The 576,716-nt window shown below is 40.0% G+C and overlaps 24 protein-coding genes, 1 non-coding gene and 1 pseudogene across 54 annotated transcripts in view; 16 read left to right on the top strand and 10 right to left on the bottom strand.

Moving 5' to 3' along the window:
- The first annotated feature begins 5,869 nt into the window (after positions 1-5,869).
- ppm1j (protein phosphatase, Mg2+/Mn2+ dependent, 1J) lies at positions 5,870-22,398 on the top strand. Its single transcript, XM_085457527.1, has 10 exons — positions 5,870-6,419; positions 12,358-12,472; positions 14,005-14,334; positions 15,547-15,659; positions 15,786-15,870; positions 17,125-17,243; positions 17,631-17,694; positions 17,990-18,097; positions 18,925-19,076; positions 20,984-22,398. Exons 1-10 carry the CDS (start codon positions 6,163-6,165, stop codon positions 21,129-21,131), a joined length of 1,491 nt encoding a protein of 496 aa, XP_085313653.1. The 5' UTR covers positions 5,870-6,162; the 3' UTR covers positions 21,132-22,398.
- Positions 22,399-25,553: 3,155 nt separating this feature from the next.
- Positions 25,554-41,966, top strand: LOC146710200 (rho-related GTP-binding protein RhoA-D-like). Its single transcript, XM_085457531.1, has 5 exons — positions 25,554-25,754; positions 34,721-34,878; positions 36,946-37,066; positions 37,421-37,551; positions 39,175-41,966. The coding sequence occupies exons 2-5, from the start codon at positions 34,723-34,725 to the stop codon at positions 39,346-39,348; spliced, it is 582 nt and encodes a 193-aa protein (XP_085313657.1). The 5' UTR covers positions 25,554-25,754; positions 34,721-34,722; the 3' UTR covers positions 39,349-41,966.
- A 64-nt stretch (positions 41,967-42,030) lies between these two features.
- On the bottom strand, positions 42,031-63,123 carry mov10a (Mov10 RNA helicase a). 2 transcript variants are annotated; one of them, XM_085457528.1, is made up of 22 exons: positions 62,693-63,123; positions 58,793-58,898; positions 58,474-58,649; positions 51,085-51,326; positions 50,733-50,979; positions 50,443-50,580; positions 50,170-50,332; positions 49,676-49,827; positions 49,429-49,599; positions 48,678-48,825; positions 46,997-47,158; positions 46,663-46,766; positions 46,431-46,528; positions 45,645-45,743; positions 45,356-45,461; positions 45,121-45,238; positions 43,844-44,035; positions 43,670-43,741; positions 43,299-43,424; positions 43,108-43,196; positions 42,772-42,890; positions 42,031-42,502 (listed from the first exon to the last, which is right to left on the bottom strand). In XM_085457528.1, the coding sequence occupies exons 1-22, from the start codon at positions 62,812-62,814 to the stop codon at positions 42,438-42,440; spliced, it is 3,015 nt and encodes a 1,004-aa protein (XP_085313654.1). In that variant the 5' UTR covers positions 62,815-63,123; the 3' UTR covers positions 42,031-42,437. The 2 variants fall into 2 exon arrangements, with proteins under 2 accessions (XP_085313654.1, XP_085313655.1); XM_085457529.1 differs by lacking the exon at positions 42,031-42,502 and having other exon boundaries at positions 42,826-42,890; positions 43,098-43,196.
- LOC146710202 (uncharacterized) lies at positions 59,157-61,106 on the top strand. The gene is made up of 8 exons (XM_085457913.1): positions 59,157-59,329; positions 59,448-59,518; positions 59,691-59,867; positions 60,430-60,491; positions 60,568-60,630; positions 60,715-60,774; positions 60,857-60,988; positions 61,071-61,106. Exons 1-8 carry the CDS (start codon positions 59,157-59,159, stop codon positions 61,089-61,091), a joined length of 759 nt encoding a protein of 252 aa, XP_085314039.1. The 3' UTR covers positions 61,092-61,106.
- A 1,726-nt stretch (positions 63,124-64,849) lies between the features above and the next one.
- Positions 64,850-71,446, bottom strand: LOC146710203 (F-actin-capping protein subunit alpha-1). 2 transcript variants are annotated; one of them, XM_085457553.1, is made up of 10 exons: positions 71,343-71,446; positions 68,310-68,373; positions 68,167-68,218; positions 67,747-67,810; positions 67,383-67,589; positions 67,216-67,295; positions 66,998-67,076; positions 66,840-66,911; positions 66,686-66,748; positions 64,850-65,721 (listed from the first exon to the last, which is right to left on the bottom strand). In XM_085457553.1, the coding sequence occupies exons 2-10, from the start codon at positions 68,347-68,349 to the stop codon at positions 65,581-65,583; spliced, it is 798 nt and encodes a 265-aa protein (XP_085313679.1). In that variant the 5' UTR covers positions 68,350-68,373; positions 71,343-71,446; the 3' UTR covers positions 64,850-65,580. The 2 variants fall into 2 exon arrangements, with proteins under 2 accessions (XP_085313679.1, XP_085313678.1); XM_085457552.1 differs by lacking the exon at positions 71,343-71,446 and adding an exon at positions 69,863-69,969.
- On the top strand, positions 70,019-80,974 carry ncoa5 (nuclear receptor coactivator 5). Of its 6 annotated transcripts, none has more exons than XM_085457539.1 (12): positions 70,019-70,693; positions 72,152-72,210; positions 73,496-73,751; positions 73,980-74,087; positions 74,815-74,878; positions 76,802-77,020; positions 77,094-77,215; positions 77,489-77,618; positions 77,799-78,001; positions 78,106-78,310; positions 78,489-78,580; positions 78,726-80,974. In XM_085457539.1, the coding sequence occupies exons 3-12, from the start codon at positions 73,583-73,585 to the stop codon at positions 79,289-79,291; spliced, it is 1,878 nt and encodes a 625-aa protein (XP_085313665.1). In that variant the 5' UTR covers positions 70,019-70,693; positions 72,152-72,210; positions 73,496-73,582; the 3' UTR covers positions 79,292-80,974. The 6 variants fall into 6 exon arrangements, with proteins under 6 accessions (XP_085313665.1, XP_085313668.1, XP_085313669.1 ...); XM_085457542.1 differs by having other exon boundaries at positions 77,802-78,001; XM_085457543.1 differs by having other exon boundaries at positions 77,097-77,215.
- Positions 80,975-84,106: 3,132 nt separating this feature from the next.
- On the bottom strand, positions 84,107-277,040 carry slc12a5a (solute carrier family 12 member 5a). 5 transcript variants are annotated; one of them, XM_085457532.1, is made up of 26 exons: positions 276,518-277,040; positions 142,379-142,479; positions 141,717-141,854; positions 124,742-124,888; positions 115,208-115,262; positions 114,119-114,249; positions 110,606-110,853; positions 109,959-110,170; positions 108,993-109,160; positions 108,616-108,714; positions 106,161-106,218; positions 105,903-106,077; positions 104,923-105,041; positions 104,513-104,611; positions 104,293-104,412; positions 101,835-101,939; positions 101,322-101,490; positions 100,665-100,860; positions 100,312-100,481; positions 99,985-100,116; positions 98,721-98,828; positions 89,801-89,926; positions 88,846-89,078; positions 88,588-88,602; positions 88,215-88,348; positions 84,107-85,756 (listed from the first exon to the last, which is right to left on the bottom strand). In XM_085457532.1, the coding sequence occupies exons 1-26, from the start codon at positions 276,681-276,683 to the stop codon at positions 85,665-85,667; spliced, it is 3,516 nt and encodes a 1,171-aa protein (XP_085313658.1). In that variant the 5' UTR covers positions 276,684-277,040; the 3' UTR covers positions 84,107-85,664. The 5 variants fall into 5 exon arrangements, with proteins under 5 accessions (XP_085313658.1, XP_085313660.1, XP_085313662.1 ...); XM_085457534.1 differs by having other exon boundaries at positions 88,846-89,039; positions 276,518-277,039; XM_085457536.1 differs by lacking the exon at positions 276,518-277,040 and adding an exon at positions 191,817-192,686.
- Positions 277,041-281,641: 4,601 nt separating this feature from the next.
- Positions 281,642-298,450, bottom strand: LOC146710206 (uncharacterized; annotated as a pseudogene). The gene is made up of 13 exons (XR_014920621.1): positions 298,241-298,450; positions 297,941-298,089; positions 297,758-297,831; positions 297,556-297,648; positions 297,296-297,394; positions 296,919-297,078; positions 286,016-286,125; positions 283,602-283,714; positions 283,243-283,385; positions 283,040-283,113; positions 282,550-282,648; positions 282,315-282,413; positions 281,642-282,141 (listed from the first exon to the last, which is right to left on the bottom strand). The product of XR_014920621.1 is annotated as an uncharacterized LOC146710206 (transcript).
- Positions 293,799-295,224, top strand: LOC146710207 (adenosine receptor A1-like). The gene is made up of 2 exons (XM_085457550.1): positions 293,799-294,127; positions 294,468-295,224. Exons 1-2 carry the CDS (start codon positions 293,799-293,801, stop codon positions 295,111-295,113), a joined length of 975 nt encoding a protein of 324 aa, XP_085313676.1. The 3' UTR covers positions 295,114-295,224.
- A 9,202-nt stretch (positions 298,451-307,652) lies between the features above and the next one.
- Positions 307,653-316,767, top strand: LOC146710208 (N-acetyltransferase 8-like). Of its 7 annotated transcripts, none has more exons than XM_085457558.1 (3): positions 309,377-309,442; positions 313,594-313,700; positions 314,051-316,767. In XM_085457558.1, the coding sequence occupies exon 3, from the start codon at positions 314,062-314,064 to the stop codon at positions 314,731-314,733; it is 672 nt and encodes a 223-aa protein (XP_085313684.1). In that variant the 5' UTR covers positions 309,377-309,442; positions 313,594-313,700; positions 314,051-314,061; the 3' UTR covers positions 314,734-316,767. The 7 variants fall into 7 exon arrangements, with proteins under 7 accessions (XP_085313681.1, XP_085313684.1, XP_085313683.1 ...); XM_085457557.1 differs by having other exon boundaries at positions 313,594-313,675; XM_085457555.1 differs by lacking the exon at positions 309,377-309,442 and adding an exon at positions 307,653-307,693 and having other exon boundaries at positions 313,594-316,767.
- LOC146710209 (N-acetyltransferase 8-like) lies at positions 309,390-325,068 on the top strand. 5 transcript variants are annotated; one of them, XM_085457563.1, is made up of 3 exons: positions 309,390-309,442; positions 319,505-319,610; positions 323,280-325,068. In XM_085457563.1, the coding sequence occupies exon 3, from the start codon at positions 323,291-323,293 to the stop codon at positions 323,960-323,962; it is 672 nt and encodes a 223-aa protein (XP_085313689.1). In that variant the 5' UTR covers positions 309,390-309,442; positions 319,505-319,610; positions 323,280-323,290; the 3' UTR covers positions 323,963-325,068. The 5 variants fall into 5 exon arrangements, with proteins under 5 accessions (XP_085313689.1, XP_085313690.1, XP_085313693.1 ...); XM_085457564.1 differs by having other exon boundaries at positions 319,505-319,599; XM_085457567.1 differs by lacking the exon at positions 309,390-309,442 and adding an exon at positions 313,126-313,178.
- A 2,594-nt stretch (positions 325,069-327,662) lies between these two features.
- On the top strand, positions 327,663-332,758 carry LOC146710210 (N-acetyltransferase 8-like). Of its 2 annotated transcripts, none has more exons than XM_085457561.1 (2): positions 327,663-328,215; positions 330,969-332,758. In XM_085457561.1, exon 2 carries the CDS (start codon positions 330,980-330,982, stop codon positions 331,649-331,651), a length of 672 nt encoding a protein of 223 aa, XP_085313687.1. In that variant the 5' UTR covers positions 327,663-328,215; positions 330,969-330,979; the 3' UTR covers positions 331,652-332,758. The 2 variants fall into 2 exon arrangements, with proteins under 2 accessions (XP_085313687.1, XP_085313688.1); XM_085457562.1 differs by lacking the exon at positions 327,663-328,215 and adding an exon at positions 328,233-329,449.
- Positions 332,759-361,263: 28,505 nt separating this feature from the next.
- Positions 361,264-368,011, top strand: cyp24a1 (cytochrome P450, family 24, subfamily A, polypeptide 1). Its single transcript, XM_085457549.1, has 12 exons — positions 361,264-361,711; positions 361,853-362,043; positions 362,170-362,263; positions 362,345-362,438; positions 362,910-363,001; positions 363,345-363,456; positions 364,306-364,451; positions 365,561-365,727; positions 366,455-366,533; positions 366,746-366,943; positions 367,043-367,154; positions 367,536-368,011. The coding sequence occupies exons 1-11, from the start codon at positions 361,454-361,456 to the stop codon at positions 367,151-367,153; spliced, it is 1,542 nt and encodes a 513-aa protein (XP_085313675.1). The 5' UTR covers positions 361,264-361,453; the 3' UTR covers position 367,154; positions 367,536-368,011.
- A 364-nt stretch (positions 368,012-368,375) lies between these two features.
- On the top strand, positions 368,376-369,566 carry LOC146710212 (uncharacterized). The gene is made up of 3 exons (XM_085457569.1): positions 368,376-368,722; positions 368,803-368,920; positions 369,052-369,566. Exons 1-3 carry the CDS (start codon positions 368,615-368,617, stop codon positions 369,192-369,194), a joined length of 369 nt encoding a protein of 122 aa, XP_085313695.1. The 5' UTR covers positions 368,376-368,614; the 3' UTR covers positions 369,195-369,566.
- A 2,005-nt stretch (positions 369,567-371,571) lies between these two features.
- On the bottom strand, positions 371,572-371,644 carry trnat-ugu (transfer RNA threonine (anticodon UGU)). The gene has a single exon. It is a non-coding gene; the product is annotated as a tRNA-Thr (tRNA).
- Positions 371,645-372,652: 1,008 nt separating this feature from the next.
- LOC146710214 (nuclear factor of activated T-cells, cytoplasmic 2-like) lies at positions 372,653-385,401 on the top strand. The gene is made up of 10 exons (XM_085457537.1): positions 372,653-373,007; positions 374,067-375,021; positions 375,161-375,332; positions 375,877-376,079; positions 376,736-376,908; positions 377,260-377,400; positions 379,735-379,790; positions 380,063-380,195; positions 381,547-382,200; positions 385,032-385,401. Exons 1-10 carry the CDS (start codon positions 372,887-372,889, stop codon positions 385,076-385,078), a joined length of 2,655 nt encoding a protein of 884 aa, XP_085313663.1. The 5' UTR covers positions 372,653-372,886; the 3' UTR covers positions 385,079-385,401.
- Positions 385,402-386,565: 1,164 nt separating this feature from the next.
- On the top strand, positions 386,566-389,917 carry manbal (mannosidase beta like). Of its 4 annotated transcripts, none has more exons than XM_085457571.1 (3): positions 386,566-386,728; positions 387,070-387,257; positions 389,450-389,917. In XM_085457571.1, exons 2-3 carry the CDS (start codon positions 387,108-387,110, stop codon positions 389,558-389,560), a joined length of 261 nt encoding a protein of 86 aa, XP_085313697.1. In that variant the 5' UTR covers positions 386,566-386,728; positions 387,070-387,107; the 3' UTR covers positions 389,561-389,917. The 4 variants fall into 4 exon arrangements, with proteins under 4 accessions (XP_085313697.1, XP_085313696.1, XP_085313698.1 ...); XM_085457570.1 differs by having other exon boundaries at positions 386,567-386,713; positions 387,074-387,257; XM_085457572.1 differs by lacking the exon at positions 386,566-386,728 and adding an exon at positions 386,747-386,800.
- Positions 389,918-390,949: 1,032 nt separating this feature from the next.
- Positions 390,950-410,666, top strand: LOC146710216 (proto-oncogene tyrosine-protein kinase Src-like). Of its 3 annotated transcripts, none has more exons than XM_085457545.1 (13): positions 390,950-391,416; positions 399,571-399,916; positions 401,346-401,445; positions 402,325-402,342; positions 403,071-403,169; positions 403,431-403,534; positions 405,706-405,855; positions 405,939-406,094; positions 406,274-406,453; positions 406,632-406,708; positions 406,820-406,973; positions 407,118-407,249; positions 407,684-410,666. In XM_085457545.1, the coding sequence occupies exons 2-13, from the start codon at positions 399,643-399,645 to the stop codon at positions 407,890-407,892; spliced, it is 1,653 nt and encodes a 550-aa protein (XP_085313671.1). In that variant the 5' UTR covers positions 390,950-391,416; positions 399,571-399,642; the 3' UTR covers positions 407,893-410,666. The 3 variants fall into 3 exon arrangements, with proteins under 3 accessions (XP_085313671.1, XP_085313672.1, XP_085313673.1); XM_085457546.1 differs by having other exon boundaries at positions 399,635-399,916; XM_085457547.1 differs by lacking the exon at positions 402,325-402,342.
- Positions 410,667-454,513: 43,847 nt separating this feature from the next.
- apcdd1l (adenomatosis polyposis coli down-regulated 1-like) lies at positions 454,514-470,895 on the top strand. The gene is made up of 4 exons (XM_085457548.1): positions 454,514-455,040; positions 464,271-464,454; positions 464,626-465,145; positions 469,498-470,895. Exons 1-4 carry the CDS (start codon positions 454,962-454,964, stop codon positions 470,260-470,262), a joined length of 1,548 nt encoding a protein of 515 aa, XP_085313674.1. The 5' UTR covers positions 454,514-454,961; the 3' UTR covers positions 470,263-470,895.
- A 10,933-nt stretch (positions 470,896-481,828) lies between these two features.
- On the bottom strand, positions 481,829-504,544 carry vapb (VAMP (vesicle-associated membrane protein)-associated protein B and C). The gene is made up of 6 exons (XM_085457574.1): positions 504,291-504,544; positions 495,851-496,003; positions 489,746-489,849; positions 487,092-487,172; positions 485,916-486,092; positions 481,829-484,367 (listed from the first exon to the last, which is right to left on the bottom strand). The coding sequence occupies exons 1-6, from the start codon at positions 504,346-504,348 to the stop codon at positions 484,212-484,214; spliced, it is 729 nt and encodes a 242-aa protein (XP_085313700.1). The 5' UTR covers positions 504,349-504,544; the 3' UTR covers positions 481,829-484,211.
- Positions 504,545-513,724: 9,180 nt separating this feature from the next.
- Positions 513,725-525,225, bottom strand: rab22a (RAB22A, member RAS oncogene family). Its single transcript, XM_085457579.1, has 7 exons — positions 525,043-525,225; positions 523,383-523,462; positions 522,150-522,231; positions 518,625-518,696; positions 517,288-517,394; positions 516,679-516,788; positions 513,725-514,411 (listed from the first exon to the last, which is right to left on the bottom strand). The coding sequence occupies exons 1-7, from the start codon at positions 525,223-525,225 to the stop codon at positions 514,314-514,316; spliced, it is 732 nt and encodes a 243-aa protein (XP_085313705.1). The 3' UTR covers positions 513,725-514,313.
- Positions 525,226-525,598: 373 nt separating this feature from the next.
- On the top strand, positions 525,599-543,179 carry ppp4r1l (protein phosphatase 4, regulatory subunit 1-like). The gene is made up of 20 exons (XM_085457576.1): positions 525,599-525,655; positions 528,618-528,662; positions 528,932-529,061; positions 531,063-531,169; positions 531,276-531,418; positions 531,533-531,679; positions 532,483-532,590; positions 533,099-533,164; positions 533,412-533,570; positions 534,062-534,186; positions 534,733-535,238; positions 535,323-535,633; positions 536,665-536,751; positions 536,888-537,073; positions 537,804-537,965; positions 538,182-538,282; positions 538,506-538,626; positions 539,049-539,183; positions 540,354-540,495; positions 540,926-543,179. The coding sequence occupies exons 1-20, from the start codon at positions 525,649-525,651 to the stop codon at positions 541,069-541,071; spliced, it is 2,934 nt and encodes a 977-aa protein (XP_085313702.1). The 5' UTR covers positions 525,599-525,648; the 3' UTR covers positions 541,072-543,179.
- A 1,071-nt stretch (positions 543,180-544,250) lies between these two features.
- Positions 544,251-545,816, bottom strand: bcdin3d (BCDIN3 domain containing). The gene is made up of 2 exons (XM_085457578.1): positions 545,359-545,816; positions 544,251-544,965 (listed from the first exon to the last, which is right to left on the bottom strand). Exons 1-2 carry the CDS (start codon positions 545,560-545,562, stop codon positions 544,426-544,428), a joined length of 744 nt encoding a protein of 247 aa, XP_085313704.1. The 5' UTR covers positions 545,563-545,816; the 3' UTR covers positions 544,251-544,425.
- A 658-nt stretch (positions 545,817-546,474) lies between these two features.
- On the top strand, positions 546,475-548,515 carry cox14 (cytochrome c oxidase assembly factor COX14). The gene is made up of 2 exons (XM_085457580.1): positions 546,475-546,559; positions 548,055-548,515. The coding sequence occupies exon 2, from the start codon at positions 548,065-548,067 to the stop codon at positions 548,239-548,241; it is 177 nt and encodes a 58-aa protein (XP_085313706.1). The 5' UTR covers positions 546,475-546,559; positions 548,055-548,064; the 3' UTR covers positions 548,242-548,515.
- Positions 548,516-548,618: 103 nt separating this feature from the next.
- On the bottom strand, positions 548,619-574,061 carry cers5 (ceramide synthase 5). Of its 2 annotated transcripts, XR_014920566.1 has the most exons (11): positions 573,707-574,061; positions 564,349-564,454; positions 563,005-563,135; positions 562,604-562,661; positions 562,409-562,459; positions 560,840-560,932; positions 554,235-554,363; positions 553,269-553,375; positions 552,222-552,378; positions 550,777-550,918; positions 549,381-549,442 (listed from the first exon to the last, which is right to left on the bottom strand). XR_014920566.1 is itself a non-coding variant. In XM_085457577.1 (10 exons), exons 1-10 carry the CDS (start codon positions 573,877-573,879, stop codon positions 549,278-549,280), a joined length of 1,170 nt encoding a protein of 389 aa, XP_085313703.1. In that variant the 5' UTR covers positions 573,880-574,059; the 3' UTR covers positions 548,619-549,277. The 2 variants fall into 2 exon arrangements, 1 of the variants encoding a protein (XP_085313703.1); XM_085457577.1 differs by lacking the exon at positions 550,777-550,918 and having other exon boundaries at positions 548,619-549,442; positions 573,707-574,059.
- Positions 574,062-576,109: 2,048 nt separating this feature from the next.
- Positions 576,110-576,716, bottom strand: part of LOC146710224 (glycerol-3-phosphate dehydrogenase [NAD(+)], cytoplasmic-like) — a 4,842-nt gene continuing 4,235 nt past the window's right edge. The window contains exon 8 of the mRNA XM_085457581.1: positions 576,110-576,679. Within this exon, the coding sequence (XP_085313707.1) occupies positions 576,583-576,679 (97 nt within the window). The 3' untranslated portion in view covers positions 576,110-576,582. The remainder of the gene's footprint in view (positions 576,680-576,716) is intronic.

Consider the following 576,716-nt stretch of genomic DNA (forward strand, 5'->3'; position numbering starts at 1 on the left):
GTTATATTCTTATATTTCACATATTGACATATTTACTGCTTTTTGGCTAGCTTTGTTCTCAGTTGTTATCCAATTTTAAAACTATAAAATAGAATAAAGACTATTTTTAGTTTACTTTGTTAATAAAGAAATTTTTTAGAATTTTCAGAAAAACTACTGTTATACATAGCAAAATAAGTAAGTACAAAGTAATTAAAATTTTATTTGTATAGCACTTTTCAAGATAAAATCACAGAGTACTTCAGAGAGAAATTAAAACATAAAAAATTAACCACAAGCAAGTTTTAACAGATACATTTTTAGCTAGATCAGTGAGTCCCTAGATCCCAAGCTCAAAGGGGGAGAGTTCGAGACTCTGGGGGCAACAGTTTGAAAAGCTCTGTCACTTTTTGTTTTCAGCCTCGTATGATGGACAACCAGCAAGCCCTGATCACATGATCTTAGGGACCTGCTGGGAATTTATGGATATTAAAGATCTCTGTTCATGCAGAGCCCATAATGTCAAAGTCAACACAGTCAGTGTTCAGCCCACTGCATCTCTTGCAGACGAGCTTAACAACTTCTATGCTCGTTTTGACGCAGACAACAGAGAGCAGATCCTCTACCCTCAGGAGAACAGTGAGGCTGCGACTCTAACTCTGAAAACAGAAGCTGTGAGATGGACCTTTAAAAGGGTAAATCCTCACAAAGCTCCAGGACCAGACGGCATCCCAGGCCGGCTACTCAGAGTGTGTGCAGACGAGCTGGCAGAGATGTTCACCAACATCTTCAACCTCTCCCTGAGGCCGTCAGTGGTCCCCACGTCCCTCAAAGCATCCACCATCATTCCCATTCCCAAAAAATCAGATGGATTCTAAACTTCCTCACAAACAGGCCCCAGGTGGTGAGAGTTGGTAAGCACACCTCCTCATCACTCATCCTAAACACAGGTACGCCACAGGGTTGTGTGCTTAGCCCCCTCCTATATTCCCTGTTCACACACGACTGTGTTGCTAAACAAGAGTCCAACATCATCATCAAGTTTGCGGATGACACAACCATCATAGGCCTCATCACAGACAACGATGAGACGGCCTATAGAGAGGAGGTGATGGCGCTGTACGAGTGGTGCCTGGAAAATAACCTGACTCTCAACATCAGCAAAACTAGAGAAATGATAGTGGACTACCGGAAACTGGTCCTTGCGGGCGACCTGGTGCCCGCGGGCACCGTGTTGGTGACCCCTGATTTAGAACAACATTTCGATTGTCAAACTCCGGTGTTTGCCATCCTTTACATTTTTTTTTTAGCTTTTCTAATGTAATCACCCTCCTCGAATCAGTAGAGTCCAGTCCTTTGCAAGAAAATTTTAACATGTAACTATTAAAAAAGCAGAGCATCAGAGAGCATCTTTCTTGCTATCATTTGTAATTAAATATTAAAATATTAAAAATAAAATTTTATTTATTCTAGTTTATTCTAAATAGGCTTGACAGTCAAAGTTAAACAGCTTTAACTGTTTGAAGCTGTTTAGTTTTAAGCAATAGTTTTTAAAGGACTTAAAAACTGTTGCTGATACCAAAGAATGATGAATAATGAAGAATTCATGTGTTTGATTTTATACCTGTTCAACTAAAAAGACTTAATTGGTTTCAAAGTTTAAATAAACAATGATACCAAAGCATATATATACTGTAAGTAATGTACAATAATGACAATGTAATTACTAATATACTACAAAATAAGTTATGTTAAGAATATATGTTGATTTTATACAGTATTCACTATATATGTACATAATCCTGCATATCTCCCAGTGTTTCCACGTGGTCGACAGCAATACCTCCTTTTTCTCTCTCTCTCTTTTATTTTAATATCGAGAGGTCTCTTAGCTCTCAGCAGGAACTGCTTAGTTCAATTTATTTCATTATATTGCTGTCTCAGCCTTGCCCTTTGTGCAGTTATATTTTCTTTTGGGTGACCTTAATTTTTGTTCTTTTTTTAAAAATTAATTTTTCATTTATTTAAGTTTTGCAAATTTGTGGTTTCTGCTCCTATGCATAGCTCTGACTGACAGCCACTTAGCTTTTTTCATGGCATTATAATTTAGTTTACATTGATTTGGAAAGCAGCGCTACAGGTCACAGTGTACTACAGAATGGAAAATCAGGCACAGGGCCTGTTCATATAAGAGTCTCTTTTATGGGCTTTTATGGAGGGCTTTTAATGGAGGGTGTCTGGGGGGTGGGAGTAGTTTTAAGGTGATTATACCAATCTGAGTGCTTGCTTTTCAATATTAATTATCAGTGGCTCTGTCGAATTCTGTTTGGCATGCATTTGCTTTATGTATATGTGCATCTGTAGAACTGGGTGTTTGTCCAAATGTTATAGCTGTGTCTGGGTGAACCACAACATACAGTATAAGTGAATAAAACTAATTTGAAAAATGAATTGAACTAAAGTGAATTTAATTGAAAAAACAGCAAAAAAAAAATTGTAAGTCATAAGTCCTACATTTTAAATCAAAACATCAGTTTTCTTCATATTCACAGATATGTCCCTTTGTTTTCAGACATTGAAACATTTATTTAACAATTTTGCCTCTGTATACAAGCATAGTGGCTTTAAATCAGACAATCAATATGTTTTCTATTTTAACACAGCAATAGTTCTGCATTCATCCACTTTAGCTATTCTCTGTGTCTTCTGTGGTAACCAAAGAGAAAAGGGGAATTCATCATACTGCCACTTGCACTGTGCGCAGTGGAGCAAATTTGTGCAACAGGATCTTGCATAGACTGTTGATCAATGTGTCGGATATTTGTTTCAACACATTTAATGATCCTGTTGTGGGCTGCAGTGCATGTGTGAAAACAGGTGAGTACAAAGAAAGCAGGAGCATGACACTGATCCACCTGAACAGAAAGTCTGCATATTAAATAAAGCTAGACAACAATGACAAACACATTTTTTCTGTGTGATAAATTCATTTTTACCACTTTTGTATTTTTTCTGCGCACTTATTTTTTGTAATGAATTTTTTAATCTGATCACATGTTTTGTTCCTTAGACTACTGTGTAGCTCTGAAACATGAATGCTAAACGCAATGCTTTCTTCTTCATCATCTTCTTCTTCTTCCAGCTGCTCTTTTTTGGGTTGCCACAGCAGATCATCTGTCTGTCCCCTTGCCCCTAGCATCCTCTTTTGTCCCACCAACACTCTGTGTCCTTCTTCATTACATCCATGAATCTCCTTAGTAGTCAGCTCAATATTCAACATCCTTAGTCTAATATGTCCACTGTCCCTCCTCTGCACATGCGCACACCATCTCATTCTTGCCACTCTAACTTTGTCTCCAAACCGCACAACCTGAACTGTCCTGTCCCTCTGATGTACTCATTTCTGTCTTTTCCGTAGTGCTCACTCCCAATGTAAATCTTAACATCTTCATCTCTTCCACCTCCAGCTCAGCCTCCTGTCTTTTTCTTACTGCCGCTGTCTCCAAACTATGCAAAAACTAGTTTTTGTAAACTTTCCTTCTCACCATTGCTGCCGTGACAAATCACCCCTGATGCTCATAGGTATTTGAACTTGTCCACCTTCAGTATCTCTACTTCTTGCATCTTCACTGTTCCATCTGCCTACCTCTCATTTACATTCATATATTCTATCTTGCTTCTGCAGTCTTTCCTCTTCTCTCAAAACAACACCTAGTTTCTCTTCCACTTTACTCTCATTAAAAATCACAGTGTCATCTGCAAATATCAAAGTCCGTGGAGACACCCTCCTGACCTCATCTGTCAACCTGTCCATCGCAAACAAGAAAGGGCTCAAAGCCGATTCTTGATGTAATCCCGCTCACATCTTAAACTCATGTGTCACTCGTACAGCACCACACACCTCACCACTGTCTCACTGTCCTCATTTATGTCCTGAACCACCCTCACATATTTTACTGCCATTTCTGACTTGCTCATATAGTACCCCAGTTCCTCTCATCATATGCTTTTTCTAGATCCACAAAGTCACAGTGAAAGACCTTTTCTACACCCCATCAACACTCTCAACATCGCAACTGTAGTGCTGTTTCTCCGCATCAAACCATACTGCTGCGCGCTGATTTCCCATATTTTCATGGTGTGGCTGATCAGTTGTATCCCTCTGTAGTTACTACAGCTCTACACATCACCTTTGATCTTGAAAATCAGTATCAGCACACTTCCCATCTATTCCACAGCAATCCTATTACTCTCTAAGATTGTGTTAAACAATCTGGTTAAGAGGTTCACTGCTCTCTCTTCTAAACATACCTCGACAGCCATGTCATCCTTCTGCATTTCTCTCCTTAACATCATCATCATCATCATCATCTCCTCATCACCTCTGTTCCCTTCATCTACTCCAATCACCACTCTGTCACTGAACCTGTGAGGCATACGCACCAACAACACTGAGTGTCCCTTCGATTTCCAGTTTCAAACTTTCTGACACTCTCTTCCTGTCCACAACACTCTTCACATACGTTTCCTTAAAGATCACCCTTAATTCATTTCTCTTCTTGTCTACATCAATGTAGAACCACTGAAGCCACCTCCACGGCCCTGGTCTTATTTCCTTTCCATCTGGTCTCCTGCAGAGACAGTATATCTACCTTCCGTCCTTCCATCATATCAGCCAGCTTTCTCCTTTTACTAATCATAGTCCCTACATTTAAAGTCATTAATCTCACCTTGTCACTTCTGCCTTACCTTTCCTCTCATTGCCTCCAAACAGACCTTCCCCCTCTCCTCATTTTTTATCTTTGGTCAACAGAAGCACAGTTTTCACCAGCACTGTTGGCCAACAGCACCGCACAGAACTGTTGTTAACTCAGATCCTGATTGATTCAGTATGGAAATAACACTGTTGATAATCTGCATGCTGATTTTGCAAAGCATGATTTTTGATTTTTATGCAATATGCCCTTCCTGATGCAATCCTCCCTGTTTATCTGGGCTTAGGGCTAGAAGTACATTGGCTTGTGCTTATACATGAAATGTAGTGCAGTGTTTTGGAAAGAGGTATATTTTTACACATGGAGTGTTTGTCAGTGAACTCTAGTACTCTTTTATTTAGAATAAAATGTAGAGATATTCTATGTAGAGCTGTTAGAGTTTGTCTCATTTATATAAATTGTTTAATCTGTTACTGGAATAATGTGTATCTGTTGAATAAATTCAACTTTATCTCAAAATACTTAAATGCTCAAATTAATATATACTTAACATCTTCTCAACTTTTTTGTTTGAGGCTACAGCCAAATACATAGAATTACCTAAAAGGTTTTGAGTGTCTGTAAATGCGCTTATTTACAGACACTGTTGTGAGAGGGGGGGGGCTAATCTTCTTATTGTCTGAGGTGTTGAAAGAGCTAGAATCGCCCTGGGTGAAGGTTCAGTTATGCCTGTATATAATGTAACTGCACCTGAGCCTTAAGCTTTTACACCTGCAAACCTGATGATTTATTAGAAAGTAAAAAAAAACTCATTGCCCTTTATTAAGAAGCTAAATCAGCAAAGCCATTTTTCATAATCTGGCAACTCAAATGTTGTTTTAATAAATATATTAAGACTATAAAATCGGTTATTACAAATCATAGTAACCTTTAATGCCATAATTTATGAAAGCTTGCCTTTAAAAAAAACTGATATCCAGATTTTTCATTTAATCAGAAAAGGCTTGAACGTGTTCGGATTTAGTTCTTTGCAATAGTTCAGGGCTTCGTGAGACGTCATATATATCATATTACTATCTCCTCATTTGTCATTGACTGACATTTATGTTACTTTCATGTGATTTCTGTTAAAGGTTTTGGGGGGGGGTTTGAGGAGGGGGTATGTGTAAGACATTTTCACGGCTGGCTGCACATCCCTGTGAAGCCCTGCCTTCTGAGATGAGATAGTCTCCTGCTGGATTACAGCTTGTGCGCAGCCAGTGAGGGCTTTATTCTGTTTCAATGAGGAAAACATCGCGTCTGCCTTTCTGAAAACTGTCACATGGGGCCAAGGAGGGAAAAAAATCGCTTCCTGAAATGATTCTCGTCCCTCGCTATGTATTGCTGTTGTTTTCTCCCGTCTCTAACAACATAATATCGCATCGCGTCTAATTTTCCGTCCGGATCTTTTACCCCACTGTCGGTGCCGATGATGATCAGCAAAGTTAAAAACGCCATGTCCAACCTGGTCGGAGGGATGATGCCGCACGGACACCACCACCATAACCATCACTCTGGTGGACAGACCTGCGGTACGGACAGCCTGCCGCCTCGTTTTCCCTACGGCCGGCCGGATTTCTTGGACCTCACCCCGGAGCTCCTGCAGTACTCCACCGAGCACGCATCGCGGCCGGTGCTCACGTTAAAGAGAGGCAGCAGGCTTCCCTGGCAAACAGGATACGCAGAGTGAGTGTATCAGTGATTTCAGTGACATATTAATTGATCCGAAAATCATTGAATTGTATCAGTAAAAATTTTGCAAGGGTCCCGATGAGTGCCAGGCCTGATAAGTGATTTTTATTTATTTATTTTTATAGCTGCTGCAGTTTCGAGTGCACTGCAGCAGCCAATGTGGCCTTTTGCTATTGAACGGTTTCCATTCAATGTTCCTCCCGTGAGCTGCTGATAAACAATGTAAATTTGGACCAGGGTGTCAGTGCTGTAATTAGATATAAGGCTTTCGTATCCTAAGAGACTGTCATGTTTGAATACAGGCTCCACCTCAGTTTTGATTTACTGGGGCCATACAGAAGTGAAAGCAGGAAATGTGTATCTACTCGTTCCTAACAGAACCAGTGGGGTTTGCATTTGCAGTGTTCCGATTAACAGATAACTAGGTAGCAAAATGCCATGTGGGTTTACTTATCTTTGTGGCTAAATGAGGCAGAGGCTCTTCGCATTTGTCAGTCCGACTGCACAACCCCTGTCCTTGTCTTTACTATGATGCTTTCGTATTCTTTACACACCTGCAGTCCTCTCACATATAGAAAATTTCCAGCCTCATTTTATTTATACCACTAAACAAAATGTGTTCTTCAGATGATTCTTGCTGAGGAAAAACACTTTCAGATGCTCCCCTCCTCCAGAAGTGGGTGGTTGTGAAGGGCTGAATAAATACAGTCTAACACTATGTGGGCTATATTATCCATGCCTGTCCTCCTTGACCCATTGTGAAAATAAAAAAAAAATATATAACTGACTCATGTGGAAAGTCTCAGATGTGAAATTTCAACACCAAATGTTTCAGAAGAATGAATAAGTACGGTCAGATATGAGGACTTAACGCACGTATTGATTATGTTCTGTGGAAAGTTGCATCATCTCTGTAATTCATCTGAATTCTTCAGCAGATTACTTTAACATGAGTCACTTAAGTTGTAATCACAGCATTAGCGGTGCTGCTTACAACACAACGTAATCGGCTGATCTGATCACACATCAGCTGTCAGTGCTCATTTCATACGGAGGTTAAAACCCCAAACAATCTGAACCATCCGTGTCACATCAGCACACTGAGACCACAGAAAACTCAACGTCAGTCCAAAGCAAACAACTCTAAAATGGAAGCAATTAACAACAGAGCTACAAACCTTGTCCACGCTCAACCATGATACACTGATGCCAAATTACAACTGCTGTCAGGTTCTAAATTTATCCAACTGTATGGCTATTTTTATTTGAGATCACTTCCATTCATTAAGCAGTTGTTTATTCACCCACACGGCAATGATAAGAGCCTTTCGAATGATCGTTTGTTTAGGCCTCGGTCCATTTTGTCCAGTGATCTTTACTCCCCTGTACAGAGTAGGAACAATGGTAGCCTGAATAATACAGATGGACGCTGTGTTGCATCTTCTCCGTTTTGATAACAACTAATTAGTGTGTCTTGGGCATGCTGGTGATAATAAGGATTCATGGTCATTGTTAGGTTTTCCCATGGTTTGTTCCTGTTATAGCGTTGCACCCAGAAGAGGTGGAATACTGCTTTCTCGCAAATTGGACTCATGTGGTAAAACAGGTTAGGAATTCTGAACCTAAAATCTGTGCACAGTGTAGGATGCTTGAGATAATGAGTCTAATTGCTGCTATGGTGTTGGTGTACAACACTGTGTCAGCATAAATAAGTGAGTGCACTTACAGTAAGACACTCAAAATGCTTTAATCAAATGGGTATTTAATACTGTTTAGTTTAATATGGAGGCGCTCTTCCAGGTCCTGCCACTGGTATCATGTAAGAGAGTTTGAGGAAGCAAGGACTCACATTTGAAAAAACATTGTATGTGACATATTTATTCCTTGTAGTATGATTAATAATTCATGAAAAGCAGATGTTAGAAGAGCAAAACAATAAAGAAGGATGAATGATTAAAGGTCTTTTATGCTCCTGAGTTGTATATAATACAAGATAGAATACATGAATGATGTTCAGTTTACTGTCAGTGTGCGTAAAGTGTGGCCCATTGTACATAAAACTGTTACAAGCTGAAATATAAAGCTGTTTCTAACTTCTTCCTTTTTTCCATTTCATTTCATTAGAAACGGAGCATATTCGTGTTTTGGGCTGTTGTCAGATCTTTCATAGACAAACAAAAAATCTACCTTAGTGGAGTAAATAAACCTCAGATGAATAGAGTTACACCCATGTTGTTGTGTATTTCTAAACCTATTGTTCAAGCGATTGTACTTTTTGGCTCACATTCTTTTAGTGACTCTATTTTGAGCACAGATCCTGAACTAATGGTGGGGCAGAGTTCATAAGTTGCCGTATGTTTTAAATATAATATCTTTAGTAGTATACAGCTCACATAAAGTTGTTTTTCTACAGGGGAATTGTTTTTGTCAGTCTTTGACTGTCAGCTTTCATTTCTTCTTAGCACTGTGGGCCTTCCAAACGTGATGGGAAGCTTCCCCTCCCTGAATAGGAATCAGAATATAACTAGTCTGATTTTTTTTTTTAAAGTTCCTCATGAAGACTTTACTTTGACACTGCGGAAGATTTTATGTAACAAGGCCTGCAGTGTTTGTCAGCCTGCCAACTTCCACTTGAGGTAGCTTCAATCAGCAGCAACCAGAGAGTATATCTTTTTCACATTTAATTTGTAAAAGTGCTGTCAGACAACTCACTGAGGATGTGTCATGAGCACATAGCACACCCAAAACCGGCCGGATGACAAAACGGACGTACAGTTTCCAGTTTTACTTGAAGCTGAATTGACACCAGCTATGCAAAAAGAATCTTGAACGACAGAGAACCGTGCAAACGTCCTTTTAAAGGATCAAAGGCTTGTTTCAGAAGTGTTTCCATTCACTAGATTATATGCATCACTGATCTCCCGCTGACTGAACCACAAAACTGTTTCTGTATCTCTAAAGCTGCCTGTCCTCAGCAAGAGACTATGAAGTGAATTCACAGTACTTTGCATAGAGTTTAATGTTTTACTTGGAGAATTTGCAATTTGTTTCAAAGATGATGTTTACACAGAGACATTTTTGTCAAGTAACCCGAAATAGAGAATTCACTGGAACTCATAGCTTCCTCTTCTTGAACTTTCCTTGCATAATAGAATAAGACGGTTGAAACAGAGAAGCACTGTTTTACCAAACACGACAGCCATGGTTTTCAGTCACAGGTTGTGAAAGCATATGACCGAAAGACAAATAAGTGAAAGAGTTAAGTCACATTACAGCAAGGCCGTGTTTTAGAATGGCAACCTCCCACGCCAGCAACCAGCATGTTCAATAATAGCTTATGGGGCTCATGTGACTGCTTTCAAAACAGAATTATTGCTGATTCTTTATTGTGGGTGTAGGAGTTTATCACATGGGAAAAGTAAACACTGACACGTTTCAGCCAAGCATGCTGCAGGCCTCCAAAATCTTATGGAACCAATACTTTAAGGTGTACTGTGGAATTTTCTCAAGTACAAAGCTTATGTTTACATTTAGCCTTTTTTTTCTAAAAACATACACAATGCATCCATTAAGTTTTGAAATGATAAGATTTTTTCTTTCACACAGAGACCTTATTTTCAACCCTTGGAGATAGCCACAGAGAGAGAAAAGGATGACATGCACCAAAGGGTGTCAATTAATTCAAGTAGCTGAGACTTGGCAGGAACCCACCAACGTGAGGATTCCATGGATTTTACAAATAGTACCTGCAGAGAGCTTGACTCGGGCATGATTTGAACAAGCAACCTTCGGAGTCAGGCATACTACCTGTTGTGCCACCAGCATAGCAGTTGGCTACTTCCCTGGACTTTCTTTGTCCAGTCCTTTGAAATATCTGGAAATGTTTGTGTAAAGTTGAGTCATCAGTGCAATTTTCCCATCTGATATATGTGATCTTTGAACATTGTCTTGGCTTTGGCAGAAAGTTTAGACTACAATCGAGTGATTTTAAATTCTTCTCTGTCATTAGTCCTAATGCAGGGAACGCAGTGCAGGACGCTGGTGTCTGACCGCTGCTTTCAACTGATTAGAACGTGAAGGGGCTTTTTATAATCCAGATTTGGGCAGCCGTTACATTTTGAGCCTCATTTTTGTAACTCTCTGAAATCAAAGCTCCAGACTATACAGCATCCATCTTCTGAAAAGATTGTAATCAGCTGAATTATATGGAATGTGAAAGGTCAGAAGTCTTACTCTGATGTAATTTTTACTAATCTCTCTCCCCGTTTTGTTGTTTGACTATTTAGTTTGTCCTCTTTCCTCGTCACTGTCAGCCTCTCTTTTTTTTATTTACTGTCTTTGTTTACTTTACTTTTGCCTCTCATGATCCCGGCATTATCTGATAAATTGCTCATTCCTTCTATGCAGAAGTTTCTGAGGGAATTTTAATGACAATACTTGAATTACTGGAATTGTGCAGTGGGTATTAATGACACATTATCCGGCTAATGTGGCATTTATCTATAATTAAAAGTAAAAACGTTACATAATGTGCCAGCATGAGGTCTAGATAGACTTCAGTCTTTCCCAGCTAGGTTCACGTTACAGTTTAATGGACCTTGCCAGTGGAGCTTTGCGTGTCGTTGCTACAAATCATTCACAGTTGAGTATGAGTTTAGTTTGGCTGTAGTTTTTTTTTCTAGGAAGCCTTTAGCTACATTTTTAAGATCTATTATTTATGTTATAAAATATCTAGTCATTATTTTTGTAGTTTGAAATAGAACTAGACATAATTTCAACAAATAATGTCACAGAGTTGTCCACTAGATTGGTTGTCCATTCAGCAGAGATCAGTGGTTTTATCTGTGACTATTAAAGTCAGCTGACTTAAGTATTCTTGGGTAAGTTGCTTAGCACCAACACAGGCCATGAAGAATCATCACTGCTTAAGTGTTATTAAAGTGCTGTAAGACGTGTGTCAAAGAGTGAATGGGGCTTGTAGTGTGAAGCACTTTAAGCTTACACTACAAGACCAGAAAGACGCAATCTTAACCATTTACGACTGCCTTACCTCATCTGCCAACTTCCCGTTTTGTGGAACATTCAGCTCACGGTTTCATTTTAGGGAATTACTCTTTTGGTTGGTTCTCATTGCTGAAAATTCAAATGACAGAGTTAACTATGTGCTAGAGGAGTAATTAATTGCTAAAGTGTTGGATATTTCCCTCAGGATTTCTAGGAAATAAAGATATGAAGAGAGTATTTGCAAGGCCAGAAAGACAACTCCAAATGTACACATTAGTTGTGTCTGCTTTATCTAGGTGAGCCTTTGTTTACATAGTTCCTGTTTTGTGACAGTAAGATGATACTGTGTCAGTGTTGTGTTGCACGTGTCTTCCACTGGCCCAAAAAAATCAATCGACAGAGGATTAAGAATTATTTAAAAGTCTGTACTGTGTAACGGTACATTGCTATAATGTGCAATGTGTGTAAAGTGATGGATTATATTACAATGCATGCAAATTTTAGAAATCTGCCAGCTCATTTTCAGATTGAATGGGAAATGTGAATAGATGGTTCTCTGAAAACAAAACTGTATATCATGCAAAAAAACATATTTGTATTGGTATTTTAAAAAATGATGTTAATGCTGTTGTGCATCGGTAGTTTCAGCTGACACTGCTGAAGCACACCCTGTGATAGATGATGCTTCTACAGTATGAATCAGTGCATTACTCTAAAGCCATTATCCTCCACAGGCATCAGCTCATCATAAAAACACTTAATCCCTTCTGCAAGTTCCCTCTGGGACATGACTGCATCCTGCCCCACTTTTCACCCCACTGTTGCACTCTCTCTATTGTGTTTTTTATGCGGTTAGAGGAATGAGCGCAAACACTATAAATCATCCGACTCCGGGCTCACCTTTCCTCCTTGTGTCTTTTTCAATCAGGGTGATCAATGCAGGGAAGAGCATGTTGAACGAGGACCAGGCCTCATGTGAGAAAGTGTTTGTGAAGAAGCCGAGTGGCAAACACCGCAACTCTACTTTGCTAGATCAAAACGGGGTGAGTGAAGGACAGATTTCTAGAATCAGGGAATGAGGAATGAAATGTATGAACAAATGGAAAAAAGTGAACAAATCTGACATCAGTATATATAAAGTCCTAAACATGTCTGAGGGGAATGTCACTGAAAGATGTTTGCATGCCTTGTTATGTAGCCTGAAGCATAATGTTCCCTTACAGAACATAAACCGCTGCACCCCATCTGAGCATGCATTGTATTTACTTCATATCCAGCAGTGCTGTTTTCACAGATTTTCACCGAGTGTAGTTTCCATCTAGATATTTTTTTTCATTCTGTATACATTTAAATGTGAATACATTTAAAGAAGCAAATTACTACAGCACAGAAATAGCCAACAGGATTTAGCAGGATTCAACATTAACACCTCAGACAAAACTTTCAACTCAGATTTCGTGACTTTAATTTGACCCGAATTAACAGATGTTTTGATTGACTGACTCAATTTTCTGAAAGTCGCTGTAGTTGGATGGTTTCAATTTAACAAAGGACCGCATGACTACACTTTCTGTGTGAAATGGTGCAAAGTCATGAGATAGTCTCACCCCCAGCTCTACTGAGCGTTTTAACAACTTACAGCGTTTTTTCTCAAACTGTAACTGTTTTTGCTGACTCACGCTGCTGTTATCAGCGTTATTTTCAACCACATCACTGCGTAATCTGTTAAAAAAAAAAGGCTCACTGCACATTACTTGCCCTGCACAAATCTCCAAATTGATACTGCGACAGAGCTCAAATAAGACTAAAACGTAAGAAGTTTACACGATGGACTTAAAAAGGTAAGTCAATGTAAGTCATCGTGTGTACAGCTTGTTCCCACTGACTCCAGGTGGTCAAAAAGGGCATTTATTTCAGAATATTTTAAAGAAAAGTCTTATAGTCATTGTCTCTCCTTGGGCCTCACAACTCCTGTAAGACCTGCAGGCACACAAAGTACATTTGTGTCCTCCATTTGGTGTAAATGAATTACATCATCCCTTGTTGCACCCTTCCCCCACTCGAGTCTAGCATCAGAGGGGTAGGCAGATGTCTTGGGCCTGTTTATATGTTGGTTAGTCAGGCAGGCCAACTGGGTCTATTAACATTCCTGCCAAAACAAAGGTGGCAGTGCTTTCGCATTGCTCACTGTGTTATAAACAGCAAAAGACCTGATTGGAAGACGTTTTACCTACATTCCTTTTCAAAAGCTATAAGACTATTTTAAATTAATATTACTTCAGTTATATACAGTACTATTGCACTATTATTGTAAACTTTAGTGGTTCGACGAATAAAAACTTGATTCATGATGTGGCTGTTGTTTAGAAAGATTGATTTGGGAATGTAATAACAGATCTTGAAGAAATATTTTGCTTATAGTTTTAAAAAAATTGCCATAATCTGTGAACACTCAATAAGCTGTGCTTTCTGTTCAAAGTTGTAATGTCATAAGAGCTTTTTTTAACCAAGGAAGCAGATGAATTCTCCTCTTATTTAATACACTATGTCTGTCTGTGACTGTTTCCTCTTTTAGGATGGTACAGGAATTCCTCTCCACTTCTGGGGGATATTTGATGGACATGCAGGTTCTGGCGCAGCCATCATGGCCTCCAAGCTTCTTCACCACCTAATCAGAGACCGCTTGGGGGAGATCTGCCACCTCCTGGAGAACCCCAGCAGTGCTCCTCCTATCTGCCTGGCCAAGAATGGCAGCCCATATCAGGCGGAGGCAAAGAAAGGGGGTGCACAAGAACCAGAGGACCCAGATGCAGTCAGCGACGCTTCAGTGCGCTTTTACATGGAGAAAGTTGTCAGTTTGGAAAGCCTGGTGATGGGAGTCATAGAGACTGCCTTCAAACAGATGGTGAGTAGACAATGGGGGAAAAAAGCAAACCACACTTGGCATATTTAAGCTGTGGTAAGCATTTTTGCCCATCTGTGTCTTTTAACACCAACATAACCGAAGATTTTAGCTTTAATAACCAGAAGTGCATGATCTGGCATGCAGATCATGCACAGAGAGCAAATCACTTTGTTCTCATGTTTTGTTTTGGGTTTTTGGCCATGCTAACATTACTCTAGGTATGGCAGTGTATGTGTGTTGTGTCCAATCTGAATTATGTCAGATGTCCTCATCAGCGCTTTCATCTTGTCCAAATATGAAGCTTTATAAACTAGAATATCTTTTAGCTTTAGCTAATAGCTTTTCCACAGCACCACTTTGATGTTTATGAATATATATGGGATGGAATTTCTTTTAACATTTGAATGACTTGAAAATGAGAGACACAGGGTTAAGACGGGAGTGTTGGTAGGTATATCAAAGCCCAGCTGTATTCATAAAACTTCTGCAATCTTTAAGACCCTCAACCTTTATTGTGAATACTCATCAATACATAAATACATAAGTTTTAGGTGTTTGCATTTTGGTACCCAGGTTGCCAGATTGGAGTCAGTGTACACAGTCCATACACCATGTATAATTTCCATCCCCGTCTCACAACAACCTGGCTACCTACAGTCTGATTCAAAGGGTGCGTGCATAGCTGCACTCTCTGCAGGCAGCCAGGCAAATTAATGTTGAAGGAATAAGATAGATAGCATAGACTTTTGTTGTTGTTGTGGATTGCTTTGACAGTTGCCAGAACAGTCATGGCTAAACCACTTCACAACAACTGCAGTCATCTTTCGTTATCTCATCAGCCACAAATAGGAAAGCTTTAAAACACACACACACATTTTAAGGTTCTGGGTCACTGGAAATATCCAAATTAAAAAAAAAATAGACAGCTCATACTTCTGTTTCAGTTTGTAAGTTTGAAATGGTATTCTTCTCTGATGCAACATCACTGTCTGATTAAGATCATACCTATAAAAAGTAACACTCAGCCTAGGTAATGCATTCTTCAAAGCATCCTTGTTTCTTTTCATTAGCGCTGCAGTTTTGTTTTGAAAATGAATATGCATGAAGAAAATAATGAGCTATTCAGGATGATGAGAGGGAAAGCAAGCTTTTAAGCAGCAGAGATTTTGCAGCCTTTTGTCTTGACTTTTTTTTTTTTCGCTTTTATTACAGGATGACCTAATTGAAAAGGAAAAATCGTCGTATGCCATTTCTGGTGGCTGTTGTGCCTTAGCTGCCATACATTTAATGGGGAAACTCTACGTAGCCAATGCTGGAGATAGCAGGTGAGGGAAATATGATTTGTTTTCATAGCTTTAAGATCCCTCTTGTGTTCACTACAGGACACTACAGTGTCAAGTAACCTCACTTGAGTTGTCTTTTCACTCCTGTCTTTCTCCCTCTCTCTGCAGGGCCATAATCATACGAAATAATGAAGTTATTCCCATGACAAATGAATTTACACCTGAGTCTGAGAGACAGCGGCTACAGTATCTGGTAATCTATGTTGTTGTTTTTTATGTGGCTAATAAACAGTTGTGGGCAGATGTTTGCATAGACTCATCATGGGCATGAATGCTGTGGTAATGTTGGGCCGTTATTGAACCCTTTGAATTGATTTTCTGCAATCCACACATGGTCAAAAAAATATACCTACAGTTCAAATATGCAGATACACTCACAGTTAAATGGCTCTCAGCAAGTTGCACCTCAGTCAGATTTTTTTTGTAGTCATCAGCTAGCTGGATATTAAACTGCTCTTTCAGGCAGAATTGACAGAGTTAATTTAAATTGGTTGGTTAGCTGGCGCAAAACCAGGTTTAAAGCATAGTCCATAGATTTTCAATAGGGATGACGTTCAGATTTTGGAAAGGCCATTCCAAAAGGTTAATGTTAGCCTGTTAATGTTGATGTTTCCCGTTGTCCTTTTGAAACATCCAGCTATGTCAAAGTTTCAAGTGTCTATCTGTTGATTTGGAAATAGCCCTCCTTTTTTCCATCCAATTTGTACAGCATACCAGTACCACTGACAACAAAGAAGCCCCAGAGCATGATACTATACCATAGTTGACATCTGGTACAGTGTTTTTAGGTTTCAAAGCCTCAGCTTTGTTCCTCCAAGCGTACCTCTTGTCATTGTGGCCAAAAAAACCCAGTCTTTGTCTCCTGTGGCCATAAAATCCATGTGAGCAATTGCAAATTTCAGTATACTTTTGACCCTGTGTGCATAAGAGAAGATCCTAAACAAAAATCCAACCAATACAAAATCCAAATCTTTTTTTGTTAAGTCAGTAAAGATGTATGCTGTACAATCACTCTACCTGTGAAAAAGAACAGTTAAACCCCAGATTTATAATGACATTCATGCCCATGGTGAGTGTATGCAAACTTCTGACCAGGACTGCATTTTATCATTTTCATCCTGCAGACACATTCTGCATCTTGTGCAGTTCCTAGATAAATGACCCTTTCCTGACAGTAAAGTACATCATCACTGAAATAAACTGGCATTAACCGGTTGTCTGTTTTAGTATCTGTTTGTAATTCTGAGTCACAGAGTGGGTGGATGATGTTTACTGCTAAAATGGAGCGTTTTATCCTTTTCATTTTAACATACTGCACTCAAGGCCTTCTGTCATATAGTGTCCTGTAGCCTTTCATGTTTTAGAAGAAAGACAAGAATCGTGACTTAGGTTGAGCTTTTTATTCTCTAGTTCAGTTCAACCTTTCTAATTCTGTGAACCCCTCCAGGGCTTCCTGAGGCCAGAGCTCCTGGGAAATGAGTTCACTCACATTGAGTTCCCTCGTAGGATCCAACACAGTGAGCTGGGTAAAAAGATGCTCTACAGAGACCACAGCATGACTGGCTGGTAAACCTTTTTAATCACATTTTGGACAGTTAATCACTTTTTCATCTCTTTAATCTGCTTGAGGCACCCTGTAAGTGTTAAGAACAGTTTGACTGATTTTACTCCGGAGTATTAGGAAGAATATAAAAAAATCATGAACTTTATTCATGTTAGTTGTTTAGTCTATGACAAATAAGAAAATACGAATAAAAGTAAGTGCTGTTTTTTTAAAATAAATAATTAAAAACCCAAAATATCTAGTTTAAACAATGTAATACTAGCATAGTCACATTTTCAACACTAAAATTATTGATTTTGATATTTTGCTTTTAATAAGAGAGCTTATTTTATGTTGAGCAAACAATCACTTGATCAGGTAATGATCAGCTTTAATTGTGTTTCCTGTAGGGCTTATAAGACAATTGTTGAAGATGATTTGAAATTTCCCCTGATATATGGAGAAGGGAAAAAGGTAAGAAGAGAGAAAAAGTCTGTGAATTTTATTTAATGTATTAAATTTAATCACAACACCTAATTGCATTTTAAAGCATTTCCATAATCTTAATGTTGTTAGCTAAATGTGGTCTCTGCCTGGCTAAAAAATGAGAGACATGCTCAGTATTTTCATTATTGTCTGAAAGAACATTGTCTTCGCTTAATAATCCCCCATAAATGGATTGTGTGAGAACTGAAGCGCATCCCGGAGCAATAACCTATATTATTGTGTGTCTTCGTGCTTGTTCTTGCTAATGTGTATGTGTGTACAGGCTCGTGTCATGGCAACAATCGGAGTGACCCGTGGGCTCGGTGATCATGACCTGAAAGTTTACAACTCCAACATTTACATTAAGCCCTTCCTCTCGTGCGTCCCTGAGGTGAGTGGGAGGAGTCAGCCTGAGCCTGTTACTGCTTTGGCCATTTAGGAGCGTTAAGATACATTCAAATAGTTGTTGGGCATTGGGCTTCGCTTACTGGTCTGTCAGTGAAAGGTTGGAAGTCCCAAATATGGATAAGAGCAATATTCTAAAGGCTTTTTATAAGTTCAGGTATGGGTAAATAAATGGGTCAAATATTCCAATCTAGCACAGAGAACCAGATATTACCATGTTATGACTCCTGGAGTATTTACGTACCGATTTGTTATTATTGTCTTTGAATTTATCCTGACAGTAGTTACCCATGATAGTGCCCTTATTGTTTAAACTCTCAGGGTTTTTTGCTACGTTTCGAAAAAAGCTTGCCCCAAATTCCTATTTAGACTTGCTTCATAATGGTACAGTCATTCGAGGCAATAAACATACTGATGCATTAGAGAGAAGACGGCTTAACCAATCTCTGCAACCACTTCCTTACTTCCGTTTTAGGCCCCCCACTCAAAGTTACATTGAGAGCCACTCGCGTAGACATACTAGAATCTTATTCTAATATGTCTAAGCTTATCTAAAAAGGCCACCCTTCCTGTAAGTCACTCTAACAGTGTGACTTAGCTTAACATCAGATTTGTGACAAAAAATGAGCAGCTTTACTACAGCAAATGGAGGTTATGACCCTTGCATGCCAGCATACAGTGCATTCACTAATCTTGCTTGCAGTTGACATGCACATGAATGGTTGCCTTTCTTCTTTTTGCAATTTAGAAGAAGTACTGACAGCATGATAAATAGGCATATAAATCCGTTAATTTGGTTTATCTCAATGACAGGTGAAGGTTTATAACCTGGATGAACATAAACACGGCCCAGATGATGTCTTGGTCATGGGCACAGATGGACTTTGGGATGTAACTACGGACAAGGAAGTGGCAGATGCTATTACAGCCTACTTATCCTGCTGTGACCCCTCTGATCCCATGAGGTATGCAGTCTCCCAAATAATCCTTTTTATTAGGCTTTTATTCTGGGTGTGTGCGCTGGGTCATGTGTCATGTGATCATGTTCAGATGGTGTGCTGTACAGAGTTTGTCCACTAGGTGGCGGCAAACAAATGCAAAACACTTGCAGAATATTTAATCTATTATGTAACCTGAATATAACCCTATGGTAAATTCTTTATGGTAATTCTAATGTAGTTATGGGTTGAATCTATAAGCATACATCAGATAGTTTTAAGTGTTTATCAATAAGTTTTTAACAATTCTAATTTAGCCCATTACTTCCATTCTTCTCCTGAGATGTTAAACTAGTGGCCAGATACATTATTAAAAATGTTAACAGACATTACAGTATACAGATGGATAACAAATTCAACAAATATGAAAACGTGTTGAGTGTGAGTACCTTGATCGCACCATTTTATCCAGAAGATGTTTCCTTATTTGGCACCTTGAAGATGGTGGTAGTAAAATCCAAAATGTTTCACTGATGTCTGGTGACTGTGAACGACATAGAGTATGAATCATTTTGACAGGAGGCATAGTAAAATCCAATAAAATTCATATGTAACCAATATTAGTTGTCACACAACACAAAGATTTCAGATAGGCAAAAAAGCCTACCAAGAGGCAAAAACAAGGGAAAAAAGTACAGAAGCAAAACCAAATATCATTAATTAGAAACAATATTTATAAAAGCGAGGAAACAAAATAAGAAATGCAAACATTCAAATGAAAAAAATGCGTTTTATGACAAAATCTGAGAGTTGATAAAGGGAACCAGAGAGGTATATGTACTGAGGAGAGTGATTAACAGATTAGCAACAGGTGTTGCAGTAGTTAGAGAGAATAATAGGAAATGATTTGTATATATTACATCAACATTAATTCACTGATTCACACCATGATGACGACGACTACGACTTCAAAATGTCATTTGGACTGGAGATATGGTAACAAAAAGAGGGAAGGTGGTCAGAACTGAGGGGATTACGCTATTGGAAGGTGATACTGCACTACAAGTACATATAGAAGATGGCAACAACTGATCGGGTTCTCAGTGAATACCTCAGGCAGCAGAAACCCAAGAAAGAAGAGGAGCAAGAGGAGGGGCCATCATGGAGGGACAGGACCCTGCACGGTATGTACAACCGGCAGATAGAGGAAGTGGCCGATATCCCAGGAACAACATCCAAAATCTCTGTCCAGAAGAGCGCAGTCCTAGGAACAGCAAAGATATTGCGCAGGACCCTCAAGCTCCCAGGCCTCTGGTAGTTGAACCAAGCTTGAAAGACAGACCGCCCACAAGGGCAAGAAGGGATTTTTATTTATTTTTTGTAAAAAGGAAATGGAATGGAAATAAATGAATATATTAAAAATAATAATTTCAAAATAAAACAGATTAGGGATCCACCACATGTGAAATTCTGAGCCAGTAAGATGGTGATGTTCATTTTGTTTATTTTCTTTCAGCATTAATTCTCCTTTTCTGTCAGACAAAGAATTCTTTATTTAAAAAAATAACTTCAGTCGTTTAAAGTCTTTTAGTTCTTCATGAACTATGTTTGATTAGTCAGGCAGAAGAAAACTGCTGTGGCACAGCAGATAAACATCAGTGAGATCAGTATAGGGTATATCATCAAATTTGTTAAGACTGAGAACCTTTAAGCTGATATAGTCCACCACAGAGATATTTTTCCTCTGAACTTTGGTCATGTTTTCATTAAAATTACTTATTATTTAACATTCCTGAACAGGTACTCTTACTGCACTTAAATACAAGATTCATTCACACTAAATTAATAATGCCTTGTCACAGTCTTTTCCCTGCTGTCCATATTGAATATGCTGTAACTGTGATTTATGCCTCTGCTCGGTGTTTGTTGTGCAGATATACACTGGCAGCGCAGGACCTGCTTATGAGGTCAAGGGGGGTGCTGAAGGAGCGTGGCTGGCGGCTACCCAACGATAGACTGGGCTCTGGTGATGACATCACTGTGTTTGTCATCCCACTGGCAGGGCATGAGTCAGAGACATGACGAGGTTGTAGCCACCACTATGACAGAGCTGACTCTTTAGGGCCCTTCCCATGGTCCTCCCTCTTTCAGCTCCCTAAACCCCGGACCAGTGGTGCAGTGGGAGAAGAAAAAATCTTTGTCATAGCGAAGACTCGGGTCTGACCAGCACCTTCATCAACCTACCATATGAGACCCAGTCCCTTCACTTCATCTTAAACCAGGAACTGTCTCCCATCTGCTTTGGTTGGTCCTCAGTCATGCAACTAAACATGTTCAGTGACATTAAAGTATTTTCTCCCAAACCTGCTGTTTGTGACAGTTGCCAGTGAGAATTAAACCCTCGTTGTACTTTTCTTTCTTGTTTATGTTTGAGACTAAGCAGTTACTCCAACCTTAAATGGATTGTTCATTTTAATGTTGTGCCCTAATAGTGAATACCTTTTTAAAAATTAAAATTTAAAAAAAGAATCAATCATACAATGTAAAGGGGATTGCAATAGAGAATGTGAGGAAACCAAAGAGATGCTCCCAAGGCACAAGGATGGCAAATCAGATACAGAATAAACAGCAAAAACAATCATCAGGTTCTTGTTGTTGCATTAAAGAAGGAAGAAGAGAATTAGTTAACATGCAGAATCAACTGAATCTTGGTTGAAGGATTTCTTTCTCAGTAACAAATGAATGACAACACCTGAGGCACTTGAAGACTGTTGCACATGCTCTGTGGTAGCCTGTTGATTTCATGATATCTTTTAAACGAATGTGCTCCTATATGACTTCCTTCTTTTTGTCATTGCAGTGAAGAAATATGAAGCTTTTTTGTTGAAAAAACAAGAATCATTTGTATAATTTAACTATAATTAAACGTTTTTCTTTGTTTAATATTTAAATGAGAAAGTAAATTGTTCTCCATAATTGTCTCGGTATAGTAAGATGTGATAAACTTCACATATATGCCTTATTGAAACATGAAAGGGACTCGAGAGTTTTTTTCTTCAAATGCACTAAATTTGACCCTTGTAGAAGAGGCAAAAAATATATATATTGTATGCCCTTAAATGTACTACATACCTCTTTTATACCATTTTGGTTATGTCACGTTGTTCTTTAGATTATGCATATATTTTTAAAGATACCTTTGGTTGTAAGCAGTATCAGATGTTTTATTTTTATGTTTCTATCCATAACTCTTTGTTCAGATAGTGTGTCCCCGACTATGAGCTACCTAAATGTGTAGTGGAGGGATAATGTGTTCCAGTTAAGAAATAAATCAGATTTTTCCCATTTATTTTGAGTGTGCTTGTGTCACTAACTCCCAGTCTCCTTATTTATCAAAAGGAAATGAACCTTTGTCGCAGCAAACTGATGAGTCACAATAGTTCAGGGAGCAGTTAATGTTCTAGTTAGATGAGACTTAGGTTCCTCAATAAATCTGTTACTCCTTTTAATACAAGCTGAACTTTTGAATACAACAAACTTTTAAAAAATATGCTTGAACTGTTTCAAAAGAAGCAAAGAATTTATATATTAATGTACAACCTCAATGTCAAAAAAAATTGGGGGTGCCGTGTAAATCTCTTAAACCCATATCTGATTCACAGTAGAACACAGGGAACATATAAAATGTTTCAAGTGAGAAAATGTACTAGTTTAGGAAAACAAAAAAAAGTTCACTTTGAATGTAGAGGTACCAACATGTCTATAAAAGGTTGGGATGGGGTTGTTTACCACCATGAAGCATTTCCTCTTTTTTTTAGCAATCGCCTGTAAACATCTGGGAACTGGAGAGACCAGCTGCTGGAGTTCTGGGAGAGGGAAATTGCCCTATTCTTGTCTGACACAACTCTTGCTGCTCAGCAGTCCTGTTGGGCAGCTTTGTTAGATTTCTTGCTTTTCCAAATGTCTTCAGTTGGTCAAAAGACGTTGAAATAGCTCCAATATATAGTTCAGCACTGTATTACTGAAATATGTGTTAATAACAATCTGGAATCAGAATCAGAATCAGAAAGGGGTTTATTGCCAAATGTTGAGCAGGTTTACAACATTAGGAAATTGCTGCGGTGCTTCAGTGCAAACATAGTGTCATAAATAGCACTTAAATAGACATGAAAAAATAAAAGTAGGGATAAGAATTAAAAGTGCTACGTAGAAAGATATGTGCATGAGCTATACATGAGATATATACATGAGAATAAGTCCTTCCTCGTTAGTGTGGAGTACACAGTGTCCATGTTTCCCAAAAAGAAGTTGAGATTTCAGTTCGTCTGACCACTCTGCCTCCGTCCATTTTAAATGAATTTTGCCGTAAACAAAAGAGCAACGTCCAGAAGTGATTTCTGACCGTATTCCTTACACACAGAGATTTCTCCAGATCCTCTGAGTCTTTTGATGTCATTTACTTGATGATTCAAAGGTGTCACAATTTTATGTTAAGGAACTTTTTTTTCTTGAAAATGTTCCACAATTTATATTTGCATTTTGCCCTTTTTTGCATTTTGAAACTCTGCCCTGCTAGAATGCTGTTTTTGTGACTCGGTCGTGTTACTAACATGTTGCCAGTTAACCTAATAAGTAGAGCTGTTTCTTTTTAGTATACTTTTAGAGCCTTTTATTAACCCCATGCCAACTTTTTCAGTCATGTTACTGCCATCACATTCAGTAACATTCAAAACATTTTAAACATTTGATATATTTTCCATGATCCATTGTTAATAAAATATGGGTTTCTGGGATTTACAAATCAATGTATTTTGTTTTCATTCCCGTTTTACACAGTGTTCAACTTTTGTGGAAACAGGGTCCTTGGTTCGTTATTGACATGAGTACTAAGCATTTGAGTGGTAAATGGCCTGCATTTGTATAGCGCTTTACTTAGTCCCTAAAGACCCCAAAGCGCTTTACACTACATTCAGTCATTCACACACACACACACTGGCAATGGCAAGCTACATTGTAGCCACAGCTGCCCTGGGGCGCACTGACAGAAGCAAGGCTGCCGGACACTGGCGCCACCGGGCCCTCTGACCACCACCAGTAGGCAAACATGGGGTTAGTATCTTGCCCAAGGATATTTGGCATGCAGCCAGGAGGCAGCCTGGGATCGAACCACCAACCTTCTGATTAGTGGCTGACCTGCTCTGCCACCTGAGCTACAGCCACCCCATGTGTAGTAGAATAAGAGTTAAAAAAAATAGGAACGATAGGAATTCTAATAAGTTATTGCTTGTATTTTACTTATATTTGTCTACCAGAAAGTAAAAGAAATCAAAAGCATGTTATCCCACAGAACACTTGTGTATACTGTCAATTTTATCCACAAGAGGTCTAACAATCTTACAAACCTAAAACCAATGCAATATGCCATTTTACACTACTTCTGAAACACTTCAAAAGTTTGGAATTACATTAGGAATTACTTCAGTTACAAAAGAAAACTCAAGCAGAATGGAAAATCAATTTGAGCTAAAGTCCCTGGGACCATAAGGAATTGTAGGTCTTTTGTAAAGAAATAATTATGGACTGCAAGTAAAAGCTTACTCACTTGGATATATAGGAAGAGTAGTAGCGACTGGCACCTTTATGAATTATGTAATTATAAGCAATAAACATTTAGTTGTTTGTTGATGTACTTGTCAACAACTGAAACTCCTCAGAGGAAACAGTAAGATCCCATTTGTAATTTTCAAAAACACAGCGTGACTTAATGTCAGAATTATTAAAAGTACACTAATAAACAGAAACATGTGTGCGCTGTTTGTTAGTGGAGGTTATAACAGAGGGCTACACTGGCGAGATCCACACCCATCCCTCCTGTTGCACGAGTCTTCTTGTACTACGGATGATGTCATCTTTGACTGGGAAGGGGAGGAGGGACCCCGGTGCCTCCAGTGCCTGCAGAATCTGCATCAAGCTAGTGTGAGGTAACTAGAGAGAAACAGGAAACACGACCATCTGTCTTCAAAATCAAGCAAGTGTTTGAGTGTTCGATTTAATTTGACACGAATTCTTGATGACATAACGGCTAATGGTAGGCAGTGCAACAAGATTTAAATGCAAGAATAATTTTTTTTAAAAAGCCAGAAGTTTTTGTTTGTGTAATTGTTTGTTTTGTTTGTTTTGCTTTGTTTGCATATTTTGTTTGTTTTTTCAGTTATGTGACCATTAAGCATTTTGTATTTCTAAACTTTTCAACACAGATAACCCCTGTTAGCTGGGCTTGACTACCAGTTACATAATGGCGCAACTGCCCCATCAGACTTGAAAATTTGTGAAATTAAATGGAATGTGCAAAACGGAAAAACAAGGTAAACTTCGATGACAAGGGAAAAAACTATTTTTTCTTGGATTCACAAAAGTTTACATTCTATCATTTATTTATTTCCAAAGCACAAAAAAGGGAAAAGTCAAGAAGCCGCAAGCTGACCCATTTATTTTGAAAGGCTTGACCGGAGGTGGTTGAAGGTTAGCCTAGCTCGTAGCTTTTGTCAGTGGGAGGATCTCTGCCTGCCTGCCCCGTTTCTCAACACCCACTCTGTAAATTTAGCGAACACTGCAGCAAGAAGTGTGTCTGTGTGTGTCACGATCAAGAGGAAGGAGCAAGCAGGGATTAAGATTAATTAAAACCTCTCGTCCGGCTGGTGACAGGTAAATACGAACCGGAGCCTGTGGTTTGACTCAAAAAAAAACAATCCGACTGTCTAATTATAGCTCACTTACTTGGGTGAAAGGGACAAGGTGGTGGCTTTTTCTCCTACTAACATTCGCCTTTTCTCGGGTGGATGACACTTTAATTCCTGACATCGCTGTAATTTACAGTAAGGTCTAAGCAGCGAGGTTGTAGTTGGCGGGGTGTGTTTCTGTACAACTGTTGATAGCTTCATTGCTGGTAGTTTAAAAGTGACGGCACCAGATCAGATCCCGTCGGTATGTTCTCACTGTTCCAAGTGCTGCGACCTCAATAAGGCTAAGCAGTTCCTTATGGCAAATTTCCAAGTGTACCATTCCTGGGAACACTTAATTTTCTCATTGTTATGATTCAGGTTTCCTGTTTAAACTACAAACAGTGCTTTTCAAATATACTGAAAGAAATGTGGAGGATGAACTTTGGACTAATAATGTGTAAATAAGTGAAAATCCAGCCCTGTTACTGGGGATTTAATCTACAATAGAGAAACATATATTGGATAACCTCATACATGTTTTCCTTAGTTTGTTGAAATTAATTAGAAAGCTAACCAAAATTCTTGATGCACCTGAGTCAGCTGACTGGTCTGCAGTCTGAAAGCCAATAGCAGCTTTTAGCACTTTTCTCTATTCTGATTGTTCTTTCTATCCTCAATTTCGTTGTTTGCCAGTGTGAAGTGAAAGGCATTTCTGGCAGATTTATACCTCTAATATTGGAATGTCTTTGAAATGTAGATGCCACATGTGTACTAAATGATTAGTCCCTTGGATGGGTGCAGTGATTTATCACCAGGTGGCCTGGAAGTCATTAGAGACTTCTTCTCTATCACTAAACTAGGCTGTCTGGCTGTAGTTTCAGATTCATCTGCTGAATCTCAGGAAGAAAGCAACTTGGCTTTTATCTCAAAATCTCAAGGCAGCTCTTCAAGACATTAAAATCTCTTTACGTTCAGTTTAGAATATGGATTTTTTTTTAAAAAAACTCTGGCCGTCTAAATGGCAGATTACAGTTCGTGTGAACTACCTGCAGGGTTTTGTTTTTTTATTTTTATTTTATTCTTTTCAAAAAGTGTGAAAATTGTTTAAGCAGCTAAGTCTCATTTGTGCTAACCCATGGTACACATGAAGTTCATCCATCCATCCATCCTCTTCCACTTATCCAATTCAGGGTCACAGCAGGGCCTATTCCAGCTACATATGAAGTTGTTGTTCTAATTTTTTTAAATTTGATTTTGAAAACAATCCAAGTGCTGTTGCACATGAATGGATTATTTGACTGGTCTGTTGACAGACAGACCAGTTGCTCTGTCATCAAGCGAAAAACAAAATGTAAACACTTTTTTAAAGTTTCACAATTATTGAAATATCTTTGAATTTTGTAGAGAACAAGATATGTGAAGTTGGAATTCCACAAATTTTAAGAATCAAGTTATTGTTTTGTTTGTTTTTTAACATTAATAGTTTATTTTTGATCAAATGATTTTAAAATAAATATCTTTTAGGTTTGGACTCTCCCGTGTAGGAACTCATTAGCTAGCCTTGTGGCTTAGCCTCTTTGGGCAATGACACTTTCATTTCTGTCCACCAGTCAATGTTTAGAAATGCAAATACATTTTATAAAAGTTAATAAAAAGCATCAGTGCCTTCAGATAACAGACAATTGTTCTCCATTGCAATTTTGCAAATGGCATCCCTCTTTTGACTGTTTACCTGTATGCAAACGAAGCCTGTTCAAATATGTTTTGTAAACTAGCACTTGGAATATAAACAGAAAATTTTCACTACCAAAAAACTCTGTCCTTCTTACCTACAGATTCTAGAAATGCTCATAGAGATTGTGAAGTGCCAGTGAGAAAGAAAACAGCCTGAAAGCTTAGGCTGTGCTCTGAATAACTGACAGATTTCTACTATTGCAAGCCAATCAATTACTCATTTATTTGAGAAAATATTGGACAAGTATTGAGTAGTTATTATCATTATTATGACTTTAAAGATGAGAACAGTTGGCTTCTAAAGGAACAGACAAAAAACAAACTCAGGGAAACTCAGTCCTCTTGGCCAACAAGTCGTCCCTGTTTGGCTGCTCATGACCTGAGTTACTGAAGAGAAGTGAGTCCTATGGTAGCTGTTCTCTCTCAGTGTATCCGCTGCTTCTTGCCTTAGAGTTTGCCAGCTGACTGAACTCTGTTGTCTTCCCCTACTTCCTCTCAGCAGGCTTCAAGAGCAAGAGTGTCTTCCTTTGTACTTTTAAAGTCGTGACTGCTTGACAGAAGCAATCTATCTAGGTCATTAATCAGCTGATTATGGTGATCAAACAAGTTTTTGCTGCATGAGACTCCACCTATGTAATTGTGTTGAAACTGCAAACACCTGAAGGAACCTTATTTGCTTTTCTGATCACATGCTTATACTGTTGTTATGAAGTGATAGGCAGTTAGTTTAGTTTATTAAAATCGACCTTCCAGACTCTGCCAGGCCATAACTTTGGCTTAAAGCCATGATTTTCCTGATCTCTTTATCACAAAGCGACCTGAAAGTTGGTACAACTTGGTACAAACCTACAGAACTGCAGCAAGAAAAAAACAACTTATTTCCCAAAATGTCAACGGTCCTTTAATGCATAAAAATTTCTGTTTAGTTTACAATCACCTGGTCGTCTTCATATGGATTAATTGTCCATTGCTGTTAAGAGGCCTAACGAAAGCTATCATATTTGTTTTTTGGTTTGTTTGTTTTTTAATGTCTTGGGCATAGCTGATTTTGGCACATTTGACCATTTCCTTGGGTGTAGCATATGGTCATGACTCGGTGAGACTCAGGAGCTAGGGTTTTTGTGCCCAAAGAATGTGAGAGGCTGACTTGATCTCCTCTGTGTGTTCCTGCTCTTGTGTAATGCAGATCGGCATTGAAACATTTCGTTTTTTTGCGCTGTAGTCAACAGCTTATAGTAAGAGGGCTATATTTGATCAATAAGTACTAGATATGAAATGGCTTGAAGGTCTCTTTCAAATTCCTCCGTGTAATCTTTAATCTTGGTAGATGAGATGTGTGTAGGTGGTGCTGACAGCTGGTCCTGCGGGCTGTCTGCTCTATGTCATACACAGCCTTTGCCAGTTTATGAACTTTGTCCCATTTCTTAGGTTGCCTCGTGCAGAGGTGCAGCTAATTCCTGGGTGCCCTTAGATCTAAAGGTTTCTGGACTGTTTCAGGACTGCACCTCTTGAGGATAGAAGGCACAAGTTGTCTGTTATTGTGAGTTGCGGTTCAGGTGCAGAAGTTGCTTGAGGACATTTTTGTAAAACGCAAGCCCCTGAAGTACATTAAAAGGCCTTTTTCTTCTGTAGTTTGGAGCTACTCTGAAGACATTCAGGCTAGATGGGAATGAATGTTTCTCTGTCAAACTGAGTCAAAATCCAGTCTGGCTTTTATTATTCTGTTAGTTATAAAACCTGTTTCTACAACCAGAGTTGGACAGAGCTCCTTGACAACTCCTGTCTGTGTCAGATTTTTTTTTTTCTTTTACTGTAGTGCACACTATCAGTCCTGTGACCTTGTTATATGTGCAAAACAATCCTGATGGGATTCATTTCCTGTTATATGTTTGCAGGACATGAGAACAAAAAGTCATCATCGCTGTAGTCTCAGGAACAACATGTTTGTTAATAGCTGGATGTTCGTGTATGTTCAGCATTGTTGTTGATATCAAACTCACATGAGCAGAGAGAGGCAGCTCTACCTCAGCGGTCAGGGTCACGCTCTACTCTGCAGTAACTCTGTTCAGCTTGTTGCATAACTCCTGTTGGCCCTTAAGCCTCAGGAAACCTCCTTAGAGAAGGATTGAGGTGGCGTGTTCATTAACCCGGGGCATTGCTCAAATAGTTGTACAGAGTAATGGTGCTTTGCTTTCCCTTTTAATGGTTGTCTTTGGACCAAGTCTTATGACCTAAGTCTTAGACTTAAGACTTAAGTCTTGTTTTACACTTTATCCCCTTCATAAGGACGCTATGCTAAAAATATTTATTCGTGTTTGTTGAATTTTGGTTTGTATTTAACACCTGTTTCATGATGAAATAATAAGATAAATAAAAAAATACATAATAAGTTATTAGAATCATTTTCCGTTCATTGACTGGATAATTAAATCTAGGTCATTTATACCTCTTGATTATATGTGAACAGCTTACCAACTGAAATATTCATCATAATTATTTAAACTTTGATACTTCTCTCTTTTTTTGTGGATGAACAAACAAGATATTCTTACATGTTGGGGGATTTGGAGAGTAAGTGGATTTCGTTACCTTTGGACAGAGTGGCATAAGCTGTTTTTCCCTTAATTCCAGCCTTGAGGTAATTCTGTCTGTACTATCCCTTCATATTTTAACAGACAAGTATAATGTTAGCAGTTCACTCTTATTACCCTTAACAGTATTACTGTTAAATGCATAGCATTTGTAGCCTAATCTAATTTTCAATGCCTGCTACTAGACTTGCCTTTTGAAATACCTACAACTTGACAACAAATACATAAGAGACCATAAAAATGCAAGCTATTGCTTCAGAGCAGTGGGTTTTAATCTTTTTGTGCCAATTTCCAGGCTTCACAGGAAAACCTTTTGTCATGTGTTTGTTTTCTTGGTAAATTGTTTGTATGTAGATAATTGTCATTTTTGTGCTGTTCTTTGTTATTAACCAGGAAAGTGGTCACTGCATTTCTTGACACCAAGTGCAAACAGTAGAGTGGAAATTGTTCCTCGGTTGCTTTTGGGCTCATTTGTCTTAGCATGAGATGAACTGTGAAAAATTAAATGCAGCCTATAGTAGTGCATTTTTTTTTTTCCTGTTTTCCTTCAGGGACCACATAACGCGTTAGCAAGAACATTGTCTTTACAGTGTGGCTCACAGTGTAATGCAGAAATCTTATAAAGTCCTGATAGACAGGATATTGTTCATTCTTTTCAGATTTTTCTTGTAGTTTAAAGAAATCAATCTTTTTCTTCAGGCCTGCATTTCAGTGAAATAATATGGAAAGGGACTCCTCGGTTTGAACTGCTATTAACGCAGTCTGCGACCAGGAGTTGTATTGTTTCAACAGAACTCGGCCCTTTATGAAAACAACACAAGGTTCAATGGCAGCTTGTTGCCCCAGAGGCATAAAATACAATCCAGGAAGTCTAGATTTGGTAACAGATCTGTGAACATGAAGGTATTTCAGAGCCCAAAACAATAGCAGCAGCACTATGAGAAAATACCATGCAACTGTGGAAAGTTACTGTGGTGGTAATTATTTTTTAACTTATTCCACTTGAAATGATCCCTTAGAATTAAGGGATTGGCTACCAGAGCGCCTCAGTAGGAGACATTATGTTGCAATGTGAAGTGCAGTCACAATGAATTTTTGCAGGCACCCTAGCTTCATAACTAGAAGGATATTTTTCAAATAAACAAACAGGCTGCTTTTGAGGTTACCCAGAATGCAACCTTGCCTTTTTTTTTTCTTCAAAGGGTCACGACCTTGCTTTGAGATTTTGATGGGAAAAATAAAAATTTCAGGATCATCTCACTAGATAAAAGATGAATGTTGGCTTTTCTTCCAAGTAACTCAATCTTGACTCTAAGGTCAGTTAATTAAAGTTGCTTTGGTGTCATCCTGTGTTGTTTTGTTGGTTTTTTCAGGCAGTGTGCTTCTTTGATGTAAATAAAACTGATGGTCCTCAGCCAGCTCCACCATGATAGTTGAGTTTTTATGAACGTATTCCAGTAATATCTCTGTGCACGTTCAGATGCCTCGAGTTACATTGTGTACAGTCAAAGATATATATATGCCAGTTTATTTGGGCTTTTCCAAAGCTTTCAGTAAGAGTGTTAATTTTTTTTAGTAACAACTGCACCTGCATCCAGTGGGGTTTCTAGTCAGACACTAGTTGTGGTAAGCGATGCTCAAACATGTTTTAATTGAATCAGGGTAAGAAGAGACTTCAGTATGAACGTGGAGAGGATGAGCTAAAGTTTTTTTCCATGCTGAATCATGTTGAACAGGTGTCATCTGGAGGATAGAGCAAAATCGATTTCTACTAGCAACCACCTGCCTCTTTAGTAGTTGCTGTCATTAGTATCCATTAGTCCCTAAATTGAGAGCATCAGTCATAGACAGCCTGAGGATTTGGCACCATTTGTGACTATATGGGACATTTTCACGCATAATTTCCTTTTGTCAACGTGTCAAGATGTTCTCTCACAGGCTGCTAATATCAATAGGAAGAACTCAATGTGCAGCTCCAAAGAGCAACTGTGTACATGTGGATGTATGTGAATGTAGGCAAACGTCTGTGCTTGCTTGCACGCGTTGCCTCTGGCTGCTCCCTCCATGCTCCGGCTCAGCCGAGGCCTGTCCAAACAGAACTACAGCCAAAAAAGCTCCTCCCAGGCTCCACAGAACAGGAAGTGGGTTGTTTTGTTTCACAGAGGCCTCGGTGCTGCTGTCTCCCACTTGTTTGGCTCTGAAGCCATCATCTAGTTGAGAGTATCTCTGGTCCATTTGGCAGTCTCTGAAAAGCAAAAGATGCTGTGTGGTGTCTGTTGAGAAGTATCAGGCACTCTTCAATGCAGCTCATTATTTTTTGTTGTTCTTTTATAGCTGTCAAAGCCTTTTTTTGTTCTTCATGAGCATATTAAACATGCAGAATAACTGGAGTGAGTAAATGGAGTGAGCAGCCTAAATTCAAACTTAAGTATTTGGTGCAGCTTAACAAAAGCTTTGCAGCTGCAGCACGGTTTGTGGGAAGTGTAGGAGTGGGTCCTTGGGCAAAAGACAGAAAATATGATCATACCCATGACCACAATTTCCATAGCAAGAAACAAGTAACCAAGTTGTTATTAAAACTGTCAACCGCCAAACACCCAAAGTTTCCTCCTGGTTATGCCAAGTTTTCATATGCATGGTAATGGAGCTGACAAGTAATTCATTCACTTACCCTTTTCATTTTGCTCTTTCCAGAGCAAAACTACTGATTCGGCCTATTTATTTCTTAACCATGTCCATGTAATTTTATTTTAATAATTGTACGTACTTCCACAGACTGTATTTAAATGAGCTGTTGTCTGATTCGAGGTCAGCTGGTTAGGTGCTGATAGAGATGTTTACTGGCAAAAGTGGTCAATGGAGGATTTACTGAAAAAGTCAAGGCAATATGAGGTTTTCTGGGTACCTTATGCTTCAACTCGTGTCCACTTGGAAAAAAGCTGAAACCAATTATAGACAGTAGCTCCACATGGCTGATTACCGTCAGCAACACATGGTGAAATGCAATTAAATTTCCACATTGTAATGCTATTTCTTAACCCAGGTGTTTACCACAACATAGAATGGGCAGTTAACCAGCTGTCAGCTCTTTTTCCTTCACTGAAATTGCCTCAATTTTACTGGCTGTTGTTTGACCTCTAATTTCTTTGCTTTTTCTGGAAGTCCCATGTCACCCTTACTCTCCAACTTCTAAATATTTCTGCAGCCACAACCCATTCAGATAATTAGTTGTGCTTGGGGTTTTTTTTGGTTAAAATCCCTGGTTTCAGATACTCAGATCTGAAATTCTGTCAGTTTCTTCGTCTTCTGACTGTAAACTGTAATTATTTCTCCACATTTCCAAACACAGCAAACTAATTGCTAGTGATAACCTGCCACAGCATTAACTTTAGGGATGGGTATTATCAAACAGTCTGCAAATTATTCCTGTAGTAAAATCTGTACAATCTGTGGTGTCCCGTTTTCATTTTTCTTGTGTTTGTAAACGGATGAGATGCTAAACAAGCTTATTATTTTTATGGTTATTTTATGACTTGTTAAAAGGTATTCAGAAGATTAATTTTGCACATCCCCCCCCCCAGCTCTGCATGAAATAAATCATGTCTAACAAGCCGTCCTGATGATACGATATGAAACCAGCAACAGTTTAAATAATGACCTCAGTCTGTGTTTCATTGTGACGTCTGAAGAATGGCTTGATGCTGCTTATTGAAAGCACTGGTGTTGCCATGGATCTGAGCAGCAATTAAAAGTGGGCGTTGGGGCAGACTCGACTTAAAGTTTTGCCTGTAGCACAGAAAGATGAATTTCCCTTGATAAGTCGGTGCCCCTCGTGAAGAGTATTAGTGTCAAGACTGTCTGGCAGAAGGTGGATGAGGTGAGGAGCCAAATGACTATATGCACAGCTGCTCCCAGGCAGCAGGGCTCCAGCTCATCCATCAGCTGCACTGCTAACTCATCCCCATGCATCCCCAAACACACCAGCTGAACTAGTCTTCTGACCTGGGGATACTCCATAATGTTTCTTGATGGTTTGTGCACAAAAACTTGCAAAGCTTCTTAAAGCATAGGTATAACATTTAATTGATTTTGATTTAGGGCTAGGATGCCTGCACAGTACACACATGGAAACAAAACAAGTTTAGTGTTTTGGCTTTTTTAGGATGCCACCAACTACTCTAATTTCCTTACACTTTTCTCCTCCTTGCAAGCCAGCAGAGGATGATAACAAATCCCTTCATTTCCTAGCTTGTCTCAACATGTCTTTTATTCCTCTCCTTCACTCCAGTCTCATCCTCCATCTCTTCTGTTTGTGTGGCTTTGTAGACTAGATTTGGCATTGGGGATTCAAGGTCTGTGACTGCATTTTGCCGTGACAGTATGTAGATCAGAGCTTTCCCGAAGGTGTAATGCCGTACGGTCTGTCAGAAATGTCAGAGTGGTTGCTTTGGAGCTACACTGCTTGAGCAAGGAAAAAAAGCACTGTGTTCTTGATTTATCTTATGATCCCTACAAATAATTTAAATAACTACTATGTAAAATCCACAAATAGATGAGACGGTTAATGTGTTGTTTGACTTCAGGCAGACATGTTTTGAAGAACTTCTTGTTGTTCTCCCAACAGAAATGGCAGCCATTCGGAAGAAGCTGGTGATTGTTGGAGACGGAGCTTGTGGGAAAACATGTCTTCTCATTGTTTTCAGTAAAGATCAGTTTCCCGAAGTCTATGTCCCTACTGTGTTCGAGAACTACATCGCTGACATCGAGGTTGACGGAAAACAGGTTTGTGCTATTTACACAAAAACTGACTCGATTAAAGTGATGGTGTCTCTCGTCATGAACACAGAAATGCTTTTCAATTATTTAGGCTAATTATAGATTTAAGAACATGAGAGTGTAAGTAAAGTCCAATCCGCCTCAATTACTGCTGCTACTGTCAACCTCTCCCATCTCTCACACCAGACAGTTTGCACTAATGTTGCCAGATGTACTATAAACACTTGAGGTTTTTGTTTGTTTGTTTGTTTGTTTTTTAAGTAGTTGACCAAAGTAGGCTTCTAATTATGATGATGCAACTGCTGGCTGAGAATGCAAGTGTGAAGTGGATTTTATAATATTTCAGGAGCTAGCTTTCTGAAGGACTACATTAAACGAAATTAAAACAGGCCACAGGCACCAGTTGAAAATTAAGAAGATACATTTTTCTTAATTGCGGCGTAAATATAATCTTGGTTTCCACAAATTACAAAAAAAAAATATCAACACTTAATTTTTTTTATTGGGGTACTCTGAAAGAGTAGTGACCTTATTAGCCAGACAAGAGATAATGTGCTATCGACACCATTGTTTACGTGTGTGTGTGTGTGTTTTTGCTCCTGGACAAGAGCTGCATGCACAGCCTTAAACAAGAGAAAACAAACCTCTGTACAGTTTTTTGTGCGTGTGACGTCTTGAATCTGAGTCATGGGAAGGTGGTGAGGGTGGCGTTTAAACTGCAGATGCCTCGTTATGTCCAATCGTTTTATTTTTTTTCTTTAGCCGACCATCACTACACAACTTGGCAAAACAGGAAATGACTCTACTTCCCAGCTTCCTGTTCAGACGGGGAACAGGGATGTATCTTAGCAATCCCATTCCTTCCCTCAGGATCACCATCCTCATGCTACTGCCTGATAAACGTGCCTCACTTCCTGTCCTTGTCCTGGCTGCACTTCTTAGGTGAAGGTAGGCAGGAGGTTAAAGCTCTTGTTCTGGACAGGAAATTTAAAGTTAGGGAGCCATGATGCACAGATTAGAAAGGGATCATTTTGGAAAAGATGTGAGTGTCAAGTCTTTGAGTGTCTCTATGGAGGATAACCATCCCGTCAGATTTAGCTTCTTACACAACAGGATGGATTAGATTTGTGTTCAGCCCCAAGTTTTTAGCTCCTCAACCCCCACCCCATGAGGCAAAGATGCTCTCATCGTCAGCGGACTGAGCCGATTCCACAAATAGCTGGGGGGTTTTGGGTCTTTTTCCTCTGTCTTTCCCTTCCTGAACTCTGCAGCTTACAACTAGTCCAGTGGGAACATAGAGCTCTGGTTCCTCATGCAGTCTCAACAGTGTTCGGCCACCTCCCACCTTCTGCCTCTGCAAACCTCTATTTTGGGACTGTTAACTGATTTTTGTGCTTTCTGTGGGCAGACAAAAATCTGTCATTCAGCAAAGTTCTGGTATTTAAACTTTGCAAAAGTTTCTTTTTTCTTTTTCCATTGAATCCAATGAGTCAGCTGAAGAGCAAACTCAAGGGAAGCTGGGCTGTTGATGCCCTTAGAGGGAGACACGCTAACCGGTTTGATGGTTGCTAATCTCTCACTTTCCCTAATTGAATTAATCAGTGGTGTGATGGGATGAGCCCAGTCACCAAGTTCATTTCCACAACACTGACAGCCTTACACAACTAACAGACTTACAGTATGAAGCCCTGATTAGGTCAGAGCTGCTGGGGTGATTTAAAAAAAAAAAAGAAAAAAAAAGAATTCACTTTAAGATGAAGAAAGTAGTTGTAGCCAGAGGGGAAAGCGATACTATGTCAGATACTTCCAGCATTGTTTGGTTCCCCATATTTAAACCTCCAGCCTTTGGGAAGATTACTCAGATCCTCCACATGCCTCAGAATTTCTGCGTCATTGAGCAGAAGTGATGTCATGACTGGTTATCTGTTGCATTCGTCTCCATTAGTGGGCAACGGTATGTTAACTGTTTACAAGATAAGTCTGTGTTTATAAAGATGAGTAATATTAAGGAGCAAAACTGCATTTGTTCTCTGTTCCAGATGAATCCATGTTTTGATGTTGTGTTTTTTCCAGGTGGAGTTGGCATTGTGGGATACCGCAGGCCAGGAAGACTATGACAGGTTGAGGCCTCTCTCTTACCCCGATACAGATGTCATCCTGATGTGCTTCTCCATTGACAGCCCAGACAGTTTAGGTGAGGAAAGAATAATGTAGAGTAGTCTGTTTTAAAATGTCATATTACAAATGATGAATAACGAAACTTATAGTACTTATAACTTATATTCCATTAAAATGATCGTTCATGAACATATTGCTCTATTTTACATAACCAAACGTAGGTCAAATAAGCGAGAGAGGGTCCTTGTAAAATACCCTAATATACTTGATGGGATTAATGCAGCTAAAAACATCTTTGCCTCAAGGAGGCTGCAGAGCAATCCATCATGAGAAGTGTTCTGCACTGTGACTCTGCACTGCTTGTCCTCTTTTTATAGTTCTCCTCCCTATACTGAGTATTTCAGCTCACTTCTTGTCTTTCCTGGGACAGAAAATATCCCTGAAAAGTGGACGCCTGAGGTGAAGCACTTCTGTCCCAATGTTCCCATCATCCTGGTGGGGAACAAGAAGGACCTGAGGAACGATGAGCATACACGGAGAGAGCTAGCCAAGATGAAGCAGGTACAAAGGCCCCTGACGGTCAATGAACAGTGGAATGAGCTAATCTGATGCAGGTAGAGAGCTCTTGAAATCTCAGGCACTAAAAGGCACTGGATATGTGCTGGGTTGAAACATTTCATTTGTTAGGATTTTGTTTGACATATTTAGGCACGTGTTATTGACCCTTTTAAAAAAATAAATAAATAAAAAAGGGTCATGTAGCACTACCATCCTGTGAATGTTTGCAGTCTCACATTTATTTCTAAAGAAGCTACATGACAGATGACGTTAATCTTGCTTTTCCTGCTTCACCAGCGTACTCTGTTTAAGAACTGTCAGCTTATAGAAACACTAAAGGCCTGTGTGTAGAAATGGAAAATTCATTATTGTACAGGGTTTCAACCACATGTTTACGACATTAAACCACCAGTGTATTAACTACAGCATCAATCTCACAGCTTACTGACAGTGACAGGACTTTTCTTAATATTTTTCGACCACATCAGAACTATGACAGGACAAATGTTCTAATCCAGAACAGCATGTGAAAAGCAGAAGCCTCAGATGGCTGTACAGTCAGAGCATGAAATATGATTCAGGGAAGCTGGTTTAATTTGTCACCGAGTATGAACGCTTATTGCAAAACACAGCGTTCGTACTGCAAAGAAGATATTATGTAATTGGACACTTTCTATCAGATGGCTTTACAAAATAAAATTGAGAGAAGATGGCAGGAGGAAGAAGAATCCCTCTTCTAGGATTGGCATGCAATCATTTAGAGTAAGAAAGCAATAGAAGAATCGAAATATAGAAAATCACAATGTCAAAAATGTCAATGTCAGTAACAAGTTAAAGCATGTGTCTCTGTCAAACGGATTTCATAAGATGTAAAAGATTTCAATTTGCTAATCAAAACATACTGACATTATAAATGATATGTCAAAAAAGCAAAATGTTTTGTTTTCTGTCACTAAAAGGAGAACAGCAAAGTGAAAGCCTGAATAACATCTCAGTTTTATGTTTTCACAGTGGAATCTGTAGATGAGCTTTTCCTGTCTGTGGAAATCAAGACATCAGTAGTCAGTTCAAGAGTTTGACTCTTACATAGTAAAACAGACATTGGTTTGATATTTGTAAGATATGTGATAAATGGCTTAGACATAAAGCCATAAACTTGAGCCCTTGATTCCAAGATTTCGTTGGGTTGTTAAATGAGTCATGCCAAAAAGGCGGTGAGAGGCACATCAAACTGTGCTTATTCTTTTGTTAATAAGTATTATGGTAGTGAGGGGGTGTTTAGACTCTTTAGACTGTTTTATCAGCAGTTCAAATGCAAAAATACTCAGTTTACTGTCACATGTATAACAAAAAGAGCAGTAAACGGTAAAAAAAAAAAAGCCTTTTTTTGCATGAAAAATAATTCATGTTCTAAGTACAGTTACATTGATAATTTTGTATTGATTCTGCTTATGGAATGACTTATTCTTGACTGATTGTTAGTGCTCTAATTTCACTTTAAAAGGGGGGAAAAAATCAAGGATCTCCTCAGTGGTATCGTGATTTTCCCTGGAAAGTAAACTGAGCTCTCCTTCTTTTCTCAGCACTTTAATTGAGTCCCTAATGGTGTCTGATCTAACCCTGCAGGAGCCAGTGAAGACAGAAGAAGGCAGAGACATGGCTGGTAGGATCAGCGCTTTTGGCTACTTGGAGTGTTCTGCCAAGACGAAGGATGGTGTGCGGGAGGTGTTTGAGATGGCCACAAGAGCAGCACTGCAGGTCCGCAAGCGCAAGAAGAGAAGTGGCTGCACGGTGCTGTGAGCAGTCCAGACGCCATCAAATCAGCTGACCAATTGGAGAAAAATAACACATGAAAAAGGACTGACCTATTACCAAATGGATCTTTGTACTGTATCTCACATTTCATGACAAAGACAGGCAGATGAATTGAACATAAACAAACCTAATACAGGAAATGAACTATATGACATCTGTGGCTAGAAATTGATGTTTCCGTATTGATTTGCTTTTGTCCCTCCCAAAATCTGTCTTAACAATTTACAATTTACTTTTTTTTTTTTTTAAACTTGGCTTTGGTAGGTGCACATTTGTATGCGGTATTGTTCTTCACAAGCTTCTTGGGCAAGTGGCATCATTCTTAGCTTGTATAAATAGGCAGTTCTGTTTCACTGTAGCAGTAGCGATAGAGAATTAAAGATGATATCTTTTGACCATAAGAGCTAGTGCCTTTTTTAAGTTTATACACCACCGTCTGTTTGTCGGCGAGCTTGCATTTCGGCTGAGGACCCCTTCATTGTACTGTAGCTCATTTTACAGTGTTGTCATTGTGAAACCTGAGCAAAGCCATAAGTAAAGGCTTTCAGTGCTCGTCAAGTCAAGCACAATAAATGGTTGCTTGTGTCATTTTTTTGTTGGTATGAAACATCAGTTTCACCTTCTCAATTATGAGCCCACTCACATCGAGGATAAAGAAAGGCAGCTGCTTCTGTAATGTAATGTGTCAACAAAGGAGTGTGCTTCCCATTCTGCATAAAATTATTCACATTCGCCCCTCGTAATTGTTGCTAGAAGCTAGATGGGAGGGGAGGGAGAGGTGGCCAACTGAGACGCAAGCCAATATGACTCAACTATGCACAATAGCTGTTAGGACCAACAGGGAGATGACACAAGTGGAATCACATGTAGGCCACAGCCTGGTGAACCCTCCCTTGTTTGTTTATTATGAGTGACTAAGTTCAGCTCTTTTTGCTAAGTTAACTGGTTACACCCGTTATTGGAATCTTGTTTGTAATGCTGGTTAGCCCAGTCATGGAAATCGCATCCTGTTAGGCTGGATGTTTCCGGTTGGACGACATTCTTTACATGTCTGAGAAGAGCCACAGTGTGAGTGAGTGAGTCTTGTTTTTTTTCCTGGTGCCTTCTCTGTTCTGGTGTGCCTTTTTCAGTTGTTCTCTCCCAGACCAGATGGACTAGCTGCTGAATGTCAAGCTGATACTCACTGACAAGGTCAAGAGTCACCGTTCTGATGTTTTGTTTTCCAAGGCTTGGTTCTTTAAATAGATTGATGCATGGTAAAATGTGTTATTTGATGTATGCCATCATTTAAAAAAAAAAACCACATTTTGTGTAGGACACATCTTTATCTTGTCAGATGAGCAAAAGAAGTTAAAGTTCTTGCATCATGTGAAAATTACAATATGGTTGATTGAGAAAACATCTGTATGCAACCATTTCCTTTGATGTTTTACTTAAAAAAAAAAATCAGTTACAACCTATAGGATGGAATTTAAGCTCACTCTTTGGAAATATACTCGGCATTTAAGGATGTAATTAAATTTCAGTTCACTAGGACATGCCAGATCGTCCTCTAGTATCTGTATTTGCTCATATCCTCGCAGAATACTCTAGTGAACTTCCCCTGATGATAATAGCTTGATATTCTTGAAAGGCCCTCACCGACTGTCCTGGGGCACACTCTTTCACACCACTGTTGCTCAGTCATCTACTTTACATGTCCACTGGTTGCATGAAGGGTGGATTTCTTAATACGGTATACGTGGCAAAAACAATATTATCTGTGTTGCATGCAACCTTCTTACAATTCCATCAAAAGCGCCAAACCTACCAGTTATTGTAATACTGTGTGTAATGCAAATTTAAACCCCTCTGCTGGTGAAGCACAAATGCTTTAAACGAGCGGGCCAGCAAAGAGGCTACAGCTCAGACGAGGTGTTGTGATTGTTTTAGCCGACAAACGCACACAAACAACCTACTAATGTTCTATCCACCCTCCAATCTTTAGAGGGCGGATGCTACTTTTAACTCGGGACTCTGTGCACTAATATGGACAACAAGCACACCATTTGGGCAAGGGTAAACATTCATATCTCTACAACTTCTTATCGATGAAAACATTTCATAGTGGTGGTATGGTGTTGACGTGTCTTAACAAGCTCTCGCAAGGAATACTTGGGAATTAGAGATCGGCAGAGAGTTAAATAACTTAAAGCTGGGCGTAGAATCATAACAATTGAAAACGTTCCCATAGAGCAGCGGAGGAGCTATTGTTGAACATATCACTAAGAGCATGTACTATACTGCTGTCCATGTGTATGCCGATAATGTCCCGCTAAAAAATGTCCTTGCTCTATTGATGCATGCATGAGAAATCCATGGGTCTTTACAGTGCGCGCACATACAGAAGCACTAACATCGCACACCTCTGTGGGAACAGCTTCAGCTCAGTGTTGTGCAACTTTTATTTCTCTCTCTGGAAGTATTTGAAATCAATTAAAAGGATCCAGATTTCTATAAAAGCTCATTGTAATAATGCTTTGTAAACAGAAAGTGTTGTAGTGAACATTTGAGCTGAAGTGAACATGAACATTGTTAATAAACTATTTTTGCGAATAGACAGACCGGTCTCCTCAGTCCATTCTTGAACAGGACGATGCTGCTAAAGGAAATGATCAGGCACCACGGTGTAATATAATATACAGCAGATCAAAAAGTCAGTTTATTTTTTTTAAGTTTTGAATTGACATAAGTCATAAGACATACGGTGATGAATCAGTGTATTAAAATGATCTTCCATTCTTTTCCCATCTGTAGGACATTTTAGCATCTGTACAGCCATAGTTATGTTAACTGGGCTAAATAAACAGACCAGGTAAGTGTAAAAAGCCAAAGTTCACTGCTTCATTTTGCCACTGTGATTAGAAACAGAGGAGCATTTATTGCACTTAAATAGGTTCATAAAAGGATATGGTCTTAAATCATGTGCTGAAGCAGTAAGACAGAGAATAAAATAAAAGACTGACACTTGCTATGCATTCAAATGGCTTTAAATCCATCTGTCGCAGACGCTATGTCCTAGTTTAGAGGAAATGTTAATGCTCATTTTTCCACCCAGGGTCCACAAATTGCTGAATGGCACTCTCCTCTGGAACAGGACCTAGAACAAAGACAGACAAAATCTTAGCAAAAGATTTTTTTTTTTTTTTTTGAAGAATACTTACTGGGAACGCTAAGTCCAGATGAACAGAATCAACTTTTGGAGACTCACCGGGAAAATGTTTTGTTCTAAATGCTTTTACATTTTAAGGTTTCAATCATGCAACTATTTACCTCAGCAAATAAAGCCTAAAGTCTGGAGAAAAAGACACATGCAACTGTCGAGTCTACTGTCTGCTGCAGTCTTACTGAGGATAAAGCTGTACTCACATTCAGAATCCATGTTGATTTTCAGCGTCGCCAGTCTGGACACAATATCATCTTCCTCTTCCACATCGCTGAAGTCAAATCCAGTGTAGCCCTTCTCCTTCACACAGTAGCTGATGAACCTGTGAACAAAAAAGCAAAAATTAAGAAAACGTGAGTGAGAAATGCTCAAGAAATGTGCACTCCTTGTTAACTGGGCAAATTTTATACAGCCCAAAGGCTCCAAAATGGCAACAAAGTGAACAATTTGAGGTTGTTTTGTCAGCTAACAATGAGGTTTCACTTTCGGTAATCACTACGTTTACTCAGTGCCTCCCAAAACATCTTGCCTTCGCTTACTTCTCCCATGTTGGGTCCTTCTTGAGGATCACAGGGTTTCCCACCACTATAAGCAGGGACCTGGCTCTCGTCAAGGCTACGTTGAACCTCTACAAGTGAATACATATATATAAAAAAAGAATATATTAGTAATTTATTCAACCATTAAAGAAGCAGCAGGCTGTCTTATAAGCTTAAATGATGTGACAAACCTTTTCATTTGACAGGAACCCAATATTGAAGTCTCTGTCCATCTTGACATAGTTGATGCTGCTACGGACGGTGGAGACCATAATGATCTTCCTCTCTTGTCCCTGAAACTCCTCCACAGAGCCGACCTGATATTATAAAAGGGGGGGGTGCACTTTACCATCTACCATCTAATAAAACTTTAATCTTATAACTGTTGAATGCATCCTCAATAATTAAATTACACTTCTGATTAGAAATAAACAGCAGATCAATCTTTTGATTACATTTTATTAAAACAATTTAGAAGACACTGTAAATGAGCATCTTAGGTTTGCATGGGGGCATATAACCATATTAACTGACACAGATCGTTTACAGCAGAGCTGCTAACCTTCAGCTCTTTGAGATCACTCCAGCGACTCAGCGCTGGGACAAATCTCAGGGCCTTCTGGATTTTCTCAACCTGTTAGCAAAAAGAAAAGCAGTCATGGGAAATTATGAATGAACCAAACAACCTCCTTTTATCCTCAGTCATTTAACACAAATGTGCACCATGCATATTCACTTGTTTTCTGTAGGGGGCGATTATTCCGATGTCTGTTGCAGACAGTTTGGGGAGACCCTTCTTTCCTTGCGTTTCCATCAGTTTGGTGAGGTAGTCGATCAGGACTTCAATCTCAGACACGTTGAAGAAAGACGGACTGTTCGCCTCTCTCTCATCTTTGCCCATCACTCCATGGAAGATCACTGGAAAACCCTGTAGTGGGGTAGCACTGTCAGTTATTCTTGTTAAATATGGTTCAAATACAATTTGGCGACTGACTCCTTAGTGAAATTAAAAATGTGAATTAAAACTACACATGAATTGTACACGTGAGCACTCCCATAAGGTCTATGAAGTTTTAAGAAAAATTGTACTTTTACAACATGAGTTGTTTTCATGTTTTAATATCTACTTTTGTTTCAGCCAGTCTTTTTTCTTCCATCTTCAGCATCCTTTATCCAAAATATATCCACTATCCCTCCTCTGGACATCTCCAAAACAAACCCCTGCAAACTTCGTCTCCAAAACCAGTCAACCAAACTTGTCCCTCTGATATACTCATTTCTAATCTGGTCCCTCATGTACCAGCAACTTCCAGCTTGGCCCTCTGTCTCCACCCACTCCACCCTGCCTGCGCCTCCTTCTTCACCTCTCTTGTGCACTTTTTTGTTCTTTGCATAGACGAGACCCATCTCACCCAGCTTCACTACTTCTGCTCCCTCTCATTCAAACATGTCATCTATCTTGCTTCTACTGACTTTAGCATACCTCCACCTTTCCTCTACTCACAAATCACAGTGTTGTCCGTGAACATCACAGTCCTCTTGTGTAACTTCAATTGTCAGCAGAGGCTAATCCCTGATGTAATCCCACCTCCACCTTAAACTCATCTGTCACTCCCACACACTTCACTAGTGTTTTGCTGTTCTCACGCACGTCCCGCACCACCCTCACATACATCACTGCCACTCTTGACTTCCTCATTCAGTACCACAGTTCCTCTCTTAGCACCCTATCACATGGTTTCTCTAGATCCACAGACACAGTGAAACTCCTTCTGACCTTACTTCTCTCTCATCACTTTCAAAGCAAACATTGCATCTGTAAAGCTCAGATGCACTTTACTATTTTATTTATTCATGTTCATCACAGTTTTTTTTATTTTTAAATTAATGTATGATGAAATCAGAGTTGACAAATACACCTTTGCATCTAATCATATGCTTTGCGGATGACTTAGCGGGACAAGAAAAAACCAAAAACCAAACAAAATAAATGAAAAGTTCCCGAGGCCTCACCTTCTTCGGAAGGTATTCCCAGTTGCAATAGGTCTCACGCTCCCATTGGTCAGCAAACACCTGCAATTCATTCTCATAGAACAACTCATTGGGGATTTTCAGAATAGCACTGTGTGACCTGAGTGAACGGGAAGGAAAAAGAAGAACAATAAAAAAAACGATGAAGCATTATTGGTGATTAACACAGCAGCACAAGTAAAAAATGGCTTTGACAAGCAATAGCTGAAAGACCCACCTGTAGTTTCGCAGCAGTTTGGTGACAAAGCGAGTGTCAAAATGCCCGTCTGTATTTTTCTGATATAACGAATTATGTCTCATCAGCCTCTCCAGTAGAGAAAGCCCTAAAAAGCATTCATGATACAGATTTGAATTCATGTTAATCTGAGAAAAACTCAAATAACTGAAGCAGCACTAAGCATTCATTTGATCCTAAACTATTACCAGTGAAAACTGCCAGGGATACACAGTGATGCAACTAACGCCATCTGATCAGAAAGAAAAGAAAATGAGACCACTGGACTTACCGAGTCCATGTTCTATTGCAAAAGGAGATCGAAGGATTGGTCCCAGCTGCTTAGGATCTCCTGCCAGTACCAGCTGACCTTTCTCTGCATCGAGCAGACCTATGAAACAACAAATGAGTCTGTAACAAGGTGCATCAATTTCAGCACTTGCAAGTTATGACCTTTAATCACGAGAACCGATTTACTGAGGAAGTGTAATGTGTAAGAACAAATTAATTTACAACTGCTCTGACTTAAGGTCACATATATGCAGAATTTGTAAGCTGTAAAAGTCTTAACCCATACATTTTATTTATTTATTTTACAGCCTTTAGCTAGCTTTGGAGAAAACAAAAAACATGTATAAAGCAGCTGGGTGTGGATAAAGTTCTGTAATCAGATAAGTGTATATATGAAAGGTCCATGTACTGCATTAATACCAGATTTAATGGAAAAAAAAACATATTTAACAGGAAGTTGGATGTAAGAATTTCAGATTCTTGAAGGTTTCACAAAAGACTTTATTTATGTAGCGCCAATTCAACAAAAGTCCCCACAAGGCGCTTTATATCGTAAGCACCTTGAGGTGACAATCACAAAGCCCCCTATGAGCAAGCACATGGCAACAGTGGGAAGGAAAACTCCCATTTTGCAGTCTGAGAGTGAAGCCTTTCCGCATCACTCACAGATCTGAATGTTTCTAATTTTAACGTGCAAATGAATGAAGGGAGTCCTACATATTTGCTTAGTGTGCATGGTGAAGGACATCATGATGAAAAACATGTAGTTCAGACATTCATAGTTTACCTGCAATAGCAATGACACACTCTGGCTCTACAGCTTGGCCTCCCTCATCCACAAACACATGCGAAAAATGGCCAACTGGAATCCCTCCAGACACAAGCCTCACAAAGACACAAACACACAGCAGCATAATCAAGTGCCGCATGGCTCATAACACGAAAAATGTGCCAGATGTCAAAGAGTGTTTAAAAACACATCATAATGGACACTTTACATGCCACACACTGGCTCTTACCTGCCAGCTGTGACCATAGTTGTAACTACGACTTTGTACTTCATCGTAACCTCTTTCTGTGGAGGCACAAAGCTGTCTTTGCTCTCGTCCCAGTTACAGTATTTCTGAAAGAACCAAAAAAAATATGAGAACGTAACCTTTTGTTCAGCTTTCCCATAGTGATTACAATCATTGATTCCTCAGTGTGATCATGAGGAATTTAGTGAAAATGCGGGCATATTTATGGGGCTTGCTGAGACAAGAGAATGCAATGGCACTCTATTTCACATGTAATTTTTAAACATTATGGGCTGTGTATATATATGGATACACAATTAGTCCATATGTAGCTCACCAGCAGACTCTTGGGAACGCTGTTTGGGTCTCGGCTGTTGGCGTACACGCGGTAAATCTGATGAGAATCCATGTTTACTTGTAGTCTCTCACAGAGCAGGTCGCATGCACTGTTTGAAGGTGCACAGGCGAGGATGTGGGCTGATGGATCTGCCTTGCTGACCTGACAAGACGAGCAAAATAAAAGTCATTACTTAATAATAACAGGCTTGTGTGCAAAGACATAACATGGTTTATAGGGAGCCACAGGCCTTTGCCTCACACCCAGCAGGACCCGGTCTGCGGCTGTCACTTATTTCAGAAAGGCACCTAACCTGGCAGATGTGCACAGAATTCAAAGTACATTGCACCAAGGACATACAGCCACAGTATTTGTCCTATAGTAAGTACAAATTTCTGAGAAACAGTTACAACATCACAGATAACATCACAAATTACAGCATTGTTGAATTTTGCAAGCCCTTTATGTTAAAGTTTGGTTTCCATTTTTTTTAGTGTTTCCTGAAGTGAATCAATTCCAAAATATACCACCATTTATCCAGTTCAGAGTCACCGCGGGGCTGAAGCGCATCCTAGTTGTCACAGAACGAAAAGCAGCTTACACCTTGTACAGTTTACCAGTCTTTTGCAGGCCCAACACAGAGAGATAAACAACTGTTCATACTCATATTCACCCATGTGGACAATTTAAAAATCACCAATTAACCCAACTCACATGTTGTTGGACTGTGGGAGGAAGCTGGAGTATCCAGAGAAAACCCAGGCAAGCATGGACAGAACATGCCTACTCCAGGACCGTCCTTGCTGTAAAGCAACTGTGCCAACTGCGACATTTGTTGGCAATGTAAAATCTCTAAATTGAAAGTACTAATAATCATAATACTCGAGAGCAAATAAGCAACTGGTTCAAAAAAAAGAAAAATCTCTTAGTGTGTTTCTAATATACAGCGAGATATCTGGGAATCACCTTACAAACATGCCAACACATGCTGATTCCTGTGCAAAATCTGTCTTGCAAAGAGAAATCTTACTTGTGTAAGTTACTTGTATAGACGCGGGGTCGCGGGGTAGAGCAGGTCACCTGTTAACTGGAAGGCTCATGGTTTGATCCCTGGCTGCAACCCAAAGTAGGCCAAGATACTGAATGTGATTGTTCATGAAGTGTGAATATTAGACAAAAAAAGCACTTAGCATAAATGTGTGAATGGGGGCATGAGGCAAGTTATATAAAGCACATTAAGTGCTCAGAGTAGAAAAACGCCAAAGAACCACCCATCAACCTTTTACCCAATTTAGACCTGTGAGAAAAAACAAAACAAAAACACCAACTTAAACTATGGATTAGCCAAAGATTCGTTTGATTCTGAATAATCTGCCAGTCCTGCACTGGCAACCTGTCCAGGGTGTCTCTATGACCGTTGGGATGGGCTCTAGGCCTCCAGTGGTCCTGAACTGGACCAGGAATCAAGAAAATAAATGGATGGAATAATAAAGTAAATATCAAAGATTCTACTCAAAGTAACAATATCAAATGTCTTGTTCAAAATCCAACAGCTTTAAATTTGTTACAATGTAACAGCCAATGAAGAACGAATATGTTTTCTGGCAACTCACAAGTAAGATATCTGATTAATCTCTGAAGATCTCATTCATACAGATCTTAACTGCATGTAACTTTATACCTGATTGATTGCTTCAACCACAGTGATTGTCTTTCCAGTTCCAGGAGGCCCAAACACAAGATGAGGAGCTGGTTTCGAGGATCCAGCCACAATGCGCTGGACTGCAGCATGTTGCTCCGGGTTGTTTTCCAGCTGTCGATTAAACATCCTGGAAAGAGATGTAGAAATGGACTTTTTACACTTAGCATAAAAGGTGTGTAAATGTGTGTTTAAAAACCTGTTATGCACCTTGTGCCCATTTGGTTTATGGCATTAAACCAAAGAGCAGTAATCCCTCCTGTTAATGCAACATAGTGGCTAAATGCCCAGGAAAACAACAGAGAAATGCTGCTGAGGCCACACTCTCATTTTCAGAAGCTCACTGTTCTCCTACCACCAGTACCAGGCAGAATATACAGTAGGACACAGCACAATTCAATGTATCCGTAACATAAAACCCTACATGGCCAAGCTCTCGCAAATATAGCAGATTACTGAGACCTTATTAATGCAGCTGGTCTCTTCATTATTTGTGGTCTGTTTTTCCTTCTAATATATATGTACAGGAGTGTGTATGTATTAATGAAAGACCATGCGTTAGCATTTCTGAGGATCTACCCTTATCTTCACTTTTGTGTTTTGATCCAAAACTGTGAAGCACTTTGTAACTTTTAAAGGTGCTATACAAATAAAGTTATTATCACTATTGTCATTAAATGTGGTTAAGTGTTGCATTTATAGATGATGCAGTGCATACAAATAGGCACCGGACCTGAGTTTAGGCATGGGCACACTAGCCACTGCTGCACCCGACGGAAACAGCACCTCCTCAAGTTGATGTTTTACTGCCAGGTCTACAGCCCTGTGTTGTAGCTTCAAAGGGTACCGGTTGAGAGTAAACTCCACATTAAACTTCATATTGCTGATAAAGATCTGCAACAACCTGAAATGATTGAAAAGTAAGCAACAAGTTTCTCATTGTGAGTTCTTAGTCAACATATCATTATTCTAGCTCATACTTTTTTGAGAAACCCAGCTTCACACTGTCCAGTTCTACTCTGTGAACATATCCGGTATACACAGTAATGGGCTGGACGGTGTCCTCAGATTTGGATACTCTCAGACAATCTCCTCGAAGCACAGATGGCCGATTCTCAGCGACACCAGGAACCTGTCGGACAACATCGATGTTGGGCCATTGATATGTTTTTAAAAAAAACTACAAGTCTGCAGGTGATTCAGATGGGTAGATATGACAAGCTAAATAAACAAATCTGTGTATGAGAACTAGATCGTATAATCATCTGTACAAGTAAAACGGGAGGAAGGTCATCTAGCTCCTTCATTAAGAATACAAGGTCCCAAACAAATAAAATGCATTCTGAAGTTAACTGCCAAGAAGCACAATTTACAAGTGAATTCAATGCTTCAGAGATGCCAGCTGCTCCAGCAAAAATAGAGCCACTGCAAACACAGAGCGTAGCAGACTGTGTTCTAATTAAAATCTCTTTACTCTGAGTTTCAGGAGTTTTCTGTTGCCTTGGTCTTGAGTCATGGTTTGATTGAGGAGATCATACTTTCGGATGTCAACCTCCATCTGTATCTCTTCAAGGTGCAGCAGGAGATGAAACCGATGCGAGTAGTTCTTCATCTTTAAGGGACAACTGAGGAGACCCCTGGATGTCAAAGCAGAGGTAAACGGTGCATTTAACATTGGGTTAGTTCTATAAAATACTCATCACAGAAAACGCATAGCTGGTTGTAATGAATTGGGTGATTTGCTTACTTCACTGATGCAAGTTTCTGTTTGGCAGTTGGAGAGAGGTACTCGGAGTCTTCCATCCTTCGTCTAGCCAAATCCTTCAGGTCATTATGATACTTGTAGTCTCCTAATTTCACTGCCATCTTCAAAGGCACAACAGAACTGCAGAAGAAGAAAACAAAACACCATATGGCTGTGATCAGTTTCAGAAGACACACGGTCGCTAAACCCTCAGGGACAACTTGTTGATCTAAAGTCCAAGTGAGCAAAAATGCTTCAAAGTAATTTTTACAATCAGTTTTAAAATTCATTACCTGTCAGGTGGTACTCCATCTACTATAATGGTGTCAACAGGCTTGTAAGCAGCCACCCGAAATGGTTTATAAGGAGCCACAGGCCCTAGCTCCACAGCCAGTGGAGTCTGGGCTGCAGCTTCTATCTCCCTGACAATGCAGAAGGGCACCGATCCAGGCAAATCTGGGCAGAACTCGAAATACATTGTGGCAGGGAAATATCCATAGTGGTTCAGAATGTACTTAACCTCAACTTCATAGCTCTCTCCTGGAGGGAAAAAAAGACGAAAGAAAAAAAAGGAAGAATTTGTGAACATTAGCTAGTTTATTTCTCTCATTTCTAAAGGCAGAGAAGAAGTCATCAGTGTCTCACCAGGACAGAGGAACAGCGGAGATGCTCTGGTCACTCTCCTCTTATCCTCTAGAGTGAAACAGCGGATCCTGTGCAGGGCAGTGTAGTACGTCAAGTGGATGTTGTCAGTGCCTTTATTGACAATGTGGAACCTGACAACGAACGGCTCCCGCAGGCGATCCACAGCGAACTGAACCTTCCCACCGCTCTCCACGGGGTCCGATGTGATCTCGATGCCGCCCTTATCAGCCGTATGCTCTTTCCTGCAGGTGAATCAAGATCAGGCTGCAATTTTAACAACGACAAGACAAGATGGTGCCGAATCACTGAAAAACCAGTGTACCTGGTAAATAAAACGTAACGTTTCATCAACTCCACTTATCCCATGACTGTCTGCTATTAAACAGGTAGAAGGTAATAAAAAACAAACCTCAGATGCTCTTGAAAAGAAGCCTTTTTAACTGCATAGTGGATTCATATCATGGACTATATGATCTTTGTGACTGAGTGATATCAGTAAATCACTGACACCCAAACTGGCAACGATTCAGTTTACACAGGAATACTCCACCACTGACTCAGATTAAAACTGCTGTGCAGTTAAAACGTTGCACAGGACTGTATTTATGCAGGGAAGTTAAAAAAGGATCACGAAACAACAAAAGTGTAACTCACAGACAGGTTTTACAGTTCTGGAAAATTACCACAGTTGGAACTTCTCATCTCATCATCATCTTCTATCTTTTTCCTTTGACTTGTATGTCATAAAACAAAGTGCTGATTATCAGTTCTAAAAAAAACCCCTCCTGATAAAGCCAGTTCTCAGGAATATCATGAAGGTTTTTTTTTTAGCTCATGTCTTGTTTTCTTTGAGTCAGTCTTTGTCTCATCTGCAGGTGGTTTAAAGTGAAGCAGAGAGACTCCTCAGTCATACCAAGAAGAGAAAGCAGCTCTCCCCTGCACCGGCCTCACTCCACGGGTTACCAATCAAATACAAAATCTGCAAGTTTCTAAATGTCATGATAAAGTTACTTTGTTTTAACTTGTGTATCTGTATCTGAAGTGCTTGTTAAACCACTCTTGGTCACTTAAAAATGAAGAATTGTGACATAAACACAAGCACATTACACCCTTATCAATAATGTGCGCTTGCACATCACTAACAGGCAAACGCACCCCGAGTCTTAACATGGCCTCTTATTTGCTTTTATGACAAGAACCATTCTGAAACAGATGTTGAAAAATTAACTTGTTAGTGCTCTCTAATGGACAAACTGTGCAACATCATTTCTTTTGTTAAGGCCCCTCCCACTCTGCTTGTAGTTTCTTGTTTTGTTTTTTCCCCTTTTCCTGTATGAGCCAAGGCAGCTGATTAGTGTTAGCAAGCATCTTACTTTAATTCAAGGTTATTCTTTTGAACTTTAAGCTGATTCGTGACACCAAGTTATCAGCTTATATTTATTCATGCTGATGCAATAAGAGATACATTAAAATCTTAAATGAACCAATTACATGATAGATACTCGATACATTTTGGCATGTAGATACGGTCAAGATCATCCGCTAAGGTTCAAACTGAGCATCAAAACAGGTCAGAAAGGTGCTTTCAGGGACTCTGAATGTGGCACGGTTAGGTTTAGAAAATGCTGATCTTCTGGGATATTTCTACACTGCTATCTCTGGGATTTGCAGATAATGGTCTAGAAAAGATCAAATATCCAGTGAGCTTCAGTTCTCTGGGCAAAAATGCCCCGCTGATGCCAGAGGTCACTGGAGATGGCCAGACTATAAGATGAGATGAGATGATGAGAGATAGCCTTTATTTGTCAGTTGCAGGTCTTTTGCCCACAACCGAGATGACAGACCTTGCCGACCGTACATACAATACAAACATCACATTGGGGAGCCAGGTCAGGCTAGGTAGCGAGGAAAAAAAACATTGAAATGTGCAACACAAAAGGATAATACAGGAATGCACAGATATCAACACACCATAACACAATAAACACAGACAAGCAACATGGGAAAGAGTTCCGGTGTGTACATCTGATCTGGGACCGCTACAATCTTCGACTGCGCCTCCAGCTGACCCGATGTCCACATCATGGGGGAGGTAAGCATTGGAGGTGGCATTGGATCCGGGGTAGGGAGGGTGATGCGTCAGTGAGTGCTTATCAGTATCAGTATATGTATGTGTGTGTGTGTCCATAGTTCAGCTGAGGCAGTGTCCTTCGCCCTGCCAGGCTAAGTAAACAGTCTTCCAGCCAACCCAGGTGGCCTTGTAGGGAATGGGAAGGAACAGACCAGACTCAACACAGTCGTTATCAGGGAGTTGTTGTTCGGCTTCAGCCTTGAGCTGGCGCCGAAGGGGTAGCCGGGTTATGATGGTAATTGAGAATTTCAAGCTGTTTTTTAACACTCCGACACTGGTCTCTCAGTCTCCCGTTAATAGCTGTGAGCTTCTCCGTGATGTTATTAGCCGTCGATTCTGTGGTCTTGTCACTCTTTTTGCTCACATAGCAGATTCTGAGACCTCACGACCGCAGCCAACTGATCCGAGGTGTAATCCAGCTCCGCCCAGAGATGTTGTTCTGAGTTGATTCTTTCCTGATGTAATCCAACATACATACGCTCAAAGGTGTTATTCTGAGCATTCACTGCAGTCGTAAGCGCCTCCAAGCTCTTAACCATGCTGCCTTCAGTGAGCCCTTTCTGAGAAGTCGCACCTGTCGTTCCAATCCCAGCGGGCAGCCTTGTGGGGGTTTGAACAGCTGGTTCCGCTCTCTTAATTCTCCGATAAGCCAGGGCCAAGCCAGCTCCGATCAGCAAGAACCCTGTTATCATGGTTCCGAATAGGTAGATATCTTCAGCGCCCTCGATCGACAGTCCCGCCAGGCACACGATCCTCTGCCACCCGTCCATCGTGTATCCGGCAGGGAAAGTCCCTCCAGGGCACTCGGGTTCTCCCGAGCCCAGACTTCTCGTTAAAGGGTGTCAATAGCATTAAGAGACCAGTTGATCAAATCCATAATTCTCTTTTAGGTTTTAGACACAGACTGTGAGAGAGTGTTCCAGGGAAAGTAATACAAAAAAGACACGAGACTAGACAAGGACATAAGGCAGAAAAGATAAGGGAGAGGAGAAAAGTGCGTCCGCTGATAGAGGAACGTAAAAGCAACTCAAACAATCACTTAATACTGAAACTGAACTACAGACGATTTGAAAAACATTGCCTGAATTGAGGAATCTCCACTTCTGTTGTGACATTCAGACACTAGGCTCAGAATTTGGCAAAAACAGCATGAAAGCAGAGATCTATCCCATCTTTTATCAACAGTTCAGGCTGGTTGTTTATATGTAATGGCACTGGGGAGATTTTCTTTGCACTAACTTGGCACAGTGGAAATGCCTCTAAAATACTGAGATACCCCTACTGAAGATAAATCAAAGTACATCAACATTTTTCATATTCTATAAAGTCTATAATAATAATGAAAGAGATTCTTCCATAAAAAGTGGTAAATTTACAGATATTGTGATATCCCATAGTTAAAAACCGAATGATAGATACGCATGACGATGTGGTTAATATATTTGGTAATAGTTTTTGCTGTGATTGTCGCAGAAACCCCACATATGATTTGTTGTAAAGGTCTGACTGCACTAAATCCAGTATTTTAATCGGCTATAGTCACTGTTTTATATTAAAAACGATAAAATGCACAGGTGTGAAAGGGGTGCTGTCTTACTAATGATATTTTATTCCTGCACAGTTGGCATGGAACACCCATAATTTCAATGTGCACGTACAATGACACAAGAAGAGGGCTTTCAGAGGGGGCAACAAAGAGGAGGTGAGGAAGGTCCAGGTGTTACTAAAGGACAAGATCAGAGAGGCTAAGGACAATTACAGGAGGAAGCTGGAGTGGAAACTCCAGCAGAACAGCATGAGAGAGGTGTGGAGGGGCATGAAGACCATCACTGGATTCAGGCCAACCAACAGCAGGGGAGCTGAGGGAGGTGAGAATAGAGCCGACGAGTTGAATCTGTTTTTCAATAGATTCGACACCACAGTGTCTGCTCCCACCCCCACAACCTCACCTGCAGTCAGCCTGGAATCCAGAGCCACACCACTGTGCCAGCCTCTCTCTTCACATGTTGCCTCCTGTGAGATTCCTGACACCCCTCCCCCACCCATCACCTTCACTCAATACCAGGTTGAGATGCAAATGAGGAGACTTCACTCAGGCAAGTCTGCTGGACCAGACGGAGTGAGTCCCCTTGTCCTCAAGGCCTGTGCCCCCCAGCTGTGTGGAGTCTTTCATAAACTGTTTATGCTGAGTCTGAGTCTGCAGAGGGTCCCGGTGATGTGGAAGACATCATGCCTCGTCCCTGTACCAAAGACGCCTCGTCCCAGTGGCCCCCAGGATTACAGGCCCGTGGCACTGACCTCCCACATCATGAAGACCCTGGAAAGGCTCATCCTGGACCAGCTGCGACCCATAGTAAGACCACATCTGGATCCCCTTCAGTTCGCTTATCAGCCTCGTCTCGGAACAGAGGACGCCATCATCTACCTGCTCAATCGTGTCTACACCCATCTGGACCAGCCGGCGAGCACTGTGAGGGTCATGTTTTTTGACTTTTCCAGTGCTTTCAACACCATCAGGCCGACCCTCCTGGGTGATAAGTTAGCAGCGATGCAGGTGGATGCTTCTCTGGTGTCCTGGATTGTTGATTACCTGACAGGAAGACCACAATATGTACGTCTCCCACAGTGTGTGTCTGACAAGGTGATTAGCAACACAGGGGCACCACAGGGGACTGTCCTCTCCCCCTTCCTCTTCACCCTCTACACCACAGACTTCAGCCACTGCACAGAGACCTGCCATCTTCAGAAGTTTTCTGATGACTCTGCGGTGGTTGGATGCATCAGCAGGGATGATGAGACAGAGTACCGGGCTGTGGTCGACTCCTTTGTCACGTGGTGTGAGCAGAATCATCTGCAGCTCAACGTGGCAAAGACCAAGGAACTGATCGTGGACTTCAGGAAGACCAGGAAACACTTGACCCCTGTTTCAATCCAGGGGGTCAGTGTTGACATTGTGGAGGACTATAAATACCTTGGAGTACACATTGACAATAAACTGGACTGGGCTAAAAACACCACAGCACTTTACAGGAAGGGCCAGAGTCGTCTCTATTTTTTGAGGCGACTGAGGTCCTTCAACATCTGCCAGAAAATGCTGAGGATTTTCTATGAGTCTGTGGTGGCCAGTGCGATCCTCTATGCTGTTGCATGCTGGGGGAGCAGGCTGAGGGTCGCAGATGCCAACAGACTTAATAAACTGATCCGTAAGGCCAGCAATGTTGTGGGGATGGAGCTGGACTCCCTCAAGGTGGTGTCGGAGAGGCGGATGCTGTCCAAGATAAAGACAATGTTGGATAACACCTCCCACCCACTCCATGACATGTTGGTCAGTCACAGGAGCTCGTTCAGTGAGAGACTGAGATTACCGAAAAGCACCACTGAACGACACAGGAAATCATTCCTGCCTGTGGCCATCTCCCTGTACAACGCATCCACTTAACACACTGTTTGCTGCTACAACTACACATGTTTCTTTTCCAAATATTTATTTATAAGTGACTTATGTATGTATGTATGTATATATATGTATATATTGTACTATTCTTAGTTAGCGTATTGTCTGTCTTGTCTTAATGTTGGTTTAAAATGGAGCACTGTAACAAAAAATAATTTCCCCCAGGGATCAATAAAGTATTCTGATTCTGATTCTGATTATTCAATAAAATATTATCAAAACATCTTTTGCAAAGCTATATATTGCCATTATATAAGCTATAATAATATGAAAGCAGAGTCCGACTGGCTGAGGGTAATTTGATAACTTCAAGCCATTACAACACAAAGTGTAAACTGACCCATCCCCATTAGCCACAATCTTTACAGATGTCTTGACATTTCCCATTACTGCCAAGTCACGCTTTTAATGGGATATTGCTCTTGGACATCATCTAACAGCAAATTACATTTGACTTTACCATGTATTTGTTTTATGTCAGCTACTTTTGTGTTTTTAATATGTCTATATTTTTGTCCTGCAAAACTAATCTGTGTTCATGATCAGAACTAACTGGATGCTTCCCAACAAGCCACAACATTCATGTCTTCAAGCTAATTTGCATTAAAAAAAAAGTATGTCACAAGTTGTTCAGCTTGGCATTATTTTGTGGGTTTTTTTTTTTATATATGGAGGATATCACAATATCTGTGAATTTCAACACTTTTGCAGTAAATATTTTTTATATCCCTTTCATATATTAGACACCCCAGAGAACAGAAAAAAAAACAATGTTTATTTTGTTCTACTTCTCGTTTGGGTATCTTGATACTTTGGGGGCATTTCCACTGTATACTACCTGAGTATTGGTGCTGACCATGTCACTCCCACTATGACCACAGTGATGGTTGCTTCCAGCTGGATAATGCACTATTTCATAAAGCTTAACTCATCTCAAACTGGTTTCTTAAACATTACAGTGAGTTCATGGTACTCAAATAGCGTCCACAGTCATCAGATGTCAACCCAATGGGGTACCTTTGGCATGTAGTAGAATGGGAGATTCACATCAGAGATAAGCAGCAACTGTGCAATGCTGTCATGTCAACATGGACTAAAGTTGCTGAATATGTGCGATTAAAAACTAAACCAAAATGGTTGGTGAGAAATTATATTTTATTAACCATCACTGGCCGATATAAAACCCTAGTAATCAGTCTTATCTGTCCCATATATTATCATTTGCCAGCTGGCAATATTTACAGACACACTAGCAAAAATATGTGCTCCACTTACACCTAAGAGTGGTTTAGAATCCACACCTGGGTGTCTTTTGTCTATGAAAGAAAACCCACAGTCATGGGAAGAACATGTAGAATTACACACACACACACACACGTAAGTACTACTCCTAGAAGGCCCTGGATTAAAATCCACTATATGGTCAGGGCCTGACCATATAGTGGTGTACCTTGCCTCTCACTCTATGGCAGCTGGGATACGCTCCAGCTGCCACTTATCCAATTCGGATAACCCTGAATTGGATAAGTGGAAGAAAATGGACAGGTGAAACTTTTTATGCAATGCTCAACATGACGTTTCTTCCGAATCTTCACGTCATATAAACCAACTAAACGAACACGCCCTGCTCCTCTCTTGTTTTAATCTCACGTAGTCTTTTGTGCGGCAACACCCTGCTTTATTGTTGTTATATCATGCTCCTACATGAAAAAGCAAATTCACATTTATGAGGGCGGGTCTGAGAATTAGAAAAAAAGACGATGGGATAGAGAAACATGTAATACTAACTCAAAATGCATTTTACCTGTTCACCTTCAACTTGCGAAGGATTTCTGATGCAAGTTTTTTCTTTGGGGTCAGCACAGGTGCCACAGGGGTGGAGGAGCCAGCAGGTGTCCCAGCTGGCGTCTGAGGGCCAGAGCCCAGATCCTGTGGCTGAGTGGCCCGGGGCCTCCTCCATTGGTCACAGTACACGCGAAACTACAAAAATAACAGCACAGTTCCCTGTTCTGATTCTCCATTTTCCAGGAATGGGAACAAAACATACCCAAACTCATCCCATCATAGCACTGACTAATATATGGCACAGGGAAACTTGTACTCACTGACTATATATGTGTTACCTGAGGTCTGGCATTAATGTAGACTTGTCCCTGCCTTATCTGGGCTTTGTTGAATTTCACAAGCGCAAGGAGAACTTTGTAAAAGTTGGGATCTTTTATTCCTTCTCTGCGAACACAGGAAAAACAGGCTGTTGGACACAAAGCAGACCGGGGCCCTGTTTCAGGAAGCCGGTTTAGAAAACTCAGAGTGAAAAACGATACGCAGGGTTGAGTAACCCCGAACTGTCCAACTCGGAATATTCGGTTTCAGAAAGGCTGATAACAATTAGTTCAGTCAACGCGGAGTTGCTACAACCCCAAGTTAAGCGCGCGCACGAGGATACATAAAGCCCCGATCAGTGGAGCACAGATTAAGCGAGTCACCATGGAGACGGAGGGAAAGAAGGCGCGGTCGACGTATTTCACAGCGCTCGAGGCGGAAATCCTGATGGCAGCATATGCCGACAGCATGCACATCATGCAGAAAAAAAGTAACACAGCCGCAGCTGCAAAGGAAAGGGAGCATGCATGGCAAAACATAGCCGACAGAGTCAATGCGTGAGTGTTAATTTAAACATTGATCTAGGGATTTCCACCCATATAACACGTTATTTTATCATATGTCATTCTATTTATTATGTTATACATTTTATTTTGTGACGTGATGTGAGCGCAGGTGCAACCCAACAGGCCCCAAACGTTCCTGGCAGCAAGTAAAAATGAAATATAAAAACATAGTCCAAACAGGTAAGGTGTAATTGTATTATGAGCCATAGTGCTTGGTCTGTGTGTCCTATGTAAATCAATTGCAGTTAGAGGCTACAGTAATATACCACCTGTAAGCACATATTGAAATTATCTGAGCACATCACAAGTACACATTTGCCTACTCTGTATGCCCAAATGTGTGCCGTCACAGCCAACAGAAAAAAAGCGGAGGCCCGAAAAACAGGTGGGGGTCCTCCACCACCACCACCCACAGAGGCTGAGCAGTTGGCCCTCAGCCAAAACAGTGGGCGCCCTGTGGCTGAAGGCATCTCTGCGGGGACATCCTCTGTGGCAACAACCCCACAAGACACAAGTGCCTACATAAGGGGTAAATCCAAAACAATACATGGCGTGCATACATCCATTCTGCACAGTCACCTTGACCAAAATGAACTATGTCGTAGTGAAGTTACTGTCCTACTGACAGAGAATGACAGTCATCAAACAGTTAAACAACACTGAATAAACAACACTGAGACACTTGGAAACTGTTAACGTGCTGCACGGGTGAGGGCCCAGGGAGAGACTCACACACACCGAGCTGCAGTGGTACGTCTTTATTATGAGCATAGCAGTGTCCTTTAATTTTGCATACATGCGTGTGTGTGTGTTAACCTCCCACAGGGTGAGCTCCCTGTTCCCAGAGACAGAGCGAGTAGTACATTCCGTACCTTTCCCAATAAGTGTAACATATGAACATATACCTCAATGCAACATAAAGCTCATAAAAGCGTTTCCACCCTGACACCTACTGATTTTGCCTTCCCTCAGTGTCGGTTGTCTCTGAGAGCATACTGACAATGAGGTGTATGGTGATTGGTATGTCTGGTAATTGCCATTTGCGCCCACATAAGTCATGAGTGACCTGTATGAACCCCATATTCTTCCAGTTGACGGTGATGGTGTACTGCATCTGGTGCAGCCCCCTGTTGAGCCAGACCGACATGCAGTTGTGAGTACTCGTAATACTCCACAGACTACATGTGTCAACAGTAGAACAGCAATGTTGTTAAATGTCTCCACCACAGGCACATGATGACGAAACAGTGACAGCTGCTACAGAGGAGGCCGCAACAGAGCCACACTATGAGGTATACAGTGTACAGTGGAAAATATAACAACTGACGACAATGTGGTACTATGATGACACCATGGACTTACTATGTCCCCGGCAGAGTGATGCTGGAAATGAAGAGGAAGAGGGTCCAGCCACTCCTACAACGAACCTTTCCACAGTGGGTTGTTCAGCACTGATTTACAACCAACCTAAGTAGGCATGTACTATGGATGCCAATGCTATGTCCCTTGTTGCAATAGCTCCCTGTGAAGCAGCTGTATAAGACATATCTGGCCAGGAAGATAAGAAAGTGCGACATGGAAATGGTGCACCTCCAGCTGCAGATCCAAAAGTCGAAGCTGGAGATTGTACTGCTGGAACAACAGTTAAGGGTGGGTGGAGTGATCATAGATGGACGAATCATGTCAGTGTTTGTACAACATACTAATATATGCATTTATTCTTTGTGTACAGGACATACAGGGTGACCAATAAAGGCAGTTGACCACAGTATCTGTGTATTTGTCTTGTAACATGTTGGGTTGACGGGTCACAGGAAATGGTTGTGGCATATGGTGTCTCTGACTGCTCTTCCATCCTGTACGTTCGTGGGTGGGTCAGGATGTTCATCGTGTGGATCACTGCTGTTGTCTGGTTCAGCTGGACACTGTTCACCTCTAATCGTGGCAATGTTGTGTAGGATCACACATGCCACAATGATGTCACATGCCCTTTCTGGGGTGACCCTGAGTCCACGAAGGCACTGGAACCGGGCCTTGAGCATTCCGATGGTCATTTCAACTCTGGCCCGTGTCCTGCAATGGGCCAGATTATAACGCTGCTGTGGGCCCGGTTCAGGGTCAGGGTAAGGGGTGAGCAAATAGGGTAGACATGGGTACCCCCTATCACCAAGCAGGTGGCCAGTGAACTCTCCTAGGACAGAAGAATACATGTCAGTGCAAACGTCCCTGTGGCAATTGGTCTCTGTATATTTCACAGTTACTTCGACCCACCATGTCCAAATTTGGTGCTCAGTGTACATTCCCGGAAGATTCGTGAGTCATGTACAGAGCCTGGCCACTTGGCTTCCACATTTGTGATGATGTTGGCAGCATCACAAATGATCTGCCCAGTGCAGAGAACACATATTAGCATCCATTACCATGATGCCATCACTTGTTGGTGTGAAATGCTACAGGGAATTATGTACCTGTACATTGATGCTGTGGACGGACTTCCTGTTCACATAGTCTCCTTCATTTGCTGAGGGTGCAATGATTGGGATGTGGGTGCCATCTATACAGCCAATCACGCCTGGGAACCCTGGAAATTTATGTACCATTTGAGTGGTAGTTCACGTATCACCACATCATGCATTGAGTTTTGTTCATCCTGATACCTGCAATTTTGTGGAATCCCTCTTTGATGAATCTTGTGGGTCTATGACCGGGGAACACCACAAACGAGTACAGGAGACGTTTCAGTGCTACTGTAACATTCCTGACTGCCCGACAGACGGTAGCCTTGGAAACGTGCTCAGCGTCACCGATATTGTACAGAAAGCTCCCGTTTGCAAAGAAACGGAGTGCGGTACAAAGAATATGTAATGGACTGAGCGCATGTCCGCGATGTGTCACATGCGCAATATATGGCCTGAGGATGTTATCCAAATAACTTATTGATTGTGCTGAGACACGGTAACGTTCGCACAGGAAATCATCAGGTAATGATAAGATGTCCATACGCGCTCTGATCACTCTCTCCCGGCGGAGAGCTCTGCGGAGAATTTGGGCTTCAAGATCTACTGGCTCTTCAAGGAAGGGACACGCCATGTCTGACACTTCCTGCTGTCAGGTTTCCGACAAAGAGGCGGGGACAGTCAGGGTTAGTTGTAGTAAACCTGCTAGGGGGCAGGTTAGCTTCACGGCGTGTGTCGTCATAGTGACTCACTGAGGCTTCAGCTGAACTCGCTTTGTGAAACCGAAAACCCAGAGTTTTCGTTAACTCAGGGTATACTTACTCAGTTTTTCCACTAAACCGGCTTCCTGAAACAGGGCCCGGGTGCGTGGGACACACTGTGTTTAAATGCAGCCTACCTGCCCCTGAATTCGGAGTTGTAGATGTCTTTAAGTTCCTTTTTGCTGATGCCGGATACCCTGTCTCCCAGAAATTCAATGAAGTCCAGTCCGGATTCAAGCGAGTCTTTAAGCGACGGCATGTCGAGGTGCTTTTACAGGCCGCTGTCACTGACTGCCGACTGACAGAAAGTGAGGAAGTTCATCTGCTGAAAAAGAACGCTTCTGTTTCCTCGAGTATTAATGTGACTCCTTGGTGCAAATGTGCCTCAACAGGGAAGAAATTTCCACGTGCTGTGTATTTTTTGCGCAATCTATGCACAAATTAACGGTGTTTGGAAGTTTAGCAGCGATTTCTTGTTCATACTCTGGTTTAAAATGTTTACTAACTGATGCATAAAATCTACTACTGTGCGCATTTAGCGCAAAGACCGGTTTTTGTCAACGCTCGCCAACTGTCCCAGTCAGGGATCATCTGTAAATGCGCTACGCAAGTGGAATGAAAATACTCCCGCACAGAACAAAATCCTTTATCCTGTGGCTCGAAAATAAAATGATTTAGGGGGGAGTGTTCGGTTTCTAAATATTAAAATAAAGTGCATAAATTATCATTTTTATTTATGGTCTGAATGACAAGTAGCTTGCGAGAGCTGCCTCGGAGCTGTAATTGCTCGGCAGTCCCTGGGCTGGATTATATAACCTATGTTTGGCGTTTGTTCCGTGATACGACGTGTTTCCGTCGATTTCAAACAGAAAAATTTAAATAAACAAATATCTTTCTTTTAGGATAAGTTACGTTCATAACAAGGATTACAGCTGGGAGGTGGAGAAAAAAAATTCCTCGTTTTTTTCGATTGGCTAACTTTGTTACATCCACTATTTTCAATAGTTTTGCATCTACACACGGCCACCACACCACTGCTTGAAAGCTCGTCTTTGATCAGATCTTTTTATTGCATAATAGTAAATGTCCGTGCTGTACTATTTTTCCTTATTTCGACAAAAAATAATGAGGTGACGCGGCTAAAGACAAAAAGCTTAAACATTTGAAAAGGCATTTGTATCGTCTCCATTTTCTCACTCAACTAGCACTGTTTGGTAAAAATAATAATAATTTTAAAAAAAAAAACAGCGAGAAAAATACAGCAAATGATAAACTATTTAACTGTTACAAGTGCGCGTTTTACACAAAGGGTCGAGAATATTTCGTTTATGAAAAGAAACAATAGCAGCAAGTCACTCTGTACCATCATCGATGGTATGTTTGCTTAGACATGAGTAACATAAAGGTCTCACCACTGCTGTCTGGTCTAGTCTTAATTTATGTCACAATTACAGGCAAATACGATCTGACTAAACCAAGTAAACATAAACACACTCATACTTTAATCCTAATAAACCCATTCTACGATCAATATGAGTGCACAAATCTAATAGGGGCACTACAGTAACTATTGGCTGTTTGTTTAGACCGCTTATTTCAGCTTTTTTTTTCTTTTTAAGATACATAATCTTCATAAACTATTCACAATAGATGTTGTCTGTATGCCAAAGTTCACTGTGCATGAAAAAAGAAAAAGAAAAATAATGCTCTATTTCATATCAGTGTATATAACACATCTGTATTTGTATACTTTGATGAGAGCACAGAAAAACTTGATCTAATTAGCCAGCTGGTCTGTAGCCAGCATTTTAGAAATCCCTGCAGCACACACAGGTATAAGAGAATGTTTACCGAGTCCAAGATTTAAATTAGAAATATCAAAAATGATATGTGATAGAGGAGGCACGGTGGTGTGGTGATTAACACTGTTGTCTCACAGCAAGAAGGCTGTGTTTAAAACCAGTTTGGGGTCTTTCTGTGCCTGTGTTAGTTCTCTCCAGGTACTGCTGCTTCTTCTATAATCCAAAGATAAGCATGGGGTTAGGTTAACAGGTAATTCTAATTTAAGTTAAATCCACACATATGGTTAAATTATTTAACCATATGCGTGGATGTGAGTGTGAATGGTCATTTGTCTCCATGTGTTAGCCCTGTATACCCTGCCTCACATCATGTGACAGCTGTGATAGGATCCAGATGCCCCACCCTGAACTCTGAAAGCAAATAATTTCACTGATTTAAAAAAAAAAAAAAAAAAAAAAAAACCAAAACAAATATATGACAAGTGCTTAAAATGTTTTGTGCAATTTTTTTATTTCATGAATAATAAATGTACTTACAGTTTGTATAAAAAAATATAGCAGGAGCTAAAGGCAAACAGCTGGCAAGAGGACACCAATACTTTATCATGCCAGGGGAAAGTAATATCACTCAAGTCATCTCTCAGTACCTGAGAGAAATAGAAGAACTAAACTTTGACAGGTAAAAGACCGTGTCTAGGAATGGGACAAGAAAAGATGTACTTTAGTATTCCTGCTGGCTACAACCAAAGGAATGCTATATTCTCCAGTTGGGTAACATTTCAAACTGCATATAATAGTTTCCCTCTGTTTAAAAAAAGAAAAAGAAAACTATAGAGGTAAGGAAGCTCTTAGAGGACTCTAGCTATATAGAAAGTGTAAGTTGCTACATGAAAATCAAGGAGCTTTATGGAGGCCATGTGTCTGTTTGAAACACTGAGGGACCAGAGCCACTCTGTGTACATCGTATTTGTGAGAATTTGAATGACAGACACCAGCCAAACTTTCACAGTGTCACTAAAGGCATTATTAGTTTAAAAAAAGTTTACAAATGAGCAACAGTTAGACCACTCAATGTCATTTTAAAATAAAGGCATTCCCTCTTAGTGCTGAACAAAAACTGTAATTCTCTGGAAGGACATACAGTACATTAGGTTGCATCACACATGTTTGCGCAGCTACCAGTTTCCCAATCAGTTTGTTGTAACCCCAGCAGACCCTCTCCTCTAAGCATTCTGCATCTCCTTGCCAATCTTGTAGCTCAGGATCTTGTTCCAGTCAATCTTGGTCCGGGTGACTGGGAGTTGGCGACGTAAGGCTTTGAATGTGGTGTCTGACATGGTCTGATAGTTCTCACTGATGGCCACCTGAAATGTTAAAATTAGCAGCATTAAAAAGTGTGCATGTGTGTTCTGCCCTGTCTCCCTATAATCATGGCAGATGGCTGCCTGCCTGGCTCTGCCAGAGGTATCCTCCTGTGAAAAAGGAGTTTTTCCTTGCCACTGTTGCAAAGCGCTTTGCTCCTAGGGGATTACCCGATGGTGAGTTTTGCCTTGCAGTATAAATCACCTTGAGGTGACTGTTGTTGTGATATACATATGTATAAACCTGAATTGAAAAGCATGTTTATAGTTAGAAAAGTGAACTTCTTTCTATATCTCAGTCAATAAATTAAACACAGTTAACGTTTAAAGTTACAGAGCTTGAATGTTTTGGCTAACAGGTGTGCTGACAGAGACAGCTACAGCCCGTTGCTGTCTGCTAGACGTCACCTCCACTAATTACAGTTTGTTTGTGCTGCTGGTGCCCTTTGAAGCTTTTTTTTTTAAAAGATGGGAAACAGTTGCCTAAACAGTGACGTTATGTATATATCCTGATACAGTCCTTGGAAATAGCTGTCAGTTCCAGTTAATAATAAACATGCGTTTTATTTTATTTTATTTTACAATGTTCACTCAACACCTGAAAATAGCTGTAATTATTTAATTAATGATTCTGATTTCCAACTATTTAACGGGACACCTTTTGTCACTTATTTTATAACACTATGGTGTAAATATATAAAAATCTTGCAATGGTCATTTGTCAGCCAAGAGTGCTTACAAAAATAATGCCATTAGTAGCTTCACTTACCAACTAGGAAATAAAAAAAAAAAAAAAGTGTGTTGCAATCAGTCTTCCCCTTTTAAAGATCACCTATTGTTCTTTGTACATATTTGCACAGCTTGTTGAGGATCTTAGCCAGTAGGAAGTACATTTTATACAACTTGCCACAGCTCTTCTGTGGCTTTATTATTATTTTTCTCTCAAATTTAGGCAATTCCCACATACCTGGTACTCATTTTCTGCATCTTCAATAATTTTTACTAACTCCTTTGCAGTCTGGCTCTCGTTCTGCCAAAAATAAACGTACATGAGTTAAACAGATCCAAATAAAATCAACATGTTCTTAAACTTTAGCCCACAGACATAGAGCAACACTTACAGACACAGTCAGTGATTTCTGTACATCTTTATGGCTGACCAGCTGTACATTTCCATCCTCATAATAATGTACCTGTGGTAAGGAGAGGAAATACAACATTGAGACAAAACTAATATCAAGAATATTCTTAAATTCCGGCAAATAAAAACTTAACATACCTGTATTTTCAAGACTCCGGCAACCTGTGCTGTAGGCTGTGAGACACTGAACTTCCACTCAGATCGGCAGCGACCGTTCCTGGGCAAGGAAAACGCAGAAGGCTATGCTTGAAAGACGATCCTAAATGCATCATTACGAATACACTACATCAACATAATTCTTTGGGAAAATCTGATAAGGACATTTAGAAAGAGATCATTATCCTTTCTCAACTTACCAGAAGTTTTTAGGCTCATATTGATGGCCCTCGATACAAGCGATAATGGTCTTCTGGCCATCAATTGTTTTCCCATAAACCTGAAACAAATAACCAGGAGTGGGTGACTTATTATGCTTAAACTCAACATGACAGCCATAGTGCAATGAGAGAGGGAGCGATCTTACGGTGGAGACTCCACTGGGGTAGTGCTCCTTGACATATGCTCTAATAGCAGAGTCACAAGCATCTCTCCATGAGCTGAGGGCTGCCTCGCCCTGATGGGGCTGAGGATCGCTGGCCTCCTTCCTCAGGTGGTCAAACTTGAAGGAGATCTTGTTGTGGGGGTCAAAGAAACGGCCATTACCCAGGTCTCCATGCTCTGTTATCAGAACCTGCAGGGGACCAGACAGAGAAACCTGCTGTTACCATGGGAATTCATTCAAGCATCCTACGATAAATTAAATTGTAGATTCAATAATAATAGTAACTTATTTGAATGCTTAGAAAAAAAAGAAAAGAAAAAAAAAAGAAGAAAAGGCCAAAACTTGCCGGATCTTCATATCCATCAATTTTGGCACGGGTGAACTGATCCATGTTGTACTGGGCAAAGGCACTATAACAAAAGACAATATAACCATAAGCTGCATCCATATCTATAACATTGTTGTTATTCTTAGACTCTAGAGTAGTGCTACGTGATCTGATACTTGGCCCTTTTTGACAATGTAAAGAATAGCAGATCTTAATGACATCATGGAGAACCACGTGTAGCAAACAACGTCTGAAATGCAGCAGTTACTACAGTCCGAAGCCTGATTAAGCTTTGGACTGCATAAGCATGTCATCTCATTATTTGGAACATTGACCATGTTCCAAATAATGGAGGAGAGTAGAGTAATAATTGGTTCCCTTTAAAAAAAGAAAAAAGAAAAGGAAAAGAAAAGAAAGAAGCTAAAGAAGGAAACTTACTGAGCTGCACCCTCTCTGAGGAGATTATCATTGTTGAGCAGGAGTCGCACATCTGAGAACAACAAGTAGTGGAAGATAACCATAAACACATTTTTCTTTGCACATGGATTGCAGTTAGTACACAAGGTGTAACCGGGGTTTACCGTTGAAAACTTCATTGAACTCTCCTGGAGGAGCATGCATCACAAAATTAGCTGCGATACGGACCTGGAAATAAATAAGATGTGTTGATGAGTACCACATCATCAATGGGAATCTGCACTTGATCTCTAAGAAACTTTGGTGTTATTTAGTCTTGCTACAGTATCCATTTTTATAAAGATACAGATATAGTAGGTGATTTATATGAACAGATTAAAACCTGCAAAATAACCACTAGAGTGAAGCAGAGAGTACTGGGCAAACTTTCTTGGCTGGTTAGCTCTATTTCTGCCACTCCTTAGATGGCAGTACATGTCACCCAAGGGCTTTTCTTAGCAGTCACCCAGTATGTATGTGCAAGCATGTGGTGTCAAAGCCCTAGAACGAAGTGACTGAGGCAGATACTATGCTCTCATAAAGTAATACTCAATGAGGACCACAAGTTGTACATTTATACCAGGCAGCTCATTGTAAAATCTGAAGTTAAGTTGTTCTCTATAGAGGTTACAAGTTCCCTTTTTTAAAATCACAAATTTGCCACCTTCACTGTATCCCTTTACTAAACCTATGACGTCACTATCACATTGTAGTATGATTTTGCCAGTGATGCTATCTGTCAGGCAGACAGGATTATTAAAGCCTTCAGGCTGCAGCTGGCACTGACCTACAATTGGGCTGTCCTGCTGAAAGGGCAGAGGGACATTACAATGAATAACCCAGTTTAAGAGTGGTGCAGGCATTGTGGCATTCAGAGCATACAGCACACTCTCAGGCTCAGACTCAGCTTCTCCATCGTGTAATTCAAACGCAAATGAACACACTATTTACGCAGACTCTTCAGACAAGTTCAAATGTATTATTTTAGTGTAGATATCACACCAACCTATTAATCTTATTTTGAAAGATTCACTGAAACAATACTTAAATAGTTAAGTTCCTGGCCAGATACCAGCTTCAGGAATGCAATGCGCTATTTTACAACATGTTGCAGCATGATACAGACAGCAACACCAGTCACTGCAAGGCTCAGTAACACTGCAGGGAGGCAGAAGACCTACCCTCCTTATGCGTTTCTAAACCAGGTCTTTAGTGCATAAAATACCCACAAACTTTAACGTCCTACGATATCAAAACCGGTTGAGGAAGCTAAACGTGAAAGTGAATAGGGTGTGGGTGGTGTTTTGCTATCGATGCTCTGTCATGATCCTTGGTGTAAATGCAGGAAGTAGCTGGACTTCCTTCGATTTAACAGTTGTCAACCACTGCAAAGTTAAGAGCAAAATCAGCAATCGACGTTAGCCGTACGCTGAATATGGCTTCTATTTAAAACGAGTAATTTAGTTAAGTTACTCTATGTATAAGAACGTAACAGCTTCAGCTCCGAGCTGTCAAATACAGCCCTGCCTAGGTTTAGCTAGCACCCAACAAACACCTACCATAGCCCTATTGGTAAATTCATACGCGACTTTAAAGATCCCTCCGAGGTCTGCAATTGTTCACGACAAAGGTTAGAGCTAAACCGTTGTTATTGTGAGGATTATTAATATAGCAATACCTTCTCTTCATCGCTGAGCTCTTCGAAATCTGCCATCTTGGCTCAATGAAGCGTTAACAAAGCGACGGTGGATGTTGCCAGGTATGTGGGACTGACTCCTCCCAACACAACGACCGCCCAGTCCAGGAAACCGTCTGCGCAAGCCGGTAAAACAACAACGTTCACGCTGCCGTGAGCACGAATGTGTAGATTTAGACGATAATTATAATCTTAGCATATCCTCATACATTTTGGAAATTAACATGAAGTACATTACATATTATAAAATGCCGAAATTCAGGGATTATAATGCTTTCGTTATTTTTACGTACAAACCGAGAGGACAACATCTCAACCTGGCAACCTTGCTACCTTCCAGTCATCTGAAGCCGCTAAGCTATACTGAGTCAAAATAGCGTGAACTAATTATTTTTATTAATTAAGCAAAACATTGCAAAAAAAGAGAGACCGGTTTAGAAAATAAAATACAATACAAATTACAACGCATATATGCAAATTATTATTTAATTCCCTTTATATCATTTGTTAGAGGGTTAAAAAAAATACTCCGTTTAAAAAAACGTATATTTTTCTGGTAATTGTTTTTAATGGCTCTAAAGGTCTGATTCGTTTTATTGATTCGAAGGGCATACTGCACGTATTTTATTTTTAGTCAATAGGTGGCGATATATAGGCTAAATGAAATGGTAGTTACATCCACACAAGGGGTAGAAGAAGATATCAGGGGCCAGTTGCCGTAAATTAAGTGAAGAAGAAGGGCAGCATTGTGAGCGGATAGTGGTTGATCGTGACGCTGGGTGGCTGAAAATTGACACGAAATAGACTTTGAAGGTAAGTACATTGTCGCCCTGTCGTTCTTGCTATAGCATTGCTTGCAGCGAACCGTGGATCGTAAAGCATTTGCAGGCGTAACTGTGAACCTATCTGTTTGGTTTTAACGTCCCTGGTTAAGGTAGCGTTAAGAAGCTAACCGCCGACATTAACCTAGCTCCATGTAGCTACTCCGTAACCAATAACGTCTCTCGGAATGGCGGTGTATGAGAGCATTGCTTTTAATGTTAACCGACTTAGTTTTATGAGCAGTGTAACGAGTCTATTTTTGGATTACATAGCTAGTGTTGTATCGTGTAAATCGGATACCGGAAAGCTTTGGCGAAGAGTCCCAATCGAAAGTAACATTACGAGCCGCGGTCGAATTTGTATTGCTAAAAAGGCGTTTGGTGAGAGGTGATACACTTGACTGGCATTTGAATGTGCTACTTTGCTTTGCTGGTCATTCAGTTATTTTGTTTAACCTTCATTTATACAGATGATCCAATTGAGATTATAATGTCTCATTTACAAACATGCTTCAAATTTTGTTTACTTATTTTTTCCCGTTAAATCAAGGCACGTGAAGTACTTACAGCTAATTGACTTTTTTGAGGTTTCTTAAAAATTATGTGTTTGTTCCTAGAAGCAGCTTATTTTTAATACTTACAATGACTTGTTGGTAATCATAGGACAGTGGCCAAACCGGTTTGAATTGAAGGCAATATTAAGTGAAGTAACTATTTTTACAACCAACGTAAGCAAAAGCGCATCTCAAACCTTGGTGCAGATGGGCTACAGCAACAGAAGACCACACCATTTGCCATGCCCGTCAGCTAAGAATGGGAAACTGAGACTACAGTTTACACAGGGTCACTAATATTGGTCAAGAAATAGATTAGTAAAACATTGCCTGGTTTGATTAGTCTGGTGTTCTGAATTTGCTGTAACTAACATATAAAAGTATGAAAATGGCCTGACATGTATCAGTGGTTCAGGCTGGTGTGACATTTTTGGCAGGATATTTTCTTGGCACGTTCTTTGATATCATCTGAACATTGTTTAGCCACCCGGACCTACCTGAGAACATCTCAAAACTAGTTTCTTGAACATGACAATGTTGTTGTTGACACTGTGCTCTTGGCCTCCACAATTACCAGATCTCAGTCCAATAGTGCACCTTTGGAATGTGGTGAATGATGAGGTTTGCATTGAGGATCTGCAGCTGACAAATCTACAGCAACGCAGTGATGTTATCATGTCAATATGAACCAAAATCTAGGAGGAATGTTTCCAGCAACTTGAATTTCTGCCATGGGAAATTGAGGCTGGTGTGGAGAGTTGTTATTGTGAATCAATTTATTCAATAATTTTCTGAAAGGCAGTTTGAGACTATATTTTAGAGCATTTCAGTTGATTACTTTCATAAGCTTATTGTGGTGTTTATCTTTTTTTTTTTTTTTTTTTTTTTTTTTTCAGACACACTAGTTCCTAAATTCAGTGGATGCTGAATCCAGGCCATCCAGGTTCAAGTTAAGGTATGTAAGGAGCTGCTTCCTGAAAGGTTTATGTAAATTCCTTCAAGCATAAATGCAATGAAACTCTCTGGTCTTTCTGCTGTATGTATCTTGAGACTGAAAAACCTCTTGCGGTTCTATTGTCCTTAAATAATTTTATATTGCGTTATCTAAGGCACATAAAACGCACATTTCTCCTAAGGACTTTTAAGAAAATTGCGCCGTTTTAGGTTTTGGCATTTTCAGAGTGACCGCAGGAACGTGATTTCATTTCAGCTAATCTGATTTTCTTCAAGACGGCGTTATTTCAAGAGAAGAGGACTGCATTTATTTCACAAAGGACTGTTGTGAGACCCAATGGGGCTTATTTTTCTCGGATGGTGTGACTTTAAATTTGCACCATGAACCTTCTTCTAAAATATTTCACTCGTCAACTATAACTAGAGTATATCTCACTCTGAATCCTGAACTTCAGACACCGGTGTCTGTCATTTCTCTCTCTCTCGCTATACAACCACCAAGGACCGTTTTGGATTTCGCTGGGGTACGGTGTCGAGAACTTTGCATTTTGGATCAAAAGAAGTGTGTTATTGAACATTACTTATTAAATTAAAAAAATAAAATAAATTTAAAGAGGGGAAACAATCAGTGGTATAGTCAGTCATTTTAAGTTTTTCTCTTTACACCACCGTGGGAATTGCGGCTTATTTTCTCCTACATTATTTGTGGAATTTTCATCACTGATTAGTCCTGCTTTTCTAGTGTGGTCTCATTTTCTTCTGCTGCCATTTCTTTGTGGAAAACTCATCTATTTTGCACTAATAATAAAGTCTGCACGCAGTGAAGATGAAAAGGGGCATTGCACATTTTACAAGAAGAAACCTTAATTCATTATGCACGTCTCAGTCAAATTCTGGCATAACTTGTGCCATTTAAACAGATTTAATGTATTTGTTTTTACACGTTCTAGTTTTCTTCTTCATTAAGCGCATATATCCAATAAACGATTATTTCAAACAAAATTTTATCCAAAATCCATTTTATGGGGAGATGAGAATATTTTCATTTCAGCACAAGCTACCATAAATCAACATTTATTAAAAAGGAAAAAAAATATCACTTGCAGTGCAACTTTTTTTCCTTTTGTGTATTAACCTGTTGCACAACAGGTTAATTAAATTAGAAAATTATAAATATATGTAAATATTTTGGAGTGGTTTATGATTTATCGGTACATTTCCAGTTTAATTTCGATTTGAAGATTGAACTCTTTTTGATGCTCTGTCTGACCTTTTATCCTTCCAAGGAATTTGATCTCTTAAGTGAACAAACCAAACCTGTTCAAGCATTTGAGACGCACGAAGATACAAACCGGTGAACTTGGGATCTAATCATGTCTCGCCGAAGGAGTCGCAGCCTATCACCAGGGCGCTATTCGCGCTCTTGCAGCAGTAATGATCCTAGAGATTTGGAGAGGAGGATTTTTGTTGGGAATTTGCCGACCTCCGACATGGAAAAGAAGGATTTGGAAGACCTGTTCAGCCCATACGGGAAGGTAGTCGGTCAGTAAACACAATGCAAGTTTTAATGACATGACGACAGTATGCATTAGGGAGGTTGTCCCTAAAAGTCGTGAAATATTTTTGACTAGTTAAAATTACAGACAAGTTCGCATGAAATACAAGAATGTTCTAATTTATATATTTAAAAGGGATTAAATGGGTATTTTGATCAAAAATGGCTCTTCAGAATTGTCCTAAGGTTGTGCACTTAAAATATTCCTCTTCCAGGCGTATCCATGTTTCGTGGGTTCGGATTTGTACAATTTGAACGCGTTGAGGAAGCCGAAGCTGCAAAGGCGGCCCAAAAAGGTCGAATATATAAAGGTTATAAAATAGGTAAGCCTTAACTGCAAGTGATGTGATTGTATGGCTGAAGGAGTTATTATTTGTGTTCCAAAAAAAACAAGCTAATGAAAGAATAAGGTCAGGTTATGTGCTAATAATAATAATAAAAAAAAAAAAAAAATTGAATGGCATAATTATTTGTCTGAATTTAGGAATAAAATGTATTTATTTTTTATTTATTTTTTTTAAATTACCCCTACGTTTAGAGTCTGATCAACCACGGACGCACGGTGCTTTTTTTTTTTTTTTTTTTTTTTTTTCCTTTTTTTTTTTTCCTTTCTCTCTCTCCTCCTCCTTTTCCTTTTTGAACTTGCAAATCAACAATAAAGGCAAACATGCATTTTTAAATTCTGGCAATGCTGTTGTGTACGATATTTCAACGCGGATTCAGATGTGTCACCTTTTTGGTTTGGGGAGTTTCTGAAGCCCAAATTTGAACTTGAAAATCTAATACATTCAAGCTCTGCTAGTTTCTTGCAAATTTTGACCCGGAGAAAAGACGTCCATCATTTTGGGTTCATCTCAAACTCAATTTGACAGATTGGGCGACAGAATCTTCTGCATTTTGAACTTCCGTCCTTTTTGGATTTTAAAATTTGGATCCTGGCACTCTGTTTCATTTGGACGGTGACGCAGCCACTTCCATTTTTTGCGTGAACATCATTAGCAGATCTCCATGTCACTGTTGTGTTCAACGTTTGGATTGATTTATTTTCAGATGTAAATATGGCAGTGGAGCGACGGCAAGCTAAACCTCAATCCCAGCAGAGCCCTCCACGAAGGTAAAGTAACGCGAAATGAGTGTGAAGAACTACCATCGCCACAGTTGTTGGTTTTTTAAAAAAAAAAGAAAAAAAAAAGGTATTTAACTATATCCTCACCTGTAATTTCCACCAGTGAAGAAGTTCGCTTTATGGATGCTACTGCACCATTAGACGGATTTGTTTATGCCGGATTCAGTATTTCAACCAAAGTTAAAAGTTTACTGATGTGTTGAAATAAAGAATAGAGACATATGGATGTAATTTAAGTGTCTTTGTCTCAAACATTCTTCACGTCGTGGCTCTTTTTCAGCACTGGTGTTCTTTGCGTGACGATAGGACTATCGTGTGTCACTTTCTCATGTTTCATATCCTGTAGGAAGGTCTATGCCTCACAACAATATTTTTATCATTAATATTTTACATTTTTAATTAGGCGTATGTATCTGATCTAAAGTTGAATAGTAGCAGTGTATAACATAAAACCGTTGCATCAGCTGATGTCTGCACAAAATACAAACCATGTTGACCTATCCTCAAAACCACAGCTGCAGGTTGTTAGTGGTCCAAACTCCATAGAGTACCTTTTGTATTTATATTTAAAAAAAAAAAATAATAATAATAATAATACAAAAAAGACCCCATAATTGCCAGTATGGTCTTGTATTTTTAGTTTAAGCTTTGTTATGTATTCCTTTAACCAGCTCAGCTCAGTGATCACCATACAGTTTATGACTGAGTACATGCTACAGAGCATCCTACACATCAGAGAAACTTATTTCAGAGGCAGCAGGTTATGGTCCAGCTCCACTGGTCACTGGGTTTCTGCATATTTAGATTTAGTTGCCTATTGTGAATTGTTAAGATAAGTAACTAAAGGTCAGTGTGAAAGTTTCTTTTAGACTTCCTCCATGTTGACTTGCTGTAAGTCTTGCATTTCATCTGATCCACTTAAGGGAAACTCTTCTCATCTTTCTATCTCGTCATATTGTAAGTAAAGTGTTTCACTGTACCTTGGACAGAATATGCAGGTTTTTTGTTTTTTGTTTTTTTTATTTTTTTAATAAATAAATTCTGTACAACACTTAGCTGCTGGAATTTTATATTACTTCAGTGTAAATAGAGTAAGTGTAACACTGCGTTATTTATTTTATTTTTTGTGGACCAGGGAAAATTTAAATGTTAGGGAATAGAAAAGTAGGCAGTGTATCATTGTGTGGCGATACAAATAATCGCTAAACGCGCTTCGTGTTTTGGTAGTTTTGTCTTATTTTGTTTGTGAACCGCTTCGGAGTTGAGCCTTTAATGAAAGTTACGTTTTACATGGTAATAAGCAAATGTTTGGTTAACCATACTATTTATTTGATGTATAAATTTATTTATTTTTTTTAACGAGAGAAACTGTCAAATCACAAGCGGTTAGGAAAATACTTTAATCTGACTCAAAACTGGTATGTCATGCTATTTCAGAATATTATATGATTTTACTTGAAACGTCTTTACTTGGTCTCTGGCATTCTTGCAACCTCATTTATAGTATGGAAGTTCAACTTCTGGAAGAATGAACAGCCTGTGAGCCTATTGCGCTGTATGTGCAAAATAAAACCACCTTCAAAAAGTTTGTTTTATTCAGAGCTGGATTTGTGGTCAAACATTAAATGTTCGGTTGGTAGTTGTGTGTTTGTAGATCACAGAACATTTTTGAAAACTTGCTGCTAAGAATTATCGGAATCACCTACCGGTTTGAATTCACGCAAGTGGTCTGAAGAAGAAGGAAAACAAAGGGGGGGGAAAAAAAAACTTTGTTTATTTGCGCCGTTACAAGTTTTACACTACCAGCCCATTGACCTGTCCTCATCCGCTAAGGACAGGCATTCCTGTTTTCTAATATTTCAAAGGCAGCTTCAACTCTTAACCTGCACTAATGGATAACATTTTTCTCAGGGCTCCTTACAGCACCTACGGGGACAGCAAAGAGCCCCGACCTCGGTCTCGCTCACCTGTTTATGGGCGTGACGGACGTGAGCCTCGGGACAGCCGTGATGGGAGGGACTCCCGGGAGCCTCGACCAGGTGGCCACTCTCGTGACCCTGATTACCGGTACCGTAGCTCAGAGAGCAGAGACAAGGACATCAGAGGTGACCCACGGGATTCTGCTTACAGGTGACTGACAAACCATCCACTGAGTCTTTAATGGTTAAGCTTTTTGTTTGAACCTGAAATTTTTCCCATACAGCAGAAGCGAGTATGACAGATACTACCGTAGTGGCAGTGGTGCAGAAGATTATTTCAGGAGGAAGGACGAGACCTACAGGGATCCTTATGGAGATCCCTGGAATGGACGTCGTGAGCCAGAAGGTATGTTGTCTTCAGTGTACAGGGTATAGTTTAGGACTGGTTGGTTTGAATACTCTGAATTTTAATAGATTTTTTTTTTTTCTCATGTTTGGGTTTAATTCTCATGATTTTCCTCTAATATCTTGACTTTTTTTTTTTTTTTGGTAATATTGGGTTTACAATTGAAAGCACTAAGAATATAAAGTACCAGGATTTCTGCATAATTAAATTCAAATGGATACAAATTTAAACGGACATTATTTTGAAATCACTCCCACCTCTCATTACCTGTAGAGGAGCGTCTACGACCAGAAGAACGCCGGCGTAATGAACTGTATCGGCAGTACTATGAAGAACTCCAGCGGCGTCATGACGCTGACCGTCCTGTCGACTGCTCTGTAATTGTTGTCAACAAAGCCCAAAAGTATGTCCACAGTCTGTTGTTTATAGGAAGAAAAACTGATACTGGACCAGAAACATCTCTAAATATTCAAAGTACATGGAATGTTTTCATTTCATACTGCTCGTGTGTGTGTGTGTGTGTGTGTGTGTGTGTGTGTGTGCTTGTGCTTGTGCTTCTGTACTTGTGCTTTAAAACCAACTGTAGGGAGTATGCTGAGACGGTTGGGCGGAAGGTCCGTGACTTGGGAATGGTGGTGGATTTGATCTTCCTCAACACAGAAGTGTCTCTAACTCAAGCACTGGAGGATGTAGGCCGAGCTCGTACTCCTTTTGCCATCATCATAACCCAACAACATCAGGTGCATCGCTCCTGCACTGTCAATATCCTGTTTGGCACACCTCAAGGTAATTCAGGATGACATTAACGTGTTTTTTGGAACGTTTCAGGTAATTCAGAAGTGTCAGAATCTTATTTTGTTTGGTTTCATTTCTTGCATTTATTCTTACAGAGCATCGAAACATGCCCATGCAGGACGCCATGATGCTGGTTGCCCACAACTATGACACCTACAAAATCGAAAACCGTGAAAAAGAACGTGAGGAGATAGCCAGAAAGGCTGCGAAGATGGCAGATGATGTGTTACTCAGAGAGCCTGACCGAGAGAGCCACCCCGTCTCCTTACTTACGAACATCACACTATTGGCTGAAAATAGGTAGCTGGTTTAAATCTTTATGCTTTTATACAAGTATCCTGAAACATGGAGACTTTACAATGAAATAACATGGCTTTGGGGAATGCAACATTTCATCAGTTAGTGATGGTGTGTTGTAGTAATCTACATGATATTTAGTTTCTCTGTATTGAAAGAATAATCTTGTTTTGTTGGGTAGATTTGTGACTCCAGACGAGTTGGACAGTCTGATTGCATACCTGAAGGACAAAAGAGCTCGGCTGGTACGAAGCACAGCAGATCCCCTTGCAGGTAATGCCACCTCCTTGGTTTAATTTTTTTCATTTACATGCACATAAAAATGAGAGGAACTGGTGGACTGGAAATGGTTATTGACGTTTCTGTTGAATACAATGATTTCTATAGAGAAGCAAATAACTGATATGTCTCCATACAGCTCCAGTCCATGTTGGGCCTCCTCCAGCAGTACATCATGAAGTTCCCTCTTCAGCTGCAGCACTCCCTCCATCTACTCACACACCCCCACAGTCGGGTCATCTCAGTCTGTCAGCGGGTTCAAGCACCTCGGCTAATCCCAGTCACCAGCAGGAGCTGCAGGCTAAAATCCTCAGTCTGTTCAACAGTGGCAGTGGGCAGTTAACAGGCACTACTGGCCTCCCCTCTGCACCCTCACAGTCACACTCATATGGATCTCTTGGCCAGTCTCCTTCCCAAAACCCATCCCGCCCACCAATGCCAGGTCCTCCTGCACCTGCATCTCAGGGGTACGCAAACCCTCCAGGCCGAATGCCAGTTGCCACCAGTATTCAGAGACCCCCCACCTCTGCTTCAGGCATCAATTTTGACAACCCGAGTGTCCAGAAAGCTCTGGACACACTCATTCAGAGTGGACCCTCTCTCAACCATCTGGTGAGTAGTGGGGCCTCTCAGCAGCAAGCCCCAAGACCAGCACCCAGCATGGGTCAGGCCCCACCTGTGTCTATGTACCCCCGACACTACTGAAAAGCTGTAGAACCCTGAATTTATTTTAATTTTATTTTTTTTCCCCTCCGATGCCATAAACTTTCCTGTGCAGTGAGTTTTCTTGCTTAGTATCAGTAGACTGTAGGGATGTTTTTGTAAAACCTTTTAATCTCTTTTCCTCCATTGTTCATAAAATGTGAAGACTTTTTTTTTTTTTTTTTGCAGCTGTTTGCCAGAAAATAATTATTCAGTCTCGCTATGAAGTACATTTTGCTTACAGATGGAATTCTCAGTTCTTTTCCAACTATTGTCTTATAGTTTTACAGTCTTTTAATTTGTAACATTGTTTTGTTTTTTCATGAACAAAACAAGACATAATTAAAAACTCGGACACAATTCCTGTAATAAAATGGTATTGGTTTATTGCATTTTGTGCTGACAAATCTATAAAATGGAACGGGTATCGCCAGAAGCCATAGAGATAAGCATTTGAAATGTAAGATAAAACTACTTTTTCCTCTTTATTTTTTCTTTTAAATGTACCATGAACCACAATAGAGAATAATACAGGTCTTTTTTTTATTTATTTTTTTTTGTTTTAGAATATTTAACTTGCACTGACACAAAAAAATAAACACCTCCACACTAACTGTATTTTATTTACACGTAGCCCCCTCCCACCCTCGCCCATGACCACCCCCCGCCCCCAGCAGGTACAAGTGCACATGTACACACAAACACACTCCCACAGAACTGAAAGGAACACACTACGGCTTTACCATAAGACCAGGTACGGTATCAAGGAAGTAGAGAACGGTTCAGAATGAAACAATGTTTCAATATTGTTGAATTAGATACAGCTGTGTCTTTGTTAAGAGAGTCCGTAGCAGAAAAACTCAAATCTCCAATACCTGAATCGTTCAAATGAAACTGGGCATTTGTTAAAGCTGAGTACTTGTGTATACCCCTTATTTAAACTGTACAGAAAAACAAAGTTTGTAATGACAGATTACATACTCTGCTCTTTCTTAGTCAAGACCAGCAACTTACTAACGCCCAGACACAGTCCTTTCACAAATGATGTTTTTAAGCCTTGTTTGAAGTAGCAATCACGGAAACTAGATGCGTGTTAGTTTTGAGCTTCAGAGATGCTGGTAGATGGATATACCTTTTGATAAAGCCGTAATTGGTTTATTGCACAAAATGCAATAAACCAATACCTGTGCCCTTCCCAAAATGCACAACTTGTCCTCTTAAGGTCATTTGAAAGCCTAAATAGCAAATCCGTTTTGGTAGTTGGAAATACTTCTAACAATACACTGAATAAAACCAAAACTGGTGACTGAAAAGAGGTACATCACCAGTTTTGGACAGGCAGCAGACTTACTGCTTTTTCAAACATTTAAAAATAAAAATTAGCAGGTGTCTCCTATAATACCTTGGCACGTCCAGTGTTCTTTGTTTTACCTTGTTGAAACAGTATTCTCAGGGGAGTGACATTTGCTACAAATTTTGATAAGAAGGTAAACAATTTGCACATGTCTTCATCTAATTCACTGGAGCACACATTTTCACACTCATTTATGTAGTTAACTGAAATATACTTTGGTAATCACTTCATCTCCAGCTATTAGACACAATGAGAGGACCATGTCAACAGATCTACCATAAAAAATAGAATCTCATACTAGAATAATATTCATCCTGGGATACAATGGGCCAGTGCTAAGGAAAAATATTCTACTACTACAAACAAAAGTGTCTGATATAAACAAAATACTTTTATACCACAAACACCCAATATATTTTCAAAACACCTTGTTCGGGGTAGTTGCATGCATGCACTGAGTTACACAACATAACCGGAGTGGGGCTCTGCTTGCACTGCATGAATAGCCGCTTGAGTTTTTCTCATCTGACTCCCAGAGAGATCGACTGTGTGAAATGTAAGTGCAGCTGTTGCATTACCTTCCATATCAGGCACATCTGATGCTTCTGTGAAGATAATATTGAGGGGGTAGGATCTTATTTCAGCTACAGACTGTGTGCCCCCCGTCTGCAATAATCTGGGATTAGTTTTGTACTTCTCTGTTGGTGTCTTAACACGACAGCCTCCTCAACCCAGTAACAGATGTGTTTCAGAGCCCTTAATATCCATTTTAGGATGGAGACTGGGTAATGATCACTGGCAAGTTTGCCTCATGCTACAGTTGTGCAGGTGAAAGATCTGATCTAAATCACGGATCAGTTCAGGGGGGAGAGGGACGTGCTGGTTTTTAAATCGACTATCGCACCTTGTCCAAGCAGAGCCTGTACCAGGTTTGGAAGCGCGAGTTTTATATTCTTTGATCATTTCTCAGAATTATACTGCAGTCACATTTAAAATACAGAGCTGGGGTGGATTTTCGTGGTTGGGATGGGGGAGACCAGGGAGCTGGGGCAGAAGGGCTGAGCAGTGGGGTTGAGGGGGAATTCTGGGAAGGCTCACCTCACAGATTGAGTGACAAGCACTAGAAATTTAACAGTTACTATTATTCTTTTAAAGAAGTTTGGCAAGGAAAAAAAGGAAAGAAAAAAGTGATGCATGCTAAAAATGTCCAAGAAAACGGTCAAATGATAAGATGTAACAAAATTAATAATCTGAACTGTTGCAGCTGGGAACCGCAGCAAGATGATGGGATTTCATGATATTTATTTATTCTTTTTAGTCTGAGCTGTCAGACCACCAGAGCTGGCTGTAAATACACTCTTGTGCCACCAGGGATCACTGTGGGACAGAGTCTGTGCAGAGCGGGCTGGCTCTTTTGCCATCCGACCCCTCTATCACAGAGTGCCCCTCAGTGTAAAGTGCTGTGCTGCCTCTGCCACATTTTGGTTAAACACTTTAGGTTTTTCTGGTCCAAAAGACCTGGTGACAAACACTCTAAAAATTTAAGAGACTGCTGACATCTCCAGTTATTTATATAAACTGAAATTATGACAAAATGGGAAAAAAATACCAATATGAGAACAATATTGCACATAATCTTACAAAACTCTAAGACTTTGCCCACAGTGATAGAACAGTGTACAACAAAAGACAACACTAGCAGATTACAGTGTCCTTGATTTGTGATATTCATATTTACAAAAATGTGAAATGACTATTCCCAAGGCTCGTCTATTTGCAAACTCAAAATCTTCTATCACATTACATAAGACTACTTGAGCGAGATTGAAATATAACGATTAACAATATAGTGAACTCATACTTTTTCCTATTTTGTTTTTGTTTTTTGTTTGAGTTTTTTGCAAAAAAAAAAACTTATTTTCAATGTTAAACCATGCTGCCGACTGTGCGGCAACACTCCTGAGTTCTCAAAATCGGAAACTCATTGAGAATGTTTGACACCTTTCTCCACCACTCCGACTCTGCACCTTAAAACATGTAAGTCATCACGATATAAAATCACTAAAACAAATATTGCCACATGGTACCATGCAAACAGCAATTATAAAACATTTATAATTCCATAACTAAATTTATTTCCAATAAACTTCTCCAATAAACATCAGATATCTTTTCTTTTGAATAAATTTAAAAGGCTCAGTTGATGCAGGCAATGTTGTAGAGACAATCCCAAAATAACCATGTTCTTCAAAAACAGGTGAGTGTCAAACAACCCCCTCCCCCCTTTTTTGTGACAAGCATAATAAATAAATTCTTCATCACTTGGCACAGAGAAATCTTTGAAACTAGGAGTGGGCTACTTGTCTTCAGGTGTCACAGGTAGGTGTGTTTAAAAGTCTCAAAACAAATATTCATGTTTTAATGTTTTGGCAATTCCACTCGGTTTCTTTAAAAGCGCTAAACAGAAAACGTGTTCCCCAAAAACTGGTTCGCTTTACTCAGGGGATTAAAAATAGTAATTTCGAGAGCACGTTTTAGAAAAGACAATAAAGGGTGACGGTTTTGCCCTCAGTTATAATATTGCATCAAGATATTCAGTATAGTTTTCTAATAAAACAGAAAGCTAACCCTGTCAAGAGATCACGGGCCAAATGTGTACAGGTACAGCCGTGTCTTGTTAGATAACCACCGCTACCACCGCTGATATGTATGTCTATACCCTTTTTACTATATCTTTAATGTTGATTTATCTCATCTCTATTTACAGTACAAATAAATCTATAGATACTAGCAGCATTCACAACATATGGTCCGACATTCAAGCAACACTAAAAACATTTAATACTGTTTGTAAATAGTTCTAGAAACTAATTTGTTTTGCTTCCCTATATCGTATATACTGTATATATATATTTTTATATATATATATGTTTATTTATATTTACTGTATATTTCTACTAGAAGTGCAAATGACCAAAAACAGTTTCTTTAAGAAAAGAAACAGGAGCAATCAAAGTAAAGTGACAGCTGTCCTTGGTCAGAGTGAGATGATTTTGGATTTTATAAGACTTACGAAATCTACATATACAAAATATATGTGTAAAAAAATAAATAACGTGATCACGCGAGTCCAGATTTCAACCATTGCACATTCCTTCAAAAATGCACTCTTCTTCAAACGTAAATATGATTTGTTCACAACCAATCAAATAGGATAGAAAATCTCACTGGAGAGTAGTCTACTGCATAGAGTTCATTCTTGTGGACAAAGTGAGTAGCTACAGAAGCCATTGTCCTCTCTATTTATTTAGGCTAGACCCTATAAACAAATAACCAATAGATGTTCAAAAACTCAACTGGGCAAGAGCAGATATCGACAACAGCTGGACGTTTTATGGAGGGCTGAACATGTATTCTTTAATTATCTATAGGGTGAAGTTCCAACTACAGTGTCATCACCATGCTAGTTTCCTGTAGACGCCTCCTTTTACCTTTTTTTTTTTAATGACACTTTGTTCTCTCTAACTTCAATTGTCAGAATTTTGTTTCCCACTTCTCTGAAAAAACTTTGATATGGCACATTTAATGTATTGAAGTTTGGCAAAACAGTGGCAGAGCTATGAATGCCAAGATGATATACAGCTATTTCATCAATATGTGTAAATTCAGTCTATAAACGTAAATACATATTTGCTCTCTACATGAAAAAATAACATTTAGTATTTTTTTTCTTAATGAACTTGATGAAATCATCAAAATTTCACTCGTCGCACAGTGGTGGACAGTGCAGGTGCAGTGCTTTGTCGAGGTTACAATGACGCTTATCATAGTGAAAGGAGCCTATGCCATCCAATAAATAAATCCAATAAATAAATAAATAACCTTTTTTTTAAAGCAGCTGTTTTAAGCTGTCTCTGTTTTTCCTTTCCATTAGAATCTTTTTAGTATGTCACAAAAATACTACACTCATACTGAACAACGTGTCAGAGCTTGTACATTATTTACAGTGATCCACACGAGAGGTCGAGGGGTGCTGGCGCTGATAATCTCCTCAGAGGGGGCTTTGTCATCTCTCCCCACTCTGCTGTCACACCAGGCTTCTGCTATTCACAGTTTAATTGTGGGTCAATCTCGACAAACTAAGCTAGCCTTGTATTTTTTGGCACTAACAGTGGCCACAGGGATGAACAGCCACTAAGAAATGAGCTGAAAGGAGTGTAGGTGATGGAATCAACAGAACGAGTGGAGCATCAATTTAAAGATAATACTGCAAGTCTGATCCACATGCCATTTCACTTTTTTCAAATGCCATTGTGAATTACTCATACATACGTCCTCTAGCAGGTGACACTGACTGTGGGTAGAAGTGTCTTTTGCCTTAAACGGTTATTCACATTGTAGACAGCAGGCTGGAACGCTGTGGGAAGTGTCCGATCACCACGAGGGAACCGAATAGACAATCCTACATTGATCTCATTTCAGCTGGCTCTCGATCTCTCCGTGGAGAAGCCGTGTCTATGCCACATTTGTGTTCGAACAGGGGAAAAAAATAAATAAAATCTACCTAGATTAAAACAAAGAGACACATACATGCATGTGTGCTCACACCTCAGCTAACAACCCATGCAGACCCCATCACCACCTCCTCCTGACCGAGTCACTGCGACTCAGTGCGAGTTTCTGTAGCAGACTTCAATCTTGCAAAGCAAAAAACGTCTCCAAGAACAAATGTTGATAGCATCTAATTCAGTCTAGAGCCTATACTATTTATAGCAGGTTTTTTGCCTGGAGTGAGAGTAGCTTAGTGTTTAATACTGCTTGTTGGTTTGCTGGGGTTGGAGCTGGCGGAGAGGTGCTGAAGCTGAGCTGGGTTATTTGGTTGAGTGTGAGAGGACTATGTCATAGAAATAAACTGTAAGAATGATATAATAATGGTGCAGCATTGATGAGAGGGTTTGGGTACGAGTGACACAGGAGCAGGGCTGAGAGAGGGGTGATAATGAGGGGAGGGGGTTTGCTCTTTCAGGAGTAGATAGTGATGACCTCGCGACCACCTCCACGGACTAGGAGGACTCGGTTCAGGCCCTCAGTGAGGACCTCAAGAAACTCCATATCTGGGAGAGAATGATTAAGGAAACAGCTCATACACTCACTTCACAATGTTCCCCTTTTGCTCTGTGATGCTCACTTTACACTTAATGACCTATAATGAGAAAATGAAACCTCGAAAACCTGAAACCAGGTTTTTCGGAGGTACAGTTTTACAGGCCTCGGGCATCTACACTTGGAACGTTTATCACTTTCTTCCTGGCATTTGTTTGGGTTCTGACGGACTGGATGGAAAGCATCTGTAAGCAGCTGTCTGTCTGTTTTGTAAAGAGAAGTCACAGATTTGTTCTGCAGCCACTAAAGCACCGTACTCGTGTTATATCATAGTTTGCTCCATATATTCATTGAGATGGGCTTTGAAAAAAACTGTCCAAAAGATGACTGTCGTCTTGCTTCTAAAAAGATTTTGGTGCTATTCAAAGAGTTCGCTTTTTGACTTGTCAGAGGAGCTTTTTCCTAATGCTGTCAGAGGGCTTTAAATGCAGTTTGACAAACTTCAAGTAAGTTGTCAGACTCGCTTCTGTCTAGCTGCTCGAACCCAAAAGGTCCAAATGATGAAGTGCTCATGACATTGTGGTCTTTCTGGCAGGTTCTTCCATCTGTAGAAAGGACTTCTGAAGCTCTGTTAGAGTGACTGCTGGGCTTTTTGTTATCTCCTGGTGTCTGGTACTAAGCTTGGCTGAATGATCAGATCTAGGTGGAGTGATTTCTGGCTTCTTCCATTTTCCTATTTTTGAATTTACAGTGCTACTGAAAATACCCAAAGCTTTTATACCCATTTCCTGACTTTTATGACAAAGGTCTACAAGCAGTTTCCTTGGACTTCATGGCTTAAATTGTTGTAAACAAAGCAAGGACACTGCCAGAAAAATATTTCATAATTAGGTTCATATACTGTAAAAAAACAAACAAAATAAAAACATAAAACATAAAACTAAAGCCTGAAAAAATTAGTTATAAAGTTCTCTGATTTCTGCAATAATGGTTTGTGCTTTGAAATCCTAATTAGATCTTTAGAGACCCATTAAACAGAATGTTTCTGATAACAAATTATTACTGTTCCTGAAATCAAGACAATTAACTTACTGACCCAAACCCTCTGTAGATTGCTTTAACACACAATTCAAATCTTTCACAAAGTTACATAGAGGCTCGGGGCCCAAACTCAATATGATTGTGTGTGGATTGATAAACAAAGTTTAACACAATCAGAATTTTATTTCAGAAGCATTTTATCATTTATATTTAAACATTTGAAGACTTAATTAGAATTTGAAACTGAACCTTTACAGATGTATAAAACACTGTCTTACACATCCATGACACAGTATTCTTATACACTCACTGGCCACTTTATTACTTACACTTTACTAGTAGGTAGGAACCCCTTTTTGCCTTCAGAGCTGCCTTAATTCTTTGTGCATAGATTCAGCTGAGACATTTCGCAGAGAGCTGTTCTGACATGATAGCATCACACAGTTGTTCGACCACATACTAAATGTTCTTTATTGGATTGATATCTGGTAACTCTGGAGGCCATCTGGGTACAGAGAACTCACTGACATGTTCGAGAACCCAGTTTGGGATATTTGAACTTTGTGACACGGTGTGTTATCCTGCTTGAAGATGAGTGCACTTTGGTCATAAAGGGACACACATGGTGAGCAACATTTAAGTGGTGTTCATTCGATACCAAGAGGCCAAAAGTGTACCAGGAAAATATTCTCCACACCATTAAACCACCATCATTTGGCCTGAAGTGGCCAAATTCTGACCCTATCAGCTGAATGTCGCAGCACATATCCAGACTCATCAGACAATCTTCTGTTGTTTCAGTGAGCCTTTGTGAACTATAGCCTCAGTTTTCTGTTCTTAGCTAACAGCAGTGGCATCTGTTGTGGTCTTCTGCCCATCTAACCATTCTCTTCTGACCTCTGACCTCAACAAGGTATTTTGGCCCAGAGATGTTTTCTGTTTTCCAGGCCATCGTCTGTAAACCCTAAAGATGGAAAGTCCCAGAAGATTGGCAGTGTCTGAAATACTCAGACTAGCCTATTTGGCAATAGACCAGCAATAGACCAGCCTAATTGGCACCAACAACCATGCTACATTTAAAATCACTTAAATCACTTATCATCCCCATTGCTCAGTATGAACATTAGCAGGCTGTCTTGACCATGTCTACATGGCTTAATGAAGCGATCTGCTGCCCTGTGACTGGCTGATTATATATTTGCAATAACAAGCAGCTAAACAAGTGTACATAACAAAGTAACTGGTGAATCTATATAAGCTCATATGCAAACTCATATATATGTTATATATTCTAATCTCTTTCTCACCAGTTAGCCGACATCCAAATGCAACTCCAAACTGTCAAAGCTGATTAGTTGTGTTTGGCACCTCTGTCACCTATATATTAGAGACTCCATTCAGTAAACCTACTGTTTGGGTAAAGGATACAGTTTTCATCACCTGTCCGGTTCCTGGGTGGCCCTGGCATGTTGAGGAGGACTAGCTTGGCCTCTGAAGACTTTTTAACAATGACCTCATTCAGCCGGAGAGCTGTATGCATACGTCGCACATTGGAATGGTTCCTGAGAATAGACAAAGTCACAGAGAGCAAGTCAAAATATATCCATGTTGATTAGCATCCAGACATTTTATTTTAAAGCGTATGACACAGAATTTTGTGATGCCAAGTGGAGACATGGGTGACATGGCGCTCAGTCACACATTTTTTTTTTTAAATGATTGTCATCTGCTCACGTGGTTGAGTTGAACGTTATAAAACATGAGTGGACTGAATGACGTTTATTGAGACTTCAGTACTTACAGGTTCTCCCACTCACTGCAGCATGGCAAAAGGAGAAATACACCATTATCAGTGCTAAACTGTTCATGTCTTTAGTGAAGTTCATTTCTCCCGCATGCAAGCCTAAATCTTATATTAGTAGCCATTTCTGGTGTTACAATAATTCGAAGAAAGCAAACAACACAATTAAGAGACTCAAGGCTCTGTTTTTCTTAGTAACCAGCGGGTAGTTCAGTTTTATAACAGCCAAAGGTTCCCTAAGCATTGGAAAATACTCACGGCTTCATATTGAAGATGTCTTTGATGCCCTCTGGTGTTGCTGCTCCAGGCGGCTTGGCTGGCTCGCCGTCACACTTCTCAGTCCAGGTCATTTGGACCTGCTCCCCTGGGCTCTGAGCCCCCTCTCCAGGGGTCAGCGGAGTGGCTGGGGTTGCAGGGCTGGCCGGGGTGGTATTGTCATGGATGAGCTGAACCTGGGCAGGGGGGGACACAGGGGAAGAGGCCGACTTTGACTATGAGACGAGAGGATAAGTGGACGGATGTGGATTTACATGTACATTACATGGAAGGTTGAAAGAGTCACAATTGAGGTGGAAATGTAGGAATGCAGGTAAAGTCACAGAGAGCCACAGTGTTAGAGAAAGGGAGAGGAAGGAGAAGTGTGATTAGGGAGCCTTATGCTGCTTTATTTATATTAAAGGCTATTAAATTATTCAAATGTTCTTCAAAGGAAAATACTATGAGATACTATAAGATCAATTCAACGGAAAACTGAAAATACCAGAAAGGGAATCCATCTTTTTTGCTGCAGTCAAATGATTCTAGATGATTCTTTTGATTAATATTTGGAAAATAAAACAAAATACTTTCTTGCTTTCTTGCAAAGGGCTAGATAAAATGCTTGATACCTTTATCACTCACATATTTTTATGATAAACATGACCCTAAGCTAAAGGTTGCTTCCTTTCCTTTGTATATAAAACCATTCCTTTAGTTTTATATACAAGCACTATAAAGGTATTATTCAAAATCTCAAACTGCCCCTTTAAGACATGGACAGTTGAATGCTTCAATGCTGCTGTTCTTTGATTACCTATAGTCTGCATTTCACTGTTTAAATAATAAAAATCTTAACACACTAGGGTGCTTTTTAAAAATTTTAAAAAAATTCTGTGACCAAAACAAACGTTATACTCCAAACTGAGATCAGCGCTGCTGGAGAAGTTGATCCTACCTCTTCCTCGGGCTTCTCCTCCTTGCTGCCAGCAGGTGGGTCTTCAGTCACACTCAGTTGGGTTGTTACAGCAGCCGGGTTCTTACGCCGGATAGACCCACGGGATGAATCAGTGATGCTCTGGATCTGTGGAGACACAAATGAAGGGGCAACATGAAAAAAGTGATTTGAGCTTCTTTTTTCATATATATATATATACACATATATATATATTAGGGGTGCAACAATACACAAAATTCACGGTTCGGTTCGATACTTTGGTGTCACGGTTTGATATTTTTTCGATACAAAAAAAATGTTCATGCCTTTTTAATTTGTCATTTATTAAATTTTCACGGCACATTCCGCACCACATCTCTGTGCGTTCATCATTTGTTTGAAGCCAGCTCACCTCCTGCAACTACTTTTCCGAGAATACGTGCTTCTTTTGTGGTTCGGGCTCCTTCTGACATTTCTTTGGAGGTGGAGGAACATCACAGCAATTGCTTAAAGGAGCTTCTTCGACATCTTTAAGAGTTCTAAACAAATGTCTGTCCTCCTCCTGAAAATCTTATGTATGCAAACACGCGTTGCAACTTCTTATCTTGTGCCCGTTTTTTATTTTGACAGCGAATGCGCACCTGCGGACCACGTGCAGCCCTGGTTATTTCGCTTGTCATATTGCAGCCACAGAAATTCTTTTGTCCATGAAACCATAAAGCTGCACTTTCTTTTTGCCTTATAGTCTGATTTGTCATAACTTTTCCGTTTTGTGGTAAGCTTTTCTTTGGCTGTCATTTCTTCACCCTGACCTGTCTTATTTGGCTCAACAGAACTAAAATATTGTGGCGAGCTCAGACAAGGAGGAGACGGAGGTATCGTTTGGTCTTGCTTCCCATGAGCTAGCCAGGGAGCACAGCCGTTTATTGACATCTGCAGAAGAACACTGCCGCTAGCTAACTGCTCAGCGCGGCAACAGCACAGCAACAACAACAACAACACACAGGGCGCCCTCTGACCACGGAAGGACACACCGTCGCAGCGAGAGGGCGTCACCCGTCACTATGGCAACATAAACAAAACATAACTGTACAAACAGAACCCTGAACAGCCCTGACCCGCTACAATATATATCCTGCTGCTTTTACACACGCACTCACATAAGCTCAGCGATTCTCTGCGCGATCAACCTCTCACATGTTTAAGCTTGCTGCGGGAGATTTCACTTGTCATGTTTGCATAGTAAGCTAACGATTGATAAGACGATGTCACAGGCATTGATGCGCAAATTATCATCACTCACCAATCAGTGCTGTCGCTCTCTATACACAGTTCCCGGGATTGCAAAGTGAAACAAGTGAAAGCAAAAAACAAGCGCAAATTCAAACTCGATTTCAATATGTCACATATTGGCAGTGGCTCACCGATGCCAATGACATAATTACCCAGCTACATTTCCGAAAGAATGCAAAAGCATTGACATATATTTTTCATTCCTACGATAGCCCGACGGGCAGGGCAGAGATAGATTTTGGTAGCCCGACTGGAAAAATCGCTAGCCACGGGACAACGGGCAGGTGATTTTGCAAGCCCTGTATCTGATTGAGGAATCACTCATCTTTGGAAAAGAGAGTTTATTACAGAGAAATGTCTCTTTCCAAAATAAAAGCTATACTATCCGCTTCTTCTGGGCTATATTCTCAGCAGCATATTAAACATATCAGGTCCCCATAAGGAGAATCATGTGCTAACGGCTGTCTAAATGACTCGGGTAAAGTTAGTAGCATGCGTGCTTGTTGTTTTTGTCTGCTTCCACTTGTCTTTGCACTAGGATGATGTCGGTGTAAATGTGCAGTCATATTCGTTGTGTTCCCACTAGTGCTGTCAGCGTAAATCTCGTTGAAATGAGTTAACGCCACAACACGGCAAATCTCCGTTAACGAGCTACAGTAGATCGCCTGTGCATGGGGCTGGACGAGCTAACTGCGCTAACACACTAGCTCCCACCCATGCACATCCAACATACTGTTTTACTTTAGTCCATGACGCGCTTACCTTCAGGGTCATACCTCACATGAAAACCAAAATAGTTCCAAACGCCAGATCTGAATGAGGGTGGGGGAGGTTCAATTTGCCATGTTGCAAGGAGAGCTTAACTTCTGTCTCGCTAGCTTGCCCTGCGCTCAGTGAATCTGCGTTCGACTACTCCGCCTAGGCTGCACTGTCAAGCGCAGATCCACTGAGCGCTCAACACAGACAGCATCGTCAGAAGGAAAGTTGATAAAATAAATAAAAAATTTATTTTGTATTGTTCGATACATATGCGTACCGAACCGAAAGCACTGTATCGAACGGTTCAATATCGATACGAGTATCGTTGCACCCCTAATATATATATATATATAAACACCCAGCACGCCCCTGCGGTTTATCCTTCAAGCTCGGGTCCTCTACCAGAGGCCAGGGAGCTTGAGGGTCCTGCGCAGTATCTTAGCTGTTCCCAGGACTGCGCTCTTCTGGACAGAGATCTCCGATGTTGTTCCCGGGATCTGCTGGAGCCACTCGCCTAGCTTGGGAGTTACTGCGCCTAGTGCTCCGATTACCACGGGGACCACCATTACCTTCACCCTCCACATCCTCTCGAGCTCTTCTCTGAGCCCTTGGTATTTCTCCAGCTTCTCGTGTTCCTTCTTCCTGATATTGCTGTCATTCGGAACCGCTACATCGATCACTACGGCCATCTTCTTCTGTTTGTCTACCACCACTATGTCCGGTTGGTTAGCCACCACCATTTTGTCCGTCTGTATCTGGAAGTCCCACAGGATCTTAGCTCGGTCATTCTCCACCACCCTTGGGGGCATCTCCCATTTTGACCTCGGGACTTCCAGGTTATACTCGGCACAGATGTTCCTGTACACTATGCCGGCCACTTGGTTATGGCGTTCCATGTATGCCTTGCCTGCTAGCATCTTGCACCCTGCTGTTATGTGCTGGATTGTCTCTGGGGCATCTTTACACAGCCTGCACCTGGGGTCTTGCCTGGTGTGATAGACCCCAGCCTCTATGGATCTTGTGCTCAGAGCTTGTTCTTGTGCTGCCATGATTAGTGCCTCTGTGCTGTCTTTCAGTCCAGCTTTGTCCAGCCACTGGTAGGATTTCTGGATATCAGCCACCTCCTCTATCTGCCGGTGGTACATACCGTGCAGGGGCCTGTCCTTCCATGATGGTTCCTCGTCTCCCTCCTCTTTCTTGGGTTTCTGCTGCCTGAGGTATTCACTGAGCACTCAGTCAGTTGGGGCCATCTTCCCAATGTATTCTTGGATGTTCGTTGTCTCATCCTGGACTGTGGTGCTGACACTCACCAGTCCCCGGCCCCCTTCCTTGCGCTTAGCGTACAGCCTCAGGGTGCTGGACTTGGGGTGAAACCCTCCATGCATGGTAAGGAGCTTTCTTGTCTTTATGTCAGTGGCTTCTATCTCCTCCTTTGGCCAGCCTATTACCCCAGCAGGGTACCTGATCACGGGCAGGGCGTACGTGTTGATGGCCCGGATCTTGTTCTTACCATTCAGCTGACTCCTCAGGACTTGCCTGACCCTCTGCAGGTACTTGGTGGTTGCAGCTTTTCTAGCGGCCTCTTCATGGTTCCCATTCGCCTGCGGGATCCCCAAGTACTTGTAACTGTCCTCTATGTCTGCAATGTTGCCTTCTGGTAGTTCAATCCCCTCAGTTCTGACTACCTTCCCTCTCTTTGTTACCATCCGACTACACTTCTCCAGTCCGAACGACATTCCAATGTCATTGCTGTATAGCCTGGTAGTGTGGATCAGTGAATCGATGTCTCGTTCACTCTTGGCATACAGCTTGATGTCATCCATGTACAGGAGGTGGCTGACAACTGCTCCGTTCCGTAGTCGGTATCCGTAGCCAGTCTTGTTAATGATCTCACTGAGGGGGTTCAGGCCTATGCAGAACAGCAGTGGGGACAGAGCATCTCCTTGGTAGATCCCGCACTTGATGGTGACTTGTGCTATGGGCTTGGAGTTGGCCTCTAGTGTTGTACGCCACATCCCCATTGAGTTCCTGATGAAGGCTCTTAGGGTCCCATTGATCTTGTACAATTCTAGGCATTCCAGTATCCAGCTGTGGGGCATTGAGTCATAGGCCTTCTTGTAATCAATCCAGGCAGTGCACAGGTTGGTCAGTCTGGTCTTGCAGTCTCGGCTGATTGTTCTGTCTACCAGTAGCTGGTGTTTTGCGCCTCTGGTATTCTTGCCAATTCCTTTCTGTGTCCCGCTCATGTATTGACCCATGTGCCTGTTCATCTTAGCCGATATGATGCCTGACAGGAGCTTCCATGTAGTACTGAGGCAGGTTATTGGTCGGTAGTTGGAGGGGACCGGTCCCTTCTTGGGGTCCTTGGGGATCAGGACCGTCCGGCCTTCAGTTAGCCATTCCGGGTGTCTCTCGTTAACTAGCAGCTGGTTCATTTGTGCTGCCAGACGCTCGTGGAGTGCAGTCAGCTTCTTTAGCCAGTAGGCGTGAACCATGTCGGGCCCTGGTGCTGTCCAACTCTTCATACTGGAGACCCTTTCTTGGATATCTGCCACTGTGATGGTTACTGGACCCTGTTCAGGGAGGTCGCTGTGGTCTGCCCTCAGATCCTCTAGCCACTGAGCATTGCCGTTATGGGTTGCATCCTTCTCCCATATGCTCTTCCAGTATTGCTCCGTCTCCAGCCTTGGTGGTGCTGTTCTCTTATTGTTCCCTTGCCAATGAGAGTACACCTTTGCTGGTTCTGTGGAGAACAGCTGGTTTATTCTCCTGCCTTCTATCTCTCTGGTGTACCTCCTCAAGCGGCTGGCCAAGGCTGTGAGTCTTTGCTTGGCAGTTTCCAAGGCCTCAGGTATGGACAGCTTGCTGTATTTCTTAGGGACCTTATTTGTCGCACCTTTCTGCAACTCCGTTAGTTGGCTAACCTCCCTCCGTGCTACTTTGATCTTGCCCTCTAGCCTCCTTCTCCATGGAGGGTACTGCCCCTTGTCGCTGTTCAACTTGTAGCCAAGCATCTCACTGATCACTGCTGCCGTATTGTAGATCAGCTTGTTAGTGTTGGTAATCGTGGTTGTAGGTATTGCCCGTAGTGCTGCATTAACATCATCTAGCAGACCTTCTGAGGGTACTTCACGTAATCTTGGTAACCGGCTACGGGGGATCCAGGTTTCAAGCTTGGCCATGATCCTATTTTTCAGGTCAGTTCCTCTCGCACTCAACGATCCTTCTCCTATCGTACTTGGGGCTATGTACCCAATCTCGGGTGGGGGTGATGATATCTCCCCCCTGACCTGGCGTCCTGACTCCTCCTTGCCGTAGCATTTGTGTTGTACCTCGTCAATCTCTAGCTGTGAGAGCAGTCCCTTCTTTCGAATGTTGGAACACTGAGCTACTAGTTGTTTCGCCGTCATTGTGGATGTTGGGTATCGAAGAATCCATAGGTCCCTCATCCTATTCATGTAGCCCCTTCCGCCAGGGTTACTTGCATAGTAGCATTCCAACAACGCCCTGTTTTCGTCTCTTGCCCACCGATGCCTTCTTGTTCCAGTAGCCCACTTTTCGTCAGGGTGCCCTGGTTCCTCAACACCTGACGCGGACCTTGTTGATCCGGGCGACGTCCGAGCCGGCATGCCTTCATATTTATCTGTCTCGCTCATGTCTGCGGTAGGCTTGCTTAGCATAGGGGGTCTAGCCTTAGGACCCTTACTGGATACAGACGCCCCAGGCAGGAATCGAACTTGCGATCCTCTGTTCCAAATATATATATATATATATATATATATATATAAAAACACCCAGCACGCCCCTGCGGGCGGTTTATCCTTCAAGCTCGGGTCCTCTACCAGAGGCCTGGGAGCTTGAGGGTCCTGCGCAGTATCTTAGCTGTTCCCAGGACTGCGCTCTTCTGGACAGAGATCTCCGATGTTATTCCCGGGATCTGCTGGAGCCACTCGCCTAGCTTGGGAGTCACCGCACCTAGTGCTCCGATTACCACGGGGACCACCGTTACCTTCACCCTCCACATCCTCTCGAGCTCTTCTCTGAGCCCTTGGTATTTCTCCAGCTTCTCGTGTTCCTTCTTCCTGATATTGCTGTCATTCGGAACCGCTACATCGATCACTACGGCCGTCTGCTTCTGTTTGTCTACCACCACTATGTCCGGTTGGTTAGCCACCACCATTTTTTCCGTCTGTATCTGGAAGTCCCACAGGATCTTAGCTCGGTCATTCTCCACCACCCTTGGGGGCATCTCCCATTTTGACCTCGGGACTTCCAGGTTATACTCGGCACAGATGTTCCTGTACACTATGCCGGCCACTTGGTTATGGCGTTCCATGTATGCCTTGCCTGCTAGCATCTTGCACCCTGCTGTTATGTGCTGGATTGTCTCTGGGGCATCTTTACACAGCCTGCACCTGGGGTCTTGCCTGGTGTGATAGACCCCAGCCTCTATATATTGACGAGGTACAACACAAATGCTACGGCAAGGAGGAGTCAGGACGCCAGGTCAGGGGGGCGATATCATCACCCCCACCCGAGATTGGGTACATAGCCCCAAGTGCGATAGGAGAAGGATCGTTGAGTGCGAGAGGAGCTGACCTGAAATAGGATATATATTAAAAAACAAAAAAAAACACCCAGCACGCCCCTGCGGGCGGTTTATCCTTCAAGCTCGGGTCCTCTACCAGAGGCCTGGGAGCTTGAGGGTCCTGCGCAGTATCTTAGCTGTTCCCAGGACTGCGCTCTTCTGGACAGAGATCTCCGATGTTGTTCCCGGGATCTGCTGGAGCCACTCGCCTAGCTTGGGAGTCACCGCACCTAGTGCTCCGATTACCACGGGGACCACCGTTACCTTCACCCTCCACATCCTCTCGAGCTCTTCTCTGAGCCCTTGGTATTTCTCCAGCTTCTCGTGTTCCTTCTTCCTGATATTGCTGTCATTCGGAACCGCTACATCGATCACTACGGCCGTCTTCTTCTGTTTGTCTACCACCACTATGTCCGGTTGGTTAGCCACCACCATTTTGTCCGTCTGTGTGTGTATATATATATATATATATATATATATATATATACACATACATATATATACACATACATATATGTAGTGTTTTACCACATTATTTAAAAAAAAACATATCAGGAACCTAAAAATCTGAAGTCTGCTGAGATCCTGGCAATAATAATTTATTAAAAACTAAAGAAAAGTGAAGATACAGTTGTGGTCAGACCTTTATTATCCATGATTACTTGGGCCTTTTAATAATTGTTTTGAACTGCTCTTTTTCCATGCTGGAATGATTGTAAAGTCTTTAATTTGGCTGCATACGTTTCAATTTCTTTTGGATTTTCTTGAATCCACACAAGGTCAAAAGGGTACATACATGCTCAAACATATACATGCACTCACTTAAATATTTAGTAATGAAAGCTGAAGATTATACAGTGCCAGGGCTTTGTCAAGTTTTTAGCGATCACGATTGACGTTGCTGGCATAAAAAGGATTTCTTTGACACCCGTGGAATTGCCCAATACTCAGAACAATGGGAAAGTCCAAGGATTTCAGTTAAGATCTAAGAAGGAAACTGCACATTTGCACAAGTTAGGAAGGTGTCTTGGAGCCATTTCTAAACAGCTTCAGCTGCTAAGATCAGTTCAAACAATTGTACATAAGAACAAGTTATTTATTTATTTATCACCACTTTGCAACGGTCTGCAAGAAGATCCGCATTGTCACTCTCGCTTAAGAAGAAATTGGGTAGGATGTTCAGGAACAACCTATGGACCACCAAAACTCAAGCCTACCATGAACTGGAAACTGTTGGAACACCAGTGAAATGAATTTTGCATTTTCATGGAGTAAGAGAGTACTGACTGAGAAAGAAGCCCCTGCTCCAAAATCGAAACTTTCAAGCTCAACTGAAATTTGTGCTGCCCACGTGGACAAGCCAATTGTTTTCTGTAGAAAGGTTTTATGGTCACGTGAGACAAAGACTGAGGTATCTGGCCACAACATCAAGAGATGCTGCGTGGCATTTCTTGATATATGCAGATATAGGAGTAAAGGTGAGGCTTTCAAATCTGAGAACACTCTACCAGCTGTCAAGCATGGTGGTGGTAGCATCATGGCTGTTTTACTGTTAGTTGTATTTATATATAGTACAAAAAGGACAGACTAATGAAAAAGGAGAATTCCCTCTAAATTTTTCAACTTCACCTAAAATCAACAGCTAGATGGATGAAACTGGGACAGAATTGTGCATTCCAACAAGACAATTATCCCAAATGCCCAAACTGGTTTTGGAATGAATAACACAGGGTACCTTAACCCTACTGAAACTGTATGGCCTAAAAGACAAGTCCATGCCACGAAACCAACCAGTCTAAATGAACTTTACTAATTCTGCTTACAAGAGTGGTCACATATCCTGCCAAAATTATGCCAAAATTTGCTAAATTACATTTAGTCAAACGCCATTTAGCCATTTATGCCCATGATGAGTGTATGTACACTTGTGTGCACAAATATAATTGCACGGCACATATTACATTTATGGATCAGGGACAATTCAAGTTCAACAAAGGTATTAATGAAACACAGAGATCAATATTTTTCATTTACCATACCAACCTAAGCACCATCATGCTGTCAAACAGCAAAGTTTCTGCTGCGGCTGTGGTCTGATAGAAAGGATAAATATGGTGTCCTACTGCTCAAATTTAACCATAGATATGCTTTTGTCCAGAGGGGCTGGTGTGTCATGTTAAGTCAAGTCAAGTCCAATCACGCCAAGCTGTGCCAAGTCGGCCTGTCAAGTCACGTCAGGTTTATGAGTGCATCTTTGAGCGTGTTTCAAAACAAAACTTGGGCATAAACAAACTTCCTTACCTCTCTCTCACGTTCAGTCTTTGTCAGATTGATCTGTTTAAGCATCTGCGAGCGTTGTTCCATCACCAGGGTCTTCTCGTAAGTGTAGGCTGAGATGTCACTGTCATGCTAAGAAAAAGTAACGTGTGGGTTTATTATGCATATGTTTTCTTACTACAGCAATCCAAATCCAAAACCTGTCCCCATCTCTTCTGACTCATCTTTTGACATTCAGACAGAATGCAATCACCGCTTACTTCTTTTTTCTTAGATAGGAGAAAATTCACCTGTGAAGGGTTAAGGCTGAAGTATACTAGAACAGAACTAGTCCAAGCAAGATGCTGACAATTTTAGACAGCCTTTTCTTGAAGACATTTGTGGTATGGACCCATTGTTGTACACACAAAAAATGACAAATTTGACTCAGGGAAGAATGAAAAAAAGCTTGTGTGAGAAAATTACACTGCTGCCTAGTTTCTCCCCACTGCACACATGGTTAGTCACTTCATATAGTGCACATGAATGCCTAATTGCAGGTTTTGCTTAGGAAATGTTGAAGAAAACCACAGGCTCTCTCTACTGCCATGAAACATTAAAAGTATTATACACTAAATTACAAGCGATAAAATTCTTATTCCTTAATTAAGGGCTTTGGAAAGCCAGACCGACACTCAGCTTTACAGTGTGCTGCTTTTCTAGTAAACACAACCTAGGGAAGGAGGCTTCAGACAATATCCGATCACCTGATATTCATATTTCATGCTGTCCTTTGTGCCATTTACTGGGCTTCTGTAGTGCAACGATCTCAGCAGTCGTGCAGTACCTTTGCCTACCTTTGTGTAGTCTAAAGCAATCAAGCTTTGAGCATTACTGAACATTGTAATGATGTTGCCACCTGAAAGGTACTGAAATTAAAGTACACAATATGAACAAAAGTAATCTCTGCAATTGTTTTCAGTGCCGTTGCCACAGGTGTATAAAATCAGGCACCTAGCCATGCAGTCTACAAACATTTGTGCTTTGTTCCAAAGAGCTCAGTGAATTTGAGTGTGATAATGTAACAGGATGCCAGTGTTGCAACAAGCCATTTTTTTGCAATCCTTGTAGGTGTTCCACAATCACCTGCAAGTGGTGTTAATGCAAAGTGGAAGCATTTAAGAATCACTGCGACTTAGCCACAAAATTAAACTGCGTAAAGTTACAGAACAGGGTCGCTGAGTGCTCAGTACTTCTGTTCATATTGCGTTTGTATAGAAAGCATATATCTTGCTTTGAGTTAACTCACCATTTCTACAACTTCTATCATGGCATCGATACGGAGGTGATAGAGGAATGTGGTCAGGTCCTTTTTCATCTGGATGCTGTTGTCGTCCATCTGGGCCACAGTAAAGATGCGCATCTTGCACTTCCTCCAAACCTGCAGAGCAACAACAAAATATGAGGCATCTCCTCACTCTTCTCATACGTCTGTATGGACATAAAAAAATGTCATTAAGCGTTCATATCATCTGTAAGAAATTTGGTTCTGATAGTGTGAATCCAGATTCTACATTGCCTTTACATGTTTGTGAGTGCATATGGATTTCTTTAAGTAGTAACTATTGCAGGGTACCTTGTGCTGGCGGAGCAGGAAGGGCAGCAGCATCAGCATGCCTCCATCATGGACGATCCACCACACGTCAATGTGACCCTCGGTGAAGCGTTCGCCGTTGGATGGGAAGGCTGAGATGTTCTTTGGGACGAGCAGAGCCAAGTTAGCGACGGTAGTTTCTCTGACCAGCTCTGCAGAACAGGCAGACATGGAAAGATTACGATGTGTTGGTTACACTGCATCTGCATTTTTGTTTTGAATGTTTTCTGATAAACCTAAATGGCTATGGCTGATATCAATCAGTGATTTTATTTTATATACGAGCCCTTGTTTTTGGCAGTATTTTTGTTCTTTTTTCCTTCCTAGTAACCAACCAATGAAGTTCCTCCAGTGCTGATGCTCGTCTCCTTGCTTCCAGTTGCGTGGCCATGAGACCAAGACAGCATTGTGTTTCAGGCCTCCCAGCCCACTGGCCTGGAGCAGATGTGATGTAGCATCACGCAGGTTAGAGGACACAGTCACCTGACAGAAGCCCTTCACCTTCTCTGTCTCCATCAGCTTACGCAGTGCCTAGACAGGCAAGAGGCAAGGCGGAGAAAAGAGCTGTTACCACAACAAGCACCGCTTACTATGAAGGTGGTAACGGTCAGACTTGATGTTTCATTTGATTTAAAAATATATATTTGCAATAACATTTTGGGGTTTATGGGCTCTTCCAGAGTCATATTTTACATTTTCAAATACTTAATTAGCTATATAGAAGAAACAAATATACATTGAAAGCTATATGTAAGTGTTTAACATGATTTTTGATAGATGTGCAGAAAAGTCTGCAGGGAAAATATAATTAAGAGACTGCAATCAACTTGTGGTGACACAATATCGTATAGTTCTGTTTACAGTAGCTTCTGTAACTGGATTTTAGCGACAATAGTGCAGATATTGGTCTGTTGTTGTTGCAATGCATTGTGCTGAAAAGTTTAATAAGTTCCAGTGACTGAAGAGGTACAGGCTGTCATTTACAACATTACCTGCTCTGCACGCTGCGCCTGTTCATAGTTGTTCAAGAACGTGCCCCCTAGAGCTGTCCCAACAATAGTTAGACCTTTGCCTGCCTTCAGCTGGTTGGTCAGTGAAAGCAGACGAGGCTGCTCCACATTTTGCTCTGCATCTGTACTGACCAGCACCAGCAGCTGAGGCCTGAAGAGAAGGGAGATCAGAGAGGAGAGGAAGTGATAAGACGGAGTAGAAAAAAAATAGAAGAGAAATGAAAAGAACAGGAAGAGCTGTGAAAAGACAAATAAAGCCACGGGGAAAGGAAAGGCTGAGATGGCCAAGTAAAAGTCCTTGTTTGGAAGGAGAGAAAGAGAAAAAAAATAGCAAGAAAGGTTGATGTTAATATGAATTTACAAATACTTGATTCTCCGACAGCTGTGACAAGACGGGTCCTATTACGTGAATAAATGAGAAAGCGCACAGACATGTGGTTAATTCCTACGGTAATTAGAGTCATGGTACAGCAACACAGCATACGTGTGTCATACCTCCAGTTTTTGGTGTGTGGGGGACCTTCCTCCAACCGCATGAGAGCGTAACGTGCAGCACTTAGAGACAGACCCCGTATTCCATCGCCCCATTCTTTCTCCGCACTGTGACACAGGCAAGTGCCAATCAATATTTGTCAGTCAAAACATGAACAACAGTTTTTGCAGCTTCACTGTGAATTTAAGAAGTGACAGTGATACAGACAGCCCACCGAAACAAATCCCCTTTTAGATGACAGTTTGACACAATGCAACATGATCACAAGGAATCACAGCATTTAAATACTCAGTGTGTATAGGTCTATACGATAACACTAGAAACATGGTTGATTAGTTACGGTCTTTCAGTCACAGATATGATCAAATTTCCTTCACTTTTCCATGATGCTACACCTAAGATACAGAACTAAGGCTAAAGTAAGAACAGAACAGCACACCTGCTCTGCTTTAAAAAAGCACTACATGCTAAGAGATCTGCTAAGAAAGAAACAGTAATACGGCAGGAAAGTTAAAAAAACATTGTTAGTGGAAATAAAACCTAAAAAACACCAGTTTCCATTTAAATTACAGACAAAAATTACAACTTGGAAAGAAAGACCATTTTTACTAAGTATGAAAAAACAAAACAGAAACCACCTTATATAAAATACCATCTAAAATAACTACCAGTCAAAAGTTTGGACACACCTTCTCATTTAATGTTTTTTCTTTATTTTCATGACTATTCACATTGTAGATTCTCACTTAAGAAATCAAAACTATGAATGAACACATATGGAATTATATAATTAACAAAAAAGTGTGAAAAGACTCAAAACATGTTTTATATTGTAGATTCTTCAAAATAGCCACCCTTTGCTTTGCACACTCTTGGCATTCTTTCGATGAGCTTCATGAGGTCGTCACCTGAAATGGTTTTCCAACAGTCTTGGAGGACTTCTCAGAGATGCTGAGCACTTGCTGGCCTTTTTGCCTTCACTCTGTGGTCCATCTCATCGCAAACCATCTTGATTGGGTTTAGGTCAGGTGACTGTGGAGGCCAGGCCATCTGGTGCAGCACTCCATCACTCTCCTTTTTGGTCAAATAGCCCTTACACAGCCTGGAGGTGTGTTTGGGGTCATTGTCCTGTTGAAATGATGCTCCAACTAAATGCAAACCGGTCTGGATGGCATGCCGCTGCAGGATGCCGTGGCAGCCATGCTGATTGAGTGTGCCTTCAATTTTGAATAAATCCCCAACAGTGTCACCAGCAAAGCACCCCCACATCATCACACCTCCTCCATGATTCGTGGTGGGAACCATGCATGTAGAGACAATCTGTTCACCTTTTCTGGGTCACACAAAGACACGGCAAGTGGAACCAAAGATTTAAAATTTGGACTCATCAGATGAAAGCAAAGATTTTCACTGATCTAATGTCCATTCCTTGTGTTTCTTGGCCCAGACAAATCTCTTCTGCTTGTTGCTCTTCCTTAGTAATAGCGTTTTCTTAGCAGTTATTGAACAGGTGATGTAGAGATGTGTCTGCTGCTGGAACTGTGTCGCATTTATATGAACTCTAATGAATTTAGAGAGATGAATTTATCCTCAGCAGCAGAGGTGACTCTTGGTCTTCCTCTCCCGGGGCGGTCATCATTTGAGCCAGTTTCACCATAGAGTTTGACAGTTTTTGTGATTGCACTTGGGGACACATTCAAAGTTTTTGTAATTTTCTAGACTGACTGATTTTCAGCTCTTAAAGTCATAATGGACTGTTGTTTCTCTTTACTTAGTTGATTGGTTCTTGCCATAATATCAATTCTAACAATTGTCAAATAGGGCTGTCAGCTGTGTACCAACCAGACTTCTGCACAACACAACTGATGGTCCCAACCCCATTAAGAAGGCAAAAAATTCCACATATGAACCCTGACAAGGCACATCTGTGAAGTGAAAACCATTTCAGGTGACTACATCATGAAGCTCATTGAGAGAAGGCCAAAGGGTTTGCAGCGTTGTCAACAAAGCAAAGGGTGGCTACTTTGAGGAATCTAAAATAAGAGACATAAGACATTTTTTTCTTTGCTACATAATCCCATATATCTTGCTTCATACATTTGATGCCTTCAGTATGTATCTACAATGTAGAAAATAGTAACAATAAAGAAAAAACATTAAATGAGTAGGTGTGCCCAAACGTTTGACTGGTAGTGTACACAGAGAAAGTATTTGTATACATATGATTATTAACTGAACTCAAATCTTGCAAAAAATTTTTGAAGAGGTTTATTGAACAACTTTACCTAGAGTATAAAGTCTGAGGAAGATCACATATAGAATAAAAAACAACTCAACCAATAAAACAAAAATGTTAAGATTTGCTAATTAGACACCTACCATCTGTACTCAAACTCAGTCAGAAAACTAACTGAAAATAAAGTAAACTGAAAAAAACACCTGATACAGAAAAACACTCACCCTGCAAACTCAATATACTTGTAGATGGAACCGGCAATTACCATAGCGACAATGGCGTAGTACCAGGAACAGAGGAACATAAGAGTAAGACACAGGCTCATCCCCAGGAAGGAAAGAGTCCTATAGAGTGGAATGCAGAGGCAGACAGAAACATGCAATATAAAACGTTTGTGAATCTTGAAATTCAGCTGTTCCTTCACTTTGCTGTTGGTGAACTGACCAGTGGTAGAACTTGAACCGTGGTCTCCAGTTTGGTGTCCTCAGCAGTGTCTGGAGTGCACATGCCAGATTCACAAACATGTAGCACATCAGGAAGAACCTGCAGGAAACACATATGAACAGGATATAACAAACCTCTTCTTACTTACTCTAACAATATAAGAAAGAGCTCACTCATTGAAATCCAGAAGGGCTGTTATGTTAACATCTATGACATTCACTTGTATTTATGACTGCATTACCAAAGCAGAAAAGTGGTCTACCCCTCTGAGACCATAAAATTTGGTATTTGCATTGTTTAAGTAATAACAGGGGACCAGCTGCTCTGAAATCCCCCACGGTTTTATTCCCCTTAATCTATTTATTTTTTCAAATGGCAAGAAATTAAAGGATTTTTTTCCCAAGTCTTACATGGAGAGGATGGGAGCGACTGCATCCAGGGAGGCAATGAGGATCCCACTCTCGCAGATACAAGCCGTCAGCAGGAGGGACCATGTGGGTTCTCCGTTGGCCTTCCCGTGGCCAAAGATCTACAATGCCGGCACAGAAAACATGTTTACACCACTTCTATTTTAGGAGTATGTCTGCATAAACGTCTTCCTCTACCTTTTTAGTCATTACATGTATATGTTGACTGTATGTAATAAATACAAAACAGATTCTATGAAAGCAGAGGATGTAATAGTGGTGATGACACCTATGCATTTATGCTTTGAAGCCTCACAGTTAGCATCTTGGCCTTCTTGCTTTTTTCTATTTTGAGGAGAAGAACATATTAGGTTCTCTATTTGGATTTAATATTGAAACGACTTTATTGGTACTAATGTCATTATTGATTCAATTTACTCTGATTACTTTCCTTACTGATTCATTATCAATTTTCTATGTGAAAATTGGTGTATAATACAATTGTTTTACTGCACGTCTCTGAATATAACATTGATAAAAGTAAGTTAACTGTTGAGACTTTGATTAAAATAGATTTAATACTTTTTGTGATGGTTCTTCTCAGCTCAAATCCATCCCCAAGAATGCACACTCACAAATTAGCAAACTATCAATCACTAATGTGTCCAAAGAGACCTCGATTTATTATATTTTGTACTGTAAATAAAATAATAATTTACAAAATGAACAAGATTGTGTAGTGAAGAAGAACTGAAACTAATAACTGAATACATAAAATCATTAGGATATTGTTTTCTGAGCTAAATCAAGTAAGAAACAGAGTAACTTTCTCATACTTCCATACAATTTCGTTTCTTTTTTTGACCCAGGGGAGTCACCACCTATTGGCCATTATAAAGAATGCACTTTAAAGCCCCTTGCCCATTGGTTTCACTATGTCCACTTCTTCTATGAAGTCTGCTGTAAGAAGAAAACAGACTGACCCGAAGAGCGGGCACAATGCCATCCTTGGCAATGGCCTGCATGAGACGAGGCGCTCCCGTCAGGCTCTGGAGGCCTGCTCCACAGGTGGAGAAGAAAGAGCCAATCACAATCACCCATGGTGATGGCCAAGCCAATGTGCCAATCACTAAGTTCCCATGGACGCCCTCTCCGAACCTAAACACGATTAACCAAGTGGTCAGTCTCAGACTTATTGTTGTATTTAGGGATGATTTTTATTCAATCAAGGATAGACTTACTTGTCCCTGAGGACCACACCCTCAATGCAGGCACCAAACAGAACCACACTGGACATGTCTGAGCAAATATGGTTCAAGAAAGTAAAGTCATTTCATAACGATATAAATAAATGGTAAATATTCAACACTTTTTAGTGAGCCTTGGTTTAGTGATTATAAGAATTATAAACCGTTCCATCTGAAGATGCACTTAATTATCTGATAAACCAATTAAGTGCATTTGCTGAGGAAAGACGTCAATCGTTTTTGTGTAGTAAATCTCTGAGATAAGATGCATATTACATTGCATGTAATATGTCTTGGTTTCATTAACTGGTAAGTGCATAGGCAGCTCAATGATGTGATTAGAGATCCTAATCAGATCCTAATCAGATCAGCCATTCCATTATAGCTGCTTCAGACTACACGGTATAGGCTGCCTTATATGTTAAAGCACATAAATGGCAGACATGTGCTCAAGAATTTTGTACAAAGAGAAAAAAACTTAAAGCATTCATTGAAATATTAACAAGGTTTCACATGACAAAATAGCTCAAACTCTAATACCAAATTATAATACCAATATTATTCAGAAGCCAGCTGCCATGATTTAAACAAAGATAGGAAATGTGTTCTCATGAATGGTAGATTCATATTTTGGACTACTTGAGGGCATTAGACTGGTATCACAGAAGTTATGGCCTTTTCAAATTTAAAATGCTGACCTTTAATTATGAGGCTTCTTGCAGGCCAGTGAGTGCGTTTGTGCAGACACGTTAGTTAAAATCTAAAATTTGTAAACTTGACCTTTTCTTACAGTGTCCTTTATGAACTGATCCGTTTTAAATACCACTACAAATTCATTATCCCAAGTTTGATCACAACAAGGCCAGACATAAAATATAGGTACAGTGAGGAAATAATTATTCAGTCCCCTGCTGAATTTGAGAGGGTCCTCATTTACAAAGAAATTATAATTCTCTAATTTTATGGTAGTTTCATTTTAATGGAGAGAAACCTTAAAATTAAATATTGAAAAAAAAAACCCCAATCATTACATATTTGTGTGTCAGTATTTGTTTAAGTATTGTACATGTGGCACACAGATTATAATCAATCACTAAATAATTGTAACTTGCAACACCATTTCACAGAGTCTTACGTCCCACTACCATGGGTATGAGCTAAGAGTATTCAAAGGATGTCAGAGACAAGACTAGACCTGCACACGGCTGGAATTGGCTTCAAGACCACCAACAAGAAGCCTGGTGAGAAGGTAATAGCTGTGATTATTCATGTAAGATTTTGCCTCGTGGGGGTTAGGATGATCATGTGAAAGATGGTGGATCAGCCCAAAACTACACAGGAAGAACTTGTTAATGATCTGAAGGCGATTGGGACTAGTGTCACCAAGAACGCCATTGGTAACACACTACGCTGTAATGGACTAAAGTCTTGCTGTCTCCCTGTTTAAGATGACACATTTATGGGACCATCTGATGTTTTCCAGTGAACTCAGAAAAGACTTGGAGAAGGTGTCTTGGTCAGAAGAAATCAAAATCAAGCTCTTTGGGATCAACTCGATCCTTCCTGTTTGGTGCAAGAGAAATGCTGAATAAACCATTTCACCAGTCAACATGAAGGTGGAAGCATTATGCTTTGAGGCACTGTTTTTGCTGATGGTACAGGATAACTTGACTGGATTGTGGGGCCAATGGGCGGTAAAATGTTGGACAAGAGCCTCTTTTCTTCAGCCACAACACTAAAGATGGGTTGTGGATGGGTCAGCTACCATGATAATGACCCAAAACATACTGCCAAGGCAACAAAGAAGTGGTTAAAGAAGAAGCACATTAAGGTCACTGAATGACCTAGTGCAGGTGTCTGCAACTTTCAACATTAGAAGAGCCATTTTAGCTCCTCCTACCAGACAATGGGAGAAAGAGAGCAGCACAACTGGAAGATGGGCAGATGATGGCTGTAATTGGGAGAGAATCAATTAATAAACCGGTATACGTGTATATGCGAACCACAGGTTGCTGACCTGTGGTCTAGCTAGTCTCCAGAACTCAATCCTATACAGAATCTTTGGAGGGAGCTGGAGTTTCGAATTATTAAGTAACAGCCAAGACAATGGCAAATTCCTCCTTAGGTGTACAAACTGGGTGACCAGCTACATCAAACTGACAATGGTTTCTCTGCCAAGTGCTAAGTCATACTTTGTTTGGGGGTAAAGATACTTTTTCATTTAATGACATTCAAATGAAGTCAGAATTTTATGTATCGTTTTTTCTTCTGGAGTTTTGGTTGATATTCTATCTTTCTCCGTTAAAGGGACACTATCATAAAAACTCTCCATTTCTTTATAGGTGAGAAAACGTATAAATTGAAGGGGATCAAACAATTATTTTCCCCACTGTATATGCAGTGGTGTGTGTGCATAACAACTGCCGTCACGGCAGTTGTTAAAGGATACAGACAGTAGAGGTGGTGGTGATGGCTGCAATTGTTCCAATGGGGATTGACTTCTGTGCATCGCGCAGGTCTCCAGAACGGTTGGATCCAGCCATGATCCCTGGAGAGACAGTGAAGTGACAGTTGTTACCAAGATCAGAGATTTGTGCACATACACGTGTGCTACAAACAGCAGAATGTAGTAATTTCAGCTAAACTCACTCAAGCTGAATAAATATAAATGTCTGACATTGAGAACAACACCAGGGATGCCATTTCTCAGATGGTTAACAAAAGAATCACTCAGCAGCACACTGATAAGTAAACAAATTAATAAATGTGTCAATGATGAACAACAATAAGAAAAAACTAAGTGGACAGAACAGTTTATGCTTTCACCTGTCACAGACGGGAAGTAAATGCCAACCAGCAATGTGAAAAAGCTGGTGATGTCGGCTAACACGTAGCGGTTAGCGTTGGTTAGAGGATCGTCCTGGTCTTCCACTGACTCCATCTTATCCCTGGAAATGAGGTCCCCTTTCTCATAGTAGTTTCCAAACAGGTTGTCTGGATTGGCATTGAAGAAACATAGAGAGGACTAGAATTAAAATATTCATGCAGACAGAACCTGAAAATAGGTGTTTTTAATCCTTCCATGTTAGCCAAATATTCAATTGGTGACTGAACTCCATGACTAATTAACAAATTTACTTTATTCTTCAGCCATTCAAAATTGAGTTAGTCACTATTTACAATTTCTAATTAGTTTATTAAAATCAGTAAAAAAAAAGATGCTTTCAGAAAACAGAAACATGAATTACTTTGCTTGAGTAGGTGGATTTGGGAGGTTTTTATCTCCCCCTAAAAATGGGAGATAAAATATGATATGTTTTATCTCTAAAAAATAAAGTCAAAAAATTAAAGTGACTTTTAAGTGTGACTCCTTAATTCAGAGTTTACTGTTACACCAGGGTAAAACAAGGTTTGCCTAGCTGTGGTTTTTCTTAGGGTTTCAGGAAGCCCAAGGCTAAGAAATAAGTTTGCTCTACTTTGTCTTTGTAACACTAAATCACCATTTTTAACATTTATTAAAAAGATCTGAAAGCAAATATCTAGAAAAATGAATCAACTTTTTAAGTTCTTTTTACAACATTTAAAGCTGCTCGTACTGGAGTGTTTCTTGATGGACACTCCAGTACTATAACAACAGATCAATGGGAAAAACAGGACATTCAGACCTAAGAAAGTATTTTATCGTAAACATTTCATTTAAAAAAAAAGAAATCTAGAAAAGAACGCCAATGAATTGTCAGTGACTCAGCAGTATAGAAAGATGATAATTGGATCCAAAACGAATGAACCAACCTGCCAAGATTCCACTAGTGACCCCAGGGATGCCCTGGATCTCAGTCACATTGTTGGCAACAAAGTATTTGTCACAGGTAGCGTTGAGAAAAGGTGAATCACAGAACATCTGCCACAGCTGGGTTGTGACTGTCCCATTAGCTGTCTCAATGGTCTTGGCACAAACATCAAAGGACTTCCACACCAAAGTGCGATTCCCCAAAACACACACCCTAGAGGAATAGAAAAGCACACAATTTTGAAATACTGCTGCTGTAGCGACTTTTGTGCATGCGTGTTTGATGTAAACAATTTATTTGGACTTTTTTCTTCTTTAAATTTATTTTATAGTTAAACAATATCTGTTGTTTTAAATTGTTTTCTGACATCTATTGACACCTAGGTTAAAACAATGATGGGTATCACATTATAACACTTAGTTTTCAGGTAAATTCATCTAATTTTTAAATATGTAAAATAAAAAATAAGGCAAATTAGTGCTGGTGCCTTTGTACCACTGATATAATAATGGCATGTTCTCCAAACCTAGCATGTAATTATGTGTTGCTTTTTCTAAAACAGCATGTAGATAAGATGTGTGTTAGTCTGGGCTTTTGTTACCATTTCAGCTTATATAATATTGGATTATCTTGGCTCTAACTGCTTACGGGAATACAGGTGGATCCATGGCGGTCTTGATGACTCCGGCGTAGACAGCCAAGATGGAGAGAATGACGCATGCCAGAAACACGAGTGCCAGCTTGTTAACATATTTTACGCCAACGAACACCACTGTGGCCATGGAGGTCAACAGGATGGTCCCGTACACGCGCATGTTGTTAAGCAGGGCGGCCTCGGCCTCAGCACCCTCTAGGCCCTCCAGGGGAAATATGGCTGCTTTGGGCACAATGTAGATCTGCAGAGGAAAGGAGCTTATTTATTTATCTTTGACTTTATGTATCCAGGGAAATCAGCAGTACTTTTATCTTAAAAAAAAAATCCAGAAAATATCATTGCTGCTCAAGGACATCTTAGTGGTACATGTTTTGGAAGTGCGACTTTCACTCCTCACCTTCTATGGCCTGTCTGGGGATTTAAACTGGCAGTTTTCAGGTTACAAACCTGCCTCTCTACCTCACTGTTTGCTGCTAAATGGAAAAGAAAGATGTATATATATATTTTTTTAATTTAATGTATCATTTTTTCTGTGTCATGTCAAGTGTACAGCACTTTGTTTTCTCCTGGTAGTTGTCTGAAAGTGCTATATAAATAAATTGCTTGCTTGCTTGGATATAATAAAAAAGGTGAGAAAGGCAATGAGGGATGAGATGAGTAAAAGAGGACAACTCTGTGAAGTGTGAATATATGCGATGTCACATTAAAAGTCCTCTAATGGAGCTTGAAGCACCAACTCGTACTACTGGCTGCTATTTTAATTCTTAACTAAACAACTCAAGCATGGTATTAATATTAAACATTAACTGCCATTATTACACTTTTACTACGGGTCAGTCTAAGAATAGTCAGAAGATAGATGGTAAACCCCTAATTAGACCGTCACTATCTGTCATCAGGTTTAGATGATTCATTGCAAGGCTGTTACATAAGTGTGGAAATTTGTGTCTTTTTTCTCTCAGCCTGAACACTCTTTATCACTATGAAGAGCAACAAGAGAACAAGCAGTGAGTTGTGGTTTCGGTCATTTGGCTGAATGCTAAGAACAGCACATCACTAGGCAAACAAATCGTAGCTTCACGGTGAACTCTTCATGGTTCCTAAAATAGCAGCATCAGTTTGTGTTCCTGACTTGGGTGGAAGGATGAAACATATTCAAATCAGTCTTCCTCGAGATCCGCTCCTTACAATTCTGCAAGGATTGTTATTTTACAATGGAAACTAAGCCAGCTTTGACCCAGAAGACAGAATTAACCTCCAGACACGATCAAACTCCATAACCATTAGAGGCATCCAGAATAATATTATTAACAATAAAAAATGACAGTTGATAACAGTGGACCAAAGTGATGAGAGCTGTTTCAAGGAATGATCCTGTTACTCAGGCAGTGTCTTCATCCCTTATAATGCAGTATTTGCATAATTACCCAATATCCCATGCAACATGGAGGCATTGCAGTGGAAGAAGTGTGGAGTGAAAGGCAGAGGAGGAGAACGAGAAACAGGAGGAGAGAAGCGAAAGATTGAGATGAAAGATCGCGCCATTTCAAAAACTAATCAGAATTCACATTGAAGAGCACATACTGCGAGAAGAAAATAGCTTCAAAGCAAAGTGATGATGAAAATCAACCAAAGGAGAAGAACATGCAAATACTCTGCTTTGTATTCGTTAGAAGCGTAACATTTTTTTTTGTTTCACTTTGCACTGATTGGATTTCAGGAATATCAGAAGTTTCATTGATGTGGGTCTGACCAGTTGGAATAAACAACCCCCCCCTCCCAAATTTCAATGAATATACTTAAATTAAGGATTTTATGGTTTCTTTTTATTTTATTTTATTTATACTAGACTTGTTGTACTCTCTAATAACTATTCCCCTCTTTAGAAAAATTTAGTCAGCCAGAGGTTTGCAGGCAGGATTAAAAACGAGGGATCATATTCCTTCTGCTGAACAACAAAAATAGTAACAAGCATGGATGAGATTAACAAGCAATACAGGTCATTGTAGCTACAGGAGTAAATCTATCAAATCATTTTTTTTAATATATATTTAAAGTGGAGATATTATGCTATTATGAAGGCAGATAACGATACTAACTGTGGCCAAAGTCAAACACCAAGTCAGCCAGAAAGATAAACAAGGATTATTTTGAACTGTAAATCATACAAAGCTACTCTGCGAGAGTCCAGGAATACACACTTTGATCTGGAAATGCACATAATAGGACACCTTCAGAGGAGGAATTTGACATTTGGAGAAATACACAGTTGTTAGAGTTGGACAAGAAGACTGACACACACTTAATATGAAGATTGGAAAAGGGTAAAACAAACTCACTCTAAAATGAACAAACAAGCAAAAAAAAGAAGCTTATATTACAACACTGAACAATCATGTGAAAACAAAATTGTAAATTAGTACTGGAAAATGTTTGTTGTTACCTGGTTAAAACAAAGAACAGAAAGAAAAGATTAGCCACATTCCCTGCACACATTAGTGATTAATGTTTAAATACCTCTGGGCTAGAGGTTTTGTTTGGCTCCTTGCCTTTAACCATTGAAACATTTCCAATGTTGGCTTCAAATCTGCTCGGACCAGAACAACATGGTGCAAAAATCGTTTATATATTACCACTATAATTGAATCTAAAGGGTAATATTTTGCCACTGGAGCACAACAAAGTTCCCCTCAGAGTTGCGGGTCTGACAGTGTTATCACCTTGGTAAAAATTGTCAAAATGTGATGTTGGAGGGTTTACTGCAGGGAAGAAAAAGCTGTGATTTGAGTGGTCATCGTCTACTAACCTGGCAGCTCACATCGTTTTTCTTTTAGGTCATCGTGGTCTTGTGACATCACGGATGAATAAGCTTGAAATGGATGTCATTTCAAATAGACAGGATATTAGACGCTTTTCTCTCTCACTCACATAGAAGTGAACTCAAAAAATAAATAAATAAATGTGGCAGCTGTTTGGGATGTATTAAAAACGTCCAAAAACGAGCATTTAACCAGAATCAGTTCCAGAATAAATAAGTGGTTCAAAACAGGCAGTTCACCTGAGGAGAAGTGCATCACTTAATATGATTCATAAGACCATCTAAGACTTGGTGATCGCTGATTGGTTGAGCCATGATGGGGTGAGTCAACTTTTAAATGGTCCTTCCACACTCCAGGCTGGATGTTTGACACTAGCAGATAAGCTGTTTTCACACATGCGTTTCATTTCTAAACATTGGTGAATAGCAGAAAGAGGTGAAGCTGTTACAAGACAGAGACCTGAACAACGTGGACAGGACTTTATTATTATTATTATTATTATTGTTGTTGTTGTTCTTTAACCACTTGCATGGTCTGAGGGTACAAATGCCATAATATTAATTATGGCATTAAATACTAATAAACTATGCTACACTAATGAAATGAAAAGAAAGTTAACATGTTACTGCCTGGTGATGACATTAACAAAGTCAGAGAGAGTGAACACAAAGAGGGCTTCATTCTCACCAAGAGGAGCTCAATAGCTCCGAGGATGTACATGGCTCCAGCGTACGTGGTCCCCAGGTAGAAACAGATTCCGACCGCTCCCCCAAACTCAGGGCCCAGTGAACGGGAGATCATGTAGTAGGAGCCTCCAGCTACACGAACAGCACAAAATCACTCTGAAGTACTCATTTAATGGGTAACTTTGTCTGTGAGAAGACTAAACGATGACATCTCATGCTGAACCATACATATATTTTTGTATCTGTTAATTAGTTTTGACATTAGCATGTCACCATGGTGAGTGCAGACATTCACTTCAATTTTGTCTCTTTTAACGACTAACATTTTACACAATCAAATAAAAAAAACTTGACAACAAAGAACAAGAGAGATGTTTAAAAAACTGTCCACTGTGTACACCAGTGAATATCCAGCAGATTTCTTTAAAATTAAAAAACGATTTCCATACATTAATGATAGAAAATAGTTTTTTCTGTAATGCTTTTTTATTTTGGTAGACTGCTTTCTGACAGTTGTAATTTTTGCTGAATTTGCTAGAAAAGGTTTTCTTGTTATTGCATCTTATCACACTGTTATACACAAATGCACAAGCAGTGTGCAAATAAATGAACTGAACATAAATAAATAGACCTTAATCAGCACTTTGGAGCAGCACAAGGGTTGGGACTGATTATAACAGAGACAGTTATAATTGGCATACACTTCCACACTTCTCTACAAGCCTGTAATTTGCTCTGACCCCTGCTGCATGCACACCAACTGGTAAGATGCAGGCCATCATTACTATGTAAACTCGCTTATAAAATGTAGCTAGCCTGCATATGCACGTTCATGTGTCTGTGTTCAGATACAAACTTGCCGATGCAGATCTTCATGACAAGCATTTGGCTGATGCTTTATTTTGTGTAAATAATGTTGCGTGACAAGGAGCTAAAGTGCACAAGATCCCAGACTAAAGCTTTTAATGTTTCTGGAGATATCAAGCTGCGCTGGGTGTACTGTGCCAAAAGCAATCAGCGAAAAGAGAAATTTAGAAGCGGACAGACTCAAACAGCGATGACTGTGTGGTGCCAGCGTCTGCTCACCCACCTGGCACTACTCCATTGGTAGCGATGGCACTCATAGAGATGGCAGTCAGCATGGTCTACACAGAGAAGGACAGAGGAGCAGGAAAAGAAGAAATTAGATCAAATTTGCAAATTACGCACACAAGTTTTTGATCTTTTCAACTGTGAAGAATACCATTTATTGTTTTCTTAAATTGTGAACTAAACCTCAATGAATAAGGTGTCATGCCTATTTATATCATCAAAAATGAAATGAAACTGGTAAACTAAATCTAAGTAATAAAATAAAAACAAAACTAAGAGTCTGATTTAGCTCAATGCTCGCAACCACAATGCTATATGTGCAAATCAAGTTAGTTGGAAAAAAAACCCCTGAAACAATAATTTTTATAATAATCAGCACTAAATTCAAAGGAGAGATCACACTAATCAGGATGTGGCGGGAACATAAATCTAAATGTCAGACATCTAAAATACATGACTTGATGTTAAAGCTTGAGCAGTTAATGTCAGTCAAAGTCATTGGAACTATTTCAGTTCAACACAGTGTACGAATATGTGAAACATTTTCAAACCCCCTTCAAGATATTTCAGCACAAGCCTGCCTCTGTGCTGCTGCAATAGTGCATGTTGAAGAGTTAGTGGATAACCCTGATCCATCAAGTCATTAGTTTATCCTCTTGCTACCATGGATAGCTGAAAAAAATTGTAATGGAAGTCCATCTAACCGTTAATGAGGCTTTTCTGTGGATACCAAAGACAGAGTAGGGTCTTTCCTGCATTGAAGAATTTTTAGCACATTCCTAGAGGCTTTCAGCAGAGCCGAAAGGAAATCAACAGCAATATTCTAATATTTTTTCTACTCCAGTTTTGTAATTGGAGATGTATTTATTCACGAAATACAGACATTTTGTTTATCAAATGACCAGAAACAAACAGGAAGAATGCACATATTTCTGTCAAATAAGGCAACAGAGCACATTCAGACATCCAGCGACAACTCTTATGGAACTCTGTCGAGTTGAGATATGTAAGGGCACGGTAAAGCGAAGCTCACGGCTATCACAGTCGCCTGCAACACAAAGCGCGAGTCCCGACTGGCCTGCAGAGGACAAGAGGGAGAGATGTACGCAGAGAGTGGAAGAATGGTTCAGAAGAAATAAAAAATGACAACGTGAAAGCACTGAGAGTGACTGGGAAAGAGAGCGGGAGAGTGTGTTTGACAGTACAAAGACAGCATTAAGATTTCATTATTCTTTTAGTTGCTATTGTTGAATTTCTGAGTGTCTTTTCACATTGTCTGCACATGAAAGACAGAGGCAGACACAGAAAGAGAAACGCGAGGACGAAATGTGAGAACTGGCTGCCTAAAACATGTCTCACTTTCTCCTATTTTTGGGGGCTTTTCTATAAATGAGTTGTTCTAGTTTATTATGTTATTATTAGTTGAGTTTTGAATGTAAAGTTATATATATTATTAATTCAATCTGTGCTTGCATGCAGCATTAGTGCAATAGCAGTCTGTCCTGGGTAACATTTAAACTGTAATCACCTTCCTAAAATGTAAGGTAAAAAAGAACAACAGTAAATTCTGTTACTGACAAGAATAGTGGTTAATAAATGCAACATTTTACAGAACAATTACTTATTATTATTTATTAATTTACCACAACAATCAATGGTTGTTTCTTTTCAAAGTTTCTGTTTCAGCTACACTGGAGTGAGGTTTTCCAGCCACGGGAAACCATGCTGGTTATGTTTAACTGTTATTGTATCTGTCTCTGCAAAGACTTTAATGTGGTTAGTGTCACCTGAGGGCCCAGTGGACTGATGATCAGGAGTGAACAGTGAGTTGGGCTCTGTTTCTCACTCTAATCTGGTCATAATGAGGCCAGAAACCCTTCTCCCACCACAGCAGATAAGACAGTAATTGTTTAAGTGTTTTATCTGATGTGGGCAGCAGCCACTCAGAGGTAGTCAGTCGCATACCCAATCACTGAATCTCCATGCAGAAAAGCCAGCAATGCACTTGTCTGATTTGCAGTGCTGGCAGTGTAGCCAAACAGGATTGGTGCTTTAGTAATGCTTCGCTCTGAATTTTATGTATGTCAATAATATTAAAGGTAAATTATACACTATACCCCCCCTTTGACTTTGTCTTTAAAACACATGCTCTGTTTTATATTGATACGTGATTTTCAATTACTATGAGTCTGGAAGGTGGTCTATATGTTTTAATTTCCAAGAAGTACTGCACTGTAATTTATGCTCATAGCAGAATCTTATTTCTGCCATCTCATTCTGAAGATATATATCGTTAATTCTAGTCTGAAGCACAGCAAACAATACAGCTCTTTCAGTTCAGTCTGAAGGAGTAGCATTGTAAGAGTTCTGACTATTTCCTGAGAAACAGAGGTTTAGATCCAGTTATTTATGCAAGTGCCAATTTAAGACTTTATCAAAGCTCTTTGTGTGAACCAGTGCTCATGGAGCGAAATATAATTAGAAAACTAAAGCTGACAAACTGAGCATGTTAGTGACAGCTGCGATTTCAGCTGGCAATATCAGTAGGTAACTGGCTTGAAATGAGAAGCCTGCTTTTGTCTGTGTGAAGTCACAACTCACTGTTTTGAAAATAACAAGAATTTGGAGTTGAAAATCTGACAGTATCAATATTGTTAGCCTCATCGTGCGTTCTATGAGAACAGAAGGCTTGACAGGCACGAGGAGTGGAAATGAATGAGGGCAATTAGGTCAAGCAACCAATTATTTGAAGTTTATCTGTGTTTCAGTGGAAACTGTATCGATATATGGATCGATTCTGCGTTGATTTTGTCTACAACCAGCTGCAGACAAGACAAAGTAGCAACTATCACTTTTCAAAACTCAAATTTTGTCTCCAGTTAGATGAATAATTTCACCTTCAATCTATGATTGATTGCTGATGTGCAATTAATGTCATATGTTGTTTTGTTTGACTGAACCACCACAAGTGGCAACAGAAGAGCAGATGATTTTGTTGTTGTCACTGTTGTGAAATACCATTTTTATCACTTTTAGTTAAATGACCCTTTGGGCATCACTGCAGACAGGGACTCTAGCAGAAAAAGTCATGCATGAGAAACTGCCTGGCTTTCATCTCCAATGATCTCACCTGCAGACCCAAATGGACCACAACATAGGATCAAAAGCAGATACTGGAGATCTAATAACTAAATCTAACACAGATTCCTCTGTAGTTCAAGCACTTGATGACCAAATCACGTCTGTATTCGCAGAACATTTGAAGAGTGGCACTAAAAAAACCCAGCGATGTTCTGTTTTAGCAGGCAGGATGGGCAAAATCTTTCTTCCCACTGACCCAGAGCCTGTGGCCTGTTTTATCGTCCCACTTTCAGGCTGGTAACCTAAAACTGTGATGGTTTGAGAGTTTGCGTTAGTGAACATCCTCTGGTTTATAACTCTCTCTTTCTCCATGAATCCTGGAGTCAGTGCCTCCAAACTCACATGTACCCAAAAGCCCTCTAGGCTCTAAGCATGCCAGTAGAAAGGCCAGATTAGACCTCCCCACCATCTGTCTCATCCACATGAGATACAACAGCACACAGCTTACATTTCGCACAAAGGAGATGTTTTCCTTCAAAATGTAATCGGAATGGTAGCAAGGCCTGAATAATTGCTAAGCCATCATGATTACAGATGAGCCCTAGGAATGTATTTGGTGAAAAAAGTCATTTTTAAGAAAAGCCTGCCAGCTGACACACTCCCCACTGATGACCCCAAAGGACACTTTTGGTCTGTTTCTTCCCAAAGCTACAGACAAATTCTGAATTGGTCTTTTTTTGACCTTACAGTTGAGCGGAAATTGGTTTCGACAGGACTGGAGCTTTTGCCTTGCCCTGATAGCGTGCTTCATTATCATGCTTCATTACACAAATGCAGAATGGTTTTTTTGAGGTACAACTTCATCAGTTGACATACAAAAGCACAGAAGTTTCAGGGTGCTGCTCATCACTTGAAATCCCTGTGGATGGTATACTATGGAAGGCACCAATGTCAAATGACAGTGATTGAGGTGATTTTCACTTTCAGAGTGATGGTGGGAATGGAAACTATAAGTAAGAGGACGAGGTGCTGCTGTGCTATGCTGCGAGACAAGAACAGACGTGGCAGAAAAAGGACAAAAATTGAATAATAGAATAAGAATGAGAGCAAGAGAGAGAATAGAATCAAAGGAAGAAGGAGGAGGAGAAAAGGAATAATGAGACAGAAACATGGAAAAAAGAAAAGGCTTGGAGAAATTGAAGAAGCGAAAGAGTAAAATATGAGGAGATGAGCGAGAAAGGCATCCTAAGCATTTAAATGAGTCACGACAGAGGGCATCCAACCCTTCCCCTCACAGCATTTGGATTCAAGACCTGGAAGTAATGAGGAAGACCAAATAACAGATGACTTTCCATCTAGAATATTAAAGCTCATTTTAATGTGGTAAGAGCCTGTATTCATTATCTGGGGTAAAAAGACTCATATACCAGTACGACGTACACACGTTTGAGCGTCCCTGTTTGGAGAATGCTGTCTGCAGCAAAGCACTGATTTTTAAAATGGTGGCCTGCGTGTATAATTTCATGGTTAATGGTTTAATGTGTCAGAGCCGTTCCACACGGAGGCGCGTTCTTTATATAACGATTCCCTGAATGTTTGAGCACTGCGGCTCGTTAACGTTCCGCCAAGATGTGACAGAAAAATATTGGCGCGAGCGTTTGACAGCTGCAGATATGTGCAGCTGTGATTAAGCACCTGAAAAGTGCACTGTCAGTGACATCCCATGAAGTGAATAAAACATGGGGTCCTGCTGTATATTATTAAGCTCTACAACATGCGAGATTCCTTCGCACTTTGGCTCCTGTGGATTTCACTCAGGTGGGCATCGCTGCGTACACGTATGTACATGCACACACACACGCGCTCATTGCTGAGAGCCCCTGAAGGCCTCGGTGGTTATGTAAGGAGCTCAGGAGGAGAGAGGTGGGGGTTTCTCACACACCGTTCACGCTCGAGCTTATCGCCCCGGGGCTCTGCAATGAGCTCAGTGTGAGTGATAAAAAGTGTGTGTGTGTGTGTGCGTGTGTGTGTGTGATATTAAACAGTGAGACGAAATTACTGAGAGATGTTTTTCAGAGTTTATTCTAGTAAATGGACGTAAGGAACTTTTTAGCACTGATTCCTCTGTGTGTGTGTATGTGTGTGTTAAAGCATAAGAAATGAAGCATAGGAATTGCAAATGTGTTTGTGTGTTTGCACGACTTCCTGTCAAGCTGTGTCTGAACCAGCTTTGATCTCCAAGCTTTTTTTTTTCTCTCCTGCTATTTTTTCCACCATAAAACTGAGTGCTGTATTTTTTCATGCACCACACAAAATCTTTTTATCCCCTTTTTATTAATTATTTATATTTTTATGATGCTGATGGAAAAAAAATAATAAGCTGATGAGATTCAGTATCTATATTTTAGAGGTAATTACTAAGATATCAGGCTCAAACATGGAATTACATATTATGTTCTATCAATATGCTGTTTCATTCAGTATGCCCTCTATACTGTCACACAGAAAAAATGACGGGGCCGCAGCATGTGTCTGTGCAGGCAGTGTTTGGGATTTGAGGGGGTCGTTCTATAAATATACTCAGCTGGAGGAGAATCTAGGTTGCACAAACTCGCAGACAAACCAACATAAAGTCCATAACCCAAAATGCAAATCAGAGGAACGACGCACAGCTCTTACATCTTATAGACCACAAAGTTTTAATTAAACTGTCATGTACAATAAAATTAGCAAGGCAATCCACTGAAAAGCCATACTCAGGCTGGATGCGCCTGTGTTGTCTGACAGAAAGCTCTCATGCAGGGCATTGTCAAGTTTTCAACAGAGACAGTAAATTAAGTCAACACCCTTCAGAATAGAGATGTTAAGCTTTTGAGTGAGGAGGCCAAGTATATGCTCTCTGACAATCAAATGCATCAAACACGATCATCTTGTAGAAGCCAGCCAGACCACTGACAGCAGCGACTTCGATCCTGTGGGAGAGTCTTATGTAATGCGAGTCTCAGGGCCACGGCAGGGTGTCAGTCCAAAGTCACTCTGACACATGACTCTGTGGCAGTGACATTAAAGGGAACCAGGGAGCATCACAGTGTGTCATGTTGTTCTTTTTTACAGACTGAACGTGTGGGGTCTGTGAAATACAAACAGATCATCGACAGAGAGGCAGTTTGCTCTTTATACAGCACAAAAGGAACCTGGTTATGTGATCTGCAACGTTACACTTCACTCAGACCCAGAATCATTACACCGGCTAAAATAAGATGATTAAAACCTCCTCTCTTGAAATTTCACTTTAACACTACTTTGCTGGATTTGGTGCAGGGTCAATGATACCATTCTGGCAAATAAAAATAGATACTACATCTCACAAACAGCGGCTTTCATTCATCTAATAAATGAAAGATCCCTAGTTCAGGAGACACAAATCCTTTGGGGGTTGAGTCAGGAAGGGCATCTGCTGTAAAAATCTGCCAAAGCAAACATGCGGCGCTACCCGCTGTGGAGACCCCTTGTGAATAATGGAGCAGCCGAAAGTAGCTTCTTCTATGTCTCGAAAACAAGAAACTGCAAAACTCTAAACTATGAGTATTTTCAGAAAATTGAGCTTTTCGAAAAGAGCGATAACACAAAAAACCATAACTGCTTATTAAACCGATACAGAAGAAGACGTTTTATTTCATACATCTCAAACCTCTGTGAACGTTCTTAGTATCAGGAACCTACGTATGTAATTCTCAGCACTGTTTGGACTTGGCAAGACGTAAAAAACATTTTAGGATCCTCTATAATCTTGCTAACGCCTGTGTCCTCAAATATAAACCTGCCACCTTCAAGTGAACTGTCGCTGCTAAGAATATGGAAAGAATTTGGTATAAAAATAGGTTAACTAATATACTTAGATATAGTAAAAAGGAATACTATATGAAGCAATTAGATATAAATAGAAATAATATTAAAAGATTATGGGAAATACTGAACAGTGTTATAAAACGTGGGACATTTGACACTATAGATCATGATATATTAATAAGAAAACTGGAACGTTACGGTGTCAGAGGGGTAGCTTTAGATTGGGTCCGGAGTTATTTAGGTGACAGGAAGCAGTTTGTGAAATTAAATGATGGTTGCTCCTTATGTATGGACATTGCTTGTGGTGTACCCCAAGGGTCAGTTTTGGGTCCAAAATTCTTCAACTTGTACATTAACGACATCTGTTAAGTGTCCAAAGTATTAAAAATGGTTCTCTTTGCTGACGATACAAACATTTTTTGCTCTGGTGATGATCTGCAGAATTTATTGGAGGATATGACTAATGAAATAAGTAAAGTGAAGTTCTGGCTAGATAAAAACAAATTATCATTCAATTTGAATAAATCTAAACTTATGTTATTTGGAAATAGTAGTTTAAATACAAATGCTAACATTCAAATAAATGGTGTTGATATTGAAAGAGTCAGTGAAAATACATTTCTGGGGGTAATAATAGATGAAAAACTTAACTGGGGAGCTCACGTAAGATATATTCATTCCAAAGTATCACGAAGCATTGCAATACTAAACAAGGCAAAGCAGGTGTTCGACAGAACATCACTTCATATTCTCTACTGTTCACTGGTTTCACCATACTTAGGCTACTATGCAGAGGTCTGGGGCAACAACTATTAAACCGCATTACATTCACTTTTTACTCTTCAAAAAAAAAAGGCAATTTGAATCATCCACAATGCAGGTTATAGGGAACACACAAACTCACTATTTTTGCAGTCTGAAATATTGAAAATTGACGATCTAGTGAAATTCCAAACAGCACAAATTCTATTCAAAGCAAAAAATAAAGAACTGCCAGGTAATATTCAGAGTATGTTTTTTTTTGAAAGAAGGAAGCTATAATTTAAGGGGTTTTTGTAACTTCAAAACAATGAAGGTACGTACTACAAGAAAAAGCTTTTGTGTTTCTGTTCATGGAGTGAAACTATGGAACACTGTGAATATGGAATTAAAGCAATGTCCAAACATAAAACAGTTCAAAAGTTCAAGAGTTATAAAAAGAGTTATAAAAATATGAACTATAAAGAAAGGGAAAATATTGAAATTAAGTGAATGTCTCTATTTAAAAAAAAATTCATGATGTTATAATATAGTATATAGTATATCAGAAATGTGTTCACTATTTTTATTACAAATTATATCAGTAAGGACGCTGACTAAATATTAACTGATAATTTATGGCAAATGGGTGGGATTAAATAAGTGTTTACTTCTTCCCACTCCCTTTCAACATGTAAATTAATCAGAACGGTGGCTATATTGAAATGTATTGATTTTTGTATATTGTATATTGTATATATGTATATAAATATTTAAAAAAAAAATTTGTATAGTATTTTTCTCTCTCTTATTTTCTTGTCTAAATGTACCTGTATATTGTTTACATGTTTGAAATAAATTACCAAACAAAACAATCTTCAACACTCTGGTTTCCTTTAATGTTATCTCATGTAAGATTAGTTTAAAAACACTTGCCAGTTTGTCACTTTATTATTACTGCTGAATGCCACATTGTTAAGAGGGAAATGTCTGTGAACTATACTCCTAAATAGATAATTGCAGTTATTCTTTGACCACACTGCTCCATTTAAGTAAGCTGTAACCTTAGACTTGCCGTTTAAAACCACGACTGGGTCAACTATCCATATTTCTGTAGATGTAACACATTAAAAATTCTTGGGGGTGGTACCTTACCAGACTGACAAAGTTTTCTATTGGACATAAACCAATACAATACATCGGTACAGAACTGTAGAGCAAAGAGGGTTGGGCTGTATTATATGTTTAGCAAAGAAATTGTGCTTAACTAAAACCAAGAAAGAATGTCAACATTTAAGCTGTTCAAACACATTACAGCAAAGCTGTTATCCTTAAAATAAGGGAGATATCTTTGTGAAAAATAAACAAAGATACATTGTGTGTATTGTAGGCTGACTCTGCTTACTAAGGAGACTGATTCTATTTAGAGACTGAACAACAGCTGTATGACCAATTTTACTGTGAAACTACCCCTGGCGAACTATTTTTGGATGAAATAAAAAAGAAAGCCGTTTCGGCTAATGCAGAGAAGTAATTACTTGCAATTCAAAGTATGGCACCACATTAATGGAAAGCTACTGCTCACTAATCAAAACACAGAATTTACTGAACCATTATAAACATATTTATATCCTCTGTTTCTCCAACCATATTCTGTGCAAGGTCCTTAATCTTTGCTGTTCTCACCAGAGCCAATAATGGTGATAACAATCTTACACTGCTGAACAATAAATTCTGCTACATCTGCTACCTTCCACTCTACAATATGTTACGCTCCACGAATGCTGCACTTTATAAAACGTGTGAAATTCTGAATTTTCACTATGAACCTGGGCTAAAATTTACAAGAATGTACAACACTCACTGTGGTACAGCACATGAAAACGATGATGAAAGTCCCAATGACACCTCCGATTCCCACCAACCAGGTCATCCTGAGGAACAGGATGACTCCGAAGATGTTTTGGATGCACGGCATATAAACGCCCATCAGTGTGCCGAGCTGGGGAGCCTGAAAGAAGAGAGGGGTGAGAAGAAAGAGACACCTGAGCATTATTCATGCACAGTTACAGTTTAAGTTTCTCCAAGTATTTAATCTAGATTGTATAACGTTAAAATTCAGATAGCTGTCAGACTCCAGATGTAAATGCTTAGCTTGTCTCTCGCTATAAGCATTCCACACCAGATGCGCAGCACCCACTGAATGACTCCTGCTGCATTTTGGCAGATATATTAATCAATAAAAGTCAACACATCAGCCGTGCATGCTGGGAAGCACAGTTTGCAGTATGTGTTATGTGCCTATTTTTTTTACACGTGCAAAGACCCAAAACAATAAAGCAAAACACTGAACCGATGGAAAAAGGCACATAGGACTTCACAGATTATTACTTTCAAAGGCCCAATTTGTGATTTTAAAAAGGCCACTTTGGCTTGAATTCGCTGTTGTTGCCACATTAGCGGGTTGATTTACTGCAAACACACGCTTTTGATTATAGGCTCTTTTTTCTTGTTAGTGTAGTTTAACATATATTTAAAATTACAATCATTTGGGTTATTTTTTTATTTTAAGGATAGCTGTAAGAAGACATAATGTAAACTGGAGTTAAAGAGTGTGAAAGGCTTACAAATTCTATGCCAAAATATACTTTTCAGTCCTCTTGCTTAAATATATGTCTCTCCTACATTCCTTCTTCCAAATCCTCTGCTGACTACAAAAACAGTTTAAGCCCAGGAAATAAAGAAAACTTTGAGATCAGAAAGCAGCCATGTGACCAATCTGTTCAATGAATGCATGAAATATTACTGTATTTCTTTACAGGCTGGGTGTTTGTGTGTCTTGGTGCTGCAGTGCAGTCCCTGGTGTGGATCAGTTGACAAAGACAGCTGCTCTGTACTGCTCTGTGCTCAAGGCTGATCTATTGAAGGCAATTACTGACGCTCGGAGAATCACGACGTATTTTGTTGCACTTCTTATTTATTAATAGGAGGATTCTCTTGCCGAAGGTTTTTGGATGCACTTGATGTGAATGCGTTTGCATGAATTTGTTAATGAACAGTATTTGAGTGTTTCCAGTGTGGGTCTGTACCGTCATGATGGCATTTATTAAATCTGAAGGACACAGCAGCTAACCCTGTACATAATAGAGAAATATTAATTTCCTGCTCGAGGACAGCTTGGCCAATGACAGGTAATTATTCTAGTATCCAGCCATGACCCATTTTACCAAGCGACCTTCACTGTCACATCATTAAATCACAGATACATGAACGAAGCTTCTCTGCTGCATGTTTGCACTTAAATGCAGCTTAAAATTGTGAATAAAGGATTGATTAGCTGTAGATTGAGTTAGTAAAGATGCTAATACACAGAAAGGTTACAAAAATGTTTCAAGTATTAAAAACAAAACAGCAGCTGGGTAATAAAAATTTATCTCAAATGGGAAATTACAGCTAAACTGGGAACATTACGTCTATGTAATTATACACACAGTGTTTACTGAGCTTTACTCGTACAACCAAAGACTTTCGTTAGGATAGGAAGTACTGAATCATAGATAGCTTAATTTGGCCTAACTTTATCCCCATCGTCAGCAGTAACTGCCCTTGAAGTGACAGTACAAGGGTCTTTAGGTTGCTAATTGTTCATACCTGACAAGGTGTGGATAAAGACATGCCTGGGTTGGCTCATTATCACCTCCCTGCTGTGTTATCTTAAGTTTTATCCCTTGATTTTTAACGCTGGATATCTAGTAATTTAATTATTTTTCCTAATAAATCACCACGTCACCCAAAAATGTATCTTGTTGCTCACAAGCTTTGTGGGTTGTAAAACAAAATGAACTTCAGCAGGCAACGTGCTTACAGACTTATGGCTTTGATACAACATAAGGACATAAAAATCAAAGAAGCTTATAATTAAAACAAAACAAATGATTATATTATACCCAAGTACCTGATAACTTGAATGAAATTACAATATTGTGCCCATAATACTAATGTGACAATTCTGTAAATAATGGCCTGTTTTGGGTAATTTGGTACAGATACAGATTTGGAAATATTATCATAGGAGATGTCTTGGTCACAATGATAATAAGGTGAAACTCTAACATTGCGAAACCCCAACGTTCACAATTTAGGACCTTGCATCTGATGACAATAGGAGACCTAAATATGTGTTTATGTGTAGAAGTTCTTTTAAAATGTATGAGATTCTCTAGGACAAAAAATAAATTGTGCTGGTGATTCAGCAGCATTTTGTTACCAAAAATCATGTTGACAAATCTTTCTCGGGTACTCAGCATGAACAGTTACATGTTTCATTAAAGCTGAGATATTAACTTTTCCTTTTTTACTCCATAATCTACTGTTACTGTTGTGGATGATCATAGCAACACAGCCAAAATTTCAATAACATGTAATCCATGTGAGCTAAAAAAGCTCAAGCTTTAGACTGCTCCTACTCTTGGCCCTGTATGATATCAGTGAAAGCAGATATCCTTAATACTGTCATCACATGCAGACTGGTTATGAACACAGGTCCACCCACCTGCTGTTCAAACCTTCTGTTTTATAGTGGCAATCAGAATAAAGTTGGCATAAGGGGAGGGGGAACAGACCTAAAACGTCTTATTGCAGACATTTGATAAACAGGAGGGCAGTACCGAGGCACAGCAAAATATTATGGCTGAAATTATGGAGCTAAAAATGAGCATAATAAGTCATTATTTCAACACTCTAATGAAAATCTGGTTTTGCCGATTTATTGAACTATAGCTAATAGCTTACTGCAGGGGAATCAGTAAGAGCCACGCGCAAAAAGGTTACAGTATGTCTGGGCTAATTTGGAAACAGTGTCACACAGTTACGTGAGCAGGGAGCTCTTAGCTTTTGCTTTTTCACATAAAAGCGTTTCTTCCATGATTACGTATTTTAAACTCTCAAGTTCAGCGTTGGTTTCAAAATGTATGATGAAATAATGATGTGCTCTGGGGAGAACCTTAAGTGGTTCGTGGTTATCAGTCACGGCCTCTAATATATTTCTTCAACAAGGGTTATTAAATTTGCTGTAGCAAATGGACACTACACAAGATGGAGAACTTAAAACCACGAGGCCCACACGGGGAAGTGACAGCAGATGCTGAATTCATAATCCAGACTTTTAATCAAATCATCCTGACAAGTGGCTGACATCAAATGAATAATGTTGTGTCTGATGCTAGAGTATGTGATTTGTTTGGAGAGGCCTGCTTTCCAGCATTAATAATGTATTGTTTGCAGAGAGGAGCAGAATGAGAGAGGCAGAGCTGGAGAGACAGAGGCAGAGCAAGTCCAAGCAGGTCTTACAAATATAATTATCTTCTAATTTCCTTTAGATAAACAACAGAGCAAGTGCTCACACTCGGAAATGCAATTAGCAAGGTTATCACTTTGGAAGCCCCTGATTACCTCACCAGAAGCACTCAGTTTCTCATATCATATCATATCTCAGTATCTGATTATATATACCTTACCTGTCAGTGGACAAAACTGGTCATATGCTACATAACAGGTATTGATCCATTCTACAAACTGACCAGACCCCATGTTCCTGAACAAGCCTGATGGGCTGGTGCCCCACTCTGCCACCCCCAGGGCCCAACAGATCTACTGACTTCCCACTGTGAGACACCACAGAGAAGTCAGGACATGAATGGCACCCACACAGTATTAAGAATAGGCTGATAATACTGCAACGGATTAGTGTTTGCTCCCTCATGATATTTAACTTTTTTAAGTTTCTAGCTGACATAACTTGACATAATACACCATTCAAAACAACAAGTGTGATACAAAACAATGAACCAGCCATGCAACCGATGAGTGTTTTGACTTCCACCAACTGAGAGAGCTGTAAAAGAATGACAAGTGGGTAAACTTGTAAAACATTTGTGTTTTTGCATGGTAGCAGCTTTATATTCTGTATTTTAAAGACTGGATAACCATTAGAAGACAAAAAAAAAATGCAACTGATTCCAGCATAAGTCAATCTTCCATTGGTTTACCACATAGCCTAGCACTGTATGTGATTCCTAATGTTTTCTTTGCTTTTGATTACAAATTTCTATTTGGCTAACACAACTGAATTATCATCAGCGGCAATTTTAATCAGAAATATTCATCAATTATTTCTTTTGTTTTTGGGCATTTGCTCACACAAGCCTCTTCAAGATGTCCTTGGAAACTCAATGTTTTTAATTTTTTTTTGCAGCTGCAGGATTAGATGTTATATTGATTATTAATCAACAAAAAGAGTAGTAGATGAAGAGATTATAAAAATAATCATTAGTTCCCCTCCGGTTTTCTTGTTCTATTATTTGCAAGATTAACAAAGTAAATCTAAACTGCACTGTTGTTAATCCGACACTTCAGTTTTTCCATAAGGTGTTTGTCATATTTTCCCTGTGTGTGTACACTCTGTCTTTAATATGGCTGACATGTAATCTACAGCTTCACCTCTCGCACAACTTAATCCTCGCAGCGGGGAACCTCTCAGCTTTCAGGCTCGCTGTGCTTTAATCAAAGATCCACATCTTGGGCTCCGCAGGTTGCTCGAGGGAGCAGCTGAGAACAAACCCCATTCATCTCTGTCATATCTCCCACTATATGATTATTATTTGCACACTTTGTCAGTTGTCTAGGGTATGTAAATAAGATTGCTACTCACTGTGCCCTTCAGTGTGTGGCAGAGAGCATTTCTCATCATCTGCATGTCAGCGTAGACAAACCCAGTGTAAACCTTGAAAGGACTCATATTTGTAAAACTACATATATATTATCTAAGAGGTGGTTTTACTTCTAGTGTATATCTCTGGTCTGTGTGCACCTGATATATGTTATGTTGCTCGTCAGAAAGACAGCACAGTATCACTGTACTCTGCTTTAAGGTTCAGTTTTTATTTAATGAAAAAAACAGACAAACAGTAGGAGTAGTATTAAAGTCAAACAGAGAAATAAATTTTAATTCATAGAACTAAAATCCAAGAAACTCAAAATAAAAACACACATTTAGGATAATTAAGACACAATTTCACTTCTCCTCAGGTCTTCTTATAACTTTTCAGTTCTCTTCTTTCTCACCCCAGCAGCAATCCTGTAATTAAAAACACTGCCTTTCCCCTGGCAGGTCCTTCAGGGACTTGGTGTGTAATATACATTAGCACTTAGGTGCTGCAGGCAGAAAGGCACCCCTGCCATCAGCACTTTGTTGTTTGACTCAAAATTGCTGCCACTGCACAAAGTGGGCTGAGGTTAGTTTGTAACAACAGGTATGTTATTAAAGGAAAGCCTGTGTGCACGTACATATCGCAGACAAAACACCTTCAGAAAGCTGGAGCTTTGTAATTCCTTTCAAGGTGGGTGAATCTAATAACAACAAGAATTTCCTCGCTGCTCATCTCTTTTCCTGGGGTGGCTGAGAAGTAGAGCAGGTTATCTACTAAACAGAAGGTTGGTGGTTCAATCCCTGGCTGCTTTGGTGTGGTGCCAAAGTATCCTTGGGCAAGATGCTGAACCTTGACTTGCTCCTGATACATTCATCAGAGTGTGAATGTGTCAATGTTAGATAGAAAGCACTTAGACTTGTATAAATGTGTGTGTGAATGTTGTATAAAGCGCTTTGAGGGCTCAAGCAGAGCAGAAAAGTGCTATATAAGAAATAAGAACCAGTCCATTTACCAGTAATGTTAACCCTTCAAAACCTGAACCATGAAATAACTGCCAGAAATCTTTAATGTTTTGATGATGTTTGTTGAGCTTTTAGACAAAATATGCAAAAATATATCAAATTTTAATCTCCATATACGAGTTTGAATTTGTATCACATTTGCTACATAAGCCATATTTTTGCAATTCAGTCATTAAAAATGTGTCATGCAATTTATGTCATTTTTTGAGCGTAAAAAGAAGTCACGCTGATGATGTAGAAGTCTCAAAAACTCGTTAACAACTGCTTTGTGTTAAATACACACACGCTGGGCTCTTCATCACACGGACAGATCATTTGCAGTATTCACTCACTGGAAACTGTTAAAGAGTTGTATAATATCAGCTTCCTACAGGGGTTGATTATTATCAAATACAGATAAGGAAAAAGAGTATGTCTTTTTGAATTGAAATAGCAGAGGTTAGATTGTGGAATCTGAAAAAGATAACATCTTGAATAGAATAGTTTGTCAGAAAGGCTTACAGAGAAGTGAGAAAATTCAGTATAATTTTTGTCCTTTAATGCGTTTCATACACAACTGTAGACTTAGAGGAAGGCAGGTTGAAAGCACGACTGATAATGCAGATTATAATAATCTGCGCTAAAAGGTGTGTAAATACAATTGAGTATTACAACAGCAACAAGGTGTTTATGCCCTACCACAATCCACAGAAGCACAACAAAACCAAAGTTGGCAGTAACTCTCTCCAGACTGCAAAATGTCATTTTCCCCGCCTGTTCTCCCACACAATGGAAAACCACAATCAAGCAGACCTTCAGTGTTGGACTGCTGCATGAGTGTCTGTGGTACCTAATGGCTGAGTGATAAATTATAATCCAGCTTTGACAATAGGGAGGCTTTGGAAAAAAAAACTGTCTGTCTGCTAGAAATCCTGATTGTTATATAAGATGTACAGACACAGAAAACAGGATTGGGGGTGTGGGGGCCTAAACAGAGTCCTAAACAAGATAAAACACTTCTACGGATTTGTTAAACAGCCAGCAACAAAACAGAAATGGGGTAAATTAATGAATGCTTGTAATGACTTTATATTGAAAACCAGCCTAAAACAGATTGAATGCTTGTACATGCGTTGAATCAATGACCCTCTTGGGAGAAAAGTCAGGGCATTTACTGAAAGTACTGCTTTTCAATTTTCATTCAGTTGGTGTTTCATTACTTCATTTTGTGGATGGGGAATGCAAGTCTGACCAGCATCTGCCCTGATAAATGCACATGCTCACATATACACAGGAGTGTCTGCTTAATGGGCCACAAGCCAGCAGTGTGATTTCCCTGGAGAATGAGCCACCAAGAGCAAAGGGAACACGGACTGCTGCAGAGCCACAGGTAGGGCCAGCGAGGCACCACTGAAAGAGGAAGAAACAGCTGCCCACCGATCCCCTGGGAGGTGCAGTCAACGCACCACATGGATGGCTCAGGTGTGCTAGATGCACAACAGGACCTTTCAATACATCTGCTGTGGCACCTACTTCAGATTCACTGCCTCCTGCTGCCCTACCACTTAGCACAAGTCTATCACCAGACTGCATCTCGGTCTCTGGCCATCTTTTCAGCTTCATATCCATCACAAGCATTTTTCTCACATAGCTATACACCAACTATGCACCATTTTGTAGATTTATAAAAAAGAAAGACTTCTCACAGCCAGAAAAATGCTGTTCTTAATTTAAAGACCATCTTAACTCCAAACAAGAAAATATTCACATTTGTCCATAAACCATGAGAAACTGATTCTTTCAAAATCTGTGCAGGGCAGAAAAGGAAGATTTTCCTTTAAAAAAAAGCATTAACTGGATCTCTGGTACCTCTTCTTTGCCTCAGCTCCTGCTCTGTGTCCTAAAAAGAGCAGATGCTCTTTGTAGGCCAGGTCAATAGATTGTGTGAATGAAATGTATACTAAAGTAGGTTTCCTTAGCCTTAAAGTGGTTTTAGTTGCCTTGAAGTAGAGCAGACATGTGATTCCACTTGATTTTCTTCTACCTATACTATCATAATGATAAGTTTTCATATTAACCAAAACAAAATGCTGTTCTCCCAAAACTCCTTCTTTTTTATTTTTTCTACTTTTTGATCTGTATTATGTCACAACCAGAGAATATCCTTAATATGGTCATCTTGGGTGCATAGCTCTGGCTGTGAGCACAGAATTATTACCTGCTCACATAGTGTTCAAAACCTTCAGTTTGAGAAAGCCAGCCAATGAGAGGAAGACGTAAGACAGGAGGAAGGGACTCGAAACAGCTTATTCAGACAGCTGATGAACATGTATTTTTTAGATAACATAAATCTTCCTTTAAAACTGCATTTAATTTGTTATATGCTACATACATCCATATCCCCCCTCCTTCCTTTTCCTATGTTACTCACATAGTTTTAGTTCAACCTTCCTTTGAACATCTCTTACCCTGCTGAGGCTAGCAGTTCTATGTTGAATTTGGGGAAGTGCAGATTTAAAAAGGGAAGGTGAAAACAATTCCAAATCCCTGGATAGCCCGAAGGGAAAGAAAATGAAAGAGAAAGAGGGCAGAGAAGTATGAGGAGATGGAGTACACACTACTTCTGACTGAGTTGAGAGGAAGGGAAACATCCAGGCCTTCACAGTCTAGGACAACCTGCCAAGCTGCTTAGGCTGACAAAACCAGCGACATCTTTTAAATCACTTCTTACAGGAATTTGTTATGCTTACAAGCAGGACCAATATGTACTGCATGTACAAATGTCTGGATTTTCTTTTAAATGTCTGGTTGGTGTTGCACCTGTTTGTGGAGAACTGCTGATAGAAATGTACCGATGTTACTGTGGAATCATATAATTGAATGCAAGAGTGTGAAATTATTTCCACTTCCTGCAGCAAATCAGTGGTATCAGTGCACATAATTATTTCATGATTAATTTGTCACTTTGATAAATACATTAAAGTAGCGCATTGTGTGTAACATATGGGTGGTTTCTCTACCTGATTTGGTATAATTCAGGAGAGAGAAGAGGAGACGAAAGAACAAGTAAGGACAGATAAAAGGGGGTGGATAAGAGGAGGGGGATCCGCACAACTGTTTCATTATTTTCATTACCGGCAGAGACCGAGGCGTGAAGTGAAGCGAGTGAGGTCAGGGGAGGTGGGGGGAGAGGGGGGTAACAACAGAGAGGGAGGCAGACTGGGAGCTTGTAACGCAATCTGCACGCTCTGCTGGCCAAACCGGAGCTGATAGGGCAAATGTGTTTCTGCTCAGGTGTGCTGAATTATTAAACAGACAGCAAGAGGAGAGACCAGCGAGCATCAGTCTTCCTGACCGGCTGTGGATGAACCAGTCACTCTGCGGTCAGCTGGGTTTCTGTCTATGTGTGTGTGCGTCTGTATGTGCGAAAGTGTTTTAAAAAATAAAAAATAAAAACACTGTAGCAAAATATCCTCTGTGGAAATCAAGACGCACCACCTCTAAATAGCATCTACATGTGTTACTAGAATATTCTAGGTTCCACCACAAAGCCTCATGTGTTACAGCCAGCTGTGAAACCGCTGTTTACGCGCACTCTCAGATTTAAGGCTGACAGACTCCTTTTCCACTAATGCACATGTACTGCTGCTCCCTTGTGTTTACAAATTAAGATCAAGAGTGACATGCCAGAAACAGACACGTGAGGTGAAAATGTACTCTAAGCTACTATGTGGTAGATACAAATGAGCATAATAATCAAGAGAACTTAAGCAATGACATTTTAGATGAGAAGATGGATCATTTTTCTCCTAATTCTTTCAGTCAAATCATTAATTTTGTGCAAATTTGATGTAAATGACATTTATCTTGGGAAAGATTTAACATCTTGAAATTATATCTTTATTTTCTCTTTTATTAGTGTTGCAGAGCTGGAACAATTAGGCAATTAATCCATGAGCTCACTGGCAGAAAAATAATTGGCAAAATATACTGAAATTGATTTAATTTTTCAGTCATTTGATGATGACAGATGCTAAATTTTGCTGCTTTTTTCATACTGAACATATCCAGTTTGGGGACTTTTTGCTACACAAAACACGTCAATTAAAGATGTGAATTTTAACACGTTTTTGATATTTCATGTAAAATAAATAATAATCTGAAATTTCACAGATACCGGGCTAATAGGCTCAGAAGAACAAAAACATCTACTGAGCCTATTAGCCCGGTATCTGTGAAATTTCTATTTCTCCCCACTGTGAACACGTGCATGCTGCTCTAACATGAATTCACATTAATCACGATACATTCTTCAGAAAGCAGCTGATGGGAACGCTGATCTCATGCCAGTCTAATGAGAAAGGGAGGTTGGGAGGGGTGAGGTCAGAGCTGAGAGCAAAGATCATAAAACACCCAGAAGGGAAACATTTATGTAAGGGGAACATTACACTCTAAAAAGCAGAGTACATATGGACAAGTGTTCCTTCTTGGCAAGTGTAGTCGTTTGGAAAATGACATGAATAAAAGAGGTTCATATGTTTGCATTGTGTTTACTGTTGTGCATACAAAAAGCACAATTAAGAAAATACCGCTGGATACGTTATCTTTATTTTTGTTTGCTTGTTTTTGTTTTTTGAGAAACAGAATATAAAAATACTGAAAACTAACTAAATCTATACATTAACAACTAGAAACACTACAAGCTGCATGCCTAAAGACTGATTAGCAACCTCCACCAACCACTTGGGGAATATATATTTTTCCTTTTTGATCTGTGGTTGCTACCCTGTCTCTAGATCTGTGTGATTGAGCCCTAAGTTAGTCACTAATTCAACCCACACGTAAAATAAACACCAAGGATTAAAGTGTTCATGTTCAGATAACTTCCCAGACACATTATTTTTCACGTTATTCTGCAGCAAGAGTATATTAAATGTTATATTTAGATGATTTGGGGATATGGTAAAGAGACTGAAATTCACACCCAAACTAAGCTGTAACATTTTAACATTTACAGAGGAGAAAATGTGGTATTTGATTATTATATATTAAACCAGAACCCAGTATTTTAGCAAAGCTTTATCAAATGTTAATAATCGAATGCCTAAAGTGAGATATTGCCAATATACAAAAAAAAAACAAAACAAGCCTTGCCTTCTTGTACAAGTTTTCTCAGTTGCTTTGGAAGATATCGAAAATGATTCTTAACATTTACAAAAACATAAAAGCAGCTTTTCAAATAAGATTTTTTCTCTAAACAATCAGAACTAACAGCTGCATACAATGGATTGTCTGCGAAAGCCTGTAACAAGACAAGTTGTGACAAATTCTTACGCCACTGTTTACAAATACAAAAGTCAAACAGCTTAGTGATGTTAATAAAACTGCATACTCTACTGTGAAATGCTTTCTGATGTAAACAACCTCTTTGATGACAATCTGATGACAAGGCTGCTCTTTTTTCCTGTCTGGCATAGAACAATTTAAACAGTGCAGACTTTCAGATTACTGCATGTGGGGCCTCGACTGCAACAGTTCTGCTGGAGAATCACAAATCACCTTTGTAGTTTTACTGGTTTTACTGTAACTGGTTGACATCTTTGTGACACATTAAAAAAATGATATATATCACAGCAGATGCCTGCAGAGGCTTGATGAGATATCACCAGATTCTCCATGTGCTGCGGTGCAAAGGTATCTGTTGCTACTGTAAGCTGGTGGGAATCTGGAACTTGAAAATCAGGTTGTAACACTAACAGTTTACCATTTATAATTAATAAATTAATTAATGTGAATTAACTTTAGTTAATAGATATATATTGCTAAGATCTGCAAAATTACATAATCAATAATTGTTGAGTTTATAATTGATAGTGTCAAACATTTTTATAACATTATGCAACATTATGGTCAAATTGAAAATTATGGTAATTAAATAAGAACACAGACCAAGGTTTGCTCTAGGGCAGGCATAATACACACTGTGACTCACAAGTGACTAGTGTATGAATATATACTGTCATTTTGGTTTCCCAGTCACATCTACACTGGCATCTGATTTTAAAGCACAAACATGCTGAGGGTGAAAATCCTAAAACAATATTGAATTGCCTTTTGTATTTCCAAATGAGAAGTCGAACAAAATATGTAGGAAATTCTTGACAAATTATGAAAACCCAATGAACCACTTCACATGGTCAAAATAGCTTTTGATCAAAAGAACACACATAATTGATAATATAGGAATCAGCAGCCTTAACTTAAAACCTGCTTTTATGATGTGACTGGATGATTTGAAGGTGTTGAAATTCAATTCTGATCTGAGAAATGCACCAGAGTGACTGCAAAAAACTGTAAATGGGTAAAGTCAGAGAAGATTAGCTTTGACTGGTTTCCATCTTAACCTTTGTGACCTCCAGCCTGATCCCTCATGTCACACGCCATCCAAATCTCTAATCTTGGTTTTCACACTGAACAAAAAGGCTACCGCTTCTGTCTCTCTCTTCCACAACTCACTCTCATCCTAACTTGGGGGACTGATGATAAAGGAGACAGAGGGAGCGGTAGGTGGAGTGAAGCGAGAAATGGAGAGGGAAGGTGATTTTTTTTGGGAGGGTTGAGTCCGCTGTGTGAGCGATAAAGCGCTACAGGCTGCCTTAATGAAAAGCCTCTCACAGCGATGGGGAGATTGCCTGTGGAATGGGCTACTGATTGGAGGACCAGCAGCTTGGTGTAGCATGGAGACTAATTCAAGTATTGAAGGAGTTCGGATGACGGGGGGAGATTAGTGCTATACCATAGTGATATCTGAGCCAAAGACAGCTGGACAAATATACCTTACATTTCAAACAACTGGGAGGGTTGGGTCAAAGTGGCAATACCTCACTGTCAACTAGTTCAAGAGTGACGGCATGTTAGGCTCGTGTACATGGTTGTTGTCCTTAGCTGCTCCCAACAGGATAAGCGAAACCAGTAAGAGGCATAGTTACATCTGTTTTCAGAAACATTGCCCCATTGATCTTGATAGTAAACAGATCTGTTGGGTGTTTTTCATGAGCAGACAGCAGTCCCAGTGAAAACTGTCCACAATGAGGTCTGTGGCTTATCTCAATACACTCTGAAATTGTGTTTGGAAGTAAAGGCTGCTGTTGATGTCTAAATGTGATTTAAACTGTAAAAAAGCTGAAGGCAGAAGCCTCACATCTCATAACTAAATAAAATACAATTGCCTGCATGGTAGGATAACACTTGAAGAAAACTGTTATATCATAATGTTTTTGCTCATATGGGTTAAATTATGATCATCATGGAATATAAAAACCTGTTTCCAATGTCATTGTGTAACTGTAAACATGAATAAATGCTGATCTTTACTTGATGCCATGCTTACCATGTTCACCACATGAGTTTAGTTAGCATGTTAAAATAGGTTACTAACACTAAACAAAAAGTGCAAGCGGGGCTGCTGGGAATGTTCTGAAGGTTTTTCGGCACTGAATAAATAGAATACTGTACACATTTAAGTTTAATGGAGCTGGATAAAAAGTTAAAATGTAAAAAAGGCAAGAAAACTTTAAAGGGACATAAATGGATGCCACAAATATGATGGTGAAGACACTGAGCTCAAAACGTGAGGAAATGATTTGTTCTCCAACCGGTTGGGGAGTGGTTGCTGGCTATCTCTAGACAAAATTTGAATTCAAAAATAAAAGTTGTGCATTTTGAAACATGTTTGTTGCAGATTAATAATATATCTTTTGCTTCTGTGTTCTCTGTTTCACTACAAGTCGGTGAGCAGCTGGGAAGCGTCTATAGACAAATCAGCATTTTCCATGCAAATGATGCGTGACTGTAGTAATGTGCTAATGAGCCAAAGAATTACAATGAGGTTTTTAGTGTAGCACTGTATACTTCTTTATGACCAATTTCACCCAGCGACTTCCAGTAATCACTCACCAACCAGTCAGGGAATACACATTTTTCACAGGTGACCAGTGGTTGCTAGGGGTCACCGATTGGTAAGACAGTAACTATTTCAATCTGGTGTCAGATTTCTGAACACAAGCATGAATAAAGAAACAGATGTATTACTCTTCTTAGACTTATCCCTGCCGTTGATTTAAACTCTTTTTCCCAGATCTGCTCTATACCTAGATGCTGGAATCATCTGGAGCCACAGCAGGAAAAGTACATACTGAATTGGATATAATAGGTGAACTGGCATCTCATGTCATCATCACTGATCTTTCTCAAGGTTAAAAAGAAAAAAAATACCTGAGTGACAGAGAAACAGGACAGGAAGGAAGACAAGAAGTGGATAGAAGCAAATATATAAGGGTAGGGAGAGATAGGCTGATTGGACACACGAGAAGACAGACAGTGTCAAAGGTCATTGAAAAGCTGTCAAACTGTCACTGCTGTAGCGTCTCACTTTTTAAATGTGTGTTTTATCTCATGTGGGTTAACTCTGAAGTCAGAAACTTTCAAAAGTTGGTGTGAAATATCTTAACACGTGTCACTTTCCATCAGTCTGTTGTCCTAATTTGGCATGAGCTCCTTCACAAATTATCATTTGTCATTGAGTTTCAGCTTTGCTTGTCACTGCATACCTAACACCATAATTTCCCACAGGATTAATAATGCAGCAGTCTGTCCATCAAGTGCTGAGAAAAAGCCAGAAAAGTAAACCACTTCCTGCTGGCATCTCGACACCAACGGCAGAAAATATCATGGGATGATATGGAAGGAACTCATTAGTGAGTGGCATTTAAGCTGCAAACCCATAACATGAACCGGGGATTTATAATATCAACAGAAAATGATTGGCAAGTCCTAAACTGGTGGAGATATTCAGGCTCTCCAGTGACTGTGTTAACAAAACAATTTAAGACTGTGCTGTTGGGGAAACATTATTTGATCTTATGTAAATTGCAGCTCTATATTTGGTAACACTTAATGACCATCCACTGGCAACAGGAACATGGTCCTTTCTGGTTGAACGAGTTTTTCAACCAGGAAGAGCCATAAATAATTCTACTGCTGCAAATGTAAATCCACAGGCAAAAGATTTATCTGTGCACATTGCATCATACTGAGCGGGGAGTTAAGTCAGTGGAAGTTAATTTTAGTAATTTTTTTAAGAAGAAATAATTTTTCATAACCAAAAACCTGGCCCATTTTTTGAAGACAGCTTACACTATCATTTCAACATTAGTTTTTATACTGCAGCCAGTAAGACCATTACTCTGCACTGGAGTACACTGTTATTGCTGTAACATTTAACTAATAAGATGCAGCACACAAATATATCTGAACATTTATGTTCTTTTAAGCATTTTAAATATATTCCTTATAGTCTTTAAAGAACAGATAAACACATCAGGAGTTATAAACATTACTATGCACTAGTCTTGATCTTATAACGCAGTTTTAGTTTTTTACACTCGCTGCAGCACATTCACATTACATCCAGCTTTTTCCAGATAAAGCACTTTTAATGGAGCAGCTCAGTTATAACACAGTCGATTTGAATCCACATTTTACCATTTAGTGTTTGCTTCTGTCGGAGTCACATGTTGACGCAATAATTGCCTTTTGCGGCAAAAAATGGTCAAAATATGCCAGAGAAAATACACAAAAATATAATATAACAATACAACTAAGAATACAAATACACTGATTATGAACTGAAACACTTATAGCAACTTTAAAAGGTGTCTCTGATGAATATATCTTCTTAAATAAAACACAGATAAAATTTTTCTCGTGTTGTGCTCGTGACAACATTTCTATGACCTTTTGCATCACAGAGATAACCTTGTTTTCCCATGCATTTGCACTTACCATACTGTATAGGTTAGCGTGTTGTATAGACCAATCCAGTGACCAATTTGTGTGTTCCACCATTTTTCAGTGCCAGAGACAGCAGCAAGGGTATTTGGATCGACGATAGCAGGGACTGGCCCCTAATTACTGTTTGTATGTAATGCTGACTTTGTGAAAGTGTGGCTAACCTTGGTACATGCTTATATTTCACAATCTAAGGAGCTTGGAAAGAAAAGCGTCTGGACTTGTTTAAGTTGCTTGAAGACGTTTCACCTCTCATCCGAGAAGCTTCTTCAGTTCTAAGGTTAAATGGTGGAGAGTCCCAGATTTAAACCCAGTAGGAGTTTTCCCCCCAAAGAGGGACAAAGGACCCTCTGGTGATCCTCTACCTAATCACATGAGCCAAGGTGTGAAAACGGGTGTGGGTCACAATCAACCAGGGTTTCGGGTGAGCTCATTATGAAACCTGGCCCCACCCTATCATGTGATTTCCTGATGGCCCAGGATGTGAGTGGGCGTTAAGGCGTCTGGGAAGGGATCTCAAAACTGGATTATAGATGGCAGAGAGTTGGTGTCGTAAACCACCGCCTCTGTTCAAAGATGGTCGCTTACAGTGGACATAAATGGCTTCTTTCACTCCTCTTTCAAACCATCTGTCCTCTCTGTCCAAAATGTGAACATTGGCATCCTTAAAAGAGTGACCTTTGTCCTTTAGATGCAGATGAACTGCTGAGTCTTGTCCCGTGGAGGTGGCTCTTCTGTGTTGTGCCATGCGCTTGTGAAGTGGCTGTTTGGTCTCTCCAATGTAGAGGTCTGGGCATTCGTCCCTGCACTGTACAGTCCAGGCGCTTTTCTTTCCAAGCTCCTTAGACTACGATGACCTGGATGACTGAGAGCCTTCACAGACATATATTTCACAATAATGCTACAATTGGTTGCCTGAGTTGGTTTATTCTGTGACCATTGCTTCCCCTCATTAACATTAGCTAAGCATTGTTAACCTAGCTGATGTAACGGTGCTGCTCTCACAGTGCCTTTCAGGCTGAGTAACTTCTACTTGATAAGCTACGTAGGCAGATGCAAACTAAAGATACAACTAAATATAGTACTCTTATCAACAAATTAACAAATTCTGTTAATATTCTTCATCTACTTCTTCCAAACGCTGATCCTCTAACAGGGGTACATTTGAGCTTTCCATGAAAATTAAATGAATGGTACTCTCTTAGAGTAGTTGACCTTTGGTACTTTATTTGTCTATAAAATCTGTTGTATGTTTCAGTGCATATATTTTTAAGATAAATACCTTAACAGGTTTCTTGCGTGATGACTCAGCCTCATTGTTTTCAGCCTCCTCATGCTCCTTGCTACCTTGAGGCAGGTTAGAATAGTTGGCCAGGCTACTGAGAAGAGATGACACCATGGGGCTGGTGTCCATCTCCTCCTGCAGAAAAACAAGCAGACAGGAAGGTTGCAATCAGCATTTTAGCCAATATTATTAACAATCTCAATCAAACAAGTGAACTCTATAAAATGACCAATCACTTAGTGGCTGTTTCCATAGATCATTGCAGATAAGAAGCCATTTAATCTACTTGCTATCCTCTTTTGTGGATTTCAGCTCATTTGAAACAAAAACAAGTGTGCACACCATAAACCCCCTTTTCCTGTTCAATCTAGAAATCCCACTGAGAAGACATTGTAAATATATCTGTGCAGAGCGGAGGCAAATTGCCTCATTGAGGTTCAATCCTGCACCACTCTGAGATTTTCTTGCTTTAACCTGAGGTTCCCACATGCCCTTCACACAGTAATTACCCTCATTAATCGATGTCAGAGCCCCTATTCAATCACTGAATTGTGAAAACGAGTGTATCCTGCTTCTTACCATCGCATCTGATTATGTGTGTTAACAAAATCAATGTGTGCATGTGCGTATGTGTGTGTATGCGGAGTATTGCATTATACCTCAAACAGGGCCATGTTCTTGCGGTCATATTGCTGAGTCTTCTCTGTGGCAGCATCACTGCTGTTGATGAAGGGGCTGCTTTCCTTGGGGTTACTGTCTCCTGGAAGAAACAAACACACATCTACTTTTAGAGTGGTCTGAAATAAAGCAGAGGACAAAGAGCATGTTAGGGGAGAGGATAATGCACAAGTCAGACAAAAGATTCCTGATGTCAAAGGAATCCTTTTTGCAACAACTAAAAGTAACAACTTTTAAAAATAGGTAGACTTTTGGAATAAATACTTTTTTATCGTTAAAATAAAGAAAAAACACACAGAATGCTCAAAGCAGAGGACGTCTGATAAGGAAAGCTTGCCATCTCCTTGAAGCAGTCAGAAATGCTGAGCAAGAGAAGCATACCTAATGGACTGTGTATTGACAATATGTGAAGTGCTATGTATTCCATATGGCCATAGGAAGAAGACAACCTGGACGTGTCAACCAGTGTTTTCACCTCACTGAAAAACAACATCACAACTCTGAACGCAAACACAAAAAAATGGTCTACAACCCGGCAGCTTTTCTTACCCTGAACAAAAAAACCCCTGACTTGTAGAATCAGCCTGATAGTGACAGCTCGCTGAAGGCAACATGACTCTATCGAAAAGCATCTGTCTACGAGTTCACAGGCCCAGAAATAGGGCCAGAACAAACAAATCCTCGAAACAACGTGTAGTGAGAGGGAAGCATCCAGCTCTTTGCACATTCATTGATTCTCATTATCTGAGATCAAGAAGTTCATTGATTTCTAATTGACATTTGAAAATTCAGTACACCTCAGGCAGTGTTCAATCTATTTTTTCCCTGTATACCGCGAGCAACTGCCTCCTATAAAACACTTTCTTGACATCTCCCTCAAAGCAGCAGGATTTTATTTTAAGGACCAAAATCTTTTTTTTAAATTATGTTTATGACAAAACTTTACTGGGTGTAATTTCAACTGACTGTTCATTGTATGATATGGAACTGATAGAAGAAATACTATTTTCTGTGCATACAATTTTAACACCTTGATTGGGTCTTCACAATAGATACAGTGGACACTTTAGTAGCTACACCTTGCTATTATAAGCTTAAGACCCACTTTTACCTTCAGACCTGCCAAAATTCTTAATATTGTTGATTGTACAAGGTGCTGGAAACATTTTTCAGATATTCTGGTCCATACTGACATGATAATATCACTGAGCAGTTGCAGGTTTGTCAGCTGCGCATCCATGGTATGAATCTCCTGTTCGTATCATGGAGATATGAACAGGAGATTTGCAGCATCCCAAAGGTGCTCTTTTCCATTGTGATCTGGTGACTGCAGAGTGCAGTGAACTCATTGTTATGTTAGGGAAACCGGTTTTAGATGGTCTGAGCTTGCTGGAAGCAGCCATCAGAAAATCTGTACAATGTACAATCAGTCTTTTGTTATTTAGGTTTTTTAATCTATTTTTATTCTGTTTTAAGATGCTTCACTATTGATATCGTTTTTTAATTGTGTTATTATTGTTTGCGACTTTTATCTCTGTAAAAGGAGCCATATAATACAGGGGCTATAAAGGGATGGACATGGTCAGCAACCATACAGTGTGCACTGTGGTAACCATCATGAAAAATGACAAAACCAAAGCTGCCAGTCAAACTTCCAGTGGATCAAGACAGAAACAGGACCCTCTTGGTCTGGTGACAAGTAATCTTTACTGCTGCAAAATGGACCAGACATAAGGACTTTATTGCAGTAAGCAGAGTCACACCAATTGACTCTCCAGACTGATGTGCATACACATATAAGTAAATACACACACAGTTACACATATATACAAACTTTCTTCGTGTATACAGGACATTGATCAGGACTCAATAAAGGGATCAATAAAGACGGGACTCACATAAAGATGGGCACAGGCATCAATTAATTCTTATCAGTGTCGCTCGCTACAATGTAGCACTCTTCTTCTAGTATTCAAATGAAATGAAAGTTACTAAAATCCTGTGTGGACCCGTAAATCAATCCAAACATAGCTACTCGACAGAGATGTGTGAAAGACTGATATATTGCAGTCATCAATCAAACCTTTGAATGTCACCAACACTGCAGAGTGACATTTTCTTTCTGAAGGAAACACGCAGCAAAAAAAAAAGGGATAAACCTTCCAGACGGTTACTTGTAATCGTGTTAGCACAGTTAGCACCATCCTACATCTTCATGAAAATTCAAGGTGTCTGTTTACATTATGCATTGATATTTATTGCTCTAACCTTTGTTTTGGCTACGTACTTGAAATGCTTGGTCACCAGAAATTTGCACTTCTCTAGAAAAATAATTGCATTCACAACCATTTTATACATAAAGTACAATGAAGGTCTGAGTGGTGAAGGTAGTGCAGAGTGAGCCATCTTATTCGCGCCTTCCCCTTCGAGCATCTCTTGAGGGAGACAGCAGATTGCGCTCCCTCTGGCTCTCGGTCCTGTCTTGGACTGCGAGACCGAGTTATTTATAGCCAAGATGCCGCAGCCATGTGCCATGACGTTGGGGCACCGCTAACAGCCGGCCCACTGTTCTAACAGAGATGGAGCAGTAGACAGGGACACTGAGAAAAGGGGCCATGCATGAAGATTCAGAGCACAAAAAGAGCACAGGGAGGTTAACACAAAGAGATGGAAAGTGAGAGAATAAGAGTACTGATGAGAAGATGAAGAGAGACACAGATAGATGGGGCAAGAGTAAACAGTGACAAAGAGAGAGCGATACAGGCTCAGACAGGACAAAGACGAGGCAGCCAAATCTGAAATGGGAACCCGCAGAGAGAGAAAGGGAGATGCAAAAAGAGGGACGCTCACGTCTGCTGCTGCAAAATGTAAAAGCTTCTGCAGCACTAAAGGTTCAGCTCACTTTGACCTGCAGGTTAAAACATACACTATGGTTAAAAGGAGGCCGGAGCATCTAACAGAGAGTTTTCAGAGCATGTGGATTATTTAGCTGGTTTATTTTCACTTTGTCAGAGCGAATCAGGATGATACAGTGTTGTGCCTCGCTTGAGATAAAACAAAATGAGCCTTCTTGTGCCCAGCAGAGATTAGACAAACATCTACAAACACACATATACACAATACACAGTCTGACTAATACACGGATGAATCTGTCTGTTCGTCGCCCATCTCAACATCAAACTTGCTTGATATGATGCTGGGTAAGTGCAGTATTGAGTTTGACGTTGGGGGACTTCTCTCTGTTACTAGGCAACATCATCAACTGGCAACCTCATAATGATGTCACACTTCAGATAACATATTTTATAAACCTCCTCTGCCTGCGGCATCTACCTTTGCTCATGCTAACGTGCCTGTGACAGCAGGTGTTGCTTTCAAATGCTTCTGTTTTCTATTCAAATTTGATTTAGAGCTGAAACACTTTTGGCTTTTACAGTACATTTATTTGCTACTTTTTCCATTTTTTCATCATTAAAAAAGATCTTAAAATTAGAGCCAGAAATTTCTCCACAATCCACTGCACAATATAGACAGTAAATAACTGATGTGATGGCTTTAAATGGTGCTCACACCATATCTGAACTGGAAAGAGATTTTTTGTATTTTGAACCTTCCAGTTTGAACGAGGGCAACAAATGTGAATCAAATGTGAATTTTCTAAATCCAAGGGATATTTTACTAAAACAGATCTTCTCTCTTTCATTTTCCCTTAAACAGCTTTATGTTTGTCTAAATCTCCTCATCCTCCTTGCTGATAGACATGACAAGTGTTTTTTTTTTGTTTTACATTTTTATATTAATGTATCTATTTTTATTGTAGGTAACTGTATGCATACTGTAAAGGCATGTCTTTCTTTTTTATTGACAGAAATCTGTAGTTCCATTTATTCCTGATAATCTGGTTTTAAAAATTAAATGTATATTTTGCTTCATTAAACAGAAACCAAATTAATACAGTGAGTTAAGAAATTACTATGTTTTTATCTGACTTGGAGTAAAACTCATCTAGAGGTACCCAAAATGTATCTTTGCAGGAAAAACCCCAATATGATGATTATAAAAGTTTGGATGCACAATGTAGGTTTGTAAATGGGACACTGTCTGTTATGTTAAATTGTAATTTTTCCAGTCTTACATATATGCAGTTTGTGCTTATGCTATTTAGAAAGACAGATTTTGATTTCAAAGAACTAATTCCTATAATCACTGAACCTTCACTGGTATTCATATAAACAATACCAGAAATGAGACAGTTGACATTGGAAAGGGAAGCTATAGCTGCAAATACAGTCTGGTTTATAATGCCGCTCTGAGTCAGTATGATCAAATGCTACTTGTCAGATGAGGAATGAAAGAGCGATGGTGAATCATGAGTCAAACAGCTGCAGCCAGGTGATGGGAGCGTGACTTAGCGTCTCAGCCTGAAAGCCATGTTCCATTTCCTGATGTAAACCACACGACACAATCCTTCCGGTTTCTCAGAACTATAAATTATCATTACACAAACTTACTCCTGTGGATAACGGAAAAATGATGAGGGTAAATCTCAGAAATCAAATTTTAAGAGCTCTTTATTATAGATAATAGTAAGGAAGTGACTCTGACGGGTTAAAGCACATACACACCAAAAAACTCAAACAAAAAAAAGGGGGGAAAACACACACACACACACACACACACACACACACACACACACAGTTGTACATCTGTGGGCTAATGTGCCCATAACAGCTCTTCTAACGTGTCATTTATCTCTACATGGCTCATTTCTCCTCATTGTCTAATTCTTAAAACTCCATCATCAAAAGAATGATGGAAACTATTTTTTGGGAAGAATGACAGTTCCCAAAAGAGTTTTGCTCTGACCGCATCCCCAAGCAGCTTATCCTTCCTCAGTCTGATGTGATCTGTTCAACAATGGCTCTCACTATCAAAGTCTTTCCTTATCTGTGGTCAAAATCCAGAGCCTTTTGCTCACAGAGCATGTGATCATACTCTAAATCCTCTGCAAAATAAAAACACTGAACCTTCCTTTATGTACTTTTCTTATAGATTTTTTTCCTCTTATTTTCTTATTTGTTACCATAGCAGACTCGTACCTTATTTACTAATATGACCATCAATGCGATTTACTTTTTAACAGAATTGTTTTATATGTTCGTAGCAATTTCAAAACAACATTATGTAGAGCAAGGCCGCTATCTTCAGGTTGCTGTACATTACATAGCCTCTTCATTAAGTCATTTTGGGCATTGCCAAATTCAGGGACAATAGTTTGACTCAAATTCTGATCATGACAGACTATTGAAGAATTATTGACTTTATAGAAAGCATTTATTGATTTTTTTTTTTAATACAATTTATTTAATTTATCGGAAAATAATTTCAGGTCTTACGGTGTTGGTTGAAATAGCAAGCTCTGGAAAATATTGATGAGCATTTTTTGTTTACTTACATTTTTGATGCTTAATTGAGAACTGATGATTTTCATCATTTGTGGATATGGAGTATTAGACGACTACTTTCATGCCCTAATAGATATTCACAAATGCTTTGTTTTGCCTGATCAATAATCAGTTACAAAAGCAGGCAGGTCAGCAGGTGAGACACTGGAATGAATAGATTATCAAGGTTAATCCAGTCCATTAGAGATTTGTTTACACATTTACCATCGGAGAGACAGAGTTCATCACTTGCATTGCAATATGAGAGCACCATCCCCCTGGTTTATATTCAATAAGGACTCTGTTTTCTATTGTCTGCCAGGATGAGCTACGCACAGAGAAGTCAGGACAATTCTACTGTTTGAGTGTAAATATAACTTGGTGCAAATGAGTGGAAGTCTGGTCCACTGCTCTGATTCGGACAATGCAATTCTCCAACAGATCTTTGAACAGAGCCACAGAGGACTGCTCAGTGAGCGCTATTTGACTTTGCTTTATTGATCCTCCTTGTATGGTGTTGAGGTGGCGACAGTCACAGTTACTACTCCCTCTCTCTCTCACTTAGAGTGCGTGTTGTTCTCCCTCTCTCTAACTGCTCTGTGTTAAGCTGCCATACTGCTCTTTCTCTCTGAGGACCAACTTCAGGGGGAAAAGCCAAAGAGCTGGATGTTGATTCTGGAGGAGCTGACTCAACAGAGGCTCTGGGACCACTTGTTGAATTGGTGTGTGCATCTGAATGGGCAAGTGTGTGTATATGTGATAGTGGGGTCTAAGCCAAGCATATGCACTAACTACTGTTGTACAGCAGCAGAAGAGTAGCATCTCAAATTAATCTTAGTCTGGGCTGGACTGCAGCCATTATATGTGAGAATAAGGACACACACTACCCCGGTGCTGTTGAAAAATGAGGCTTTTTACACACATCCAAAAACGTATTCACAGCTACTGCATGTATGAAAGTAAACATAGACCATCTTTTTGGCAGTCAATCTGACTCACAGCAGAATAAACAGTGAGTACATGTGCTTGCACAGACATTTAATTTGCATCCAGAGTGAAACGCTTCATCCAGTGAGGGATTCAAATGGAATTAGTCGGTTGGAAACAACCAATTAAAAAAAAAAAGAGGAGAAAAAAAGGAAAGATGAGTTGGATTTTCTGGCTGGGTTCCCTGCTATTGTTCCTTGGTGGTTCGCCAAATCCAAGCGGGTCATGAGTTCACTCACTGATTCTCTTGTCTTCTCTGAATGTCACTACAGTAAGGCATTAATTCGTGTCTGGCAGTCAGCGATATGTCTCTCTCTCTCTTGCTTGCTGACAGAGCTGGTGGATACTGGGTGGAGTCAGGTGAAGGATTAAGGTCACTTTAATCTAAATTCCAGTCAAATCAGGATTGACAGTGATTTAACATGTACCCAAACACACCCATGTGCAATTCTGTATGGAAATTACAAGTTTGTCTAAAAATGACCCAAAAAGGCTTAAAGCAGTTTTTAGCATAAAGCAGAGGCACGTTAAACCAAAGCGAATCTATTCATGATTCTGTCAGCCTTGCCTTTTTAACATTTTCTTTACATATTAATATATCCAAATATTTATAATTCATGCAACATGTAAGTGCAAGTTTTGTATTGAGATGAAGTTTTCAATTAATATTTTTGTTGAACCAACTGGTATTTTGGGGATTTTTTGCCTTCATTTACAGTGTAGTAGTGAAGATAGACATAAGAGAAAGAGCAGAGGAAGACACAAAGCAGATGACTGCAGGTCGGTCTCGATCCCGGGTCATTGCACTCCAGTCGCCTGTTTAACTGCTGCGCCAAACTAGTGTTTCTGCTGCTGTGGGCGTTTTTTTACTAGGAGACAGTAAAATGAAGTTTACATACTCAGATTTTGAAATTTTATTATAGTTGTTTATTTTTTGTTTTTATTCCATTATAGCTTTTTTTTTTTACTGGGTTTTTTTCCACTTTTCATTACTTTCAGTGTATTAATTCATGCATTTTGCATCTATGTGGCTGTTATTAAAAAAATATTTAATAAATAAAGTTGGTCTGATACACCCATCCATAATTGGACCTAACCATTTAACTCACTTATTAAACTGCTCCTGCCTTTGTTTGATTTAATTTAATTATTTAATTATTTATTTATTTATTTCGTATCCCGCTATGAAAAAATGGGATGATCCCATTTTGCTAAATTTGATCATTTTCATGGAATCACTAATATGGACTACTAATTTTTAACATGATAACAGGATTTAAATTCATATGGATGAAATATGACAAACGATTATAATGCTTAAAACAGTTAAAGACCTTTACACGGGCTGATTGATTAATTTATTTAAATCCCAACAGGCACTTATTTGCAAATACCACGCTTGCCAGGTCATAATGTAATTATTGATTGTCTCCTTTTCCCACTGCAGAGATGGCAGGGAGAATCACCAAGATACCTTTTTTTTTTTAAAAAACAAAAAACTGCATTTACAAATGCATTAGACATTTTCATGAGTGCAAACATAATGTACATACGAATAAATAGCAGCAGCATATGGGTACATGACCACATTTGCCCACACACACTGTCATAAATAGATATTCTCTCACTCTCCTCCCTCCGATCATGACTCCAGCACCACATCAGAGACACACCAGCCTTGTATAACTGGATCTCATGCTCTGTATTTTCTCTCTGTGTCTCCCACTCTCCCCTCGGTGCCTTTATTCTTCTTTCTTCCTGCTGCTTCGCTCCTCTGTGATGCATTTTATGGTCATATGCATGTAAGGAACACAACTGTGGAAATCTACAGTAAAATTACTCTGTTTCTTCACTGTGCTGCAGGACAGGACCCTGATCAGTATTCAGTCTGGTGCCTCAGCTCTGTATGAATTTTAATGCAGCACTGCCTCACAGGGTACGACTTTGACACAGTCACTTCTTTTCAGCCCCTCAACATCTCCAGTCGAGATCCTCGCTCCTGATTGGCTCCTAAACCGATGGTAGCTGATTGGCTACGAGCGTAGAGAGGCAGGAGGATGCCTGAGCATGTACATGAGAGCGTATAGCAGCTTTTAGTGTGTTGACCGGGCCTCTTGCGCATGTCTCTGTCGATGTCTGATGATGAATGGGTGAATCTAGTCCAATTTCCCCCTGCTGCTGCTTCCCCCGTAGCTGTGCACGTCAGGATTAATTTTGTTAAATGGCAGGCCACTGCAATGCCTTCCCTAAAGAACCTTCTTTATCTGGCATCATGCAAAGGAGGTGATTGTACACAGGAGGAGACTGACAGTCAAATGCAACTAAGCCTTCCCTGCCTTCTTTACTTGCTAATCTCTGCAATGACTGGTCGATGAAAGGAATATCTTGACAAGAGGAGGATACGCAGATGTTGCCGGGAGGTGACAATTGCCAGACTCAACTGTGAAATGATGCAGAGAAAATGCCAAATGAAACTATTTTTTACACTGTAAATCTTACTTAATGCTACTTTCACAAAAATCTTATCGTTCGGTGACAGAATTCAATTTATTCTTCCGCTTCTGTCTTCTCATTATCATAGCATAGCGCTCAATAATCTCTAGCCTTAATATTAAACGGATAAGAGTCTCCTCCCATTTGACACAAAAACACAGATTACAAAACATTTCAGGACCCTTGTTGAAGTGTCTTGAATTTCTATACAACAGATAGCAGGAAATGGAAAGCTGGCAGGCACAAAGGCAGTCACTTCTCCAGTGTGAAATCAATTTAGATAATAGATTTGTGGGTTTAAACATTGCCACGACAGTTCTGTCGGACATCGTGTTTTGTCAGGACAAAAGCATTATGGTTTTCCATTTTTTAGCCTTTAAGTAGCATGAAGTGGGAACCAAGCACAGTAGCTGTAAAGTCCCTTAGCCAAAAGTCACAGCTAATTATTCAATTTACATTTATTGCCATTTTCTCTATATTCAGAGAAGAAAAACAAACATAAGTGTACTCCACACTAAAGTTTTAATTACCCATCTATGTTTACTCTTGTGTGAGTGTTTTAAGTTCTGAACTAAAACCTTCTGTGGCTGTTCATTAACTTCTTTTCTTGTCCATGAGCTGTTAAGTTTGTTTACTTGAAAAGAAAAGTATCAGTCAGGGTTCACCTGGTATGAGGCGCACTAAATGACTAGTCATGTAAAGCCAGCCACACTGAGTCCCGGGTGGAGCCTGGCTGTCCGACTTCTTCCATAGCCAGTCTACCACCTGAGGAACACCTTGTGTCTTATTAGTCAACTGCATGCCTCCTGCATGCATTAAACTGGCTGTGGAAGAAGCTTTAGCTAGCTGCCTATTGCTGCTGTAATTGGTGAGCGATGGAGCCTCACTGGGCGACAGGGATGAAGCAAAGAGATGAAAAAAAGGATCGAGTGGGAGGAGAGTTGAGGTTGGGTAGGATTACACCCTGGTGAGGTAATTGGTTGAGGGGCAAAGGTGTCTCACACCTACTATCTTTTACTTTTTTAAGCATAGCGTAGCCAGAAGAAAGACACAGGAGCAAAAGCAGATGGGAGTGGAAAGGGAAAAGGATGTGGAAGGATGGGAGGCATGATAGCAGCTGGGAGATTGACATTTTTTCATGAGGTCATGGATTAAAAATTCACCCCAACTTATCACATGCCAGGAAACCAATTTAACTTGGAAACATAATTTCCTTCTGGGTGCTCTGGTGCCAGGTCTGGATTTGGAGCCAAGCGCTATCACACTTTTATTACATTTTGGCACATTTTTGGACAAGAGGGTTCAGTAGCCTGAGACAGGATGAGAGAGGTATCTTTCTTGGCTGAGTCATAGCATGAGAGAGAGAGCGAGAGAGAACAGAAGAGAGAGTGGGTTGGGAATCCAATAGCCTGCAGCAAAGCCTTGTACAGTAGATGGCAGGGATAGTTTATGTGATCGCTAGGTCTGATGGAAGGTGACAGGGCTATCAGCTTGCCAAATCTGCAGCTCTCTGATGAAATGCTGGAAGTGTGAATCAGGGTGCAAATTAACACCTGAATGCCCAACTCCTCCCCTGGCAATGGCCACATTCTCCATCCCTCCCCACCTTCACTTGCAAGTCAGAGGAAGCAATCTATCCAAAGCCCAGAGGACAACAGAGGGAGGGCACGTCCTTCTCTCCTCTCTCAGCACCTCTCCTCATTAATTTCATTCTCTGGTCTGCTCCTCTCCTCTCAGGTGTGATAGTGCATCCCTGTGGCCTCTTCTCAAGTATCTCCATCCCACTTCTATCTTTTGTGCCCTTTTTCTCACCTCTCAAGTCTTCTCTGCAAAACTCTTTCTGTCCTCAAGAGAAATAACAAAGTCAGCAGAACAGGCTGCAGACAGAGAAAAGCATCCTAACATATTGGGGCAAAAATAAAAGTTTAAATGAAGACAGCATAATAATGAGGGAGTTCAGAGGTAAAAGATGAAATTAAAGGGAAACTGGACAAGGATGAAAAAGTAATCGGAATTGTTTATGATAAAGTATTAGTCAGAATATACTTCCTCATATCTGTGATCCCTACTTGGTGAGTAGAAACATGAAAAGAAAAATACACGTTGAGTCACACAACTCTCAATTTACAAATCTGTAGACGATCAAATTACGATAATATAGAAAATATGTAGAAATCGCTAAAATATGATATTTTCCATCCATTTTGTTGGAAAATATAGAAGTAATGCTAAAGTAAATATGTTTGAAATAAAGAGAAAATTCTCTTTAAAAAATATTGTATAAATAATGTAAGGTCAAGTCTTACCTTTGAGGACACCTAAATTAAGCATAATGTTAATTTGTTAGGTCTTCATGTCTTTATTTATGCAGTTTGCAACCATCATGCTGGCTGCTTAATAATTCAAATCAACCAAACAGCATGAAAGAAGCTCACGCTTCTGGGAAAACTTCCACAACCCCAGATGGTTTGTCTGCCTCTGCTGGCCTCTAAGCTCTTCTTCTCCAACTGAGCAAAACTCAAGCCAATGCAGTGGTGCCGCTCAGGGCTGCTGTCGCAATTTTGCAAAAGGAAACACTTTCTAAAGATTTCAAAAGAATATAACTACCTGACAGCAGCAGACTGGAGCTAAAACATCTTTATACATTTCTGATACACCACAATTAGTACTGCGGTGCTGATTTGCCTGCCAACAGCACATCATCGAACCACTACATGAGAAGAAACAGAATGAGAGACTTATTATGTAACACAGCCAGAAATAACAGCAACGAAGCGCTCCGCCATGCTCTGAAAGTCAGATAAAGCAAGAATCATGGGGTGTATGGCAGCACACATTCAGCTTATTTGCAAGGCAACAACATCGGGGGTCATAAAACTCATAGAGACTACTCCATCACACTCCTGTTCAGGCATACAGCACTTTCAGTTTGCCCCAGTCAACAATCATTAGGCTACATATGATAGTCCTGGGTTGCTTAGGCACTGTTTTCACACAATCAACGTGACTTAAACTTTAGTGTTTGACCTCTATGCTTTAACCTTTAACCCAGTTTATCATAATGAATGCCTAACTTCTATAGTATGTGTCCAGCTAGACCTGGACCTGAGTTTCACATAAGAAAAATCTCACTCAACCAACCATGTTTTCCATTCTAAATATGCTTTACTTCAGTTAAGCTTGTAGAGTGGTCTTTTGCCACTGAAGGGCAGTTAAATAAACAATAAACATGTAAAGGAAGGAAAGATATGCCCTGCTTTACACTCAATTTGACCAATATTTTAAAAAAAATGATCATCACGCTGCATTACATAACACTTTAAACTAGCAACTGAGAATGCAGGCTCATTAGCAAAGAATTTACTGAAGTTCCAAAACATGATTACCCCCTGCAGGCCATATACAAAAGAATGCATGTTTAAGGTATTTCCATACTGACTTCACTTTTTAGACCCACAACCTACGCTATATGGACGAAAGTACTGGGCCACCTACACATTACACCTACAGGAGCTACTTGGTCATAGTAACCCAGCTATTGAGTCAGCAAAGCGTTGGCAACTTTTATGCACTCAGCACTCGGCGACCTTTACGTGGTCTGCTGAGTTGCTGCAATTCCTAAACACTTCCACTTTGCAATAACACCACTTATAGTTGATCGTGGACTATCTAAAAGGGAAGTAATTTCACCAGCTAACTTGTCGCAATGGTGGCGCCATTGTTTTACAACCGCTTGTTAACTGTTTGTGGACTGCTTGGCTCTATAAATCTGTGGCAAAAAATGTTTTAGCCCATAGCCTGTATGTCCATCTTTTATGTGCAGTCTATAGTAGCAATGGCATATTATTAGCATTAATTTGTATTAGAATTAAACACAAGCTCTTCAGCTTCTAAATGCTTTATTATGTTCATCAGCTTGATGTCAACTTTGTCAAAGAGTTCAACAGTACTAAACAAAACCAATTTTAAAGTGAGTAATAGTACTAAAGTAAATCAAAACAATGAGCTGAAAGGTAATAAACCCCCCTGTAACCACTGTAAGAGATTCAGTGTGAGTTTATCACATCATTCTTTGTGCATTTGTTATTACAAATACTCAGAGTTACAGCAGCTTTAAGTTCAACTACACTTTGTAAAACTTAAAGTCCTGCCTCAGCACAATATACCTGACATTTTAGAAGAAATATAAAGTGAGGGAAAGTGAAGGAGCAAGGTGGGTGCAAGAGATCATCCGTAATGAGTTGGGTTTATTGCCTATCAACTTCAACGACTGAAGTAATAGGGGGAAGTCAGACTGCAGACTGCAAAAGGCAGACAGAGAGACGGACACGGACAGAAGGACCGAGCCACACACAAAAAGACAAGAGCCTTTTTCTTGAGCCTGGCCCAGGCAGATAAGGCTAAAGCGTTTAGGGATTTATCTGGTGCCTCAGCACAGGTGCATTACCTGGATGGCTGAGTGCAGTCACAGTTATTTGCTGGTTGTATGTGAAACATAGCATTTCTATGCTCATTTGCCCGTTTATTTGTGTGTCTGTTTGTCTGCCCAGAGATCCACTGCAAGGCTGAGGCTCAACTTGCCAAACATGGATGGATTTTACTGGATATTTCTAGTTATGGGAAGATAAAGAAATGGGACACTGGTTTGGATTTAGATAAAAGCTTGAAAAGCGGAGCTTTTTATATCTGTATTCTATGAGAGGGTCAGAGAGAGAAAGACAAACTATCACAATGCAAAAATACAACCCACTACACAAGTAAGTCCAGGTCTTCAAAGCGCACGGATCATTGCTAAATATGGCATATTCAAATCTTATGAGTGGTAGTCATCTTTTATAAAATATTAATATTTATGGAGTCCAAAAACAGGCCTCAATTTTGTCTCCCTTGTGCAAGCTGCCACAAAAACCACTTTTCTCCTTAAATACACTCTTGAGAAAACATATAGAAGAACAAGAGGAGCGAATGAAACGGAGTATAGCCAACATGTGCAGGGAGTTTATCTCTGCTGTACTGTCTCTTTTTGGTCTAGACAGAGCTTTTTTTTTAATAAAAAAAAAGGGAAGAGGAAGTTGTAAGAGAGGGCCTCTAGGCAGAGGAGCAAAGTGAAGAGGTTGTGTGAAAAATTATCTACTTTCTGTTTCTCTCTCACTTTTCCCCCACCTTTTCCTCTTATTTGCCACCTTGTATTTTCTCTCTGCTACCCTCTATAGACTTTGCCTGGCTGGTAGAAACTGCTGTTCACTTGAATAGAGCGAGAGTGCGTTTGTGTGTGTACGTCAACCTGCATCCCGGTGGGCCCGCAGACTCAAAGACTGAGGCTTTTGTCTGCCTTTGATTACTCCTATAAATTATGCATCCTGCACCTCTTTGTTTGTGCGTCCATGTGTGTCTGAGGGTGTGTGTGTGGCACCGAGCCAGAGACTGCAGTGGGTAGCGACAGTGACTGATGATGCTTTGCCCTTCTTCACGCACACTTTCTCTTCCACTTACACACAAATTCATGCACATTTTTATTTTTGCTCACACATTACCACTACAGTATATAGTTTTCCTTGTTTGCTCTTTAATGTCCCATCTCTTATCAACCCTCAGAGAAAGCTGAACTTCTGTGATGGTCAGAAAACGTGCAACATTAAGAACGCTATATTACCTTAATTAACAGCAGAAACTGGCTAGGTGTGAGTCAGCAGTGCACTGTCATGAGGAGATACTGAGAAAATGAAAACATGAGAAAAAAATCTGTGAAATTATGCTTTTGGTAAATATGTTAAAGGACCCCAAGGCCTCATGATATGAGATGATCATATCCAAAAGTAACACCTGCACATTGTTCCTTTTGTCTGAGTGAACTTCCTAAATCTGAAAGTCATTTTTTGTATGACCACCGTTATTCTCCAACACATCCTCAGCTCTTTTAAGCAAGCTTCTTGTTATTTCTCTAAGTGGTCTTCAGGAATAGCTCTCCAGGCTCCTTGAACGACAGTCACAGCTCTTCTTTATATGTGCTTCAAAGAGCATTATCCAACTATACTTCCACTGCTGTGGCAGTGAAAAAAACTGTTGCTGATCACTGCTGTGCTGACATATGAAGCTGCTTGCTTTCAGATAACATCTATATGGTACTGCATGGTGGATCAAATTCACAATTTTGACAAGATCCCCAACATCACTGTCTAATGTCTCCATCATGTCTTCTGCTGCTCCTGTAGACACTCTTTCCTCAATTTTGCTATTTTACCTCTGCCAAGCTGTATTATCATTGACATTTTTCATATATTCACTTAGAAAAATAGGAACAAATTGTGTTTGTTTGAAGAGTCTGCTGGTAAGGGCCTAAAGATATATTTTCAAATAGGTTCTTTTAAGTTATCTGCTATGTGTAAACACAAAACTTGCTCATCACTTCAGTCAAGTGGCTTAAAAAATACATTTTTAAGAGAAAAGTATTTATATCACTGTTATTTCAGTATTTAAAGAGTTTTAACGCAAGCTGTAATATAACGCAGATTGTAGGCAAGGCAAGGCAAGTTTATTTGTATAGCACAATTCAACAACAAGGTGATTCAAAGTGTATTGTAGTAAAACTTCCTGTACTTTATAAGCTGTTGGGTGTACAAAAGAAGGAAAAAGTAGCTGGAAGATTTTTTTTCCTGGGTTTCTCCTAGACCACAGATTTACAGCAACCCAGGTATAAACTCCTGACTTCAGACTGAATGCAATATTTTGGAGCAGCACTCTTCTGGTCATCATTTTTATCAAGTGACCTTCTGCTGCCACAGTTATGACCACAACCATCCATCTTATCTGTCTGCTGTCTCCCATCTCAGACCCAGGGGAGGCCTGCACTGTTGAACAGGACATTAGGGAGAGTCTGGAACAACCCCTCATTCATGGCAGAGGAAATCCCTCAAGACAGTAGTTTCTGTGCACACAGACAAATGTGCAAGTCAGGATGTTTTGAAATATATGCTGGTTTATGCTGTAGCTGCTTGGAAGAAGCATAGTCATATCTCTTACTGTCAAGCCAGCAGGTGATGCCCAGCTGTCTTTCTTCTCCCTCTTTTCTTCTGCAGCAACCTGATTGTGCCTCCAGCATCCCGGTACCCACAACACCACATTCAAGTGGGAACGATATAAAAAGGAATGGGGAGAGTATTGGGGATAAAGATAAAAGAAGCTTGCAAGGGTTACTGAAGTGTTGTTACAGCTGTGGAAGAAAAATGGCTGCAGTAGAGGGAGAGATGGAGTACAGGATATGAGCTCAGGGGAGAAGACAGAACAGAGATAGAAACTGAGGAAGAGATCAACAAAGGGAATCCATTCAGTCCAGACATGTGCTGCTATCGAGATCCATCCATCTCCGACACAATGCACCACTCTCTCCAGCCCACACCACATTTACAGTGAATAAAAGATAGTCTTTGAGATATAGAGCTCTGAGGTATCCCAGCAACTCTGCGAGGTACAGCCCACAATGTCAGGTCTCTCACTCGTATAGGTTTGGACATCTTCCCACAACTGTCCTCCCACTGACCCACCTCCCATGGTTTAATTTTTCCAGTCTCAACATAAGGAAGAACAGGTAATATAAACAGTTTTACACTTTGTTGGCACTACTTTTTCTGTTTTTTTTCTCTCCAGGTACTCCTGTGGGCTTCCTCCCACAGTCCAAAAACATGAAGTCTGGTTAACTTGATTCTAACTTGCCCATAGGTGTGAATGTGAGTGTGAACCGTTGTCTGTCTCTCTGTGTTAGTGTTAGGCCTGTAATAGACTGGCGACCTATCCAGGGTGCACCCTGCCTCTCGCCCTATGGCAGCTGGGACAGGCTCCAGCACCCCTCTTCCCCAGCCCCTCCTCAACCCTGAACTGGATAAGCAGAAGAGAATAAAGTAAATAAATGTGTTTGCAATTTTTCACACTTGGTAAAAATATCCCTCATATTGTTTCTACATATTCAATAGTTTTTTTTAGTTTAACTAACCATATGGCAGGAGAAATAAGATAAATAAATAATTCTTTTGGAAAAAAAAAGAACTTTGTTGAAGCAGAGTCAGGGTCACATATGTGGTTATCTTCAGCAGTGAGGCAGAATAGATTCGCAGAGCTCAGTGAACAGTGTATTTTCCATTAAAATGCTCCTCTTTTGCAGAGCCAACACTCTTTTCTGGAACAACGCAAACTTTGCACAGTTGCAGAAACCTTAAATTTGGTTCGAGTCAAGTACAGGAACAAGATGAGTTTAATCCTTTGAGGGTTACATAACGTAAAGAAAACTCTATTAGTCCTTCATTCAAACCATGCGGGAGCAGACAGAAATCTTCAACTACAATGTTTTGTTTCTCTTAATAATTGGTCATTTTTTTGCAAACAAAATGTAATGTAATATAAAATATTTTTGTCGCGATAAAACTGCACAATGAAGCAACACAACTGATAGTTTAATATCTATGCAACGCCACATACTGAAATTTTGTGCACAAATGTAACAAACACAGCTTTAAGGAAGCACTTCATTCAGGTGTTAGCGTGTATGCACGCACCTATAAACTCTAAGCTAACACCAAACCAAGCTTCAAATACACGTTCTACAGTTACATATAAAATAATTTAATAATGGCACCTGCCATTGTAAAAGACATATTTTTATTACATTGTTCCTTTGATATATTCTCCATCTGTCTACCCCGAGGCTCATCAAAATCATAGATCTATCCTACACTTACTTCTGTCTTCTTGGGCTAGTCCACAGAAAAGACGACAATGTCTGGAGAAGTTTATGCAGTTAAAAAAATGAAAAAAAGTTTTCTTGTAAGACAAAAAAAATAGAGAGTTAAATATAACTTCAGGGAAAAAAGGCCACAATGAGAAAAGACAAAATGATGATCAAAGCCCTTTTCTCCTGGCTGCCAGTGTGACTGATGTTCCCTCGTCTGTAGCAGCGCTCTTCAACATGACCCAGACAGCAGGCTGCTAATCTCTCTCTGTCCTCTATGGTTGTGCGTATTGTCAAGCATTTGACAAGACACCTCTGCCAACTTCCAGCCTTCAGCCACAGGACTGGCACAGCAGGCTGTGAGCCTCCCTCAGTGAGATATAATGGACTCACATCAAGAGGAAAGTAACGAGGCCGCCATTTTGGGTAGTCCTGTCTGTGAGAATTTCTGCCAGGTCAGTGGCACTACCAACAATCGATGCAGGGTTGTTGTTGTTCTTTTTTTCCTATTTATTTTTGAACAACGATTGTTGTGATGACACACTTTGACTGTACTCAGGCGGAAGGGAGAGACTGTCCATCCAGCTTTTTGTAACTAACAGAAAGCTGGTTTGTTTTACTGGTTTGGTTTCAGGGTTCTTGTACTGGAGCAGGTTTGCTATACTTTAAAAGCTTCATCATTTTTCCTGGAGAAACAGCTAGTGACACAGAATTCTTGAATATTTCATTGGGGCTGTTTTGTCCTATAAACTCACAAGTACAAGTTAGTGAAACGTCCCAGCACTCGGTAGAAATATCAAGCAGCTGGGAGTAGGGATGGGTACCGGTGTTCTGACATAAACGGTAGTAACCAGACCGAAAAGCAGCGCACATTTCGGTGCTTTATTTCGGTGCTTTTTGAGCTGTGATACACTTCTAGCCAATCATTTTACGTTTCCCAGGATAGTAGGCGGGGCCAGGTACGTACGTTCAGTTAGAGCAGAGCTACAGATTAAAAATGTCCAAGGTGAAGCGGTCAAAAGTCTGGCTGTACTTCAAAGCAAAATATGCAAACTCAGCAGCCTGCAACAAGTGCTTTAAGGTGATACTGTGATACTGTCAAAGGAGGTAACACCTCGAATCCGATGAAACACCTGGCGACGCATAGCGTTTTTTTTAAAAGCCGAGAAATGCGCCGTATTTGATAGCTTGCTGCGAGACCTCACACTGTGCACGTTGGGTGGGTTGCCAGTTATCGGACCCGGAGCAACATCCCCCAAAAACCCGAAGAATAGAGTCCTGGCCCCTAGCCCTGCCAGTGTAGCAGAAATGATGAGGATGATGATGGCAGCAGAAGCCGTTCTTCTCTGCGTGAGTCGCTTAATGTTGTTCGAGTGTAATTTACGTTGAGTAGGCTAACCACGTTATTACATTAATGCATGTAAGGTGAACTAGCAAACATCATCATAGCTACATGCCGCTGTCCTCTTGTTTGATGGCAGATACTCCTTCACCCTGGCCAAAAAGGCTAAAATGACCAAAGAAAAAGTGGGAAACAGCTGAACATGAGAGGTTTTTGGACAAAGTTTGTGTTTTTTCCATTGTTTAAGCACTGCTTCCAGCCAAGAGTGATACCATATATGCCCCATAGCTGCAGAAAAGGCTAACATTGTTATCTTTTTACAAAAAAAAAACAAAAAACCAGCTGAACATGAGAGGTTTTTGGACAAAGTTTGTGTTCTCCATTCTTTAAGCACCGGTTTGAGCACCGTTTAAGCACCGGCACCGTTTCAAAAGTACCGATTTGGCACCGGTATCGGATAAAACCTAAACGATACCCATCCCTAGCTGGGAGTGAGTTAGGTCAGTTAGCCAGACAAAATGTGTGGAAATATGTTGATTTAAATAATAATAATGGATTGCATTTATATAGCGCTTTTCGGGGCCCTCAAAGCGCTTTACAACTCCACTATTCATTCACACACTGGTGGAGGCAGCTACAGTTGTAGCCACAGCTGCCCTGGGGCAGACTGACAGAAGTGAGGCTGCCATATCACGCCATCGGCCCCTCTAGCCATCACCAGTAGGTGAAGTGTCTTGCCCAAGGACACAATGACCGAGACTGTCCGAGCTGGGCTCAAACTGGCAACCTTCTGGTTACAGGACAAACTGCCAACTCTTTGAGCCACGATATCCTTGGGTGTGACAATCATCTAATGGTTTCCAGAGATCACCTAATTTTGCCATATTCTTTGTTGTGCGTGAAGCATAAGGGCTGCGTGATGAATTTAGCCTGTCAGTGACTTGTCGTCATTTTTTTTTCCAAATCTCACCCCTGCCTGGCTGCATGTGTTTGTATTCTGACTATTGAGTGGTAAACTGTGTCTCATTGTATTGTTAAGGTGTGCGCGTGTTTCTGCCCGGGTATGTCCTTGAGTCTGACTCTACATGCGGATTAAGTTGGGTGGTGACTGATGGCGTGTCGATGCTTGGCTATCCACAGCACATCTTCTTAGCCTGTTTTAGTGACAGGTAGGAGACACACTTGAGCTGAATAAAACATGAGCGCAGACACGCTGTCAGTAGATACAAATGTCCACTACACAACATGATGTATGTGCATGTGTGTGAGACAATAACAGCTCCTTTGTGAGTTTAAATAATTGATGATTCTTTCATCTGCAACAAACAGCTGTAGGTTTTCTTATGCCAAAACTATCACAGCTGTCAATCTGCTGGTTTGGGGTTAGCCTTAGAGATACGAGGAACAGGGAGCTTACTATTCCTCTGCAACAGAAGGACCATAACCATTTGAGCTGGTCAGGGTCTTCTAGAGAAGAAAGACCCTGAGGTGATTCAGGCATGTCCAAATGGAAAGTGATGCTTTGGAAAAAATATGCCTCTCTGCTGCCTTGCCTTAGTGTCTCCTTGGAAGAGCTGGAGGGATGGTCAGGATTGACATTTGGCTCATTTGACGGCACTGGTGTTCTGCATATGGATCCACTGCTAATATGCATATATGTCTTTGGACTGACAATGTTTTGTTGTTAAGCACGATTCACTACTCATTTACTTTTCTGTAAATGTATTTTGCAGTTTGTAATCTGAGTCCTTTACTCATTTTCGTATTTAGAAACTAAAAAAAGCAGTGCACTGAAAAACTGTAGAGAGAATAGCGATGTTGTCAAAGTAAGCCTAAAGATGAGACACATGGCACAAGCAAGATCAAGACTTATTTAATTCGAATCTTTCCGCAACTCCACCGCCTCAGGACAGAGAAATGTATACACAGCCGAACATAAAAATCAGCACGCTTTAATCGACACAGACAGTCTCCTCCATGTGGCACAGTGGTAAACTTCAAGCACAGCTGAGTCATTTATGACTAATGCATTTTACGAAGCGTTCGGTCTCTCAGCTCGACCTTGCCACATCCATGAAAAAAGATCATGTCTCCAATATGTTTTTGTGTTTAGCCTTTCCTGTTCCTCCTGACCCCATCCTCTTCCTTAATCCCCCTGCTGCCTCCTTGTGTCCTCACCTCTGACCTTGTTCTATTATGCTATAGCTGATCTTCCTATCATCTCCCTTTCCCTCTTTCCATCTTTCAAAACCCGCTGAAGATCTTCTGGATTCCTATTAATGAGACTTGGCTCAGCCTCGGCAGATGTGCTGCTGTTGTTGAGTACACTCCTCCTAAGCACTCTTCAATTCTCACTAAGTACATGTGTAACAGAAGCCTTAAAAGTGCAGGTTGACCGAGCTGGCTGATTACTGTTAGGGCACTGACATCAGATCAGGCTAGCTCATTCACAAACATCATTTGTACTGTGAAAATCTTAATCAAGCAATCAAGCCCTTGAATCAAAAAGGCAATCAGCAGAATTAAACGACTTGTTATCAGATTGTTTAAAAGACTGTAGGGTGGGAGATCATTTTATTTTATTTTATTTTAGCTTAATTAGCTGACAGGGACTAGAAAGAGAGAGCAGATTTCTCCTGTTTTGGCTTCCCTTCATTGGCTTCCTGTTAAATCCAGAACTGAATTCAAAATCCTGCTCCTCACATACAAGGTCTTAAATAATCAGACCCCATCTTATCTTAATGACCTTGTAGTACCATATCACCCTATTAGAGCACTTCGCTCTCGCACTGCAGGCTTACTTGTTGTTCCTAGAGTATTTAGAAGTCGAATGGGAGGGAGAGCCTTCAGTTTTCAGGCCCCTCTTCTGTGGAACCAGCTTCCAGTTTGGATTCGGGAGACAGACACTATCTCTACTTTTAAGATCAGGCTTAAAACTTTCCTTTTTGCTAAAGCATATAGTTAGGGCTGGACCAGGTGACCCTGAATCCTCCCTTAGCTATGCTGCAATAGACGTAGGCTGCCGGGATTCCCATGATGCATTGAGTTTTTCCTTTCCAGTCACCTTTCTCACTCACTATGTGTTAGACCTCTCTGCATCGAATCATGTGTGTTATTAATCTCTGTCTCTCTTCCACAGCACGTCTTTTATCGTGTCTTCCTTCTCTCACCCCAACCAGTCACAGCAGATAGCCCTGCCCCTCCCTGAGCCTGGTTCTGCCGGAGGTTTCTTCCTGTTAAAAGGGAGTTTTTCCTTCCCACTGTCGCCGAAGTGCTTGCTCATAGGGGGTCATATGATTGTTGGGTTGTTCTCTGTATCTATTATTGTGCGATCTACTTTAGAATATAAAGCGCCTTGTGGTGACTTTGGTTGTGATTTGGAGCTATATAAATATATAAAATTGAATTAGGAAGCAGTTACAGGATAAAATGATATTCTTCTACGTCTGTGATACAGTCAAGGCACAAGGCCACAGCATTTCTTCCACAAAGCCTTCTTCTATATGCCCTTTATGTCCTCCAAAGTAAATGAAAAAATATTGTTTAGCAAGTCCTTTCCTAAAGAAGCTAGGCATAAAAAAAAAAAGAATGTTCTAGTTTTTATCCTTAAAATTGGTTAAAAGGAGTGGAGAAGCTGTACTTTATGAAGCATACTAATGATGTGACCAAATGCTATGACCACAGGTTCATTTAAAGCTATGCTAAGTCATTTTTTTATTGAGAGTGCACTTTTATCTCATTAATTATTAAACCGAGCAAAAATGATATACTGACCCCTGGAGATTAGGGCTGCTAAACTCAAGTTAATGTCATTATCACGAAATCTGCTGAAAATTTCCTTGATTAACAGAATAAGTCTTAAGTCTACAAAACAAAACCTAGTTACTAAATGATTAACTCTTTCTCCAATCAATCATTAAACAATATTAATACATTTTCAAACCCTGCTATCCTGAGTCACGTTGTCTTTGAGGTATACGTTCGCTTTCTGCGGCCCGTAACATGACCCGACCACGTTTAACTGCAGCAGCTTTTTAAACTATGACATTAGACCTCACCACAGAGTACAGGGGCCCTTTTGATATGAACGTGAGTGTGTGTGATGCTCCTTGCTTTCCTCGCTGCCTTTGAAGATAGATGCCGGTGAAATGCTAATTACCCCTGGCCATGAGGCTGGACGCATGCACAGTTCAAAGGCTGGGCTGGGCGCAGCCAAAACCTCAAAGTGGCAGGCTGAATCTGTTCCGCTCTGAGGCTCTTCAGCTACTGAAGGCTGATGCCTCAGTGGAGACACCCTCTCTATCCCTTTCATTACATGCGTTGCACATCTAGAGTGTGTGGGTATGACTGTGCGTGACTGTGGTTGTGTGGGGGGTTCTGAGTGCATATGCTTTTTGTAAGCATAGTAAAAAGAGAGGCTCTTATCCTCAGTGGCGATTTATTGGAAGATACTTTAGTCTCCGTGATGCTGCAGATTTGAAATCTGCGCTGTCCCTTTCTCGCTGCTAGTACGTGATCCTTCTAAAAGCAATGCCAAACATCTCTCAGAAGTTCTTTTATCTAATACTCAAGAAATGATTTAATTTTTGTTTTATCATAAATGTCTTACTGAAACATCGTCTTGGTTGTTTTGGACCAGTCTGTCTGGTTCTGAGTTGGCAGTGTGTGCACAGCTGGAATGGAATGGCACTGACTTAATGCTGCACTGCACTGCAGTAACTGTGTGTGTGTATTGGGGGAGGTAACGATGTATGACAGGTAAATAGAGGTCACTTCCTGAGTAGAGGAGGATTCAGGGGCACACAAGCAACACTTGTGCACACGCGCATGCACACACAAATACACATACAAGCACTCACACGGGCCAAGTAAGCCTCCTCAGGTGATTTATGAAACGTGTCGGCTCTGCAAGTGTTTGCATTTGAGGGGGATTTTGATGTATCATCCTCGAATGCCCAGCTCCAACAAGTTACTGCTGGATGCATTTTCATTGCTCTTGACAAAATGTGTAATGGTGTGTGTTTGCGTGGGAGTGCAAGTACAGCGGACTCTCAACATTAGGCAGAGCTCGCTGTGCCATCAATCAGTGGCTAAGAATAATTGCAGCAGTTTGCCTATACTGACAGTTTACTGTCTGTAAACATTTAGGAAAGTCATACACACACGCACAGGTACACACACAAAATTCTTTTGTGTGAAAAAAATAAATTATGACAAGAAGAAGAAGCATGGTCCAATGTAATCAAGAAAAAGCAAAACCAAGGACATGCTAGTGTGATCATATTCATACAGCTTGTTGCAGAGATCACGTGTATGTGACAAAAAAAAGGAAAAAGGCAAAAAGCAAATAAGACTTAAATTTGGTAAAATGACTTGACTGTACTATTTTTAGGGTGTCCTGGTTTGGTGTCTGTGATTGAAGTAATAAGTGACTTTGGGATGATGAGACATCACTTCTAGTTTCATCTTGGAGCCTCGATTCATCCAGCACACAAGCTCTGTCCTCTGTGGAGGTCTGAATAAATGTTTAATCGCTTTACTGTGTCAACGCGCTAATTAAAAAGCAATGCAACAACATGTCATCCTTCGTTACGTTAACAAAAGGAGAGGTACACAATGAGTCTAAAGCTTTCTTGTTTAAGAACTGACTGTAGGAACTTTGCAACAATAGATTCATTGCATTGTAATTTTTTGACATCTGGCTCTAGAAACCTCTTCACACTCTTATCAGACTAGAATCAAGTCGGTTCAAGGAGAGCACATTACTCTTACCTGTCCTTTGGTTTGACTCTGTCAGAACAAACAACTGGGCAAACCAAAAAAGACCTGCTACATACATGAATTCACCACTAACCCTCCTGTTGTGTGCACCCCCACTCCCCTTACTTTAGTATTCCGGTCACAATTGACCAGTTAGTTTTAACAGCTCTTAAATTAACATAAGAAACATTTTTCAGAATCAGTATCAGAATCAGAATACTTTATTGATCCCCGGGGGAAAATATTTTTTGTTACAGTGCTCCATTATAAACAAACATTAACAAGACAGACAACATGCTAACTAAGAATAGTTCACCATCAAATTCAGTTCAGTGGGTAGTTCAATTGGTAGTTCAGTGGGTCGGTCAGTGGTTATTCTGTGGGCCATTCAGTGGGTGGTTCAGTAGGTCATAAAAGTGGGTTTTTCATTTGTTCATTTAGTAGGCCTTCAGGGGGTCAGAGGCCTTCAGGGGGTGGGGTGGTGGTGGGGGTGGATTCCCATTCATTTTCTATGGCATTCACTTCGGACCAGGAACACCACAGATGTAACAAAGTTGATTAAAACACTCAAAATTGAACGAAAGAGGTGCTCATCACTGTTCAAGCGCATAGTGTGGAGAATGTCATAAAGCCTCGAGGCAATCGGATGTAAAACACAATCGGATGTAAAACACAATATTTATGAGTTTTTTAATTTGTAAATCGTTCAGATTTGACCCAAACATGACAGGAAGGCACTGTATAGGAGGATACTATACAGGGAAAGACAAGGGTGGGGTTAGATGCTAAAACCCAGTTTAAGTTCTTTAAAAGCATGTGTCACCAAGGCTGAGAAAATTAGTGGATCGCAGTGGACGGTGAGTATTAAGTAGAAATGATCTGCTGGTATAAACTGGCAAAACTGAAAGTGAAAGACAATGAAGCCCAAAAATACAAGATGGTGAGACGTAAAAAAAATCAAACTGATAGGAAGGGTAGCTGTTTATCTCTGAACAGTGTACTGCAAGGAATGCCAAAGCTGGAATACTGTGATACAACAATCAGAACTATTGGATACTGCATGTGCCACCACCACCTCAGTCTGATACAAACAGTCGCATTGGCCTCACAAGACAAGCAACGGACTCAAACTACTCATATACACATTCACTAGCTGGGCCCACGTCCTCATTTTAGGTTTGGCAGTGTTTTTTAGTAGATAAAGGCGAATGGCTTCAAGAATTGAGCTGCAGTTTGGGGAAGGCTTGCATGGGGACTGGCGGCAGCTTCCGGGCCTGGCAGATCCCCATGTACTAATGAGGAGTGAAGAAGTGAAAGAATTAAAAACAGTAGAGGTAGGGTAGGGCAAGAAAACTAGAATGAACAGCTTGTAGAACTTGGGGGTCATATATGGATAAAACCCAGAAGCGGCGTATTTGGAGGCGTGGTCCCGCTCCTGAAATTCAGATAATTTATCTCCAAATGTCAAGTGAAGAAGTAGGCAAAGAACCAAGCCAGAGTGCGTGCACCTTGGCTCTTATTGGCTGGAGTTTTACAGTGCAGTTAATTTAATTTAGTTTTCTTGATCTGCCAAGTGGCTTAAACCCAGCTAATGCCAACTAGCCTGCGTAAAATATATCGAGTATAATGTGTGTAATGTAATCAGAGTTTGATGGTTTTAACTGAATGTCTGGGACACTGCTATGATTACAGTATATTTCTTCTGTGTGGGAGGACACATTCTGTACTGGCTAACATAGTCCTTTATTACTATGAACACACACACACACACACACACACACACACACACACACACACACACACACACACACACACACACACACACACACACACACACTTTTCTGCTTCCATAAAATCTAACCAGAAGCTGAAGTTATATTAATCTGAATTAAAGCTTAATTCTTAAGAAATTACTCTCTTCACTAGGAACCATTTGCTTGCCACTGAGTACCAAATAATGGGAAGGGATAATTTGAACCGCGACAATATCAGAAGGTATTAAAGGACCCAATGATAGTTTTAATTGTTTTAATAGAATATTTTGACACTAAAGAAAAACAGAATAAGAGCAGCCTTATCCTGTTGATGGTGTCACGGCAATTGTAGCAACAAATCTCGAAGAGAAAAGGTGCTTCGCTGATGTGTCAACAGTCCTTCACTCATCACGATCTTTGGCACAGATTCAGCAGGCACAAGGCCAGAGATTAATCAGATGAACTAAAGACAAAAGATGAGGGAAGTGAGGAGGATGCATGAGGTGAAGCTGTTGCCATGACATTTTCTATTCAGTGATAGATCCCTGGTTTAGGAGGTTTGTGATGCACTACTGTATGGCTCTTGTAATGCAGTAGTTGATGCGTTTGTAGTAACAGATCAGACAATAAAATTGAAGTCTCCCCTTGGCTGTAACCTATCCAATCCATACTACATATACAAAGTGTGGCAGATCTTCCACTTTTTTCATCCCTTCCTCCTCTCATCTTTCCTGATCCTCCCCCTGCTGTTAGCTGAGTGGGAGGGCTGGAGGACTGCACACCCTCAGCATGGCAAACAGTTTGAGGAGAGGAAGGAGATGCAGCACTGATGTAACAGATTCCATTAAAGGGCGTTGACACTGGCATTAAAGGCTACTGACACGGCCACAGGTATTAATATCATAATGAGGGTGTTAAACTGTCACAGTGTGCACAGTTAACACGACATGTGTCTGTAATGTGTGAATTTAAGCGAGCGTGTGTTCTTGAAATGCAAGTGATCACGTGTACAAAGTGAAGACAGTGAAAGACTGATGCAAACAGAGCATTATCATCAAGAAAAGGAAAACCGTCTTGCTTCTTATCAGAGCTCACAGCTGTGCCGCTGAGTTACAGTAAGGTCACCGTTATAGATATGTGTCTGTTCTCATGTCCGAGGAACAGCAGTCTGACAATCAATCTTTCCAACATGTTCTCTTCCTTGGTGCCCTTGAAAGGCTGAGCTTATCATGAGCGAGATAGGTACATCATTTATTATCTCAGCTGAAATGTACTGCAATATCTCTTTATTCGTTATTTATTTCATGCTATGAGAATAGACTGTTTAAACAATGTTTTCCATATTTAAGGTCAGCAATAAGCGGAATGAAATGTAAAGCTGCACAGCTTCATAGTAGAGGGACCAACCCTGTTTTCCAGTCAATTCTTATGTCAAATTAAATGTTTATTGCACTTTTTTGCAATTTATGTAATTACTATGCAATTACTATGCACTAAGCATGGGTGGCTGTGGCTACAATGTAGCTTGCCATCACCAGTGTGTGAATGTGTGTGTGAATGGGCGGATGACTGGATGTGTAAAGCGCTTTGGAGTCCTTAGGGACTAGTAAAGCGCTATACAAATACAGGCCATTTACCATTTTACTTAATGCATAAATATTATTAAAATTTGGGCTATAATGGTTGTATTGATGTATAGCAACTTGAAATGCTCCCGAAAATGGCACTACAGCATGTAAAAATATAATATAAGCTCTGGCGAACTTGGTTCTATGGTAGGTCTTAAAGGGTTAAGGTGTTCCACTGTAAGGTGGAAGGATTTAGGCCTACTCTTCTTTACAATGCTGTTTCACTTCATTGAGGTTTGCAGGCATTCATTTATATACAGCTTTATTAAGGTCCTACCAAAGCATTTCAATCAGGTTAACTATAGGATTTCTTTCCTCTCTTTCTACAGTTTTTCAGTCGTGAGCAGTTAACTACGTTTTTCACCTAGAGCTTTTATGCATGCAAGTTGACTAGTTGCGTCTCTCTCACACGTTTTTTTTTTTTTTTGCTGCCACTTTCATATGAAAGAAGCCTACTAACACAGTATTAAGTGCTACACCTATTGTCATGGGCTGGGTCTGTGACCCAGTGTTTGAGTTCTTATATGTATCTTTTGTATTCATTTGTGCCCTAGTTTAGCTCACCTAGTTAATTTCTAGATTGCTGTTTAGTCTTGTTCCTTAGTTGTTTATGTCATCTCCCCCTGTACTAAGTCTCCCTGGTTCATGCGTCATGTCTGCGTGGTTATGTTTAGTTCATGTCATGTCTGATCTCCATGTTTCCTGTTTTACTTTGAAAGTCTGTATTCAATGTCAGTGTATTTATTTTCGCCTGTCCTGTCGTTAGGTTCATGTGTGTCAGCTGTGCTCCCATGTGTGGCCACTTCCCCTGATCATCCCTCATGTGTATTTAGTCTCTGTGTTTCATGTAGTCTGTGTCGCGTCATCTGTGTTCCCACCCTCCATGTTGTCACAGCCAGTCTTAGTATTCATAGTTATGGTTTCCTGTGTCTTCATAGTTTTTCCTAGTTTTACTTTCCCAGTTTAGTCATAGTTTAGTTTGTCACTGCGTTTCTGCCTTGTCTGCACTCCTTGTCACCAGCCACAATAAAGGCTCGCTTTCAGTTAAGTTTACTCCAGTCTACTCTCGTGTGTTCGCACCTGGGTCCACCACACACACACCACCGCACGGTCTGCCTCCGCAGATCGTGACATCTATGTAATCAGATAAACAAAAGAAGGATGTGTACACGCTAATCACGCTGTGAAAATATTCATTGTTTAAGGCAAAAAGTCGTTATGCTGCAGTTGTCCTTCTTGTTCTGACCTGCATGAATAACCTGATCAATGAGGACAGTTCAGTCAGAGCTGAGCAAATTGTTAATCACAGCCCGGTTCAGACCTGAATTTTAAAAAGTTACCAGTAACTTGCTTGCACTCACCATTTTGTCCTTTGAGGCATTGAATTGTTAGAAACAAAATCCCAAAGAAACTTTTTGACCAAGGTCTGTTTACATCTCTCAGTTCAAACTACTCACAGTGGGACCACACCAGGAAGAGAAACCAAAGCAGCCCTTCTACAGTTTTGCTGTTTTGCAAATAAACTGCATTTATCTTCCCAGGCACATATATTGTATTCATGTTGCCTGTAAAAAATAAAGAAAATAAAATAAATAAATAAAACTCAGAGGGGGATTAATGAAAACCCCCCCTCTGTCTGACACGCACGTAGATCATTCAGGGGAAACCCAGGTGTTGTTTAAATGAAACAGAAGAGTTTGTTGAGCAGTGTTTTCTCACTGCTGCGTTGTACCTGTACATGTTGGTGATGCATGTGCAGCTGTGGACTGTGACTGACAACATTTATTGTCAGCAGAAATGCAGAAATTAGTATTTTATAGGATGATGTATCCACTGGTGTGTCCCTATTCATGCATATATGGTTATGTAAGATTCTGCATGCATGCATGCATATGTATGTAGTGACAAACCCAAACCCCTTGTGATAGCCTACAGTGCATTTTTTTCTGTCATTGCCTCTGTTTGCTTTCTGGCAGGAATGTGTGACCTACTCCAGATGTTGCGCTAATGAGCTGGGACATTTGTGCCGCCTTGTCATGCCATGTATGTTCATTTAGAGCAACACAGCCCCCCCCCCCGCACGCACGAGCTTCCTCCTCATAACCACGCAGAATTTTTAGCAACAATTTCCCAGTGAAATCACTTCTGCAGACAATCCGGTGCAGCAGTCCTATTTAGTCTAACAGCAAAAAATATACGAGAATCCAATTTTCCATCTACACAGCCAAGTCATCAGAGGTGTTTTATGAAAACAAACACATATCATTCCTCCATAATGTGTCACTTCAATGATCAACAGTTCTGCAGAAATTTATATGTGTGAAAAAAAATATAATATATCAACAACAGTTAATTTATATAAGAACGGTTACCAGCTGATATTGAATAGAAGTCAACTTATCAAGCCTCAGTGCTCCAGTTCAGGCTATACTCTCTGCTCGCCTGTTTCCCTCATGCAGCACTGACTGTCACTATCCATCTATATACCCATTACACAAGACATGCACAGAGTTCTTTCTTTTCACTTGCCTGATTAAAACAGACTAATTAGTACAGAACCATTCCAGGAAAACAGGCTTCAAATGATGGAACCTGTGACATAGGGCTGGGCGATATGACCCAAAATTCATATCTTGATATTTTTTAGCTGGATGGCGATATAAGATATATATCTCGATTTTTTTTTTTTAAAGCCATAAAGTAAGAACAAAAAGAGAGTTCTTAGTCAAAGCTGTGTCCCAGATGTCACACAGGCACTTTTATTAACATACAGGATAGATGTACATGAAAAAAAAACTACTCAAAAATAAATTATGAGCATTTATTAAATAATAATGCTCCATAAATAAAAGAAAACTATGTTGTTTTTGTGCATAACAAAGAGCTCACAATTGTGCAGTCAAAATGTAAACTAAAAGACGCTGAGCACAATAACAAAGACAGATTTCACAGCTGCTCTGTTCCCAAGTTTTGCTGTGTGACTGACAGCCTGGAGTTTGAAATCTGCTTCGTAACCGTGTCTCTTACAGGTGCCATTTATGGTCCTTATACACACACAATACGGTAATATTACGTTGAAGCACAGTACGTATCACTCCGCCAGGCTCCGGACTACGGTAGCCGTAATGCTCCGACAATCCATCAAGCGGTGCAGCTCCGTAGCTTATCAAAGTCGAACTAAAACATTTTTTGACAGATTGCTGAGCGCCGTGTTCCACACAAAATCGGTTTGCGGTCATCCAGCACAACCAGAATTCATACATAAGGCGCGCTGTCAACTTTTGAGAAAATGAAAGGATTTTAGGCTGTGCATGGCGTTAGCGTGGTTAGCTCGTTAGCGTGGTTAGCTCATTAGCACGTTGACGCCGTCCAGCCCCACACACGGGGCGATGCGCAGTAACTCGTTAATGGAGATTTGCCGTGTCCATCTTGTCGCTGCTTGCAGGTGAAGCAATGGGGAAGGAGGGGGAGTTGTGTTCAGTGAAGGAGAGACGAGGCCGAGTAATGTTGCGCAAAGACAAAAGTGGATGAAAGAGAGGAAAACTTGTGGCTCCACAACTATAATTATAACGTAACATAGACTATATCTATATAAACGATATTGTCACAGCTTATATCTCGTATAAAAATATATTGATATTTTTAAAAAACTCGATATATCACCCAGCCCTACTGTAACACATATACAGTTCAAGTATGCAATAAAGGGTGTGTGTGGCATATAATTGGCTACATCTAACCTTCGGCAACACAAATGTCTCGTTGTTTTTTTTGACTGCACCAGGGAGGTGCAGATATCCTATGGCTCAAATTAAAGTCTTGGTAGGCTATGCAATTTGTCTCAAAGAATGTAAGGATAATGACGGCGTGTACAGTAGCTGAGGTGCTCCATGGACACTCCAGAGACTCTTGGCTCCTGATTGGTCATTAGCTTGCAGCTTGATTGACTCTTTAGGAACTACCACACTTGGGTTTGTTGAGTGGTTGAAAATGTCAAATATTTGCAAGTTCACTGCCGATCAGCTTTGTGTGGGGGATTGTTGGTCTTCACCAAAACCAACATATATTACTGGTTGTGTATCTCTGATCATTTAAGAGCAGTTTCAAGGCGTACTTGATCTGATTGCTTCGTTAAGGCGCTCCTATGACCAAAATAGGAGGGGGGGCTTGGGGTTCTGCAAACTTTAAGGATTATCTAGAAGGACTGACAGATGATGGCGGAATGTGCTGTGGCTGAACTGGTTCAATGGAGATTCCAGTGACTCCTACTTCTGATCAGTCATGATGCTGGGGTGTGAGTGATTCTGTAGGTGGTGTTGCAACACTCAGAAATATCTGAACACAAAATCTGCTTCTAGGTGACCACAGTAAAGAGATAATGATGGTAGTTCTACCATAGGGATTTTAAGTTATGACACTGTTGTACATTACAACATGAGTAGGTGGATGGGGGTAGAGTGCACCTTGATGACAATCTGACTGTACTAAATGCTTGTGATAGAAGCTGATATTGCAGGCATGACAGATCTGGAATCTGTCTTCTCTAAACGAGTGACGGTAAGTCAGCCGCAGTGGTGAGGCATTTCAGGACAAAGGAAGGTTGGTGAGAGAGAGGCAAGAATGAGAACTGATCAAAAACGGCAGGTGAAAAGGAATGCAAAGTCATGTTGCTATAGCAACTGGCCATGCAGCCAAGGATAAAAGCTGGAGTTTCAAGCAGTCCCTTTCTCTATCGTTTCCTCTGCCTCTTATCAGAAATGAGCAGAGTCATTGCCTCCTTATGCTTTTGGTGAACAGATAACTTGTCGAGTATACGTCCATCTGACTGTGCCATTATGCATTCACTCACGGGGGTGGAGGGGCACTTTAGTCCCGCTACCATGATTTGTCTCATTGCCAGAGAAAGTGATCCATTTGAGGATGGATGACATGCTAACCTTCACATTTGTATGCGTGAGACAATGTTTCTGCCTATATCACTTCTAGAGGCAATTGCTTGCGTTGTTGAATAATGGAGGCAGGATGGATCCTGGTTGCTACAGCAGCAGCGAAGCTGAGCGAAAGATTTTCACTGCGGCAACATGTACAGACTGATAAACACATACAAATTCTAATACTAACACTTATACTAATGTATGTATGGATGGACCTGGCTAGAGAGGTTGTTTTTAGTAAATGAGCCTTGAGTGATTTTGGGGTTTACAAAACTATTCAGATTTAGTAACCCTGGAGGCTGCAGAGATATTTGCGTAATATTTTGTTTGATGCCATCTGTGTCCATATTTATGAGTTGAAAGAGGAGCAGCGGTATAAGCAGTGAGCCTGCAGTAATGACACGAGCAGTGGGCATCTTAAACAACAAGTGCATGTTCACAGATCTACCTGACCGTAGTCTGAGCATGAAAGCATTACTGTAAAGCCTCCCACACTAAATCCCAAATATGAATCTGATGGCCTCATTCAGTCAGACATGATTTGGCCAAACATGAACCAATAGGCCTTGTTGGGCCTTCAGGCCCAAAACATACAGAACATAGATTAATATTCTCTGTTGCTTTCTGCTCCAAAACAGAGGATGACAGCTGCCATAGAAGTAAAATAATAAAGCCACAGGCACACTTTTTTTAACTCGTTTCCTCCATTTGAAGAGCAAAAGCAGAGGAAATCATTAAATGGCAACACTAGGTTTACCTGTGCAAGGGATTTTTAATAAAACAAAATATATGGTTTGTAATTAATGAGATTATCTTTCTATTATATGAAAATATTATTCAGAGCATATGTGTATGATAAATCTTGTCTGTCATTTTTTTTCTCATGCCAATATGTTATTTGTAACTCCTATGGATATGACAGTGCTGGAGCCATAAGGATAAGTAATGTTACAGACTTCTGGACAGGTTTTGTGCAGTATTTTGCAAGCAGGCTTTAGTGTCAATGACATATATCATGGGTCTTATATACAACAGTTTAATATGCATAAATGAGAAATGTTTTTACTCTTGTTTTACTCATATGTTAGAGTTAAAAATGCAGCACTTCATGGTAAATGGCCTGTATTTGTATAGCACTTTACTAGTCCCTAAGGACCCCAGCTACATTGTAGCCACAGCTGCCCTGGGGCGCACTGACAGAGGCGAGGCTGCCGAACACTGGCGCCACCGGGCCCTCTGACCACCACCAGTAGGCAACGGGTGAAGTGTCGGCAATCTTCCAATTACAAGGCGAACTCCCAACTCTTGAGCCACGATCGCCCCATATTTATTTTCAGTAAAAGGTTTGTTTGGAACATAACCCATTTGTTGTGGAACATAACCCTTTTTTACACATCTCAAGATAATATCTGAATAGTTGCTATGTTATTTAACATTTGTCTTTGTAAAGAAATTTACCAAAAGAAAAGAAGTTTAGAGGTATAAACTGCACCAGATGGTAACTGTAACAACCTTTCTGTAGTGTCTCCATAAGGGAAAAAAAAATCAATGGAAACAATAAAAGTACTGTATAGCTGACCTAATTATTTTTTGCCAAAAATGCGCAGCTTTTGGCTCTTTTACTGGGGCTGTCATGTCAGTCCTTCACTTCTTGCTGTGTGATTGACAAATACTTCAACATCTAAAATGCTTCACTCCTCTTTGGAAATTTCAGACAGAGTTCAAAGACCTAAAAAATAGATATTGCATTAAAACCACAAGGCATTGCATGTTGCCTTAACAAGTACTCAGTGTTATTCTAAAGTTAACTAACTTAGCAGATGTCTCTAAACAAGATGGCTGACAGATCAGCTGAGGAATTCTTTGATGTGCTGGAGCACACCATTGTACCAACCCATCCCATGAGCCCCCCTGTCTCTTTCTCATCACTGTGTCATTCTCATTGTGCTTATCAACTATCAAAGGCTCCTTTGGTCCCTCCTTCTGCATCATCGACTTTAATGAAATTAGGCAAATGAGTGAAAAGCTGCACCAATGATATCCCAGAAGACATGACTAGTGTATGCAGCAGACAGCAAAAACTGTATGTTCACCTAGGGGTGGGCGGTATAAACAGTATACGGTAGAAACGATATAAATTTGGCCAATGGTAGAGATTTTGACTATACCGCTCTACCGCGATAGCACAAGCTGCGCCTGTTTTGGTCGAAAGCATTGCAGCGGCTGCAAACACAACAACATCTGCAAATTACTGTTCTTCCTCCACTTCTGTACCATTGATTAATTAATGCTGAATTCTCTCGCAGCTGCTCTATTCCCATGTTGTTGCAGTATATTAATGACTAACCTTGTATTGTGGATGGATTATTTCAGTTGTTCTCCTGACTGAAGTTTGATCCGTTTATAACATCCTGCCATGCAATTGCATTTGTCCCTGACCACCAGAAATCCTCACGTTAAATTTTATCGAGTGGAAAAAGGTTAGCGTTCATCCTTCAGCTTTACTGTGCTAATGTTATGCTAACATAGCTGTTTTGCAAGCGATCATGTAGGACATCATTATATACCAGCTAGTCCAATTTCAGTAACCCTACAGAGGTCACTGCTGTTTACTTTTCTGTCTTCATTTATGTTGGAAGTGATAGCAGAGCTGTACGTTTTAATTTTTTTATTAATCTCTCAGTCAGAACATGCTATATCATGTTTAGGTGGAAACTAGCGAGCTAACTTCCTGCTAACTTCTAACTCCGTTGAATTTAATAAATTCTGTATTCATGGATGCCTGGATGTCCAACTTAATTGTTACACCCGATAAAGCAGCAACACTGATCATTTTATTAAAGATGAAAGAATTTAGACAGTTTTTAACTCTCAGTAATGCCTCAGTGTTCGTTTGACTTTGGGACCTGAAGAAGACGGAGTTTTGGACCCAGATTACTCCGCAAGGCTCCTGACTACGGTAGCTGTAATACTCTGACTTTTCTCTGATTTTTGAGAAAATTAAAGGTTTTTGAGTGGGCCTTATAATGTGTAAAATACGTTATACAAAAGAAAATAATATATTGCGATATATATCGTTACCGCACATGCTTCAAATTATACTGCGATATGGATTTTAAGCCATATCGCCCAGCCCTATGTTCACCCTCAAAAGGATAAACATACTATTTCTTTTAAATGGCACAAATATCAGAAACCCCAAAAACCCAAACTACAACTGCTTGTGTTTGAATGGGCAGCACAAAGTTCTTGAGGTTAGGCCCAGCACTGACAAAGAGCTGCTGAGCCGAGGTCCTGGGCTGCACTAAGCAAAAACCGTAGCTGACAGATGACCAATCTGGCAGACAGCTGCTGAATAGGAGGTTGAAGGGATTAGGACGTGTTGGGTTTAATAAGACATCCTGGATGAAGATGACAGGGTGGGAAAAGAAGAAGCAGATAGATAGCAAATGAGGAGGGATCAGCAGTATGCAAGTAGAGGTCCAGGGATTACTGAAGAGAGGTCAAAGAAAGCTCTTACTCTCACAGATGGGCGCATACATGCAGAAGTCTCTTTCTCAGAGACGGACATAGAGCAAATGGATCTGAGGGCAAAGGCTTCACTTGACAGCTATTGAAAAAAACCATACAAAAGGTGAAACATGAAACAGAAACAGAGCTTTCTGTTTCAAGTTTTCTAAGAATATATGGAGCTAGGTGAAAACCTTCCATTGATGGATCATGATCATTACAAGGCAAAATAAAAACAACATAAGGACTTCTAATTTAAGAAGCAGATTGCTTTCATGCCGCTTAGCAGGTGAGTCAAGATGCACTTCTGAACAAAAAGTGTCTTGAATGAAAGTGTCACGTCCATCATGCAGCATTAAGAAAAGGCAACTTCTTCTCCAATCTGTCTTGGAGAACAGACAACAATGACACTGAAATGCTGTCAACAGAGAGAAAGGATTTTTTCCCTTTATGAATTAAAATAAGCTGCAAACTACAACCATTGTCACTGCATTCGTTGTTCATTTCATTTATACCAACTTCCATCAAAAGCTGTATAATGTGCAGAGATGTTGACAAATTTTACAACTATCATACACCCTTCATGTTGTACCTAAAAAACAAAGCCAAACTGAAGCACAATGAAAATTTACATTTGAATGGAATTGACTTTTCCCCTTTTTGTACCTCGGTTTCATTTATATAGCGCCAAATCACAGCAACAGTTGCCTCAGGGAGCTTTCTATTGGAAGGTAAAGACTATACAATAACACGGAGAAAACAGAAAACCCCAACAATCACATGACCCCTTATGAGCAAGTACTTTGGTCACAGTGAGAAGGAAAAACTACCTTTAAACAGAAAGAAACCTTCAGCAGAACCAGGCTCTGGGAGGGGGTGGCCATCTCCGGTTAGGGGTGAGAGGAAGAAGACCAGACAAGACGAGTCAGTAAAAGATCTTGTCAAGCACCGAAAAATGAAATTAAACTTCAGTAAATTGGCAATCCATGGAGACAGTACACCCTCTAATGCTGCTTGCTAAACATAAAACATCAAACACTGAGATTCCTCTGATTCTCTGAAATCCTCTTTATTTATGCTGCAGCACATACAACACCAATCTCAAAGCTCTCCAGTTAAGTTCTTCCATTTCCTATGTTACAATAGTTAAATGGGTTCCAATTGAAGGCCAAGATGGGATGGAGGGGGAGGGGGGGGGGGCAAGTGGCACAACGTCACCGCTTGTGGAGTGGGCCAAGTGACAGATGGTTTATTTCCATTTATTGAGGATGCTGATAGACTCTGTGGGCCATGGCAAAATGGGAAATACTATTCATATAGGCATATCAGCCCCACACACTCTGACTGACAGTTATCAACTAGAAAAAGATGGATAGACCCAGGGAGAAACCACCTTCTTAACTGAAGGCGAAACTATACCTAAATGGCATTGGAGTGGCTGCTGAGAGGAAATCTTTCTGTGAAAGTTACAATGGTGCAAATTATGTAAGATATTTATAGATGCACACAGAATATATATGTGGAACCATAGACAGTTAATTGATGTTGATGGTAAGTAATAAGCTTGTTTTGTGTACATGTTTTAAAGAATTAGCTGTGGACAGCTTTTTTTTTTCCTGGTGGATCTTGGGGGCTGTCCTCCTTCTACAATGAATGGCTATTTTCGTAAACAGTTCCAGTGATAGCCCCACTATTGAAAATGTTCAAATTATAGTCTTGCTCTTTGTGTCCCATTCATAATGGCCCTAATCCAGCCACATCCTTGTACATTGATCTGTCACTTCAAGCAATGGATGAAGAGGAAACCGGATAATAACCAATGCTTACTGTTAAAAATGTTCATTGCATTTTTGGCAGTTGCAAAAATCTGAATTTAGATTTTTTAAATTGGAATAAAGAAAATAGTGGTTTCTGATAAAAAAAATATAGGCCTCAAATCCCTTCATCAAGGTTTAAATTATGTAGAAAATAAAAACATAAAAATATAAAAACACTGGCAAGGCTGCTGATAGAAGTTCTTCTGAGGCTCCCTGCTGCTCTCTGCATTTCATTATACTTCCACACACATCCCCTCCACCCTTCCCTAAACCCTGCCAAACCATTTCCACTAAAAAACTTTAATATCGTCTAATGATGCTCTGGGCACCCTAATGCCCAGAAACGACGATTTCCATGAACATGAAATTTCCACTTGTGGGATTAACAAAGGTATATCATATCATATCATATCATAACATGCTTTTCAGCATCTCTTTATTGACCATTTTCACACATGGTTGCTGTAGCTTTTCAGCTCACAGCCCGACACATACCAACCACAGCATAGATATCACAGACGTGATATCTATGCTGTGGCGCTGATGTGGCGCTGCAGACCATGCCCCGCCACACACATTAACCAGGTAAAATACATATTTAGGCAGAATTTTGCAAATATCTATTTTTCATTTTTTTAGCAGCATAGTGCTTTTTTTTTCAATTATTTTTCAAAAGCCAGATCAAAAGGCTCCAAAAGCCCAAAGGCGATATAAGGGTGGCGGCTCACAACAGTTTTTGTTTGCTACATGGATCATTTTAGTTCAGCTGGGTGTCTTTCCTTTTGTTATATTTCTTTAAGAGTTCATAATGTGTTAATTACATAAATAAAATGTAATTTTCTCTGTAGCACTTCATGGATTTCATAAGAAACACACCTTAGTTGGTCACACAAAGCATAAAAGTTAAAAAAAAAAAAAATAGTGTTATCTGCATTTTAGATGTCAAAAAGTATTTGCGACTCCCAGTGTTTTCTTTTGCGTGGAAACCGGGTCCAAATGGCTCTTTGGGTGTTAAAGTTTGCTGACCCCAGAGCTAACGGGAAACCTGAAAAGACAGTATTACTAAAACTTCATCACCACTTGCGGCCATTTCACCATTAAAGTCAAAATTGAGACTGGACCACTAGGCTTTAATGTGGCTTTAATGTGGCCAGTCAACCGAATGGGGAGATTTATAATAGGTGTCAGACTTTATAAAACAGAGGGACCTGGATGTCATGATGTGCAATGAATGAGAGGTGCAGCGTCTGTGACATTTCAGCTATCAGTGGAAATCTCCCTATCAACTTTCATTAGTGATTAACAGGAAATAACTTCTTTCTCAGAAGTAAAACCACCTGTCAAGTATAATAATATATAATATAGAGCCATTATAATCATCACAATTTTGCTACTATAGTGCACATTTACTTTCCACACCTATCTGTTCCAATCTATTGTGTATTGATTTTGCTCTGACAGGTTAATCATGTTGCGTTTTCACAGTCGTGTTCACGTCATCCATGTACAACTAGATACAGAAAGTGTGAAATACAATCACTTTACATGCAGTTTAATATTAGAATATTGTTATTTTACATTTTCAAAAAGCAAACTTTGATTTCAGCAAATACCTACGCACATTAAAGTATTACAGACACATCGGCATCTATCCTTACACTTATGATGATACCCTAACCTCTGACACCCCCTCTACCTTGTTAAGCGGTGTGGCTCCAGTTCCAAAATACTCCTACTATTGTTGGTGTCATGATCCTCAGTTTTGGACCCAGGGTTATGGGCTCTTTCTTGGTTATTATTCAAATTCAATATTCTCTATAAAGCGCTTGGTTGAATTGTTGACATTTTCATCTTCATGCATTTCCTTAGTATTTTTTAGTCTCTAGTTTCAGTTTTATTTCTCTCAGCCTGGAATTAAAGGTTAGCTTTACTTTCAATCTGTCTGTGATTCTGAATTTGGGTCCTAATTCTGCAAATTTAGCATGAGCGAATCAATGAAGAGAAGAGGAAATTCAACAGAATTTGCTGTTTTTCCTTTTTTGAATGTATTCCCTCTGCATTTATGAGCTTCATTACTTATTACTGGTTTAGTAATTAATCAGTGAAAAGCTTTCACATCATCTAAGCTTATCATTTGCATGATCAGAACCAGAATCTGTGCATTGAAGTTCTTATGCAAAGTATAATGCTGTCCATCTGCCTCATTAGTAGTCCCCATCCAGCCCAGACACTACATGCTGTGTGTGTGTGTGTGTGTGTGTGTGTGTGTGTGTGTGTGTGTGTACAATAGAGTCCAGTGGCTGGCCAGAATGACCATCCTGGACATGAAGCAGCCTGAGAGCGATTGATCCCCCTCTCAGCCCCTCCCCAACATCCTTCCCCTGCCCAATTACAAGTCTGTGTGTTTGATTTTCATCCAAGGAGTTTCTTGGTTCTGCAGAAACCTCCGCTGCTGGCCTTGCAGTCCCTCTGCCCACTCATACCCACCAAAAAATTAAGCTGCTTACTAGTTTAAAGATGCAGCAATCGCACAATGCCATGCCACGCAACCGCGAATCCTCCCACACACACCAATACACACATATATGTATGTCCATCCTTCCACCCCTCGCTTCATCTAACACTGTCATGATAATGAGCTTCTTTCTGCTCTTGGGTGACGTTAAAACCAGCCAATAAGACTTTGTTTCACCAATATTAGTGTGGAAAAAACATTGTGCACATGTTTTACAGTCATAGTTTACACTCCCATACTAAACTCCACGTACGCTCATGACAGTGGGCACATTTTTTAAGTTGGCTGGTGGTTACCTAGGCAATAAAAAGGGAGATGAAAGGATGTTATGGAGATGAAGAGTGTGGCATGAAACAGCGGTAACATGTAAGCTTGAAAAGAGCAAAATATGTCGTCTATGAAAGATAAATAATTATACACCAGTAAAACTCATCACCTGAAATAATGCATTCTTTATCAATGTGACTTAAATTTATTTATATGTATTGACTGATGAGTGACTGTATGTGCTGTATTTTGTATGTCATATTTAACTTCGGTGTAAAGGGTGCACATCTAGCAAATATCTAAATTATTTCCAGCAGGTCAGACTGTAACCATGGAAATCTACATTATCTACTTGGTTATTTTTCTTTCTCGAGCCAAAAGAAAACAGCTTGATAAAATGGGATGAAGCCAGGCTGCGACACATGCAGACACACACACAGATGTAGTAACAGGGGTTCTTTAGCTTTTATTTGGTCTCAAGTGACAAAACGGAAGAATCTATGTAGTGAGTCAATGCTGCTGTGATTGCTGTCCTACCGGCACAGGAGGCTATCATGTTTCTGAGGTCGGTCTCAACTACACACTACCTCACACCCCACAAATAGTTATATGAGTGAGAGTAAATCAATATGTGACTTTTCATTATGGTTCCATCTCCTGGCACAGGTTGGTTCACACTAATGTCAGATAACGTGGAAATTGAGAGACTCATCAAAGACTTGGGTTCTCAAATAACAAGCCGGAGGAAAACAAGAATGTGTCACTCCCTCAGGGGTGTGGAGTGTGCACTGTCGGCTTTTGATTTACTTTATCTGCGGTGTGCAGATTCCCACACTGGTGCACCCGAACCAAGTGGATTTCTTTTGTTGAGTAAACTACATGTACTGAGAAGAGTCTCAAATCTCTCTGACCATTAATAACAAATTCCGCCTGCAGACAAAGTGTTAAATCATCATTACATTGCGGAAGTGTATGCAACGTGTTAAAAAGACCAAAAAGAAGTGTTTTATTCAGCTGTATACCCTTTTTATAGCTGTATACCCATCAATCTCCTCTAATCCTTCTTTGTATTTCAAACATTTTATAGCAGGTCCTTTGAAAATCTCAGAGTGAATCGGAACATTTTGCTTTAGCTGAACAGAGGGGTATTAATGGTGAAAAGCAGTTATTCAGCTCCATAAAACTGAATGCGTCAAATGCCTCTAAATATTATTTTTGAGTGAAATCAGTGACCTTAAATGAAAGCCTAAAACTAAATAGAATGCTAAAAGCATCTTCATGTTGCTTCATTGATTTTGGACTGACTGAAAGGGGAGGAAAACACATCACCGACATATAAAAAAAACCCTAAACAACAAAACTGACGATAATAAACTTTTCAGGAAAGAAGATTTTCAATTAATTGTGGGTGATGGTGATGAAGAACAATTATAATTAAAACAGTTAAACCGTGATCGTGGAAGCTGTTTTAACTGAAGAACTGCAGTTCTTCTTTGTATTTAAGGGAAGCTTAAGGAACCTCCCAAAGTCTTGCCTAAAACCTTAGTGACACAGGCCTGGAGACCAGTTGGCAAACATCAAGATTGCTGTAGGTTAAAGTGTGCTGTAAATGAGTATTTGCATTCAAATTAAAAGCTGTGCCTTACACAAAGCAAAAACATTACAAAAGGTGGAAGATTTACTTTGATGGCAAACGTTTCCAGTTTGTGCTGCACATTTCACAGCTTCACTACCACCTAGAGAGTAGTGTTTGCAAAGTCTGGGTCTTAAAACAGGTGATTCCAGTAACCTGCCAAAGCGCTCACAAGATGCAGAAACTGTATCTCTCTATGCAACCAGTTTAGTTCTAGTGACACGGCAACTACTTACCAACCAGACACAGAACACACACTTTTTCCCTAGGCCTATGTGACCGGGGTCTAACGCTCCAAAAAGATTTTTGCATTATAAAAAGACTATAATAAAACTATTGCTTGTGAGTGTTTCAAAATGTCTAAATGTTTAGGGACATTATGTTCTACTTTAAAAATTGTATTTGCAATTATTTATTCCTACTTCACTTTATTCTTACATATCTGAGTTTTCCAGTAACATTCAGTCTAGTTCATTTTAATGAAACTGATGAGAGAGAAAATAACAGTTCTTGTGTTCAACTTCGATTAGCTGATTCATCCCTTTCCTTCATGTACAGTGACCTCCTATTCCCCTCCATAAAACCGGCCATCTATTTCTCTCCGAGACCATTCATCCATTTGAAATCTTTTACCTCAGTGTCCGCTGGAGCCTGTAATTTTCCCATCGCTGTTTTTGTTGCTGAACAGGGATTTGTGCTGATGAAATGTAATATTACAATTACATTCTCTCTACTTAATGAATGTATTTATGTCATCAGCTACGTTTACTCAAGAGGAGAATCACTTATGGTGAAGTCTTAAATATGCACGTGTGTGTGCTCATGGGACCACCATGTGCACACACTTCTCTGAGCTTTTCACCAGAATGGTATGAGTCAACAACAAGCATTGAGGAAGCAGAACCAATCACTACTGATTGCATCCTGGTTTTTAATTGACAAACCAAATGAATGAATATCTATGTCTGGACACCCACTGCTGATGGTAACCATAAGAAAGCCTATTCAGTTTAACATAAGCTATTATGTATCCATGTCTGACTTTAGGTGTCATTTGTACCATGGTGGTGGCACACAGAGGAATAAAAACGATGATTAATTAGCATGGGTATGTAAAAAAGGGAACAACTATAGGAAATATATAAATTGGTTAAGAGTATTTTTGTATAATTTTAAAAGTTTCTCCTTCCTAAAGACACTCAAGTGTCTAATGAGGGGTACGGCATACATCGCTTCCCTCCGATGTTATTAACTTCTTGACATGGCAATTAAGTACTGAACCTGACCAATCGAATACTATACTGCAAGCAAGCAGGGCTATGTGTCTGTTTACTCATGTGGAGATAACACACTTAAGCACTAAGCTACTGAAAATGTATTTTTATTTGCACCCAGAGAGCCACCTTTACAAGTAACAAGTGCCTGTGGTTCTGTATTAGCCAGCAGTCTCTCTCACTTACAGTGCATTTCTGCTTCCTCTTACTCTCCATTCACAGTAGACAAGTCGCAGAGTGGGTAGACAGAGAATAATGACGTTGAGCATGCACAACAACTGCTTCCCTAGGAGAGGGCCCCGGGGAGCGTTTTGCAGTATTATGCAGTCAGCCATAACTAAAACATCATTACAACCCCATTCACAGCCTGGACCAAGAGTACAGACTGGTGCAGAGAGGAGACGGATGGAGTTAATGACTATTTTTGATTATCAAATAATCTACTGGTTATCCTCTCAATCACTCTAGATCACTTTATGCAAAATGTCAAAACATAGTTAAAAAACAACAACTTTGTTATGAAATTCTAACAGCCAACAACAGTCACATCACATCCATTAAGGGAAAGAAGAAATTCCTTCTAACTGAAAAAACTGAACAGACAACAGGTGGCATTTTTCGCTTAAAAACTACTTGATTAACTAATTAACTAATCAATTAGTTCACTAAATTCTGCAGTTGTCAATAGAGAAATGGATGAATAGATGAAACTGTAGATGGAGTAACATACATAACACCCCGAAATTCAGTTTAGTTCTAGATTATCCATATTATGGATGTTAAAGCAGGGCAGAAGAAGAAGGGCTGAGTCTGATTTCAAAAACCAGTCAATATCCACTCCTGTGGTAAAATGACACCTATTTTAAAATGTCCAACTTTACAACAGAAATAATCATGTTTTTTTAGGAGGACACTGACCAAAATGCCATAGTTGCAACTTTTAAAAAGTAGAACATAAAACTAGTGGTTGATATCGCAATGGCTGCATCTTTTCGCAGATATCGTCAGTGCGTATTAAAAAACGCTGTCACTGTTAATGCAAGCCTAGTATTTCCTAATGCGAGCTGATCTTTTAAAGTCTACTGCTGAGCTGAAATTTATTCAAACCGAGGACGTCACGAAATCAGTTGCATTCATTTCTTTATTTATTTAAAAATGTGCATTTGTTCAGTTCTTATGTAAAAAAATTCTTATGTAACAACTACAAATATTTATTGCAATGTTTGCGTCTCCTCTTGCTTTTGTGATTATTACTGTCTAAACACATTAGCTTTACATTACATTAGCTTTTGTTTCAAATCTATTCTAATTTATAGGTTCCTTTGTAAGTGCGCATGCGCCATTAGCGTGCTGCCTGCTGTAACCCATAATTTCCTTCGGGATTAATAAAGTATTCTGATTCTGATAATTGATATTGAGTATTTTAGCGATCTTGTTAATACAACTTTTGACACATTTTTTCAAATTTTTCTAAATAAGTGTGGAAAAGACAGCATCACCTATCAGCTGTGTGCTGCCCTGCTGAGACTGGGAAGACCTCATGAGCAATATTCTATTATGCACACATAACAAAAACAATCACTCTTTAAACCACAGGAAATACAATGAACTGACATGTTAATGAGCAACTGGAATGCATAAATAATAATAAAACAAAAAAAAACAAAGACAGAAATAAACATTTGGTACATCATGTTCGCTTGCTAACAAGAAAATCAGGCATGAAAACACTAAACGCTTTTCCTAATAATACACTTTAACAATGAGTGCTCTGACATTCTGATCGTTTATACTATAGCTTATCACTGTTATGATGACAGAAGCTTTACAGCATTTGGTAGATGGATATTTGTCACACTGTTTTAAATATGTTAAACCACTCATTTCAACATGAGCTACAAAAGAAAAGAAAAAACAAAACACACACACGGCACCATTTTTACACCTGCCAGTAGGGAAATGAACATCTTTTCAACCCCCTCCACTTGCAATGCATCTCTTTGCGTCACTCCATGTTCCAGACAGTGACAGTTTCCCCTCTTGTGCTTCAAAAGTAAGGCATGCTCTGCCATTAAACCATTTCTGTGCTGCAAATGGATTACTAAAACTTCACCTCCCCTTCAACTCTTGATTGCATTCCATCCTCTTCCACCTCTCCACTGCTCCAAAGAGAGAAAGCTGCAGATAATTAACAATGTGGTGGGAGAGAAGTATGACAACTTATGAATAAGTAAACGTGCTTGTGATTCAACATGCATCAATTTCTTTTTTTTACTTTTAGCTTCGGCTAATCTGTAAATTCCTTTCATCCTTGATGTTTATAAGGTTTGTGGTGCAATAATACACCCCTACAAACACAAACAGCTCTGCCCTGGTGCTGTATGCAACTCTGCTAGGCTGTAACCCAGCTATGTAATAAAGGCTTTAAATCAGCACCTTGGACAGTACTACACAGCCCTGAGAGAAGGAGGGAGAGCAGCAGCATCGCTGAGGGACAGCAGTCAGCAACAGCCTCTGACATTCCTACTGTAATGGGGCAAAAGGGCCCCGATATCAAGAACTGTCCTGCATAGCACTGATGACTAAACAGAGTTATTCACGTTGTTCAACAGCTAGCTTAGCAGGGCTATGATTCAGATGAAAAGGATGGATTTTTGTGTGTGCGCGTGTTCGTGTGTGTGAATGAGGCCCTATCCTGAGAGATGCTGCCTACAGCAAAGTGACAAAAAGGTAGAGATAGGGGTGAGTGACAGGCAGAAACAGAGATGCGCTGAGACTAAGTGATGGGAGACATTTATCCAACTCTGCATGGGTCTCCAAATTATATATCTCTCTATGCTCATACAGTTTTTACAGGGCTCCATGTAGTCATGTGAAAAAATCTAAGTACATCTCATGATTCAGTAGCTTGTGGAACCACATTTAGAAGGAATAACGTGAAGTAATCATTTTCTGTATGACTTTATGACTCTCTCATGTCATTGTGAAGGAATTTTGGCCTAATCCTCTTTACAACATTGACTTAGTTCATTGAGATTTGTGGACCTTCAGTTAGGCACAGCTCTGCTGAGGTTCTGCCCCAGCATTTTATTCATGTTGAAATCTGGACTTTGACTGGGAATTACAACACCTTGATTATGCTTCTTTTTTTCTAGGTAATTCTGATTTGTTGGTGCTCTTGGGATCAGTGCCCTCTTACATGATCCACATTTGATCAGAGAAATCAAATTCAAAACAGGTATACATAGTTCATGGTTATCTCAGTGACTGCAAACTCTCCAAGTTCTGTGGCTGCAAAACAAGCCCACACATTCACCTCTTAACCACCATGCTTGACAGTTGTTATGAGGTGATTGGTCCTATAATACCAATAATATTTTTAGAGAGAAGAGACTTTCTTCTGGCAACTCTTCCAAACATCCATACTTGAGATGTAGCCTTTAGATAATTTGCTGTTTCTGTGAGCATTATAGAGTCTGACCTTGTGGGGAATTTAGTGGGACATCCACTCCTGGTCTGGAGTATTAAGGTGTGTGTTAACGCAATGACACAAACTCCCAATACCTCAGCTTTTATAGAGATGGTTACACTTGGTGATGATCATTTGATTAGCAGCAGTTACCTGCTACTTATCCTCCTGGATGCAGGACTTTCTGCACTCTTTTATCCTTTTAAAGGACTGCAAAGAGTCCTGTGAAAACTACTGTTTTGACTGTGCATTTCATAGTATTTTATCTATGTATGGCTAGAGAGTTGATGAGCAATGACACACTCACTCAATTAGCATGTTCTCAACATGAACATTAACACACGCATGCACATACAGATATCTAATTCTGACAGTAAATTCACAGTGCTTTAAGCTTTGAGTGCACGGTAGCAGTATTCTCAAGTAATCATATGCTGTTAACACTTATGCATGTGCTGTTATGTGGTTTCACATCATGCTTGGTAAACTGCCCTTGATGGTTTCAATTTGTCACACATAAAAATGGGGTCATGCTTCAAACTGGCCACTAACCTCTTACAACTGCTGCCCATGTCTCTTAGCGCAACACTGTAATCCCCCCCCACCAAAAAAAAAAAAAAAAAAAGAAAAACACAAGATGCCCGCATTAAGTTAAATATTCATGTTCCCAGCACTGGTCTATTTTTATCATTAAGCCCTCACAGGTAGGAGAAGAAGCATAGTGACTGTTCTCTCATCCGCAACCTGTCTCTCCAGTGCATCCCTTAGAGCCCAGGACTGACAACAACAGGGAGATTTGTGCATAATGCAGAATGAGAGAGATGAAAGAGTGAGGACACAGCTGAGACAAATATAGAGAGCAAAAGGGGAAAAAGAGGGCAGCAAAGGAAAAAGCCGAGGCTTGAGAGAGAGATGTGTGCAGAGCTACAATAATCTGTAACATTTCGCAGACAGAAAGGAGGAGTGCTGTTGGTTTGCAGGTTTTACATAGGCAACAGCAGAATTATCCTCACTTTGAGTAATGAAAAATAAACTGAGGTTACCCGGGACTTAAACCGAATGCATGATTTAATACTCTTCTGAAAGGTGCAACGCTTGTCACGGGCACTTAGAAGAACAGGTTTATTTTTCGCCAGGGCCCGAGAAGCTATGCGCTCTCTGGTGAACAGAGCACTCACCACACAGCTCAATGCACAAACCAGCAACCTACAGGTTCTCTCTTGAAAGCCTGCAGAGACTGAGGACCTGGCTGAGCCATGGGGATTTGATGGAAGGTTGATTTTGACAGCTGGGGGTGATGGGATTAGCAGCAATGGTGGCTTGGTATCAGTAATTGTGTATGTTTGTGTGCACATGTGTGTGCATGTGTCTGTGTGTGCACCGCCTGTCTAAAGAGATGCCATATGTGATGGGAATATTTATGTTGCCATGAAGAATGAATGAATGATTGTACGGCTGCAACACAAAATGCTAGGTACTGTTAGTCCATGTGTGTATGCTTATTTGTGCGGGAGTTTGTGTGAATATTAGTAAAAAAAAAAAGAAAAATGTGTGCATGTGCTGGACAAAGCTGTAATACACACCATCATCGTACGGAGTGAACCCATTACTATTCCTGTCACAACAGCCTTGCAGTAAGAGCAGCAGTAGAAAAGGCATCCAGGCCGTCCACCGTACGATGTTGTAACGCACCTTGCATGTGCATGTTGTGTGATCTGCAAAGTATTTGCTGTAGATATATTTATTCTCCATCTGCTTGGTTGCGTGGGCAGATGTACATTATATGCATGTCTTGCATTGTCATGTGAATGCCCCCATTTACACGTATCTGCTCGTGGGTTTGTGTCACAGCATGACACATCCCATCACTCACCCTGGCTTTGCGCTCCCCCGTCCCCCTCCTCTGTGTCGGTCAGATTGTTAAGCATCCTGGCTCCTCTACGGTGCTCTTCTGCTGCGGAGCGATGTCACCGATCAAGCTATCGGCAGCTCTCCCCGCGCTCCACGCACTGTGATACAGCCACAGAAATTGCAGGGAAGCAGCGTGGAAAATCTGCAAGCCAGGTCCTCTTCACTCCTCTCCGCTCCTTGCTGCCAGTAGGATGCACGAAGAGAGAAAGGAGAAGAGAGAGAAGGATTTTTTTCCTTTGTAGATCCTCCTCTTGACGTCTCTTCTCCGCTGCCTTGTAAGCGTGACTCTCTCGCTCTCTCTCTGTTGCTCACTCTCTCTCTTTCTCTCAGGAGGAGGAGGAGGGAAGAGGGAAGCTGCAGGAGTTTGGTGGATGATGGAACGCCTCAGAGCTGCACGCTTGTTCTCCGTCCTTCCTTTCCTTCTCTCTCTCTCTTTTTCCTGCCTTTGTCACTTCTGATGTCAGTCTCACCCTATCTTAAAATACTGACTATTCCCGGCTCAGATGATGTTGCTCAGTCATTTTAGCCGCCAAACTGGTTGCATAGTAAAGCAGTAGTATGATTTCTTCCATATCCATCTCCCCCCTCGCCTCTCTTTTCACATCGCACCCATGAGACAGAGAGATAGTAGCCTTGTTTTCTGTCCACACAAGAGTATTACGCATTGGATTCTCCTACTTTCAGCTTTGTAATAAGCCGCCACACTCTCTCCCTACTTCAGTGTCACATGCAAATAGATGCTCCATTTCCTACAAGGGATGAGCAAGCTCTATCAAAATCATCTGTGTGCAGTTATGCTATGTACAAAGGGTAATTTTCGCTGAAGCACATACATAGTTTCAGCAACTCTTATATGTGCACAAGAGCATACACATTCCTCCCTATCTGCTCTGCACAAATGCAGCTAAAAAGGGCATTTTTCCTTTTAGATTTTTTTCTTTTATTTCTCTCAGTGGAGAGATGCTTGGTTCCAGCTGAGAGAACCTGCATGTCGTATGGTGGCTGCAGAGCACTGAAGCCTCACTGTCAATTAAACCAGTCTCATTTTGATCCATGCAGATTTATTTTGATCTGGTACACGCTGTACTTTGAGCAGAAATGTGTGTAGTAGGAAGACACACTGTATGTGTGTGTGTGTGTGTGTGTGTGTGTGTGTGTGTGTGCGCGTGCTTCTTTGTGTGTTCCAGTGGTTGTGATTCTACACTAGAGATATGAAAGCAATTAATCTTGGTTTTAGTCATAGTAGCGCTGATGCACAGAATGGATTTCAACAAAAAGAGAAGGAGAAAAAAATACAACTGCATGCTCAGCTTCAATGAATAAATTTATTACCAATGTCTAGAACAAAACTGGTATTGTCAAGGTACAATTACCTTGACACAGAAGCAATACCTTGAAGCTTGACAATAAATTGCATCACCGAGTTCGGTGTACAGATACATTTCTCTGTTTTTGATCATTACTACATCGTAGCCAGGAGTTTGTAACAACAGGAGACCTTCACAAAATTAAATTATAATACCAATGGAAGTAAAACCTTAACAGAAACCTTCAGGTGATTCAGGAGTGTCCTCAATGACTTGCTCATCTCTACTTCATTTACACTCAAACAGATTTATTAAGTAATTGCTCAAAGAATGTGGTCCATGTGCATGAAATTTTTATTTTCTTTGATTTTTCAAGTGAATGATGAGGCAGAGGTTTTCTAGGTTTTTTAAAGGGAGTGGAAGTAACTCATGGATTATTAACGACAGGGGCATTTTTTTTAATGTAATAATGATACTTTGCCAATGTGGGTACATGACATGACATGAACACTGATCCCACTGCATCCACAATCCAGGTAAAGAACTCCAGTTCATGCATGTCTGCTATATGGAAATGTATTGTGGGACTATACTCCTGTAGACATCCAAATATCCTGTCCTGCAACACTTAACTGGTGGCCCATCATTTAGTCAGCAGCAACTGGCCATTACAGCTGTCTGGATGGATAGTTAACTTAATTTTGTGTTGTAGTTACCAAACATTTGTTAAATTACAGCAATGTCAGCAATCGAGTTTAATGTCTACTTAAGAATTGGATTTTTTATTATTAAGGCCAATATGGGGACACATATGGCAAATTATCATAAGCTATACACACTGTGGTATTTGGCTGTGGTGCGCTCTATATTAATATGATGCTGTATCCACAACCACAAAACAAATTGATAATATTTATCCAATCTTAGAAGTGATCCTGAAGTTTCCATAGATCTCCACCAAGACCCCATCCAGAACCTCATTCTACCCTTTACCAGCCATTAAGCTCTACACACACTGGAAGTGATTCACAGAAACATGGGAGCCATAGGAAGCAAATAAAATTTGGCATCTCCAAGCAACTATGAGCAAAATAAATGTTAGTATCATGACATGGGCAGGAAGCTAGTGGAGATAAGGAGATAAACTTTTCTCAACTTGCAGAAGCGCAATTGAGGAACTACTAATGAGAGTGCAGGACACCTAGTAGAAAACACACTGGAGGGATACCTAGACAACCAGAGCCTTGAAAGCAACCAACTGTTAGCTTTAAATCGGTACATGACAAGCGAATCACTTACAGTGTGGATGCCACTTTAGTACTTTTGAATGGACACCATCTTACCTGTTGAGAAAAGTAAAGAAAGCAACCATTACATAAGGATCATAGTCTGTTACCACTAAGTCTTTGAACTCCAGAAAAGCAAAGCTGTGGCTTTCAGCTTTGTGCAGTTCTTTTCAAGAAATGCATTTCCTTGTGAGATCCTTGATTACTGTGTGTTAAATAGAGTCAATGGTTAACAAAACAGTCTACTTGACAAATGAGGTAAGGCACACCACACAGTGCTCCTACATTATCACAAAACATACTTGACTCTATAGCACCTATCCAGTGCACCCTTTTTGATGTCAGGTGGTCTGTTTAAGCTCTCACTGCTCAGTTCATGCCACAGCTCCAGTCTAAATAAACCAGGCCGAAGTGCTTCACTACTGCAGCTGTTTACATGCAATATTTAATCAGCCCAAACTAGCACCATCAAGTAGACTCATAAATGGGACAGTGTGGTGAGGTTATGAAAAGATATTACTAATCTACCTCTGTGCAGCTTTACAAGTCACCTGGGCAAAATTCACTGCATTAACTCACACACTGATGTTCGTGTTGGCTGACTGAAGCAAAAACATATTTGCATCAAATCAGCTGATGCTGTCAAACAGTCTGCCAAATCTCTGTAATATTTTTGATCGGGCAACAAAGTAGACATTCAGCCAACTGTAAATTTGAGTAATTCGTTGTTTTACATCACTGATGGATGTAATACTTTGTTTGCCAACACTGACCTTGAAATGGAGCTCCTCTAAATAAATTTGTATTGCAGGCTCAAATGCACTAAACCAGTTACCGGCACCTTGCAGTCAAATGACTGCAAGTGCTCAGGTCCTGTGGCTGCGAAATAAGCTCAAACTACCACCCCTTCACTACCGTGCTTGACAGGTGGCTTGTGGTGTTTTTGCCGATTTGCTGTTTGCTTTTTGCCAAGTGTGGCGCTGTGCATTAAATGCACAGTTTGTCCAAAGGACATTGTTCCAGAAGACTTTCGGTTTGTTCAGATGCAGGTTTGAAAACCTAAGCTATGCTTCCATGTTCTTTTTAAAGAGAAAAGGCTTTCTCCTACTTCCAAACAACACTTACAGGTCTTTTTCTAATTATACTGTCATGAACTTGCATGCATTCAACACCTAACTAAGGCCTGTAGTGTCTGAGATGTAGCCTTTGGGGCTTTTTGTTCAATTTCTCTGAGCATTTATTGGTTTGTCCTAGGGTAGAATTTGCTGGGATGCTCACTCAGAGAGAAGAGAAGCAAACTGCCTATACTTCCACTTTGATAGAGATGGTCACACTTACTGACAATTCATTAATCAAGCAAAACATGGCTGCTACTTAATTGCTGTGGAAGCATTAAGGGTGTACTTATATTTCCAAAAGAATAAAGAAATTGGTATCATCCATCCATCCATCCATCTGCTTCCGCTTATCTGGGGCTGGGTCGTGGGGCAACAGCCTAAGCAGAGACGCCCAGACCTCCTTCTCCCCAGCCACCTCCTCCAGCTTGTGCGGGTGAACACCAAGACATTCCCAGTCCAGCCGAGAGATACAATCTCTCCAATGTGTCCTGAGTATGCCCCGGAGCCTCCTTCTGGAGAGGCCAGCCACCCTTTGGAGGAAGCTCATTTTCGCGGCTTGTATCCGCAATCTCTCTCTTTTGGTCACTACCCACAGCTCGTGACCAAAGGTGAGGGCAGGGACATAAATTGACCGGTAAATAGAGATCTTCGCTTTTACACTCAGCTTCTCTTCACCACAAAAGACCGATACAGCTTCCGCTCCCTTCTGCAGTCACTCGTGAACAAGAAACCGAGATACTTAAACTCCTCCACTTTGGCCAAGAACTCGTCGCTGAGCCAGAGTGGGCATGCCACCCTTTTCAGGCTGAGGACCATGGCCTCAGATAGGGCTGTGCGATATGACCAAAATCTCATATCCCGATATAAGAATTCTATCGTACCAATAACGATATAAATCACAAAAATGTAACATTTTCTGTAAATTCTGTGAATCTCGGGCAGCTCGACTTGCGGGAAGTGTTTCCAGCTGCGCGTCGTGTAGCTGGAGTCGAGTGTTTTAACCGATGCATGAAACTATACATTTTTAGACATAAGTTGTAAAGGCCGCCGTTTTCTTTGTGAGTATTTATTACACAGCGTGCTGCGGGGGAAAGCCTGTTCTAACGTTTGAGTCTAAGGTTTATTTTTTAGCACCTGGCGGCTCTTTTTCACTTCTCATCCGTAAATAATCTGCTCTTTCACGTGATTCAGTTTATTTTGAAAAGTCTCAACAGGATCTTGAGCTTTATTGTGAAAAGTTTATGTGAAACATAAACAAGCGGACACGCGACGCTGTTACCGTCGTTGTTGGTAACCACAACGCATAAAAACAGGCGCTTGTCCGTAGTGTGGTTATATAAAATATAAGAGAAAGAGAGAACTTTAAGAAATTAATATAGCCACTACAGTGACCATCAAAACGATGAAAAAATATTGCCGTAAACAGTTTATTTTGCGACACCACGAAACAAACGATAGCGTAAAATGAAACGATAGACGTTTTTATATCGTCATCCGATATATATCGTTATATCGAACAGCCCAAGCCTCAGATTTGGAGGTGCTGATTCTTATTCCCACCACTTCACATTCGGCTACGAACCGTTCCAGTGTGAGACTTTCCCAGGGAGGCTGAGGCGCGTGATCCCCCTACAGTTGGAACACACCCTCCGGTCCCCCTTCTTAAAGATGCCAAATCAGAGGTACCGCCCCTGATCTCCACGCAACATTGCAGAGGCATGTCAACCAAGATAGCCCTACAACATCCAGAGCCTTCAGAAGCCCAGGGGGGACCTTTTCCACCCACACCAAGGAATTGTTTAACTGCCTCAGTGACCTCGTCCCCAGCGAAACCAAAGTCTCATTGATGGAATTCAAATTTCCTGCGGGCACTATTCTGTGCATGTACTGCTGATTCACTCAGCCACCTAAAAACACAATCTTAAACAGCATGGCTTGCTGACAGCTTAACAGTATTTTGTCTACAAACAGGGCCTTTTATTGGATTAGCACAAACCCATACAACAATCAGACACTGCCAAAAGGAGCTCTTTAGGTATTATATGGAAGGTGCACTCAGTGAGGAACAGAGCAATACTGAGTGGATCAAAAACTACGTTACCTAAATTTGTGAGCCTTCCTCTGGGTTCTTGTGAATGTGAGGGAGTGTAAAAATTCACAAGAGCTGTGGGCATTGCAGGAAACCATCAACGTTGTAAAAAACATAAAACAAGACTCTGCAGCATCTGCGAGGTTGTGGGCAGTTCAGTAGTGTGGAAAGAAGGTGAGGGAAAATTGACAAATAAAAGGCTTTTACGCCTCTATGCAGATGTATCAGTCATACATTTTCTGAAATTGTACTTGTTGTCTGTGCCTGATTACATGCATGTGAGATAGAAATGTGTAAATTCAATTGTGTGTATCTGCAATTTTGTTTCCCGGAGAAGCACTGCTGCTAATTAATTACCTTTAAAATGTAAATTTAGCCATTCTGTTTCAAAAAATCCTTTAAAAATTTGTTATTTCAAAGGGTTCAAATTAAATTATCAGTCTTTTTATGTCTTTTTTTTATGTGTATCTTAAATAGATCTTTACTAAGGTCCATTCTGCTCAGAAGCCTACTAATAAAGCGGGGTAGCACATACTCAAAATATGTTTGATGATGACAGGCCATTGTCAAAAGAAATTCAATTATATTTCCAAGCAGGGCTTCTGGCACAGTGACATTGTGTCAACAACAACAACAACAACAACAAAAAAAAAGTGGAATGGATGGAAAGGAGAGGAGTGAAAGCTTGAGGTGACTAGAAGAGCACAGACCTCTAAAAAACTTAAGGAGCAAATGAAAGACAAAGGAAACATATTACGCCTGGGAATAAAAATACTTGCTCTCTGCACTAAGATTTAGAATTAGAGTACTGTACAAAGGTCTCGAGCCCCATGATGTAGAGATTTATTGAAATGTGCACAAATAAATCGAAATAGAGTCTATAAAACAGAAATAGAGTTTGTACTGTTCTAACAAGCTTGAAAGTCAATATTTTAAGTACGACCACCCTTATTCTTCAACACTGCCTCAGCTCTCTAGTTTTCAGGAATACTTCTCCACTGAAAACTCTTCTTTGCATATTGGCTGCTTTTTGTTCCCTCAATATGTTTTACAGAGGGCTACAGCCACTCACTACATTACATCTGTTACCACTGATTTTCAATCCAGTTGTTGTATAATTTAGAATACCTCAGCCTTTCCTTCCCATTTACGTTCAATAAGAGAGGCTTTTTGACAGGCACCCTTCTACTTCCAAATAGGGCTGGGTATCGTCACTGATTTCTAGAATCGATTCGATTCCGATTCACAAGGTCACGAATCGATCCACGATTCGATTCAATTTGATTCGATTCAGTTCGATTCGATTCAATTCGATTTGAATCTGCGAAATTTTGACAGTCAGAAATATTATAATTCAGATCAGTAGATTTACATATTTTTGTATCTATAAAAGGAAGCTGACTCATGCAAGACTTTATCAAAGGTGTAAGCATCACAGCAGATGCCTTTGTGTAAAAGTAGCTGAAGATAAAACACAGAAAAACATGAAGGTGATTTTCCTGTCCTGGGATTTTATAAAAATATTCTGCGGCAGATCAAAAACAAAAGAAAACCATTAATCAACACATGAACATTACCTCTGAAGTTACAGCGGTTTTATTAGAGACACAGCTGAGCGTTTTACATTTTGCAGTATTTTAAAAAGTTTAAATTTGTTCAGTATTGAACTGATGGGGAACATTTGAACGGCAGAAATTAGGTTTTCTTTTCGGAAGTAAGTAAAAGAAAAAAAAACAGCGGCCGACAGCGCTGTAAACAACGGTAGACTTGTGCATAATAAGCAAGCGAATAATGCAGAAAACAGATTTTTAGACGGGAAACTGTTCTTGAAGTACAGAGAGAGAGAGCGAGAGAGAGAGCTGTGCATGAAGTGTGATTTTATTGTGGTAGAAGCAAAACAGTAAAAGTCAGAGGGAATTCATGACAATTTTTATGTGAAGCGTAGTTTGGATCTTCTTTTGCTGATGGTTCAGTCAATATTGTTTGGAGAGAGATAAAACTAACAGCTTTAGAATCAGCGCAAAAAGGGTGTAAACACAAAGCGCGGACCCGCCAAAACATCAGAATCAGCGAGCTGTCGGCTTTCAGCGACCGTGTCCGTGCTGTCAGGTGAGAAAGGCGACATCTCACTGATTCTGAACTTCTTTGTGCAGAAGCCGTGTACCTGCTCTCATTTACTGTCTTAGTTGTTTGGTGGTTGTTGAAATTTTGTAAGGTTTCACCTGAGATTCTGGCGTTTCAGGCAAAATAAATTTATATTAAAAAATCGATTCAGGATTTTAATGAATCGATTTCACGTTATCCAAGCCAGAATGGATTTTAATTGATAAATCGATTATAAAAACCGACCCCTACTTCCAAATCACCTTGTTGGTGTAAAAATATTGTTATGTGCCTCTCATCCTGTGTCATCTCTGGCATTTTTTGTAGGGTTAGCTAAAGAATTTGGAACAATTAATGCATTTTTGCAACAGGTTGCTAATAACAAAATGACTAAAGGTACAATTTAAAATTGGTTTGAAGCTTTAAGTGTAGGCAAAACACTGGTTTATCTTTTAAGCCTGTTTTATGCTTCAATCTAGACATCTTTCGATTAGTAAGAAATAACACCAGCACTGTCACAATACTTTTTGCAGATTATAAAACCTCTTTTGCAGTTACCGTAAATTACCAAGTTTCTTTTTGATACTACTCTTATGCCTGTATAGTTTATTCTATAAAAAGCTACAGTCTACAGAATGTAAACCTAAGCTTAACTACAAACAAAGTTTGCAAAATATGTCCAATGTCTTAAAGAACGTTATTTTGCAATAGGCATGTGGAAGACAATATGCTGGTCAGGTGTGACTTTCTGTCTCCACCCATACAAAAATTTTAATTTTGCTAAATCACATTAGGCAATGAGTTCCCCTTTGCATTAGTGTTTTGAAAGGGATTTTTTTTTTATATTATATCTGCAGTCTGGCAACAAGGTTGTCTGATTCCTTTTCAAATTTCATTACTCTGTGTTGTATCACAGAATACAACACATAGGACTAGAGCTGTTTTGTCTGATTCTTATACCTATACGCATGCAACATATATGAAACAAGATGCAAGTGGAAAATTTCAAAGTCAAATGTAGTCAAATGAATTCTTTCACTGCAAATAAATACATGAAGAGAGCATTTAAGGCTACGTTCACACTGCAGGTCTTAATGCTCAATTCCAATTTTTTGATTAAATCCAATTTTTTTGTCTGGTTGTTCACACTACAAATAAAATGTGACAGCAAATGCGCTCTAGTGTGAACGGTTCACGGCCCTCAAAGCGCCTCGCATGCGCAAAAGAAGACGTCACACACAACGCGCTCTGTTTACGGAAGTAAAAATGGCGGCTACAGAGCTAGTAGGTGTTGTTTCAGCAGTCTATCAATTTCTGCACAGTCATAACTGACAGAATTTTGACAAATTAATTAGAGAAAGAAGGACACTGGGAAAAAAGAGAGCCCGTGCTTTAACAATGGCCTTGTTTGGAGCAGTGGCTGCTACCTCCATGCAGAGTTATATATGGACACCGAGTCGGAACCAGGAGTGGTGGGGTTGGTTTGTGTTCAGTTCAACCTTGTGTCAGTGACGTAAAAGACGGATTTAATGCGACATGACCATTCAAACACCAGTTGCTTTCTAAAACATCAGATATGTATCGGATTCAGTACATACATACATACACATACGAAAGTAACCTAGGTTGGATTTGAAAATATTGGATTTGTGCCGTTCAAACTGTCATACCATGATCGGATATGGGTCGCATAGAGTCAAAAAAGTCTGATTTAATGCGCTTTCACCTGCAGTGTGAACGTAGCCTAAGGGATTTCCACATACTTCTATACATTTTTGATAGACCCTCGAGTTCTGCTTATTCTGAGCTTGTGTGTCCAAAACCTCCACTGGATGAGGATTAGATAAATGCAATTATATACCAAAAAAATAAAAAATATCAGAATGGTGTATGTCACACACTGAAGCCAAAAGTTGCAGTACTCTGTGTGGTCCCTACATCAAGTCAGTTCAGTTACTGACCACTAGAAAAGCACTCAAACTGCCACACTTTTCTCACTGCAGTACTCAATAGTGCACTACACAAGCTGCTATATGCTTGTTATAGGATGAGATAAAGTGAGAAGACGACCAGTTCCAACCTGCAGTATCATTAGCTGTGCCTTGTCTTCTCGTGTGTTCTGGCTGTCTTGGACAACTGCCAGATCATTATGGTCTATCTGGGCACCTCCAGAGATTGACAAGGGCATTCAGCATTTTATAGCATCTGGCACCCACAAAAACAAAAGCTCTGGACATTGGGAACATAACAAAAGACACTCTGACAAAACCAAGGAAATTCTCAGGAAGCTTGAAACATGGTTCTTTTCTTTCCAAATGTAAAATGGAAGCTCAAAAGCTTTGAAATGAAACAACATTCATAATATTCTCTTTGAATTCTTTTAGTGTGTGAAATTGAATAATATTTTCAGACCAGGCACTTATGCTTAAATAATGCAATACAGAGACTTTCTTTATCTGTCAAAAATCTTGGCCTGAAAAGGCTCAGTCAGCATCAGCACTGGACACATCAAAGTCACCATTCTGATCCTTAGAATTATGATGTTTGTAACAAGTTGACACTTGCTTCATAAAAACATTGCATCGAGTTAATGTTTCTACAGTAATATTACATGTGTTGAATCCAAAGTTATTCAACCAAAAACAACCCACATATGTCAAAGTCAAATCTTTACTGGATGCTGAGTGCCATCAGTCTAATTAAAGCTGCATGGTGATAAATAATGCATTATCTGCGGTACATTGAAAATGAAATATGCAAACATTAAAATGACTCCTATAAACAACGTGGACATATTTACACAGAGTGTTATTGCAGGACCTTGGTGAAACAATTTGAGAATGCAGTCTGTTATCACAATACTGTAGCACATTAGATTTCCCATGTGTCTTATTCCCTCTCTCAACTGTAAATCTGATCAGACTCTGCTCAAAGCAGTCTAATATCCTCCTACAGCACACCGGAGGACAAACAAACAAAAAAAGCTGCATGCAGCACAACAGCTTATATCGTACATAGCTATCAGTTTATTCGCATAAAATTGTGTTTGGATGGGTTCAAGAAAATTACACTGTAACTATTTGAGTTTTGCCCCAGACTCCTGAGAGGTGATTTACAGTGGGCTATAGATGATAATGGATATAGGACAGAGGAAAGGGTGGGTAGATTCGGTCTACTACTGTCCATCACTTTACCTGGTGCTCTTTACAGTATCCCCTCCCCTCTCCTTCCTTTAGAAAAAACAAAAACAAAAAAACCCTTTGTCCTTCACAAACAAATCTAATCATAGCTTTGTACTTTGTGAAGGGCGGTTTCTGCAGAATGAAAGTACACCCACTGTCATTATCAAATATAAGCTGGAACCAAAGCGGAGGGCAAAAATCAATTCAGCTCAACTACCTTTCACCCCTTTCTCACACACACACGCACGCACGCACGCACGCACGCACGCACGCACGCACGCACGCACACACACTTTGATTAAATATTGTCATATTATGTGACCATAGGACATGTTGTCCAAGGCTAAGAGTCTACATGTGCATGTTGTCAGAGATTTGTTAAGTGTTGAAAGCTCCGGGGCATACAGAACCTCTTGGCCCTCAGAGGGGTTGTAAAGTAATTAATCTAAGAATAGCTGGGGCAGTCCTGAGAAACGAGCCCCCGCATCTGACAAGGCTTTGATAGTGAGACAGGCATCTGAAGATGTAAGCGAGATTCTTGTAGCCTTGGCAGGAAGTACGAGGGGATCAAAGTGGTCCGGCAATGTTACGACACTTTTGTTTGCTCTAAACATGTTTATCTGATGAAGCCTGCCAGCCGATCTCAGAGTGTTGTCTTTCTAATCGTCTAATCCTTTCACAGCAGCCTCTGGCTCTCAGGGAAAAACACTGAAAAATACTGAGGTCATCAACACTCTGTATACAGAGGACATTAAAGTTAATTTAGTCTGTATGCATAAATATGCACTGATATTTACTTGTAGTTGGATAAACATAAATGAACGATATGTTTAAATTCTTGCATATCTTGAGAATACTTCAATGATGATGAAATTGTTGATAAATCTAAGCTATTCCTTCTAACAGGAACTTGCGTTTAATCCCAAATAAACCAGGTTGACAGTGATGCTGATATATAATGGTCAGATGCTTTGAATCATTCATACTTTAGCATCTGTTGTGTTACAATGTACTAAGACATCATAAGACATCATTGCTATGCCCAACACTTAGTATTATGACAGTACTGTTATGCTGATTCCACCGCTGTTGAAGATATTGTAGCATATATAAGTAGCTGATCCTTTGTATGTGTGCGAGAGAGCGAAGGAAGACTGACATCTTCCCACATTAAAAAGGTGAGCTTGACAGAACTATTGAGCTGTGGCGGTAGGCAGTCCATGCTGGAACCTCTGAAGTGTTAGATAAAGACGTAGCAGGAAGAAAAGCAGTGGTGAGATGCACCTTGTACAGGAAAAAAAAGGCAGACAATAGTGGATAAGACGCTCTGAGAGAGCAGAGATATATTTTAAGTGTCTGGGATTACATCTCTAGTGTGTGTGTAGAGCACCATAGCTTTACTGCATCCATACATCCACCAGCACTGCATTAACTCAGCCTCTTTTTTTCTATTTATTCCATTAAAGCCACTGAGGAGGTGGAGGAGCAGGAGGAAGGAAGCTGTGACCCAGTTTTATTTTCTCTAAAGAAAAGAGATGGAGCAACAGAGAGAGAAAAATGAAGTGAGAGAAGACGACAAAGAGGAGGAGTGGGGGACACTGGCCTGAATGAGAACAGAAAGTAATGAGGGCCTCATTTACAAACATGGCTCTACATATTTTGTCCTCCCCACTGTGATCAGTGTCAGTGTGGTCAAACCAAAATACAAAGACAATCAACTCTTTGGTTAATTTGCACATAACTTTGCTTCTGTTATAGGTTTTGCTTGCAATGTGTCATGAAATGCAGGATTTATGACCCAAATGCAGACTAAACACAGACTGAATAAACTGAAAACACACCTTTAATTGGAAGGTGGAAAAATTCAAAATAAAATCATAAAGCCCATTAGAAGTAACCTGAGAAAGGGTAAACACTAGTAATTGGTCAAACCGCACCGCTGCTTCCGAACGTTGGTAAATCCTGGAAGCTTTTAGTGAAGCGCGTATCGACTCTTGTGTTTTCGAGTGTTGTCACTGATGTTTGAAGTCTCGCTGGTTCAGGAAGTGGTTCGAGTATTTATGAATTTATGAATACACATCTATCGCAATCGATCAACTTTGTAGCTTACTGTTGTCACTTTGTTGGTGTGGGTGACACAACTGCATTTTGTTATCAACTATAATAATGGAATTGACAGAACTAATACTATATTAGTTCTATCAATAATAATACTATAATACCATAATCTATTATTACTATACTACATTATAAAAAAGACTGACTAGTGACCAGAAAGAAGGACCTGAATGAGACCTTGGTATTAATGATTATCAAAGACAACTAGCCTCTCAGCATATTGGAGGGCACAGGATATAAGGAATTTGTGTCAAAACTGGATCCAACCTGGGGTTTTTTTTCTTCTTTTTCCCCCATCCTTTAGGCTGTGAAGGCAGTGGTTGTGGGAAAGAATTCCAGGTTGAGAAAAGGAAAGCCAATGTAGAAACAATTAGGGTAACAGCAGATATGTGGACATCCATTTACATGGATGCCGGTTGTGACCTGCCATTCTGTGGATGGGAAACATTCCAGTATCCAGTCAGCTTTAATGGACACACATAGAAAGAAATTTAGCTTGTGTGATCCCTCAGGGAGAAATGGGGAATAACATCACACGTGCCTTGTAACTGATGGAGCATCCAATATAACTGCCTGTGGTAGGGGACTGCAGCTCCATCTGTATTGCCCATATTCTAAACTTCACTGTAAAAAAGGACCCCAGTGATACCATTATTAAATATGCTAAGCAGATCCTCCAGGAGGAGGCAAAACATGCAACAATCACACTGGCAAGGGAATATGGGAAGCACCTCATCAGGCTCCTAAGGGAAAAGCTCTTAAAAAAAAAGAAAAAAGAAAAAAATGAAGTCAAGAAAAATTTGGCAGAACTTTTGAAGCCATCTCAGGGTTTCTCCTGCTCATTCACATGAAAGCGGTGGTCTTGGCAGCATCTAACCAATGTAAAAGGGTCTTTTTCACAGGTCATACGATTTTTCCACCAGAGAACATGATCTTTAAAAAACATTTAAAAAATCTAACAGTAAATGCAATATGGTTACAAAAAGGACAAATGGAAGGCTGCAGCAAATCTTTAATCTGGTGATTTAGCCCACAGAGCGATAAAATAAACATTTTAGTTGCAGATAATTTTTTCTGTATACCCGGGTGCACTCCCAGTACTCCTGTTTACTTTTTAGGTGATGGCTGCACATTAGACCATTGAAACTTTAAACCATATCAATTTAAATATTTAAAGTTACTGTCCCAAGGCCTGATAAAATAAATTTTATTGATTGAACAGGTATTATTGATGCTCATTCTGTGGTCCAGTAGTTGCAGTTCCAGCAGTGTAATAGAGACTAAACAGCACATAAGAATCAAATATAGCAACAACATTTTATACAGCTTCTAAATCACCAAATGAAAACACGCACGTGGTACTTTTAGGTGCAGTTTAACAACTTGGACATAATAGGTTCTTTCCGCCATCATGCCAAAATCCTGCTTCACACTAAACGCCACATCCAACACAAGCAGACTGACAGTTTAAATAGACAGATTAGGTAATCAGGGCGAGGCAAAACAAGGCACAGGTGAATAGAATCAAACTAACAGAATGGGGTAACTAAATACAAGGCAAGACAGAGTAACAGAGTAAAGAGTGAATCAACAAGCTGGTGCATCGTGTTAAAAACGCCAAGGTACTGTAGGCATGTCTTCTGTGGAGCAATATGCTGTCTTATAAGCTGCTTTAGAGCAGAGAACATCTGTTTGTCAGAGAGGAGACACTTGACTGAGAAGGGAAGGGGGCGATTTATCCAGTGTAAGATATATTGATGTTTAGTTCAGTCTCCACAGAATCATGATCAGAGGGATTATCTTTAGTGAGGAGTTGGCAGCTACATTTGGTAAATTTCTGGAAATTAAATGTAGTGGTTGGGTGAAAACACAGAAAGTGAAAGTAGTACGAAAATCCCCCCCTTTAAATCCTTTTTTTCTGATTTGTTTTCTGGACTATTCCATAAAAGCATGGATACATCCTGCCTTAATGAACACTTCAAGTTAACAGTGGGGGCTTTTCTTGGTACACTTCATGGAGATCCTCAGAACCAACTGAGCATTGTTCAAATGTCACAGCCTGTCTGAGTGTTGTTCCTGTCCATGTCCACCCTTTTATGACCACAGTGTACACATCTTCTGATGGCTGCTTCCCAAACAGTAAGTTCTCAAATGGTCTCAACAGTCATCAGAATTCTATCCAATAAAGTACCTCTGGGAAGCAGTGGAACAAGAGATCTGTATCTGCTGCTGATGAATCTGCAGTAACTGTGTGATGCCATCTTATCAACATGGACCAAAAACTTTGTTTCTAGCACCTTGTCTAATTTGTGCCATGAGCAATTAAGGCAGGAAAGCAAAAGGGGTCCAGTCCAACCAGATACAAGCAATGTGTACTTAATAAAGTGACCAATGAGTTTATAGGGACACTTGCTTGTTGCTCTTTAGTAGGTGGTAATATCACTGCCTTTTGCAAATTCTTACATTTATACATTGAGAAACAGTATTAAATTGCGACTGTCATTTACTGAGCCATAAATACCTAACTTCACTTCAAAAAGTCTCTCTGGCATTGTAAGATCATTAAGAAGTACCATTTTCAGGTAAATATAGCAAATTTCTAAATTATGTTTTCACTACATGTAAACTCAACATGCTTAACTAACAAGGTTTATATTATTTGAAAATCTTTCAGTTTTATGTCTTTTCACTTAGAAGCATGGCTGTTATGTATATATTTATAAAATATACAAAAAAACCTCTGCTGAGATTTTGATTTATCAAAGAAGGCTATTTTTCAATAAAGACAAATTAGGAAGATTTCCTTAAAAATGTAAGTTTCCCCAAAGTATTAAGTAAAATCAAAACTGAAAAAACCTTAGACATAGACAGAATTTTCAATAATGTAAAACAATGAAAGGTGGGAAACTAAACAAAATAACAGTATTTATTTTGTACACATCAATGATTAATGGTCAGAGTACAATATCAAAGGTTTCATACTTTCCAACCCAGCTGCTACATGCAGAACAAAGAGAAGTTTTTCCACACAACATGTACACTCTCTTTAATAATTCTGAATGCTCTAATTAACCCCCACAGTAACTCCATTTGAAGCTAAATAAGCACTAAAACAAGGCCAAAGGGAGAGTGTGAGCCTTTTGTCTGCCAGAAATGTGCAAAGCAAATCCTAATGCTGCTTCATGCCTGCTGGATCTGAAAGTATAGCTGCCCTTAAAAACATCCTAAGCTGCTTGACTAATTATTTCTACAACAGCTCACCACATAGGTGTGTTTGCATTCAGTGTAGATGTGGTAAAGTATATATCAATTAAAACATAGAGGTGGATTCACTGCAAGCAACAGGTGTGTTTTGTGGTTGAGGAGAGGTTTTTTGTGTTTGTTTTGTGTCATATGCAGTCAAAAATAATTATATGATGATATCATAGTATCCAGCCGTACATGTTTAGCCACCAGGTGCGGCTGCAGCCTGGTTTATGATGCGCTATTTCTCATAAAGGGCCACGGGATATGAGCTCCAGATTAGGTGAGCTCACAAAAGGCCATCGTTAATCAACCAGCTGTACAAACTTGGGGCACACACAAGCAGGTCAGCAATTAAGAGAGAATATATTTTATAACCAGAACTAAGAAAATGTAGCTCATTCTGCAAAATAAATTATTTTGTGGAATGTAAAACTAACAGTGCATACTTTTATAGAGTTTATTAAAAGAGGGGTCATGCCTGCGTTATCCCTTTAAATATGCATCCTCCTTTTCCTTCTCTAGTCTGTTTAAAAAGAAAGGGGGAAAAAAATCACAGCGTTCCTCGAAAAAGATCACCTCATTACAGTTTCCACATTATGCAATCTGATGTCAATTTTATGCTACATTGACCTTTGTTGCTATTTCTGTCTGCTCTGCTACACTACACCGATAGGCTAGTTGGTACTAAATTACATTTTCACCAGAAATTCTGGGAGTGTGTGTGGAGTGTGGGTGTGGGGTAGGCAGTCAGGCACTGAATAGGTGGTACATTACGTTCTCTATTCTAACCACCAATCTGCAGACAGTCTGCATCAAGTGTGGACACATGAACTTCATTGTTAGGCTGGTACTCAGCAGCTTTATGAGGTTAGCATTCGAACAGCCAGAAAATGCATAATGCATAATATGCAATACATCACCACTCAAGAATTCTTAGTCATGGCAGAAGATTACAGTGACGTAAACTGTCAGCAACACTAGTAAGATACCCCCTGTCTTATGTCTCTGTTAAAAATATGAGCTGATACTGAAATAGCCCTTTGAAGACTGTTACTTTTATCCAGGGTACATACAGTCTTCACGGTAGATTCAAGCGTGTAAAAGAAGCAGCAAGTTGACAATTATGCCAAAAATGACCACTGGGAGCAGTGGACTTGAACTCTTCTCAGTTACTATTCTTTCTAATCATATTTTCATGCATCTGTGGCATCTTTGATTTATTTTTTCTACACTCTTTTGAAAAATGAAATTACCAGAGGTTAGTGAACTAAGGTGTGCGTAGTTCTTTTGTTTGATGTTTCTTTGCCTCCTACTTGGACAACACATGAAACAGTCTTTTGCCTAGGCTGACTTCTTTTGGGTCAGCAGGTGCTCTCCCTGTTCTGCTGTAATCCATGCTGTGCTTAGCTCCTTCTCACATGCACACAATGAGTGTGTCATTTCTCCACTTTGGCTTCTTTGGGAGATCTATGGCAATGGTAGGGAACTGTAAAGGCTAGAAAGTCTCCAAAACTAAACTAGTCCTGCTCACACATCATATATATATATATATATATATATATATATATATAGGAAGCAAAGACTATTTAAAGCTTTATGTGATAGCTCAGTTAAAGAGGGATATGGGTCATACTGCAGAAAAATTTCTCCTTGACAACAGCTCTTGATTACATTATGTTTCTGTTAGTCAATTAAGTGAGTTGTGATAGTAGAAGGCAATGTTCTGAATTTTCCTTACAACAGAAAAAAGACAGGATAAAATATGATCTCTTTTTAATGTTATAATCACATAATACTGACAATGACACAGCATACTATTTTGAGAAATTTCTTCAATGTTTAATGGAAATAGAATTACCCACTGTTTGCTGGAGGAAGTCATGGGTTACAGTGGTATGTAAACCTATTGTGTATGATCATCATCTATCACTTATTATTACAGAGTTTAAGAAGATGCAAATATAAAAGGCAAAATACAAGTTACCCCCATTTTTATTGGCTTGTTTGTGAATTTTAGAATACATAAAGACTCTTACACAGAATCTAAATTGAAATCTAATAATAAACATAAATTTATAAACACTTTTACAAAGAAAAAAAAAGCAGTAACCAAGTCAAAAACAGCCAAGGCTGCCACCACTAACCAAATTGGACGGTCGACTGCACTCATAAGGCTCTCCAATACTGACTCGCCATGCAACACCTGCACATGGCACAGTCTTCAGTCTTTACTAGTAATGTCTGCTTTGTTCAAACTTTTCAGTTACTGACCCATCACACACATAGACAATTAAAACTGTGGCAATTCATTTTATTATATCGATGTTTAAAATGACAATGTGAAAACAATGTGACCCTTAAAGCAGCAAATCCATAGCATTGCTCCACTGTGAAGCTCCATGGACCACTGAGGAAAGGCGTCCATAATTAGTTGGCAATCATGATTGGATCAATTGACACCTCTGGCTTTTGATAGGTGACAATGTCCAATTCTGAGTGGATAATGGAGAGGTAATCTGCCCCGAGGTAGAGCCCCATCACTACAGACACCCCTCCAACCCCGACTCTGTTAACAACAGATAATGAGATTATAGCTTGTCCCAGGGCTGATAGAATTAAGACTGCATCAAGGACATGGATCATTTTATGCTATAGTGTGCCATTGGAGTCCACTGATATCGATGAGGTAATGTCAAACATTTTTTTTGGAGAGAGCATAAAGAGAAATATTATATAAAATCACTTGTGAAATGTTTAAATATTTATCTTTCAGTTGCATAAGAATAAAAAAGCCACAAACACTTGCACTGCACTTAAGGACAGGATGAAAGACAGTAATGTCTTCTATGTGAGACAAAGAGGTATGTACTATGTAAAAGATTTAACCTGATCCCTGCTTGTCGGGGCCTGGAGCCTGGTGCTCGCTCGGGCCACTTCGGGGGTGGGGTGCCCTCGGCCTCTTGGCCTGGGGCTCGGTCACTCTGGCACAGCTGGCTGCCGGCGGAGCTCACGGGCACATCACTGCAACCCCCCCTGGCTTCTGCTCCGCTGCTGCTGAGTGACCCCTCATCTGGGGCTCTCGTCAGCTCTTTCTGGGATAGTGGCGCGGCTGCCCCTCTGTTGGTCTTCCTTGGTCTCTTGTGTTCTGAGGGCCTCTGGATTTCTGGAGTTTTGATCTCCTCCATACCCGCTTCATGCCCTGGAGGACGGGGCTGTGGCTCCCCACACCCTCTAGCAGATCATTACATGAAGGAACCTTTTAAAACAAGCGTGCTCATGCTCACAGGTGTACACACGGGTGCTCACACACACAAACGACACCCTTTTTGGCTCCTACCTCAAAGCGCACTGTGCGCTGTCGATCTTACGTGCTGCACAATAATGTTTAATATTTCGTATTTACCGTTATATTCCCATATATCATCGTGATGTTGTTTATTCTATTGCTCTCGTTTTGTTCTGCTTGTTCTGCTCCATCTCTTCTCCCCTCTATTTTTCTTTCTCTCCCTCTCTTTCTTTCATTCTTTCTCACTATCCTATCCCCCAGTCATGTCTGTCCTGTCTTTAAAAAACGAAAATAAAATAAATACATAATTATAATAAAGGTCAATCAAATGGACCAATATGGCAAGGCCATGATGATCCACTTAGTAAAGTAAATCCACTTGGCATCTTTCTTGGCCTTCAGACAACAATTCTGATGGCTAAAGATCCAAACGGGACAGGCAAAAAAAAAAAAAAAAAAAGATTTAACCTGATCCTCTTCTAGCTGCCCTCTGTCCTGACCACATGGATACGCTTCTGTTCTTGCAGCTCCTGAGCTAAAGTGGTCCTCTGTAAAGAGCTTATTTTATTATAATAGATAGATTCTCTCATTCTGAAACTCATTTTCAGTGAACGTCAAAGACAGCATGTCATATTCATCACTTTTGGTATTGCCATATTCCGATTAGCTGTATGCACACACGCAAACACCATTAAACACATTAAAGACTGTATAAAATCAAAGTGCATATAAACAATTGACCTCATCATAATGAAACATTTCTTCATATAAACACAACTACTGGCTTAGTTTTGAATGAGTGGACAATGAGTGTATGATAAGTTGCAGTAAGATTTGTTCTGTGAAACTCATTTCTAAACAATTTAAATCCCTGTCAGCTGCAGGGGACAAAACCTGCACAAAACTCCATCATCCATCTCTATTACATCTGCAGCCTAAAGCTGTAAATTCACAGTGTGGTCTTGTTAAATTTTCTGGGATCTGCGATTTCACAGAAAAATGACACACATAACGAAAACTGAAATGGAGCTAGAGACACCCGAGGAATTTGTGTTTTACATCAAGTGTAGTGAAGTGAAGTACATCTACAAATTAAAGCTTCTTGCTGATAAAGTGATGCCAAAGTTTTCACAGGCAGGGTGTAGATCCAGCCAGAGCTAACTGAGAATATCTGCTTCTGAATCTAAATGCTATAATTTTAACTGCCCACTGGAGCAGGAAGCAGAAAGGCATTAAATTCCCTTCTGTTGATTAACTCTGGCATCTTTGGAAGACACACACACACACACACACACACACACACACACACACACACACGGCGAGTCCATCTACAGCACATCTTACCCACTTGCCTCAGAGTTATTGGACATCTAGAATGGAGGAGAAGGAATTTCTCTAGCTCTGCTCTTGTGACTTTGTAATTTACTGCAAAGTTTTCCAGATAACAAAACAGAAAGTGAAACAGTGCAGTATCCTGTGCATTTTCACAGGTCTGCATACAGTCCTGTGAAAATGAGTATCAATAAAAAAAAAAGAGATGCCGAGACAGACAGAAATGAATGCTTTAGAGATTCTTGATTTGAATAGTATTTTGGGTGTAAACTAAACATTTATCTTTATCTCGTTATAACACATAATTTATAGCTTTGATTAAAAGAAACAAGCACATTTTTTTGAATCTGTTGGAATTAATGTGTTTTAATTTATGACTACCATTATCTCCTCAAAAGCCCATTGAACTCCAAATGCCACAATCTAAGGAAACATTACACAGTGAGATATACTGAAAAACAGCCATTCAATAAGTCTTACAGTAGCCGAAACCCCAGTCGGAGTGCCTCTAGGTAGCTTTTTTCAATTTTTTTCAAGTAGCACATACAAGCTTTAAAGCAGCCTCAAGGAGAGAAGCAGCATCTCAAACAAACCTGATGTGAGCTGGAGTGAAAGTGACACAGTGAGGTCAGTGTGTGCCCTGTGGTGTCACCTGTTCCCACCTGACACACAAACTGGTACAAGCTCAGAAACCAGCTGCTGAGTCAGCTGGGAAGGCGAGTAGTGAGATTGGAGGCAGCAGACCGAGGTGACAGATCAAGTGATGGAAGCCAGATGAAGAGAAGGTAAAATAATGTTAAGTGTTTAGGGCAGGTGGAAAGGACATCAGAGAGGGAGAAAGAAGAAGAAACAAGGTAAGACAGAAGTGGAGAGAGCAACGCAGCAAAAGATAGTAGAAATTATTATTCAGTATAGTGGACAGGAAGAGGGTGACAGTAAATGGAAAATAAAAATAAGATGATGTCATAGAGTAAGTGTTAACAAAGAGAGAGAAAAAAGGCACAAGAGACCTTACCTTGTTATGTAGGTGTCTGTCACATCTTGGAGGGTGTTTTTGTACCATGAGAGAGTGTAATGTAATTAAAAAACAAGTTCACACCTTTGATGCTTTGATTCTGATTTCCCATATCAAATTAAGCTCAGGGGCATCTTCATTCCTGGGTTTAGCCTTTAAGGCGGCTTTTCTTCTCCTTTGCCATACTTTGCAGGTCAGAACTGTAACTTTGATCCTCATACAGTCATTTTTATACCCACAATCTGTCTGACATTAGACCGTTCAGCTTAGTGATGGTGTTTTTGGCCAATCACAATCAGGGTGTTGACAGCAACACAAACTGTCTGGTCTTGCTAGCAAATAGCTTGTTATTTTTTCTCTCACAGTAGTTTATTTTTACATTAAGGGTAGCATTTGAGGTTACACAAAGAAAAGGTTTCTGTTTGCAGTATAGAAATACACAATTCAGACGCTTTATTTGTGGTGGACTTTGTGGAATATTTTAACAGCATGTTGTTTTGCACAGATTTGTGCAGATGGCAAAATTAACTTAGATGCATGTATTCAAATAAAATAAATATTTATAGTATTTATATATAGTATTTTTATTATATATGATTCAAAGGATGTAACTGTTCTTCAACAAAAAGTCTGATAACATAGCAGTCAGGTTATACAGTTCCCCCTTATAAAATTATAGCATTTAAATTGCCCAGTCATTATGTATTTCTTTTAAAGGATCAATTAAGTGGAGTCTACACAGCAGGCACAGAGTGAGCAGAATGTTAGCAGGTGCAGCAGCAACTACACAGTATGTGTTTAGGCGCAGTATTGAGCAGTATGTCACATGCTCCTTTGAAACGCTCAGAGTTCAATACACGATCACTGCAGCAACGCACATAAAATATGCCATAAAAATGCACATTGGGTTGTGTTTACAGCCAAATAGCATGAGTAAAACACGAGCTGTTGCACAGCCTGTAAAGACAGCTGGATTTATTAAAATGCAAGCTTATCTGCATCTGTCAGACGTGTGTGATGTATTATTATTACATAATTTTTGCATTTTTGTTTCAGTGTGCCACCACAGTGGGTTTTAAATTATACAATCAGGTTATGATTAAAGTGCAGACTTTGAGCTTTAATTTACAGGATTTCACAAAAAAAAACAAAAAAAACGAGCTGCATTATCTGTTTATGCATTACAATTCTACTGCAAGGGCTTGTCTCATGTAGGTATACCCTTCTGCTAAGAGCCTTCATTATGTAAGACTCATCTTAGGGCAGAGTCATTTCACACCTTTTAATAATACATAGTTACATTTTGTCACAGACCCCTATTCAGAGCAATCTGAGAAATAGTGCAAACTGGGTGGTGACATTTGGCTGGAAGGACATCAGATTAAAGCTATATCAGGTTCTTAATATAGTGGCAGTTCATTTATACTCCAGAGAATATGCATTGAAATTCATGATCAATAAGGATTCAGCTGACAGCTGTGAATGTTCTCAGAACAAACCTTTGGGACACTTAAACACTTAAAAAAAAAAAAAAAAAAAAAAAATATATATATATATATATATATATATATATATATATATATATATATATATATATATAAAAAACACCCAGCACGCCCCTGCGGGCGGTTTATCCTTCAAGCTCGGGTCCTCTACCAGAGGCCTGGGAGCTTGAGGGTCCTGCGCAGTATCTTAGCTGTTCCCAGGACTACGCTCTTCTGGACAGAGATCTCCGATGTTGTTCCCGGGATCTGCTGGAGCCACTCGCCTAGCTTGGGAGTCACCGCACCTAGTGCTCCGATTACCACGGGGACCACCGTTACCATCACCCTCCACATCCTCTCGAGCTCTTCTCTGAGCCCTTGGTGTTTCTCCAGCTTCTCGTGTTCCTTCTTCCTGATATTGCTGTCATTCGGAACCGCTACATCGATCACTACGGCCGTCTTCTTCTGTTTGTCTACCACCACTATGTCCGGTTGGTTAGCCACCACCATTTTGTCCGTCTGTATCTGGAAGTCCCACAGGATCTTAGCTCGGTCATTCTCCACCACCCTTGGGGGCATCTCCCATTTTGACCTCGGGACTTCCAGGTTATACTCGGCACAGATGTTCCTGTACACTATGCCGGCCACTTGGTTATGGCGTTCCATGTATGCCTTGCCTGCTAGCATCTTGCACCCTGCTGTTATGTGCTGGATTGTCTCTGGGGCATCTTTACACAGCCTGCACCTGGGGTCTTGCCTGGTGTGATAGACCCCAGCCTCTATGGATCTTGTGCTCAGAGCTTGTTCTTGTGCTGCCATGATTAGTGCCTCTGTGCTGTCTTTCAGTCCAGCTTTGTCCAGCCACTGGTAGGATTTCTGGATATCAGCCACCTCCTCTATCTGCCGGTGGTACATACCGTGCAGCGGCCTGTCCTTCCATGATGGTTCCTCGTCTCCCTCCTCTTTCTTGGGTTTCTGCTGCCTGAGGTATTCACTGAGCACTCGGTCAGTTGGGGCCATCTTCCCAATGTATTCTTGGATGTTCGTTGTCTCATCCTGGACTGTGGTGCTGACACTCACCAGTCCCCGGCCCCCTTCCTTCCGCTTAGCGTACAGCCTCAGGGTGCTGGATTTGGGGTGAAACCCTCCATGCATGGTAAGGAGCTTTCTTGTCTTTATGTCAGTGGCTTCCATCTCCTCCTTTGGCCAGCCTATTACCCCAGCAGGGTACCTGATCACGGGCAGGGCATACGTGTTGATGGCCCGGATCTTGTTCTTACCATTCAGCTGACTCCTCAGGACTTGCCTGACCCTCTGCAGGTACTTGGTGGTTGCAGCTTTTCTAGCGGCCTCTTCATGGTTCCCATTCGCCTGCGGGATCCCCAGGTACTTGTAACTGTCCTCTATGTCTGCAATGTTGCCTTCTGGTAGTTCAATCCCCTCAGTTCTGACTAACTTTCCTCTCTTTGTTACCATCCGACTACACTTCTCCAGTCCGAATGACATTCCAATGTCATTGCTGTATAGCCTGGTAGTGTGGATCAGTGAATCGATGTCTCGTTCACTCTTGGCATACAGCTTGATGTCATCCATGTACAGGAGGTGGCTGACAACTGCTCTGTTCCGTAGTCGGTATCCGTAGCCAGTCTTGTTAATGATCTCACTGAGGGGGTTCAGGCCTATGCAGAACAGCAGTGGGGACAGAGCATCTCCTTGGTAGATCCCGCACTTGATGGTGACTTGTGCTATGGGCTTGGAGTTGGCCTCTAGTGTTGTACACCACATCCCCATTGAGTTCCTGATGAAGGCTCTTAGGGTCCCATTGATCTTGTACAATTCTAAGCATTCCAGTATCCAGCTGTGGGGCATTGAGTCATAGGCCTTCTTGTAATCAATCCAGGCAGTGCACAGGTTGGTCAGTCTGGTCTTGCAGTCTCGGCTGACTGTTCTGTCTACCAGTAGCTGGTGTTTTGCGCCTCTGGTATTCTTGCCAATCCCTTTCTGTGTCCCGCTCATGTATTGACCCATGTTCCTGTTCATCTTAGCCGATATGATGCCTGACAGGAGCTTCCATGTAGTACTGAGGCAGGTTATTGGTCGGTAGTTGGAGGGGACCGGTCCCTTCTTGGGGTCCTTGGGGATCAGGACCGTCCAACCTTCGGTTAGCCATTCCGGGTGTCTCTCGTTAACTAGCAGCTGGTTCATTTGTGCTGCCAGACGCTCGTGGAGTGCAGTCAGCTTCTTTAGCCAGTAGGCGTGAACCATGTCGGGCCCTGGTGCTGTCCAACTCTTCATACTGGAGACCCTTTCTTGGATATCTGCCACTGTGATGGTTACTGGACCCTGTTCAGGGAGGTCGCTGTGGTCTGCCCTCAGATCCACTAGCCACTGAGCATTGCCGTTATAGGTTGCGTCCTTCTCCCATATGCTCTTCCAGTATTGCTCCGTCTCCAGCCTTGGTGGTGCTGCTCTCTTATTATTATTGTTCCCTTGCCACTGAGAGTACACCTTTGCTGTTTCTGTGGAGAACAGCTGGTTTATTCTCCTGCCTTCTATCTCTCTGGTGTACCTCCTCAAGCGGCTGGCCAAGGCTATGAGTCTTTGCTCGGCAGTTTCCAAGGCCTCAGGTATGGACAGCTTGCTGTATTTCTTATGCACCTTCTTTGTCGCACCTTTCTGCAACTCCGCTAGTTGGCTAACCTCCCTCCGTGCTACTTTGATCTTGCCCTCTAGCCTCCTTCTCCATGGAGGGTACTGCCCCTTGTGGCTGTTCAACTTGTAGCCAAGCATCTCACTGATCACTGCTGCCGTATTGTAGATCAGCTTGTTAGTGTCGGTAATCGTGGTTGTAGGTATCGTCCGTAGTGCTGCATTAACATCATCTAGCAGACCTTCTGAGGGTACTTCACGTAATCTTGGTAACCGACTACGGGGGATACAGGTTTCAAGCTTGGCCATGATCCTATTTTTCAGGTCAGTTCCTGAGGAATCAGGAATTCATTGGAATGACATCATGTCTCCGGATTGCTTTTTTGTAAACATGTCCTCAAAGGTTGTCACTGCAACTGCATACAGAATAGAGCTCCGTGTTCATCGAAAAAATTACAAAACCAAAAACAGTGGCACTGTTAAAGCCTGACTTTTAAAATGAGAATATAAATATTGTATAACACGAATTTGGTTAGAAAAGTACATTAAAGCCCATCCTGTCTTGCTTAAGTCCAATTCATTAATTTTAAATGTGAAAGGAGAACCTGTATCTCTGTGTGTTTGCTGAATGTAAGCAGCCAACATGTGGCTTTACATCTGCAGGCAAGAATTTTTGTTCATGGAAGCATGTTATATTTGAGTGTGCACTGTCAGCATCTAGTACAGACTCTCTGCACTCTAATTATAAACAAATAAAGTGCTCATTAGTCACTTTGTAAACAAGAGGAGGGAGAGGATAAGAGGTCCCTGCATAGTTTATGCCCTTGTTTAAAGGAGCCACCGCAGAAGGAAGACACAAGTGTGAGGGTTACAGTTAATTTCACCTCTACAGAACCTGTAACTTGATCCAGATTTGGAGAAAATATAAAATAAATTGTTTTATTTTGAAGAAAAGCCCCCAAAAATATTAGTACACTGTCAATTACAGTTCTTACAAATTAAATCACAAACAGCCAAAATCAAAATCGATGCCAAAATTGGCAGCTCAAACTTCTAATTCAAATTCTACCAGAAAATTGCTGATGTGTAGGTGATGTGTAGGCGAGTGCATTTCTTCTTCAAGAAAGTTGCCAGTCAAACTGTTGATGTAGCTACTCCAAAAGCTTCTGCTATCTCTTTTTTTCTACCTCCTTAGGCCTAATGACAACTTAATTCATTTGCACCAAAACTTCTTTATTTTACATTTACAAATATTTCTCAGTCACATTTAATAGAGGTTAGGTACTGTCCCCATGTCTGCCCGGCTGACTCAGGTCTGCTACATATGTTTCTTGTTTACATCTGCCTCTCTCACGCTTGCCGTGTCTCGCCGGGCGGAGCTCATTGTGGGCACCTGCCCCTGGCCCTTGCACCTGAGATTAAACCGGTGGCTCATTGCTTAAACTCATCCACTACTTAAGCCTTTAAGACCTACCATAGAACCAAGTCCGCCAGAGCTTATATTATATTTTTACATGCTGTGGAGCCATTTTTGGGAGCATTTCAAGTTGCTATACATCAATACAACCATTATAGCCCAGATTTTAATAATATGTATTCATTAAGTGCATAGTAAGTACATAAATTGCAAAAAAGTGCAATAAACTACAAAAAAATTGAAAATCGTTTTTGCTTTTTTAACATATATTTGTAGTTAGAGAAATTTAAGAGGCTTATCCCTCAAAACTGTAAATACAAAAAAGTTGCATAAAATAGTTTCCTACCACAGGAAATTTATTTTGAGTGTCTTCATAGTTTTATTTTTGAAATACACCAATTTTTATACACTGCAGGAAAAACGAAAATAAATATTATACTGCAAATTTGCAAAAAAGCAGCATATGCATCAAAATAAACTATTTCCAGCAGTGCAATATGAGTCCTAAGCATCCCAGAAACGACACAGAAAGTCATAAAGTCAAAGATAACTTTTAAAAAGACGAGTATAGGCCCTGAGGCCCTGATAGTAAAAAAGACTACATTTCCGCGAAAATGACGTCACTTCCGGTTTCGGGCAGGTAATGGCGGAAATGCAAAAGTTCGCGCTGACGTCTATTCCAACGTAGGAAGTGTTATGACCAGCTGATCGGATCGGTAAAGCGTGTTTCTGGAATATTATGTTTTTGTTCCTGCAAGCGCTTTTTATGCAGTTTTTGCAAAGCTTTATGTGGAAGGAAACCGTGACCTAGGACAAGCTGATGGCATAAGATGTAAGTACAACTCCTCCGGTTTCATATGCAAAAAAATTTTTTGCGCTAGCTTACGTGGTTGCAGAGCTACTGGGATTTAAAAATAGTTACGCAAAACAGAGCGTTCCCGCTCCGATCAGCTGTAAAGGGTTAAGGTAGTGGCTGGAAACATCTCGTCGCTGGACTATTGAGTAACCTCGGTAGTAAGCTCCGGAGTACTAGTTTCTTGTTGCCTTTTCGCGTCGCTGATTCATTGGCTTAATCACTTATTTTTCTGTGAACAGGAATTCCGTTTCCCTGGGAGCCCTGGGTGTGCAAGGTTGCTGGTGTGCTGTGTTTTGTGAAGTCCCTTGTGTGTGAAGAGCTCCTTTTCTGGATTCCCCTGTGTCCTGGATTCCCCCTGCCCTCTCACTTGTATATATTCGCACCTGGTGTTGTATAGCAATAAACGGAACTGTATTTTAGCTGCCTCGTCTGCATTTGAGTCCATCCCACATCGTGACAGAATAGTCCAGCCACAACTATGGACTCAGCAGACTCTGCGACACCTGCCGCTGTCTCCTTGGAACAAATATTGCAACGACATGAGCAAATGCTGATTCGGCTCAGTGGAGAAGTGACGTCTTTAGCCCAGGCCCTCGCTCAGCTGACGCCACGCATGGAAGATCAATCCTCCGCCTCATCTCCACAGGTAACGTCAGCTCTCGCGGCTGCCACCTCTTCACCATCTCCTCTACCGGTGTCCCTAGACCGATACTTACCCACACCAGAGACTTTTTCAGGGGAGATGGCGAAATGTGGTGGTTTTCTGATGCAGTGCTCTTTGCAGTTTCGACAACTTCCCCATGTGTTTTCTAGTGATGGAGTGAAAATCGCATATTTCATTCAGTTGCTACAAGACTGTGCATCAACCTGGGCACAAGCTCAACTACAAGTTAACCCTGAGATCACTTTCGCTGACTTTTTGTCTACATTTCAAGCTGTGTTTGACAAAGGTTCCAGCGCCGAAGCAGCCGGTCATCGCTTACTCAACCTCAAACAAGGTAAGCGCAGCATGGCTGATTATTCGGTTGAATTTTGGACCCTGGCCACACAGACTAAATGGGGAGCAGATACCTTAAGAACCACGTTGTTGAATAATATAAATGATGATTTAAAGGATGAGTTAGGGGTACGTGAGCTTCCTGCTTCTCCTGAAGCAGTGATGTCATTATGCATTCAGGTGGACGATCGGCTGCGAGCACGCCGGGACGCACGGAAATGCACTCATCGGGAACCTCTAATGACACGAGACTTTCCCCCCGAACAGCAGAGGGCGCGTGAGTACAGCGAAAGTGAGAAGGGGGAACAGCCGATGCAGCTCGGCCACTCACGGCTCTCTCCTGCGGAGCGTCAACACCTTCTCGCCTCCGATGAGTGCTTATATTGCGGCCGCAAGGGCCATTTCATTTCTTCCTGCCCGGCTCTAGCAAAAGGGCACGCCTGCCCGTAGTAGAGAGAATACTGGTGGGCGATCTTTCCAACAAACTCTCTCCCCCCGTCTCATGTTGCCTGTCAAGCTAACAGTACGTAGCGTTTCTACTCTAGTCAATTCTGGTGCCGAGCAAAATTTCATTGACTCTTCACTAGCCTCTAAGTTGAACATTGAAGTCAAGTTACTGTCTGATCCCCTTTGTGTTTCTGCCCTCTCTGGTCAACGTCTGGCTGACATCACACACATAACCAAACCACTTTCACTCACTCTATCTGGCAACCACACTGAAAGGCAATGCTTCTTTGTGTTTTTGGCTCCTTTGACCCCACTCGTGTTAGGTCATTCGTGGCTTTTGCAACATAACCCTCAGATAGATTGGAGAAAAGGAGCGAGTGACGGGATGGAGTGCTGAGTGCCACATGAACTGTCTAAAGTCTGCCACGCCCCCAATCGCTTCTCTCTCTCCCCCGGCAAACCCTCCGAGCCACCTGATTTATCAGTAGTTCCTTCCGTGTACCACAACCTCGCGGCCGTCTTTAGCAAGGATGACAGGGCTCTAGACTAACTTTTTGCCATGGGCGTACCGGTACGCCTAACTTTAAAAGGTTAGGCGTACCGGCACAAAAGTTAGGCGCACACAAATTTTATAATAATTTATATAATATGTGTTTTTCTGGATACACTGTGCTTTTTCAGCATTCAAAGATTGATGACACCGTGTCAGAGCACTGGCTATGAATTTCAGAAGGATCGGGCCTTAACTTAACAGAAAAGTTAGCAATAGTTCTTTTCCTATTACAGCTACATCCACGTCTGTCGTGCCTAGGCTGCTCACTAGGGCTGGGTATCATCACTGATTTCTATAATCCATTCGATTCCGGTTTTCAAAGTCCCGATTCGATTCAACTTAGCCTCAGACAGTCAGAAATATTATAATTCTGATCATTTATCAGTACTGACTTCATCAGAATTGTGAACATCAATGCAGATGCCTTTGTGTGAAAGTAACTGAGAATAAAACAGAAAAACATGGAGATTTTCCTCGTCTGGCTTTTTATAGCAGATAACCTTAAAAATATTCTACAATGTTCTGCATATAAAGTTTAAATTTCTTCAGTATTGAACAACAGAAAAAATAGGCTTTCTTGTCCGAGGTCATTTAAGTGAAAAAAAGAAAAGAAAAAGACAGCAGCCACAGCGCTGTAAACAACGGTAGACTGGTGGGTAATAAGTAGAGCTGGGCGATAGGAGATTTTTTCATATCACGATATGTTTTTTTCATTTCAGGCGATAACGATATCTATCACGATATAAGCCAAATAACTATATTTGTAAGATTTAAATGTGCCGTTGCTCACAAGTAAAATGTGAAATAATCAGCAGCTTGTTTTTATTTAAATATTTATTTCCCATAATAAGTTCAACAGGGTAGATGTACTTAAGGAATATGAGACTTTTTCAGATAAATAAAGGCAAATATTGCAAACTACACAAAAGGCAGCCGCTAAAGCGTTTAAGTTTCAAAATAGAACAAACGAAACAGACTACTAAATTGTCAATTCCACTTAGAAACAAAATATTAATTCTAAAAATAAATCTTAGTTTGTTTTACAGAAGAACAGACAAAACTGACTAACTTTTATCAATATCAAATAAACTGAGAACTAAAAGGAAATTCTCAATCTCTCCTTGTTGTATAGCTTAGCTTTTCAAACAGTTTTAACAGTTACTTTAGTCTGACAAAAGCCGAATGACGAATTAGCGCTTCCAGTCAGACACTGAGGCTACGTCCACACGTGCACGGGTATTTTTGAAAACGGAGATTTTCCGTTTTCGTTTTAAAAAATAATCCCGTCCACACATAAAGGCAGAAATGAAGGAAAACGCTGCTATGAACATGCCAAAGCAGCAGGTGGCGCTAGATTCCTAACCGTGCAGAAATGTTGGCCAATCAGAAGTCTAGAAGCCTCGGTGGGAAAAAGTAAACAAAGCTGCGGCATAGAAGCAGAACCGAGTCGTATGTGTGGACGGACAGTAACTGTGTGTATATGTAAGCATTTAAACACTGCAGAGAGTAGAATTAACAGTAACAGTATTGTAGAAATTCATTTCACCGAAACAATAACGTGGCGCACAGTGTGACGCATGCACCAGTTTATTGTATTTCCAGACTTGCTTTCGGCACAATTTACAGTGGACGCTACTCTGTTTTTTGTCAGACTTGAAATAGCCGAAATACCTTCACACTAGAATCAGAATCAGAATCAGAAAGGGGTTTATTGCCAAATGTTGAGCAGGTTTACAACATTAGGAAATTGCTGCGGTGCTTCAGTGCAAACATAGTGTCATAAATAGCACTTAAATAGACATGAAAAAATAAAAGTAGGGATAAGAATTAAAAGTGCTACGTAGAAAGATATGTGCATGAGCTATACATGAGATATATACATGAGAATAAGAATTAAGAGTGCTACGTTGAAAGATATATACATGAGTGCAGGTGGTGATCAGTGCCAATCATGGAATGATGCAGTGAACACAGCGTAGGGTCATGTGTTAGTAGCGGGAACAGTCATATGGTTATTGTTCATGTGTCCAACAGCAGAGGGGAAGAAACTGTTCTTATGGCGAGAGGTTCTGGTGCGAATGGACCGGAGCCTCCTGCCTGAGGGGAGCAGGTCAAACAGACTGTGTCCAGGGTGAGAAGGGTCAGCTGAGATCCGAGCTGCACGCCGCAATGTCCTGGAGGTGTACAGGTCCTGCAAAGATGGGAGTCTGCAGCCAATCACCTTCTCAGCAGAGCGCACAACACGCTGCAGTCTCTGTTTGTCCCTGATAGTGGCTCCAGCGTACCACACGGTGATGGAGGAGGTGAGGATGGACTCGATGATTGCAGTGTAGAACTGCATCATCGTCCGTGTTGGCAGGTTGAATTTCTTCAGCTGCCTCAGGAAGTACATCCTCTGCTGGGCTTTCTTAATGACGGAGGTGATGGTGGGCTCCCACTTCAGGTCCTGGGTGATGGTGGTACCCAGGAAGCGGAATGAGTCCACAGAGGTGATGGGGGTGTCAGTCAGGATGATGGGGGGGAGTGGGGCTGTGTGCTTCCTGAAGTCCACAATAATCTCCACTGTCTTCTGGGCATTCAGCACCAGGTCACCAGACGTTCAACCTCCCTCCTGTAGGCAGACTCATCCCCGTCCGAGATGAGTCCAATAACGGTGCTGTCATCTGCAAACTTGATTAGCTTGACAGACTGGTGGGTGGAGGTGCAGCAGTTGGTGTACAGGGAGAAGAGCAGAGGAGAAAGAACACAGCCCTGAGGGGAGCCGGTGCTGATGGTCCGGGAGTCCGAGACATTCTTTCCCAGCCTCACATGCTGCTTCCTGTCCGTCAGGAAGTCAGTGATCCACCGGCAGATGGGGTCAGGCACATTCATCTGGGAAAGCTTGTCTCGGAGATGGTCTGGAAGGATGGTGTTGAAGGCAGAGCTGAAGTCCACAAACAGGATCCTGGCGTAGGTTCCTGGGGAGTCCAGATGCTGCAGGATGAAGTGTAGGGCCATGTTGATGGCGTCGTCTACAGACCTGTTGGCTCTATATGCAAACTGCAGGGGGTCCAGGAGGGGGGCCGTGAGGGTCCTGAGATGGGAGAGAACTAGGCGCTCAAAAGACTTCATGACCACAGATGTCAGAGCCACGGGTCTGTAGTCATTTAGTCCAGTGATCCTAGGTTTCTTGGGGACAGGGATTATGGTGGAGGACTTGAAGCAGGCAGGCACATGACATGCCTGCAGTGAGGAGTTGAAAATGCCAGAAAACACTGGGGCCAGCTCGTTTGCACAGTGTCTGAGGGTGGCAGGAGACACGCTGTCTGGGCCGGGAGCTTTCCGAGCATTCAGGTTCTTAAACTGCTTCCTCACATCTGCTTCATGAATATGAAGAGTTGTGGTGGGAGGAGGTGGTGTGAAATCCTCTTTTGTGTGGGGTGAGGAGGGGGGTGTTGTAGGTGAACAGTTTGAAGGTGGTGATGGCTCTATGGAGGGGGGAGAGGTGGGGGAATTAGTGTCCAAAGTGCCTCTATTGTTGGGGCCGTTGGAGGTGTGAAGGCTGCCTGATGGCTCGTCAAAACGGCAGTAGAAGTCGTTAAGGGTGTTGGCTAAGAGCAAGTCATCAGTGGAGTGGGGGATTTTAGGCTTGTAGTTTGTGATATTCCTAAAACCTTTCCACACAGAGGCCGAGTCATTCTCTGAGATCTGCTGCTGCATCTTCTCAGAGTGCTGATGTTTAGCAATGTCCATGTGGTGGGGCGTGGTCTGCGGGGCCGTGCGGACGCACCTGCACGGCATCCGCAATCACGCCCGCCGTGTTAAAACACGGGGACTCAGGGGTTGGTGGTGGTGTGGTGTGACGTGAATCAAATAAAGTTGGCTCTGAACGTCGCTCCGTGGTCCCGCCGTGCCTTATTCATGCCACATTGGTGCCGAAACCCAGGAGGCGGCATGGCGGGTACCTATCAGAGCCAGGAAAGGAAAGAGCTGGCCGAGAGGGTGGCCGAAATAGCGGCCACCCAGCGGAAGCAGGCGGCGGAGGTGCGTCGCCAACAGGAAGAGCTGCGGAAGGAGAGCGAACGCCACCTGGGGAAGATGGCAGAGCTGGCAGCGCTGCTCTGGGCCTGGGCGCCATCCCCACAAGTGTGTCCCGAGGACAGTGAAGCGGTGGAGGAGCCGTGTGGGTCACCTCGGCAGCCGGAGGTGGTGGACGAGCCACGCGGGGGTCCGAGCCTGCCGGAGGAGGAGGAGCAGCCGGGTGAAGGGCTGCTCCTGCCGGGAGCGGTGGAGGAGCCGCTCCAATCGGAGGCCGAGGACAGGCGGGCGAGGGTCTACACCTGCTGGAGGCAGAGGAGCCGCTCCAAACGGGAGTGGCGGCGAAATGAAATGGCCCTTGCGGCCGCAATATAAGCACTCATCGGAGGCGAGAAGGTGTTGACGCTCCGCAGGAGAGAGCCGTGAGTGGCCGAGCTGCATCGGCTGTTCCCCCTTCTCACTTTCGCTGTACTCACGCGCCCTCTGCTGTTCGGGGGGAAAGTCTCGTGTCATTAGAGGTTCCCGATGAGTGCATTTCCGTGCGTCCCGGCGTGCTCGCAGCCGATCGTCCACCTGAATGCATAATGACATCACTGCTTCAGGAGAAGCAGGAAGCTCACGTACCCCTAACTCATCCTTTAAATCATCATTTATATTATTCAACAACGTGGTTCTTAAGGTATCTGCTCCCCATTTAGTCTGTGTGGCCAGGGTCCAAAATTCAACCGAATAATCAGCCATGCTGCGCTTACCTTGTTTGAGGTTGAGTAAGCGATGACCGGCTGCTTCGGCGCTGGAACCTTTGTCAAACACAGCTTGAAATGTAGACAAAAAGTCAGCGAAAGTGATCTCAGGGTTAACTTGTAGTTGAGCTTGTGCCCAGGTTGATGCACAGTCTTGTAGCAACTGAATGAAATATGCGATTTTCACTCCATCACTAGAAAACACATGGGGAAGTTGTCGAAACTGCAAAGAGCACTGCATCAGAAAACCACCACATTTCGCCATCTCCCCTGAAAAAGTCTCTGGTGTGGGTAAGTATCGGTCTAGGGACACCGGTAGAGGAGATGGTGAAGAGGTGGCAGCCGCGAGAGCTGACGTTACCTGTGGAGATGAGGCGGAGGATTGATCTTCCATGCGTGGCGTCAGCTGAGCGAGGGCCTGGGCTAAAGACGTCACTTCTCCACTGAGCCGAATCAGCATTTGCTCATGTCGTTGCAATATTTGTTCCAAGGAGACAGCGGCAGGTGTCGCAGAGTCTGCTGAGTCCATAGTTGTGGCTGGACTATTCTGTCACGATGTGGGATGGACTCAAATGCAGACGAGGCAGCTAAAATACAGTTCCGTTTATTGCTATACAACACCAGGTGCGAATATATACAAGTGAGAGGGCAGGGGGAATCCAGGACACAGGGGAATCCAGAAAAGGAGCTCTTCACACACAAGGGACTTCACAAAACACAGCACACCAGCAACCTTGCACACCCAGGGCTCCCAGAGTGGCGGAGGCGGTGGCGGAGCAGCTGTGCGGGGAGACGGAGGTCCCTGCTCCAGGGCAGCCTGTGCAGCCGGAGTTGGAGGCAGAGGAGCGGGACAGCCCCGCTAGGCCAGGGATCGGCGGGCTGGCTAGTCCAGCCTCGCTGCCACCAGTCGATTCTGCGCGCCTGACGTCTGCCCAGCCGCCTGTGTGCAGGAGCGCACGGCCATGCCTGTGGGGCCGTGTCCGCTTGCTACGCGGCCGACCTCCGGACCAGCTTCGCCGTTGCCGCTGGATGCGCGGGCGGCCACCAGAACGGACGCTTCCCCGTCGCTTGGTCAGGGGCTGGGGCGCCGATGTGTAGGGGCCGAGTCTCGCCCCAGTTCGCGGGGGGGGAGTAGGTTCGGCCAGATTGCTCCCCGGCCTCAATCGGGCGATGGGGGTATGTGGTGGGGCGTGGTCTGCGGGGCCGTGCGGACGCACCTGCACGGCATCCGCAATCACGCCCGCCGTGTTAAAACACGGGGACTCAGGGGTTGGTGGTGGTGTGGTGTGACGTGAATCAAATAAAGTTGGCTCTGAACGTCGCTCCGTGGTCCCGCCGTGCCTTATTCATGCCACAGTCCACTTCTTTAGTGAACCTGTACTTGGCCTCTCTGTAGCAGTCCCTGTCTCCGCTTCTGAACGCCTTTCTCTTTTCCAGCCACAGCTTTTTGAGTTTAGGAGTAAACCAGGGTTTGTCATTGTTATAACTCACCCTGGTGCGTGATGGCACAATGCTGTCCTCACAGAAGTGGATATAGGAGGTGACAGTGTCCGTAAACTCGTCCAAGCTGTTAGAAGCAGCCTTCAATGTGTCCCAGTCTGTGGTCTCCAAACATGTGCGAAGCTCCTCCACAGCCTCGTTGCTCCACAGTTTTTTAGTCCTCACGACAGGTTTGGAGAGCTTCAGCCTCTGTCTGTACGCGGGGATTAGGTGGATCATGACGTGGTCAGAAAGTCCGAGTGAAGCGCGGGGCACCGCGCGATAGGCCCCGCTCATCGTGCTGTAACAGTGGTCCAATGTCCTCTCCTCTCTGGTCGGGCATTTAATATACTGCTTATATTTCGGAAGCTCATGGCTCAGATTGGCTTTGTTAAAGTCCCCAAGAGCAATGATGAGAGAGTCCGGGAATGTCCGCTCCGTGTGGAGAATCTGCTCCGCGAGTGCGCACTGAGCTGCCTGCGCATCTGCGTCTGGCGGGATGTAAACAGCGGCCAGGATGAATGAAGCAAACTCCCGCGGAGAATAAAACGGTTTGCAGTGGATAAAAAGATATTCCAGAGAGGAAGAGCAGTGCTGAGCAATCACTGTCACATCTGTGCACCAGCCACTATTGATGTAGAAGCAGAGACCTCCACCTTTGGACTTACCGGAGAGAGCGGCCTGCCGGTCCGCGCGCAGCAGATGGAAGCCCTCCAGCTTGAGCGCACAGTCTGGAATGTTCTCACTGAGCCACGACTCTGTAAAACATAAGACACAGGAGGAGGCAAAGTCTCTGTTCATGCTTCTCATCAGGGCCAGTTCGTCTATCTTATTCCCGAGTGAGCGTACATTGGAAAGGAAGATCCCAGGAAGAGCAGTTCGCAGTCCGCGTCTCCTCAAACGCACGAGTGCGCCGGCTCGCTTCCCTCTCTTTCGGCGTCTCGCTTTCCTGGTCAGAGTCAGCAGTAAATCTGCCGCAGATGCGACAAATATTGGAAATAAATCCACAGGCGTTGTAGTCCTGTAGTTAAGGAGCTCTTCTCTGGTGTACAAGTATCCAGAGGAGTGCCCAGACACAGAAGAAATGCACAAAAACAAAACAAAAGTAACGCACTGAAGCACCAGGGCGACCATACGCGGCGCCATCTTGGTTGAACATTGAACTACGGAACTTCTATGGCTCTTCCGTTCGACAATCTCTCCGGCATTGGAACCGTCATCTGTTTTCTCTTCGGTCACGCTCGGTTGATTTTTCTAGTCGGCACACTCATTTCCTCCATTACCCACTGGCTGCTTCCCAAACAAACACATGTGCGGCTTGGCACTTGTGCTGTACGTAACAAGTCACGCGACATGACGCTGCGGCTGTGATTGGTTCGGCTCTGCGCTACTTAGTTTGGATTGGCTGACCTTTTTTTTATTTTTTATTTTATTTTAAGAGGACAAGAGCGGCGAGGTCTATCGCGATAGCTTAATTTCTCTATCGCGTAAAAGTTATAGAACGATAACGATATGTATCGCGATATCGCCCAGCTCTAGTAATAAGCGAATGAATAATACAGAAAACAGAGATTGGAGACGGGAAACTGTTCTTGAAGTACAGAGAGAGATAGAGAGAGAGCTAGCTGTGCATGAAGTGTGATTTTAATAGTCGTGGAAGCAAAACAGCAAAATTCATGACGACATTGATCAAATGTGAAGCGCAGTTTGCTGCTTCTTTTGCTGCTGGCTCGGTGAATTTTGGTTGGAGAGACAAAACCTGCAGCTCAGAATCAGCGCAAAAAGACGTAATCACAGCGCGGACCGGACGCATCAGAATCGCTAAGCTCCGACAGCGTGTCCGTGTACGGTCCGTCGGGTGAGAAAGCCGAGAAAGACAAAGTTGATTCTGATGCGTCGGTCCGTTCTGTGTTTACGTCTTTGTGTGGAGTCCGTGTACCTGCTCTCATTTGCTCTTTGGTTGTTGTTGAAATGGTTTTGTGAGCTTTAATCTGAGAATCTGGCGTTTCTGGCAAAACACAGTTATATTTAAAAGTCGATTCAGGATTTAATGAATTGATATCGCTTTATTCAAGCTACTCACCTCCCACTTCCACCTGCACTTTCAACTGGACCACGGCCAATCAGAGAGGTCCCGCCCCTTACTATCTCTGATTGGTTTAGTCCACGATAGGGGCATAATGTGTGTCTGTTGTTGACCACAGGGAAGGTTGCAGATTTTTTTTTTTTTTTTTTTTGCTAACCGAACATTTGGTCGCACAGGTGCAACCAAATATTTTTTTAGTCGCACCACTGAAAAATTTGGTCGCATTTGCGACCAAATTGGTCGCACTCTAGAGCCCTGGATGAGGTACGCTCGCTTCCACCTCACAGGCCCTATGATTGTGCTATTGATCTCCTTCCTGGGGCTCCCCTACTATCTGGCCGCCTGTATAGCCTTACCCAGCCAGAAAGGGAGGCCATGGAAAAATACATCACAGACTCATTGGCCGCGGGCATTATTTGACCGTCATCATCTCCAGTAGGTGCCGGCTTTTTCTTCGTGGAGAAGAAGGATAAATCCCTTTGGCCATGTGTTGACTTCCGCCGACTCAACAGTATCACTGTGAAAAACAAATACCCCTTACCTCTTCTTTCCACCGCCTTCGAACTGCTGCAGGGGGCGACAGTGTTTAGCAAGCTCGATTTGCGCATTGCATACCACTTGGTGAGAATCAGACGGGGAGATGAGTGGAAAACGGCATTTAACACACATTTAGGCCACTTCGAGTATCTAGTTATGCCGTTTGGGTTGACGAATGCTCCTGCCGTTTTTCAAGCCTTGGTAAATGACATCCTCAGAGACTTTATTAACCGCTGTGCTTTTGTTTACCTAGATGATATTCTCATCTTCTCCATGTCCCTAGTAGAGCATGAGGTCCACGTGAGGCAGATTCTTCAACACTTGTTGGAGAACAAGCTATTCGTAAAGCCTGAGAAGTGTGAGTTTCATGCGGACACGGTGGCGTTCCTGGGGTACATAATCACACGAGGCAACTTGAAACCTGACCCGGTGAAGGTCCGCGCAGTTCTAGACTGGCCCCATGCATCTAACCGTCATCAACTCCAGCGTTTCCTGGGTTTTGCCAATTTTTACCGCCAGTTCATTAAAAATTTCAGCCAGATTGCATTACCTCTCACTAGCCTCACTTCACCCAAAGTGTGTTTTCAGTGGAATCAGGCAGCTCAGGTGGCATTTACCTGCCTGAAGGAGAGATTCTCCACCGCTCCCATCCTGCGTCAGCCCAACCGGGACCAGCAGTTTATAGTGGAGGTGGACGCATCGGAGTCTGGGGTCGGGGCAGTCCTGTCACAGGGCTTTGAAGGTAAGCTCTGCCCTTGTGCCTTTTTCTCCCATCGGCTCTCTCCCGCGGAGCAGAACTATGACATCGGGGACAGAGTTGTTGGAAGTGAAACTCGCCCTGGAGGAATGGAGGCATTGGCTAGAGGGCGCCAAGCACCCCTTCATCGTCTGGACAGATCACAAAAACCTAGAGTACATCAGATCTGCCAAGCATATCAACTCTCATCAGGCAAGCTGGGCTCTGTTTTTTACTCGGTTTAATTTAACTCCATCACCTACAGGCCAGGCTCCCGTAACATCAAGACGCCCTTTCTCGACAATTCACCACCGTCGAGGAATAGTTGGATCCCGGACCCATTCTTCCCACCTCCAGCGTGATTGGAGCAGTCTCCTGGGAGATTGAGGCCCTGATCTGTAACGCTCAAGACTCTGAACCCAACCCTGGTACCGGCCCGCGACCATCCGGTCACAGGTTCTTCAGTGGGGTCATGACACTCGTCTCACCTGCCATCCCGGGATTCACCGCACCATCACCTTTCTGCAGTGTTATTTCTGGTGGCTCACGCTAATAAAAGACGCTACCGAATATGTCAAAGCCTGCTCCACATGTGCCCGGAACAAGCTCTCTCACCAGCTACCGCTGTCCACGCCGGGCCGGTCGTGGTCTCATATTGCCCTCGATTTCATCACTGGGTTGCCGCCCTCCTCAGGTAACACTGTAATATTAACAATTGTCGACCGGTTTTCCAAGGCTGCTCACTTTGTAGCTCTCCCCAAGCTCCCGACCGCCTTGGAGACCGCCCGATTGCTCACTACTCACGTGTTCAGGCTCCATGGCATTCCTGAGGATATAGTCTCGGACAGGGGGCCTCAATTCACTTCTCATGTTTGGAGGGAGTTCTGTACCGCCCTGGGGGCCATGGTTAGTTTGTCGTCTGGTTTTCATCCCCAGAGCAATGGACAATTGGAACGGGCCAACCAGGAGTTGGAGGCAGCTCTTCGCTGCGTTGTGTCTCACAATCAATCCACCTGGAGTGAACACCTGCCGTGGATAGAATACGCACAGAACAGCCTAACCTCGACTGCCACGGGCGGTCTCCCTTTGAAGCCTCTTTGGGTTATCAGCCACCGCAGTTTCCTGCACTTGAAGGTGAGCACTCTGTCCCCTCCGTTCAGCACCACCTCCACAGGTGCCGCTGCGCCTGGCGTGCCACCCAAGCTGCCATCATGCGGATTAAGGAGCGGAATAAAGCCCTTGCTGACCGCCAGCGGACCCCAGCCCCGGATTATGCTGCTGGCCAAAAGGTATGGCTGTCAACTCGTTTTGTACCGCTCAGAGCAGAATCAAAGAAGCTCTCGCCCAGCTTCATTGGACCGTTTGAAATTGACTCTGTTGTTAACCCTGCCTCTGTCTGCCTAAAACTGCCACGCAACATGAGCATTCACAATGTCTTTTAGGGCTGCACGATATTAGGAAAATCTGCGATGTGCGATAACTGTGATCAATACTGCGATAACGATATGACTTGCGATAAAATAAATAGCAAAAACAAAACAAAAAATGAATACATAATTTCCATTTTACTACAACAGTTTTATTTAATGAAAGCTGCTGTATTAGCAGTGTAACAACAAAATGCACTTTAACATTGAAACATTGCCCCCATAAAAAAATTTCTGAGGCTTGAATTCTGAAAGACATCCTTCCCGGTCTCTAGAATTAGTTTTAAATAAACTTAACTTAAATTATACTGCAAATTATCTCAATGCAGTTGTTCATCATTTTACCACTCACCAAGTAGTTATGATGTAAGTCAAAACTGGAGAGGAAACTTTACTGTAGTGCTTGCGTAGTTTTCAGCTTGGCTCAGTTCAAACATGACAGTCCAGCGGCATGTTTCGTACATTTGTGGAATGGCGACATGGGAAAAGTAGTTTCGTAAGGGGATGCGGTATATCCGGTCCACTTTATGTATCAGACTGGTGAAGCCCTCTCTGCTAACTGTATTTATAGGCACCATGTCTTTGTCAAAAAATGTGTAATGTCTCTGTTATTTCTTTGTACCGCTTTGACGTTTTCTCATAAGTTGTTCCACTTGAAAAACTCTGATACAGAGACGGCTGTTGGACTGCGGTGCTCTTTGTCTTAACATTAGCAACCTTTGTTTGGCTAGCCCTGTCTTTCTGGAACTATTCAAACAGTTCTCTGTGGTTATATTGAAGATGATGGTGGAGATTAGTCGTGTTTCCTCTGGTGGTTGCCACGAGTGTTCGGCAAGTTTTGCAGAGTACCTGTGTTTGGAGAACATCGTCTTTATCAAATCCAAAGTACCTCCAAATAAGCGAGGTACTTTTTTTTTTTTTTTAGGCATGAGTTCATAGTCAGTGGCGTTCTCGTCATGCGTCTCGCTCTCAGCCTTTACAAATCTGATTCGTTGCTGCAGCATTGTTCGCTCCCCATCTGCGTAGGAGGCGGGCCTCTAATCCATTTGATTGGTTAATGCCGTGAAGGGCTCTATTCGACTGGTCAAATGTGTAAAGGGGTTTCTTTGATTGGTAAATTCTTTAAAGCACGTGTGTAAACATTTTAAGGTACCCAGTTATCGCAGTTTATGTCGTCTTTTGCGATGGGCCCATCGCGGAGGCTGATATCGCGATGACAATAAATTTTTGATTTATTGTGCAGGCCTAATGTCTTTCATGTCTCGCAGATCAAGCCATTGCTCTCCAGTCCGTTGTGCCCTCCTGCCAGGCCCCCTCCACCCGCCCGGCTCATGGATGGTCAGGAGGTGTACAACATCACTTGCATCATGGACTCTCGGTGCCGGGGGAGGGATGTCAAGTACCTGGTGGATTGGGAGGGCTACGGGCCAGAGGAACGCTCCTGGGTGCCTCGGTCAGCTGTCCTGGCTAAAGGTATGCTGCGGGAGTTCCACCGTCAGCACCCGGGTAAGCCTGGTGGGTCGCCGGGAGGCCCCCGTTGAGGGGGGTACTGTCATGGTCCCCATGTCTGCCCGGCTGACTCAGGTTGGCTACATATGTTTCTTGCCGTGTCTCGCCGGGGCGGAGCTCATTGCGGTCTCCCGCCCCTGGCCCTCACACCTGAGATTAATCACACACCTGTGGCTCATCGCTTAAACTCATCCACTACTTAAGGCAGTGGCTGGAAACATCTCGTCGCTGGACTATTGAGTAACCTCGGTAGTAAGCTCCAGAGTACTAGTTTCTTGTTGCCTTTTCGCGTTGCTGATTCATTAGATTAATCACTTGTTTTTCTGTGAACAGGAATTCCATTTCCCTGGGAGCCCTGGGTGTGCAAGGTTGCTGGTGTGCTGTGTTTTGTGAAGTCCCTTGTGTGTGAAGAGCTCCTTTTCCGGATTCCCCTGTGCCCTGGATTCCCCCTGCCCTCTCACTTGTATATATATTCACACCTGGTGTTGTATAGCAATAAACGGAACTGTATTTTAGCTGCCTCGTCTGCGCTTGAGTCCATCCCACATCGTGACAGGTACGTCTGTTGATGCAAGCATCAAATCAGCCAATCACATGGCATCAACTCAGTGCATTTATTCATGTAGACAAGGTCAAAATAACAAAGCAGCAGAATGGGAAACAAAGGTGAAATGACTGACTTTGAATGTGGTATGGTTGCTGGTGCCAAATAGGCTGACCTGAGTATTTCAGAAACTGCTAATCTACTGGGATTTCCCTGCACAATCTTCTTTAAGAACGAGAAAAAAGAGAATGGTTCGAAAAAGAGATAACATGTAATGAGAAAAACTGGATGAAAACACCTTGTTGATGTCAGAGGAAAATTGCCAGACTTCTTTAAACTGACAAGAAAGCAACATTAACTCAAGTAACAACTATGGCATGCAAAAGAGCATCTATAAACACACAACACGTTGAAGTCTAAAGCATATGGGCTAGCAACAGAAGACCACACTGAGTGCCTCTCCTGTCAGAAAAGAATACAACACTGAGGCTTCAATTCACAGAGGCTCACCAAAATTGGACAATACAAGATTAAAAAATGTTGCCTGGTCTAATACATTGGACATTTGGATGGTAGGATCAGAATTTGGCAACACGAAACAACAGGAAAACATGGATCCATCCTGCCTTGTATCAGTGGTCCAGACTAATGATAGTGGTGTGATGGTGTGAACAAAATGTTTCATCGGCGTGATGGATCACAATATGATGAATGAAATATGATATTTCATTAATTAGTATCTTTATTCATTTATGTGAACAAACAAATCAACACTGTTTTAAAGGAGGAAGATAAAAATTTGACACCAAGCCGGGGATGATTCCACCACGTCCAGACTTCCCTGTTATTACACTGATGACAGAAAGCCAGAGTTGTCCACATCTAATAGGTAACAAACCATTTACTAAACCTGCTTTCTGGTCCCATATGGGCTATACGTATTGGACTGATGAAGCTCATGTTTACTGATTAGAAAGCAGGAAAGCAACAATATTTCCAAATGCAGGACTGAGTTTTCATTATTCACTCCAGCCTCAGTAGCCAGTGAGGAAGATGAGCTCTGTTTGTTTTTGTCTGTGGGAAGGTTTTTAGACCTCCATTTCCCCATTGGAACCTTGTTGTTGTTCTTAAAAACACATTAACAGGGAAAAAAAAAAAAAAGAGTCATTAAAGCCACAACCTGTGCTTTCGGTCTACAGGGAATTACACAATTTATATAGAGAGAATAACAACAGAGGCTCTATTAAAAGCAGAAAATTATCTTATCTCTGCTTCTATGAAATGAACATTTTGGCCATTTTTACTACACTGTCATTCTTGGGACAGTTTGCGGGTAATTTGCACATTAATATAACAACTTCGCTGTTATATTCAGGCCTACACACTGCACCTTCTCCAAGTCTCATCTTTGATAGAGAAGAGGGTAGGTGACTGTAACTTGATCACCATTTTATCTACATACTGGACAAGTGGCAACCAAGAACGGATATATTTGGTTGCATTCAACTTTTTAAAATGCATGATAAACTGCCAGATTTTACCTAATCTATACAGTTTAATCACATTTTGAAACAGTTACATTTCTGCATTTGCAGAATGAAAATTTATTACTCCATGGAAACAGTTTTAGTCAACTGGCTAATGTCAGCTTGTGAGCATGGAATGCAGTTCTGCAAATGAGCTCAATCACTGCTGGGGTTTCTGGGGTCACTGAAAATACCAATTTCCACACACATATTTTTAAGCACCTTTTTGTTATAACACTGCTGTCCACCATAACACTGTTTGCTGAGGTGTGAGGTATGCTACCACCTATACTGGACGCAGTCCTGAAAATAATGGAAACAGCATCAGATTCACTCTGCAGGACAATGTGATGACACTTTGTGATAGAAATATTTCTGAATAACAAAATGTAAAACTGAAGGAATGATACAGATATGTCTGCGTTTTACTTCAACCAATTCACTGTTGCTGTAAGTAATTTAAAATATTGTGTTAAATGAAATAATTTGTCTGTAAACACTTAAACTGCATGGCTAGGACAGACACCGATATGTGCAGTTGGGTATGTCGACCATGCTGTTACACCAGTTCAGCAGGCAATGAAGTGAGGTACAGTGAGTGTTCCCTGGGGAGAGGGGAACACTAATCTGAATGACTGAAAAACATAGGAAAGAGCACAAAAGTGGAGAGTGTGAGGGTTGGTGAAATGGTGAAAAAAAATGAAATGTGGATAGAAACCGAGAGAGAGGGGGATGGAACATTCAGGTTTAGAGGGTAGAGTGTAGAAGAAAGTGTAGAAAAGAGGGATGTAATCCATGATCCAAATGGAGGGCGGCTTGCTGTTAGGAGTAGCAGGGGAATGGGGCTCTCAGACGGCCATACTGGGTAAAAATAGCCGAGAGAAGCAGGGCAGGACTCCTCTATAATGAATAATACACAGAAGAGGAGGGAGGAGGAGCGGAGTGTAGAGAAGAGGGGGGGCTGGTTGGCTTAGATAATAATATAATTAATTACAGGAATTGTGCTTTCTCACTAATCATCTAGTCTGTACAAAGATAAATGATGCTAAATCTTTTATATTACTTATTTATATTACTTGTTTATATTACAAAACATCAATATTTGAAGGTTGCAGATAAGTCAAAACATGCCATAACCCATGTGAGACCACAGATCAGAGAGCATTACAAAACCATTTGGGTTTTAGAGAAGTGAGAGGAGAAATGTGAGGCTTTTATCCCCAATGTAGCCACAGAGACACAAGGATATGCAGTAAGCTCTTTCTTTGAATCAAATATTCACACAGTGGAGAGAAGCACTGTATAACACAGATCCCCATGGATCTGCCTAAGACACTTTGTACTGTGCATCAACACAGGTACAGTTCATTCTATAAACTCAACAGGCAGCAACCTTCAAATTTTCATTTTCTTCTAGTGAAAAGCTTGACGTAACAGACCTCTATATACATTACCTAACACTGCCACAAAAGCACACAGTCATAACGAACATGAAGATGCTCCAGACAATATATATATATATATATATATATAATTATTATTCCCTTGCCACTGAGAGTACACCTTTGCTGGTTCTGGATCTGAGGGCAGACCACAGCGACCTCCCTGAACAGGGTCCAGTAACCATCACAGTGGCAGATATCCAAGAAAGGGTCTCCAGTATGAAGAGTTGGACAGCACCAGGGCCCGACATGGTTCACGCCTACTGGCTAAAGAAGCTGACTGCACTCCACGAGCGTCTGGCAGCACAAATGAACCAGCTGCTAGTTAACGAGAGACACCCGGAATGGCTAACCGAAGGTTGGACGGTCCTGATCCCCAAGGACCCCAAGAAGGGACCGGTCCCCTCCAACTACCGACCAATAACCTGCCTCAGTACTACATGGAAGCTCCTGTCAGGCATCATATCGGCAAAGATGAACAGGCACATGGGTCAATACATGAGCGGGACACAGAAAGGAATTGGCAAGAATACCAGAGGCGCAAAACACCAGCTACTGGTAGACAGAACAGTCAGCCGAGACTGCAAGACCAGACTGACCAACCTGTGCACGGCCTGGATTGATTACAAGAAGGCCTATGACTCAATGCCCCACAGCTGGATACTGGAATGCTTAGAATTGTACAAGATCAATGGGACTCTAAGAGCCTTCATCAGGAACTCAATGGGGATGTGGTGTACAACACTAGAGGCCAACTCCAAGCCCATAGCACAAGTCACCATCAAGTGCGGGATCTACCAAGGAGATGCTCTGTCCCCACTGCTGTTCTGCATAGGCCTGAACCCCCTCAGTGAGATCATTAACAAGACTGGCTACGGATACAGACTACGGAACAGAGCAGTTGTCAGCCACCTCCTGTACATGGATGACATCAAGCTGTATGCCAAGAGTGAACGAGACATCGATTCACTGATCCACACTACCAGGCTATACAGCAATGACATTGGAATGTCATTCGGACTGGAGAAGTGTAGTCGGATGGTAACAAAGAGAGGGAAGGTAGTCAGAACTGAGGGGATTGAACTACCAGAAGGCAACATTGCAGACATAGAGGACAGTTACAAGTACCTGGGGATCCCGCAGGCGAATGGGAACCATGAAGAGGCCGCTAGAAAAGCTGCAACCACCAAGTACCTGCAGAGGGTCAGGCAAGTCCTGAGGAGTCAGCTGAATGGTAAGAACAAGATCCGGGCCATCAACATGTACGCCCTGCCCGTGATCAGGTACCCTGCTGGGGTAATAGGCTGGCCAAAGGAGGAGATGGAAGCCACTGACATAAAGACAAGAAAGCTCCTTACCATGCATGGAGGGTTTCACCCCAAGTCCAGCACCCTGAGGCTGTACGCTAAGCGGAAGGAAGGGGGCCGGGGACTGGTGAGTGTCAGCACCACAGTCCAGGATGAGACAACGAACATCCAAGAATACATTGGGAAGATGGCCCCAACTGACCCAGTGCTCAGTGAATACCTCAGGCAGCAGAAACCCAAGAAAGAGGAGGGAGACGAGGAACCATCATGGAAGGACAGGCCCCTGCACGGTATGTACCACTGGCAGATAGAGGAGGTGGCTGATATCCAGAAATCCTACCAGTGGCTGGACAAAGCTGGACTGAAAGACAGCACAGAGGCACTAATCATGGCAGCACAAGAACAAGCTCTGAGTACAAGATCCATAGAGGCTGGGGTCTATCACACCAGGCAAGACCCCAGGTGCAGGCTGTGTAAAGATGCCCCAGAGACAATCCAGCACATAACAGCAGGGTGCAAGATGCTAGCAGGCAAGGCATACATGGAACGCCATAACCAAGTGGCCGGCATAGTGTACAGGAACATCTGTGCCGAGTATAACCTGGAAGTCCCGAGGTCAAAATGGGAGATGCCCCCAAGGGTGGTGGAGAATGACCGAGCTAAGATCCTGTGGGACTTCCAGATACAGACGGACAAAATGGTGGTGGCTAACCAACCGGACATAGTGGTGGTAGACAAACAGAAGAAGACGGCCGTAGGGATCGATGTAGCGGTTCCGAATGACAGCAATATCAGGAAGAAGGAACACGAGAAGCTGGAGAAATACCAAGGGCTCAGAGAAGAGCTCGAGAGGATGTGGAGGGTGAAGGTAACGGTGGTCCCCGTGGTAATCGGAGCACTAGGTGCGGTGACTCCCAAGCTAGGCGAGTGGCTCCAGCAGATCCCGGGAATAACATCAGAGATCTCTGTCCAGAAGAGCGCAGTCCTGGGAACAGCTAAGATACTGCGCAGGACCCTCAAGCTCCCAGGCCTCTGGTAGAGGACCCGAGCTTGAAGGATAAACCGCCTGCAGGTTTTTTTTCCCCTTCCATCAGAACCGGATTTGCAATTCTTGCAACTTCATACTGATTCTGCACTGTACAAAAAGACAAAAGCAAAAAAATGAAAGAAAAAAAAATTCACTCCACAAATTGGGGAACCTAATCAATCTGTCATATTCTACAATGACACAGTTCCTTATTGAATAGTAGCAGCAACAGCAGCAGTGCATTGTTTGAGCCTTACTTGTGGAAAATTGATTGCCACGAGCATTATGTCGCTGAATGAGTTTGTTTACCCTGTTCAGTTTACAAAAATGATGGGGGAGATGTTGCAGCCACTCAGTTCTAAACTAATCACCCTGTCTCTTGATAACACAGCAAAACAATGATGAATGAATTTCTCTGAGTGAAAAGGTAGACGAATCGCGTTGTTCACTGTTTGACAATCTCAAAACGTTGGCCATAATCCCCTGCTAACTTCCAATTCTGCTCTGTCGGGTGGAGCACCTTTAAAACCATAATATGTCTGTACATATCCCTAAGAGTGCTGAACAGCTATCATAATGCTTTTAATAAAACCAGAGACTATTAAATGGGAGCTGACTATATGGTGGTCTCTTATGGTGCTCTTGAGGAGCATCACGATTGAGATTATGAAGCAGTTGAAGATGGACAGAATCCATTTATGATTAGCTGGTTTGTTGCTAAATCATCAGGTTTTCCTTCGTTTTTATTCTCTGGAACATTTTTATGGCTTACATAAACTTCAAAGGCTTGGACAGAACCTCTTCTATGTGTGCGCATGAATGTGCATGTAAACCTTGTGAATATGCATGCAAGAGGGCAGGGGAAAGATGTTAGAGTGGTGCAGATCTAAAACCAAGAGCTAAAAATATACACAAAGTGCTTGCAAAGTGAAACCAGCATTCAAATATTTAAATGACAATGCTGGTGTGACACTGAACCCTTTTAGCAGATTTATCAGCTCAAGTAGAAAGAATGTAGGGAGGCAAAGTTAAAAGTTTAAACCGCTGAATAAATCGGCAGAGGGATATTCAAGTACTTTGAATTTTAAAAAGCTATTTATTTGAAGTTCTGTTTATTGGACCATGGCCTGTACAGAAAAACATCATTACACAAATATATGAAGCTTGTTTATCAAATCATAACAGCTACAAGACGATGCTACTGGCTCCGTAGTTGCTTTTACAGGCACAGCTGGAAGGCAGTGTTGTCAAAAGCACTGAGGTTTTTAAAAAAATGTGTGCTGGAGTTTATTTCTGACTCGGGTAAGGCTAAATTCTGCAATCTATAATGTATTTGCTGTTCTAAAGACTCAAAAGCTTGGTGTTCAATGGGGACAGATGTATATGAAGAAAGAATGCACCAATCAATATTTGGATTGGTTAATGCTCTGATCCTGATTTAAAATACAGGACTGAATATTGATGACAACAGGCCATCTGTCTAGTTAACCAGTTGTTTCTGGTTTAAAACCCCAATGTGACCCTTCTGTATGGAGTTTAAAGTTAGTCACTGCCTGAGTTTCCTCTAGGTATTGTGAGTATTCATTCCATGGGGGGGTGTGTGTGTGTGTGTGTGTGTGTGTGTGTGTGTGTGTGTGTGTGTGTGTGTGTGTGTGTGTGTGTGTGTGTGTGTGTATATCTGAAAATCACAGACAAGGACAGTGCTCTCTCTCTCTTTCTTATTCGCTCATATTTGTTGTAACACCTATTTGAAAGTTTACAACACAAAATGTTGTTGATAACTTCATTAATATTATTTAAATTAATCTGTATTTAGCCACTCGACATGCAATGTGTGTATGACGAGCAATAAAATGAAGTGCACTCAAGAGAGAGAGAGAGAGAGAGAGAGAGAGAGAGAGAGAGAGAGAGAGAGAGATGAGCAATGAGAAACTAGCATGAATATAAATAACAGCAGTATGCTAAAGCCTAAAGAAGCTCACACTGAGCTGAAATGAGCACAATGCAAATAAATGATGTGAATGACAGTACATATTTGTCTGCAGAATTTATTTTGTAAAGTTAAGAAAGCAATGTTTAGATAGTTTTAAATAAAAAGGAAAGATTCTGAGTCTCTTGCTCAGCTCATTAATATCAAGTCAGTAGATACTGTCCTATCTGAGTGTATCTGATCTTAAGTAGGCCGGACGAGTGAAAATGCCCTTTCTTTCACTGTCAAGGCATTTAGGTACATGTTTAATCCCCGAGATTTCGTACTATAAAATAAGGAAATGCAATTTCAACAGTACATTTTCTTTTCAAAGTTTTTGTTGATAGATGAACATTTTTTTACTGAAACTTCTAAAGAAAAACAGAAGCTTTTCTGTTATCTAATTGCTTATCTATTACTTGAGTAATATACTTATACGTATACATATATATACATAACTAATAATGTAATATGGAATGCCGTGGGGGAGGTGTTTATCAGCAGGAAAATCTGTAAAACCTATGAAAATACAGCTAAAAGTCCAAAAATGTATGCCCTTCTTTATATTTTCCAAAGCTGTCCAGCTGCAAGATTGGTGTCTTTGCCATTCTCCCATCCCCTGCTTTACACCCCTGCCTTAAAGGCAAGGTAAGGAAAAGTTGTAGAAAGAAAGCACATCATAGCAAAATGTATCTATATTCTCTTTTTCAGAGATTTTACATTATAAGCTAGAAGGACGAAGAATCCATAGATCCATAAAATCCAGAGAAATGGAAACTGGTGCTGTAACTCACACAGAGACTGTGTGAGAATTTACACCTCAGCCTAATTAATTATAATTAGTTAATTGACTGAAACAAGGCCTTTATGACTATATAAAGAAATACCCTCCCACTGACATCATAAAGGGCCATGGGTAGAATAGACTGTTAGAAACCAAGTGTTAAGAGCAGTTGGAAACCTCAGCTTCTAATTACTTGTACAAACATGACTTGATGATCCACAGTTGCAGGAGTATGACAGAAATTAAGGAAAAGCATAATAAAGCCTCTTTAATTACTGTTGGTTGTGGTCTTTTCATGACGCCACCACCTCCGTGTATTCGGAAAACATCAGTACTAGGGCTGTACAATTGACTGAAATGTATAATAAAAATAATGGCTTCCAATAATTATGAAAATTACATAATCAAGGAATCAAACGAGGAAAAAATAACTATACAATTTTTCTTAAAAGTCAGACAAATGCATGATTTTTCTAAGTCAGGTTCTGTATAAATCAGAATCAAATCTCACAATGTCAAAAGTAAGCAAATTAAATGTAGGTGTTATTATTTTATCATCTTGCAACAGTGGTAAGTGCAACTTCTAAATATAACCATGTTGTAAGATAAACCCTTTTTTTGTCATATGAAACTACAAATCTGCTTGTTTTAGATTGTTTGATTTATAAAATCTGGTTTTCTGTCAACCTTTTGAAAATGGTTAAAGTGAGTTTAACTGTAGAGTACTTTTCAGGGCTGGCTGTAATAAAGCATGTTATACTGAGTATTTCAATTCTGTTTTGAAGTCTCTTTTTCCTGCATTTCTACTGACATTTTACATCATGTTTAAGCAAATTACCTATGAATAGGACAAAAGCACTAATGTAAAAGCTCACTGCACAATGGCGCACAATGGCAAAATAAAAATCTCAACCTTTGCAGGTTTTTATAGAGAAAACAGTATATTGATATACATACTGTACATCTGTACTTTTGTCATCTATTTACCGTGAAGATGTCTGCTTTAAAAAAGGCTATGCAAAAAGACAAATCCAAATTAAACTAGCGCAACACATGCTTATTTTAAACGTCTGCAAGCTTGACATTGTACGCTGCAGCAGAAACATCTGTCAGGATGAACAAAACTGCTGGTTAATCTGGCACTCTGTGAGAGATTTTGACGCTGGTGGCTCAGATGCCAGCCGCTGTGTCCTAAACAAGGGATTGCGAGTTCAGTATGTAGCGAGCAAAGGAGTAGCTGATTGTAGTGCCATATTAGCTGACCCCAGATGTGTACTGAACATCAAATCCTCTGCAGTAATTCCAAACGCTGCTCCAAATACCAATCGAGGGCTGCTGGTTGCCATGGCAACGGCACTCCTGTCCAATATAGCAAGTAGCAGGTTTGCCAGTCTCTGTGTCTCTCTCTCCCCCAGTCTTACTTGTCATTTTATCTTTGTGTTTTGTGTGTAAATGGCACAGCATGCCATTTGTTGCCATGTTTGCTTCTTTTTTTGTGTGTGTGGCTGTAGTCTGACTGTGCCCATGCTGATATCCAATATTTATGGATCGTGCTTTTAATGTGCTGCAAGTATCAGCTGAGGGATTTTTTGTTTTGTTTTGTTTTGTTTTGTGATTCATTGGGTGTGACCAGGATAGAAAGGATTAGAAATAAGTATCACAGGGACAATCAGGCTGAGTGGTTTGGAGACCAAGAGGCAACCTTGAGATGGTTTAGACATGAGCAGAAGAGGGATAGTTGATAGGATGTTAAAAATTGAGTTTCCAGGCAGGAGGTAAAGAGAACGACTACTGAGAAGATTCATGTATGTAGTGAAGGAAGATATGCAGAAAGTTGATGTGCCTGAGGAGGATCCTACGGATGGAAAAAGAGAGCAACCGAAATAAGTAGTACACTGTTTTTGTTGTCGCTGTTTTTCTTCACATGATGGCTTTAATCATGGTTGGTGTCCCACATGATGAAACATTAGCATTTAAATTTCAATATCAATTTTCCAGCCTATTTCGAGAGTGCTCTGACATCGTTTGACGTGGAGCATGCTCCAGTTCTTATCAGAGGAAAAATGTGACTATGACAATGAGGCCAATTGCTATGTATTTGCTCCAATCTTGCATTCACATTGGTTTAAGATCGACTTTTTCTGTCACCTGGAAAAACATTGTTTTTTTAATGTAATTTACCAAATGTTCTTTGCCTATTCATGCTGGTGCCTTATCTATTCACCAGACTGCCCTTTTCCACTTAGCTGCCTGGCTGCTCCTTTGCCAGGCTGTGGTGCCCACTGCCAGAGCTTTGCCTTCTTCCAGTCTAGTGCTCCTCCTCTGCCTTATGCCACCTTCATCAGGGATGGTCCTCTCGCCTCACCTGTTCGACAGTCAGGCCTCAAGCAATCCAACCCACTATATGATAAAGGAAACAGTTAAATAAAGAAGCAGAAGAAATGACAGAGGCAGCTGTTATTTTTTGTTTTGTTTTGGGTTTTTTTAACGCTTCATGATTTCGTTTTTAGTTCATTTATGAGTGGCTCTTGCATTTTCCCCCCATACTATTAGTATGACTAACCTGACATGCCAGATGGTTTGAAACACAGAGCCATCTGGGAAGTTGTCCTCTGAAACTCTTTGGAAAAAAGGAAGCCATATTCACAAAATACTTGGCAGGGGATTGAGTTTTCTCATTTTCTTTCTCTATGATCACTCCCAGTGCAGTATCTGTGACCCTATTGGCCATGGACAAAACTCATGTGACTTTGCAAGTTAGTAGTACGATCTGTAACTGACCATAGCTGTTATTACACCTTTGTCTAGTCAAGGTATTACATACCTCACTAGTCTTTTGTCTTTAACATTTTTCTTGTGCAACAGAAGGTGAACAATTACTAAATGTGCAGTGCCAATAAAGCTTTAATCTCCACTGTACAACAACAACAAAAAAAAAACAAAACAAGAAAGCTGACAATGTAAAATGAGGAATAAGCTCATTGAAGTCAATATTGTTTGTGTCAATATTATATTTTGCAAATGTGCAGCTGGAAAAAGAAACACCACTTTAGTTGCTTATAGTTCCATTTGTAAATTACTCTTAATATAACCAGAGGTAAGCTTTTTCATTTTTTTAAATGAGTAGAAGAAGTGCTACATTTATGTGCCACAGAGGCAAGCCAGTTTTAATGTATAAGGTTAAGAAAAGGTTGTGGTTTTGGTTAAACACTTGTAACCCTCAACAAGTCACTGCTGAGTTTTTGATGTTGTAAAGTAGCTGTATGGCTTTCAGAGGTCAAGGTTTCTTACCTGTGTACAGTCTAAAACAAATGCAATTCCAATGCAAAATGAATTACAACAAAACACATGTATATGTACTCTATTGTACATGAAAGTTTTGATTTTGCCTGAAAAATTACCAGAATAAACATATTCTGGGAGGAAAACTGCACATCGTCTTTGCATATTGTGAAAAACTGCACGGTGAATTGATTAAACACCAGCCCTAGGTCATGCTTAAAAACAACAACACTGGACAGATGTTTCAAAGCTCTTACTTAGATCACCCAGACCACTGGGAATATCTGGCCAAGAAAACACAGCCATGTCTTAATCTGCTTTCACAGCTAAGCATATTTAGCCAACAGGATTACAAGCATGACCATCACAGCGTGCACGTGTCAGCAGAGAATATCAAATCAATGTTTGGCGAATCCATAAGCTTCTTATAGATACACAAGGGAGAAGTACAGACCGAATTACTTTGAGGTATGATGACTGGTGACCGAGTCAGATGTATGTACTTCTTAGAGATGTTAACAGCTCAGTAATTACTGTGGCTACTTATTTTTCTATTAATTAACTAGTGTTTGTTGAGAAGTGATAGACACAGCCCGAGGAGTGCCTGAAAGGTCTAAGGTTTTGAATTTACTATACAAAAAACAAGCATGAATTACACAAGGTAATATTCTGAAGTACTAGTGAACTGTAAAAAAATAAAATAAAAATAAAATAAAATGTGGACAGTGAGATATTAGGGAAAGATACTCAACAGATAAGAAATGAAGAAATGTTTTCATTGTTTTATAGCAAACTGTTAAAGCAATTGGGATATGAATAAAAAAAGGGGGGAAAGCATTTAAATGTTGCGATCTACTAACAAATCTGGATCCAATCTGGAGTTTGTTATTTAGTACTTTGGCATTACTCTGCTGGATTTACACAAACAGAACTAAATATCTCTCATTTGTTGTGAAGGTGCAGTTCTTGGTGTTAAGTTGGAGCTGGGATCCTACACACACTGTGAGAGTAGGCTAGTTTGTGTACTGCTGCTCTGCAATGGAGCCAGTGAGTGAGATTAACCGCTCTGAAATCCTCCCACAGCTTATTCTCCACCGAGGGGAAGCCAAAAATCACACTGACAAAAATCTTAAGAAAAGAAACTTAACTGAACTCAGTTAAATTATCAGGCACTAATGAAACCTTTAGCTTATCTCAAATTAAAAATATCAGATTTACCTTTTAAACGCGTCACTCAAATCAGTCCCCCTTTGAGCACAGAAACCACTGTAAAAAAATGCATCTATTTTAGATGGTTTCCTTGACTACACGGCATCCTAGGCATATCCATTAATAGCACATTGTGACGCTGATGCTGGTTTCCTGCCCAGAATTATGGGAAGCCTAGAGGAGAAAAATGTGAACCTCTACATGCAGGACTTTTTTTCTTTCCCTCAAACAAAAGGTTTGCCCACAATATTGGGATTCTACAGTCCAATCCATAGCACAGGGCCACAAAGGAGATTAGCACTGACAAGTTCTTTAGCCATGAAGAGAGCCGTTTTGTGTCGGTGGCAACAGAGCTTCAGTTGCAGCACCCCTGGTATTGATATTTGTAGTGTCAACCTATCTGTGGTAGCATAAGACGATGTATAAGGAAGAGGACTTTGTTTTCTCTGTAGGGAAAATAAAAAGCTAAAGAATTGCTCTCACCTCCACATCTGACTCAATAGAAAGCAGTTTGCGTGTTCAATTGGTCTGGTTCGATTCAATTAAGGAATACAAAAACAACCTGGACAATTGCAGTCGTCCAATCTGAGCCTAATGCTGAAGGACAAGCCTCCACGCACTTCAACGCCTCGTCACTACTTTGCCACTTAAGGGAAAAAAGGAGCCAATTTTCCTGTGGTACACACCTACACAGACAGTAAACAGTCACTCTATAAAGAGAGAGATGATATGAGGAACAAGGTAATAAAATGAGAGAGAAGTGAAGGAACAGTAAATTATATAAATGAGTGGAAATTGACATAAAATGCACTAATAATGTTGGGTTCATTTGTACAGCCTGTGATGTTAGAGGAGCTGGTTAACAAGAGAGGCATTGTTTTGCAGGACTGTATGAGATGTCAAAATCCATTAGGACACAATCAGAGATGTAAAGCAAACCATGCGACAGTACCTATCTATGATAGAAGCTTCCTTCAGTGGAGACAAAATCAATTTCAATTAAAACAAACTCTGGCCAAGACAGGCATCCACTTCTAACTTGAGACGGCCGGAGACAGCAAATAACAGCTTCAACATAAGCGGCTGAGGAGCACATGGGGCATGCAATAATTAGACACAAACAGATGAGCTCTGCTCTGAACCTCCTTAGTATGGCTAAAGCTTCAGCACCCCGTTTATCAAAGCTCTAAAATATATTTCCTCTTGGGTAACCTTTTGAGTTCTGTCTTGAATGATTTTTAATTACATGTTTGTTTATTGCTCTGATTGAAGCCACAAAAAGGTAACAAGAAAGAAAAGAAGGGGAAGCTAAATGTTTCCTAACTTGAGCTGATGTTTTGTGGAAATGTGGTCAGTGCTGCCGACATCGGTTAAACACAGAATGCACTGAGAACATTTTCAGCCAGTCAGCTGAATACTAGATTTTCTCATAGTGGAAACAGTCCTCATGTTTAGTGCATATAGTGGATACAGTAACTCTGGAATCATGATCACGAGATGAGCTTTACACACATTTAATTTTAAAGAATAGTTGCTGGTTTTCCAGTTGGCGTATTTGCCAAAATTGAAGCTACTGTGGTTTGATTAAATTAGGCCACATTTTAGAGTTTCACCAACTGTGAAATTCTAGATTGGTACCAATGCTAAAATTAGAAATTTACCCAATGCCTAAATACCCAATACTAGTTTTTTACAAGATCCCTAAAGTTTTACCACAACAAAACAAAAAGTAAAAACCAAAACCAAACACCAAACATTTTAAAAGCATCTTTTAAGTGGCTGCCACAGTACACAGAAACCTTGGAACTACATACCCTATGCATGCCACAGTGCTAAGGCTTTGTACATCTGCATAATATTACTTCTCACACAGAGTTGCTCACTTGCTAAATAATGGGCCACTAGGCCTAAGTCACGCACGCGCGCACACACACACACACACACACACACACACACACGTTATATTATACAAAAGTAATAGGCTAGGTTTGCTAAAGGCTAAAATAATCACAAGCCCCATGCAGAAAACCTTAGTCGCGTTTTGCTCCACACATAATTATTGGCGATAACACGTCTACAACTTCCTATATCTGCAAGTTAAGGTACCTAACTGCATATGCTGGACATCATTGGTGTGATATTGCACAACAAAAAAATAAAATAAAAAACAGGCATGTGCTTTAATCACCCGGACAGAAAGAAGTGTCACAGTGAGTGCTGGATGCTGTTGCTTGCTAAACCGCTCGCTGAGCTCCTACAGAGTTTTTTCTAAATGGATATTTAAAAAAACAAAAACAAAACAAAACTGTTCTTGGGGAAAAGTCCCTCAGTTTGCAGATGTGAGGTGAAGATTCCCGCATTTAAAAAAAAAAAGAAAAAACTAAAGTAACTGCAAGTAACTTCAACAAAGGACTTCCAACATGAGTGGAGGGTTTTTGTCAAATGCCACATCCTCTGACAAAACGGCCAAGCAGATAAATAAACGATAATGGATGTGCTGAGATTGGGTACATTTACATGTAACATGATGACGGAGAGAGAAAGTTTGATGCAACAGAATGTCTCCCACTTTGTTTTCTCTCACAGAGCAGAGCCTCAGTGTGGGTGCAGCTGCTGCACAGAGAGAGAGCAGCAGGAGAGAAATGGGAGCATGAGTTCCATGGAAGAGCAATACTCTCCATAGATTTTTTTTTCTTTGAAGCTTTGTCCGAAAATAGAGGTTTGAAAAGCTGCTAATCCTACATGACAAAGTCACAAAAGATTGATGTCATGTACCCATGCTAAGAGATGCTTTTTACATGAAAGAGAAGGAAAAAATATCATCTGATTCCTAAAATTGAGAACATAAATACCTGAATAGGTAAATATTTTAATATAGCCCAGTCAAACTGGCTGTAAGACACTTTTTTGACCCATTTTTTAAATGGCAGAACTGTTGATACCCTGAACAAGACTCAAACTGGTGAAAACTTCCTTATATTTCTAAAAATAAAACGCATAAATTTTGAATAGTGGGACACAAATTCCCCCAGGAGTTGTGTCATGAAGGGTGTCCAGCAATAAAAAATCCACAGCTTCATTCTGTTCTTTATATCTATACCATCTGTGAGGGAAAGATGTCATATAAATATAAATGAATGACCCTGCATTGGCAATTTAATTCACTTAATCCTATAAAAACTTTAAGATAAAATGGAAAACACATGTTATATGTAACTTTTAAATATTAGCCACTGAATATTAACCTTTCAACAAAGACAAGATATCTAAGTAATTCACAAGAAGAAAACAACACTTAGTGTACAACTCCAAATTGACATCTTCAATAGTGAATAATAACTCTGTTAGTTTTTAATAAGTTACTGTTAGTATGTTTTAGTCTGCACTCCGCACACATGTCACGTGTCATCTAGCCTAAGTATATAATCTGGGAGAACTGTGGCAAACTCGTTTCAGTCTTCAGGGAAAACAAGCGCTGACCTTTCAAGTATTTGTGTGGCCATGTCATCACGCTTCTTATGTGAAATACACAGGAATCCCCACAATCTCCTCCCACTCATACACATGGCGAGTTAATACAGACATACACACAGATTGTGAGAGAGAGAGAGACACACACACAACCAACCCCCAATCATGCAATTCCTTTCATTAATAAACTATGCCTGTGCCTGGAGAAGAGTTCAAGCATGAAAGACAAAAGCATTACATAACGCATGCATGGAATTTTAAATCACAGGCTTGGCTATGGGTTTTCACAAGTGGGAGTGTCAGCCTTAAATAGCTTGCATTATAACGAGAATTGGTTCACACTGGGTTTGCCTCATCCAGTTCGTCATGCCTCTGTGGCAGGGGTGGGCTCATGTGGTGCTGAAAGGCAAAAGCAATAATAATAATAATAATCTGTAACCTAATCAATCGCTTTACCATTTTATATTAAATATCAAAATTGTCTTTTATGCAACACACAACTGTTTTCTGTTTATTTCTGAGACAGTAAGGATAAATGGTAAATAGAAACGAATCTGCCATTAGTGCTTTGCCCACTCTTGGCATTCTTTCGGTGAACTTCATGAGGTAGTCACCTGAATTGGTTTTCCAACAGTCTGAAAGGAATTCACAAAGATGCTGAGCACTTGCTGGCCTTTTGCTTTCACTCTGTGGTCCATTTCATCCCAAAACATCTTGATTGGGTTTAGGTCAGGTGACTGTGGAGGCCAGGCCATCTGGTGCAGCACTCCATCACTCTCCTTCTTGGACAAATAGCCCTTACACAGCCTGGAGGTGCGTTTGGGGTCCTGTTGAAAAATAAATGATGGTCCAACTAACCGCAAGCCAGATGGGATGGCATGTCGCTGCAGGATGCTGTGGCAGCCATGCTGGTTCAGTGCGCCTACAATTTTGAATAAATCCCCAAAAGTGTCACCAGCAAAGCACCCCCACACCATCACACTTTCTCCTCCATGCTTCACGGGTGGAAGCATGGAGAGATCATCCGTTCACCTCTTCTGGGTCACACAAATGGTGGGTGGAACCAAAGATCTCAAATTTGGACTCATCAGACCAAGGCACAGATTTTCACTGGTCTAATGTCCATTTCTTGTGTATCTTGGCCCAAACAAATCTCTTCTGCTTGTTACTTTTCTTTAGTAGTAGTAGTGTCTTCTTAGCAGCGGCTGTTTGACCATAAAGGCCTGATACGCAGAGTCTCCTCTGAACAGATGATGTAGAGATGTGTCTGCTACTGGGACTCTGTGTAACATTTATCTGGGCTCTAATCTGAGATGCTGTTAACTTCTGAGGCTGGTAACTTGGATGAATTTATCCTCAGCAGTAGAGCTGGGCGATATGAGATTTTTTCATATCACGATATGTTTTTTTCATTTCAGGCGATAACGATATCTATCACGATATAAGCCAAATAACTATATTTGTAAGATTTAAATGTGCCGTTGCTCACAAGTAAAATGTGAAATAATCAGCAGCTTGTTTTTATTTAAATATTTATTTCCCATAATAAGTTCAACAGGGTAGATGTACTTAAGGAACATGAGACTTTTTCAGATAAATAAAGGCAAATATTGCAAACTACACAAAAGGCAGCCGCTAAAGCGTTTAAGTTTCAAAATAGAACAAACGAAACAGACTAAATTGTCAATTCCACTTAGAAACAAAATATTAATTCTAAAAATAAATCTTAGTTTGTTTTACAGAAGAACAGACAAAACTGACTAACTTTTGTCAATATCAAATAAACTGAGAACTAAAAGGAAATTCTCAATCTCTCCTTGTTGTATAGCTTAGCTTTTCAAACAGTTTTAACAGTTACTTTAGTCTGACAAAAGCCGAATGACGAATTAGCGCTTCCAGTCAGAGACTGAGGCTACGTCCACACGTACACGGGTATTTTTGAAAACGGAGATTTTCCATTTTCGTTTTAAAAAATAATCCCGTCCACACATAAAGGCAGAAATGAAGGAAAACACTGCTATGAACATGCCAAAGCAGCAGGTGGCGCTAGATTCCTAACCGTGCAGAAATGTTGGCCAATCAGAAGTCTAGAAGCCTCGGTGGGAAAAAGTAAACAAAGCTGGGGCATAGAAGCAGAACCGAGTCGTATGTGTGGAGGGACAGTAACTGTGTGTATATGTAAGCATTTAAACACTGCAGAGAGTAGAATTAACAGTATTGTAGAAATTCATTTCACCGAAACAATAACGTGGCGCAGTGTGACGCATGCACCAGTTTATTGTATTTCCAGACTTGCTTTCGGCACAATTTACAGTGCACGCTACTCTGTTTTTTGTCAGACTTGAAATAGCCGAAATACCTTCACACTACGGAACTTCTTTGGCTCTTCCGTTCGACAATCTCTCCGGCATTGGAACCATCATCTGTTTTCTCTTCGGTCACGCTCGGTTGATTTTTCTAGTCGGCACACTCATTTCCTCCATTACCCGCTGGCTGCTTCCCAAACAAACACACGTGCGGCTTGGCACTTGTGCTGTACGTAACAAGTCACGCGACGTGACGCTGCGGCTGTGATTGGTTCGGCTCTGCGCTACTGAATTTGGATTGGCTGACCTTTTTTTTTTTTTTTTTTTTTTTGAGGACAAGAGCGGCGAGGTCTATCGCGATAGCTTAATTTCTCTATCGAGTAAAAGTTATATCGCGATACATATCGTTATCGTTCTATCGCCCAGCTCTACTCAGCAGTAGAGGTGACTCTTGGTCTTCCTTTCCTTGGGCGGTCCTCATGCAAGCCAGTTCGTTGTAGTGCTTGATGGTTTGTGCGACTGCACTTGGGACACATTCAAAGTTTTTGTAATTTTCTGGACCAACTGACCTTCAGCTCTTAAAGTCATGATTGACTGTTTCTCTTTACTTAGCTGATTGGTTCTTGCCATAATATGAATTCTAAGAGTTCTCAAATAGGGATGTCAGCAGTGTACCAACTTCTGCCCAACACAACTGATGGTCCCAACCCCATTAGGAAGGCAAGAAATTCAAAAAATGAACAAGGCACATCAGTGAAGTGAAAACCATTTCAGGTGACTACATCATGAAGCTTATTGAGAGAAGGCCAGGGGTTTGCAGCGCTGCCAACAAAGCAAAGGGTGGCTACCTCGAGGAATCTAAAATAAAAGACATATTTAGAGTTATGTTTCAATTTTTTCTTTGCTACATAATTTCATATATCTTGCATCATATATTTGATGTCTTCAGTATGTATCTACAATGTAGAAAGTAGTAAAAATAAAGAAAAACTATTAAATGAGAAGCTGTGTCCAAATTTGTGACTGGTAGTGTACATATATTATTTTTGATCAACTGTTAATCAATTCAAGTCTTCATAGAATAATAAACTCTAGTAATCTTGATCTCAAAATTCCACTGAACATTTTTAGTATACGACAGAACAGAGGCGGGAGGGAAACTAGCCCTGTGCACTTGTGTCAGACTGGCACAGACAGCCGTGGATGGAAATGTCAAGCCTAAGGTGAGGTTCTTATGTTAGCTAAAACATAAGAACCTCATTTTCCCGTTTTGTTTTATCACACACACTCATATTTGAACATGCAGTTCAGATGGTCATCACAAGATAGATGTGAATACCATTTGTGAGCCTAGCTGATCTTAAAACTATAGAATACACTGGATTTCTTTAGATTTTTTTCTCGTTTTCTTGAAATTTTGTCAATCAATAAACCTTATATGATGACTGACAACAATAAAATTGTGTTTTACATGTGTTTACATTGCATTTTACATGTGTACAAAACAAGGAATTAAATCAGACTTTTTATGTTGTTCTATGTGTGTTTTGTAAGGTATTTTTATTACATATTAAGTCAGTGAAAAATCTGTAAAAAATTGAAAATAGGAAAATATTATACTGACATTAAACTCATGTGTTAGCTGATTGGAACATCCATCCATGATACTAGAGATTAATTCCTGTTCAAATATGTCTAATGAGCACTAAAATAAACTGGGTTAATGTTTAGACGCAATGCCAGTCACACGCTGCTGTGTCATGCCCGATATTTTTTATACAGGTGTGATAGATGACACAAACAGTGAATAAACTGACGTCGCAAGATCTATGAAGTGTCTTTATTCCCCAGAAATCAGAGTGCAATCCATCATGAAAATAGGTAAGGTGGTTGCCTTGCAACCATGTGCGAAGTACACAGCTTCTGAAGGCTGTGGTGTGTGCATATGGAAATATGCAAGCCCGAATGAGGGCAAAGGATTGTGTTTTTGCCATTTTTTAAGTCTTATGCAGCTTTTTGAAATGGAAATAGTTGAGGCTGCTGTTCGGCTCATTCTCAAGGCTTTGTCTCTTGCTCTCTGGATTAGCCTTGAGAGAGTAAAAAACTGAAAGAGATGGAAAAATTGGGGCTAAAATGAAGAAAAAATTAGAAAGTATGCGTCTTTGCCATCTGCCTACATGTGTGTGTTCGTGCGCATGTCTGAGCGAGAGAGAGAGGGAGAGGGAGCAAGAGGGAACGAAAGAGAGACCTCGTTTGCCAAGGCTGTTGTGTTTCCAAAGTGGTGGTGGAGCCACTGCAATGCACCAAAACCAAGGGGAGAGAGAGTGTAAGAGTGAGGGGGTGGGTAGAGAGAGAAAGAAATAGAGAGAGAGAGAGAAGAGGGAGTCAAAAATACAGAGACGGGGTAACGGCAGTGGGGGGGGGGGGGGGGGGGGGGAGACCTTTCAAAGAGGGAGAAAGAGAACAAGAAGTATCACATATGAATGGAGAAAGCTCAAGCAGGCTTGGGAGTGTGACTGAGCGTGTGTGTGAGTGTGAGGGGGGGTGGAGAGAGAGAGACTCCCAGTAAGCCTTTTTGCCATCGATCTAGCTTTACCTCACACTCATGACAATTGGGGTGGGAGGTGGGGATCGGTGGCAATGGCTAAAATCCATGATGTCAGGATTTTAATTTTCCTTTCACCTTGTTATTCACAAAGACAGTCCTGATCCCTGCTGTTACAACCAACACACATCTGTACACCCTTTGACTCAACACACAAAATGCAAACAGCACAGCCAACCTATCACCTTCTCCACACACCATTAACAAAGCAAGCCAACCAAACATCCATTCACACACTAGTCATTTTTGCCAGCCATTCAGCAGGCCAGACGGGCAAAGTGTCCTCCAGCTGAATGAACATAATGTAAGGAGAGAGAGAACGAAAGAGAGCGGTATTGGGTAGAAAAGAGAGGATTTAAACGCTGCTGAAAAATAGGCATGTGTGAGAATCCTCCTTAAAAATGATTGAGAGCAGGCGTTAACTAGCCATCATGTGGACTTGTGATAAAGATAGATCACGCACACAGCAGAGCTGTAATGTCTACAGTTTACCTGGCTGACAACAAGCACATGGAGAGGAAACAAATGACTGCGGAAAGTGTGCTCTTCTAAAACACTCATCACTACGGCAACTCCAAAAGCGCTCTGCTTTTGGTAGGCAGACAGAGCGAAGGTCACAGAGACATGAAAACAGAGCTGAGAAATAGAGCAAATGCTAAAGGAGGGGAAGAAAGAGAGAGGATTAATGAGTTGTCATGACTCAATCCATTCTTAGAGCAACTGTGGGGCTAATGCCCAAAATTGAGGGAGGCCAGTTATCTAAATAAACCTATTACACTCAGAGAAAAGCACATCATGGAAGGCAGGGCAATAAGGATCTTCCCACAAATATAACAAATACTGTAACAGTATGGATGGGACTTTCATTATCATTTTGGGTTTGATTATTCATACGACAGCTATTTGGAGCACTGGTTTAGCTCAGTGGGTGGTTTAAATCTGACCCATGTGTCTTTGTTGCATGTCTTCTCGCCTCTCTCCCGTCTGTCTTCAGTGCTCAACTATCCAATAACTTAAACAAATGATTCCGATTTTATTGATTTAAAAATGTAGTTACTTACTTTGTAAGATATGATACCTCTACCCAGGACTGTAGCACTGATAGTTCTCTGTGCCCACCTCGCTCTCTATGACAGGAAGTTGTAAGGCAACCAGTGCAGTTCCATAGCGATTGCAGAAAATAAGTAGCTGTAAGCTTTATGTGTTACTGGCTACCACCAAAGTAGTGCAAAACAACACTGTGATTACTAGATTATTCTGTTTCAATATGTGCAATGAAATGGGAGTCATACAACAGCACAGAAGTGGTTGACATACATTGGTAAACTGATCTATGTGAGGATAATGTGCTAATTTATGCACACAAATATCAGCAAGGGCAGAAGGCAAGATGTTTGCTAGCTAGTAAATATAAAACTGGACAGATTTGGTAGAATTCTTGCTTAAAATGGTTGAAATGTTTGCTCACAATTTTATAAAGTAACTAACTTATATTTTTATTTCCATGAGTAAAAGTTTTGGGGTGTTGGGTATGGGCCTGACACTGGTCATGGTCCACTGTTCTATCTGCTGTTCAGGTGCTCCGTACAGTATTTCACCTTTACAGCTTGAATCTAGTAACGTTGTACTATAACTTTTCTTAAGCCCCAAAATTGCATAATCATAGTCCAAGGGATTTATATTTTTGAGTTTTGGTAAGTCACAGAATTCTGATTATTGTTTTACTTAATTGTCATTCAGGTGATGTTAAGTATTAACATCAATTTTCAGTGTGGCTGAGTTCTGCTTTAAAGACTACTTTAGTCTCCCTATTGTACCTTGTCTGTTTGTCCTTTTGCCCGTTCCCCTCAAAATATTTGTGTTTTAGCATTTTTGTTTCATTTCCACTTTTACTTTGACAGTTGGTTTTCTCATGCCTTGTTCTCCTCATTCTTGGAATTGTGTATTATTTGGACTTTTTGGGGATTTTTGGCTTTTCCCGTTTTTCTTCCCTTCCTGGATGAGCGACTCGCCAAAGTGGTAAAACCACAAGATTATCAAAGCTTCTATGGGTTGGAGAGACTGAAAGTCCAGGTAAATGTGATGACCTGTTATCATATTGATGATTTGTGTATTTATTCTACATAGTAGAACATAAAGGTTGCCTTTTTTTTGCTGGGGCGATCATGGCTCAAGAGTTGGGAGTTCGCCTTGTAATCGGAAGGTTGCCAGTTCGAGCCCTGGCTTGGACAGTCTCGGTTGTTGTGTCCTTGGGTAAGACACTTCACCCGTCGTCTACTGGTGGTGGTCAGAGGGCCCAGTGGCGCCAGTATCCGGCAGCCTCGCCTCTGTCAGTGCGCCCCAGAGTGGCTGTGGCTACACTGTAGCTTGCCATCACCAATGGGTGGATGACTGGATATGTAAAGCGCTTTGGGGTCCTTAGGGACTAAGTAAAGCGCTATACAAATACAGGCCATTTACCATTTTTGTTTCAGCTTTCACACTTTCCAGGGAATAACGTTTGCTTTATTCATTACATAAGGTGCTGCAAGATGCTTACCATGCCTGCCTAAGAATACAAAAGTACCTTTTTCAGTAGGCTGGGATAATAGTTTAAACAGACCTCTGTGTCTCTTATATTATGTTCTAAACACTGTTAACAAACAATCTTTAATTTGATTTGCAAAACTCAAATGAACTGTATAAGGATTTGTAATGGTATTTGGCTCAGGCATACTCTGCAGTCACCCTCTTGACATTGCACCACAGCAGTGGCATGCATGGTAATGGTGATGGAGAGTGTGTACCCCCAACCGGGTGCAACGAGCTGACAGAACCTTTGGACTGTGGAAGAAACCGGGCTGTGGAACAGCTTCAGTGAAGTGTACGCATCATTCTTCCTCCTGCCTGCTGCAGCTCTATGGCGACTATTCTCGTAGCCAAACAGGCAAAAACATTAACATTCACAACACAAAATTTCAAATTTAGAGCACCTAATTAAAATTCATTTAGCTAGTGGCACAACCATCATACATCTTCCCTTACAGTTCACCTTTTCAAAACCAAAACCAATGCCTCGGCACCGCTCCCAGTCCCGAATAATTTTCCAGCTGGAGAGAGACAGAAACACAGTGAGCAAACAGTGTGCAGCGGCCCTGAGGGACCGGAAGGCCTAGTATAATTCCTGAATACCAGCCCAGCCCCATGGGGATCCATGACCTGTATCTCTGGCCCTCTGCTCTCTGCCTCCACTGCCTCAGTAGATTGAGTCTGTACTGTTCTCCAAATCAGACCAAAATAACACATTAGCCCTGCAACTACAGTATGTTTAGTTCTCACATCCTGGCAGCAGTCGTTTATTTTAGCAAACTACGTCGGATAAATTATCATAGTGACCTAATAAAAATAATCCGGTCCCCATTGCTCCATTTACTATCTCCAAAAGTCGCATATATTTTTAGTGTGGAGAAATTATGGCAAACTTTGCAACACAAAAAGTGTCCTGTGAATGGTCCTCCCTGGGTTCAGCTGTTAGATTTAAAGAGAGGAGTGCTGAGAGACTTGGCACCTCACAGATCCTCATGGTGCTCTGTTGAGGACTCATCCCACAGGACTAAAAAATAAATTCAGAATGATGAAACTAACTGAAACATTGTGAGATGCTGACAGTGACAAGTGCAATGGAAAGAAATCACATGCACAACAGAGACATGTCACTGGGAGGTAAAAGAAAAGCACCATCCCCATTCAACTGCCTGGAGATTGTCTATGTTGCTCTTTTCAGTCAGAAACAGGTGACACATAGGAATATCTCACCTCATTTCATCTTTTGGTGAGAAAAACAGTGAAAAACATAAAGACCCTATTATAACTTTAAAAAAAAAATTAAATAAAAAAATCATCTATATCTTTACAAATAAAAAGTAGCTTGCTTCGTCTTAAACCAAACCACTAATGTACTAATAAGAAGAGGTTGTCGGGGTGCTGACAAAAAAACAAAAATGAAACCAATAAATATACTGATTTAGTTTTATTGTCTCATCCCTGGTAAACACTACAATAAATCATAAATACCACTTTAAAGTTAATATTTATTCAACATTCTTACCACATAAAAGATCAAAACTACATAAGAGCTTTTAAAAAGTGCGCCAGTCTCGTTCAGTCTGTGTTATGTTGGTCACTGAATACAAAATCTCATGTCTAACAGACTGCAGAGGAGCTGTTGTGCCACAGAACGAAGCCAAGTGACTGAGTCTGTGATGATGTGCCATTATTTGTGTGTATAGGAGGATGCTCTACCTCTCCCTGCAGTTGTTTCCTCTCCTCCCCCTGTTTTTCCTGTGTTAGTGTCACCGAGGTCTGCCCTGCAGCTTGCCTACATGTGAGGGAGAATTTGTCACTTTCTATCAATCGGTCCTAATTCCCCACCTCCCCTATGTGCAGACAGTTACATAACAGCATAAGGATTTCTGGGCTAAGGAACGTTTACACCCCCTCTCACTGTTCTTTTCTCTCTGCATCTTTCTTCTTCTTCACATACACACCAAAGCATTCACACACACACACACACACACACACACACACACACACACACACACACACACACACACACACACACACCTTCTCCTCACTTGCTGTTATGCTTAACAAGCCTCTTTCATCATACACACGACACAGACCGTTGTGTAATTCCCTGGCATCCTGATCTCTCTCATTGGAGGCTTTTCTACACCATCAGTCAAACTAAAGGGAACACGCATAGACGCTGGCAGTCTTGATTAAAAGAAAACACACAACTGCCCCCTGCTGACTTAGTCAAGAAAAGCACATCTGGGTTACTGCAGAGAAATTAATTGCATAAGCTCAACAATTCTCGATCAGATTTACTGTTAAATGTTCTATACAAGCATGAAAAAGCACCTAGAACTCGAAACCCTTAAACAGCTAAACATCAACAACACAGTAATATTTCTTTTCTTTTTTTTTTTCAAGACATACATTCAGCAGCACATATTATGAGCTCATCTTTAAACCAGTTAATAGGCTGCCCTCTCCTGTTTGGTCCATGGCACCACAATTCTCTCTTTAACCATACAGTGCGCCACCCATGAGGAAAGTCTTTGTAATTATTTGATTCAATTTACAGAGCTCTATTGAAAATTAGATAGGATCAGGGCATTACATAGGTCATGCTGCATAAGGTGTATTGATCTTCAGTATATTAATCCTTCCTGCTCTGACACACAAAGAAATAATAGAATGAGTGATGTTGCAAAAGCTATGGCACTTAATGCCAAGCTAGATTAGAAATCAATGGCTCCTCTGAGGGAGAACATTTCTACCATGTAATAGCATTAAAGTACGAGGACAGATGAGCAAAGAGACAGAGAAAGTTAAAGTGAAAGGGTAAAGATTTTCCATGAAAACTTGGACATGGTAGATCTTCAAAATTCTACATACTTCTTTTTAATACATTTGTGCAGGAAACCCGGAGATAAGGATCATACATGGTTTACAACTAAAACCCCTTACAAATGACTGATTTTTTTTTAAACCTCCTCTCAAATTTAGACAAAACATGATTCAAGAATTATGTCCTTTATTTAAACCACAGACTGTATATTAAGGTAGAAGTAGCTTGGTCTTATGTTACACTGACTAAGCGCAGTTTGAAGACCAAAGTTCCAGCTCAGCGTTGGTAGCATTTCCTGTTTGGAACAAGAAGTTTCAATAGTAGGAGTGCAGGGTGTTGCCTTTCAAGCAAACTCTAGTTTACTGGAGACACTGAAAGGTTTATGCTACATAAGGAATGTATCACAATGAAGTAAAGTCCTTAATAATGCAGACAGAATGAGAGAGATGATAGAGATGATACAGAGATGATACAAAAATGTATGGTTTGGTATGTGCCTCTTTTTTGAGGTTAACATTTGGTGCATTAGCAATACATCTGCTGAAAAAGGTCAAGTAATGCTATATATTTGTTTGTCACTTATAATTCTTAAGGAACTTTAACACAGTTGGTGGTGAGTAAAGTGAAGAAGTGACGTAAAAGTGATAACCAAGTCCAAGAATTCAAAGACAAATGGGTAAACAAAGAGCCAAAAGACACAAGAAGAAGGGACAACAAGGGAAATCAGGAACAGAAACTCAAACTAACATCAAAATCTAAATGCAAAACACTAGAATTACAGTAAACAGAAAGTTATTAGTATTCAGGACCCAAAACCACCACAGAAGACAAATTATTAAGGTTAGGGTTTCAAATATAAAATGACTTGTTACTAGAGGTATAAAAGGGATACGTCCATGATGGCTGTGCACTCTTATCATTTAAAACTATCACCTCAAAATTGTACAGATGGCAAGCATCAACTTTTTCTTTCTTACATCGCCTTGTTCCCAAGTTAGCATTCTCAAGTGATTCTAATTGAACTTCTAATTGTACTTTTTATGTACTTTTCTTTTTAATTATATATGTTTATTTATTATTATCATCATCATCATCATCATCATCATCATCATTATTATTATTATATGCAGAAAATTTGACATCTAAGCATGAGGTCAAGGTCACTTAGATCCAAGCTCAACTAACATTTTTAGTAGATGCAGTCACAAGATTTTCTGAAAATGTAACATCTGATCTTGACCTTGGGGTTGACGTTACTGAGATTTAAACTCATCTGAGATTGTTAGTAGAAACACATATGATACTGGTTTGAAACGCCCACGTTGCTGTGTTCTCAAGTTATCACTTTCACAAACTCGGATGTCTACATTGTCTGCCCATGATGACAATCCGCCATTAGCCTTTTGTGGCTGAGAGGTAAAAAGAAATATCAGCTTTACAACTGCAAACTCAAACCATCTTCCTTGAATAAACTTTACTGGAACTGTCACCAAACCAGCGGTTTGGGCCAAATCTGTTAACTCCGGATACTTTTCCAACTTGTCTCCGTGAGCAATTTTAAACTACCTTTACTCGCATTTGCTTTGTTACACTAAGCCACTAGTACATTGACCTGCGGCAGGCTGGACATGCTAAAGATTGCAAAAATTAGGCACCATCACACGATCAATATAACATGGGTAGCTGTGGAGCCATGGTTAGGAGAGTTTGAAAAACCTTCTAGTTGGCCCATGGTAAAATATGCTACTACTACTACTACTACTACTACTACTATCATAATAATAATACAACTGCTTTGATTCATATGAAACAATGTGATTTTTATTCATCACACAGCCTGTAATTATAGACATCTTTGAGTATATCGTTTTTCACCCATGACTCATTCTCCATGTCCACATAAAAAAACAGGGTTAAATAAAATATTATATATTATCCCAGTATTACTGGGGATTGTTCTTGATCCAATGCAATGGAAACTGAAAACCAACTGTTGTATGGGTAGACTGATTTGACACTGAAATAATTTTTAACACACACTTTATATTCTTATTATTATATCTTTAAATTTCAGTGAAAACAAAAGTTCTCTGATGCTGAAAGAAAATCTCACATCCTACCTCTTTTTGTGGAAACAGAAAGCTATGGTAACAAATGTGTTGGTAGAAATACTCAAGTACCACGTTTTTCCTGTCAGCTGTTCTTCCTTTTCAAGATAAGCTGTGATTACACAAGTATTTCTGAGCCTTAATAAATATTCCATAAAATCCTCATCAGGTGGCCACATTGTCCTTTTCCCAGAAGTGACTGAAGCAGGCATCCCACTATATTAATCCTAGAATAGCAGTCATCTACAAAAGGCCTTTGTGACTGAATATCGGTGCTCACCATCAGCCTGTTCCTTTATATCAAAGAGGCTGCCTATTAATATTTACACAAGAGCCATTACAGCACAGAGGTAGACATGCCTGAATCAACACACAAACAATCCTCAGTCTGGTCAGCCAACAGTACATTATAATGGAGGAACAATTGCTGGCAACCACTGTTAGGTACAGAGTCCAGTAAAATTTAAGTGAATATTAATATTAGTAGTACTGTGCACAAGTCTTGAGTCATCCCTTAAATTTTCTAGGAAACTGGGAAACTGATGCAGCGATTTATGGACCTGAAAAATCATTGTGGAAACAGATAATAAGGCAAAAAGAGAGTATGTACGATTCTAAGATGCTTGAAAGTAATTTGGTATGACCACTATTATTTTTCATCACAGCCTGAATTCTCTCCCAGCTAAGGATTTTAAAAGCCCTCTTTGTTGATAACACACCATTTCAATCATTTAGAGTTTCTCTGGCTCTGAAGAGGCCAATCCATGACTAATTCCGTTCCACTGTGTGTTTTGTTGTCCAGGTATGTTTTACTTCACTGACAATGTATTTCTCATGCTGAAAAATGAAGCACTTGTAAATCAGATGCTTTGAAGAAGGTCCTAAATGCTGGATCATAATCTGAAGGTGCTGTTCTGCGTTCATACTTCTATTAATTTTGAGTAGAGACCCAACAACACAAGCTGAGGTCTAGGAGTGTGAGGTGCACTCACTAGGACTGCACTCTTCTGGACAGGGACCCTTGATGTGTGCCTGGAATCTAGTGGAGCCACTTATCCAGGTTCATGGTTACAGCTCCTAATGCTCCTATTATCACTGCGACCACTTTGGACTTTAACTTTCACATCTGGTCCAGTGTTTTCTTGGCCCCCTGGTACGTCTCTATTCTCTGATATTCCTCTTTTCCTTGGGTGGGATTGCCTCATCTATCACAACTGCAGTCTTCTCTTCTTTGTCAACCAAAACTATCTCTGTCTGGAACTCAAAGTCCCATGGAACCTTAGCCTTGTTGTTCTCAACCACCTTTTGTTGAATCTCCCACAGGGACTGGAAGACTTCTGGTTCATACAGATGTTCCTGTACACTATCCCAGCCACTTGGTTTGCTTCCAAGTGTAAGCTGTCGCAGCTTGCATCTTACATCTTACATCCTGTTACTATGTGCTGGACATTCCAGGGCACCTTTGCATAGTCAACAGTCTAAATTCTATCAGCTGTGGTAGATTGTGTAGTGTAGATAGTGTAGTGGTTTACACTATGTAGCCACTAAGCAGCATATTAACCAACACATCAAAATAATTTAATTACTGTAGAAGAACATTACAACATTATTGAAGAATATCATGGAAAAGTTCAGAATTAATTCTGGAGAATGGTTGTATGTTGGTCTATGCAGAGACAAGGCACAGCTTTGCAGGCCATTGTCTAGATGTGCTTTTATTGTCACTGAGCAGTGCAAAGAAAATGTGGAACAACTCATCTGTGTGCTAATCTAGCTTGTGGTGTTTTTGGTCTTGGCACTTGTTAAAAAAATAAATTAATACATACAAAGAGGGGAACAGAAACCAAGGTTTAACAAAATGAAACTGTCCACTGAAACCACTATCTGAGCTTTTCATGTTTTTTTTGTATTTTTTTAGCTTTCCCCCCTTTGACCTACCTTTTAACCAATAAGCATTAGAACAAAACATCGCAACATTCCCAATAGCCTAGGTAAGTTGGGTTTTTAATGACTCCACACCCCACGCCACAACATATAGACAACTATTTGCAAAGCTCTGCATATGACAAACACACAACAATGCTAGGCACTTGACCTGTTGTTTTGTGGTATCTTTTTTTTAAAAACTTGAGTTTGGTAATCTGGCCTTCACAACCTAGATTTTTCTTGAGCCAGACAAAATGAATAAGAGATGGATCTGACTGCATTGTAATGACTTGTCAATCACAATGTTGCAACGCCCCAAATCATACTATACCACTAAATTAACTGCATGCTTTATTAAATAAGATTACAATTTCTTTATAGTTTGACTTCTTTTCAAAACCAAAAGACTTGGCCTGTGCTGGCCTTGGCATTGTTATCAATAACAAATATAGAATACTGCCAGCCATGCGCTTTGTCATCAGTGTCTGGGTAATAATGCCATGTAAATACATATAATACATACTTTTCCAGACATTACACGATGACGGTGCAGTTCAGCGGTGGGATTTACCAATAAATAGCCTTTAACCTGCAACATCCCTAGTGGTTTGTGCAGTGATGGGCTATCAAATCAGGGAGAAGAAAAATACCACCGTTTGTGCCATGGGGTTATTGGGTTTTGTTCTGTGAATTTGTCTGCGGTGTTCACAGTGCTCTTATACTGTGTCACTGCTTCTGGACAGCATTTGCCTGGAGGGAAACAGAACACCGCAATACAGATTAAATCTCAGCCAAATCAGCCTCATGAACCAAAACACCGAGGACAAATTGAGTTACGGTTATAAACGTCATATGTCTGTGTTTCTGCTACATTAGTTAATACATTAATAAAACGTGATGATGAGCACATAAACACACAAACAGTTTCGACTGAAAACCTCAGTGGTGAAGGGTGAGGAGTGCATGAGTGAGTGATTGTGGTTTATAAAGAGACGATCCAGAATAACTACGGGCACTCATAGTATCTCTCTCTACATATATACAGACATATAAATGCACACACAGTCATACATAGAATGCCATAACCAGGTATGTATAGTACAAAGGAGCTTCTGTGCGGAGTATGTCCTGGAAGTCCCGAGGTCAAAATGGAAATCACACCCGAGGGGGAAGGGAATTTTTTTAATGTTGTTTAATCAAGGCAGTTACGTTGATTTTGCAGAAGGATTTATGCTTTAACTGTGATCTCAAGGCTCCTGTATTCAATATTTTCAGATTAAATATGAATCAAATGATTGTGCAAGGTGTAAGAACGCCACAGATAATGAGCACTCACTGTGCTTACTGTCTTTCAGCCACTTGTTTTGGATTTACGGTCCACAGCTTCACTCTCATAAATCTCATCAACCCTGTTTCCAACCACAAGCAGCTGCTTTATAAGCAAAACAAGCTTTGATTACCCTTCTGTACACTACCTGACGTCAGACCAAATAACAGGAACAGAGCATTTCAAACAGTACAAGTGAAGCAGTAGTCAATACAAGAGAAAGTTGCCAGTGTCTTTCGACACAGATAAGTTTGAAACATTGAAGGGATTAACTGAGTAACAAGAAGCCACAACAACAAGGCAAGTCAAACCTCCACTACGCAGTGCTATCAGAAGACAAGTAATAAAATTTAAAAAAAATGCTCATATTGTGACTTATTATTAAAATGACAACTGTTAATTTTTGCAGATCATTTCTGCAAATCTAAGCCAATCACAACAGGGATTTCCAAATCCACCAGGACTGCCATACCCCACCTTATTAAGTGAATGTTTAATCAAATTTATAGAAAAGTGACATGTGATATTTACAGTTATTGTATTAGTTATCTTCTATTTAATGTTTGACCAGTTTAATAGGCTAACTGAAGATATCTATCTTGTATTAGTTATCTTCAGTGAGCCAGTGTTTGGCCAGTTTAATTATGAAAGCAACTTTAAATCATTTGATCTAATTTACATTTAAATTACAGATGCATTGATTGACCAACCAGTGACCAGGGTGGTGGTCCCCATCTTTAAGAAGGGGGACCGGAGGGTGTGTTCCAACTACAGGGGGAATCACACTCCTCAGCCTCCCTGGGAAAGTCTATGCCAGGGTGCTGGAAAGAAGAGTTCGTCCGTTAGTCGAACCTCGGATACGGGAGGAACAATGCGGTTTTCGTCCTGGTCGCGGAACACTGGACCAGCTCTTTATCCTCTCCAGGATACTTGAGGGTGCATGGGAGTTTGCCCAACCAGTCTACATGTGTTTTGTGGACTTGGAGAAGGCATTCGACCGTGTCCCTCGGGGTGTCCTGTGGGAGGTGTTGCGGGAATATGGGGTGTCTGGCCCATTGCTACGGGCCATTCGATCCCTATACAACCGTTGCAAGAGCTTGGTTCGCATTGCCGGCAATAAGTCGGACTCGTTCCCGGTGGGTGATGGGCTCCGCCAGGGCTGCCCTTTGTCTCCGGTTCTGTTCATAATTTTTATGGACAGGATTTCTAGGCGCAGCCAAGTGGCGGAGGGCTTTCGCTTTGGTGGCCTCAGAATCTCATCTCTGATTTTTGCAGATGATGTGGTTCTGTTGGCTTCATCGGGTGGGGGCCTCCAGCTCGCACTGGAACAGTTCGCAGCCGAGTGTGAAGCAGCAGGAATGAGGATCAGCACCTCCAAATCTGAGGCCATGGTTCTCAGCCGGAAAAGGGTGGAGTGCCCACTCCGGGTCGGGGATGAGTTCCTGCCCCAAGTGGAGGAGTTCAAGTATCTCAGGGTCTTGTTCGCGAGTGATGGGAGAAGGGAGCCGGAGATTGACAGACGGATTGGGGTTGCAGCTGCAGTAATGCGGATGCTGCTCCGGTCCGTCGTGGTGAAGAGGGAGCTGAGTGTAAAAGCGAAGCTCTCAATTTACCGGTCGATCTACGTCCCTACCCTCACCTATGGCCACGAGCTGTGGGTAGTGACCGAAAGAACGAGATCGCGGATACAAGCGGCAGAAATGAGCTTCCTCCGAAGGGTGGCTGGCCTCTCCCTTAGAGATAGGGTGAGAAGTTCAGCCATCTGGGAGGGGCTCAGAGTAGAGCAGCTGCTGCTCCACATCGAAAGGAGCCAGCTGAGGTGGTTCGGGCATCTGACAAGGATGCCCCCTGGGCGCCTCCTGGGTGAGGTGTTCCAGGCATGTCCCACCGGGAGGAGGCCCCGGGGCAGACCCAGGACACGCTGGAGAGATTATATCTCTCGGCTGGCCTGGGAACGCCTTGGTATTCCCCCGGATAAGCTGGAGGAGGTGGCTGGGGAGAGGGAGGTCTGGGCCTCTTTGCTTAGGCTGCTGCCCCCGCGACCCGGCCCCGGATAAAGCGGATGAAGATGGATGGATGGATGGATGGATGACCAGAATCAGGTAATTTCCAGTGTCACTGGCCCTAACCAGTAGCCTACTGGTGTGACAAATTAGAAGCTGGTCCAAGACACAGCAGCGCAGGCAAACAATGTGCATACACTCACAAGCTAAACTTGTCATAGTCCTGGGTCACTGATAGAGTATTTTCAGTTTTGGTTCTTGTTAGTTGGTTCCTGAATATTTATTTTCTAGTGCCTTTAGAGCTTGTTATTTATAGTTTTTGATTTTTGGTTTACTTCTGTTTGTTTCCCTTCATGTCCAGTGTGTCTCTGTCTGATCTCTGTGTCCTCATATTTGTTTACCTCCAGTCTCTCCAGTCATGTCCCAGTTTATGTATGGTCTCTCTGTTTCCGTGGCAGCCTGTGTTCCCTGTCTTGTACGTAGTACGTCCGAAGTCCGGTCCCTGTGTTAGTCCCTTCCTGTTCCTGTAATCTTCTGTGTTTCTTGCCTTTGTCTCTCATGTCTCCATGTCTATTTAGTCCCACTCCCAGTCTCACATTCACATGTCCTAGTCTGAGTCTCAGTGTGTGCTACTTCTTGTTTTATTTTGATTGGCCCCTGTACTTCACTCTCTGCACTAAATTACAAGCGTAATGATTTTCTCATCTTATCTGCAACAGTGCTGCAGTTTATGGTTAGATTTTTTTTATGTATAACCATTTTATCTTTATCATCATCAACATATGATAAATTGTGTGTGGTGGAAGAATCATATGATGCATGAAACGCCTCTTTTTAGGTGAATATACATAGAGCCTTAGCAAGCAGTGATAATCACCGTTGTGATACCGGTTATTTCCATTGGAGGTTTTAGGTCATGTCATGCCAGCTAGTGCAAAAAAAAAGTCTACCTGTGTTACACTATGATCTGATGACCATCTGATCACATTTACCTTCAAACAGCTGAACATGGACGTTGTAAAGAAGCTAACAAAGACTAAAGTTCAAGTTAGCACAGCTCAGAGCCAGCAGATTGTTTGCCTGCTGTGTTGATCATGCTCTCATAGTGTGTCATTACTTCTGGACTGCATTTGCTTAGAGAGAAACAGAACACCATGACACACATTAAACCCCTGCCAAGTCAGCCTTATGCACCACAACACTAAAGACATGAGACTGGCTTATAATTTGGTCCTTTGCTGGGAAGAGTCAAAAGATCAAAGCAGTTATGATTAAAAACTGAAAAAAGAAAATGGGTGACGTCCTGTTATCTGCTGAATTCATAATCATATTGGAAAATGATTCAAGCACCTTACATTTTCTTTCTAGCATATAAATATATTGAACCTGCTTTTTGTTTGGTAAAATAAATCAAGTCATTTTCAGTCAAGTATTTGTACCTCTTTCCAGCAGCAGAGCACTTTTTTTTGGATGTTTCAGTGAGAGAAGATCCTGTAAATTGTTGCAGCTTGGGAAAAATGTCAAAAAGTTCACTGATTTCTTTTATTATAAAAATAATATTTTGCATTGAAGGAAAGTTGACTTTGCAGTCAGGTATATTGGAATAGGATAATAAAATTGCTTTTAATTTGTATGATTTGTAATTTAAATGCTAATTATGTCTACTATCACGCATTACAGGTAGCTCAAGAAGCCATTTTTTTCTGAACTGCAAGCAATACTGCAGATTATATTATGTGCAAGTGTGATTTCAAAAATCTTATCAATAAATGTGGGCTTTCTGCTTGGCCAGACTCTGAACTTCAAGGTCGCTTTGCTTTACCATCTACTGTGAAAACCCCAGCATATCTTGAACCTATCTGCAGCCCATTCCACTGAACCAAACAGCTTTAACGAAGATATATCTCTTCACAGGGCGGCAAGGTCAAGGATAGAGAGGGCACTTGGCAGCCAGATGCAAACTGTCCTTCCTTCTGCGGCCAAACTGACTGGCTGAGACGACCGAGCTCAAATCTCCCTCTGGATCAACAGAAACAGGACCATGAGTGCAGGCCAAGGGGGAAGAATTCAGATACTGCTTTGGTCACCAGTTAAAAATAACAGTAAGTCCAAAGAAGTTGTAGTAGATGGTAGAATTATAACATAGCAAGAGAATGCCAACAAAGGCATAATTACATTGACAGATTCAAACCTGCAGGCCTATGCAAAACCCATTTAATTATTTTTTGCATTTCCCTTGAAATAATTATATGTACTCCCTCTGTTTCAGCTAAACTATCCCTTACACTCACGGACAAACTGTCATGATCTTCCAGCGCCAGCAAATATGATACAAACTCACATGGTCAATATGGGATGCACAATAGTGTCAACAGTTAGCCTATTCATCAATAAGATACAAAGAAAGAAAGAAATCAGCACAAATTGTCATATAAAAAAAAAAATCAATTTAGGCATTTTTCAAGGTAACATGAAAACTGAATGAAATATTGTCAAAATAATTCACAAAGAAAACAGATTAATGGATAATAAATGAAGCCCTTCTAAGAATTTATGGTCAAGTTACATCTGAAGTAGAAAAAATTCCCAGTCATGGTATATAAGTAAAACAAAATAATTTTTTTTTTTAACTATTTTAGTTATTTAGAGGAAACTTTTCAAAGTTGTTCCAGACAGAGTATGACCTTAGGGGCTGCACCAAGCCAAACAAAGATAAATATTATTTTGAACTGTGTAACATAATAGTACTTTAATAGAGTCCTAAAATAAAATTATGGAGGCAGAAAGAAAGAAATTGAAACTCTACTAAAGGGAGTGTTCTCCCATTAAAATTATATTTAAAACACTAAGCTGGCCTGGTTTTCTCTACGAGATCACTTCAAAGCTTCAGAATGCTCAATGTAAAGATACTGAGCCCTTTAATTTTAAGCAAGGTCCCAAAAAACATGCAAACATCTGCCCAAGAAAGCATTGCTCCAGAGAGTACAATGCTAAGAGGTCACACAATGGACCTTAAAACCTTAAAAACCAACAATGACAAAAATATCACAAAGAGAGATCTCAACATGCCAGGATCAGAGCATCTCATGGGTAGATGGTATATCTATACATCTATATATCATGAGAGAGACCACAAACCTACCCCTGTGGTACACCATGCTTAATAGATGCAAATAAAGACATACCGTAGCTGTTTATTTGCTCAATTTGTCAGATATTGGGAAAACTATGTGAAGACTGTATGTACTGGATATCCACCACCACAATAGCTGTAGACTTTCCAGTAGCAGGGTTTATTTGAAGCTGACTTGTACTGGTATTCATCCACAATGAGTGCGGTTGGAGTACTTACAAAATACGAACTAAGAAATATTGAGAATGGGCTCAGCAGTAAAAAATAATTTTAGTAGGGGGGCAAAAGTTCTGTAACATGGCTTGAATTCCCAACACAAAAATCACCAGTCTCATGTTGTGGGTCCATTTTGTGTGTGTCAGTAGCTACCTAAATTGGTTAGCTGTTGTGTGTATGCGTGTCTCTGATGTTCCAATAGTTTAGTTTCAATTCAAATTAACATCTCAAAAAGCCAAAGTTAGACCAACAAATAGCATTCCACGAGGTAAAATGACTGTTTTTGTGAAGAAAGTCAGGTGACTTTGATGATGGCAAATTCCTATTGTGTTTTCACCAAATAGATGAACTCGAATCAGCTGTAATGCTGAATGTATACCTTGTACAGTGTGTAGACAAAAGGACAGCAAAGGTGGAGTGTCACGTGTATAAGATTGAAGTGAGAGAGAAAAGTACTGGCACAGCTTAATGAAAGAAATACTTTATGTAATGCAGATATTAAAATGTATTGTTTACAAGGGGTACCATCTCATCCTAGTCCTATGAAACAGACACTGTGATCCAACCACCCATGGTCTCTTTTGACAATAATTTCTTCTCATTTTGCTTCTCTTTTGCACTGCTGTAAAAGAGCAGTGGAGGTTGAGAAATTAAAGATGGTATTTAGTATGTTAATTAGACATGTGCAGGAGGTGGTTAGTATCAGGTTAAAATGTACTACTCTTGTAGATTCAATAATGTTGAAAGAAAATTCACATCAAAACTGAAGTGGATATACGTCAGAATAGTGTAATCAGAATCAAAATCTCATTTGTTGCCAACTACTTACACAAACAAGGAGTCTTAGTACCATACAATACAATAACACAAAAAAAGAAAATATAAAATACTTACAGAGAAGGGGGACGTGTGAAATCTAAGTGTGAACATCATGTGCAAAGCACTCAACTGCAATGAGTCCAACGTGCAATGTTTTTAATAGCGTAGGTGAGTAAGTACGTGTGCTAACGTAGCACATTCATTATAAGGAGTCAGGGTTGAAGTACTAGGCTTTGTTAAGTAGTCGAACTGCTGACAGAAAGAAACTGCTCTTGCAATGTGAGGCATTGGCCCTGATGACCCACAGCCTGCTACCAGTATCTCACCAGGGTGAGAGGTGTCAGCAGTAGAGCAGGGCGATATGACCAAAAATATTTATCATGATATACATTTGAAAATTTGCGATAACGGTATAACTGACGATATAATTGACACTAGACAAAATACTTTATAACTCCACAACTTTATTAGTACAAAAAAACCCCCATCAATGTATTTTCACTTAAACAAGCAGATGTTTTTATGTGCATTAAAGTAATATAAAAATTTTACCGTGCAAATGCAAATTCCTTGCTGACAGTTTAACCAAAAAGCATTTCCAGTGGAAATTGGCCAACATATCCTCAGCATAACCATGTATAATATCCACAAAACTTAAAAAGAAGTTATACACACACACAATACGGTAATATTATGTTGAAGCACAGTACGTATCACTCCGCGAGGCTCCTGCCTACAATAGCCGTAATGCTCCGGCAATCCATCAAGCGGTGCGGGTTTGTAGCTTAGCAAAGTCGTACTAAAACATCAGTAAACACTGTGTCAGTAAACACAACCAGAATTCGTACATAAGGCACACGGGATTATAAGGGGCACTGTTGATTTTCAAACAAATCAAAGGATTGATTTTAAGTGTGCCGTATTTTCCAAAAAACACGGTAATAACAACGGCCCGCTAGCATGCTCTAGCAAAAATAGTGCTTTGTTGTGTATCTGATGGATGAAAGTTAAACCAGTTCCACACCACTGAAGTTGCAGCATTTTTAAAAACCAATTCTGGTTCATCCGTTTCATTCAACGATCCGCGTTTGCCCTTCTCATTCTCCGTCAGCACCATGCTTTTTCCGCCATGTGCGTATGAAAACAAAGGCACTGCACATGCGCATTTTACCCATAGTCTATCGCGATATTTCATTTTCTTATTGTTGCCCAACATTATACCGGTATTACCATGAATGGTATGATATGGCCCAGCCCTAGTCAGCAGCAATCTTTCTTGCTGTTTTGACTCTGAGAGTTAATAGAAATGAAGATTTTTGGGAACAAAGAACATGCTACAACCAAAACTGTGGCCTGAAAATTAAGGCACAAACTGAACCATGGCTTTAGAGAATCGTTACAAACACTAGTTTAAAAATATATTAATACAGCTTAAATGTTAATATATTGTAGAGCCCAGCCCTACTCACAGGTTCAGCAATGTTACAACAGTTGTTTTCCGAGGGGTACAAACATGAACAGATTGATTTCATAACGGTACCTGATAAGACAGAAAACATTTTACTGTGAGACCATTTCTAAGCCAACTCTAGCGAAAATGTACTGCATCACCATGGCAACCAGCAAAATGGATGCAGAGATACCAGTATGAGCAAGGTGTATCATTAGGGAGAGTCCTTAAATAAAGTGATCCTTGTCTCTAAAGGAAGTAGACTGTGAGATACATTCCTACTGACCAGTCTGTCTGTCAAGTGAAATGACTGTCACATACTGGGGCACACACACAGGAGTAAGTGGCCAGTTCTGAGCCACTTGTAGCAATAATGGGAAAAACTGGACTGGTAGTGAAAATCATTTATTCCCAATTAAGGAGGCAGCTGGTTTCACTGTATAAACATGTGAATGCTACTGAACCTTAGCACACCAGAAGTGATATAAAGACAAAAATGTCCAGGATCAAAGCTAATATATGAACTAAAAAAGGTAGTTACTCAGGTAGTGATATAGTTAACCAACAAGTGCCAGAACTGAGAGTACAGATATAAATAAAAAAAACACCCTGAATTATAATGTACTATGACAAAAAATATTTAATAATTAACTCTTTATTCTAAATGGTGTTTCCACACTGCTGCTTGCAGCTCTGCAAAAAGAATCAGGCTGAATACCAAACTAAGGCTACAGTTCTTTGAATAAAGTGGAAGCTAATCTAGAGCTCCAATAAAGCCATTTAAAGGGAGTCTGGGGAGCCTGGCCAATTAACATGAAATGTCATTAATGCAGCAGCCTTACAGAGTATGAAATGTATTGATCCATTTGCAGATAAATCTCCATTTGCACTTGAATGGACATGAATCACTGTACTTTTTGTCATTCTAATCAGAGTTAATGGTAAAGGCCTCCATTCCTGGACAAATGGGGATTTCCATTTGTTCCGCATTGCTGTGTTTGATTCACGCAAGGACTGAGGGGACGTTGATTCTTTCATATGGGCAAACTGGTGACAGAAAACCACTTTGGCACAGATTGATGAAACTGAAAAAAAAAACTATTCTAGAAAGTGAAAATAGTAAAAGAGAAGGTTTAATGCTCCTTATTAATTATAATGTCCTGGGTTTTACCAGCTAAATTATCCCTAACCTTGGGAACAACTCAATAAAAAAGGAAAGAACAATTATTAGTTCTCCATTGAATTTAAGCCTTACCACAGAAACTGTATATTACTTGACATTGATACTCCCTTCAAGACAGGGTGCAATTAGTCTTTTCTGCTCACATACTGTAAAGCCTAACAAATAAAAAAATATATAGATCTAGAGATAAATACTATAAAATGCACCAGCACATACCCTACATCCTGAACTGAGAAGGTACTAGATTACTTGTAGTGCAGTTAAATGCTGTGGGAGGGGAAGGAAAATGCCTGAGACATACAAAATTTAACAGGCCATATGATAATTAAGTCCCCAAATGCTTTGTTTTCTGTCTCACACTGCATGCATCTTCCAATATTTTTGAACAATGCATGCACCTGTAACATCACAATTGCTGAAGAAAAAGGACAACTGCAGGATTTGCTGTACGCGCCTCTGTTACTGACCAGACGGTGCCCCGAGGGTTATTAGGAATTCAAGTCACACAGAGACAATGTGGTGTCACCGAGCAGCAGTCAAGCATTAGGGTTGCTAGCATATAGCGCACAGCTAACAAACAGGGTGAAGAAGCCGGCTGGAGGATCTCCTTACCTTTCAGCACCAGCACCGTTTCAGTACCAGCTGCAGCCTGTCCCTCCGCGCTGCTGCTGCTGGTGGTCGGGGGCTCGTCTCCCTCAAACAGCTGGTTCACCTCCCCCTGCATGTCGGAGGGGCGCCGGTCGCCGTCGCTCTTGGAGACGGTGAACCTCTGGCTCATGGTTGTCGCCGGTGAGACAACAGTCGGGTCTTCTTGTCACGGTGCGGGGTGACGCGGACGGATAAAGACGGTCAAAATGCCCTCACCTGTCTGATTATAGTAGTCCACAGTTACAGTCTATGGAGTTTACCTCCTACTACTCAGTGCTGGACGAGCAGCCGCTCTTTGTTGGTCCATTAGATGTGTAATACCGAGTGGACCATCTCATCAACCGGTGTCTGCCGCTGCTGCGCACCTGGGTCCTAAAGCCGAATATTTATTTTAATAAAAACAGCAAACGTAAACACACATAGTAATGCACGAAACATGACGATTATGATTTTTTTAATGAGCTGGTATTTTTTATTTCTCCTCATTTTATTATAATTTTTCCTATATCTAACACTAAGATCAACGCAGCTCTTTGTGGCTCTAAATTGGCCGTTGCTGGGCAACCAAAAATCAGTCTCTGACCCAGCTGTGGTAATGTGCTGTAAAGTTGAGGGGATCTTTCCTCAATAATCGTCATACCGCATTAATAAAAAGGAAATTAGAAAAGATACATCAAAAATACATTTCCAGCACTACTAGGATTTTTTTAAAGAGGATCATTTGCACCTGTTTGGTATAAAAGAACTTAATGAGAGAGAGATATTTTGAGCAATGTATGATAAAGCCATTAGTCTTGCTGTTATTGAAAACACATGATAAAGAAGGCAAAATTTTGACTTCTCGCTTTATTTTGCACCAGGACGCATCATCCCAAACACACCGGCAATGCTGTAAAAGCATTGACAAGATCTGCAAAACTGAACTATTAGTCTTCCCACAGACCAGACCTGGAGGATGATCTTGACACAGAATGGAACAAAAGAAAATAAACATAAAAATTCAGTTCTGACACGAAAGTAAAATTCACGTCAGATCTACTTTAGTTTCAGAAAACCAAGAAAGCAAGGAACAAGACAAACAGTCATCCCATTCATTTTCCTCTTATGGTCTACGGCCATACGCTGATTTCTCCTTAACGGATCTCAAAGCTCTGCCCTCAAATTGGGTCATATTTAAGTATTTTTATCATTTGATCTTTAATTTGTATTTTTCCCCAAATGTATTATTTTATGTTGTAATCTAATGTATTATTCGCCATACATTCGTTCTGCTTTGTTAATCTATTGCGTTGTTGTAAAGTGTTGGTGGATACCATAAAACTGGTTTGTATCGTGCCACCATTTGGCAATGAAAGGTTAAGGTAAGTAAGCAGGACGTGGACTGTTTTGTGACCGTCACAGTTTATAATTGTTTTAGATGTAATATCAGGAAATTGTAAACGTGTCTCCAACTGGAGATGTTTTTTTAGTTTTTGGTTTTGTTTGGAACACCCTCCCCCAAAATTTTTACATCCTCTTCCTTTTTTTTTCTTTTTTCTCTTTTGCTACCAAATGGCATACAAGTTGTCTTCGAAAAGCCTGAGTCATAAACTTTACGTCTTGCAGAAGCGACAAAGAAGGAGAACAGGCAAGTGTCATTACCCATCCTTAAAACACTGGAAGTCCCAGGCTTTTCTAACCCTCTGTCAGCCAAGTGGAAGCTAAATTGGCTAGTCTTTTAGCATCAATTCATATGTAAATTAGGTCGTTACCTGAGAAGTGGGGGAGTGGGGATGTGTGAATGATTGCTGATTTCTAACTGCCATCTGCCTCTTTGTTTGTGTGTGGGGGTGGGGAGCTGCTAAAAGCTGTGAACTTCCTTTTGTGTTGAGGTGGATGCAATTGTCATCTTGTTCAACGCCTTGAACGGTTACTAGGGTTCCATCACTACATGACTGCTGGTCAGCAAACCTGGGAAACCCACAGATCATTCGAACTATGCTGCGAAACCGCTTCCAAGACATCATGCAACACCTACGCTTTGATGACAGGTCCCCCCGCAGTGATCAAGCAAAGACTGATAAGTTCACTGCAATTTCCAGTGTGTGGGGATCATTTGTCACCAACTGTATCACGTGCTACAACCCTGGTCTACATATCACCATTGATGAACAGCTTTTCCCATCAAAGACTCGGTGCTGTTTCCTGCAGTATATTGCAAGTAAACCAGACAAGTTTGGGATCAAGTTTTGGGTGGCTTGCGACCTAAAATCCAAGTACATTTGCAATGTCTTCCCATATCTTGGCAAGGACCCCAATCGTCCCAGTGGGGAGAGACTGTCTGAAAATGTAGTGATGAGGCTGATGGAACCATTCCTAGACAAGGGCAGAAATGTTACCACGGACAATTTCTTCACATTGCTTTCACTTGCGCAAAAACTTCTTAGACGGAAAACCACCATCCTCGGCACAGTCAACAAGAGTCGCTGGGAAATTCCTCAATCCGCTAGACACACAGATCGCAATGAATTCACCACTCAGGTATGTTGCAGGTCTTTTGTGGTTCTATGTTTATGTGTTTCATTGTGTGTAAAAGTGCTATGGAAATAACAATTTATCTTATTTCTTAGGTGTTTTCAACCTCTGCTGCCACGCTGACGGCGAATGCGGCCAAACGGAAGAAGACAGTCTATATTCTTAGCAGCGTGCAGAGCGTGGTTCAGACTGATAACACCACCAAAAGGAAGCCAAACACTGTCGCCGTTTACACCACAACGTGTGGTGTGGATGTGATGGACCAGATGATGCGGGAGTACACTGTCCGCAGAGGAACACGGCGCTGGCCAGTTGCCGTGTTCTATAACATGATTGACATGGCAGCACTGAATGCACATGTGCTGTATCAAGCATGCACCGGGACGAAGGAAAGACGGGTGGACTTCCTGGTGGAGCTTGCAAGAGAGTTGGCTCACTCTCATGTAGCTGGGAAGAAGGCAAGAAAAGAACAGTTGCTTCGGACACAACCCTCCACACCTAGCCCTGGAAAAAGAGCCATGTGTCAGGTCAAACACAAATGCAAGAACAATCATGCCACTGTGCGATGTGTTCACTGCAAAAGATACACATGTGGTAAATGCAGACTACAGATACCATGGCAGTGCCAGGATTGTGAGTGATTGCTGAAAATGTTGAAATGTACTCACTCACTTTTTATTATTATTTGTAAATATGTGTACAAATGGTTGGGGTTTTTTTGTACTGTTTTTATCAATAAATCTCAGCAACAAAAAGAAAATACACCCATGTGTGTTGATTACTCCTTAAGGCAAACTGAAACACAAGTTTCGACGGAATTTTAATGAAAACAACAGAATTTGAGAACAAACAATGGAATTTGAATAAAAAGAGTAGAATTAGAATGAAATGAATAGAATTTGAATGAAAACAACGGAATTAGAATGAACAGAACAGAATTTGAATCAAAACAATGGAAGTTTAAAACAAACAACAGAATTAGAATGAAAACAACGGAATTTCAATGAAAACAACAGAATTTGAATGAAAACAACGGAATTAGAATGAACAGAACAGAATTTGAATCAAAACAATGGAAGTTTAAAACAAACAACAGAATTAGAATGAAAACAACGGAATTTCAATGAAAACAACAGAATTTGAATGAAAACAACAGAATTAGAATGTACAAAACAGAGTTTGAATGAAAACAATGGAATTTGAATGAAAACAACAGAATTAGAATGTACAAAACAGAGTTTGAATGAAAACAATGGAATTTGAATCAAAACAATGGAAATAGAATGAAAAGAACAGAATTTGAATGAAAACAATGGAAGTTTAAAACAAACAACAGAATTAGAATGTTCTGTTCATTCTAACGGAATTAGAATGAACAGAACAGAATTTGAATCAAAATAATGGAATTTGAATGAACATAACAGAATTTGAATGAAAAGAACAGAATTTGAATGAAAACAATGGAGTTTTAAAACAAACAACAGAATTAGAATGAAAACAACGGAATTAACATGAAAATGACGGAATTTTAATGAAAACAACAGAATTTGGGAACAAACAATGGAATTTGAATCAAAACAATGGAAATAGAATGAAAACAACAGAATTTGAATGAAAACAATGGAACACAAGGATTTGCTTCTGGATGAAAATACACCATTTCTAATTCTATATATATATATATATATATATAATTCTTGATGTTCAACTATTTGAATATGGATGTCCAAACTGCCCGATACTCTCAAAAAAAGAGTAAAGCTTGTAACATGAAGACAGCTGACAAGATATTAATCAACATGTCAATCAGCTGAGTGTAAATTGATTCCACCAGAGCTTCTCTATTTTTGTGCATTAATGGATTAATTAACCAACTCATGGTAGCGTTGTGGGGTCTGGCATTCCTACTCACATAGGGACCTTTAAGACTGCATGGCTGTCTGAGGCTGTCTGGTAAGTCTGTCAATAAAATGTTGGTCGCATGTTTCATTTTTGGATTTCAACTTTAGACAGCATAGACCAGCAAATACATATTTTTAAAAACAGACATATACACTGTATTTACTTTCCCACAATTCATTATTTATTGTGATGTTTGTGTGTAAGTAAAGTTACACTTTGGCCTTTGAGAAAAGGCAGGAGACATACTGCATTTTTAAATTCTCTCGTGTCTCTTATTCATATAGCTAATTTTTTCATTGTCACTTTATTTTTTAAGCTATTACTGACTAGAACTTTCACAAGTTTTTACAAGTGTAGTTATTACACCTTTTGGTCCATGAATTAAAGTCAACGCCTTGAACGGTTTTTTTTAGGGAATAGAAAACCAAAATTACCATATTTAAACCCTCTGACATTTACATCTGCTGTTCTTTTGATATTGAAGTAGGTGGACTCATCATAACAATGTCTAAATATGCATTCCACTTTATGTAAAATCATTTACAGAGGTTGTAAATTTCAAATGACTGTCTTTTTGTCCAGATAGGACCCCTGGAAAATTCTGCTGAAACAGTGATTGTTTGAGGAAATGAGTCTTTGGAAGATTGAGTCTTTTGACAGTTGATTCCACACTGAATTTCATAAATGTTTAATAGCAACAGAAATGCGACAGAAAAAATTGGAACACAGCACTTTAGAGCATCCTTAAAATAGACACTGCCCTTACTCTGGACCTCAGCAAGTTGGATGAATAGTAGTTGAGAGGTAAAGGACAGATATAAATGCATTATAATGATATTTTGAATTAATATTCAAATATTGTTCATCTGTAAACTGTAGTATTTATAATTCATTCTACACTCTCTTCAAATCTTTAAACTAAAGACAGCACGGTTTCAAGTGCACATGATTGAAATAAGCAAATATTTATTATAGCGTGTCTCTCTACATTCACCACAAATTACTCCATGTTGACTGCACCCACTGGAAGGCAGCACGGGGGTAATACAAAACTCTGTCTTGTACGCATGTGAAGACCTTTGAGAAGATGTTTAGCACTGCTTGTCGTATATGGGGAATTTCTGAAGAAGCATATTCAGTCTTGCCATCGTCAACTGCGCAGTTCTCGTAGTCTGTATGAAGATAAAAAAAAACAATTAGAAACTGTAGAATGTGCAATTGTGTTATACTGATTGCATTATAATGTTAAGGAACTGCAGAAAATAAAATGACACGAATCACTCTAAAAGTACACGTTAGCTGTAAAGCCATAAAGGTTTCGTCATATTCTTTTTTCACATCTTACCATGATCAGAACCAAAGATCTGTGGTTTGTACAAGTAACGACATTCTGCTTGTATCTCAAATGCCTCCATCTCATCATCAGTGATGGACATTCACTTACCTGTTTAAAACATGATTAAATGTCATAATCTGCTATATAATAGCCTGCTAGATAAGTCAGGTAAGAAAGTGCTGTAAAAACATCTGTATTGTAAATATTCAACATATTTTCTTATCACATTTGTCTGGGTCCTTACTTAAAAGCACAAGAATGTCAGTGAAGCCATCTCCCTTCATAACAATACAATCATGGCACCTCCTTTGAAGAAGTATCCTTACATCATCACTTTTGGCACCTGTTGTAAAAAGAAGAGTTATTAAAATACATTTAACATTTGAGATTAAATTTTTAACATCAGAATTATAGTATTATAGATACTATCACAAGTGAAGATTATTATTTACACAATAAAAGAATGTGGAAAAAGTCAGAGAAGACAAAAGACAACAAAACTAGTATGCTACCAATTCTTTAAAAGCTTAAAAATTAAACATGTATATGATTTTCATATCTGAATTTTCTCTTTTAGTGCTTTTATGTTTTTATTGATTATTTTGTGAATGTTAAAAGGTTTGAGCACATAATTAATCTGCAGTTAAAAAGTTTAATAGTGACTGAAAGAAACAGACATGAAGAGATTCATAATTAAACTCCAGTGACACAAATGTTTTAATCAAAACTCTTACCCTTGCTGTCAATCCCAGCTATGGTGCTTTTTTCGTAGTGAATTTTTGAAGTTAAACTTTTACACTGCCCAAACCTGATTTAATTAGTAGTCAAAAGATATAAAGAATGAAAAAATAACTTTAAATGACATAATGAAATATGAAGCACAAACACTGGCAAACATACAGTATAAACAACAATTATAAGGAAGAAAATTAGTTACATTTTCAGTGAAACTGTGGCTTCATAGATGTTTGCTTCTTCCATTGCCGTAATGTTCACATAGGCACCGACAGGTAGGACACTGAATACAGTAGCCCAGCAGCTGTTTGAGGACACGGCTATAAAGTACCATTTCCCAGTCAGCTGAAATGAAGACATTGTTTGTTCATTCGTTATTTTAGTTTTTTTTTTTGTTGCTTTGTAAATGTTTTGCACTAATCTGACACATTTAACACTATTCATGAAATACAAACTTGCACAAATCCATTACATGGGTGCAGTTTCATTTTTACTAAAATTCTACTAGCAAATCAGTTTTACAACTATAATCTTAGCTATAAAGGTTTAAAAGAGACTTACATCTTGATCCCTATCTGCTGTTTTTAGATACCTCTCACAGGCCACTGATGAAGGCTGGCACACAGAGATGAAATTCAGCACAAGAACAGTGACACAAAACGCTTTCATCTTGGCTCAGTATGAGTTCACTTCTGCTGATTCTTAGTCTTTTTCGGGTTTATACTGACCAGTTAGTTTTCCCACCCCTATTTAAGAGGAAATGAAGTGAATGACCTCAAATGCCATCATTTCCAGTAAAGACCACATTTACCAATCATCATCTAGGTCACAAACTGATAAACATGTCAGTGTGTGGACAGATAAGTTCAAGGTTAAACCTTCAAAACCTTGATCAAACCTAACATCGTGCCCTGGATCAAAAGTACATACTGATAAGATTTATCAGTATTTTCAGTATGGTGACACTTGAAATATGATAAAACGATGTATCATACTTTACTATGTATACTCAGAATCAGAATCGTGTTTATTGGCCATGTATATGTGCAGACACATACAAGGAATTTGGTTCCGGTAGATGGTAACACGTTCTCTAAAAAAAACTGTGGAGAAAGAAAATTGACATTTCATAAGATGCAGTTTAATTGGTGACAGATGATTGCACATGCTATATTTCTAGCTGTCGATGCAAACTGCTCACTGCATTTGCAGTAATATGAATTTTGTTAACATTTTAAAAGCAGTTTATAGGTCTATCATTAACCACACAATATCCTGTCTGTGTTTGGCAAATGTGTGCATGCTTACTCTTGCAAAATACATTTACTCAAAATGCAAATGGTTTAGAAAAAACACATCAGGGTGCAGGCAGAAATGAATTTGCAGTGGATGACCAAGGCAAGGCAGTAATTTGTTGGCATTTGCAAAAAAAAGGACATAATTGTAGAACACAGTTGAAAGGTTTAAAGATTTTAATAAACAATCTTAAGGAAGCAAAGGGAATAAATATCCTAAGCAACACAGATACTTTGCTGAGATACACACTCTCTGTGTATCTGGATTTTTTCTTTTTCATTTATTAACAGGTATCAGATTCAGGTCAGAGTCTATGAATCAGTTCTATTTTGAGTTTCTCCTCACTTTCTCTTGGACACATTTCCAGTATACTATTGGTAGGAGTGTGTCAGACAGGTTGTAATACATAGATTTCCTTAGAGGAAGGAGGAAACAAACAGGTAAGTACTAGACAAGTTTGCAAACATGCAGATAAATATCACAGAGTAACAAGTAGCCTGAGCTATGGTACCAAGTGGTGGTTTTTGATATGGGCAACATAGGGCATTGCCCAGGGTGGCATCGTGGTAGAGGGGGCATCATGGCATCTGCAAAAAAGAACGTTGCTCACACCCATGCTCCCCGGATGTCATGCCAGTGCATTTTGGGGATTGCATAGGCACCAAACGGTTTTCTATTGCCCATTTGCGAGGAGTAAGGATTTACGAGATACACCTGCTGCTTGCTCCACAGGGAGGAGAGGGGTGGGACAGCAAAGGATTGTCTGGCTGGCTGAAGCAGCATCTAATAACCAGCTTGCTTATGAAACGAAATAAAAGCAAACCAACAAACTAGGCCTGTCAACATTATCGCGTTAATGCTGTCATTACAAATAATGCGATAAAATTAATCAATTAATTAATCCAGGGAACGGTTCTGGCTCAGTTCCTCTTCACCATCTGCACTGCAGACATCTCCCACACCGTTCCCTGTGGGGCCTCCATACTGTAGATGACCCTGTCCGACACGCAGCCCAGAGTTCTCATGTTGATCTGCGCAGGACTTGACAACCCTTGAGCTGATGCCATCTGGACCTGCTGCCTTCTTTGCTCCAGTCGTACTCAGTTCCCTCCTAACCTGGAGGGTTGAGAGAGACAGGCTGGAGATGTGTGTTGGTTGTGTACAGGATGCTGTGGTAGGGGTGGGGAGTTGTGAGCGGGGTGAAGGGAGGAGGTGTGAAGTAACTGAGGTGTCAGATGCGCAACAACGGCAGTGGGTGTGGGTGAGTCTGCAGTCGATGTTGAAGACTGCATCCTGGATCAATCAAACCTGTCAAAGAAATGATTCAGTTCATTTGCCCACTGCAGATGTCTCCCACACAGTTCCCTGTGGGGCCTCCGTACTGCAGATGACCCTGTCCGACATGCAGCCCCGAGTTCTCTCATACTATAGTCTGGTAGTGAGGTAGTCCAATATTCATGCTGTGAGGTGATGGTCAATTCCTGAGTTCTCCAGCTTTTTCTTCAGAACTGTGGAAAGAATGGTGTTAAAGGCAATAAAGAAATCAAAGAAAATGATTCTCACAGTGCTCCCAGGGGTCTCCAATCGAGATGGGAACGGTGTAGGAGGTGAATGACAGCATCATCCAATCCAGTGCCAGGCTGGTAGGCAAACTGAAGTGGGTCCAGTGAGGAGCTCACCAGGAGTCAAAGCTGAGACAGGTTCAGGTGTTCCTGGGTCTTCATTGGGTGGGATGTCAGAGCCACTGCCCTGTTGCTGTTGAGGTTCTTGGAATGTGGAGTCTTTGGCACTAGTGGCACACAAGAGGTTTTCCAGAGCTGTGGAACTCTTCCCAGCCTCAGGCTGAAGATGTACTCCATCACCCCACACAATTGATCTGTGCAGGACTTGGCAACCCTTGAGCTGATGCCATCGGGACCCGCTGCCTTCCTGACTCCAGTCATCCTCAGTTCCTTAACCTGGATGGTTGAGAGAGACAGGCTGGAGCCGTGTGTTGGTTGTGTACAGGATGCAGTGGTTAGGGTGAGTAGTAGTGAGCGGGGTGAGGAGAGGAGGTGTGAAGTGAATGAGGTGTCAGAGGTGGGACAGCAGTAGTGGGGGTGGGTGAGTCTGCAGTCGATGTTGAAGACTGCATCCTGGATCAATCAAACCTGTTAAAAGAAATGATGCAGTTCATTTGCCCACCTCACCCCCCCCAGGCAGACAGTTGTGATTTTTGTGGCCCGATGGTTCTACCTCACCGACCGACAACAGCATATGAGAACTTAGTGCTGTGTGTCCCTGTGGGGGCAGTACGGGGCCCCCACAGGGAATGGTTCTGCCTCCGTTCCTCTTTACTATCTACTCTGCAGACTTCTCCCAAAACTCCACCCAGTGCTTCCTGCAAAGGTTCTTTGACAGCTCTGCAATAGTCAGCCTCATCACTGATGGTAGCGACAGGGAGTACAGAGAATTTACCCATGACTTTGTGGACTGGTGCCAGCAGAACTACCTCCAGATCAACACTTGTGATCAGATCTTCCCAGGTGAGGGACAGGTGATGAACTGTATACCTCTTTTGCATTGACATACAGTAAGGCTACGTTCACACTGCAGGCGAAAGCACATCAAATCTGATTTTTTTGACCCTATGCGACCCAAATCCAATCATGGTATGACAGTGTGAACGGCACAAATCCGATATTTTCAAATCCGATCTGGGTCACTTTCGTATGTGGTACTGATTCTGATACATATCCGATGTTTTAGAAAGCGACTGCTGCTTGAATGGTCATGTCACATTAAATCCGTCTTTTATGTCACTGACAAAAGACAGACGGCAATTATCAGCTCCGGAGAAGCGCCCAAGAAGACATTGCAAACGCTTCCTGGCCATCCAGTGTAGATGTCAGTGAAACTGTTGGGAAGACAACGTTGGAGAAACGTGAACGTTTTATTTGATTCTGACAGAAATCTGCAACTATCCTTTGAAGCACCGCTCCTCTCTAAAACAGCAATAAGGATAGTTATTAGGTTATTCACATTATTATGTAAATAACAAAATAACAAAGCAAAAATTGGGAAACGTAAAGTCTGAAGTCTTTATATTAAGGGCCATCAGTCAAACAATATTGTTTGGTCTGGGTCTAAACAGAGCGTGTGGTGTCTTCTTTTGCGCATGCGGGCCGCTTTGAGGGTTCACACTGGAGCGCGTTTGCTGTCGCATTATATTTGTAGTGTGAACAAGCAGACAAAAAAATCGTATTTGATCAAAAAAATCGGAATTGAGCATTAAGACCTGCAGTGTGAACGTAGCCCAAGTCTAGTGTTTTACTGTCTCTGGTAGGGCATGACACGTACTGGGTGAAGGTCGGCAGTGTGGAGCCCAGTGATGCGTGTTTATAGTCCCCTGGTATTAAAGAAAGGGCACTCGGAGATTGCGATTGCACTTTGCTGACCACAGAGTGGAGAGAGTCTCAGGCTGCATACACGTTGTCCGAGGGGGGGACATGCACTGTTTTTGCGATAACATGTAAGAATTCTCTGGGCAGTTAGCATGGACGCATGCTAACGGCTAAGAGCTTTCCCAACTTCCGTTCAAGCACTCGTGTATCTTACTAACAGTGTTGGTCAAGTTACTTGAAAAAAGTAATCAGTAACTAATTAGTGATTACTTCCCCCAAAATGTAATCTCGTTACTTTACTGATTACTTATTTTCAAAAGTAATTAGTTACTTTTTAAAAACATGATTTACAACGTGAATAGGTGATAGAGCGATAGATCTTTCAGCCCAATTCTACTTTCTGCCTAATCCATGATATAAAATATAATCAAATGAAAAAAAGTCTCTTTTTAAAATTTGTTTTATTAGTTTTAATCTTTTAACTTTATGCATCAAGGAAAAATGAAATTATATGCAACATTCTCTGAGTGGAAGAAATTTATTTATTAGCTTTTAAACCTATTTTGGTGGCCTCGAAGATGTTTGCTTTTTCAACTGCTCTAATGTCCAAATCACTACTTAGAAGTGGGGCAGGGATATTCCAGCAGCTGTTTGAGGACATCGCGTACCATTTCCCAGTCAACTGTAATGACATCGCTTTTATTTTGTTTGTTCACGCGTTTCTTTATTTTTGCTTGGCTAATGTTTTGCACTAATCAGACAAATTTAACTCTCTCTGTGAAATAAAAATTGCACAAATCCATTAAATAGGTTCAGTTTCATTTTAGTCTAATAAATCACCTTTAAAACAATAGATTGTTAGCTATAAAGGTTTAAATGAGACTTACATCTTCATCACTCTTTGCCTTCTTTATAGGCATAATTATTCTGCATTTCTGATCAGCGCTCTCCTTGTTCAGCCTGTGAGTTTAGGTGCACAGCCTTGTCTTGGTAGGTTTACAGTTATGCCATACTCCTTCCATTTCTGAATGATCGCTTGAACAGTGCTCCGTGGGATGTTCAAGGCTTGGGAAATCTTTTTGTAGCCTAAGCCTGCTATATTAAATTTCTCAATAACTTTATGCCTGACATGTCTGGTGTGTTCTTTGGACTTCATGGTGTTGTTGCTCCCAATATTCTCTTAGACAACCTCTGAGGCCATCACAGAGCAGCTGTATTTGTACTGACATTAGATTACACACAGGTGCACTCTATTTAGTCATTAGCACTCATCAGGCAACGTCTATGGGCAACTGACTGCACTCAGACAAAAGGGAGCTGAATAATTACGCACACCATACTTTGCAGTTATTTATTTGTAAAAAATGTTTGGAATCATGTATGATTGTCATTCCACTTCTCACGTGTACACCACTTTGTATCGGTCTTTCACGTGGAATTCTAATAAAATTGATTCATGTTTGTGGCTGTAATGTGACAAAATGTGGGAAAGTTCAAGGGGGCCGAATACTTTTGCAAGCCACTGTATGTAGCTTTTACAGGCCAGAAATTCAGCACGAGAACAGCAGCACAAAAAGCTTTTCATCTTGGCTCAGTATGAGATCACTTCTGCTGACTCTTTATACTGAATTTGATTGACCAGTTAGTTTTCCGCCACATTCACATATCCCCTTTTAAGAGGATGCAAATAAATAAAGTGCAAATAAAAATTGGATTACAGTAATGCGCTACAAGTAACTCGTTACTGTAATCCGATTACTTTTCTCAAGTAACAAGTAAAGTAAGGGATTACTATTGCAAAAAGGTAATTAAATTACTGTTACTTTCCCGTAAGCACGCTGTGTTAATGCATTACTAAAACTGTGATTTTTTTTTGTGAGTGTCTCATGGCAATGATGTAAGCGAGTGCGACGTTCATGACAACAGCTGTGTGCAGATCAACAATGGTTAAAAAAATCAAGTGTAGGTAAGCATATGACTGTGCAGCATTTAAAGCGTGGAAGTACTGACCTCACTTTGAGTTTGATTCTGTAAAAAGTGACAAAAACATTAGTTTCCGCTGATCACTGCGTGGGAAGGAAACTTCTTTTTACAGTGAAAACCCCGTAACTTCCTTGCTTGGAAGTTACGGGGTTCTGCTGTTTTACTTGCATCTATTTGAAAGACTGAGTGTAAACACAAAATCATATTTTATTTTATGTGCAGGAATGTGCAGATTGCAATGAAAATGCCTCCACACTAGCGTTTTCAGTCGTTTTCACAGAGTTGTGCATCCACATTGAAACGGTCAGTTGCCCAGAGAGTGCAAAAAATGAGTGCAAACTTTATTTTTTTCTCTTTTCATGTATATCCTACTGTTAAGATGAGTGATTGAAAAAGAAAAACAACAATTTTATAGAGCAAAAAAGAGAAAAGATTTACTGTACATTTACTGTATTTATTTTTATTCTATTTTATTTGTATTTTCCTCAAATGTCTCTCACATCATTTTATAATGTCGATTCAATTCATTGAGGTTTGTGGGAATACGTTTATGCACAGCTTTCTCAAACCACAATTGCAAACTTACCACAACTTAGCATTATAGTTGGTATGAGATGTTTGTGCTGATATGCCGTAAATAGTTTTCTCTAAACACCAGAGGTGGGACCAAGTCATTGTTTTGCAAGTCTCAAGTAAGTCTCAAGTCTTTATCCTCAAGTCTCAAGTCAAGTCTCAAGTAATGTCAGGCAAGTCAGAGTCGAGTCTCAAGTCACTGGTGTAAAAGTCCGAGTCAAGTCACAAGTCTGAAACTTTGAATTTCAAGTCCTTTCGAGTCTTTAAAAAAAACAAACGAAAAAATAATGTTGCAGTTATATGCTAAATGTAAATATTAGACCATGTAATTTTAAAATCTGTGTTTTTCTCAACACATACAAAATAGTGAACTTAGAAAATATACACAAATTGTGAAATTGCACCTCTTTAAAATGCAGCTCAATTAAACTTAGCTCCAAGAATAATTTTCACCGACAGTTCTGAGATACGCTGCATGTTATTCTTGGATGCGGTTGTAGGACCAGCTTTAAAATCGCATGACAAAAATATCATACACATTAAAAAAAACTGTATCACCAACGTAGCCTGGAAAACATTTGCTAGTTAGATGAAGTCAGCTATCTCATCTTAGCATATTTATATGCATATTTATAATTATACGGTTCTTGGAGTGAGCGCACACACTCATGAAGTTTAGTAACTTCCGGTCACTGCAACAAGCCCAGGTACAGTTTACCGACGGATGGGTGCAGGACCTTGAAATGCACCGTGTAGAACGAAAGACCATCGTACGTATCATAAGTTTACCAGTCTCACAAATCGTCTTCATAAATACACATTCGTTAACCGTTTATTAATATAACCTTTGAGCTCAACGGTAATTAATTAGTAGTGGAAATAATTTCTGGTAGCATCACAGAAATGTAGCAGTGACAATAATACTGTATGCTGTAATCGTACTGGGCAATTAGTGATACAAAAAACCTGTTTTATCCTGTGAATAAAAGTATATGTTTTTGTCAATGTACCATAATAACAGAGGCGAAACGCAATATTGTGTCAGGACAATTCACTATTTATGCACAATAAATAAAGGAGCATAGCGCGACAATTTCTGTTCAGCGCCAGACTTGCTTGTAACCTATATCACCAATTATGTTAAGAAAAATGACGCATTAACTACAACAGCAGACTGACCTTTGTGTAAATGCTTGGAGCAGACTAACCTGTGAGCTGGAGTGTTCTGGGACGTTATAATTGGTCTTTGAATGGCTGCAATCCAGTCGCCTCTTTGTTACTTCGGAAACATGGCTCGAACAATTTCTCTTCAACGACGTAATCCGATAACAACCGATCTCTTTACCCGTCGGCTTCCCGTGGCTGTCATGCGACCGGCTATTGCAGTTAATAATACAACAGCTTCTTGACATTTTTGTGTTTCTTTTTATCCCTGTGTGACTGATTTTAATTGAAAGCCTGCGTGCGCTAGTACCGCTTGCCACGAGTTCCCAGAATCCTTTGCGGTTCTACCCGTGAATGACGTCACATTTTCAATCTCCATATAATATGCATGTTAAATTTTATATTTGGGGTAAAATATCAAGTCTTTTCAAGTAAACCGGTTCAAGTCCAATTCAAGTCCCAAGTCATTGGTGTAAAAGTCCAAGTCAAGTCACAAGTCTTAGAACATTTTTTCAAGTCAAGTCTAAAGTCATAAAATTAATGACTCGAGTCTGACTCGAGTCCAAGTCATGTGACTCGAGTCCACACCTCTGCTAAACACAGCCCTGCATCATAGCCAAAGATCTCCACTTGTTGCCACATTGTTTTAACCCTTTAAAGCCTGAATCATAAAATAATTGGTAGAAATTGTATTTTTTTGAAAATGGTGTTTATTTAATTTTCTTTTGTTTAATTTTGTGTAATTGTTTAAAAAATAAATCACATTCCAATCTCCATATATGACATTTAATTTGTATCATATTTGCTTATCTGATTTTTTTAATTGCTTAAAAATGTATTGTGCAATTTATTTAGGTTTTTCAGGGGGAAAAATTCCCATTGATGATGTTGAAGTCCCAAAAACTGGGGAAAAACTCTATTTTTCAAATGTAACACACCAGGCATTAAAAGGTTAAAAGTCAGTTTAGGATTGACACTCTTCAATCCTAAAGTTTTCTTCTATGTTCTTTTTATATTGAAGAGTTTTTCTTCTGGCAACTCTTACAAACAAGAGTGGCATCTTCAGCCTTTTTTCAGTTGCGCTGTCATGAACTTTAAGATTTGACATGCTAACTGAGGCCTGTAGCCCTGTTTTTTGCTTTGTGTGTGTGTGTGTTAAACCACATCTGAATATACCAGATGAGCAATAGATGTGGTTGCTGATGATATTTCAATCAAGTGCATCTGATTAGCAGTGCCTGGCTGCTGGAAACGGTAAAGCTGTATGCGGTTTTTCATGGGAGTTCATAGAGTCCTATGCAAACATTCCTTTTCACATGATTGTGTGTATCATTGCGATTTGCTGGGGAGAGTGAGGTTAACCTTCTACCCACACATTCTGCATATCTGCAAAACTACTACTGAGCATCAATGCCCAACACTTCCTTTATCTACTTCAGAGTTCCCTATGAACTTTAAACACATTCACCTGCATGTGCTAGGGTTGGGGGCATGCACTGCGGCTGCTCCCTGTGACTTCCCTTTTAAATGCCTTGATATGCAGAATATCTACATATGCAATCTATGAGGCTGTAATACATATTACATAGGTGTAACAGTGTAACAGTTCAAAATGTTGTTTGTGTACACCATTCGTGTCCTCAAGAAGAAAACACAAGAATACATGCTGCTACTACTACTACCAATAGTAACAATAATGTGCAAAATGTTGTAATTTTGAATAATGAATTATAATAGAATGCAGTGTTTACACAGTTAAGCTCCGGAAACAAATAGCTAACTAAGACACACCAAATGTCATGCTAGAGGCCCTTAAAAAGAGGTTTGTTTTAAGATGTGAAAATTTTGCTCTTAGAAATGGGATGCCATAAGCATGCACATGTACACGCTATTTGTCTTTTTTTTTCAAAGTCAATGTCACCTTCACTGATACAGTATTTATACAGAATCTAAGCTGAGGCAGAGGAAATATATTGCACAATAACAGTCTGTTATACCATCTATCAGTATACCATCTGATTTGCAAAAACATAACACAGAGAGCAAACACCCAAAACGTCCACCCCATTTGTGAGATATCACCTAGGTGTATGTTGTTTCAGGATGTGGGTTTTGTGGCTTGTGTAGCTTCGACATGAGAGATGTTTTTTTAGTTACTCATAATTGCACCAGTGTTTTTTTTTCTTTTGCATCCTCTTACATGCATATCTATTTGTATGTGTTATTTAAAAAAATTGCTGCTAAGAGACCAAGGACTTCCTCAAATGTTATATAGATTTACATACCACACTGAAGCTCAGACTCACACTCAAATATACTGCACCGTCAACTGACAATCATCAGCCAGATAGAAAGCACAATGAATTTGGGAGTAATGATTTACACCTTGGTTGAAGTGCTTATTGCAGTTAGTTGCTGTCTGGGTAACATGCTGGTCATTTTGGCACTTTGGACCACTAAAAGCATTCAACAGCCAACATTCTGCCTTATTGCATCTCTGGCTATAGCTGATTTTCTGGTTGGATGTGTGGCCATACCATTGGCTGTAGTGGTGGATGGACGGGTGAAGACTTCGTTCAATACGTGTCTCTTCATCAGCTGTGTGGTCATTCTGTTCACCCTCGTTTCAGTTCTGTCTCTGTTGGCTATTTCGCTTGACCGTTTCCTCCGGGTGTATATCCCTCTCAGGTAAGAGTATGGATTAATAAGACGCATTTTTTTAAAAACAAACTAAAATGACTCATAGTTGAATAGTGAACATAGTAATTTAGTAGTAGGAAGTAGTAATTATGGACTTTGTGGTTTATATGGTATGTGTGAATGGGTGGATGACTGGATGTGTAAAGCGCTTTGGGGTCCTTAGGGACTAGTAAAGCGCTATACAAATACAGACCATTTACCATTTACTATATCATTTTATCACATCGACCAGTACTTCACTAACAATTTATTTTGTTTTAAAAAAAATCATTTTATGCTATTTTAATTTTTTTTGTGAGACTATTTTATTGTTTTCATTTTTTAATAGGTACAAAAGGATTGTGACACAGGGACACTCCTGTCTTGTGGTGGCAGCATGTTGGATTGTTGCAATCCCTCTCAGCTTTACTCCCATGCTTGGGTGGTACAACCATCAAACCATGTCTAATTCAGCCAATTCTACAATTGTCTGCCAGTTTATAGCTGTAATTCCCATGTCATACCTGGTTTATTTCAGTTTTTTTTCCCTGAATCTGATACCTCTGTTGGTAATGGCCACGTTGTATACCCATGTTTTCTGTATTATAAAAGGACACCTTCAAGGGAAACCAGGCAGTGGTGCTCAAAAACTGTCTCAGAACTACCTAAGAAAAGAGAAAAAGCTGGCAGGATCTCTAGCTCTGGTCTTCGCCCTGTTTGCCCTGTGCTGGCTGCCGCTTCACATAATGAACTGCCTTGTTTATTTTGGTGAGGTGACAAATATACCACCAATAGTTTTATATATAGGTATTATTCTGTCTCATGCTAACTCAGCGGTCAATCCAGTTGTGTATGCATTCAAAATACAAAAAATCAAGAAAGCTTATCTGAAGATCTGGAGAAAGTGTGTTTCACGTGTTGCTGAAAATCAAGAATCCTTGACAAGCCAAATGACAGACAAAAGATCCAGCAGTCACATTGTGTCAAATGACTGAAGGCAGATTTCTGTTTTCTTGCCTTTTTGTTCTAATTATAAGGCTGATTTTTTGTTGTCTTTTCCCCCCAATTATATCTAAGTATAAGGATTAGTATATTTTGTTTCATTGACTTGTGTACTTTATTCAAGTATTACTATAAAACAAAGTACTTTTTGTGATATCTGATTGGTTTGTTTTATCATATTTTAAAATCTCTATGCTGCATCTAGTTTTTTTTTATACAACATGTAAATTTTGTATTTGCTGCTTTGTTGGTTTTCATGCATTTTTTAAACTATATTGTCTTTAAGATTTTATCTTTGTATTGAAGATTTAAGGAAATCCTTACTCACATCTGGAACTATGCAGCACAGGAAACAACTGTACGTGCACTTAATTTTGTATTACCAAAGTAGATTAAAGCCTAAGAGGAAGTGAGACATTCAACTGACAACTACATTCGTGAGCGGTCTCCGAGTTCCACTTTAAAATTTTCGTATCATGTCAAGCACATTTTTAGTTTGTCCAAGATGGTTGTCAGTGCAACCAAATAGTTTATCACATGCTGCATGTGATACAGAGATATATATTTAACAATTTCCTCATTTAAGCAGATAGAAAGGTTTATAGTCATTCTGTGTTGAACATATGTGATTTATCCTGATTATGGAAGAATAAGCAACATTAAAGTCCATGCCACACTCCCATTTCAGTGTTCACATTAAGTTTTGTAAATTGTTCAAAAAAGCTGGAGCATTGTGTTTGAAAGCACAAGCTGTTTATGAATTGGTTATAAGAGGAATTATAATGCACTTAAAATTTCTCTTCATTATGAAGTTTCTCTGCAGGAAAACTGGGTCATCTTTTGTAACAAGAAAAGAAAAGAATAGTGCAGATGGCCATAGCGAATGTGACCATGATGCCATTATTTCACAAACAAAAATAACTATAAAAATATTTTTTTTAAATCAGAGATAACCTCCAGGCCAGTGGAAGAGAATGGATTCATGGGTTTCTCATAAATGCACGGCACAATTTATGCACATTTTCTATTCAAACCTCAAAGTTACTTTCCTAAACCTTTGCAGCTCTGCAAAAATCACAACAAACATAAAGATAATAAACCAAAATTCTTGGTGTTCTAAATGACAATCCATATAGCTCATAAGGATTTGAGAAATATTTATTGAAATGTAAAAGCAAAGAAAAGCAACTTACTGTTAAGAATTTGTGGAAAATATAAAAACAATAATATCTGTTTTTATCCTTTTACTTTTGATTTTACAACAACAGTTACAATAAGCCATCATTTCTGTTCAAATGTTGGAGCCAAGGAGTCTTTTAAGAGCTAAAAGCACCAATTTCTGGCTATATGAAACTTAAAATAAGACAAAACTAAGAAAAGAAATTTAGAACCTAAAATAAATGCATCAAATGTGGTTCCAAAATAGGTTACAAACCAATCTGTGATTGTTTTTTACAGTTACACCACAAATTATCATGGTAAACATAATACCTGGTTTGCACTATTATCCTATCATTGATATTTAGTTGTTTGTTATTTGTATTACATGGTTCGAAACACTGATGTCTATATGGAGCCTCATAGAACTGCTAGCATGGCTATGGCCTCACACATAAATTGCAAAGTAATTTTTAACATACATGGACGTACAGACTTTTATTTAAAAAACTTTTTCTTCTAAATGAAGAAAAAAAAAGCTCAATTCAGTAATTAAAAGAGGCATTCATATATAGATTAAAAGTCATATTTAGATATGAAAATAAAGTTCAGCATGCACTGGATATTTAGTTCTTAAAACAATGAGGGGTAATATGAAATAAAACCCTCTGCCATGCATTTGGTTAACAAGTGATATGTGGTTTTCATCCTTTCAAGCGTCTTCTGAAAGAAACTCAGAAGCACTTCGCTTAATTTATCCTCATCCATATCTTCGTCAAATTGCACACACTTTTCATAATCTGTATATGGAATATAGGAAAGGAAATGACAATGAAATGTTAAAACTTAAACTGATTTATATATGCACACTCAAAAGTGACACAGAGTGTGCTACACCATCATAAAATCATCATGCTGCCCAAAAGACATAAAAACACATTTTTGAAAGAAGAAAGAGGATCATTTACATATGTGCTATCTGTTCCTTTTTTTTTTTGGTTGCTGTAAAAGTCTCACCATGATCAGTGTTGAGGAGTTGGGGTTTAGACCATCCCAGACACTCTGCCTGTGTCTCAAACTCCGTCAGCTCAGCAGCAGAAACAGCTGTTCGTCTACCTGGTGAAGCAGTGCGACATCTGAGATAAAAGGCCTGTGATAATATGATGGATTGTATTGAACCTTGTATTTCTCACAGCGTGCATTTTGCTTTTTGTTTAACTACAACAGGAAATTACAAATTATGAATGGTCTAAAAGCCCCCAGCCCTGCCACCTTACTGAAGAGCAAAAGATGACTTTTATCCTCTTTAGAGACAAGGCAGTCAGGACAGCCAGTGTGCAGCAGCACGTCTGGTTGATCAACTGTGGCATCTGTTGGAATCATTAAAGTAATTTAAAGTATTTAAATGGTAGTAATATATTAAATTGTTATTGAACTACAGCTTGTAGTCAGAGTATATTTAAAAGAAAAACCTCTTACTTTCACTGTCGAGTTCAAATATGCTGCTGTTTGCATAGAGAAATGTTGAGATTCCATTGATACAAACTCCATTCCTGCAACATTCATCATTACAGATTTAACACCTGAAAGAACAGCTGAACAATGTTACCATGTTAAATGCTATTAATTTAACTAAAAAACAAAAAATAAAACATTACTTACGCTTTCAAATAAGTAGTATCACCATAGAGGTTTGGTTCGCCCTTAGAAATTACATCCACTGCGGCACTTGGGGAAAATAAAGCACTGACTAATGTTGAAGACAGGCAAAACTCTGTGGACACAGCTATAAAGTGCCACCTCCCAATCAGCTGAAATAAAAGATTTGTTTTAATTGATTGATTCATTATTTATTTTGGAAATTCACAAAAAAAACATTCAGAATATTTCCCTCCATCACATCTCAGAAAAAAATTGCAAGTTTTAACAGCTGAAACAAAACAAATGTGGAAAGACACTTACATCTGGACGTTGGTCGACTGGCTTTAACAGCTTCTCACAGGCCAGCGATGCAGGCTGGCCCACTGAGATGAGACTCAGCAAAACAAGAGCAGCACTCAAAGTCTTCATCCTCACAGATATGTGTTCTCTAAAGCCCCTTGTTGGTATCAGCTCTGCCTTAAAATAATATCACCAACCAGTTATTTTTCTGCTTCATCCACCCGCCCCTGTCTGGGTAGCTACAGAACAGATAACCACATGTTAACCCTGATGTTATTTGACCAAGCTGATGTTTATTCGTCAAACATGGTGCAGCAAAATAGTTAGGTTTGCAGAAGCACATAACAGAACACTGATATGTGAAATCCATGGTTAAAATGTGTTAAATGAATACATTCACAGCTACAAAATACAGTGAGTGTGTGTGTGTGTGTGTTGGGGGGGGGTCAGTTATGCTGAAGTTTTTCATATTTATGCAACATCATGCTTTTAAAGGTTGTGTGCTTTAGGAAACTGGAGCAATATTGCATGTTCACAATCCAGGTTAAAAGCCAAAAGCTTTTTTTTTTTTAAGTAATGATCTTGGCTAGGAGATTACCCTCAACTGCAGATATAAGCACTTTTTTTGCACTTTGTACTCTGTATATTTACTGTAGTCTGTTTAGCCTGTCTAATTTTTACCTAAATACCTTCACTTCAGCCCAAATAGTTTTTTTATTAAGTTATTCTAAAACAACACAATAAAGCATCAACATGATTGAGCTCTATACCCTGATTTGCTGCACATGGAGTCAAAAACACATTACAATTCTCAATGAGAAAGAGCAAACACATTGACTGTAAAGAAAAGAGAAATAACGCAGTGACATTACTAAAGGAAACTGAAGTTGTGTGGCTACCTGGGAGTTACCACAGCCTATATTTCTGAAGTACCATTTAAGACACTTAAGAGTCAATTACTTTCACATAAAGTATTTACACACATGAAGGCCACTTTACGCAACTGGCTCGGCTCTTCTCCACGCTGGCATAACTTAGTGTTTGCAGCATTCATGTAGTCTAGACAAGGATCATGATAGGAATAACTTTAAGTTATAGACAGATGAGTGAAATATGCTCAGTTAATCATATTTATTATAACAATCCAACCTTGTATGATTGATGCGTATCTAATATACACAATTTCACTCAATAAGATTTGAAGTTCATGTAACCTGTGCGGAAAACTACTGTCAACCTGTGCCTGGGGAAGCTGTGACTTCATGTTGGCATCAGCACAGTAGACTGGCTTTAAAGGGAGCTTGTCTTACATTTTGCATGCAGATTAGACTGGGAAACTTACAGAATATACTGGGCACACCCAGTCCTGATGGGAGGTGTTGTGTAGTTGAGATGCTGAATGGACTGAAAAGGTTGCACTATGCTGGATACCACTGTCACATAGCAAAGAATACAGCGCTTTCGGTTTGGTACGCATATGTATCAAACAATACAAAATTTTTAATTTATGTTATCAACTTTTCTTCTGACGATGCTGTCTGTGTTGAGAGCTCAGTGGATCTGCGTTCGACTACTCGGCCTAGGCTGCACTGTGGAGCGCAGATCCACTGAGCGCAGCGCAAGCTAGCGAGACAGAAGTTAAGCTCGTTGCAACATGGCAACTGCCTCAACGCTACCCGAAATTGAGCCTCCCCCACCCTCATTCAGATCTGGCGTTTGGAACTATCTTGGTTTTCATGTTAAGCATGACCCTGATGGTAAGCGCGTCATGGACAAAAGTAAAACAGCATGTCAGATGTGCCACGCAATGCTCAATTACATTGGTGGGAACTAGTGCGTTAGCGCAGTTTGCTCGTTAACTTATTGACACTGTCCAGCCCCACGCACGGGGCGATCCGCAGTAACTCTGAGATTTGCCATGTTATGGCGTTAACGTCATTTTAATGAGATTAACGCTGACAGCACTAGTGGGAACACAATGAATATGACAGCCCATTTACGCCGACATCATCCTAGTGCAAAGACAAGTGGAAGCAGACAAAAACAACAAGCACTCATGCTACAAACTTTACTCGAGTCATTTAGACAGCACATGATTCTCCTTATGGGGACCTGATATGTTTAATATGCTGCTGAGAATATAGCCCAGAAGAAGCGTATAGTATAGCTTTTATTTTGGAAAGAGCCATTTCTCTGTAATAAACTCTCTTTTCCAAAGATGAGTGATTTCTCAATCAGATAGATTTATTTTTTTTATTATTATTTTGTTGTTTCAGTAACATTAAATTTAAAAACTGTACTTTTGAGTTAAAATATATATTTATAATTTTAATAAATGACAAATTAAAAAGGCATGAACATTCTTTTGTATCGAAAAAATATCAAACCGTGACACCAAAGTATTGAACTGAACCGAACCGTGAATTTCTGTGACGCCGAGACAAATTCCACTAGTGGAACACAGCCACAGAAACAGAAGCCATTCGTAACAGCAAAACTGCAGACGTGGAAGCAGAGCAACTACAGACGAAAGCTTCGACCTGTTTCACCAATGTAAAGCCCCCAGCATCCAACATCAACATGGAGGGGAGGAAGGCACTCACATCACATAGCAATCACAAGAACATTATCATCCTTCCAGCAGACAAGAGTTTCTGCATGGTTTTGCTAAACCAGAAAGACCATCATGAGAAAAACTGTGTCACTGCTCAGTGACAAAAATACTTATGACCCCCTGAAACAAAACCTAGGAAGTGGTTACAGGAAGAGGGTGATAGATTGCCTGAAGCAGTTAGAACAAGACAATGTTATTGACTGGACCTCATACCACAGGCTATGCCCAGGGGAATCTACAAAGATACATAAACAGGGTGTACCTTTAAGACCAATTGTCTGTACTATCAACTCAGTCACCTATACCATCTCAAAGTTTCTGGCTTTGATCCTCAACCCGCTGGTAGGCAGCTCTGAACACCACGTCCAGAAGACCTTGGATTTTGTTGAGAAGGTGAGAGATGTTATTATGGGGGCAGATGAAACAATGGTTTTGTACAATGTTACAATGACTCTTCACTTGTGTTCTAGTCACTGAAGCATTGGAGGTAGTCCGTAAGAGATTACAGGATGAGCCCAACTTCAGTAGCAGAACCACAGCACCGACCGGTTGTATTTGCTTTTGGAACTGTGTCTTAATTCCACCTATTTCACATACAAGGGTCAGTACTACAGGCAGAAACATGGGTGTGCCATGGGTTCCCCAGTTTCGCCCATTGTGGCCAATTTGTACATGGAAGAAATGGAAAAGAGGGCTTTGTTACACTGTTCCAAAAAATAGTAATGTCAAATTATTTTACTATGTATTTTACAGTTGTGTACTGTTTTTCTAGAATATCATTACATTTACATAAGTAGACTGTGATCTGACACGTCAAATGTAAAATAACATAACATCACTGTAAATGTAATGAAACACAATTTACTTGTTTTTTAAATATATTTTTTTGTACATATGCATATTTAGATTGTAAAAATACATCCAGAAATGTCTCCCATCATGCCTTGGGACATGTGCTGTTGTTTAGATGTTCTTGTTGTTTAGATGTACAGACAGAGGCTGAAGCTCTCCAAACCTGTCGTGAGGACAAAAAAACTGTGGAGCAACGAGGCTGTGGAGGAGCTTCGCACGTGTTTGGAGTCTACAGACTGGGACACAATGAAGGCTGCTTCTAACAGCTTGGACGAGTTTACGGACACTGTCACCTCCTATATCCACTTCTGTGAGGACAGCATTGTGCCATCACGCACCAGGGTGAGTTATAACAATGACAAACCCTGGTTTACTCCTAAACTCAAAAAGCTGTGGCTGGAAAAGAGAAAGGCATTCAGAAGCGGAGACAGGAACTGCTACAGAGAGGCCAAGTACAGGTTCACTAAAGAAGTGGACATTGCTAAACATCAGCACTCTGAGAAGATGCAGCAGCAGATCTCAAAGAATGACTCGGCCTCTGTGTGGAAAGGTTTTAGGAATATCACAAACTACAAGCCTAAAACCCCCCACTCCACTGATGACGTGCTCTTGGCCAACACCCTTAACGACTTCTACTGCCGTTTTGACGAGCCATCAGGCAGCCTTCACACCTCCAACGGCCCCAACAATAGAGGCACTTTGGACACTAATTCCCCCACCTCTCCCCCCTCCATAGAGCCATCACCACCTTCAAACTGTTCACCTACAACACCCCCCTCCTCACCCCACACAAAAGAGGATTTCACACCACCTCCTCCCACCACAACTCTTCATATTCATGAAGCAGATGTGAGGAAGCAGTTTAAGAGTCTGAATGCTCGAAAAGCTCCCAGACGGTGTGTCTCCTGCCACCCTCAGACACTGTGCAAACGAGCTGGCCCCAGTGTTTTCTGGCATTTTCAACTCCTCACTGCAGGCATGTCATGTGCCTGCCTGCTTCAAGTCCTCTACCATAATCCCTGTCCCCAAGAAACCTAGAATCACTGGACTAAATGACTACAGACCTGTGGCTCTGACATCTGTGGTCATGAAGTCATTTGAGCGCCTAGTTCTCTCCCATCTCAAGACCCTCACGGCCTCCTGGACCCCCTGCAGTTTGCATACAGAGCCAACAGGTCTGTAGATGACGCCATCAACATGGCCCTACACTTCATCCTGCAGCATCTGGACTCCCCAGGAACCTACGCCAGGATCCTGTTTGTGGACTTCAGCTCTGCCTTCAACACCATCCTTCCAGACCATCTCTGAGGCAAGCTTTCCCAGATGAATGTGCCTGATCCCATCTGCCGGTGGATCACTGACTTCCTGACGGACAGGAAGCAGCATGTGAGGCTGGGAAAGAATGTCTCGGACTCCCGGACCATCAGCACCGGCTCCCCTCAGGGCTGTGTTCTTTCTCCTCTGCTCTTCTCCCTGTACACCAACTGCTGCACCTCCACCCACCAGTCTGTCAAGATAATCAAGTTTGCAGATGACACCACCGTTATTGGGCTCATCTCGGACGGGGATGAGTCTGCCTACAGGAGGGAGGTTGAACGTCTGGTGTCTTGGTGCAGCCACAACAACCTGGTGCTGAATGCCCAGAAGACAGTGGAGATTATTGTGGACTTCAGGAAGCACACAGCCCCACTCCCCCCCATCATCCTGACTGACACCCCCATCACCTCTGTGGACTCATTCCGCTTCCTGGGTACCACCATCACTCAGGACCTGAAGTGGGAGCCCACCATCACCTCCGTCATCAAGAAAGCCCAGCAGAGGATGTACTTCCTGAGGCAGCTGAAGAAATTCAACCTGCCAACACGGACGATGATGCAATTCTACACCGCAATCATCGAGTCCATCCTCACCTCCTCCATCACCGTGTGGTACGCTGGAGCCACTATCAGGGACAAACAGAGACTGCAGCGTGTTGTGCGCTCTGCTGAGAAGGTGATTGGCTGTAGACTCCCATCTCTACAGGACCTGTACACCTCCAGGACACTGCGGCGTGCAGCTCGGACCTCAGCTGACCCTTCTCACCCTGGACACAGTCTGTTTGACCTGCTCCCCTCAGGCAGGAGGCTCCGGTCCATTCGCACCAGAACCTCTCGCCATAAGAACAGTTTCTTCCCCTCTGCTGTTGGACACATGAACAATAAACGTACGACTGTTCCCACCACTAACACATGACCCTACGCTGTGTTCACTGCATCATTCCATGTTTTGGCACTGATCACCACCTGCACTCATGTATATATCTTTCTACGTAGCACTTTTAATTCTTATTCTTACTTTTATTTTTTCATGTCTATTTAAGCGCAATTTATGACAGTATGTTTGCACAAGAATTTCACTCACATGTGCTGTACCAATGTACCTGCACATGTGATGTGACAATAAAAGTGATTTGATTTGATTTGATTTGAAGCACCGCAGCAATTTCCTAATGTTGTAAACCTGCTCAACATTTGGCAGTAAAACCCTTTCTGATTCTGATTGTTTTATTGTTTATGGTTGCGTTACTTTTAACTGTTATCTTGAATGTTGTGTTTACGCCGTGGTGCAGAGTCACTGACAGTTGTTGTTTTGCAGAGAGAGTGCTGTACCATGAGTGACTTCTGTTGTGCTGTTGTTGAACCTTGAGGCACATTGTAGCACCGGCAAAGGTTTTAACAAAGAGCTCCCCCTACCAGCTTAGGGTTAAATAACAAGCTCATTCTCTCTCTGTGAGCTTCTTTGTTAAGATTTCTCTGTATGCCACAATATAAAACATTGCACGGACACGCTGTGCTAATTATATATTTTGAAAAAGAAATGTAGAGGTAGGAATTGCAATTAATCTAAATAACATGACGCTAAGCATCGGCCAATGAATGTGAACTAACAACAACAAGGTCGCGGGTATGGCTGCGACCGTAGGAAAAAACCCTAATGTGAAGGTATTTTACTGTGAATTTGATAGTAATGTTCTGTTCTTCTAGAATATCATTAAAGTTACGTAAATAGACTTTGATTTCACATTTTGAATGTAAATTAACGTTAAATCACTGTAATGTAATACAACATAATTGTCATGATTATTAAATGTATCTGTCTGTACATATGCATATTTAGATTGTTAAAATACATTTACAAATGTATCATGATTTCACAAATATCTGTCCGTTATTTGAAAGATTTAACTGTTGAATTCAAATGTAATGCTATGGAAAAGTATATAACATGATCCCTCTAAGCTTGTGTTACATCACATAAGTATTATTATCATTGCTAGTTAGGGCGTTCGTGGCTCAAGAGTTGGCAGTTCGCCTTGTGATCAGAAGCTTGCCGGTTCGCGCCCCAGCTCGGACACTCTCCGTCGTTGTGTCCGTGGTCAAGACTCTTCACCTACCGCCTACTAGTGATGGCCAAAGGGGCCGATGGTGCGATATGGCAGCCTCACCTCTGTCAGTCTGTCCCAGGGCATGCAAGCAATTATTATTTAAACCAACTGTTAACTGTATATTTCTGTACATTTACATATTATGCTTCATATTTCCCCATTCTGTGACCTTGTTTATAGGTAATTTCATTGTTTGATCACGTAAAAATGTTCCTAATTTAAAAGCACTTGGAAAAGGCAGAATCCCATGTCAAATTAGCGCAACAAACTCTATTTTCATTACTGAAAATGACCGTGAAAATGATCATGAAAGTGGCCACTTTCATGAGCAATGTTCCCTCTAAGCTGCGCACGTGCGCAATTGCGCACTGCCTGTACAGTCTCTGAACACAAAAAAAATCTAACCTGAATTGAAATTAAAATTAATACTTTAACAATTCTGTTTTGCAGTGTTAGTCAGTAAGTGACTGGCTGCTCCCATTTGGGAACGATGCCACCTTATCCCATAGTCCAGCCAATAATGCCTATATGCGCAGCCAATCAAAGTCGTTGACAGGCTATAACAGCGTCCTTATGTGCCGACACCGGTGTTTTAGCTGGCAAAGGGCGTGGCTGATGTGGAGTGAAGCCACGTTAATGACAACGTGTACAACCATTGGAGATGTGAGCAGGACAGACGGACGGGACAATTGACGGAAAACGTGTGGACTTTATACCAGTTTTTAAATTGTGTTGATAGGCCACGTAAAACCAGAGTTGTGATAAAAAAAAATGCAATGTTTGGTTTTCTTCCTGAATACTGTCGTTGTTTATATTTACTGCAGGAAGAAACGGTTAAATCGGCGTTTTATAAGAAAAAAGGCTCGAAAGCACTCTCCGCCTGTGAACAAAAACAAACCCCACCCCCCTCTGCCTTCTTAGTCGTCCAATCAAATTCGTCGACCAATCAAAAAATGATATGGCAACGTGGCATCTAGTTGTTAAGAAACGGGGGAAGTTTTAGGAGTGACTGCGGTGTTTTGAGATGTGAGAGATTTGCGACGTTTAGCGCAAATCTTGTGTCGTTAGTGTGTAGTGTAGTCAATAGTTTTGTTGTGTGTGTCAGAACAATGAGGCGACTGCTGAATGTTACAGACTGATACAGGAGTGATACATCTACTCTGTCAGGCCTGCAGGTATCAGGCTGTTGTTCTCCTTTATCTCATAATGGACAGGAATTATTTTTTGGAGTGGCACAAATAATTTGTGTGGCATCAGATTTGATGCAGAACAGCTGATTGTTCTGTAAATAGTTTGAAATGTTTATTTAAAAATGCCTTGGCTGCATTTAAAAAAAATAGCTGCAAAAAACTTTGTTTGCCAAACTCTGTTACTTTTTTGAAGAAGTAACTATATAATTAATTGGCCAGCATTGGTCATTATATACTGTATTTTGGAAACAGAGTTACAGACTCTCTCCCAGACCACAGACTCATAATACAAGTCAGAGCTTTATAAAAATAAAAAAAAAAGTTGTGTTTTCGAAATTGGAGTTCAAGTTATTTTTACTTCCAATAGAGCTAACATACTACACAGGTCATGAACAAGATTTTTTTTACATTTTCATTGTAAATGGGCTAAAGCAGTTAATTAAAAGTAGTCTAACATAAATGTAAACGCTGTAATTTGATTATTTTAATAAACCATATAACTTGGATGGATTCGATGCTGGCGTGACCACAGTGCACACGTCTGATGTCGCTCACAGTGGTCCAAGGGATCGCTCAGGGAGTTTGTGTGTTCGCTCAGACACGTGAAAAATTAGAGGGAACATTGTTCATGAGTAAATCATATAAGGCTTACATGATTTACTCATGAAAGTGGCCACTTTCTCAATACTTTCATATATTGTTTTAGTAAGTGTCCAAAACACACACGTTTCATTTATATAACTTTTCAAGGGATCTTATATCTGTTTTCACTCTTGTATGCTTTTCATACAAGTTTCACACAAGACAGATACAAACTTTATAAGATTTATATATATCTTTTCCATATGGGTAGAGCCGGCTCCTTGAAGTGAATAACGGAAGCCGGCTCCTTATTGGGAGCCATGTGTTTTTTTTCTTTCTCTCACCCTCTCTCTTTCTTTTTTTTTACTTCACGCCGCTTGTGATTGGCCAATATGTGTTTGTGCCTTGTGTTTGCGCTGAGCAGAGGGGGAAGGGGTGGTAGTTACACTCACAGCAGCAGTAGCACATGAACAGTGCAGGAGGAAGAGAGAGAAAGAGAGCCAGGGGCAACAACAAGAGTCAACATTGACACGTTAGAAAGGTATAGTCAAGAAAATGAGTGACACCAAGAAAAGAAGCAAAATCTAGAATAATTTCAGTTTGGTTTGCAGTGTTTTGTGTTCTTCACTTTAAATTTGTTTAAAAGGAAAAAGTTGAAAGTTGAAATAGTTAAAAGTTGAATTGTAAATAGTTGTTTTTTGTGTTTTATAATTTGTTTTTTACATTTTATGTGGAATGAATAAATAAATCCATCCATCCACTTCTCCTTTCAGAGTCGCGGGAGCACTGGAGCCTGTGCCAGCTGTCTTAGGGTGAGAGGCAGGGTACACTCTGGACAGGTCGCCAGTCTGTCGCAGGGCTAACACACAGACAACCAATCATACTCACATTCACTCCCATGGGCAATTTAGTGTTTTCAGTTGACCTAACCCCAGCAGCCATAGCTGGAATGGCCAACGGGCATACCGGGCATTTGACCGGTGGGCCGATGGTGATTTTTCATTTTTATGGGCCGATGTTTTTTGTTTGTTTGTTTGTTTTTTGTAACAGCACAAACAATAAAAGGTGTTGGATTGGCCAGATGCTGGTCGATGTGTAAAAATAACTCAGTTGTTTGGTGGTGGCTATGGTGGAGCTTCCACAGAGGCAACAGGTGGATGAGGGAAAGTGGAGGCAGGAGGAGGAGAGACCTGACGCGGCCGCCGGGCCGAGTATCAGGTGTACTGAACTTCAGGTAAGAAGTTATGACCTGCAGTCTATCTGGGTCAGATATAAACCAAGTTTAGGTGGAGTTTATTTTCGTTGTGCTGACTTTTTACAGTCAGTTACAATAACTCGTACTGCGCACTAGCTAGCATGACGGTGTTTCTATATAGCTGGGTGGGTGCTTTGATGTTACTAATAGTGAACTTTATTTTATTCATAAGGTTAGTAGTGTTGCCAACCGTCCCGTAAAAAACGGAATCGCTATCGAAGGGAAGTTATGAACTGTTTCTGAGAGACAAATAACACCAGGATCCTTTGTAGCTGACAACTGGTAACTGCAGGGGCGGGTCTAGCAAAGTTTTGCCAGGGGGCCAGGTAGGGCATTAACAGGGAAAGGGGGGCACAAAGAAATACTTTTCTTTCTTCTTCTCATTTAAAATATCTCACTTTTATTAAATAATTATCTGAATCTTACAACCAAAGTTTTTATCTGAAGTAAAATGTATAGAAATCATACATATACCAACAAGACAGTGTACATCACTGTTACAACAGTGTTTGTTTTCATTCAAAGGCTCTATGGCTTTAATACCTGGTGGGCCGGTCTCTAGTCAAAATGCCGATTTTTTTGTCCCAGTCCAGCCCTGCCAGTAACTGCATGTCTTTGGACTGTGGGAGGAAGCCGGAGTGCCCTGGGAGAATAAAAATAATAGCCGATCTAGGAGAGAAGGACAACTGCTGCCTGATCCCTTATGTGTCAGAAGTATTGGAACAGTTGAGACACATTTTTTCTAAACACCATGGGCCAAAAATTGATCTACCCCAACGATCGGGTCCCCTGACACAAACAGAGTAATATAGTGCACGCTGTTAAGTGCAAGGAGGATTGTCATGATTTATACATTGGGCAAACTCTGGTATAGCAGCTGGCACAACACAGAAGACCTGACTAGTCGGGCCAGGACTTCACACTCTATTTCCTTCAACAGGCCAGGTGGACACTCTTTCAATGATGAGGATGTACACATCCTGGACAGGGAGGAACGCTGGTTTGAGCGAGGAGTCAAGGAGACCATTTATGTGAAAAGGGAAAGGCCATCTCTGAATCGCGGAAGGGGCCTAAGGGTGCCATCTTACAATGCTGGCCTCACAACCCATTGTTCATTCAGTGGGGTAGATTTAGTCATTGTGCAAATGTACTCTTTAGGTTGGGGAAACCTGCAGTCAGCTGAGATTAAAGAAATGACTTGGATGAGTGATGAAATGTTTCTCCCGCTTAAAGCGCTACATCCAGATGAACAGAATCAACGTCTTGGGATAAAGAAGTGACAGGAGAAGCAGCCTTCAGCCATACCGTGAGTGTTAATATCAGTGCACGACAACAACCAGTTTATTGAAGAACATTTGTGACATTAAAATAAGATTATTTTTAAACTATGCTGTCATATTACCTTAATAAGAACTTAGCTAGACAGCCAGATCCACATCTGAGTCTGACTAACAAGACAGGGGACGCAAAAATGAACACAATGCAAAAGACAAGTGATTGTTACAATTAAACAGGAAATCACTAACACGCAGAGAGAGAGAGAGAGACAGACAGACAGACAGACACATGGACAAAATAAGAACTGCCTAAACTAAACAAGGACCAGAGAACTAAGAAAACTCAGAAGCATAACGAAATAACACACTCAGGAAATAAACCTAAATAAACCAGTCCAGAAATAACTAACAGTCTCATGCAAAGACAAAATACTGTCATGGCGACAGACCACTGTCAGACCACTGTCACCATGACCACATAACATTTTGAATAAGGTAAACTTGTAAAAATAAAAATAAAAATCCATAAAAGTCTTTTGTAAAACAGAAATTAAATGTAAAAATGTGTAATATGATTTTTAAAAGCAAGTCTATTTAGAGTTTTTTCCCCTTAAAGTCTTTTCTATGTTAAACCAAAATTCAAATAAAGCAGTAAAGGCTGTAACCTGAAAAATTCAGTTCTGAAAATACAGTTCCTTATAATAAATAAAATCTGAACAAATTATTAATTTAATTTGGATTTTATCAGTGTTGAACAAAAAGTGGACCTGAGACGGCATAAAATCAAAGTATCCAACAAATTTAAGTAATTCAATTTAGTGGTTGTACATGGAAGGTCAGTCAGCTTGACAAATAACAGTCAAAAAGCAAAGTTCAAAAAGAAGAAAACATTCATGTTAAAACAGCCAAAAATAGTTAAGATGTAACCACACAGTCAGTCTGTAATCTAAAGGATGAATACACAAACCATAAACTGAAATAACAGTTTTATAGCTACTGAACTTCACCTTTTTATGGTCACTGTGTTTATTTAACAAGGAACCTTGGAAGGTTGATTTAAATTAAATATTTCCTTCACTTACTAAAATCCTATGAGCAATGTGTCCCATACCAACATATTTGCCCCACGTTTGCCCTACGACAGCAATGACAGCAAAAACAAACCAAAACAAAACCCCCTCTCTATTGCCCCCTAGTGTCTGACTGCAGTGTAGATCATAACCTCACTGTGATTTTGGTTTCATTGCACTAGTTTTCTTATAAGTTTGTTTTTATCACTAACATAATATATTTACCCAGAATAGGGAAATCCCTCGGTTGTTAATTCAAGAAGTATTGTAGTTCAGACATTGCTTCTGCTTGTTTGATTGTATTAATGGAAGGATGCTAAGATGTGCAGCAGGAAGCCAAAGATGAGACACTGATACTGTTTATATTAGAAACAGAGAAAGGCCATGGAGCCAACCCTGCTGTTGTTCCTCACATCTCTGTGTGGTGTATTTCAAGCATCATCATACACGTAATAATGTTGGCCCCGTAATAATAGTGAAACTGACCAATTCTACTGTCACGACATGATAACTTTACAATGCGGAGAAAAAAGAATGTTTCTTTTTATTTATAGTATGATGCGATTCCATACTAGATTATTGACGAATGTGAGTTGTTGTTATTCAGCCTGCTATGTGCCCCCTTTCAAAAGCTAGTTATACAATATATAAAACTCTTCCAAACTTCGACCCCCAAAAAACTGATGTCATGCTTTCTCCCAAAACTCATCAGTTTTCAACTCAGACTACAGTCCTACACACCAACACCCTCTATACCCCTCTATTAATTTACATATGAACAAAAAGCAAATACAAAAACCAACCCAAAGAGACTTTAAAGCGATCTCCGCATGATTCTACTGTAGAAACATGAACAGGTAGAAATGGAGCCTGCAAGTCTCTGTTTTTGTTACCTGCTGTATATTCAAATTAATTCAATTTTATTTATATAGTGCCAAATCCCAACAGCAGATTTATATTGTACAGTAGATACAGAGAAAAATCCAACAATCATATGACCCCCTATGAGCAAGCACTTTGGCGACAGTGGGAAGGAAAAACTCCCTTTTAACTGGAAGAAACCTCCGGCAGAACCAGGCTCAGGGAGGGCCGGGGCCATCTGCTGCAACCGGTTGGGGTGAGAGAAGGAAGACAGGATAAAAGACATGCTGTGGAAGAGAGACAGAGATTAATAACAGACATGATTCAATGCAGAGAGGTCTGTTAACACATAGTGAGTGAGAAAGGTGACTGGAAAGGAAAAACTCAATGCATCATGGGAATCCCCAGCAGCCTACGTCTATTGCAGCATAGCTAAGGGAGGATTCAGGGTCACCTGGTCCAGCCCTAACTATATGCTTTAGCAAAAAGGAAAGTTTTAAGCCTAATCTTAAAAGTAGAGAAAGTGTCTGGAAGCTGGTTCCACAGAAGAGGGGCCTGAAAACTGAAGGCTCTTCCTCCCATTCTACTTCTAAATACTCTAGGAACAACAAGCCTGCAGTGCGAGAGCGAAGTGCTCTAATAGGGTGATATGGTACTACAAGGTCCTTAAGACAGTGGTTCCCAACCTTTTTTTTGCTGCGCCCCCCTTTGTTTTACAAGAAAAATGTTCGCGCCCCCCTCGCGCGCGCACACGCACGCACGAACATATCCTCCAACCACACACACCCATATTTTTCTCCATTGCGGTTTATTTCACACCTCAAACATTTAGTAAACAGTTAAGCAAATACAAGTAATATGCAATAAATTGCAGGTGGTAAGGAAATAAACTACTAACTCTTTTAAGCTACGTCCGCACCTACACGAGTATTTTTGAAAACGCAGCTGTTTCGTCCACACGTAAACGGCGTTTGGAATCACTCCTTAAAACTCCCTTTTTTCGTTTACGTGTGGACGAGGAATACAGAGTTCATCACGCAACGTCAAAGGTATGTGCCTTTTTTCACGTCACGCTGTGCGCCACGTAATTGTTTACATGAGATGAATTGCAGAATGGGAGACAGAGACAAAATACTGTTAATCTGACAATCTTCAGGTTTTACGCGCAGTTACTGTCCCTCCATTTACAAAGGCAGAGGCGTCACGGTGTAATTATTTTACATGTAGTTGTTTTTTTTCCTGTGTAATAATATTCAACATTGCTATCAATAAAATTTTCAATCCCTCTGCAAAATGGGTTCAAAAATGTTAGGTATTTTAGTACCATGGTAGCATTTACTGGATATTGTTTTATAGTGACATTATGCAGGAAAACTCTGTCATTCAATAAGGCCCCTTTGTTTCAGTGTTTTTCTCTTTGACCCAAGAATTGATGTGTGAGAATCACAGGCTGGTACAAGGTTGAAATACCACAGAGATCACTCCCTCAGCTACATTAGTTTCTTAATCTCTTAGGAGACGCCTGTTGAAGGCCAGATGGTTTGTTTCAGAATTCACTAATGAAAGAACTCTTTATTTTGTGCCTTGAAAATATGTCGCTGAGATAATCATAATTGTAGCTGAACTGATAAACTATACAAAGGATGCTTCTTCACCCAAGGGCAGGAAGACGCTCCCTTATCTTGGTCTGTACTGGTTTAAACTGATAATCTGCTGTCTCATGAATTTTACCCTCTATATAAACTGTTGTACTTGTGAATAAAGTTGAGTCAATTTGGGAAGACAACCTGAAGCGTTTGTGGAGGCGCCCCGTGCTAGCAGTGTCCAAGCTTTGGTTTGTTTTTTTTTCTCTTCCTTTTCATAGCGCCCCCCCTCCTAGGGGGCGGGCCCCACACTTTGGGAAGGTCTGCCTTAAGATATGATGTAATATATCCGCTCTGGCTGCTGCTGCTTGCTTTTACAGCTGGACTTTGAACCTAATCACCTCATCTAAGTATTATAAGTGCTGTAGGAGTCAAGCTGTGTTTTATTAACCAGCATAGTGTAACAGTTAGTGTAACAGTAGATGATGTTTAACACTTTTACAGCTGTACTTTGAACCGAATTCAATTTCAATTTTCAAAGAGTTTTATTGTTCATAATCAAAATTACATCTGTTCATTCATTCTTTGAACCGAATTATCCCATCGAAGTATTACATGGGCTGTGAGAGTCAAGCTTTTGTGCTGCTTTTGTGTTTTATTAACCAGTCTAGAAGTTGAGCTGATTCATGGTGTTGCTGCGCTTCTTCATTGTTTCGTGTGAACTCTTCTCCGTGAAGGATCAACCTGTGTAAGTTCACTAACGTAAAGCAGAGGTAATTGTGCGATTGTAATCTGGCTAGCAGACAAATTTATTACACAGCAACTCATATAGTCACTATAGTCACTTTTTTGTTTTTTAACCAGCAACAATTGCCTCAAGATAATTTGTATAATACAAGAGAGGTGATAGGATCTGGAAATTCCTTGTTTATGGTAGCTAAATGTTATATTAAACACAACCATAAACAGTGCTACACATAAGCAGACTTAATAAAATCAAATTAAATTACAAAAAAGGAAACTAAGTAAAAAACAATAAAAATAATTTCCCTTAAGGGTCATGCTTAGTAATGTAGTGTAAATAACAACAGCATTTCTCACTGTTTTATGATTTTCCTTGTAGTTACTTTCGTCATGCAGCTGGTGATCCGTCGGTACCGTCCTGCAGACAAGGACACAGTGCTCACCCTCTTCAGTACTGGCACCTTGGAGCATATCCGTCCATGTTTCTATAACGCCATGACCAGTCCCCTTTACCTCACCATCACCCCGACTCTGTGTGTTGTTGGTTATCTCCTTGGCTCTGTGTTTGGGGCTGTGCTGTTCCCAGCAGCTTGGGTAGGTCTCATCTACTGCTGCAGTCATGAAGTATATGCCACCTACGTCAGGTATAAACTTCGCACCGACATGCAGGACATCCCTGGGAACTTCCTCAGCAGACCTGATGACTGTTTCTGGGTGGCTGAGGCTGAGGTTGGAGCGAGAGCCCAGGTTGTTGGTATGGTGGCTGTGGTAGCTAAACACAGTGGGACAGAAAAGTATGGGGAAATGTTCAGAATGATCATTTTCCCACAGTATAGACGGATGGGCCTCGGCTTAAGGTTGACTCAGACTGCGGTTGGCTTCTGTAAAGAACGGGGCTTCTCCAAGGTGGTGTTGGAGACTAGCTCCACCCAAATGGCAGCTGTGGCCCTGTACAGCAAAGTGGGGTTTAACCGTGTCCAGTCTCATATCAAAGCACAGGCAGCTCATTGGATCATTTCACTGGCCAGGGTCACGATTATAAGGATGGAAAAATACTTGTAAACGTAAAATAACACTCATCAGCAATGTGTTGTTTTCATGCTTGGCTCCTCTTTAACAGTGGTTTAATATTTGGCAATGGTTAAACTTGACTGTAACCAAAACCCTCTGGTTTAGGTGTGAAAAAATGCCAAATTTGATGTACACTGTAGGACTCTATGAACAGATATGAATGTAAGGAGCAAGATGTTGTTACTAAAAACTTTCTGGTTTCCTCCCACTACACCATGATTCACTAACAGTTAATCCTTACAATGTGTACTTTTCAGTGATGATTTCACATAATCAGTTGTACTGACCACTTTTAACTGTTTTAATTAATAAATTATTTTTATTTAAAAAAAAAAAAGAAAGTGAAAAAAAATACGTTTCAAAATCTCCGTATACGCCCACAGGCGTTAATAGTTGTAACAAATAGTGTTTGAAAATTCATCATTCTTATTATGCGAGAGATAACGTCTAATGTATAATGTCTAAATGTTTTTCTATTAATTACCAATATTTGGAGAAACATTTTAAAATACAGTACACACAACATATTGTAAGCACATGATACAAAGTATGTAAAAATCTTAATAACAAGGATTTTAATTTGCTTATGAAATGAAGATTTGATTTTTAAATTCAGTATGTTGTACCCAAATCTATACTGTGGATATGGATGTGAACAGCAGAGGGCGCTACTGACCTGAGTAACACTGAAGCTCCTTTGATGAAAATAATTTATTTCTGATATTATACAGCATTCACTTCCTTTTCTACAAGGAAGTATTAGATGTTTAAAATATAACTGCACCATAAACAGTGCTGGAAAGTAAATACAGTACATTTGCTAATATGCCGTTTAAACTCAAGTTTTACATCTAGAATATGTTGTGATTGGCTATGATGCAGCATGTGAAACAATAACAAATGAGCTAGTGCACGGCAGTTCATGGGTAATCAAAATCGTTTGAAACTCACTGACTGCTGTAGATGCTGTGCATTAAAACTTCCAACATTTTAAAATATGATTTGATTTGTCATTTGTCACAATAGAAAGGAAAATAATAGTATCGCCTGTGAAAGTCCATTAATAATAACTTTGATTTGTATAGCGCCTTTCAAAAAACCCCAAGGATGCTTAGCTAAAAAGCTAGAGGTTGAAGGTTTTGTTGAAGAGATGAGGTTTGAGAAGTCCCATGGATGAGGACCGTAGCATCCGAGACTGTGTGTATGGTTCCAGGAGGTCAGAGACATATTGAGGTGCCAGGGCATTGAGGGATTTGTAAGTGAGAAGAAGAATCTCGTAAGTAATGTGTGACTTGACCGGAAGCCAGTGGAGATTAATGAGGGTGTGGGTAATATGTTCCCAGAGCTTAGTGCCTGTTAGAAGCCTTCCAGACTGTTAAAAGCCTTCTGGACATACTGGAGGCTATCCAGGGCTTTAGTGGAAATCCCAAACAGGACTGCATTTCAGTAGTCCAGCTTGGTGGTGACAAATGCATGGATGAGTCTCTGCTATAGAGTCAGTGAGTGATGCCCGAATTCAAGAGATGTTCATTAGGTGGAAAAAAGCTGCTTAGGTGACAGATTTGACATAAGCACGAAATGAAAGAGTGGAGTCTAAATTGACACCCAGATTGCAAACCTCAGAGGGAGGTTAAATAAGGAAGCCGTCTATGTCAATGCGTACAGTGGCTTGCAAAAGTATTCGGCCCCCTTGAACTTTCTCACATTTTGTCACATTACAGCCACAAACATGAATCAATTTTATTGGAATTCCACGTGAAAGACCAACACAAAGTGGTGTACACGTGAGAAGTGGAACGAAAATCATACATGATTCCAAACATTTTTTACAAATAAATAACTGCAAAGTGGGGTGTGCGTAATTATTCAGCCCCCTTTGGTCTGAGTGCAGTCAGTTGCCCATAGACATTGCCTGATGAGTGCTAATGACTAGAGTGCACCTGTGTGTAATCTAATGTCAGTACAAATACAGCTGCTCTGTGACGGCCTCAGAGGTTGTCTAAGAGAATATTGGGAGCAACAACACCATGAAGTCCAAAGAACACACCAGACAGGTCAGGGATAAAGTTATTGAGAAATTTAATATAGCAGGCTTAGGCTACAAAAAGATTTCCCAAGCCTTGAACATCCCACGGAGCACTGTTCAAGCGATCATTCAGAAACGGAAGCGTGCACTGCACAAAGTTGGCCTTTATGGAAGAGTGGCAAGAAGAAAGCCATTGTTAACAGAAAACCATAAGAAGTCCCGTTTGCAGTTTGCCACAAGCCATGTGGGGGACACAGCAAACATGTGGTGCTCTGGTCAGATGAGACCATAATGGAACTTTTTGGCCAAAATGCAAAGCGCTATGTGTGGCGGAAAACTAACACTGCACATCACTCTGAACACACCATCCCCACTGTCAAATATGGTGGTGGCAGCATCATGTTCTGGGGGTGCTTCTCTTCAGCAGGGACAGGGAAGCTGGTCAGAGTTGATGGGAAGATGGATGGAGCCAAATAGAGGGCAATCTAGGAAGAAAACCTCTTGGAGTCTGCAAAAGACTTGAGACTGGGGCGGAGGTTCATCTTCCAGCAGGACAAGGACCTGAAAACTGCTGTTCACAAATGCTGTCCATCTAATCTGACTGAGCTGGAGCTGTATATATATATATATATACATATAAATGGTAAATGGCCTGTATTTGTATAGCGCTTTACTAGTCCCTAAGGACCCTAAAGCGCTTTACATATCCAGTCATCCACACATTCACACACTGGTGATGGCAAGCTACATTGTAGCCACAGCCACCCTGGGGCGCACTGACAGAGGCGAGGCTGCCGGACACTGGCGCCACCGGGCCCTCTGACCACCACCAGTAGGCAACGGGTGAAGTGTCTTGCCCAAGGACACGACCGAGACTGTCCAAGCCAGGGCTCGAACCGGCAACCTTCCGATTACAAGGCGAGCTCCCAGCTCTTGAGCCACGATCGCCCGTATATATATATATATATATATATATATATATATATATATATACACACATATATATACATATATACACACATATATATATATATACACACACACATATATATATATATATATATATATACATATATATATATATATATATATATATATATATACACACACATATATATATATATATATATATATATATATATATATATATATACACATACGTGTGTATATATACACTCTGCAAAAGTTTTAGGCAGGTGTAAAAAAATGCTGTAAACAAAGAATGCTTTCAGAAATATAAATGATTGTTTATTGGCCCCAAATGTATTCTGCAGTAGGACGACGACCCCAGACATAAAGCCAAAGTCATTAAGAACTATCTTCAGTGTAAAGAAGAACAAGAAGTACTGGAAATGATGGTATGGCCCCCACAAAGCCTTGATCACAAAAACATTTAGTGTGACTGGGATTACATGAAGAGACAGAAGGATGTGAGGAAGGATGCATCCACAGAAGATCTGTGGGTAGTTCTCCAAAATGTTTGGAGCAACCTATCAGCCGAGTTCCTGTGGGCAAGTGTGCCCAGAAGAACTGATGCTGTTTTAAAGGCAAAAGGTGGTCACACCAAATATTGATTTGATTTAGATTTCTCTTTTGTTCATTCACTGCATTTTGTTGATTGATGAAAATAAATGATTGACACTTCTATTTTTGAAAGCATTCTTTGTTTACAGAATTTTTTCCTCACCTACATTAAAAATGTTTGCACAGCATAACCACTTTTGGGGTTGTTAATCATGAAAAGTAGTGTACAATGTCTGTAGACCGTACAGGTAATGTATTAGACATGTATTACTTTTCTTAAATTAATCACCTGCCAAAGAAAGTAGTTTGGTACACTATTTTTTTACATTACTTTCCTGTTACTCCATAAAATGGCCTGAAATGCACTGTCACATAATTACCAGATAACATTATAAACCTAAGGTTACAGTCCCACACACCAACATAAATCCTTATTCAAATGAGGACACATATAGAATCCCTTTTGCAGTGTTTATGAACACAAAGTTGACAACACAAAGCAAATATGAAAACCAGCCCGAAGAGACTGTAAAGCGATCTCCACATGATACTACTGTCGAAACATGAATTTTGATGTTTTATTCTTCCCACAGATAACAGAAGAATCTTTGTTACACAAGAAATGGCATAAGTGCAAATCCCTTTTTAGCAGATTATCTTTCTTTTTAATATACAACACTGGCAACTACGTTAACAGTGGACTATGCAGCTCACTTCATAAGTATAAATTAGGACTGAGATGACATGAGCCCCTCCTTTACGTTGGTTGCCAACCGCCGTTAAACACAAAGAAGAAGAAGAAGAAGCCATGAGCTGTATTTCAGTTTGTTGATGGTAACTCACAGAAATATTGATTGCGAGTTGTTCACACTGTCGCCAGCGTTCACATGCTCTCTGCAGATAGACTGGCCAGCCCCCAGATAGACTGCAAAAGCGCTACTCCCGCTGAACCATAATTTCCGCGATTTTTGACACTTCCGCGTTGCCTTCGTTTTTCGGCCCCGCAGGTTGTTGGAAGGTTGTGATTTCTGCAGGATAATGGCGTGGATTAGGAAAACTTTCTGCATGGTTGACTTTGTGTAACATTTTTGTGTAACAGTAGAGGATGTTTAACACTTTTACAGCTGTACTTTGAACCGAATCATCCCATCGAAGTATTACATGGGCTTTGAGAGTCAAGCCTTTGTGCTGCTTTTGTGTTTTATTAACCAGTCTAGAAGTTGAGCTGATTCACGGTGTTGCTGCGCTTCTTCATTGTTTCGTGTGAACTCTTCTCATGAAGGATCAACCTGTGCAAGTTCACTAACGTAAGGCAGAGGTAATTGTGCGATTGTAATATGGCTAGCAGACAAATGTGTTACACAGCAACTCATATAATCGCTTCTTGTTTCGTTTTTTTATTAAGTTGGGTAAGGTCTGTTAGAGAGCTGTTGATGGTGCACGAACGGGCCTGTGCTGTTGCTGAATGATAGTGATGTGCGGATCGATCCTGAAATATCGATTCCTCCGATACCAATCATTTATGTTCTAGAATCGATTCTCACATTAAAATATCGATATTTTAGTAATTTAGGGTAAATTTGTAGTTTATCATTAACTGGAACACAGTGGAAAGAAACTATAACATTCGGATTGTCTACATTCAAAGGAACTACTTCCTCTTCCGCCTTTCATAGTCATTTGCGAAATAGGCTGTCTGTTTCGCAGCCCCTTGGCGTGCGCACTCACAACAATGACTGAGCGTAATTGGAGTCATGTGCGAACCTATTTTACCTCCACAAAAACTGAGACGTGGTTTGCCATACATGTGGGAAAAAAGGTGAGGTGTTGTGGCCACACTAGGGAGACATTCAAAAATGCTGTTGGGGTGGGGATAAATACATTTTACAGTGTTTATTTATCGGATAAAATACGTTAAATGTCCGGATACAGCGGGGGTGTCCAAATTCAGAGGCTGCTTCCACCCGAGGACCCGGGCCTTCGCGGTCTAAAGAAAGACGGGTATACGGCACGAGCTCCCTCGGTGGAGTGAAACTGCCGTCTGCTCCTTGCTATCTAAAATATAACCGGACGCTGGCGTAAACTCTCGACCGTCTCACACTTCTGTTTAATCAGTTTTCAGTTTGACGTTTATTCAGCTGTGTGAAAACCCCGAGGAACCCTCCTGAGGGATTAATAAAGTTAAATTTTATTTAATCTAATCTAATAACTTTAATCTCAGCCAAACTGATTTACTCACGAACAAATAAAACACTGAAAAAGCCAAACAATAACATTTTAAGTTATCTAAGTGACTTATATATCATGTTTAACCCAAGTAGCGAAAGACCGCGGGGGTTTGAAAACGATCAATCGCAAGGGTGTAGATTTGATTGTGGCATTGGTGGGGACGGATGATTCAACCACTGAACCCTGCCCCGTTTCTTATTTTTTCCTTTTTGTTTTTGCTTCTTGATAAAAGGAGAAATATACTTGCCTACATATGCTATTCTACATGCTTTTAAACCATTTAAAATTACAATTCATAGTTTTATATGTGAATTATATAATGTTAAATTACTATTAAACAAATGACTAAGTATTTTAGACTTTAGTTTACTTCAGTCATATTCCATATAAATCAGGTATCATACAAAAATAAAAATAGCTTCAAATACAGTCATGACAATAAAAGAATATGACTTTAAGGACTTAACAACATTGCTTCAGTTATAGTACACCAACATCTCTGACACATTAGCACTAAGGGAACACTGGATGACCTGGTGGGTTTTGTCCATAAAACTACTCGTCTAAGATTACCACAAAGTAAAAGATCTCTCAGCAACATTATGCAACATTTTAGGCACTATTGCCCTCTATCAGATCAGTGAGCTGAGATGTTTTATTCTAAACATGAACTACTGTTACAGCAACAGACATGGACTACATGCCCACACAACAAACACATGCCTGCTCCTCTCGTTAGCTGAAATGAACTGCTGGCATATTTGTTTTACATCTATACTGTCCAGTCTCTCCTGGTGGACATGGCATCACATTATTCATGGTTACATACAATTTTAGACTGATGTGGGCCAAGCCTAGCACCTACTTGCCAACCTTGAGACCTCAGAATTAGGGAGACATTCAAAGGGGCTGGGGGGAGGTATACATGTACATGTATATACAAAAAACTTTAATTTTACAGTGTTTATTTATCGGATAAAATAAGTTAAATGTCACCGTTATTATTGTCCGACCGTAAACAGGCTGGGGGGTGTCCAAATTCAGAGGCTGCGTCCACCTGAGGACCCGGGTGAGCCGGGTCCTCCGAAAGCCGGGTAGACCGGAAATGAGCGACTGTGAAATTGGACGGTCTAGCCTTCAGAATTACGTCACCTGCCGTCTGCTCCTTGCTGTCTAAAATATAACCGGACGCTGGCGTAGATGGTCGAATAAACTGCTGTTTTCACACAGCAGTTTATTCAGCTGTGTGAGAACCCGGAGGAATCATCCCGAGGGATTAATAAAGTTTTATTTAATCTAATTTAATCTAATAACTTTAATCTCAGCCAAACTCACCAACAAATAAAACACAACTAAAGCACTGAAAAAGGCCAAACGATAACATGTTTAAGTTATTTGACGTTTACACAGCTACATTCTCGCCTGAAAATGTGTTAAAAGTTTATTTTGCGACCCAGAAAGAGTAATAAGAGTAATATTAAAACTAAGTAGCTGCAGTAATAGTGGCCATTGTTGGAAACTGGAATTGGCTGGGCCAGTCTGGGATATGGTTTTCAGTTTTGTTGTCCGGGTGGAAAATCGGGAGAAACGCTGACAGATCGTTTTTCTCTTACTATTGGGTTTGTTTTTCTTTACTCGAAGAGATCAAATTATTGGTGGGGACAATTCAATAATCGCTGGATATTGGTGGGGACATGTCCCCTCCGTCCATGCCAAATCTACGCCCTTGGTCGATCGGCTCAGATATTTGAAGTTTGCACGGCTACATTCTCACCTGAAAATATGTTAAAAGTTTTTTTGCGACCCAGAAAGAGAAATAAGAGTAATATTAAAACTAAGCAGCTGCCGTCATTGTTCGAAACAAGTACTCTGATGTCCTGAAATCATTATGATGCTATAATTTGAGATACAATGAATAAAATAAGTTTTTGTACAAAGTACCGGTATCGGATCAGTATCGTCGATACCACCCTGAATATTACTTGGTATCGGATCGGAAAGGAAATCAGTGGTATCGCACATCACTACTGAATGAGTTGAGTATAACGTGAGTGAGTATAACATCAACAAAGCATTTTCATCCAGAGAACTGGCACTCCTTAGATCTTTTTCTTTTTTTCAGACCACCCTATGTAAACCTTGGAGATGGCTGTATAGGAACACCCTGTCGATCAGTAGTTTCTGCACCAACAACCTTGCCATGTTCAAAGTCACTCACATTACCTTTCTTCCCCATTCTGATGCTTGCTTTGAATATCAGCAGCATATTGTGAGCATGTTTACTTGCCAAATAGTTTTGAGTCACTGCCATGTGATTGGCTAAAAATGTATGTCAACAAGCAGTTGTATCACCTCTAATAAAGTGGCTGTTGGGTGTTGTTTTTACAATACATTGATTCCATTTTAAGATCGTAACATAAATAACTGAATCTGAAAGTCATGCCAAGCACAAAAACCTAATAGAGAGCTATTTAACCCAGTCAGTGTTGATCTCGTCGAAATGACGTTAATGCCATAACCGCATTAACGCGGCAAATCTCCGTCAGCAACTTAGCGCAGATCGCCCCGTGGCAGCTAAATGTTGTATTAAACACAACCATAAACAGTGCTACACATAAGCAGACTTAATAAAATCAAATTAAATTACAAAAAAGGAAACTAAGTAAAAAACTAAAAATAATTTTCCTTAAGGGTCATGCTTAGTAATGTAGTGTAAATAACAACAGCATTTCTCACTGTTTTATGATTTTCCTTGTAGTTACTTTCGTCATGCAGCTGGTGATCCGTCGGTACCGTCCTGCAGACAAGGACACAGTGCTCACCCTCTTCAGTACTGGCATCTTGGAGCATATCCGTCCATGTTTCTATAACGCCATGACCAGTCCCCTTTACCTCACCATCACCCCGACTCTGTGTGTTGTTGGTTATCTCCTTGGCTCTGTGTTTGGAGCTGTACTGTTCCCAGCAGCTTGGGTAGGTCTCATCTACTACTGCTGTCATGAAGTATATGCCACCGTCGTCAGGGTGAGACTTCGCAACGACATGCAGGACATCCCTGGGAATTTCCTCAGCAGACCTGATGACTGTTTCTGGGTGGCTGAGGCTGAGGTTGGAGCGAGAGCCCAGGTTGTTGGTATGGTGGCTGTGGTAGCTAAACACAGTGGGACAGAAAAGTATGGGGAAATGTTCAGAATGATCATTTTCCCACAGTATAGACGGATGGGCCTCGGCTTTAGGTTGACTCAGACCGCGGTTGACTTCTGTAAAGAACGGGGCTTCTCCAAGGTGGTGTTGCAGACTACCTCCACCCAAATGGCAGCCGTGGTTCTGTATAGCAAAGTGGGGTTTAACCGTGTCCTGTCTAATGTCAAAGGACTGGCAGCTCCCTGGATCATTTCACTGGCCAGGGTCACGATTATAAGGATGGAAAAATACTTGTAAATCAAAAATAACACTCATCAGCAGTGTGTTGTTTTCATGCTTGGCTCCTCTTTAACAGTGGTTTAATATTTGGCAATGGTTAAACTTGACTGAAATCAAAACATTGTTCAGGTGTAACCTTGGAAGAAAATGCCCAATCTGTTATATACTTTAGGACAAAGCACTATGAACAGATCTGAAAGTAAGGAGCAAGATGTTGTTACTAAAACCTGGTTTCCTCTTTATAGAGTACTTTACATATTCTCTGACTACACCTTAAGCCCCCCAAAAATTGTCTGTTAACAACATAAGGCCAATTAGCAGCTCCAGTCCTGTGAACCAAGATTTAACAGTTAATCCTTACATTGTGTACTTTTCAGTGACGATTAGAATAACTTAATGTAATCAGATGTACTGACCACTTTCTGCTGTATTCATTTAAAAAAGAAAGAAAGAAATGTTTTAAAATGTCATAACTGAGATACAGATAACATATTGTAAGCACATGATACAAAGATACATGTCGTAATAATATTAATAATAAAACCATTAACTTTTAAAAGGCAAACGTAGAGAATTTATATGCATCAGAGTGGACTTAAAATTCTCATTAAACTCTTCCATTGTTTTACACCTTTTTTCCTTGATGTAATCAGGATAACTGAGATATTTGCTTATGAAATGAAGACATGATTATTAAGACTGATGATGTTGAAAATTAAATCACAAATCTAAATTCAGTATGTTGTGCCCCAGCCTGTACTGTAGATGTGAATGTGAACAGCAGAGGACACTATTGATCTAAGTAACACTGAAGCTCTTTTGATGAAAATCAGTATTTACTGATATTGTACTGTATTTACTTCCTTTTATACCAGAAAGTATTAGGAGTTTAAAATATGTGTGCACCAACAACAGTGCTGGGAAGTAAATACAGTACATTTTCTAATATGCTTTGTGAACACAAGTTTTATATCTAGAATATGTTGTGATAGACTGTGATGCAGAATATGAAACAATAACAGATGACCTAGTGCACAACCTTTCATGGGTAATGGTAGCAGTTTGAAACTCACTGACTGCTGTAGCTGGTGTTCATTACAACTTCCAACATTTTAAAAATTCTATGTGGTTTGATTTGTCATTTTTCAGACCAGAAAGGAAAAACATAGTATCTCCTGCAGTTAGCAAAAGACCACAAGGACTCCTCCCATTGTTTTTTGTGTTTTCCCATGCTGTACTGAAAACTAATTCCCCTCTAAGTGAAGCAAAATATGCATTTTTCTATGCTCAGGAGATACTTTGTTGTTCGTGTAAACACACTTTTGAGTTGTCTGCCTATTTTTCTAGTTTACCATTAGGGGGTGCCAAATATTTGAATCCTAAATAGAGTATCCTGGGCACGGTACAGTAAAATTCAGTTTTACGTGGATTTCCGGTTGATAGTTTTTCTAAGAACTGAACAAATTATTTAAATCAACACTGATCAGTATTGGCAGAAAATTGTAGGAACTGTGCTGGAAAGACCAATATTTGTGTGTATAGTATTCTTCTAGTCATTTTGTGTTTCATTTCTGAGAGCACGCCATATGTCTCAGGTTACTGAACACCTGAATGATGAGGGGTTAATATGCCACTTTTCTGCATGATCTACATCAGTCACAGAAAACAGGCTCCAGATATAAAAGGAAAGGATAAAAACAGCCTTTGATATATGTGTCACACAAAAGATGATTGTTATGTAACAGACCATCTTATACAGAATAAAATATTATTTCATTTAAAGAAAATTCAGGTTCATTTCAATCATACTTTCTTTGTGGCCTTTTGGTAACTTTACTGTCTTCACTTCTGCCACAAATCAGCTGCCACGTGAACATGCTCACTGCTGTCAATATTTTTTTTCACATGTGATTACACACAGGTATGAAGATAAAAACAGAACCAGGTGTGCCTGGATTAACTTTAATTTACTGCTCTGCTGCCAGCTGAGGGGGTGAACCTGAGTGAGACCTGTTAAATGTGTTTGTGACACAAGGACCATAAGACATAGCAGTTTGTTTTAGGCTGTACGCTTTCCAGCGCGCTCCCGTCAATGCTGTCCTCTCCAACCCTCAGAGATCTCTTCTGGGCCCTGTTGAAAACACGCAGTTCCTTGAATCTTTGGGCTGAAGGAAGGACAATACTCGGTGTATATATGCTCAATCAACAATCATTTATTTCGGTACAATTCACAAACAGAGCATTACAACGTCCGGACGGGAGAGATGCCTGCAGAGGTTCGACAGCATGTCTCAAAATGGTGGCAACTTTCACAGACTTTTATAGCTAATCCCGGCCCCCCTCCTTGTCATAAAAGCTGCATCTTCACATGTTTTTCTAATTCTTAGTGAGCCTGGCTCCTGACCTTGCCTCCCTGTCTTTCTGTGTGAAACTGGAAGGGGGGTAAAGAATGTGGTTTTATCTCTTCTGCCCAGACACCTAGTCTCCCTCTTATGGCCTTCTTCACATGATTCAGCAGTAAAACATTCTCAAGAAAACAGTGTCAGACATTCACAGCTGATCAAGGATACAGAGTAATGCACATTTTGTCTAATGAACTACAAATGATTATGTTTCTTTTATTCAAGAGTATAATAGAGACTAAACTACATACATAGCACACCATTAGAACTAAAGGATAATATATGGCCTGCAGCTGTTAAGCTAATTTACTACCTTGACTACTGGTCATAAAATGGCATATGTTTAACTACTAGTCTTTAACAGCCCCAGCAGCTACTGAAATAGGGAAGGCGTGGTTTGTGTGATGGACCTCAGCTGTGGAGGTACCGTCCCCCGAACCCACTGCTCGATCCATCCCTTGCAGCTGAGCCACAAACCACACTCCACCACAGTGTTAAAACACTGAGGTCCTGGAGATGGCATGTCATCCTTGCCAGAGTCAAATGAAAGAAGAAAAAAAAAAGGCTGGTTGTATCTCCTGTAGCATTTAGAAATTGGAAACTATTACTACCAATTACTGTATCAATTGAAAAGTATTTTATGTGCAAAACTTATGCTAAACTGTAAGTCACAACCTTACCTGTAGACAAATTGGTATATGCAGGTAACTATGTTAGCAGCAAGATGCTTTAAATGGAAATTTGTCAGGCAAGAAGCAAAATGGCCTCTTGTTTCTTGGCTATGGATTAAACTGTAAACAACAAAACGAGTACTGAATCAGGGTTTAAAAAGAGCATCTCAGTCTGTAGTTTTACTCACTTGTGTACCTATCTTTGATCCTTCCAGATGGGTGTAACTCTAAGAGTGGTTAGGTAATTAATGTTGCTTTATTTTCTGTCTATAAACTAACTTACCAAACTTAAGAATTAAAATGACATTAAAAAGTAACAGAACAATTATACTCAACGTGTATTCATTAGATATATTAAATGTAATCATTGCAATTCAAACAGAGACTAATTTTGCATGTAAAATGAGAAGTAAGAGCTGGTGAGAGGTCGAAGCTAAACACATGACGATCTGTATGTTGCTTGTGCATATATCCTACATCAATAAATACTGGAAACAACAAAGGGAGTGGAAATTTCTAAGTATGTGAGGTATGTTGCATGTGTACAGTAGCATGCATGTGACTCATGTTTCATCATATTTGACAGCAGCCATCTTCGGTCAGTATTTTACTGCTCTTCAAAGGACTTGTTTGTCCATTATTTGGTCTCTGTCATAAGAGAAAAGTACGAAAAGTCACGTAAACCTGTTGATGACAGCCATGAGCTGTATTTCAGTTTGTTGATGGTAACTCACAGAAATATCGATTGCGAGTTGTTCACACAGTCGCCAGCGTTCACATGCTCTCTGCAGATAAACTGGCCAGCCCCCAGATAGACTGCAAACGCGCTACTCCCGCTGAACCATAAATTCCGCTTTTGCGATTTTTGACTCTTCCGCGTTGCCTTCGTTTTTTGGCCCCGCAGGTTGTTGGAAGGTTGTGATTTCTGCAGGAAAACGTTCTGCATGGTTGACTTTGTGTAACATTTTTGTGTAACAGTAGAGGATGTTTAACACTTTTACAGCTGTACTTTGAACCGAATCATCCCATCGAAGTATTACATGGGCTTTGAGAGTCAAGCCTTTGTGCTGCTTTTGTGTTTTATTAACCAGTCTAGAAGTTGAGCTGATTCACGGTGTTGCTGCGCTTCTTCATTGTTTCGTGTGAACTCTTCTCCGTGAAGTATCAACTTGTGCAAGTTCACTAACGTAAGGCAGAGGTAATTGTGCGATTGTAATATGACTAGCAGACAAATTTGTTACACAGCAACTCATATAATCGCTTCTTGTGTTGTTGTTTTTTTATTAAGTTGGATAAGGTCTGTTAGAGACCTGTTGGTGGTGCACGAACAGGCCTGTGCTGTTGCTGAATGAGTTGAGTTTGGTGTAACGTGAGTGTGATCATATGTACAGACACTGTGTAACGGGTTTTCTGGCATTTAGACACATTTGATACCATTATATCCATGACGTAATGACATAGCATTAAACCATCACGTTAGCTCGTCCTTATTGCGTGCCGCGTGCATTTAAAAGTGCAAAGACTGTAAAATAACGAGTACGTTCTGTGTGGAGAAGTATTTTAAATCAAGGCAAAGATGGAGATGTATCAGATTGTTGTCTTGTTAAAAGGAAAAATGAACATTTTTGAGCAGGTACACCTGACTTTCAGCTATTTAGTTGAAAACTGAAACTACTGCTCATCTTCACTACGAACCAATCTGCAGATTACATTCACCAGCCAGTTTATTAGGTACATCTTGCTAATACTTGGTCAGTTTGGCATTTGCATTCAGAACTGCCTTAATTCATCATGGCATAGATTCAAGGAGGTGTGGGAAATATTCTCAAGAGATTTTGGTCCACGTTGACATGATAGCATCACAGAGTTCTGATGCAGATTTGTTAGCTGCACATCTAGGATGTAACTTTCCACATCCCAAAGGTGCTCTGTTGGATTGAGACCCGGTGAGTGTGGAGGCAATTTCAGTACAGTGAACTCACCGTTAACCACTTTGAGATTATTTGAGTTTTATGACATTGTGCTTTATCCTGATGAAAGCTGCCATCAAAGGATGCACTGGTACACTGTGGTGATAAATACTACCCAAGTATTGGAGATTATGTATCGGAATTTCAGGAGCGGGACCACGCCTCCAAACACGCTCCTTCCGGTTGTCATCTATATAGGTTCCCCCCAGTTCTGCAAACTGTTCATTCTGGTTCACGTGCCCCATCCTCCCTCCCTCCTTGTTCTCAATTCTTTAACTTATTCACTCCTATTTAGTACACGGGGATCTGCCAGGCCCGGGAGCCATCACCAGTCCTCTTTGAGGCCTTCCCCAAACCGCACCTCAATTAATGTCCAAGCATTCACCTTTACCTACTAAAATGCTGTCAAACCTAAAATGAGGACATGGGCCCAGCTAGTGAAGAGTCAGCAATGATACTCAGGTAGGCTGTGACATTTAAAAGATGCTCAGCCAGTGCTAAGTGCCCAAAGTGTGGCAAGAAAAGACATTCATTAGTAGGGCTGGGTATCGTCACTGATTTCTAGAATCGATTCAATTCCGATTCACAAGGCCCCGAATCGATTCGATCCACGATTCGATTTAATTCGATTCGATTTAAATCTGGGAAATTTTGACAGTCAGAAATATTATAATTCAGATCAGTACATTTACATATTTTTGTATCAATAAAAAGGAAGCTGACACACGCAAGACTTTATCACAGGTGTGAGCATCACAGCAGAGGCCTTTGTGTCAAAGTAGCTGAGGATAAAACACAGAAAAACATGAAGGTGATTTTCCTGGCCTGGGATTTTATAAAAATATTCTGCAGTACATCAAAAACGAAAGAAAACCATTAATCAACATATGAACATCACCTCTGAAGTTACAGCGGTTTTATTACAGACACAGCGTTTTGCATTTTGAATAATTTTAAAAAGTTTAAATTTGTTCAGTATTGAACAGCAGAAATGAGGTTTTCTTTTCGGAAGAATGTAAAAGGGAAAAAACAGCGGCCGACAGCCTGTAAACAACAGTAGACTTGTGCATAACAAGCAAGCGAATAATGAAGAAAGGGAAACTGTTCTTGAAGTACAGAGAGAGAGCTGTGCATCGCAGTGGAAGCAAAACAGTAAAAGTCTGAGTGAATTCATGACGATGTTTATGTGAAGCGTTTGGATCTTCTTTTGCTGCTGGTTTGGTCAATATTGTTTGGAGAGAGATCAAACTAACAGCTTTAGAATCGGCGCATAAAGGGCGTGCACACAAAGCGCAGACCCGCCGACAGATCAGAGTCAGCGAGCTGTCGGCTTTCAGCCCCGACTGTGAGAAAAGCGACATCTAACTGATTCTGATCCGCGGGTCCAGCTGTGTGTTTAAGTCTTTGTGCAGAATCCGTGTTCCTGCTCTCATTTACTGTCTTAACTGTTTGGTGGTTCTTGAAATTTTGTGAGATTTCACCTGAGATTCTGGCATTTTGGGCAAAATAAATTTATATTAAAAAATCGATTCAGGATTTTAATGAATCGATTTTACGTTATCCAAGCCAGAATCGATTTTAATCGATGAATCGATTATAAGAACCCACCCCTATTCATTAGACCAGGCAACATTTTTCTAGTATTGTGTTGTCCAATTTTGCTGACGCTTTAGTCTCAGCTTTCTGTTCATAGCCGAGTATGTTTAAAAATGCTCGTCTATATAACTTCGTTGTAACAAGTGGTTATTTGAATTATTGTTTTTATCCTATCTGCTGAAAGCTGTCTGGCCATTTTCCTCTGCCTTTTCAACACGACAATAAAAAGTTCTACACATTAAAAATTTTTTTTTATAAAATCAAATTAAATTATGAAAAAGGAAACTAAGTAAAAAACTAAAAGTAATTTTCCTTAAGGGTCATGCTTAGTAATGTAGTGTAAATAACAACAGCATTTCTCACTGTTTTATGATTTTCCTTGTAGTTACTTTCGTCATGCAGCTGGTGATCCGTCGGTACCGTCCTGCAGACAAGGACACAGTGCTCACCCTCTTCAGTACTGGCATCTTGGAGCATATCCGTCCATGTTTCTATAACGCCATGACCAGTCCCCTTTACCTCACCATCACCCCGACTCTGTGTGCTGTTGGTTATCTCCTTGGCTCTGTGTTTGGAGCTGTACTGTTCCCAGCAGCTTGGGTAGGTCTCATCTACTACTGCTGTCATGAAGTATATGCCAGCTTCGTCAGGGTGACACTTCGCACCGACATGCAGGACATCCCTGGGAACTTCCTCAGCAGACCTGATGACTGTTTCTGGGTGGCTGAGGCTGAGGTTGGAGCGAGAGCCCAGGTTGTTGGTATGGTGGCTGTGGTAGCTAAACACAGTGGGACAGAAAAGTATGGGGAAATGTTCAGAATGATCATTTCCCCACAGTATAGACGGATGGGCCTCGGCTTTAGGTTGACTCAGACCGCGGTTGACTTCTGTAAAGAACGGGGCTTCTCCAAGGCGGTGTTGGAGACTAGCTCCACCCAAATGGCAGCTGTGGCCCTGTACAGCAAAGTGGGGTTTAACCGTGTCCAGTCTCATATCAAAGCACAGGCAGCTCATTGGATCATTTCACTGGCCAGGGTCACGATTATAAGGATGGAAAAATACTTGTAAATCAAAAATAACACTCATCAGCAGTGTGTTGTTTTCACGCTTGGCTCCTCTTTAACAGTGGTTTAATATTTGGCAATGGTTAAACTTGACTGTAACCAAAACGTTGTTCAGGTGTAACTTTGGAAAAAAAAAGCCCAATCTGTTATATACTTTAGGACAAAGCACTATGAACAGATCTGAAAGTAAGGAGCAAGATGTTGTTACTAAAACCTGGTTTCCTCTTTATAGAGTACTTTACATATTCTCTGACTACACCTTAAGCCCCCCAAAAATTGTCTGTTAACAACATAAGGCCAATTAGCAGCTCCAGTCCTGTGAACCAAGATTTAACAGTTAATCCTTACATTGTGTACTTTTCAGTGACGATTAGAATAACTTAATGTAATCAGATGTACTGACCACTTTCTGCTGTATTCATTTAAAAAAGAAAGAAAGAAATGTTTTAAAATGTCATAACTGAGAGACAGTTAACATATTGTAAGCACATGATACAAAGATACATGTCGTAATAATATTAATAATAAAACCATTAACTTTTAAAAGGCAAACGTAGAGAATTTATATGCATCAGAGTGGACTTAAAATTCTCATTAAACTCTTCCATTGTTTTACACCTTTTTTCCTTGATGTAATCAGAATAACTGAGATATTTGCTTATGAAATGAAGACATGATTATTAAGACTGATGATGTTGAAAATTAAATCACAAATCTAAATTCAGTATGTTGTGCCCCAGCCTGTACTGTAGATGTGAATGTGAACAGCAGAGGACACTATTGATCTAAGTAACACTGAAGCTCTTTTGATGAAAATCAGTATTTACTGATATTGTACTGTATTTACTTCCTTTTATACCAGAAAGTATTAGGAGTTTAAAATATGTGTGCACCAACAACAGTGCTGGGAAGTAAATACAGTACATTTTCTAATATGCTTTGTGAACACAAGTTTTATATCTAGAATATGTTGTGATAGACTGTGATGCAGAATATGAAACAATAACAGATGACCTAGTGCACAACCTTTCATGGGTAATGGTAGCAGTTTGAAACTCACTGACTGCTGTAGCTGGTGTTCATTACAACTTCCAACATTTTAAAAATTCTATGTGGTTTGATTTGTCATTTTTCAGACCAGAAAGGAAAAACATAGTATCTCCTGCAGTTAGCAAAAGACCACAAGGACTCCTCCCATTGTTTTTTGTGTTTTCCCATGCTGTACTGAAAACTAATTCCCCTCTAAGTGAAGCAAAATATGCATTTTTCTATGCTCAGGAGATACTTTGTTGTTCGTGTAAACACACTTTTGAGTTGTCTGCCTATTTTTCTAGTTTACCATTAGGGGGTGCCAAATATTTGAATCCTAAATAGAGTATCCTGGGCACGGTACAGTAAAATTCAGTTTTACGTGGATTTCCGGTTGATAGTTTTTCTAAGAACTGAACAAATTATTTAAATCAACACTGATCAGTATTGGCAGAAAATTGTAGGAACTGTGCTGGAAAGACCAATATTTGTGTGTATAGTATTCTTCTAGTCATTTTGTGTTTCATTTCTGAGAGCACGCCATATGTCTCAGGTTACTGAACACCTGAATGATGAGGGGTTAATATGCCACTTTTCTGCATGATCTACATCAGTCACAGAAAACAGGCTCCAGATATAAAAGGAAAGGATAAAAACAGCCTTTGATATATGTGTCACACAAAAGATGATTGTTATGTAACAGACCATCTTATACAGAATAAAATATTATTCACATGTGATTACACACAGGTATGAAGATAAAAACAGAACCAGGTGTGCCTGGATTAACTTTAATTTACTGCTCTGCTGCCAGCTGAGGGGGTGAACCTGAGTGAGACCTGTTAAATGTGTTTGTGACACAAGGACCATAAGACATAGCAGTTTGTTTTAGGCTGTACGCTTTCCAGCGCACTCCCGTCAATGCTGTCCTCTCCAACCCTCAGAGATCTCTTCTGGGCCCCAGCAGCTACTGAAATAGGGAAGGCGTGGTTTGTGTGATGGACCTCAGCTGTGGAGGTACCGTCCCCCGAACCCACTGCTCGATCCATCCCTTGCAGCTGAGCCACAAACCACACTCCACCACAGTGTTAAAACACTGAGGTCCTGGAGATGGCATGTCATCCTTGCCAGAGTCAAATGAAAGAAGAAAAAAAAAAAGGCTGGTTGTATCTCCTGTAGCATTTAGAAATTGGAAACTATTACTACCAATTACTGTATCAATTGAAAAGTATTTTATGTGCAAAACTTATGCTAAACTGTAAGTCACAACCTTACCTGTAGACAAATTGGTATATGCAGGTAACTATGTTAGCAGCAAGATGCTTTAAATGGAAATTTGTCAGGCAAGAAGCAAAATGGCCTCTTGTTTCTTGGCTATGGATTAAACTGTAAACAACAAAACGAGTACTGAATCAGGGTTTAAAAAGAGCATCTCAGTCTGTAGTTTTACCCACTTGTGTACCTATCTTTGATCCTTCCAGATGGGTGTAACTCTAAGAGTGGTTAGGTAATTAATGTTGCTTTATTTTCTGTCTATAAACTAACTTACCAAACTTAAGAATTAAAATGACATTAAAAAGTAACAGAACAATTATACTCAACGTGTATTCATTAGATATATTAAATGTAATCATTGCAATTCAAACAGAGACTAATTTTGCATGTAAAATGAGAAGTAAGAGCTGGTGAGAGGTCGAAGCTAAACACATGACGATCTGTATGTTGCTTGTGCATATATCCTACATCAATAAATACTGGAAACAACAAAGGGAGTGGAAATTTCTAAGTATGTGAGGTATGTTGCATGTGTACAGTAGCATGCATGTGACTCCTGTTTCATCATATTTGACAGCAGCCATCTTGGGTCAGTATTTTACTGCTCTTCAAAGGACTTGTTTGTCCATTATTTGGTCTCTGTCAGAAGATAAATGTACGAAAAGTCACGTAAACCTGTTGACAGCACAAAATATCTAAAGAATTGCTTTGATTTACTCTGGTGCCACTTTGTCTGAAAAAATATTTGTTTCCCTCTGTTGTGACATTTTTGGTTACAGAAAGTCATTTCAACATAAGATGAGAGCAAATCAATATCACGTTTAGGCAGTCTGAGATATTGTGGAGATAAAATAAAGAGATAAAAAAATAAATAAAATAAAAATAAATACAAAATTATATATATATATATATATATATATATATATATATATGTGTGTGTGTGTGTGTGTGTGTGTGTGTGCGTGCGTGCGTTTTTGTGTATATATGTATATATATATATACATATATACACATATATATTAAGAATTTAAATCTTTGCAATTGGGCTTTAAAAACACTATCTATCTATCTATCTATCTATCTATCTATCTATCTATCTATCTATCTATCTATCTATATATATATATATATATATATATATATATATATATATATATATAAAAACACCCAGCACGCCCCTGCGGGCGGTTTATCCTTCAAGCTCGGGTCCTCTACCAGAGGCCTGGGAGCTTGAGGGTCCTGCGCAGTATCTTAGCTGTTCCCAGGACTGCGCTCTTCTGGACAGAGATCTCCGATGTTGTTCCCGGGATCTGCTGGAGCCACTCGCCTAGCTTGGGAGTCACCGCACCTAGTGCTCCGATTACCACGGGGACCACCGTTACCTTCACCCTCCACATCCTCTCGAGCTCTTCTCTGAGCCCTTGGTGTTTCTCCAGCTTCTCGTGTTCCTTCTTCCTGATATTGCTGTCATTCGGAACCGCTACATCGATCACTACGGCCGTCTTCTTCTGTTTGTCTACCACCACTATGTCCGGTTGGTTAGCCACCACCATTTTGTCCGTCTGTATCTGGAAGTCCCACAGGATCTTAGCTCGGTCATTCTCCACCACCCTTGGGGGCATCTCCCATTTTGACCTCGGGACTTCCAGGTTATACTCGGCACAGATGTTCCTGTACACTATGCCGGCCACTTGGTTATGGCGTTCCATGTATGCCTTGCCTGCTAGCATCTTGCACCCTGCTGTTATGTGCTGGATTGTCTCTGGGGCATCTTTACACAGCCTGCACCTGGGGTCTTGCCTGGTGTGATAGACCCCAGCCTCTATGGATCTTGTGCTCATATATATATATATATATGTGTATATATATATATATATATATATATATATATATATATATATATATATAAATCTTATAAAGTTTGTATCTGTCTTGTGTGAAATTTGTATGAAAAGCATACAAGAGTGAAAACAGATATATGATGCCTTGAAAAATTATATATATGAAACTTGTATGTTTTGGATACTTACTGGACTGTATTTTGTTCTCTTCTGGAAGTTATTTAATACTTGCACTTTCCAAATACTTGGTCTTTAATATAAACCAAATTCTTTTACACTTTTTATATACCCAGTTTATTAGATACATGTGTTTAAATGCTTATTAAGCCCAGTTTAAAGCAATGTAATGCATTACTGTTCTAAATTCAGTAATTGCATTAAAGTTACAATTATGCTGTTACTTGTGTTTCAAAGGTTCTTCAGCTATCTGTACCAGGCAGATGGAAACAAAAAGCAATATTATTATTATTTTTCTTCCTGGGCCCATTATAATTAGAGATACAGCTTTTGAGGAGTGGGGATATGGAGACAAGAGAGTGATGGTAAAGCGGAAACTGCATCCAGTACAGTAACAACCACATTATACAGCAAACAGAACTTTAGCTCTTTGCATTCACTGTTCATGTCACTAAAGTGGAATCACTGTGGTGATCGCCAGTGCATTTTTCGCCCAGGCAGTGCACCATGATGGCTCAAAAAAAAAAAGAAGTTATATTATGTATATCTGAGATGTTGTTGGGTTAGTTATTAGTTGAACTGCAGCATGTGACGATAATTGAGAGCTACACTTTAGTTATTAGCAGTGGCTCGTAGCCATTCACTTTAATGAATCTTTGAATTTCTCTCTAGCTATGTCCTTCCATCTATTTTCTTACCATGTTAATTTCACTGTCTTCCTCTCTTCCTCACACTGCTGTTGGGACTGTGGTCCCTCCTGCTGCTTTTCTCCACAGCTCTTGCTACCAGCACCAGCCTCCTGCTACCGTGAGGCCTAGTTGTTGATGATACTGCTGTTCGCGGTGCAGCAGCCTCAACACTTAACATGTTGGTTAATTTGACACAGAAAATGTGGTTTTTGTACAATTCAGACGAGATCTGCAAAGGGTGGTGCGCTCGGCAGAACGCATCATTCAATCAGAGCTCCCTGACCTGCTGTCCATCTACACCAAGCGGTGCAAGTCCAAAGCTAGGAAGATTATGATGGACCTCTCCCATCCCAACAATGGACTCTTCTCACTGTTGAGGTCTGGGAAGCGCTTCCGCTCCCTTAAGGCCAAAACAGAGAGAATGAGGAGGAGCTTCTTCCCCCAGGCTATTCGGGGCCTGAACCAGGTGTAGGACTGGACTCTCCCAAACACGTCACTATAAGACTGGACTCTCACACACGTCACCACACGCACCACCACACATTTCCTATAATCCTATAATTCCTATAATTTATAATCCTTATCTTTATAATCTCTTCTGCTATTTGCACATTCTTTACTGTAAATTCCTAAGTTAATTTGTAAATTTTTGTAGTAAACTGTAAATTGTAAATATTGTAAAACTTTTCTTCTGTCATTTAATGGTCGGGCATTGTACAGCTACAAGCATTTCACCCCCATGTCATACTGTGTATGGTTGTGTGTGTGTGACAAATAAAATTTGAATTTGAATTTGAATTCACGAAATTTGTTAATTTCCAGAATTTATTTTTATCATCTTTTTATTGTTTTTCGCAGCTTTCCAGCTCCACCTTCACGCCCCTTCTTCCACACTAAACCTTTTCTACAAGCCTGAGCCCACAGCGACAGAAGGGGAGGGGCTGTTCACATTAAGAGATTTGATTGGACAATCCAGCGTCAGTAATGAAAATGAACGAATGGGCTTCTGTCAGTGCTTGTACTGCCAGTCCATCAGCCCAAAAGTTCACTGGCCTGAAAAATGCCCGGTATGTCAGATTACCAGTCCAGCCCTGGTGATCGCTTTGAAGTATGTTTGAGCTAGTTTTTGTCTTTGCTTTTTGTTGTTGGCTTTGTGTTCATATGTAAACACTAAAAGAAGAATCGTATTTATATCCTCATTAGTATAAGGATTTGTCTTGGTATGTGAGACTGTAGTCTAAGATTTATATTATTAGCTGGTAATTATGTTACAGTACAATTCAGGACATTTTACAGAGTAACAAGAAAGTAATGTAACAAATAGTGTAAACAATTACTTATTCTGGTGAGTAATTCATAACGTACTGCATTACTTTTAAGAAAACTAATGAGTAATGTGTAATACATTACTTTTCTTGAGTAACATACCCAACTCTGGTTAAGGCAAATACAGTCAGCCACGTAATGTCATGTAAATATCAAATTCTCAGAGGAATCTCTCCAGCACCTTTTTGAATCTGTGTAATGAACAATTAAGGCAGTTCTGAAGGTAAAAGTGATGCAACCTGCTACTAGTAAGGTGTACCTAATATAATGACCTTTTATGTGTATGCCGGATCCTGCATTCCCCACAGTGCAACCAGTAACATCTTTTCACTGATAGATGCTTTCTGATAGATTATTTCTCCATACCTTGTTTCTTATGTATAACATATCTATCAAAATTAGTCATCTCACAGCCTAAAATGACGTGCACCTCTATGCCATGAAAATATAAATATAGCCATATTATATCCATAATTACAAAGATGTCCTCAACTGAATTTTTATTTGTAACTAAATGTATTATAAGGCATATCACTGAAATATGATTAGAGTACTAAAAGTTTACATTCTTTTGCTGAGATGTCTACATTAGAATTGTGTATCTTACTATAATGGAATCTGTGTAGAGAATAATTAAAATGTGTATATCACTTGTTGCATACATAACATTGGTAGGTTAGTCTTTAAACTGTAGTATCATTGGTTACAAATTGTTTTTGTAGAACGTTTTAGAATCACAAAGTAATTAATAAGATCATGTGTATAATGAATGTAATGGAATCAATCAATCAATCAATCAATCAATCAATCAATCAATCTTCCTTTGAACTATCTTTAATTCAGTCAAAACAAAAACAAAAACAGAGAAATAATAAGTTTGCTTAAACAACCCACAGTGAAACACAGGTTTGCTTAGCTATTTTAATTTATTGTTTCTCAGATATATACGGATCCTCTACTAAATTAATTCAGCAATTATAGTTGTTTCTTTCGCATAAAGATTTTAAGAAGAAAATATGTAAGTAGTTGCAATCAGTTGAAACTTAGCATAATTTCTTTATTAAATACATGTTTAATGTTCAAGCATCAATAATAACTATCCAAAACAACTATCTCGAGAATTTGTTCCTGTATTTCAAAAACATTTTCTGGTTAATTTGTATGAAAGAGTTTTACTGGCAAAGGGATGTTTTCTCTTCTTTTATAAGGAAAAAAACCCCACTGAAAACAAAAAAACAACAACAAATTAATTTTTCCACTGTTCTCTAACCTGTGGAGAAAGGTTCCAGTCCTGTTTCTGTGCTTTTCTAAGGAGAAAAAAACATGACCTACCTTTAAGTGCCCCATGGGTTTCTAGAAAAAAAAAGAAAAAGCACATACAGGCATGCACGCCCACGGGTGTTTTTGTGCTGGTACATTCAACCAGCAGAAGACCAGTCAACAACTCACTGAGCAAAACAGACCCCTGCTGGCTCTACTGAAGCAACATAGCTCTGCTGCTTTATATAACCTCATTTATGTGGAAAAAACTCCAGTCAGGTTGTGATAAATGTTCTAATCTGTAGTTCCAGATGAGGACTTAATATTGTTTTATTTCCCTTTATGGGGCCTGTAAATCTTTGTTTCCTTTTTCTTTTCGGTGACGCTAAATGAACACAGTTTTATTTAGTTTTTTTTCTGTTTTGTTTTCACGTGAGAGTTTGGGAAATTTCTTTTTCTTTCTGTTTTTTTTAAATTGAAAATGAGTTAAATACAACCTCAGATGAACAGCATATAATAAATCACAACATGTTAATAGTTATTTTACAAAAACTAAGCCAAACTGCTGAAGCAGTGTGGGAAAATGAGACCGAAATAAAAATGAAGAAATAACCCCTTACTGCTTCCACTGGAATTAAGAAGCAGCCAGGTGCTTCTTGTAAATGCAGTTGATTAACTAATAATAAGCAGGTGTGAAAAACTCTATAAAAGCAGAAATTTTGGCAGTTTGCCGGTTTGCAGCATTCAAGTCTTTCTTAACATGATGATAAGGAGCAAATAAATCAATGACTTTGGAGAAGTAATTGTTAATGTTTATCAATCTAAGAAGGCAGATAAACATTTTTATATTTTTGAAGTCTGATATTCTACAGGTAGAAAGATTCCAGACAATTGTGAGTCTTGCCAGGAGTGGACGTCATATTCCATTAAATTCCCCCCACAGTCAGACTGTACAATCCTCTAATGACATGAAAAAAAAATTGCAATAGCTACTATAGACAGGGATTGTTAAGCATGTTAAATATTAAAGTTTGTGGAAGTAAAATCTGTGAAAGACTCAACATGTATGCCTTGTTTTAAAGGAGAAAACCTCTCCTATCAAAGAACATGTTAGCATGGTTTAGGTTTGCAAAGACAAGACTCCTGGAAAAATGTCCTTTAGACAAACACACCAAAGTTGATATGGTTGTTTTTTTAATGTACAGAGTTAGAATGTACAGCAGCATGTCTGGGAAGTAACAAACATAGGAATATTATTACAAACACCTACAACTGTTAAGCACGGTGGCGGAGAAGTGACCATTTGGGCTTGTTTTTTTAGCCAGTTTCAGTTATTAAGGTGACTATGAACTCCTCTGCATACCAGAGAAATCCAGGGTCATTTGTCTGTCTGGTAAAGTTTGGCTAAAACTGAGTTATGCAACAGGACAATGATTCCAAGCACACCTGTAAATCTACAACCAGAAAGGCTTAAAAGAGAAAGATTTGAGGTGTTGCAATGGTCTGGTCAAAATCCAGACCTCAGCAAATACATAATGGCACGTAAATAATTTTAGAACCTGGTGAAGACCAGATCATTTTCTGATGATGGTTATGCCGTGATATGTGAAACCTAAGAACTGATAGAGCCTGCACAGACGCACCACACTCAAAAAATATTTATGCCCAAAATGCTGACCTTGAATAGGATTACATGTAAATTTTCCACACAATTTTATCACATGAGTACAAGATAAAAGATTACATTTAATGGAATCTGGTCAAATAACATTTACTTGACTCATATACACTCAGTTCATACTAAACGTATTTTCTTGCATTATTAATTATTTTAAAAAACAAAACTTTGCATTATTATATTTCAGTTGCATCTTACTAAAAACTTGGTTTGTATTTATAAAGGCCTGTGCTTGTATGTTTGATGGCAGAGAGTCAAATAAAAAAGATAATAGGTTATAGAGATCCTGCTTGTTAGTATAGATTAGACTGAAAAAAGAGGAGAACATGATCTTAATCCATTCTTTTTATATAAACGATAAGAAACATCTAAAGATGTTTTTATTATTGTAATTGTTGCTTAGTTCACCATACATATTAAAGGTCAAAGTTAGACTTTGAAGCTAGAGCTGTAAAAAGTTCAGCATTTCAAGAACTTTTCTCATGTCTGTACACTACATGGCTGTACTCAGTTCCCCCAAAAAAGAGATTATAAACAGATAAAAAACTCTAGTTTGGGTCTGTCCAAAGGTAACAAATCTGTACCTGATCAGTCAGGCTAGCCTTTTCCAAATATTTCCAGTCTTTCAGCTGTGCATCTAACGTTTCTATAAACACAGTTCTGCCACAGGATTAACAGGTGACATGAATAAAACCTATAATTTAAAGTCATTGTAATGCAAAGCTCTGCTGGGATCTCTTGAGTGTTACTTTACCACAGTTTCAGCCTCCTCACAGCAGATTAAAGCGACATCCACACTTGTTGTTCAGGATCGACTTAAGGAACATCACAAAGATTCCTTATAAAGCGAAATAAAGATGACCTAATTGGTTTGACTGTCATCAAGCAAATTATGAACTTTTTAAATTAACTTAATGTGTGAATATGTAGAATATGCTTGAGTTCTGAAAAACAGGAAAGCTCTCCAAACATCTTTCTTTCTACCTCCACGTTCAGAGACGATATGAAAAACTGAAATCATCAACTTTATTAGCGACTTTTATTTAAATGTCACTTTCTTTGAGTGAACCTCAAGCCAGAAAACTTCCAAAACCCCTTCTTCCCATCTGTGTACCCACAAATTCAACATGTGACACTTGTTTTGAGTTCATCTCTACACCCATTTTGGGTGAATGACATCTGGCTGCTCTCCAAAGCAAAGAAGGTGATTGAGAAACCAGAGGTAAGGTTACTCCTGCCTGTGTTATAACACTTGGCAGGTATTTTGTGTGTTCTATTTGTCCTCCAAAGGCTTTGAGTTCACGACTTACAATTCCAAACAAGATGGCAATGTTGAATCTGTGTCAGCTGATGAATATATCAAGGGTTTAAGGCCCTGCATGACATTGAACATACAGAATATATAACTGCATGTATGATGAGGCGATTCAACATGCACAATTACATGTATGTTAGTTGTCAAAGACAACTTCTTCTCAAGTTAGTATCTGACATTACAGTTTACCACCTGAACGCACCATGTGGTAAACTGTTAAGTGACACTGAAATGAATAGTGCAGCAGTAAAACTCACATCAGTGGAAGCATAAACACCATGTCTGTTAAGATTTGCTCATTTTTGCCATACATACATCATATAACTGGAGAACATAAAATATATTGATATTATATCAGTACTAAATTAATGTGGACAGAATTTTACATTAAGGCTACGTGAAAACAACCAAGTGCATGGCCTGGGAGTAAATAAATGTATTTGTTCATGGTTTTATTTAACTTATCTCTGTTGTGATTTATTAGAATAAAAAGTAAGGTTGGGAAAAATGTGAAACTTTAGCCTGGTTCTGCTTTAAGTTTCTTCCTGTTAAAAGAGAGCTTCTCCTTGCCACTGTCTCCAAGTGCTTTCTCAAAGGGGTTACCTGATTGTTGGAGTTTTCTCTATATTTTCTTTAGGGTCTTTACCTTACAATTAAAGCACCTTGAGGCAACTGTTGTTGTGATTATGTGCTATGTAAATAAATAAAACTGAATTAAATTGAAATGAATTCAGTTAAATTCAATTATAAATAAATTCAGAGGCAGGAACTGGGAGACTGGTCAGGGTCGAAGGGAAGATGACTTCAGCTATGTACAGAGACATCCTTGCTGGTAACCTTCTCCAGAATGCTCTGGAGCTTGGACTGGGTCAAATGTTCATCTTGCCAAGATAACAAAGGAGTGGCTTTGAGACCACGCCGTGAACGTCCTTAAGTTGCCCGGCCAGAGCCCAGACTTGAATTGAACATCTGTAGAAAGATATGAAAATGTCTGTGTATCCATACAGCTCATCCAATCTTAGGAGGTTCTACAATGAAGAATTGCAGAAACAGCCCAGAAATAGATGTGTGAAGCTTGAAGCATCTTACTCAAAAAGACTTGAGCCTTTAATTGCTACCAAAGGTGCTTTAACAAAGTATTTAGCAAAAGCTGTGAATACTTATGCACATGTTATGTTTTAGTTTTTTTTTAGTTTTTAATAAGTTTACAAGAATTTTAAGCTAACTTTTTCACATTATTGGATATTGTGTGTAACATCTTGAAGTGAAAAATTTATTTAATCCATATTAGAATAAAGCCGTGACATGAAAAAATGTCATGTGAGCACTGAAACGCTGTGAATACTTTCTGCATGTCCTCTATTCCTTAGTGACCATGTCAAACCCACAGAGCACGATTTTTATTTATTAACTACAAAACTGAATGCAGAAAAACCCCAACGAAACAGCAGCAGCTAAAGGTTGCTCTGCTCAGAGTGTGTTTACTTGCTTAAGCTGAGTATTTCAAGAGAGTAAACACAATCTGAATTAAAATTATTAGTTGGTTTCTCCTATTCCCCTGAAGATAGAGAACTTGGTGTAAAGATGGCTATAATTCCTAAAAAGTTAGTAAATTATTTTTGTTGAAACTCCCTGAATTAAAGCTGAAAATCTGTGCTTTGGTCGTATTGATTGTTTGATTTTTAAATCCTCTGTAGTTGTGTACATTGGCAAAGCTGCTTATACTCTTTTTTTCCCTACAAATCATGGACCTAACTTTGATTAACTGTTTTATTTTTTTAATAGTATGTTTAATGCTGTTTTATAGATTAAATATAGAATAGCTTTAATAGCTTTTCTTCAATGGAGATGTGGATAATGGATTGAGAACTGAGAACAATTTTTTTAATGTGTATAACTACTGTTGTAATTAAAACTGAATCTGAAATCATACTAATGATAACTTTAATGAACAGAAGTGGAATGTTTTGTAAAGGGATGCGTAATTACTTATAGATTTTTTAATCTACTTTATTTTTTTGTTTACAGACTCTAGGAAGAAAAGTATGTTTTCTGTGTCTCAGTGGCCTTGCTGGATGGAATCTGGATCAATAATAATGGACTTTGTCTCATGTCCAGTCACTGAGACCATCCCAAACTCAATGCCCCAAGAAGGCAAAGAGTTTGGGGATCACTGTAACCTTCTGTCTTTGCCTTAGAGGTATTTGTGAAGGGTTTAGTACATGTCACAGCTTTAGAAATGTTTATAATATTTTCTAATAGGCTACATGAAGTTTGGAGGTCTGTAGTGACTGATTCTGCAGAAAACTGGTGACCCCTGCATCTTAAATTCCTCATCATCCAGCCACCCCACTTTGTGGTTTTATGTGGCCCATCACTTCGCGACTGTGTTGCTGTCATTCCCAGTTGCTTCCACTTTGTTATAATACCACTAACAGTGGACTGTGGAATATTTAGTAGCAAGGAAACTTTACAACTGGACTTGCAGAGATGGCATCCCATCATGTTTCCATGCTGGAATTCACTGAGCTCCTGAGATCAACGCATTCACAAATGTTTGCAGAAGCAGTCTGATTTTTTTACACCTGGAAGTACCTTCAGGAATATATTGTAAAGGTTTAGCTCCCATGCGCTCGGTTTCTCAGGAAAAACGTGACATAATCTCAACACTTGGGAGCCAAAAAAAGTAAACATATAAACATGTTTCACATTTAATATCAAGGAAAACAAAGTTGCTTTGTATACAGACTGATTCTTATATACCACTTTTCTACTCTCCAAGCGAAACTCCAACTTTCCAGTCAGTAGATGACCTGTTCTACCACCTCACCTAAAGCACTATGTGCAGCAACTCTCACCAATAAAAACATGTCAAACTTTTACACTGAATCACCTTTAGAGTTAATCTACTTTAATCTAGTGATAATAAGACAACTAAACAAGACTAAAACAATTTTTTTTACATGCTTAACTTATGAATTATGACAGCTGGGATAGGCTCCAGCGCCCCCCGCGACCCTGAAAAGGATAAGAGGAAGCGAATGGATGGATGGATGCTTAACTTATGACTAAAACTAAATGAGGTCTTAGTGAAAAGAATTAGTAAAACTGAATCAAAAATGAAAACTGCATACAGTACCTTATGAAAGCATGGGAAAGCATGTGTGTAATTTAAATTTTTACAATGAATCATACTGCCAAAGTTGAATTATGAACAGTATATTATGAAGCCATCATGTTGCTAAGCAACCACCGAGTATATAAGTTGGCAAACAGCACAAACAGGCCAAATAATAACACTACCAATGGCATGTACTACACTATAAAATTCTTAAATAAAATATTGTCATTGGCTATTAACATTTATTAATATTTAAACTGACGACCTTTTAAATCTATATAAAATACATATTCTGATCTTTAACCTGAGAGTAAAATTCATTTCACTTTGGTGATTTCTTTTTTAGTTTTTCTTCTAGCATCATTATCAACTTTTTGGGTTTTAGATGAACTACTTAATCAAACATAAAAAGATTGCATTAATTAAATCTAAAAACATTGCTTCCTGAAAGAATGGCAGCATCAGTACAGTGAGGTAAAACAGCTTCAGTTTATAATTTACCTGACAAACCCAGTGACTTTGAATGTTATCAGCCCATTGAATGGCTGTTATCAGTTGTCAGCAATTCTATAATTATAAATCAGACTGCAGAAACTGCACTTGCTGTTGAGAACGTGGAAACTGTAGATTGCACCTAGTAGTAGGAAGAAAGGTAATAACTGAAAAACAAAGTATCTAGATTCCACAGACCACCTGCTGTGGATGCTTGTAAACATATGCAATGGGATGTAATGGGTTTTGGAACAAGATAATAGATCTAGTCTGACCATTGTCTTTTCATAATTCATACCCACAGGTTTATCTCAATATATATTTTGAGTTTTTTCACCAAAGCAGATGTAAATAAAGTCCCATCAGTTACAAGAAACATTGTCATTAAAGTGATAGTCAACCACATGTTTTAAATTATGCAACTACCAAACCCACTACTTTTAAATGTGGAATATTTTCAGCAAACACTTAAACACTGTAAATGTGATTCATGCCACTACCAATGGAGTGATAATACACCAACCAGCCAACAAAGAGGTTAACGACGACCTCTGGCATCGTATCAATGGGACTGATGACAACTGATAACAGGCATTCAATGGGATGATAACATTCGAAACAAATGACTAGCCCCGGTGGCGCCAGTGTCCAGCAGCCTCGCCTCTGTCAGTGCGCCCCAGGGTGGCTGTGGCTACAATGTAGCTACAGGGGTCCTTAGGGAAAAGCGCTATACAAATGCAGCCCATTTACCATTTTAAAGCTTTGGGCACTCCTGAAGACAAACTGACACCTACGAAGACTCCTGAAGACAAAGCTGAAGTCTTGTTTGAGGTGTGTTTGGTCTTTTAGCCTGCCAGTGCCATGAAAAACACTGAAGGCTATAAGGAAAGAGCTTCTTTTAGGCCAACGGTCCATTAAAATGACTTTTTGGTGGAATTCCCACAACTGTGTCTCCATCATAGACAGTATATAAGATGGACTCCACCCATTGATTGCTCTGGTTTTGAAGCCTTGACATGTGTGCACATTTCCACTGTTTCTATCTTGATTCCAAAAAAGAACTGTTGTTTACAGAGGTTAAGACAAAAAGCCCTTTTCCCACAGGCTTCTATCTTACTGGAAGTGTTTTTGCAACCACAGCTAAACAATTTGTCGGCCTTTCCGACAGAAATCAGATGAAAGGCATTTCTGCATTAGCTTCGTTATTCTGATCAATAAAGTATGCCCATGTTTTATAAACTCAGTGGTATCAATAGACTCTATAATAGCAACAGTATAGCCTAAAAGTTATTCCTTGACAGCCAGGGGGAAAAAACAACAAAAAGACAACACAACTCAACAGTAAATAGAAGAAACTGGAAGGGACTTAGCTTTAAAGTTTATTTCAGCTAGTAAAACTTGTTTATGAGTACAACAGGCTGCTTCTGTAATCTGAGGACTTAAATGTTCTTTATGTCTGACTGGGACTTTATCCATCAATTTCCACAACTTATGAGCCCAAATCTTTGTCAAAACTTGAATAGCAGTTGTTGTCACTTCCTTAAAAAGGTAAATGCATTTAAAACACCAACATATTAACATTATTATTGCTGTCTGTTAAGTCTTCTTTAAGGTAGACACCAAAACCTCATAAGCAAGCAGTTTTTAATTCCACCCTGCCTTTCTAAGTAAACAAAGGCTTACATGTATGAATCTCCTACAACTTATCTTACACAACAGCGAAACGCTTAAAATGGGTGGTTTCACATAAACCTACTAGTTGTCCTGGCAAAAACACTCTTATTGCACAAGAGGCGAGGACAAATGCACAGGTACACATAGCAGGACACACACACACACTTGTATACCCATAAGCACACAGCTGCCAAAATGTGTAATAGTTATTTGATCAGGTCATGTTGACAGATCAACGCTTTAATGATAAACAGATGGACGTCTCATCTGTGCTACCCGGGAGGCCGCAGACCGCAGGGCCCTGACTTCCTTTGCAGGCCGTTAATAGAGAACACGGCTCAGGTCAAACAAATAAACATGCTGCCTGCTGGCCATGCACACAAACGGTTACCTTTTGTGTGTTCGCCAACAAACTGTTTTTCTGACCTTGCGATCCCCCGAGCTTGATAAGGCATTAAAAGATATCAGACTTTTAAAAAGTGTCAATTTAACAAGTTTCACCCAGCTAACGATGAGGAACATTTAACAACTAAAGTAATATGAAAAGTCCCAACAGACATTATTGGTAATTTTTATGAAAATAACAAATGAACAAATGAAAAGCCAGAAAATAATCTTAATAATAAAGTAAGAACTTTTGTTTTGGGATGATGACTCTACAAACATATTTAAAAAAATGTTAACTGTTTGAGGAGAATTTGAGGGGAAGGTGAAGTGTAACATTTATGTCTGATTGTTTAGTTTATTTTTAAATAAACTAAAATAAACAAAACAACTGGCCCATTGTAATGAACCAAAAGGTTATTGCACATTTCAAAGTGGAAAGTGAAATATTTCATCAGGAGTCATAACTGAAATAACAGAAATTATCAAATGTTTGAATGTTAATGTTTACTTAAGGTCTTTTTTTTTTTTTTTTGTTTATTTATTGAAAAAACAGAGAGAACAATTTTGACTTCTAGAGGGAGTAGGCAAGTTGTTCTTTGCAAACAAATGATTTCATTTTAATTGTTCAAATGGCTGGGTAGCATGGTGGTGCAGGGGTTAGCAGTGTTGCCTCATAGCAGATGGTAGAGTCAGTATTTGGCATAAACCACATGAAGGCTTGGATCCATCCATCATCAACTAATCAGGATGTTGATGGTGTAATGGTTTGTGTTTCTTGGCACATTCTGGACCCTTTAGTATCGGCTGAGCATCATTTAAATGCCATAGCCTACCTGAGTGTTGTTGCTGACAAATATGTACACAGTGTACCTATTTTCTGATGGCACATCATGGATGTGTAGTTCACAAATCTGCAGCAACCTTGTGATGCTAAAATGTCAATATGAACAAAATTTCTGAGAAACGTTGTTGAATACATGCCACATAGAATTAAGGCAGTTCTGCGGGCAAAAAAGTGTAAAACGGGGTTCAGACAAAGTGTATAAGTGCATATACATTATATGTATATGTTTAAAATAAAGTTAGCATACTGTTCATAAAAATAAAAAATGAGATGAGCTGACCTATGCTGCTGTGTTTGTGGAACTGCACAACTACAAGATGTAAGCAGATCTTTCACACCTGGATAATTTCCTTTGTTTACACTGACAGAACTACTGTTTATACATTTTTTACACTAGATGAAAAAAACACACCTTCACATCATACACTATCCAATATCTGCTTTTTAAAAAGAGGGCATTACGTGTACACTTTAAATTTCCGGTAGATCAAATGTCACTGAGTAGTCAAATATAATCTCTCTTCTCCCTCTCCTGTTCTGTCGTTCCTACATAATTATGTATCTTTCTGAACACTTTTTATTATCTTTTAAAGAGACCGCTCAGCGCATTGATGGAACTGTTGCTATCACTTTGTGCCATATAAATAAAAGTTAATTTAAATTAATCAAACTGAATTGCTCACAAATCAAATTTATGGTGCTTGAAGCACCAGAAATACTTTTGATACTTTGACTAAATAGCAAGTGCCATTTAGTCAAAGTATCAACTTTTAACTCTTATAAACTTTTAACTCTTATACCAGCTTTGTTTGGTTCTGGTGATACTCACTAAATCCTAACATAAATGACAGCAGTTAAATCAGGCCCCACAGAGGCTTAACTTAGAGCTGAGCAGAGGCAATTAAAGTTTTACAATGTTCTTTTGGAGAAAATGACTTCCGCTTTGGTGAAATAATATTTACCACCTAATAAACTGTCACTGATGCATTATTAAGAGTAACTACACCTCACAAGTAGTAAGTTTAAAAAGCTTGAAAACAGAGATGATAGATGAGAGGACTTATTTTTAAATACAGTCCCTGCAGTTTTGAAAGTCCAAAATTACGAAAGAAAAAAAAAAGGGGCACAAGTTTATTGCAGCAGAGTGCAGATCAGAGTCCTGCCATTTGAGACCTTGAGGAGGTGGTTCATGGAGAAATCGATAGTGTTAAATGAAATAAAGTAGCATAAACAGAGTTAGGAAAGCCCTGGAAAGTGGGTACAAACACATGCGCACACACACAAATTGGTTTGATTATGCACTGAGGGTTAATGATCAGATGGCCGGCCTCACTGATGTGTAATAACATCTGCAGCGAGGTCAGTCCCTCTCTGGCCCCACTGGCCCCTGACAATCATCCGAGTCTGTCCGAACGCAAACACCACACACACCGCACATATGTCATCCATACGTCAGTGTGACAGAAAAACAAGAAAAAGAGAAAACATTATCTTGTTAACCATGTTCCTCACCTCAGTTTATCATAACAAGCCTGCATTTGCTGCATTCATCCTACATTTTAGGCACTACATGAGAGCAAAGACTGTATTATCCTCTTTGACTTTGAAGAATTTTAAATTCTTAATGTTTTAAAGGAAGAAAACATTAAGTGTCTTATCAATCCATCCAATAAAGCTAAGATTACTTTTACTGTATATGTTGGACTTTAAATAAACTTTGCTTAAGCTGTTTGTTTGGTACTGCATGTGTTGCATAAACATGCATAGATAGTGGTCACTTGCAAGTTTTACTAAACCTTGTATATACAGAAAATAAAAATAAAAAACATTTCAAAAGAAATAAAAAGGCCTTAGGGGTTATCCTGAATTTTCAGTAAATAAAATGTTTCTTCCCATCAGGGATTCAAGGTTTGTCTCTAAAAAAACCAAAATGTTCTGTTGTGAGACCACACCGAAAACCTCCCAAGCAGCAGTATTTATCCACTTTATCCAAGAACACAATGTGCAGAGAAAAAAAAAAAGCCTGTGCAAATTCTCAAGGACCAATTGACTTAATGAACCCTGAGCTGAAAATATTTGACAGCATTTGCAAATGTTTACAAGTTTGATAGTGATATATGAATGCCCCAAAACTCATCTGGGAGTTCAACCTGAGAAATCTTTAGTGGTTTATGTTCTGAATGCAGGTGTGATGTGATTGCAGCGACACATGAAGCCATTATTCTGTATGATTTATATAACACTAAAACAAATCCCTTTTTATAGACCTCTTTAGAGGGACTTCTTTAATCCACCGGTCTTTATGTGAACTCCCGTTGTTCCTAAATCTGACAATGAATCACTAAAATCTAAGGGAACAAGTTCCGAACCTTTTTTCTGGGGAGGCCCTATCACATTTTTTTGAAACCACTTTTGCCAAGTTTTGACTCCTCAGACTTCTCCGGTGAGTTTTGAAAAAAATAAAATCATTTTATCACATTTATTCAAGTTAAGAGGAGCACTTGTTTTATGATCTAGGTGACTTATCCTAGCTTAGGTTTAATGTGTTGCTTTTTGCATTCCTCACATGTTTTGTCTAGTACCTGGGGTATCAATGGTATTTTAATTTAGATTAAGACACTTTGTAATGTCGCTGCTGCATCTTGGTGTAATAACATTCATAAATAAATAAATACATGAAATCATTAAAAGATGAAACTCTGGATCACTGGATCTAAAGCTAAGAGTCTGCCATCAAAGATGCTATTTAACTTTGCATGGTCATATCAACGTCATAGTTGAAACTGTTATTTGTTACTGCTGATTGTTTTTTTTTTATCATTAAAGAAATATTGCAAATGTAATGAGCTTTCTGTTCCCAGAGGATGCTGAAAAACTTGACCATGCTTTTGTTTCATGTAGGCTTCACATTTGTAACTCAGCAGAATCTTGAAAAAGTGTCTAAATCACCTTCAGCTTATCCAGAATACAGCTGTTTGAGTTTTAATTAATTCCTTTATGGATTCAGCTATTGAGTTTTACTTTTTTTTAAACTACTGTAGCCTGTGTTGTTTAGTTTTATTATTTCACTTGTTTATCTCTGTCTATTGAGTTTTACATTATCTTTATGGCATTACAGCTGCAATTTCTGTGGTATCTTTGTGCAGCACATTGTGCTTCCATGTGAAAAAATATGTGCCATATAAATACAGTTTCACTTGCATAGCCTACAAATGTGCTGTCACACTGAGCATGTACACTTCTATCACATCCACAGGAAATGCAATAAATGAGACATATATGCACTTCCATGGAGTGTTAATTGGGGGTAAAGGTGGTTCAAAGTGAAGGTACTGCATGTTGTCCATGGTGGCCATGGGCAAAGTGTGTGTGTGTGTGTGGGGGGGGGCATCACTTTCCACCCTGCTGGCACAGAAGAGGTCAACCGGTGCATGTTTTCTAGCTCATTCACTCATTTACCTACAACCACCGCCACCCCTATCACCCCTCACACACGCATACACACACGCTCACACACGCACTGAGGTTGCAAGAGTTCAGAGCAGGGTACACAAGGACCCCTCTGAACTCAACATGCTGGCTTCATTCCAATGAATATCTCACCTCAGTTGCAAAGCTCATAACAGAGCAGAGTCTCCGTGCCCTTCTTACCTTGTACACCCACCCACCCACACACACATGCGCACACATAAGTAAAAAACAGGGGTTAATATACCGCAGTGCTTTGCAAAACAACCAGTCTAGCCCTGCCCAAGTGTACTAAACAGCATTTTAAAACCCTCTTTTGATCAGGCTGCATGACTTCAGGGCTTCGTTTTCTCCAAGACACAAAGCGTCGGCACGGCGTTCACCCTGGCACCAAAGCTAGACAGATGTTGTAACAACCAGCATGAGTGATGAGCTGGTTGAAACCACATCAGACTTTGTAAACGTGAGTGAAGGTGATAGAAAAACAGGCACATGGAAAATAACAAGATTAGGAAAAAGCCTGGGAATGGTACTGAATCCCATTTGCAGTCACGCACACATAACCGGCACACATGTCAAAGCATGTATGTGTGAACTTGTGTGTAGCATGTGACACAGACTACACAGCCATACACTGGATTTGAGAAAACGAGTCATAGACAGCCTCTGCACAGATCTACCAGCTCCAGTCCACAAAACACATTTCCAAACAATTGGCAATTGATATAACAGATGAAGCTTTTCAGTATTAATGTCACCGTACTTTACAGGGTTGAGTAGTTCAGTAAAACTTAGAGTAAATAAGACACTAGTGATACTATTAGACTAGTATGCCCATCATTAAGAAAGTCAGTGTGTTCATAGTTTCTTGTCCTGTCCTGTCTATGTCAGCAAAATACATGGACGACATCAAGCTGTATGCAACTAGTGAAAGAGACGTCAATTCACTAATCCACTGAACCCTGGTCTCTCTGTCTGTCTCTCTGTCTGTCTGTCTGTCTGTCTGTCACTGGGATTGACATATACTGTCTCAAAAAACAGCTAGAAATTCATTGACTACCAATACAGGCTCTAGTCTTATTTGTGGTACATTTTGCATCTTTCTAGTTTTGGTGAGTGCTGATCCAGTGCAGATGCAGTTGGAATTTGTCTTCTTGGCACAACGTCTTCTACGTTTGTAACCCATGTACCTCAAGACTAGACAACAGCATCACTGTTGGCGACAACTGGGGTTTCTGTTCCCTTCTGGCTTCTTTCATCAACAGGGCTTTCTATCCATACTCTGGGTGCTTTTTCGCACTGCCTTGAGGGAGTAATCTACGAGAGTGTATTAGAGCAATATTAAGAAAAATGAAAAAACACCAAAATTGTATTTGGAGAAAAAAGTAGAGATTACAGTTTTTATTTCACAACAAACTGCCATGGTTGCTGCTTTGGATATTTTTTTTCTCAAAATACAATTTTGACTTTAATCTGGAAATTTTCGACTTAAAATGATCGACAATATTTTGTTTTCTGTGTTGTGGCACTATTACTCTGTTGTAGTAATTTCTATAGACTGCAGTGGGTGAAAAATCCCAGTACAGTCTCAGAAATAATGAGGAATCACTGAAATTACAACATTTCCTAATTCTGATGTTTAATGGGAGCTTTATTTGAGGTTTCCTGACCCGCATCAGCTGATTTAGTGGCTCATAAGGGATTAGGTGTTTCAAAACCATCAATAACAATAAAAAATATATCTGTTGTACAGCACTTTGGTCGGCCGTGTAGTTTTTAAAATGCTGTATGAATAAATTAGGGTATGGTATGGTAACTAAAACAACAGTGCAAAGCAGAGTGGGCCATAATTCCTCCACAATAGTGTAAAACACTGATAAAGTCATAAAGAAAATGATAACAGTCATTTTGCAAGCTGTTGAATAATGGTTGTACATAATCTTTCACACATTACTTCTGCATTTGGCTTAGTTTTTGTTCAGTAATAAGGACATAGTATATCATGTCTTGTTGTTGAGGTTGTTCAGTATTTGCCTAAATTTTAAGACCTGCTAATAACTGAATATATTTTTTATTATGTTCTGATATGTAAAACCTTAAGATTGCTCATTTTGCCATAACTGTACATGGCAAATTGAGAACTGCCAATCAGCTTAACATCTGAAGTGCTCTTTGTAGCCATACTTGTTGCACCTGCACTCAAAGCAAGAATGATTATTACAAAAGCATGAGTTGAGATACAGCATTCATTCTGAGCATGGTAATCCATCTACCTGCTATACAACTGCATGTTTTCACTGTCATTATAATTTTCGACAAAAAATTCTATTAGAAAGGCCAAAGATTATTACATGAATATACCTTTGTGTAGCAATAAGAAAACCTAAGGCTAAGTTTTCTAGTCAGCTGCATAAATAGTTTGAGGGGCTATTATACGGTAGGTTAATTTTCTTGCTCAGTGGCAATATGGGGCCGCTGAAGGATGGTTTCTTTAGTTCCTAACTGCTATGAAGGTTAAATGAGCCACGTTGAAAAGTATTTGCTCACTGGACACTAAACCTTGCATAAATTATGTTGTGCAACTTTTTTCTGCCATGCATGGGTTCCTTTGAATGTCCATTGGCACGTGGGCTGACAGGACATCAGTGCATGATGACATTTACTCAGAGCTTCTGTTTATAATGATAAGATAACGGAGACAGAGCACTGAGTTAATGGGGGCATTGAGGATACAGTATATCTGTCAGGGGGGTCAAAACTTTCACAAATTTATCTCTGATACTCAGGTCAGCAAAAAGGTCAAAGTGTTCAACAATGGTGACAGCTCACTCACAACTATAACTGGACTTCAGTACCTTACTGAATGAAGGCCAATTAAATGAGAATTTAAAATACGAATTATTTTAAATGATTTAAAATTAACATTCAACATACTAATTTCACATGGAAATTATAGGGAAAATCAAAAAAATGACAGTGTAATGTTCATTTTGGGTGACCAACATTTCATTGCATGTGGAGCACATTTGTGAAAACAATAAATCTTTTGTTGCAGTTCAAAGTGAAATATATCAGCGTAGAGGATTGATGGGTTCATGCTGTCAACAATCCCTGCAGAAAACATCATCAATCCAAAAACATCACACAAGTATGTCATAGTAACCGCTGACCCAGTCAAATACTACTGCACTTAATGCACTCCTTCGCTAAGTGGCCTTTAAATGCTATCGTCAGACTTGTTAACCTATTGTTTCTGTGTGTGCACAAAGTAGGTCATCCCATAAAGTTGTACAGTAAGTCATTGTTTCTGGACTGCCTTTCACCAGTGGTCAGATATTCTTTGTTTTTTCAAGGTGTATCTGTACTGTAACTATCACAACAGAATGACAGGTAAAGATCCTCTCAGTGAGTTCATGACCCGTTCACTCATCAAATGACAAGCTGAAGAACAAATAAACACATCACAGCACGTCACTTTAATGACAGATGAGCAGCTTTTAGGGAGCGCATTCAAAAATGGGTGTGTGTGTTCTTTTTTGTCTATTTGCACATATTATCATAAGTTACAGTGTGTTAAGCTCTCAAGGCCGCTGTACAAACTGTAGACTATTGGATCACTGCAGAGTTTATTGCTCAGACTTACAGATCAGCCTTACTTGTATCAGTTCATAGATAATGCCACCTTTATTTTGGAGAGTTAGTACTATATCCTGGCAAAACTGTTGTTTTCATAAGGCCGCAAGCCGAAACACGGTCAATTATTAAAGTTATTCATCTTCCCTCAAGTGTTGCTGGAGTTCCTGCTTTGTGAATTCTTTCATCCTCTCCATGCACCTTGGAAGCAGGTGAAGTTGTGCCAGAAAATTTTTGCTGCGAAAACTGTTTTTTTCCCATTTTTAAAACTCCACAGGATTGTTTTGTCTACGAGAATTAAAATATGCTCTATTGGTGTATCTTATATGATGCATGCTTGCATGCTCTCTCTGGGACTGCATGGGTTCTCTCCAGGTGCTATACTCCAGGTACAGGCATGTTAGTTTAACTGGTGTTTCTAACTTGGGCATAGGTGTGAATGTGAGCATAAATAGTTGTCTCTCTGTGTTACCCTTGCTATAGACTGGTAGCCTGTCCAGGGTGTATACTGCCTTTTCCCCTGGGGGCTCCAGCCCCTTAGACTACTTAATGTAATATAATTAAAATTCCCAATGTGACTGTTTTTACATACATTGACTTATTTTGTGAATGTTCTCTTATCATTTGTCTGAAAGCTTCCAAAGTATCTAAAAATCCATTTGATACCATCCTCTTATCCACTGCAAATTTATGCTTATTTTGTGACATCCTCCAGGAACTGCAGTTAATAACAGTACCATAAATAAATGAATTAAATTGTAAGCAAAACAGAAAACTAAATATCCAAGTGAATAGCATTAAAGATAAAGCAAATGTGCTGGATTTTAAATCAGGTTATATTATCTTTAATTATCTTTTATATTGTGAACATTAATATGGGTTTGTATGAAAAATCCCAATTTGTAACTGTGGTGAAAAAACATAATAATAAGCTTTGAATGTTACGGCAGTGTCCTGAAACATTTACCGTTACCATATCATCATTACTGTTTATAATTAGTAGAATAAGTAGAATCAATACTTAGTGTATATACATAATAATTCATGTTTCAGACCCTATTTCACTGTTAACATGAGTTTTAAAGGACATTTTGCTCACATAGTTCAACTTTGTCAACCATACGCCCTCAGTGACCTCTGCATCTTTCATAGCAGTTCACCTCAGTCACCCCTACATTTCACATTTCAGAAACAAACCTTGTGACTTCCCTGTTGTGCCAACCCTTACTAGTTCTTCAGCTTCAAGAAAGCCGTCCCCTCCACAGAACTGAATGCCAACAGCAGCCTCAGTGTATAGGAGGAGGTCAGTAGGTTCATGGAGATCTCCTTCCTTATAGCTCCAGTGCTTTTCCCACATACTCTATCAATAGCAATGAACTAGTTTCCTGTAAATGCCAGAAATCTATAGTCCACTGTGATAACTTAAAACAAAACAAAAATTGTTGATGTAACAGATCTACAGGTTTCCCAGTAATCATGAATTTTAATGCTGAATCATGGCCACACATAATGGGGTGCCAGGAAAAAAATGTAAAGAAAGGGCAATAACCAGTTGACTTAAGTGGTGGAGGAGTGCTTGTTGGATTATCCAAAAGGTAATATATAGGTTCTGGGGAAGAGGGCACCTCACTTTCTGGGTCAGGCTGATGTGACTGCATGAGGCTTTTCCATCTCCACAGTCAATCTCCAGTAACGTCCTCCTCTGTAGGCCTCTACATTTTTTAAAGAACATGGTGGTTGTATTTCTGTGGCTTCACATATGAATGTACATCTTTGTGTGCACACATGACTTACGTTTGTATGTACCTGTGTATAGAGCAGCATCCACTTCAAACATAATCAGTGAACTCCCTGACCTGTCGCTCAATTTGGGCATGAGTGTCTTTAGGTCGTTAGGTTTGTTTGATCCGCCTTCTGGGGAGTTCGGGGCTACTTGCGAGGGTCGACCGGTCCCTATCTTGGTTCATCAGTTATCTCTCGCCTGCTGTCATCACTACTACAAACCCTCCACTGAGCTGACTGTAAAGAACAAAGAGTATTGACCTGCACTTCAATCAAAGGGATGTCTTAAAGATGAGGAATGACGGGTCAGTGGGAAGTATTCAGTCAATTCTCGAGGCTTCAGTTTTAAGCATCTTGCAAGCACAAACAACAACAACAGTACGCTTGACTGAAACTAAAATGAAAATGTAACTTAGTGTGTTTATTCATTACTTATTTTGTTTTCTTTTATTTGTCCAGCAAATTGATATTCTTAGCAAATAACTAACACAGAAATGCTGACGGATTGTGTTTCTATGCGTTTGTGCAAAATAATCCATAATACCCCATAAATGAACCCATAAACCCAGTTTGTCCTTGTGTCTCAGTTAATATACTGCTTTATAAATACATTTAGTAATGACTCGCCGATAAATGCCTGGCACAAACGCACCACCGCCAGTACACATTTATTGCAATAAAACCTTCAGCTGCGTATTCTGCTCAAGGTCATAGGGGAGGGTGTTGCGTAGTTCTGTTTGCCTACACAGGACATCACAAGAAAACATGTTTTCTTTATGACTTGCACTATGCGCAGTGCCAACTATCTGTGACACTGCCAGTGTTTAATGTGGCAGCACAGACCAGCACACTGTCAGGCTGAAGTCCTGAAGTGACACCTTGCACAACAGCCAACTGCTTTTTGAAATAATAGAAATGTAAATTTTTTAGACTATGTCTAAATCTGTCATGCACTTTTTATACGATATTAATTTGACATTGGATCTAAATAAATATTTAAGTATTAGAAATTTTCAATACTCCAATTAATTACACTGAATTTTTAAGAGTGTTATGCTGCAACTAGCGATCACATTAATCTAATCAACTCTTTATAGTGTATGGAAACCAGAGATTTGTCTGTTTCAGGGCATGACCTGAGCTACACACTCAAGAGGCTGGGAACAGAGACATTTGAAAAGAAATTTAAATAAATATGTCTTTGGACAAAGTAGTCATTTCAGTTCCATAATGATGCTACTTTGATTTTTCCAAGTAAAGGTATCATTTTAATGCATGTGTCTAACATGCAGTAACTGGGCCATAACAGGCCAGCCACAATTTCTAGAGCAGTCCACTGGATAATTTTGCAAAGTGTGAGTCATTATTTGTCCAAATTTTCTTTTATTGTTTTGAATGCATATTAATCCCTTTGCAGTGGCCACTATTACTATATGGTAGTAAAAATAAATGATACGTTTCTAACTCCAGAAAGTTGGTTTTAAATACTATTTGTGATCTGTAACTTCTGTATGTGTAATGACACACTTGCTGCATTTATTTGTCTCAGGATGTCCTCTATATGATTTGTATATGGACTGCGCCTGCGAAGAATTAGAAATTTGAAAGAGGAATTCGGAAATCGTTACTTTTTTTAATTTATGAATTATTGCACGCTTCTGTTGATCAAGCCTACTTCAGATTAAATTAGGCCATATGCTCCATAACCTAAAATGGGTTTGATACCCTTCATTTAAGCTGCCCAGTAATGAAAATAAATGCATTTTCAAACAATGTACTTCTTTTAAGCTGATGTTTTTAAAGATAAGGATTAAAAATGTACTACAAATACTTGATTTTATTCATTACAAATGTGACTATGCATAATGAGAAGCACTGCCACTCATGCAACAAAAACACTTTATTGAGACGCTTTGGGATTTTAGAAATGGTTAGGTCCCATTATTTTGCATCGTGCTTCAGGTTGAGCACATAGAGTTTGGGAGATGTAGATGTTTACCAAGAAAAGAAGGCTTAAAAACAGATGTTATTAATCTACACTCAACAAAATCACTAGAGTCCTCTTTCGCAAGAATAATTTGATGGTTTGCACAACACGCATTTTTTTTAAAATTCTGAGAAACAGATGAGGTGATTGGTGCCATTCTCGTGTCAGTATGTTAAAAATAAAAAAATCCAGCAAGCAGACTGTTGGCTTAGCTTTGCATAAAGACTTGAAACACTGAGAAACAGCTGGCCAAGATGCAGATCATCTGTCTTTGTTTTCAGACTGACGATATATATACGTATATATAAGAGAAATAATGCGGTTTTCAAGAAGGTTGTGTGTTTTTTTTTAAAAGTTTTTAAGTTAACATTTCTTTAAATAATAAAGTAGCACAAATACAGTACTAAAGCTGCCTGATATCATGTGATACCACATATCAAACAGCATGAGCGGTCACCGTGTGCATTTGTAGGTGCGTGGGTGGTTGTTTTCTCTTTTTTTTGGGGGGGGGGGGGGGGGTGATTAATATGTGCCTGCTACACATGAGACGACTTTTGCTCGCTCACCCAATAACCGGCAAACATCAGTTAAGAGTTCAAGGTTGCTCTGATGCCACCCGAGAGTCTGTGAATGAGCACTTTTAAAGAGCAGCAACACGGGGCCCCAGTACATGTTATTTAAGTCATGCCAGCTCTGAGTGGGCGGCGTGTGCGTCTGTACTTGAGTGTGTGCGCTACATGTATGTCTATCTTTGTGAGGACCAATTAGCTTTAGCCCAAGTGAGGACGGTCCTCATTTGAGAACTGCGAAATGCTGTTGGGGAGCCAGGTTCGAGGCAGGTATATATCGGGTTTGGGCATTCAGTTGGGGGGGTTAAGATTGGGGTCCTCGCAATTATAAACGACATAAGGATTCGTGTGTGTGTGTGTGTGTGTGTGTGTGTGTGTGTGTGTGTGTTGGGGGGGTGATTTCGCCATCAACTCGTTTCATTTTTCAAACTAAGAAATATATCAAACAATAAAAATCACTTTTTTCATGCCTGTGTCTGGTGAGCTTCTTGTTGGTGGTGAAGAAAAACAGACTGTAAAAGGTCTGACTTTGATTTTGATCATCAGAGGCTACAGAACGATCTGGAAACTACAGAACGATCTGGAAATGTACGAATTAAATGTTATTTATCAGCGGGCGACCATGGATGGAGGGACTTTTACATTTCCTGCAATAACAACTCCAATTCAGCGCTCCTGTTAATTGGACTGTATAAACTACCCCGTATAATTAGTACAATAAACGGTCCAAAAAAGCACTTTAAATGCCCACTTACCCCCACCACCCCTTTACCTCTCCACAAAGAACACACACTCCAAAACACCAACAAAGCAAACACACAAGCTGCAATCGGTCAAATATTTGCCCGGTGCAGAAGTGTGGCAGTAGTATTTGCCAGAGTTTCGGTTCTTCCAATCACGGGTCACTGTGAAACAGGTTCAAGCGAACCGCGTCACCTCCGCAGTGGCCTGTGTGTTTATTTATAAAGCGGGGGGGGGGGGGGGGGGGGGTCAGGGCACTTCCTCGGTCTATCTGGGGTCATACGATCCTCTCAACTTGGATCCATAAATGAATGGCGGGCTCGACGGCCACACCATGCAGGACCGGCCCCTGATTGGTTCCGTGCACGGCAGGAATAAACACTCTCAGAGTATATATAATGCGGTATGGAGTAACACTTTTCCAAGAAACTAGAACAACCTCTAGGTAATGAAAAGGGAGCTGCTGTTAAACATCTGAGTACTAACTGAGTAAAAAATAGATAAATACAAAGTTGAGGATGAGGGCGCAAATCCAAAAAGTTCCTCAGATAGTTGAGCTGCTGAAGAAGAAGTCTGTCGGGCTGCAGCACTTCAAGCCAACATCCTCAGTGTGCGTGCTGGAGGAGAAGGATGCTGCGGAGGCTGCACCGTGTCCTCATGCGGCATTCAGAGCGCACAGCTTGGACGAGATCCCGGGACCCACCAACTGGCCCCTGGTCGGCAGTCTGTTTGAACTCCTAAGAAAAGGCGGTTTGACGAGGCAACATGAGGCATTGGTACAGTATTATCATATGTCATCATATAACCATAAACATTCCAAGTGTTTTTTAATCTATTAAAATGTGACCAAAACAGATGTAATCACTTTTTATTTTCCATGACATTTTATAACTACTTGAATCTTTTTTTTTTTTCAGGTTGATTATCATAAGAAGTTCGGAAAGATATTCCGGATGAAGCTGGGGTCTTTCGAGTCTGTGCACATTGGCGCACCTTGCTTGTTGGAGGCGCTTTATAGGAAGGAGGCAAATTACCCTCAGAGGCTGGAAATCAAACCCTGGAAAGCATACAGAGACCTGAGAGACGAGGCGTACGGACTCCTAATTCTGTAAGTGGTCTTTCGATTTCTCCTTTATTGGTGCCTAAAATGGCAATAACCCACCAGGAGGCAGACTGAGACGTAAGTAGAAGCACAAATGTTTTAAATTAAAACGCACTTACTTTTGTTTTGCAGGGAAGGAAAGGACTGGCAGAGAGTGAGGAGCGCATTTCAGCAGAAACTCATGAAACCGACAGAAGTGGTGAAGCTCGATGGCAAAATAAACGAGGTAAGACTCCGTTACATAAAGAATATATGCTTTTACTTCTTAGAGTTATCGATGACTGACACCTTCTGCTTGTAAAAACAGGTGTTGGTGGACTTCGTTGGCAGAATTGGAAACATCAGCAACAACGGGAAGATTGAAGACTTGTACTTCGAATTGAATAAATGGTCGTTTGAGAGTAAGTTCACTATTTTTGATTCGATTCCTCGTTAAATCTACAACTGGGATTTTTATTACAGCATAGATTGAGCTGCCGATCATTTTCTCGATTAACCGTCTAATACAGAAAATGTGGAAATTGAAACTCTGAAAGAATCAGGTGTTACCTTTAAACGGTTTTAAAACCAGATAATTTACAGATAATACATTCAAGGTCGGTTAAGGCAAATAAAAAGCGCGAAAACTCTGATAAATGAAGTGAATGTGGGCTTCAAAATGAATCATTATAAAACCGAAAAAAAACCCCTAATTATATCTTTGGCTTTCAACCATGTTATTTATAGAAGCAATATTCTGCTATGATGTTTTCTGTCACCTGTAATGTTAAAAAGATAATCATAAACTAAAAGGATTTTGAGACATTGCAGACCTGTACAAAGTAAAAATCTGGCATTCTGAATCTCACTTTTTGCTCTTTTTCACCTCACAGCCATTTGTCTCATCCTTTATGGGAAGAGATTTGGTCTTCTGCAAGAGACGGTCAACGAGGAAGCCATGAACTTCATCACAGCTGTGAAAACAGTGAGTATAGGAGCACTGTGACTTGTAAGAGGGGACAGTTGTAGGACTGAAGCTGGCTCTCTCTGTGAGCCTGTGGAAACTTCGCAGTTCATCAGGTTCACCAAGTGATGCAGCAGTTCAGTGACTAACACTCTCACTGGGATTTTCTGGGGCAAACCAATACCGTTAACAGATAATAAAAATATGCTTACAAAGGTCTCAGGGTAATGGGGGCAACAGTATAGAAAAAGCTTTGAAAACAATTGAATCAGAGACTTTCAGCACGAGTGACAATGGATTACATCAGACTCCCAATCCTTTTCTCTCTGACTCTGTCTTCTCTTGTCGCTCTGTTTCTCTGTAGATGATGAGCACCTTTGGCATGATGATGGTTACACCAGTAGAGCTCCACAAGAGCCTCAACACCAAAACATGGCAGGACCACACCGCAGCATGGGACCGCATTTTCAGCACAGGTGCGAGTTTATGCCTGGCCACAAAATTAGAAAATTAAGATTCCCCCGCCTGCAGTAATTACTGTCGTAGGGTACTGTTTGTCTCCACTCATCTGTAATGTTTGCACTTGTCTGAGCTCAGTTCCAGTAAGAACATCAATAGGAAAGTACAGACGAGGGTGGGTGGGTGGCAGAGAGATCTGAACTGTGTGCCAGTGTTTTGTGTACTTGGCGCTCTGGTACTCAGTGTTGTAGTAAACTGCATGACCCATGAGGGAGAAATATGCCAAATATTTGTTGTAGCAGAAGGTAGTGGCATACAGTGATAAAGAAGATTATGCTGCTTCAACCTCTTACAAATATTCACACATAACCACTTATTGTACCAACAATTGATGTTTTTATGTGTTTTCAGTACAGCACCAAAATATCTTGTCTTTAATATATGTCTTTCAGTCAGACAAGTTAGATTATGGATAGCATTTTATGAAAGGATAAAAAAACAACTGACACACTTTCAGAAAACAGTAACGAAAATTAGCCCGAAAACAGAAACAAAAAAAGTTATTCTTTGTTTTATGTATAAATAACTTTGTATGTACTTCACATGTATTCCTTACATCTAGAGTTACAATTAAAGAGGCCTGACAGTTAGCCTTTAATATGTGAGATTTCAAACCAGCACAAAAGCCAACAGAGCTCCAAGAGCAAACAATCTTTTTTTTTTACTATTTTGCCTGAAAGCAGCTGAGAACATGACAGAAAAAATAAAGTAACAACCAAAAGCCAACTTTTCAAGTGCAAACAAAACACATGAGATTTGACTTTAAAATGAGCATGCTTACATCGTGACTGTTTTTGTTCCCTCAGCCAAAGTCTACATTGACAAGAAGCTGAAGAGGAACGCAACCAGAGCTCCTGATGATTTGATCGGTGACATCTTACACCAGAGCAGCCTTTCAAAAAAGGAGCTGTACGCGGCCATCACCGAGCTGCAGATTGGAGGAGTTGAGACAGTGAGTAACATTTTACACCACAAACATATACATTTAATTCTCATTGAGATAGTTAAAATCACGGACATCGCTCTCCTATTTGTCTGGTCATTACAGCTACTTAGCTTAGTATGAAAACCAATGCTAACATTCTGTCCAACAAACATAAATACATACCGACATCTCTAAAACTCAATAATTAACACATTATTTCTTATAAATTTGATTGAAAAAGAACACAGCTAACAGTTAACTAGAAATTCTGACTTCTGAAAGTGTTTCTGACGGCTGACATTAGCCAGTAGAATCTACCTTTCAAGCAACTAAGAACTGGTAGCATAACTGTAGTTTTATAACTGGCCACACAGTGGCGCTACTTAATGTCCGACAGGTTTAGTCCTGGTATTCTTTTTAACAATCGGGCCCCCTGGTGGTGTCACCCAGACACAACAATTTTATTTGTGACAATCCTTTTTTATTATGTAAATTGATGTAGTCTTCTATCAACCTCTTCAGTGAATCTGTAGTCGCCAGAATTTTTCTTTTACATCACACTTTTATATTCAGCTCAGCTTAGTTCTCACCACATGGTGGCAAACGTGCTGCTGAAGTCCTTTGACTGGCTTTAACAGTCACACAGATTAGTAATTTGTTGATCGAGCAGGCCACTTCTACCCATTTTTAATGGCTGCTAGATGCAGAAGGCAAAGAAACATAATGCTGCGAAGCTTTAAAGCCATTTCTGTCTATTACAGCTTTTTGTTTAGTCACACTTTACTGAACAAAAAACTGCAAGCTGCACTTTAACAGAACAAGCATGAGTTTGCTTTTTTAATTTCAACCTTTCACCTACTTTCCTTCAAGTGGTTAAAGAAAAAAAAAACCTTGTAAACTCTAAAACAAAAAGGTGCTGCAGTTTCAGTCCTTCAAAAGCGGAAAATTAATGTAGTAGATGTAACTGAGGAGCCTTTGAGGAACCCAAAACATTCCATAGCTCCTTTCAGGACCCCACTGATGAATGCACTTAGCGTAGCTGCCTCATTTAGAGACATCTCCTCACTACCTCCTTATTTCAATCTCTGTCTCTGTCTCTCTCTCCTCCCTCTCTGTCTTGCTGTTACGTTTCTCAGACCGCCAATAGCATGTTGTGGTTTATTTTCAACCTGTCACGAAACCCCAGCGCCCAGAAGAAGCTGTTGCAGGAGATCAGAGAGATCGTGCCTCCTGACCAGGATCCAAGTGGAGAGCACATCAAGAATATGCCCTACCTCAAGGCCTGCCTCAAAGAGTCTATGAGGTACATTAACACTGATGCTTATATTATGAGCAGCGGTGTAGTATCTAATCTTCCTCTCTGAAAAGTGCCAAACATACTCTGTTAATACAATTAAATACATTTAGAAATCCAAACGATACACCAGTTTAACTATAGACTAGTTAAATTTAAATATAGTTATAGAAAATCTTTTTCTTTAATAGGAGTTTGGTGCAAGAGTCACACAAGCAAAACAAATACGACAAATACAAATAATCTCCATTTCCTATTAAATGAATGAATTAGACACCAGTTAAACAATCAGTTTTGTTTAGTTTTTCCCAAGCAGTAAATCAGACTTAAATCATAATTTTGGCTCGTACTACAGAGAGATTAAGAATGAAAACTCACACGCATGACTGCCTCAAAAACAAGCTCCGTGAGATGTGGTGGCATGACCAGCAACAACAAGCTTAAAGTCTACCATGTGGTCACATTTAAATTGTTTCCTAGCCCTTGTAGGTTCTCCTTCGGTCTCCTTTTGAAGTCACAAGTTGTCTAACATTTCATTTAAGTCCACCAACATAACCACATCACCCATGGAATGTACTGTTCAAGCCCCCCAACTGGAGATTATATCTCACCTTATTTTACCCTGTGAACAATGCCGGAATATGTTTATCTCCTGTTAAGCAGCTTATACATACTGTAGTATGAGTATGGTCACTGTGTCATAATCTCACATGTATTTTTTGTCTAATTCCTACAGGTTATCACCATCAGTTCCATTCACAAGCCGAACCCTGGACAAGGACACTGTGTTGGGGTATTATGCTATTCCCAAAGGAGTAAGTGGCTTAGACAGTAGTCGTCATACACCTGACATAAGCAGATTCCATTCTTGTGAAAATTTACATTTGACTGATGTCTAAATGAGTTTTTTTTAGAAAGAAAATCTGTTCATGTTCTCAGGCTTTAGTCTCATTATCTACTATACTGCGTCGTTCATCTGTAAAATAGGGACAAAACCAAAAACTTATACTTTTTCCTCCATTCACAGACAGTGTTGATGATTAACAGCCATGCACTGGGCTCCAACGAAGAGTACTTTGATGATGGCAAGCAGTTCAAACCTGAGCGCTGGCTGCGCGAGAACAACACCATCAACCCCTTTGCCCACGTTCCTTTCGGTATTGGAAAGAGGATGTGCATCGGCAGACGACTGGCAGAGCTTCAGCTGCAACTGGCCATGTGCTGGGTACGATCAGTGACTAAAACCTAAGTGGTTAGCTCAAGATGGTCCTCAACAAATGCCATTATTTGAACAGTTGTTGATTTTTGCTTGTCTTTCTTACAGCTGGTCAGAGACTATGAGATTGTGGCAACAGATAATGAGCCGCTTGACGTCATCCATTCAGGGCTTTTGGTTCCCAATAGAGAATTGCCTGTCGCCTTCATCAGGAGATGAAGTAAGAACAGTTTTAAATGTCTAGACTACTTAGGAATTAGTCAAGATGGAAGTGGCACAAAGATTCCCTAAATCACTCTGGCTGGCTACTGTTTGTAGCTTTATTTTAACAGTCTTATGCAGAGCCTGTTTGGACACAGCGTAATCTATGTTATTCTGGGAAGCTACAATTTCCAGATGTTCCCTAAATGCCTCACTTGCAGGCAGTGAGTTGCAGCCAGAACAAACAGAAACACACATGTTGAGATTCAGAGATGTAGACATGATATCATACTTTACATCTAAGTTAGACAACTGTAACTATGAATCTGCCAAATTATATTTTTATTTCCATTTCCATCAAGTTCAGAAGAGCCCTAATTGATCTTTTCTTCCCTTCCAGGCTCTAAATTCAGCTCTTCCGGACTGAGCGACAGAAAGGTGATAACTTTGTTGCTTGTCCCAGTGGTCCAGTGACTCCCTGCATTGCTGCTCTGTAAATAAAATACAAAACAACAATTATTATAACTCTAATCTTACCACAAATACCTCAGACATATTTAAAACTATGACTGTTAATGACTGACCAAAGTACCAGTTGTTATGTACAAAGTGAATATTGTACCAAGGCAGCTGTCCTCAAATCTTTGATCTTAGACATGTAGAATGTAGTCCAAGTATTTTGTTATGCTTTTTATTGTGTATGTGTATATATATATATATATATATCAATATATATATATATATATTGATATATGGGTTATGTTTTATTGTATATATAAGCACAATTATAATATTGCAAGATTGTACATCGTTTTTTGAAGAGACATATTTTATTCATGAAAACAAATGTATCAAATAAATATATCTTTAAACACACCTTTCCGTGTGGAGTTTACATGTTTTTTGTTTCTCCCACCTTGCAAAGATTTGCTTTTTAGGCAAAGCAGTAATTCACAGCTGTGAACATGAAAATGAAATAACTTTCAGCTGGTTAAAAATTTAGTGAGTTATGGTGAATTTTATAACTCCATAAACATGCATTAAGAGACAATAATATAGCATCTACACTGAAGCACAAGATTTAACATCAAGGTCAAAAAGCTAATAAAAAAGTGTGTTCGTGACAGTAAATGTCACGGTCCGGGGCAGCGGCCGTGTGGAGAGTGGAAGGAGGACTCAAAGCGCAGCACTTATTCAGGTGTGAGTAGTGATGGGACGTTCTGTATCGAGGCTTCGGAGCGTGTGTCGAGTAATGGAGGGGGCGTTTCCGCGAAGCGCGTATCGAGGCTTGCTTCATTTATGGGAGGAGCTGAAAATGATGACGTCCGAAGCCTCGCTGCCCGGCTGTACCACGTGACTGGTTCATGAAGTGGTTCGAACTTTGCCGCGAGATATGACAGCGATATAAACCCCTCAGACTTCATTCAAAAATGTGGGTGTTTGATGGAGAGTTGCGGTTAGTGAGAGTTTGGAGACCGTATGGAGGTTTATGAGAGTGAGGAAAGTCAGGAGAGAATGGAGCCAGCTAAGAAGAGGAGGATGTCCTCCCCTGTGTGGGAACATTTTGATCTTATTCCTCCCAACAAGGTATTTCTGCAGAAGATGTATTTTCATGATACTGATGGTGCAATACAATTTATGTTGAGCTGTCTTGACTTTTGTACAAGGTGAAGTGTTTGCTATGTGCCAGGGAGCTGGGATATAACAGCAACACCTCATCCATGCTTAGGCACTACAGAGCTTTGCATGAGAATAAGGGGGACACCGATCGTGGAGCAAGACCAGGTGAGCCATCAAATGCAATGATAATATAGGATGCAGTAATGTTACTAAATGATATAACAATATTATACAACTGTTATAAGTTACGTGTGTGATATTTATATTTGTGCTTTATCTTTATTGTCTTTCCTCAGGAGAACAATCTCAAATAGATGAAGACCTGGTCAGCATGGTGATTGAGGACTCCCAGCCATTTAGCATTGTGGAGGACAAAGGATTCAAAAGATTTGTTAAATCATTAAATCCTAGCTATGTTCTCCCCACTAAAATGTCATAAAAGCAGTGAAAATTTAGTTTTTACAGAATAAAATGTGAACAGGCAGGACTGAGGCTCAAAGCCTCAGTGTGTAGCTGTCCATACCTCAACGTTACAAAAGCACAACCACTGTCCACACCCCAACCACACCTCACCTCACAGTAAATGATCATTTCCATTTCAAGCATTTCCAAATAATCATTTCCCATACTGCCACTATAAATATACACAGTATACTGCCATCACTACAATATACATGTTTTACACACTCCTTTTGTTGTTGACATTTACAGGCTGTGTGCAAAATGCCACACTCTTCAAATTCATGCCAGCTATTATTTTTACGTCCAGTAGGTGTCCTGCTAGAGCAAATGAAGCTTCATGAAGCTTCGCGTTGGGGTGAACCAATTGGATGAAAAGCTTCAGTGCTTCATGGGGCTTCATCTGCCCATCACTAGGTGTGAGGGTGATTTATTGATAATAACAAACATAAAGAGGAGATGGCAAACAGAACTAAGGACGAAACTAAACTGGGTGAAACTACACAAAGGAGTGGCAAACCTGAACACGAAGGGAGAACAGCAGGGAGAGCACGCAGAGGATTTCACAGGGTAGATGCAGAGTACGCAGGGTAACACAGAGGATGAACACAGACGACGCGACGAGGAGCAGAGGAAATCACACGCTATAAATACACAAAGAGACACTGGGAAATCACACACAGATGGGGGAAACAGCTGGACCTGATTAACCTGACGAGACAGGGGAACACTAACACCAGGGACCAACAGAGGGAGCACAAACCCAGAACCCAGTGTCTAAAATCCCAAACACAAACCATCCCAAAACAGCCATGAATAATAATGAAAGTAATAACAATAAGTACATAAACATAAAGTCACTGAGTCATGGTCGCAGGACCATGACAGTAAATATGTTTGCTTTTACTGAGTGGTACAAGTACATAGCAGTGTCTCACATATCCTTTGTTTACAGTTTGTAAAGTAAAAGTTAGGTAATAGTAGGCAATGGACCAAACCACTATGAGGTGCATGAGGGGGAGTGCATCTTTCAAAACTAACAAAACTTATTGTTTTTCACCCTTTTGCTCCGCCCCTGCCATTAAAGTGATGGATTCCTCAAATGCACAATGTGAAAAACATGTTACACAATCCCACAGTCTGATGTTTCAGTGGGATTTCTAGTGTTATGAAAGTAAATTATGAAATTATAACTGAACTTAATAATTATAATAAAAGATCAAGTGAAGCGATTTAAGCACTGTTTTAGTCCCTGTTTTCCCCCCCACTGTTTTTAAGTATTTCAGATGGGTTAAACAAAGACAGAATGAGCTTACGCAGGGATCAATAAAAAAACAACAACGCTTAATCAACAATCAATCAATAAACAAAGCCCTGAAGTAACATCAGATTTTCAGTATTACACTGCAAAATCTTCAGTTTAATAAAATAAAATAAAGATCCTGGACTTACATATCCTGTGTTGTACTCAGTGCATTTATTTGACAGATCTGCTTAGTTTTCAGGTCAATGTTTGACATAAAACAAAGTACAAAGCACTCTTAAAAATGAAAAATAGTTTTTGGTTTGGCAGCTCCTCAGTAAAAACCTCCATCTTGTCAGGTCTTTTGTCACTTTATGAGTCTTGAGCAGCTTCAGCAAAGACTGATGATGAACTTCCCTTGTAGAACTCCCAGGTGGTTTCATTTTAAATAACTACTTAAAGTACAAAATATGTAAAACTACTTAATATTTCACACATATGCACAAAGGAGAAAAACCCCAATCCATTATCAATCATCCCTCGTGATCCCTCGTTTTGGCTCGTGATCTCATACATTACATACACACTTACACTACTTTTTGTAAATACTTTTTACTCGAGAATAAGGATCTGAGTTCATATTCCACCGATTGCTGGAACTAGAAATCTCCTGTGAGGACGCTTTCTGGACTGAGAAGGCTGATTACAGGAGGAGTTTCTTACATAAAAAGCAATCCATACACATCGCTTCACTTTTTGATTAATTATTTTCACAAGTGCCATGTGCGCAAAGAACTTAGCTGTGACCTCGGGTGATTTCGATATGTAAACCTGAAATGGTTACTCTGCTCAACAGCGATTATGAACAGTCTCAGTACTCAGGAGAACTGATGGAAGTAGAATACCTTAAAAAAAAAAAATCTTACTTTCTTTATGTAATTTTCATGACAATTTTTTCTATAAATCTCTGCATGTAAAGTAAAATACAATATTTCTGTGACTGAGTGTAGCATTAAAAATTCCCAAGAGGTTATGTTTCTTCCTGAGATTGGTTTAAATGACACATATTAATTACTTATGTAAACAATTCAGATAACATAAATTTCACAAATGCAGGCCCTAGTGAGGATCGAACTCACGACCCCTGGTTTACAAGACCAGTGCTCTAACCACTGAGCTATAGAGCCTGGTCATGCATGCCGAGGCACATAAAACTTGATATAAGAGAGGCATATGAGCAACTAATCGCTATGAAACACAAAACTGCTTTAGATTTTTCCTTTCATATTCATTTTTAACGCCCTTGGCTCTGTATGATGTCATGGAGGAGGAGGAAGGAGGGGTTCCTTATATGGTCATCTCCGGCACACGGCTCTGGCTGGGGGGAAAAAAACAACCCCACCCACCTGCTGCTCAAAGCCTCTGCTTGGGAAGCTTAAAGGAAAGAAGGGCACGTGGATGAACTGAGGGTCAAAATAAGATAAAGAAGGATTGTTCTGATTTTTATTTATATGTGAATGATAAAGTACTTTAGGGGAGTGTAAGACTAGAATTTACGAGCTAGAAATGAGCTTAATGAATGAGAGAAACCTTATGTCGAGTAAAGTGTGAATTGTGGTTGCTAAATGTTCATCTGCTTTATAACAGGAAGTAGAGCTGTCAAAACCACAACTACAGTAAGTTTATGTCAAAGTGCAGCAATCAATATATTTACGAACGTCTCAAAGTCAAGTTGAGTTAACTTGAACAGCAATTTAAAAAAAAAAAAAGGGTGTTGGCGGTAATTGTGCAATACGGCCACCTACTGACCAGAGATTGTAAGTACGATTTTATTGGGGCTAGGATCATGGAGAATCGTCTAATTTTCACAGATTTCTCCAACAAAAAATATCGATATGTGATTTCATATTACACATATTTGATAGTAGCTGCACATAAGAACAAAAACAGGTAGAGTTAAAAGAGGTGTGTCAGTCGTAAATTTTATGGTGCCCAGTTGAATAAAATCTTTTGTCTCCGAAAAAAAGATAACTAGGTCGAATACGAAGGAATAAAAGGTGCATTTAAGAAAAGAAAAATGTGTAAAAAAGAATCCGACTTTTATGATTTGATATCAGCAGACGTTATAGATTTTATATCTTAGAAAAAAAATCAGCCTACCTAACTTAGACAGGAAGAGATGAGGCCTGCTTGTCATCATCAGCAGTGACAGGAAGCGTCTGACACCGCTCGTTTTTTTCACCTCGCTCAGTTAGATGTTTTATTTGCGCAGTTTCTAATGTTTTGAACGCATCTGTGAAGTACTGTAACTTCGTCCGTTGCGTTAATTATCCACGCTGCGCCTTAATTAAAGTGACGATTTATTTGAGCAAAAGCTATTACAACAGTTACGTTCGTCGGGATTCAAACCTGTTTATTCCGAGCTGGAGATGACTTCTGGAGGTTTGGGGCTCACCGAGGGCCTGGGCCAAGACATAAACCAGGAGGAGTTAGACTTTTCGGACCTTTTTCTGTATAATCAACCGGATTTTTCTGTTGGCTGTGATAAAGGTGTGTATACATAAATTGCATATGCATTTTTCTAAACATAGTATCTTATTATTTATTTATTTTTTTAAAGGCATTTCATGATCTTATTGCCGCCAAGCCCACGTTTTCTCAGCTGAGGATGCGTCTGTAACTACTGTGTTGTGTTTTATTTTTATGAAAATTTAGCTCCCAGACCTTGACATTATGACATTATACACTGATCGATAATCATCATCCTTTTGTTTTTAATCTAAGATCAAGAGGGCTTCCAAGACCCTTTTTTCTATTTTTGAATGGAAAGTAAACAGGAGTGCGACAGATTATAGTTAAGTAGATTCAAAATTAAGCGATCCTCATAGTACCATGAATGGTTTGTTTGTTTTTTGGAATATGTATCTGCAAGCCTCTTCATTTTTGGCATCCTGACTAAAACCAACACTTGTTCAGTATGATAGTAATAGCTTTACTGGGGAGAGGAAACGCAAAACCAGCTCTCGCATCCCCAACATTGGCATATTCTCAATTTATAGATTTTTATTAAGAGAAAATGTTGTTCAAACATGTTTTAGGTAAAAAAAACAAAACAAAAAAAAACTTTAAAGGGAACCGATTATGTTCATTTTCAGCTCCATATCTTTATTTTTGGACTCAACTAGAGTAGCTTTGCATGATTAGGAAAATTTAAAAAATATTATTCACAAAATAATCGTGTTTTACTTTATATTCTGCCTTCATGCAGCGCCTTGCTTCATCTTCTCTCTGAAATTAGGTGTTTTAGGTGTCTCTTCCTTTAATGCCAACTTTTTCTGAGTTGCTGTCCCAAACAAAGTGTTTAAAACCGAAAACCGGTTAGGCTCTGTGCTGAAGCCAGAGCCATGTACTTGAGGTGACCATATTAATCATTAATCTGCTCGCATGGATATCATATAGATGCAAGAATGAAAAAAGTGAAGTGTGTTACTTCATATTTGAAACACTGACTATCTTTAAGTCCACTTTAAGTTACCACATGGTAATAGCAGTATTGTAGTAATCAGATATTCTGACCTGTGTGCTAAAATGTGTCCCTTCTTTGATCAGTGACAGAAGACACTGGTGGTCTCCTTGACAATGACAGTCAGCCTCCTCTACTGGTGGTCCAGCCTCAAGATGCATACATCTCCACCTCTAACCCACCAACTTCTAACCAGGACACCTCCTCTCACAGCACCAACGCAGGAAACCTATCAGGAGCTGTGTTTGACACCATGGGGCTGACATCACGAGTCGGTATCCCTGCTCCCAGCCCCAGGATTGAGATCACTCCATCTGGTGACTCTCTCAGTTCACAAACCCTAGAGCCAAGTCCTGCATCTAAAGCCCGGGGATCCTACAGAGAGTGCGTTAGCCCTGCCAGCAGTAATTCTTCCACTGGCTGGGGAGCAGATACTTACTCTCCCTTGGCATCTCCATGTGTGTCGCCATCTAATGTAGGGAGCTGTGGTATGGGCTTGAATCCCTTGGACCTCTGCTCAAGCCTGCAGGGCATCCATACATCCTCTAACCACTCCTCTCCAGGAGCCTCACCTCGAAACAGCATCACGGATGAGACCTATCTCCAACCACAGAATCGTTCTGCTTCACCACTCCCCCATCAGCGTTCCCGGTCTGTCTCGCCGCAGCGAGGCAAACGCTTCTACGGTCAGACCCACTCTAGTCAGGAGGGCACTCCTGTTAAGCAGCGCTCCCGGAGTCCTAGCCCCATCCCATCACCCCACGATCAGCAGGGGTCCTACTACTTGCACCAATACCAGGCTCAAGCTGAGTTTCACCCTCAAGTTCAGACCGCAACCTCTGGCCTGGACGAGATTCTGAATAGCAGTCCAGGAAGGGCCAAAATACAGGACTGTGTATATGGCGAGGGTTACGACTGGGCTATTGAGCAAGAAAAGATGAGTAGGGGTGGAGCTGAGATCAAACCTGAGACCTTCTACATGCTCCCAACTGTGTGGCCTCCTTCTCATTCACTCCATCATAGTGGACGATCCACATTCAGGTGTTATGTTTGTCTTAATTTATCACTTACAAGAAATATGTGTCGTTTTTAATGAGTTTTAATAAGCTACTATGGTACAAGGTTCGTTTTGATTTTTTAAATCTAAACTTCTCTTTTTTGAACTCTTTCGTTCTTCCAGTGGTCTCACCTTGGCTCCACTTCCATCTTTAGAGTGGTCATTTCCCAATCAGACGGGCCAGTATGAGCTACTGATCCAACAACAGCCCAGATCGCATCACAGAGCTCACTATGAGACTGAGGGCAGCCGAGGAGCTGTCAAGACACCAAATGGAGGGCACCCGGAGGTTCAGGTGTGGGGATTCATATGTAGATACAAGAAAGGAGAGGAAACGAACGCGTGGTAGTTGTACCAGAGAGAGGGAGTGGGAGATTGTAAATGCTGGGGTGATATTTCCTGATAAACGTCTTTGTGTAAAGCTGATACTCATGCAAATATAGAAACAGCCCCATAACATGTCAGTGCTTCCACAATGCATGTGTGATTATTTAGACATGCATTGATTCAATCTGCTCAAATAAACACAGTTATAATTACAAATCAAGAACCCACAAAAAGAGCATATAAATGTTAGTGCATGGTGTCCTTTATTTACTGTTTCTGGAAAGTAAAAAAATGGGCCTCCATTACCAGTTTTCCCAGTCATGCTACACAAATGGATTATGCAAAGCAGTGTTCTGGCTTTGCCAGTTTGCATGGGAATTCTTTCCCACAGACACAAGAGATTTATTGTGTGGTGTAAATGTTTTCTCAAAAGGCATGGACTTTTATGATCTCAAAGTTTATTTAGTTCAGTATGAAGCATACATTTTAACTGCCCTTGTTGCTGTCACCAGCTCCGTGGCTACCAAGGCACATCCGCACTGGCGCTGCAGATCTTCATTGGAACAGCCGATGAGAGGCTCCTGAAACCCCACGCCTTCTACCAGGTCCACCGCATCACCGGGAAGACCGTCACCACACCCAGCATGGAGAGGATGATCAACGGCACTAAAGTGTTGGAGATCCCTCTGGAGCCAAAGAGCCACATGAGAGTTGTGTGAGTAAAACTAATGCCAAGGGGATTCTCAATCATACGTCACAAATGCCTAGAGTATGTGTCAACATTTCACCACAAGTCGTTCACTTGTGTTTTTCAACCAAGAGAGACCACTGAGGTGATTTAGCACTATAAGGCTCAGAGTGGAGATACAGCAACCTGAGTCGTCATGTGTTTTCTTTTGATTTTCCACTGTGCTAAATCTTTAAATACTACAAGCTATAGCTACGCAAGGTTTTCATCTTTTTCCCTCCAAAAATGTTGCTGCTGCTGACAACTGATACATAAAACGCACCACTTCCTGTGTGCCAGAGAGTTTTTCCAAGAAAGACCTAGCAAACTCTGGGTGTTTGCAGCAGCAACCAAAACTGGTTTGATGAACGTGACATATGATGAGTCACAACAGCAAATAGCAAACAAAATCAAAGAAGTTTCTTTTTCCATGAAAATGCCTGAGATCACTACTTTGGCTGCTTTGAAAAAAAAAAAGAGCTTTTTACTGACTGAATATTTGAAATAGCAGAGATTGCATCAGTTAAATGTGAACAAAGACAGTCTGCGTGGACTGTGAAGAAAATCAAATTTTTTATAAATACGACAGAAATATCATTTTGAGCACTGATTTTATGTCATATGTCTTCTCTTTCATGATAAAGGATTGACTGCGTTGGAATCTTGAAGCTGAGAAATGCTGACATTGAACTAAGAAATGGAGAGACTGATATTGGACGAAAAAACACACGCGTGCGCTTGGTCTTTCGTGTCCACATTCCTCAATCTGGAGGCCACCTCATGTCTCTTCAAGTGGCCTCTCATCCTATTGAATGCTGTAAGAAGTATTTTGTTGCATATGAGCGTTTTCTTTCTTTCTGCTTGATCATGAGAGTCACTGTAGACCCTGAAGCTTTGTCGGCTGCTCTGTATTTTTGTATTTATATTCTTTCTCATTAGCTTTTGGTGGTTGATGTTAGCAAATGTTGGCAAACATGTTGGTTTATATTATTTAACATTGACACACCACTTGTAGATGTATTGCTGACTGCTCAGAAAAAAGGTACTAGCCTTAATGTGAATACTCTTCAGTCTATAATGGTCAATAGTGCAACTGCCTTGGATTTGATCCCACTATACAGTATACTTTAGTGTTACAATGACAATAAAGCTGCTCATGTTTTCACAGCTCAGCGTTCAGCTCAGGAGCTCCCTGCAGTCGAGAGGCAGGACCTGGACCAATGCTCTGTACTCGGTGGTCAACAAATGGTCCTTACTGGACAGAATTTTACATCTGACTCAAAGGTGATATTCTCGGAGAAAACACAAGGTGAGGAGTATTTTTTTTTAATCACAAATGTCTGTCTTTGGTGGAATGAATCTTCTAAGGTCTTCTTTGAAAGCTACTGTAGAAGAGCCACCCAAAGATTGTATTGGTAGTTTGTAAAGGGTAGATGTGGCCCCTGTGCTACACTGCACATTGTTTACTGAAGGGGAGCTTGAGCCAGCAATTACCACATGTAGCCAGTTAGCATCAAGGCTTAACAATTTTGTTATTTTGTTGTTATTATTATTATTATTATTATTATTATTATTATTATTATTATTATTATTATTATTATTTTTACCTGTATTTATACAGGTTATCCCATTGATAGTCAATGTCTCATTTACAAGAGAGAGACATGTTACATAATGTTTAAATGGGTGACTAACAATTGGTATGGTACTTATGACTTTATTTTATTTCCCCTGTAAATTTTTAACATTTTAACAAAGAGGTCTATAGGGACTAACTTGTTTTTGCAGCCACGCTCAAAGGAACTTCAGTTTTAGGCTAAGAGGTTGAAGCCCTCATATGTGATATTATGGTACTTCACAGTTTATAGACTCAGAAAGAAACAAAAAAAATCTCAGTAAAGCTCATCAAAACATCATATTTCTGTTGTTAATCGTTGGGTTAGCCACTCAAAGAAAAGTTCAAACTTGAGTTTACAAAGCCGAATGTTGGTGGTAGTAGTCCATACCCTTTGTAATTACTGTAAAAACGCACAAATAACACGGGAATTTTATTTAAAATGTAGAATTATTCCCAAGCTAAGACAAAAGTGCCAAAAACTGCAGTTCCTCAAGTGGTGCCTTCGAGGCATGCTTTATGTAACCCACTTTAAGTATTATATGTGTTATTAAGGGCAAAAAAATATGGAGGAGACAAAGAAGCAAATTGGATTGTCTACAAAGCATAAAAGTATAAAAAGCACAAACTACTAATTACTAACTTTATTACTTAGATAAATTCAATATTAATAGCGCTGAGCTAAAACAAAATGAAAAAGATGCACATTAGTACAGTTATAATGGGTTTAATGATACACCTTGTTAGCCAAACATGTTAGCCTTGGCTGCTAACTTTCACTGTATCCTCCTGTTCAAATATAGTCCCTTATAGTTACAAAAAAATTTAAAAAAATTAGTGAGGCCAGAACAACAAACTGAAAGTTTACAAACTAATGTGTGGCATCACTGTGGCTATTTCTATCTTTTATCTACAGTCCATAATTATGTAATTAGAAGGATTGTTGACATGTGTGTTCACTTGTGATTTCAAACTTTTTTTCAGATTTTAATTTTTTTGAGGATTTAAAATTGAGCCTGTGTTGGTCTCCCAGTATCCCACTTACGTGTGTCCATGTACACGTGCAGTATTTGTATTTTTAGATTATTTGCATATCACCCAGGATAACTCAACGTTCAGTGACGCACTTCTTCCTCCAGCCCCCACATCTACCTTTGATAAAATTAACCATTAACTTAAACATTTACTGTTTTGCTGGCAGTAGCAACTTTTATTTACTTCTAAATGGAAATTTCTCACCTCGTCACTGCTTGTTCTGCCCACACAAAATTGTAGGGTTACATAGTTTGAGAGAAGGATGGGTACAACTGAAAGCATGTAAAGCCTCCTTGTTGCTTGGCGTGGGGTTTTATGCAACAGGATGTGGTTAGACAGACTGATAAAGACTAAGACCCAGAGCAGAGGCTTTGTGTTTTTCACTGTGTGGGTAGAAAGCAGAAACAGCAGGTAAAAACTTTAGATGGGAATGAAACACTAAACCAGACATAAAAGAGAACCCTGTTTTCCACTGTCTGTGACAAATGTGCTTACTGTACTGTTAATAAAAGTCCTGACATATCATCTGATTGCTTGAATTATTGTTTCCAGCTGATTAAACTTGTAGAAATTGTTTGGTTTTTTGCTACATTTTTGGTTTCTACAGGATTCTTTGCCACTTCACCACCACATATAATTTTGTGGTAAAAAATAAAACTACTCTCAGCAGCTTGTGAGCCTGTAGTAAGATGAGTAAGATGGTAGCAATATCTGCCAGCCACCTCCAAAGCCATAAAATAGTCCAGCACATAAACCACAACTCTTTTGAATGAAGCAAATCAAATATAAAATGCTATTTACTGAGCTTTAGAGTCTTAGTGATGCAGTCAGTAGACCAAGAGTAGACCACGCTGTTTAGCCCTTATGCTAAATTAAGCTGTGCTAAAAAACAAACAAACAAAAAACAACAACAACAACAACAAAAAAAACCAGATAACACGTATTTTCCAAAATGGGACTCAAACCTGCAAAAACTATTCCTTTTAATTTCAGATGGACAGCAGATCTGGGAAGTGGAGGCCACTGTGGACAGAGATAAAACTCAAGCTGTAAGTTAACTTCCCTTTTACTGACACATAAACTATGATGCACATTTTGTAAGATGCATGCTAAAGTCATTTGTCTGGTAACTGTACATGCTTACACGTGCTCAAAACAGAAATCAAAATGTAAAGCCCGTGTCTTCAGTTTACTGAGTACATGAATGTGCTAATCACATATCATCGTATCATAAAAGTGTTATTTCTTGTACTAATTTTGACCTGACAGGTAGAGATTTGTGCCAGCTGACTCGTGACCTTTTTTCTCATTCTATCAATAGAACATGCTGTTTGTTGAAGTCCCTCCATATCGAGACCGGAGCATTTGCCAGCCGGCCAAAGTCAACTTCTGCGTCATCAATGGGAAAAAGAAACGCAGTCAGCCTCAGCACTTCGTCTACACTCCTATGATAGGTGTATATCTCTTAGTCATCTCAGCTCTGTTATTACGGAGAAAACAGGCGTACCTCCTATGTTTGAGAAATAGGAAGGTGATTCAAGTGTCAACATTTCCCAGCCTGGATTTGAATTTGAATTTGAATGTCAGCACTGGAAATCTTATTATTACCTTGTCAGCATAATGTAACCCTGCATGTGAAGTAAAATACTATATTAATCCCATTTTGGGGAAATTCTTCTGTTACAGCTGTTGAAATAACATTAATAATAGTAATCTGTCAGATATCTTTCTGCGGGAGAGAGATATTGTATTATAGCACTACATAACTTATGCTAGCAAATAATGACAAAAAAACACCATAAAAAAAACATAAACTGACTTTGATGTTGCTAAAAGAGGCAAATGTGTGCTAAGTCATCCATCAGCGATGAGAAAAAGCAAAAGAAAAGTTACAGGAAATTGCAAAATGTTAGTTAGATTAAATCTGACAGTTCTAAAATTTTAACCCCAAAAGTAGATTAATGCAGTTACAAACTTCTGATATAACACTCCTGTTCTGCAGTTTTATCAGAAATCAGAAGTTAATCAGTTATAGCAGCACGCTGACACTGCAGCCACAACAGAGACTGCGTAGGGGTTGGGGGCAAATCTTACTTCTTCTCAAAGGGAAAAATAGTTTTCCTTTTTAACGCCTACATGTGATACCCACATTACAGCGCCGACACACTCTGGCTAATTTCAAAAAAAGGCTTTTAGTTTATTGGTTTATATATATATAGATATATATTTATAGCTTTTAGGTGAAATGAGGCAAGATTATTAAGAAGTAGAGAAAGAAGCGTAACATCATTGCAGCTGACAATTTAAAGCCATTTCAATCTACACTGATTTATACTCCAGCCACTGGTTATGAAACCTACATGTGTTTACTATCACCAGACCTAAAGATGACTGGAGATGCAATGACTTGTTTTTTTTAGGTCACACAATCACTGAAATAACTCGAGAGCTTCTAAATACGCTGGCATTAATGTTCCTTTTGTAAATATCTTCTTCCCATTTTATACTAGCTGAGTTGCTGTGACATTTCAGTTAATATACTGTATTTAAAGTCTCAAGAGAACAGTTTCCAGTAAACTTGGTTTCACCTTGTCTAATAACACAATACCTGCAAAAACTACTGGCATTTACATCATCCCTATGTTTACTCTGTAAATAGGAAAGTAAGTACTAATCAGCAAATGTTAGCATGCTAACATGCAAAGTAAGATGACTGTGGCTGTTTGTTTATACTGGTCTAGTGACAGACCTGCATTGTTCTCTCACTCTCTGAAAAATCTAATAATAATTGTTTTTATTTTTCAGCCATTAAAGCAGAACCACTGGATGACTACCAGCTGAATTCTTATGGCTATTCAAATAATCAGTCTCTCTCTGGCATGTCAATGAGGTCTCTGTACCATCCCCTGGAGCAAGACAACAACCTTCAAGCCTTGAATGTTTCCTCAGCACTTTACCATCTAACCACTGTAGACCCCCGAGCCCACATGTTAACCCCAGATCAACTGGATGATCAACCAGTCTATTACCAGTCAAGACCTGGCACTCTGGTCAACAACCCAGTGCTGTACCACACTGGGAATCAGCGTTACAGCAACTGCAGTAGCGCTTTACTAGGTGGTTCCCCAATGGCTCCGCATCCAGCCTCTGCTCCCAGCCAGTGTGTCAGTGCCAGAACCCCTTTGCCCAAATTGGGTGAAGGTCCTCAGGTTGGTGATTCGTTTGACCCTTATTCAATGTCAAGTAATCATGGTTACATGCAGACAGCACTACCACTAGGAAAGTCGCCACCTCTGAGATACATTCAAAGTCAAGTCCAGGCAAAGGTTGGAAGTCGGGTGGACCCAGGTGGGCAGCCTCTGGCCCAGATCGCCCCTGCTAGAGGAAACCATGAGGAACGAGCTCCAGAGAAAATCATGATCAAACAAGAGAACCTCAGTTATGCCTATCTGGAGGATGGTGAGTATAATGTTATGTACTGCTTGAATGCTTGAATGCTTGAATGCTTGAAGTCCTCCTGACATTTTTTCCACCATGGAATTATGCCTGACAGTTTTTTTTAACCTTTCCATCGAGAATTCCCACTTCACCCAGGAATGTCGGCAAGGTTTAATCCTTTCTGAATCTTTATATATGTAGTTTTTTTTGTTTTTTTGTTTTTAATATATTTGCGCACAGATAAGTCAGCCATACTTTGGGAAGGGACTGAACAAAAATGTTTGCTGTTATTGTGTTTATAAATTTAATGATTCTTTGTCATGAGGATAAGCTTTTCACCCCCACCTCCGAGTGTAACCACTGTGATATAAACACATTATTAAAAAAGTGCATACAAGGTGCAGCAGTTAGGTGAAATACTGAAGCCTTGTGTTTGTGGTCCAATTTGCAGTGCATACAAGCATATTGCAACTGTATGCTTGCAAATCCTGCGTTGTGGTTTTCTTTAGGGCCTTTCTCTCCACTTTCCTGTCTGTTTCAGTCTTACTTTCACTGTCTCATTTCACACACTCATGCAAGCACACACGCTTGTTAAAGTATCACGGGCTCACTTGAAACTTGGTATGACCCAAAGCACTTTCCTTAGAGTTTTTGCTGTGTTTGTAGATAATGAATGGGGAAACAAGCAGCGGCACTGCTTTGAAGCAACCTGACCTGCTTTGCTGTGGAAGAGTGTTTATGTTTACACATCCGTAGCTGAGGGAAGATACAGAAAGTACATGGTACAGGCAAATACATGCGGATACATTTACATCCATGGTTAAAAAAATAAATAAAAGCACTTTGTTCTTGTCTCTGATGTAGACTTTACATTTGGATGTTGTTTCTATCAGAGGTAAGGATGTAACATCCTGAAATCATTGATAAGTGTCGATAAACCCATGTTGCGTAACAGAGAGATCTAGTGGACGTAAATATAACTGCAGCCATGCAAAGTCACGATTAGACTGATTTATGCTTAAAATTAGAACATTTTTGGGGAGGACTGATGGCTGAGGCCTCCAGAGTGCAAACCACGACCCACAACATTCTTTCAAGTTCAAGTCTAGTTGAGGTCTTTTGTTGTATTTCCCACAACTCCCCATCCTTTCCTGTTATTCTCTACTATCTACCTTTAATAAAAGCATAAACTGCCCCAAAAAGTCTGACTATGGCAACACCTGGTGGTGGGAACAAATAAGGCACTTAAGGTCCTCTCACCCTTCAGATCAAACTTGAGGTTTGTTTTAAGAATTTAAATCTTTGCAATTGGGCTTTAAAAACACTATCTATCTATCTATCTATCTATATAGATAGATATAGATATATATATAAAAACACCCAGCACGCCCCTGCGGGCGGTTTATCCTTCAAGCTCAGGTCCTCTACCAGAGGCCTGGGAGCTTGAGGGTCCTGCGCAGTATCTTAGCTGTTCCCAGGACTGCGCTCTTCTGGACAGAGATCTCCGATGTTGTTCCCGGGATCTGCTGGAGCCACTCGCCTAGCTTGGGAGTCACCGCACCTAGTGCTCCGATTACCACGGGGACCACCGTTACCTTCACCCTCCACATCCTCTCGAGCTCTTCTCTGAGCCCTTGGTATTTCTCCAGCTTCTCGTGTTCCTTCTTCCTGATATTGCTGTCATTCGGAACCGCTACATCGATCACTACGGCCGTCTTCTTCTCTTTATGGCAGAAGAAGACGGCTCGCAAGTTCGATTCCTGCCTGGGGCGTCTGTATCCAGTAAGGGTCCTAAGGCTAGACCCCCTATGCTAAGCGAGCCTACCGCAGACATGAGCGAGACAGATAAATATGAAGGCATGCCGGTGTTGTGCCAAAAAGTGATTGTCTGCCAAAAACTGATTTCCAGTGTTTCTGTGTATTTTTTATGTGTAATATCTTTACGTATGTTCGTAAATAGACTTCGGTGAACAGGGTTTACAAAGGGGTTATATAGAGAATTAAAACAATATCTGTTTTTCAAGTATCTTTACAACTCTCTGCTATTGTACTTACATTATAACCAATCCGGTCCTTTATCACCACTTAAAATATTTTTACAGAAATATTGTAATATTTGCTGCCATTTCTGCTGTCCTCTTGGCCAACTTACTCTTACAAAAGACATTTTTAATGTTAATGAGATTTTTTTAACTGCATAAATAAAGGTTCTATAAAAGTCACTGCCAAAAACTGATTGCGGCTTCTACCTTGTTACACGAATGTTGTTTGTGGCTCAAGATGACTTTATGTCATCCATGAGGGATGCATTTGACATATGTTTCACATATTATAGCCCAACAAGTTACTTATAGCAGTTTAAATACGAGCAATCAGTTTTTGGCAAATACCGGAAATCAGTTTTTGGCAGACAATCACTTTTTGGCACAACACCGGCTCGGACGTCGCCCGGATCAACAAGGTCCGCGTCAGGTGTTGAGGAACCAGGGCACCCTGACGAAAAGTGGGCTACTGGAACAAGAAGGCATCGGTGGGCAAGAGACGAAAACAGGGCGTTGTTGGAATGCTACTACGCAAGTAACCCCGGCGCAAGGAAGGGGCTACATGAATAGGATGAGGGACCTATGGATATATATATATATATATATATATATATATATATATATATATATATATATATATATATATATATATATATATATATATATATATATATATATATATATATATATATATATATATATATATATATATATCTGCATAGCATTTAAGAATAATAGAAATAAGCAGCTCAACTTGCATTTTTGCTGCAAATATGAAAGTTCTTAATCCCTCTTTTCAATGTTTTCCAGTGAATGACATCATAAGAAGAGACATGAGAGGCCACAATGGAGAGTGATCATGCTGATCTGAAGCCACTCAAAGTTTAAGCATAATCTGTAGACATCAAGAACAAGAACAATAAATCTTCAGTAACTGTAATTTAAGCGAAACGATAGAGACTGATCCGTTATATACCATATTTCTGTACAACTTTGAAGGGTCAGCTCCATTTCCATTTTGTTATCATATATTTCAGCCTTAGTAACAATACTGGATCATATATTCATTATACTCTTTTATTTTAACTTGTTTAACTTCTTTCTGTTTATACAGTTGTAAAATTGCTCGTTGTAAGCTTGTAGAAAATTTTTTATATTAAACAAATTCTTTGTATATATATATGGTGTTTGAGTGTTGACTTACTGACTGTAATCATTTTGTTACATATAGGAAGCAGAAGGAACTAAATAATAAATGTGTACCTTTTTTAAGTAATAGAAAATACACAGCACTGTGCAAAAGCCTTGAGCTAGCCCTCATTTCTATATATTTTTGTAGGAAACTGAAAAACAGGTGAATTTATTGAAGCATACAAACATAAATGTAAATACAGTATATAAGGCAAAAACAGAGGTTGCACAGTTCTAATCAGCTTGAAAGAAAGTCAATATTTGGTATGATCACTTTTTTTCCTCAACACAGACTGAACTCTCTTAGGCAGCTTTCTTGTAGTTTCTTTAATTAGTCTTCAGGAAAAGTTCTCCAGGCTCGTTGAGTGGCATCTTTTACTGCCTTTTTGTTTCATTCTCTGCAAAGATAATTTCAAGCTGAATGTTTAAAGTATTGTTTTAGATTTATTTCGGGTTTAATTACTCCATTATTTGATTGTAAACAGGAAAGCTATTTTGCAATGTAGGTGGCAGCAATTAAAAGGTATTAAAAGCATTTTGCATCTGAACTCACGTATTAATATCATGACTCACATTTTGACTGTCTCCTTTTTACAGAAGTAAATAAGGAGAAACCTGATGACATAAAACGGTTTTAATAACCGTTGCAATAGAAAGAGGGAAAACGAGAGTGTGAAAGGACTCATTCGTGCTCATATGAACTTGGAAAAACTGCATAGAAATGCAGTAATACTACATGCAGCAATACTAAAAAGCACACTTGAGAGAAAATATTGGCGGTAATTATCTTGATTAGCAACACTTATTAACTTTTACGCTTCATCTTTGAGGCGAGGCTGTAAAATATTTAGTGGGTGAAAACCTCTCGAGGTTTTGGATGGAAACTTATTTCCTGTAAAGCAGTGGCTCTAAAACAGCCATGCATCATCGCTGGTGAAGCACAGAAACTCTGCTTGGAGAAAAAAAGAAGCGTTTGCCACCTTGATGACATTTATTTCACCAAATTTATCTTAGATTTTTTTTTTTTTGTCTTTTCAATTTATTTATTGTTCACTGTGGATAAAATCTCTCCGCAAGGATTAAAAATATGAAAAATAAAATAAATAAAAACTCTTCTCCACGAACGTTAGAGGGTGTTGTTTTCAAGCCAATCCTCTATCGGAGCGGAAGGAGATGGCGGATTTATGATGTCATTTCCGACAAGTGATTTATTTTCTCTCCCTTTGTGAACTACTTTAGCTTTTTTACGTTAGAAGAACTGACTTTGGTGTTTGCATTCCTGTAGCGGTAAAACGAGGCAAGTACTTCCATCACTGGTGAGCTTTTTCCCCCCCACTTTCCGCTCTCGAACACTGTCTTGCCAAAGTGCTTCGCTACATTGTAACGCTGTGAGTATGTGGTAGCTAGGCGTATCCACAATAAAGTAAATATATAAAGTAAGCATGAAATGCGTTTAAGTTTTAGTCCGTTTGAGTACAGTGGAGCAGAGTGTCTGTTTCATTCACATTTTTAAGAGAGTCTGTTTAAAAAGTGGCCGCTATGAGGCAGAGTAACATCTCAACACATAATCTCTCTCTCTCTTTCTTTTTAATGCACCCTGTCGTCACTTAATGGTTTACATGTCTTTCTTCTACCGTTGCTCACGTTGATTTCACAGGCAGGTCACCGGAGGAAGCGTAACAGAGCAGGGTCATCATGTCTGCAGAACTGGACTTGTCCACTCCAGAGATCCCTGAGCCTACCCTGCTAGAAAGCATACTGCGCTATGGGTTGTTTCTCGGTGCTATCTTTCAGCTTATTTGCATCCTGGCTGTCATCTTCCCTTCATCCAAGGGCCACGAACAGGTGGGTCTTATAGAGAGGTGTGCTTGCTTGCCCATCCTGAGGGGTGTACTGTGAAGGAAGTTCTGCATAGTCAGGCTTTCTTTGTGTTATCTGAGTATCACTAGAGCAGTTATCCACCGGCTTTGGTAACTGTGGTTTTCTGTTGACATGAAAGCCCAACATTTCTGAAATCGTGATCATCAAGCACTCTCTGTGGTCAAAATAAATGTATGCTTCATCTCCAGTTATGTTTATTTTACTGTTCTGTGTGGTTTTGTTGTTACAGTTTATTTCAGCTGCACAATCCAGCTGTGAGGCTTTTGGTGCAAGTAAATGCTACGCACGGCTAAGACTCTCCTCCAACTTAATAAAAGGGACAGTGAATTCATTTCAGTTTGTCGCCAAAGTGAAAGTAAAATTACTGACTGAGTAGGTTGTTTTAGTGATGAATAGCCAACAAAAGGAACAAATTGATTTTCTAATCTGTGTTTTAGTAGCTGCAGTTCCTTCAGTGTAAAAGCAGTAGGACCAAATATTAAAAAAACATTCATACACTGTATGCATGCAAATTCTCATGACAATGGTTTATAACAAGCTTAAAAGAGAGCCATCTTCATCACACTGAACACTCTGACATTAAATTTAACAGAGCTCGGTAACCCATTGATCTCTGCATACTCCTCCCCTCTGGTTTAGCTTGGGGTAAGGTTGGTTTCATTGAGCATCACAGGAAGGATGTGAATAAGTCTGGGCTCAGGTGAAACAGAGAAGGATGCACAAATCAATAGAACTGAAGCACAATGCGGACAGTTGAGTCAAATTGTCACTGTACACCATATGCCCATCCTGATGTTTTTCTTCTCTTTCATGAGCACCCAACAACTGTTATTCTCGGTTGTTACACACGATGTTATTTTTTTCTTCATTCTTAGAATGACAGTATGAGTTTGAGGGGGTAAAAATTGTAGGTGTATTAGAAATACATTAGGAAATGTCTACAATTGCCTGCGCATTTGTTACATCACAGTTAACTTATTCTATTCCCATTTTTAAGGAGATATTAATGTGTAATCATCAACCTAATTTACACTTTTTAGGCTATTTTACTCTGCTTTAGAGTGATATATGGTATAGAGGCTGTGCTGTAACACCACACAGATCCATCATATGTCTTTTGTTATGTCACAGAAGAGTTTAATTGATTACATTATGGTTTCCAATGAGTTAAACACATTAACGTAGTTATACTATGGAACAGCTAATGTTAACATTAGAATACTGAAAGTAAAATAATTAAATTTTTATTATATTTTGCCTGTCACATTTAGAAGTTGATCTAAAAAGAAATGCAGAGAAACTGGGCGCCACTTAGCAAGTGTAGTGCTGAGTCTCTTGTTTTAGAAAGTCTGTGAAGACGGGGCTACTTTCACAATCTCCATAATAACAACTGTCAGGAGAGATTATTTATAGACAAAAGCAATTAAATCCACTGTCAAATTACTCTATTTTCAGGCATCATTATCAGATGCACTGATTACTCTCCACAGTATGTCGCCATTTCATCTTTTTTACCCACCAGAACAATGGGAAAGATTACACTCACAGAAACTAGGCTGGCAGAAAATAAAAAGTGCTGAAAAATGTCAGTTTCTTTTGTCTGCTGTGTACAGTATTTGTCTGGGAATTTCATTCAACTGTCTGTTAATACTGCAATAGTTTAATGTAGAGATGGAAAACTGCAAACTGTATAAACAGCATTGAAAATGTATAATACTTACCCCATGTGGATAAGAAGTCAAATTAAACGCACTCTTTATGACAAGTTCAACATGGGGGAAAAATGATGAATAAAATGACATTAGCATTATATTTACTAGTTATACATGAATCAACTGGCTGTCAGTATGTAAAGTGACCTAAATAGCCTCTAACTTGTGAGCTACATCCTTCTTTCAGCTGCTCCAGGGTTCGGCACTCTGGTGATCTGCCTCCATCTCTTCTATTCTGACCACTGGCCACTGCACTGTACAATGTCCATTGCTTTTACTTCTATGCAGTATGTTGTTGTGGATATTTGCATTATTTTATTAAAGTTATGGTTGTAAAATGCTGGACTTTTATCACTATATTTCCATTCTTAAGTGAGTGCCAAGGACAAATGAAAAGACTGTTCCTTTGGAGGTTGTTCAGGGTGCTCTGTGTTTGCTCTGCAGGAGGAAGCCGAGTCCACTGACGTAAAGGCTGCTGAACAGATAAAGAAACCTAAAGGACCAACACCTCAGCCTCGACAGAAACCAAAGAAAGAGAGCAAAAAGAAGCGATAAATATCTGTGTGCATGTCTGTGCGCGCGCGTGTGTGTATTACCTTGAGAATGTGTGTGTTGGGTCATTGCCAACGTTATAAGAATTTCGTTATTACAAGTATAAGCACTAATTTAAAACAATTTAAAAAAAATTAAAGAGGTGTGTTGAATTTGAGGCACAAGAAAAGGACCAACTACATCCTGTTCAACACATTACAAAAACAGCTCATTATCATGGTGCTTACCAACAGTTTATTTAGTTACACACCGTATTTCATTGGTTGTGTTTGTTATACATTTTCTTTTGTAACAATTGAATATCATTGGTTGAATTGTGTGTTAATAACAAGGAAGAAATAAATGTGTTCTGCAGCCATCCACCTTAGCAGTTTACAGTAATTGCCAAACCTCAGTTTCATGTAAAGAAATGAGAAGGACATCATGACCCAGCCTTCTGTATGACAAAACACATACCTTATAAAACTGTGGTTTGGTGTAGTAAATCATAATGCCATAGATGATACACCAAAGTCTCACATTGTCCAAAAGTACTAGGTTGTGTTTTCACTCTAAATTTGTAATACAACGACTGTATGTTTAAATGTATTCAAAATTCCGAGATAAACAGTGATCAGATTTTTGCTAATCGTTGATGCCCTCAGAAAGCCATTTGGTTGGGATGTTTATTACCTCGTTTAGATCCATTTAGCATTTTATTAAAGCGGTAGTATTGCACATATTTTACATGAACTGTCTTGTATAAAGTCTTGATTTTAATCCAAGTATTCCAGACAAATTCTGGCCATCTTGATGTGCATCTGGGCAGTTATTTTTAAATTAATTTTCATTTCAAAGGTTACTGGGACATAAGAATTGCACGTATAGAGTTACCAGTGAAATTAAAAAGCTTTTGGGAATTCTACTTCCAATATCAGCTATTGCAGAGTTCCGAGGGTTCTATGAGCGACATGGGCCTACATTATAGTGCCTCTGCTTGAATATATCTTCAAGTTAGTTGACTGTGTCATTGAAAAAAGTACTGGGATTGTACGTTTTACTTCTCCTTGAAGTAGTTTCAGTTCTCCGCTTCAACTACTGGAAACTTGATGCGGGAGTGTGGGAGAGGATATCAGCTGATGGATGATAAACACCGCTAAACGCCGACCGGGTTCCGGTATCACTGCACCAGCAAAAACTTACCATTAGGGAAGTGTGTGTCGCTTAGCAACCAATTTTCCCAGTCGGCTAAATGGAGCTTTTCAGCAAACGACAGACGTAAACTTACAGGGCACGCGCGTAGTGTCTTATTACCTTTATTATAAGAATGTTTTCAGTCGTGACTAATAAAAAGATATTAGGAAAACCCAAACGGGGGGGGGGGGGGGTATTTCTGTCAACGCCGCGGCGAATTTAACAGCCGGCGTCGAGTTACGCAAGGTGACGTGGTGAATGCTCCCGACGTTACTGCGTAAAATCCAGCCTCCCCATATTTGCGCTCTCGTGTTTCGTTGGTGATGCATTATCTAGTGCCTTCCCCCCCACGAGGCATGTCTTTTCCACACTACACCACTCCTGCTTCGTCGCACCAATTTACCGCGCCGCCGACCCTTCCCAGCTGAACAGGTTTGCCCGGCCCACCGCAGCCGCTCGGCAGCTGTGCCCCCAACTCCTGAAAGCAGTCCCCGTCATGACCTCCTCCTCCTCCTCCTGTGATTTTGCTGAAATTCGCTAAATGGGATTCGTGGCTGGCCCGGGGTTTCCACAGCAACTGGCCATCCGATTCCATTATTTTTCTAATGAGGACAGCCGTTCGGATCTAACACGGTTCCTCGCTGCGCGTCTCTGATTTTTGGGCTAAATCTCAAGACGCGTCAAAGGTAAGTTAATTAGAGCTCGTAGCAGTTTAGTGCGATAATGCAGATTTATTTCGGCATTCAATGTCGGCTTTTCTTTTTTTTCTTAAAAAAAAATGTGTGCTGCGCATTTTTCTCTCACGGATGTTTCACACAGGGATTGATAAGCTACCCCCCTCTTCACTGACTTGTATTTTCATTGTTGCACAGGCCATTCACTCGCACATTTGGCCAGTGCCACTCAGTCTGTGCCAGGGCTAGGTTGTTGACGATTTACTACGCCCCGCAAAATGCAAAGCGTTTGTGCAAATCTCTCATTTTTGTCTTGGCGATCATCACGAACACTCGGGAAGACGCAGCAAATCGGCTGCGCACAGAAAATAAAGCCAACAATCCATCGAAATTCAAAATGGAGCTGTAGCAGCACCTGTTTTGGTTCATCAGGCCGCATATGCGCTGTATGTGAGCCAAAGCCTACGACACTCACTGGAGCATTGTCCCTTTTTCATCATTATTATTATTTTTGTCCCGGTTCCCATTCACAAATCACTGTTTACGAGCCTTGTGGGCATCTGTTTAGCAAACACGAACAGTGAACGTTTTTGATTTCAATTTACGATTCTTTCTAATAGCAAAGACATTATCATTTTTGACAGCTGCTGATCCTGTAGGCAGCTACTACCCCACCCCGTGTTTCTTTGATAGCAGCTTTGCTCACAACAACTGGCGTTTAATCCCGTGGAAATAGAGTTTTAATTATGTGGTTAATCTATTTAGAGTTGGTTTGGGGGCTCTGGACGAGCTCCAGCTTATTTCCTTACGGCGGGGGATTCAGGTTTTTGGCTTGAATCATGGGAATGCTCAGTATTGGATGTTATCACTGGATGAAGATGCAAGCATTATGTTAGCAAATTATGAAAGAACATTTAAATACCTTGTTGAATTCTTACAAGTGCATTTCAAGCAAAAAGAGTGCAGGAAGTGGGTGAAAATGCATCATAATCCCCTCATGTGGCTGTGAAAGATTGAAATTTGATATAGGCCTGCAAAAATATTTTTTTTTAATGATGTAGGTCTACTTTTTTACAAGTTGCAACAACCCTAGATATCGTCTTAATACCATTTGTTTTGTCCAGTCAACCATCCAAAACATCAATTTACTCTCATAACAAAGAAAACCAGAAATAAATGACAGAAGTGAAAGCTTCTTTAATGTTCAGTTGTTCATTAAAACTGATTAACTGACTGCCAGTTAACAATCAGACAGGCTGTTGTGAAACAGTATGTGTGTAAAATGACTTTTTCAAGAGAACAGATTCAAAAAGCAGACCCCGACTTTATTTTAAAATCCTGTAAATAATAAAAAAAAGGCTGTGTGTAAATGACCTAGAATGACACAGCGTCATTAATAAGATATATAAATTTGTAGACTGAACGACTGATGTCCTGTAAAATTAATCCGGCTACAGCAGCTGTTCCTTTTAGTCCGGATCGCTCGCTGCCAGAGCCACTAGTTAAAGATGGGCGGAAGTGGGTTTTATCAGCTGAGTGCCACAGTGCCCCTCTCCTCTCCACTTATCTTCCTCCACTGCTTTTTTTCCTCGCCTTTGCTGAGTATGTTGGCTTCTAAGGAAGAGGGAAGATGAATTGAGACAGCTAGACAGAGACTTTCACTTTCCAAAGTCTGTGGGATTTAATCATAAAAAGAAATGGGAGGAAAAAAAAACACAGAAAATCTGATTTGGGGAGTTACAGGACTAAAATTGGAGAAGGCTCGATAGTTATGCGACTGCATTGTCTTTTTCTCTCTCTGACTTTTGCTATATATAGATGATCTGTACGTTACGCATGTATCTGTGGACTGCATTGTTCATCATGCAACATCTATATGGGAATAAGACAGCGACACTAATGTGCACATTTCCTCTCGTTTTAATCTTGAGGAACCATCATTACTACGCCCCCACCACCACCACCACCCCCTCGCCTCCCCTCCTCTCCCCTCCCAAGGGCAAACCGTAATTTTCCCATTCAGCTGAAACATTGGCTGGAGCTGTCTTTCCTCTCTGCAGCACAGTGGCAACTGTTACCGTCTGTTGTGACTCAGTGAGGTTTGTCGTGGCCAAATGTGCTTATGTGCCTGACCAGACATGTTGAGCTTGTGAGCTCAGCCTTAGATGAAGGATTACGAAGGTTAATATGGAACTCCAAACGTTTTTTGGTTGGTTTTTTTTTTTTGGCAACCTATGCAAAATAAGAATGACAAAAATGAGAATGATTGCACTAAAACACTCAACTGTAAGTAGTGCTTTAAAGCAGTCATTTTGTCAGAAATTCTTAGGATGGGTCCTTTGCATTATGGCTAATTATGCTATTTAACATTTAGGGACTTGATTGTGTCTACTGAAGAGATAGGTAAAGATGCTGTACACCAGAGAATATTGTTATTGGATGATCAAAGATTTAATGGTTATGTTACTATTTCAGTTTAAGTTGATGTAACAGACAACATCTGCAGTTTTTATTCTGTGCAAGAAAGCATTAAGGTTACTTGAAGCTCATCTACAGCTTCTGCATTATTATTCTGGTGAAGTGGATATCTTCCAGTCTTTTTCGGACTAAATTTTGTCATTGTTTTCTCAAACAATGGTTCCTTGTTGAGATGCGGGCAAAGGGTGGTAAAAAAAAAAGTGGGGGTGGGGTGGGGGCTACAATGATTGTAAAGGCTGCATAATTAGGGATTCGGCTTGAAAATAATTGCAGAAAAACAGCACAGAAGTGTGCTTTGTTGAGTGTGTGTAGATTAAGATATCCGTGAGACAATGAATTACAATGCAGAATTTCAGTAGGACTAACAGATTAACAAGTTTAAAGGTTTAACAGATGGATGCTACCTGGAGACAAACAAAAGTGGTGTATTTTCTCATTAAAAGCTAATCCACAGCAGCAATGTCAATGGCAATCTATCCCAACTGCGTTGAGGAAGCAAAGCTGCAACACAGCTGACTGCAGAAAATGTCAGCTCTGTATTCTTTGGGGAAAACAGATGTTTTTCCCTTACAAAAATATCGAAGAGCTGAACATATTTACTGATAAAGGCCAGCTTTGACCTGCTGTGCACACGAGGAAATGTCAGGTATGACTGGCATTGTGGATAACTGTGCACTTTGACCCCCTTGTCACTTACACTGGAATCAGTATGGACAGGGTGCAGCATAAAGTCTTTCAGTATGCACAGAATCATTCAGTAGTCTTTCAAGATGGATATGAAAATGATAAAAAGTCATATTGGGGCACATGTAAATTGAAACAAATATTGGCCTGATGCGATGCAGTTGAAGAGCATGAAAGGTGTTAGGACTTGTCTACTTTATATCCTGCATTCCATTTAGGCAGCTGGCTATTATTCCTTTACTTTTTCTGCTTTCTCCACAGCTTTTGCTCCCTGTTGATGAGCAGAAAGTTTAGATTCATAGGGTATCAAATCCTTAGAATCACTCTCCATACAAGGCAAATCAAGAACCGGTTAATTCCGTTTAACTTTATTTATATAGTCTCCATTGAGAACAACACGTATCTCAGTGGACTTTACAGTGAGAGCTAAAGAGGTTATATATGGCCTATATATAATATAGAGAAATCCAACAATCCAGAGCTTACCTTACAGCATGTCTTTACGCTATCTCTTGACATTTAAACCACATATTATGTAACAAATGTGGAACCTTTAAAAAAAAAAAAAAAAAAATACTGAAAGAGTGCCACAAAAATCCCAGCTGCTTACCTCAGCTTTAAGAAGTTTGCAAATTTGAGAAGACACTATCCATTCATGCTCGAAGCCAACTTTCTTTAATAATTAAAGAAAAGTATTTTTAATATTATTATTATGATTATTTGGCGCAAAGCAACATGAGTTTCTGTTTGAAAGAGATTCTGTTTTGCCTTCTTGCTAGATTGACCGCTTTTCTTCTGATTTGGTCATGACCCATAACCCACAGATCAGGTTTGCACGTCTTCACTTCTGTGCCAATCTGCTGAGCCTGTCATGAACTTGTCTAAAAATGTAATTAACACCAGTTGTGATGGGGCCAGGAGCATAAGGAGAGGTACACCCCGGACGGGTCACCAATCTGTTGCAGGGTTAACAGAGAGACCAGAAACCATTCATACTCACACCTAGATTCATCAGTTAATCAAACTCCATGCATGTCTCCATAGAGAACTCGCATGGAAACAGGAAGAATATGCAGAGTCCACACAGAAAGACCCAGGATCTTCTTTCTGTTGACAGTGTTAACCGCAGAAACCAAGATTCATGACAAAAACGTTCGCAATATCATGCTGCACTTCCACCTTCCTGTACTGGCAAGTTTAATGCGATGCTTAAAGCTCAGTCAGATAATGACTGAATTATATCAGAATATTGGAGGGTATTCCTGTGGTATTTATTTTTTTATTGTTTTTGTTGTTCATCTCATCAAAGAGAAAAACTGAAGTATGAACTGAATGTTTGGGCCAAAAGTAGAGGTATATAGAGTAAACCTTGATAACTGTTACACTCCTGTCTGTGAAGTAGGTCACATCAACTGATCCACTACAAGATATTATCTTCCATGAGACAAAGTGCAATATGTAATGGTCTGTAATTGTATCTGGCGTCCTCATAAACACTGGGGTCAGTAATCTGCTTGTGTAGCGTCAGCCATTTCCTTGTTTTTTCCATTGATCTGCAAGTTGGAAAATAGTCCAAGAAATTTTCAGTCTGCATCTCTAGTCCTGGAAAACCATGAAAATGGAGCTCTCCTGCTCCATCTTCCTCCCTCTCTCTCTCCTCTATTCCTTCCTCCCACCCTGCCCTCCTGCTGCTCAGGTGCCTGTTCTTGTTGCAGTCGAGGTGTGTAGTGCAGTCTGCTTCATCTAAAACTGCCAACTCAACTTCACCTCATCTCTCACATATTTTCCAGATCTTACTTACTCTTTTCTTTTGCAAGACTCTACAATGTCTAATTCCATTCTCACCAATCCATAGTCTTTCATTTTATACCCCTATGCTAATGTGGTCACATGTTACCACTTGATATTAGGCCGTTGCAACACCATATTAGGAAAAGGCACAAGGCTCTGCTACAGAGCTACTTCTGTTGTTTACACAAACACGCCGGCTTTGAGGCTTCCGAGGGCGCTGTGGTTTGTACGCTGCTCTGCGAAGTACTAAACTAAGTGCTGGACACTGCAGCTCACATTAAACCTGTGTGTGAGAATCATTACTTCTCCTCATCAGTCTGAGATTGATCCTAATGATTAGTACGTCTTCCAAATCCATTTGAGGCTATCAAAGCCAGAATGAGCGAATCAGAGTTGGCTTGAACTCCTCTGCCGAGTGCTTACCCTGCTGAATTTACCACCAGGGAGATATCTGTGCAGTCTCCAAATTCACTGTGGTGCATATACTAATAAAGTTGAAGTGGTGAAATGTAAATTTGGCATGTGTGACACACATGGGTACATGTCATATGGCATTACTGATTTCCTTGAGATCAAAATGTCTTTCCTCTGTGGAATCAGCAATAGACCACAATAACGGGTAACGAGTGAGGGACAAGAAAGGTGTACTATGATAGACGGCAGAGTGGATCCGTGCTTGACAAATTCTGACCCTACCAGCCGATTGTCACGGCAGAAATGGAGGCTCATCAGACCGTTTTTGGAATTTTTGCAAGCCTGTGCGAATTGTAGCCTCAGCTTTCTGCTCTTAACTGAAAGGTGGTGCTTGCAGTGTGGTCTTCTGCTGCTATAGCCCATCTGCTTCAAGATTTGACGTCTTGTGGCTTCAGAGAGGTTCTTCCAAATACCTTTGTAACGAGTCATTATTTGAGTTACTGTTGCCTACCAATTAGCTCAAAGCAGCCGGGCCATTATCCACTGGCATTTGACATCAACTAAGCACTTTCACCCAGAGAATTTCCACTCACTGCATAGTTTCTCTCTTTCAGACCATTAACCATACTATGAGAAAATCTCAGTAGATTAGCAGTTTCTGAAATACTCAGATTAGTCCATGTGACACAAACAGCCATGCTATTTTCCATTTCGATGATCAGTTTGAACACGTTGTCTTGACCATGCCTACATGGCTAAATGCATAATGAGTTGCTAGCATGTGACTGGCTGATATTTGCGTTGATGAACAGGTGTACATAACAATATGGATGTTATGAAGTTTTCATAAATTTCCAGTCACACAGATGTAGTTTGACTAGGGGCAGCTGTGTCTAAGGAGGCAGAACTGGTCATTCACCAGTTGGGAAGTTGATGGCTCAATCCTCTAGGGAATCCCCTAGTAGCATATCGAAGTAACAGAGGACAAAATGAAAAGTTTCCCCGTGTGGTAAGGGCCCACTTTACATGTATCTTATCTTTACCTTTTTTTTCTTCTTTTTTTTTCCGTTGAGGCGGATGTTGATCATTAGAGGCGGTCAGTGCAACTGGCCATAATGTTGATTGCCAATGTCTAAAATAGCTCTTTAAATTGATTAACACAATTCCCACTTCCCTGTCCATCTTTGTCTGAAGCCCTATGAGCTTGTCTCAGTATGACTCAGTGTTGCACCATGGGATACATTAACCCTTCCACTGCACCAAATTACATCCTGGCAGGGGCTGAAGCGAAGCTTGCACGACTGCGCTCGTGTTTGAAATCGCTCGTGTACGTTCACACACGCATTGTAGCTTACACGCCAACACAGCTTCACAGTGGGAGCCTTGGATGTCTTTGAGGATTCCCGTACCTGTGTAATTAAGTTATAGTCACACATCACACTTAAAACACCCACTAAGCCTCAGCTGTCTGCGTTGCAGTATACAACAACCACCTACGCGTTCTTTTTACAGCCGCTGCCGGTTCCTTCCTCTTTCCCTTTTAATAAAACTCTGTCCTGTCTGTCAGACTAACACAAGTGTGTTGGAAACATTCATAAGGATACACGGGTTGCTGGAAAAAGGATATGAGACACAACTGTGTTTGGGTGTTAGTGTGCGACTGAGCTTAGTTTCCCAGAGACCAAGGAACAGCTGCTAATGCACAGAAACGCACACACTCGGTCTCGGTTCCAAAGGAACAAGACTGTTTCATGTGTGTGTGACTGTCTCTGTTTCAGCTGGCTTGAAATAGTCGGTCTCGCAGTGACTCACGCCGCTATGCCTGGAGGGGAGGATTGGTCTTGGTGTGTGAACAAGGCACTCTAACTTTCTGTGGGTGCACTTGACTGTCTGAGCATGTTTGTCTTTGTCTGCACTCGGGATGAAGGCGCACTCTTGACTTGTTGCATTTATCGGGCTGTAATAAATGTATTTGACATGAGGATGTGAAGGAAAAGCAGCAGTATAATTACCTGTTGGAGATGAAACTGTTTGTGTCCTTGTCAACTCAGCAGCATTAACACACGGCTTCAGTACGGCCTACAGCTCCTTTGTTTGAAGCTTTGTTTTCCACGTAAATGCTTATTGATTCAAAACGGATTGAATCAGACAGGAACGACCTTGAATCTATGCGTGTTTTTATGTGCCCTCTTCGTGGAGTATTTGCATGCTAAACGGTTTTAACTGAACCTGGAGCAGCTCCAAGGATACTCAACAGCAGACCGGGAGAGCTAAAATGAATGCGATGCTAGAAGCAAGAGGAGTTTTTCTTTTAGGAGAGTGAATGGCTAGAAACTGAAATGGGGTCACTTCCTTTTCCTGAGTGAACTTCATTTTTCTTTTAATCGTCATCTTTAAAATGTACATTTGTACAGTCACACTGAAATGGTCAGATTTAGTAAACAATTAAGAAAATGAACACTGTATTTAAAAATAACACTGTATTAAATGTCTACTGAAATGGCATCAATAATTAAGGGTTAAAGCATTAGGATGCTTGTGGGTCAAACTGCATTTAAATATTAATAAGAATATCCTCATTCATATGCCTGCCTCTGAGTCAAATTTTGCTGCTAGGACTGGCAGATATGATGGCAGAGATGTTGAATGAAATTGCAAATGCAAAAAAAAAAACTAAATAAACACTTACTGAATTGGGATACTGTAGGGTTTTGTTTTGTTTTTTTGTTTTTTTTATAGCAGTGTACATGGTCTACAGTATACAGTGATGGCATGTATTTGACTTTTATTGATTAACAGAAGCAGTAGCAAAGCCACTTCGGACCTTAAAGTGCTGCTTACTCATCATTGGCTCTGGTCCCAGGTCTGCACATGGGGGCGGGCAAGAGCAAGCCCAAGGAGCCGGGCCAGCGCTCCATGAGCCTGGATGGTACCATAGGCACAGGCTCCGACAGCGGGCACTTCCACCACCTGGGACCCGCCCAGCAGACCCAAACACCCAACAGGAGCCCTGCCGTCGGAACAGGCAGGCGGGGGCATCAAGGGCAGCACCAGCACGCCCCAACAAATACTCCCGAGCTGGCTCTCTTCGGAGGAGTGGACCACACGGGAACTGTCACATCACCTCATAGAGGACCTCTGTCAGGTAGGAAAAACATTATGATAATGGGTTAGTTGGGGCAAAGTGGACAAGTTTATTTATGTAGCGCCTCTTAACAACAAGCCATGAAAAGACAAGATTTTTTTTAAAAAGTCACCTTTTTTTGATTGTATAAACATATAAAACATTAGAGTAGAATTAGAAAGATGACTCTGGAAAGTGTAAAGTAAAACTACTGTGAAGCTTTAGTCCCACATTTAAATAAAGTAAATGCAGCAGGAAACAGAAACACATCGTACCCTGATATGAAAGAACTGAGTGGGAACAAACAGTAACCTCCTGTATAATTAGTGAGCTTTTAGAAGTGCTTTTAAAGGCAGATTTTGTTGTTTCTCTTGGTTCCAGTCTTTATGCCAACACGAGCTAACTGCCTGTGTGAATGTGGTCGTGAAACGGATTCAATAAATCTGACGAGAACTTTGATGTCTCTGTCAGCCTACGGACTTGCTTTCAGTTTGAGATCACAAAAGTCCCAAAGTGGATGGGGGGGGGGGGGGGGGAAGAAGCAAAATCTGATTCATAATGAGTCACATTTACACAGAAAAATATTTAAAAGCATCTTTTTCTTTTTTTTTTTCTCACTATCTAAGAGCCAGACTTAAAAACTTCTTTTCGTCTTTGAAGCACCACATGTCACGCTGTCCATATTTTATTTACTGGATATATTTAAACTGTAATGTGCCTAAACCAGCCAGATGGCTGGGTTAATGTTGCTCCATCCAGAGAGCAAAGGCCTGCTGGTATATGAAGAACAGTTCTGCTGGTTGCAACCTACTGCTGCGCACCTAATGAGCCAATCAATGATCGGCTGAAGAATTCCCCAGTTTAGGTCTCAAGTTCATTAAATAAAGCTACATAGAACCCCATTAATATCATACCTTTGTCCTTCAAGGGCGGTCAGACAGATGCTGTCTGAATGTCAATATTTTTCATTAGATACATTTTCAGAGCAGCAGTAGAATACCTTAACATCCAACCCTGAAAAGCTGAAAATTCAAGGGCTAGGTCACAGTGCTAAAAATCACACACGTTATTCATTATATATATGTTATTATTATTATTATTATTATTATTAGAATAATATTTTTATTATTCCACTGGTTTTTAACTGATGATTTTCTTCTTCAAATTTAATTGAAAAACTGACTGGCGACAGCCTGAGAGGGTTTGGGCTTGAGACAAGATGAGGGAATCTTTGCTAAATTAAATGCAGAACAGTGGTGTGCTTTTAAGTTTACCTTGTTTTTAGATCCCTGGGAAACCAAATTGTACCCAAAAAATAAATTTCCCAGCTCTGTTAAACCAGTGTCATTGATCTTAAGTGGAAATACCCTTTTGTGTGCTAAATGTCTTTATTTCAGTGTCTGTATTGTTCCCCAAATGAACGTTTCTGTTTCTCCGTGGTCTCTTTCAGGAGGCGTCACTACATTTGTGGCTTTGTATGATTATGAGTCACGAACAGCATCTGATCTGACCTTTAGGAAAGGGGACCGGCTGCAGATTGTCAACAACACGTAAGAATCAAGAGTCATCCCACTGTAACTCTAGTAGTGATGCCACACAGTCACAGAGATGTGAATGAACAGATTTCTTGGTGCACACGTGATCTGTGACGCGCACATATGTGGACATGAATGAACACGCGGTGATAGTCAGATCTGGTAACTGTCGATCCTTCCCATCTGTTTACTAAAAGTGAGCAGAACAGCTCTGCGCTAATGCATTCTGTTCCTCATGGGCAACTGTGATCATCATAATCTTTTAAGAGACTTCAGAGGGAGCATTTTGTACCGAGATATAGATAGAAACAGGACAAAACAAAACAGGTTCAAGTGAAATTACGTTGTTTTTTGGGTTTTTTTTTTTTTGGGGGGGGGGGGTAATTTTTGCGAGTTTTTTCAAGCTGCCGTTTCTAAGCTAAACATCTGCAACATAACTCTCTTGCAGGTGTTTACAATCACAACAATTTTTTGTTTTCCTATGAGCTCTTTCTATAACTTCCTACTATAAGTCTGCTCTGCTGGTATTTATTGAGAGCCTGGCACTACATAATTGGGCTAAAAAGTAGAATAAATACATAATGAAGCATTACAAAGCAGTGCTTAGTAGTTAGATGAGTTTAGCCAGGCTGTATTTCTAAGGCCTAAAGTGGACATTTATGGAAGATAAATGAAATATATTCATACTCTCCTATAGTATTAGAATCCCACATTGAAATGGAAAATCAAAGTTAAATCAGCCCACTGTGTAATCCCACAGCTTATGCAGCTCGTCTGCTATCTGTCTGTGCCGTGCTGCGTGCCTTGCCGTGTCTCCTTGCTGCATTTTGATGTGTCTGCTGTGTCTGTTATCTCTCCCTCTCTTTCTTTCTCATGCTTCATGGTTTCTCCTAGGAAAAAGTACAGCTTCAGGTCAGTAATATTTAATGCAATAAAAAAAAACCCTCATGCAACCTTTTCTTCACCGTCCCTGCGATCCTTGCATTTGCTTCATCGTGAAGTGGTAAATAGAGATGGACTAATTCTATATCTCCTATATAAAACATATTGCATGTTTCTACATAGAGCTAAAGTTGAATCTAAGATGGGACAAGTGGAATAAAAGGTTGCCTGCATTTATTTTCCATCTTACCAATTTTTTTTTTTTCTTAACTCCATCCTATCAACTTTGCGGGATGAGGTTTTTTAAGTTTCACTTTTGCAGTGTAAATGGCACTATGGTTTTCAGTCAAATGATGTGGAAGTTTAACTGGATGGATCATATCAGAGGGCACTGTTTCAAAGTTACTGGAATATTTCAGGGATAAATCCAGTAATGTTCAGTTTTTTCTCATTGGCAACAAATCCCATAAGTCCAAAGCCATTGATAAATGAATGCACGGTCTTTCCTACAAACTAAAGCTCAAACTGGTCCCCAATACATGTGCAGTTTCCCTCAGTTTACATCATTAAATCAAATTTTTTAGCTTCTTATATTCTTGGGTCTTTGAGCAAAAGACAAGGTAGAAGTTGTTCCTCATCAATGAAATATGGTGCTGATTTTGAATAAACTTTAAATATCTCTAATTGCCTTGTTCAGTTTTGTTCGTGATTGACTCTCACTCTCTCTTCATCTCTCTGTCTCTCTCTTTCCCTCACAGAGAAGGGGATTGGTGGCTCGCTCGCTCCCTGACAACTGGAGAGAGCGGTTATATCCCCAGCAACTATGTGGCTCCATCCGACTCCATCCAAGCAGAAGAGTACGTTATCCACTCTTTGTTCTCCTCATGCGATTTACCCTGCAGTTTATTTACATCTAAAGCTGGTTTTCAGTGCAGAACCTGCATGTAGTTGTGCTCTGCACGCATTTTAATGATCCATGCATGATAAGGCCATGTTTACAAATAAAGAGTACTGACATACAGTTCATACATATAATCCAAACGTAGCTCTGCATTCCTGCTCCAGCTGCTCAGTAGTAGCTCGTCACTGATCTCGCTCTCTGTGGCCCACTTTGGCAGGTGGTATTTTGGGAAGATCACTCGACGTGACTCGGAGAGGCTCCTTCTCAACCCTCAGAACAGACGAGGAACTTTCTTGGTGAGGGAGAGCGAGACTACTAAAGGTGAGAGAGCAGACATTTGCATCACTTCAGAGACTACAGTCATTATCATGAACCATTATCAAGAACAATTAGCTCTTCTGCCTGTCTGCAGTCGCGTAATGATGCATTAAATCAGCCTGAGTGCTTTTTTTTTTTTCTCACATTAAAACTATCTAGCAGCAGTGTTCGACCTGCACAAAGTGGCATTTCTTTATTTGACCAACAGGCTTTTGGCAGGCGTATTTTCGTTTTTTCAGGCTGATGACATGTGCAAAACGTGGATCAACATGATTCTTCTAAAATGTATTGTAACTGTGTTTAGGCCTCCCAAGTATAAATAAATAAAAATTATATCATACATACACTATGAGATTTGACATTTTGACAGCAGGGATTCGAAGACATTAAAAAGATTTCCACTGAAAACTATTTTTATGCTAAAGTGGTTTCATTGTTTAAGTAAAATGCAGATGCTCTCTTTTTTTCAGCTTTTTTTAAATGCTTTAATGTGCCGTTTTCATTTTGGTGTGGGACAGTGCAAGCACAACAAATGTATGGGCTCATGTTTTCCCCCCTTTAAACATTTCGCACACTAAGCAATTAGTTGAGGTGGCAAAAACTGCTGATAAGTTGATAATTAAAACAAGAATTAGTTGTTGGCGTAATGAAATTGTGAAATGATCAGTTTTTCAGTTGTTTCCTTACACTCCATGATTATCTAGTAAAACTGTCTCTGTAAAACATGTTTAATAAAACCCCAAGATTTCTTAATTTTTCACACATTTAAAAATGTGTGAGGTGGGCAAAATAATAAAGCGATGACACTTTTTCTGCCTCCCTGGAGGCTTACACAGAGTAGCAGATGTGCTTTGAAATAAGTAGATCTTCAGGGACTCAATTTGAAAGAGGTAGAACCTGCTAATTAAGTCATTTGTTAACTTTCACACTGGCCTGCGGCGCTGTGTCTTTGTTCTCTGGGCTTGTGGCAGAGTTTTGCATCTTTCGCTGAAAGTCTGCACTCAGATCTGGTCCCTGTGACGTAAACTGACTCTTTAGGGGGCTGTTTTGGAGGAAGGAAAAGATTGGAATGGGTTGGGCTTGTGAATGGATAGGGGTGAATCACTCTGTCAGAACTAGGTCATCTTAGAAGGTTGCTGGATTTTCCCCCGGCAATAGGTCCATGTTCTCCCACCACACACACACACACACACACACACACACACACACACACACACACTGAGAAGAGGGGAGAACTGTGAACACTTGTAGGAAAAAGGGGAGGATTTGGGAGAATAGGAGGAGCTGTTGGCAGAAGATGCCATGGCCTCTGGGTGTGTTCTGTATAAGATATCAAATGTGAGGCTCGCAGTGAGACAGAGATGAGCATGAACATGCCTCTTGCATGTTGAAAAAGATGAATCTTATCATTCAAGGTTCAGGCTACAAGCACTCACATTGTGACCCTGTTAAAGAAACCTTTCCTCTGAGCTCTTGACAGGTTTTTGTCTCTCTCATGTCACATACCTAAGAAGAAATGGTGTGAAGTGGCTAAATGCTGTAGTAGTTGTAATCATGTAAAGGCTCTTTAGCTTTCAGAATATGAATAAAGGATAATTCAGTTTTACATGTTTAGTTTTAAATCTGGAAGTGAAGGTACTTGAGTAGTACTATAGTGGTGGTAATGATTTGGTACATTTGCTTGATGCACTTGGGGAAGTCTGTCTTTCCTGCTCTAGAGTTTCTTTCTAATGAGAGAATAGGTCAGTCAGTGAAACTCCAGATCGAACACAATTGATTTTTTTCATTTTCTTTCATGTCTCACTGTAAAGCTTAGGTTTGCTAAGTGAGTTCAGTCCTTTTTTAAATCGCATCAAGTTTGAGTCCTGTCACATTTCTAAGTTATTTGCATTTTGTTTGTTTTTACCTAATCGGCTATTTTGTCATCATTATTCTTGTGAAATGTAGTTTTGTGAAAAACTGTTGGACAAAACAAGGTTAATGAAACTTTCTGTAGTGGTGGGCAGTCGATAAGGACAAAGGCTTAGTTATTTGGCCATTAATCCAACCAGCAGGGTCTTAAATAGCCAAAGCGCAGCTGCTAGGAAACTCCAGAGAGCAGCTGCCAGAAGGGCCAGGAGCAATGTGGTTTTATTGTTCTAACCTGTCTCTGTCTGTTTTTGTCTTGCTCACAGGGGCGTATTGCCTGTCAGTGCTGGATTATGATAACACCAAAGGCGCTAATGTTAAACATTACAAAATCAGGAAACTGGATAGCGGAGGTTTCTACATCACTTCACGCACCCAGTTCACCAGCCTACAGCAGCTAGTCTTCCACTATCGCAGTAAGTACTCGGGTGCATGTAGTCACCAAAAGTTAGGAAATGTCAACTGCATTGATGGTAACTCTTAACCTTTCCTCATTCAGAGCACTCTGATGGACTGTGCCACGCTCTAACAGATGTTTGTCCAGTGACCAAACCTCAGACGCAGGGACTGGCTAGGGATGCCTGGGAGATCCCCAGAGAGTCTCTCCGCCTTGACGTCAAACTGGGACAGGGCTGCTTTGGAGAAGTCTGGATGGGTAAGAATCCCTAACATACCTTAGCAGATGGGTTAAACTTTTATGATGCAACATGAGCATCATTTACTCTTTCTTGTTAAAACTAGGAAACCTTTTATATTTGGAGAGTAGGTGGACTAAGAGGAGTAAGGACAGCAGTTTACTGTAGAAGCAATGTCTTTTTGTCTGGCTTCTGACAGGTACGTGGAACGGTACAACACGAGTAGCCATTAAGACTCTAAAGCCCGGCACCATGTCTCCAGAGGCCTTCCTTCAAGAAGCACAGGTCATGAAGAAGCTGCGGCACGAAAAGCTGGTCCAGCTGTACGCCGTTGTGTCTGAGGAGCCCATTTATATTGTAACAGAGTATATGAGCCAAGGTAGCGCATGACAGCAGACTGTGTCAAGAGATGGTTCTCAAACCTGCTTGATACTCGGACAAATTCATAATCCTCTTTACTAATTCTTGTTCAAAAAAGGGGGGAAGGGATGTTTACATTTGACATATTATCAGCTTAGGTTTGTGTAAATTAAATAATATTGGGTTTGTGTTCACAGGCAGCTTACTGGACTTTCTTAAAGGCGAAGCTGGAAAGCTGCTTCGTCTGCCTCAGCTGGTAGACATGGCTGCTCAGGTAAAACTACAAAAGATCAGTGTGCTTAAGTGCATCATCTAACCACCAAGAATTCAATACTAAAAGGTGTACTACATGGAAATTTAAATTTCTCGTCCTCTCTCCTTCCAGATTGCAGCAGGCATGGCCTACGTGGAGAGGATGAACTATGTCCACAGGGACCTGCGTGCTGCAAACATCCTGGTAGGAGACAGCCTCGTGTGCAAGGTGGCTGACTTTGGTCTGGCAAGACTCATTGAAGACAATGAGTACACTGCAAGACAGGGTAAGTCTCCTCTTCCTACTTAAAATATTTACACTCAAATCAGAGAGAGAGAAGTTTGGTTACAGAAGAAAAAGTGACTTATAAGAATAAGATGTCCTAAAGTGTTTATAACATGCCACACTGAGTTTCATAATGTTTTCTTAGGAGCCAAGTTCCCAATCAAATGGACAGCACCGGAGGCAGCTCTGTATGGTCGTTTCACCATTAAGTCAGATGTCTGGTCCTTTGGTGTGCTGCTCACAGAGCTGGCAACTAAAGGCAGAGTTCCCTATCCAGGTAAAAGCTCCACCTGACAGGATAAACCCACATAATAATTTCAGTTTCTTATTCAAATAAAAAAAATAAATCGCGTTGTATGATTTAAAATAATTCAATATTTGATAAACCTCTTGCGCTGTGAGACAGAATTGACCAAAACTAGCTGATACCTTTCTACACATCCAATAGGCAAATCACATAAGTTGCACCATATAAGGTGTTTTAGCATACCCACAATTGCTGCACATCTGCAAATCTTCTCCTTTTCTTGCTACATCTGACTTGATCAGCTGTTGTCATTGATATCTGCTCTGCTCACTGATCAGGATGTTTCTGCTGCCATCCCAGCCTGAACCAGCTTCCCACCCCTGCAGGCTGGGAAGGTCCTGGATCAGAGCCATACCACAAAAGGATTTCTGTCCAAAAATCTAACTTACTGTTTTTCTTGACAGGTATGGTTAACCGAGAAGTGCTTGACCAAGTGGAGCGTGGCTACAGGATGCCTTGTCCAGCAGAGTGCCCAAGCTCCTTGCATGAGCTCATGCTTTCCTGCTGGAGGAAGGATCCAGAAGAGAGGCCTACATTTGAGTACCTGCAGGGCTTCCTAGAGGACTACTTCACCTCCACAGAACCCCAGTATCAGCCTGGGGAGAACCTATAGAACCGTATATCGAATTGAACCTGGTGAGAAGGGGAAAGGGCCTCAGCACAGAATGATCTGCACTAACAGACCTCAGAGGAGCTCCTGTTTAAGGATCTGAGCCTGTGAAACTCAGTTGTGAGGAATTTGAGATTCATCTGTGGAAGTAAAACCGAAATAGAAACCGGCAGAAGTCCCCTCATGTGCCATAACGGAACTTCTACAGAAGAACCTGAAGAACCTCCTTTCTGCAAGAACTCACTGTTTACTTAAGTTCTCTTGCAGTAAAGAGGTTGAGCTGTAGAAGGCAAACTCTTGCTGGACTGACTGTGGCTCTGATTGAATCGATTGACTAAACTTGCGGGTAAATGTTTTGGAGAGATGCGACCGATGTGGGAGGAATCAAATCAGGATCTACAGAAAGGGCAAGAGGAGAAAAGATAAAGCTCCTGTCGAAGAGAGTAAGAGGGAGGATATTTCAATCAGGCATGAGCTGTTTAGTGAAACCTCCCTCTTTCCCTCTTTTGTTGCGTCTCTACACCATCGTCTGGTACCTTTTCCGCCCACAGAAGAGCACTGCCCCTGTGGCTCAGGTGCCAAAGGAAAGTCTGTCTCTCTTGAAATCCTTTATCTCATTTCTTCCCCTCTTCCTCTATTTCTGTCTGACTTTCAGCATTTCTCTCCAGTTTTCTCAAGTGCTGCTTCTTCAAAGTGTCTCCAAATAACTCAGCTCTGGAACTCAACTTTGCATCTTTATTTTTATGTTTACTTGGACAGTACTCGTCCTGTGGTTTCAGGTTTTGTTTTTGTGGCAGACAAAAGTATCTGACAACACTTTATTTTGTGGATTTTTCTGTGACTTTCAATAGACAGGCTATTAAAATAGCCATAATGGTAGTGCCAGGGTAAATGTACTCAACAGGCAGGTTCTGTAACACTTAAATTAGGTAACTTAAATTAACAATTGAGGGCTCTCTCTTGTTTAATCATCACCCTGTCCTTTTCTAGCTGTATTTCTTGACATACATAATAAACAGCCTGCTGGAACCAACCTTGATTAAAAATGTCTTTGATGCAGATAGTGTCTGAGTGCTTGTTTTGATTGACTTAATTTAACTGGAAAGTTGCATTGAAATAAGCACTGTCGCCGTGGCACTAAAGGCCACCTTCAGTGAATATCTCTGAACCATAAGTGAGGGGAAAAGTTCCATCATTTATGTGAACTACTAAGAGGTTGATGATGCTACTACTGGTAAATATCAAAGTCAGGATGGGAAAAGCCTCTTTGGGCCTGTGCCAAACAAATCACATTTCTTTACTGCTATCCATGTATATACTGTTTTATTATCAATGGGGCTTCCTTGTTGTTGTGGTTTTGTTTTTTTGTTTTTTTTTTTTTAAACATACTATGATTTTTCTGAAATTAAAACTCCCCAGTAAACTCCATGCTAGCAAGTAAAAACAAACTGCTCAACAAGACAGGTTTTCATTTACCTCACATGTGTCGTCCCTATGAAATATGCAACCAGGCAGCCCTAATGAAACTGTAAAACTCTGATCAGGTAACCCCAATAAAACTGTGTTTATGACTTAAATATAAAAGTTGATTTATGAAGCCAGTTAGCATGTTTTTTTTGTTTTGTTTTTTTGGTGCCATTCTTCTCTTGAACATTGGCTGGGTTTGTATTTATGCTATACTTTACATCAACATGTGTCTGTTTACTTCATGTTCAGGTCAGGCCCGGAGATCATATACAGACTTCTGAAACTATTTTTCTTTTTCTTTTTCTTTTTTTTTTTTTACATCTCAACCACTGCAGCCAGTTCTCACTGTCATATTGTACATACTGTAGCTGTACCATGTATGCCACTAAATGGCAGGGTTATGTTGGATGTCACACATTTTGCAGTGATTTGTTTCATAAAGTAGCCAATAGAACAGCAAGTGTAAAGTTGGAGGTTGTTGCCAACAAAAACAACAATGCCGCTTATCAAACTAGGAGGCATACAGCAATAAAATGAATATCATGAAAATATGATCCAGTGACAGTTAATGATGACTAATATTCTGAAACCACAAAAAAAGGGAAGTTGGGTTGTGATGCGATGGTTTGACATGATAAATGAGGTCAAAGATGTAAATAGTATCTTAAACAAATGACTGTGACTATCATGTAATTTGTTTTTGTATAGTTTCTTTCATTGCACCTCCATGCTGAGGTTTTTACAGTGACACGCCTGCTCCCAAAATATTAATAAGATGCTACTGTACATGGGGCTTAAGGAATGTTTCTTCTTTTTTATTTTTAGCCATGTTCTATTTGAAGCCTCTGTTTCTGCAAAAGACAATTCAGAATTGGGCTTGAGATATTTATGTATATCTTTCCATGAACATATTAATAGTATGTTCCTCTTTTAGAAAGGGTAAATCCCAATTTGTTTTGACACTCTGAACTGCCTGCAAGTCATTGGGACAATGTCAGTGGGCCCATGACAAGTATGAGTAATGCCAAGGTCTGATTGGATTTTCTGTGCTATATTTAATAAGTGTCTCAGTCTTTTTTTCTTTCTTTTTTTTTTTTTATAAATCTATGCAGTTTCAGTCTGAAATTCCTGCAACTTTATGGCCATTTTGTTCTAAAAACAAACTATGATCATAAACAGAAGGTGTGAGCATTTTGTAAGGACTTCTTTTGTCTTTCTTTCTTTTTTGTTCCAATGTAACAAGATTGAAATAGGTATTGTGCCACTTTATGTTGATCTTTAAATGTGCAATAAATTATATTTCAAATGTGTTTTGATAAGGGTGTGTGCTGGTGTGTGTGCTATCTTAGGATTACAAAATTGTGTGTCACACTACTTGTTATGACTCATTAACTTCTTCATAAAGTTGTCAGTATGCAGCACCATGAGCATGTGATGATCATTGGTTCAGTGTGCTGCAGTTTCTGGAATATTTAGGCCAGTGGGCTTACAGCTTTAGATTTTTTTTTTTATCTGATGTAAACCCTGTATGTTCAGATATATTCATTTGTATTTTATCTCTATACTATTTTCAACGTACATAAACTGTATATAAAAGAAAGATGTAGTAGCCACTATAAAGAAACCTGATTTTGAATTCGGCTTTTTAAAGTTAAAGCGCTAGAATCCTGGCATCGTTCACTTCGGGGGTTTTGAGCCGGAAGTGAACCTATTTAGGGGAGAGGTTGGAGTTCTAAGGGATCAGCTAAAGTTAATATGCTGTATTCATTGGGTCTTTATCTTACAATATAAAGTTCCATAATGCGACAAATGAAATGCTAGAATGTCATCGACCAAAAATAAAGCCCAGACTTCTTGGACCTTGAACCACACAGCAAGACATAATATGGCCAGATAATTACATAAAAAATGCACCAAAGCCACAAAGAATTTTCCAGCCTGCTCAGCAAATACTGGTCATTAACACCAACAGCAACTACTTTACACAGGACTACCATCACTGTCCTTCATGCATCTCCAGCCTGGTACAAAAGCAACCACAAGCCCAACTTAAAAACATAAAACAGATCAAGAAGGACATGGTGGAATAACTGCCTTCTTCCACACTTTTGCCACCTTGTGACCAAAGTCTGTAAAATCAGGTGAACCACTGGCAGCACACTTAAAAAGTACATGACTATATTAAATATATGACCATTATCATATTCCAAAGAAATCAGTAAAGAACACATTTGCCTGCACCCCAGCATTCCTGGAGGAATACTTATTTAACCCATTACTTTTATCACCCTGCTGTGTGAGATCCAGCCAGGGTGAAGTTTTTCAGAAACTCAGACATTTTAAAATGTGTACTTCGGACAAGGAAAATGAAAATGACGTCTTGCTGCCTCAAAGGTGTACACCTCTATCACCCAACTGGACCAACTTATTGTTTTTAGGCTTCTGACATTTATGACAGACAGTATATTTTGACAGTGCTTGGCATCTCTGTATTCTCGTGTCGACTTCAGCACAAAATTTAGCGTGAATGAATAAATGTGGGAAAATGCTTGTTTTTAAAAATAACTCTGTATTTGTGCCTTTTTCAGATACCCAGTGGCCACACCCCTAATGCACCTTCAGCAGAGTTGCCATGGAGAGGGAAACGATCCCCAGAGTCCAAGAGCATTTCTGTAACAGACTGTAAAGCTTACTAAAGTGCTCTAAAGATGGACATTTTAATATAGGAGTCTATGGAGGCTTAAACACTTTTGGAACCAGCCTCAAGTGGCTACTGGAGAAAATGCAGGTTTAGCCCTTTTTGTCGGTCTCATTTCAATCTCAAAGCTATAGCTAGCTTGTTTTTGCTAACTTGCAGTTTGACCAGTTTGTCAGTAGTACCAGATGTGAACCACTTCAGACACAGACGGTAAATAAATGCATATTTAGCTTGTGGTTTCAACTGCCATACTTTTCGCTACCTATAAAACCATTTATTCACTTTTTTGAAAAGTGAATGAATGGTTAACCATTATTGCTCAGGTTAGGATATCATTAATTTGAATCATGTAAACAGCAAATTTCATTCATATGTGTCGATATCAGGCAGAACACACACAGCTGTCCTCTCCAATAGCAATAAATGAGAGAGGAAGAGAGAGGAATGTCTATCCGAGTGTGGCTTCTTCCTTCAGCACAAAGTCTTTACTGCCAAAATAAGAATGTGGATTATTAGTTCATACAATCACTGCATTGTTTGTGGTAAACATAACTATCCCTGCTACACGCAGGGTATAAACCACGGGCAAAATATGTCTGAAATTCCAGAAACCAATTAAATTTGAGCCACTATACCTCTAAGTGTTAGTGCTATTTTACCAGCAGTTCTTAGGACAACCCTGCCTTCTGGGTAACAGCTGGCCCACATAACATTTGTCAGTGCTGTAACTGAGCCATGAATACTAAAAGTTATTACCCATATGTGTCTGCTATCGCTCTGGTTTCACTCAGCCTCGGTAATAACTGAGATATATCCATCCATCCACTTTCTTTAACGCCTTCTCTTTTTTAAGGTCACAGGGGGCTGAAGTCTGTAATGGAGATCCAGGATTCATAAAAAAAAAACCCTTTATTTTATTTTTCTTAGCACTACCTCTGAGCACTTTTTTGTTCACTCTGAGAACTATTTAGTGTGTCTTTCTTATATTTTTGTAAACATATTTTTCATATCTACTATTTATATTTTATTCTGGCAAAGTCTGTGTGGAGCACCCAAAATTTAGTTGCACTTGTACAATGACAATAATGGGTATTCTATTCTATTTGTGAAATGTGCTGAATTAGCAGAACGTTTTGAAAATGATAAAGAAATGGTGACCTAAGTTATTAGTGTTAATAAATAAAAAATATATGATATGAACACATGACATTTAAAAGGTTAATTCACCCAAAATCCCCAAACACCTCCGCCCACCGAGACAGAACTGAAACACTCTAAAAGCTAAATAAAGATAAAAAAGTGCAGAAGGGGAAATGATGCCTATATAAATGCTGACTTAGCAGGGATTGTATTAAATGAAGTAAGCTGGGAATTATACATTTAAAAGCAATAAAAAAAATTGGCATATTTTTTATTCTTCACTAAGTTACATTTTCACTACGTATTCATGCAGAAAATGTACAGGAACTAGGAACTGAAAGCCTGTGTTTCAGGGTACCTTATTCACAGATTTAAAGGTTGTCATTTCACGCTGATTTCCTGTTGTAAGGTATTCTTGTCCATTTCAATGCTTTCAAGACAAATTTCAGCCAAATTCATATTGAAATTCTAAAGTTTCTCTTTCTTTCATTTTGAATAAATTACAAAAAGAACTTCAGCACTACTAGAGGTATGTCTTCATACCTCCTGTCTTACATAATCTGCACTTCATTTTATATTCAATTCTCTTGTCTAACAAAGCTGAAGCAACTGATCAAGATCCAAAGAACAATGTGCTCTCAGCACAGCAGCGAGTGTCTTTAATACTTTTACCTGAAAGAACTGATCCGTCGCTTTTTTTTATGATTCTGTTTTTTGGAATCATGTTTAACAGATACGTTGGAGAACAACAGGACTTCATTCATATATCCTTGAAAACATTTAGGGTTGCTTTTTTGCTGGCTGAGTCAGATGGCTCATCCTTCACCCGGAACAGCTGGGGTGTTTTTGCCACATGGGGGCAGTATTTGTCAGGGATTTCCAGAGCATTCAGTGGTCGAGGTGCAACAGGCCACCTTCAGCAGCAGATTGTAACCCACCTGCTGCGGCAGCCTCCACTAAATAACATTAACCTTTGGAGGACTTGATACATTTCAAGCAGTGGTACATTTTTCTAAAAATCTGGTCCTAGGGCGCCATACTGCAATTTAGAAGTTATTACATATGGGAAGAGTGTGTTGTTCTCTTTGTCTCTGTCTTTTGCTTTATGTCAGAACTCCCTGAAGCTAGCTGCAGCTGGTAACTGATTACAGATGACTTCTCTCTACATTAAGTCAGCGCCCACTCTGAGCCAATCGGCAGCTGACATTTTACCACTAATGAGAAGCTTCTCTTTTTCTGTGGTTTGCTGCTTTGCTGTGATTAGGAGAAAAAAAATGCATAACTTGATAAAGTGCTCCATTCCTAACAAGAAACAGTCTCCTTTACCGAGGGGGGTGTTGATCTAGTATGTTTGCCAAATATGAATTAATTGATACCCAACAGTATCAGTAAATCACTTTTATTAATCAGTTGTGTGCGCATGTTTGATTGTGTGCACATATATAGCCATGCACATGTGTATGAATGAATGCACAGGAATTCGCAAGTGCATGCAGTTTTTATGTTTGTGTGTGCGCATTTGTGTGTTACTGGCTGTTGTTTTTCTCATCTGCTGAGCTGCACTGCAAGTCATTTATCTCAGTTATCCAGACAGTGTCAGAGCTCCATCTGTGAAAACAGTAAACACACTGACTCACACTCTCTAAGTGACTGCCATTGATACTAGACAAGAGAGGAGTGCAGACACACACACAAGAACATGGTATGTCTGCTCACACACACACTTTGTTTTCATCTCATTACAGTGACAGGAGCATGGCAACCCCAGAGAGAGGTTGGGTAATAGTTGTGTTTTTGGTTTTCCTCCAACACTGGTTGAGGTTGCTGTTCTCCTTTAACTCTGCACATCACCACTGTACACGAAGATATCAGAGGTGCATGCTGTTGATGAAGGGACACCTTGGCTTCTAATTAATAATTTCAAGCACTTTTGCTTTTAATGTTCTGACACTCAGAGGAAGAGGTTAGGTTTAGGTGGAATCCTTAGACTGATTATCAAATTCTATGAATCTCATGCAGTTTTAGGAGTAGTTGCTAATGATAAACTTACTAATGCACATATATTTCAGTAGAAAACAGAGTACAGACTTTGTAAAATATATAATTTAACAGAGCAACATTTGTATTTTACTCCGGAGCTTAAACAAAAAAATAAAAATATATAAGTCAGCTGACTAATAGTAATTTGTTCCCCATGAATCAGTCTTCTATTGACAGATCAGAGGACACAACCCCATATAACTGCTCCAGTATAAACAAGGGTGAAAAGTTAATATAGAACAGAGCTCATGTAAATATTAAAGAATTTGTCTGCACACGTTAGTGTCTGATAGTGGTCTATCAAACATATCTTTTTCTTTTGCAGGGGGTGGGGTGTGGGGATTATACCAGCATATTTTGTCCAGTTGAGCACCTTTGACTTCACCGTTTACAGTACTCAGCACTGTCTGCGATACATGTGTCAGCGTAGTCCCGACAACCATGGCAAATAAATGCATCCAGTTTATTTTCACAGGTGGGCAGATGGTGGTGCAAGATCAAGCGCTGTTTTCATGCCAGTTTCCTGTAAAATGAATAAACAATGTTGCATGATATATACAGAAGACTGGCCGATGTAACAATATGAGAACTTTTTATTCCCTAAAAATCTGTGCTGAACCCAAAACTGCAAAGTCACTCAGCCAGTACCTTTAAACTCCCAGATCATCAAAAACCCTCTTTTATCAAAGCCACTCAACTGCTCAAAGACACGTACAAGATGTCCCGTGACGTCAGTGTAAACTGCAGTATGTTACAGCCACAGTAAGACAGGTCTAACTCCAAACTCTTCTCATTTTAAACACACCAGATTAGCATCAAGGGGCTTAAAAATGACACTAACACCACAGTGCTGCAAAAGAGTCAGTCCCCATTTGAAAAAGTCTGACTTTACAAAATTGCCAGTCGGTTGCAGGACTGACACAGAAAGGTTGCACTCAAACTCGGGACCTTCTAGTTATGAGGCAACAGTACGAGTCCCTTATCCACTTATGCAATTCAAGATAGGGGAGGAGGTCAGCGCCCTGACCCACTGGTGTCAAGACAACCATCTCACCTTCAACGTCGCAAAGACAAAGGAGTTGATAGTGGACTTCCGGAGGTGCAGAGAAGTACACACGGGCGACCGTGGCTCAGGGGGTTGGGAATCGCATCTGTAACCGGAAGGTCGCCGGTTCGATCCCTGGGCTCTCTGTCCTGGTCGTTGTGTCCCTGGGCAAGACACTTTACCCTACTTGCCTACTGGTGTTGGCCAGAGGGGCCGATGGCGCGATATGGCAGCCTCGCTTCTGTCAGTCTGCCCCAGGGCAGCTGTGGCTACAACTGTAGCTTGCTTCCACCAGTGTATGAATGTGAGAGTGAATGAATAGTGGCATTGTAAAGCGCTTTGGGTGCCTTGAAAAGCGCTATATAAATCCAATCCATTATCACCATCAACAGCGCTGCTGTGGAGAGAGTGAGCAGCTTCCGGTTCCTTGGTGTACATCTGGCTGAGGATCTTACGTGGTCAGTACACACAAACAAAACAGTGAAGAAGGCGCAGCAGCGCCTCTTCTTTCTCAGGAGACTGAAAAGATTCGGCATGAGCCCCCGCATCCTCAGGACCTTCTATCGCTGTGCCATTGAGAGCATCCTCACTGGATGCATCACCACCTGGTATGGCAACAGCACCGCCTACAACTGCAAAGCTCTCCAGCGAGTAGTGCGGTGCTCTGAACGGATAATTGGAGGTGAGCTTCCCTCCCTCCAAGACATCTACAGGAAGTGGTGCCTGAGGAAAGTGGGGAGGATCATCAAGGACTCCAGTCACCCCAGCCATAAACTGTTCAGACTGCTTCCATCAGGAAGGAGGTTCTGCAGCATCCAGTCCCGTACCAGCAGACTGAGAGACAGCTTTTTTCATCAGGCCATCAGACTGCTGAACACGTCATAGACACCTCAGCTTCACTACTGGAACTTCAACATTATGCACTCCACACTGTATATAAATGCCACTTGTTTTGCACATATTCAACTCTGTATATTTTATATATTTTATTATTATTATTATTATTTATTTATTTTTTATTTTTTTTACTATTTAATTTGTAAAAATGTGTATACACACACACACACACAGGAAAATATTTAGTATACACATCCAGAAATGCATACACTATTATATATTGTACATATATTTATTAGTTTCAGGTTGGCCATTCTTGTATTTTGCTCGTTTGTGTTGTTGTGTTTGCACATCTCTGTTGCTTGTGGGGCTCGCACACAAGAATTTCACTCGCATGTGCTGTGCCAGTGTGCCTGCACATGTGATGTGACAATAAAAGTGATTTGATTTGATTTGATTTGAGATAACAGCGAATCTGGAAGGTATTCCAGCTGTCATATTGCAAGCCGCAGAAAACACCCCAGAAAGGTCTGTCTCAGTGATCTATACATGCAGTTTTGCATAATGAATTTTCTTACATTATTTACATTGTAGTTTTACTGTTTTCAAATTACAGGACTTGTACTTGTTATGAAGTTTTTCCAAAGACTGATTGTGAAGTAGTCAGACTCAAACATCAAGGAAGGTGGTAGAGACGCAGACTACGAAGACATTTCAGGTTTTCAGAGGTGAGCAATTTATTTACAGTGAACTTAATTTAATGTGTAACTTAACAAAACTTCTCCCCCAAAGTACCTCAATTAACAACCCTCACCAGGCCATACCTCTGGTAACACAACTCACCTCTCCTTTCTCCCCTGAATCTGGCCGAGACTGGCTTTAAATAGGGCCATCAATTTCCCTTCAATTAGCCCAGCCAGTACCACTCACTTGAACTGAGGGATCTAAAACTCTACACAGATGATTAAAAAGACACAAAACCTTTTCACACTTCTAATTGGCACATTTACACAACTAAATGGCTGTATTGACGAAAAGAAAAAGATTCAACAAATCCCTTTAGACCTTGACACAAACAAAAGGAAGCATTTCTATGGACAAAGAAACCCCTCCACTTGGTCCGACCTGCTGATGTCATGTGTGACATCATCAGGGTTTTAAAATGAGGAAATGCTAGGCTGGCGTTTCCCCACACCTGACCCTCATAAAGACTGAAAAGACAGGACAAAGCAAGTATGAACAAATGACTTAATCTGTAACATAATAAAATATAAAGAAACATGTAACTGAGTATTTGCCTTAATTTGCAGCATGTTTGATTTGCTGGCAACAGAACGCTTACACAAACAAACCCGGGATAGTGAGTGCAGCGATGTTACTTAACAAATAGCAAATCATAGCAAATAAATAGAAACAGAATAATGTGTATAATGTGCAAAAAAAGGTCAACACATATGGGACAAATGGAGAGCATTGCAACTGCTCATCCACTTTGTCACGCTGATACATTGCTGTTTTTCTCATTTGTTGGGGTCAGTTTTTGTCTTGTATTCAGTATTTTCTGAGTAGTGTTATGTTCAGTTTCCCTCTTTAACAGGCACACCAAGTTTCTGAAAAATAGGTTACTTTCATCCATCTGTGTGATTTTTGATATTTCAGAGTCAAATAAAACATGCTTTTTAAACAGTACACTTGTGACTTTATCCTTGGCTGCTTGGTACCTTACAATTAGTAACTCTAGCATCATATCAGTTATATGATCCTCTCCATTATAGGTCAGACCTAAACAGAAAGTGACCCACATTTTTCACCAAGATCACACAGCTTATGAACAACACATTCAGTTTCCTCTGTACTCTAAATGAGTCAGACTCTGCAGGTTTTACATTGAATGTAAAACCTTATGAATGGTAACAAGAGATTCATCCTCTAATATCAAAATGAGCAGGTGTGCAGAGCCCCAAACTTTAATCAGTCTCCCTTTGTTGCAAAGCACTTTGCTGTGCTGACAGAGTTATTTAGACCCCAACCTGCATGACTGACTTAAAAGTTCCTTGCCAAGTTGCCACAAGTTATGGAGCTCTCTGTGGCATGAAGTTGCACCCTGTAGCCATTACCAATATTATTCACCTTGGCAAAGGAAGTTTTGCCTCCGGCTTAGTTCTGACGTGCCAGCAAGATCCTTGTTGGGACAGTTTTGATATGCATGAAAACCTGTAAATATGCCCTGCCTTTTCCACTTTTTTGATGCTGGAATGAGCTAAGGATATAATCTTTCTTCAATGGGTTCAAAGGAGTTATTTATGGAGTTATAACTCTGCACTCTTTCATTGCCTTTCACTGGTTTGTTTTTCACAGTTTGGGCGATGGGAAAACAAAAAAGTCTTTGTTTGCAATAATTTGTTTGCAGGGTTGCCAGGCAAATTTGTCTGCTTTTATGTCATGCTGTTTTTTCTTGCAGTGTCTTTGTGGTGTCATGGCATACAGTAGATGGATTTTAAAAGCGTGCACGCTTCAGTGAATAACAGAAATAATGGAGTCAATCCATCATCCCATAACTGTCTTTCTTCCACTTGTTTTGAAACCTAATGGTTTCTGCAACCCTTCTGAATGTGGATCTAGCAACTTTTTTGATGTCTGCTGATTGGCAGCGCAATAATAGTTTCCAGTATATGACTCTTAATCACTTTTGCCACCATGAGGGCTTGTAGTTTTCCTAGATTTCACAACACTTCACATAGCTATCTAATGGACTGTCATAATGAAAAGTTGACTTTAGCTACAGTTGACAAGAATAAAGGTAAAGCCTACCTGCAAATTACCTGCAGGGTTTCTAAAAACCACTATATACAGCAATAAAATGTGCACCACTTCCTACTGCTAACTGTAGTAGACTAAAGTACTTTATAATCACTGGTGGCAAAAGTACACACATCCATTCCTTTAGTAAATGTATTGATACTCTAGTATCTGAAGTACAGATCCAACTTTGTACTCAAGTAAAAGTGGAAAAAGTACAGGCTCTGAAATATACTGAAAGTATAAAAGCAGTTTTTTAGAAGTTTGGGTTTCTTTTTTTATGCTAACTGAATCTTGTGTCATATTAATATCATAATAAAAGAGAGTGCATGCTTCAATTCAAAATTAATTTACACAACTTGAACACAGCTTTTAAATGGCTCTGTTTCCTGTTGCCTATAATATAGACTAAAGGCCATTTCACATTAAATGCATTGCGAAAAAACAAAACTGAATTCAGAATTTTACAGATCCGATCTTGATTGTAACCTATACGCACACCAAATGTGATGTGCTGTTGCAGAAATTCATCCTCAAAAATGCTCTAAGACAAAAAATGAAGTTGACACGAAGAGATGATGAGCTGGTCCTGATGGTCCTAAACGAGAAAATTAAGAAACAGAGTTCATTCAATTCTCATGAGAAAGCTGCAGCAGGGAGAATAATATGGTTTGATTCCAGGAGCTGAAGCTGTATCACGCTTTCATACATATGAAAGAATATCAGTGGGTTTGAACTCTTGTTAGCCGAACCAGGACCAGGTCTGAGGAGGCAGAGAAATAATTTCAGAGAGCCAACTGACCTGGAGCAGCTGTGTGTCTGAGGTAAAAAAAAAACAAAAAACATGATGTTTTTTGGAAGTTCAAAAAAATTCCATATCATTTTATATTCCCATATCATTGTACATTCACCACTGGTGCACAATTTGAGCACAGCTGATGCCAAATGGAGGGATCTGATTGATCAGATCTGTTTATTCGAATCTAAAAAATTGAGATTGGTTTGAAAAAACAAATCCCGCAAACTGTGCGGTGGAAGTACAAGTTCAGTGTGAACGGCTTTATTAAGGATAGGTCAATCCAAAAAATATTTTCACTGCACAAAATGTTCGCACAGATTTTACGCGTCCAGTGTGGAAAGGCCTTTATGCCTGCATCTGTTTGAACCTGCCTCCACTCCTGGACAGAAAAAAAGGTAAATTCAGGGGTTATAATGGGGTGGGATTTGGCAGGAGGAAAACCCTAAGATTGGTTGTAGTGGTGAGGTGCGGGGAAGAGAATAACTTAAAAATGAATGATATATAAAATATATATAAGGCACCATAATTTGTATTATGTGCTCCATTAGATTTTGTGTACAAGCTTGGATGAGCTGGCCTGTGCTGCAGATCTTTGTGGATTGTGCCAGCTCAATTCAACAAGATAAAAGTAGTTGTTATATAAGCTATGATGTTGGATTTACCACCTCTGCTAGTCTAAAATACTTTATACTAGTCTAAAACTAGTGGAATTCTGCGAGTGAAAAATCTGTATAATTACCTTGACCTCCTAAGACTCGAACTCTTTCATGGCACAGATTTTTTATTTCTCTTTGCTTTTTGGGCTGAAACAAAGAATTATCATTTTACCTGATTTTGCTCTATAAGGGCCAGATATTCACATATGAGGTCATTCGCTTTAAATTTCAATAGAACAGTGGCAGTATAATTTCCTCGCAAGAGATATCTGGCTCTTATAGAGCAAAATTTAGTGTTTTAGTCTAGACAAACCAAAATGTGATGTCCAAATATGTGGATGCCGGGTCCTAGGAGGATACGTTCTCTGCCACCTTTGATCTACACTTACACTGACCATGAACACCACAGCTGCTCAGCTGTTCAACATACTGCATTGCCATAAATTTTAGTGCAAACTAACCAGTATAGCCTTAACAAAACTGCCTAGTATTTTCATGTAACCACTGAATAACCTGAATTTAGAATAATTTGTTTAACATTATGTTTCACATTGTGAAAAAAATAAGAACTTGAGCAAGAACAAATATATGTGTTCAAATAACTAAAATAAATGAGGACATTACATGTAAGTTTTAAATTGTCAGTTTATCAAATGTGACTCGAAATAAGTGTGGAAATAATCACTCTTCTTCCTCTCCTGACCTGTCTTTCTTACAACTTTCTCCATCTGAATGAGTTATCCTCAGCCTATGCCTAGGAAATACATTAGTTGTAACTTTAGCTGACACAAACTGCATAGTACCACTTTGTCTGTTTGCTGAGCTTATTTGTTAGCCAAACAGACATAATGTAGACATAGGCTACCCTACTATTCCAGGGTTAAACAGCCCATTAAACTTTGAGCTCAAACCTCTCTCATACAATACCTTGGTAGGCTACAAACTCAGAACTGCTACCTCTGATTCAGGCTCTATCATTCCTTCTTAGTTTTTTGTCTTTCAGCTCCTTTCCTCTCAGTCTACATTTCTCCCTGCTTATTTATCTTCCCTCCCTTTGTCAGCTCTCCTCCCCTCGCTAACACTTTGTCACATTGCTCTTTCCCACTCACTCCTTTCTCCCCTCACTTATCACTGTGGACACACTCTCCCTCTACCTGTCTCCTCTATCTTTCTTTATCTCCCATCCTCCCTCTTCCTCCCTTCTCTTTTTAACATCTTCCTGCTACATTCATGTTTTAGGCCTCACTGAGACCGTGATCTGCCCCTCACCCGCTCTCTACAATGTTATCCATCATTCTCTATTGGTCTATTCATCACATAGCAAGAACACTATTGGTTCATTTATCAACCAGGCAGCAGTCCGGTAGCTGCAGACAGCAACCAGCACACAGGCTCAGGAATGTATAGGCTCAGAGTTTGGTCCTTAATGCGCGACGGCACTTGAAACTGTGCTGTCTTGGTCTTCCTTGGTCTCTTGTGTTCTGGGGGCCTCTGGATGTCTGGAGTTTTGATCTCCTCCACACCTGCTTCACGCCCTGGAGGACGGGGCTGTGGCCCCCCCACACCCTCTAGCAGATTATTACATGAAGGAACCTTTTAAAAAAACAAAAAACAAGCGCGTCCATGCTCACAGGTGTACACACGGGTGATCACACCCACAAACTAAACCCTTTTTGGCTCCTACCTCAAAGCACACTGTGTTCTGTTGATCTTATGTGCTGCACAATAATGTTTAACATTTAGTATTTACTGTCATATTCCCATATATCATTGTGATGTTGTTTATTCTATTACTCTTGTTCTCTTCTGCTTGCTTTCTTTTTTCTTTCTCAGCAGGTGATCCAGGTGATTGATATATGCATTTTTTTTTCTCTGCCCGTTCTGTTGGTTTTTGTCTTTTGCCCTTCTCCCCCGTCCCTCTTCTCAGCTGTTTCTCTTTCCCTCTTTCTTTCTCCCCTTCTTTCCCCCAGTCAAGTCTGTCCCGTATTCAGTAAGTGAAAATAAAATAAACAATAAAAGGTGAATCAAATGGACCATTACGGCAAGGCTGGGATGGTCAGTTTGGTAAAGTAAATCCGTTGGGCATCTTTCTTTGCCTTTAGACAACAATTCTGATGGCAAAAGAGCCAAACGGGACAGGCCAAAAAAAAAAAAAAAAAAAAAGAAACTGTGCTGTAAGTATTCAGGAAAATACTTCCTCTACTTCCTTGAGGAGACTATTTTGAAGACTTGTCCGTTATTCTGCGATTTATAGAAACACAAGCAAAAATACATGGAAATGGAGAATATAAAGCAAAAACAAAATCTGTGCATTTCTAATGGGTTTGTAGCCAGCGTTCCTTTAAAACCATTTCTTACAAGGCTTCAGCAAACAGTAGATGGATCCAGCATCTCTCAGATCCTGTGTAAGGTCTTTGCTGGATTTATTTTCCTATTTCTTAAGGAAATGAATATCAGATGCTGTTCATATACTTTCTGTCACTGCTTGTTTTGTCCTCCACTTTACAAATTTCCTCAAATTTTTTTAAAGACACACTTCACACCCAGCTTTTGACTAATAACTCTTGGAAATCACGTCATTAGTGCAAAAATACTCTTTAATTCCCGTCAAACTGTGTTATATTTAGAGTTTATCATAGATTCAATTAAAAAAGAAACAAATTATGTGTTTTGTTACAAGGTGCTTCTAGCAAAGTACCAAAAAAAAAAGCTGGTCCTTTGCCAAGTTGCCTGGTCTGTATAGACTCAACACATCCCTTGAGTTAGGTGCATTATTTTGAATTCATATTCATACTGTTTCATAGGTCAGTATTACATATTTTTACAAAGAAACAAGCACACATTGCTCTGAAAATGGGCAGGTACAAGCACTGGACTGAAAATAAGTGATAAAGCAAAGAAAAAATTTGAAAGACCTTCAGAAAGCCTGGAGAGCTATTGCTCAAGAGCAGTTTAAAAAATTACAAGACAGTCTGGCTCCTTGGAAGTAAAATATAAAGAAATGGGGAGTGGCCTGAGACTTTTGCACAGTACTGTAACTTATTATTTATGGCAGTTGTTATGCTGGAGCGTCTGTTTTCTTAGAAGTTCTTAACAGGAATTGTGTATTGAGACACTTGTGACTGATTAGCTTGACAGACATGAATGTGAGTGTAACACTGGGTGGTGTGAATTTATCTGTATTTAAGCCTTGGCTGAGGAAAAGTATTTGTGATTGGCTGCCAGGCATCTGTTGAAATCATAACGGAAAACACCTCAAACACAAGCTGCCATCTAGTTCAACTTGTGAGGTCGAATTTTTGACAAACAAAACTGAACACACACTGTGCCTGGTGCTCGAATAAACGGTTTACGTGTAAAACACTGGTGTATTTATGTAGAATTCAATATTGTTAAAAGCCAGATCTCTATGTTTGTTTTGCATGTAACAAGAAAAATATACGAGAGACACGGACGCTATAAAAGAAAAAAGAGAGAAAAGAAAAGCAGGTAGATAAGGTAAATAATACATGGTAATCATGGGCCTGTAATTATCCTTTGAGAAAATGCTAATGTGACCCAATGGAAATACTAAAATGCTCATGCTTAAAGTGTTCACCTAGTGCATCTCACATCAAGTACCTCCATACTTACACTCACTGTTCTGAAGGCATGAGTGCATTCAGACTAACAAAGTGGGGCTAAGAGGCATGATAGTGTTTTCATGTCTGCTGAGACACTACAGTATAACATACCAACTATACACACACACTTCAGACAGACCTTAAAGGACTAGAAGAGGAATGAATACTCGTCTGTGGTGTCTGCAGCGGTCTGTGTTTATATCCTCAGCAGAGTACAACTCTCTGGCTCATTGTATGGATAGAGTACTCACAAAAGGATCACAAAATAATCACACTTCACAATCATGTTTGTCGCCTGCTTAGCTTCATAGTGGAAAAGGAGGGACTACCAATCTATTTCAAGCATGTAGCAGGTATTCATTCATGTGGAATTATTTTAATATGAGGCACAACCTCAAGAATTTTCAGATCTCTACAAATTGCAATAGCCCATTAAATAGTTGTGATATCTTCAGTGCTTGAAAAGAAGGCACCTGGACTTCTTTAAGTTCAAGAAAACTATTTCAGTTCTAAAACAAATGGCAGATAATACTACCTAGGTGATACTAGCTACCTAGTACACCAGTACGTAAATAGTTTAGTACATTAGTGGTTTTACAAAAGTATTTTGTTGAAGATATTTAGGATGTTAACAAAAACAAAACTTAAGAATTCATTAATTAGATTTAATGTTAACTCCAATGTATACTCTTCACACAAATACATTGACTACAAGTAAATAAATTAAAGTGCATCTGATTCATAACATCCAGAGTGATGTTTGTGGCAGCTGTTGTTTTAGTGGAGACTGTTCACCAATATACACACATGTCAGCCTGCACACGCAGTTACGACCTGGACAGAAAGACAGAACTCTAAATGAGGTACTCCTGCATTCCTCTGGTCGCGTATAAATGTTTGCACATGCTCAGACCAAAAACACACAGAACTGGCTCTGACACAGAGGTTAGGGGCCACACACCAATACGCAACCCAACCAGTAAATGTATTTCTATATTTCTACACCCAGGTTAACAAACACTGGGATTCAGGATTTAAACTACTCCAATATTCCATGTGATATTAATTAGAAGGTGAACATTTCTATGCATCTATTAACACCATTTTTCTCAGAGGAGGCAGCTGTCTCAGTCTCTGAAAAATCAACTCATTTAACCTGTCTCTTTCTCGCTAGCTAAACCTTCTGCCCCCCAGAGAGCCCAAATGAAAGACGGACAGAGAAATATACACACGCATGTGAATGTATCGATTAGGAAGGCTATTTGTCATCGCCAATGTGTAATTCTTGAAAGTAGTTTTTAATCATCACTACCCACTGAAAAGTTTTTAACCCCCCCGTGACCTCATTCTTGTGACTTTTAATGTTTTCCTTCATTGAAAGCTGTTGCTTAATGGTTCTCCTGAAGGCTGCCAAAATTATTTAACCCCCAGGGTTTACTAAACCCTTTCAAAACCAATTTAATCCTGCCAAATGAATGGATACCGAAGCAAAATCAAGGCAGTTTTACTCATTTTCTGACAATGTTTCAAATAAAAGTCATATGTTTCTGCGATGATTAAATAGTCAACTTGTTAATATTTAACACATTTCAAAATTTGGTGATGTCTTAAACCTTAAGGGATCAGCTCCACCAAAAAATATTTTGTGGAGTATAGACTAGACTTTGTTGCATGAAGATTTATAAAGCTGTGCACATGCGGCCCTGTATAACTATACCATGATGCAAAGCAGGAATACACACCTAGTAGTCCTGTTCAAGCAGTACACAATAAATTATTTGCGCAACTGTTTTCCAGTAATACATAAATGCAATATTTGGGTGGAGCAGCGCTTTGTTTAATGCAAATGCTGCAAAAGGCAAACATCACAGCACCCCCTGCCAGTTGCAAAACAAAAATAGATAAAGATGTTGAAACACTTTTAAGATGATCCCTGTTCCTATTTATCTAAGACAGGGGTCTCAAACCTAAATGAGCTGTGGGCCACTGTTGGCACCGTTGTCTCATTGGAGGGCCACTTTAATGTTCAAGTAGTACAAAGCAAAGAAACAAGAAAACACCCACAAATATTTCAGAAAATGTAGTGTTTTGTATGTTTGTTTGTTTTTAATTTCAAATATTGTATAACAAGACAAAACTGCAAACATGAACACAGTTTTTCGCACTCTTAACTAACTGAAGCCTTTCAGTGAACTATCAAATAAATTGGTACTCTCTGTCAGGCCAGACATGTGGCAGCACATCAGCTATAATTTTGTTCGTATTTAACAAAATAAAAATGCAGACATGTGTACACATTAGTTTTTGACTCCTAGTGAAAACAGTTTTCTTTAAAAATAACTCTCACTTAACTAACACAGTCAATCCCTCAACATGTTTGTACTCTCTGCTCATATTGCCTTCATTTTAAATCATTTTATCATTTTAAAGAACTTATTTTAACATTGCACTCCACAACAAACAAGTCCTCCCTAACAAAAAAAGTAACTTCAAGGGCAAATTGCATTATATTTCTTCGCCCCACAAGTAGGGTTGATGTGGCCGCAAATGGGCCCCAGGCTGCAGGTTTCAGACCTGTGATCTAAGAAATATATGTCTGTATATGTATGTAGCTATGATGTTGTGACAGGTATTTTTTTAAGTGTCAATTAACATCATACCTCTGAGTCCCAAGTATTATAACTGTGCATGAAGGTAAGGTAGCTTTTTGCTTTTAAATAAGTCTATTGTAAGTTTTTTCATTATTAAGAAATAATTTCATATGACACCCCCCCCCCCCCCCCCCCCCAACAATAAAAAACATATACACAAAAACACACCCACACACACACACTGCTCTGTGGAAAGAGGATGTTTTTGTGCTGGTATTAAGGAACATATGTTTAACATGCTTGCCTGCATTTTTTCATGCTGACATTAACAGAAACACAACATTACACATACTGTAACATCACTTTGTCCTCGTCCTGTTGAGTTTTACGATTACAACTACTGTTATAATTTATTATGTACCAAGTTTCATGCAATAGTTGCTTGGGTAACGACACACACATTACAAAATCCTAATTGATGTCTCTCTTTTTTTTTAATCAGGTTGTTTTGGAAACTCAGGACATAACTGTGAACAGTTGTCACTGGAGCTACTTTTGACTGTTAAAATAGTCCCTGTGAAACATGTTGATGCAATTCTTAAGGGCAATAAAAATGTTAATCTGCACCAGTATATCTTCTCAAAAACTGTGTCCCCAGTTACTTCAGATAATCCACAGTGGGGTGGAGGCAGAAAGGTCGGCGATGACTGACTCGGTCTTGGAAAAATATAACAAAAACTGTGCAAAGCAACACTGAGCCAGAGTTAAGAGGAAAATCTGCTCCTTTATTATTTAGGTAAACTAACCCTGGAAAAATAATTAGGTTGAGTAATCTGAATACAGTAACATATCTGGGTGAGTACTTGGTCTTGACAAATGGACCAAATGCAGAGTATGTGCATGCCTGACTCCTCCACTATTTCTTTACAGTGAATGAATGTGATGGCATGTCTGCTCCTATATAGATGCCCATATATCAGCCTTTAACCACACGGTTTCCAGTGCTGCGACAGGACACAGCTTAGAGTCTGGTGCCAACGCTGACAAGGGCCTCTTTAGTGCCACGTCCTATCCTGCAGCGCTGCACCTGTTACCATTTCTGTGCATGTTTTTATGTGCGCGCTGAACATGCAACTGAGGAGACATGTGGTGCTCATACACATTCCTTCCGCCCGGCTCATGAATCATTTTGCAGCCACTGACTGGCGATCCTCGGAGAGTGAGGACGAGGGATGGGAGGGCGAATGAGAAATGTTGGAGGAAACATGTGCAGTATAACAGCCGGGTGTTGTAGTATGTGCAGTATGTGCTCTATCTGCCTATCTGGATGCATGCTGGCTGCTTTGATGCAAGGCATAGTAGGTCCTTACACAGTTGTTGTTATAGAAATCGCTCATCTATGATGTATAAAAAAAGAAAAATCTGATTATGGAGATGTAAGAAATACATGCCTGCAATATGTTTGAAGCTCCTGTTGTGTGTTTATTGTTGACAATAGATAAACTCCAGCTGGCTGCACTGCTGCCTGACAAGATAATGAACGCTGATAGCATATTATGGAATGCATATTTTTTCTATTCTCCTCAACGTCTAATTCTCTTTTCCCAATTTCATTTGGAAAAATATTCAAAAACAAGATTTCACAACACTAAACAGAAAATTCATCCTGATAGTAATGGTTATTTTTGAACTGTTTGAGGTTGCTTGAACCATTTCATACTACAAGGCCAAAATACTAAATCACATGATCTGTTTCTGTTGCCTGCTTACAAATTGATTAATGTCTCTGGCTGCATTTCTAATACTTTTGCTATGAAACTACACATTTTCTAAGATTAAGAAGCAGCAGAAGGTATTAACCAAAGCACATTTTCCTTTGCTTAAATTTGGTTATTATCTGTGTGATAAAACAGAAAAATTCAGATGAGCACTTTTAACTAATCCGAGGTACCCAATACCCAAACACACCTGATCCACAACCTGATAAATGCGTATAAAAAAGAACAGTTGCCTACTATTTATTTATTTATTTACTTTTATTTTGTTTCAGGCTTATAGTAAAAACATGTATTATTCCCAACAGTGAAAGGGGAACGTTTAAATTATTTACAACTCTGAACATTTAGGTTATGTGTTTCCTAATAAAAACTGTGCTACTCCTATCTTCCATCAACCCAGACTTTCCTCCTGGGGTCTGACATGCCCTGGGAGACAATGTTAAATTCCACATGGCGAAGCTACCTGGCTGAGCTATCATTGGATCACATGCCTGACAGGACTGGAGGCGCAGGGGGCTGGAAGGAGACAAAGAGCAACTGTAGGGCTGATTAGGAAAGTGCTGGAGACAGACAGGTCAGCAAGACGCTCCCTGTCAGACACAAAAAGGTTAAAGACAAATTGACAAAAGGTCAAATCAACATCTATGGGAAGCATTACATATTGAATCCTTCTTCTTTTTTCTTTTTTTTAACTTTAATTTTTAAACTACAAACTGTAATGGACATTTGAGCAAGAGAATTTATAGTACAAGATTAAGATCATGTAAAGTGGCTCATTTGCAAGTGCACTTCCAGCTGCACTAGAAAAATGGTGGAAAAACCTACAGAAGGTGACATCTACACAATACCTGTTTTCTCTAGTTTTTTAACATGGCTTCATAAAGACTTATTCTTCTTTCTATGGATGATCAATAATACACTGTACACTGAAAACGTTGTTGCCTAGTTTATAATGCTACCAGTGTATTCTAATAAGTTAACTAGTTTAGCTGCTAACTGAAAAACTCAGAGCAAAAAGTCAAAAAAATTTGCATTGTGTGCACCAGTAGATCTTTTCTTTTTGTGTACAGGCTGTAATCAGCTGACACTGCTATCTCTTGATTTAGACAACAGTCTATAAGGATGAGCCATCATGGCAGCATTCCAACCCTTAGCCAGTATGAAGATAGTATGAAAGACAGAATTTCAGTGAGCCTAAACAGCATCATCAGCCTTAATTTAGATATCTCACTGCTGGCCTTGATCCAACCAACTGGATTTCAAAATTTCAAGTTGTTTTTTTTAACATTCCCCAGTTAAAAAGCTGAAAAAAATTGCTGTTGTTAATGATTGATAACAAAGGACTGGGTTGAAGTTTACTTAAATAAAGGTGCATATCTCCATGCTGTAGCAACAGCAAACCCTTGTTTGTTTGTTTTTAATCATCATATGATATCATATTTATCCACTTTAGTTTCACTTCATATATTTCAACATGCTGCATGAGTGGGACCCACCCCACAGTTTAAGAACCACTGATCTAAACTAAGAGTGACCACGAACAGCACAGACAGTTTTGCTACCCTGACTAGATGGCTACATGACAAAGTTCTCATCCCTGTCATGCGTTCATGCGTGCAGATGCCACGCATGAACGCATGACAGGGATGAAAAGGGAAAAAGGATGTGTTAAGGGTGTAAGTGGGACTGCGAGATGGCAAGTTATTGAGTAAGTTTATCCATGGCATCAGCTAGGAAGCTCACCAGGCTGCACCACAGAAAAATTACTTTGCTTGACTGTATTTTGTATGAAAGTGACCATCAGATTTAATTACTCATTAACTGAATGATCTGGAATGCCATTCGGGGTCATTCCAGTCCACTTTAACCCCTGGGATTCACAAGATTCCAATAAGGTTTTTGTTTTTTTGTTTTTTTGTCATACGTAAGAATTATTGGAATTCTTGTGGCACATACGTCACAGTTATTAATAATTAAGCTGACCACATCCATTTGATATTCCACAAAGAAAAGCGTTTTCATAATAGGCCAATTTACACACTTTCAAAACTGTTTTTGCTGGACAGAGTTAATGTTTTCGTGCTTCATGTGTCCAGAAAAATACGAATCTGAGATGCATTTTAGGACAGCTGGAAGATAATGTACTGCCAGAAGAGCATGAGATCATTACTGAATTAGCAAAGCTACCATCTATAATAATAACCACATATAACAGCCAGACAGTGTTGTGTTTGGAGAAATATGTGACTATCCTGCGCTCTCGTTTTCTTGGGGCAGTCTCTTCTCACAGAGGAGCTCATATATTTGTAACCTCCTCTTCACGTTTAGCCCCACATGGCAGCCTCTCCCTCATTCTCCCCTGGTAAGGGTCTAGGCCACAGAAGAAACACATACAATTTTGCGTGGGAGGAAGACTCAAATAGTTTTTGTCATAGAGGCTGACTAAGAAGGAGAGGAGCAATGGAGAAAAGAGGAAGGAGAAGGCAGCCACTGCCAAACACAACAGATGTTTGCTAGCTGCAGCTAGCAAATGGAAATCATTATGTCTGATTGGAGGGTTTGGCTGCCTGGACAAAAGCCCGACCGTGTCTGTGAGTGACATATTGGGCAACCTACTGGCTCTCAGATGGTATTTGTGATAAAGCAATCAGCTTCGAGGATTATAAAGGCCTCTCTACACCGCCTATCATTCTAAATCACTATAAAGTTTTGGGATTGTGTGTGGCAAGATCTTTATTTCTCCTAAATGCATGGATTCCTTTTTCACGCTAAAGATCCCCATCACGCAGACAGCAATGTCTACATGCCAGAGTCTGATAAGGTCTAAAACAAGATAATTACCTCAGACCTGTTCTTTTCAGTGTCATGTTTTCCATGCAGCTCTGCTACTGACCTGTGCTTTCTCTTCCATCACTCTAATCTCTTTTTCCCCTCACCCCTCCCCCTGCTCTCTCCTTCCTTTCTTTGCTTTGATGTTCCTCGTCAGTATCACTCCTCCTTTCCCACCATCCAACACCAGACACCCTGGTTAGCCCAGATTACAGGGTGGAGGATGAGATAAAAAAGTTGTCTGTATGCTAAAAGGAAAAAAATCAGACTTGTCCGTTTCTCGTTTTTATCTTTCCTGACATCTATTATGATCCATTTATGACTTTTCTGCTGCCATCTTAAAACCTAATATATGTATGAAGTGTAATTTGTGTTGCACTCTGCACCAGAAGATGACATGAAAATATTTCCAGTCACAATATCCTGTTTATTCTGGATAACACACACGGAAGCCAATGAGGAAAGAAAACTGGTCCATTCAAGCAGGCTTGTAAATCGTGGAGCTGTATATATGTAGATGATTTATAATCTGCCTCCCAATAAAAGGTCTCACATTTTTAAAGTTTAATCTTTTACCAGGTAGAGCAGCAAAGACCCACCAAAGGCTTCAAAATTTACTTAAAACTACTAAAAGCCTTTGTGGTCAGAGCTTTACGCATCTGTTATCTGTGTCATTCAACTCTGCTGTTGTCCAAAAGCAACAGACTTAAGCCATACTGTCACACATGTTGCACAAACAGTAGTCCTACGCTGCTTTAAAGAGATATCCTATTTTCTTTTTTGTATTCCACATAGTACAGTGACATTAACGGCTTTCTATGGTTTCTATTCGTGAACTTCTTAAAGTTTGGCCTCCATCATTCTCTACATCCCTAATAATGCAAAGACTTATAAAAGGACAAGTGAGATTTCTTCCGTGGCTAGACTGCTACCACGGACCCCTATCCCCCTAACGCACCACAAATATCTCCTTATCACCAACCAGCCCCCACTCCATTTTGTCTACATAGTCCACTCAACCTCGACACCCTAATCTTGACCCCGGCCTTCACTGACCTGCTCCCCTAATCCTGACCTTTTTCTCCCCCGCTGCCTCTTATGCCCCTGGCCGTGTCAGTATAACGAATGCACCGCCATTCTGAAACCCAGCACGCCGCCGAGCAGTGATGGATGTGCACATCACAGCCATGGTTTACAAAGCCTCTGTGAATACAGTGCAGCCACCCCAGATCCTGTCAGTTGAATCCCTCCACTCGGCCCTTAACAGTGAACACAGAGGGGCTCCCTGCTAGGAGCAACTCTTAAAATCTGATAGTAGAGTCTGTGGAAAACCTCATCCATAAATGTCAACTTCTCCGCTCTCTAGCCCCCACCGCTAACACCAACAGCAAGCAGGGAGAGTTTTAGTTCGCTCGAGCACAACTTTATGGGGGTCTTACACGGGAAAACTCTGGTGTGAAATTGAAGATGAATCGTCGTCACTTAAGAATGTGCTCAAGAGACGCACAGAGAATGATTGCCTAAGTTATTTGTGCTTTAAAATTCCTTTTCCCCCCCACTTTGTCTCCTGGAATAGCACTATTCATTTCTCCAGCAACAGGCCGTTAAACTTTAAATCAAACAGGAGTCCTGGGGTAGTCAGATATATCACTCAAACAACAAAGCCTCCATCAATAACCCCTCACCTCTGCACGAACTGGCAGAATATTACATTGACTATCTATTTCATCCCATTCTTAACTCAACACACCCCTAAAGCTGTGCATCCGGACAGTAACCTGAGCTCTGTCATGATATTGCAACTCCCCTGACAGTGTTTATTTAGCGGTGTGTATGTGTGTGCACAGGAGTAGGAAGTGGTGGATCGAGGGGCAGCATCAGACACTAAGCTAGAGGATCAACCACCTGTGTGCTATCAAGGGCAGTTTGATAATCCTGCCCTGAATGTGCCCCCTTTGCCTCCACGCACACACCCACAACACACGCACAGATATGCTATTTGATCTCACTTCACTGGTTTACTCCTCTAAACACTGCTACACAACATATCACTATAACTCTGCCCTGGAAACCCGCTGCTGATGATAAATGTGATTATCTAAGCAGTCAGGAGGTGCAGAGTACGCATTTGAGATCCATTTACATTGCAGGGTGTCATTATCAACTGCATTCAAAACATTTCTCATGTCTGATTTTGAAGTTCAAAAACCTCCAGCTCCTCCAGGCAGCAGTGAAAATAAACACTTGACTTCTGATGAGGGGGAATTTTTTTTTTCCATTGCATAATTCAAACGAACAGAGGCGCACGGGAGCAGGTGAAGACCTCAAGATGCAAATCAAGGGAATAGGAGTCTGACTGTAGTCTATAATTTCCTCATCAAGAAGAAAGACACACTGCCTAAAGAGCTCCTCAGGTCCAAACCACATCTCAACAGGTAATTAGACATCAGCCATTCCCTCTTTAACTGAACTTCCAGCAGGGTGTTTTTGAGCCTACCACGCAGGAGCCAACATGTCAACCGCACTCTGCACCCACAAACCACCATGACACTTAATTTGAAATTTTTCACTTGCTCCTTCCAACCTGTTTTAGCCATTTGCTCCCGCACACATTTCCAAAGGGGGAGCTCCATTGCCGAAATGTAGGTAAACCTATCCAACAAGGGAGCCCATTCTTTTGAAGGATCACTAAATTTCTAGTGTAATTTAATTCCCGCATGCCTCCTGTCCTGTATCACGGCTGCATGTCTCCAAGGTGCAACACCGCAGTAAGTAATGGTCGGGGGCTACACCTCTACTTGCCAGGCTGTTATTCTTTTACAGTACAGAAATCATAAAGGGACTCCACTCATAAATATACATGGTCCAGCTCTATAAAGACTGCACAGATGAGAATTATGGCTGTGCTGAGCTGTCTACATAAATTAAATCCCATAAAGCCTTGAACTAGGATGTCTATTGTTATAGTGAGGGTTAACAGGATACACTAGATTGTGTGGTAGAAAATGTGCATAAAGCAGCCAATTAAATGAAGGATTAAATGAAAAATGCTTTTAGGGGACAAAACAAAAGACCCTCTCAAACAAATCCCAAAAGTGATAAAGTAGAGGGTAACTAGGGAAATATTTCTGGATGACATAGACACTTGAGGATTATTTGCAAAGAAATATTAATTCTGGTTGAATTTGAAACCCAAAATCACAATTTTGTGTTACAAACTTAGAACCAGTGATTCAGGAAAAACTGGGGAAAAAAACTAAGAGCCTATGAACATTTTCAAAGTTGTAAGCTTCAGGTGTATTAGGGCACAGCATGGTGCTATAATGCAAACTGGTATCACCAGCACTTCTTAGCTGTGTGTTGTCCATAGTTGAGCAAGATTTTTGTTGAAGCATGAAACAACCTGTTAAAGTAATAGTGATCAGGGAATAACTAAAGTTTCTTTGTTTCTCTGTTTGGACCACAGACTGTATATAAAAGTAGAGACTGTTTCACTAACCCTCCACTGAACATTAGAGAAGCCAACATAGACATATTTCGCTTTTTGAGATCTGTCGTGAGGGCCTTCTTTAGGTACTGTAGATGCTTGTACTCTTATACGGGTTTAACCACAGAGTTTTGTGGTACCTCGCACAAGTCTAAGAGAGTTTCCAAAAAAAATAAATGTTGATGTTATCAAATCCACATGTCCACCCTGCTGATTCCTACATTCATGCTAAGAAACATCAAGTTGAACTTTTATTATGATTCCAGGCAGGTGAAGCAAATGGATGTGAAGTCCACGGTCTGGACCAGAGTGGTGAACTGACTGAAGCGCTGATAATGAGTTTATAGCCATGTCTCCTTCTGTTCCTGAGCCAAGTTGATGCATGAGACCCAGAAGGTTCTTTGCAGAAGGTTATGATGACAAAGTTTGTGTGCAATGCTGTCATAATAAGAATGTGAATTTTTAAGTTAAGGTACAAAACATGAAGAACTTCCATCATAAAATTCCTGAGGTTTTGTGTTCATGAGAATGGGACGCACCCATCCGTCCATCCGTCCATCCGTCCATTTGTCCATCCATCCATCCACTACTTAACCCAGTCTAGTCTTAGCAGCAATGCCCTTAGGCCTCCCTCTCCTCAGCCACCTCCTCCAGCTCTTCTGATTGGACATCATGGCACTCCAAAACACTTGATCTGTGACAGACTCTAAAAACATAAGCGGACCAGACACAACTGACACAGGCAAAGAGGCACTAAAACAGGTAAAAATCAATTACTTACAAGCATTTATTAATTTACTTTGGAGCACAGTTTTGATATACCTGGTTTTAAGTAAAAGACAGGCTTACTGCAACAAAGCTACAGATTTTTTCATCATCATAAAAGCAAAATTTGTGTTCTGTTGTTATAATCAGCTCTGCTAATAAAGACTGCGGATAAAGGTAGAAAAAAATCCAGGGAAAGCAGTAAAGGGTCCTTTGAACTATCATATCTCTTGCCCTTTTACCTCTTTCTGGCATTTTGTGGAAACGTGGAGACACATTGGTGCCTATCTTAAGGAGAAAATTTGGTATGTTTACTGCTATTAGAATTGGCCTAGAATTCACCTTCTACTTTGCAGACATTACATTGTTCGGTCTTGATGAAAGCATTGTGATGAACCACACAAGTGCATTCTGGATTTAGTTCCACATCACGTCCTCAGGCTCCACCCGGATAATCTGACACCACTTCCCTTCTTCAGGAGTGAAAGCAGGAATGAAATCTATCGTTTCCAGATCAGTGGAGGAGTGGGGGAGAAGCGGGAAGAATAGCATGACCTTCTTTGATCCCCACTGAAGGTCTTCCTCATTCCCGCTTTCCCTCTGCACGACTCTTCCACCTCTTACACGCACGTTCTGCTCTGCCAAGCACCTGTCTGCAAGTATGAAATTAGAGAGAGAAAAAGATTCTGCGCTTTAGCCTGCACACAATGTCTTCTCTCACTTGCATGTTCTCTCTTCTTATCTCTCTACCCTTATCTGCTTCTCACCACATCTGTCAGCATCAATATCTCCAACTAACTTACAGACTTGGAGTTTCACAAAATAGAGGTAATGATGATTGCAATCAGGTAAGAGATATCCAGTCTAGAGGTGTTTAAAACCAAACAAACAGTCTTTTCAAAGGCTCCAAATAGAAATCCAAAGCTTGATGTAGCTGCAGCTTTCCTGTTTTTCTAATTCGCCCTTTTCCACTGAAAATTCAGTAAGATATTAAGACAACAATCCTTTTCTGGCTCTTTATCTCCCACCGAGTTAGAAGAAAAGCCAAAGGATGGTGAGGCTTTGTTTTTGCAGACTCAGGATCCTCACTCGCTCAAACAGTCAGGCTAAATAATTACTGCTGTTTGTGGCTGAAGAAGATAAAAAAGTTGTAGACACAGCTGAACACAAAATTCTGTTAGATGAATCCACTGCAGCTGCAAATGCAAAATGACCATTTAGGACTGGAGGTGTGTTTGTCTGCTCTTAGACTACTTTGACTCTGTTGGCTTTGGTCTCAAAGCTGCAGTAACTGATGTTTTGGCCACTTGGAGGAATGAAAACAAGCTGTAAAAACAACACTGACATTATAACCTTGTAAAGTTGTCACTTTAAACTTTTGTTTGTAGGAGGTCTAACTTGTGCTGTGATGGCTAGTGATTAAATACCACACTTCCTTTCTTTCATCAAATACACTGTATAAAAAAAAAAATACAGTTTCAACTTTACACTGGCTTAAAGTAACTCATGGCACACATATATTAAAAGTAAACACAGCAAGGAAAACATATTCCTTTTCAGAGCACCCAAAGAGACAGTTAATGAAAGTGAAATACGCAGTAGTAGAAAAAAAGTGATTTGAACGATGAACCTTAAATCTTTTTGTTTTCTATTTACTGCTGCAAAATAACACAGAAAACGCTTAAAATGTGTAGAACACACAGGAGAAATGTGCCTAAAGTAGTAACTCTTTATTATCGATACAAATGCAGTTAATCATTAGTTTTTATTAATCTGAGGTTGAGGTGATCTGTTGTAATTTGGCGTTAGGGTATATAAATACAACTAAATCGAATTTAAATGAAGTGAACATCAGAAATGTCACCAGATATCTTGTAGCAAGTTTGTTATTTAATTCCACGTCATACCTAATACTAAATTAACATTTCTTTGTTTAATTAGATGACTCAGGGCGACTATCAATAGGTTCTGCAACTCAACCCATCAGTCTCATCTCTATATATCCAGCACTGCTGTTTTTTAATTTCTCCCTTAAAATTTCATGCTGCTTGTACCAGCACATCTGGAGTTTCACCATGACAAATTTGTAGAGACCAAACATCAGATTAGTTTTCCCACTACAATCCACAGATCAAACAGATGTTTTCCACGGAAGAATAACCAGTCTAAGTTTGAAAACAGTGCGTAAGGTAATGATATGACTAGGAGCATGTCCTTCATTTCATTATTTGGACTGTAAATTTACCCCTCAAGGCCAGCTTAGAGTTTCACTGTGAAATCCTAACACTTTTCAGGAAATCACTATCCTCTGGCATATCACTATGTACCTACTCAAAAGCATGTAGATTAGGCACTGTCTTTTTCTTTTTTTTGAAATAAACTAGCACAATTGTAGATTGTAGCCACACCTTCTGCTTCTCCAATGTGGCTCCCTGCAACTTCTTTCTTTCAAAATTACATTTTAGGTTCAAAGGTTTTGGTGCTCAAGGATATAAAGCACACATGTCAAATGCACATAATGGGATTTCCAGGGAGTGATCTACAGTTAGGTCCATAAATAACTAGGCAGAAACAACTTTTTTTGTTCTGTACATTACCACAACAAATTTTAAATGAAACAACTCAGATGCAGTCAAAATGCAGACTTTCAGTTTTATTTCAGTGGGTTGAACAAAAAGATTCCACAAAAATCTGAGGAACTAAAGCATATTCTTGGCTTTCTTGGATAGGTACAGTGAAGACTGACAGGAAAGCACAGGGAGAGGTAGAGAGGGGAAGACATGTGGCAAAGGGCCACAGGTCAGAGTCAAACCTGGGCGAGCTGGCTAGCCATACGGCATATTGTCACCCCATTGAGCTAAATTGGAGCCCTGGAAAGCATTTTAAAACTATCCCTTAATTCTCAAAAGTAATTGGACAATAACTGAATAACTGAAAATAAAATGTTTATTTTGAATACTTGGTTGAAAACCCTTTGCTGGCAATGACAGACTGAGGTCTTGAACTCATGGACATCAACAGATGGGTTTCCTCCTTTTTGATGTTCTGCCAGGCCTTTTGCTGTTTGTTTGAGTTGAGTTGAGAAATACTTTTATTTGTCAGTTGCAGATGCCCACAACTGAGATGACAGACCTTGCCGACCATACATACAATACACAAACATCACATTGGGGAGACAGGTCAGGCTAGGCAGCATAAAGGGAAAACAATGAAATGTGTAACACAGAAGGGCAGTTCAGGAGAAAAAAAGAATTTCTGCTCATACCGATCCCCAAAAGGTTTCAGTTTGTGGGCCTTGCTCTCTGTTACACTTCTTTGCTTTAATAAACTCCTAGGTTGCTTTGGCTGTATGTTTTGGGTTATTGTCTATCTGTATTATTAAAGGCCGCCCGATCGATTTGACTGTATTTAGCTGGATTTGAGCAAACAGTATGTCTCTGAACACCTCACAATTCATTTGGCTGCTTCTGTACTATGTCATATCATCAGTAAACACTAGTGTCCCAGTGCCATTAGCAGCAATGCACAGCCAAGCCATCACACTGCCTCTGCAGTGTTTTACAGATGATGTGGTTTGCTGTTCCACGCCTTCTCCATACTTTTCTCATCATTCTGGTAGAGGTTGATCTTGGGTTCATCTATCCAAAGAATGTTTTTCCACAAGTGTGAAAGCTTTTTTAGATTTTTTTAGTGCAGTCTAGCCTTCTATTCTTGAGGCTTATGAGTGACTTGCACCTTGAGTGAACCCTCTGTATTTACTTTTATTGAGTCTTCTCTTTATGGTAAACTTGGATATCAATATATCCTTTAGTGTTGTTCAGTGGTTGGCTGTTGTAAAGGGGTTTCTCTTCACCATGGAAATGATTCTGTGATCATCCACCATCGTCGTCTTCCGTAGACATCCAGGTCTTTATGAATTGCTGGGTTCACCAGTGCTTGCTTTATTTTTCAGGATGTAACAAATTGTAGATTTTGCCACTCCTGATATTGTAGCAATTTCTCAGGTGTGTTTTTTCTGTTTTCACAGCTTAAGGATGGCCTGTTTCACCTGCACGGAGAGCTCCTTTCACTGATTGTTGTCTGTTCACATCAAAACCTTCCAAATGCAAGCACCACACCTTCAACTCCAGCCCAGTCTTCTTAATTGATAATGACATAATGAAGGAATTGCTCACAGCTGCTCAGGAAATAGCCCTTGAGTCAGTTGTCTAATTACTTTGGTACCTTTTAAAAGAGGGTTGCACATGCTGAAACTAAACCCTTCATTCAATTTGAACGTGGATACTTTCAAATGAAAGCAGAGAGTCTACACATTATGTTCATGTACATTATATAACTATAGGTTGATTTTGTTTAGTAAATAGGTTAAAAATAACTTGTTTCAGTGTCCAAATATATTTTGAGTTTACTGTAAAAATGGTAGTTGTTCAGTGTTTCAGGGCTTCATAAGGAGACTAACCTGAGGTGGTGGTTGGCTAAATTTAACTTATGAAAGGTTTTTGCTTTTTATGACCAGAGTTAGAAAACTCATTGGGCACATGGTATATCTACATTTTACCTTTCCCTACAGCATTTGGGGTCTTCAACAACTCCTGATAAAATATCTGGCTGCTCAATACTTGTAGAATTTTTAGTTGCTAAGTTTGACTGACTTTATTTCTGAAACTCTTTGGTGATGACTAAGTACTGGTCATATTTTAGAAAAGAAAACACTATCTAAAGCAGACCACCATCACAAAATTGCTGCTGTTACCCCCAGATGAGATATCTGTGGTCGCAATCAGCTCTCACCTCAGGCAGCCTTTTCATGTCTTTCTCTAATCTCTCATACTGGGACCAGAAGCCCTTGCAGAGACCTTAACTGGAATGTGACAAGTCATGAGACTGCAAATGCTACATCCCTCCCTCCCACTCTATTTCTCTCTTTCATTCACACACCGGAAAACAGCTATAAACTGAAGGATATGAGACACAATAGTAGCTGACCCAGGTCATCTGAAATACCTGAGGTGTGTTTGATTTATCACACAGAATACAATGGCATTGCTGTAAAACTGGAAAGTCCGTATGGCAGGAAGGATAAATCAAGAAAACTGTTGCAATGAAACACATGTTGAGTCCAAGAAGTGATCTACTTTAATTTTTAAAAATGTGCTGCACATGTTACATAATGATCCACTTCTGCCATTTCATGGGAGGCTGACACTAAAAGAATGTGATGATTACATCGCTCATAAATCATCAGTGGCAGTGAGCGGGTAGTGTCAACAGCTCAAGTTAGCCTGTAAAAGGTCTTGCCTGGCCTGCAGATTTAATCCAACATGACTTTTGCATGTCAGGATCCCATTTGCAACTCCGGACGAAATCTCCTCTGCCGACTGAGGTCAAGTAAAATAATATGTGGGCAGATTTGGAAAGCAACTGATATGGATCCAAATGGCAGATGACAGCAGCAGCAGAGAGCACTAATGTGTGTGTGTGTGTGCATGTATCCAAAGACAGAGTGTGTTTTCCTTCTATGTGTCCGTGTGCATGTGCCCGCACATTCCGTGAAAGGAGATCCATCATCTGGGTCATATTACAAAGCAGCGGGGATCCACGGTCAATTCCGGCTGATGGATGAAAAGAAGACCCAAGATGGCAGCTATGTCAATAACAGGCACAGTTTCTGCTGACATCTGCCAGCCTCGAACCTTCAGCCTCTCACCCCATTAGCTCCATTTTATACATTATACCAAGCAGATGTGACTCCTGCTCACATCTGTCACAGCCATGACCCTTCACTGTCTCTGGGGTTTGTGTTGTTTGGATTTTAATTTGGTTATTTAGTTCCGTTTAAAAAAGGGGGAAAAAATTCAGTATTAATACGTGATTTTTTTCCTCCTGGTAAATGTGCTACAACAATAAGTCCACTGCAAATATCATAAACCCTTATTTTATATTTTTTCACAGGACACATTGTTTAAACTAAGAAATGTTGCCATTTCATAAAAAGTATTATCTCTTTTAGAATTTGATGGCAGCTACACAAGGGGACAACAAAACGAAATGTTGCTAAATGCTAAAAAGAAACAGCACGAGGAACATTTCACAACTAATTTAGCAAGCAGTTCTCCGTGCCATCCGCAAATGTAGGTTAAAGCACTATCGCACAAAACTGTGGTCAGACAAATTGAAATAATTTTTTGAAAATGTGGATGCCAGATCTTTTGGATTAAAGAAGAGAGGGGCTATCCCACTTGAGCCTTCGGTATTGGAACATCGGGAAAGGCTATATATATATATTGAACGGCATGTACAGATTTTAGAGCAGCATATGCTTTGATCCAGATCGTGTCTTTTTTACAGCTTTGACAACACTAAACCACATACTGCAACTATTAAAACAGCATGGCTTTTAATTATGTTGAAAACCCAGAACTGTTGAGCAGTTAGAATCCTATATCAGGTACACCATTCCTCTCACAAACTTTCAACAGCTGGTCTCCTCAAACTCCCGATTGTTTTCTAACTGTTGCTATAAAATTGACTGGTAAGAATGTCATGCTTACTCCACAGTGGTAAGCATAGCACAGCTCTACTTTTGTGAGATTTTTTTTGTTGCCATCAAGTTAAAAATCAGGATAAATGTCTTTTGTCCTGTCTTCCTTCACTCACCCCAACCGGTCTTGGCAGATGGCTGCCCCTCGCTGAGCCTTCCTGTTTCTTCCTGTTAAAAGGGAGTTTTTCCTTCCCACTGTTGCCAAAGTGCCTGTTCATATGGGGTCATATGATTGCTGGGTTTTTCTCTGTATGTATTATTGTAGGGTCTACCTTACAATATAAAGTGCCTTGAGGCAACTGTTGGGATTTGGCACTGTCTAAATTGAATTGAATTGAATTGAATTGAATTGAATTGAATTGAATTGAATTGAATTGAACTGAATGACGATAAAATTAGGCATGTTGACTAACTGGTAAATACAGAAATAACTTAGTCTTTTATGTTTTATTTTATAAATTAGTAGATGTTTAAATTAAGTTTATTATTTTTATACGATCTAATTGAAACATAATTTTATTTATTGAGTATTAATTCTTTTCTTTTTTTAAATTTTGGCTGTTTCACTCCTCCATGCACTACTCACAGGCGCTTGCCAAACAAACCCCCAAAATAGCTCCAGCCCTAAACTGTATATTACTGTAATTAAAATACTTTTGCTGAAAAGCTTTTTCTAAATTACAGTTTGGACATGGTTCATGAAAGTATGCGCACACAACTTGATTTGATTTTCCATTCAGGAGGACGATGAAACTGCAAAGTGTGTGCACAAAGCAGCGTAAATCAGAAAAAGTTGACATGGCTAAATTGAAACACATGTTCAATCCCACTACATGCTCATTTAAACATTAAACTAATAGAAAACACTCGGATTAGGTTATAGATAGCTGCACACATGATAACAGTGTATCTCGGTTATTTCACAGGGCTTGGCACAAGCTGAGATGTGATGATTACATGTTAAAGAGCAATAATGCGAGAGGCTCTACGAGGCAAGTTATGAAGGGCTGGTCATATTTTTAAGGTAGCACATTCTTGTACAAGAGGAGGATTTAGCTATCTAATATCGCTCCTGCAGCTGAGAAGATATGAAAAGCAAAACCACTGATATGACTCATGCCGTGAGATTATTTGACTCTTGAGATGAGCGACAGAACAAGCAATGTGTAAATTTTCCACCTCATGATCCCACTTTAACTATCATGGCATGCTGTTATTGATTTAGTTGGACGTTTGACTTTCACATGCATATTGCATGCATCCTGGAAAGTACTTCCTCTTATAAGTACTTCTGCTTTTTGTGTCAGAATCACAACAGAATACTCTATTAATCCCTGAGGAAATAACGTGGTCCCAGTAAGAACACTAACTAACTAAACTAAATTAAATAATACAATATAATAGATAGATACAAATAGCTCTAAAAAAAAAAAACCCAGAATGTAACACAAATTAAATATATATGGTTGACATTGAAGTTCCGCTCTTATCTTACTACTGTGGTATATACAAGTGTAGAATTGTGATTTGGGATGGGGTTCAGCACACATACCGATGACTGATTTAAAGAGATAAATCATTGTTTGTACCCAGTGGCAGGTGAAATGTTGGAAAAAAAACCTTGTCAACATGCAAACTTTGCACAAATCTATTCTGATAAATTTCATCACACTAATGGAGATGGAAAGTTTGCAAATTTGGAGTGACAGAGCAGAGGTTGATGCAACCTGCAGCTGGGGAATCAATAAACCAGTGGCTGGTAATCATCTGTCAGCAATCTGTGCTTCTGAATATTTGCTCAACTTTTCCTCCAAGTCTACATATCTGCCAGAGATACTCCATCTGGCCCACATTGTCTGTGTCATGAGACACTTGGCTCAACACACACACACACACACACACACACACACACACACACACACACACACACACACACACACATACACTTAACCGCCCTATCTGTGGCTCAGATGTCAATATCCATCTTTGAGCTCTCCTTGATTTATACATATATGATTAATCAAGTATGAATTCCTCGCACATCCACAATGACACAGTGAACCAATTATTTTGCAGTTTACTAGTTAGAAAGGTTACCATGACCTCCAGACCTGATGACATATCAGTGTGTGAAATCAGCACACAGCTTTCACAGCTCCTCCATAAGGCAACCTCTGGCTCTAAGTGATGTGTTTGCGTGATAGAAGATTGATTGTTTTGCAAAGCAGCACAGCAGGACCAGAAACAACTACAGTATTTCCAGCAGTAAAATGATACTTGGCTTTATGACCATCTCCGTCCTTCTATTATATAATAATTTCAGGCCCCTGCACGGTATGTACCACCGGCAGATAGAGGAGGTGGCTGATATCCAGAAATCCTACCAGTGGCTGGACAAAGCTGGACTGAAAGACAGCACAGAGGCACTAATCATGGCAGCACAAGAACAAGCTCTGAGCACAAGATCCATAGAGGCTGGGGTCTATCACACCAGGCAAGACCCCAGGTGCAGGCTGTGTAAAGATGCCCCAGAGACAATCCACCACATAACAGCAGGGTGCAAGATGCTAGCAGGCAAGGCATACATGGAACGCCATAACCTGTACACCATAGTGTACAGGAACATCTGTGCCGAGTATAACCTGGAAGTCCCGAGGTCAAAATGGGAGATGCCCCCAAGGGTGGTGGAGAATGACCGAGCTAAGATCCTGTGGGACTTCCAGATACAGACGGACAAAATGGTGGTGGCTAACCAACCGGACATAGTGGTGGTAGACAAACAGAAGAAGATGGCCGTAGTGATCGATGTAGCGGTTCCCAATGACAGCAATATCAGGAAGAAGGAACACGAGAAGCTGGAGAAATACCAAGGGCTCAGAGAAGAGCTCGAGAGGATGTGGAGGGTGAAGGTAACGGTGGTCCCCGTGGTAATCGGAGCACTAGGTGCGGTGACTCCCAAGCTAGGCGAGTGGCTCCAGCAGATCCCGGGAACAACATCGGAGATCTCTGTCCAGAAGAGCGCAGTCCTGGGAACAGCTAAGATACTGCGCAGGACCCTCAAGCTCCCAGGCCTCTGGTAGAGGACCCGAGCTTGAAGGATAAACCGCCCGCAGGGGCGTGCTGGGTGTTATATACATATATATACCTTTTTGTAACCTTTTTGTTACATATATACTTCGTTTCCATGTAAAGAGTTTTCATAGATTTCATAATTCCGGTTGGACCTTTTAGCTTGGTAATAATGTAGTAAATGGTAAATGGTAAATGGCCTGTATTTGAATATCGCTTTTACTAGTCCCCTCTAGGGACCACAAAGCGCTTTACACACCCAGTCATCCACCCATTCACACACACATTCACACACTGGTGGAGGCAAGCTACAGTTGTAGCCACAGCTGCCCTGGGGCAGACTGACAGAAGCGAGGCTGCCATATTGCGCCATCGGCCCTTCTGGCCAACACCAGTAGGCGGTAGGTGAAGTGTCTTGCCCAAGGACACAACGGCCGAGACTGTCCGAGCCGGGGCTCGAACCGGCAACCTTCCGATTACAAGGCGAACTCCCAACTCTTGAGCCACGATGGTAACAGTGGGTTATTACCATTTAATAACCAATCTAATATCTAATCTAATATCTAATATCCAAGTACTAACCAAGTAATTATCTTGTGTCAACAGTGGTTATAAGTAATATTTTCAGAGTGTGTTGAATGTTAAAGCAACAACATGAGGTTAGTACTACAAGTCAGTATGTATATTACCTTTTTTTGTCTATAGGCATACATTTGTTTCCACATTATTAACTCGAATTTCTGGTCTGTTGAGTATCCGGTTAGATTTTAGTGTAACATTACTCAACTATTCTTGATACAAGATAATTACATTGCTACTAATTGGCTATTACTGTCATCAAGAGGCAATAACTTACTATTTTTATATTCATTCTTTCTTATATTTTTTTGTGTTACCCCAAAATGACTGGGTTAAGGCCATTACACACTGAATGTGTTGCGTAAAAAAGACACATTTTATGGATGCAAACTTGACATGTACAGTAACCTTTTTGTAATGTTTTTGCAAAAATTCATCCTCACTGAAATGACACGATGATGAGCTGGTCTTGATCTCTGTAATGAGAGAAGAAAGAAACACAACTTCTGGGTTCATCCAATTCTCCGCAGAAGGCAGCAGCAGGGAGAATTTCATGGTTTTATCCAGGTGTGGAAGTTGCATCACAGCCGCTCTTGTACATATTTCAGGATGTCAGTGGGGAAGTTTGAACTCTTGTTAGCAGAGTTGGAACTGCTGGAGTTGGAATGAGGAGGTAGAGAAAGCATTATTCAGAGAGCCAAGTAAGCTGGAGTAGTGTTCAGCTGTGTGTTTGGGGTAAAATGGTATTTATTTTACTATTACAATGTCATTGCATATTCAGTACAAGTTCATGAGTTGAGCTGCATTGCCAAAAGAAGTGATCTGATTGATAAAATCTATTCATTCGGATCCGAAACGTCGGAAAAATCATGGTGTGTTAAGAATAGGTGAGTCCAAAAAGTATTTTTTTAAACACAAAATATCCACACGGCTTTTACGTACCTGGTATGAAAGGGCTTTTAGAATGGAAAGTGGTACTGTACCATAATTATTACAATTTTTAAACCAGGCTTTGGTGTGTGGTCCTTTATAAACAACCATTATACTTGACTGACTCCTCAGGAATGATGCGTGTAGAAATTTCAGTAATACAGTTTTTAATTAAACATCATATAATTAATCTAACTGCTGCCCCAAGAAGAGTCATTGTTATTTTAGTGGATATTACAAAATATACGTTTGGTGCATCACAAAGGAGCAAGCATGAGTCTTGAGTAATCAAGATGTGAACCATGTACATTGTTTTCATTCCATTAGCGCATATAGGGGGCCAACGGGAGGCCAGCCAAAAGAAAGGACTGGACTTGTTTAATTAAAGACACAAAAGAAGACACAAGAGCATCTTTATACTTCAAAAATACATTTGTTTCTCTTCAAAACTACAGAAATTAGTTCCAACTTGTTCAAAAAAATCTGAATAATGAAGGATGAAAGCTTTCCCTGGTTTATCAAAGCCTTTCTATACTCCCAGGCTGTGGTAGTGACGGCAGACATTACGGCATTTCTCTTCATGTTTACACTGAAACATGTTTGGACATCTGCAGGAGGTTGGAATTACAACATCAGACTCAAACGGGGCTCTTATCTTCGTATCAGCACATTTAGGAAATATCAAAACATCACAGTATCTCAGATCTCACCTGGTCCTACCACCCAGTACTGTTAACACACCCAAAGTCCCTGAAAGTAGCCTGCACTGTTTCGCTCTGGGTGACAGCTCAACCAAACCCAGGTGCCAGTGAAACCTAGCTAAGTTTGTTCTGCGCAGTGACATTACAAAGGGTGAAGAATAATATGCAAGAGATGTGGGTGTCTGCTTTTTCTCTGGCTGCATTTTTGGAGTCATGCATCTTGCAGATAACTGGTGGGGATGTGAATGTGTGATGATTAAAGAGCAGGGTGCTATCTGCTTAGGATGTGTGTGGCTGTGTCAGGAAGGCCAGCTTACTGTATATCTTGTTTTCATTTTTGCCTTTATTATATAGTCACAACTAGAGAAAGGGAAGCACAATACTACAGGAAATGTGGGTAAAGACAGCAGGGGATCACAAAGTAAAGGTCCCATCATAAATCTAATCAATGACTCACTCCTGCTGGCATTTAAGCTCACGTAGTAATCACCGTAGCCTTTCAGCTACACACCCCGTGTCTTGTTTTTTAACCTGAAAAATTAAGCAAAAGGAAGAAGAAGAGGAAGTATGTCTCTCCAAAAGATTAGGGAAAAGGGTTTTAGGCCCGTTCTGTAACACTGCAGCAAGTATACTCTGAATTCCTCGGCCTATCCTGATGGCTAAGCCCAGCAATTCATCTGCTTGTGTGTAGTGACCTCATTCTTTTGGTCACTACACAGAGCTCATGAGCATAGGTGAGTGTTGGAATGCAGAAAGATTAAACCAGAAGCTTTACCTTCTCTCTCCACAGCAGTCTCATACTACACAATACCAACATAGCTGAATACTCTCATTATAGGGAACGACTCTCCTCCAACCAAGAGGAAGCAATCCACCATTTTTCAGCAGAGGACCATGACCTCAGACTTGGAGGAGTTGACTCACACTCAGCTGCAAACAGACCCAGCATGTGCTGAACATCACGTTCTGATAGCCAACAAAAGGAAGGGATCCAGTCCTGAGATTCCCTAAACAGACACCCTGGATCCAGTGGATATGCTTTGATAAAGTCCAGCCCCTTTTCCGAACTTTGATCCCAGAATCATTCCCATTCCAACTGTAGCTACAACTAAATACACTACTTTTGGTTCCTTTGCCGCTGGAGAGGTGCCTTTCCTAAAAATCAAACTGTGCCTTGAGTGGACAGATACTGAACTTAAGTGGTGGGCATATGGAACCCTGTTATTCATTCAGGCTGTGTCCAGCCAAACCCATGGCTAATGGCCCAAACAGCAAATGCTCACCAACCAGAGTTTTACCCATTAAAAATAACATTTAGAAAGTTTAATAGCCATCTAATTTAATTATTTCTTTAAACATTATGTTGTCAAGTGGCGCAAAGGGAAGAAACTATATTTTTCACGTCAATTCGTGGAAGTGTTAAAAAGCCCATGGAGCCTTAAGTAAGCAATTTTTAAAAGGGTTGAAAATACACAGCTGGAAATATGCAGCAGCAAAATTACTGTCTGCTCTCTTTTGCCCACAGAAGTTCTCGCACATTGGGTAACATCTTGGCTGTGCCATGGGTCCACACCTCATTGAGATTTTATGCTACTGAAGCTCTTTGTGTTTTGATTCTCAGCTGGTTTTGTTGTGGCTGTTATTTATCCAGACTTTGTGCAAATTACATACATTTTTGTTGTTTATGTGATATGTTATCACTAGTAAGCAATAAGCAATAACCAAACCCTATTTCTGTGGAACCTCCTTCTCTCTTGTCTCTTGTATGTGTTCAGTTTTTCTCAACAGAATAAGGGAAAGAAGCGAACAAAGGAGAAAGTAAAAAGCGAATTGCTGTTCAATGCACATTGACTTTTAGCCCTACTGGGGGCGCTGACAGCTTGCAGAGCGACCAAAAACCGCCTCTGTGCTTCTGAGCCACCAGAATACAAAATAACCGGCATGAATGAATCCACTTTAAAGCTCAGAGTGTGAATATATGGTCCACGTGAAAGTGGATGTGATTTTTCGAGCCTATGCATGTGTGTTGAGGTGTAGGACATATGCCTAAGCAAACACACACCACACACACAGCCCACCGCAGTTGATAGCTCCTGCTCGGTGGAAACGTATCAGTTTCAAGATTGAGAAATTATTTGATTATAAAATAGCGTTGACTGTGTGTTCTTCTGCAACTCATGCCAGCTCCTGGATTCATATGCCAGCAGGCCGAGCCCAGCAATTTGTGTGGGAGTCAACGTGTGTGTGTTTTTGTGTGTATCCGCCTGTGTGTTAGAGTCAGGAAATAGAAAAAGGGAGTGAGGCTGAGATTGAAAAATTGCTAATGCATGCATTTACATAAACACCAGAGCTCCATCACTGATGTACGTGTTTGTACGTGTGTGTTTGTGTGCATGTGTTTTTGCGTGTGCATTTCTGAGAGGACTCTGAGTTGATCAAAGCTTCTGACACCCCAGGCAGTGTCCTCCTGAGGGAGCCAGCTGTCAGATCTGGGATCAGAGATCAGCCGCTTCTGTCCTCCCTTCTCTTCACTCTCTGTGGGGTCTGTCACAGCAAGTTAGCACTTGGCCAGAGGCACTAATCAACAATCAGATTAAGCTCTCTTGAAATGATAGCTGGGACGGCTGGCAGCCAGGACGGACATGTCCAAAGGAGCCAAAGGAGTCCTATTGAATCTCAACCTTGAACCTCAGATGCTGGAAAACAAGTTGTGTTAAGCATCCTGAGACAGCGTCTTTTCGGGGTCTAAATGCTTCTTCGGTTTCAAAACACAAACAAACAAAGAAGCACTAACTAGAGCTTACTATTAATTCTTTAAAGTGATTGGTGTATTTGTTCTACCAGGTTTTTCAATCAAGCATAATGGCTGTGATTTCGTGAAAAGAGGATTTACAAAACTGAGAAAGGTAAATTGAACAGTTATCAATAAACTGGCTCTCTTTAAGATGGAATCCAGTGTTCTGGATGAGGTGTTTCTAAAAAAAACAAAAAAACAGAAGAAAACATGCTGAACTTTTCTAATTTTAGACATACAGAAATGACAAAACTAAATGTCAGTTAGCTTTTGGAGACCAAGTGAAGCATAGAGTACATAAATAATGAATAATAATGAATAATTTCTTGAATAATCAGGCCTTATCTTATCTTAATGACCTTGTAGTACCGTATTACTACAATAGAGCTCTTTGCTCTCAGACTGCAGGTTTACTTGTATTTAAAAGCAGAATGGGAGGCAGAGCCTTCAGTTTTCAGGGCCCTCTTCTGTGGAACCATCTTCCAGTTTGGATTCAAGAGGCAGACACCTTGTCTACTGTTAAGATTAGGCTTAAAACTTTCCTTTTTTGATAAAACATAAAGTTAGGGCTGGATTAGGTGACCCTGGATCCTCCTATAGTTACTTTGTAATAGGTCTATGCTGCTGTGGAATTCCCATGATGCATTTTTCTTCTTCTCTCACTTTTTTCACTCACTATATCTTTACACAATACTCTACATTGAATGATTAGATATTATTTATCTCTGGATCTCTTCCACAACATGTCTGTTCTTCTTGAAAATGTCTTCATCCACTAAACACAGCAGGTGAGGGTTCAATTATCATCCATATTATCCAATTATCAGGGGCGATCGTAGCTCAAGAGTTGGGAGTTTGTCTTGTAATCGGAAGGTTGCTGGTTCGAGCCCTGGCTTGGACAGTCTCGGTCGTTGTGTCCTTGTTGCCTACTGATGGTGGTCAGAGGGCCCGGTGGCGCCAGTGTCCGGCAGCCTCGCCTCTGTCAGTGCGCCCCAGGGTGGCTGGGGCTACAATGTAGCTTGCCATCACCAGTGTGTGAATGTGTGTGTGAATGGGTGGATGACTGGATGTGTAAAGCGCTTGGGGGTCCTTAGGGACTAGAAAAGCGCTATACAAATACAGGCCATTTACCATCCACTTTCACTAATCAAATACAGGGATGTGGGAGGCTGAGCCTGTCCCTGGTGCTGTCATAAGGTAGAGAGGCTTTACAGTCTGGGCAGGTGAACAATCTATTGAAGGGCTAACACGGGGAGACATTCACACCTTTAGAATTGCCAGTTAAGCTAACATCCAGAATGGAAACATTCTGTGGGAGGAATCCAGGGTACCTGGAGAGAACCCATGCTGGCACAAGGATAACAACAAGGACACACTAAGACCCACTTTAGTGTGTCAGTTTAGCAGATGGACCCAAGGACAATGAGCTCTCACTTCACCAATCTTGCAGCACCAAAACTAATTAATATTGATTATGTGAAATTTGGTATTATTTTAATGTTTTTCTATTTAAAAGCATTAAAGCTGCTGCTAATGGAAGTATTCCCTACTTCCTAAATTTCTCAGAGTAGCTATTTATTCTATTCTTCTAATTTTCAGACTGTGATGTCTAAATCTGGTGCGTCAAATCTTTTTTTATACCGCAACATAACAAATTGGTATTGTTTGAAAGTAACTTTGTTTTTGTTTTACAAAATCCTCATTTTATTTCAACACTGTGTGTGAAAGTTTGAATTTTAAGTTTTTTTTCTGTGTTATGATATGTTTGACTAACTTGGTTGTGCATTTTAAAACTTCTCATATTGTCTGGCTGCTCACATTTCTCCCTTTTGGAGATGTTTTCCAATCTCAGCAATTAACTTAGGGACCACGAAGTTGTTATTAAAGGTACAAAGGCAACAATTCCCCCTCAAATTAAAAAAAAAGAAGAAGAAGAAAACACACACACACAAGCACACATATAAATATCCTTTAATACCCGTTTAGTCCTCCGTGACCTTGAGAATGTGGTGCAAAGACTGTGAGAAACTGTGCGCTGTTGCTTTGAAGACGATGGCTCAGGAAGAAAATGCTTAGGCCGCCTGACAATTGGCACAGAAAACTTAATATAAGCAGGATGATGCATTACAAATCTGCCATATAAAACACTACACCGGTGGTAAAATTGCTTCACCCAATTGCATTGGCCGTTGACTGCATATGTGTGTAATGGTAGGTCGGGAGTGTATGCTGCCCTGTCTGCGTGCCAGGGCTCCGGTCAGCCCACCCATCGCAGATGTGTTGCCAACTCTCACTTGGCAGGCACTTTGAAACCTTTCTTTACCTCTGCAGTGGTCAACACTGTCAACATCTCCATCAGACCACATGTATACGCAGAGCCTCTGAATCAGTGTGACTGGAGCGTCTGTCTATGCATGTGCCTTTTTTAATGATGTGTGCTGCAGGTTTGTGCAAACCGCGTGTGTGTGCGCAGCTGCTGCTGACATGTATTTGTGCCTTTTTTTTCCCCTCAGCTTAAAGGGTCAGTGCACCCAAACTGAAAGAAATGCACCCACGGGAGTTTGACCAGTAGATTGTTTTGATTTTATGTTAAAAACTTTGTGAGTTTGTATCACAAACACAGCATTAACAAATTTATGCTAAAACATTCAGCAGCAGCAGCATCTCTTCCCAGAAATTGTGTTTCCATTACTCCCAATATGCCACAAACCTCACTGTCAACAGTTTTCATTGGGACTATTTCTTTGGGAGAACTTAAATCCAATAAAAACTGTCTACAGTAAAGTCTTTGGAGTAGTAACTGAGCTATTTACACACATCTTTTTTTTTATATTAATTCCAATGCAAACTCACGCTGTCCCTCCAATCATTGTTCACACACATATTTTTTTCTTTTTTAAATTTAGACCAAAAATTTTAGGAAGATTTTTGGGGAAGTGGCTCAAGTTTGGTTGGAGTTATAAATGGAGAGGCGCAGTAATGCTTTGCTCTTCACTGCTAACAAGGCATAAAGCAGAGATTAATCTAGACCGAATCAAAAAATGTGTACTAGGTATACCTCAGTCTCAGCTTCACCACAGCTTTAATGAATAAATACTAGCAGGTGACAGTACTGACCCACACAAACTGACTTTTTTTTCTCCCTAATGTCACATACTGAGATTGCAGTTCCTTGCCTGAACCTATACATTCATTTTTATGCTGTTGTTTAACCGAGTCGTGCTGTGGGATTGTGACCGTAGCAGTAACTTCTTTTCATCCCTGCCCTTTTGCACCTTGCTCTGAAAGCTTCTCAGAGTCTTCGCTCAAGGAAGCTTGAAGCTCAATCCCCCTCCTCCACACACACAAACACACACACGCTGAAACTTTCCCTATATCTGCCCTCCCTTCTTCCATCCCTCTCTTTACTCCCTCCTCTCAGCTCAAAACTATAAGAGCCAGACAGGAGTGCACACACATACAATCCTCCTGCTCACACACACACACCCTCACTGCACATGCTTTGAGTGGAACAGATTCACAGTGCTGCACTGGAGTGAGACAACGGTGTATGATTGAGAGAGAGTTTATTCTCACCCCGCGTCAGCTCAAGGAAACCACCAGTGTGCAGAGGTTCATGAACGGATGACCTCAACAGAGGACCTTTTTTATCAGACCATGGAAGCCAAGAATTGGAGCTAAAAGAAAAGAAGAGTTTTTTTACTTGTTTGTTTGTTTTTTTAAACAAAAAACACCTTTTTGGCTGAAGTGGAAATTAGAGTTTTGTCTGTGGGATTACTGGGAACTTCATTCATGAGCTCTTGTCATGTTGGTATCCTGCATGATTGTTTCTTGTTGACAGGAGCCATCTCTGTGTTTTGGATTTCCCACGGATCACAGTTTATATTCTGAACACAGTGTGTGAATGAAGGGCGCGGGAGCAGGAAACATGTCAAGCGGACGATTCAGTCACCTGTTGAGGGGTGTCTGGTTTCTGTGGCAAGGTGAGTTCAAGCACTGACTTCGGCGTAGTTAATTGGTGTAGATTTTGATTCTTGAAAAATGTTGAAGAGAAATGTTATTTTACAGTAGGCTTAAACTCACAAAGACCACGAGTCATGTAAAATTTACATTTTACACTTCAGCAGGTAATCCGGAGCTACAGATACCCCCTTGTAATCAAATGTTTCACTAGGAAAAGAATAAGAGACAGTAAATGCTTACTCTTGTAAGAACTAGAGCTAGAACTTTAGATTGGAGAACGAACACATGGTCAGACAAAAAAAACAGAGATTAAAGCTGACATCTTCATAATTATAAGGAAGTCATTATGCTATTTGTCACAATTCAAATGAAAGCTCAACATGTGGATCACCACTTTGAAAAATTAAACACAAATTATGCTGATGTTAGACTTATGAATAGCCCGTCTGTGTTCCCCATCTCCCCCTGTGAGCGTCTTCAAAGCGTTTGTGGCCACTGGAGGAGTCTTCAAAAAGGGGCTCAAGCTGGTGCCTTTAAACAATGGCTCCCTAGGAGCAGAGAAGCGTGGCCCTGGAACTAATGTTGCCATTATGTTAATGGTTAGAATAACAGCAGACAGCCATTACTGACCCTACCTCAAGCTGCTGTGCCGAGCTGATGATCTGTCCGCTTGGCCTCGATCATGGAAGCAAAGCATTTTGGCCATCAGGGCTGGTTAGGGTGATGGGTGGCTGGAGGCAGACAGGAGGAGACATCTGTCTGGTGCCAGCCTTACTTTCCCCTCCCTTCAGAACCATCTCCTGCTCAATGCTTCAGTAGTAGACTGGTATCTTTGAGCTTTTCGCTTCTTCCCCACTCAAGTTTGTCAGTGGGAGACCGGCAAGGTTGAGTCGTCAGCTCCACACAGGACAGTTCAAACTGTGCAGAAAGCCGCTTAGAGAAGCTTTAAAGAGGAATTTGTTTGGATTATGTATTTATAACTTTTGGCAGATGTTTTATTATTTCAGATTTGTGCTCCTTTCCTATACTAAGTAACAGCTCAGTTCTAAAAGTTAATCTTTTGAAAAACTTGTCATTTACCCACACTTTGTTGGGAGATTTTCTCCACCTTTGAACGTGTAAAAGGAAAGGTGACCAAGTATAACTGGATTTAAAAAACTCCTTCAGCACACATCCAGCTTGAACTGGATAATAAAATGTCTGATCCAACCCCTAATCATTTTTGTTTAAGCTACATCTTGGCTGTAGCAGGTTCCACCTCTCTCCAAGTACATGAAACAGCCACCAACCAGATCTCCAGAACCATCTCAAGCCAGGCTTTTGAATTAAGATGAAAGAATTAAAATTTCAGTTCCAAAAACATCAACGGACCATCAACTTCCCTGTCCACTATCTAAATCTTAAGTACCTTGGCTGTCCACCAAAAAAAAAAGACCACAATGAATGAAGGTGCTCGTATAACAAAGAATCCTCCTCGTTGTCAGACAGCTCAAAATCCAGCGTTGGGCTTCAATGTGCTGCTGGCTTTCAGAGACTTTTGAAAAACATCGTTGAAGAGTAAGTGGATGTGTTGGCTTGAGGAGACAGCTGTTTTACGCAGTACGACATTATGTGTGTGTGAGTGTGAGTTGTTGCTTTGTGAATAGGAGCCAGAGTTTGCTAACCACAGTGGAACTGGCAGCAGCATCCATTGGGCAAACCCCTGTTGATCCCTTGTCTAAATAAACGAGGCCGTTGGATTAAGCAGCTTACACTGTGATGAAAAGACAACAGTAGTTGTCCTTGTGCTGCCCTGGGGACAGAAGGATACTCCTGGCCTGGAAGGCTGCGATGAGATCCTGGGGTTAAAGCCAAAAGAAGAAACGGGGACCCAGGGTTAGAATAACACACTGGACCTCATGTTCTTAGGAAAACCTCTAAATCAGCCTGACCTTCGTCTGACTTTAGTGACAAGGGTGGAAGGAAAGGAAAGGGATATTCCTGCAAAACAGCCCTGGCTGAGAAAAATCTACTTTGCATGCTGTTGTGCGGAGACAGAGCAGGGCAGCAGTACATTATCTATGCCGTAAAGACTATAATTATAAATTCAGTAATTACAGTTTTGAATGCTAGTGCCTTAACAATGAGGGCATTGACTGTGTACCAAGTTGATCAAGCTTAACGTGTGTCAATAAAACTGTCAGAATCTAAATCAATAAAGAAAGGACTAAGTTTAGAAAAGCATACCATACCATCAGCATGCGTTCAGAAGTATTGTCAACATAGATTATTTTTAGTTGCCAAATCAAGGTTTGTGTCAGCCTGCATGAGAGTCCTCTCTCACGCCTTTAAATTTTTTCTTAGACAGCCCAGAATCACACAGCATAAATGTGCTGAAGGGATAATGATAACTTAGGCTGCTTTATAATAAATGTGTTAGCTCATCGAGGGAACAGGAGGTTTGGCTGAAGGGTTAGCTTCTACCAAATGAGAACTGCAGGTCCAGGTAACGCAGAAGATGTTTAATGTGTATTCTGTGTTTTTAGCAACAGGCACTGGGCACCAACATCTTCTATCTGTATTCAGCAGAACGGAGTATTGAATAAAGTCCTCAAAGCATTATATGGAGGGATATATGAGTATCAATAGTCATTCACTGGTGTAGAACCAGAAGACAATAAATCCTTTATGGTTTAAAACAAACAGTAAATAGTAAATAGTAAAAAAAAAAAAAAAAAGAGCACTTTTTTAAAAGAAAAAAGTAGAACAACTGTTGTGCGGCCTGTTGTATTGAAATATTTACACCCCATGTTTGCGTACTCTTACCTTTTTGGATAAGATAAATAAAATTATTGTTTCTGCTGAACAGTGAAAATCTGTTGAAATAGTGGATCTTTTAAGAGTAAAAAGTTATTATGCAGGTGGTTGCATCGTCTAGATTAATTCAATTATTTAGATTAGAAGAGGAGCCGTGAGAAAAAATAAAACCACAAGCAGGAATATCAATCTTCACTGCGCATTGTGCACTATATGTGGATATCCTGCAAAACATTGTGCAGCCAGCACACACCCCTTCATTATCAGGTGCTGCAAGCCAAAACGCTTAGGAATCATTGGCTATTAACACCTATCCAAAATCTGGATGGCAGCTGAGTGAGTCAGGAAGCCTGAAAAAGCAGCTGTGAACTGTGAATAATGTGCAGCAGTCACCTAAATATGTGGAATGATGAGCTTCTGTAGCATTTAATGTTGCTTTTGAGAGAACGTGCACACATGCACCTCACTAATCTTGTCATTCTGGAGCACGAAGATGCCTCACCCCTCCAAACTCCACCCCTTACTGTCATGAACTTCGTTCACTTCATAAACCATTGACAGACACACGGAGAAAGAGAAGAAAATAAACAAAGACAGATGAAAGAAAGGAGAAATCTGAAATCCATCCAGGACAAATGAGGCGTAAATATCATGGCTTTTTCATCAGGGGGAGAGAAAAGTAATCAGGCGGAGAGGAAGGAGGGCCAGGAGGGCACAGGCACTTCAGGGACAGTTTAGGGAGTTTGATCCACAGCACAAAGAGTGATCAGAGCACAGAAAGAGGGTAAGGATGTAGTTAAAAGAAGAAGAAGAAGAAGTTGGAAGATTTATTTAAAATACTGGGGGGATTGGTCCAACACTGCCTTCATGTCAACACATTATTTGGATATTTTTCCCTCACCTAGGCTGCCTCCATTTTGGCAGCTTTAGTGATTCTCTGTTAAATATTTTCAGAAGTAGCTGTGAAGAAGACACAGACATCTCTCTCCGTGATGGACCAGCTGTGCGGTCAACTTCAACGTCATGCACTTGATTCCCCGCAAGCCCTGAATTAAAAGTGCCAGGATCTGGTTCTTGTTTTTACAGGATAGCTCCAAATAAAGACGTACATAAAGCCTTATTTTTAACGTGGCTCTGTGGACGAGACGTGAGAGAGGAGAGCGAACGCTGCCAGACCGTAATCACAAATGCAAACAAACAAACAGAGGGCAACCCGGAGGTCTCATATAAATGGTAACCCTTCTGCAGTCTACTGTGCATCAATGTGTGCAGTGTGTTTTTTGTGAAAGTGTACGTATGTGCGTGTGTAGGGGGGAACTGAAGGAATATATGAGCTCAAAGACAGGTAGATTACTTTGGCTGGTCATCAGTCAGATGAGGCGAACGCCAGTGTTAGTGGGGATGACAGACTGACCGTCCAGACCACACGCAGCTCACAGGCTGCGGCACTGACCTCTGGTGGAAGAATTGTAAATCTACACGATTTAGAGGAATGATTTTTGCTTGTGGATTCAGCAGTGTTTTGTAAGGCTTGATGGCAATTAAAAGAGCCGGAGTGCATCAAGGGGTAGAGTAGGAAGGTGGCTTTAATCCTGTCATTCCAGAATTTGTCACATTCTTCTCAATAAGGGAACAGCTTTGAAGGCAATTGTTGGATTCATCTACTGGATAATAAAACAAAACGACCTGTTGTTTTTTTTTTTGACACTCCAGAATGTGAAGATTAATATAAGAAATTAGCATAGAGCAGCAAATGTCCCCTACAGAAGAACTTTTCTCCTGGTCTTGGCTTTAAAATAATTATGAACACAATAAGGATTCTGGATGCTATCCCAGCCATTATAGGGCAAGAGGCAGGGACTAGCACAGAGAGACAGACACCTACTGAAACCTATGGGCACTTCAGAATCATCAGTTAACCTAATCCCACTAATTATATTTCTTTGGACTGTGGGAGGAAACCAGACTACCCAGACAGAACCCAGAACACCCTGCAAAGAGAGGGGTCAGATGGTGGAGCTGAACTCAGGACCTTTTTCCTATGAGGCAACAGTGCTAACCACTGCAGCATGCTGCCTTTCTGCCTTCCCATAAGATGAGCGGAAGAAAATGGATGAATGTAAATAAAAATGCAGAAACAGTGAGTCGCTGAATGTAGAAACCTGTAAGCTTACTTTTCTGATAAGTGATTTCTCTTTAATGCTTATTAGTATTTTTCTATCAAGTCATAAGGCTGCATGAAACCCACATTGTATGTAGTCAGTAACATATTCTTTCTGGATATTGTTGAATACTGTAAATTCTGATGTCTTTGAGGAAACTAGACTTTGGCTTTAGGAATTATAATGTTCCTGCAGCATTTCTGTAAAAAATGTGACAAAGAAGATTTTTGTCGCGGTTAAAGAAAGAGAAGAGGCTGATTTGGGGGGTTAAGGTGAGGACCTGGAGTTATATTTCAAAGTAATTAACTGTTTAATGAGATTAGAAAAAGAAACACTAAAATAACAGTCTAATGTCATCCAAGAAGTATACAATTATTAAATATTCTGATCAACACAGTAGTGTAAAATTGTTGAAGATTATAGAAAGCATACTATTATGAATACCTTAATGCTGGTAAATCTAGTTCTTTAGCGCATGGTCACTGTACATTACTCTAAATGCTATTACACGTTCTGTAAAGATAATTTCTACCTTTTAAAAAGTATTTAATAAATTCAGCTACTTCCACAAGCATCAAATCCATCTTTAAGCTTAAATGTAACTTTCAAGTCTCAGTCTTACATAAAGTTTTACTGGTATATGTAATGAAATCTGTTTTAAAAGATGCACTGACCACTATGCTGTGACAGGCCATATAAGTGGGAAGTTTTAGGGCCCGCTGTGGAAAAATAAATCAGTAGGAACCATTGCAGGGTAAAACTAATGCAATGTGACTGCCTGTGTAGGAAGTGAATCAAGTAAAATCTCCTCCAAATGGAGACTGGGATTGGATATTATCATATGTATTACACCATCACCTCACTTGTGGTTGGAATAGGGCTCTTTTGTAGAAGAATACTTAAAACCCCACGATGAGCAATTTTGTTTTACTAAGCTCTGCTTTTATGAGCACTCTTTTAGTAAATGCAACCATATGCCCAACTGGAAGGAGATCCAAGAGAGGGAAAGGGACTGAATGACAAGTGACCTCAAGAAACACTCTATAGAAATGCTTTGGCAAGAACAGAAAGTCCAATATACCAGTCCAAATGACTCCACATCACAGACTGGGACTCTTGTCTCTGTGTCCATTCATTGTGCTCTATGCGAGTAACCACTTAGGCAACATGTTGCATGGACAGATAACACAAAACAGACCAATTGGATGACTTGTAAGGAGCCGTGGAAATTAATTAATCCTGACTAGTATTTCTGCTCCGGGTTCTCCCAAAGGAGCCCAGCTGGGACTGACTGACCGGGTTTCTTCACCAGCTGCAGTGACAGGGAGCATAAACAAACACATCACCACATAGGGGAAATTGCAAACATGTTTCATTGCCTGTGACAGCAAAAAGAAGAATTAATCTTATCAACATACCGACAGACTGCTGAAAGGAGGAAAAATTTGCTTTGAGTTTGAGTCTGGCTTTGTGGTCGATGGATGTACAGGTCAGACTTTACGGTTGTGTGTTTGTTTATGTGTGTGAGCATCAGCTGGAAGGACGTTGGGAAACGACTGAGCAGCACACATGTCTGCGGCTGTGGTCAGTGTGTGTGGGAAGCATTCCAAGAGCAAAGGGAACAAAAAATATCCTCCATTTGACACTAACAAGGTTAATAAATGCAGATCCGTCAGCCTCCATCTTGGAGCCTTTTAAAGGAAAATCAACATCACACACTTTCCGTTCAAAAGTCCTTGAGCTTCATTTGCTGAGCCATGGGAAAACCGAGTGGTCTGTGGGTCCTCATAGCTGAAACTTGCACAACTTACTCCAAACTCAAATGTAGCCTCGACAGGTGATCTTCTCCCTGAAAAATGTGGTGTAAGCTTACTAAAAGTAGTAAAGGGAGAATGTGACAGTTATGGGAGTAAAAGGAATAATAGAGCAAGTAAAAAGGAAAGGGAGGAAAAACTAGGCGGAATACTTAAAAAGAAACTTAAAGCAAAAGTGCAACAATTTCTAATGTTTTCAGCAAAAGACTGTAGCACTTAAAAAGCACTTTCGTGGATAGAGCCTGATCTGCATGTAGCAGTTTTACAGTTTTACTGTTTACATTCAGTGCTGCCATCTTGGATAGCTAAATCAGGGTATGTTGATCTGTTCCCACTAATATTGCCATTTCCAACTTGAGGGGGTGTCTCACAAAAAATTCCTGACTGGTAAATCAAAATTTCTAACATATTCTAGAATGCGCCACTAGCTAGTAGTCATATACACTCATTGGCCGCTTCATCAGGAACAGCAGCTCGTTAACACAAATATCTAAACAGTTAATCACATGGCAGCAACTCAAGACATTTTGGCATGCAGACATGGTCTGGACATCCTGTTGAAGTTAGAACTGAGCAACAGAAAGGGGAAGAAAAGTGATTTTGAATAGTTGGAGCTATCTCTAACGTTCACAGAGAATGATCCAAAAAAGAGAAAATATCCAGTGAGCGGAGGTTCTCTGTGTGAAAATATCTTGTAGGAGTCAAAGGTCAAAGCAGAATGGCCAGACTCCTCCATGCAGACAGAAAGTCAAAAGTAACTCAAATAACTACAGGCTACAACCACGTTTTACAGAGAAGCATCTCTGAACATACAACATGTCAAACTCTGAAGCAGGTGGGCTACACCAGTCAGCTAAGAACAGAAAACTGGAGCTGCAATTCACACAGGCTCACTCAAATTGAAGACTGGAAAAATGCTGCCTGGTGTGATGAGTTTTGACTTCCGCTGGGACATTTGGAAGGCAGGATCTGATCTTGGCATATAACATGAAACGATGGATCTTTCCTGCTTTATATTAGCATTATAAACTGGTGGTACTGGTGTCATGGTGCGGGGACTGTTTTCTCCTCACACCTTGGGCCTCTTGGCACCAATTGATTAAATGCTACAGCCTACCTGAGCATTGTTACAGACCATATCTGTCCCTTCATGACCAGAGCACACCATTCTAATGGCTACTTCCAGCAGAAATCACACACACAGTGTCACAAAGTTAAGGCCATCACAAACTGGTTTGCTGAACATCACAGTGCAGAGTCTCAAGCCAATAGAGCTCCTTTGGGATGTGGTGGAAGAGGCGATTGACATTATGGATGACCAGCTGACATGTCTGTGGCAACTGTGCGATGCTATCATGTCAATATGAACCAAAATCTCTGAGGAATGTGCCCAGAAAATGACAGCATTAGATAGAAGGCTGATACCACACTCTAAGCAAAAACACAGTCATTCTGTCCACATGTGACAATATTCCCCTACCAACACACTTTCACAAGTTCATTGTGTAAAGGTTACATGAAATGGTAAAAGCCTAATGAGGATATTTCAAGTCAACAAATGAAAATGAATGCAACAGAAGATGGAGGCATCTGCGAGAACACATGTAGCTTTGCTTTTTGACATTTCTTTTGGGGGGATTTAAAGCTGAAGCCATAACTTTGACACACGCAAAAGTACGCACATTGCCCAGACAGACCCCAGAGGGCTTCCTCATGTTGCAACCATGAGGGTGCAATCAGAAAATCCTATCGCTTTGGTCTGGTTGGAAACCACACCAGAGCACTCGACCTTGTTGGCAACACACGCATTGAGGTGAAATTGCAGTTAAGATTAATGGCAGACACACTGCAGATGTGCAAATGTCAGATCAATAAAATGCTATAGAGTGAATACGGCGTTCCTTTGGATTAGCTGTCAGTGTTTGGGAAAACTCAAGAACAAGAACATTAATCATCATGAGTGTTTTTCTTAAAATCATATTATCAGCAGATGTGTTTGGCTCAGTTGGCCTGCTGCTGTTGCTGACCCACCCGTTTGCATTATTGCAATTTTTTGAGAAAAACAAAATATAACTATATATACAGTACAAAGACTACACACTCCCACACAAACACTTCCACTCACACCTCCTGTCTCAAAGCAAACTAAAAGCCTGTATGTTGCAGCTGCAGGCTGATTGAAGTGACAAGCCAAAATTTTAGCACTGATACAAAGGTCCTGTTTTACAGCCATGTATGGATAAATAGCAGTCTTTCTCCTCATTACATAGAAAATTCAACAAAAGTACAATCCCAAAAGAGTTTGGACTGAACTGCAGTGAATCTAGCTTGTTTGAAATGTGAATATAACCAATAGGCTCTTAGCATTTCCATTTATTTTCTAATGACGGAGGCTGAGAGTCTTCCCATGCCATGGAGCGAAGCATTTGTGTTGATCAGATGGGATAACTGACACACTGTTTTGATTTTTCTTTCCAGCTCTGTTGGTGGTAGGAACAGGGACAAAACTTTGGGAGGTGCCAACAGGTCCATTTGCATCCTCCTCCAACTTCAGTGAGAGCCTCCAGTGGGAGCCCCACTGTCAGTACCATAACATACAGGACAGAGTGAGAATCACAGCAGATATACCACCACAACTGGATGGTACTTGGGTATCAATAAGGTACAAATTCATATAGAGCAATGATAATGACCCTCCATCTTAAAAACAAAAGCCAAATCAAGACCTGTCCCAAATAATTCAATACTTCAGATTCATCTCTGTCATACTTAAGAACTTGAAAGCTATCCATAAAAACAATTGCCTATATAATTTTTCTCCTTCTGCATTTAGATGCGAAGTTCGTCCTGGTCCAGAGTTTCTTACCCGCTCCTACACTTTCCATCCCAACCGTCACTTCCAGGCCCTGCAGCACTACTATACCGACAGCAGCTGCGAGGATCCTAGCTACTCCCTGATAGTCAGGGGAAAGATCCGTCTGCGCCAGGCCTCTTGGATCACTCGTGGGGCTACTGAAGCTGAGCATCACCTCAGCAAAGTGGCCATTGTGGTTCATAGCCTTGCAGCCAAACAGAGGTTGGCCTCCAGGCTCCCTTCAACATGCGTAGGTCTCAGCCTGGGTCGAGTGGTGCCAGGGAAGCTCTACGAGCTATACAACACCCGGGCAGGGAGGGGATGTCTGGAAGCACTGGGTTTCTCCATGATGGAGATGGGTTTAGTACGAGTAGAAACGCAATACCACAGCCATGGAAGGAAGGTCCAGGAGCTGTTCTTGGGGGATATCCACACTGACTGGACACAAAGAACTCAGTACAAACCTACTGGGTACCAGCAACCACTGCAGAATGCCATGGTAAGACAGTACGGTGATTTTTTATCAATAAGCACTGAAAGCAGTTTCTGTTCATTTCATTTCATTTATTTATTTATTTCACACTTGGTACAACAGTTTCCACAGTTAGTTCTTTCAGACAAACCAACCACACTTTCTATCAGTAAAGCACTGCAACCATGTGTGAAAAGGAGCAGGAAGAAGAAAATATTCTTGTTAAACCCTGCCCCCTATCTACAATCCAACTTATATTGCAAGTGGGCACCAAAAATTAAGGAACAAACTAACATTAACATTTATCTCCGGTCCTAAATCAAACCAAACAACAAATTTACAATCAGAACATACCACTCCACATAGTAACAAGGAGAAATGATAAGTAAATAAAATAAATGAGGCAAAAAAAAAAATGGATCCTTTGTCAATTAACTCCAATTTCATTCACATTCTTCATATTGAGTTATCGTTTTAGACATGTAACACTTTTTAAAACAATGAAAATTTATACAATTCTTTAAATTATAATGAAGAGAGTTCCACAGTCGTATACCCCTAACCGTTGGACTCATTAATCTTTGTGTAGTCCTAGCTAGCTGATGCTTAAAATAAAATTTCCTTCTGCTGTCTTCTGCCCCCAAACACATTAAAAATACTCTTTGTAACTTAAAAGGCAAAATTATTTTTAGCCTTAAACATAATTAATAGTGTCCGTAGTTTCACTAAATCTCCTAATTTTAATAATTTCGATTTTATAAATAATTTATTTGTATGTTCTCTATATTTAACATTATGAATCATTTGTATCACTTTCTTCTGTAATAAGTTTAGAGGTTTTATAGTATTCTCATATGTATTCCCCCAAACTTCGACACAGTAACTAAAGTACGAGAAAAACAATGAAAAATATAAAATGCGCATTGTTTTGTAGTCTAATAAATCTCTTACATTTCCCAAAATATAAATGTTTTTAACCATCTTCTGTCTAATATATTCAATATGTGATTTCCACGTCAAATTTTCATGTACTATTACACCCAAAAAGCGAAAATCAGTAACTCTTTCAATCAATTCTCCATTAATGGACATAATGACTTCTTCCTCCTTTACACGATTGCCAAATATCATGAATTTCGTTTTTTGTCAGATTCAAAGATAATTTATTTACATCAAACCATTTTTTAAATCTTAACATCTCAGAAATCATAATTTCAACCAAATCTTTCAAATTCTCTCCAGAGCAATAAAAATTTGTGTCATCTGCAAATAGAATAAAATTTAACCTTTTTGATACGTCACAGATATCATTAATATACAAATTAAAACGTTTAGGTCCCAAAATAGAACCTTGAGGAACGCCACATACAATCTTTAATCTTTCAGAGGTATTGCCGAGATAATGTACATATTGCGACCTATTTTCTAAATAACTCGTTAACCAATTCAATGCCACTCCTCTCACACCATAATTATACAATTAAGAAATCAAAAAAGAATGTTGTAATGTGTCAAAAGCTTTTTTTTAAATTAACGAATACCCCAACTGTGTATTTATTATTATGGGTTGCAGATGAAATATCGTCAATGAAAGTCAACAATGCTAATGCCAATGATCTATTTTTAAGAAATCCAAATTGATTTTCATTTATTAGTTGATTTTTTTCAATAAAACTATCAAGTCTTTGCGCAAAAAGTTTTTCAAGCACTTTTGAAAACTGTGTTAAAACTATGCTTATCTCTTGATTTATATAAGGGTATCACTTTTGCCACTTTCATTCGATCAGGAAATACTCCTGATTGTAACAAGAGATTTAAAATATCTCTTATACTACACTATACTTTAATACTTATACAGTCTAAAGTCTTTTTAATTATAACCATGTCTATACCATCACAGTCAGTAGATTTTTTATTATTTTTTTGAAAATATTTTTATTGAAAAAAGAAAACAACAGTACTTGCAGTTACCGAAATACAATCAACCCTTCTTCATTTTCCTAAGTAAATAAACATATATATATATATATATATATATATATATATATATATATATATATATGAAAAAAAACATATATATATATAAAAACACAATGCCCCCCCCCCCAGTCCCACACAGATCAACACAACCATCAAACATATTAGAGGAATATAACAGTAACAAAAGTAGATTTAAACAGGCAATACCTCTAGACTAGCAAAATAAGAGATAAAGGGTTGCCACTTGTGAAAAAATTTGGCAACGTATATTTAGTTTTTTCAAGTTTTAAAAAAAACATGACACCTTTAAGCCACCGGGAAATAGTAGGATACTTAACAGACTTCCAATGCAACAATATTAGACGTCTCGCTAATAGGGATGTGAAGGCTATAATATCCTTTTGTGTGGAATCAAGTGTAAGTGAGCGAACAGGAATCCCAAATACAGCAATCAGAGGACAAGGATGAAGAGTTACCCCAAGAACAGTTGACATAATAGCAAAATACCCTGTCCAGAAACCTTGTAGCTCAGGACACAGAAAAAACATGTGACTAAGGTGACAAGGAGAACCATGGCATTTATCACATTTATTTTCCACTTCTGGATACAATTCAGAAAGTCTAGACTTAGAGAAATGCACCCTGTGTATGACCTTAAATTGAATAAGTCCAAGACGAGCACAGGAGGTGGAAGATCGTACCCTTGCTATAGCCTGTTCCCAAGACTCTTCATGTATACGAATTCCCAGTTCTCCTTCCCATGTACACTTAAGCTTAACATTAGAGTGGTTACTAAAAGACAGAATAGCATCATAGAGTTTCGAAATGGTTCCTCTGTGATGAGGAACAAATGATAACGTAGTTTCCCACTGCTGTTCTGGAGGTAAAAAAGATTTTTTATTTTTAAAGTTTTCTACAATTGCTATTTTCTTTTATGGTAATATCAGCTAAGAATATAGAATTAACCACTCTACTTTCTCCTTTCCAGACTTCCTCATATTCTGGGTCGTCATTTTTTCTAATTAAATTTGCTAAAGTAGGTCCAACATTTACAAAAAAAGAATTGAATTTGTTCAGTCATCGACAACTTGATTATTCTTAATGAAATAAATAGGCCGATCTGAGGGTGTGTTCTTGTTACCCAATACTTCTTTAAAAATATTCCAAATGCACTTAATATTATTCTTGTTTTCCTGAAAAAGTTTCATATAATAGTCTTTCTTGGCTTTCCTCAATATTAATACCAACTTATTTTTATAAGCAAGACCCTTAGTTATCCAAGGTTTCAAATTCTTATTCTTTTTCCTATACTTAAATGATACCAATAGACAATATTTATCATACGAGGCCAAGTAAGTGTTTAAAAATGCTCCATATGCAACGTTGACCTCATTAACATAAACTTCCTTCCAGTCCACTTCCATGAGATCTTGTCTAAACTTGTTAATTGCCTCGTTGTTTCTTAACCTTCTATGACTCACGAAACCAACTTCTTCCTTTCTTTTCATATTTAAATCAAAAGTACAAAAGACTGGTAAATGATCACTTATATCGTTTATGATGAGGCCACTCATAATATTACTCTCCAAGCTATTAATGAAAATATGATCAATTAGTGTTTCTGATTTATCCGTTATTCTACTCGGCTTTATAATTAAAGGATAAAATCCTTTTCCAAATAATAATTCAAAAAAATCTGACGCAGCCTGTTAATTAAGATAGATCAACACGTTACAGGCTGACAAACTGTTGTTGTTGTTTTTTTCAAACATCTAGGCAGTTTGGGTTTAGACCATATTATACATTTATAAAAAATAGTTTCTTCCAGGCCAAAAAACTTTTTTTTAGTCTGGAAAATCTGCTCAATTTAGTCTTGAAGCAAAGCTCTCTAGGGGAAAAGATTAGTCAGTGAGACCATTAGTCAATCAACAGAAAATGTATCAGTCATTTACTGAGAAAAAATGTAAAACAGATTGTTTTCATGCCTGCAAAGCATTGCGGCTCTCAGTGTTGGATGGGGTGTTCGAACCACAAAGGAAGCCACGATATTTGGCAGGTAGCTGAAATGAAAATGTTCCACCGACAACACAGAGGTTGGCTAATGCCTATAACAGCACCTACATTTTCGTTGTTGCTGTTTAATTGTTTTTCAGAGCTTTTCAGCTTTATTCAGTAGCACGATGAATATTAGGAAAGCAGGGAGGGAGACACATTTGCATTTTAAACCAGCACCCTTTCACCATTTGTCACTCAAACTTGCCCCATCCTTCATGAAGCATAACTTCAAGCCTAATTAAAGAGGATTAAATATCAAAGCCAGTAATTCTAAAACGAGAAACGGACAGCATCTATTAAAAAAAATGCTTGGGGTCAACATCTAACATTCTTTTTTCTTGCAGCATCACATCCACCCCTGCCCTGTATGTGCTCTGGTGTACCGCTCCTCAGACCAGCGCCCCCCTGTGTTGCCCCGCAGCCCTGCAACCTATCTGTCTCTTGGAGGCCGATGGGTTAGCCAGCGCTGTGAAACCCGTCCCAATGTCCTCTTTCTTACCCGAGACTTCACCTTTAATCCCCACCAGCACGCCTGGGAGGGCATCTACCGGCACTATTCTGACTCTGCCTGCTCTCAGCCCACTTTCACCCTGAGAGCCTCAGGCCACTATGCTCAGGGAAACCCCTCCCCCAAAATCTCAGGAGCCTCTGAGTTTGTCTTCAAGGTAACCCAGGTCAGAGCCACAGCTATGGGGGAGCCCATAGCCAAATTGCTAAACAGTACAAAGCCAGGGAAGTGTGGTCGTGCTAGAGGATGGGAGGTCGGAGTAGAGCAGGACTTGACCCCCACAGACGGATGCACCGTGTTGGGTATCAAGCTGCCCCATAAAGAGTACGAGCTCTTCAAGATAGAGCTGGATCACAGGAAACACCCACTGCTGTTTATCGGCGAGAGGCCAACTGACGGGTCCAGTCCTGACCGACCGCTGAGGCGACCCACTTCCTTTCAGGCTCCCATGGTACTTTGCAGTGGGGGAAGCACACAGGCCGCCCGCTCAGGTTTTAACAGCAAGCAAGTACAGTTAGCAGCCAGTGGGACAGAGAGGCTTCCACAGCTGGTCCTGCTGGTGTTTGGATCTGTGCTTTGCGGCTGGCTCTGTGTTTACTAGACATTGTTCGCAAATCAAACCTGTTAAACAGCTGAAGCCAGTGATGGACATTTTTTCCTGGCAGCTGTTTTTCATTTTCCTTCCACATGATGACATGTTCATGACCACATGTGAAATAGGCAAGAAAGACATTTAGAAGATATATGCTGTCTGTAGGTTAACCTAAATGACTCACTTCATCTCCTTTTTCTAACAAATCTGTATAAAAGCCACCAATATATACAAATGCCATCATTTCAGTATGTAAAACTTCATATATTCTTTTGAAACATGATACCTTTGTATGATAATCAAAATGATGCTCTCAAGTCGCAAACTGATTTCAAATGTGGGTCTTCATTAATATGCAAGCCAGGGCTATTTCAGTTACTTTTCACCAAGATGCAGTACAACTAATGCACTTTGTAAATAATATTTTATCAGCATATTGGTAAGAACAGTTACCATCACTGGTCAAGTTTTAGTGTATTAGTCTTTTTTCTATCAACAGCCAGTCTAAACAAATTAATGAAATTAATATTTATTTTATCCATTTATACTGTGCTTTTTTATAAAATCTTTTTTTTGTCTAATATTTTAGTTAGTTTTGTCATTTAATATTTCCATGTCTATTAAAAGTTGCTTATCATAATATTTTTGTGAGATTCCTTTTCATCGTTCATATCATCAAGACAAAAGTTATGTGGGGTGCTCTATAAATTCAGTTTATTTTAACTAAACTTGATTTATATTACATTTCTACATTACAGAAATAGTCATCTAAAGGTACTTGATATTGCAAGGTAAAGACCTCATAATATTAGAGAAAGAAATCCAAGAATCCCCAAAGAGCAAGGACAATGGAGCAGTGTGGAAAAAACTCGTGGAACGTGTCCAGAGAGAGGTGTTTTTGTATGTAAGATATCAGACAGCTTCCCAACACTGACAGTGACCACAGATAACTGAGATTTGTGCTCCTTCTTTGTTTGCCCACTGTGCTGCACCTAACTGGATAAAATTTTAACTTAAATTTAGGTAGTATTACAAGAAATGTGTTTCTGACGACATTTGAGGCAGAAAAATGAGGCATGCATTCGCTGAATCTGTCTTCGTTTTAGATCAACAACAGCTATTTTTGGCTGGACAGTGTTTATTTGCATAGAGCAGCCTAGACCTCAGTGTTTTAAGATTTTGTTTGACAGAAAGAGCAGACTAAAGGGAAATGGCATGCAGCAAATGGCTGGTGGGTAGACTCAAATCAGACCGCCTGAGAAAGGACATGAGCCTTCAGTACATGGGCCACATGATTTACTGGGTAGGCAGATATCAACCTGTGAATGTGGAGCAGGCGACTCAACTTGGCACTTACAGAAAGCACTGAATGACTTGTTACATAGAGAATGGACACCTACCAATGCAACCAGGCTCAGGGACCATCTGCCACACCTAAGTAGACTTGCTGCCGAACCTCTGAGATCAGGAATAAGTGTAGCTTTTACTTCAAGCAAACAGTACAGTCAGTTTAGAGTCCTGTACTGGAGAAAGTCTGTTGCAGATTTCATGCTTGTCCATTCGACATTTGTTGAGATAGGTATGCAAGTCTAAAATACAAACCTTATGGTAGTGCTATGTAATGTTAAAATCAGTGTAAGTAGGTTTCTATCCTCAGGGGACAAATCTGAAGACTCGCAATCTGTCCAAAAGTTGTTAAAATATGTTAGCATGGACCAAAGTATACGATGGATGAACTGGCGCATGTAAAAAATAAAAGTTTACTTGCAGCATTCCCAAGCTGTTGTTTTATCAGAAAATTCAGGCAAGGATTAACTGAATTTGTTCTCTGGTGTTCATACTGTGGTTTGATTCAAAGCCCACAAAGTGGGTGAGCGTTTGATAGTCATATGGCTCACACATTACTCCGCAAACATTCCAGTGCAGGTCAAACTACTGCAAACACAGAAGGATATCAGATTGGATGCACAGCCTTCAGCCAAGAAAACAGATTTTTCAGCCGCTTTGACATTAAATGAGCCAAGAGGAGCAACAGCAGGAGACAGCAGAGGAATATTTTTTATATATAGCTCCAGATATTCAGTGTTGTGACTGAAGTCAGTGAAGCGCTGGAGATGTCGTCCATTTGTAAAACCCTGACAACTGTGTCTAATGACTTCAAGCACCTCAGCTCAGCATAGTGCAGAATATCATCCAAACTCATCACCAGTGTCTGGACCTTTATCTACTGAACACTTGAATACTCTGCACATGTACACAGGTCTATCAACACCTGCATAACAGTGATAGTGGCGAGGAAGAATTAGGCATATCTGGGACTTACGTTGTGCAAGATTCCTCGCTAATAAGGTTATTAGAAAATAAAGCAGCCTGTACCACCCCTAAATTGCCAGATCGGGTGAAAACAACATATCAAGGGGATGAACTTGTTAGCAAAGGGTTACCCATCAACACACTGGCACAGAGGAACATTGTGCTTTTGGCCACCTAATCTAATGTTAACTATTCTTTGAGTTTTTGGAAGTAAGATTTTCTAACTGCTAGTTTATCTACTTTGTTCAACAGAAAGCCAAGCATTGTGACCATCTTTTATTTGGTGCATTTGTAAAGCTTTTTTAGAGGGTCAATATCTTCACTGAACTTTCCCACATACAAGTAAGTATAAAACAGACCAACATACTAGGCAGTATCAAAGAGGAAGGCTAAGTCATGCACACCATAAAGCACTAAAAACACAAAACAAAGATAAGCACAAATAAACACAAGCGTAAACCAATAAATGAAGCTGAAAATAAAGCAAGGGCTGCGTAGAGATAAATAAAGGCTACTTTACAAGAGTCAGCCATTAGAGCCAGTATAGAAGTCTTGCACAGCATCAGCATTGCTAACCCTTAAGCGCTTTAAATATAACATAACAGCCAATCAGCTACGCATGAATGCATCATGTGGTTTTGGTGATCCACTACACCCTTTTACACAATATCTGTCAGTCTGTATAATAAGAAATGAGCACCAAACATTATAGAAAGTATTACTCAGCTTCAGCTCGTTCTTCAGCACAGGCTTTCTGCTGTGATCCAGCTTTAAAACTGGGAACTGTTGTTAAGTACATTAAAGGGGTATTTATGAAAAAAATGAAGCCAACGTGGTTATCTCCTGGAATTTATGAAAGAAAGAAAGAAAGAAAGAAAGAAAGAAAGAAAGAAAGAAAGAAAGAAAGAAAGAAAGAAAGAAAGAAAGAAAGAAAGAAAGAAAGAAAGAAAGAAAGAAAGAAAGAAAGAAAGAAGACGGTCTTTTTTTCCAGAGACTGCATACTGTTCTTATTAACTCCTGCAAGGACGATGATGGCAGCTGCTAGTCCCATGAGGTCATCCTTCAGGCTTGAATGGAGAATATAGGTCTGTAACCTCCCAGAGCCATCACAAAAAAAGACCCAAAAACTGACTGAAAGAAAAAACTGGAAGTAAATGAGTGGCATTTATCTGCACAATAACATGCAGAATCTTTCATTAAAACAATTTTGAACCTAGACAAATCAAACTTTTAGTGAATCTAGGAGTAACCACACACATCAATGTCGGTTTTTGCTTGCTTTTGATGGCTGGCCTGGGGTCTGTTTGTGGTTTTTGTTAGTGCACCATGCAGTGAAGGCAGAAAGACATGCAAGGCCAGCCTGTTAGTAATCAGGCCCAGCAGATTATTAAATGCAATGATTGAGGAAAAGATAAGAAACAGAGCCAGCTCAGTTAGTTAGAAGAAGACTAAGAACCCTCTTAGTCACTACCTAGAATTATCAGTGTTTATAAATTTTACCTCAGCAGATATTTTTGGATTTTTAGAATTAGTTTATAAAGAATGTTTTCTTCTAGAGTATTGCATAGGGAAAATGTCTGTATGCCTATCACAGAGGAAACAAAGAGACTGGCTGTTTAGGTAGAGAAAAACACTGAAAACACTCAGAAAAACAGTCATCTTTTAATTAATTAAGTAATTTATATTCCTGGAGTATAGTGCAAAAGAATGATACCTATTCTACCGAGTCAACTTGGTTAGCAAAGTGCATCGACAGTGCACAGTGATATTTAACAAGAGTCTAATTTGGAACCACAAAACAAAATGTAAATAAAAATAAACCGGGGCTACCAGCAACAGCTAAATTAAAAGGTTTGAGCACTATGTGACATGGCGAGCTGTTTATATCTACAGGTGGATTAAAATATGAAGGTGATGCATTGGCAAAACAACTACACTGAGCCAAACAAGTAAATTCTTAGTAATATTTATCCTAAAGTTATGGTTTTGCCTGCACCTGTTCAGCACCTGTCAGTTTTATTAAACCAGACATGCTGGGAGCAGACATCCCATCTCCGTCATTAAGGCCTTGCTAATGTGCTACAATTGCAGATTTAAGTGGAATCAGAGTCAAGCGAGGTTAAGCTTCCTTCCTGAAACAACAGCCATCTGTAGGTAGAGGATGAAAGTCATTTAAAGGATGTTGCAGACAGGCATTGAGAGGTGGTTATGACATAAAATACTCTCTGAAATGTAAGGAGAGAGTCTGCTTTCCTTTTGGTTTTATCTGAGCACTGGGCAAGCAGGACTTGCCTTTCTTGCCCAGATACTGTAGACATCTGCTGCATTCAGATAATATGGACTACTACATGAAGTAAAGCTAAAGAGGCTTATTTTATTAGGCTATAAATATGTAGCATTTCTTCTGCAAAGTCAGACATTAAGATGTACGGGGGTTGGGCTGGATATTTTAAAGCAAGAGTCAGTGGGGACTGGTTTGTTTTTAGAACCAATCTCACATGCTATTTTAGGACCTGGAGTTTTTGGCACTTCTATAGCAGCTTTATTTCTCGACTCCTTTAGGTTGCCTCTTTTCTATTGACAGAAAAACTCACTACAGAATAAGGATACTTCATTTGTTTAATTTGCAAAACTTGGGCAAGGCTATCTTTATTTTGTTTATCAAATCTAAATTTACTGTAACAGATCTAGCAAATTGTCTCCTAAATAATGCACATTTATTAATTGTCAAAATCCAAAAGGAAAAAACACGTGAAAAGTTAAATGTACACATATTTACTTTCAGAACAGTTGACTAAGTAGTTTAGCTTAGCTTAGCAAAACGAATAAAATAGGGAACAGCATTATACAGATTATTTGCTTGTAACTGAAAAGAAACTAAGTTAGGCAACCTGTTTCTTTTATTTGGCTCTCACAAGAAACTGAATACACATAGACTATTTATCAAACTGTCAAACTATTCAGTTCATACCAAAAAAAATTGTATTGCTTAATTTTCTAAAAGGCAACCAAGTGAAAGAAACACAAGTATTAAGGGACACAGTGGTCATGCATAAGAAAACTGGCCAAAATTCCTTCACTTGACATTTTCCAGACTAGAAAAGATGTCCAAAAATCTGTCAGTCACCAACAAAATGTAACAATGAGCCTCTTAATTAGGGCCTAGTGTAACAGTCAAGAAAAAGTAGCCAATTTACCACCTGTGCAGTTTAGCTGCGTTCCCATGGACTTCTGCAACATAGCACATGCAATGTTTTAGCTTTTATTTAAGAAATAAATTTCTTTACTTTGCTGTTAGACTTTTTTCTGACGAGCTGACCTTGGAATACGATTTTAAGAATGTTCCTATAGACTGTAAAAAAAAAAAAGAAATTAAAAAAAAGAAGAAACAAAACAAAACAAACCCTAAGGAGTTTCCTTTCGGCTAAACCAAGTTTCCAGACCACAAACAGTTTGGTGGTTTAGTCTGACAAATGTTCTGGTAAAAGAAAGACACAGTGCTGCTTTTGGACAGAGATTCATTAGAAATACAGGAGAGGTATGTTTTTTTTCTCCCATCTCCTGCTTTCCCATAAAAATGAACACACACACACACACACACACACACACACGCACACACAGATATACACACGTAATTGAGATGACATCACTGCAGTAGTATGGACGACTTCCAACCTCGCTCACTCATTCAAATTTCAGGGTCTGTTAAGAAAATCCCATTATTTCTATAAGAATATGAGCTGCAGCTGTTTCATAAAAGATATCATCAGCCATAAGTTGGCTGGCTCAGTTGAAACAAATGGGTTTCTATTGAGAAACGTGTCCTACTGCACAACAAGGCTTTGTGTCTCTGCCCACAGTGCTGTAACATGGGGCAGCGACTGCACTTTTCCTGCTTGATCTCATGCCAAACAAAGAGCGGGCTCCTTTTTTGTCATGACCTCATGCTCATATACTTAACCAACCTCTGAACAGATCCAGCACCTCATTCCAGCACGTAATTTTCTTTTTTTTACTTTCATAAAATGAATTCTTCATCTATCAATAAAACAGTGGTGGAAGACTTTTCGGCTTTTAACTTATACAAAGTCTCCTGTTCAAAATCCCATTTAAGTAACAGTGTATGTATAATATGTGTTATATTATATATGCATAAGCAGAAAAATAAGCTATGAGTAAAAGTGTACACTAGTAAGTTGTGTGAGGAGTGTTGTAGTTTGAAAAATGTCCTGTACTTCAAGAGGAATACTGGAGTTTTCCCAGAAAAATGTACTTTAAGGCTCAAAAATATTGATTCTTCAGGAATACTGGCACCAGAGAGTGTTGTATATGCTATCTTAATGATCTCTTAATGAGTATGAAAAATGTATTGTTGGGACTATTTAACTGCCCTTCATACTTTTAGGCAGTTTAATATATAATTTTACCAGCTTAAAAGCCATCTTTAAGTAACCAATAATAGACCTACAGCTATCACATGCAAAGTAGTTTAAACTTAAATATTAAGTAAAACACAATATCTCAAGTGTGTTTCAGTGCAACTCTTTAATGTACTAGTTCAGTGTGTGCAAGCTGCATTTTACTCCATCAAGGTGGAGCTAGTTTTCACAGCTTCACTCACAATTATTTACATATAGATAGTTCAGTCCATAGGTTCCCTTAGAGTCCCTTTAGAGTAAAGTAAATGAGGTGGTTATGCAAATTCAGTATAAATTCTAGTTTTGTAGTTAGAAATGGAACAATTAAAAGTGACAGCTGTCCCAAAATTGGAGGTGGGAGGGAGGGATGGATGGATGGATGGGTGGATGGATGAAAAAAAGACATTGCCTTCTGTGTGCAATAGTTGTTTACAAAACTTTGTGTCATATATTTTCAATAAAACCTTCAAAGGAGTTCAGTGGGGAAATCATTTATTTGTAGAACTTCTAATAATCAGTGATGTCATTTTTTTAAAGTGACTTTAGCTGTAAAAAGCACGATATGTCTCTGTGAAATAATGTGGAACTGAAGTATGAAGAGACACAAGGAAATTGGAAAATAGGAAATACACAACTCTTTGCCGCTCCAGGTCACAACAGATCCCAGGGAAAAAAGCAGAAAGAAAACCCATAATTCATTCTCCTTTGCCACATAAAATCATTACAGATGAACAGTAACTCACAGCATCCAGTTTGAGATACATTTCTAGCATATTTGCTGCCTCTGGGACTCATTTTGACAGAAGCATTCCCCTCTGGACTGTCTGTCAGTCCTGGTGGCTTGTTAAATCGGGTCATGTTTCTGTTCTAAGGTTAAGATCACACAAATGATTGAAAGGGTGTGTGTTGGATGGATCTGCCACAGGCCAGTTCTTCCAGACTGCATCACTCACTGCCAGTTGTCCTGGATCCAACCTTTCTGCCAATTATTTTTCAAACCATTCAGGCCCCCCGAGGTCTTACAGAGACCTCTTGTAAATAGAAAATTTGCATGAAATTTGGCTTACTTATGTGCCAAGCAGCTATGCCATGAGGAGTATTTTATTTCACTCACAAAACTTTGAGAAGGAAAATAAATTAAGGACATATTTAAACAAGCCAAAAATGTTTCAATGAAGTAAAAGATGGACCGTTTTTATTGTGCACTTTAATGGATGCGTAATGAAATTATGGCTCATAGTTAAGACCATAAAAAGAGGTGTCAAGGTGATGTATAATTAAACATTTTAGGTATTTTTCAAACTTCAAAGTGCAGGCAGACACTGAGTTTTCTGTATAGCGGTCTATGAAGAACAGACCTAGTGAAACAACGGTGTGTGTATGTGGGGATGGGGGGCGGGATGCAAGGCAGGCTGGTTATAGATCAATCAGAGCCGGGTTGCGTTTTTTAATGTTTAACATGGATAATAAGAACGGACAGATCCAGACAGTTTCATATAAAGTCAAAGAAGAGGGACTAATGCGTTACTTTCTTACATGTATCAAGTGTTTCTTAACAGCCCTTCTGTGAACACTGTTCAGGTCGCTGGATTGTTGATTTGAATGGTGAGATATACAGATGTGTGCATGATTTAAGTTTGATCCGTGTTAATGTAACTTTACCCGAATTCCTTATTAATAAGACTCTGTATGCATGAGTTGTTTTAGAAGCATATTACAGACTGTGATGGATTACCTCTGCTCAGGGTCACAGACCTTTAAAAGGTTTTTAAATATAGAGTTTTTATCTCTTCGTCTATTTCGAATCCTAGACCTCAGAATGGACTTCCTTTTATATGAGTCGTGAACAAATATTTCTGTGCAATTATAGGAAAGGGATACAGAGTTTTAATGAGGTCAGAAAAAAGCAAATACACATTTATAGGAAGGCTACTCATGCAGCACAGAGGAAAAGGGCTAAACCTAATCAGGCTGAACGCTAGTTGGAAGCAGGATTTGAAATGAATTTTGCACTCTTGATGCAATAATTTGACATTTTGGGAAATCCACGTACTCAGTAATACATGCCAAGATTGACACCACTCTGCATTAAATGATGATGGAGTGATGGCGGCTACGTCATCAGGCGACACGTTAACTGATAATATTTTTTTAAATAGACTGGAAAGTGAGTCTGAAAGCTTTGAAACCTTTGTACCAAAAGGTAACAGAATCCATCTATTTCTTTCAAAGATTACAAAATAACAGATTACATCTGGTTTAATTCAGAGAAACCAGAATGTCAATGACATCATAGCTCATCTGGGTCACTATCCATCACAGTTCACAGGTTATTATGATGTGTGAAGTACAAAGAGAAAGTGATAGGTTTGTTGTCGCTGGCTGGCCGTATTGCACAAAGTGGACAGAGTAATGCCACTCAAATTGAAAATACTAAACGTGACCTTGACCTTGAGTAGAATGTTTGTGAAAACCCATTAGGTGATCACTGTATGCATGTTTCATTAAATTCTGACCATTACTCATTATTATTATGACCACTGGACGAGGATCAGTTGTGAATGTGAACAGACAGAATAACAGATGCCTCACCATGAGTATGAGCTCCTGCTGGATGTTCATGGGTTTAAAACATCATGTTCAGATGAAAAGCTGTGGTTCTGAAAGTGTTACACATTCCATTTCTTGGCCAAATGAATTACTTGAATATTTTAACTGGTATCTTACAGTTGTTGCCTCAGACCTTTTCTTCAGGTAAGTAGCAGACCTTGTAATTTTAATCCTTTCAGCATTTTTAAAACATCCCTACACGATTTACCTCGGGAATAGATTATTTCCCAACTTAAATGAAAAATTGTGAATTAATATTGGTTGGTTTCCACTATTGAGCCTGAAGCTGCGCATTGCTGTGGCCAAACCAAAAAGCCCAGGAGCTACTGGGCTCAGGTGAACACATGGGGTTTCCTGACACAAACCCGGCTCCGCTGCATCCATCCATGACGTGCAGACAGAAAAACTGTCAAGTTGTTACCGATACAATAACACGGGATGAATCACCCCGGATTTTATTTTACTCCACAACACAGCAGCAGCAACAGAAATCCGAGGGGTAATTAATTTCCCTGCAGCTATATATGTTAACACTCTTATCCCACTGCAAATTGTGGTGCTGCCAAATCAAGCAAAGCAGAAGCAACTAAAAAGCCAGCGGAGCCTCGGCTGTCAGTGGCAGCAGGTCTGGTTTTGTTGAGAGCAGCAGTCATACAGCACATGTACAGCCATCTTTTATTGATGAGCTGTCCTCACATCAGTCCAGTTATTACAACAAATGAATAAACTCTTCTGAATTTACTTTCATATACAATGCGACCCATTTAAGACAAGTGTCTAGCTATGAGTTAAAGCATTACTGAATATAAGCTATAAGTCCCTCTAATGCATCTGCATTAGTCCACTTAAGTCACAGTGATAAAGATCGGTTTCTCTGTAATATAAATATCCTGCAATGTTTGAAAAACCCAGGAAGCTAATGTTAAAAGTGTTTCCTGAATCCTCAAAGATTCTGGGTTAAAAACCTGCCTGCTGCACAGTGATCGATTTTCAGCCTGTTTTCCAATCCCAACAAAGATGCTATCGAAGTCTAGCTGGACAGGACAAGATCAGACTCTGGACATGCATACTGTGCAGCTAGTGTTGGGGAAAAAAGCCAGGCTCTTAACATTACTATAGTTCTATTATGTGCAGGTCTCTGGGGTTAAAGAAAGATCGGGACTCTGAGGATAAGAGAGTAAGTACCAAAACCTTTCTCAGTAAATCTCACTGGGAAGTGCTTGTCATAATTCTACCATTTAAAATCCTTTTTCATTCTTCATCACCTTGTTTTCCCCTCAAATAGTATTAATCGGTGCTGGTTAAGATAACATGGAATAACAGAGCCTTTTATAATCATATAAATGCTTTAATAATTAAGGGGAAATTAGATTACATGACCTAGACAGGCTCATTCTTATCCTTCCCTAAGGCTACTTCAGCTTGTAAGTAATCTCTGCCTATAGTGCTGATGGATCCCCAGCTCCTCCAGTTTGCATGGCGAAGTGTCCTCGATACTAAACCTGATATTTTGCTCCCGATTCAAGGTGCTTAGTTATAGAACAGGGGTGAGCAATCAATTTTTCCAAGGGGCCACGAGAAACTGGGACTGTTATGGAGGGCTATAACAATAAGCTGACCTCAGTTCTGCTCAATATTAATTTTACCCCTTTATAAGCAGTTTTTCACATGGCCCTTTGGGGAAATTTATAGCCCACCGCTGGATTAAATTGCTGTCTGTGAGAGACCGGGTGAATCGGTCTTGTAGTAAAAAGTGCATTGAGTGCTTATTTAGAGCAAACTGCTCTACGACCATCAGTCTATTTACCATTTAAGTTGCACTGTGGGTAATGTTTAACAACCAGGTTGTGACGAGATTTGAGTGTCAGAGAATTACAAAAGAAGAAAAAAAAAAGTCTCTATCAAAATGTTTTTTTTAAGCATTGTCTGCTAGTAGTCGAGTCTTCCCAGTTTTGAAAGGAGCAGTAGATTAATTTGTCATCTCCAGACCAAATATCTTTATTTCGAACATATTTTCCCACCCTAAAATGTTACCACAATCCCATCCCTGATTTTAAAGACACTTTAAAAGAATAAATATTTTTAAAATGCCACATGTGTATAATGATGGTCACACTGTAGCCTTTCATACGTAACAGGAAATAACGCCACACAGTGATTTAGGGGCTTTATTCATTTAATTTATTAAGATGCTACATAGTCCAACCAGGTTGGGTTATTTTTATACACCAGAGAGACTACTTGACTAGGAATATCAATCTTTTTCTCAGATAGACTTATTTATTTATATACATACAAAACAGTTTCTTAACTGCTTACATTGATCACGGTGATGGTCAGGCTCCAGGACAGATCAGTGTCATGTGTTTTACAACCAGGCCTGGATTGATTAGTGTTCACACATAATCATTTTTGTTTGTATAATCCGCCTTGAAGTAGCAAATTGATGGAGTTTACTGCACCGGGGCAGTGGTAAAGTTACATTTTCAGTCACATAAATGGATTATTCTGATGTTTTAGGGTATTTTTCTTGTGTAAAAAGGTTCTGATACTCCAGTCAGGATTCACTAAACAAGAACAATTTTCTGCAAGCACTGTATGACCCAGGTCTGAGAACCCAAGTTGAGACTAGTTTTAGGTTCGCTTTGCCCTCCCTTTAAGCAGCAAGTCATCCTCAACCCACCGACTTCATAGAGATACAGTCGAAACATACACGTGTTTGTTTAAACGCTTACCCGCCAGCTAAATTAACCGTAGATATCTTTCAGCAAAGGGGAGTGGACTCCTGCGTCTGTTCAACAGTTTACTGAAAGTGGGATACAAATATGACCAGCTGTTTTTTTTTTTTTTAATGCAGAGCAGAATAACAAACGCTCTCCCGTGTTATATGCAAATTTGGAGCTGAAACAATTTGAGAATGCTTTATGTTTCTTTTTTATTATTATTATTATTATTATTTCTGAAGGTTGTGGAAACAGTACATTGTCATCATGTGGTCCCCTCAAGGCTGTAGCTGACTGTATACTTTCCCACCTTTCACTTCATGGAAAAACAACAACCAAAGAAAGCATCATGTGAGGCAGGAAGTTCAAAGGAGAAACACTCGTAACCTTTAGTGCATTAAAATGAACACAACTTCAAATGCAGTGAGGATTTAACATTTTAAGTGACAGAAAAATGCTCAACAAACACCCCAAAAAAACTGAACAGAGACCTGCAGAGCGTGAGTAAGCAAAGAAACTCATCAACTGGGGAAGCAGGTTTAGGCAGCTTAAAACACTCGGCTGATCTCTGACATACATTTGCCCCAAATAAACAAATGTATGGTTAAAGGACAATATGAGAGAATGAAAAGAGCTGGAAAGGACAAAGCTTAATGTGTTTGGACATTGCAAGAGGACCTTAACGTGGTTTTCTGTTGTCAGTGACATAAAACCACTCCTCCTTCATGCACCGTCTTTTAGTTTTATGGTTTCTCATTATGTGCACGCATGCTTTGTGTATGTGCGTCTGTACATAATACACCTCCAACTTGGCCTGAGAATAACTTGCACCCCAACAGGTCACAAGGCAAGACTTTCATCTGGATTTACACAACTGATCTAATCCTCATTTCAGGTAGCTGCAATATTCTTAAATGCATCAAACCTAACGACAAAACAAAATTACTCAAAATAAAATCATAAAAATGCAACAAAACACAAAAGAAAAAAATCAGAAATGTAGTTGTGCAAACCTACAGCCAAATGACATTATATTATCACCATTATAAAAAGCAGCTAATTTAGATTCAAAAGTCCAGATGCAACACTCTGCGTGAACGCATGCAATCAAACACATCCCCCTCTGACAGTCGGAGGATGCAGTGAGCAGTGAGTGACAAGTGAGGGAAATACGGTAGAGTGAAAAGAAAAAAAGGTCATGAGGAAAGAAAACACCTACGGCATAGTGTTTCATACACTGCTCAAAGTTGTCATACAATCAAAGACGAGCTGATTTTACAAAGCCTCTGATTGGAGGAGATAGCCCTGTGTGTGTGTGTGTGTAAAACCCCCAACTGTGTGGATCATCTCTCTGGTAAATCCCTTCCTTAAAGGGGGTTTCGCTGGAAGGAACACCTGGATATACTGTACAGTGGGGTGATTTTGTATTCATATACATTGGCTCTGGCCTCCGTCGCTTAGAAAAAGAAACATCAATACACTAGAATGACATTTGCACGACTGCAAACTGACTCAATCGCACCAACACTACTTCGCCAGTGCTAGAAAATCCACTGGTCTGAATCACAAGTGTTAATTCATGTTTCCATCATTCTCCCACCCACAGAACCAGTCAACTCTATTATGTGAAACTTTGGGAAGAGAGCCAGAATGACAATGTGATGATTACGTAGAGGCAAGACCTGTAACAGTAGGTTTGTTCATAACATGACAAGTTGTTTTTTTCTTCATTTTTTTCCTCATACATTACCTTTTGAATTATTTTACATAAATGAGACTGAATCAAAACTAGTACCACCCCCTACCCAGCACATATGGCGTTTTATAATCCAAAATTCCAAATCCAGTGTTTGTTTTCATCCCCATGCTGCGGCCGACCGAACTGCACTGTGCTCTACAAGACCAACTTCCCCACAATGATGCCCATCACAAAGAAGAGCACAATGAGGGCCACCGTACGGGCGCTCATCCCTTCCTCTTTCTTCATCGCGACTGAGGGGTGCTGAGGTGACATGATGTTACTCTTCCTCATCCGCAGACCATCATCCTCCTGAATTGGGGACACGGGAAAGGGGAAAAAAGGGGAGTGAAAGGAATAAATATGAAATGATGAAAGGATGTGTGTGAGAAGGGAATGACAGGGAAGCAGTGATGAGTGAGTGAAATAAAGAAAAAGGAATGTGGAAACGAGAAATAAGAAAGGACAACAATGGGTTAAGAAATGGTCGGTTTGTCAATCAGTTAATAAGATAAGAGTATTTATTTATTAGCTCAGAGAAATCGGATCTGCTTAAATGCTCATCTGACCCAAACCCCCAAAGGAACGCACAAGGCGCCAGGGTTTAACACACTTCATTTCCCAGCAGCGGGTGGGGGGGGCTCTCTGTTAGTTTAATCTCAGCCGCAGGAGCAGCCAACAGTCGTTCTGCCTCTGGCAAGAACTTAAAGGGGAGGAGGCGGTGGTGTTTGAAGGGAGGACAACTCACTCTTGGACGTCTGTAGCGTAGGCGTGTGTGCGTGTGATTTTGAACCGAACTTTTACAAAAACTAATTTGAAACCAATGATGCTAGTGACTGATGGCATACTCATTGATTTGCAAAATTGCGAGCTTACAAGCTTTAAACCTTGAGGTCTGCTACCGATTAAAGATATCAGCAGCTGTACTCCATGCAAACCTTAATTGTGAGTTACTGGCCTGGGTGGAGGACACTGCTTTGTGTGACTAAACACTTCTACTTAATTAGCTTATCTTGATTGTAAACATCAATCAGCTATCAATCAGTACAAAAAAATAATCAACACAGAGGTGATTCATGATGTTCAGTGATGTCATCTGCTAATTTTGATGACTGAGATGGTTTTCTTTGTTTAATCAGCAGAATATCACTTTCTGCTTTTGAGTCAAGCCTCAAAGCAAAATATTTTCATTGGCCCGATTAAGCTCTAATACCAAACCTACAAATAATTATAATCTGTAAGTTGACAATGCCCAAGAGTCTTTATGTGAAGCTGGACCTGTTTGTCCCTCTTTGTTTTACAAGACTAAAACTATTTGTAGTTACACGTTTACATATGTTAACTCTGTGGGAAATTATTCAGTCCATAAATCTAGGGGGCACGTGGCACATATGGAGCAGGGGGATTAAACCAACCCTGTGATTAGTGGATGTCCCACTTGAGCCACCGCTAAAATTATATTTTTGTGAGCCGTGCAAAAGTCTTGAGCCACTCTCCATTATTCACCAATCATATTTTGCTAGGAAAATTGGAAATACTGAAACTTGTGCAGTGTGATTAGGATCAAAATGGTGAGGTACAAGGACTGGAAAAGGCAGCCAATGTCCAAACAAGAACTTTGAAATACCAAAAAGCCTGGAGAACTCGCTCAAGACCACTATAATAAATATTGTTTGGCTCTTTGACAGCAAAATATAAAGACATGTAACATTTTGTACTGTAACACTAACACGCTGGAAAGTGTTGAGCTTGAAATGACAAACTGGAATTACTACCAACTGATTCCCTTCAGTAAAGCCTTTGCAGCCCGTAATATCTGTATAAAGACCTGTGTCTACAGTCTTGAGTCATTTTACTCACTTTGATCTGTTTGTTTTCTTCCCGTAGCCTCTGAGCCTCCATCTGCAGCCTCTTGCACTCCTCCATGATCTTCTTTACTTCCCCATCATCAAGGGTGGAGCTCATTGACTTCACAGGCAGCGAGGACTCTGACTTCAGCGAGCTGGACGACATCATCTTGTTGGACTCCATATCATGCTGTAAGTGGGTTACAGAGAGAAAAGTTGTAATGCAGTAAGTTGACTGTTGATGCTAAAATATCTCCATGGTGATTCTGTATGATGTCTTTGCTGGCACACAGGTACAACTTTGTGTTTACATTTTGGGACTTGCTCTATATACACACACACACACGCACACACACACACGCATGCACACAAAACCTCCTCTCCAGTCTGAGAGTTCACACAGGGGTGCCTTTTGTAAATGGATCAAGCTGGTTTCTATCAGCATTATCTCTCCATAACGGACTCTGCGGTGTACAGAGCCAACTGGGAGACATGTGTATGTATTTCTCAGCTCATAATGAATTGAAAACAACTACCACAGGTCCCTTTTCTCTCAACTCATATTATGACGAAATAATGTCTCTGCAGCTGAGCGGAATATGAGGTCTGAGAGGAATCACAACAACAACAATAAACCACATGTGAGAGTCTCTGAAGGGCTGTTGATGGCTATGAGTGCAGCTGAGGCAGGAAGAGAGATGTAGAGGAAAGTGGGACAAGATGGAGAAGATGATGAGGAGGGAAATGCTACAAAAATGTTCAAACATAAGCGGCTCGATAAAAAGAACAAACCCGGGGTGGTAAAAGAGAGCAAAAAGAAGAAAAGAGATGAAGACTGATAGATACAGGATAAAGAAGGCAGATACAGCAGAGCAATAGCAAGATGGGGAACTGGAAAACAACAATAAACACCACCTAATATATAATGCCGCTTTCCATTGCGACACATTAACAAAAACCCCAAAACAAAAAGAGGCTGCACAGTAGGAAAAAAAAGCTGGCTAGTGACTTCAGATAGTGATTGACATACTCACAACTGAAATTAAACACTGGACTCTTTCTTGGGCTAATTACAGTCACTTAGAGAATAATAAAAAACATGATAAAAACATAACTGTTTCTGATATCACATCTGCAGGAGACAAACGCACATGCATGGTAAGAAAAGGGGATAGGTCTGTGTGCATACCGTTTTTTCGTTCTCCGTCGGCATCTCAAAAACACACCTCAGCTTGGAGTCCATCAGCTCCTCTGGTTTAGCCTCCTTCCACTAGAAAGGTAGAAAGAAAAAGATATGGACAACATGCATTGATGTCCCTCACTAATAAACAAGTATATATATTTTTTTAAAAATGGTGTGAATAAAAACAGAAAAAGAGCAACAGAGTAAAATAAAGTCAGCTAGCTGCTAGATGAAAAGAAAACAAGATGTATAGGCTTTGTGTGCGTGTGTGTTTTAATAGGTGAGATTGCATACAGTATTTCCACTCTTTTTGGAAAAAAAATTTAATTAAATTCTGCATCTCCATAAAGACATTTTTATTGTAGCTAAACAGCCAAATAAATAATTCTTGATTCTTTATTAATAATTTGTTTAAATCTCTCTTTGGTTCAAGACAGAGTTGCAAAAAAGAAAGAAAGAAATACACAAATAAGTGGATATTAACACAAAATGTCCTTGTGAATTAATTTGGCTCTTCAATCTTTAAGAGCACTCAGATGAAGTCATTTCTCTTTAGTCATTTTATGTATTCTGTCGGCACAGCTTTCTTTCCATGTTTTATTAAAACCAGGAATTTAGCCTGAATAATTATGCAATTACTATTCAGAGTAAATTGAATAATAATTTAATTTAGACAGAAGAGAGTGCTGTCATGTGTGTTACAGTAACACACTTTGAGCTTTGCCAATGTGCCCTTGCTAAACTAGGTTTTGGTAGAATTTGAGAAACTTGATGGTCCATTTTAGGCAATAACCACATATGCATGTTTTGTTTTCCAAGTCTTTGCATTGTTTGAGTTATCTTTTAGAATATGTTAGTGCTTTAAAGATTCTCAGACTTCAAAATATTTCCAAGCAAGCATATAATCCCAGGTTCCCCACGTTTAAATATCATACCAAATGGAGTTACACTTCTCTTGGGATTAGATAAAGTGTGTGGAATTTCCAGGTATGGCAAAGCATCTCTGAGTACTGCTTTATCCAATACTGACTCAGCCTGGTTTTAAATATCAAGTATGCTTAGGGTCATCTTACATATTTTCACCAACAACTGGACCATTATGAGAGTAGTCTGTCCATTGTTCACTGATTCCACATATTGTTTCAAACAAACAACTGACAGAAGCATGTCACCAACAGGACTTGTGCTCTTCTTACAACCCCCACCTTAAAAATCTGCTTTCACATCTAACTTGTGTTACAGTCACAACCTTGCACAAAAACCCACAAAACCCCACCAGAATTCAAGCTCTGATTTAATACAGCATGTCTATTGTAACCGTCCCTCTTGTTGATTCTATGCATTTTCATGTGTGTCACTACATTAAAACAAATTCGCAAGATGCCTGTTGTCATATTAATGAGATAGCTACACAAGTATGTAGGTGTTTAAATGTGGGCCAGTCATCACAAAGATGTCTCTCAGACCACACATGATGTTATGACTAAACTGTGCTAAATGTGTTTTGTTGCTGCGTGCCAGCACTGCAGCACAGGCTTGCATTAAGTGTGGGAAGGGCGTAGATTAACAGCCTCTTCCTTCACAGTAAAATTTAATGTATGCACAGTTATGTGAAAAAAGTACACCTTCTAAGGTTTTAGGACATAATAAAAAACTAAAATGTTACTAGGTTTTAGAATTATTTGAATACAAACTCAACACAGGCACAAGCGTCACATTACACTGTGTCACTATTTAACACAAATCAAGCTAAAATGTAGAACCAGTGTGTCAAAAACTAATTACACCCCATGATGTTGATCCACATTTGGCAGCAATAACCTTCAGCATTCATTGACACCATCAGTCACTCAGATAGTTGTAGAGGAATGTTGGTCCATTTTTTATTCCAACATTGCTTCAGTTCATTGAGGTTTGCAGGCATTTAAGGTTCTGCCACAACATTTCACTCAGTCTGAGATCTGGACTTTGACTGAAAAAGAAAAGAATCAAGGTTTTGCAATGATCCAGCCATTATTTCATGGATTTACTGCTGTGCTTGGGATCATTGTCCAAGCTGTTGGATGCACATTTGACTCTGGAATACTTTGGTATACAGAGAGGTTCATAGTTAACTCAATGACTGCAAAGTACACAGGTCCTGTGGTTACAATACAAGTCCAAATTATAACCCTTGCCCCACTATGGCTGAAGGTTGATATGACGTGTTTGTGCTGATATGCTTTGGTTATCACCAAATGACGTTTTGTGCAGGTTGTTCCTCCCTAGCATTGTGCTGACCAGCAAACTGCCAAAACTCCTGCTTTTATAGATGTGGTCACACTCGATAACAGTCAGTTAATCAAGTGCATTTGACTAGCAAACAGCTGGCTGCTACTTACCCTCTAAATTCATATGAAAGTAGTAAGTGTGTACTTAGTTTTTCACACACTGCTTCTGCATGTTGGTTTAGTTTTAGTTAAATAATGATATGGTGTAATGTGTCATATGTTGAATTTAGGACTCATTTATTTTAACAGGTATATTTGGAAGAGGTTAATCCTATCACATGCCTATATATGCATAACTGTAATGCATCTATGTACAAAGTATTTCTGTTTTAAAGCATGCACGTAAAAATAAGCACATGCTAAAAGCTATGAACAATGAGACACACTCACCACTCCCTCCATGTCAGTCATGTCAGGAGGTGCTAGCATTGACTGAACCATGAACTTGTGTTTGCTCTTCTCATTGGGGTCATAGTCAAAAGGCTGCAGCATAACTGAAATACAAACAGAAAGTTAATGTCAGCACAGAAAGTAAAAACATTTAGTCTGCTTCCAAAAATTGTTTCTGAATATTTTCTTTAAAATTGTACTGTCTTGTAATTATAAGACTCTCTAGTATCAATAAACTAAATAAATAAAAAGGAAAAAGAAGAAAATGCTGTTTGAAAAGGTGCTTGCAATTAACACGCATGTGAAAGCAAAGAAAGGAAAAATTTTACAACAGTAAAGAAAGAATTATTATTTATAGAAGGAAAAATTTGGATAAGTTACCAAAGCTCCAGCCCAGACCCCAGGAAATCCCCAAAAAGAATACTATCGTTTCATTTTGTCGCGAAGACCTCAGTTTTATTTCCCCATTTTTCAAACCTCACTGCCACTTCCCATCCCCAAGGGAGCTGGGAAAACACATCTCTTGTTTGAATCACGTGCAGGAACTTCCGCAGACAGGTAGGAAGAGATTATGATTTGTGAGTGAAACATGGCAATAAAATAAATAAATAAAATTTTGGTTCCCAACTTTGTTACTTTTTCTGTCTAAACTAATGTTCAGTCCCCAGCTTAGAGAGAAAACGTTGAGTTTTTATATACTTGTGCATCTCGTGTATTTGTCAGGCTGAGCAAAGGGTGTCTGAGTTTGCCCATGATGAAGAAAAAAAAAAAGAGGGGGGGGGGGGGGCTAAAGAGGATTTCTTCATGTTACCATGACGGCGAAACACTGACAGATCTACAAAAATCCTCAGGGGTAATTTTTCTAACAGCATCCAACTCTGTCTTTTTCTTCTTTAACATTACATATCAGTCTAACAGAAAGCAGGTGTGGAGCTGGAATACTCCTTTAGCCCATCACCACATCAGTCCTCACAGCCACTCGTGGCTCATTTGACGTTATTCCAGTCACTGAGAGGAGCTGTAACAATGATATACAGCAATCCCTTTCTTATGTTAGTATAGGGGACTGAATTGCAGAGAGGATGAAGATGGCTATTGATGGAAAATGTTTTACTCCTTTGACTACAGGTTTTAAATCACAATATAATTGAAAGATGTTTTTAAATCAGTACAATGCCAGCATGATTCTTTGGTTTTTCCTAGGAACAAACAGCCTAGCTATCAGGGCAGTGTTCAGATGTGGCACATCCCCAGTCTCCCTAGAGTGAAAAACCTCAGTGATGTAGTGCACCATTACAGCAATCAGTGTAGCTCAATATTGCAAATCAGAAACAGACGGCATGAACAGATTGAGAACGTCCTGTTTCAGTCAGACTCAATTTGCACAGCCATCTACCTTGGGTCCAAGGGGACAATACAAGAAAATAGAGTCAGGAAAGCTTGCAAGTTCTTTAAGCAACGCTGAATAACATTAAATGATCCTGAGTCAAAGCTTGAGATGGAAAAAAGCACAGCCTCAGTAGGAGAAAAAGTGATTTAAATCATCTTTGATCTACCCCCTTTGATTACACCTTTACACCAAGAGCTACTTCTGCTAATGGCATGATTTAGTATTCTTCACACTGGGCAATAATTTATAAAACTCAAAGAGGCTAATTGTAATCAACACGGTCAAACAGAAGGGTAATTGCCAGCCTGTTTGTTGATGATGAATGTAACCATTAGAGAGGTGAAAGTTAAAAGAGGTGGTTAAAAGAAATTTCTCCTGTCACTAATTAATTGTGTCCTCTGAGAAAACCAGCTCACACCAGAGTTACAAGCAACTACTGGCTCCTGTAAAGCAGGCCCTGGAGATCAACTATAGTGGGATTTACTCATTCATCTGCTGTAAAATGTATTTGTTGGTCTTAGTCTACAAATATGCTATTCAAAAAAAAAAAAAGCAGAAAAGCCAGTAAGTTTCGGTAAGTGTGTAATATACTAGACTTCTCTGGCCCCTTAAAAAGTGGATTATCTGCAGCATACAACAGTTTAAAAAAAGAAAACAGAAACAAAAAGAGCTGTCTGGCAATAAAACAAAGATTAAGTAACAGAAGGTGGGCCAGAAAAATAGAGGATTATATCCAAGTTTAAGCACAGCAATGATCAAAAAATTATGACGATAAATGAGGTGAATCCAACAACATTATTAAAACAATATGATATGAAACAAGATATATGATCATAAAAGCTCATTACTACGCCCTCTACCTATAACAGCATCCTTTTACAATCTCATTAAGAGAAGCCTGACACGTCACAGGGCACTCCCTGGCCACTTTGTTCAGTATTAGTCAACACAAAGACCTTGTCAAAGATCACCAAACCTAGTGAGACAATATGGTGTGGGAGCGTGGGAGTGAGGAAGAGAACTAAGTTGGGGGAGTTGTGAAGAAAGAAGCCAAGAGGGAAAATTTACCAGCATATAAGATGAAACTCACATAAAATATAAATAAATATGTATATTTATTCAGACTTCTCAGGTTAGCAGGCTCTTACTCCTGATTGTGCTCTCTTGGGTCTGTCTTATTTAATATATTTCAAAAGGAAAAAGTAACCGACTACACCACCATGTGTATATCACAGTGAGAAATATCCCAACATTAGCAGCACTTCAATCCACCACATATTTCATGGAATCAGCTTCTATTTAGAGTCCAACTTCAATTACAAGACTCTTGGTAGGTAACAAGCTAATGTGAATATTAGAAAAGATCACAGCCATAAACACTCAAATCCATGTGTCACTACTGAATGAATGAGAACTTGACTGGAGACTCAGTTTCATGTCCTGTCATAACACAGGCATGGAGGAAACGAGAACAAGACAATCTAATGAAACCAATTCGGACAGCAGCGACAACAAAACTGTTATTTGTTTTACTGTGGGAAGGTATTTTGCTTTTCTGTCCCCAGTATGTCAGGAGAACTTCTGACATATTCCCACAACAAGCTCAATATTTGTGGACTCGAGGATTTTTTAAACATTTATGCCAGATATTTTTCCACTGGATACTGCTACATAACACCAATCAAGACCAGAAACATTCCTGTGGTTGTAGCTACATTCAACATATACAGTTACAGCAAAGCTGAGCTTCAAAAAGCACTGCGAGTCCACTGCTAAGCCAACAAATGGCAAATCATGGGTTTGTAGGTATGCAGTGGTACACAAGGATGTCTGTGCAACTATTGTGCACATCCTGGAAATACGAGACAAACTGGACTGAAACAAGTTACAGATGACTTGCAATCCTCTTAAACAGAGGCTATAGGAGTGTGACACGAACGAAATGTTTGAGTTCGTCCCTCAGTGCAGATTAGGGCTGTTCGATATAACGATATATCGGATGACGATATAAAAAACATCTATAGTTTCATTTTACGCTATCGTTTGTTTCGTGGTGTCGCAAAATAAACTCTTTACGGCAATATTTTTTCATCGTTTTGATGGTCACTGTAGGGGCTATATTAATTTCTTAAAGTTCTCTCTTTCTCTTATATTTTATATAACCACACTACGGACGGACAAGCGCCTGTTTTTATGCGTTGTGGTTACCAACAACGACGGTACCAGCATCGCGTGTCCGCTTGTTTATGTTCCACATAAACCTTTCACAATAAAGCTCAAGATCCTGTTGAGACTTTTCAAAAATAAACTGAATCACGTGAAAGAGCAGATCATTTACGGATGAGAAGTAAAAAAGAGCCGCCAGGTGCTAAAAAATAAACCTTAGACTCAAACGTTAGAACAGGCTTTTCCCCGCAGCACGCCGTGTAATAAATACTCACAAAGAAAACGGCGGCCTTTACTACTTATGTCTAAAAATGTATCGTTTCATACATCGGTTAAAACACTCTACTCCAGCTACATGACGTGTAGCTGGAAACACTTCCCGCAAGTCGAGCTGCCCGAGATTCACAGAATTTACAGAAAATGATACATTTGTGTGATTTATATCGTTATCGGACGATAGAATTCTTATATCGGGATATGAGATTTTGGTCATATTGCCAGTGCAGATACTGGCAAGTTATTTTGGGAGACACCTTTCATGCATTCAGTATACAGAAAAGTTTATTCTTATTAGTAATGTTGGTATAGCAACTTGCAGTGTTTATTTCGACTTCTTAAACAGTCCAGTGTTTCAGAGAGCTTTTAAGACCAGGAATGAAACACACTGACATGAAGCTTTCTTTAAAATAAACAAAACTCTTCTTTATATTTTTTTATTACACAAAACTCGACGGTTCTAATCTCGAGGTTTACAAAGCATAAAATCTGAAAGTTGAGGTTTAATTGTTTTTCATTTTTTGAATTTCTTGAGTTCAACAGCCATATTGCTCATTGGTGCCTGTGCTGGTGCATGGCTGTAATACCACCACCTCAGAATTACTGAAAACTGTGAACTGTGGCTTATGCTTATTCATACCCCTTTGAAAATGTCAACATTCAGCTAACAACTGCTCGCAAAACTCCAGAAGTTATATTTCAAACTATTCTGTAATATTACGGCTGTCTCAGTCAATGCTGAGTTTCATTTAAAGAAATGAAATCAGTGTTTTAGGGTGAACCAACACTACTAACGTATACTTAAATTCACAGTAATGTGTAAAAAAAAAAAAAATCAGTTAAAACGAAAGTCTTAGAAAATAAATCAGGAGGTTAAAAAGTAAAAAAAATAGTCTCTTCTTTCAAATAGATAAATCAAACTACTAACCTTGTAAATAGCATATATGGAAATGTTAAAATTTGCAGGATGTTTGTGTTCTTATTTTCAGAAAGGAAATGCTTCTAAATGTACTGTAGATGGATTGTACATTGGATTAAGCACCTATGACATCTGTTGATAGTAGTTCATTTTTTGCCTTTAGTATTAAGTCACAACAAGGCATGTAAATTAGTCTTAATTAGCATGCATTGTTTACTGAGCAATATTTAGTTAAGTCTTTTTTTTTTTAAACTATAAATAAAGAACATATGTATTAAGTGGTGTTCTGTGTGCCAAAATGAAATGGAGATTAAAGTGCACTGGCCAAAACCAGCACTGTGCTAATGGGCACTTGCAGTGATAAAAGATGTCAAACCAACAGGAGAGCCACAGAGCTATCATTTAGTACTCTACACAACCACATACTAATGAAAAAAAGAAAAAAAATTAATCCAAAATGTAAAGTGATGAAAAAAATTTTCACTTTACAATATGTATGTAAGATCTTAAATAATCCTCCACTTTTCATTGAAATAACGCATGTGTTCAACTTTTCTTTTTCTTTTTTTAAAGCCACATGTCCTGCAATACAGCCCAGGCCTCAGTTCTATCCTGTTAAACACCCTGCTTCAATACAGCCTGAGTACTCCCTAAAGACATAGGACTTAAAGTAACCACAGACTATGCCTATACAGCTGCCACTATGAATACGTTCTCAGAGAAGCAAACTCATTTTCAGGCTCTAACCTGTGACCCTTCTCAGTCTAACAAGGCTGGAAAATGAAGGAAACAGACAGAGCGGACTCAGTTGGTTTGTCACTGCTGACTGCAGGCACCACTGACACAGTCTGCAGTTGTTGACACCAGATAGGGTGCACTGTAAAATGAGTCTGGGACTGTAAATGACAGACGGTGAACACATGGAAACATTAGCCAGTACCTGCTTTCTTCAAAATGGAAGGAGGAGGGAGGAATACCACGCAGTTGCAGTTTTAAGTTCATGTAACAAGAACAAATCTCTTTATATATTATATGGATAACACTGTCTTCATACTGACTTGACAACCAATGAGTTCTGTAAGTTACCGTGTATAAAGTCTATCCTTCTTAAGAAGTATAAGAATCATCCATCCCAACTTACTAGGTGCTCTGTTGAAAGAATAATGATCCCAATTATTCCCAGATGTATACAGACCAGCAGTATAGTTCACACATAAGCAGCAATGATTGTTCAATCCATTAAAAGACTTGAGACAGATGATCTAACATGTCATTTTATCACAGGCTAACCCTAACCCCATTTTAAGCAGCGAGTGAATAAACTTGACTCAGTCCTACTTCCCTGAATCCTTACCTGAGACATTGATTGAGGTGCCTGCATCGATGATTCCGCTGTTTGGCCGCACACAGTACCGACGCGGCGCTGTCGTCTTCACCTTAAAGCACACATTCCTGTCTGTAGGGTTGGAGAGCTTGAGATTTGTGGTGACCACGTCTGAGAATGGACCTGTGCGGAAAGTAAACACAGTGGACACTTAAAAACTGGTGTTGACAAGACTGACAAGTCTGTCTTTGGATAAATAAGGACAATGAGAAAGCAACTTGTTAATGAAATCAAATGAGCCAAGTAATAAAGATACATCAACTGCACAGAAGAAGCAACAGTGTGAGGAAAAAACATGATAACAGACACTATAATGTGACTGTTTCTGAGAAACAATCATTTAAATGTAATTTTCTTAAACTGGCACATCGACGCAGAAGCAAGTGTGGGAGTTTCACTTGACTGAGAAGTTGCACTACCTTGTACTATGAATTTACAAACCAATTTATTCTTTGATAAATATTTACCAAAGATTTTGCCAAGAAGCACATTTACACTGTACATACAAACAAGAACAAGCTGACTGCACCCTTTTCAAACAAAGTAAATAATAGAGGAAAAGGGCTGTGAGTATGTGTGAGACATTCGAATGTGGTCTATCAAAGTCTAATGTGATGTAACAAATCGGCTGCATGAAATGTAAAGGCTTTTTCATTTGACCTGACATAATCGGAATAAAAATAGTTTTCATGCCAATTAAACTAATGGAGCTTATCTACACTGCCCTCATGGTTAAGAAAAACAATTATTCAATTAATAGAAAACTGAAAGGTACGCTGTACATACAAAATAAATCATACATAAATATAAATCTTCTACTACTGCATTATCTAAAACAGAGCAGCTAATGCAGTTTGGATTTAACTAATTACAGCCAGCATTGGAGATGCAGGCCACATCTCTGTGGCCGCATTAAGCTCTGCACATTTATCAATAATGGAGAAACCTCCATTGATCGACACTGCACAATATTTGCCTTGTTGGCTGCCATCAACCTATTAGAAAATAATGCTGCTTTTCCTCATGGACTGTAGCTCTGAAGTTTCCAGGCATCACCAACAGAGGTATGCACAGGGAGAGATCGGATCGTTAGCCTAACAAAGCTATACAAAATCTGTGTGACATTAGATTGCACAGATGTGTAAATAACTGCCCATTCAATTCATCAGGCTAAACTAAAGTGACTACACAGAGTGTGAACAAGTCTGAAATGGGCTACTCTATAACCGTTATAATAGAAGCATGGAAGAAGTTTTTAAAATATTCCCTTGGATTGCAGAGCTACACACTTTCCCTTTTCTGCTTAACAACATTAAATTCAAGGCTATTCAAGTAAAATGAAGTCATTATTAATTTCTTTTCTTTTCTTCCTTGCACATGTATTTCCAAAACTCCAGAGATGTTTTTCTGTTACAGTTTCTCCCCCATCTTCAAATCAAATCAAATCACTTTTTATTGTCACATCACATGTGCAGGCACACTGGCACAGCACATGCGAGTGAAATTCTTGTGTGCGAGCCCCACAAGCAACAGAGATGTGCAAACACAACAACACAAACGAGCAAAATACAAGAATGGCCAACCTGAAACTAATAAATATATGTACAATATATAATAGTGTATGCATTTCTGGATGTGTATACTAAATATTTTCCTACGTGTGTGTGTGTGTGTGTATACACATTTTTACAAATTAAATAGTAAAAAATAATAATAATAATAATAATAATAATAATAATAATAATAATAATAATAATAAAATATATAAAATATACAGAGTTGAATATGTGCAAAACAAGTGGCATTTATATACAGTGTGGAGTGCATAATGTTGAAGTTCCAGTAGTGAAGCTGAGGTGTCTATGACGTGTTCAGCAGTCTGATGGCCTGATGGAAGAAGCTGTCTCTCAGTCTGCTGGTACGGGACCGGATGCTGCAGAACCTCCTTCCTGATGGAAGCAGTCTGAACAGTTTATGGCTGGGGTGACTGGAGTCCTTGATGATCCTCCAGGATCATCTTAACTGCTTTGTAAAGCTTCCAGCATTTTTTTAAATGAAATTACACAAGTGAAGGTAATTCTGGACAATAAATGATGTCCAAAATTGACAGAGTAATATGAAATGAAGGGGTGGAAAAGCAGGGGAATAACAAGCAAGTTTATATAGCTGTAAGCAATCAATCAATTAGCCCCAGTAATGTATTTACATGGTGCAAGAAAACTGAAATTAGACAAGTGAAAGTGGAAATGCATAATATACAATTAAAAAAAAGAGCTCAGTAATTTGACTTCCGTACAAGTTAAATGCCCCAAATCTCATTTATGACTCAACGAGGGGATCCCCCCCAAGGAAATCCCTAAAATACTTTAAGAGGGTTTTGAGAACCTAACAGACTTTTATGTGAATTTTCTGAAGACTGTTGCTCCTAAACAAGTACATGCTAAATAGGTTAGATAACTACGGAAGCGTAGAGCTGCCACCCAGGCAAAAGAAAAATACAAGTGTATCACGTTATAACGTGAAAAGTTTATTGTTCTAACAAGATACTTTTCCTGTTTGTACAATATACTTTCCTGTTTGAACAACATAATATCACGTTATTACAATATACGTAATTATCACGTTCGTACAAATTGTACGAACGTGATAATTTTGCCTGGGTGGCAGCTCTACGCTTCCGTAGATAACAGCTACCTAAGAACAGTCTGTAAGACAACTTTGTGCACCCTTCCCCAGCTTATCGAATATTGCTGTTATTGTTTTCTTCTGCTAAAACAGTGAAATAGTGAGTTTGTTAAGTCAGGCAATATTTCTTTTTTATTCAGGGGTGTGGGGGGTGTTATGTTGTTAACGTGCAGAGCTTGAACAATATCTCAAAGCATATTCTCAGTCCAGTAAGCTGTATGAATTTAAAGTAACATAGTTATTGTAGATTTGTGTCACAGCATGTTCAGAGCAGATGTGTACCAGTGATCAGTTACTAGAGAAAATTGTTCCAACACACAAAACATTTAAGAACAAATTATCCTCGGACTAATTATTCAGTTTAAATACTACTCAGTCCTGTTAGATATGATGCGATTTAAAAAAAAAAAGAAGCTAAATATTGGATTGAACACTACACTATATTTTATTCTAACCAATCAGCAGTGATTTAGTGTTTGCAAGGATTATTGTAATAATTATTTTTCAAACATACACACATTTAAACATCAAGTTCATTTATGCATATTGTCATTTAGTGAGAAATTTCCAATCCGCTGTCCTGGTTTAAGCAAAGAATGTCTCGAGTGACTCAGTTATTGCCTTGAAACAATAATCAATGTTTGCTGAAACAGAATTATTTGAATCACTGTATAAAATATACCATGCGTGCACTGATTTAGGAGTCCAGGAGCAGGAAATATAAGTAGTTATTGCCTTCTCATTTTATAGTCACCACGAGAGTAAGCAGCATCTAAAACTGTAATTCATCCCAACGTGAAGAGTAAATCAAGATCTACTTCAGTGTTAAGGTTTTCTTTTGACTTTGATGTTGGTGACAGAAATATGGGTGGATCCCAGAGCTCTAGCACATGACTACAGTGAGTCTTGAAATGAATAAATGTAACATGATTTATTCAGTGAGGCTGAAGAAAGCCTTACTGTTTAATCACTAGTCTCTTTGATATAACAAGAATATTCATTGCAGATATTGCAGGTTGTGAGCCCTTTCTGATGTTGCCGACTGACCAAATATCATTTCTTGTATAGCTTGAGAGTCACAGGTTTATATGCAATTAATTATTCCCGGTTTTTTTATTGATGGGACAAAAACCTAACTGGAAGCATTACTAATGCCTGTATTTTCCCTAGTAGCTTGAGTAAGAGCTGTGCTAATTCATGGTCAGGCGAGGGGCAATGATGAATGGCTGCATGACTTCCCAAACTTAGCAAATATGCTGCCAATACCACACACTTTACAGTCAGCCTTATGGAAAGCAAGATTAATGGAATGGAATGTTACAGTATCATGGAAAACCATATTAGCAAAGAATGTCCATAAATGACCATGTCTATCCACATTTATTTGCAGACAATGCTTCCTCTCACTTTGCTGTCATAGATATAGTTACTATTATACATATCATGGTTAGAGGGATGAAAATATATCAATAAACGATCTGAAAGTGCAGACTTTTAAACCAGCATTTACTGACCAGCTAATTTCCAAGTTCCAAAACAGTCTTCCGTCTTGTGATTTTGATCAACAACTACGAACCACATTGACCAATCGTGAAAGCCTTTTTATCAAGTAAAGCTTTCTGATGAAACTACAAATTAGTCCCCTACAGTAGCCATTATGGTAATGGTAAAGTTTGCAGTTGAGAGAAGCACACTAACTCCCTGTATGAAAGCACGGAGCTATTTCAGAATTAGCACATACACCAGATTCAAGGTAAAGTTTCAGCTCAGCAAACATTGAGAGCAACTGACACTTCCACTCCCTGTTGAGCAAAAACAGAGAGGAAATTCAGAGCTTCACAAGCTTGGCTCAAGATCTAAAGGCTTTTAATGAAAGGGACTCACGCCACTGACTACTGTACACCTGATCTACTACTTCCTGAAGGTTTCTCAGGACAGTGTCCAACTCACAGAGGCCACAAATGGTCGTTAAAAAAAAAAAAACTATTATGAGAAGCTGATATCTGAAGCTGTCATCATGCGATGTTGGATTTTATAAGTAGGAGATAAAAACCAAGGGGTGGTTTGCTACCCTTACCCCTGACAAAAAATTCAAATGGGTAGAAATGAAAAAGTCCAGTGCCTAGAATTTAAGAGCATTTACTCTAGAGATTGTAAAAACCAGAGACAAATTGCTACTAACAAACCCACTCTGTATTTCCTGAGCTTTCACACTGCATGCCTACATCTAGGCATGTGATTTGTGGTATTTTCATTTACAATAAGACACAGTTTCTTCTGTCTGGTTAAGATCAACAGTTATTAGACACTTTTATACAGTAATGTGGGATTCTTTCAGGCTTCAGGTTCAGATTCTTATCAATCATCACAAAAAGCCATGAAGATATATCATCTGAGGAGTCCGGCAACAGATGGCTTGGCCTCCAAAGAGAACTGATCTCTAAGGTTAAGTGAAGACTGATGAAAGACAGAGTTGAATTAAAGATGACGGAACCCCTCAACCAAATACTGGAAAAACTGATTGCACCGGGATACAAACTGCCGACCTACTGATTTTCCCTGCAATTGATTTAGCTACATACAGTTTGAATGAAGGAAATATTTTTGATACATATAAATGGTTCATGGTCTAAGTTTGCACTAATCTTCAGTTTACTTTTACATTTATGTAAAAAACTAGTTTACACATGGACCTACACCACTTACTGAACAGGTACTGGAACAATTTTCAGTTCAGTTCAGTTCAGTTCATTTTTATTTCAAACATTTCAAACATGTGCCTTCACAATCATTACAAAATATCATTCCATTATTTGTTTGAAAAGGAGTAGGCTGAAGTATTTACTTATTTGTCCCTACCCCCTCAAGTTTTACCTCTCATTCATTTAATTTTTTTTTGTCTTAAATTAAACAAACAACATATGAAACATATAAAACATATGAAGTAAAACAAAACATCTTGGCACAATACCTGTATTTATTTTTATACCTATTATGACTCTTATTTTACTTCATTCTACTAGATTTCTATTTACTGAGATTCTTTATTTGTTCAGTTTTACTTAGATTTTATTTTTCTTATATTTTTTCTTACATTTCCTTACAGGTTGTGTTTTCTAGCTAAGGAATTTACCAAAAGCGATGTGTGTCCACTAAAGTCATGTAACAAACACCCCAAACATCCACCCAATGCTTCAACTATAGGTAACCATAGCAACAGTCTTTCCAATTGATAGTGAGTTTCTAGTTTAATCTGTTAATAAGACACATTGTTACACTGGGTGACATAATGCTTTACTTTGATGCACATAGTCTATTTTGGGTCACTTATATAGACACAGAATCACAGTTGTGTAAATAGTCACAAGTAAACCAAACGAACCTGTAGCTGAAACATGGAGGTTATATAAGGATGAGACATAGAACTCAAAAAAATCCTCAAAGGAAATCTATGAGAGAATTTTCTTACAGCAAATATGACCCACATCTTCCCCCCAAAAGGCAATCAACAGCTGAAATGGGAAACATTAGGAGTAGAGGTTCAGAAGAGCTTCAGCTGTGTGGTGCTAGGCATATCTTGCCACTATGTGAACTATCATGGTATTAGTTCAGTACTCCCATGGGATGAGCAAAGACAATGATCTGGATTTAGCCATTAATGAAGCTGCAATTAGGAGTCACCGTGCTACAGATCACTGAACTGTACTGCACGACAACCATATGAATGGTTAAAGCAGGATAATGATGGTGTTTTTCACTTTTTGTTCATGTTCCAATCACAACCAGGTGATACGCTCTATGGTAAAAATATGTTTCTCTATTCTTTATTATTCATCTCCAATAAAGCAGAACCGAGGTATGGATCTGACTGAGGTTTTAAAGAATAGCCAAACCTCTTGGTACGATGTTTTAAAACTATGAACTTGTAGTTAAATATTACCCTAAATCACTACAAAGAAGCTTTCCAACCTTGTTGAGTCAAAAATCTAAATACTTCTGAATCAGTTTTTCTTACTTACGCTATGAATTTGTGTACCCTTTTTAAAAATATTTTTTGAATCACGTCGTCATTAAGATGAAATGGAGCTGAAGCTAGGAACTGGAGAGCCAAATAGCAGGCCGGGGAATTTAAAGACCTAATGAGAGGTGGACTAACACATTCTTAATTTTGGGTCTTTCCATAAAATTTCTTGAGCAGATTGGACTAAAGTGGTAAAAGTGACAACAAATCAATATTTAAATACAATTTCTCTATTTGGCTCTTGTTATATGGCTGTGATAGAAGCATGATAATAAACTGAAGAAGAGGAAGACGAAAAAGCAACATTCGGCTGCTCTCTTACTCACAAAGGGTCGTTACAGAGAGTAGCTCTGCGTATTTGATTTGGCAGTTTTTACACCAAATGCCCTTGCTGACTCAACCCCCAGGGATCTTTCACTTATTGGGCGAACATGTAAACAACTAATGCACTTTGGTGTCTATTTTCTCACCCTACATTCTAAACAGTTTATCTGATTAGGATTGTGGGAAGGTTGGAGCTTATCATAGCTAACACAGTGAAAAGGGTGGCATCTTATGAGAGACGTAAGAACAAAACAGTATTGGGACATATTCTGGTTATGCTCTACTCATCATTTTCAGTGTATATTAATGCTTAAGCAATTAACAAGTGTGCAGTGGAGGCATTACTATCTTCAACAAATTGCTGGCTCAAGCACTGATAGTTTTGAGTGGATTTAAACAGTGGCTACAGTGTAAATTGCTGAGGGCTGCAGGTCATTTAACTACACTGAAGCTCAGTGATAAATATTATAAAGGTTGGCATTTAATTTATTTTTTGGTTTTGCTAAGACAACTAAGTGTAATTTGTTGTTCTTTAAGCCTCATAAACGAAATAACACTGACCATTCAGGCATTTGGGAGACCAGGGTATCATTAAAACAAGTATAAATATTACATTTATCAGCGTCTTAGTTTTAAGTAAAACGTTTAATGTTTCAAACTATGGCAGGAACTCCAGAATCTGTTCCAAAGCAGGTACAAATGTACCATATGTGTTTATGTAACATTATCTGGGCCTAAATGTGACATTTTGCAGCCAAATGCCGAGTCTCACCAAGACATCTATTATTGATTCAAAAGTCCAAACGATAAGGACTGAGGAAATTTTAACGACCCACAGTTGAAATCATATTAAGTTGCACAGGTTGCCCAGTTTTTCCGTCCTGTGAGCTGTCAAGTTATTAAATGACAGCTGGCTGGCCAGCAGAGCGAGACAGCCAATCAGAGGAGGAGCTAATGTTAGCCAGCCAGACATGCTAAGGATGTTGCAGCTTATGGACAATGAAAGGTGGCGAACTAAAAGAGCAGTTATGCTTGTGTCATCTTTTTATAGTTGCTATTTTTAAATGGGTGAACATTTCGTGTCTAGTAGCTGTAACCCGCTTTAGAGGAACTTGGTGCTGGTCAAATGTGTGACAGGGCCTGGCTAACCTAGCCGCTGAGAGCTAATCCAGCTAGCTTTGCAGCTAGCTGTCAGCTGACCTGCCGTCCTTTCAGGGCAGCCTTCGCTTTTTCATATGAAGGCTATATTGTGAAAATGTGCACTGCAGCCCCGCTCGGTATGGGTTCCCTAATAGTGCCCCCCTCTCCTTCCAAACAGCGCTGACAGAGGCAGGTCCCCCCACTCCTCCTCCCTGCCACAACCGGGCCCTCCCCTCTTACCTCGGAATTTCAGTTCGTGCTGAGGCTCCAAGAGCAGAACCTGTTCCGGCCTGGCCATGTCCCAACAGCTGGAGCGGGATTATCGCACTGCAACCAGTTCCCGTGTTAGGATGTTGTCGAGTGTTGCAGCGTCAATAGAGTTTATTTATCAATGAATCAGCGGTGGATATCCCGTCCCCCCGGTCAACTACTGCTACTCGAGCTACTAACGCCTGTTGTGATGCAGCAGGAAGGGAGTGAGAGACAGCCTGCTGACGTCACTGCCTCTGCATAGCCGCCCGGCGGTGAAGAGGGAGGAGGTGGCGGGTGGGTGATGCCGGGGTGCACCCAGGGCTGGTGGGGACACCACCTGCGTTTTTCATGAAACCTGAATCCAGCGAAAGGACGTGGCTTAAGCATGCAGGTTTTAATTTCAGCCTAAAGAGTTACGCTTCTAAGTTTACCTGCTGTCACCCGCTGTGGTGGAGTGAGTGCTAACATCTAGAACGAGTAGGGGAGACCGGGGATGGTTGTAACATTTTTGACATTTCTGTCTGTAAATTGGAGCTCTTTTAAGGTAGTGGATTCAAAATGTAATGCAAAGTATTTACATGTCTCTGCTATTAAATAGTGCAGCTATTTTCTCTGCAGCACAGTTACCCATTGCATGGTATGGTCTCAAACACAAAGAGTGAAATGTTACAATTAACCCCATAGTCTGGGTTAGTTGTAACATATCCTGGGGTAAAATGTAACACAATGAAATAAGGGTACTAACAAAATATTAACATGTAATCTTTGTTTATTCAACACATGACTGTACTTAGAGCCATTTATGTAGCTGTGTGTGTGTGTGTGTGACAGAATGCAGAAATCTAACTTTTGAGCATATTCCAACCCCCCAAAAAAGACAAATTATGGAATTTTCTGCAAATGAATATTTCATTAATTTTGGTTGGTCTTCCTTGAGTTTGGCCTCATTGGCTCAGTGGGCATTATAACCTACAACTCTTGCACCAATTTTGAACATAACAATGAAGCTGAAAAAATGTAGTTGTTCACCAGCATCGCAATTCCATTATTTTTTTCAGGGCTTACCTTGGTGTGGTTTGCAAAGTGCTTCAGAAAGATGAGGAAATCTGTTTCTTGCACCCATCCTGACTTATTTCCACTACCAGTACTTCCTACTGGTCCATCTCTGACACAGAGGTCTGCATAATGTATGTGTGGGAACACAAACAGTGGAGGAATTGTGTTGCCAATGGCATTAACCGCATATACAAATGTGACCAGTGAACCTCTCTCAGCTGATGTCGTTGCCCCAACTTGTTTAATATAAGTTAAAGTAATAGCGTGGTAAGTTGTAACATCTGCATTATTGTTACAACTAACCCAGACTGTTGCTGTTACAACTGACCCAGACTCCTATAGCCTATACATTACAGCCAACGGCTAAAACATTAGCACTAAAGACCTACACAGAATATATCCCCATAGACATACAAATAACATAATTCAAGTTTGATGAGTTTAACTGCAAAGCAGATAATGCTATTAGAAATTGAAATAAAGTAGAAAAACTTTTTGGCATACAAATTACTTTTTTTCGTGTTAAATTGTCTGTGTTTGACAAAATGTGCTGATTTTTCACATGTGATAGCAGAACTGAATTGGGCATGCACAGGATGAGTCACATCATTTGAAACTTAGCCCTGATTGGAGAAATTGGAAGTGTTACAACTGACCCACGTTACAGCTATCCCCGGTCTCCCCTACATTATCAACAAATAAAAACAAATCAACCGTACAAGTCGTCGTTATGCACCGTACTAAAATAAAAGTACTTAACTATTGTCAGCAAAATATGACAAAGTTAGTAAAAAGTACACATAGTTCTTGTGCGAGTGATATTATTAGTCTCCGATATTGCTTTAAAGAAGCAGGCGACAAATCTGCAGTAACTGTGTGATGCTATCGCGTCAGTATGGACCAAAATCTGAATGAATGTCTTCTATCAGTTTGTTAGATTTTTCTTAAAGAGAGCAGGTGAGATATTGAAATATAGTATATATAGTTTTTCATATCTTGATGCATGCTCAATCATCCAGGGAAAATGAGATTGTTTTTCATAGATTATTTCTTGCAACAATTGTTGGAAATCAAAATCAACTTGAATTGTGTAGTCCAGAAAATTAAAAAAAGAAAATGGAAAAAAAAATCATGGTGGCACAATAATGAACTGTGATCTCATGTCCCAACATGTTGAATGTTTTGAATACCGGCGTAAATTAATGACTACTGAACACTGGTCACATCTAATTAAACCAGGGGATCTGCTTGCATCTCTGAATGTGATGAAAGATGTGCCTTAAATTATTACAGATGTATAAATATGTAGACATAGTGCAGAATTTCTACTCATTATATTGACTTGATCAATCCCAAAAATGTCCATCCATCCATCCATCCATTCGCTTCCGCTTATCCTTTTCAGGGTCGCGGGGGGCGCTGGAGCCTATCCCAGCTGTCATAGGGCGAAAGGCAGGGTACACCCTGGACAGGTCGCCAGTCTGTCACAGGGCCAACACACAGGGACAGACAACCATTCACACTCACATTCACACCTAGTGACAATTTGTATTATCCAATTAACCTATCCCCACAAGCTGCATGTCTTTGGACGGTGGGAGGAAGCCGGAGTACCCGGAGGGAACCCACGCAAACACGGGGAGAACATGCAAACTCCACACAGAAAGACCCCGGCCTGATGGTGGAATTGAACTCAGGACCTTCTTGCTGTGCGGCAACAGTGCTAACCACTGTGCCGCCAATCCCAAAAATGTGCTATTAAAATTCAACCACTGAATAAGTTGAATGTTTTGTATATATTTCTGTTTAATAAGTATTCAGAGGTTGTTAAATGTGTGTTCCTTCTCAGCCATCTGCCTGTCAACCACATATCTCAAGTGTCATTCTTATATATATATATATATATATATATATATAAAAAACACCCAGCACGCCCCTGCGGGCGGTTTATCCTTCAAGCTCGGGTCCTCTACCAGAGGTCTGGGAGCTTGAGGGTCCTGCGCAGTATCTTAGCTGTTCCCAGGACTGCGCTCTTCTGGACAGAGATCTCCGATGTTGTTCCCGGGATCTGCTGGAGCCACTCGCCTATCTTGGGAGTCACTGCACCTAGTGCTCCGATTACCACGGGGACCACCGTTACCTTCACCCTCCACATCCTCTCGAGCTCTTCTCTGAGCCCTTGGTATTTCTCCAGCTTCTCGTGTTCCTTCTTCCTGATATTGCTGTCATTCGGAACCGCTACATCGATCACTACGGCCGTCTTCTTCTGTTTGTCTACCACCACTATGTCCGGTTGGTTAGCCACCACCATTTTGTCCGTCTGTATCTGGAAGTCCCACAGGATCTTAGCTCGGTCATTCTCCACCACCCTTGGGGGCATCTCCCATTTTGACCTCGGGACTTCCAGGTTATACTCCGCACAGATGTTCCTGTACACTATGCCGGCCACTTGGTTATGGCGTTCCATGTATGCCTTGCCTGCTAGCATCTTGCACCCTGCTGTTATGTGCTGGATTGTCTCTGGGGCATCTTTACACAGCCTGCACCTGGGGTCTTGCCTGGTGTGATAGACCCCAGCCTCTATGGATCTTGTGCTCAGAGCTTGTTCTTGTGCTGCCATGATTAGTGCCTCTGTGCTGTCTTTCAGTCCAGCTTTGTCCAGCCACTGGTAGGATTTCTGGATATCAGCCACCTCCTCTATCTGCCGGTGGTACATACCGTGCAGGGCTCTGTCCTTCCATGATGGTTCCTCGTCTCCCTCCTCTTTCTTGGGTTTCTGCTGCCTGAGGTATTCACTGAGCACTCGGTCAGTTGGGGCCATCTTCCCAATGTATTCTTGGATGTTCGTTGTCTCATCCTGGACTGTGGTGCTGACACTCACCAGTCCCCGGCCCCCTTCCTTCCGCTTAGCGTACAGCCTCAGGGTGCTGGACTTGGGGTGAAACCCTCCATGCATGGTAAGGAGGTTTCTTGTCTTTATGCCAGTGGCTTCTATCTCCTCCTTTGGCCAGCCTATTACCCCAGCAGGGTACCTGATCACGGGCAGGGCGTACGTGTTGATGGCCCGGATCTTGTTCTTACCGTTCAGCTGACTCCTCAGGACTTGCCTGACCCTCTGCAGGTACTTGGTGGTTGCAGCTTTTCTAGCGGCCTCTTCATGGTTCCCATTCGCCTGCGGGATCCCCAAGTACTTGTAACTGTCCTCTATGTCTGCAATGTTGCCTTCTGGTAGTTCAATCCCCTCAGTTCTGACTACCTTCCCTCTCTTTGTTACCATCCGGCTACACTTCTCCAGTCCGAACGACATTCCAATGTCATTGCTGTATAGCCTGGTAGTGTGGATCAGTGAATCGATGTCTCGTTCACTCTTGGCATACAGCTTGATGTCATCCATGTACAGGAGGTGGCTGACAACTGCTCCGTTCCGTAGTCGGTATCCGTAGCCAGTCTTGTTAATGATCTCACTGAGGGGGTTCAGGCCTATGCAGAACAGCAGTGGGGACAGAGCATCTCCTTGGTAGATCCCGCACTTGATGGTGACTTGTGCTATGGGCTTGGAGTTGGCCTCTAGTGTTGTACGCCACATCCCCATTGAGTTCCTGATGAAGGCTCTTAGGGTCCCATTGATCTTGTACAATTCTAGGCATTCCAGTATCTAGCTGTGGGGCATTGAGTCATAGGCCTTCTTGTAATCAATCCAGGCAGTGCACAGGTTGGTCAGTCTGGTCTTGCAGTCTCGGCTGATTGTTCTGTCTACCAGTAGCTGGTGTTTTGCGCCTCTGGTATTCTTGCCAATTCCTTTCTGTGTCCCGCTCATGTATTGACCCATGTGCCTGTTCATCTTAGCCGATATGATGCCTGACAGGAGCTTCCATGTAGTACTGAGGCAGGTTATTGGTCGGTAGTTGGAGGGGACCGGTCCCTTCTTGGGGATCAGGACCGTCCGGCCTTCAGTTAGCCATTCCGGGTGTCTCTCGTTAACTAGCAGCTGGTTCATTTGTGCTGCCAGACGCTCGTGGAGTGCAGTTAGCTTCTTCAGCCAGTAGGCGTGAACCATGTCGGGCCCTGGTGCTGTCCAACTCTTCATACTGGAGACCCTTTCTTGGATATCTGCCACTGTGATGGTTACTTGACCCTGTTCAGGGAGGTCGCTGTGGTCTGCCCTCAGATCCTCTAGCCACTGAGCATTGCCGTTATGGGTTGCATCCTTCTCCCATATGCTCTTCCAGTATTGCTCCGTCTCCAGCCTTGGTGGTGCTGTTCTCTTATTGTTCCCTTGCCACTGAGAGTACACCTTTGCTGGTTCTGTGGAGAACAGCTGGTTTATTCTCCTGCCTTCTATCTCTCTGGTGTACCTCCTCAAGTGGCTGGCCAAGGCTGTGAGTCTTTGCTTGGCAGTTTCCAAGGCCTCAGGTATGGACAGCTTGCTGTATTTCTTAGGCACCTTATTCGTCGCACCTTTCTGCAACTCCGTTAGTTGGCTAACCTCTCTCCGTGCTACTTTGATCTACTTTGATCTTGCCCTCTAGCCTCCTTCTCCATGGAGGGTACTGCCCCTTGTGGCTGTTCAACTTGTAGCTGCAGCTACAAGTTATATATATATATATATATATATATATATATATATATATATATATATATATATATATATATATATATATATATATATATATATATATATATATATGGCCCTGCAGCTGGCTGCTAACTGAAAAGCATAAACAGTCACTAACACCGTCACTGTATCCTAAGGAACATCGAAATGCACACATCTGCACACAAAAGAAAGAACACTTCCTACAGGCTGCAGTCATACACTTATTTTTGGAAATCTTTTATTAGTAAACAAATGACAATTCCCTTTTCACGCATTTCGAATTACACTGCAAACAAGTGTTTTCAGGGATATGTTACAATCAGTATGAAATATAGCAAAAAGCTAAATATGGTAACTACACTGCTGATGATTTTACTACAAATGGTGTACAGGTATATTTTTTTCTTCACACATCCGGCTTCGAATAGAGTTATTGATTTGTGTGCAATTTGATGGTACATATGTACACTGTAAAAGATACATAACATAGCTTAAGCATATTCCCAGGGCCAGCCCAAGACTATCGATATTTTTCCAATGCAAAACTACAGGCACACAACTTCTATTCATGCCTCGTGTTTCCAAATGGGGGGAAATAATGTGCGGCATAATTAATAATCAAACCTTAAACATTCTAAGCAGTCATGTGATTAGCACTTAACTTAAATCAGAATTTTAAAAACAGAAGAGGTTAAGTATGCGTGTTGTGGTAACATGGCTTTGACATTATTTGGCAATAAGAATCAAACACACAGTCAAAACCTAAAGCAACATCAGGGGATATTAAGAAGTCTGAGGCTTTACAGAATTATTTCATCGAGTGACTTCACAGAGATAACACACTACAGGCAGAATGTTAGTAATATGAGCCAATACAAAAAAGTCAAAGTGCAGCTTTTAATGTAACAGCGTGATTTCCCTTTTGAATAAAAATCGGTAACACTGTGGTAAGTATTGGCTCGAGTTAATGTAGGTTTAATGTAGTGCTGGGTGAATTATCACAGATAGCAGAGCCAATTAAAAGTTTACATTTTCTCCTCTGGCTTTCAAGGTTTGACCCAGTCACACTGCCCCTCCGGTCGACTACAGATGGGTGACAAATTAAGTGAAAAATCTTAAAATCAATTATTCATTAACCCTAACACTAATCTTCATCAATAAAAGGTGTCCAATGCCTCCATTGGAGTTAAAGAGATCATGGAAAGTGGTGGGAACTTGCTTTGAAGCTGTCTTGGTGGTATGTGGTATGCCTTACTATGACTGTTTTTCTTTTAATTTGTCACCAGTCTGTATTTTTGAGCAAAACTGCAATTAAATCAACATAAAAGAAAAAGGAACAAAGACTGCATTTTTACACGAGGATCACTCTGGACTGATTTCCCTTGTTTTTAGGTCACATTTAGAGTGTGTCATAATTAATTCTATTGCACTCGACTCCCAACTCCTGAACATTATGCAGCACCACTCACTACACAACTCATCAGTAACAGAAACATTTCAGATGATGCAAGGCAAATAGTTGTTTGCGTGGACAGAAAAACAAATTAAGCTCACATCTGTACCTTTTTTTTTTTCAAATTTTGAAAAGAGGTTTGGGGAATAAAATGACTCAAGAGATTCAGATAAGGATAAAATTAGTCAGTATAGGCTCAAGACTTAGATTTCAGGCCAACCTTTTTATAGACTGAGCGAGATTCTGGCTATTTTTGGCCACTGAACCCCCCCCCCCCCCCCCCAAAAAAAATAAAAAATAAAAAATTACTACCCACAAGTTAAAATTTCAGCTTATTATCTCAAAATTTCAGACCTCTGAGAAAATAACTTGAAATTATGAGTCAAACTTTTGGGACAACACCCGAAAAATTCACTTATGGGGAAAAAAAAAAGTTTCAGTGGGATAACAAGTTTCATTAAAGACAATGAATCAAAAACTCTTCCTGCAGTTTCTTTAGTGGCTGCTTGAGGCCAAAAAGGAGTCAATGTCTACCTTCATCTTTGGCACAAGCATATCAACAGCCTCAAAAGTTCAACAAATATGTGTGGTCTATATACCTAACTTTCTCTTTCATAACAACTGGAAGGGTGAGTGTTTTTCTCTTATAATCATTCTGATTTGGTTAAAGTTAGGGGTTTGAAGCGTCCCAGATGTGCCGACACAAGCATAAATTGGAGCTCTCCACTATGTTTGCGGTATTGACGTCTTTTAGAATAACTTTTATTGGAATTATCAAACAGATAATAAGGCCCCTGCTGTGCTTAGTCTGGCTAAACCTTTTGTGAGTCAGTTTTAGTGATTAAAATTCAAGTATTTTATCAATGGAGCCAGTCAACCAAGTTAGCATTAACTTAGCACTCCACGATCTGCCAGAAAAAGTTGAGCATTTAAAATGGAGAAATCCAGAAATGAATGGATGATGTCATCTTTCATATACAGTCTATAACCCACATAAAGATTGCTGCAGGAATTATGGCATCTAAACCAATCACAATATGACCCCACAACCAACAGGATCCGAAGGACATACGTGGTATACAGTACCAGATCTCAGTTCAGCCGTGCATCGAGAGCCTGGGGTTTAGAAGAATAAGGCAGAAAAGCTGAAAGAAAAGGAAAATCAGAAAGGAGATTCTGGAACAAAGCACACAGTGTGTAATTCAGGACAAAATACAGGCCAAGGTTCATTAAGGGGTCAGCATGTCGACACAGCGCCACGTCTAATTCTCTACCCATAACCTTCTCCTAACGGGAGATTTAAGCTCTAAAATATGAGTTTCCTCTCGACGAGGTTTAGTTTCCAGCTCTTGCTGTTTTCATCAGAGGCCAAGTAGTAAAACAACATTGGATGTGTGAGCTGGGGCTGATTATGTGGTGAGAAAAAAAAAAGAAACCAAAAAAGGAAAGATGAAAAATGTTTATGGGACAATTAAAGAATTTGGCAAGTCCTCACAAAAATCAACCTCCCTTGTTAAAGTGTTGTAAAGTAGCAGCAAAAGAGTAAAGACAGGCGTGTTTGCCAGTGAAACGTTACAATGGGATAAGAAAAAAAAGGGGGACTGGCAGGATGCTCTGTACCTTGGGCATTATGAAGCACTTCATACACAGGATGCTGTAAAGACTTCTTCAGTGATTATAAAGGGAAATGGGGAACAGATGTGAGCAGCTGGAACTCTTATCATATAATAATCAAGAGTGAGTATTTTGTCCTGATTACAGCACCATCACAGGGAGGGTCTGATAATGAGGTTCCTCTAATCATAGACGGTGAAATTTGTTGTCATTCTTGGGAACAAGTGGCAGTGAAAACATCTTTCTAAGCCACAGAGAGAAAAAGATCAAAGCTGATAATAAAAGGAAAAGCTAAATTTCAGGGAAAAATGCTTATTTGTTTTCCGGCAGAGTGCTAGACAAACAACAGGAGTCTGTCCATCACGTATAAACCACTGGCAGTCAGCCGGTTAAAAACACCAAGCCTGACTCTCTCCTGGCTCCAGCCACATATTTACCATTTAGACATGACAGCAATATCAATTTTCCAAAAAGCTGAACTATTTCTCCAATGTAAAGGAAGAAGGCTCCCACACATCTTTCATTTCTGCTTCTTTTACTGTGTGATTGTGGTTTACATCAAAACATCCCACTGGTATTTTGCCTCGGTTAAAGCAGCAATCACACAATAAAATTTAAATTAAGCGTGCACAATCCTTCTTGGAGTGGACTGTGGCTGGAAACGACTGACGCTGCGATGAAAGGATCACAGGGAGAGCCAGGCTTTTTATTAGGATGACTAACATCATTTTTTTCCCTTCAAAATCTTATATAAAATATTAAATTCACACTTTTGGTTCTTTCAGAATGCTTGGAGAGAGATCTCCCAAAAGAAAGGCAATAACTTAAGTACTATGAAAATAAGTTTTCAAGATTTAACCACTTCATTTCATGTTTTTGGTTGAAAGATAGTAGATCTGTACAAATGTACAATTATAAACGACTGAATCCATCCATCAGTCTGTAGATGTACAGTTAAGCTGAGGAATTTAGAGTTATAATGCACCAGAGAGAGAAAATTGCATGTATGTATGTCACTGGCATCGCTGTTTGTTAATTCTCAGTAAACCTGAGAACTGATTTTCTCCGGCTAGGAGTTTTCAAACAAAACACAATGACCTGCTGTTTTTGACTGCCATGAAAATATATTTGCTACAACTCTCCGAGTGTCACTGACCCACTCGGGTGTCTGTGGTGCAGGCGTTTGAGGGTTTGCCGTGGCTTTAAGCTGAAGCAGGCCAGAAAAAAGAAAATGGGCAAAGCTTGTATCACAGGTCACGTTGGAGGGGAGGGAAGACAGTCACCAGCGTCATCAGCAGCACGTCCTGCGAGACTCTGAGGCCTGACGACCCAATTTGAAACCTCTTGCTGAAGAGCCTCCAGCTTCGTCTACAACAGGGATGCGCTTACCTTAGAGAAGACACACACATAAAGGTATCAGCCTACCTTTTTCTATTTCAGGTTGTTCACTTTTATCTTTTACTCTTAAACAATATTTTATTTATTTCAAATTTAAAGATTTGTTTAGTGCAACATCACACAGCATTTATAATAAAACTGTAGTTGTGTCCCAGGTTAATGCACTCATTCACTTCTTCACTAACACTTCCAGAGAAGTTCTACATAGAGGAATATACAGTGAACATTTTAGACACTGGTGATTTTCTATATAATGTTTAAGGGAACCTGTTGTGTTCATTTCCTGCTACTTGTTTTCTTTTTCTTGGACTATTAAGGTAGCTTTGCATGAATTAGTGTATAACAAATGTATTCAACTAGGGCTGTTCGATATAACGATATATATCTGATGAGGATCTAAAAACGTCTATCATTTCATTTTACGCTATCGTTTGTTTCGTGGTGTCGCAAAATAAACTCTTTACGGCAATATTTTTTCATCGTTTTGACGGTCACTGTAGTGGCTATATTAATTTCTTAAAGTTCTCTCTTTCTCTTATATTTTATATAACCACACTACAGATGGACAAGCGCCTGTTTTTATGCTTTGTGGTTAGCAACAATGACGGCAACAGCATCGCGTGTCTGCTTGTTTATGTTCCACATAAACCTTTCACAATAAAGCTCAAGATCCTGTTGAGACTTTTCAAAATAAACTGAATCACGTGAAAGAGCAGATTATTTACGCATGAGAATTAAAAAAGAGCCGCCAGGTGCTAAAAAATAAACCTTAGACTCAAACGTTAGAACAGGCTGTTCCCCGCAGCACGCAGTGTAATAAATACTCACAAAGAAAACGGCGGCCGTTACAACTTATGTCTAAAAATGTATCGTTTCATACATCGGTTAAAACACTCGACTCCAGCTACACGACGCGCAGCTGGAAACACTTCCCGCAAGTCGAGCTGCCCGAGATTAACAGAATTTACAGAAAATGATACATTTGTGTGATTTATATCGTTATCGGACGATAGAATTCTTATATCGGGATATGAGATTTTGGTCATATCGCACAGCCCTATATTCAACTACCATCCAAAAATGAACAGTACTGGTAATTACCCAAAATTATATTTTATATTTCTGTAATGGTTAATTCACCATTTTGTGCAAATTCATTAATTGATATTTTTTAATGCTACAGTTTAATTTTTGTTATCCATGACTGTTCAAATTTTCTGGTTAACAAAAATTCAGGAAAAATAGTAAAACACGTAAGTACTTTTGATTAGGCTGTCAAATTACAGTTATTTGCTTGCATTCCTAAACCCCAAAAATAGATTTTAATGGTTAAATCTTTAGTTTTAAATAGGTTTTAATAGGAGTAGCCTTAATAACGGTCTGGGTCCATCTTGTATGCAGTATGGAACTGAGACATATCTACAGCGTAGATATGTCTCAGTTTAGTGTTTAGTGAAGCTCAAGTTTGACTGCACTGCGAGATATGGTAGTATTCATTGTAGATGGTGACAGCAGTACAAAATACTGCATTGTGTATTATTACATCTGGGACTCCTGATATAAAACTTTAAGTAGAGTTTAGACTAAACATCGGTTTCTTTTAAAGCATCTTTCAAAAAGAAGCCGAAAGCTACTGCAGAGTAGTTGTGTTCATGTTGCATGTTACTAATTGGGTTTTTTCAAATAAATACTCCTTAATTTCTTTATGTTCTGAGATTTCTCACTTTATACTGACTAATCTTGACCGACCAGAGTTTCATTAAACATACCCCGAGTATCCAGTAGAGTTGTAAGCTTGTTAATTTAGCAAGTAGTATAACTGCTCATAAGAATTCTTCAGGCAAACTATAATCACTTTAATTTTGAGTGTACAGTGTATTTACAAAGTACTACCCATGGCTCTAAAGTATTCGTAGTAAGATTGTGGTGAAAACTATCAGAGAAATATGTACATTATATACAGTGTACGTTGTTTTTTTGTTCAGTGAAACTCTAGTTTGTGTGTTATTTTGGCAGAACTGGATCAACTGCTCCTCTCTCCACTTGTCTCCTCAATTTTTTTAAGTCTCAACGTGTTATGATTAAGTGGATTCTGCTTTACTTCCAACTCCCACACATAAAACAACAACTAAACATTACAAAATTATGTCTCTAATAGACAGTATTTTTTTAAAATGCTATTCATTGCTTGATTTATCATCGCAAGATCCTGTGGCTGTTCGGGCCCGCACGACCAAATATACAAGAAACACACTCACTTATCTCTACAAACACCTCGTTGATGTTAATGGCATTCTTGGCGCTGGTTTCTACAAAGATGGCATGGATGGAGTCAGCATAGTCCTTGGCATCCTTCTCTGGCACTTCCCTGGAGATGCGGGAGATATGTCAGAAATATTATGTTGCAATTTGTACACAGTTTCTCAGATTTCATGCCTGACCTGATAACCATCAAATGTTTTTCTACAGACGTTATGGAGAAGATTTTGCAATTTCATGGATAAGTCTGAGCCAAAAAAACCCAACAACAACAACAACATAGGAAAGGATAAATACCATTAGAGCTTATTAAATCCACTAAAAATAACTAGAACTTTGAACCCAGTAATCTACATTTTAAATTCCTATAATGATAAAAGGTCAAGACAAATGAGACTTTAATACACATATGCCTATATTTACAGTACAGAACAGGCTTCATGGCATTTCTGAGGCAAACATTAAATATTATTCTGACAGAAAAGGTCACGATACATCCTCCGCACAATATTTTTCTACTCTACCAAACAAAATTCTCTACTGATGTTAAATGAGGGCTCATAATCACAGTGAATACGAGAAGTGTTCACAGCACAGCTGAGGTTTACCTGGCATCTGACAGGTCACATTTGTTCCCAGCGATTGCGACAACTATATTAGGAGGGCCATGTTGGCGGAGCTCTTTCACCCAGTTCTTCAGTGTTTGGAAGGAGTCCTGATGGCACAGGTTAGTAAGGTGTGATACTGAATAAAACAATACTAAGACAAGCACACAGTATCTACTGTGGAAGTTTAAGGAACAGGCTGGAAGTCAAGAGAGTTAAATGAGATAATCAAAACCAGTTATGGTATAGTTATGGATAAATTACTTATTTATTTTCACTTGGGACGGCATGGTGGAGCAGTCACTGTCACCTCACAGGCAGACTGTCTGTGGCCCTTCTGCATGTACTCCCTATGCATACGTGGGTTCTCTGTGGGTACTCTGCCTTAAACAGTTATTCAGAATTGGCAGTAGGTGTGAAGGAGAGTGTAAATGGCTGTCTGTTACGCTATGTTAAGCCTATGATAGACTGGTGACCTCTCCGAGGTGTACCCTGCCTCTCCCCCAACTCCACCCTCTCACTGACCCTGAATCAAATAAGGGGTTAAGACAATGGATGGCTCGATGGATTAGTTTGGGTGGGTTTTTTTCATATTTTTGGTCTTATTGTATTTTATTTAATATGCCAATCTTTTTAATTTAAGCCACTTGTTATAGGTTTGTTGTGTTTAACTCAATTTTAGCTGTGGTAACAGGAATATCCCAAGTCTGGATAAATAAAGTACAACTTATCTTGCCTTAGCGTAAGGACTAGAAAGGGGGGGGGGAGCCTGTCCATGCATCCATCCACCCACCCACCCATTTTCTGCTGCTTATTGGGGACGGTTACAGAGACGACAGTCTAAGCAGAGATGCCCAGACCTGGTTCTCCCTGGCCACCTCCTCTAGCTCTTCTGAGTGGCACGCCAAGGTGTTCCCAAGCCAGCCGGAAGATATAAACTCTTCTGCATGATCTGCTTCTCCCAGTTGGACATGTCCAAAACTTGTTTCCAGGAGGCATCCTTATCAGATGCCTGAAGCTAAAGAGTCAACCTAGCTTTCTCAAAAGCTGAAAAACACCTGGATAGAATTTCTTCATCAATATGAAGCAAACAATTTATGACATGTTTACCAGTGAAATCTAGAGGTGGTGGTAGGAGGAGATTTTCTTTGGACAGTCCTGTTTCTAATCTTCACAGTAAGCTAACTGAAGCTAGATGATTCACGTGATGAGAGTCCTCTCAATACGTATGTCATTAATGGCAAAGACATTGTATTTGCTAAAATAGTAAACAATTCTTTCAATACACGTGAATTAAACACTCATGAGATGATTAGTATCTGAGGAAAAGTGAATATCACCTCTTTTGTGATGTCATATACAATGATTGCCGCTGCTGAACCTCTGTAGTACATGGGCGCCAGAGCACGAAACTATCGGGAGACAAAGAACAGCCAAGTAAAAAACAAGCCAACGATGACTAACATCCTATATCAGTCAAGAACGTCTGTCAAGAACCTTAATCGTCTATTAAACTTGATTTTATTGTGACATCAGAGAGTCTGACTTTAGCTTTGAAGCTATGTGAAATTAAACAAAAACAGCATAAAAACAAAAATTAAAATGACTCTATTCAATGAACAATCCCAACCCATCTCTGATGATCATTTACTCTCACTTCCTCCTAGTTTTTAAATTTTGGATATGAAAAGAGATCCAAATATACAATTTCAGTATAGCTGCACCACACAGACATTCAACAATGTTTTTCACAGGCTTAGGATAATCCATTATATAGGCACAGACCTATGACGGTTACATCGCCACGTCTTTCTTTAAACTCAATTATGCTAACTGTATCAAACTCAGCAGAGAGTATAAAAATAGGCAAAGGAGACAGAAGATGTACTATTTTACAAACTAAAGGCCTGGGATTCTGAGCCTATAATCCAAGAGGCTTTATTCAAAATGAGCACATGGCAAGTCTTTCCACCACTGCCTCACACATGTGAAAGCTATCAAGAGAAAGATGAGCAGAAAGTGTCAAAAGCTGTTAGAGTTTGGATATTTATGGAACACTATACATGTGATCTTAGCCCAATACGTCAGAAAGCTCCGCGTAATCAAAGCAGCATGTGCAAAAATTTCTAAATCCATAGCTGCCTGGGAGGCTGGGGGTTTGCCAGGATTTGGTATTTTGTTGGTAAAATACTTCTCTGTGCACAGTAAGGACTAACTTCGACAATGGGATCTGTCATAATATTTAAAAACACCTTCAACCACATGTGAAGGGAACAAATGAGGTTAAATGCAGCTGATACACCAGTCAAAAGAGAGCACTGAGATCTGCAAACAGGCGGCAGATTTTGTGAGTGATTTAGCTTCATTTCCACTAATCAAAGCAACTACATTTATGCTACAATTTTAAAGTACTTCCCAAGCTTCTCCTATATTAGAAATGACAGAGATCAAGCTTTTGCCTGCAGCTGCAGTTGATTCTGGGCTAGAAAAAAAGACTGTGCACTTTATTTTCTTTGACTTTTTTTGCCTAACAAACAGAAATTCCTAACTATGATTTAATGGTGTAGCTTCAGACCATAGTATTACCTTTATTCTTGAGTACAAGACCCCCATAGTGTATGTATTTTACTGTTTTGTTAATGTATACTTTACTGTACATAACTTAGAGCCCAAATGTTTATTGCTGAACTGCTATGCCTGCTGAAACACATACAGACTATAAATAATTATGTAAAACTGTTAAGAAATAGAGATAATTAGGGGTTTAAACATGTTTTGTTCTGCTTTTGAGCAAAAAAATGACACTTAAAGATATGAAAAATCACAAAGGGAGAATCTCTTCATGCCTTCTTGCAGTAAATTCTGCACTGAGGCTTTTGACAGGCCAATAAAACCATGTGTCATGTATTAACTAATGATATTTATTTTAAAAGAAACAGCTCATGTCTCAGAAAGACCTTCACTTGGAATGACCCTGCCTTCCCGCCAATTCTATTTTCCTTTACAATACGATGGAATAAACTATCCATCTTGGAGTGACATCGTTACCTCAGGAAAGCACACATTCCACATAATTATAGTTGTTACTGGCCCCGTCCACCAACAGGAATCCAGCCTGGGATATTTGGCAGAGGCACTGAGGAGAGTGCTGTCTGTTTCACTGGCCAGTGCTGTGCTGCACCACCGCCAGTCCTGTGTGGTCTATCTGTGTTTTAACCCAAAGAGCAATCATAGTGAGGCCAGACGATTGGCCACACAGCAGTGCAGAAAACAGCCCCAGTGATGCCCAGTGAGTACTGATTAATTGCAGAAACCACAAGCTGGGTGTGTAATGAAAGGCACCCTCCTATTCCGTTAGGACGCATGCTCCCTTTTGCTTGTTTTCTGTAAAAAGGAGCAGTCCTCCAGGGGGAGGCCTGGATGGGCTGTTGACAGCTGGGCTCAGATGTGCTCGTAAGGCCTCATCTGGTCTTGAGATATGGGTTTTGCTTGTGGAAATCACTGAGCTTTCCTTTCTGCCCTAGTCTCTCCTTTCACATGCATTGGCTGGCTTTGTGTTCCTCGTTCTCAACTCCACAGATTTCAATAGGCCAAAGCTCCACCGAGGTTAGAAAACAAGCCATGAAAAGCCTCCAAATACCACAACAGTCTTGTAGGGGAAAAAAAAAAAAACGCAGACACATGCGAAACCTACCAAAGGAATGTTGCTACTTTTTCAGTCGCAGATGTGAGCCACTTGGAAAACCGAGAGGCTACATGGGCATGAAAAAGTGAACAAAAATGAGAGGGAAAAAATAACCCAGAAGAAAATGAAATAAAATGTTGCACAGATGAAAGCAAAGGAGAAAAAAAGAGGACATGATGACGTAGAGTGGCACTGGCTCAAAGATAAGATACAGCAGCAGCGCATGCCAGTGAGCTCAGAAAGCTTGAGTTTTATCCTCTTGTCTGATTTTAAATTGGCTTCCTGAATGTCCCTGAAGTCCACAAAAAAACAGAGGAATAAAACACAAGCAGCATCTTATCTCACCTCTCCAGCGAATGCAGCACTAGGGGTACCACATTACAATAGAAAGTCTTACGCATGAGAAAAGGAGAAGGCCTTGAGCATAAAAAAGGAAGTGGCGTGGATATGTAATGCAGAGAAAGGTCGGCTATAGCGTGAGTCAAGCGAAAGCAGTTCCTTACGCTACATGTCGATTTCACCGGCTTAAATGAAAACGCCAAAATACAGCTTCTCTCCTATATCGCATATCATTTGCAAAGTGTGATTCGAGTTCTGACCGTTGCATTGGTGGCAAAATATTTCATAATGTATATTTACAAACACACAGCAGAGCAGATCAGATAAGAAGAGCTGCATCGGCATATAAACTGCTGACAAACAACACTTTGGAGAAGTGTGAAAACATAAAATAACAAAACAATGCCAGTGGTTCCCTTTTTTGTTTGTCTCTAAAAAACTAACACAATTACGAGGAGGAGAGAGGAGGAAGGGAGAGAGATCAAAGGCGACAAAAGGAAAAAATGTAACCTTTTTTATGTGACTTCACTCACTAAATTAAAATTTGGAAAAGGAACTCTTAGAACAAGAGTACTAAAATAAGTTGATTATAAGTGAACTGGAAGAATTCTACCTATAGTAAGGTAAATATTGCCCCCTATCAGAAGTTATGACTAACTGCAGTATTCAGTTTTCTTATGGTTGGTTTAAGGAATGATGTACGTGTGGGCAATTCTTTCACATGCTTTCAAAGAACACGGTGGGGATAAGTAGACCGTTCAATACTACAAACAGGTTGATGGTAATATAAAAACTATTCACTGAAGCTGTTACGATTAATACCTCAGCACATAATACTAACCCGCTCCTGTCCTGCCGTGTCCCAGATCAGGAATTTGTGCAGCTCATTTTGGTATTGCACTGTTTTGGTCATGAAGGATGCCCTGGTGAAGAGAAACATGACACGTTGCAGATTTGAAAAATAAACACTTGCAGATTTTTTTCCTGTTTACCATTAAACTGTATTCTAGCAATAAAAAGCTGATTTACATCACATCAATCTGAGCCAGCTCAGTACTGGATTCTTTAAGTCTGACAGCAAAACTAACATTTGGTCTCAATTACAAAACTGGAGATTTCAAGAACAAATTTCAATAACAACCCGTTTGCCAATAATCATCAGATATTTCAAAGTGCCAAAAATAAGTGTGTGGAGCAGCTGTTTGTATCTAGTATTTATTATTTCTTCTCCTGTTAAAAAGTATGCTGACAAAAAAGTTTAAAAAAATACTAAAAATTCCTGCCACCACATATCAAACTTGAGTTTTAAAGATGTTTATGTTACTTGAGCTCAAGCAAGAAAAATTTGATTTTATTTTGTACAATGTTATAACATAGAAAAACTCATTTATTTATCCTATGAAATGGTAAATGGCCTGTATTTATATAGCGCTTTACATAGTCCCTAAGGACCCCAAAGCACTTTACACGTTCAGTCACACACACATTCACACACTGGTGATGGCAGCTACATTGTAGCTACAGCTGCCCTGGGGCGCACTGACAGAGGCGAGGCCGCCGGACACTGGCGCCACCGGGCCCTCTGACCACCACCAGTAGGCAATGGGTGAAGTGTCTTGCCCAAGGACACAACGACCGAGACTGTCCAAACCGGGGCTCGAACCGGCAACCTTCCAATTACAAGACAAACTGCCAACTCTTGAGCCACGATCGCCCCCTATGAAAGGCTAAATGTCAAAACTGCACAGTTCAGTTGTAAAGCTGTTTTCTTAGTTCCTTGTTCGAAAATGTCAGAAAACAAATATTGTTCATAATACGTTCAAAAATTTGTTGGATGAAAAAGTCTTTGACACCAAAGTTACTTAGTTTAGCCACAGACAAAGAACACAAGAAAGTCCAGATATTTTGAAATCTGGAGCAAACGAGTTATTTAAGAAGTGATTTTCATGCCCATTTCTTTGCCAGTGGTTAACTGATAACTCTAATGGGCATCATAACAACCTGTAAAACTACAACAAATGAGGGAGATGGAAAAAATAAAACTTCTGTGGAAGTGGAAGGCAGCAAAACATACCCAATAGTTGGATTAATGTTTGGGTCAAAGCTGTCCTCCACAAATCTCCAAACAATACTTGACTTTCCAACTCCAGTATCCTGCACAGACAAAATAAAGATCATGCTTACTAAACATGGTACTTGAAGAATATGAGAACAATCTTTGGCAATATGCCTGGATATTAAAACATTTTTATGGGATCCTCTTCCTTCCTGCCACTGCTGGTATAAATCTGTAAATTACTTATGGAAGAGGGAAAAGGGTTTACATTGTTTACATTAGGAGAAAAAGAAGAGGACAAGTCTGACCTGAGCGTTATCACGAGATACGCCCACAGACAATGGTGGTTTATGCTGCTGCTGTAGCAGTCTAGACATGGATGTTTTGTTTGTGTGGTCCATCAGTTAACCATTTATTCAGTAACATATCTTGTTTTAACTAATTTAATTATCTTAAAGATGACCAAAATGATACATAATCAGGGTTGTCATAATTCCAGTCTGCTAGTTAATGAACTAGCTTATTGTCTCTATGCTATCTTAATCTTATTAGTAGATCTACAGAAAATGAATGGCTAATCATCCTGTTTTGTTGTGTCTTTATTTCCAATTAAAATATGCATTAAGTTAATGAGCCTCATTTGTAAATAAATACTGCAGGAATGACTAGTAATGCTGTCTAACATAGCTACAGATGTGTGTTGAAATGAAGGGACAAAAAAAATCAACACAAAATGTTTTGGTAAGCTGCCGAATAAACCAGCAGTGCAGCTTCACCGCACCATAGATTTGAGTCACGGAAACTCTACTAAAGGTGCCCAAGCCACTTTTATGTAAGCTGTTCAGTGATGGTGGTGGAAGGCCTGTCTGACAAGTCAGCACAAAATGTGATTTGAAAGATGACTGTCAGTGTCATAGCAGACATTGTTTTCATGCTGGTCATTCCATTCAGAGAGCCCTCATGGCCTATGAATGACGTTTCCTGTTAGAAATTACCGTCAGTGACAGGGTAGAGGTGACCACACCACGCAAAGGACGTCGCTAAATACAAACCAGCAAAGTCTTCCTGCTATCAAAATAGAGCCGCTGTAGGGGTTAATAGTGAGATTTTGCAGGTTATCACAACTTTAGAGTATGAATGTACGCATAGTTTCCTAGAGAGCAATGTGACAACGCCAAATGTCTTGTTTTTGTCCAAAAGAGATCAGAACTTAAAGATATTAAATTTACATTGACACTAATGATTGAGATTTACCTGATCTATTCTTAAAATAGCAGCAGGCTGACTATTTTCTAATTTGAGTAATAGTGACACTAATAGCTTGACTAATATTGTCAACGCTGATGTAATCCTGTAAGTGGATGACAGAGAAAAGAAGATGTGAGGATGTTCCTTCAGTAGTGGATAATACAATTTGAATGGGACGTTGATCAAGTGATTGATGCCTTGTGCAGCTACTGAGTGTAATTCAATGTAGATAAGCATGAGTGTCATCACTGGCGCAGATCTATTTATTTTGAGGTTGTATTGCCACTCACTATATCAGAAATTTTCATTACGGTCCATTAGAGAAGTATAGGTATGTGTTATGTGGAAGTAGAGCAGGACAGCTCCATTAATGCTCCAGTTAAAGTGTGCATATGTACAATCAGATTGAAAAATATCGATGCTTACTCACCCCCAAGAGGCAGACTTTTAACTCTCTCAGAGCCATATCGATCTCCTCTCTCACATCGAATTTGCGATGAAGATCATTGGCTGTTTTCTCCTCTGCTTGCCTTTTTTTTTTTAAATCTTGAATATTCTTCAGGTGGTCTTTGTTTACAAACAACTTTACAACATCGTGTTCTGAAGCTGGCATACGCACATCTTAGGTTGGGTAACAACTCTCGCTGTAAACGTTAAAACGTCCTGCAGGTCGTCGTATTTGCCATGTTGTGATTATTGTAAACAGCTACCTCCACCACATCGCCGAGTCTCCATCTTGAACTACGGCATGCGATCACGTGACTGCTTCGGCTTTTTTTTCTTCCTTTCTCCTTTTTTTCTTTTGGAGATACACAAAGCCCTCCCCACAGGCGCTATTTTAATCTCACTTATGTCGAGTTTTTGCCCGAGATGAGTAACGTTTTTCGATATAGTTGTTTAATACGTAATTAACCAGTGAAAAGCAGCATCAGGAAGTACTTTCAGGAAGTAGTTTGCCTCAGTGTTTGAGTGACAGCTGTGCGGCGGTGACAGCCCACACGGGACGGCAGCCCGCAGAGCCGAGCCGACGCTCAAGATGGCAGGTAATGGCACTTTTTAACCCGAGTTTTCTTTAATATTTTGGCGCTGTGCTGGCATTTGTAAAGTGTTTTCGGGCAGTTGAGGTTTTTAGTAGTTAAATAACGGCTTCTGCTCCACTTCCTGTGTAGTACTGCAGGACGAAGTGGGAGAGAAGTCAAGCGAAAGGGCTAGACAAGCCATGTTAGCAAACTTAGCAGCATCTAGCAGGCTAAGCTAACGAAAGCTCCTTACGGGGTATCGAAATGGGTGACTTTGGGACTACACTGAATCATATATTTGCTCATTGCATGTAGATTACTTTTTTAGTCTCTTCAGACCTCGATGGGAGAATACTATGACCCGTGTTTATTATCGATCTGTTATCATAGCAAACGCGAGCGAGTTGACCTAGCCAACGTTAGCTGAGTTGCTAAAGTCATGATCAGCCATAAGCTGACCAAATCCTGTTTTACATCACAACAAAGGCGCGATGTTGTTTTGTGCCAGCGTGGTTTTTTGGGGTGTTGTTATATATATTATGCCGTTGATTATTCTACTCATGAAACGCCTCGTTTAATGTGTGATTTCGAGGTAGGCACTGTATTATATTTAGAGCACATTCCCTTGCTTGCCCAGCTGTAAACACTGGCTTCTCCTCATGGGACTTATTTCTGGTCTCTTCCGTTGACTACAAACCCCCCATCTGCTATTGTCCTATATCGAGGGCTGGGTGGTATTGAAAATAAACAGTGAGAGAAGGTCTTCTTGTGCTAGATAACATGATTACACACACATTTGTTTTTGAAAATGTGCTAATTTGTAAATAGGGGGAAAATAACTTTAAATGCATTTAGCGTAGGGCTGTCAATATAATTTTAAGCCATTATTATTTTTATGGATTTGGTACTTACTACTATTAAACGAATAAATCCCAACCAAAATATAATTCGACTTTTATCAAAAAATAAATAAATCTGATAATTACCTGTTCATAGTTCATATATATATATATATATATATATATATATATATATATATATATATATATATATATATATATATATGTATATGTGTATATATATATATATATATATATATATATGTATGTGTGTGTGTGTGTTAGATTCGAAGATATTTATATATGTTAAGGAACGAATATATAAATTAAACTGAATTGAATTGATCAGCTCAGGTCTTGCAGTTTGGAGAGGCATTGAGGCAAGACTCTAATGGTTTGGACATGCAGAGGAGGGGATGGTGAATATGCTAGATAAACGAAGTTAAGGTTGGATCTGCGAGGCAGGGGGGGGGAGAAGACCACAGACAAGCTACATGGATGTAGTGAAGGAGGACATGTATGGTTGATGTGAAAGGAGGCTGGTTAGAGATAGTGTGAGATGAAGACAGATGGCGTGCTGTGGCGACCCATGATGAATATATATATATTTTTTCATCATATTTTGAGATATATATATATATATCTCAAAAATACAGTTTTTACATTGCATTTTGCAAACTACTTGGCAGTTTATCATGACTACGTCTTTTGACTCTGCTGCATGTGATGCGGAAAGTGCTGAGCTGAGCCAACAGCGTAGCTGCTGTGCTGGAGAAACTGTTATGACAGCAATTCTGAATTATTGAGCCGTGTTTTTATATCGGCACATATCAGACAATACAAGTGCAGACCAGTATGACGCATATGAGACGGGTGACATGCCAATCTGGCCATATTCAAGATGTTTGGCATTATTCAATATGAGTTGCTTGAATTCTCTGATATTGAGCCAGTGGAAAAAAATAAAAACAAATAACTAAAATATCAGCTTGAATGGAGTGATAGGGTAAAGTTTAACCTGGAAATTGAATTTCCTATCAAGTAATTCTGCAATCATTAATCATGACCGTGTTATGTCTTTTTGCAAGATGAAAGAAAAACAAAAAGTGTGTTAAGTGCTGTGGTTGGCTGCAATTGAATGCACAATGAGGGTTGGATTTATTGTATTAGGTACACCAAGCTAAAAAGAATGCAGTCCGATACAACCTTATACATTTTGTCATAATTAAGGATTTAATGTTCAGTTTAAGACAATCAAACTGTCTGTGCAGTTTGGAGGATGAAGGCCTTCATGTTATGCTATATGCATTGTAATAGATGATTGTTAAATCCATTTTCATCAGGGAGGATTGTCAGAAAAATAAATGCATTAGCATTTAATAGAGTGCAGTTTAAATAGCACCAAACTGACAATTGAATGATCTCACATCATGATAATAACCTGCATTGTTCATCTGTGCTTTTATGGATGTGCACTTGACCATTGCAGCTTATTAACTAAAGAAAACTGTGCAATGAAGCAAAAAATGAAATTATAAATTATTCTTGATCAAGAAAATTGGGGGTGGATATCAGTCAGTTTGTTTCTTTAATTGATTCTGTTCAATTTAATGTGTTAGGAGATCAAAGTAGGCCTAGACAGGTTTTCACTGTTAAACCAGCTTTTTTTATTATCACCTCTGTATCTGCTTGACCATGGTGTAGAATAAAGTTGTTTTTTTTTTTTTTTTTTTTTTTTTTTTTTAAAGGCTTGCACAAGATTAAAATGTGTGAAAGCCCCAATTGCCAGTTTGTGGTCATTGTTTTTTGCCAACACTGATGAATGGATGCTATTCTGATGAATTGCACAGTTTGTTACCTGTTTTTAACTGGAGTCTGATCTCAGCTCCCTTCGCTAATCACTGTGATAAGCATTGATTGGATTTGCTTCTCCTCCAGGCCATAGCAGTGACAATATCACTTGAATGCATCAAGTTTCGCTTTCACCAAGTGATGACATTAGGGAGACTACTGTGATTTATTGCTAGGAGACTTTGCCCCCTCTTAGTAATTGACTTACTCTAAATGTGCCATTCAGACCAGGGTGTCAATAAGAGATGGTTCTTCCGCCATGGATCCCTACCTCACTAACTGCCTTGTTATTGCAGGTCTATCTTTATACTTTGAAGATGGCCATGATGATCTGGATGATTGTAAGTATGCCAATAACACTGCACTAAAAATAGCGTACTATTGTAGAATTATTTAATTTCATATAACAGGAGCTTTGTTCAGCAGGGTCCTAGATGGAAATACTTTAAAAAAGATCTATATATTTAAAGCTAGTTGACTCAGTACCTTTAGCCTGGCACTCTCACTACTGTTTTACCCATTGGCCATCATTTAGGCCCTTAGTATTTGAAGTCGTTTGAATAGTCATCCAATATGTAGATCTAAAATCATCTTTATTTTGTTCCCACAGTTGGATTTGATGACTATGGTACAGAGTGCGACGGTATCCGCATCACAGCCTTCCTGGATGCAGGACAAGATAACCTTACTCCTCTCGGGAGGCTAGAGAAATATGCTTTCAGCGAGAATGTCTTCAACAGGTAAGCAGAGGCCCGTGGTCAAGCTGGTCATGCATTAGTCTGCAAAAGCAAAGAAAATTTGTGGATAGGTTGACACACCATATTCTGCAATGTAAACACTGAGCAATAAATATTTTATGACTGAAAACTGACCTGCTGGCTTTGACCACAACTCAGATCTCACTTTACGACAATATTCTACAGCTACTAGAGCTGTCTTTGGTATTTGAAGCTCACTGAAATTATTTTAAACCAGTGGCTGCTATAAGGAACTTTGGAAGTAATTGTATGTATACTAAAATGCTTCAGTTTAGCTACTGTTTCCAAAATGTCTGTCCAAAGCTATCTTCACAGTAATGTATGTTTTCTCTTCTGAGCTGTCCGTCCATCCACAAGAAGCCCATGTAAATTTTCTCACTTAAAGCTTGTGTGTGGTAGTTGTATCAAAATTACAAAAGTATCTTATTTCCCGTATTTGATATAAAGTAAAATTTCTTTTGTTTTTTCCTAACTTAAAGAAGGATGAATTGACTTTGTTGGGTTTTGATGGCTAATGTGAACAGGTGCGTGGTCATCCAAACTTAGCAGCAAAACTGTAGACATGTCGGCATGATAAGTAGGGGTGGGGGAAAAAATCGATACTGTGTAGTATCGTGATATTTTGTTTGCTAATAATGTATCGATACAGGGACAGCAGAAATCGATATTTTGTTACAAAAAAAGTTTTTGTGGACTGGAACATGCTCTGACTTCAGAGCATGTTGATCAGCTCCTTTTTCTGAGCAAGAATCCTGACATTCCCTCACTGTCCAAATGTGTTTAACTTGTTTTTTGGCAGCAATAAACATGACAGTTTACTTATTTTAATTTAAGACATGTTTTATTTTAATTAAGTTTAAAACTTTTTTATGTAATGTAAAATTATATTTTGTTTTAGTTTACTTTCAAATTCTTCTGTTGCTGAAGGGGCTGCATAGTTTTCATAAATTGCATAGTTCAGAATAGCTATAATTGTACCAGATGGTTGCATTCAGTTAAGTTGGACTAGACTGTAATACAAACCGTTCAGTTTGTCAACAATAAAACTGACTGAAATGAGAGAAAGACTGAGTGCGAGGCTTTGATATTAGATAAAATGAATATTGATAAAGTTTACCTTTATGTACAGAATCTGAATATCGCAAAATATTTAAAAAAAATTGCAACAATATCGTATCGTGCGTTAAGTATTGTGATAATATCGTATCGTGGGATGTATGGTGATCCCCACCTCTAATGATAAGAATGTGTGCCAGTAGCATTACAACAAATTTTGAAGGTCTTATCATCAAGGAAACATGTGCAAATCAATGGAGGGGAGCGAGGAAACATCTGTTAAAAGTCACTTCTTGTATAAAAATCTTTAAGGAAATGTAGCCAGATATTGAGACAAACTTTTCATCAACTTTCCTCAGTTGGGAAATAGTTGCTTAAAAGACTTGTGGCAACATAAGGTTGCACTGAGATAGCCTTTTGTTTTCTGGCCTTCATTCAGAAGTCATCTCTAAGCCTTTTGTTATGGTTTTTTTTTTTTTTTAAACCCGTACTGTGAAGGAAGACCTAAAGACTTAACATAGAGCCCTGTGTGGAGGCTGGCTGTCTGGCTTTAGAGTGATTATTGTAATCCCTCTCTGTTATATGTTTAAAGGATATTTAGTTTAAGGTCTGTTTTTCTGTTATCAGTGTATAAAGGGGAGGTATTTAGTCTGACACAGGTCAGGTGGGTAAAAAAACAAAGCAGAATAATCAGAGGTGTCTCCAACCTCAAAAGCTGCTCGTGTCTCTACACGAACGCCTTACATTCCAGTCTTTATGCTTTTCATGCTCAGCTTTGCAGGGTTAAAGCTCTGCTGTCATTTCCTAATGCACGTGTGTGTAATGCACTTGACAGCTCTGTCAGTGCGGTGTGTCACGCTGTGTGCTTTTGAAACTTGTAGGTATTGGCAGGCAGTCCACTAACTTGAAGCTCCCATTGCTTTCTAGGCAAATCGTGGCTCGTGGCCTGCTTGATGTGCTTCGAGAGTTCAGTGACAATGAAAATGACTTTATTAGTGTCATGGAGACCGTTGCGAGAATGTCGGAAGATGGAGGTAGCTGTATTTTCGTTTTCACAGTATGTAGCTGTGGTTGCAGTTTATTCTATTTTATTTTTTTAATGTGGTGCATTAATGAAATATTGCAATTTGTGTAACTAAGAGCCCACAGTCCGAGCTGAGCTGATGGAGCAGATTCCTAACATCGCCATGTTTTTGCATGAGAGTCGGCCCAACTTCCCTGCTGCTTTCTCGAGATACTTGGTACCAATTGTTGTCCGGTATCTCACTGATCCGAATAACCAGGTAAGTCTGTAGACCTAAAGAAAACAAAAATAAGGTAATTGCAGAAATTCATATGAATTGGTATTGTTCGTTTGCCTTGTTTTGTTTTTAACCTCTGACCCTTGTATTTTTAAGGTGCGGAAGACGAGTCAGGCAGCACTGCTCGTCCTGCTGGAGCAGGGCCTCATCTCTAAAGCTGACATGGAGACCAAAGTTTGTCCAGTTCTACTCGACCTCACAGAACCGAGCAGTGACGATGACTACAAAATTGAGGCAGTGGCTGTAAGACAACACTGTATTTTAACGAAAAATGTTTAAAGAAATGTTGTAGTGGTTCTCAAACTGCGGGGATCACCAGGAGAAAAGCGGGGAGTTAAACTACGTAAACTTTTATGTAAAATAACCTCTGTTTAACTCAAATTCAAGTTGAACCCTGTTTTGTGTGGTTATAATCAAGAATAGTAAAATATAAAAATTGTGATATGTGGAGCACACCAGAGGAATGTTTTAGTATTGTAGCTGGAGATTGGGCTTGATGTAGTACGGCAGAATAAAAACACTAAACTGGATTTAGGCTACAGGTGTAGGTGTGACTTAGCAGTTAAACCTGTGAAGTTCTGCCCAGGTAGAAACCTTCAGTGGTGTCTTTTTATTACATTCTGGGACAAGTTTCTAAATGGTTTAAAATGAGTAAATAAGGACAGCAATATCATTGTACAGCATAATTTAATCTAAAGGTACCAAAGTTAAGTGGATTTTCTTTTATTAGTGGCACTTTTAGCGCATAAGCGATTCACTAATTTACTTAACTCAAATCAGTTTTTTTTTCTTTTCTTTTTTTTTTAAACCAGATTCATCCCCCTGAAACCTTTTATCATATAAACACAAACCCCTTCCTTTACTATTTACTCTTAATAACCCAATTTTTATTTATTTTTGTTCCTTTTCAACCTCAGTGCACATCTTATTTCTCTGAGGTTTTCTGTTAATTTCATGGTTCAAGGTTAATAAAATGAACCAGTAAACCGAGACACACTCGGAGATTGTGATGACACTAAACTCTGTTCTTGTTCTTCTCTGTACAGATCATGTGTAAAGTTGTCACCATGTTGAGCAAAGACACAGTGGAGCACTTGTTGCTGCCACGTTTCTGTGAACTGTGCAGTGATGCCAGACTCTTCCAAGTGCGCAAGGTAACGAGCTCAACCCGAAGGTATCTTTAAAACTCAGAGATGACTTAAAGCAGATGTTTAGACTGAAGTCACAACTTTGACAGTAAAAATTTAATTGTGGTTCTGCTGTTCCATTAGTGTAAATCCAATCACTCATTGAGCTAACTTTAATTCGTTTATGTGCGGTAACTTAGCTTACACTGCGCTGTTGTGTATTCAGTGTGGAATTTTAATTGGCTGGCGTAACTGGTGCCAGTTGGGGAACATGATTTAGGAGCCGTAAAGGTAGTTTAACTTGGCAGATAGCTTGTTATAGAAACTTGTATAAAAAGCATTTTATAAAGCAATCTGCCTCAAGGCTGCACTCTGAATGAATCATACAAATCAGTACAGGTTCCTATTTGTGATATTGGGACTCAACTCTTTTTAAGATGCTGTTTCTTGGTACCTTCTTATTCATTCAGGAACATTATTTTTTTTACAGTTTTACTCTTAACACAGAGACATTGGTATCATTTTTGTATTACAGGTGTGTGCAGCCAATTTTGGAGAATTTTGTTCAATTGTAGGCCAGGAGGCCACAGAAAAACTGCTGGTAAGATGCCCAATACTGTTTTTCTCACAGATTCGGTGTGTAATTTTATGCTATTATGCAAGATGAAAGTTTAGTACTGTGTCCTTGAAGCTTTTCTTTAGATGTGCCTTATGAATTTGCATAAAGTGCCTTATGTTGTGTTAAACTGTTGTGTAATCAGAATGATGTTATGTAACGTTTGCACGTCAGTAGTTTCTTCATGGTTTAAGGTTTCAGGCTGTACTGATGTGACTTTATTTTGACATAGATGCCCAAGTTCTTCGACCTGTGCTCAGACAGCCTTTGGGGCATCAGGAAAGCCTGTGCCGAGTGCTTCATGATGGTCTCAAATTCCACCTCTCCAGAGGTGCGGCGCTCCAAATTGTCCCCCCTGTTCATCAGCCTCATCAGTGACCAGTCCCGCTGGGTAAGATACACAAACACACAAGGACAGAGAGGAAAATAACTTGGAAATGGAAGAAGGGGGGGGGGGGGGATTTTGTTAAAATTACAATAACAATCAAGTGTAACGTCCTGAGTGGTGTGATGAAATTAGGGCAGTTGTTGCTTGGAGCTATCTTACATCCATCTTCCCTGTTTTCGATGCGGTATGCTTGCAACTTGTCAGACTTTCAAACTGGGACTTGAAATCAGAGTGTTGTCCTTTTGATGTGTCTAAAATTAAGAGCAGAATACACATTTTCTTCTGTGTAGCAGCACAGGATCATCATCTAACCAGATCCACAAGCTGTGTGTGTGTGTGTGTGTGTGTGTGTGTGTGTGTGTGTGTTTGTTTTTGAGCTTGCAGTTTGTGTACTATCTTTTGAGGGTATTTCTTACCTCATTGTTTCTAAGACTGATAAAATTTGAATGATTGGCACAGTGAGCAAGACAAATTTCTATATACTCCACTTTCAGGTACGACAGGCGGCTTTCCAGTCTCTGGGGCGCTTCATCTCCACCTTTGCTAACCCATCCACCACAGGCCTTCACTTCAGAGAGGATGGTGCACTACTAGAGGTTCCCAGATGTACATCTGACAGGTAAGATCACCTGTTTATCACTGCTATAACAAGAAGCATTAAGAGACTCAGAAATGTCCTTCTTTTGTCATGTCCACATAGTTTAAGACGAAATGCGTATGTCTCGAGTCGTGTCTTCTTAGGTCTGGATGTTTAGGCCATTAAGTAAGCTGTGAAATGTAGTTCAGGCTGTGATTATATCAACATGCAGGAGGTTTGAGTTTGGTCTTGGCACAGACGCTTCTGACTGTTGCATCATCAGTTAAGTGAATCATGGTTTGAATTCACTGGGTGTGACCTGAATGGTTCAGTTTTCTTTTCATTTTTTATCAGTTTTTATGTGGAGGGGAAAAAATGTCAAATAAATGGAACAGATTTTATTTTTTATTTTTATTTTTTTCTTCATGAATCCTCAATCTTCCATTAAGCTTTTAAGTGTGCTTCTGTTTACAACTTAAAAAAAATCTGTCGGAGGTAAAAGGCAATTGGAAACATTTAACTGCTGGCTTTGAATGGATGCATCTACTCAAAGTTATCTACAATTTCTTTTTCTCTTCCTCATTTCAGCGGCTGTTCCCTAAACTCCCTGAACTGCTCTGACATTAGCAGCTGCCACACAGAAAGAACCATCACCCACACGCCTCCAAACCAGGACGGGCGTGCCACGCCGTCACCAGAACATGTGTCAACAGCTGACAGCGAGGAATTGCACAACTTTGATAACAGCCACACCTTAGTCCCTGAAGAGATGCATGGCGGTTTCACCCACACAAACAGCAGTGATAGCCCGACAGCTACAAACAACGCTAAGAACACGAAAGAGGCGGAACAGACAGACGAGAACTTTAATTCTTTTCACTATTGGAGGTCTCCTTTACCTGACATCAGCGGGGAACTGGAGATGCTGAGTTGTCAAAAAATGGAAGAGGTAAAGGAGGAAAAGAGAGAAGAAGAGGAACCTACAGAGAATTGTAATGATTCCAAGTCTAACCATGGCAAACAAGCTACCAGCGACCAGATCCAGAAGGTTTTGGACTGTTTGCAGCCACACATGGATGACCCCGATGTACAAGGTAAGGATACGCAGGTAGAATATCTTTTGTCTTTTTGTACTGAACTGGCATGTAGATTCAGCTTTGCATGTAATTCGCCTCCAGCTCAAGTTCAAGTGTTGTCGGCAGCTCTAAAGGCAGCCCAGCTCGACAGTCCGACAGACGACAGCCCGACTGAACCCCAGCCAGAGCTTCAGCCAGAGCTTCAGACTGAAAACGGTGCAGACAGCCCTTCTGCAGAGAGTGAAAGTTTGGAGGTTCAGTCAGAGATAGAGGTGCAATCCACAGACGAAGAGCAAATGTCAAAAACTCCCACATCCTCAGAGTCGTGCCCCATCCAGGAGCAAGGAGACGAGGAAACGCAGACGGAGCCACTGGAAAACCAGGAGCAGTCTCCTCCCAACTCCCCCGTTCTGGTACGAGCCAGTGACTGTCAACTAATGTGACTGGATTTTTCTTGATGCAAGTAGTTGACAGTATTTTCACACTGCTGTAATGCATACTCTATTATTGCAGCTAAACTAAAACTAGGTGTGAGCTAGAACGTCTGTTCTGTCTTGTGGCATCACTGATGATCAGAACATGCATTTCTGTGTGTTTTCATTCGTGAAGTTAATGTTTGTTCTGCAGGATTTGATAAAGAAATGAAATGCCAAATCAAGTCAGCATTTTTTCCCTTTACTTTACATTTAGCTTATAATTCCATAAAAATTATAGAAAGAAACCCAACACTCAGTGATTCATTCCCTTGTGAGCAAGCTTTTGGTTGCTGGAGGTTTTTTTTCCTCCTCGCTGTCTGGTGGCAGCGAGGAGGAAAAAGCCTCCAGCAGAGCCAGGCTCAGGAAGGGTTGGTTGTCTGCCACGACTAGCCGGGGGCTGGATGGGAGGAAAGAGAAGGGAAAAAAAAAAATAGAAGGATGTAAAGATGTGACGCTTTTAGGAAAGGACACAAACTGAACAGCCAGCTTATTGTGCTGCTTAACCCCAGCTTGGAGTCGCATTTTTATTAAGGAGCTGCAAGTCAGGTTAAGGTTGCTGTAGCTCAAAGCAAAAAGGCACTGCATAATTTTATATTGCTGTGCCAGTGTTGTTGCTATTATGATCAGTGTTGCTCTAGGAGGTCTGCTGGATCTGACCGCTCATGTTATTTGCATTGTCATAGGTTTGCAGCTCAGGGGAAGAGATTGCACTGGGCAATTAGAAAGCCTTTAATACATTAACATTGTGAAAGGCTCAGTTTAAACTAGAAACTGTTTTTTACTTTACGTAATCAAGTGTCTCAAGTCCAGCATGGGTGCGTCTGATATCAAAGGCTCCAGAGCTACATTGTAACTGTTTTTACAAACAGCTGTAACTGATTTCGACCTGGTATGAATTGTTTTTCTCCAGTACTTGGTGCACGTCTGCGATCATTAACAGTATCTGTGTGAATTTGTCATTTCCTCAGGAGTCTGAACTAATTGAGAGTATGGAAGAGGAGGGAAAGGATGACTCCCCTCACAGTCCATTATCTGAGGATAAGCCTAAGGTCCAGGTGAGTCAGCAATGATATTTTCCAACCTATAAATATTGATCGCCATCTAAGAGTTGGTATTGATTAGCACTGACATGGATTAGTCGCTATGCTTGCCTGCTGCTCTGAGTGCAAACGCATTAATCTTCGTTTCCAGAACGTGATCCCGCAGCAGCTGCTGGATCAGTACCTCTCTATGACGGACCCGGCCCGCGCCCAGACGGTGGACACGGAGATCGCCAAACACTGTGCCTTCAGCCTGCCGGGGGTCGCGCTTACTCTGGGTCGCCAGAACTGGCACTGCCTCAAAGATACATATGAAACGCTCGCTACTGATGTGCAGGTAGTAATGCAAACATGAAAGGAAGCACAGGGTTATTTTGGGATTAGATTTGCTGTGTGACTCTAATAGGACAAACAACACCACATGAGAAATCTAAGCTGCCACACTAAGCTGTCACTAACTGACAAAGAATATGTTGTTTGGATTTTGGAGCTCTGGGATTTCTGCCAGACGTTGAGAGCTACTGTGCCGTGTCAGTGGTCAGCTAACTGGAAGCAGACTCCTTGCAGTGTTGAATTTTTATATGAGAGAAGGCAAGAACACAAACAATGACTAAACTTTATTTTGATGGATGACTCTTAAGCATTTCAAGACTACTAAAGTAAATTCTGGATGTGTCACGTGTGGGTTTTTTTTTTTTTTTTTTTTTTTTTTTCTTCGACCACAGTGTTGGTCTGGTGGCTTAAGATTTCAACATGTTCCTCTCATGAGTGTCAGTTTCTGAATGACATTTAAATGAGACCTTAACGCAACAGTGTTGGTGTACTTCAAAGAGCAGTGATTGTGACAGCACTCACACTGTTACCCTTTATTTCCTCACAGCACTGAATGTCTCTATAAGCATTAATGTAAGGTTGATGTTTTTCAGTGGTTTAAGTTTTTCTTAGTAATTTGATTGTGTTTTTTGATGTGGAAAAAGAAGCTAAAAGGATGTTTTATAAGCCGCTTCCTTGTTCATGGATGGTGTTATAATCCTTTTATGGCCCTTTCTCTCCTCCCTCGCTCTCAGTGGAAGGTGCGGCGTACACTGGCTTTTTCCATACACGAGTTGGCGGTTATCCTGGGGGACCAGCTGACAGCAGCTGATCTGGTACCCATCTTCAACGGTTTCCTCAAAGACTTGGATGAGGTCCGCATTGGTGTGCTCAAACACCTTTATGACTTCCTGAAGGTAAGATTACAGGTTCACTTACTTCTGGATCAAGTAAGATATAACTTTGGTTCGGCTGTGTTGACATTCACACTTCTGAAATGCTTTGTTTTTACAGCTCTTTGATTTTTAGCACACTCGGTGGCAGAATTTTGTCGTTTCCAGTAAAAACTGAGCCATATTGATAGGCTAGCTCTCTAATTGATCTGCTCTGTGTTCATCTTGTTGTTGTTGTAGCTGCTGCACGCAGACAAGAGGAGAGAATATCTGTACCAGCTGCAGGAGTTCATGGTGACGGACAACAGTCGCAACTGGAGATTTAGATACGAGCTGGCAGAGTATGTCGTCTTTTCTTCCTACTGTCAGGATGAAAAGCTGGAAACACATTTAATTTTAAGCTAACACTCGTTCAGATAGGCTCACATTGTTTTACTGTTTAATTCTGCTCTTGCTGTTTGATTTAACTTCATTGCTCTTAAATTGTGATTCACTTTTTGGTTGATTGTACTAGCGTGTACCGTGTATTTGAGTGAAGCACTCTGCTCCTTTCCCCCTCTGCAGACAGCTGATCCTGATCATAGAGCTGTACAGCCACTATGACGTGTATGATTACCTCAGAGAGATAGCGCTCACACTCTGCTCTGATAAAGTCTCCGAGGTCAGGTGGATCTCTTACAAACTGGTAAGCTTACTTTTTTTGTTTGTTTGTATTTAAAAACCTTCCACCCTGGATGATTTTAATGATGATTGGTGGGGGGCAGCTTTGGCAGCTTGTAACACATAGCGAGGTCAGCAGAAACTCTGGAAACTTTAGAGGAAATGAATCACTCAAATGGAAGTGTTCATGCGTGGCCTGTGACCGATGAAGTAACGTCCTGATGGCTGTGTTTGATCATCTTGGCTCATCTCCAAGGACACAGTACAGTCGACAGATTAACTGAGGGGAAACCTGTACCGCCAAGTTCTTGTTTGTGTAACAGAGACAAATTCATAATCATGCTAAATATAGATTGGCTTTTCCTTTTAGATGCACTGCAGAGGGAAAAAAATGTACGTTTTTTTTTTTTTTCTCAGCGACTCACTCGTCAACTCTTGTGTTCTCAGGTGGTGGAGATCCTGCAGAAGCTTTATGCTTGCGGGGCTGATGACCTTGGCCTGAACTTCATCAACGAGCTCACTGTTAGATTCTGCCACTGTCCCAAGTGGGTGGGGAGGCAGGCCTTTGCCTTTATCTGCCAGGTGGGTAATGCTCATCTCAAGTGTCCCAGTTCTCTCGGCTTTAAATGTCTGTAACTGCATCAGTGACTGTCCATGCTGCTGCTGCTGCTACTGGGAAATGGAATAAAATAAATTAAGTGACAAACCAGATGCCATTTGGAGCTTTGAGGTAAAACAGCCTTCAAGCTGCATATACACGAAGTGTTGAAGCTGACAGCCAATCATTTAAGGATATTCCAGGCTCTGGTTGCCTAGATAACCTTCTACTAGATTTAGTCCTGGTCAGATGGCAATCAATGATATCCTGTGTGCTCACTGGTGACCTCTTCAGTCACTCACCTGGAAATTGTTTATCTCTGGTCCCACCCATTTCCTGTCGCCTGTGGTTACGTGACCCATAGTCACTGGATGTCATGGAATGTCATTCACTTGTCGGCTTGTCACTTCCTGTTAGGACAAAGCTGAAGTGCCATTTATAAAAGTTTTTTGGGGGAGGGGCATCCCCAAGGAGGTTTGTGAAAAATCACAAACTATGTAATAGAATTATTCCCTTAAAACTACTTTTGTTAATTGGAGTTAAAATTACTGAAGCAGAGCAGGCATTTAGTTTATCAGATGAACAGGAAATAACAGGAAAATTGCAGACCAATCACAGTTGACCCCCCCCCCCCCAATCCCCAAAAGGCTTGTTCTGACCAAGTGGGGGGGAAAAAACAGTTATTGTTCCTGGATAATGTATAATTTACTTTCAATAAAAACCTTTGTCCATTTGAATGCAGTGAAAATTTGTCTTAAACGTGTCTCTTAATGTAAACAAATGAAAAACAAAAAAAAAAAACATAAGCATGTACATGTCACATGTATATAAACCTCATTATGAATTGTTAATCATGTTAATGTTTAATGTAATACTACATTAGAATTCACAATCTGGTTTTTAAATTGTTATGATGAAATGTGAGCTTTCTCCTGGTGTGTGATTGTTTTAAATGGACAGACGATACATGCAATAGCAGTGGTTGTTTCATGTCATGTTCACGTCGCATAAGAGATGTGCAGTGACATGAGCCTGTTTGTCAGCTTTTCTGTGTGGTCAGATGCTTTCGTTATGTTGCTGCATCACCCTCACTGAGTGCATTTTGACTCACTACTTCCTGCATTTGGTTTGCTCTTGCCAAATATTTCCCATAGGCCGTAGTGGAGGAGGATTGCATGCCCATGGAGCAGTTCAGTCAGCATCTACTGCCCAGCCTGCTCAGCCTCTCATCAGACCCCGTGGCAAACGTCCGCGTCCTGGTAGCCAAGGCTCTACGACAGAGCGTGATGGAGAAAGGTAATCCATAAAAAAAACTGACCATCTAAAGGTTTTCATACTTCATCAAGAAAAAGTACAGGGCATAATTGTAAAGCTGTCAGCATTCGGTTTTACAACGTTAACCAACAGCATGGCGTGAGATGTTGGTACACTTGTAGATTTTTGAGCTTTGGGCAGAATCAGGGGTGTCTTTTTTTTTTTTTTTTTTTTTTTCCCTCTGTTATCATCATAAGCTTTTGGTCATAACATACTTCTCCCTTTGAGTGTATTAAATATGTTTTTATGTTGGTAACTATATTGAGCTCTGAGATTTAGGTGAGTCGGTGTTGTGACACTGAAGTTGCAGTTGCTTTGTTTCTTAAAGTCAAAGTTACTCTCCCTTCAGCACAAGCTCTGGTCATTTGCTCATAACTTTTGATTCTTCCCACTAACTGAGTTTTGTGTCCAGCGTACTTCAAGGATCCGGGCTGTGCTTGCGCTGACGAGCTGGAAGAGACCGTGATGGCTCTGCAGTCCGACAAGGACCGGGACGTCCGCTTCTTTGCCAGTCTGGACCCAAACAAAGGCTTGATAGACACAGCCCCCCTGATCTAGCCTCGGCTCTCCCCCTCCAAGCCCTGTTACAGCCCACCTGCCTGTCTTACCTACCTGTTTGTTTGACTGACACCCAGTCAGTTGTAAACTGCAACACCAGCACCTGACCAGATTCCCCAGCCGCTCGCCTGCTGGGCAGATTCACACCGACGACCACTTGAGAAACGATGGCAGATGTTCAGGTTGCTACGTTAAAAGTATGAGCATGCTCAGACACCACAGCTCTGTCTCTGGTTGGGCAATACAAAGCGCACATTACCTTCACAGCAACAACAATGAGGAGAAGAATAAAGAAAAAAAAAAAAAAAAAAAGAGCAAACTTGTGAATTTTCATAAGATGAGCAGGACTCAGACGTCAGCTGGACTGCTTTGCGTCAAGCTGCCGTATTTTACACCTGAACTTTCCCTCTGCCTCCTCCACACTAACATCGACTCAGTCCCCAAACACAGACTTGTAAAACTACGACAGGCTCTCTGTCTCCAAAGCTAATTCTAAGCTTGACTATGAAATTGAGGTTTTGTTCTTGTGTCTTTTTTTTTTTTTTTTTTCTTGTGAATTTCTTAACGAACAAGCGGGCGAGGCCTGCCTGACTCTGATGTGTGCACTAACTCAGGGGGACTCATCTGAATCTCAACAGCATTATTAGCTTACACATTAAGCAGAAGCTCCTGGATCCCTCATGGAAAGAAAACAAAAAACAAAAAAATCTCCAGCAGTCTGAGCAGCAGACCAGCCAAACCAAGTAGCTCTGCTGGTGTCTCGCGCCTCAGTTCATCTTAAATGCCTGTTGTCTCAGACATCCTTTTGTCTTCTAAGATGTCCTCTGGGTTATTGTCTGTTCACTTCTAGCTTCTCATGTTTCTCCCCCTCTCTTTCACCTGGTCTTCATGGGCCACTAAAACCACTACTGCTGCACAGAAGTAAATGCGATTCTGCCACTCAGCGTAACTCAATTAAATTCATATCTTTTATAAAATAACAATGACCTAATGAACTTTTGATTGCTTCCCTGCTCCGTGTCTGTTAACCAAAAATGTGACACAAACTGTCTCCCAAAGAGCAGGAGGCTGATGAAATACCTCTGCTTGGACATGACTGGCCAGTGTGAGGAGCATCTGTGGTTCAAACAGGCTCTGAATGTCCTCAGTTGGTGATTTATTTTATTTTTTTCCCCTGTGGTGTTAACTCAGACATTAATAACAAGGGCTCATGAAATGACACAGGGTGATGCAAAACTCAGAGAGAAGAGGAAGAAAGCAAGCACATTGATGGATGATTTTTTTTTCTTTTTGGCATGTTTTTTTCCCCCCTCAAACTTTGTGTTTGTGTGCGTGTGTGTGTGTGTGCATGTGTGTGATTGTGTGCGCGCGTGTTTAAAGGTCCATTTCACTTAAGGTCGACCTCCTGATATTGAGTTGTGACCACGGTGGTGTTCAGTGGATCCGACTGACCGGTTGTAAATTAGGAAATAGGAACGGCAGTGTTAGTAGGCTAAAAAGATGCCTGATCATTGTTTCCCTGTCTCGGTGGAATTATTTCAAGTATGAGATTTTTCACAATTTTGGACAGCTTTGAACCTGTGGAAAAAACATTATGGAACCAAGGCCAGTGTAGTCGGGTTTTCACCCGGTTTGAGATGCGTTATAAATATTGGGAGCAGTCACCAAGTCACTTTGTAGTCTCTCGAGCTTGTCTGTTCTTCCTCTCTTGTATATGGTAACCCCCCCCCCCCCCCCCCTTTTTTTTTTCTGTTTTTAGCTTAGAAATAAGTTGAAAACTTAAATCGATTGTGGTGTGTGAGCTTTGCATCTCAAGTCCTCCTTCCTTTGAAAGGAGAGCTCACTGCAGTAATGGCGGTGTCCACTCATCTGTCTGTCTGCAATTTGTGTCCCATCTCATTTTTTTTTTTTTTTTTAATGTAGAACAGTTAATATATACATTTTATGAGAATTATTTTTCTTTTTCAATTATGCACCACTGTTCAAAGATTTTATATCCTAACTTTACAAAATTTACAACCTTTGTAATATTCAATGGTTTCTTTTAAAAAGACATTTTATGTAATGTTATTTTTAGTATTCTGTAATTAAAATTATGAAAATTACAATGCTGTGTTGGTTGCTTTGTTTTGCCGTTATTGTCTGCTGTGGTTCAGTCATACAAGGTTAATCTGTTGTCCAACATTTAAATGTTAGTTAATGGCTAAAACATTTCCTGGAAATGAACAACAAAGGTTTGAACCACGTAAACAACTGAGCAATCCGATATTAGATGTTTAGATCTCAGCCTATACTGATTTATATGGAGTAAAAGGAAAATCTGACAACTAGTATCAGCTGATGTTCTTATACACTCAGTGGCTACTTTTTTTTAGATCCACAGGTTCTTCACGCAAATATCAATTTGGTCAGTCACATTGTAACTGTGTCATGTAGACATGAAGATGATCTGTTGAAGTTCAAACTGAGCATCAGAATGGAGAAGAAAGGTGATTTACGTGACTGAGTGAGGCTTAGTTGTTAGTGCCAGACAGGATGGTCTTTCATAGTATTTCAGAAACTGGTCATGTACTGGGATTTTTCTCTCAGTTATCTCTAAGGTTTACAGAGACTAGTCAGAAAATATCCAGTAAACTGTTCTCTAGGCTAATGCTAGAGGAGAATGGATAATATTCTTCCAGCTAATAGGCAACAGTAACTTAAATAACCAAGGTCTGCAGAAGAGCAACTCTGAACGCACAATGTGTCGAACCTTGACTACTTCAGCACAAGACTACATTGGCTGCCACCTCTGTCAGCTAAGAACAGAAAATTACAATTTATACAGACTAACAAAACATTAGAAAAACATTGCCTGGTCTGAGTCTTGATTTCTGCTGCAACATTTAGAAGAAAGGGTCAGAATTTGGAAGAAATCATAGATCCATCGTTAAGGGTGGTGGTGAAATCGTGCGGGAGGATATGACTCCAGCACAATGATCCATCTGGCATGAAGAAATAAGACTGGGCTGAATATTAAATGTGTACAAAAAAGCGCATTTGATAGTACAGGCTTGATTTCAGGATGCTGTAGCTAGAAGTGTTTTGGACTGATGATGTCATTAAAGCTGTAATGTGTAAATTGCCACAAATTTCTATCACTTATTATCCCCCCACCCCAACACACACACAGGTACATATACACTTGCTTGCACTCTTAAGAGCACAAAGTCTATTTATTATCACTTCTTTAAAATCTTTAGATTTGAAGCAGCAATTTTCTTTAAAAGAAACAAACTAATTGCTGATTAATATCAATCTGTCTTTGTGGTTTCTGCTGTCCTTCCTGCTGATGGGAACTCCTGACAGAGCCCCTCACGTCTTTCTGAAAAGCAGCAGCTTACGGTCCCATGCAGTGCTGCCAAAGCTCTGGATTAGCTCCATGCCACAGTGTCTTTCTAGGTGTTCCCTGGCATGATCTGCCACATCCCCTCGGATCTTCAGGGTCTTAAAGTGGTCAAAGTCCGAGCGTCCCAGCTTCCTCAGCCGCCGGGCTGCAGAGCGATAACACTTCCAGGGCTGGGCCTCCAGCAGAAGGTGCTGGCTCATGGAGGACAGGCGAGAGAGCAGCTGCAGCAGGCCCAAGTCTCCGTGGTTTAAATGGACCCACATGGTCACAGCTAGACACAGACACAAGTGGAAGTGAGAGCAGCCGTGCAGGCTGAGGTAGTCCTGCAGCTGGTTGGTGTCTTTGGTGATGTCGAGAGGGATGAAGGTGATTCTGCTTGGCAGAGGGTTTATCTCCTCCGCTCGCTGAACTAGAGTTTCATCCAAGTCGAAGCCCAGGAGGTGAACTTTCCTCCTATCAGGCTGTTCCTCAGGCACCAGATGTTTGTAGAAAGCTATGCTCAGTTCCTGCCGTTCAGTAGGTGAAAGGAAAGAAAGAGGACAGCTGTTATAGAGCTGACAATTTAAAGTGATCCTTAAAGATCAGCCTCTAAATCTGTTTTAAAGTGTCTCTGAGGAAGGTTTTTAAAGATATAACGTCACCAGAACTTACGTAATGGGTGTGATCCCTTATATCCAAACCTCTGATAAGTCATTCAACTAAAACAAATGTGGTATGAGGACAGAAATTTACATTTAATTATTAGTCTGGATTATAAAAATGAGTCTAAACGCAAATATGAGCATTTATGCATAATCGAGAACATATCAAAAAGTCCTGCCTATTTAAAGGGGGCCACTTAGGGATATGGCCTAAATCATTAGTATGTATGCATGAAAAAACAACAGAGGTGGACTTACCCCCGAGTTACAGCCCACGTCCACGATCAGCGTGGTCTCATCACTGTATCCTAAATCCCTGAGCAGAGCCGGTGGAATCAGACTCAGGCGGTTCTCCGGAGGGTTGAAGCTGTAATAATTTATGAAGTTACCGTAAGGAGCGGCGCCAGGATCGTTTATTTCATCGTCAGCATCAGCCTTGCTGTTCTTCGAACAGGTTGCCATTGTAATATGTGCGTCCCCTAAATGACTCCGGGTAGAAAACAGTGCTGACCGAACTGTTAACTTTATTTAGTTAATTATTTAAAGTTAAATAATATCAAACTAAACTCCTTGTAAGTAAGATCATTTATAAAAAAAAAAAGTACCAAAATGGCTACATATAGCTAGCATATGATCGATAATGACGCTGTTTTGTTTTTAAGTGAATAGTGTTGAACAGTTTCCAGAGTTGAAGTCTAGCACAGTCGCTTAATGGAACTTACTTACTCAAGGGCTCTGGGTTCTAGGAGGCAGGGGTGAGCCAAGGTGGCAACAAGCTGACGTTCAGCCTGACGCCATGGTAACGGTAGCCTCTGATACGGTCTCTGCGTCTACAACAGGGATGTCAAACTCATTTTACACAGTGGGACACATATACAGCTCAGTCGGATCTATAGCGGACTGGACAAAAAACAGGATGTGTTTTTTCTTTGGTTTTGTATGAATGGCCACGGGGAAGCTCTACGCTTCCGTATAAAATAGTTGATCACATTTTACTTACTTAAAAAAATAAAAATAAACATGCAGTTTAATTTTGTAGACCACTAAAATTCAACTTATATGATCCTTCTCTAACGTAACAATATTTCACAATTAAAATGCTGTTATTATTATTTATTTATTTTTACCAGGCCATTTTTATTTGTTTCACAGTTTAGCAACTAGCCCTGCCTTTTGTCCCACAATGCACCTTCACTGTAAAATGTTCTTCTGAAATAAACCGTAGCGTCTTGATTAAGTACTACAGGGGAAATATCTAAAAACTCAGAGATTCACTCTGTGTGCTGCCGCAAACACCCCCCGTAAGTAGGTGGCGCGCTGCTGTTTTGCCAAATCAAGAAAAATGTCTCATTTGAGTGCCCGTACCTGCACCTTACGAAAGCGAGTCCCCTAAAGTAGCATAGCAGCTGTGCTGACATTGAGAGTGATAACGCAGGATAGCACAGTCTTATAATTCCAGGTAAGAAAAGACAAAAGTGTTGACCACGAGAGCTTTTTCGAGTCGTGTATCGGTTGTTAATGCGCACGCACAGAGCTGGACAACAGCTGTTTTTGAGCTCATTGACAGGGAGGAGATAACTTGTCCTGTCTGAGAATGAAAACAGCTCCCAGGTGTCCAGCCAAAAAGTGATTTCCGGTGTTCCACGTTAAATGTTTTTTACGTTAACTGGTTAGATTTGTTTATATATTCCACTGTACCACATTCTGCATGTTACACGGCTACCAATCCAATCAATGTGTGTCATTAAATCTGTTTATTTTAAATGCTAACACCCCAAATTCTTATTAAATAATCGAGTTCACTTGTAAGGTGCTCTGTAGCCATCTCCTCTTTTTAAATCCAGTTTGTCGTTTTTTGTTTTTAACCCAGATTAGTGACTCTGATTGGGAACAAAAGCTCCAGCAGCTCAGCGCGGGGGAAACAAGCTACATTTGCTTATTTTGTGCAGAATATTGTGGTGAAATTACCTTTTACTGGGAAGGCAGCAGGTCATGTTAAACTGTGACTATCACCAATTAACGTGGGCGTGTTTCCTAAATCAGCAGCATGTGTTTAACTGCGGATCTAACATCTGGAACTCGGAGATGGAATATGTAAACAAATCTTAACCATTTAGCCTGTATTTAAACTGTTGGAAGTTACTTGTTATAATCTATCAAACATATCTCTCTTTTTGAGGCAGAAAGAACAATCCTGCCACAGGTTAGATGTTGTAGTGCGTTTCTTGTAAAGTAAAAAGTTGAATTAACTGTAACAATGTGTTTTTCAGTAGAAACATAGGCAAAAGGGCAGCTTACACTTCTGTAAAAATACTTTAAGTGGCAAAAAAGACTTGATTGATTCTAATGTTGAACAGAGAAAAGGCACTATAATGCAGAGTCATCAGGAAACTAAAAAAAAATATACTTTCTATATAGCACTTTGTAAATCCTGTTGACTCCAATGTTTACCAATATAAGATATTAAAGATACAAAAGCCTTGGCAGGAATAAAAACTAAAAGATTTAATGCCTCACTGCCTCCAGGAGGTCCTGAGACTTAATTAATTTGTAATTAAGGTTTTTGCTGGTGTGATTGGTAAAGCTGAGCTTGTTTGTGTGACAAGCAGGAGCAAATGTTTTTGATAAAATCTCAGTCATCTTGTTCCAGCTTGTCCAGTCCAATGGTGGGAAGTATCAAGTACTTCTCAATAGTTGAGTATTTCCATTTTAGTCTACTACTTGTCAGGAACATGCGGGTTCAGTACTTATATTTAATGCACACGTATAGTAAAAGGTGTGGATGATGGTGATAATGTTGGGAGTATTTATCAAATTAACAGATAACAAATATTCTCTCTTTAATAACTGACTTCAAGTTTTTGATTTAAGAACCAGTGATGTTTGCAGTGTTGTCACTGGTTACTTTTCAGCTTATGAACCCATTTTAATCTCTTGTTCCTGACTTCCTTCAGGATCCCCAGCATGGTAACAGGAAAGCGGCTCGCAGACATCGGCTATCGGGCATTTTCTGCCTCGATGATGCTGCTGACGGTGTACGGGGGCTACCTGTGTGCAATGCGAGGGTACCGCTACATGGAGAGGCAGAAGCAGCTGAAGCTGGCAGCAGAGAACCAGGATCCTGAAGTCATCAAAGACTGACAAAAGCTCTGCTTTTTGCACACATGTGGACATTTCTCATTCCTCCTCGTCTTTATCCAGCAGCGAATCGTGATGTTTATTCTTCAGAGGACACTTGTGTGATTCCAGCAAGGGCACGGCCCCCTTAAAGACGAGGATTTGTTTATAAAGCTCCCAGAAAATTAACCACGAGCATATTTCCATCACTGGCTTCTGTCAAATTCATTCTGAGCTGCACTATTTCAGGAATAAGATGTAATTGTTTGTATTATATGACATTAAATGCATTCAGCTACACAGTGTTGTGTAATATATTGAAATAGGATTCAAATAAGATGAGACAAGCAGAAACACTTAACAGAATATATTTGGAAAGACACATTTTTTAGGTACTAAAGTAGGAGTTGCAGACCTTTATTATTATCCTCATATCTGGAATTCTTTACAGGCAGTGATATCCAACAATTTCATCAACGTTTTGGTCTCGGAAGTAAAAAAAAAAAACAAAACAAACAATAAAACAAATCTCTCACAACATTGCGGTAAAGGGTCGTTTCACAATGAACTGCAAAGGGCAGATATGTTCAGCCACACTGTCTCTCACAGCCGGTGTCGTGCTTTTAAGAGCTGTAATATTACATTAATGTTGCTACGTCTGCAGTGACACACCTGTGCCCTGTGCTGTCTGTTGTGAATTAACCCTTAGAAATAACCAAACAAGTTCATCTGACCAATAAAACTGGGAGAGAACTTTGAATCCAAAGAACATCTTCAAGCACAGGATAAATCCCAACATTTGTAAAAACAAGGCTATGCAAATCACTCGCTTCAACAGACTTCATTGCAGCTTTTACGTGTCGCCTCATCACACGACCCAGTGTCTATCTATCATCAGTTCACCAACACATGAATCTCTGTGCACTCACTGTCAGTGTAGTGTGTGTGTGTGAGAGAGAGAGAATGTGGGAGTGAACTTTGCGCGTCAGAGGAATGTCAGAAGACAAAGCTCTCTAAGACACTGCGAGGGGATGAACGGCAGGGGGCTTCAGGCTCCGCGTCACCAGCTGTTGTGGTTCTGAGCTCGGGCTTTGGCAGAAGCACAGTGGCCATTAGTGCCATTTTCTCCCTTACAGGGATGAGGGGAGGTCTTGAAGCCTTGTGTTGGCGAGGCTGACTCATCTTCAGAGCTGCTCTCTATGTCGCTGCGGACATCATTGCCCACCTAGGAGACGCAGAGTATGACATTAATGTTAAAAAATTAATTACCAACACCGCAGCAGACTGAAAGTAGGCCATTCTGTGTAATTTGTGAAGGTGATGGCTTTAGCATCTTATTAACAAGGACACTGCAGTTTTTAAATTATAATGCTAACCAAGCCATCATGGCAATATGTGAAAAAGTAATCACACCGTAAACCTAATAAATGTAGTTCTTCCTCAGAAGAGCGGAAAAACCAATCAAGCATTTGTGATAATTGGTAATGAGTTTCACATTGCTGTGGGTGAATTTTGGCTTTCTTCTCTTTGTTATTTTTATTTCTTTTTCACTTGGGGTCAGGTAGGTTTGGATGAAAGCTATTTTTTGAATGAAATGATCATTCGTAAAAGTGCATTTTGTGTTTGTCTGGGTTATCGTTGTCTGATATTAAAACATCACCATCAGACGTAAGCAACCCATTTTCACACCAGGTAGGACATAAACACAGCGGAAAACTTGTCTTCGCCCATTTCTGATGGAAACAGGAACTTCTAATCAACATCTCAGATGATTTATATTACTACTAAGTGTCTCTTCTATTTCACTTACATTCATATATTTACAATATTTCTAAAAAGCTCTTCCTTTTTATTAACATTTACAGAAAAAATAAACATGCATGTATTTCAAAGCACTTTTTCAGAAACACGTCCAAAGTCTTGTTGGCCAACAAGTGCACAACACTTCCACAAAAGCTCATCTTGGTTATTACTCTGACGTTTCCTCCATATTGGACGCAAAACAAGATGCTGCACCTTTGACAAATGAGGTTAGTGAACTTGCATCAATGCAGACACGGTGGTGGAGGGCTTTACTACCCACTTCCACTTACAGTTAGTTTGTTTGAAAGAAGAAATAATTAAAGGAACTTTTCACATAAATGTGCAAATGGTGTGAGCGGGCGTAGGGACAGGGTCTTGGAACGTGGCTTCACGCTTTAGTTCGACTCACAGCGAGTAATAAACAACAAATTAAAGCGTTACGAGAAGATGCTTCATATTAATGGAAACCGCAGTTAGTGTAACAACTGGATTATACTCACAACATTTGCCACAAGGTGGTGCTGTGGGACAATTTCGACACCGTCCTCACTAATGAGAAACAGTGGGACATACCTGACATTCATAACACTTTTACCACATTACTTATCATTTACTCTCCTCTTACTGCTGGCTTCAAATTCAGTACAACGACTGTCTAATAAAAATCTACTGCAGCTACTATGAGTCTTTATGCAAACGAATAGGACGGATGATTTGTGAAAGAAATCACGGCAGAGGGAGTGAACAGAAACTTACAGCCAAACACAGAGAAGTTGTCAAGCAGACAGAGCAGACGCAGAGAAGCAAGAGAGCAGCGGAGGAGGGCTCATTGGACAAAGATAGACAGAAAGACAGGATCTCCCTCTCTCATTCCAGAGGGAGAGGAAGCAAACTGCGTCTGCAGAGAGAATGAGACACAGTCAGGGATGGAGGGGAAAAAGACAAGAGGCAGCAAAGGCGTTACCAAAAATAGCCGTGGTGTCATCTTGGACAAACATTCTGTTTGGTGTGCTAACATACCAAACACAAATGTAATAAAAATATAAACTTCCAGCCCAGGGTGTGTCAACTGTAGTGAAGTGAAACTAGCAGGTGTTCATACCACATTACAAAAATCATTCTACCAGGTGACAATACACTTTGTGTTCCTCTTGTGCAGGAAGGGTTTGACGTGTTGCATTCAAAGCCCAATTTGAGGATTTTCATTATCGACTGGCCTGCTTTTAATTAAATGAAAATGTCAGGGAATAGTGCAAAGTACACATTCAGAAGTCATGATATAAAACATACATTAACTGTTTGTTAAGGCAAACACCTAATCGGCCAATCATATGGCAGCATGTACACATGGTCAAGTCAACCTGCTGAAGCTCAAACTGAGCATTAGAATTAAAAAAAAAAAAAAAAAAAAAGATTTAAATGACTTTGAACGTGCCATTGTTGTTACAGCAACTGACGATCTACTTGGATTTACCCAGATAACAATCTATAGGGTTTGCAGTGAATATTCAGAAAGAGAAAATATCCAGTGAGTGGGCAAAACTTCACTGTTGATGTCAGAGGACATAAGAGAATGGACAGAGTACAAAAACTCACATAACCACTAGTTAGAACCAATGTATCCAGAAGAGCATCCCTGAACACACCACCAAAGCATTATTCAATCCCGCTCTGTATCAATGGTACAATGGTGCTTGTGTAATGACACTTTGAACTCCTTATTACTAACTGAGCATTTAAAGCAACAGACCACCTGAGTATTGTTGCTCACCATGTCCATCTCTTTATGACTACAGTGTAGCATCATGTGATCCAGCAGGACAGCGCACCGCATCCCAAAACCTAAGTAATCTGAAATCAGTTTCTTGAAAATAAAATTGAATTCACTGCACTCAAACAACCTTCACAGTCACCAGGATCTCAATTCAGTAGAGCACCTTTTGGATGGGGTGGAGCATTGTGGAATACTGACATGCTATCATGAACCAAAATCTCTGAGAAATGTTTTCAGCACCTTGTTGAATCTGTGTCATGAAGAATTAAGACAGTTCTGAAGGCAAAGGGTGGTACTAACAAATTGTACACAATAAAGTGTCCATGAATGTGAATGAGTGAATCTTGTCATTATAATAGCTTGTATTGGAGATTTTCTTTAGTCAAAATAAACAGTTCCTGACAGCTGAACTCTCCTTGTGACCCACCTTGCCTCGCAGGATGGCTTTGATGGCTATACGGGCTATGAGGTAGGACCAGATGATATGCAGCACTTGGAGGACCAGAAGTAAAACGTTGAAGAGCCACCAGGACGGATACGGCCCGACTATGGCCCAGCTCTCAAACATAGTAGAGTTCAGGACCCTGTTTGAAGGAGGAGATAAACAGGCGTATGTGTGAAGACTGGCTATGTTATAGTCCCAGAAATAGACCTGAAAATAAGCTTAAGCAGCACTCTTTAAACGAGTCTTACTTTAACATACAGAGTGGAATCCCGACCTGCAAGCCAAAGGCAGCGATGCAAGCGAGTAACACAGATCTACGGTAATGTCACTTGAGTGGTCTGTGAGGTCATGTCTTCCTTTACATCCACTTGAGTGACAACAGGTTGTCAACAGACCCACCTCCCCAGCACAGGTATAGATTTCAGCCCAGGTAGCTGCAGCGGCAACACTAGCTTTATCACTCATCCACACCAAGACACTGAATATAGCTGCTCAGGTTACTTTTGCCAGTGATAGGTTCCCTATTGTCTGTAGGACTGTCTCTCTTTCTGGAAGTTGAGCTGCAACATCCAGGTCTCTGCCGAGGAATAGCAGGCATCCAAACATGTCCCTAAATGTAAACACCAGCACTGATCTCAGTGTTCTGGGCCAGAGGTAAAGCCAGTGAATCTTTAAGACGTCCTGAAAAAGGATTCATCTGATCTAGAACAGTGCTGCTACCTGTTTCAGATTATAATTTTATTTAAACAGGAGCACATGGCATTTTTTTCTTTATTCTTAGGTCAGCAGCAATACATTTAAGCACTGCAGATTAAGTGCAGGCTGCGTGTTTCTGAGTGACAGCTGTTAGATATGTCACAGCCAATCAGGTGACAACAGATTATGCTCTTCTTCTTCTTCTTCTTTGTTTTTTAAATTTAAGAGCTGTTTAACATAACCTTCCCAATGCACAACAGGTAGATGAAAAGAAAAAAGCTAAAATCTATAACCACCTATAGCTATTCATTCTGACACTGCTGGTGTACTTACCATATTGGATATATAACAAGCCGTGTGATAAAGAATGCCACGCTAAAGACGATGAAGAGGAAGTCACACAAGCGCTGATACTTGGCATAGTTTGTCATTTTGGCCGCCTGTTGAAACACACACACAAAAGCAAAGAGCACAAATAAAGCATTATAATACGTTTTGTTCTGTATCACAGCACAGATAAGAAGAAGTTACCAAAAACAGAAGTTGGTTCCAGTTCATCTCCATTGTTTAGAGACCCAACTGGCGATAAGCAAAAAGTCTGGTAAGCAATAAATATCCTTAAATCCGTTGGGCATCTGTCTTCGCCTTTAGACAATAATTCTGATGGCAAAAGAGCCAAACGGGACAGGCAAAAATAAATAAATAAATAAATAAATAAATAAATAAATAAATATCCTTTGGGAAAAAACCAAGGCTGCTCAATTACCAATGGCAGTTGTATCTTACTCCCTTTACCATAATAAGTTTCTACGTGTCCTGACCATTTCATCGTAATTCCTGCTGCGTGTCATATGTGCTTTCAATTGACAGGAGCTCGCAGCTCATCTAAAATATTGCAGTTTGCATTATAAATTACATAAATATGTACACAGCCATTTCAGCTCAGAGTATTTTGGTATATATTTTGCATATCTTTATTTTTATTTAATTTTTTTAGTCTGCTTAGTATAGTTCCTTGTAATTGTTTATATTGCTTTTAAATGATTTATTCTATTCATCTATTTTATATGTGCATTTTTTCTGTTTGGCATCTGCTGTGACAGCAAAGGAATTATTTCTTTGTACAGGAAAATATATTTTACTGTGTATATGACAATAAAACTTTTAAATTCTGCCAGGACAGTGAAACCAAACCAGCAGCAGGTGGCGATTTGAAGAGCTTCCAGGGAATTAACATGTACAGGATGCAAAACAGCAAAGAAAAAAAAATGCTTACTGACACCAGCGTGAGTAACTGACCTCTAGCAGGAAGTCAGAGGCGTCGTGGACGCACAGTACGAGGCTCCCCACTCGCGCCATGTTGTTGACGTAAGAAAAGCTGATCAGGCTGACTGTAGCGAGGTGATGGATGAACATGATCAGGAAGTCCTAAAAAATAAGTAAAGAAAATAGGAAAGTCAGAGCACTATACAGAGCACTGTATATGCTCTATGACTGTTCTCCTGTGATGTGCATCTGTGTGCCTACCACTTCCATACTGAACTGTCTCAACTACCTTTGAATTCATTTTGTGCCTGCAGTAATGCCACACTTTGGCTGAACTACAGTCCCTCTGGCAACCCTTGAACTTCAGCCAATACATTTATTAGGTCAGTATTTGAAGCTGTATTTCATGTCTGTAAGCAGACTAAGTACCATAAGTTTAAATGTTTGCAACAAAGGAAAAACACATGATTATGCCGCATGTAATGTCCTCATGAATCAGAAACATAGTAAACAAATGTAAACACTAAAGGGGCAAACAGTCAAGCCATTGAATGTGGACCTATTACGCCCCTTTCTAACGCCCTATTTTTACCCTTAAACTGTACTAGAATAGTTCTGCACAATTATTGCCTCAAAATATTTCTTGTTCTTTGCATAGCAGGTTAGCCAGGCTGAGATGACCATATTAAAGTTTTCCTCTCCCACAGACACAAAAATCTAGAGAGAAGAAAGTCAAAATAAACACTAAAAGCAACCCAAAAACCTCAGTCATATTTTATATACGATGGAAAAGAAGGGCATGAATAACATTAAGCTGTGATCGCCTATGAAAAATAATAGCAAATAAACAACTAAATGTCACTGCGCTGACAACTAAAATGCTTCAGGATGTCTGGCAAATTAACAGAACATAAATCACTCTACTTTCAGAAAAGGCCAGTTTGTCCAAAAGCAGCCGTCCTGAAAAAAAAATGCAACTTAACGACAAATCATTTAATGCCAAAAGCAATCTCCAAGATAAACTTCATTTCAATCATAGAACCAGCAGGTAACTCTTGCAGTGGTTGGTGTCAAAGTATTTGTCTGTAAACTGAAATAGAAGTTTCCAGGCCGGAGAGAGAGAAAAAAAAAAAAAAAAGCTTTGATGTCCACCGTAGTTTCCCAATCAACATACTGGCAAATTCCAGGCCTGCTGGCATAATGTCGCCTGAACTGAGTAATCAGGTTTGGCATTAGTGACGGCAGATGTGTTTGGTGCAGACCAAAGACAGCTTTTAACAAGAAACCTAATACCAACTGTGATACTGACGGTTTGTGGCTGCTTTGTTTCCTGAGAAAGCAGGTAGCTTGCAGTCACTGATTAAACTTTAAATTGTGAATCACATCAAATCTCATTATATTTCAAAAAGATAATGAAATAACAAACACAACAGAAGTGGTGGTGGTCGTTGTAGGGACTGAACAATAAAACTGAGGGGTTTGAAATGTGGAAGACACACAAGAAAACCCACAAAAATGTTGCAATGTAATGTCAAAGGTGCACAATTGACTACAAAGTGTTAATAGTACTTCCTGCAGCCTGGGCCTCAGAAGGCCAAAGGTAAATATAGTAAAGTGTAGTATCTGGAGCAGCTGCAAGTAAAGAGTTAAAACTCAAACTGAAATGTGGCATCCAATCAGCAAGACTTGGACACACACACACACACACACACACACACACACACGTCCAACAGACAGTGAAAACAAGCAGAAATCAGAGTGTGATTTTTCTTTTAGAATTTTATTAGATTTTCTGATTTTTGTTCAATAATTTAGAGTGTTCTAGTCAGTAATTTACTGACTAGAAACAAGACCCCAATAATCGGACAATTCCCTCTGAGCAAGCACTTGGCGACAGTGGGGAAGAAAAACTCCCTTTTAACGGGGAGAAACTTCCGGCAGAACCAGGCTCAGTGAGGGACGGTCATCTGCCGCAACCGGTCCAGGGGTGTTTAAAATGACTCGATTGGATGTTAAATAAATTGGCTTGTTTGAATTGTTTGTTGTTAGCCAATTTAAGAGTCACTTTGATGCCAGCTAGTCAATGTCAAATTGTTGTTTTTAAAGGGGAAACACCCGCGACTCTCTGCGGGTGATGGCTAACCTCCGACCTATTAATGAGAAGAACCTTCTGATGCGACCTGCTGGCGCCGCTGCCGACATCAGATGTTCTTTAAAGGTTTCGATGATTCTTTGCTCACCTACTTCATGGTCGAGATTAAAGAGAATCGTGACACACTCGGGGTCCTTATACTCTTTAAGGAGAGATTTGTAAATGACCTTGTGTAAGGTTCTGAAGGACTTCGAGGAGGGCTGAAAATCGATATGGTGGACATCAGCCCAGATTTTCTTCAACAAACGGTTTGTAATTTCAGAAACTGTGTCATCTGTATACAGAACGCGTGCCTTTTTGAAAGCACGCCTGACAAGTTCTTCCACACAGACTTCAACTGAAAGCTGCTTCTGAGCTTTGATTTCAGAAGACTCTGGCTCAAGTTTCTGTGTGGACACTACAAAGTGTTTCTTGAAGATGGAGATGAAAAGTTTGTCAACTGTTGGCTCTCCTAATTTCAATAGAGTTAAGGTGAGTTTTGGGTTGGAGAGCGCTTCCTTGCAAAAGTCTTTGAAAATGACCTTTGCAAGATCTTGTAGGGCCTTTGGTGATAAAGTCAAATCTGCTGTTTTTATTTCAGAGCAGATTTGATCTAAAAGGCGCTGGTGGAGGGAGTCTGATGGGCAGGCTGTGGATTTTTTTGCAGCCTGGGAAAGGACAGCCTGAAGGACCGCGCTTATGAGCCCTTTTCTCTCTGCTTCACCTCGAGGTGACGCAGAGGGTTTCTGCTCCTCAGAAGCCACGGCTGCTTTTTCAGCCTCTGAGGCTTCTGTGTTTGCCATTTGTGAAGGTTCCACAGACAGCGAGGACTCCAGATTTTTCTCTGGTTGTTCTGTCTGTGGGACCTGCTGATTGTCCTGCTGGCTGCCTGACTGGGTGCACGTATAGTGTGCAAATCTCCCTAACAACACCTGGATCAGTTCTTTTATGAAGCCTTCTCTGGCTCCGTGATCTGACTCCGGGCAGAGCTGCACCATCTGAGCAGCCATGTGAGACATTAGCTGGACAGTGCAGTCATCTGGGCGACCAGCCAGCATGGATCGCACCTGCGACATGTTTAGGTTATGAAAAAAGCCATCTACAGGGTACCCACAGTGGCTGCGTTAATGTCATCTGAATACATTTTCGTGTTAGTGTTTTCTCTTACTTCGTGTGTCTGGTTCCGATGCATGGACTCAACTGAATGACAGTACCTGTAGCAGCACCCCTATTTATAGGTTTTCGAGGTCTTTGTAATGATGTGCGTCCTGTGACGTGACAGTATTTAGTTGCTTTGAAGTATGCCTATAAGCCCCGCCCACTTCTAAAAAGAATGCCTAGCAACAGCGTCACACAAACGCACCGGCGCTAGCCGCGTGGATGTGAAACGCGGGGAGAGATCACGTGGAGCCTGCACGTCCACTGCTGTCACCGACACGGAATACTTTTAAAACCCTTCCGTTATAGTTTGTGCTGTCACCAGGCTGTCCGTGATGGCGGGTAAGCGACGGGAACGTAAATGTGCGTGTAGCTTCACTCGGCTAGCAGAGTGGTCACGTTAAAGCGAGCTATACGTGAAAGTTTTCAGCCGTGTGGATTTTTAAAATACTTTGTGAGTTCTGTCATTCAGCGCAGCTGTTCAGCTCTTTGAAATGCAGATGAAAATAACGCGTTTTTCTCACGGTGGAGCTCACGTTTTTTTAAGCACAGCACCGGAAATGACTTCAGATACCCACGTGTGCCACTACATATATATTATTTATATGATTTGTTTCTGGTTTGTGAATTGAACTTAAGATCAGATGTGATGGAGTTGGAGATGGAGACACTTGTCGAAACCGGAAATGCTGAGACTCTCAAAGCCCTGTACGTATTTCCTGATATATTCTCTTATCTGCAGGTATCTAAAAAAGGCTCTCCCTTGAGCTTCAAAGTCTCTGTGCTGCTGCAACATGTTTTGCATTTAGATGGTACTGTAAGGTTGAAGTGCTTCGGTGGTGATAGTTTTGGAATATGTATCATTTGCGTCAGTTGGATTTGGTGACTGTACTGCAGAAGCTAAATGCCATACCAAATGTTCTTTTCCAGTATTACTGCTTAGTACTGCTTGACTACTAAAAAGAGACAAATGAGATGTTTTTGTACATTAACAGCTAAAAGTTGTCATTTTTCATAAATAAAATGGAAATGCGTATTTCATGTCTCAATGCGTTGCTTTGTGGTTTGTTTGTTTCCAAAAAATGAAGAAAAAAAGCAAGAAAACAGAGTTAATGGGGGAATAATGATCAGGGGTGAAGAACACAAGACTTGTATGTTCGCGGATGATGTTCTTCTTTTTATTACAAATCCTGAATCTAGTTTGTTCCAATTGATGACCTTACTAAAAGCCTACAATCACTACTCTGGCTATAAACTAAATATTCAAAAAACTCAATCCCTTACGTTCAATTATACACCTCGACCGGAAACTGTAAAGAAATTCAGCTTCAAATGGGACTCTACCACAATAAAATACTTGGGAGTAAACCTAATGAAAGACATGTCTCAACAAAGAGATCAAATCTGACCTAACTCGGTGGTCTCTCCTCCCATTGGATATGAGTAATAGAATAGAAATAATTAAAATGAACGTTCTGCCTCGAATCCTCTCTCTCTTCCAGTCACTACCCCAAAAACAATTTGACGAGTGGGACGGATGGATCTCACGGTTCATCTGGAACGGCAGACGACCGAGGGTCCAGTACAAAACGCTGCAACTAAAAAAAGAGAAGGGAGGGAGAGCTTTGCCGTGCTTACAAGATTACTACTACGCCGCACAACTGAAGCCCCTGGTAAACTGGTGCTCCCCAAACTATGAAGCTAAATGGAAAAATATGGAAATTACACAATTAGACTTCCCACTACAGTCACTTTTAGGAAATAAGAACCAAGCTGAAAAATTTTATAAAGATTTGAACCATTTGACCCGGTTCACCCTGAAACTATGGTTCAGGGTAGTGGGGAAACTACAAATAGAAAAACAGGCTAGGACCTTGAATTGGATAGCTTATGACCCGGAGTTTGTGCCTGCCAGGCTGGATGGGACCTTTAAACAGTGGTCTCTGAGAGGAATTACTTCTTTTTGTTCACTAGCAACAAATGGGGGATTCCAAAGCTATGAAACCATCTCAGATACATACGGACTGGCAAAGCATGACTTCTTTAGATACTTGCAGGTTAGAGACTATTACAACAAGACGTTACTACCACATGTCCATGCTGTTGATCCCTGCATACACTCCCATTAGGAGAAGAGCCCCCCCAGTCACAAAAACTGTGAAAACCTGGCCAGAAGGTGCATCACATCAGCTGCAGGACTGTTTTGAAAACACGGACTGGAGCGTGTTCGAACATCAGGACCTTGAAGAGCACACAACATCAGTGCTCTCATATATTAACTTCTGTGTCAACAGTGTCACTGTGGACAAACGTCTCCGGGTGTATTCCAACCAGAAACCCTGGATGACTAAAGAGGTCCAGGTCCTGCTGAAGCAACGTGACGCCGCTTTTAGATCCGGTGATGGTATGCAGTACAGTGCAGCCAGATCTCAGTTGAAAAGAGGCATCGCGACTAATGCTAAAGCAGAAAACATGCATCTGACAGTCAGGTCGTCTGGGCTTTAGCAGCAGACTGCAGGGGTTGAGAGACAGATGCACCGATAGTCTGTTAAACCTCAGTTAGCATTTGTGTGTCAGATACCATTAGCATACAGTGCTAACATCTCCTGCCTGTGGGACATTAAACTGTTATCGCAGATTGTTCTGACAGGCCCTAAAACCTTTAATCTGTAAAGTCCCTTTTACCTGTTTGGAAAATCCTTTAATGTAAATATTCACACAATATTTTTCTTACACAAAGCAAAAATAGAGCGAAGGATGAAAAAAATCTGGCGGTGAAGCAATCACCTGAGTAGAAGCAAATATGGTTAATTAAATTAACAGGTTAGGAAATTTGGAAGCTGCTTAATTAAAACACTTGCCAGGCATTTGTTGCATAGAAAGAAAAAAAAAATTAAGACATTAAAGGAAAGCGCCAACAGCTGTAACAAACAACCTCTCATACGCTGCGTTTCTGTGGAACTTCTATCCTTCTAACAGACTTAGGCCCGCTATAGCCTGCAATCACATGACAGTGGGCGCCCTGGTGCTGAAAATGCAAGGAATCCAGACTGAGCAGCATCGGCTTCACCCTTCCCCCTCCCAAAACAATATAACACATGTGACTGTAAGTCACATGTGTTATATTGTTTTTTGTTTTGGTTTTTCGGTTAATAAATCAAAGTCAAAATTAAGGTTTAATGTTATGTGCATAGATGTGAAAAACCCTGCATCACATACACACCCATTCTCATTTTCTCTGCCAAATAAGGAACAAAAGACTTATTGACCAATGTTTAACGGAAAGTTGCAGCTGTGGAGTATCTGTTGCGATTTGATCTAGCAAACACGTGATCAGTGTTCCCCTCACCTTCCTTTTAATGTCGGTAAACTGGGAGAACATGAGCGACCAGTAGAAGGCCAGTTCTGTCACATAGTAGTGATAAAGACCTGGAGTCATGGCCTAAGGGAAGAGAGAGAGAGAGAGAAAGCAGGAGGAAGGTTTGAATGACTTTCACTTATTTTAAAGTGCCGGTTTTAAAACTCTCCTAGAGACCGACACGCTGTCACCACTTGTTGGAGTGTTGCAAAACATCGCAGTGCACAACGTGATCTTTGCCTAGTGAATCAGAATGATGTCATAATGTTGCAATATTGCATGAGGCTGTGCTTTCCAAAATTTTTGTATTTTGTCATTATTTCTTATCTTTCTTGTTTTGAGCTTACATATTCCACTTATTTATTCTTTTAACTTGTTCAGCTTCATTATTAATCGTTTTACTTACTGCTTCATGAAGGCTGTCTGTTAGGGGAGCATTACTTTGAGTTACCTTTTTCTGAACTTCCATTTAATCAAAGCACTTTTGATGGGATCTGACTCAAAGTCAATATCTCAATGCAGATTTGCCTGATTAGACAGGTTGCGATAACAAACTTAAACCACATTTTCTGCACATTTTTAATTTTATCATAGTAACTTTACAACAGTGTTTCGGTTATTTTTATGAGAGTTAACTAAAAATTCTTCTCATATTAAAAACTACAATTCAATGCTAGATTTAGTTTATTAAAATAAATTTGGTGGTGACTGATAAATTCTGTTACAAACATGTGTGATAAAAGTACCTGAGAAGTAAAGCATAAAAAAAGTGTCACGCATTCAATTTCTTGTATTTGATGTTGTTCAATAAAAGCCTGACGCACATATGATATGATAAAAAGTGTATGACAAATGTCCTTCACTTTTCTTAAATGACAATCAACACATCAGTGCCTGTAAAACTTGTGAAGTTCATTCAGTACATTTAAAATATTTCAGAATTTTTTAAAAATCAGGCCAGCCAACAAGAACAGAAGATTATAGTATAGCATCCTTCCTGTTAAAAGGGAGTTTTTCCTTCCCACTGTTGCCAAAGTGCTTGCTCATAGGGGATCATATGACTGTTATTCTCTGTATGTATTATTGTAGGGTCTACCTTACAATATAAAGTGCCTTGAGGCGACTGTTGTTGTGATTTGGTGCTGTATAAATAAAACTGAATTGAACTGAATTACTATTAGCTTTAATCTCAGCATAATATAGGGCTATCAACAGGAAAGCAATGTCTGTGAGCTATAAATAGTAGTCAGGCTGGTTTTTATGACACATTATTGTGTACCGAAGATCAGGAAGTGAAGTAAGAACAAACAGATACTGATAATGCTTCTGCAGTGACAGTCGGACAGGGGAAAAAAAAAGTCAACATTAGCTACTTATCTGCACATGGCTTTCTGTGCATCAGTTTATTTAGTACAGCTTTTCACAGAACACTGAGTACAGTCCAATCACCAAGAAATCAATAGTTTATTCTTCATTTGGTTGCTTCAATTTGGGAATGACTGTTATGGTTAACACTGCTTGTTTAATGGACTTTAAGGAATTATTAGAGATACAACATACCTGGTAGGGGTAACCGTACCAACAATGCCGTGTATCCCACATCCAAGGGGACTAAAAATAAGTAAAGACAAAAGCACATTATTTAACCAAACATTGCCAATACCATTAAATACACCGACTTCTAACAAATATCAAATAACATTGGTAACAAAACTGTTGTCACAGTATCAAAGCTTCATTTGTGGGTGCGCTCACCTGCCACAGAAACTGGAACCCATATGTAAATATACACAAATAAAATGTAAATCTCCACCTAGAAGTAGGAGAAGAAATTGACCATTTTAACCAAAAACCACAGAACAACAAGTGTAAAATAATGCTGAGAATTAGAGTGCATGGTCTCTACTCCTACTCCAGCGTAAACTGATCCTGAATCTAAATGTTAATTTAATCCAAGTCAAAACAAGAAAAAGACCTTGAAGGACCAGGCAAATAAAAAGATCTTATCAAATAACCAAATTTAAAAAACAAACAAACAAACAAATAAACTACTGGGACATACGCACACCATCACACGTCATCAACACAAAAACAAATCCACAGTTTACTTGAGCCTGCAGAGAGGTTAAAGGTGAGCACAATAGGAGTTAACCTACATGCTCTCGCAGAACTTAGTGTGTGTACTGGGTTTGTCTTGGTTCCTGCGGTGTCTGAACCAACGCTGGACCTTTCGCACCTCCCAGTCCAGCTGCTTGGACAGGCCATCCAGATGGCGAGAGTCTGGATTCTGTCATGAGAACAAAGACAAAATAAATAAACTGGAAACCCGAGGGAAATAAAATATGCTTGGTTATTTTAGAAATCCAGCCTGTGTATTATTGCTTTGTTAATAAACAACAATTTGAGGTTAAAATTTTGAGACTTCTTATCAAACTGAGATCATATAAAGTTATTAGATATTTAAAAAGTTGTCAGAAGTTGTAAGACCTAGTAGGGAAAAGTTGCTATATGATCAGGTGGAGTTTAACTGCACCGATCGACAGTTCTGCACTGTCTGCCTGTGGTGTTATTTACAGAAAGGGAAACAAAAATGCTGGAGAAATATTTCCGCTTAACTGCATCTGATGACAGACAGGTATTGTATTGGCTTTGTTGAGTGTACAATAAAATTGTCACTATTGGAATTTACATCATGATAGCACATAATTTGCGAACATATGGTATAGAAAAAAAAAAGCTGATCATTTTAACATGTTTTCCAACTACGCATGAAATAGTTACAACAGCAACCGTTTCTTTAATTCCAGGATTGGGCAATTAATTTTTCCAACAGGTTACAAGAGAAACTGCGACTATTGTGTAAGGGCCACAGCAATAAGGTTACAAAGAAATAAAAGTGATATAGATCAGAGTTACTTCTCAGCGTACCTACTAAATCGTATGTGCTTACTATAAGACCTTTTAAGTTCCAATCTCGAGTGCAAACATTCTTTCTTTTCGCATAAGCACTTACTTATATCAAAACGACGACCTTTTCTTATTTTCATTTATTTGGGTGAAAATAACCAATTAGTGATGACAAAAAAAAAAAAATGTAAGAATAAGAATAAAATTCTAACATAAGCACAGTCTAAACAGAGCTTTTAATGAATCAACACTAAATGAATAAACAGAGTAAAAGCTGATGTTTATGTCAGCAGTTTCTTTGGGCAGAATACCAGTAGCAATCACATGCGAGAAAAGAGGATTTTTCTGAAGTCTTTAACACACCCCACCACACAGAAATGCCATAAAACCAGGCAAACATGACTGTATTATGTCAGCCTTTGAGTTAAATCTTAATTCAGTGGATTTTGTGTCTCGAGGCACTTTTAATATTAACACAAGTGCCGTGTTCGTCTTGATTTGACAGATAACATGAATGAACTCAGGCATAATATCAAAGAGCACTGATGCTTGTGCACCAAAATGTTTAATAGAGTGAAATAAGTCATGCAAACCTTTGTGATGGATGTAAACACTTTTTCCAGCACTGCATTGGGCTGAGCTCTTCTTCCAGCACCCTGATGAATGTGGAGACTTCGGGCACAGGGACCGGCAATAAATCTGTGACAGCGATGAGAGATGGAAAGTCACTTTCTGTTGCTAAGGCATGCACACAAGCTATTTCAGATGAGACATACATGGCCAATTCTGGCAGGATTTTTAAGTATCTCTCAATCCTTTGTCAGGCAGCATCTTTCTTCGTGGTTTAATACGGAGAAACACAGTATGTAATCTGTGAAATTTGTACATTTTCTTTTTCAAGTAAGAGTTTCAGTCTAGAGTGTCTTTGTTGTAGACAGCAAGTTTGGCAAACATACAATGCACAGCAGTCAGGCATCGATTTATTTGGGTCAGCTTGTTTTCCCCACATACAGCTTCAGGTCCACGGTAGGTTTGAATATATTCAAAAATAATTTACAAACAAATTCTCTATTTAGCCCACGCAGACTCTGGGATGGGCATTCTGAGCCTGTGTGATCCCTGCCTGCAGATCTGTTCTGCATTATGACTCAACTGGCACTTTTAGCGAGGAAAGAAACCACAAATGTCTGTCTAAATGCTAAAGACATGCTGTGGCTCAACAGGCAAGGCAAACAGTTCACAGTGTCATATGCTGAGAGCAGGTTTAAATGTATTACTGCCTGTAATCACAAACAATTTCACAGGCCACTTGTTTTTTTATGCTGGCTGATTACTGTTCTGTGCAGGCTGTAATATGCAGATTATCCATTAGAGCGTGACAGATACATGCTGTAAGGTGATACCTACCTATGGTAGTATATTGGTATCAACCTACAGGTTTTATCATTTGTGCAGACATGCTCATCCTGCAAGTGTAACCAGGCCCCCAGCGGCCTGTTCTACTGTGGGAATTTTGTGGGTGCAGATGGGCTAAAGACAGGTCCGGTGATAGCAAACGAGGAGTGACAGAGAGTGATATGAGTGCGGTGAGCACCTCAGCAATCCGGAAACAAAGGCACCTGTAGGCAATTGATAATCATTCCACAAGTTACGCTACAAAACCCTGAGTTTTACTTCTGTTAGAGAGACCTTGATGTCTGAACGCTCTCTTTTTTAATCATCTTGGCTCAAGTTGTAAACAGTAAATGAGTTTGGACTTTTATAACCTGAACATTTTAACTGTTGCCATCTTGGTGGAGGGGTGGCCAGTGACTGAAACTACAAACTCATCACAAAAGTGTTTCCAGAGGTGAGAAGTCCTTTTTCCCCACAGCCTTCTATAGGAATGGAAGACTTTTTGCAGTGGCCTGCATCACCCCTGTGGTCCTCACTTTATTTTTCAGATCCTGAAGCTACGTCCCTTTTTTTTTTTTTTTTTTAAATACCGTCTATGTGGTAGACCAATCATTCATCTCTCAACCACGCTGCGCATGATTCGGTGCTTTCCCCACAGGAAACATCCTGCATTACTTTCTTATCCTGCTCCTCCTCTCTGTAGTGAGAGCTGTGCTTACTGCACTTCCATTGTTCTGACTTGTCACACAGTATGTGGTATGGCAGGTGGACAGTGCTACACTCACCTAGTGCAACTTTAAATCAACAGCTGCACAGTCTAGTAGCCGCAAAGGTCAAATTCTGATACTTGTCCAGATTGTGCAGCAGAAACAATGGCCTTAAACTATGTGTTTAAACTGTATTACTGACGAGCTTAAATCTAGACTGCTACAAATTACACCAGAACAATCCTGTGATTTGCAAACATGGATTTTCTTCTGTAATACAGAAAAAAGGAAGCAAAAAACATTCCACTGAAGACAATGTAGCAGTGAGTGTGTTGCCACAGTCATTTCCTAAGCTGCTTCTTCTGGCCTACACGTAGTGATGTTACAAGCTTATGTAAGGAAGCTTCAGATTCAAATCTCTATGTACATAAGCATATTCATGTATTTATTGTACGAGAGCTGTGAGTCACTTCAGCCTGTTGTTAAGGAGACAATTAACGACTACAGCCGGTGCCCTAGTGTAGCTGCACAAAAACACAAGATACAGTTCATGCCAGTGGTATTCTGTAAATCATCACAGTGTCACAAAGTCTGAAATATCATGTCCCACAAACACAACTTTAAGATACTGCGGTTTGAGGTAAACTGCTGAACTTTCCTTCGAGTAAACTTAGAGTATTGAAGGAGGTTTGGAAAAAATGTAGTCAGTAAGCGATAAAAGAAAGTTTAAATATTTGTTTTGGTATAACTTTAATACTCTAGATTTATTTCACAAGACTCTGGTATTTTTTTTCCAGGAAGATATTGTATTACTAACCCTATAAACTGTGCACATGGAGCAAATGAGAAACATGAATAAAAGCTTAAACACGAGTCACATGCACTGATTTTCCAGAGCATCCCATTTTCTGGGGAGATGGTCACTGGGGAAGCAATCGCACATGATGCAGTAGTATTTAATATTAGCTCCAGAAGTTCTGGACACGACTGTGTCCTCCCACTGTTACTTTGGCAATGATTCTGTTACCCTATCAATGAGATTGACATTCTTGTCTTTAAAAATAAAAAAAAATAAAAAAATTTATAAATAAAAATGAAACTGAGTGAATGGGGCTCAGAAACAGGTAAACTTGACAAATTTAAGCCAATTTCCTTCTTTTAGAAAATATTTTAAAAATGGGATCTATTACTTTTTCTCATTGTCTGTCAAATATTTCAAATAGATGGACATATTAAACATGGCCAAAATTTCAAATAAAGAGGTCAGCATATGTGCAAAGCCAAAAGCTCTAAAAGCTGTCACTTAGAAAGTTTTCTTCTACTGCTGGGTCTTTATGATGTCAGTGAGAGGGCATCTTAGATCATCTCACAGAACTGTTGCGTTTATGGGTGGCTGCCAATCAGAAAACAGCTGGCTTAAAGATGTGGTTTAGGTGGGTCTGAATGACTGTTTTTTTCCTAAAGAAAATGTGAGTTTGCCTGCTTTTATTTAACAAAATGTAACGTTTTTAAATTAATAAACTTGTGAGGTCGCCAGAAAAAGTTTTAGAGTAACTGCTTTAAAGGGAGGCAAGAAAGTTAACATGTTTTGTTTCAGACAGGATAACCTGAGGAACTGCTCTAAGATCAAGAGTAAGATATATAGGGATTATTTTGAACTTTTAATCATGCAAAGCTACCTCAAGAGAGTCTAAGAACAAAAATGTAGAGCAGGATAGTGGCATGCTAGGTAAATATAATCAGACACTTGCAATATCATTTGTTATTTATGTAAATAAAAATAACTGAGTTTATGCTGCTGTATATCACTGTTGATCGTTATGTTGCAGAGGTGTACAGACTTTCATGCATGCATACATCAATATGGGGTTAGGGTTACCCTAACCTCCTGCCCATTTGACCAATTAAGATCCAGGATTTATAATGCTTTATAATTCGATATGCACTCAGGTCTTATCTTTACTCTATCCAGTATGCAAGAAGGTTTAGGTTTGATAATATAGATCCATTAAGATTAAAACATAAATCTCTGGTATACAAATAGGTTTTGTAAGTCCAAGTTTAGCAATAGCAAACCAGACTGAATTGCAGTAAAATCCTCTACATGTTTAAACTTCTATTGTGCTGGTGGTGTACAGAGTGGTGGGAAACTGCAATTCATCACAAAATAGCCTGAGTGCCTTTGTGTTGCTTTATGAGTAACGCAAAAGAGAGAAGAAAAAGTTCTCACAAATCTAAAAATCAATGTCTTTTGTCTAACATGAAACCACTCAAGCTTCTAGTCCTCCCTGTTTTTTTGTCTCCTTCCCCGTAAGAAAGACAATTACCTCTCAGTACTTTGTTCTCCTTGTGCTAAAAATCACAAGAGCAATGACAAGTATGCCGTTTCAAGGTAGCTTGGTTATATAACTTATACAACATCATACAAAGTAGACAGTGTATTTAACCCCTCTTCATAAAGTTCAAAGAAAATAAAGACATATTTTAGAGCCACATGTGGCTCTATAATAAAAATAAAAATAGGTGGTTTTAAATGTCATTTGAGTTTCGCTTCACAAACTGAACATAATACTGAGAGTGAACTGGAGTGGCATGATGACTGTAACATACTGGTGCAAAAGAAAAAAACTAAATCCAAAGTACACCTACTTCTGCAGAGAAGTTTGATAGAGGAGTTCCATGTGGCACGATGTTGTTAAACATTACTCAAGGCAGTCCATGTTTTACAGTGCACTGTGAGCATAAAACACTTTACAAGTAAAGGCAACATGCAAGGATCAGTGTTTGGCATTTTGATCAAATAAAAGCTCAGAGGTTGCACGGTGCTGAATGCGACAAAGTGTGCAGCTCTTAACTGACGCCAGAGTTAAGTGCCTACATTAGCTCTCTTGCAATCTCTATTAAATGGCTGCACACTCAAAACGCGAGTTGACGTGTCACAGACACAAGCAACAACCACAAGGTTGTTCTGGGCGCAACTGGTCCTTAAATTTATGATAAAGGAAAGCATGAATTAACAAATATTCATTCAAGTCTGAGCCTGCAGAGCTGGTCGTCAGACAACGGCAGTGGGAGAGGAAAGCAGCAACATGTGTAAGCTAACCTAGTTATGTTAAATGTCAAAACATGCCTGTTTCTTCTCAGAAACTGATGACCTAACCAACACAAGGCCTGTTACCAGGAGACAGGCTTGGTGTGGTCTCTGTACTGAACAGCTGTGAAGGGAAGAGCACTGATCTGCGTACCACCTTGACGCTGGTAAACCTTCCAGTGCCAGAGCGGAGGCTGAAGCACAGGCTAATTATAGCAGAGTATTCGACGCAATTGTGGCCTTCATTTGAATTGATTTTACAGCATGTGTTTTGAAACACAAATGACTTAACATGGAAGCATGACTTTGGGAAGAGACAAGGTTAGATTATGTAGTCAGGACATTGAACTCTCAACAAGGAGACGAACAGAGAATATAGAATAACAGAGTTTATGAGGACACAGACCAAAGGTACCGCAGCAGATTAGGAAACCAGGTTTGGCTAATTATTATCCTATATACATCTCAGGTTGTAGTTTTGACACTGTTAACAACTCATGACATGGCCTACAATGGCTTGCACACGCAAAACTGCCTGCCTGCTCACATCTAGAAAATAAGCTCCAGTGGCAAAACGATGATTACGATCGAACAAGAATGAACTGGTCCAGAACGGGGGTGGGGGGGCTGTTACTGGGTTAGTCAGAGTGAGGCACTGCCTGGAGGCAAAAGACAAATCCTGCAAATAATGTCATGAGTGAACCTAGCTTTTCGAGGACAAAGGCATATGCTTTGAAGACAGTAACAGTAGAAGGTGAAATGTAAGATTTTGATACGTTATCTAATCGTTAGAGGATGTTATCAAATAATATTGTCTGATAAAACAGTAGGACTTATACATGCTGGAACAAGAACGAGGTTTATTACCACAGATCCTGAGGGGTTTCTGATGCTAATCTATAAAGTGTTAAAAGAAAAAACAAAACACAATTTGTAGCTTAAGTTAGATCAGTTTTAAATTCTGAGATCTGAAATTAACTATGGCACCATGCTTTGTTCTAAGATCCACCTACACAGAGCTAAATTTGCTAAGACTTCCACCTATTATTTCCCTCTTTTGCATGGCAACAACAGCTAAGGTGATTGGGTTTATTAGTATTTTGAGCTATCCAGCGCATGCTGAAATAACAATCATAACGTAAGCCTACTGGCGTGTCGTTTTTTTGGTTGGATTAGGCTGAGTAACTCCTTGAAATGATAAGAAAAATTGAGCCTACTCTCCAACAGTGACATAAGTGTACTGAACCTGTGTGTGAACCATGTGTGAGTGCAGTGCTGTGCATGCGACAAGCTTTATTTCCTTTAGCAGAGTAGGAACTAAAGCTGTGATGTGCTTTTTTTCCCCTTCTGATTAATAAATGAATGAGACAGTCACGCAGTAAATGCTCTCTGATAACATCACCTTGCACGAGGCTGTCGGAGGACACCTTCTCATCAGAGAGGGCCTGAGTAGCAGCTTTGGCACCTGAGACAGGTGGCTCAGTGCCATGTGCTTCTTATCGAACAGCTCAGCAGCTCCCCTTCACCACCTCCAATATCTGATTGCTCCTTATTTACAGGCACTTGACTACGTCAAAATTTAACCAGCCAAAGTTGAACACTTTGTTTCGAGATGTCCCTCGAAGTGTAAAGTGTAAACTCACCCCTGAGTAGCAATAGTACTTACCTAATACTAACAGAAATAGCTCATATTATAATCGTCCGTCTGTCCTGGCTGTCCTGTTAAGAAGATTCCCTTCTTTCCTGTGTGTTTCTATATGTCATGTGCACCAGCAGAGGTGTAGTTCTTGGCGTCAGCATCTGTTTGTTGTTTGTTGTGACGCTACCTGCATTTTCCCCCAAAGAACCAAGGTTTAAGTTTTTCAAGAGAAAGTTTTACCCTTAAAATAATCTCTCTGCTAGGGGTAGCAGTACTGGTTTGAGTTACAGGAACTTGCATAATATTGTGTAGCATTGATACACATTGACTATTCAAAGTTTTTGCCTACACATATCAGGGCGAAGCAGCCCCAGAGCCTGGACGCTGGTGTTCATTTTTGCAAAGGCGATGTTCAGAGGGAATTTCAGACCGTCATGCTTTTGATGTCAGGGGACAGATTTGCTTAATCTTCCCGGGGCTTAGGCCTGCTGTAAAAACACATGGATGAACTCTTAACCTTGTGGAAATTTCTTGAGAAATACGGGTCCTTTAAATTACCTAAAGACAATCATCTGAATAAAACTTACAGAATGATACAATTAAAGTTTTTTGTTCAATCTTTTAAGATTATTTAAGGATTTTTTTTTATTTTGCGCATTATCCTTTAATATACAACGCTTGTCTTGTGGTTCTGTGTCACAAAAGAACTGGCACTGTTCATTTATTGAGCAAATAAAAGCAGCAGCATGTGCAACAGCTGACCAAAAGAAACTAGGGATGCATGACGTAGTGCAAGGTTCTGGACAAACACATCCAGAAACAATTGCCTGCTTTCAGCGCTTCCTGTGAACACCTGATATTTTGAGGTGGTTCATTATTGGTGCAAAACCAAAAACTGCACATATATTTAAGCCGGGGTGTTTAATTTGACTTTTGCAATTCAATTACAAATTTTACTTCGAATTATAACATAATTGGGATGAAAAGATTACTTTTGTGTAAAATAACAGAACAATCATGTTGAACGATTAATGTCTTTCCAAAGTAATTGTGATTATTGCTTTTATCATAATTGAGCAGACCTACATACACTATGAAAAAAAAAACAAAAAAACTTTGTGGCAAATTTCTGTTGTCCAAAGAGGTTAAAACTCCAGCATATTTGAACAACTTTTTTGTTCCATAAACCTTTTTTTTTAACAAAGCATCTATATACAAGTAATGTTTTACATAAAATAGGTTAATTATAGAGGTTAGCACATGTGCCTCAGTCATGAAAGTTGCCCAGTTTCTGACTGGGAGGAGACACCAATCCAGCCTCAGGGGGTCACATGCTAGTACACCACTGGTCCCAAGCCCAGATAAATGGGAGGGTTGTGTCAGGAAGGGCATCTGGCACAAAAATCTGTGCCAAATCAAACATGCAGATCCATCTGCTGTGGTGACCCCCTGGGAAATAAGGGAGCACTCGAAAGTAACCTCTAGGATTAGAGCAGAAAAAGGACAAACAAGCAGTCATACATGTTCACATACATATGCAACACCGAGGCCAAACAGCTGTTCCATATACTGTGTACAAGCACTGTGAGCTTTATCCTCTTCTCCCTGCACAGTGAAAGTAGGAGAAGCGCTGCCAGAAACATGTTACCCCACACCGACCAGATAACTGTACAGTTTCTTTGTTCATTACTTCCTCAGAAATATCAAAGTACTAGATCACACCTGTGATATTTCTCCACAAGCTGACATCCTACATCTTCTACATTGAGAGAAACAGGATTTTTATTTTTTAAATGAAGAAATGAAATAACACAAGTGTTAAATAATCCTAGCTAATGAGTTTCTAAAACATGAATTTAGGGCTTTATCTGAGCTCAGCTTCATGCCATTTCACTGAAGCAATGCACTACGCACACCTCCACGACTGGTTTGTCAAGCTTGAAAAACTGATAAGCAGACAAAACCTTTCCCAACACATCGACTTCTAAACAAACCCTTCATCAAAACTTTCAATCAAACAACAAGTTGACATTTGTGAAACCGCCCTATCAGGTCAGTCCGTAGCACAGCTCAAAACTGACTCTGTGGTTTTCCTGTTATCACTCAGGTCTGTCAGCCATTGTGGCGGCAACTCAGGTGGGAAACCAGTGACTGATTCATTTTCTTTACAAGGTCTGGAAAGAGTTTTTCAAATTGAATCTTCAACATCCCCTCTATCGCTCATTTTCCAGACAGACAGGCTAAATCACACAGAAACGGTTGAAATTAAGCAACTGAGATCTTCTAAAGAGGTCGGTACATTTATGCCCCACCTGTAACAGCCAACACCTGCCATGGAAATGCCACATGCTATCTTTTAAAAAACAATAAATAAAATCACAATTAAAGCAGTAAACCTGCACTTGAGGAAGAAGATCAGATATCTCAAGACAAGAATATCTCAACTATAAAAACAAATAATGAAACTCATTGTTGTGCAGTGACAGAGTCAAATGCCTTCAAGACATTTAGTTGTGTGGCAGGGCCTGCAGCTGGCTACTATCCAAAGGTACGAAACACTGCGTGTCCCTTCTTCAATTATGCAGAATGAACAAAAGCACAACCCAACCGTTTTACGGATGGCTCCTAATCATATACTATGTGACGAGAGGATGTGCCGGTTTGATATGAAGTAGCGGACTAGCAGTGCGATAGCTACATATTCTTCTTTACCCCCACAAGACAACTAAAAACGCACACTCTGATTACTAAACAAGCTTCACCTGAGATGTTATTTTTGACAAGGGAGTGTTCCGGCAAAATCACCATTAGTAAACTCCCCACCGTGTTAGCCTTCTTTGATCATGTTTAACCTTAAATTTGAAGTGAAAAAGGACAAGAAACTACAAAATAAAAATGCAGTTGAGACAGCAGTTTGGAGGCTGAGTCACTGACTATAACGAAATGGCTGTTTGGCGTGAGAAAAGTTGGGAACCCGTGATTTAAAGAGAGTGGTCCTCCCACTGCTAGCTTACACATCTTCCTGCTGATGGGCACAGCATCCGTTAAAATTAACTTTTGGAGATTCCCCCTCTCCCCCTTTTAAAGAAGAAATAACGCCATGAGCGGTAAATACGAACCTTTCAAAGAGTATCCTTACGACGAAAATTCCCAAAGCTAGCGGTAAGGCGGTAAACAAGTGTCCGGCTTTAGGATACTCCACCCCGGGAGCTGGGTTCTCCAGATCCGCCCAGGTTACGTTGTGAGGGAGCCAGAACCTCTCGTTCCAAAACCAGGCTGAAAGACCAGCCATATTTTCCCGCGTCCCTGTGCCCGCGCGGTTTGGAGCAAAGTATTTCTTGGCTCAAAGAAAAGATGTGTGAAACTTGTTGGATGCCTGCTCTGCCCCCCCACCGGGCTACTTCTGTATGCCGACTGCCACACTCAACTTTACCGCAAAAGTGATAAAATTACCGCAAAACTAGCTACGCTTCCGGTGGGGGGTTTTCAGAATAAGATTCATGACTACATAACGGTATAACATTTCACGTAAGAAAGCGTTAAAAATATCGTTCACTCATTTAAATTATTTGTCACTCGTCTTTTTTTCTTTTCTTTTTTTAATTAATATTTGACTAAGTTAGAATTGTGGCCATAATAATTTTGTTACTTCCTTGTATAGCTGGGGATTGCTAACTTTATATTTTTAAAGGCAAACTATGAAGCGATCCTCACATCTGAACATTAACTGTTTTCACTTATTAAATAGAAAGACAGACAGGAATTAAGACTGTCTTTTCATTAGTGACCTTTTTAATTTTGAGAGTTAAGAGTGGAGGTATGCTCTGGAGAGAAGAAAATCAAAGTTAGTAGAAGCAAGACAGAATACATGTGAAGCTTCAAGGAGCACAGGTAGTGAAGTATACTACACTTAATACATTAATGACACATTCTATGATTTATGGTTAGGAGAAGGTGACACTGACAAAAAGATGGGAGGTAACAGAGCTGAAAATGTTCACATTTTTGTTGGGAAATTAGAAATGAGTATATCAGAGGAACAGCTATGGTTAAAAGGTTTTGCAGATAATGCTAGAGAGATTAGGCTGAGATCGTTTGGACATGTGCAGAGGACGGATAGTGAATATAATGGAGAAAATATGTTGAAGATTAAGCTGCCAGATAGGAGGTTCGTGGATTCAGTGAAGGAGGATGTGCAGAGGCTTGGTGTGACAGAAGAGACAGGAATTACGATTTTTTTCCCCCTCCTCTCATTAGTGACATTTTAAATTTGCTGGCATAAACCACTCACTTAATTTCAAATGCAGGTTCCTGGATTTTATCTCTACCTTGACTCATATTGCTTGCCGAGCAGAATTGAGGAAGTGAAGCAAGTCCCTCCTCCCTCGCTGAAGGGATGGGCACATGTGTGTGAACGCATGGCATTCGTATCCTTTCACTTTAATTTCTAGAGCCTGACTTTAAGACGCACAGCTGCATATCAGAGTTGTGCTCATACAACTTGTGAGGTTTAACAGCTCCTTCTCAGGAATCCCTGTTTTTGGTTATCTCAACTGGTAGCGCCTCACGGATAGTTTAGAAAAAGCCACCAGATTAAGCGATGAGTTTGTGATTGATGCGATTGCTCTCCCAAGTGGTCAGTGGGTGTATTGCAACTATAAATTCTCAAGCAACTTTATGCAACATCTTAGCCAGAAATTCATTGTAAAACCCTCGTGTCTGTTTATTAAAATAAAACAAAATTTTAAAATGACACACATTTTTGGGATTTCCACTGCAGTACAATGGTATGGTATTGTCTTGTTCTGCAGAGTATGAGGTGGCTGTAGCCCCGTCTAATTATAGATGACCATTTGCTCCTTTGGAGAGAGTTATTATTAGATATCTCACAGGCCAGTTGACTCAATAACTATGCAAGGGATTTCAGCTAGGGAGTCCAGTTTTAAAGAAGTGCCTCATGATGTAACTTTACAGTCCACTCACATAAATGAGCGACACAGCTGAAAAACATTTAAAACCAAACATATTTCTGTGATCAAAAGGCTTGTATGGATAGGACTGTTGCTTCTGTGTGTTTAATTAGAAAACAGAAGTATGCAGATTTTCATTTCAAGGCCAGAGCAAACAGGCTGCCACTGACTAACAGGGACTGAAAATTGATGGGATATATTGGCATATGGAGATGGACATATGGCTTTGTTGCACCTCCAGGGATATTTGCGACTTAATTAAGTGGGGGAAATAACAAGGGCATTAATGACTGCACTGAATAAATTACAGAAAATTCAGGAATCTATTTGGAACAATGGAGCTATCACATATGGGGGCTGTGGCTGAAACCAGGACGTGGCCTTGGAGAAAGGTTGAGGCAGACGTGCTAGGAAATGGTAAAGGTGAAGAGTTTAGAGTGGCAGCCAGACTGAGCTCAGGTCAGATTACAGTGGGGCACTTCCTGAGTGTATGCGTGTGTCCTGCAGGCATGCACCACCACGTTCAAAAGAAAACATAAATAGGCACAAAAATAAAACAAGATCAATATTTTATTTCAAAATAGATTTTGTATTGTAAGCAGTTATATTTTAGGAAGCCCACATGATGAAACAGTGGGACAGGTTATGTTTTTTTCCCCCTTCAGTGCTTCACAAAACAAGGGCACTTTTACACAAGGTATTATGTAACATTTCATAACAGTCAGGTCATGGTTTGTGTGTCGTAAAGAAGAACAATTCAAATTCTCAAAACTTTTAAGACTTAAAAGATTTGTGCGGCAATCGGTAAAGACAGACATGGAAACCAAATGCATGCCTCTGTCAGTAACAACAGCAGGTCAACACATGTGGCTCAGGCAGGTGGAAGGCAAGTCTGCTCCACTTTTTCTATTCTCTGTTTGAGACTAAAACATGAGTCAGGACTACCTGTCCCCCTTTAATGTCCTTGGTGATAGTGTAATTGTAGTGTGAAAGTTTGTCCAAACTTCTATCCCGTCATCAGTCCCTCAAATGTGCTCCGGGTGGTTTTGCAAGCACTTGATGAACTCTGAGACTGGGTGGCCATTGAAGCAGATCTGATAAACGGCAGTGAAAAGAGGAAACCTGCAAGGGCAAATGGAGATTATTAAGGAAATAGTTC

Source organism: Copadichromis virginalis, linkage group LG5 (genome assembly GCF_057382275.1).
Source record: "Copadichromis virginalis isolate Kocher_CV1m ecotype Utaka linkage group LG5, C_Virginalis_male_GT1.1, whole genome shotgun sequence".
Lineage (NCBI taxonomy): Eukaryota > Metazoa > Chordata > Actinopteri > Cichliformes > Cichlidae > Copadichromis > Copadichromis virginalis.

What these genes read in the sequence shown, in the direction of transcription:
- ppm1j (XM_085457527.1), top strand. Translation starts at nt 6,163, where the DNA reads ATGATGATCAGCAAAGTTAAAAACGCCATGTCCAACCTGGTCGGAGGG. An exon ending in CTTTGCTAGATCAAAACGGG is followed by an intron (nt 12,473 to 14,004) that starts GTGAGTGAAGGA and finishes TTCCTCTTTTAG; the next exon opens with GATGGTACAGGAATTCCTCT. An exon ending in GCCAATGCTGGAGATAGCAG is followed by an intron (nt 15,660 to 15,785) that starts GTGAGGGAAATA and finishes CTCTCTCTGCAG; the next exon opens with GGCCATAATCATACGAAATA.
- LOC146710200 (XM_085457531.1), top strand. Translation starts at nt 34,723, where the DNA reads ATGGCAGCCATTCGGAAGAAGCTGGTGATTGTTGGAGACGGAGCTTGT. An exon ending in TGACAGCCCAGACAGTTTAG is followed by an intron (nt 37,067 to 37,420) that starts GTGAGGAAAGAA and finishes TTCCTGGGACAG; the next exon opens with AAAATATCCCTGAAAAGTGG. An exon ending in AGCTAGCCAAGATGAAGCAG is followed by an intron (nt 37,552 to 39,174) that starts GTACAAAGGCCC and finishes CTAACCCTGCAG; the next exon opens with GAGCCAGTGAAGACAGAAGA.
- LOC146710202 (XM_085457913.1), top strand. Translation starts at nt 59,157, where the DNA reads ATGGAGACGGAGGGAAAGAAGGCGCGGTCGACGTATTTCACAGCGCTC. An exon ending in TAAAAACATAGTCCAAACAG is followed by an intron (nt 59,519 to 59,690) that starts GTAAGGTGTAAT and finishes GTGCCGTCACAG; the next exon opens with CCAACAGAAAAAAAGCGGAG. An exon ending in CAACAGAGCCACACTATGAG is followed by an intron (nt 60,631 to 60,714) that starts GTATACAGTGTA and finishes TGTCCCCGGCAG; the next exon opens with AGTGATGCTGGAAATGAAGA.
- mov10a (XM_085457528.1), bottom strand. Translation starts at nt 62,814, where the DNA reads ATGCCGTCGCTTAAAGACTCGCTTGAATCCGGACTGGACTTCATTGAA. An exon ending in ACATTAATGCCAGACCTCAG is followed by an intron (nt 58,650 to 58,792) that starts GTAACACATATA and finishes TTATTTTTGTAG; the next exon opens with TTTCGCGTGTACTGTGACCA. An exon ending in AATCAACATGGATTCTGAAT is followed by an intron (nt 42,503 to 42,771) that starts GTGAGTACAGCT and finishes TCTTTGTTCTAG; the next exon opens with GTCCTGTTCCAGAGGAGAGT.
- LOC146710203 (XM_085457552.1), bottom strand. Translation starts at nt 69,898, where the DNA reads ATGGCAGATTTCGAAGAGCTCAGCGATGAAGAGAAG. An exon ending in AGCTCAGCGATGAAGAGAAG is followed by an intron (nt 68,374 to 69,862) that starts GTATTGCTATAT and finishes ATTTATTTCCAG; the next exon opens with GTCCGTATCGCAGCTAATTT. An exon ending in AGAAATCACTGACTGTGTCT is followed by an intron (nt 66,749 to 66,839) that starts GTAAGTGTTGCT and finishes TATTTTTGGCAG; the next exon opens with AACGAGAGCCAGACTGCAAA.
- ncoa5 (XM_085457539.1), top strand. Translation starts at nt 73,583, where the DNA reads ATGTCTCGCCGAAGGAGTCGCAGCCTATCACCAGGGCGCTATTCGCGC. An exon ending in ATATAAAGGTTATAAAATAG is followed by an intron (nt 74,088 to 74,814) that starts GTAAGCCTTAAC and finishes ATTTATTTTCAG; the next exon opens with ATGTAAATATGGCAGTGGAG. An exon ending in CACAGCAGATCCCCTTGCAG is followed by an intron (nt 78,581 to 78,725) that starts GTAATGCCACCT and finishes GTCTCCATACAG; the next exon opens with CTCCAGTCCATGTTGGGCCT.
- slc12a5a (XM_085457532.1), bottom strand. Translation starts at nt 276,683, where the DNA reads ATGAGCCAGAGGTTCACCGTCTCCAAGAGCGACGGCGACCGGCGCCCC. An exon ending in TTTTCATGTGCTGTACCACA is followed by an intron (nt 115,263 to 124,741) that starts GTGAGTGTTGTA and finishes TTCTCTGTGTAG; the next exon opens with ACCATGCTGACTGCCATCTC. An exon ending in AGACTGAACGTGAGAGAGAG is followed by an intron (nt 89,927 to 98,720) that starts GTAAGGAAGTTT and finishes GTGTCTCCACAG; the next exon opens with ATCCAGAGCATCACTGATTC.
- LOC146710207 (XM_085457550.1), top strand. Translation starts at nt 293,799, where the DNA reads ATGAATTTGGGAGTAATGATTTACACCTTGGTTGAAGTGCTTATTGCA. An exon ending in CGGGTGTATATCCCTCTCAG is followed by an intron (nt 294,128 to 294,467) that starts GTAAGAGTATGG and finishes ATTTTTTAATAG; the next exon opens with GTACAAAAGGATTGTGACAC.
- LOC146710208 (XM_085457555.1), top strand. Translation starts at nt 314,035, where the DNA reads ATGATTTTCCTTGTAGTTACTTTCGTCATGCAGCTGGTGATCCGTCGG.
- LOC146710209 (XM_085457563.1), top strand. Translation starts at nt 323,291, where the DNA reads ATGCAGCTGGTGATCCGTCGGTACCGTCCTGCAGACAAGGACACAGTG.
- LOC146710210 (XM_085457561.1), top strand. Translation starts at nt 330,980, where the DNA reads ATGCAGCTGGTGATCCGTCGGTACCGTCCTGCAGACAAGGACACAGTG.
- cyp24a1 (XM_085457549.1), top strand. Translation starts at nt 361,454, where the DNA reads ATGAGGGCGCAAATCCAAAAAGTTCCTCAGATAGTTGAGCTGCTGAAG. An exon ending in TCATCACAGCTGTGAAAACA is followed by an intron (nt 363,002 to 363,344) that starts GTGAGTATAGGA and finishes GTTTCTCTGTAG; the next exon opens with ATGATGAGCACCTTTGGCAT. An exon ending in AGATTGGAGGAGTTGAGACA is followed by an intron (nt 364,452 to 365,560) that starts GTGAGTAACATT and finishes TACGTTTCTCAG; the next exon opens with ACCGCCAATAGCATGTTGTG.
- LOC146710212 (XM_085457569.1), top strand. Translation starts at nt 368,615, where the DNA reads ATGGAGGTTTATGAGAGTGAGGAAAGTCAGGAGAGAATGGAGCCAGCT. An exon ending in ATCTTATTCCTCCCAACAAG is followed by an intron (nt 368,723 to 368,802) that starts GTATTTCTGCAG and finishes CTTTTGTACAAG; the next exon opens with GTGAAGTGTTTGCTATGTGC. An exon ending in CGATCGTGGAGCAAGACCAG is followed by an intron (nt 368,921 to 369,051) that starts GTGAGCCATCAA and finishes GTCTTTCCTCAG; the next exon opens with GAGAACAATCTCAAATAGAT.
- LOC146710214 (XM_085457537.1), top strand. Translation starts at nt 372,887, where the DNA reads ATGACTTCTGGAGGTTTGGGGCTCACCGAGGGCCTGGGCCAAGACATA. An exon ending in AGTGGACGATCCACATTCAG is followed by an intron (nt 375,022 to 375,160) that starts GTGTTATGTTTG and finishes TCGTTCTTCCAG; the next exon opens with TGGTCTCACCTTGGCTCCAC. An exon ending in CGTCTACACTCCTATGATAG is followed by an intron (nt 380,196 to 381,546) that starts GTGTATATCTCT and finishes TTTATTTTTCAG; the next exon opens with CCATTAAAGCAGAACCACTG.
- manbal (XM_085457571.1), top strand. Translation starts at nt 387,108, where the DNA reads ATGTCTGCAGAACTGGACTTGTCCACTCCAGAGATCCCTGAGCCTACC. An exon ending in CATCCAAGGGCCACGAACAG is followed by an intron (nt 387,258 to 389,449) that starts GTGGGTCTTATA and finishes TTTGCTCTGCAG; the next exon opens with GAGGAAGCCGAGTCCACTGA.
- LOC146710216 (XM_085457545.1), top strand. Translation starts at nt 399,643, where the DNA reads ATGGGGGCGGGCAAGAGCAAGCCCAAGGAGCCGGGCCAGCGCTCCATG. An exon ending in AACAGAGTATATGAGCCAAG is followed by an intron (nt 406,454 to 406,631) that starts GTAGCGCATGAC and finishes TTGTGTTCACAG; the next exon opens with GCAGCTTACTGGACTTTCTT. An exon ending in AGGCAGAGTTCCCTATCCAG is followed by an intron (nt 407,250 to 407,683) that starts GTAAAAGCTCCA and finishes TTTTCTTGACAG; the next exon opens with GTATGGTTAACCGAGAAGTG.
- apcdd1l (XM_085457548.1), top strand. Translation starts at nt 454,962, where the DNA reads ATGAAGGGCGCGGGAGCAGGAAACATGTCAAGCGGACGATTCAGTCAC. An exon ending in TGTCTGGTTTCTGTGGCAAG is followed by an intron (nt 455,041 to 464,270) that starts GTGAGTTCAAGC and finishes TTTTCTTTCCAG; the next exon opens with CTCTGTTGGTGGTAGGAACA. An exon ending in GGTACTTGGGTATCAATAAG is followed by an intron (nt 464,455 to 464,625) that starts GTACAAATTCAT and finishes TTCTGCATTTAG; the next exon opens with ATGCGAAGTTCGTCCTGGTC.
- vapb (XM_085457574.1), bottom strand. Translation starts at nt 504,348, where the DNA reads ATGGCCAGGCCGGAACAGGTTCTGCTCTTGGAGCCTCAGCACGAACTG. An exon ending in CGACGGAGAACGAAAAAACG is followed by an intron (nt 486,093 to 487,091) that starts GTATGCACACAG and finishes ACCCACTTACAG; the next exon opens with CATGATATGGAGTCCAACAA. An exon ending in AAGAAAACAAACAGATCAAA is followed by an intron (nt 484,368 to 485,915) that starts GTGAGTAAAATG and finishes TCCCCAATTCAG; the next exon opens with GAGGATGATGGTCTGCGGAT.
- rab22a (XM_085457579.1), bottom strand. Translation starts at nt 525,225, where the DNA reads ATGCCAGCTTCAGAACACGATGTTGTAAAGTTGTTTGTAAACAAAGAC. An exon ending in AACATTAATCCAACTATTGG is followed by an intron (nt 522,232 to 523,382) that starts GTATGTTTTGCT and finishes TCTCTTCACCAG; the next exon opens with GGCATCCTTCATGACCAAAA. An exon ending in TATATGACATCACAAAAGAG is followed by an intron (nt 517,395 to 518,624) that starts GTGATATTCACT and finishes CTGTGCCATCAG; the next exon opens with GACTCCTTCCAAACACTGAA.
- ppp4r1l (XM_085457576.1), top strand. An exon ending in CGCTCGCTACTGATGTGCAG is followed by an intron (nt 537,074 to 537,803) that starts GTAGTAATGCAA and finishes CCTCGCTCTCAG; the next exon opens with TGGAAGGTGCGGCGTACACT. An exon ending in TTTAGATACGAGCTGGCAGA is followed by an intron (nt 538,283 to 538,505) that starts GTATGTCGTCTT and finishes CCCCCTCTGCAG; the next exon opens with ACAGCTGATCCTGATCATAG.
- bcdin3d (XM_085457578.1), bottom strand. Translation starts at nt 545,562, where the DNA reads ATGGCAACCTGTTCGAAGAACAGCAAGGCTGATGCTGACGATGAAATA. An exon ending in ACGTGGGCTGTAACTCGGGG is followed by an intron (nt 544,966 to 545,358) that starts GTAAGTCCACCT and finishes ACTGAACGGCAG; the next exon opens with GAACTGAGCATAGCTTTCTA.
- cox14 (XM_085457580.1), top strand. Translation starts at nt 548,065, where the DNA reads ATGGTAACAGGAAAGCGGCTCGCAGACATCGGCTATCGGGCATTTTCT.
- cers5 (XM_085457577.1), bottom strand. Translation starts at nt 573,879, where the DNA reads ATGGCTGGTCTTTCAGCCTGGTTTTGGAACGAGAGGTTCTGGCTCCCT. An exon ending in GGTTCCAGTTTCTGTGGCAG is followed by an intron (nt 562,460 to 562,603) that starts GTGAGCGCACCC and finishes ACTTATTTTTAG; the next exon opens with TCCCCTTGGATGTGGGATAC. An exon ending in GGTACGGTTACCCCTACCAG is followed by an intron (nt 560,933 to 562,408) that starts GTATGTTGTATC and finishes CTCTTCCCTTAG; the next exon opens with GCCATGACTCCAGGTCTTTA.